At 44.8% G+C, this 546137-nt stretch overlaps 222 non-coding genes and 24 pseudogenes across 222 annotated transcripts; all 246 read left to right on the top strand.

Moving 5' to 3' along the window:
• Positions 1–265: 265 nt before the first annotated feature.
• Positions 266–456, top strand: LOC141193953 (U2 spliceosomal RNA). The gene has a single exon (XR_012266754.1). It is a non-coding gene; the product is annotated as a U2 spliceosomal RNA (small nuclear RNA).
• Positions 457–1571: 1115 nt separating this feature from the next.
• Positions 1572–1762, top strand: LOC141193952 (U2 spliceosomal RNA). Its single transcript, XR_012266753.1, has one exon. It is a non-coding gene; the product is annotated as a U2 spliceosomal RNA (small nuclear RNA).
• Positions 1763–2876: 1114 nt separating this feature from the next.
• Positions 2877–3067, top strand: LOC141193951 (U2 spliceosomal RNA). The gene has a single exon (XR_012266752.1). It is a non-coding gene; the product is annotated as a U2 spliceosomal RNA (small nuclear RNA).
• A 1115-nt stretch (positions 3068–4182) lies between these two features.
• Positions 4183–4373, top strand: LOC141193950 (U2 spliceosomal RNA). Its single transcript, XR_012266751.1, has one exon. It is a non-coding gene; the product is annotated as a U2 spliceosomal RNA (small nuclear RNA).
• Positions 4374–7226: 2853 nt separating this feature from the next.
• Positions 7227–7407, top strand: LOC141193636 (U2 spliceosomal RNA; annotated as a pseudogene).
• Positions 7408–8522: 1115 nt separating this feature from the next.
• LOC141194256 (U2 spliceosomal RNA) lies at positions 8523–8713 on the top strand. The gene has a single exon (XR_012267043.1). It is a non-coding gene; the product is annotated as a U2 spliceosomal RNA (small nuclear RNA).
• A 1115-nt stretch (positions 8714–9828) lies between these two features.
• On the top strand, positions 9829–10019 carry LOC141193949 (U2 spliceosomal RNA). Its single transcript, XR_012266750.1, has one exon. It is a non-coding gene; the product is annotated as a U2 spliceosomal RNA (small nuclear RNA).
• A 1115-nt stretch (positions 10020–11134) lies between these two features.
• On the top strand, positions 11135–11325 carry LOC141194293 (U2 spliceosomal RNA). Its single transcript, XR_012267079.1, has one exon. It is a non-coding gene; the product is annotated as a U2 spliceosomal RNA (small nuclear RNA).
• A 1115-nt stretch (positions 11326–12440) lies between these two features.
• On the top strand, positions 12441–12631 carry LOC141193947 (U2 spliceosomal RNA). The gene has a single exon (XR_012266749.1). It is a non-coding gene; the product is annotated as a U2 spliceosomal RNA (small nuclear RNA).
• A 1115-nt stretch (positions 12632–13746) lies between these two features.
• Positions 13747–13937, top strand: LOC141193564 (U2 spliceosomal RNA). Its single transcript, XR_012266471.1, has one exon. It is a non-coding gene; the product is annotated as a U2 spliceosomal RNA (small nuclear RNA).
• A 1112-nt stretch (positions 13938–15049) lies between these two features.
• LOC141193946 (U2 spliceosomal RNA) lies at positions 15050–15240 on the top strand. The gene has a single exon (XR_012266748.1). It is a non-coding gene; the product is annotated as a U2 spliceosomal RNA (small nuclear RNA).
• A 1115-nt stretch (positions 15241–16355) lies between these two features.
• On the top strand, positions 16356–16546 carry LOC141193563 (U2 spliceosomal RNA). Its single transcript, XR_012266470.1, has one exon. It is a non-coding gene; the product is annotated as a U2 spliceosomal RNA (small nuclear RNA).
• Positions 16547–17658: 1112 nt separating this feature from the next.
• Positions 17659–17849, top strand: LOC141193945 (U2 spliceosomal RNA). The gene has a single exon (XR_012266747.1). It is a non-coding gene; the product is annotated as a U2 spliceosomal RNA (small nuclear RNA).
• Positions 17850–18964: 1115 nt separating this feature from the next.
• LOC141193943 (U2 spliceosomal RNA) lies at positions 18965–19155 on the top strand. Its single transcript, XR_012266745.1, has one exon. It is a non-coding gene; the product is annotated as a U2 spliceosomal RNA (small nuclear RNA).
• A 1118-nt stretch (positions 19156–20273) lies between these two features.
• LOC141193942 (U2 spliceosomal RNA) lies at positions 20274–20464 on the top strand. Its single transcript, XR_012266744.1, has one exon. It is a non-coding gene; the product is annotated as a U2 spliceosomal RNA (small nuclear RNA).
• Positions 20465–21582: 1118 nt separating this feature from the next.
• Positions 21583–21773, top strand: LOC141193941 (U2 spliceosomal RNA). Its single transcript, XR_012266743.1, has one exon. It is a non-coding gene; the product is annotated as a U2 spliceosomal RNA (small nuclear RNA).
• A 1115-nt stretch (positions 21774–22888) lies between these two features.
• On the top strand, positions 22889–23079 carry LOC141193940 (U2 spliceosomal RNA). Its single transcript, XR_012266742.1, has one exon. It is a non-coding gene; the product is annotated as a U2 spliceosomal RNA (small nuclear RNA).
• Positions 23080–24194: 1115 nt separating this feature from the next.
• LOC141193939 (U2 spliceosomal RNA) lies at positions 24195–24385 on the top strand. The gene has a single exon (XR_012266741.1). It is a non-coding gene; the product is annotated as a U2 spliceosomal RNA (small nuclear RNA).
• Positions 24386–25494: 1109 nt separating this feature from the next.
• On the top strand, positions 25495–25685 carry LOC141193938 (U2 spliceosomal RNA). Its single transcript, XR_012266740.1, has one exon. It is a non-coding gene; the product is annotated as a U2 spliceosomal RNA (small nuclear RNA).
• A 6372-nt stretch (positions 25686–32057) lies between these two features.
• LOC141193643 (U2 spliceosomal RNA) lies at positions 32058–32265 on the top strand (annotated as a pseudogene).
• A 1115-nt stretch (positions 32266–33380) lies between these two features.
• LOC141193937 (U2 spliceosomal RNA) lies at positions 33381–33571 on the top strand. Its single transcript, XR_012266739.1, has one exon. It is a non-coding gene; the product is annotated as a U2 spliceosomal RNA (small nuclear RNA).
• Positions 33572–34692: 1121 nt separating this feature from the next.
• Positions 34693–34883, top strand: LOC141193936 (U2 spliceosomal RNA). The gene has a single exon (XR_012266738.1). It is a non-coding gene; the product is annotated as a U2 spliceosomal RNA (small nuclear RNA).
• Positions 34884–35998: 1115 nt separating this feature from the next.
• LOC141193935 (U2 spliceosomal RNA) lies at positions 35999–36189 on the top strand. The gene has a single exon (XR_012266737.1). It is a non-coding gene; the product is annotated as a U2 spliceosomal RNA (small nuclear RNA).
• Positions 36190–37304: 1115 nt separating this feature from the next.
• On the top strand, positions 37305–37495 carry LOC141194230 (U2 spliceosomal RNA). Its single transcript, XR_012267018.1, has one exon. It is a non-coding gene; the product is annotated as a U2 spliceosomal RNA (small nuclear RNA).
• Positions 37496–38610: 1115 nt separating this feature from the next.
• Positions 38611–38801, top strand: LOC141193934 (U2 spliceosomal RNA). The gene has a single exon (XR_012266736.1). It is a non-coding gene; the product is annotated as a U2 spliceosomal RNA (small nuclear RNA).
• A 4743-nt stretch (positions 38802–43544) lies between these two features.
• On the top strand, positions 43545–43735 carry LOC141193931 (U2 spliceosomal RNA). Its single transcript, XR_012266734.1, has one exon. It is a non-coding gene; the product is annotated as a U2 spliceosomal RNA (small nuclear RNA).
• A 6131-nt stretch (positions 43736–49866) lies between these two features.
• Positions 49867–50050, top strand: LOC141193677 (U2 spliceosomal RNA). The gene has a single exon (XR_012266567.1). It is a non-coding gene; the product is annotated as a U2 spliceosomal RNA (small nuclear RNA).
• A 1115-nt stretch (positions 50051–51165) lies between these two features.
• LOC141193930 (U2 spliceosomal RNA) lies at positions 51166–51356 on the top strand. Its single transcript, XR_012266733.1, has one exon. It is a non-coding gene; the product is annotated as a U2 spliceosomal RNA (small nuclear RNA).
• Positions 51357–52471: 1115 nt separating this feature from the next.
• Positions 52472–52662, top strand: LOC141193929 (U2 spliceosomal RNA). Its single transcript, XR_012266732.1, has one exon. It is a non-coding gene; the product is annotated as a U2 spliceosomal RNA (small nuclear RNA).
• Positions 52663–53777: 1115 nt separating this feature from the next.
• Positions 53778–53968, top strand: LOC141193928 (U2 spliceosomal RNA). The gene has a single exon (XR_012266731.1). It is a non-coding gene; the product is annotated as a U2 spliceosomal RNA (small nuclear RNA).
• Positions 53969–55083: 1115 nt separating this feature from the next.
• Positions 55084–55274, top strand: LOC141193927 (U2 spliceosomal RNA). Its single transcript, XR_012266730.1, has one exon. It is a non-coding gene; the product is annotated as a U2 spliceosomal RNA (small nuclear RNA).
• A 1121-nt stretch (positions 55275–56395) lies between these two features.
• Positions 56396–56586, top strand: LOC141193926 (U2 spliceosomal RNA). Its single transcript, XR_012266729.1, has one exon. It is a non-coding gene; the product is annotated as a U2 spliceosomal RNA (small nuclear RNA).
• A 1115-nt stretch (positions 56587–57701) lies between these two features.
• On the top strand, positions 57702–57892 carry LOC141193925 (U2 spliceosomal RNA). Its single transcript, XR_012266728.1, has one exon. It is a non-coding gene; the product is annotated as a U2 spliceosomal RNA (small nuclear RNA).
• Positions 57893–59007: 1115 nt separating this feature from the next.
• Positions 59008–59198, top strand: LOC141193924 (U2 spliceosomal RNA). Its single transcript, XR_012266727.1, has one exon. It is a non-coding gene; the product is annotated as a U2 spliceosomal RNA (small nuclear RNA).
• Positions 59199–60313: 1115 nt separating this feature from the next.
• On the top strand, positions 60314–60504 carry LOC141193923 (U2 spliceosomal RNA). Its single transcript, XR_012266726.1, has one exon. It is a non-coding gene; the product is annotated as a U2 spliceosomal RNA (small nuclear RNA).
• A 4743-nt stretch (positions 60505–65247) lies between these two features.
• LOC141193922 (U2 spliceosomal RNA) lies at positions 65248–65438 on the top strand. Its single transcript, XR_012266725.1, has one exon. It is a non-coding gene; the product is annotated as a U2 spliceosomal RNA (small nuclear RNA).
• A 1115-nt stretch (positions 65439–66553) lies between these two features.
• On the top strand, positions 66554–66744 carry LOC141193920 (U2 spliceosomal RNA). The gene has a single exon (XR_012266723.1). It is a non-coding gene; the product is annotated as a U2 spliceosomal RNA (small nuclear RNA).
• Positions 66745–67859: 1115 nt separating this feature from the next.
• Positions 67860–68050, top strand: LOC141193919 (U2 spliceosomal RNA). Its single transcript, XR_012266722.1, has one exon. It is a non-coding gene; the product is annotated as a U2 spliceosomal RNA (small nuclear RNA).
• A 1115-nt stretch (positions 68051–69165) lies between these two features.
• LOC141193918 (U2 spliceosomal RNA) lies at positions 69166–69356 on the top strand. Its single transcript, XR_012266721.1, has one exon. It is a non-coding gene; the product is annotated as a U2 spliceosomal RNA (small nuclear RNA).
• Positions 69357–70471: 1115 nt separating this feature from the next.
• Positions 70472–70662, top strand: LOC141193840 (U2 spliceosomal RNA). Its single transcript, XR_012266646.1, has one exon. It is a non-coding gene; the product is annotated as a U2 spliceosomal RNA (small nuclear RNA).
• A 1115-nt stretch (positions 70663–71777) lies between these two features.
• On the top strand, positions 71778–71968 carry LOC141193917 (U2 spliceosomal RNA). The gene has a single exon (XR_012266720.1). It is a non-coding gene; the product is annotated as a U2 spliceosomal RNA (small nuclear RNA).
• Positions 71969–73083: 1115 nt separating this feature from the next.
• On the top strand, positions 73084–73175 carry LOC141193782 (U2 spliceosomal RNA; annotated as a pseudogene).
• A 794-nt stretch (positions 73176–73969) lies between these two features.
• On the top strand, positions 73970–74156 carry LOC141193682 (U2 spliceosomal RNA). Its single transcript, XR_012266571.1, has one exon. It is a non-coding gene; the product is annotated as a U2 spliceosomal RNA (small nuclear RNA).
• Positions 74157–75271: 1115 nt separating this feature from the next.
• Positions 75272–75462, top strand: LOC141193916 (U2 spliceosomal RNA). Its single transcript, XR_012266719.1, has one exon. It is a non-coding gene; the product is annotated as a U2 spliceosomal RNA (small nuclear RNA).
• Positions 75463–76577: 1115 nt separating this feature from the next.
• LOC141194298 (U2 spliceosomal RNA) lies at positions 76578–76768 on the top strand. Its single transcript, XR_012267083.1, has one exon. It is a non-coding gene; the product is annotated as a U2 spliceosomal RNA (small nuclear RNA).
• A 6100-nt stretch (positions 76769–82868) lies between these two features.
• Positions 82869–83063, top strand: LOC141193665 (U2 spliceosomal RNA). The gene has a single exon (XR_012266555.1). It is a non-coding gene; the product is annotated as a U2 spliceosomal RNA (small nuclear RNA).
• Positions 83064–84162: 1099 nt separating this feature from the next.
• On the top strand, positions 84163–84353 carry LOC141193915 (U2 spliceosomal RNA). Its single transcript, XR_012266718.1, has one exon. It is a non-coding gene; the product is annotated as a U2 spliceosomal RNA (small nuclear RNA).
• Positions 84354–85468: 1115 nt separating this feature from the next.
• Positions 85469–85659, top strand: LOC141193914 (U2 spliceosomal RNA). Its single transcript, XR_012266717.1, has one exon. It is a non-coding gene; the product is annotated as a U2 spliceosomal RNA (small nuclear RNA).
• Positions 85660–86774: 1115 nt separating this feature from the next.
• Positions 86775–86965, top strand: LOC141193913 (U2 spliceosomal RNA). Its single transcript, XR_012266716.1, has one exon. It is a non-coding gene; the product is annotated as a U2 spliceosomal RNA (small nuclear RNA).
• A 1115-nt stretch (positions 86966–88080) lies between these two features.
• On the top strand, positions 88081–88271 carry LOC141193912 (U2 spliceosomal RNA). The gene has a single exon (XR_012266715.1). It is a non-coding gene; the product is annotated as a U2 spliceosomal RNA (small nuclear RNA).
• A 1115-nt stretch (positions 88272–89386) lies between these two features.
• On the top strand, positions 89387–89577 carry LOC141193911 (U2 spliceosomal RNA). Its single transcript, XR_012266714.1, has one exon. It is a non-coding gene; the product is annotated as a U2 spliceosomal RNA (small nuclear RNA).
• Positions 89578–90692: 1115 nt separating this feature from the next.
• On the top strand, positions 90693–90883 carry LOC141193909 (U2 spliceosomal RNA). Its single transcript, XR_012266712.1, has one exon. It is a non-coding gene; the product is annotated as a U2 spliceosomal RNA (small nuclear RNA).
• A 1115-nt stretch (positions 90884–91998) lies between these two features.
• Positions 91999–92189, top strand: LOC141193908 (U2 spliceosomal RNA). The gene has a single exon (XR_012266711.1). It is a non-coding gene; the product is annotated as a U2 spliceosomal RNA (small nuclear RNA).
• A 1115-nt stretch (positions 92190–93304) lies between these two features.
• On the top strand, positions 93305–93495 carry LOC141193907 (U2 spliceosomal RNA). Its single transcript, XR_012266710.1, has one exon. It is a non-coding gene; the product is annotated as a U2 spliceosomal RNA (small nuclear RNA).
• A 1115-nt stretch (positions 93496–94610) lies between these two features.
• Positions 94611–94801, top strand: LOC141193905 (U2 spliceosomal RNA). The gene has a single exon (XR_012266709.1). It is a non-coding gene; the product is annotated as a U2 spliceosomal RNA (small nuclear RNA).
• Positions 94802–95916: 1115 nt separating this feature from the next.
• On the top strand, positions 95917–96107 carry LOC141193904 (U2 spliceosomal RNA). The gene has a single exon (XR_012266708.1). It is a non-coding gene; the product is annotated as a U2 spliceosomal RNA (small nuclear RNA).
• A 1115-nt stretch (positions 96108–97222) lies between these two features.
• Positions 97223–97413, top strand: LOC141194263 (U2 spliceosomal RNA). Its single transcript, XR_012267049.1, has one exon. It is a non-coding gene; the product is annotated as a U2 spliceosomal RNA (small nuclear RNA).
• A 1112-nt stretch (positions 97414–98525) lies between these two features.
• On the top strand, positions 98526–98716 carry LOC141193903 (U2 spliceosomal RNA). Its single transcript, XR_012266707.1, has one exon. It is a non-coding gene; the product is annotated as a U2 spliceosomal RNA (small nuclear RNA).
• Positions 98717–100713: 1997 nt separating this feature from the next.
• LOC141193641 (U2 spliceosomal RNA) lies at positions 100714–100897 on the top strand. Its single transcript, XR_012266538.1, has one exon. It is a non-coding gene; the product is annotated as a U2 spliceosomal RNA (small nuclear RNA).
• Positions 100898–102012: 1115 nt separating this feature from the next.
• On the top strand, positions 102013–102203 carry LOC141193902 (U2 spliceosomal RNA). The gene has a single exon (XR_012266706.1). It is a non-coding gene; the product is annotated as a U2 spliceosomal RNA (small nuclear RNA).
• Positions 102204–103318: 1115 nt separating this feature from the next.
• On the top strand, positions 103319–103509 carry LOC141193901 (U2 spliceosomal RNA). Its single transcript, XR_012266705.1, has one exon. It is a non-coding gene; the product is annotated as a U2 spliceosomal RNA (small nuclear RNA).
• A 6131-nt stretch (positions 103510–109640) lies between these two features.
• Positions 109641–109823, top strand: LOC141193666 (U2 spliceosomal RNA). Its single transcript, XR_012266556.1, has one exon. It is a non-coding gene; the product is annotated as a U2 spliceosomal RNA (small nuclear RNA).
• Positions 109824–110938: 1115 nt separating this feature from the next.
• On the top strand, positions 110939–111129 carry LOC141193900 (U2 spliceosomal RNA). The gene has a single exon (XR_012266704.1). It is a non-coding gene; the product is annotated as a U2 spliceosomal RNA (small nuclear RNA).
• Positions 111130–112244: 1115 nt separating this feature from the next.
• On the top strand, positions 112245–112435 carry LOC141193899 (U2 spliceosomal RNA). The gene has a single exon (XR_012266703.1). It is a non-coding gene; the product is annotated as a U2 spliceosomal RNA (small nuclear RNA).
• A 1115-nt stretch (positions 112436–113550) lies between these two features.
• On the top strand, positions 113551–113636 carry LOC141193743 (U2 spliceosomal RNA; annotated as a pseudogene).
• Positions 113637–116916: 3280 nt separating this feature from the next.
• Positions 116917–117109, top strand: LOC141193614 (U2 spliceosomal RNA). The gene has a single exon (XR_012266518.1). It is a non-coding gene; the product is annotated as a U2 spliceosomal RNA (small nuclear RNA).
• Positions 117110–123498: 6389 nt separating this feature from the next.
• Positions 123499–123687, top strand: LOC141193639 (U2 spliceosomal RNA). Its single transcript, XR_012266536.1, has one exon. It is a non-coding gene; the product is annotated as a U2 spliceosomal RNA (small nuclear RNA).
• A 1098-nt stretch (positions 123688–124785) lies between these two features.
• On the top strand, positions 124786–124976 carry LOC141194287 (U2 spliceosomal RNA). Its single transcript, XR_012267073.1, has one exon. It is a non-coding gene; the product is annotated as a U2 spliceosomal RNA (small nuclear RNA).
• A 1098-nt stretch (positions 124977–126074) lies between these two features.
• LOC141194285 (U2 spliceosomal RNA) lies at positions 126075–126265 on the top strand. The gene has a single exon (XR_012267071.1). It is a non-coding gene; the product is annotated as a U2 spliceosomal RNA (small nuclear RNA).
• A 1098-nt stretch (positions 126266–127363) lies between these two features.
• On the top strand, positions 127364–127554 carry LOC141194268 (U2 spliceosomal RNA). The gene has a single exon (XR_012267054.1). It is a non-coding gene; the product is annotated as a U2 spliceosomal RNA (small nuclear RNA).
• Positions 127555–128652: 1098 nt separating this feature from the next.
• LOC141194283 (U2 spliceosomal RNA) lies at positions 128653–128843 on the top strand. Its single transcript, XR_012267069.1, has one exon. It is a non-coding gene; the product is annotated as a U2 spliceosomal RNA (small nuclear RNA).
• A 1098-nt stretch (positions 128844–129941) lies between these two features.
• Positions 129942–130132, top strand: LOC141194267 (U2 spliceosomal RNA). Its single transcript, XR_012267053.1, has one exon. It is a non-coding gene; the product is annotated as a U2 spliceosomal RNA (small nuclear RNA).
• A 1098-nt stretch (positions 130133–131230) lies between these two features.
• LOC141193593 (U2 spliceosomal RNA) lies at positions 131231–131421 on the top strand. Its single transcript, XR_012266499.1, has one exon. It is a non-coding gene; the product is annotated as a U2 spliceosomal RNA (small nuclear RNA).
• A 1098-nt stretch (positions 131422–132519) lies between these two features.
• On the top strand, positions 132520–132710 carry LOC141194282 (U2 spliceosomal RNA). The gene has a single exon (XR_012267068.1). It is a non-coding gene; the product is annotated as a U2 spliceosomal RNA (small nuclear RNA).
• Positions 132711–133808: 1098 nt separating this feature from the next.
• On the top strand, positions 133809–133999 carry LOC141193557 (U2 spliceosomal RNA). Its single transcript, XR_012266464.1, has one exon. It is a non-coding gene; the product is annotated as a U2 spliceosomal RNA (small nuclear RNA).
• Positions 134000–135097: 1098 nt separating this feature from the next.
• LOC141194281 (U2 spliceosomal RNA) lies at positions 135098–135288 on the top strand. The gene has a single exon (XR_012267067.1). It is a non-coding gene; the product is annotated as a U2 spliceosomal RNA (small nuclear RNA).
• A 6453-nt stretch (positions 135289–141741) lies between these two features.
• LOC141193645 (U2 spliceosomal RNA) lies at positions 141742–141930 on the top strand. Its single transcript, XR_012266540.1, has one exon. It is a non-coding gene; the product is annotated as a U2 spliceosomal RNA (small nuclear RNA).
• Positions 141931–143042: 1112 nt separating this feature from the next.
• Positions 143043–143233, top strand: LOC141194242 (U2 spliceosomal RNA). The gene has a single exon (XR_012267030.1). It is a non-coding gene; the product is annotated as a U2 spliceosomal RNA (small nuclear RNA).
• Positions 143234–144348: 1115 nt separating this feature from the next.
• On the top strand, positions 144349–144539 carry LOC141193587 (U2 spliceosomal RNA). The gene has a single exon (XR_012266493.1). It is a non-coding gene; the product is annotated as a U2 spliceosomal RNA (small nuclear RNA).
• A 1115-nt stretch (positions 144540–145654) lies between these two features.
• LOC141193586 (U2 spliceosomal RNA) lies at positions 145655–145845 on the top strand. Its single transcript, XR_012266492.1, has one exon. It is a non-coding gene; the product is annotated as a U2 spliceosomal RNA (small nuclear RNA).
• Positions 145846–146960: 1115 nt separating this feature from the next.
• Positions 146961–147151, top strand: LOC141194277 (U2 spliceosomal RNA). Its single transcript, XR_012267063.1, has one exon. It is a non-coding gene; the product is annotated as a U2 spliceosomal RNA (small nuclear RNA).
• Positions 147152–153323: 6172 nt separating this feature from the next.
• On the top strand, positions 153324–153514 carry LOC141193640 (U2 spliceosomal RNA). Its single transcript, XR_012266537.1, has one exon. It is a non-coding gene; the product is annotated as a U2 spliceosomal RNA (small nuclear RNA).
• Positions 153515–154629: 1115 nt separating this feature from the next.
• LOC141193897 (U2 spliceosomal RNA) lies at positions 154630–154820 on the top strand. The gene has a single exon (XR_012266701.1). It is a non-coding gene; the product is annotated as a U2 spliceosomal RNA (small nuclear RNA).
• A 1115-nt stretch (positions 154821–155935) lies between these two features.
• Positions 155936–156126, top strand: LOC141193896 (U2 spliceosomal RNA). The gene has a single exon (XR_012266700.1). It is a non-coding gene; the product is annotated as a U2 spliceosomal RNA (small nuclear RNA).
• Positions 156127–157241: 1115 nt separating this feature from the next.
• On the top strand, positions 157242–157357 carry LOC141193757 (U2 spliceosomal RNA; annotated as a pseudogene).
• Positions 157358–157881: 524 nt separating this feature from the next.
• On the top strand, positions 157882–158063 carry LOC141193604 (U2 spliceosomal RNA). The gene has a single exon (XR_012266510.1). It is a non-coding gene; the product is annotated as a U2 spliceosomal RNA (small nuclear RNA).
• A 1115-nt stretch (positions 158064–159178) lies between these two features.
• Positions 159179–159369, top strand: LOC141193895 (U2 spliceosomal RNA). Its single transcript, XR_012266699.1, has one exon. It is a non-coding gene; the product is annotated as a U2 spliceosomal RNA (small nuclear RNA).
• Positions 159370–160484: 1115 nt separating this feature from the next.
• On the top strand, positions 160485–160600 carry LOC141193756 (U2 spliceosomal RNA; annotated as a pseudogene).
• A 524-nt stretch (positions 160601–161124) lies between these two features.
• On the top strand, positions 161125–161306 carry LOC141193627 (U2 spliceosomal RNA). The gene has a single exon (XR_012266531.1). It is a non-coding gene; the product is annotated as a U2 spliceosomal RNA (small nuclear RNA).
• A 1115-nt stretch (positions 161307–162421) lies between these two features.
• LOC141193755 (U2 spliceosomal RNA) lies at positions 162422–162537 on the top strand (annotated as a pseudogene).
• Positions 162538–163061: 524 nt separating this feature from the next.
• Positions 163062–163243, top strand: LOC141193603 (U2 spliceosomal RNA). The gene has a single exon (XR_012266509.1). It is a non-coding gene; the product is annotated as a U2 spliceosomal RNA (small nuclear RNA).
• Positions 163244–164358: 1115 nt separating this feature from the next.
• On the top strand, positions 164359–164549 carry LOC141193894 (U2 spliceosomal RNA). The gene has a single exon (XR_012266698.1). It is a non-coding gene; the product is annotated as a U2 spliceosomal RNA (small nuclear RNA).
• Positions 164550–165664: 1115 nt separating this feature from the next.
• Positions 165665–165855, top strand: LOC141194124 (U2 spliceosomal RNA). The gene has a single exon (XR_012266918.1). It is a non-coding gene; the product is annotated as a U2 spliceosomal RNA (small nuclear RNA).
• Positions 165856–166970: 1115 nt separating this feature from the next.
• LOC141194009 (U2 spliceosomal RNA) lies at positions 166971–167161 on the top strand. Its single transcript, XR_012266807.1, has one exon. It is a non-coding gene; the product is annotated as a U2 spliceosomal RNA (small nuclear RNA).
• A 1115-nt stretch (positions 167162–168276) lies between these two features.
• Positions 168277–168467, top strand: LOC141194261 (U2 spliceosomal RNA). Its single transcript, XR_012267047.1, has one exon. It is a non-coding gene; the product is annotated as a U2 spliceosomal RNA (small nuclear RNA).
• Positions 168468–169582: 1115 nt separating this feature from the next.
• On the top strand, positions 169583–169773 carry LOC141193892 (U2 spliceosomal RNA). Its single transcript, XR_012266696.1, has one exon. It is a non-coding gene; the product is annotated as a U2 spliceosomal RNA (small nuclear RNA).
• Positions 169774–170891: 1118 nt separating this feature from the next.
• On the top strand, positions 170892–171082 carry LOC141194255 (U2 spliceosomal RNA). The gene has a single exon (XR_012267042.1). It is a non-coding gene; the product is annotated as a U2 spliceosomal RNA (small nuclear RNA).
• Positions 171083–172197: 1115 nt separating this feature from the next.
• Positions 172198–172388, top strand: LOC141193556 (U2 spliceosomal RNA). Its single transcript, XR_012266463.1, has one exon. It is a non-coding gene; the product is annotated as a U2 spliceosomal RNA (small nuclear RNA).
• A 1118-nt stretch (positions 172389–173506) lies between these two features.
• On the top strand, positions 173507–173697 carry LOC141194254 (U2 spliceosomal RNA). The gene has a single exon (XR_012267041.1). It is a non-coding gene; the product is annotated as a U2 spliceosomal RNA (small nuclear RNA).
• A 1115-nt stretch (positions 173698–174812) lies between these two features.
• On the top strand, positions 174813–175003 carry LOC141193575 (U2 spliceosomal RNA). The gene has a single exon (XR_012266482.1). It is a non-coding gene; the product is annotated as a U2 spliceosomal RNA (small nuclear RNA).
• A 2599-nt stretch (positions 175004–177602) lies between these two features.
• Positions 177603–177788, top strand: LOC141193722 (U2 spliceosomal RNA). The gene has a single exon (XR_012266596.1). It is a non-coding gene; the product is annotated as a U2 spliceosomal RNA (small nuclear RNA).
• Positions 177789–178903: 1115 nt separating this feature from the next.
• Positions 178904–179094, top strand: LOC141193893 (U2 spliceosomal RNA). The gene has a single exon (XR_012266697.1). It is a non-coding gene; the product is annotated as a U2 spliceosomal RNA (small nuclear RNA).
• Positions 179095–180209: 1115 nt separating this feature from the next.
• On the top strand, positions 180210–180400 carry LOC141193891 (U2 spliceosomal RNA). The gene has a single exon (XR_012266695.1). It is a non-coding gene; the product is annotated as a U2 spliceosomal RNA (small nuclear RNA).
• Positions 180401–181515: 1115 nt separating this feature from the next.
• On the top strand, positions 181516–181706 carry LOC141194289 (U2 spliceosomal RNA). Its single transcript, XR_012267075.1, has one exon. It is a non-coding gene; the product is annotated as a U2 spliceosomal RNA (small nuclear RNA).
• A 1115-nt stretch (positions 181707–182821) lies between these two features.
• Positions 182822–183012, top strand: LOC141193889 (U2 spliceosomal RNA). Its single transcript, XR_012266694.1, has one exon. It is a non-coding gene; the product is annotated as a U2 spliceosomal RNA (small nuclear RNA).
• A 1115-nt stretch (positions 183013–184127) lies between these two features.
• LOC141193888 (U2 spliceosomal RNA) lies at positions 184128–184318 on the top strand. Its single transcript, XR_012266693.1, has one exon. It is a non-coding gene; the product is annotated as a U2 spliceosomal RNA (small nuclear RNA).
• Positions 184319–185433: 1115 nt separating this feature from the next.
• LOC141193567 (U2 spliceosomal RNA) lies at positions 185434–185624 on the top strand. The gene has a single exon (XR_012266474.1). It is a non-coding gene; the product is annotated as a U2 spliceosomal RNA (small nuclear RNA).
• A 1115-nt stretch (positions 185625–186739) lies between these two features.
• On the top strand, positions 186740–186930 carry LOC141193887 (U2 spliceosomal RNA). Its single transcript, XR_012266692.1, has one exon. It is a non-coding gene; the product is annotated as a U2 spliceosomal RNA (small nuclear RNA).
• A 6386-nt stretch (positions 186931–193316) lies between these two features.
• Positions 193317–193542, top strand: LOC141193651 (U2 spliceosomal RNA; annotated as a pseudogene).
• A 1118-nt stretch (positions 193543–194660) lies between these two features.
• Positions 194661–194851, top strand: LOC141193886 (U2 spliceosomal RNA). Its single transcript, XR_012266691.1, has one exon. It is a non-coding gene; the product is annotated as a U2 spliceosomal RNA (small nuclear RNA).
• Positions 194852–195969: 1118 nt separating this feature from the next.
• On the top strand, positions 195970–196160 carry LOC141193884 (U2 spliceosomal RNA). The gene has a single exon (XR_012266689.1). It is a non-coding gene; the product is annotated as a U2 spliceosomal RNA (small nuclear RNA).
• A 1115-nt stretch (positions 196161–197275) lies between these two features.
• On the top strand, positions 197276–197466 carry LOC141193883 (U2 spliceosomal RNA). The gene has a single exon (XR_012266688.1). It is a non-coding gene; the product is annotated as a U2 spliceosomal RNA (small nuclear RNA).
• A 1112-nt stretch (positions 197467–198578) lies between these two features.
• On the top strand, positions 198579–198769 carry LOC141193882 (U2 spliceosomal RNA). Its single transcript, XR_012266687.1, has one exon. It is a non-coding gene; the product is annotated as a U2 spliceosomal RNA (small nuclear RNA).
• A 6200-nt stretch (positions 198770–204969) lies between these two features.
• Positions 204970–205160, top strand: LOC141193881 (U2 spliceosomal RNA). The gene has a single exon (XR_012266686.1). It is a non-coding gene; the product is annotated as a U2 spliceosomal RNA (small nuclear RNA).
• A 1115-nt stretch (positions 205161–206275) lies between these two features.
• Positions 206276–206466, top strand: LOC141193880 (U2 spliceosomal RNA). Its single transcript, XR_012266685.1, has one exon. It is a non-coding gene; the product is annotated as a U2 spliceosomal RNA (small nuclear RNA).
• A 1115-nt stretch (positions 206467–207581) lies between these two features.
• Positions 207582–207772, top strand: LOC141193879 (U2 spliceosomal RNA). The gene has a single exon (XR_012266684.1). It is a non-coding gene; the product is annotated as a U2 spliceosomal RNA (small nuclear RNA).
• Positions 207773–208887: 1115 nt separating this feature from the next.
• Positions 208888–209078, top strand: LOC141194280 (U2 spliceosomal RNA). The gene has a single exon (XR_012267066.1). It is a non-coding gene; the product is annotated as a U2 spliceosomal RNA (small nuclear RNA).
• Positions 209079–210193: 1115 nt separating this feature from the next.
• LOC141193878 (U2 spliceosomal RNA) lies at positions 210194–210384 on the top strand. Its single transcript, XR_012266683.1, has one exon. It is a non-coding gene; the product is annotated as a U2 spliceosomal RNA (small nuclear RNA).
• A 1115-nt stretch (positions 210385–211499) lies between these two features.
• LOC141193877 (U2 spliceosomal RNA) lies at positions 211500–211690 on the top strand. Its single transcript, XR_012266682.1, has one exon. It is a non-coding gene; the product is annotated as a U2 spliceosomal RNA (small nuclear RNA).
• A 1115-nt stretch (positions 211691–212805) lies between these two features.
• LOC141193734 (U2 spliceosomal RNA) lies at positions 212806–212968 on the top strand (annotated as a pseudogene).
• A 523-nt stretch (positions 212969–213491) lies between these two features.
• LOC141193617 (U2 spliceosomal RNA) lies at positions 213492–213676 on the top strand. The gene has a single exon (XR_012266521.1). It is a non-coding gene; the product is annotated as a U2 spliceosomal RNA (small nuclear RNA).
• A 1115-nt stretch (positions 213677–214791) lies between these two features.
• On the top strand, positions 214792–214982 carry LOC141193876 (U2 spliceosomal RNA). Its single transcript, XR_012266681.1, has one exon. It is a non-coding gene; the product is annotated as a U2 spliceosomal RNA (small nuclear RNA).
• A 7045-nt stretch (positions 214983–222027) lies between these two features.
• LOC141193726 (U2 spliceosomal RNA) lies at positions 222028–222221 on the top strand. Its single transcript, XR_012266598.1, has one exon. It is a non-coding gene; the product is annotated as a U2 spliceosomal RNA (small nuclear RNA).
• A 2445-nt stretch (positions 222222–224666) lies between these two features.
• On the top strand, positions 224667–224856 carry LOC141193674 (U2 spliceosomal RNA). The gene has a single exon (XR_012266564.1). It is a non-coding gene; the product is annotated as a U2 spliceosomal RNA (small nuclear RNA).
• A 1115-nt stretch (positions 224857–225971) lies between these two features.
• On the top strand, positions 225972–226162 carry LOC141193875 (U2 spliceosomal RNA). The gene has a single exon (XR_012266680.1). It is a non-coding gene; the product is annotated as a U2 spliceosomal RNA (small nuclear RNA).
• Positions 226163–232262: 6100 nt separating this feature from the next.
• On the top strand, positions 232263–232452 carry LOC141193713 (U2 spliceosomal RNA). Its single transcript, XR_012266593.1, has one exon. It is a non-coding gene; the product is annotated as a U2 spliceosomal RNA (small nuclear RNA).
• A 1115-nt stretch (positions 232453–233567) lies between these two features.
• On the top strand, positions 233568–233758 carry LOC141193580 (U2 spliceosomal RNA). Its single transcript, XR_012266486.1, has one exon. It is a non-coding gene; the product is annotated as a U2 spliceosomal RNA (small nuclear RNA).
• Positions 233759–234873: 1115 nt separating this feature from the next.
• LOC141193872 (U2 spliceosomal RNA) lies at positions 234874–235064 on the top strand. The gene has a single exon (XR_012266678.1). It is a non-coding gene; the product is annotated as a U2 spliceosomal RNA (small nuclear RNA).
• A 1118-nt stretch (positions 235065–236182) lies between these two features.
• Positions 236183–236373, top strand: LOC141193871 (U2 spliceosomal RNA). Its single transcript, XR_012266677.1, has one exon. It is a non-coding gene; the product is annotated as a U2 spliceosomal RNA (small nuclear RNA).
• A 1115-nt stretch (positions 236374–237488) lies between these two features.
• On the top strand, positions 237489–237679 carry LOC141194233 (U2 spliceosomal RNA). The gene has a single exon (XR_012267021.1). It is a non-coding gene; the product is annotated as a U2 spliceosomal RNA (small nuclear RNA).
• Positions 237680–238794: 1115 nt separating this feature from the next.
• Positions 238795–238985, top strand: LOC141193870 (U2 spliceosomal RNA). The gene has a single exon (XR_012266676.1). It is a non-coding gene; the product is annotated as a U2 spliceosomal RNA (small nuclear RNA).
• Positions 238986–240100: 1115 nt separating this feature from the next.
• LOC141193869 (U2 spliceosomal RNA) lies at positions 240101–240291 on the top strand. Its single transcript, XR_012266675.1, has one exon. It is a non-coding gene; the product is annotated as a U2 spliceosomal RNA (small nuclear RNA).
• A 1115-nt stretch (positions 240292–241406) lies between these two features.
• LOC141193868 (U2 spliceosomal RNA) lies at positions 241407–241597 on the top strand. The gene has a single exon (XR_012266674.1). It is a non-coding gene; the product is annotated as a U2 spliceosomal RNA (small nuclear RNA).
• A 6155-nt stretch (positions 241598–247752) lies between these two features.
• Positions 247753–247954, top strand: LOC141193706 (U2 spliceosomal RNA; annotated as a pseudogene).
• Positions 247955–254341: 6387 nt separating this feature from the next.
• Positions 254342–254533, top strand: LOC141193660 (U2 spliceosomal RNA). The gene has a single exon (XR_012266552.1). It is a non-coding gene; the product is annotated as a U2 spliceosomal RNA (small nuclear RNA).
• A 6241-nt stretch (positions 254534–260774) lies between these two features.
• LOC141193733 (U2 spliceosomal RNA) lies at positions 260775–260945 on the top strand (annotated as a pseudogene).
• A 1115-nt stretch (positions 260946–262060) lies between these two features.
• LOC141194253 (U2 spliceosomal RNA) lies at positions 262061–262251 on the top strand. Its single transcript, XR_012267040.1, has one exon. It is a non-coding gene; the product is annotated as a U2 spliceosomal RNA (small nuclear RNA).
• A 1115-nt stretch (positions 262252–263366) lies between these two features.
• LOC141194252 (U2 spliceosomal RNA) lies at positions 263367–263557 on the top strand. The gene has a single exon (XR_012267039.1). It is a non-coding gene; the product is annotated as a U2 spliceosomal RNA (small nuclear RNA).
• A 1118-nt stretch (positions 263558–264675) lies between these two features.
• Positions 264676–264866, top strand: LOC141193867 (U2 spliceosomal RNA). Its single transcript, XR_012266673.1, has one exon. It is a non-coding gene; the product is annotated as a U2 spliceosomal RNA (small nuclear RNA).
• Positions 264867–265981: 1115 nt separating this feature from the next.
• LOC141194251 (U2 spliceosomal RNA) lies at positions 265982–266172 on the top strand. Its single transcript, XR_012267038.1, has one exon. It is a non-coding gene; the product is annotated as a U2 spliceosomal RNA (small nuclear RNA).
• A 1115-nt stretch (positions 266173–267287) lies between these two features.
• On the top strand, positions 267288–267478 carry LOC141193866 (U2 spliceosomal RNA). Its single transcript, XR_012266672.1, has one exon. It is a non-coding gene; the product is annotated as a U2 spliceosomal RNA (small nuclear RNA).
• Positions 267479–268593: 1115 nt separating this feature from the next.
• LOC141193865 (U2 spliceosomal RNA) lies at positions 268594–268784 on the top strand. The gene has a single exon (XR_012266671.1). It is a non-coding gene; the product is annotated as a U2 spliceosomal RNA (small nuclear RNA).
• Positions 268785–269899: 1115 nt separating this feature from the next.
• LOC141193864 (U2 spliceosomal RNA) lies at positions 269900–270090 on the top strand. Its single transcript, XR_012266670.1, has one exon. It is a non-coding gene; the product is annotated as a U2 spliceosomal RNA (small nuclear RNA).
• Positions 270091–271205: 1115 nt separating this feature from the next.
• LOC141193754 (U2 spliceosomal RNA) lies at positions 271206–271321 on the top strand (annotated as a pseudogene).
• A 524-nt stretch (positions 271322–271845) lies between these two features.
• On the top strand, positions 271846–272027 carry LOC141193602 (U2 spliceosomal RNA). Its single transcript, XR_012266508.1, has one exon. It is a non-coding gene; the product is annotated as a U2 spliceosomal RNA (small nuclear RNA).
• A 1115-nt stretch (positions 272028–273142) lies between these two features.
• LOC141194259 (U2 spliceosomal RNA) lies at positions 273143–273333 on the top strand. Its single transcript, XR_012267046.1, has one exon. It is a non-coding gene; the product is annotated as a U2 spliceosomal RNA (small nuclear RNA).
• Positions 273334–274448: 1115 nt separating this feature from the next.
• Positions 274449–274639, top strand: LOC141193863 (U2 spliceosomal RNA). Its single transcript, XR_012266669.1, has one exon. It is a non-coding gene; the product is annotated as a U2 spliceosomal RNA (small nuclear RNA).
• Positions 274640–275754: 1115 nt separating this feature from the next.
• LOC141193861 (U2 spliceosomal RNA) lies at positions 275755–275945 on the top strand. Its single transcript, XR_012266667.1, has one exon. It is a non-coding gene; the product is annotated as a U2 spliceosomal RNA (small nuclear RNA).
• Positions 275946–278798: 2853 nt separating this feature from the next.
• Positions 278799–278979, top strand: LOC141193635 (U2 spliceosomal RNA; annotated as a pseudogene).
• A 1115-nt stretch (positions 278980–280094) lies between these two features.
• On the top strand, positions 280095–280285 carry LOC141193860 (U2 spliceosomal RNA). Its single transcript, XR_012266666.1, has one exon. It is a non-coding gene; the product is annotated as a U2 spliceosomal RNA (small nuclear RNA).
• A 1114-nt stretch (positions 280286–281399) lies between these two features.
• Positions 281400–281590, top strand: LOC141193859 (U2 spliceosomal RNA). The gene has a single exon (XR_012266665.1). It is a non-coding gene; the product is annotated as a U2 spliceosomal RNA (small nuclear RNA).
• A 1127-nt stretch (positions 281591–282717) lies between these two features.
• LOC141193858 (U2 spliceosomal RNA) lies at positions 282718–282908 on the top strand. The gene has a single exon (XR_012266664.1). It is a non-coding gene; the product is annotated as a U2 spliceosomal RNA (small nuclear RNA).
• A 1115-nt stretch (positions 282909–284023) lies between these two features.
• LOC141193730 (U2 spliceosomal RNA) lies at positions 284024–284214 on the top strand. The gene has a single exon (XR_012266600.1). It is a non-coding gene; the product is annotated as a U2 spliceosomal RNA (small nuclear RNA).
• Positions 284215–285329: 1115 nt separating this feature from the next.
• Positions 285330–285520, top strand: LOC141193857 (U2 spliceosomal RNA). Its single transcript, XR_012266663.1, has one exon. It is a non-coding gene; the product is annotated as a U2 spliceosomal RNA (small nuclear RNA).
• Positions 285521–286635: 1115 nt separating this feature from the next.
• On the top strand, positions 286636–286826 carry LOC141193856 (U2 spliceosomal RNA). Its single transcript, XR_012266662.1, has one exon. It is a non-coding gene; the product is annotated as a U2 spliceosomal RNA (small nuclear RNA).
• A 1115-nt stretch (positions 286827–287941) lies between these two features.
• LOC141193855 (U2 spliceosomal RNA) lies at positions 287942–288132 on the top strand. Its single transcript, XR_012266661.1, has one exon. It is a non-coding gene; the product is annotated as a U2 spliceosomal RNA (small nuclear RNA).
• A 1121-nt stretch (positions 288133–289253) lies between these two features.
• Positions 289254–289444, top strand: LOC141193854 (U2 spliceosomal RNA). Its single transcript, XR_012266660.1, has one exon. It is a non-coding gene; the product is annotated as a U2 spliceosomal RNA (small nuclear RNA).
• Positions 289445–290559: 1115 nt separating this feature from the next.
• On the top strand, positions 290560–290750 carry LOC141193853 (U2 spliceosomal RNA). The gene has a single exon (XR_012266659.1). It is a non-coding gene; the product is annotated as a U2 spliceosomal RNA (small nuclear RNA).
• Positions 290751–291871: 1121 nt separating this feature from the next.
• Positions 291872–292062, top strand: LOC141193852 (U2 spliceosomal RNA). The gene has a single exon (XR_012266658.1). It is a non-coding gene; the product is annotated as a U2 spliceosomal RNA (small nuclear RNA).
• A 1121-nt stretch (positions 292063–293183) lies between these two features.
• LOC141193565 (U2 spliceosomal RNA) lies at positions 293184–293374 on the top strand. The gene has a single exon (XR_012266472.1). It is a non-coding gene; the product is annotated as a U2 spliceosomal RNA (small nuclear RNA).
• A 1115-nt stretch (positions 293375–294489) lies between these two features.
• Positions 294490–294680, top strand: LOC141193850 (U2 spliceosomal RNA). The gene has a single exon (XR_012266656.1). It is a non-coding gene; the product is annotated as a U2 spliceosomal RNA (small nuclear RNA).
• Positions 294681–295801: 1121 nt separating this feature from the next.
• On the top strand, positions 295802–295992 carry LOC141193849 (U2 spliceosomal RNA). Its single transcript, XR_012266655.1, has one exon. It is a non-coding gene; the product is annotated as a U2 spliceosomal RNA (small nuclear RNA).
• A 1115-nt stretch (positions 295993–297107) lies between these two features.
• Positions 297108–297199, top strand: LOC141193793 (U2 spliceosomal RNA; annotated as a pseudogene).
• A 796-nt stretch (positions 297200–297995) lies between these two features.
• LOC141193732 (U2 spliceosomal RNA) lies at positions 297996–298192 on the top strand. The gene has a single exon (XR_012266601.1). It is a non-coding gene; the product is annotated as a U2 spliceosomal RNA (small nuclear RNA).
• Positions 298193–299307: 1115 nt separating this feature from the next.
• LOC141193848 (U2 spliceosomal RNA) lies at positions 299308–299498 on the top strand. Its single transcript, XR_012266654.1, has one exon. It is a non-coding gene; the product is annotated as a U2 spliceosomal RNA (small nuclear RNA).
• Positions 299499–300613: 1115 nt separating this feature from the next.
• Positions 300614–300804, top strand: LOC141193847 (U2 spliceosomal RNA). Its single transcript, XR_012266653.1, has one exon. It is a non-coding gene; the product is annotated as a U2 spliceosomal RNA (small nuclear RNA).
• A 1115-nt stretch (positions 300805–301919) lies between these two features.
• LOC141193846 (U2 spliceosomal RNA) lies at positions 301920–302110 on the top strand. Its single transcript, XR_012266652.1, has one exon. It is a non-coding gene; the product is annotated as a U2 spliceosomal RNA (small nuclear RNA).
• Positions 302111–308285: 6175 nt separating this feature from the next.
• Positions 308286–308475, top strand: LOC141193649 (U2 spliceosomal RNA). The gene has a single exon (XR_012266544.1). It is a non-coding gene; the product is annotated as a U2 spliceosomal RNA (small nuclear RNA).
• A 4743-nt stretch (positions 308476–313218) lies between these two features.
• LOC141194290 (U2 spliceosomal RNA) lies at positions 313219–313409 on the top strand. Its single transcript, XR_012267076.1, has one exon. It is a non-coding gene; the product is annotated as a U2 spliceosomal RNA (small nuclear RNA).
• Positions 313410–314524: 1115 nt separating this feature from the next.
• On the top strand, positions 314525–314715 carry LOC141193581 (U2 spliceosomal RNA). The gene has a single exon (XR_012266487.1). It is a non-coding gene; the product is annotated as a U2 spliceosomal RNA (small nuclear RNA).
• A 673-nt stretch (positions 314716–315388) lies between these two features.
• On the top strand, positions 315389–315504 carry LOC141193760 (U2 spliceosomal RNA; annotated as a pseudogene).
• Positions 315505–316028: 524 nt separating this feature from the next.
• On the top strand, positions 316029–316210 carry LOC141193601 (U2 spliceosomal RNA). The gene has a single exon (XR_012266507.1). It is a non-coding gene; the product is annotated as a U2 spliceosomal RNA (small nuclear RNA).
• A 1115-nt stretch (positions 316211–317325) lies between these two features.
• LOC141194288 (U2 spliceosomal RNA) lies at positions 317326–317516 on the top strand. The gene has a single exon (XR_012267074.1). It is a non-coding gene; the product is annotated as a U2 spliceosomal RNA (small nuclear RNA).
• A 1112-nt stretch (positions 317517–318628) lies between these two features.
• Positions 318629–318819, top strand: LOC141193845 (U2 spliceosomal RNA). Its single transcript, XR_012266651.1, has one exon. It is a non-coding gene; the product is annotated as a U2 spliceosomal RNA (small nuclear RNA).
• A 1107-nt stretch (positions 318820–319926) lies between these two features.
• On the top strand, positions 319927–320018 carry LOC141193768 (U2 spliceosomal RNA; annotated as a pseudogene).
• Positions 320019–320807: 789 nt separating this feature from the next.
• Positions 320808–320992, top strand: LOC141193652 (U2 spliceosomal RNA). The gene has a single exon (XR_012266546.1). It is a non-coding gene; the product is annotated as a U2 spliceosomal RNA (small nuclear RNA).
• Positions 320993–322106: 1114 nt separating this feature from the next.
• LOC141193738 (U2 spliceosomal RNA) lies at positions 322107–322184 on the top strand (annotated as a pseudogene).
• Positions 322185–327748: 5564 nt separating this feature from the next.
• Positions 327749–327941, top strand: LOC141193619 (U2 spliceosomal RNA). The gene has a single exon (XR_012266523.1). It is a non-coding gene; the product is annotated as a U2 spliceosomal RNA (small nuclear RNA).
• A 1114-nt stretch (positions 327942–329055) lies between these two features.
• Positions 329056–329246, top strand: LOC141193844 (U2 spliceosomal RNA). The gene has a single exon (XR_012266650.1). It is a non-coding gene; the product is annotated as a U2 spliceosomal RNA (small nuclear RNA).
• Positions 329247–330361: 1115 nt separating this feature from the next.
• On the top strand, positions 330362–330552 carry LOC141193843 (U2 spliceosomal RNA). The gene has a single exon (XR_012266649.1). It is a non-coding gene; the product is annotated as a U2 spliceosomal RNA (small nuclear RNA).
• A 1115-nt stretch (positions 330553–331667) lies between these two features.
• LOC141193842 (U2 spliceosomal RNA) lies at positions 331668–331858 on the top strand. The gene has a single exon (XR_012266648.1). It is a non-coding gene; the product is annotated as a U2 spliceosomal RNA (small nuclear RNA).
• A 1115-nt stretch (positions 331859–332973) lies between these two features.
• LOC141193841 (U2 spliceosomal RNA) lies at positions 332974–333164 on the top strand. Its single transcript, XR_012266647.1, has one exon. It is a non-coding gene; the product is annotated as a U2 spliceosomal RNA (small nuclear RNA).
• Positions 333165–334279: 1115 nt separating this feature from the next.
• Positions 334280–334470, top strand: LOC141193839 (U2 spliceosomal RNA). Its single transcript, XR_012266645.1, has one exon. It is a non-coding gene; the product is annotated as a U2 spliceosomal RNA (small nuclear RNA).
• A 1115-nt stretch (positions 334471–335585) lies between these two features.
• On the top strand, positions 335586–335776 carry LOC141193837 (U2 spliceosomal RNA). The gene has a single exon (XR_012266644.1). It is a non-coding gene; the product is annotated as a U2 spliceosomal RNA (small nuclear RNA).
• Positions 335777–336891: 1115 nt separating this feature from the next.
• LOC141193828 (U2 spliceosomal RNA) lies at positions 336892–337082 on the top strand. The gene has a single exon (XR_012266635.1). It is a non-coding gene; the product is annotated as a U2 spliceosomal RNA (small nuclear RNA).
• Positions 337083–338191: 1109 nt separating this feature from the next.
• Positions 338192–338283, top strand: LOC141193781 (U2 spliceosomal RNA; annotated as a pseudogene).
• Positions 338284–339078: 795 nt separating this feature from the next.
• Positions 339079–339265, top strand: LOC141193692 (U2 spliceosomal RNA). Its single transcript, XR_012266578.1, has one exon. It is a non-coding gene; the product is annotated as a U2 spliceosomal RNA (small nuclear RNA).
• Positions 339266–342542: 3277 nt separating this feature from the next.
• LOC141193836 (U2 spliceosomal RNA) lies at positions 342543–342733 on the top strand. The gene has a single exon (XR_012266643.1). It is a non-coding gene; the product is annotated as a U2 spliceosomal RNA (small nuclear RNA).
• Positions 342734–343848: 1115 nt separating this feature from the next.
• Positions 343849–344038, top strand: LOC141193588 (U2 spliceosomal RNA). Its single transcript, XR_012266494.1, has one exon. It is a non-coding gene; the product is annotated as a U2 spliceosomal RNA (small nuclear RNA).
• A 1115-nt stretch (positions 344039–345153) lies between these two features.
• On the top strand, positions 345154–345344 carry LOC141193835 (U2 spliceosomal RNA). The gene has a single exon (XR_012266642.1). It is a non-coding gene; the product is annotated as a U2 spliceosomal RNA (small nuclear RNA).
• A 1115-nt stretch (positions 345345–346459) lies between these two features.
• LOC141193591 (U2 spliceosomal RNA) lies at positions 346460–346650 on the top strand. The gene has a single exon (XR_012266497.1). It is a non-coding gene; the product is annotated as a U2 spliceosomal RNA (small nuclear RNA).
• Positions 346651–347650: 1000 nt separating this feature from the next.
• On the top strand, positions 347651–347844 carry LOC141193624 (U2 spliceosomal RNA). Its single transcript, XR_012266528.1, has one exon. It is a non-coding gene; the product is annotated as a U2 spliceosomal RNA (small nuclear RNA).
• Positions 347845–348959: 1115 nt separating this feature from the next.
• LOC141193834 (U2 spliceosomal RNA) lies at positions 348960–349150 on the top strand. Its single transcript, XR_012266641.1, has one exon. It is a non-coding gene; the product is annotated as a U2 spliceosomal RNA (small nuclear RNA).
• A 1115-nt stretch (positions 349151–350265) lies between these two features.
• Positions 350266–350456, top strand: LOC141193833 (U2 spliceosomal RNA). The gene has a single exon (XR_012266640.1). It is a non-coding gene; the product is annotated as a U2 spliceosomal RNA (small nuclear RNA).
• Positions 350457–351571: 1115 nt separating this feature from the next.
• Positions 351572–351762, top strand: LOC141194276 (U2 spliceosomal RNA). Its single transcript, XR_012267062.1, has one exon. It is a non-coding gene; the product is annotated as a U2 spliceosomal RNA (small nuclear RNA).
• A 1115-nt stretch (positions 351763–352877) lies between these two features.
• On the top strand, positions 352878–353068 carry LOC141193832 (U2 spliceosomal RNA). The gene has a single exon (XR_012266639.1). It is a non-coding gene; the product is annotated as a U2 spliceosomal RNA (small nuclear RNA).
• A 6100-nt stretch (positions 353069–359168) lies between these two features.
• Positions 359169–359363, top strand: LOC141193664 (U2 spliceosomal RNA). The gene has a single exon (XR_012266554.1). It is a non-coding gene; the product is annotated as a U2 spliceosomal RNA (small nuclear RNA).
• A 1112-nt stretch (positions 359364–360475) lies between these two features.
• Positions 360476–360666, top strand: LOC141193831 (U2 spliceosomal RNA). The gene has a single exon (XR_012266638.1). It is a non-coding gene; the product is annotated as a U2 spliceosomal RNA (small nuclear RNA).
• A 1112-nt stretch (positions 360667–361778) lies between these two features.
• Positions 361779–361969, top strand: LOC141193830 (U2 spliceosomal RNA). The gene has a single exon (XR_012266637.1). It is a non-coding gene; the product is annotated as a U2 spliceosomal RNA (small nuclear RNA).
• Positions 361970–363084: 1115 nt separating this feature from the next.
• On the top strand, positions 363085–363275 carry LOC141193829 (U2 spliceosomal RNA). Its single transcript, XR_012266636.1, has one exon. It is a non-coding gene; the product is annotated as a U2 spliceosomal RNA (small nuclear RNA).
• A 1115-nt stretch (positions 363276–364390) lies between these two features.
• Positions 364391–364570, top strand: LOC141193766 (U2 spliceosomal RNA; annotated as a pseudogene).
• Positions 364571–365281: 711 nt separating this feature from the next.
• On the top strand, positions 365282–365467 carry LOC141193708 (U2 spliceosomal RNA). Its single transcript, XR_012266590.1, has one exon. It is a non-coding gene; the product is annotated as a U2 spliceosomal RNA (small nuclear RNA).
• Positions 365468–366582: 1115 nt separating this feature from the next.
• On the top strand, positions 366583–366773 carry LOC141193827 (U2 spliceosomal RNA). Its single transcript, XR_012266634.1, has one exon. It is a non-coding gene; the product is annotated as a U2 spliceosomal RNA (small nuclear RNA).
• A 1115-nt stretch (positions 366774–367888) lies between these two features.
• On the top strand, positions 367889–368079 carry LOC141193826 (U2 spliceosomal RNA). Its single transcript, XR_012266633.1, has one exon. It is a non-coding gene; the product is annotated as a U2 spliceosomal RNA (small nuclear RNA).
• Positions 368080–369194: 1115 nt separating this feature from the next.
• LOC141193765 (U2 spliceosomal RNA) lies at positions 369195–369374 on the top strand (annotated as a pseudogene).
• A 711-nt stretch (positions 369375–370085) lies between these two features.
• Positions 370086–370271, top strand: LOC141193707 (U2 spliceosomal RNA). Its single transcript, XR_012266589.1, has one exon. It is a non-coding gene; the product is annotated as a U2 spliceosomal RNA (small nuclear RNA).
• Positions 370272–371386: 1115 nt separating this feature from the next.
• LOC141193825 (U2 spliceosomal RNA) lies at positions 371387–371577 on the top strand. Its single transcript, XR_012266632.1, has one exon. It is a non-coding gene; the product is annotated as a U2 spliceosomal RNA (small nuclear RNA).
• A 1115-nt stretch (positions 371578–372692) lies between these two features.
• On the top strand, positions 372693–372883 carry LOC141193824 (U2 spliceosomal RNA). Its single transcript, XR_012266631.1, has one exon. It is a non-coding gene; the product is annotated as a U2 spliceosomal RNA (small nuclear RNA).
• A 1112-nt stretch (positions 372884–373995) lies between these two features.
• On the top strand, positions 373996–374186 carry LOC141193823 (U2 spliceosomal RNA). The gene has a single exon (XR_012266630.1). It is a non-coding gene; the product is annotated as a U2 spliceosomal RNA (small nuclear RNA).
• A 1115-nt stretch (positions 374187–375301) lies between these two features.
• LOC141193816 (U2 spliceosomal RNA) lies at positions 375302–375492 on the top strand. The gene has a single exon (XR_012266624.1). It is a non-coding gene; the product is annotated as a U2 spliceosomal RNA (small nuclear RNA).
• Positions 375493–376601: 1109 nt separating this feature from the next.
• LOC141193780 (U2 spliceosomal RNA) lies at positions 376602–376693 on the top strand (annotated as a pseudogene).
• Positions 376694–377487: 794 nt separating this feature from the next.
• LOC141193691 (U2 spliceosomal RNA) lies at positions 377488–377674 on the top strand. Its single transcript, XR_012266577.1, has one exon. It is a non-coding gene; the product is annotated as a U2 spliceosomal RNA (small nuclear RNA).
• Positions 377675–380951: 3277 nt separating this feature from the next.
• On the top strand, positions 380952–381142 carry LOC141193821 (U2 spliceosomal RNA). Its single transcript, XR_012266629.1, has one exon. It is a non-coding gene; the product is annotated as a U2 spliceosomal RNA (small nuclear RNA).
• Positions 381143–382257: 1115 nt separating this feature from the next.
• Positions 382258–382448, top strand: LOC141193820 (U2 spliceosomal RNA). The gene has a single exon (XR_012266628.1). It is a non-coding gene; the product is annotated as a U2 spliceosomal RNA (small nuclear RNA).
• Positions 382449–383563: 1115 nt separating this feature from the next.
• On the top strand, positions 383564–383754 carry LOC141193590 (U2 spliceosomal RNA). The gene has a single exon (XR_012266496.1). It is a non-coding gene; the product is annotated as a U2 spliceosomal RNA (small nuclear RNA).
• A 1000-nt stretch (positions 383755–384754) lies between these two features.
• LOC141193623 (U2 spliceosomal RNA) lies at positions 384755–384948 on the top strand. Its single transcript, XR_012266527.1, has one exon. It is a non-coding gene; the product is annotated as a U2 spliceosomal RNA (small nuclear RNA).
• Positions 384949–386063: 1115 nt separating this feature from the next.
• LOC141193819 (U2 spliceosomal RNA) lies at positions 386064–386254 on the top strand. The gene has a single exon (XR_012266627.1). It is a non-coding gene; the product is annotated as a U2 spliceosomal RNA (small nuclear RNA).
• Positions 386255–387369: 1115 nt separating this feature from the next.
• Positions 387370–387560, top strand: LOC141193818 (U2 spliceosomal RNA). Its single transcript, XR_012266626.1, has one exon. It is a non-coding gene; the product is annotated as a U2 spliceosomal RNA (small nuclear RNA).
• A 1115-nt stretch (positions 387561–388675) lies between these two features.
• LOC141193817 (U2 spliceosomal RNA) lies at positions 388676–388866 on the top strand. Its single transcript, XR_012266625.1, has one exon. It is a non-coding gene; the product is annotated as a U2 spliceosomal RNA (small nuclear RNA).
• Positions 388867–389981: 1115 nt separating this feature from the next.
• Positions 389982–390172, top strand: LOC141193815 (U2 spliceosomal RNA). Its single transcript, XR_012266623.1, has one exon. It is a non-coding gene; the product is annotated as a U2 spliceosomal RNA (small nuclear RNA).
• Positions 390173–391287: 1115 nt separating this feature from the next.
• On the top strand, positions 391288–391478 carry LOC141193814 (U2 spliceosomal RNA). Its single transcript, XR_012266622.1, has one exon. It is a non-coding gene; the product is annotated as a U2 spliceosomal RNA (small nuclear RNA).
• Positions 391479–392593: 1115 nt separating this feature from the next.
• LOC141193813 (U2 spliceosomal RNA) lies at positions 392594–392784 on the top strand. Its single transcript, XR_012266621.1, has one exon. It is a non-coding gene; the product is annotated as a U2 spliceosomal RNA (small nuclear RNA).
• A 1115-nt stretch (positions 392785–393899) lies between these two features.
• Positions 393900–394090, top strand: LOC141193812 (U2 spliceosomal RNA). Its single transcript, XR_012266620.1, has one exon. It is a non-coding gene; the product is annotated as a U2 spliceosomal RNA (small nuclear RNA).
• Positions 394091–395205: 1115 nt separating this feature from the next.
• LOC141193811 (U2 spliceosomal RNA) lies at positions 395206–395396 on the top strand. Its single transcript, XR_012266619.1, has one exon. It is a non-coding gene; the product is annotated as a U2 spliceosomal RNA (small nuclear RNA).
• A 6100-nt stretch (positions 395397–401496) lies between these two features.
• Positions 401497–401691, top strand: LOC141193663 (U2 spliceosomal RNA). The gene has a single exon (XR_012266553.1). It is a non-coding gene; the product is annotated as a U2 spliceosomal RNA (small nuclear RNA).
• A 1112-nt stretch (positions 401692–402803) lies between these two features.
• LOC141193615 (U2 spliceosomal RNA) lies at positions 402804–402994 on the top strand. Its single transcript, XR_012266519.1, has one exon. It is a non-coding gene; the product is annotated as a U2 spliceosomal RNA (small nuclear RNA).
• A 1112-nt stretch (positions 402995–404106) lies between these two features.
• LOC141193810 (U2 spliceosomal RNA) lies at positions 404107–404297 on the top strand. The gene has a single exon (XR_012266618.1). It is a non-coding gene; the product is annotated as a U2 spliceosomal RNA (small nuclear RNA).
• A 1112-nt stretch (positions 404298–405409) lies between these two features.
• LOC141193809 (U2 spliceosomal RNA) lies at positions 405410–405600 on the top strand. Its single transcript, XR_012266617.1, has one exon. It is a non-coding gene; the product is annotated as a U2 spliceosomal RNA (small nuclear RNA).
• Positions 405601–406712: 1112 nt separating this feature from the next.
• Positions 406713–406903, top strand: LOC141193808 (U2 spliceosomal RNA). Its single transcript, XR_012266616.1, has one exon. It is a non-coding gene; the product is annotated as a U2 spliceosomal RNA (small nuclear RNA).
• Positions 406904–408018: 1115 nt separating this feature from the next.
• LOC141193807 (U2 spliceosomal RNA) lies at positions 408019–408209 on the top strand. Its single transcript, XR_012266615.1, has one exon. It is a non-coding gene; the product is annotated as a U2 spliceosomal RNA (small nuclear RNA).
• A 1115-nt stretch (positions 408210–409324) lies between these two features.
• LOC141193806 (U2 spliceosomal RNA) lies at positions 409325–409515 on the top strand. The gene has a single exon (XR_012266614.1). It is a non-coding gene; the product is annotated as a U2 spliceosomal RNA (small nuclear RNA).
• Positions 409516–410630: 1115 nt separating this feature from the next.
• Positions 410631–410821, top strand: LOC141193804 (U2 spliceosomal RNA). Its single transcript, XR_012266612.1, has one exon. It is a non-coding gene; the product is annotated as a U2 spliceosomal RNA (small nuclear RNA).
• Positions 410822–411936: 1115 nt separating this feature from the next.
• LOC141193803 (U2 spliceosomal RNA) lies at positions 411937–412127 on the top strand. Its single transcript, XR_012266611.1, has one exon. It is a non-coding gene; the product is annotated as a U2 spliceosomal RNA (small nuclear RNA).
• Positions 412128–413239: 1112 nt separating this feature from the next.
• LOC141193569 (U2 spliceosomal RNA) lies at positions 413240–413430 on the top strand. Its single transcript, XR_012266476.1, has one exon. It is a non-coding gene; the product is annotated as a U2 spliceosomal RNA (small nuclear RNA).
• Positions 413431–414545: 1115 nt separating this feature from the next.
• LOC141193802 (U2 spliceosomal RNA) lies at positions 414546–414736 on the top strand. Its single transcript, XR_012266610.1, has one exon. It is a non-coding gene; the product is annotated as a U2 spliceosomal RNA (small nuclear RNA).
• Positions 414737–415851: 1115 nt separating this feature from the next.
• Positions 415852–416042, top strand: LOC141193577 (U2 spliceosomal RNA). The gene has a single exon (XR_012266483.1). It is a non-coding gene; the product is annotated as a U2 spliceosomal RNA (small nuclear RNA).
• A 6109-nt stretch (positions 416043–422151) lies between these two features.
• Positions 422152–422340, top strand: LOC141193728 (U2 spliceosomal RNA). The gene has a single exon (XR_012266599.1). It is a non-coding gene; the product is annotated as a U2 spliceosomal RNA (small nuclear RNA).
• Positions 422341–423455: 1115 nt separating this feature from the next.
• LOC141193801 (U2 spliceosomal RNA) lies at positions 423456–423646 on the top strand. The gene has a single exon (XR_012266609.1). It is a non-coding gene; the product is annotated as a U2 spliceosomal RNA (small nuclear RNA).
• A 1115-nt stretch (positions 423647–424761) lies between these two features.
• Positions 424762–424952, top strand: LOC141193795 (U2 spliceosomal RNA). The gene has a single exon (XR_012266608.1). It is a non-coding gene; the product is annotated as a U2 spliceosomal RNA (small nuclear RNA).
• Positions 424953–426067: 1115 nt separating this feature from the next.
• On the top strand, positions 426068–426258 carry LOC141193783 (U2 spliceosomal RNA). Its single transcript, XR_012266607.1, has one exon. It is a non-coding gene; the product is annotated as a U2 spliceosomal RNA (small nuclear RNA).
• Positions 426259–434839: 8581 nt separating this feature from the next.
• On the top strand, positions 434840–435030 carry LOC141193898 (U2 spliceosomal RNA). Its single transcript, XR_012266702.1, has one exon. It is a non-coding gene; the product is annotated as a U2 spliceosomal RNA (small nuclear RNA).
• Positions 435031–441855: 6825 nt separating this feature from the next.
• Positions 441856–442028, top strand: LOC141193661 (U2 spliceosomal RNA; annotated as a pseudogene).
• Positions 442029–443143: 1115 nt separating this feature from the next.
• LOC141193772 (U2 spliceosomal RNA) lies at positions 443144–443334 on the top strand. Its single transcript, XR_012266606.1, has one exon. It is a non-coding gene; the product is annotated as a U2 spliceosomal RNA (small nuclear RNA).
• Positions 443335–444449: 1115 nt separating this feature from the next.
• Positions 444450–444541, top strand: LOC141193767 (U2 spliceosomal RNA; annotated as a pseudogene).
• Positions 444542–445300: 759 nt separating this feature from the next.
• LOC141193724 (U2 spliceosomal RNA) lies at positions 445301–445530 on the top strand (annotated as a pseudogene).
• A 1115-nt stretch (positions 445531–446645) lies between these two features.
• On the top strand, positions 446646–446837 carry LOC141193680 (U2 spliceosomal RNA). The gene has a single exon (XR_012266570.1). It is a non-coding gene; the product is annotated as a U2 spliceosomal RNA (small nuclear RNA).
• Positions 446838–546137: the final 99300 nt, after the last annotated feature.

Genomic DNA, 546137 nt, shown 5'->3' with positions numbered 1-546137 from the left:
CCCCCCGCCTTAATTGGTTCTCCTCCCTTCCAACGGTGTTGAGGCGGGTGGGAACAGCAGGGGGTGAAGGTGCTGTGTTTAAAGAGGTGGAGTTATGCAGATCTAAAACGCGTGGATTGCAGCAGCAGCAAGCCGAAAAGTGCAGGCATGTAAGGGATCTAGAGGTTGACAACATGTCTTCTTAACGGGAGTCCAGGAGCTCATCTCCACAAATGGACTTTTCAGGATCCTTGGGTGGCTCCGTAGTTTGAAACCAATTCTGGTTATCGCTTCTCGGCCTTTTGGCTAAGATCAAGTGTAGTATCTGTTCTTATCAGTTTAATATCTGATACGTCCCCTATCTGGGGACCATATATTAAATGGATTTTTAGAACAGGGAGATGGAAAAAGAGCTTGCTCTGTCCACTCCACGCATTGACCTGGTATTGCAGTATCTCCAGGACCGGTGCACCCCTTCTTTAATGCAGTTTCTAAAATCAGAAAGAATTGAATTCAATGTTTTTTGTTCATTTTGCTTGTTTGTCGGATTTTGGGATGGACTCTTTGGCTTTGCTTTTCTTCTCCTCATTGGATTTTTCATGTTCAAAGTTGCAGAAGCCAGATTACAAGCTCATTTTGGTTCAACTTCAGCAACTGTGCATTGCATTGCCATGTAATGTGATGCAATGCTATCTTTCTAGCTCTCCCTTTTTACTTCCTTTTGGATAAACAGACATATTAGGCAAGCATTTTGGAGCTTTCACCTAAATAACTACAGGTGGTGAGATAAGCTGCACAATATAATTGACCTTTCAGTATATTGTTGCACACACACCATCTATTTAGCAAATGCCCTTGTTATCAACAGCAGCCTTTTAAACTCACCTGAGCTAACAGGTATGTGCGCTGGTTACTCTGCTGCGCTTAAAATTTCTTTTTTGGTTTGCTACAATGCCTTTTCTGAAACGTTGTCTCCTTCTGCTGGAACACTGACTTCTTTCATTTAATGCCTGCAGACTATAAAAGAGAACCCAACCCAAAAAGTTTGGTTGATTAGTCTGTGGCATTCTGTTAAACTGTTGCTTATGGCGGTCTCTGTGAGCTTCTCAGCGACATTCAGCCAGCCAGGTATCCTGCCTGCAGTAGATGGAATGTGGCAATGGAACGCTGGCTGCGCGTGTCATAATAGGCTCTGAGCCTTTATATACCTGTGCACAGCAGCAGCCACCTTCAGTCTGCTGCTGGACAGCCAGCAGCAGCAGCAGCAGGAGAGGTATGTAATCAGGAGCCCTCCTGCTAAGGGTAGACAGCTGCTCGTTCCACCCCACCCCCCGCCTTAATTGGTTCTCCTCCCTTCCAACGGTGTTGAGGCGGGTGGGAACAGCAGGGGGTGAAGGTGCTGTGTTTAAAGAGGTGGAGTTATGCAGATCTAAAACGCGTGGATTGCAGCAGCAGCAAGCCGAAAAGTGCAGGCATGTAAGGGATCTAGAGGTTGACAACATGTCTTCTTAACGGGAGTCCAGGAGCTCATCTCCACAAATGGACTTTTCAGGATCCTTGGGTGGCTCCGTAGTTTGAAACCAATTCTGGTTATCGCTTCTCGGCCTTTTGGCTAAGATCAAGTGTAGTATCTGTTCTTATCAGTTTAATATCTGATACGTCCCCTATCTGGGGACCATATATTAAATGGATTTTTAGAACAGGGAGATGGAAAAAGAGCTTGCTCTGTCCACTCCACGCATTGACCTGGTATTGCAGTATCTCCAGGACCGGTGCACCCCTTCTTTAATGCAGTTTCTAAAATCAGAAAGAATTGAATTCAATGTTTTTTGTTCATTTTGCTTGTTTGTCGGATTTTGGGATGGACTCTTTGGCTTTGCTTTTCTTCTCCTCATTGGATTTTTCATGTTCAAAGTTGCAGAAGCCAGATTACAAGCTCATTTTGGTTCAACTTCAGCAACTGTGCATTGCATTGCCATGTAATGTGATGCAATGCTATCTTTCTAGCTCTCCTTTTTACTTCCTTTTGGATAAACAGACATATTAGGCAAGCATTTTGGAGCTTTCACCTAAATAACTACAGGTGGTGAGATAAGCTGCACAATATAATTGACCTTTCAGTATATTGTTGCACACACACCATCTATTTAGCAAATGCCCTTGTTATCAACAGCAGCCTTTTAAACTCACCTGAGCTAACAGGTATGTGCGCTGGTTACTCTGCTGCGCTTAAAATTTCTTTTTTGGTTTGCTACAATGCCTTTTCTGAAACGTTGTCTCCTTCTGCTGGAACACTGACTTCTTTCATTTAATGCCTGCAGACTATAAAAGAGAACCCAACCCAAAAAGTTTGGTTGATTAGTCTGTGGCATTCTGTTAAACTGTTGCTTATGGCGGTCTCTGTGAGCTTCTCAGCGACATTCAGCCAGCCAGGTATCCTGCCTGCAGTAGATGGAATGTGGCAATGGAACGCTGGCTGCGCGTGTCATAATAGGCTCTGAGCCTTTATATACCTGTGCACAGCAGCAGCCACCTTCAGTCTGCTGCTGGACAGCCAGCAGCAGCAGCAGCAGGAGAGGTATGTAATCAGGAGCCCTCCTGCTAAGGGTAGACAGCTGCTCGTTCCACCCCACCCCCCGCCTTAATTGGTTCTCCTCCCTTCCAACGGTGTTGAGGCGGGTGGGAACAGCAGGGGGTGAAGGTGCTGTGTTTAAAGAGGTGGAGTTATGCAGATCTAAAACGCGTGGATTGCAGCAGCAGCAAGCCGAAAAGTGCAGGCATGTAAGGGATCTAGAGGTTGACAACATGTCTTCTTAACGGGAGTCCAGGAGCTCATCTCCACAAATGGACTTTTCAGGATCCTTGGGTGGCTCCGTAGTTTGAAACCAATTCTGGTTATCGCTTCTCGGCCTTTTGGCTAAGATCAAGTGTAGTATCTGTTCTTATCAGTTTAATATCTGATACGTCCCCTATCTGGGGACCATATATTAAATGGATTTTTAGAACAGGGAGATGGAAAAAGAGCTTGCTCTGTCCACTCCACGCATTGACCTGGTATTGCAGTATCTCCAGGACCGGTGCACCCCTTCTTTAATGCAGTTTCTAAAATCAGAAAGAATTGAATTCAATGTTTTTTGTTCATTTTGCTTGTTTGTCGGATTTTGGGATGGACTCTTTGGCTTTGCTTTTCTTCTCCTCATTGGATTTTTCATGTTCAAAGTTGCAGAAGCCAGATTACAAGCTCATTTTGGTTCAACTTCAGCAACTGTGCATTGCATTGCCATGTAATGTGATGCAATGCTATCTTTCTAGCTCTCCCTTTTTACTTCCTTTTGGATAAACAGACATATTAGGCAAGCATTTTGGAGCTTTCACCTAAATAACTACAGGTGGTGAGATAAGCTGCACAATATAATTGACCTTTCAGTATATTGTTGCACACACACCATCTATTTAGCAAATGCCCTTGTTATCAACAGCAGCCTTTTAAACTCACCTGAGCTAACAGGTATGTGCGCTGGTTACTCTGCTGCGCTTAAAATTTCTTTTTTGGTTTGCTACAATGCCTTTTCTGAAACGTTGTCTCCTTCTGCTGGAACACTGACTTCTTTCATTTAATGCCTGCAGACTATAAAAGAGAACCCAACCCAAAAAGTTTGGTTGATTAGTCTGTGGCATTCTGTTAAACTGTTGCTTATGGCGGTCTCTGTGAGCTTCTCAGCGACATTCAGCCAGCCAGGTATCCTGCCTGCAGTAGATGGAATGTGGCAATGGAACGCTGGCTGCGCGTGTCATAATAGGCTCTGAGCCTTTATATACCTGTGCACAGCAGCAGCCACCTTCAGTCTGCTGCTGGACAGCCAGCAGCAGCAGCAGCAGGAGAGGTATGTAATCAGGAGCCCTCCTGCTAAGGGTAGACAGCTGCTCGTTCCACCCCACCCCCCGCCTTAATTGGTTCTCCTCCCTTCCAACGGTGTTGAGGCGGGTGGGAACAGCAGGGGGTGAAGGTGCTGTGTTTAAAGAGGTGGAGTTATGCAGATCTAAAACGCGTGGATTGCAGCAGCAGCAAGCCGAAAAGTGCAGGCATGTAAGGGATCTAGAGGTTGACAACATGTCTTCTTAACGGGAGTCCAGGAGCTCATCTCCACAAATGGACTTTTCAGGATCCTTGGGTGGCTCCGTAGTTTGAAACCAATTCTGGTTATCGCTTCTCGGCCTTTTGGCTAAGATCAAGTGTAGTATCTGTTCTTATCAGTTTAATATCTGATACGTCCCCTATCTGGGGACCATATATTAAATGGATTTTTAGAACAGGGAGATGGAAAAAGAGCTTGCTCTGTCCACTCCACGCATTGACCTGGTATTGCAGTATCTCCAGGACCGGTGCACCCCTTCTTTAATGCAGTTTCTAAAATCAGAAAGAATTGAATTCAATGTTTTTTGTTCATTTTGCTTGTTTGTCGGATTTTGGGATGGACTCTTTGGCTTTGCTTTTCTTCTCCTCATTGGATTTTTCATGTTCAAAGTTGCAGAAGCCAGATTACAAGCTCATTTTGGTTCAACTTCAGCAACTGTGCATTGCATTGCCATGTAATGTGATGCAATGCTATCTTTCTAGCTCTCCCTTTTTACTTCCTTTTGGATAAACAGACATATTAGGCAAGCATTTTGGAGCTTTCACCTAAATAACTACAGGTGGTGAGATAAGCTGCACAATATAATTGACCTTTCAGTATATTGTTGCACACACACCATCTATTTAGCAAATGCCCTTGTTATCAACAGCAGCCTTTTAAACTCACCTGAGCTAACAGGTATGTGCGCTGGTTACTCTGCTGCGCTTAAAATTTCTTTTTTGGTTTGCTACAATGCCTTTTCTGAAACGTTGTCTCCTTCTGCTGGAACACTGACTTCTTTCATTTAATGCCTGCAGACTATAAAAGAGAACCCAACCCAAAAAGTTTGGTTGATTAGTCTGTGGCATTCTGTTAAACTGTTGCTTATGGCGGTCTCTGTGAGCTTCTCAGCGACATTCAGCCAGCCAGGTATCCTGCCTGCAGTAGATGGAATGTGGCAATGGAACGCTGGCTGCGCGTGTCATAATAGGCTCTGAGCCTTTATATACCTGTGCACAGCAGCAGCCACCTTCAGTCTGCTGCTGGACAGCCAGCAGCAGCAGCAGCAGGAGAGGTATGTAATCAGGAGCCCTCCTGCTAAGGGTAGACAGCTGCTCGTTCCACCCCACCCCCCGCCTTAATTGGTTCTCCTCCCTTCCAACGGTGTTGAGGCGGGTGGGAACAGCAGGGGGTGAAGGTGCTGTGTTTAAAGAGGTGGAGTTATGCAGATCTAAAACGCGTGGATTGCAGCAGCAGCAAGCCGAAAAGTGCAGGCATGTAAGGGATCTAGAGGTTGACAACATGTCTTCTTAACGGGAGTCCAGGAGCTCATCTCCACAAATGGACTTTTCAGGATCCTTGGGTGGCTCCGTAGTTTGAAACCAATTCTGGTTATCGCTTCTCGGCCTTTTGGCTAAGATCAAGTGCAGTGATCTAGCGGCTGCTGCCTTGGTCTTGGCTGAGAGGTGCTCGGGGTACCCGGCTCCTTGGCCTGGGGGGATCGCTCTGTTTTTCAGCAGGGCTTCACCTCCCTGCTGCTATTAGGGAGTCGGATTAGTCCCCGGGCAACGGGAGGCGATCATCTACCTGGCACTTCGGTGTTGAAGGTTTCTATTGAGAAGAGGAGAACCTGTTTGTGAAGAAGATGTCTGCAGCATCACATGAAGGAGAGGAAGATCATGTGCCTGAATTCGCTAAGGTGCAGAATTCTATTCGTTTGGTTGTTCAGGAGAACTTTCGAGATCAAAAGGATTTTAGGTATGTGATGAGTCAAGTTCTTGTGGATCTTTTTGGTTTGAAGACAGAAGAAGTGTTGGCGATAATGGACTACCCCAGGAGGGGTGTTTATGATATAGTTTTTGTTGACAAAGTTTTTTTTGAAGGATATCTAAGGAAAATGACTGCAAGCCAGGATAAAAGAATGGAGGGGATAAGTGTAATGCCACACTTCCCCGTTAGAGATAAATGGATCATTGTTAAAATGTACTCTCCATTGGTGGACGAAGAGGATGTTCTTACATTTTTGGAGTTTTTTTGTTTGTCAGTAACACCAAAAGGGAAGATTTATAATGAATTTGGTTTTTGGACTTCGAAGTGGAAATTTTTGGTCCGTTTCAAAGAAGATGAGCAGGGGACTGTGTTGCTTCCCCCAGCTAGGTTTAAGTTGGGTAATATAAATGGTGATATTTTTTTCAGTGGTATACCCACTTTTTGTCGAGTTTGTCGTCAATACGGGCATGGAAAGGAAAATTGTTCGGGTGGTGTATGTGGTTTTTGCAAAAAAGGTGATCATGAGTCAAAGGATTGTAAAGATCGGAGGAAGTGCAACTTGTGTCAGGAAGATACGCATGTTTTTAAGAATTGCCCAAAGAGGAAAAGAAATAAAGAGAAGGAGGTAGTGGTTAAAAAGGTTTTGGTAGAGAGAAAGGAGGAAAGTGTAGAAAAGGTGTTGGTGGTAAAGGGAAAAGAAAGCAAACCTGTAGGAGTGCAGAGGGAGATGGAGAAAACAAGAGTAGATTGGGGGGATAGGGTAGAGAGTGAAATGGGAGGTGTAAGTCAGGGAACTGGCCGTGGTAAGGTTAAAAAGCAAGAAAAGAGAAAGGAACAGGAAGTGGAGGTGGCAATGGAAGAAAATATAGTTGTTTTTCAACAACCTATGTTTATAAAGAATGCAGAATATTTTAACCGGTTGTACCGTAAGTTGTATGATGAGAAACGTTTGGACTATCTTATAGAGAATGTTAGGAAAGAACTAATAAGAGATAAAAATGTTTTTTGTGTGAAATATAGAATACCAGATGGTGTATCGAAACAAGTTTTTTCAGCATCAAGGGTTGAAGATTTGTCCCTTAAGGTTCTGAGTTGGGTTGGGGTTCATGCTTTTGATAATGGTTACAAGTATTTTACTTGATGTTATTACTGTTGTTAATACAGTTATAATTTAATTTTTATTTTTTTGGTATCCATTCAGGTTCTGAAACATTTCTTTCTTTGTAAGTATTGTTGTATTTTTGTAATTTTTTTTTCTGACATTAAAAGTACCAAAACCTGATGATGATTTAAGTTGGAGTCCACGTCTTGTCTCCCTTTGGGGAGAAGAGGACTGTGGAGTGGACTTTAATTTTAACCTGAATAGGTTTTAAAAAAAAAAAAAAAAAAATCTGTTCTTATCAGTTTAATATCTGATACGTCCCCTATCTGGGGACCATATATTAAATGGATTTTTAGAACAGGGAGATGGAAAAAGAGCTTGCTCTGTCCACTCCACGCATTGACCTGGTATTGCAGTATCTCCAGGACCGGTGCACCCCTTCTTTAATGCAGTTTCTAAAATCAGAAAGAATTGAATTCAATGTTTTTTGTTCATTTTGCTTGTTTGTCGGATTTTGGGATGGACTCTTTGGCTTTGCTTTTCTTCTCCTCATTGGATTTTTCATGTTCAAAGTTGCAGAAGCCAGATTACAAGCTCATTTTGGTTCAACTTCAGCAACTGTGCATTGCATTGCCATGTAATGTGATGCAATGCTATCTTTCTAGCTCTCCCTTTTTACTTCCTTTTGGATAAACAGACATATTAGGCAAGCATTTTGGAGCTTTCACCTAAATAACTACAGGTGGTGAGATAAGCTGCACAATATAATTGACCTTTCAGTATATTGTTGCACACACACCATCTATTTAGCAAATGCCCTTGTTATCAACAGCAGCCTTTTAAACTCACCTGAGCTAACAGGTATGTGCGCTGGTTACTCTGCTGCGCTTAAAATTTCTTTTTTGGTTTGCTACAATGCCTTTTCTGAAACGTTGTCTCCTTCTGCTGGAACACTGACTTCTTTCATTTAATGCCTGCAGACTATAAAAGAGAACCCAACCCAAAAAGTTTGGTTGATTAGTCTGTGGCATTCTGTTAAACTGTTGCTTATGGCGGTCTCTGTGAGCTTCTCAGCGACATTCAGCCAGCCAGGTATCCTGCCTGCAGTAGATGGAATGTGGCAATGGAACGCTGGCTGCGCGTGTCATAATAGGCTCTGAGCCTTTATATACCTGTGCACAGCAGCAGCCACCTTCAGTCTGCTGCTGGACAGCCAGCAGCAGCAGCAGCAGGAGAGGTATGTAATCAGGAGCCCTCCTGCTAAGGGTAGACAGCTGCTCGTTCCACCCCACCCCCCGCCTTAATTGGTTCTCCTCCCTTCCAACGGTGTTGAGGCGGGTGGGAACAGCAGGGGGTGAAGGTGCTGTGTTTAAAGAGGTGGAGTTATGCAGATCTAAAACGCGTGGATTGCAGCAGCAGCAAGCCGAAAAGTGCAGGCATGTAAGGGATCTAGAGGTTGACAACATGTCTTCTTAACGGGAGTCCAGGAGCTCATCTCCACAAATGGACTTTTCAGGATCCTTGGGTGGCTCCGTAGTTTGAAACCAATTCTGGTTATCGCTTCTCGGCCTTTTGGCTAAGATCAAGTGTAGTATCTGTTCTTATCAGTTTAATATCTGATACGTCCCCTATCTGGGGACCATATATTAAGTGGATTTTTAGAACAGGGAGATGGAAAAAGAGCTTGCTCTGTCCACTCCACGCATTGACCTGGTATTGCAGTATCTCCAGGACCGGTGCACCCCTTCTTTAATGCAGTTTCTAAAATCAGAAAGAATTGAATTCAATGTTTTTTGTTCATTTTTCTTGTTTGTCGGATTTTGGGATGGACTCTTTGGCTTTGCTTTTCTTCTCCTCATTGGATTTTTCATGTTCAAAGTTGCAGAAGCCAGATTACAAGCTCATTTTGGTTCAACTTCAGCAACTGTGCATTGCATTGCCATGTAATGTGATGCAATGCTATCTTTCTAGCTCTCCCTTTTTACTTCCTTTTGGATAAACAGACATATTAGGCAAGCATTTTGGAGCTTTCACCTAAATAACTACAGGTGGTGAGATAAGCTGCACAATATAATTGACCTTTCAGTATATTGTTGCACACACACCATCTATTTAGCAAATGCCCTTGTTATCAACAGCAGCCTTTTAAACTCACCTGAGCTAACAGGTATGTGCGCTGGTTACTCTGCTGCGCTTAAAATTTCTTTTTTGGTTTGCTACAATGCCTTTTCTGAAACGTTGTCTCCTTCTGCTGGAACACTGACTTCTTTCATTTAATGCCTGCAGACTATAAAAGAGAACCCAACCCAAAAAGTTTGGTTGATTAGTCTGTGGCATTCTGTTAAACTGTTGCTTATGGCGGTCTCTGTGAGCTTCTCAGCGACATTCAGCCAGCCAGGTATCCTGCCTGCAGTAGATGGAATGTGGCAATGGAATGCAGGCTGCGCGTGTCATAATAGGCTCTGAGCCTTTATATACCTGTGCACAGCAGCAGCCACCTTCAGTCTGCTGCTGGACAGCCAGCAGCAGCAGCAGCAGGAGAGGTATGTAATCAGGAGCCCTCCTGCTAAGGGTAGACAGCTGCTCGTTCCACCCCACCCCCCGCCTTAATTGGTTCTCCTCCCTTCCAACGGTGTTGAGGCGGGTGGGAACAGCAGGGGGTGAAGGTGCTGTGTTTAAAGAGGTGGAGTTATGCAGATCTAAAACGCGTGGATTGCAGCAGCAGCAAGCCGAAAAGTGCAGGCATGTAAGGGATCTAGAGGTTGACAACATGTCTTCTTAACGGGAGTCCAGGAGCTCATCTCCACAAATGGACTTTTCAGGATCCTTGGGTGGCTCCGTAGTTTGAAACCAATTCTGGTTATCGCTTCTCGGCCTTTTGGCTAAGATCAAGTGTAGTATCTGTTCTTATCAGTTTAATATCTGATACGTCCCCTATCTGGGGACCATATATTAAATGGATTTTTAGAACAGGGAGATGGAAAAAGAGCTTGCTCTGTCCACTCCACGCATTGACCTGGTATTGCAGTATCTCCAGGACCGGTGCACCCCTTCTTTAATGCAGTTTCTAAAATCAGAAAGAATTGAATTCAATGTTTTTTGTTCATTTTGCTTGTTTGTCGGATTTTGGGATGGACTCTTTGGCTTTGTTTTTCTTCTCCTCATTGGATTTTTCATGTTCAAAGTTGCAGAAGCCAGATTACAAGCTCATTTTGGTTCAACTTCAGCAACTGTGCATTGCATTGCCATGTAATGTGATGCAATGCTATCTTTCTAGCTCTCCCTTTTTACTTCCTTTTGGATAAACAGACATATTAGGCAAGCATTTTGGAGCTTTCACCTAAATAACTACAGGTGGTGAGATAAGCTGCACAATATAATTGACCTTTCAGTATATTGTTGCACACACACCATCTATTTAGCAAATGCCCTTGTTATCAACAGCAGCCTTTTAAACTCACCTGAGCTAACAGGTATGTGCGCTGGTTACTCTGCTGCGCTTAAAATTTCTTTTTTGGTTTGCTACAATGCCTTTTCTGAAACGTTGTCTCCCTCTGCTGGAACACTGACTTCTTTCATTTAATGCCTGCAGACTATAAAAGAGAACCCAACCCAAAAAGTTTGGTTGATTAGTCTGTGGCATTCTGTTAAACTGTTGCTTATGGCGGTCTCTGTGAGCTTCTCAGCGACATTCAGCCAGCCAGGTATCCTGCCTGCAGTAGATGGAATGTGGCAATGGAACGCTGGCTGCGCGTGTCATAATAGGCTCTGAGCCTTTATATACCTGTGCACAGCAGCAGCCACCTTCAGTCTGCTGCTGGACAGCCAGCAGCAGCAGCAGCAGGAGAGGTATGTAATCAGGAGCCCTCCTGCTAAGGGTAGACAGCTGCTCGTTCCACCCCACCCCCCGCCTTAATTGGTTCTCCTCCCTTCCAACGGTGTTGAGGCAGGTGGGAACAGCAGGGGGTGAAGGTGCTGTGTTTAAAGAGGTGGAGTTATGCAGATCTAAAACGCGTGGATTGCAGCAGCAGCAAGCCGAAAAGTGCAGGCATGTAAGGGATCTAGAGGTTGACAACATGTCTTCTTAACGGGAGTCCAGGAGCTCATCTCCACAAATGGACTTTTCAGGATCCTTGGGTGGCTCCGTAGTTTGAAACCAATTCTGGTTATCGCTTCTCGGCCTTTTGGCTAAGATCAAGTGTAGTATCTGTTCTTATCAGTTTAATATCTGATACGTCCCCTATCTGGGGACCATATATTAAATGGATTTTTAGAACAGGGAGATGGAAAAAGAGCTTGCTCTGTCCACTCCACGCATTGACATGGTATTGCAGTATCTCCAGGACCGGTGCACCCCTTCTTTAATGCAGTTTCTAAAATCAGAAAGAATTGAATTCAATGTTTTTTGTTCATTTTGCTTGTTTGTCGGATTTTGGGATGGACTCTTTGGCTTTGCTTTTCTTCTCCTCATTGGATTTTTCATGTTCAAAGTTGCAGAAGCCAGATTACAAGCTCATTTTGGTTCAACTTCAGCAACTGTGCATTGCATTGCCATGTAATGTGATGCAATGCTATCTTTCTAGCTCTCCCTTTTTACTTCCTTTTGGATAAACAGACATATTAGGCAAGCATTTTGGAGCTTTCACCTAAATAACTACAGGTGGTGAGATAAGCTGCACAATATAATTGACCTTTCAGTATATTGTTGCACACACACCATCTATTTAGCAAATGCCCTTGTTATCAACAGCAGCCTTTTAAACTCACCTGAGCTAACAGGTATGTGCGCTGGTTACTCTGCTGCGCTTAAAATTTATTTTTTGGTTTGCTACAATGCCTTTTCTGAAACGTTGTCTCCTTCTGCTGGAACACTGACTTCTTTCATTTAATGCCTGCAGACTATAAAAGAGAACCCAACCCAAAAAGTTTGGTTGATTAGTCTGTGGCATTCTGTTAAACTGTTGCTTATGGCGGTCTCTGTGAGCTTCTCAGCGACATTCAGCCAGCCAGGTATCCTGCCTGCAGTAGATGGAATGTGGCAATGGAACGCTGGCTGCGCGTGTCATAATAGGCTCTGAGCCTTTATATACCTGTGCACAGCAGCAGCCACCTTCAGTCTGCTGCTGGACAGCCAGCAGCAGCAGCAGCAGGAGAGGTATGTAATCAGGAGCCCTCCTGCTAAGGGTAGACAGCTGCTCGTTCCACCCCACCCCCCGCCTTAATTGGTTCTCCTCCCTTCCAACGGTGTTGAGGCGGGTGGGAACAGCAGGGGGTGAAGGTGCTGTGTTTAAAGAGGTGGAGTTATGCAGATCTAAAACGCGTGGATTGCAGCAGCAGCAAGCCGAAAAGTGCAGGCATGTAAGGGATCTAGAGGTTGACAACATGTCTTCTTAACGGGAGTCCAGGAGCTCATCTCCACAAATGGACTTTTCAGGATCCTTGGGTGGCTCCGTAGTGTGAAACCAATTCTGGTTATCGCTTCTCGGCCTTTTGGCTAAGATCAAGTGTAGTATCTGTTCTTATCAGTTTAATATCTGATACGTCCCCTATCTGGGGACCATATATTAAATGGATTTTTAGAACAGGGAGATGGAAAAAGAGCTTGCTCTGTCCACTCCACGCATTGACCTGGTATTGCAGTATCTCCAGGACCGGTGCACCCCTTCTTTAATGCAGTTTCTAAAATCAGAAAGAATTGAATTCAATGTTTTTTGTTCATTTTGCTTGTTTGTCGGATTTTGGGATGGACTCTTTGGCTTTGCTTTTCTTCTCCTCATTGGATTTTTCATGTTCAAAGTTGCAGAAGCCAGATTACAAGCTCATTTTGGTTCAACTTCAGCAACTGTGCATTGCATTGCCATGTAATGTGATGCAATGCTATCTTTCTAGCTCTCCCTTTTTACTTCCTTTTGGATAAACAGACATATTAGGCAAGCATTTTGGAGCTTTCACCTAAATAACTACAGGTGGTGAGATAAGCTGCACAATATAATTGACCTTTCAGTATATTGTTGCACACACACCATCTATTTAGCAAATGCCCTTGTTATCAACAGCAGCCTTTTAAACTCACCTGAGCTAACAGGTAAGTGCGCTGGTTACTCTGCTGCGCTTAAAATTTCTTTTTTGGTTTGCTACAATGCCTTTTCTGAAACGTTGTCTCCTTCTGCTGGAACACTGACTTCTTTCATTTAATGCCTGCAGACTATAAAAGAGAACCCAACCCAAAAAGTTTGGTTGATTAGTCTGTGGCATTCTGTTAAACTGTTGCTTATGGCGGTCTCTGTGAGCTTCTCAGCGACATTCAGCCAGCCAGGTATCCTGCCTGCAGTAGATGGAATGTGGCAATGGAACGCTGGCTGCGCATGTCATAATAGGCTCTGAGCCTTTATATACCTGTGCACAGCAGCAGTCACCTTCAGTCTGCTGCTGGACAGCCAGCAGCAGCAGCAGCAGGAGAGGTATGTAATCAGGAGCCCTCCTGCTAAGGGTAGACAGCTGCTCGTTCCACCCCACCCCCCGCCTTAATTGGTTCTCCTCCCTTCCAACGGTGTTGAGGCGGGTGGGAACAGCAGGGGGTGAAGGTGCTGTGTTTAAAGAGGTGGAGTTATGCAGAACTAAAACGCGTGGATTGCAGCAGCAGCAAGCCGAAAAGTGCAGGCATGTAAGGGATCTAGAGGTTGACAACATGTCTTCTTAACGGGAGTCCAGGAGCTCATCTCCACAAATGGACTTTTCAGGATCCTTGGGTGGCTCCGTAGTTTGAAACCAATTCTGGTTATCGCTTCTCGGCCTTTTGGCTAAGATCAAGTGTAGTATCTGTTCTTATCAGTTTAATATCTGATACGTCCCCTATCTGGGGACCATATATTAAATGGATTTTTAGAACAGGAAGATGGAAAAAGAGCTTGCTCTGTCCACTCCACGCATTGACCTGGTATTGCAGTATCTCCAGGACCGGTGCACCCCTTCTTTAATGCAGTTTCTAAAATCAGAAAGAATTGAATTCAATGTTTTTTGTTCATTTTGCTTGTTTGTCGGATTTTGGGATGGACTCTTTGGCTTTGATTTTCTTCTCCTCATTGGATTTTTCATGTTCAAAGTTGCAGAAGCCAGATTACAAGCTCATTTTGGTTCAACTTCAGCAACTGTGCATTGCATTGCCATGTAATGTGATGCAATGCTATCTTTCTAGCTCTCCCTTTTTACTTCCTTTTGGATAAACAGACATATTAGGCAAGCATTTTGGAGCTTTCACCTAAATAACTACAGGTGGTGAGATAAGCTGCACAATATAATTGACCTTTCAGTATATTGTTGCACACACACCATCTATTTAGCAAATGCCCTTGTTATCAACAGCAGCCTTTTAAACTCACCTGAGCTAACAGGTATGTGCGCTGGTTACTCTGCTGCGCTTAAAATTTCTTTTTTGGTTTGCTACAATGCCTTTTCTGAAACGTTGTCTCCTTCTGCTGGAACACTGACTTCTTTCATTTAATGCCTGCAGACTATAAAAGAGAACCCAACCCAAAAAGTTTGGTTGATTAGTCTGTGGCATTCTGTTAAACTGTTGCTTATGGCGGTCTCTGTGAGCTTCTCAGCGACATTCAGCCAGCCAGGTATCCTGCCTGCAGTAGATGGAATGTGGCAATGGAACGCTGGCTGCGCGTGTCATAATAGGCTCTGAGCCTTTATATACCTGTGCACAGCAGCAGCCACCTTCAGTCTGCTGCTGGACAGCCAGCAGCAGCAGCAGGAGAGGTATGTAATCAGGAGCCCTCCTGCTAAGGGTAGACAGCTGCTCGTTCCACCCCACCCCCCGCCTTAATTGGTTCTCCTCCCTTCCAACGGTGTTGAGGCGGGTGGGAACAGCAGGGGGTGAAGGTGCTGTGTTTAAAGAGGTGGAGTTATGCAGATCTAAAACGCGTGGATTGCAGCAGCAGCAAGCCGAAAAGTGCAGGCATGTAAGGGATCTAGAGGTTGACAACATGTCTTCTTAACGGGAGTCCAGGAGCTCATCTCCACAAATGGACTTTTCAGGATCCTTGGGTGGCTCCGTAGTTTGAAACCAATTCTGGTTATCGCTTCTCGGCCTTTTGGCTAAGATCAAGTGTAGTATCTGTTCTTATCAGTTTAATATCTGATACGTCCCCTATCTGGGGACCATATATTAAATGGATTTTTAGAACAGGGAGATGGAAAAAGAGCTTGCTCTGTCCACTCCACGCATTGACCTGGTATTGCAGTATCTCCAGGACCGGTGCACCCCTTCTTTAATGCAGTTTCTAAAATCAGAAAGAATTGAATTCAATGTTTTTTGTTCATTTTGCTTGTTTGTCGGATTTTGGGATGGACTCTTTGGCTTTGCTTTTCTTCTCCTCATTGGATTTTTCATGTTCAAAGTTGCAGAAGCCAGATTACAAGCTCATTTTGGTTCAACTTCAGCAACTGTGCATTGCATTGCCATGTAATGTGATGCAATGCTATCTTTCTAGCTCTCCCTTTTTACTTCCTTTTGGATAAACAGACATATTAGGCAAGCATTTTGGAGCTTTCACCTAAATAACTACAGGTGGTGAGATAAGCTGCACAATATAATTGACCTTTCAGTATATTGTTGCACACACACCATCTATTTAGCAAATGCCCTTGTTATCAACAGCAGCCTTTTAAACTCACCTGAGCTAACAGGTATGTGCGCTGGTTACTCTGCTGCGCTTAAAATTTCTTTTTTGGTTTGCTACAATGCCTTTTCTGAAACGTTGTCTCCTTCTGCTGGAACACTGACTTCTTTCATTTAATGCCTGCAGACTATAAAAGAGAACCCAACCCAAAAAGTTTGGTTGATTAGTCTGTGGCATTCTGTTAAACTGTTGCTTATGGCGGTCTCTGTGAGCTTCTCAGCGACATTCAGCCAGCCAGGTATCCTGCCTGCAGTAGATGGAATGTGGCAATGGAACGCTGGCTGCGCATGTCATAATAGGCTCTGAGCCTTTATATACCTGTGCACAGCAGCAGCCACCTTCAGTCTGCTGCTGGACAGCCAGCAGCAGCAGCAGCAGGAGAGGTATGTAATCAGGAGCCCTCCTGCTAAGGGTAGACAGCTGCTCGTTCCACCCCACCCCCCGCCTTAATTGGTTCTCCTCCCTTCCAACGGTGTTGAGGCGGGTGGGAACAGCAGGGGGTGAAGGTGCTGTGTTTAAAGAGGTGGAGTTATGCAGATCTAAAACGCGTGGATTGCAGCAGCAGCAAGCCGAAAAGTGCAGGCATGTAAGGGATCTAGAGGTTGACAACATGTCTTCTTAACGGGAGTCCAGGAGCTCATCTCCACAAATGGACTTTTCAGGATCCTTGGGTGGCTCCGTAGTTTGAAACCAATTCTGGTTATCGCTTCTCGGCCTTTTGGCTAAGATCAAGTGTAGTATCTGTTCTTATCAGTTTAATATCTGATACGTCCCCTATCTGGGGACCATATATTAAATGGATTTTTAGAACAGGAAGATGGAAAAAGAGCTTGCTCTGTCCACTCCACGCATTGACCTGGTATTGCAGTATCTCCAGGACCGGTGCACCCCTTCTTTAATGCAGTTTCTAAAATCAGAAAGAATTGAATTCAATGTTTTTTGTTCATTTTGCTTGTTTGTCGGATTTTGGGATGGACTCTTTGGCTTTGATTTTCTTCTCCTCATTGGATTTTTCATGTTCAAAGTTGCAGAAGCCAGATTACAAGCTCATTTTGGTTCAACTTCAGCAACTGTGCATTGCATTGCCATGTAATGTGATGCAATGCTATCTTTCTAGCTCTCCCTTTTTACTTCCTTTTGGATAAACAGACATATTAGGCAAGCATTTTGGAGCTTTCACCTAAATAACTACAGGTGGTGAGATAAGCTGCACAATATAATTGACCTTTCAGTATATTGTTGCACACACACCATCTATTTAGCAAATGCCCTTGTTATCAACAGCAGCCTTTTAAACTCACCTGAGCTAACAGGTATGTGCGCTGGTTACTCTGCTGCGCTTAAAATTTCTTTTTTGGTTTGCTACAATGCCTTTTCTGAAACGTTGTCTCCTTCTGCTGGAACACTGACTTCTTTCATTTAATGCCTGCAGACTATAAAAGAGAACCCAACCCAAAAAGTTTGGTTGATTAGTCTGTGGCATTCTGTTAAACTGTTGCTTATGGCGGTCTCTGTGAGCTTCTCAGCGACATTCAGCCAGCCAGGTATCCTGCCTGCAGTAGATGGAATGTGGCAATGGAACGCTGGCTGCGCGTGTCATAATAGGCTCTGAGCCTTTATATACCTGTGCACAGCAGCAGCCACCTTCAGTCTGCTGCTGGACAGCCAGCAGCAGCAGCAGGAGAGGCATGTAATCAGGAGCCCTCCTGCTAAGGGTAGACAGCTGCTCGTTCCACCCCACCCCCCGCCTTAATTGGTTCTCCTCCCTTCCAACGGTGTTGAGGCGGGTGGGAACAGCAGGGGGTGAAGGTGCTGTGTTTAAAGAGGTGGAGTTATGCAGATCTAAAACGCGTGGATTGCAGCAGCAGCAAGCCGAAAAGTGCAGGCATGTAAGGGATCTAGAGGTTGACAACATGTCTTCTTAACGGGAGTCCAGGAGCTCATCTCCACAAATGGACTTTTCAGGATCCTTGGGTGGCTCCGTAGTTTGAAACCAATTCTGGTTATCGCTTCTCGGCCTTTTGGCTAAGATCAAGTGTAGTATCTGTTCTTATCAGTTTAATATCTGATACGTCCCCTATCTGGGGACCATATATTAAATGGATTTTTAGAACAGGGAGATGGAAAAAGAGCTTGCTCTGTCCACTCCACGCATTGACCTGGTATTGCAGTATCTCCAGGACCGGTGCACCCCTTCTTTAATGCAGTTTCTAAAATCAGAAAGAATTGAATTCAATGTTTTTTGTTCATTTTGCTTGTTTGTCGGATTTTGGGATGGACTCTTTGGCTTTGCTTTTCTTCTCCTCATTGGATTTTTCATGTTCAAAGTTGCAGAAGCCAGATTACAAGCTCATTTTGGTTCAACTTCAGCAACTGTGCATTGCATTGCCATGTAATGTGATGCAATGCTATCTTTCTAGCTCTCCCTTTTTACTTCCTTTTGGATAAACAGACATATTAGGCAAGCATTTTGGAGCTTTCACCTAAATAACTACAGGTGGTGAGATAAGCTGCACAATATAATTGACCTTTCAGTATATTGTTGCACACACACCATCTATTTAGCAAATGCCCTTGTTATCAACAGCAGCCTTTTAAACTCACCTGAGCTAACAGGTATATGCGCTGGTTACTCTGCTGCGCTTAAAATTTCTTTTTTGGTTTGCTACAATGCCTTTTCTGAAACGTTGTCTCCTTCTGCTGGGACACTGACTTCTTTCATTTAATGCCTGCAGACTATAAAAGAGAACCCAACCCAAAAAGTTTGGTTGATTAGTCTGTGGCATTCTGTTAAACTGTTGCTTATGGCGGTCTCTGTGAGCTTCTCAGCGACATTCAGCCAGCCAGGTATCCTGCCTGCAGTAGATGGAATGTGGCAATGGAACGCTGGCTGCGCGTGTCATAATAGGCTCTGAGCCTTTATATACCTGTGCACAGCAGCAGCCACCTTCAGTCTGCTGCTGGACAGCCAGCAGCAGCAGCAGCAGGAGAGGTATGTAATCAGGAGCCCTCCTGCTAAGGGTAGACAGCTGCTCGTTCCACCCCACCCCCCGCCTTAATTGGTTCTCCTCCCTTCCAACGGTGTTGAGGCGGGTGGGAACAGCAGGGGGTGAAGGTGCTGTGTTTAAAGAGGTGGAGTTATGCAGATCTAAAACGCGTGGATTGCAGCAGCAGCAAGCCGAAAAGTGCAGGCATGTAAGGGATCTAGAGGTTGACAACATGTCTTCTTAACGGGAGTCCAGGAGCTCCTCTCCACAAATGGACTTTTCAGGATCCTTGGGTGGCTCCGTAGTTTGAAACCAATTCTGGTTATCGCTTCTCGGCCTTTTGGCTAAGATCAAGTGTAGTATCTGTTCTTATCAGTTTAATATCTGATACGTCCCCTATCTGGGGACCATATATTAAATGGATTTTTAGAACAGGGAGATGGAAAAAGAGCTTGCTCTGTCCACTCCACGCATTGACCTGGTATTGCAGTATCTCCAGGACCGGTGCACCCCTTCTTTAATGCAGTTTCTAAAATCAGAAAGAATTGAATTCAATGTTTTTTGTTCATTTTGCTTGTTTGTCGGATTTTGGGATGGACTCTTTGGCTTTGCTTTTCTTCTCCTCATTGGATTTTTCATGTTCAAAGTTGCAGAAGCCAGATTACAAGCTCATTTTGGTTCAACTTCAGCAACTGTGCATTGCATTGCCATGTAATGTGATGCAATGCTATCTTTCTATCTCTCCCTTTTTACTTCCTTTTGGATAAACAGACATATTAGGCAAGCATTTTGGAGCTTTCACCTAAATAACTACAGGTGGTGAGATAAGCTGCACAATATAATTGACCTTTCAGTATATTGTTGCACACACACCATCTATTTAGCAAATGCCCTTGTTATCAACAGCAGCCTTTTAAACTCACCTGAGCTAACAGGTATGTGCGCTGGTTACTCTACTGCGCTTAAAATTTCTTTTTTGGTTTGCTACAATGCCTTTTCTGAAACGTTGTCTCCTTCTGCTGGAACACTGACTTCTTTCATTTAATGCCTGCAGACTATAAAAGAGAACCCAACCCAAAAAGTTTGGTTGATTAGTCTGTGGCATTCTGTTAAACTGTTGCTTATGGCGGTCTCTGTGAGCTTCTCAGCGACATTCAGCCAGCCAGGTATCCTGCCTGCAGTAGATGGAATGTGGCAATGGAACGCTGGCTGCGCGTGTCATAATAGGCTCTGAGCCTTTATATACCTGTGCACAGCAGCAGCCACCTTCAGTCTGCTGCTGGACAGCCAGCAGCAACAGCAGCAGCAGGAGAGGTATGTAATCAGGAGCCCTCCTGCTAAGGGTAGACAGCTGCTCGTTCCACCCCACCCCCCGCCTTAATTGGTTCTCCTCCCTTCCAACGGTGTTGAGGCGGGTGGGAACAGCAGGGGGTGAAGGTGCTGTGTTTAAAGAGATGGAGTTATGCAGATCTAAAACGCGTGGATTGCAGCAGCAGCAAGCCGAAAAGTGCAGGCATGTAAGGGATCTAGAGGTTGACAACATGTCTTCTTAACGGGAGTCCAGGAGCTCATCTCCACAAATGGACTTTTCAGGATCCTTGGGTGGCTCCGTAGTTTGAAACCAATTCTGGTTATCGCTTCTCGGCCTTTTGGCTAAGATCAAGTGTAGTATCTGTTCTTATCAGTTTAATATCTGATACGTCCCCTATCTGGGGACCATATATTAAATGGATTTTTAGAACAGGGAGATGGAAAAAGAGCTTGCTCTGTCCACTCCACGCATTGACCTGGTATTGCAGTATCTCCAGGACCGGTGCACCCCTTCTTTAATGCAGTTTCTAAAATCAGAAAGAATTGAATTCAATGTTTTTTGTTCATTTTGCTTGTTTGTCGGATTTTGGGATGGACTCTTTGGCTTTGCTTTTCTTCTCCTCATTGGATTTTTCATGTTCAAAGTTGCAGAAGCCAGATTACAAGCTCATTTTGGTTCAACTTCAGCAACTGTGCATTGCATTGCCATGTAATGTGATGCAATGCTATCTTTCTAGCTCTCCCTTTTTACTTCCTTTTGGATAAACAGACATATTAGGCAAGCATTTTGGAGCTTTCACCTAAATAACTACAGGTGGTGAGATAAGCTGCACAATATAATTGACCTTTCAGTATATTGTTGCACACACACCATCTATTTAGCAAATGCCCTTGTTATCAACAGCAGCCTTTTAAACTCACCTGAGCTAACAGGTATATGCGCTGGTTACTCTGCTGCGCTTAAAATTTATTTTTTGGTTTGCTACAATGCCTTTTCTGAAACGTTGTCTCCTTCTGCTGGAACACTGACTTCTTTCATTTAATGCCTGCAGACTATAAAAGAGAACCCAACCCAAAAAGTTTGGTTGATTAGTCTGTGGCATTCTGTTAAACTGTTGCTTATGGCGGTCTCTGTGAGCTTCTCAGCGACATTCAGCCAGCCAGGTATCCTGCCTGCAGTAGATGGAATGTGGCAATGGAACGCTGGCTGCGCGTGTCATAATAGGCTCTGAGCCTTTATATACCTGTGCACAGCAGCAGCCACCTTCAGTCTGCTGCTGGACAGCCAGCAGCAGCAGCAGCAGCAGGAGAGGTATGTAATCAGGAGCCCTCCTGCTAAGGGTAGACAGCTGCTCGTTCCACCCCACCCCCCGCCTTAATTGGTTCTCCTCCCTTCCAACGGTGTTGAGGCGGGTGGGAACAGCAGGGGGTGAAGGTGCTGTGTTTAAAGAGGTGGAGTTATGCAGATCTAAAACGCGTGGATTGCAGCAGCAGCAAGCCGAAAAGTGCAGGCATGTAAGGGATCTAGAGGTTGACAACATGTCTTCTTAACGGGAGTCCAGGAGCTCATCTCCACAAATGGACTTTTCAGGATTCTTGGGTGGCTCCGTAGTTTGAAACCAATTCTGGTTATCGCTTCTCGGCCTTTTGGCTAAGATCAAGTGTAGTATCTGTTCTTATCAGTTTAATATCTGATACGTCCCCTATCTGGGGACCATATATTAAATGGATTTTTAGAACAGGGAGATGGAAAAAGAGCTTGCTCTGTCCACTCCACGCATTGACCTGGTATTGCAGTATCTCCAGGACCGGTGCACCCCTTCTTTAATGCAGTTTCTAAAATCAGAAAGAATTGAATTCAATGTTTTTTGTTCATTTTGCTTGTTTGTCGGATTTTGGGATGGACTCTTTGGCTTTGCTTTTCTTCTCCTCATTGGATTTTTCATGTTCAAAGTTGCAGAAGCCAGATTACAAGCTCATTTTGGTTCAACTTCAGCAACTGTGCATTGCATTGCCATGTAATGTGATGCAATGCTATCTTTCTAGCTCTCCCTTTTTACTTCCTTTTGGATAAACAGACATATTAGGCAAGCATTTTGGAGCTTTCACCTAAATAACTACAGGTGGTGAGATAAGCTGCACAATATAATTGACCTTTCAGTATATTGTTGCACACACACCATCTATTTAGCAAATGCCCTTGTTATCAACAGCAGCCTTTTAAACTCACCTGAGCTAACAGGTATATGCGCTGGTTACTCTGCTGCGCTTAAAATTTCTTTTTTGGTTTGCTACAATGCCTTTTCTGAAACGTTGTCTCCTTCTGCTGGAACACTGACTTCTTTCATTTAATGCCTGCAGACTATAAAAGAGAACCCAACCCAAAAAGTTTGGTTGATTAGTCTGTGGCATTCTGTTAAACTGTTGCTTATGGCGGTCTCTGTGAGCTTCTCAGCGACATTCAGCCAGCCAGGTATCCTGCCTGCAGTAGATGGAATGTGGCAATGGAACGCTGGCTGTGCGTGTCATAATAGGCTCTGAGCCTTTATATACCTGTGCACAGCAGCAGCCACCTTCAGTCTGCTGCTGGACAGCCAGCAGCAGCAGCAGCAGGAGAGGTATGTAATCAGTAGCCCTCCTGCTAAGGGTAGACAGCTGCTCGTTCCACCCCACCACCCGCCTTAATTGGTTCTCCTCCCTTCCAACGGTGTTGAGGCGGGTGGGAACAGCAGGGGGTGAAGGTGCTGTGTTTAAAGAGGTGGAGTTATGCAGATCTAAAACGCGTGGATTGCAGCAGCAGCAAGCCGAAAAGTGCAGGCATGTAAGGGATCTAGAGGTTGACAACATGTCTTCTTAACGGGAGTCCAGGAGCTCATCTCCACAAATGGACTTTTCAGGATCCTTGGGTGGCTCCGTAGTTTTAAACCAATTCTGGTTATCGCTTCTCGGCCTTTTGGCTAAGATCAAGTGTAGTATCTGTTCTTATCAGTTTAATATCTGATACGTCCCCTATCTGGGGACCATATATTAAATGGATTTTTAGAACAGGGAGATGGAAAAAGAGCTTGCTCTGTCCACTCCACGCATTGACCTGGTATTGCAGTATCTCCAGGACCGGTGCACCCCTTCTTTAATGCAGTTTCTAAAATCAGAAAGAATTGAATTCAATGTTTTTTGTTCATTTTGCTTGTTTGTCGGATTTTGGGATGGACTCTTTGGCTTTGCTTTTCTTCTCCTCATTGGATTTTTCATGTTCAAAGTTGCAGAAGCCAGATTACAAGCTCATTTTGGTTCAACTTCAGCAACTGTGCATTGCATTGCCATGTAATGTGATGCAATGCTATCTTTCTAGCTCTCCCTTTTTACTTCCTTTTGGATAAACAGACATATTAGGCAAGCATTTTGGAGCTTTCACCTAAATAACTACAGGTGGTGAGATAAGCTGCACAATATAATTGACCTTTCAGTATATTGTTGCACACACACCATCTATTTAGCAAATGCCCTTGTTATCAACAGCAGCCTTTTAAACTCACCTGAGCTAACAGGTATGTGCGCTGGTTACTCTGCTGCGCTTAAAATTTCTTTTTTGGTTTGCTACAATGCCTTTTCTGAAACGTTGTCTCCTTCTGCTGGAACACTGACTTCTTTCATTTAATGCCTGCAGACTATAAAAGAGAACCCAACCCAAAAAGTTTGGTTGATTAGTCTGTGGCATTCTGTTAAACTGTTGCTTATGGCGGTCTCTGTGAGCTTCTCAGCGACATTCAGCCAGCCAGGTATCCTGCCTGCAGTAGATGGAATGTGGCAATGGAACGCTGGCTGCGCGTGTCATAATAGGCTCTGAGCCTTTATATACCTGTGCACAGCAGCAGCCACCTTCAGTCTGCTGCTGGACAGCCAGCAGCAGCAGCAGCAGGAGAGGTATGTAATCAGGAGCCCTCCTGCTAAGGGTAGACAGCTGCTCGTTCCACCCCACCCCCCGCCTTAATTGGTTCTCCTCCCTTCCAACGGTGTTGAGGCGGGTGGGAACAGCAGGGGGTGAAGGTGCTGTGTTTAAAGAGGTGGAGTTATGCAGATCTAAAACGCGTGGATTGCAGCAGCAGCAAGCCAAAAAGTGCAGGCATGTAAGGGATCTAGAGGTTGACAACATGTCTTCTTAACGGGAGTCCAGGAGCTCATCTCCACAAATGGACTTTTCAGGATCCTTGGGTGGCTTCGTAGTTTGAAACCAATTCTGGTTATCGCTTCTCGGCCTTTTGGCTAAGATCAAGTGTAGTATCTGTTCTTATCAGTTTAATATCTGATACGTCCCCTATCTGGGGACCATATATTAAATGGATTTTTAGAACAGGGAGATGGAAAAAGAGCTTGCTCTGTCCACTCCACGCATTGACCTGGTATTGCAGTATCTCCAGGACCGGTGCACCCCTTCTTTAATGCAGTTTCTAAAATCAGAAAGAATTGAATTCAATGTTTTTTGTTCATTTTGCTTGTTTGTCGGATTTTGGGATGGACTCTTTGGCTTTGCTTTTCTTCTCCTCATTGGATTTTTCATGTTCAAAGTTGCAGAAGCCAGATTACAAGCTCATTTTGGTTCAACTTCAGCAACTGTGCATTGCATTGCCATGTAATGTGATGCAATGCTATCTTTCTAGCTCTCCCTTTTTACTTCCTTTTGGATAAACAGACATATTAGGCAAGCATTTTGGAGCTTTCACCTAAATAACTACAGGTGGTGAGATAAGCTGCACAATATAATTGACCTTTCAGTATATTGTTGCACACACACCATCTATTTAGCAAATGCCCTTGTTATCAACAGCAGCCTTTTAAACTCACCTGAGCTAACAGGTATGTGCGCTGGTTACTCTGCTGCGCTTAAAATTTCTTTTTTGGTTTGCTACAATGCCTTTTCTGAAACGTTGTCTCCTTCTGCTGGAACACTGACTTCTTTCATTTAATGCCTGCAGACTATAAAAGAGAACCCAACCCAAAAAGTTTGGTTGATTAGTCTGTGGCATTCTGTTAAACTGTTGCTTATGGCGGTCTCTGTGAGCTTCTCAGCGACATTCAGCCAGCCAGGTATCCTGCCTGCAGTAGATGGAATGTGGCAATGGAACGCTGGCTGCGCGTGTCATAATAGGCTCTGAGCCTTTATATACCTGTGCACAGCAGCAGCCACCTTCAGTCTGCTGCTGGACAGCCAGCAGCAGCAGGAGAGGTATGTAATCAGGAGCCCTCCTGCTAAGGGTAGACAGCTGCTCGTTCCACCCCACCCCCCGCCTTAATTGGTTCTCCTCCCTTCCAACGGTGTTGAGGCGGGTGGGAACAGCAGGGGGTGAAGGTGCTGTGTTTAAAGAGGTGGAGTTATGCAGATCTAAAACGCGTGGATTGCAGCAGCAGCAAGCCGAAAAGTGCAGGCATGTAAGGGATCTAGAGGTTGACAACATGTCTTCTTAACGGGAGTCCAGGAGCTCATCTCCACAAATGGACTTTTCAGGATCCTTGGGTGGCTCCGTAGTTTGAAACCAATTCTGGTTATCGCTTCTCGGCCTTTTGGCTAAGATCAAGTGTAGTATCTGTTCTTATCAGTTTAATATCTGATACGTCCCCTATCTGGGGACCATATATTAAATGGATTTTTAGAACAGGGAGATGGAAAAAGAGCTTGCTCTGTCCACTCCACGCATTGACCTGGTATTGCAGTATCTCCAGGACCGGTGCACCCCTTCTTTAATGCAGTTTCTAAAATCAGAAAGAATTGAATTCAATGTTTTTTGTTCATTTTGCTTGTTTGTCGGATTTTGGGATGGACTCTTTGGCTTTGCTTTTCTTCTCCTCATTGGATTTTTCATGTTCAAAGTTGCAGAAGCCAGATTACAAGCTCATTTTGGTTCAACTTCAGCAACTGTGCATTGCATTGCCATGTAATGTGATGCAATGCTATCTTTCTAGCTCTCCCTTTTTACTTCCTTTTGGATAAACAGACATATTAGGCAAGCATTTTGGAGCTTTCACCTAAATAACTACAGGTGGTGAGATAAGCTGCACAATATAATTGACCTTTCAGTATATTGTTGCACACACACCATCTATTTAGCAAATGCCCTTGTTATCAACAGCAGCCTTTTAAACTCACCTGAGCTAACAGGTATGTGCGCTGGTTACTCTGCTGCGCTTAAAATTTCTTTTTTGGTTTGCTACAATGCCTTTTCTGAAACGTTGTCTCCTTCTGCTGGAACACTGACTTCTTTCATTTAATGCCTGCAGACTATAAAAGAGAACCCAACCCAAAAAGTTTGGTTGATTAGTCTGTGGCATTCTGTTAAACTGTTGCTTATGGCGGTCTCTGTGAGCTTCTCAGCGACATTCAGCCAGCCAGGTATCCTGCCTGCAGTAGATGGAATGTGGCAATGGAACGCTGGCTGCGCGTGTCATAATAGGCTCTGAGCCTTTATATACCTGTGCACAGCAGCAGCCACCTTCAGTCTGCTGCTGGACAGCCAGCAGCAGCAGCAGCAGGAGAGGTATGTAATCAGGAGCCCTCCTGCTAAGGGTAGACAGCTGCTCGTTCCACCCCACCCCCCGCCTTAATTGGTTCTCCTCCCTTCCAACGGTGTTGAGGCGGGTGGGAACAGCAGGGGGTGAAGGTGCTGTGTTTAAAGAGGTGGAGTTATGCAGATCTAAAACGCGTGGATTGCAGCAGCAGCAAGCCGAAAAGTGCAGGCATGTAAGGGATCTAGAGGTTGACAACATGTCTTCTTAACGGGAGTCCAGGAGCTCATCTCCACAAATGGACTTTTCAGGATCCTTGGGTGGCTCCGTAGTTTGAAACCAATTCTGGTTATCGCTTCTCGGCCTTTTGGCTGCGATCTGTAGTGGGTTGCGTCATTTGGCCAAGGTGATCTAGGTGGATCTTTGCACTCGGCCTTCTGGATCTTGGTCCAGCTGCTGCTATTGGGTGTGGAGCAAAGTCTAGATTTGTCTTTTCTTCCTGGAGGACGGTTCTTTTTCGTGGTGTGGAGGTCGGTAGGACGAAGAGGATTGAAATCCGGGTGGAGCTGCGATCTGCTGTGTCGTTTTTTTTCCTGATCATCTGTGGAAAAAGAAGGAGGAAAAGAATATGGAATCGAAGAGGCCATTTGGAGGTAGGAGGGAAAATCGGGAGAACAATTCCAATGACTATTTTTCAGAGGATTATCCTTTGAAGGATACACTCCGTTTGTTGGTGGCTCCTGGTTATCGGCAGGAAAAGGATTCCGAGTTTATCTTCAGAGAGATTTGTAAATTTCTGAAGATTGAAAAGGAGGAACTTTTTTGTTTTCAATCCTTTTTTTCGAGAGGGATATATGATTTAACTTTAATGGGGAACTCTCAGTGTGAAAGAGCCTATACTCTCTATGAAGTTAATAGGGAGAACGAGCTTTTTGTTGGAGTGAGAGTGATTCCCTCCTTTCAGTTCTCCATGAAACTGCTAACAATACATTTGTTCAGTCCATTTGTTACTGATAGTGAAGTAATAAACTATCTAAGTGCATATTGTGAGAAAGTTATCCCAAGAAAACGTGGGGAAACTAGGTTCGGAGTGTGGAACGGAAAAAGGGTTTTTCTGGTAGCCTTCAAGAAGGACCCAGAAGAAGAAGGTGGGGTACTTAGACCACCACCAAATGTCTATGTTAATCGTAGCCGTGGATATCTGTTTTTTTCGGGTATGCCTAATTACTGTTATGGGTGCCGTAAATATGGACATTTGGATATTGTGTGCAAAAAGTGTTGTAGGTGTCCCGGTTCAGCTCATCAGGAGGATGCATGTCCAAATAAGAAGAAAGGAGGCGAGGAGGAGATGGATACTTCATCAGAACATCGGCAGAATGAAGCCGAGGATGGTGAGGAAGCAAGTGAAAAGAGAACTGATGAGCAGGAAATGGAGGAGGTGAGAAAAGTAAAGAAGAAGAAAACACCGGAAGAAGAGAAGAGAAAGAAAGAAGAGAGAGGGAGGAGGTCGGAGGAGGATGAGAAAAGAAAGATGGAAGAAAGGAAGAAGGAGAAGGAGTTAGAAGAAGATAAGAACAGAGAAGAGCAGAAGAAAGAAGGTCGGGAGAAGGAAGAGCAGAAGAAAGAAGAAAAGAAGAAAGAAGAAAAGAAGAATGAAGAACGGAGGATTGAAGAATTGAAGTCTGTGCTGGTGGGTGTGGGACAATTAATGCAGAAAGTCCCTCCACCAAGCAAAGAGAGTAATATAAAAGAACAAGGGGGTGAAGTAAAAAAGGGAGGCGCAGGGGGAAAGGTGGTGGTAGTGAAAAGTCAAAGCCTGCCTGTAATAGGGCCTTCCCCTAGGGAGATTTTATCTCAGAGTATACCCTGTGGTCAGGAAAGGATGGATTCATCAAAAATTTTGAAAAGAAGTGTAGATGATAAAGAGCGTGGTGTAGGGCCATGTGTAGTAAAAGTATTTGCTTGTGAAAAGGATTTTGACATTTCCAGTACATCAGAGTCGGAAGGGCTGAGTATCGATGAAAGTGCTTTGCAATCCGATGAGGGCGGGGGAGATAGCCCGGTGCCAGTCACTAAAAGATGATCAGGGCGGCTTCCCTGAATGTTCAGGGTTTCAATGACTTATATAAAAGAACTGTGATTTATGACTATTTTAATAATGAAAATTTTGATTTTGTATTTCTTCAAGAATGTAATTTGTCAAAGAAGTTAAATTATGATTTTTTACGGGGTATATGGAAGGGTAATTTATGTTTTTCAGGCGGGAATGAATTCAGAAGTGATGGGGTTGGTTTTATATGTTCCAGGGAATGGGAGATTACCAACTACGAAGAAATATACCCTGGTAGGATTCTAAGAGTGGATGTAGAAAGGAATGGGAAGAAATATAGATGTTTTAATATTTATGCCAATACAGAAAAAGTTTTAAGGTTACATTTGTTTGAAATTTTGCAGCTTTTTATCCCAGGTGTAGTTCCAGTAATTTTAGGGGGAGATTTTAATTGTCAACTAAATAATGTAAAAGATGGTTCGGTTTCTTGTCTCAAGGGTATTTTATCTTCTTTTAACCTAAAAGATGCTTGGTGGTTGGACGGGCAGAAGAAGGAGTATGAAATTACTTGGGAAGGAAGAGGTTGTTCCTCGAGAATAGATTATTTGTTTATATCCAAGGATTTTACTTGTTCTAATTTTAAAACGCATAAAGCACCTTTTTCTGATCATAGAATAATTGAATGTACACTGATGGTAGAGGCGGATGAGGGAAAAAGGCCGTCTCATTGGAAACTGAATGTATCATTGTTACAGCATAAGGAGGTAAGGGAGGATTTTAAATTTTTCTTTGAGAAACTGAAATTAGAAAAGAAATGTTTTGACTCTACTTTTAAATGGTGGGACTACATGAAAAAGGAAGTTAAATTATTCTTTATGGAAGTAGGCAAGAGGAAAGCTGCGGATAAGCGACAGTCATACAATAACCTTAATGCAAATCTACAGTGTCTGTATCAGTTTAGGAATAATGGAGTTAATGTGGAGGAGGAAATTATGGTGACGAAGGAAAAAATTCAAAAATGTCTGAGAGAAAAAGGAAAAGAAATTATCTTTAATTCTCGTGTGAAGGTGTTGGAGGAAGACGAGAAATGTACTAAATTCTTTTTTAAAAAAATCTGTGAGAAAAAGGCCTTTATGGGGGTTTTAGAGGGGGAAAGGAGTTTGGAGGGGAAAAAGATGAAAGTGAAAGAATTTTATGATAACCTGTTTTCAGCAAAAAATACAGATAGGTCTTTGAAGGAGCATTTTTTAGGAGGGTTGGATAAGTGTTTTACTAAGGAAAATAAATTATTATTATCAGAGGGTATTTCAAAAGAAGAAGTTTTTAATACAGTTAATACATTGCAAAACGGTAAGACACCAGGGTCGGATGGGTTACCCATTGAGTTTTATAAAATATTATGGGATATTGTGGGGAATGAATTTTATGAAATGTTTTTAAAAGTTGAGTCTTTATGTCGTGTCCCGGAGTCATGGTTGGAGGGGGTAATTGTTTTATTATACAAAAGAGGTGATAGAGAATTGCTAAAAAACTGGAGACCGATTACTCTTTTAAATACAGATTATAAAGTTTATGCGAAGCTGTTGGCAAATAGATTAAAGAAAGTGGTGAGTTCGGTGATAGATATAGACCAAACGTGTGCAGTTCCAACGCGGAAGATCAGTGACTCGTTGATTTTAATTAGAGACATAATATGGGATGTTTCCGATAGAAGACAGAAGATGGCGTTAATTACTCTGGATTTTGAAAAGGCTTATGATAGAGTCGCCCATGATTTTTTATTCGATGTTTTAAGGAGAATGGGTTGCCCGGATGATTTTAGTAAACGTATTAAATCCTTGTATCAAGCATGTTTTAGTAAAGTATCTGTAAATGGGTTTTTATCTGGAAGTGTAAAGATTAATTGTGGGGTGAAACAGGGATGCCCCTTATCCCCTATTCTTTTTATCTGTGCGATTGAGCCTCTTTTAACTGCTTTTAGGAAAGACAAAGTGATTAATGGTTTTTTTATTCCTGGGAGTTGGGGAGAGCAGGTTAAAGTGGTGGCTTTTATGGATGATGTGACTGTTTTTGTAAAAGATTTAAGAAGTATGAATAGGGTTTTAAGAACGGTTGAATGGTTTGGGGCGGCATCAGGTTTTAAGATCAATTTGGAGAAATCTGGTGTTTTAACGATGGGCGGTTTTATCTTAGAATCCGATTGTAAATTATTGAGAGTCTTTGAAGCAAAGATTTTAGGCATCTATTTTTCGGAAGAGTGTGGAAATGTAAAAAATTGGGAATCACTGTTGGAGAGGGTTAGGAAAAAGGTGTCTTTTTGGAATCTGAGAGAGCTAACGTTGGAAGGGAAGATTTTAATTATCAAGCAGGTTTTACTCCCAATGATTTTATATGTTGCAACCATTTTTATTCCACCTGTCAATGCGATGAAAAAAATTATTAAAGTATGTTTTAATTTTTTATGGAGATCAAAAATGGAAAGGGTTAAGCGCGAAGAATTGTATAAGCCAAAAAAGAAAGGTGGTAAAGGTTATCCTGATATCAAAGCCTTTTTATATGCAAAGTATATGGCAAACTGCATAAATATTTTATTAGGGTCAGAATCGAAGCTTAAAGCCTTTTCTATTTATAATTTGGGTTTCTATATAAGAAAATATAAGTGGGTGGACATGAGATTGAATAGACCTTATAGATTTTTACCCCCAAGTAACTATGTTGTGCTGGAAAAGATTTTGAGAGATTATGATCTAAAAGGTTTTGATCTTAAGGTACTGAGGTGTCATAAAAAGATATTACAAGTCTTGGAAGGAAGGTTAAACACTAGTCCAGTGGAGCACTTTATGCCAAAGATAGTGGACAGGATTTGGCTGAATGTAAACTATGTGTTCTTATCAAATGAACATAAAGATTTGTTATGGTGTATAATAAAGGATTGCTTACCGACACGAGAATTTCAGCATAGACGTGGTCTTGTTCGTTTTGAAAAATGTCCAAGACAGAGATGTGGAGGTAGTGAGACTCCTATGCACGTATTCTGGAATTGCGAGTTTGCACAAAAAGTCTGGAGGAAAATGTGCAATCTGATTAAAGCTGTGAGTAATGTTAATTTTTTAGATTTTAACAGGGTGTTCTATGGGATGGGTGTAAAGGAAGAAGATTTTAAGGTGGTGTGGGTGATTATAACATGTGTAAAGATGGCAATTTGGAAGGTGAGAAACATTTTGATTTTTAAACATAATGAAGTGTCTGTTGAACAGTGTATTAAGTTGTGTCTAAGTTATTTATTTATGTATTTTTGGAAGGACAAAATGGTTTTGGGCATAAGAAAAGCAGATGTATTGTGGAAGCAAAATGAATGGAATATACTTACTGTGTAGCCTTTGTTGTCATTGAAAATCTTTTTCTGGAAAAATACAAATATTAATTACAGGAAAAAAAAAAAAAAAAGTTAAAAAGAAAGTTAAGAAAAAGGAAAGAAGGAAATATATATGTATATATATATATATAAAAAAAAAAAAAAAAAAAAAAAAAACACGATGATGGATTTGAGTCTTGGTTTTTGCTTTTAAAGATGTAAGACTTTGTAATCTGAGTGTAAAAAAAAAAAAAAAAATCTGTTCTTATCAGTTTAATATCTGATACGTCCCCTATCTGGGGACCATATATTAAATGGATTTTTAGAACAGGGAGATGGAAAAAGAGCTTGCTCTGTCCACTCCACGCATTGACCTGGTATTGCAGTATCTCCAGGACCGGTGCACCCCTTCTTTAATGCAGTTTCTAAAATCAGAAAGAATTGAATTCAATGTTTTTTGTTCATTTTGCTTGTTTGTCGGATTTTGGGATGGACTCTTTGGCTTTGCTTTTCTTCTCCTCATTGGATTTTTCATGTTCAAAGTTGCAGAAGCCAGATTACAAGCTCATTTTGGTTCAACTTCAGCAACTGTGCATTGCATTGCCATGTAATGTGATGCAATGCTATCTTTCTAGCTCTCCCTTTTTACTTCCTTTTGGATAAACAGACATATTAGGCAAGCATTTTGGAGCTTTCACCTAAATAACTACAGGTGGTGAGATAAGCTGCACAATATAATTGACCTTTCAGTATATTGTTGCACACACACCATCTATTTAGCAAATGCCCTTGTTATCAACAGCAGCCTTTTAAACTCACCTGAGCTAACAGGTATGTGCGCTGGTTACTCTGCTGCGCTTAAAATTTCTTTTTTGGTTTGCTACAATGCCTTTTCTGAAACGTTGTCTCCTTCTGCTGGAACACTGACTTCTTTCATTTAATGCCTGCAGACTATAAAAGAGAACCCAACCCAAAAAGTTTGGTTGATTAGTCTGTGGCATTCTGTTAAACTGTTGCTTATGGCGGTCTCTGTGAGCTTCTCAGCGACATTCAGCCAGCCAGGTATCCTGCCTGCAGTAGATGGAATGTGGCAATGGAACGCTGGCTGCGCGTGTCATAATAGGCTCTGAGCCTTTATATACCTGTGCACAGCAGCAGCCACCTTCAGTCTGCTGCTGGACAGCCAGCAGCAGCAGCAGCAGGAGAGGTATGTAATCAGGAGCCCTCCTGCTAAGGGTAGACAGCTGCTCGTTCCACCCCACCCCCCGCCTTAATTGGTTCTCCTCCCTTCCAACGGTGTTGAGGCGGGTGGGAACAGCAGGGGGTGAAGGTGCTGTGTTTAAAGAGGTGGAGTTATGCAGATCTAAAACGCGTGGATTGCAGCAGCAGCAAGCCGAAAAGTGCAGGCATGTAAGGGATCTAGAGGTTGACAACATGTCTTCTTAACGGGAGTCCAGGAGCTCATCTCCACAAATGGACTTTTCAGGATCCTTGGGTGGCTCCGTAGTTTGAAACCAATTCTGGTTATCGCTTCTCGGCCTTTTGGCTAAGATCAAGTGTAGTATCTGTTCTTATCAGTTTAATATCTGATACGTCCCCTATCTGGGGACCATATATTAAATGGATTTTTAGAACAGGGAGATGGAAAAAGAGCTTGCTCTGTCCACTCCACGCATTGACCTGGTATTGCAGTATCTCCAGGACCGGTGCACCCCTTCTTTAATGCAGTTTCTAAAATCAGAAAGAATTGAATTCAATGTTTTTTGTTCATTTTGCTTGTTTGTCGGATTTTGGGATGGACTCTTTGGCTTTGCTTTTCTTCTCCTCATTGGATTTTTCATGTTCAAAGTTGCAGAAGCCAGATTACAAGCTCATTTTGGTTCAACTTCAGCAACTGTGCATTGCATTGCCATGTAATGTGATGCAATGCTATCTTTCTAGCTCTCCCTTTTTACTTCCTTTTGGATAAACAGACATATTAGGCAAGCATTTTGGAGCTTTCACCTAAATAACTACAGGTGGTGAGATAAGCTGCACAATATAATTGACCTTTCAGTATATTGTTGCACACACACCATCTATTTAGCAAATGCCCTTGTTATCAACAGCAGCCTTTTAAACTCACCTGAGCTAACAGGTATGTGCGCTGGTTACTCTGCTGCGCTTAAAATTTCTTTTTTGGTTTGCTTTTTTTTCAATGCCTTTTCTGAAACGTTGTCTCCTTCTGCTGGAACACTGACTTCTTTAATTTAATGCCTGCAGACTATAAAAGAGAACCCAACCCAAAAAGTTTGGTTGATTAGTCTGTGGCATTCTGTTAAACTGTTGCTTATGGCGGTCTCTGTGAGCTTCTCAGCGACATTCAGCCAGCCAGGTATCCTGCCTGCAGTAGATGGAATGTGGCAATGGAACGCTGGCTGCGCGTGTCATAATAGGCTCTGAGCCTTTATATACCTGTGCACAGCAGCAGCCACCTTCAGTCTGCTGCTGGACAGCCAGCAGCAGCAGCAGCAGGAGAGGTATGTAATCAGGAGCCCTCCTGCTAAGGGTAGACAGCTGCTCGTTCCACCCCACCCCCCGCCTTAATTGGTTCTCCTCCCTTCCAACGGTGTTGAGGCGGGTGGGAACAGCAGGGGGTGAAGGTGCTGTGTTTAAAGAGGTGGAGTTATGCAGATCTAAAACGCGTGGATTGCAGCAGCAGCAAGCCGAAAAGTGCAGGCATGTAAGGGATCTAGAGGTTGACAACATGTCTTCTTAACGGGAGTCCAGGAGCTCATCTCCACAAATGGACTTTTCAGGATCCTTGGGTGGCTCCGTAGTTTGAAACCAATTCTGGTTATCGCTTCTCGGCCTTTTGGCTAAGATCAAGTGTAGTATCTGTTCTTATCAGTTTAATATCTGATACGTCCCCTATCTGGGGACCATATATTAAATGGATTTTTAGAACAGGGAGATGGAAAAAGAGCTTGCTCTGTCCACTCCACGCATTGACCTGGTATTGCAGTATCTCCAGGACCGGTGCACCCCTTCTTTAATGCAGTTTCTAAAATCAGAAAGAATTGAATTCAATGTTTTTTGTTCATTTTGCTTGTTTGTCGGATTTTGGGATGGACTCTTTGGCATTGCTTTTCTTCTCCTCAATGGATTTTTCATGTTCAAAGTTGCAGAAGCCAGATTACAAGCTCATTTTGGTTCAACTTCAGCAACTGTGCATTGCATTGCCATGTAATGTGATGCAATGCTATCTTTCTAGCTCTCCCTTTTTACTTCCTTTTGGATAAACAGACATATTAGGCAAGCATTTTGGAGCTTTCACCTAAATAACTACAGGTGGTGAGATAAGCTGCACAATATAATTGACCTTTCAGTATATTGTTGCACACACACCATCTATTTAGCAAATGCCCTTGTTATCAACAGCAGCCTTTTAAACTCACCTGAGCTAACAGGTATGTGCGCTGGTTACTCTGCTGCGCTTAAAATTTCTTTTTTGGTTTGCTACAATGCCTTTTCTGAAACGTTGTCTCCTTCTGCTGGAACACTGACTTCTTTCATTTAATGCCTGCAGACTATAAAAGAGAACCCAACCCAAAAAGTTTGGTTGATTAGTCTGTGGCATTCTGTTAAACTGTTGCTTATGGCGGTCTCTGTGAGCTTCTCAGCGACATTCAGCCAGCCAGGTATCCTGCCTGCAGTAGATGGAATGTGGCAATGGAACGCTGGCTGCGCGTGTCATAATAGGCTCTGAGCCTTTATATACCTGTGCACAGCAGCAGCCACCTTCAGTCTGCTGCTGGACAGCCAGCAGCAGCAGCAGCAGGAGAGGTATGTAATCAGGAGCCCTCCTGCTAAGGGTAGACAGCTGCTCGTTCCACCCCACCCCCCGCCTTAATTGGTTCTCCTCCCTTCCAACGGTGTTGAGGCGGGTGGGAACAGCAGGGGGTGAAGGTGCTGTGTTTAAAGAGGTGGAGTTATGCAGATCTAAAACGCGTGGATTGCAGCAGCAGCAAGCCGAAAAGTGCAGGCATGTAAGGGATCTAGAGGTTGACAACATGTCTTCTTAACGGGAGTCCAGGAGCTCATCTCCACAAATGGACTTTTCAGGATCCTTGGGTGGCTCCGTAGTTTGAAACCAATTCTGGTTATCGCTTCTCGGCCTTTTGGCTAAGATCAAGTGTAGTATCTGTTCTTATCAGTTTAATATCTGATACGTCCCCTATCTGGGGACCATATATTAAATGGATTTTTAGAACAGGGAGATGGAAAAAGAGCTTGCTCTGTCCACTCCACGCATTGACCTGGTATTGCAGTATCTCCAGGACCGGTGCACCCCTTCTTTAATGCAGTTTCTAAAATCAGAAAGAATTGAATTCAATGTTTTTTGTTCATTTTGCTTGTTTGTCGGATTTTGGGATGGACTCTTTGGCTTTGCTTTTCTTCTCCTCATTGGATTTTTCATGTTCAAAGTTGCAGAAGCCAGATTACAAGCTCATTTTGGTTCAACTTCAGCAACTGTGCATTGCATTGCCATGTAATGTGATGCAATGCTATCTTTCTAGCTCTCCCTTTTTACTTCCTTTTGGATAAACAGACATATTAGGCAAGCATTTTGGAGCTTTCACCTAAATAACTACAGGTGGTGAGATAAGCTGCACAATATAATTGACCTTTCAGTATATTGTTGCACACACACCATCTATTTAGCAAATGCCCTTGTTATCAACAGCAGCCTTTTAAACTCACCTGAGCTAACAGGTATGTGCGCTGGTTACTCTGCTGCGCTTAAAATTTCTTTTTTGGTTTGCTACAATGCCTTTTCTGAAACGTTGTCTCCTTCTGCTGGAACACTGACTTCTTTCATTTAATGCCTGCAGACTATAAAAGAGAACCCAACCCAAAAAGTTTGGTTGATTAGTCTGTGGCATTCTGTTAAACTGTTGCTTATGGCGGTCTCTGTGAGCTTCTCAGCGACATTCAGCCAGCCAGGTATCCTGCCTGCAGTAGATGGAATGTGGCAATGGAACGCTGGCTGCGCGTGTCATAATAGGCTCTGAGCCTTTATATACCTGTGCACAGCAGCAGCCACCTTCAGTCTGCTGCTGGACAGCCAGCAGCAGCAGCAGCAGGAGAGGTATGTAATCAGGAGCCCTCCTGCTAAGGGTAGACAGCTGCTCGTTCCACCCCACCCCCCGCCTTAATTGGTTCTCCTCCCTTCCAACGGTGTTGAGGCGGGTGGGAACAGCAGGGGGTGAAGGTGCTGTGTTTAAAGAGGTGGAGTTATGCAGATCTAAAACGCGTGGATTGCAGCAGCAGCAAGCCGAAAAGTGCAGGCATGTAAGGGATCTAGAGGTTGACAACATGTCTTCTTAACGGGAGTCCAGGAGCTCATCTCCACAAATGGACTTTTCAGGATCCTTGGGTGGCTCCGTAGTTTGAAACCAATTCTGGTTATCGCTTCTCGGCCTTTTGGCTAAGATCAAGTGTAGTATCTGTTCTTATCAGTTTAATATCTGATACGTCCCCTATCTGGGGACGATATATTAAATGGATTTTTAGAACAGGGAGATGGAAAAAGAGCTTGCTCTGTCCACTCCACGCATTGACCTGGTATTGCAGTATCTCCAGGACCGGTGCACCCCTTCTTTAATGCAGTTTCTAAAATCAGAAAGAATTGAATTCAATGTTTTTTGTTCATTTTGCTTGTTTGTCGGATTTTGGGATGGACTCTTTGGCTTTGCTTTTCTTCTCCTCATTGGATTTTTCATGTTCAAAGTTGCAGAAGCCAGATTACAAGCTCATTTTGGTTCAACTTCAGCAACTGTGCATTGCATTGCCATGTAATGTGATGCAATGCTATCTTTCTAGCTCTCCCTTTTTACTTCCTTTTAGATAAACAGACATATTAGGCAAGCATTTTGGAGCTTTCACCTAAATAACTACAGGTGGTGAGATAAGCTGCACAATATAATTGACCTTTCAGTATATTGTTGCACACACACCATCTATTTAGCAAATGCCCTTGTTATCAACAGCAGCCTTTTAAACTCACCTGAGCTAACAGGTATGTGCGCTGGTTACTCTGCTGCGCTTAAAATTTCTTTTTTGGTTTGCTACAATGCCTTTTCTGAAACGTTGTCTCCTTCTGCTGGAACACTGACTTCTTTCATTTAATGCCTGCAGACTATAAAAGAGAACCCAACCCAAAAAGTTTGGTTGATTAGTCTGTGGCATTCTGTTAAACTGTTGCTTATGGCGGTCTCTGTGAGCTTCTCAGCGACATTCAGCCAGCCAGGTATCCTGCCTGCAGTAGATGGAATGTGGCAATGGAACGCTGGCTGCGCGTGTCATAATAGGCTCTGAGCCTTTATTTACCTGTGCACAGCAGCAGCCACCTTCAGTCTGCTGCTGGACAGCCAGCAGCAGCAGCAGCAGGAGAGGTATGTAATCAGGAGCCCTCCTGCTAAGGGTAGACAGCTGCTCGTTCCACCCCACCCCCCGCCTTAATTGGTTCTCCTCCCTTCCAACGGTGTTGAGGCGGGTGGGAACAGCAGGGGGTGAAGGTGCTGTGTTTAAAGAGGTGAAGTTATGCAGATCTAAAACGCGTGGATTGCAGCAGCAGCAAGCCGAAAAGTGCAGGCATGTAAGGGATCTAGAGGTTGACAACATGTCTTCTTAACGGGAGTCCAGGAGCTCATCTCCACAAATGGACTTTTCAGGATCCTTGGGTGGCTCCGTAGTTTGAAACCAATTCTGGTTATCGCTTCTCGGCCTTTTGGCTAAGATCAAGTGTAGTATCTGTTCTTATCAGTTTAATATCTGATACGTCCCCTATCTGGGGACCATATATTAAATGGATTTTTAGAACAGGGAGATGGAAAAAGAGCTTGCTCTGTCCACTCCACGCATTGACCTGGTATTGCAGTATCTCCAGGACCGGTGCACCCCTTCTTTAATGCAGTTTCTAAAATCAGAAAGAATTGAATTCAATGTTTTTTGTTCATTTTGCTTGTTTGTCGGATTTTGGGATGGACTCTTTGGCTTTGCTTTTCTTCTCCTCATTGGATTTTTCATGTTCAAAGTTGCAGAAGCCAGATTACAAGCTCATTTTGGTTCAACTTCAGCAACTGTGCATTGCATTGCCATGTAATGTGATGCAATGCTATCTTTCTAGCTCTCCCTTTTTACTTCCTTTTGGATAAACAGACATATTAGGCAAGCATTTTGGAGCTTTCACCTAAATAACTACAGGTGGTGAGATAAGCTGCACAATATAATTGACCTTTCAGTATATTGTTGCACACACACCATCTATTTAGCAAATGCCCTTGTTATCAACAGCAGCCTTTTAAACTCACCTGAGCTAACAGGTATGTGCGCTGGTTACTCTGCTGCGCTTAAAATTTCTTTTTTGGTTTGCTACAATGCCTTTTCTGAAACGTTGTCTCCTTCTGCTGGAACACTGACTTCTTTCATTTAATGCCTGCAGACTATAAAAGAGAACCCAACCCAAAAAGTTTGGTTGATTAGTCTGTGGCATTCTGTTAAACTGTTGCTTATGGCGGTCTCTGTGAGCTTCTCAGCGACATTCAGCCAGCCAGGTATCCTGCCTGCAGTAGATGGAATGTGGCAATGGAACGCTGGCTGCGCGTGTCATAATAGGCTCTGAGCCTTTATATACCTGTGCACAGCAGCAGCCACCTTCAGTCTGCTGCTGGACAGCCAGCAGCAGCAGCAGCAGGAGAGGTATGTAATTGACGCGCCCCTGGGCCTGTGTCGCGCTGCGGTGCGCACGCGGGAGCTTACCCGGAGCCGGATCCGTGGAGGGTTGTAGTCTCGTGGCGGTGACCCGGTCCGTGCCCAGGGAGTCAAACTGGACGGCAGTCTACTAGTAGTAAATAGTTGATGACTACGCCACCCGTTGAGTGCAGCCAGGGAGCTGCTGCTGCGGGGCAGACCGCTGAGGCCGATGGTAGGATTATGCAGCGTGATAGTATAACCCCCAACGGGAGGGGTATGGTCTCAGGGCAGCCGACGTGGATGATGGGGGTAGCAGGAACCACTCAGAGACGGTACGGTGTAGTTCAGGGTCTTTACTGGTAACAACGATAGACCCTCCCGGAGTACTTGCTAGCGAACGGGGCCTGGTCAGTCCTTGAGCAGATGGGATCTCCCCTGGCCAGGCGTAGTTGTAGGCCTCCCAAACTGACTGTACTCTTCTGGCTACCTTGCTAGAAGCTGATGTAAGTAGCCCACGTCCCTGAGTGTACCGTGTGGTGCTCACCCGTATGGCCGGTGACTCGGGGCCTTCTAATGGCTTCCGCTCCACGATGGCGGTGCTGGTCCCACGCGTGTGACCGTGCCTTCGGGCTTCTGGGCCAGAGGACCTGAAATCCCCTGCCTGACGGATTCTGCTGCTGGGTAAGAGTTAGCCCCCACAGCCTCGGACTCCGGGTCCGGAAAGAAGTCTTCTTAGTCAGGGCGAGCTCTGCAGCTGCCAGCCCCTGACTCCTTGTAACTCTGCTGTTTCCTATGCTGCTTCTTGTCTCTACTCCACTTGTCTCCAGGCTCAGGCCCCTGGACAGGGCCTGCCTGTGGAGCAGAGCCCATAGAGCAGCTCTGCTCCCTGTCTTCTCCTCTCAGAACTCCCTACTCTGCCTCAGCCCCAGGTTTATATAGGGGAAGTCCTTCCCCTCCCAAGACTGGGCAGGAGGTGTGGCATGCACAGGATCCCTGACCAAAGGACCTCCCACCTGCTCTCAGACGTAATATCTCTATCACTGTGGCAACCAGACCCCTGGGGTGTCACATTCCCCCCTAGTGAAATTTAGTAGTCCGGGACTAAACATATTTTTGTAACATAAAAAAGTATAAACAATAACATTACAATAAGGAAACGCATAAAGCTGGTCACGGCGTGTCCGTAACCGGGTGCAGTCTTTGAAGAAAGCAAGGTGTCCATTTCACCAAAACAGGGAGACGTAACCAGGTAGGGGTCTGTCCTACCCCGAGTCCTTAACAGTCTTTTAGTCCATCCTGGGTTACGCTCCACTAACTGTACAAAGGATTCCCGGTAAATCCACCAAGGACTCCTATAAATAACTGGAAACACATAATATTTACAAGATATGGCCGCTCTCAGTCCTCGGCCAGTGGGGATAAGGATTGGCTGCTCACAGTCCTCAGCCTGTGGGGAGATGGGATGGCTGCTCACAGTCCTCAGCCTGGTTAAGGATAGGGGACACACGGGAACAGTTCACACTTGTCCCAACGGGGACCATATTTTAATTAGCAACACAAGTACCCCTACGGGTAACTATGTACAGTTCCACTTTACCGTACTTCAGTAACGGCATCCTCCTGCTCCTTCTTGTGTGTAGGCTTCAGACCCGTCCGGGTCCTCTTGGCTTTCCTCGTATTGGTAGTACTGCAGCTCCTCCTTGGTTAACGTGGAGGGCGTACAGTCCTTTTGCACCTGGGGAGTTCAGGCCTTGCGACCAGGCGTGGAGAGGGTCGCCGTTGATGACGCCCGGGGTCAGAGGGTGCAACTTTGGGCCTGGGCGCGGGCTGGTGGTGGTAGTGCCCAGGGCTGGAGGGCTTGGCCGCAGGGCTTGTTGCGGGGGCTGGAGCAGGTCGGTGTCTGCAGCGCCCGAAATCGGCGGCTCCACCAGGGGGCCCGGGAGCAGGCTGACGCTGGCAGCGTCCGGGACAGGGAGACTCCTCTTACCTGCTCCCGCGACCGCTCCTGCGTCACGCGTCTTCTCCCGGTGCTGGTCGGGGCCGGCGACGACTGGGGCACTGCCGATGCTGGGCAGCTTAGTCTGCTGCCGGTCCGCCATCTTGCTGTCCGTTCCTGGTGTCCTCCTCCCCCCTAGTGGACCGTGGCCTACCTTCCGGAGATCCTCTTCCGTAGGCCGCGGCTCCGCAGTCAATCGTCGGGGTAGAGGACCTGGCGTCGCGCTCCTGTGACGTCGGCGTCTGCTGGGCTCCTTCCAGGACCTTACGCAACGTCCGGACGTGAGGCGGGGCTTCAGTTCTCGCGCGCTTTCGGAGTCCACGCCCCTCTTCTTCCCGCGCGGCGTCCTCAAGATGGCGTCCAATGGCGGGAAAACTCCACGGATGGCGGGAAGAAGGTCGAAGATGGCGCCGGATGGCGGGAAAACTTCGCGGATGGCGGGAAGAAGGTAGAAGATGGCGCCGGATGGCGGGAAACCTCCACGGATAGCGGGAATCTTCACCACTGGTAAGTTTGAACAGTCTTTGCTTTTCAGGCACGCAGTACCCGGTGGTTGCGGGCACGAGATCCTGCCGACTACGCCAAAGTTGACGCGCCCCTGGGCCTGTGTCGCGCTGCGGTGCGCACGCGGGAGCTTACCCGGAGCCGGATCCGTGGAGGGTTGTAGTCTCGTGGCGGTGACCCGGTCCGTGCCCAGGGAGTCAAACTGGACGGCAGTCTACTAGTAGTAAATAGTTGATGACTACGCCACCCGTTGAGTGCAGCCAGGGAGCTGCTGCTGCGGGGCAGACCGCTGAGGCCGATGGTAGGATTATGCAGCGTGATAGTATAACCCCCAACGGGAGGGGTATGGTCTCAGGGCAGCCGACGTGGATGATGGGGGTAGCAGGAACCACTCAGAGACGGTACGGTGTAGTTCAGGGTCTTTACTGGTAACAACGATAGACCCTCCCGGAGTACTTGCTAGAGAACGGGGCCTGGTCAGTCCTTGAGCAGATGGGATCTCCCCTGGCCAGGCGTAGTTGTAGGCCTCCCAAACTGACTGTACTCTTCTGGCTACCTTGCTAGAAGCTGATGTAAGTAGCCCACGTCCCTGAGTGTACCGTGTGGTGCTCACCCGTATGGCCGGTGACTCGGGGCCTTCTAATGGCTTCCGCTCCACGATGGCGGTGCTGGTCCCACGCGTGTGACCGTGCCTTCGGGCTTCTGGGCCAGAGGACCTGAAATCCCCTGCCTGACGGATTCTGCTGCTGGGTAAGAGTTAGCCCCCACAGCCTCGGACTCCGGGTCCGGAAAGAAGTCTTCTTAGTCAGGGCGAGCTCTGCAGCTGCCAGCCCCTGACTCCTTGTAACTCTGCTGTTTCCTATGCTGCTTCTTGTCTCTACTCCACTTGTCTCCAGGCTCAGGCCCCTGGACAGGGCCTGCCTGTGGAGCAGAGCCCATAGAGCAGCTCTGCTCCCTGTCTTCTCCTCTCAGAACTCCCTACTCTGCCTCAGCCCCAGGTTTATATAGGGGAAGTCCTTCCCCTCTCAAGACTGGGCAGGAGGTGTGGCATGCACAGGATCCCTGACCAAAGGACCTCCCACCTGCTCTCAGACGTAATATCTCTATCACTGTGGCAACCAGACCCCTGGGGTGTCACATAATCAGGAGCCCTCCTGCTAAGGGTAGACAGCTGCTCGTTCCACCCCACCCCCCGCCTTAATTGGTTCTCCTCCCTTCCAACGGTGTTGAGGCGGGTGGGAACAGCAGGGGGTGAAGGTGCTGTGTTTAAAGAGGTGGAGTTATGCAGATCTAAAACGCGTGGATTGCAGCAGCAGCAAGCCGAAAAGTGCAGGCATGTAAGGGATCTAGAGGTTGACAACATGTCTTCTTAACGGGAGTCCAGGAGCTCATCTCCACAAATGGACTTTTCAGGATCCTTGGGTGGCTCCGTAGTTTGAAACCAATTCTGGTTATCGCTTCTCGGCCTTTTGGCTAAGATCAAGTGTAGTATCTGTTCTTATCAGTTTAATATCTGATACGTCCCCTATCTGGGGACCATATATTAAATGGATTTTTAGAACAGGGAGATGGAAAAAGAGCTTGCTCTGTCCACTCCACGCATTGACCTGGTATTGCAGTATCTCCAGGACCGGTGCACCCCTTCTTTAATGCAGTTTCTAAAATCAGAAAGAATTGAATTCAATGTTTTTTGTTCATTTTGCTTGTTTGTCGGATTTTGGGATGGACTCTTTGGCTTTGCTTTTCTTCTCCTCATTGGATTTTTCATGTTCAAAGTTGCAGAAGCCAGATTACAAGCTCATTTTGGTTCAACTTCAGCAACTGTGCATTGCATTGCCATGTAATGTGATGCAATGCTATCTTTCTAGCTCTCCCTTTTTACTTCCTTTTGGATAAACAGACATATTAGGCAAGCATTTTGGAGCTTTCACCTAAATAACTACAGGTGGTGAGATAAGCTGCACAATATAATTGACCTTTCAGTATATTGTTGCACACACACCATCTATTTAGCAAATGCCCTTGTTATCAACAGCAGCCTTTTAAACTCACCTGAGCTAACAGGTATGTGCGCTGGTTACTCTGCTGCGCTTAAAATTTCTTTTTTGGTTTGCTACAATGCCTTTTCTGAAACGTTGTCTCCTTCTGCTGGAACACTGACTTCTTTCATTTAATGCCTGCAGACTATAAAAGAGAACCCAACCCAAAAAGTTTGGTTGATTAGTCTGTGGCATTCTGTTAAACTGTTGCTTATGGCGGTCTCTGTGAGCTTCTCAGCGACATTCAGCCAGCCAGGTATCCTGCCTGCAGTAGATGGAATGTGGCAATGGAACGCTGGCTGCGCGTGTCATAATAGGCTCTGAGCCTTTATATACCTGTGCACAGCAGCAGCCACCTTCAGTCTGCTGCTGGACAGCCAGCAGCAGCAGCAGCAGGAGAGGTATGTAATCAGGAGCCCTCCTGCTAAGGGTAGACAGCTGCTCGTTCCACCCCACCCCCCGCCTTAATTGGTTCTCCTCCCTTCCAACGGTGTTGAGGCGGGTGGGAACAGCAGGGGGTGAAGGTGCTGTGTTTAAAGAGGTGGAGTTATGCAGATCTAAAACGCGTGGATTGCAGCAGCAGCAAGCCGAAAAGTGCAGGCATGTAAGGGATCTAGAGGTTGACAACATGTCTTCTTAACGGGAGTCCAGGAGCTCATCTCCACAAATGGACTTTTCAGGATCCTTGGGTGGCTCCGTAGTTTGAAACCAATTCTGGTTATCGCTTCTCGGCCTTTTGGCTAAGACCAAGTGTCTTGTCTGGGGTCCTTGAGTGTTTTCCCTTGGCCTTCCGGCATCGCCATCTTGATGGCTTAAGCCGGTTGCTGCTTTAGGGGGAGAACGAGGAGGAACGAGAGAGTGATCATAATGGGCGTGAAGATACGCTATGCTGGGACCGATGACAATCGGGTTCGCAATGCATTCCGCATTGAAGTTGATGCTGCTGTCAGAGAGCGTTTCAATCTGTCGTATATGGTGCACGAGGTGATCTTCAAAATCCTGGAAGTGACAAGAGAAAACATCGTCTGCCTGCAGGAATCCCGGAAAGAAGGACGGTATGTCTTGGTGCTGCAATCTATGGCGGCTTGCCGGAACCTGTATAAGAAGTTGAGGGAGCAGGAGAAGAATCCAACCTTGCATGGTTTGACTTTTACAGTCTTGTACTCCAAAGGTGATGTTCCCCTAGTCATATTTATGTATAATCCCTTTGTGCACGAACATGACATTGCGACTTTTCTTAAGAGGCATTGTGACTTTGTGAGCAACAGTCACAAAATCATGAACGAGGAGAACTTATGGACTGGCAAATACAGATATTTTGTCAGATTTGGGGAAAGTTCTTCGGAGCCTGGAGGTGTTCATTACCCTCCCCAAAGTTTCTCTATAGGGAGAGATAGGGGTATTCTCTTCTTTCCTGAGGCCCCAGTTTTTTGCAGGAAATGTAAGAAGTACGGACACTTACAAGAGGTTTGTACTGCTGTGCCTGTTTGCTCCAAGTGCAACCAAAGTGGGCATGTTGCTAAGGACTGTACCAATCCAATTGTTTGCAATGCTTGTGGTATGGAGGGGCATGCCTTTAAGGATTGTACTCGTCGTGCGAACGAGGGCAAGGCAAGGGCATACTCTGAGGTGGTCTCGAACTCTCCGAGGCCTAAGAGTGTGGCACCTGAGGCCGCAGTTTCTTCCAGGGTGAAGGTAGTGGAACAGCGTGTGGAGACTGCTCCAGTGAGGGCGTCTGCTGACCTACTGGTGGAGCCCGGGAGAGTGGAAGAGGTTCTGGCAGCTGAGATGGACATTTCTTCCTATCAAGGGGGTTTCATTGACTCCTTTTGTGAAGAACGTGAGGGAGCCTTGGAAATCCCAGGGGACCCGGCTCTCAGTTGGAGCAGTGAAAGTATGGATGAAGAGGGAGCTGGAGGTCAAGGAGACTTCACTGAGACTGGGGTGAGGTCTTCTGAGGAACCGGACCGCGCTAAGAATAAAAGGGCCCGGTTGTCTGAACCATCAAGTAGCCAATGCGTGGCAAGTCCGGTGAGTGAGCGGGATTACCCAGTGGTTTCTCTTTCTCCTGCATCAACGGCTTACCTGGAGGAGAATTTGGAGTCCACTATCTTTCAGCTAAGTGGGAGTTCGCCGGATGACAAAGGATAAGGAAGGCATGTTTTTTTGCTGAGACTGGTGTTTCTGGTTTTTGAGCCAAAGAATGGTCTCTAAACCAAATTGGGACATTGCGTCCCTTAATGTAAGACTTTTAAAGTCTAGAGTTAGAAGATCTGTGATTCTGGACTTCTTACATAACCATTCTTTTGATATTATGTGTCTACAGGAGTGTGGTATAGAAGAACCCCTGGAAGACGCTGATTGGCCATATGGCCAGCATATCTGGTCTGGCTCTAGTGGGAATAAAAATGATGGAGTTGGGATAGTATTAAATAATAGAAATTTTGTTTTTGAATATTATAAGGTAATAGAGGTGGGTCGTTGCATCTCTGCAGTTGTGTGTGGGAGGGGGTGGAAAGTTAAAATTATAAATATTTATGGTCCTACAAAAAAAGAAGACAGGTTAAGTTTATTAGATAAATTATGTTTAGAATTACCTGGTAGGATCCCTGTGATAGTAACAGGTGATTTTAACTGTGTAACTGAGGGGAAAGTTGATGCCTCAGGAAAAAAATTGGCAAACATTATTTCTGATTTTTTCTTTTTTGATGCTGCTGAGGTTTATTTGGGGAAGCCACCACCACCAACCTATAAAGCTGACAGGGGTGGGATAACATCTAGGATTGATAGGATGTTTTTTTCTAAAAATATAATATGTGATGGTTTTTCTCAATTTTCAGTTCCTTTTTCGGACCATGTGTGCCTGAAAGGTGAGTTTAGAGGGGATTTAAGGCGGGTGCATGGGAGAGGTGTGTGGAAATTGAATGTGAGTTTGCTTAAGGATGAGAGAATTGTGAATGATTTTAAGAAAAAATATAGTTGGTGTAAATCTCAAAAGAGTAAGTTTGAAAGTGTGTTGGTGTGGTGGGATTGGATGAAGTATGAAGTGCAAAAGTTTTTTCGTCGATGGGGCTATAAAAAGGCTGCCATGGTTAGGAGTCAATATAAAGATTTAATGATGAGGGTGGAATGGCTGGAGAAAATGAGGATGTGTGGTGTGGATGTGGATGATTTGTTAAGAAGTGCGAGAGAGGATTTGAAGAGGACTTTGGAGAGGAAGGGAAGGGAAATAATTTTTAGGTCAAAGGTGGTCCATCTTGATAAAGATGAAAAGTGTTCAAGATATTTCTTTAAAAAAATAAATGGTAAGAAGGAGGGTATGGAGGAGATTTTTGATGTGGATGGTGTTTGTGTGAGTGGGGAGGATGTAATGAAGGAAGTGGTCACGTTTTATGCTGAGTTGTTTGGCAGGAAGTGGGTGGATGAGAGTTTGAAAGAAGAAGTGCTTAAGACTTTGGATTGTAAGGTGGATAAGGATGGATGTTCTGGTCTATGTGAGGCAGTGATTGAGGAAGAAGTTAAGAAAGCGGTGTTTGGTGCAAGGAAAAATGTGACGCCTGGGAAGGATGGTTTGCCTGTGGAGCTATATGTTATGATGTGGGAAGTGATGGGTATGGATTTAGTGGAAGTGTGTCAGTTTATGTGGGAGAATGGGATGCTTGCGGGTTCAATGAAGGAGGGAGTGGTGGTCTTAATCCATAAGAAAGGGGATAAAAGGTGTTTGAGTAATTGGAGGCCAATTACGCTTCTGAACGCCGATTACAAGGTATTCAGTAAAATTTTGGCGTGTCGGATGCGTGTGGTTGTAGCTGATGTGATTGGTAAAGATCAAGTGTGTGCAGTGCCTGGTAGATGTATGACGGATAATCTGTGTCTTTTAAGAGATGTGTTGTGGGATTGTAAAGTAAGAAAGCAGAAGTGTATGGTGATGGCTGTTGACTTTGAAAAGGCGTTTGATCGCGTGTCTCATGTGTTTCTATTTGAGGTTTTGCGTAGAATGGATTTTCCGGAGAAATTTGTGCGTGCCGTGAGAGGATTGTATGGGGAGGTGGTGAGTGAATTTCTGGTGAATGGGTTTTTGAGTGAGAAAGTGTGTATTAGGTCTGGTGTGAGGCAAGGTTGTCCCATGTCACAGGTATTATTTGTGTGTGTGATTGAGCCACTGCTGTGTATGATTCGGAAAGAGAAAGTGGTGCGTGGTTTGCTAGTGCCAGGGAGTGGTGGAATGACTGTGAAAGTCTTAGGATATATGGATGATGTAGTAGTGGTGAGTGAGAGTGTGGCCTCTATGGAGAGAGTAAAATTGTTGTTGAATTTTTTTTGTGGCGCGTCAGCGTTTCGTGTGAATTGGAACAAATGCATGTTTAAATGTTTTGGTGACAATAGGATTAGGATGGATGGTGTGGCTAGTGTGGATGGTGCAATTAAAGTGTTGGGAGTTTTTTTTAATGATGATTTGAAAGGTTATGAGAGTTGGGATGAATGTGGTGAGCGGATTGTGCGGAAGATGAATTTTTGGAAGTTACGTTCTTTGTCTTTGGTAGGGAAGGTTCTTATTATTAAGGCTGTTATTCTCCCTATTTTGCTTTATGTTTCTTGTATTTTTCCAGTGCCCTATAGGAAAATTAAAAAAGTGGAGAAACTAATTTTTGTGTTTTTTTGGGGCAGTAGGATGGAAAGACTTAAGAGAGAGATTTTGTTTAAGCAATATTTGTATGGGGGACTGAAGTTTCCGAATATTGAAGTGTTTCTAACATTGCATTTTATTAAGACTACGGTCATTTTGATTGGGAAGAATAATAAAGGGGCATTTATGTGTAAGTATTTGGCTGGATGGATGCTGTATGGTCTGAATTGGGTGAAGCGTGATAAGAATGTGCCTGTTGCTTTTAAGTGTCCTGAGTGGTATGGTTTGATTGAGAAGTTTGTGAGGAAGAATGATTTGTTAGCAGTTGCAATGAAAGACTTTATGTTGGTTAAGAAGGTGATGGGGAAGATGTGTGTGAATGAGTGTGAGAGTAATGTGGTGGGATTGCGTTCTATGGAAGTTGCGCGGGTATGGAAGAAGTTAAGCATTCAAGGTGTGTCGAATAGACAGCGAGATATAGTATGGATGGGCCTTCATAATATTTTGCCAGTGAGGGATTTTCAGAAGAAAAGAGATCTCATAAGATCTGCAGTATGTCCAAGGGATGGTTGTGGAGCGAATGAGACGGTGAGGCACCTTATGTGGGATTGTAATTTTGCGTATGATGTGTGGAAAGGTGTGGGTGGACTGTGTAAAGGGGTTGCTGGTGTGAAGTTTATTGATTGGAGAGTGGCTATGTTTGGTTTTGGTGCTAGTCGTCGTGGCCTAGAAAGGATGATGTGGTTTATTATGGTGTGTGTGCAGGAGAGCTTGTGGGATGTGAGAAATTTGTGTGTGTTTAAAAGAGTAAATTTAACAGTAAATGATTGTATTAGGTTGATCTTAGCAAGACTATATGTAATCTATTTGTGGGATACAAGAGAAGGTGGTGGTGGTGGAACAGATTCTGAAGGTGTGTGGAAATACCTTAAGTGGCAGGATATGGTTAAATACCGTTGATATTTTTTCTGGAAATGTCTCTGGCATAGGATTACTTGTTTGTATTTTTGTTGAATAATACTTTAATAAAGAAACCACAATGATGTTTATGAAGTGGCAGTATAACTAATGACGAAGTCTGGTTAACTGTTTGATTATATCTAAACCTGAGTGGTTTTAGGAAAAAAAAAAAAAAAAAAATCTGTTCTTATCAGTTTAATATCTGATACGTCCCCTATCTGGGGACCATATATTAAATGGATTTTTAGAACAGGGAGATGGAAAAAGAGCTTGCTCTGTCCACTCCACGCATTGACCTGGTATTGCAGTATCTCCAGGACCGGTGCACCCCTTCTTTAATGCAGTTTCTAAAATCAGAAAGAATTGAATTCAATGTTTTTTGTTCATTTTGCTTGTTTGTCGGATTTTGGGATGGACTCTTTGGCTTTGCTTTTCTTCTCCTCATTGGATTTTTCATGTTCAAAGTTGCAGAAGCCAGATTACAAGCTCATTTTGGTTCAACTTCAGCAACTGTGCATTGCATTGCCATGTAATGTGATGCAATGCTATCTTTCTAGCTCTCCCTTTTTACTTCCTTTTGGATAAACAGACATATTAGGCAAGCATTTTGGAGCTTTCACCTAAATAACTACAGGTGGTGAGATAAGCTGCACAATATAATTGACCTTTCAGTATATTGTTGCACACACACCATCTATTTAGCAAATGCCCTTGTTATCAACAGCAGCCTTTTAAACTCACCTGAGCTAACAGGTATGTGCGCTGGTTACTCTGCTGCGCTTAAAATTTCTTTTTTGGTTTGCTACAATGCCTTTTCTGAAACGTTGTCTCCTTCTGCTGGAACACTGACTTCTTTCATTTAATGCCTGCAGACTATAAAAGAGAACCCAACCCAAAAAGTTTGGTTGATTAGTCTGTGGCATTCTGTTAAACTGTTGCTTATGGCGGTCTCTGTGAGCTTCTCAGCGACATTCAGCCAGCCAGGTATCCTGCCTGCAGTAGATGGAATGTGGCAATGGAACGCTGGCTGCGCGTGTCATAATAGGCTCTGAGCCTTTATATACCTGTGCACAGCAGCAGCCACCTTCAGTCTGCTGCTGGACAGCCAGCAGCAGCAGCAGCAGGAGAGGTATGTAATCAGGAGCCCTCCTGCTAAGGGTAGACAGCTGCTCGTTCCACCCCACCCCCCGCCTTAATTGGTTCTCCTCCCTTCCAACGGTGTTGAGGCGGGTGGGAACAGCAGGGGGTGAAGGTGCTGTGTTTAAAGAGGTGGAGTTATGCAGATCTAAAACGCGTGGATTGCAGCAGCAGCAAGCCAAAAAGTGCAGGCATGTAAGGGATCTAGAGGTTGACAACATGTCTTCTTAACGGGAGTCCAGGAGCTCATCTCCACAAATGGACTTTTCAGGATCCTTGGGTGGCTTCGTAGTTTGAAACCAATTCTGGTTATCGCTTCTCGGCCTTTTGGCTAAGATCAAGTGTAGTATCTGTTCTTATCAGTTTAATATCTGATACGTCCCCTATCTGGGGACCATATATTAAATGGATTTTTAGAACAGGGAGATGGAAAAAGAGCTTGCTCTGTCCACTCCACGCATTGACCTGGTATTGCAGTATCTCCAGGACCGGTGCACCCCTTCTTTAATGCAGTTTCTAAAATCAGAAAGAATTGAATTCAATGTTTTTTGTTCATTTTGCTTGTTTGTCGGATTTTGGGATGGACTCTTTGGCTTTGCTTTTCTTCTCCTCATTGGATTTTTCATGTTCAAAGTTGCAGAAGCCAGATTACAAGCTCATTTTGGTTCAACTTCAGCAACTGTGCATTGCATTGCCATGTAATGTGATGCAATGCTATCTTTCTAGCTCTCCCTTTTTACTTCCTTTTGGATAAACAGACATATTAGGCAAGCATTTTGGAGCTTTCACCTAAATAACTACAGGTGGTGAGATAAGCTGCACAATATAATTGACCTTTCAGTATATTGTTGCACACACACCATCTATTTAGCAAATGCCCTTGTTATCAACAGCAGCCTTTTAAACTCACCTGAGCTAACAGGTATGTGCGCTGGTTACTCTGCTGCGCTTAAAATTTCTTTTTTGGTTTGCTACAATGCCTTTTCTGAAACGTTGTCTCCTTCTGCTGGAGCACTGACTTCTTTCATTTAATGCCTGCAGACTATAAAAGAGAACCCAACCCAAAAAGTTTGGTTGATTAGTCTGTGGCATTCTGTTAAACTGTTGCTTATGGCGGTCTCTGTGAGCTTCTCAGCGACATTCAGCCAGCCAGGTATCCTGCCTGCAGTAGATGGAATGTGGCAATGGAACGCTGGCTGCGCGTGTCATAATAGGCTCTGAGCCTTTATATACCTGTGCACAGCAGCAGCCACCTTCAGTCTGCTGCTGGACAGCCAGCAGCAGCAGCAGCAGGAGAGGTATGTAATCAGGAGCCCTCCTGCTAAGGGTAGACAGCTGCTCGTTCCACCCCACCCCCCGCCTTAATTGGTTCTCCTCCCTTCCAACGGTGTTGAGGCGGGTGGGAACAGCAGGGGGTGAAGGTGCTGTGTTTAAAGAGGTGGAGTTATGCAGATCTAAAACGCGTGGATTGCAGCAGCAGCAAGCCGAAAAGTGCAGGCATGTAAGGGATCTAGAGGTTGACAACATGTCTTCTTAACGGGAGTCCAGGAGCTCATCTCCACAAATGGACTTTTCAGGATCCTTGGGTGGCTCCGTAGTTTGAAACCAATTCTGGTTATCGCTTCTCGGCCTTTTGGCTAAGATCAAGTGTAGTATCTGTTCTTATCAGTTTAATATCTGATACGTCCCCTATCTGGGGACCATATATTAAATGGATTTTTAGAACAGGGAGATGGAAAAAGAGCTTGCTCTGTCCACTCCACGCATTGACCTGGTATTGCAGTATCTCCAGGACCGGTGCACCCCTTCTTTAATGCAGTTTCTAAAATCAGAAAGAATTGAATTCAATGTTTTTTGTTCATTTTGCTTGTTTGTCGGATTTTGGGATGGACTCTTTGGCTTTGCTTTTCTTCTCCTCATTGGATTTTTCATGTTCAAAGTTGCAGAAGCCAGATTACAAGCTCATTTTGGTTCAACTTCAGCAACTGTGCATTGCATTGCCATGTAATGTGATGCAATGCTATCTTTCTAGCTCTCCCTTTTTACTTCCTTTTGGATAAACAGACATATTAGGCAAGCATTTTGGAGCTTTCACCTAAATAACTACAGGTGGTGAGATAAGCTGCACAATATAATTGACCTTTCAGTATATTGTTGCACACACACCATCTATTTAGCAAATGCCCTTGTTATCAACAGCAGCCTTTTAAACTCACCTGAGCTAACAGGTATGTGCGCTGGTTACTCTGCTGCGCTTAAAATTTCTTTTTTGGTTTGCTACAATGCCTTTTCTGAAACGTTGTCTCCTTCTGCTGGAACACTGACTTCTTTCATTTAATGCCTGCAGACTATAAAAGAGAACCCAACCCAAAAAGTTTGGTTGATTAGTCTGTGGCATTCTGTTAAACTGTTGCTTATGGCGGTCTCTGTGAGCTTCTCAGCGACATTCAGCCAGCCAGGTATCCTGCCTGCAGTAGATGGAATGTGGCAATGGAACGCTGGCTGCGCGTGTCATAATAGGCTCTGAGCCTTTATATACCTGTGCACAGCAGCAGCCACCTTCAGTCTGCTGCTGGACAGCCAGCAGCAGCAGCAGCAGGAGAGGTATGTAATCAGGAGCCCTCCTGCTAAGGGTAGACAGCTGCTCGTTCCACCCCACCCCCTGCCTTAATTGGTTCTCCTCCCTTCCAACGGTGTTGAGGCGGGTGGGAACAGCAGGGGGTGAAGGTGCTGTGTTTAAAGAGGTGGAGTTATGCAGATCTAAAACGCGTGGATTGCAGCAGCAGCAAGCCGAAAAGTGCAGGCATGTAAGGGATCTAGAGGTTGACAACATGTCTTCTTAACGGGAGTCCAGGAGCTCATCTCCACAAATGGACTTTTCAGGATCCTTGGGTGGCTCCGTAGTTTGAAACCAATTCTGGTTATCGCTTCTCGGCCTTTTGGCTAAGATCAAGTGTAGTATCTGTTCTTATCAGTTTAATATCTGATACGTCCCCTATCTGGGGACCATATATTAAATGGATTTTTAGAACAGGGAGATGGAAAAAGAGCTTGCTCTGTCCACTCCACGCATTGACCTGGTATTGCAGTATCTCCAGGACCGGTGCACCCCTTCTTTAATGCAGTTTCTAAAATCAGAAAGAATTGAATTCAATGTTTTTTGTTCATTTTGCTTGTTTGTCGGATTTTGGGATGGACTCTTTGGCTTTGCTTTTCTTCTCCTCATTGGATTTTTCATGTTCAAAGTTGCAGAAGCCAGATTACAAGCTCATTTTGGTTCAACTTCAGCAACTGTGCATTGCATTGCCATGTAATGTGATGCAATGCTATCTTTCTAGCTCTCCCTTTTTACTTCCTTTTGGATAAACAGACATATTAGGCAAGCATTTTGGAGCTTTCACCTAAATAACTACAGGTGGTGAGATAAGCTGCACAATATAATTGACCTTTCAGTATATTGTTGCACACACACCATCTATTTAGCAAATGCCCTTGTTATCAACAGCAGCCTTTTAAACTCACCTGAGCTAACAGGTATGTGCGCTGGTTACTCTGCTGCGCTTAAAATTTCTTTTTTGGTTTGCTACAATGCCTTTTCTGAAACGTTGTCTCCTTCTGCTGGAACACTGACTTCTTTCATTTAATGCCTGCAGACTATAAAAGAGAACCCAACCCAAAAAGTTTGGTTGATTAGTCTGTGGCATTCTGTTAAACTGTTGCTTATGGCGGTCTCTGTGAGCTTCTCAGCGACATTCAGCCAGCCAGGTATCCTGCCTGCAGTAGATGGAATGTGGCAATGGAACGCTGGCTGCGCGTGTCATAATAGGCTCTGAGCCTTTATATACCTGTGCACAGCAGCAGCCACCTTCAGTCTGCTGCTGGACAGCCAGCAGCAGCAGCAGCAGGAGAGGTATGTAATCAGGAGCCCTCCTGCTAAGGGTAGACAGCTGCTCGTTCCACCCCACCCCCCGCCTTAATTGGTTCTCCTCCCTTCCAACGGTGTTGAGGCGGGTGGGAACAGCAGGGGGTGAAGGTGCTGTGTTTAAAGAGGTGGAGTTATGCAGATCTAAAACGCGTGGATTGCAGCAGCAGCAAGCCGAAAAGTGCAGGCATGTAAGGGATCTAGAGGTTGACAACATGTCTTCTTAACGGGAGTCCAGGAGCTCATCTCCACAAATGGACTTTTCAGGATCCTTGGGTGGCTCCGTAGTTTGAAACCAATTCTGGTTATCGCTTCTCGGCCTTTTGGCTAAGATCAAGTGTAGTATCTGTTCTTATCAGTTTAATATCTGATACGTCCCCTATCTGGGGACCATATATTAAATGGATTTTTAGAACAGGGAGATGGAAAAAGAGCTTGCTCTGTCCACTCCACGCATTGACCTGGTATTGCAGTATCTCCAGGACCGGTGCACCCCTTCTTTAATGCAGTTTCTAAAATCAGAAAGAATTGAATTCAATGTTTTTTGTTCATTTTGCTTGTTTGTCGGATTTTGGGATGGACTCTTTGGCTTTGCTTTTCTTCTCCTCATTGGATTTTTCATGTTCAAAGTTGCTGAAGCCAGATTACAAGCTCATTTTGGTTCAACTTCAGCAACTGTGCATTGCATTGCCATGTAATGTGATGCAATGCTATCTTTCTAGCTCTCCCTTTTTACTTCCTTTTGGATAAACAGACATATTAGGCAAGCATTTTGGAGCTTTCACCTAAATAACTACAGGTGGTGAGATAAGCTGCACAATATAATTGACCTTTCAGTATATTGTTGCACACACACCATCTATTTAGCAAATGCCCTTGTTATCAACAGCAGCCTTTTAAACTCACCTGAGCTAACAGGTATGTGCGCTGGTTACTCTGCTGCGCTTAAAATTTCTTTTTTGGTTTGCTTTTTTTTCAATGCCTTTTCTGAAACGTTGTCTCCTTCTGCTGGAACACTGACTTCTTTCATTTAATGCCTGCAGACTATAAAAGAGAACCCAACCCAAAAAGTTTGGTTGATTAGTCTGTGGCATTCTGTTAAACTGTTGCTTATGGCGGTCTCTGTGAGCTTCTCAGCGACATTCAGCCAGCCAGGTATCCTGCCTGCAGTAGATGGAATGTGGCAATGGAACGCTGGCTGCGCGTGTCATAATAGGCTCTGAGCCTTTATATACCTGTGCACAGCAGCAGCCACCTTCAGTCTGCTGCTGGACAGCCAGCAGCAGCAGCAGCAGGAGAGGTATGTAATCAGGAGCCCTCCTGCTAAGGGTAGACAGCTGCTCGTTCCACCCCACCCCCCGCCTTAATTGGTTCTCCTCCCTTCCAACGGTGTTGAGGCGGGTGGGAACAGCAGGGGGTGAAGGTGCTGTGTTTAAAGAGGTGGAGTTATGCAGATCTAAAAGGCGTGGATTGCAGCAGCAGCAAGCCGAAAAGTGCAGGCATGTAAGGGATCTAGAGGTTGACAACATGTCTTCTTAACGGGAGTCCAGGAGCTCATCTCCACAAATGGACTTTTCAGGATCCTTGGGTGGCTCCGTAGTTTGAAACCAATTCTGGTTATCGCTTCTCGGCCTTTTGGCTAAGATCAAGTGTAGTATCTGTTCTTATCAGTTTAATATCTGATACGTCCCCTATCTGGGGACCATATATTAAATGGATTTTTAGAACAGGGAGATGGAAAAAGAGCTTGCTCTGTCCACTCCACGCATTGACCTGGTATTGCAGTATCTCCAGGACCGGTGCACCCCTTCTTTAATGCAGTTTCTAAAATCAGAAAGAATTGAATTCAATGTTTTTTGTTCATTTTGCTTGTTTGTCGGATTTTGGGATGGACTCTTTGGCATTGCTTTTCTTCTCCTCAATGGATTTTTCATGTTCAAAGTTGCAGAAGCCAGATTACAAGCTCATTTTGGTTCAACTTCAGCAACTGTGCATTGCATTGCCATGTAATGTGATGCAATGCTATCTTTCTAGCTCTCCCTTTTTACTTCCTTTTGGATAAACAGACATATTAGGCAAGCATTTTGGAGCTTTCACCTAAATAACTACAGGTGGTGAGATAAGCTGCACAATATAATTGACCTTTCAGTATATTGTTGCACACACACCATCTATTTAGCAAATGCCCTTGTTATCAACAGCAGCCTTTTAAACTCACCTGAGCTAACAGGTATGTGCGCTGGTTACTCTGCTGCGCTTAAAATTTCTTTTTTGGTTTGCTACAATGCCTTTTCTGAAACGTTGTCTCCTTCTGCTGGAACACTGACTTCTTTCATTTAATGCCTGCAGACTATAAAAGAGAACCCAACCCAAAAAGTTTGGTTGATTAGTCTGTGGCATTCTGTTAAACTGTTGCTTATGGCGGTCTCTGTGAGCTTCTCAGCGACATTCAGCCAGCCAGGTATCCTGCCTGCAGTAGATGGAATGTGGCAATGGAACGCTGGCTGCGCGTGTCATAATAGGCTCTGAGCCTTTATATACCTGTGCACAGCAGCAGCCACCTTCAGTCTGCTGCTGGACAGCCAGCAGCAGCAGCAGCAGGAGAGGTATGTAATCAGGAGCCCTCCTGCTAAGGGTAGACAGCTGCTCGTTCCACCCCACCCCCCGCCTTAATTGGTTCTCCTCCCTTCCAACGGTGTTGAGGCGGGTGGGAACAGCAGGGGGTGAAGGTGCTGTGTTTAAAGAGGTGGAGTTATGCAGATCTAAAACGCGTGGATTGCAGCAGCAGCAAGCCGAAAAGTGCAGGCATGTAAGGGATCTAGAGGTTGACAACATGTCTTCTTAACGGGAGTCCAGGAGCTCATCTCCACAAATGGACTTTTCAGGATCCTTGGGTGGCTCCGTAGTTTGAAACCAATTCTGGTTATCGCTTCTCGGCCTTTTGGCTAAGATCAAGTGTAGTATCTGTTCTTATCAGTTTAATATCTGATACGTCCCCTATCTGGGGACCATATATTAAATGGATTTTTAGAACAGGGAGATGGAAAAAGAGCTTGCTCTGTCCACTCCACGCATTGACCTGGTATTGCAGTATCTCCAGGACCGGTGCACCCCTTCTTTAATGCAGTTTCTAAAATCAGAAAGAATTGAATTCAATGTTTTTTGTTCATTTTGCTTGTTTGTCGGATTTTGGGATGGACTCTTTGGCTTTGCTTTTCTTCTCCTCATTGGATTTTTCATGTTCAAAGTTGCAGAAGCCAGATTACAAGCTCATTTTGGTTCAACTTCAGCAACTGTGCATTGCATTGCCATGTAATGTGATGCAATGCTATCTTTCTAGCTCTCCCTTTTTACTTCCTTTTGGATAAACAGACATATTAGGCAAGCATTTTGGAGCTTTCACCTAAATAACTACAGGTGGTGAGATAAGCTGCACAATATAATTGACCTTTCAGTATATTGTTGCACACACACCATCTATTTAGCAAATGCCCTTGTTATCAACAGCAGCCTTTTAAACTCACCTGAGCTAACAGGTATGTGCGCTGGTTACTCTGCTGCGCTTAAAATTTCTTTTTTGGTTTGCTACAATGCCTTTTCTGAAACGTTGTCTCCTTCTGCTGGAACACTGACTTCTTTCATTTAATGCCTGCAGACTATAAAAGAGAACCCAACCCAAAAAGTTTGGTTGATTAGTCTGTGGCATTCTGTTAAACTGTTGCTTATGGCGGTCTCTGTGAGCTTCTCAGCGACATTCAGCCAGCCAGGTATCCTGCCTGCAGTAGATGGAATGTGGCAATGGAACGCTGGCTGCGCGTGTCATAATAGGCTCTGAGCCTTTATATACCTGTGCACAGCAGCAGCCACCTTCAGTCTGCTGCTGGACAGCCAGCAGCAGCAGCAGCAGGAGAGGTATGTAATCAGGAGCCCTCCTGCTAAGGGTAGACAGCTGCTCGTTCCACCCCACCCCCCGCCTTAATTGGTTCTCCTCCCTTCCAACGGTGTTTAGGTGGGTGGTAACAGCAGGGGGTGAAGGTGCTGTGTTTAAAGAGGTGGAGTTATGCAGATCTAAAACGCGTGGATTGCAGCAGCAGCAAGCCGAAAAGTGCAGGCATGTAAGGGATCTAGAGGTTGACAACATGTCTTCTTAACGGGAGTCCAGGAGCTCATCTCCACAAATGGACTTTTCAGGATCCTTGGGTGGCTCCGTAGTTTGAAACCAATTCTGGTTATCGCTTCTCGGCCTTTTGGCTAAGATCAAGTGTAGTATCTGTTCTTATCAGTTTAATATCTGATACGTCCCCTATCTGGGGACCATATATTAAATGGATTTTTAGAACAGGGAGATGGAAAAAGAGCTTGCTCTGTCCACTCCACGCATTGACCTGGTATTGCAGTATCTCCAGGACCGGTGCACCCCTTCTTTAATGCAGTTTCTAAAATCAGAAAGAATTGAATTCAATGTTTTTTGTTCATTTTGCTTGTTTGTCGGATTTTGGGATGGACTCTTTGGCTTTGCTTTTCTTCTCCTCATTGGATTTTTCATGTTCAAAGTTGCAGAAGCCAGATTACAAGCTCATTTTGGTTCAACTTCAGCAACTGTGCATTGCATTGCCATGTAATGTGATGCAATGCTATCTTTCTAGCTCTCCCTTTTTACTTCCTTTTGGATAAACAGACATATTAGGCAAGCATTTTGGAGCTTTCACCTAAATAACTACAGGTGGTGAGATAAGCTGCACAATATAATTGACCTTTCAGTATATTGTTGCACACACACCATCTATTTAGCAAATGCCCTTGTTATCAACAGCAGCCTTTTAAACTCACCTGAGCTAACAGGTATGTGCGCTGGTTACTCTGCTGCGCTTAAAATTTCTTTTTTGGTTTGCTACAATGCCTTTTCTGAAACGTTGTCTCCTTCTGCTGGAACACTGACTTCTTTCATTTAATGCCTGCAGACTATAAAAGAGAACCCAACCCAAAAAGTTTGGTTGATTAGTCTGTGGCATTCTGTTAAACTGTTGCTTATGGCGGTCTCTGTGAGCTTCTCAGCGACATTCAGCCAGCCAGGTATCCTGCCTGCAGTAGATGGAATGTGGCAATGGAACGCTGGCTGCGCGTGTCATAATAGGCTCTGAGCCTTTATTTACCTGTGCACAGCAGCAGCCACCTTCAGTCTGCTGCTGGACAGCCAGCAGCAGCAGCAGCAGGAGAGGTATGTAATCAGGAGCCCTCCTGCTAAGGGTAGACAGCTGCTCGTTCCACCCCACCCCCCGCCTTAATTGGTTCTCCTCCCTTCCAACGGTGTTGAGGCGGGTGGGAACAGCAGGGGGTGAAGGTGCTGTGTTTAAAGAGGTGAAGTTATGCAGATCTAAAACGCGTGGATTGCAGCAGCAGCAAGCCGAAAAGTGCAGGCATGTAAGGGATCTAGAGGTTGACAACATGTCTTCTTAACGGGAGTCCAGGAGCTCATCTCCACAAATGGACTTTTCAGGATCCTTGGGTGGCTCCGTAGTTTGAAACCAATTCTGGTTATCGCTTCTCGGCCTTTTGGCTAAGATCAAGTGTAGTATCTGTTCTTATCAGTTTAATATCTGATACGTCCCCTATCTGGGGACCATATATTAAATGGATTTTTAGAACAGGGAGATGGAAAAAGAGCTTGCTCTGTCCACTCCACGCATTGACCTGGTATTGCAGTATCTCCAGGACCGGTGCACCCCTTCTTTAATGCAGTTTCTAAAATCAGAAAGAATTGAATTCAATGTTTTTTGTTCATTTTGCTTGTTTGTCGGATTTTGGGATGGACTCTTTGGCTTTGCTTTTCTTCTCCTCATTGGATTTTTCATGTTCAAAGTTGCAGAAGCCAGATTACAAGCTCATTTTGGTTCAACTTCAGCAACTGTGCATTGCATTGCCATGTAATGTGATGCAATGCTATCTTTCTAGCTCTCCCTTTTTACTTCCTTTTGGATAAACAGACATATTAGGCAAGCATTTTGGAGCTTTCACCTAAATAACTACAGGTGGTGAGATAAGCTGCACAATATAATTGACCTTTCAGTATATTGTTGCACACACACCATCTATTTAGCAAATGCCCTTGTTATCAACAGCAGCCTTTTAAACTCACCTGAGCTAACAGGTATGTGCGCTGGTTACTCTGCTGCGCTTAAAATTTCTTTTTTGGTTTGCTACAATGCCTTTTCTGAAACGTTGTCTCCTTCTGCTGGAACACTGACTTCTTTCATTTAATGCCTGCAGACTATAAAAGAGAACCCAACCCAAAAAGTTTGGTTGATTAGTCTGTGGCATTCTGTTAAACTGTTGCTTATGGCGGTCTCTGTGAGCTTCTCAGCGACATTCAGCCAGCCAGGTATCCTGCCTGCAGTAGATGGAATGTGGCAATGGAACGCTGGCTGCGCGTGTCATAATAGGCTCTGAGCCTTTATATACCTGTGCACAGCAGCAGCCACCTTCAGTCTGCTGCTGGACAGCCAGCAGCAGCAGCAGCAGGAGAGGTATGTAATTGACGCGCCCCTGGGCCTGTGTCGCGCTGCGGTGCGCACGCGGGAGCTTACCCGGAGCCGGATCCGTGGAGGGTTGTAGTCTCGTGGCGGTGACCCGGTCCGTGCCCAGGGAGTCAAACTGGACGGCAGTCTACTAGTAGTAAATAGTTGATGACTACGCCACCCGTTGAGTGCAGCCAGGGAGCTGCTGCTGCGGGGCAGACCGCTGAGGCCGATGGTAGGATTATGCAGCGTGATAGTATAACCCCCAACGGGAGGGGTATGGTCTCAGGGCAGCCGACGTGGATGATGGGGGTAGCAGGAACCACTCAGAGACGGTACGGTGTAGTTCAGGGTCTTTACTGGTAACAACGATAGACCCTCCCGGAGTACTTGCTAGCGAACGGGGCCTGGTCAGTCCTTGAGCAGATGGGATCTCCCCTGGCCAGGCGTAGTTGTAGGCCTCCCAAACTGACTGTACTCTTCTGGCTACCTTGCTAGAAGCTGATGTAAGTAGCCCACGTCCCTGAGTGTACCGTGTGGTGCTCACCCGTATGGCCGGTGACTCGGGGCCTTCTAATGGCTTCCGCTCCACGATGGCGGTGCTGGTCCCACGCGTGTGACCGTGCCTTCGGGCTTCTGGGCCAGAGGACCTGAAATCCCCTGCCTGACGGATTCTGCTGCTGGGTAAGAGTTAGCCCCCACAGCCTCGGACTCCGGGTCCGGAAAGAAGTCTTCTTAGTCAGGGCGAGCTCTGCAGCTGCCAGCCCCTGACTCCTTGTAACTCTGCTGTTTCCTATGCTGCTTCTTGTCTCTACTCCACTTGTCTCCAGGCTCAGGCCCCTGGACAGGGCCTGCCTGTGGAGCAGAGCCCATAGAGCAGCTCTGCTCCCTGTCTTCTCCTCTCAGAACTCCCTACTCTGCCTCAGCCCCAGGTTTATATAGGGGAAGTCCTTCCCCTCCCAAGACTGGGCAGGAGGTGTGGCATGCACAGGATCCCTGACCAAAGGACCTCCCACCTGCTCTCAGACGTAATATCTCTATCACTGTGGCAACCAGACCCCTGGGGTGTCACATTCCCCCCTAGTGAAATTTAGTAGTCCGGGACTAAACATATTTTTGTAACATAAAAAAGTATAAACAATAACATTACAATAAGGAAACGCATAAAGCTGGTCACGGCGTGTCCGTAACCGGGTGCAGTCTTTGAAGAAAGCAAGGTGTCCATTTCACCAAAACAGGGAGACGTAACCAGGTAGGGGTCTGTCCTACCCCGAGTCCTTAACAGTCTTTTAGTCCATCCTGGGTTACGCTCCACTAACTGTACAAAGGATTCCCGGTAAATCCACCAAGGACTCCTATAAATAACTGGAAACACATAATATTTACAAGATATGGCCGCTCTCAGTCCTCGGCCAGTGGGGATAAGGATTGGCTGCTCACAGTCCTCAGCCTGTGGGGAGATGGGATGGCTGCTCACAGTCCTCAGCCTGGTTAAGGATAGGGGACACACGGGAACAGTTCACACTTGTCCCAACGGGGACCATATTTTAATTAGCAACACAAGTACCCCTACGGGTAACTATGTACAGTTCCACTTTACCGTACTTCAGTAACGGCATCCTCCTGCTCCTTCTTGTGTGTAGGCTTCAGACCCGTCCGGGTCCTCTTGGCTTTCCTCGTATTGGTAGTACTGCAGCTCCTCCTTGGTTAACGTGGAGGGCGTACAGTCCTTTTGCACCTGGGGAGTTCAGGCCTTGCGACCAGGCGTGGAGAGGGTCGCCGTTGATGACGCCCGGGGTCAGAGGGTGCAACTTTGGGCCTGGGCGCGGGCTGGTGGTGGTAGTGCCCAGGGCTGGAGGGCTTGGCCGCAGGGCTTGTTGCGGGGGCTGGAGCAGGTCGGTGTCTGCAGCGCCCGAAATCGGCGGCTCCACCAGGGGGCCCGGGAGCAGGCTGACGCTGGCAGCGTCCGGGACAGGGAGACTCCTCTTACCTGCTCCCGCGACCGCTCCTGCGTCACGCGTCTTCTCCCGGTGCTGGTCGGGGCCGGCGACGACTGGGGCACTGCCGATGCTGGGCAGCTTAGTCTGCTGCCGGTCCGCCATCTTGCTGTCCGTTCCTGGTGTCCTCCTCCCCCCTAGTGGACCGTGGCCTACCTTCCGGAGATCCTCTTCCGTAGGCCGCGGCTCCGCAGTCAATCGTCGGGGTAGAGGACCTGGCGTCGCGCTCCTGTGACGTCGGCGTCTGCTGGGCTCCTTCCAGGACCTTACGCAACGTCCGGACGTGAGGCGGGGCTTCAGTTCTCGCGCGCTTTCGGAGTCCACGCCCCTCTTCTTCCCGCGCGGCGTCCTCAAGATGGCGTCCAATGGCGGGAAAACTCCACGGATGGCGGGAAGAAGGTCGAAGATGGCGCCGGATGGCGGGAAAACTTCGCGGATGGCGGGAAGAAGGTAGAAGATGGCGCCGGATGGCGGGAAACCTCCACGGATAGCGGGAATCTTCACCACTGGTAAGTTTGAACAGTCTTTGCTTTTCAGGCACGCAGTACCCGGTGGTTGCGGGCACGAGATCCTGCCGACTACGCCAAAGTTGACGCGCCCCTGGGCCTGTGTCGCGCTGCGGTGCGCACGCGGGAGCTTACCCGGAGCCGGATCCGTGGAGGGTTGTAGTCTCGTGGCGGTGACCCGGTCCGTGCCCAGGGAGTCAAACTGGACGGCAGTCTACTAGTAGTAAATAGTTGATGACTACGCCACCCGTTGAGTGCAGCCAGGGAGCTGCTGCTGCGGGGCAGACCGCTGAGGCCGATGGTAGGATTATGCAGCGTGATAGTATAACCCCCAACGGGAGGGGTATGGTCTCAGGGCAGCCGACGTGGATGATGGGGGTAGCAGGAACCACTCAGAGACGGTACGGTGTAGTTCAGGGTCTTTACTGGTAACAACGATAGACCCTCCCGGAGTACTTGCTAGCGAACGGGGCCTGGTCAGTCCTTGAGCAGATGGGATCTCCCCTGGCCAGGCGTAGTTGTAGGCCTCCCAAACTGACTGTACTCTTCTGGCTACCTTGCTAGAAGCTGATGTAAGTAGCCCACGTCCCTGAGTGTACCGTGTGGTGCTCACCCGTATGGCCGGTGACTCGGGGCCTTCTAATGGCTTCCGCTCCACGATGGCGGTGCTGGTCCCACGCGTGTGACCGTGCCTTCGGGCTTCTGGGCCAGAGGACCTGAAATCCCCTGCCTGACGGATTCTGCTGCTGGGTAAGAGTTAGCCCCCACAGCCTCGGACTCCGGGTCCGGAAAGAAGTCTTCTTAGTCAGGGCGAGCTCTGCAGCTGCCAGCCCCTGACTCCTTGTAACTCTGCTGTTTCCTATGCTGCTTCTTGTCTCTACTCCACTTGTCTCCAGGCTCAGGCCCCTGGACAGGGCCTGCCTGTGGAGCAGAGCCCATAGAGCAGCTCTGCTCCCTGTCTTCTCCTCTCAGAACTCCCTACTCTGCCTCAGCCCCAGGTTTATATAGGGGAAGTCCTTCCCCTCCCAAGACTGGGCAGGAGGTGTGGCATGCACAGGATCCCTGACCAAAGGACCTCCCACCTGCTCTCAGACGTAATATCTCTATCACTGTGGTAACCAGACCCCTGGGGTGTCACATAATCAGGAGCCCTCCTGCTAAGGGTAGACAGCTGCTCGTTCCACCCCACCCCCCGGCTTAATTGGTTCTCCTCCCTTCCAACGGTGTTGAGGCGGGTGGGAACAGCAGGGGGTGAAGGTGCTGTGTTTAAAGAGGTGGAGTTATGCAGATCTAAAACGCGTGGATTGCAGCAGCAGCAAGCCGAAAAGTGCAGGCATGTAAGGGATCTAGAGGTTGACAACATGTCTTCTTAACGGGAGTCCAGGAGCTCATCTCCACAAATGGACTTTTCAGGATCCTTGGGTGGCTCCGTAGTTTGAAACCAATTCTGGTTATCGCTTCTCGGCCTTTTGGCTAAGATCAAGTGTAGTATCTGTTCTTATCAGTTTAATATCTGATACGTCCCCTATCTGGGGACCATATATTAAATGGATTTTTAGAACAGGGAGATGGAAAAAGAGCTTGCTCTGTCCACTCCACGCATTGACCTGGTATTGCAGTATCTCCAGGACCGGTGCACCCCTTCTTTAATGCAGTTTCTAAAATCAGAAAGAATTGAATTCAATGTTTTTTGTTCATTTTGCTTGTTTGTCGGATTTTGGGATGGACTCTTTGGCTTTGCTTTTCTTCTCCTCATTGGATTTTTCATGTTCAAAGTTGCAGAAGCCAGATTACAAGCTCATTTTGGTTCAACTTCAGCAACTGTGCATTGCATTGCCATGTAATGTGATGCAATGCTATCTTTCTAGCTCTCCCTTTTTACTTCCTTTTGGATAAACAGACATATTAGGCAAGCATTTTGGAGCTTTCACCTAAATAACTACAGGTGGTGAGATAAGCTGCACAATATAATTGACCTTTCAGTATATTGTTGCACACACACCATCTATTTAGCAAATGCCCTTGTTATCAACAGCAGCCTTTTAAACTCACCTGAGCTAACAGGTATGTGCGCTGGTTACTCTGCTGCGCTTAAAATTTCTTTTTTGGTTTGCTACAATGCCTTTTCTGAAACGTTGTCTCCTTCTGCTGGAACACTGACTTCTTTCATTTAATGCCTGCAGACTATAAAAGAGAACCCAACCCAAAAAGTTTGGTTGATTAGTCTGTGGCATTCTGTTAAACTGTTGCTTATGGCGGTCTCTGTGAGCTTCTCAGCGACATTCAGCCAGCCAGGTATCCTGCCTGCAGTAGATGGAATGTGGCAATGGAACGCTGGCTGCGCGTGTCATAATAGGCTCTGAGCCTTTATATACCTGTGCACAGCAGCAGCCACCTTCAGTCTGCTGCTGGACAGCCAGCAGCAGCAGCAGCAGGAGAGGTATGTAATCAGGAGCCCTCCTGCTAAGGGTAGACAGCTGCTCGTTCCACCCCACCCCCCGCCTTAATTGGTTCTCCTCCCTTCCAACGGTGTTGAGGCGGGTGGGAACAGCAGGGGGTGAAGGTGCTGTGTTTAAAGAGGTGGAGTTATGCAGATCTAAAACGCGTGGATTGCAGCAGCAGCAAGCCGAAAAGTGCAGGCATGTAAGGGATCTAGAGGTTGACAACATGTCTTCTTAACGGGAGTCCAGGAGCTCATCTCCACAAATGGACTTTTCAGGATCCTTGGGTGGCTCCGTAGTTTGAAACCAATTCTGGTTATCGCTTCTCGGCCTTTTGGCTAAGATCAAGTGTAGTATCTGTTCTTATCAGTTTAATATCTGATACGTCCCCTATCTGGGGACCATATATTAAATGGATTTTTAGAACAGGGAGATGGAAAAAGAGCTTGCTCTGTCCACTCCACGCATTGACCTGGTATTGCAGTATCTCCAGGACCGGTGCACCCCTTCTTTAATGCAGTTTCTAAAATCAGAAAGAATTGAATTCAATGTTTTTTGTTCATTTTGCTTGTTTGTCGGATTTTGGGATGGACTCTTTGGCTTTGCTTTTCTTCTCCTCATTGGATTTTTCATGTTCAAAGTTGCAGAAGCCAGATTACAAGCTCATTTTGGTTCAACTTCAGCAACTGTGCATTGCATTGCCATGTAATGTGATGCAATGCTATCTTTCTAGCTCTCCCTTTTTACTTCCTTTTGGATAAACAGACATATTAGGCAAGCATTTTGGAGCTTTCACCTAAATAACTACAGGTGGTGAGATAAGCTGCACAATATAATTGACCTTTCAGTATATTGTTGCACACACACCATCTATTTAGCAAATGCCCTTGTTATCAACAGCAGCCTTTTAAACTCACCTGAGCTAACAGGTATGTGCGCTGGTTACTCTGCTGCGCTTAAAATTTCTTTTTTGGTTTGCTACAATGCCTTTTCTGAAACGTTGTCTCCTTCTGCTGGAACACTGACTTCTTTCATTTAATGCCTGCAGACTATAAAAGAGAACCCAACCCAAAAAGTTTGGTTGATTAGTCTGTGGCATTCTGTTAAACTGTTGCTTATGGCGGTCTCTGTGAGCTTCTCAGCGACATTCAGCCAGCCAGGTATCCTGCCTGCAGTAGATGGAATGTGGCAATGGAACGCTGGCTGCGCGTGTCATAATAGGCTCTGAGCCTTTATATACCTGTGCACAGCAGCAGCCACCTTCAGTCTGCTGCTGGACAGCCAGCAGCAGCAGCAGCAGGAGAGGTATGTAATCAGGAGCCCTCCTGCTAAGGGTAGACAGCTGCTCGTTCCACCCCACCCCCCGCCTTAATTGGTTCTCCTCCCTTCCAACGGTGTTGAGGCGGGTGGGAACAGCAGGGGGTGAAGGTGCTGTGTTTAAAGAGGTGGAGTTATGCAGATCTAAAACGCGTGGATTGCAGCAGCAGCAAGCCGAAAAGTGCAGGCATGTAAGGGATCTAGAGGTTGACAACATGTCTTCTTAAAGGGAGTCCAGGAGCTCATCTCCACAAATGGACTTTTCAGGATCCTTGGGTGGCTCCGTAGTTTGAAACTAATTCTGGTTATCGCTTCTCGGCCTTTTGGCTAAGATCAAGTGTAGTATCTGTTCTTATCAGTTTAATATCTGATACGTCCCCTATCTGGGGACCATATATTAAATGGATTTTTAGAACAGGGAGATGGAAAAAGAGCTTGCTCTGTCCACTCCACGCATTGACCTGGTATTGCAGTATCTCCAGGACCGGTGCACCCCTTCTTTAATGCAGTTTCTAAAATCAGAAAGAATTGAATTCAATGTTTTTTGTTCATTTTGCTTGTTTGTCGGATTTTGGGATGGACTCTTTGGCTTTGCTTTTCTTCTCCTCATTAGATTTTTCATGTTCAAAGTTGCAGAAGCCAGATTACAAGCTCATTTTGGTTCAACTTCAGCAACTGTGCATTGCATTGCCATGTAATGTGATGCAATGCTATCTTTCTAGCTCTCCCTTTTTACTTCCTTTTGGATAAACAGACATATTAGGCAAGCATTTTGGAGCTTTCACCTAAATAACTACAGGTGGTGAGATAAGCTGCACAATATAATTGACCTTTCAGTATATTGTTGCACACACACCATCTATTTAGCAAATGCCCTTGTTATCAACAGCAGCCTTTTAAACTCACCTGAGCTAACAGGTATGTGCGCTGGTTACTCTGCTGCGCTTAAAATTTCTTTTTTGGTTTGCTACAATGCCTTTTCTGAAACGTCTCCTTTTGCTGGAACACTGACTTCTTTCATTTAATGCCTGCAGACTATAAAAGAGAACCCAACCCAAAAAGTTTGGTTGATTAGTCTGTGGCATTCTGTTAAACTGTTGCTTATGGCGGTCTCTGTGAGCTTCTCAGCGACATTCAGCCAGCCAGGTATCCTGCCTGCAGTAGATGGAATGTGGCAATGGAACGCTGGCTGCGCGTGTCATAATAGGCTCTGAGCCTTTATATACCTGTGCACAGCAGCAGCCACCTTCAGTCTGCTGCTGGACAGCCAGCAGCAGCAGCAGCAGCAGGAGAGGTATGTAATCAGGAGCCCTCCTGCTAAGGGTAGACAGCTGCTCGTTCCACCCCACCCCCCGCCTTAATTGGTTCTCCTCCCTTCCAACGGTGTTGAGGCGGGTGGGAACAGCAGGGGGTGAAGGTGCTGTGTTTAAAGAGGTGGAGTTATGCAGATCTAAAACGCGTGGATTGCAGCAGCAGCAAGCCGAAAAGTGCAGGCATGTAAGGGATCTAGAGGTTGACAACATGTCTTCTTAACGGGAGTCCAGGAGCTCATCTCCACAAATGGACTTTTCAGGATCCTTGGGTGGCTCCGTAGTTTGAAACCAATTCTGGTTATCGCTTCTCGGCCTTTTGGCTAAGATCAAGTGTAGTATCTGTTCTTATCAGTTTAATATCTGATACGTCCCCTATCTGGGGACCATATATTAAATGGATTTTTAGAACAGGGAGATGGAAAAAGAGCTTGCTCTGTCCACTCCACGCATTGACCTGGTATTGCAGTATCTCCAGGACCGGTGCACCCCTTCTTTAATGCAGTTTCTAAAATCAGAAAGAATTGAATTCAATGTTTTTTGTTCATTTTGCTTGTTTGTCGGATTTTGGGATGGACTCTTTGGCTTTGCTTTTCTTCTCCTCATTGGATTTTTCATGTTCAAAGTTGCAGAAGCCAGATTACAAGCTCATTTTGGTTCAACTTCAGCAACTGTGCATTGCATTGCCATGTAATATGATGCAATGCTATCTTTCTAGCTCTCCCTTTTTACTTCCTTTTGGATAAACAGACATATTAGGCAAGCATTTTGGAGCTTTCACCTAAATAACTACAGGTGGTGAGATAAGCTGCACAATATAATTGACCTTTCAGTATATTGTTGCACACACACCATCTATTTAGCAAATGCCCTTGTTATCAACAGCAGCCTTTTAAACTCACCTGAGCTAACAGGTATGTGCGCTGGTTACTCTGCTGCGCTTAAAATTTCTTTTTTGGTTTGCTACAATGCCTTTTCTGAAACGTTGTCTCCTTCTGCTGGAACACTGACTTCTTTCATTTAATGCCTGCAGACTATAAAAGAGAACCCAACCCAAAAAGTTTGGTTGATTAGTCTGTGGCATTCTGTTAAACTGTTGCTTATGGCGGTCTCTGTGAGCTTCTCAGCGACATTCAGCCAGCCAGGTATCCTGCCTGCAGTAGATGGAATGTGGCAATGGAACGCTGGCTGCGCGTGTCATAATAGGCTCTGAGCCTTTATATACCTGTGCACAGCAGCAGCCACCTTCAGTCTGCTGCTGGACAGCCAGCAGCAGCAGCAGCAGGAGAGGTATGTAATCAGGAGCCCTCCTGCTAAGGGTAGACAGCTGCTCGTTCCACCCCACCCCCCGCCTTAATTGGTTCTCCTCCCTTCCAACGGTGTTGAGGCGGGTGGGAACAGCAGGGGGTGAAGGTGCTGTGTTTAAAGAGGTGGAGTTATGCAGATCTAAAACGCGTGGATTGCAGCAGCAGCAAGCCGAAAAGTGCAGGCATGTAAGGGATCTAGAGGTTGACAACATGTCTTCTTAACGGGAGTCCAGGAGCTCATCTCCACAAATGGACTTTTCAGGATCCTTGGGTGGCTCCGTAGTTTGAAACCAATTCTGGTTATCGCTTCTCGGCCTTTTGGCTAAGATCAAGTGTAGTATCTGTTCTTATCAGTTTAATATCTGATACGTCCCCTATCTGGGGACCATATATTAAATGGATTTTTAGAACAGGGAGATGGAATAAGAGCTTGCTCTGTCCACTCCACGCATTGACCTGGTATTGCAGTATCTCCAGGACCGGTGCACCCCTTCTTTAATGCAGTTTCTAAAATCAGAAAGAATTGAATTCAATGTTTTTTGTTCATTTTGCTTGTTTGTCGGATTTTGGGATGGACTCTTTGGCTTTGCTTTTCTTCTCCTCATTGGATTTTTCATGTTCAAAGTTGCAGAAGCCAGATTACAAGCTCATTTTGGTTCAACTTCAGCAACTGTGCATTGCATTGCCATGTAATGTGATGCAATGCTATCTTTCTAGCTCTCCCTTTTTACTTCCTTTTGGATAAACAGACATATTAGGCAAGCATTTTGGAGCTTTCACCTAAATAACTACAGGTGGTGAGATAAGCTGCACAATATAATTGACCTTTCAGTATATTGTTGCACACACACCATCTATTTAGCAAATGCCCTTGTTATCAACAGCAGCCTTTTAAACTCACCTGAGCTAACAGGTATGTGCGCTGGTTACTCTGCTGCGCTTAAAATTTCTTTTTTGGTTTGCTACAATGCCTTTTCTGAAACGTTGTCTCCTTCTGCTGGAACACTGACTTCTTTCATTTAATGCCTGCAGACTATAAAAGAGAACCCAACCCAAAAAGTTTGGTTGATTAGTCTGTGGCATTCTGTTAAACTGTTGCTTATGGCGGTCTCTGTGAGCTTCTCAGCGACATTCAGCCAGCCAGGTATCCTGCCTGCAGTAGATGGAATGTGGCAATGGAACGCTGGCTGCACGTGTCATAATAGGCTCTGAGCCTTTATATACCTGTGCACAGCAGCAGCCACCTTCAGTCTGCTGCTGGACAGCCAGCAGCAGCAGCAGCAGGAGAGGTATGTAATCAGGAGCCCTCCTGCTAAGGGTAGACAGCTGCTCGTTCCACCCCACCCCCCGCCTTAATTGGTTCTCCTCCCTTCCAACGGTGTTGAGGCGGGTGGGAACAGCAGGGGGTGAAGGTGCTGTGTTTAAAGAGGTGGAGTTATGCAGATCTAAAACGCGTGGATTGCAGCAGCAGCAAGCCGAAAAGTGCAGGCATGTAAGGGATCTAGAGGTTGACAACATGTCTTCTTAACGGGAGTCCAGGAGCTCATCTCCACAAATGGACTTTTCAGGATCCTTGGGTGGCTCCGTAGTTTGAAACCAATTCTGGTTATCGCTTCTCGGCCTTTTGGCTAAGATCAAGTGTAGTATCTGTTCTTATCAGTTTAATATCTGATACGTCCCCTATCTGGGGACCATATATTAAATGGATTTTTAGAACAGGGAGATGGAAAAAGAGCTTGCTCTGTCCACTCCACGCATTGACCTGGTATTGCAGTATCTCCAGGACCGGTGCACCCCTTCTTTAATGCAGTTTCTAAAATCAGAAAGAATTGAATTCAATGTTTTTGGTTCATTTTGCTTGTTTGTCGGATTTTGGGATGGACTCTTTGGCTTTGCTTTTCTTCTCCTCATTGGATTTTTCATGTTCAAAGTTGCAGAAGCCAGATTACAAGCTCATTTTGGTTCAACTTCAGCAACTGTGCATTGCATTGCCATGTAATGTGATGCAATGCTATCTTTCTAGCTCTCCCTTTTTACTTCCTTTTGGATAAACAGACATATTAGGCAAGCATTTTGGAGCTTTCACCTAAATAACTACAGGTGGTGAGATAAGCTGCACAATATAATTGACCTTTCAGTATATTGTTGCACACACACCATCTATTTAGCAAATGCCCTTGTTATCAACAGCAGCCTTTTAAACTCACCTGAGCTAACAGGTATGTGCGCTGGTTACTCTGCTGCGCTTAAAATTTCTTTTTTGGTTTGCTACAATGCCTTTTCTGAAACGTTGTCTCCTTCTGCTGGAACACTGACTTCTTTCATTTAATGCCTGCAGACTATAAAAGAGAACCCAACCCAAAAAGTTTGGTTGATTAGTCTGTGGCATTCTGTTAAACTGTTGCTTATGGCGGTCTCTGTGAGCTTCTCAGCGACATTCAGCCAGCCAGGTATCCTGCCTGCAGTAGATGGAATGTGGCAATGGAACGCTGGCTGCGCGTGTCATAATAGGCTCTGAGCCTTTATATACCTGTGCACAGCAGCAGCCACCTTCAGTCTGCTGCTGGACAGCCAGCAGCAGCAGCAGCAGGAGAGGTATGTAATCAGGAGCCCTCCTGCTAAGGGTAGACAGCTGCTCGTTCCACCCCACCCCCCGCCTTAATTGGTTCTCCTCCCTTCCAACGGTGTTGAGGCGGGTGGGAACAGCAGGGGGTGAAGGTGCTGTGTTTAAAGAGGTGGAGTTATGCAGATCTAAAACGCGTGGATTGCAGCAGCAGCAAGCCGAAAAGTGCAGGCATGTAAGGGATCTAGAGGTTGACAACATGTCTTCTTAACGGGAGTCCAGGAGCTCATCTCCACAAATGGACTTTTCAGGATCCTTGGGTGGCTCCGTAGTTTGAAACCAATTCTGGTTATCGCTTCTCGGCCTTTTGGCTAAGATCAAGTGTAGTATCTTTCGAAAAGGCGGTTTTGGATGTTTGCCGCCCTAGTAGATTGATACATTATGCACACTGGGGTTTAGGCGCTTGTTAGTACGCCAGGTGGCTAATATAGTCATCTGGTGGAAAGCATGGCCCCCCAGGATCGACGCCATTGGGCCGGGGAAGATCGAAAGCCCGAAGTGTGAAGTGCCCCAGGAGTGGTGACCCTGGGGTGCCTTAACTCACTGGGATTGGGAACCCCACTTGAGTTTATGGCACATTTGCACTAGCACTTCAATATTTCTTTCTTCACACACACCCTTATTCCGGGCCTTCTGGCCTTAGGATGGGGAATTTTTCAATTCCCGGTCGAAGGTCCGGGCAGTATTATACTGTGAAACCTTCACTATTTATTTAATTTTTTTTTATCACTGTGTGTCCACTTTTTCACGTGTGTCCACGTCCTTACTAGGATTTTGTCGGGATGCGGTTCCCTTACGGGTTCCTCTCTTGGCAGGTCTAGGGGGGGAGTGTGTGGCCATCAGGTTCCGCTCCCCCCTGAACCCCCCTGGCTCTCCTCTTTCGGGAGGAGAGCGTTGTTGGCTCCCCTCTTCCGGGAGGGGAGCACAGTCTTTGGCTCCCAGTGCCTTGCTCGGGTGAGAACTCGGGCAGGTATTGAGGGTAAGATTGGGTCGCTCTGGCTCCGGCTGGAGGTGGCTATTTGTCCCTGTGCCTCGCTGTGGCCTTCTGGCTCGGAGGGACGGGGAATGGTTTGGGGGACCCTTCTCCTTTTGGAGAGGGTTTCAAGAAGACCAGCATCCTAGTGCACTTTTTTTTTGTGGCACTTGTCACTTTTTTAAGCGTACTCGGGTTTTGTACACGAATTCGGGCTTTCGATAAAAAAAAAAAAAAATCTGTTCTTATCAGTTTAATATCTGATACGTCCCCTATCTGGGGACCATATATTAAATGGATTTTTAGAACAGGGAGATGGAAAAAGAGCTTGCTCTGTCCACTCCACGCATTGACCTGGTATTGCAGTATCTCCAGGAACGGTGCACCCCTTCTTTAATGCAGTTTCTAAAATCAGAAAGAATTGAATTCAATGTTTTTTGTTCATTTTGCTTGTTTGTCGGATTTTGGGATGGACTCTTTGGCTTTGCTTTTCTTCTCCTCATTGGATTTTTCATGTTCAAAGTTGCAGAAGCCAGATTACAAGCTCATTTTGGTTCAACTTCAGCAACTGTGCATTGCATTGCCATGTAATGTGATGCAATGCTATCTTTCTAGCTCTCCCTTTTTACTTCCTTTTGGATAAACAGACATATTAGGCAAGCATTTTGGAGCTTTCACCTAAATAACTACAGGTGGTGAGATAAGCTGCACAATATAATTGACCTTTCAGTATATTGTTGCACACACACCATCTATTTAGCAAATGCCCTTGTTATCAACAGCAGCCTTTTAAACTCACCTGAGCTAACAGGTATGTGCGCTGGTTACTCTGCTGCGCTTAAAATTTCTTTTTTGGTTTGCTACAATGCCTTTTCTGAAACGTTGTCTCCTTCTGCTGGAACACTGACTTCTTTCATTTAATGCCTGCAGACTATAAAAGAGAACCCAACCCAAAAAGTTTGGTTGATTAGTCTGTGGCATTCTGTTAAACTGTTGCTTATGGCGGTCTCTGTGAGCTTCTCAGCGACATTCAGCCAGCCAGGTATCCTGCCTGCAGTAGATGGAATGTGGCAATGGAACGCTGGCTGCGCGTGTTATAATAGGCTCTGAGCCTTTATATACCTGTGCACAGCAGCAGCCACCTTCAGTCTGCTGCTGGACAGCCAGCAGCAGCAGCAGCAGGAGAGGTATGTAATCAGGAGCCCTCCTGCTAAGGGTAGACAGCTGCTCGTTCCACCCCACCCCCCGCCTTAATTGGTTCTCCTCCCTTCCAACGGTGTTGAGGCGGGTGGGAACAGCAGGGGGTGAAGGTGCTGTGTTTAAAGAGGTGGAGTTATGCAGATCTAAAACGCGTGGATTGCAGCAGCAGCAAGCCGAAAAGTGCAGGCATGTAAGGGATCTAGAGGTTGACAACATGTCTTCTTAACGGGAGTCCAGGAGCTCATCTCCACAAATGGACTTTTCAGGATCCTTGGGTGGCTCCGTAGTTTGAAACCAATTCTGGTTATCGCTTCTCGGCCTTTTGGCTAAGATCAAGTGTAGTATCTGTTCTTATCAGTTTAATATCTGATACGTCCCCTATCTGGGGACCATATATTAAATGGATTTTTAGAACAGGGAGATGGAAAAAGAGCTTGCTCTGTCCACTCCACGCATTGACCTGGTATTGCAGTATCTCCAGGACCGGTGCACCCCTTCTTTAATGCAGTTTCTAAAATCAGAAAGAATTGAATTCAATGTTTTTTGTTCATTTTGCTTGTTTGTCGGATTTTGGGATGGACTCTTTGGCTTTGCTTTTCTTCTCCTCATTGGATTTTTCATGTTCAAAGTTGCAGAAGCCAGATTACAAGCTCATTTTGGTTCAACTTCAGCAACTGTGCATTGCATTGCCATGTAATGTGATGCAATGCTATCTTTCTAGCTCTCCCTTTTTCCTTCCTTTTGGATAAACAGACATATTAGGCAAGCATTTTGGAGCTTTCACCTAAATAACTACAGGTGGTGAGATAAGCTGCACAATATAATTGACCTTTCAGTATATTGTTGCACACACACCATCTATTTAGCAAATGCCCTTGTTATCAACAGCAGCCTTTTAAACTCACCTGAGCTAACAGGTATGTGCGCTGGTTACTCTGCTGCGCTTAAAATTTCTTTTTTGGTTTGCTTCAATGCCTTTTCTGAAACGTTGTCTCCTTCTGCTGGAACACTGACTTCTTTCATTTAATGCCTGCAGACTATAAAAGAGAACCCAACCCAAAAAGTTTGGTTGATTAGTCTGTGGCATTCTGTTAAACTGTTGCTTATGGCGGTCTCTGTGAGCTTCTCAGCGACATTCAGCCAGCCAGGTATCCTGCCTGCAGTAGATGGAATGTGGCAATGGAACGCTGGCTGCGCGTGTCATAATAGGCTCTGAGCCTTTATATACCTGTGCACAGCAGCAGCCACCTTCAGTCTGCTGCTGGACAGCCAGCAGCAGCAGCAGCAGGAGAGGTATGTAATCAGGAGCCCTCCTGCTAAGGGTAGACAGCTGCTCGTTCCACCCCACCCCCCGCCTTAATTGGTTCTCCTCCCTTCCAACGGTGTTGAGGCGGGTGGGAACAGCAGGGGGTGAAGGTGCTGTGTTTAAAGAGGTGGAGTTATGCAGATCTAAAACGCGTGGATTGCAGCAGCAGCAAGCCGAAAAGTGCAGGCATGTAAGGGATCTAGAGGTTGACAACATGTCTTCTTAACGGGAGTCCAGGAGCTCATCTCCACAAATGGACTTTTCACGATCCTTGGGTGGCTCCGTAGTTTGAAACCAATTCTGGTTATCGCTTCTCGGCCTTTTGGCTAAGATCAAGTGTAGTATCTGTTCTTATCAGTTTAATATCTGATACGTCCCCTATCTGGGGACCATATATTAAATGGATTTTTAGAACAGGGAGATGGAAAAAGAGCTTGCTCTGTCCACTCCACGCATTGACCTGGTATTGCAGTATCTCCAGGACCGTTGCACCCCTTCTTTAATGCAGTTTCTAAAATCAGAAAGAATTGAATTCAATGTTTTTTGTTCATTTTGCTTGTTTGTCGGATTTTGGGATGGACTCTTTGGCTTTGCTTTTCTTCTCCTCATTGGATTTTTCATGTTCAAAGTTGCAGAAGCCAGATTACAAGCTCATTTTGGTTCAACTTCAGCAACTGTGCATTGCATTGCCATGTAATGTGATGCAATGCTATCTTTCTAGCTCTCCCTTTTTACTTCCTTTTGGATAAACAGACATATTAGGCAAGCATTTTGGAGCTTTCACCTAAATAACTACAGGTGGTGAGATAAGCTGCACAATATAATTGACCTTTCAGTATATTGTTGCACACACACCATCTATTTAGCAAATGCCCTTGTTATCAACAGCAGCCTTTTAAACTCACCTGAGCTAACAGGTATGTGCGCTGGTTACTCTGCTGCGCTTAAAATTTCTTTTTTGGTTTGCTACAATGCCTTTTCTGAAACGTTGTCTCCTTCTGCTGGAACACTGACTTCTTTCATTTAATGCCTGCAGACTATAAAAGAGAACCCAACCCAAAAAGTTTGGTTGATTAGTCTGTGGCATTCTGTTAAACTGTTGCTTATGGCGGTCTCTGTGAGCTTCTCAGCGACATTCAGCCAGCCAGGTATCCTGCCTGCAGTAGATGGAATGTGGCAATGGAACGCTGGCTGCGCGTGTCATAATAGGCTCTGAGCCTTTATATACCTGTGCACAGCAGCAGCCACCTTCAGTCTGCTGCTGGACAGCCAGCAGCAGCAGCAGCAGGAGAGGTATGTAATCAGGAGCCCTCCTGCTAAGGGTAGACAGCTGCTCGTTCCACCCCACCCCCCGCCTTAATTGGTTCTCCTCCCTTCCAACGGTGTTGAGGCGGGTGGGAACAGCAGGGGGTGAAGGTGCTGTGTTTAAAGAGGTGGAGTTATGCAGATCTAAAACGCGTGGATTGCAGCAGCAGCAAGCCGAAAAGTGCAGGCATGTAAGGGATCTAGAGGTTGACAACATGTCTTCTTAACGGGAGTCCAGGAGCTCATCTCCACAAATGGACTTTTCAGGATCCTTGGGTGGCTCCGTAGTTTGAAACCAATTCTGGTTATCGCTTCTCGGCCTTTTGGCTTAGATCTTGTATCTGGTCAGAAGGATCCTATAGTGTCTCCCCCTCGGCCTTGCAGCATCGCCACTTAGGTGGCTTAAGCTGCCTGCTGCTATTGGGGGGGTCCAGAAGAAACGAGAGGTGATAATGGGCGTCAAGATTCGCTATGCCGGGACCGATGATATTCGGGTCAAAAATGCTTTTCGCATTGATATTGAGGAGTCGAGGAGGAATTTCTTTAACCTGCGGTTCTTGGTGGAAGTCGTCATCTTCAAGATTTTGAATGTTGGTCGTGGAGACATCATTTGCCTACAGGAGTTCCCAAAGAATGGCCGGTACGTTTTAGTCCTTGATCGTATGGCAGCTTGCCAGAATCTTTTCAAGACTCTAAAGGATCAGCAAGCCTTGGATCATCCGGCTCTTGATGGGCTTACATTTACGGTATTGTATACTAAGGGGGAAGTGCCAGTTGTTGTGTTTATGCACAACCCCCTTGTGGATGTGGAGGACATTACTAGATTCCTGAACCGTCATTGCAGCTATGTGTCCTACTCACACAAGGTGAGGAATGAGGTGGGCTTGTGGACTGGCAAACACAAGTTTTTTGTACGGTTCCAGGAGGACCCCCAGGGACCTGGGGGTATCCACTACCCTCCCCTCAGTTTTGCCATCGGGAGGGATAGAGGGTATATGTATTTTCCTGGTGCTCCGCGGTTTTGCAGGAAGTGTAAATCCTTTGGACACTACCAAGAGGACTGCACGGTGGAGAAGTTTTGTGGGAAATGCAATAAAGAGGGTCATCTGACAATGGAGTGTACTAACTCCATGGTTTGTAATGCATGTGGCGAGGAGGGACACGCTTTCAAGGACTGTCCCCATCGTTCCAGGTCATATGCAGAGGCCGTGTCCCCACGTCCTACTACTGCCGCCACTATTGGTGAGGCGATCGAGGCAGTAAGGGACTTCATGGAAGAGATGGAGCAAGCACCCGATCCTGCTGGTGGAAGCGCTGTTGAGATAGAGCCTGCAGATATGTCAATTCTGCTTGATGTGAGTGGTGAGGGAGAAGTGAGCGGTTCACTCTCCACAACGCCGGTGTTGGCTTTGGAAAGCTCAGAGGCAATTCATGAAGGTGGTGGTGGCCAGGGTGACTTCACCGGGGCTGTGGTGAGGCCCCCTGATGAGGACTCTGATGTGTCTTCTGCAAAGAAGTTCCGGCCAGATTTTTCACCTGCCAGTATTGGGAGCATCAGCCCCTTAAGTGATAGGAGCTATCCCGAGAGCTACAGTGCCTCTCCTAGGAGGTCTTTTTTGGAGGAGGGGGCCAGCATTCTCTGCTTAACATCAGGAATCGAGTTTCAAGACGAGAAAGGTTGACTCTTCGGTGGGGGGTATGTTCTTTTTTACCGAATATGGTTAAAAAATGGGCTCCAACATGGGCTGTAGTGTACTGTCAATAAATGTAAGGCTTATAAAATCTAAGCCTAGAAGATTGGCTATACTGGAAGAACTAAAAAATCTTGGAGCAAATATTTACTGTCTGCAAGAGTGCGGAATTGAAGAGTCACCTCCTGAAAAGGACTGGGTATATGGGCATAGCATTTGGTCAGGTTCAATGACAAACAAAAATGATGGTGTGGGGATTTTGTTGGGGAATAGGGATTTAAGTTTTGAAAATTATATGGTGGTGGAGCCAGGTCGTTGTATAATGGCAGTGGTTAAGGGGAGAGGGTGGAGGGTGAAAATTGTTAACGTGTATTGTCCAATTAACAAAGGGGATAGGTTAGCACTATTAGAGAAAATATGTTTATTTTTGCCTGGAAGGATTCCAATATTATTAGTTGGTGATTTCAATTGTGTTTCTGAAGGGGAAATTGATGTCACAGGTAAGGTCCTTAATCAAATTACATCTGATTTTTCTTTTTTAGATGCAGCGGAATTTTTGAGTAAGCCACCACCGGCCACATATAGAGCTGATAGGGGAGGAATAGTGTCCAGGATTGACCGCATGCTGTATACAAATAGAGGTTTGGTGTGTAAATTTTTTAAACAGCATGTTTTTTCTTTCACAGACCATGAATGTTTGTGGGGTATGTTTGAAGGTGATAAAAAAATGGTGCATGGTGTTGGGGTATGGAAGCTAAATGTTAGGTTGTTAGAGGATGTTAGGGTTATGAGAGACTTCGAAAGTAAGTATGAATGGTGGAGGTCTAGGAAAAATAATTTTGTGGATGTGACTGTATGGTGGGATTGGGTGAAAGTGGAAATTAAGAATTTTTTTAGGAGGTGGGGTTATAAAAAAGCAGCAATTGAAAGAGGCAGATTTAAAGATTTAAATATGAGGATTGAGTGGTTACATAAAATGAGTATGAAAGGAATTGATGTTAGTGATCAACTCAGAGGAGCGAGAGATGAGATGAAGCGTGTTTTGGAAAAGCGTGGGAAGGAAATTATTTTTAGGACGAGAGTTGAGCATTTGGATATGGATGAGAAGTGTACGAGGTACTTTTTTAAAAAAATGTGCAGTAAAAAAGATGAGTTGGATGAGGTTGTAAATGATAATGGTATGACTGTGGTTGGAAGGGAAGTGTTGGATGAGGTACATAGTTTCTATAGTAGTTTATTTGAGTCTAAATGGGTGGATGGGGGTTTGAAAGAGCATGTGTTAGGTATGTTGGAGAGTCAGCTTGAATCAGGGGAACGTGAGTGTTTGAGTGAGGATATTGTTTTTGATGAGGTTAAAAAGGCGGTGGATGGTGCGAAAAAGAATAAAACACCTGGGAAAGATGGGTTGCCTGTGGAGTTTTATGTAAAAGCATGGGATGTGATTGGTGTTGATTTTGTGGAGGTATGTCAATATATGTGGATGAATGGTGTACTTTGTAATTCCATGAAAGAAGGAGTAGTTGTTTTACTATATAAGAAGGGTGAGAAAAAGAATTTGCGTAATTGGAGGCCGATTACATTACTCAATGCAGATTATAAAGTCTTTAGCAAAATTCTGGCTAACCGTATGCGTGGGGTGATTGGAAGTGTGGTTGGTGATGATCAAGTGTGCGCGGTGCCAGGTAGGTGTATGACTGATAACCTCTTGTTGTTGCGGGACGTAATTGGAGATTGTATGTTTAGGAAGGGGAAATGTATGGTTTTTTGTGTGGATTTTGAGAAAGCTTTTGATAGAGTGTCGCATGCGTTTATGTTTGAGGTGTTAGTTAGGATGGGTTTTCCTAGTGTTTTTGTGAATGCCATAAGGTGTTTGTATGATGGTGTGGTGAGTGAAGTGTTAGTGAATGGATGTTTGAGTGAGAAGGTGTGCATAAAATCAGGGGTCAGGCAGGGGTGTCCGTTGTCCCCTGTCCTGTTTATAAGTGTGATTGAGCCCCTGTTGTGCATGATTCGGAAAGAGAAAGTGATGAATGGTCTTCTGATCCCAGGGAGTGGTGGAAAGACTGTAAAGGTAATGGGGTATATGGACGATGTTGTTGTGGTGAGTGATAATATGGCTGCTATGAATCGAGCAAGGTTGCTTTTAGATTTCTTTTGTGGTGCATCTGGTTTTAGGGTAAATTGGGGGAAGTGTAGCTATAAGTGTTTCGGGGATTCGAGTGTTAGGATGGATGGTGTGATATGTGAAGAAGGTGCTATTAAGGTTTTGGGGGTGTGGTTTAACAAAGATCTGAAAGGGAATGAGAGTTGGGATGAATGCGGTAAGAGGATTGAACAGAAGTTAAATTTTTGGAGGTTGCGGGACTTGACATTGTCAGGCAAAGTCCTTATTATTAAGTCAGTGATTCTTCCTATGTTACTTTTTGTGTCAGTGGTTTTTCCAGCCCCTTATAGGGGTTTTAGGCGGATTGAGAAGCTAATTTTTACGTTTTATTTGGGAAGTAAGATGGAAAAACTTAAAAGGGAATATATGTGTAAGTTACGTGAACATGGGGGAATGGATTTCCCAAATTTTGAATTTTGTCTTGGTTTAAATTATATTAAAACAGTGGTTGTTCTGTTAGGTAGGGATAACAAGACGGCTTTTATGATTAAATATATGGCTGGATGTATGTTGTTTGGGTTGAAATGGATGAGAAGGGATGCAAGAGTGCCTGTTTCGTTTAAATGTCCAGTGTGGTATGAGTTTGTTGAAAAATTTGTTGTCAAGCATGATTTGTTGGATGTTCCTATGGGTGATTTCAAAGTGATAAGGAATGTAAGGAGAAGGATGCGTGTTAGAGAGTTTGAATGTAACATTAGGGGCTTGAGATCGAGTGAAGCGTTGTGTGTATGGAGGAACCTGAGTATAAAAGGAATATCGAATAGGCAGCGTGATATCGTATGGATGAGTTTGCATGAGATTTTGCCTGTGAGAGAGGTACAGAAGAGGAGGGATCTGATTAGAACAGAGGTATGTCCGAGGGATGGATGTGGGGCGAGTGAAACTGTTATGCATTTGGTTTGGAATTGTGATTATGCTCAGAGTGTTTGGAAGGGAGTGGGTGGTTTATGCAAGGAACTAGCGGGCGTGAATTTTATAAATTGGAGAGTGGTAATGTTTGGGATGGGTGCAAGTAGCCGGGTGAAAGAGAGATTGTTGTGGTTGATAATGGCATGTGTAATAGAAAGTCTGTGGGACGTTAGGAATTTGTGTTTATTTAAAAGGAAAATAATCTCAGTTAATAATTGTGTTAGGATGGTTTTGTCAAGGTTATACATAGTTTATTTATGGGACAGCCGTGGCGGTGGTGGCTCTGATTCAGAAGGTTTTTGGAAAGTAAAAAAATGGAGGTCACTGGTAAAGTACCAGTAAGTCCTTGTTTAAGTGTTGTGATCTGTCTTTTTTTATGATAATGGTATGTTTTATAGTTTTTTTGTCCATTCAAAAGGTATTACAACTGTTTCAGTATAAAGTTATAAATATGAAATAAAGAAAGTACCATTATGATGTAAGACTGGGCAACGTAGTATGAGTTTTTATACTGTTGATTGTTGCTTGAAAAATTTTACTGAATGGTATAAAAAAAAAAAAAAAAAAAAATCTGTTCTTATCAGTTTAATATCTGATACGTCCCCTATCTGGGGACCATATATTAAATGGATTTTTAGAACAGGGAGATGGAAAAAGAGCTTGCTCTGTCCACTCCACGCATTGACCTGGTATTGCAGTATCTCCAGGACCGGTGCACCCCTTCTTTAATGCAGTTTCTAAAATCAGAAAGAATTGAATTCAATGTTTTTTGTTCATTTTGCTTGTTTGTCGGATTTTGGGATGGACTCTTTGGCTTTGCTTTTCTTCTCCTCATTGGATTTTTCATGTTCAAAGTTGCAGAAGCCAGATTACAAGCTCAGCAACTGTGCATTGCATTGCCATGTAATGTGATGCAATGCTATCTTTCTAGCTCTCCCTTTTTACTTCCTTTTGGATAAACAGACATATTAGGCAAGCATTTTGGAGCTTTCACCTAAATAACTACAGGTGGTGAGATAAGCTGCACAATATAATTGACCTTTCAGTATATTGTTGCACACACACCATCTATTTAGCAAATGCCCTTGTTATCAACAGCAGCCTTTTAAACTCACCTGAGCTAACAGGTATGTGCGCTGGTTACTCTGCTGCGCTTAAAATTTCTTTTTTGGTTTGCTACAATGCCTTTTCTGAAACGTTGTCTCCTTCTGCTGGAACACTGACTTCTTTCATTTAATGCCTGCAGACTATAAAAGAGAACCCAACCCAAAAAGTTTGGTTGATTAGTCTGTGGCATTCTGTTAAACTGTTGCTTATGGCGGTCTCTGTGAGCTTCTCAGCGACATTCAGCCAGCCAGGTATCCTGCCTGCAGTAGATGGAATGTGGCAATGGAACGCTGGCTGCGCGTGTCATAATAGGCTCTGAGCCTTTATATACCTGTGCACAGCAGCAGCCACCTTCAGTCTGCTGCTGGACAGCCAGCAGCAGCAGCAGCAGGAGAGGTATGTAATCAGGAGCCCTACTGCTAAGGGTAGACAGCTGCTCGTTCCACCCCACCCCCCGCATTAATTGGTTCTCCTCCCTTCCAACGGTGTTGAGGCGGGTGGGAACAGCAGGGGGTGAAGGTGCTGTGTTTAAAGAGGTGGAGTTATGCAGATCTAAAACGCGTGGATTGCAGCAGCAGCAAGCCGAAAAGTGCAGGCATGTAAGGGATCTAGAGGTTGACAACATGTCTTCTTAACGGGAGTCCAGGAGCTCATCTCCACAAATGGACTTTTCAGGATCCTTGGGTGGCTCCGTAGTTTGAAACCAATTCTGGTTATCGCTTCTCGGCCTTTTGGCTAAGATCAAGTGTAGTATCTGTTCTTATCAGTTTAATATCTGATACGTCCCCTATCTGGGGACCATATATTAAATGGATTTTTAGAACAGGGAGATGGAAAAAGAGCTTGCTCTGTCCACTCCACGCATTGACCTGGTATTGCAGTATCTCCAGGACCGGTGCACCCCTTCTTTAATGCAGTTTCTAAAATCAGAAAGAATTGAATTCAATGTTTTTTGTTCATTTTGCTTGTTTGTCGGATTTTGGGATGGACTCTTTGGCTTTGCTTTTCTTCTCCTCATTGGATTTTTCATGTTCAAAGTTGCAGAAGCCAGATTACAAGCTCATTTTGGTTCAACTTCAGCAACTGTGCATTGCATTGCCATGTAATGTGATGCAATGCTATCTTTCTAGCTCTCCCTTTTTACTTCCTTTTGGATAAACAGACATATTAGGCAAGCATTTTGGAGCTTTCACCTAAATAACTACAGGTGGTGAAATAAGCTGCACAATATAATTGACCTTTCAGTATATTGTTGCACACACACCATCTATTTAGCAAATGCCCTTGTTATCAACAGCAGCCTTTTAAACTCACCTGAGCTAACAGGTATGTGCGCTGGTTACTCTGCTGCGCTTAAAATTTCTTTTTTGGTTTGCTACAATGCCTTTTCTGAAACGTTGTCTCCTTCTGCTGGGACACTGACTTCTTTCATTTAATGCCTGCAGACTATAAAAGAGAACCCAACCCAAAAAGTTTGGTTGATTAGTCTGTGGCATTCTGTTAAACTGTTGCTTATGGCGGTCTCTGTGAGCTTCTCAGCGACATTCAGCCAGCCAGGTATCCTGCCTGCAGTAGATGGAATGTGGCAATGGAACGCTGGCTGCGCGTGTCATAATAGGCTCTGAGCCTTCATATACCTGTGCACAGCAGCAGCCACCTTCAGTCTGCTGCTGGACAGCCAGCAGCAGCAGCAGCAGGAGAGGTATGTAATCAGGAGCCCTCCTGCTAAGGGTAGACAGCTGCTCGTTCCACCCCACCCCCCGCCTTAATTGGTTCTCCTCCCTTCCAACGGTGTTGAGGCGGGTGGGAACAGCAGGGGGTGAAGGTGCTGTGTTTAAAGAGGTGGAGTTATGCAGATCTAAAACGCGTGGATTGCAGCAGCAGCAAGCCGAAAAGTGCAGGCATGTAAGGGATCTAGAGGTTGACAACATGTCTTCTTAACGGGAGTCCAGGAGCTCATCTCCACAAATGGACTTTTCAGGATCCTTGGGTGGCTCCGTAGTTTGAAACCAATTCTGGTTATCGCTTCTCGGCCTTTTGGCTAAGATCAAGTGTAGTATCTGTTCTTATCAGTTTAATATCTGATACGTCCCCTATCTGGGGACCATATATTAAATGGATTTTTAGAACAGGGAGATGGAAAAAGAGCTTGCTCTGTCCACTCCACGCATTGACCTGGTATTGCAGTATCTCCAGGACCGGTGCACCCCTTCTTTAATGCAGTTTCTAAAATCAGAAAGAATTGAATTCAATGTTTTTTGTTCATTTTGCTTGTTTGTCGGATTTTGGGATTGACTCTTTGGCTTTGCTTTTCTTCTCCTCATTGGATTTTTCATGTTCAAAGTTGCAGAAGCCAGATTACAAGCTCATTTTGGTTCAACTTCAGCAACTGTGCATTGCATTGCCATGTAATGTGATGCAATGCTATCTTTCTAGCTCTCCCTTTTTACTTCCTTTTGGATAAACAGACATATTAGGCAAGCATTTTGGAGCTTTCACCTAAATAACTACAGGTGGTGAGATAAGCTGCACAATATAATTGACCTTTCAGTATATTGTTGCACACACACCATCTATTTAGCAAATGCCCTTGTTATCAACAGCAGCCTTTTAAACTCACCTGAGCTAACAGGTATGTGCGCTGGTTACTCTGCTGCGCTTAAAATTTCTTTTTTGGTTTGCTACAATGCCTTTTCTGAAACGTTGTCTCCTTCTGCTGGAACACTGACTTCTTTCATTTAATGCCTGCAGACTATAAAAGAGAACCCAACCCAAAAAGTTTGGTTGATTAGTCTGTGGCATTCTGTTAAACTGTTGCTTATGGCGGTCTCTGTGAGCTTCTCAGCGACATTCAGCCAGCCAGGTATCCTGCCTGCAGTAGATGGAATGTGGCAATGGAACGCTGGCTGCGCGTGTCATAATAGGCTCTGAGCCTTTATATACCTGTGCACAGCAGCAGCCACCTTCAGTCTGCTGCTGGACAGCCAGCAGCAGCAGCAGCAGGAGAGGTATGTAATCAGGAGCCCTCCTGCTAAGGGTAGACAGCTGCTCGTTCCACCCCACCCCCCGCCTTAATTGGTTCTCCTCCCTTCCAACGGTGTTGAGGCGGGTGGGAACAGCAGGGGGTGAAGGTGCTGTGTTTAAAGAGGTGGAGTTATGCAGATCTAAAACGCGTGGATTGCAGCAGCAGCAAGCCGAAAAGTGCAGGCATGTAAGGGATCTAGAGGTTGACAACATGTCTTCTTAACGGGAGTCCAGGAGCTCATCTCCACAAATGGACTTTTCAGGATCCTTGGGTGGCTCCGTAGTTTGAAACCAATTCTGGTTATCGCTTCTCGGCCTTTTGGCTAAGATCAAGTGTAGTATCTGTTCTTATCAGTTTAATATCTGATACGTCCCCTATCTGGGGACCATATATTAAATGGATTTTTAGAACAGGGAGATGGAAAAAGAGCTTGCTCTGTCCACTCCACGCATTGACCTGGTATTGCAGTATCTCCAGGACCGGTGCACCCCTTCTTTAATGCAGTTTCTAAAATCAGAAAGAATTGAATTCAATGTTTTTTGTTCATTTTGCTTGTTTGTCGGATTTTGGGATGGACTCTTTGGCTTTGCTTTTCTTCTCCTCATTGGATTTTTCATGTTCAAAGTTGCAGAAGCCAGATTACAAGCTCATTTTGGTTCAACTTCAGCAACTGTGCATTGCATTGCCATGTAATGTGATGCAATGCTATCTTTCTAGCTCTCCCTTTTTACTTCCTTTTGGATAAACAGACATATTAGGCAAGCATTTTGGAGCTTTCACCTAAATAACTACAGGTGGTGAGATAAGCTGCACAATATAATTGACCTTTCAGTATATTGTTGCACACACACCATCTATTTAGCAAATGCCCTTGTTATCAACAGCAGCCTTTTAAACTCACCTGAGCTAACAGGTATGTGCGCTGGTTACTCTGCTGCGCTTAAAATTTCTTTTTTGGTTTGCTACAATGCCTTTTCTGAAACGTTGTCTCCTTCTGCTGGAACACTGACTTCTTTCATTTAATGCCTGCAGACTATAAAAGAGAACCCAACCCAAAAAGTTTGGTTGATTAGTCTGTGGCATTCTGTTAAACTGTTGCTTATGGCGGTCTCTGTGAGCTTCTCAGCGACATTCAGCCAGCCAGGTATCCTGCCTGCAGTAGATGGAATGTGGCAATGGAACGCTGGCTGCGCGTGTCATAATAGGCTCTGAGCCTTTATATACCTGTGCACAGCAGCAGCCACCTTCAGTCTGCTGCTGGACAGCCAGCAGCAGCAGCAGCAGGAGAGGTATGTAATCAGGAGCCCTCCTGCTAAGGGTAGACAGCTGCTCGTTCCACCCCACCCCCCGCCTTAATTGGTTCTCCTCCCTTCCAACGGTGTTGAGGCGGGTGGGAACAGCAGGGGGTGAAGGTGCTGTGTTTAAAGAGGTGGAGTTATGCAGATCTAAAACGCGTGGATTGCAGCAGCAGCAAGCCGAAAAGTGCAGGCATGTAAGGGATCTAGAGGTTGACAACATGTCTTCTTAACGGGAGTCCAGGAGCTCATCTCCACAAATGGACTTTTCAGGATCCTTGGGTGGCTCCGTAGTTTGAAACCAATTCTGGTTATCGCTTCTCGGCCTTTTGGCTAAGATCAAGTGTAGTATCTGTTCTTATCAGTTTAATATCTGATACGTCCCCTATCTGGGGACCATATATTAAATGGATTTTTAGAACAGGGAGATGGAAAAAGAGCTTGCTCTGTCCACTCCACGCATTGACCTGGTATTGCAGTATCTCCAGGACCGGTGCACCCCTTCTTTAATGCAGTTTCTAAAATCAGAAAGAATTGAATTCAATGTTTTTTGTTCATTTTGCTTGTTTGTCGGATTTTGGGATGGACTCTTTGGCTTTGCTTTTCTTCTCCTCATTGGATTTTTCATGTTCAAACTTGCAGAAGCCAGATTACAAGCTCATTTTGGTTCAACTTCAGCAACTGTGCATTGCATTGCCATGTAATGTGATGCAATGCTATCTTTCTAGCTCTCCCTTTTTACTTCCTTTTGGATAAACAGACATATTAGGCAAGCATTTTGGAGCTTTCACCTAAATAACTACAGGTGGTGAGATAAGCTGCACAATATAATTGACCTTTCAGTATATTGTTGCACACACACCATCTATTTAGCAAATGCCCTTGTTATCAACAGCAGCCTTTTAAACTCACCTGAGCTAACAGGTATGTGCGCTGGTTACTCTGCTGCGCTTAAAATTTCTTTTTTGGTTTGCTACAATGCCTTTTCTGAAACGTTGTCTCCTTCTGCTGGAACACTGACTTCTTTCATTTAATGCCTGCAGACTATAAAAGAGAACCCAACCCAAAAAGTTTGGTTGATTAGTCTGTGGCATTCTGTTAAACTGTTGCTTATGGCGGTCTCTGTGAGCTTCTCAGCGACATTCAGCCAGCCAGGTATCCTGCCTGCAGTAGATGGAATGTGGCAATGGAACGCTGGCTGCGCGTGTCATAATAGGCTCTGAGCCTTTATATACCTGTGCACAGCAGCAGCCACCTTCAGTCTGCTGCTGGACAGCCAGCAGCAGCAGCAGCAGGAGAGGTATGTAATCAGGAGCCCTCCTGCTAAGGGTAGACAGCTGCTCGTTCCACCCCACCCCCCGCCTTAATTGGTTCTCCTCCCTTCCAACGGTGTTGAGGCGGGTGGGAACAGCAGGGGGTGAAGGTGCTGTGTTTAAAGAGGTGGAGTTATGCAGATCTAAAACGCGTGGATTGCAGCAGCAGCAAGCCGAAAAGTGCAGGCATGTAAGGGATCTAGAGGTTGACAACATGTCTTCTTAACGGGAGTCCAGGAGCTCATCTCCACAAATGGACTTTTCAGGATCCTTGGGTGGCTCCGTAGTTTGAAACCAATTCTGGTTATCGCTTCTCGGCCTTTTGGCTAAGATCAAGTGTAGTATCTGTTCTTATCAGTTTAATATCTGATACGTCCCCTATCTGGGGACCATATATTAAATGGATTTTTAGAACAGGGAGATGGAAAAAGAGCTTGCTCTGTCCACTCCACGCATTGACCTGGTATTGCAGTATCTCCAGGACCGGTGCACCCCTTCTTTAATGCAGTTTCTAAAATCAGAAAGAATTGAATTCAATGTTTTTTGTTCATTTTGCTTGTTTGTCGGATTTTGGGATGGACTCTTTGGCTTTGCTTTTCTTCTCCTCATTGGATTTTTCATGTTCAAACTTGCAGAAGCCAGATTACAAGCTCATTTTGGTTCAACTTCAGCAACTGTGCATTGCATTGCCATGTAATGTGATGCAATGCTATCTATCTAGCTCTCCCTTTTTACTTCCTTTTGGATAAACAGACATATTAGGCAAGCATTTTGGAGCTTTCACCTAAATAACTACAGGTGGTGAGATAAGCTGCACAATATAATTGACCATTCAGTATATTGTTGCACACACACCATCTATTTAGCAAATGCCCTTGTTATCAACAGCAGCCTTTTAAACTCACCTGAGCTAACAGGTATGTGCGCTGGTTACTCTGCTGCGCTTAAAATTTCTTTTTTGGTTTGCTACAATGCCTTTTCTGAAACGTTGTCTCCTTCTGCTGGAACACTGACTTCTTTCATTTAATGCCTGCAGACTATAAAAGAGAACCCAACCCAAAAAGTTTGGTTGATTAGTCTGTGGCATTCTGTTAAACTGTTGCTTATGGCGGTCTCTGTGAGCTTCTCAGCGACATTCAGCCAGCCAGGTATCCTGCCTGCAGTAGATGGAATGTGGCAATGGAACGCTGGCTGCGCGTGTCATAATAGGCTCTGAGCCTTTATATACCTGTGCACAGCAGCAGCCACCTTCAGTCTGCTGCTGGACAGCCAGCAGCAGCAGCAGCAGGAGAGGTATGTAATCAGGAGCCCTCCTGCTAAGGGTAGACAGCTGCTCGTTCCACCCCACCCCCCGCCTTAATTGGTTCTCCTCCCTTCCAACGGTGTTGAGGCGGGTGGGAACAGCAGGGGGTGAAGGTGCTGTGTTTAAAGAGGTGGAGTTATGCAGATCTAAAACGCGTGGATTGCAGCAGCAGCAAGCCGAAAAGTGCAGGCATGTAAGGGATCTAGAGGTTGACAACATGTCTTCTTAACGGGAGTCCAGGAGCTCATCTCCACAAATGGACTTTTCAGGATCCTTGGGTGGCTCCGTAGTTTGAAACCAATTCTGGTTATCGCTTCTCGGCCTTTTGGCTAAGATCAAGTGTAGTATCTGTTCTTATCAGTTTAATATCTGATACGTCCCCTATCTGGGGACCATATATTAAATGGATTTTTAGAACAGGGAGATGGAAAAAGAGCTTGCTCTGTCCACTCCACGCATTGACCTGGTATTGCAGTATCTCCAGGACCGGTGCACCCCTTCTTTAATGCAGTTTCTAAAATCAGAAAAAATTGAATTCAATGTTTTTTGTTCATTTTGCTTGTTTGTCGGATTTTGGGATGGACTCTTTGGCTTTGCTTTTCTTCTCCTCATTGGATTTTTCATGTTCAAACTTGCAGAAGCCAGATTACAAGCTCATTTTGGTTCAACTTCAGCAACTGTGCATTGCATTGCCATGTAATGTGATGCAATGCTATCTATCTAGCTCTCCCTTTTTACTTCCTTTTGGATAAACAGACATATTAGGCAAGCATTTTGGAGCTTTCACCTAAATAACTACAGGTGGTGAGATAAGCTGCACAATATAATTGACCATTCAGTATATTGTTGCACACACACCATCTATTTAGCAAATGCCCTTGTTATCAACAGCAGCCTTTTAAACTCACCTGAGCTAACAGGTATGTGCGCTGGTTACTCTGCTGCGCTTAAAATTTCTTTTTTGGTTTGCTACAATGCCTTTTCTGAAACGTTGTCTCCTTCTGCTGGAACACTGACTTCTTTCATTTAATGCCTGCAGACTATAAAAGAGAACCCAACCCAAAAAGTTTGGTTGATTAGTCTGTGGCATTCTGTTAAACTGTTGCTTATGGCGGTCTCTGTGAGCTTCTCAGCGACATTCAGCCAGCCAGGTATCCTGCCTGCAGTAGATGGAATGTGGCAATGGAACGCTGGCTGCGCGTGTCATAATAGGCTCTGAGCCTTTATATACCTGTGCACAGCAGCAGCCACCTTCAGTCTGCTGCTGGACAGCCAGCAGCAGCAGCAGCAGGAGAGGTATGTAATCAGGAGCCCTCCTGCTAAGGGTAGACAGCTGCTCGTTCCACCCCACCCCCCGCCTTAATTGGTTCTCCTCCCTTCCAACGGTGTTGAGGCGGGTGGGAACAGCAGGGGGTGAAGGTGCTGTGTTTAAAGAGGTGGAGTTATGCAGATCTAAAACGCGTGGATTGCAGCAGCAGCAAGCCGAAAAGTGCAGGCATGTAAGGGATCTAGAGGTTGACAACATGTCTTCTTAATGGGAGTCCAGGAGCTCATCTCCACAAATGGACTTTTCAGGATCCTTGGGTGGCTCCGTAGTTTGAAACCAATTCTGGTTATCGCTTCTCGGCCTTTTGGCTAAGATCAAGTGTAGTATCTGTTCTTATCAGTTTAATATCTGATACGTCCCCTATCTGGGGACCATATATTAAATGGATTTTTAGAACAGGGAGATGGAAAAAGAGCTTGCTCTGTCCACTCCACGCATTGACCTGGTATTGCAGTATCTCCAGGACCGGTGCACCCCTTCTTTAATGCAGTTTCTAAAATCAGAAAGAATTGAATTCAATGTTTTTTGTTCATTTTGCTTGTTTGTCGGATTTTGGGATGGACTCTTTGGCTTTGCTTTTCTTCTTCTCATTGGATTTTTCATGTTCAAAGTTGCAGAAGCCAGATTACAAGCTCATTTTGGTTCAACTTCAGCAACTGTGCATTGCATTGCCATGTAATGTGATGCAATGCTATCTTTCTAGCTCTCCCTTTTTACTTCCTTTTGGATAAACAGACATATTAGGCAAGCATTTTGGAGCTTTCACCTAAATAACTACAGGTGGTGAGATAAGCTGCACAATATAATTGACCTTTCAGTATATTGTTGCAAACACACCATCTATTTAGCAAATGCCCTTGTTATCACCTGCAGCCTTTTAAACTCACCTGAGCTAACAGGTATGTGCGCTGGTTACTCTGCTGCGCTTAAAATTTCTTTTTTGGTTTGCTACAATGCCTTTTCTGAAACGTTGTCTCCTTCTGCTGGAACACTGACTTCTTTCATTTAATGCCTGCAGACTATAAAAGAGAACCCAACCCAAAAAGTTTGGTTGATTAGTCTGTGGCATTCTGTTAAACTGTTGCTTATGGCGGTCTCTGTGAGCTTCTCAGCGACATTCAGCCAGCCAGGTATCCTGCCTGCAGTAGATGGAATGTGGCAATGGAACGCTGGCTGCGCGTGTCATAATAGGCTCTGAGCCTTTATATACCTGTGCACAGCAGCAGCCACCTTCAGTCTGCTGCTGGACAGCCAGCAGCAGCAGCAGCAGGAGAGGTATGTAATCAGGAGCCCTCCTGCTAAGGGTAGACAGCTGCTCGTTCCACCCCACCCCCCGCCTTAATTGGTTCTCCTCCCTTCCAACGGTGTTGAGGCGGGTGGGAACAGCAGGGGGTGAAGGTGCTGTGTTTAAAGAGGTGGAGTTATGCAGATCTAAAACGCGTGGATTGCAGCAGCAGCAAGCCGAAAAGTGCAGGCATGTAAGGGATCTAGAGGTTGACAACATGTCTTCTTAACGGGAGTCCAGGAGCTCATCTCCACAAATGGACTTTTCAGGATCCTTGGGTGGCTCCGTAGTTTGAAACCAATTCTGGTTATCGCTTCTCGGCCTTTTGGCTAAGATCAAGTGTAGTATCTGTTCTTATCAGTTTAATATCTGATACGTCCCCTATCTGGGGACCATATATTAAATGGATTTTTAGAACAGGGAGATGGAAAAAGAGCTTGCTCTGTCCACTCCACGCATTGACCTGGTATTGCAGTATCTCCAGGACCGGTGCACCCCTTCTTTAATGCAGTTTCTAAAATCAGAAAGAATTGAATTCAATGTTTTTTGTTCATTTTGCTTGTTTGTCGGATTTTGGGATGGACTCTTTGGCTTTGCTTTTCTTCTCCTCATTGGATTTTTCATGTTCAAAGTTGCAGAAGCCAGATTACAAGCTCATTTTGGTTCAACTTCAGCAACTGTGCATTGCATTGCCATGTAATGTGATGCAATGCTATCTTTCTAGCTCTCCCTTTTTACTTCCTTTTGGATAAACAGACATATTAGGCAAGCATTTTGGAGCTTTCATCTAAATAACTACAGGTGGTGAGATAAGCTGCACAATATAATTGACCTTTCAGTATATTGTTGCACACACACCATCTATTTAGCAAATGCCCTTGTTATCAACAGCAGCCTTTTAAACTCACCTGAGCTAACAGGTATGTGCGCTGGTTACTCTGCTGCGCTTAAAATTTCTTTTTTGGTTTGCTACAATGCCTTTTCTGAAACGTTGTCTCCTTCTGCTGGAACACTGACTTCTTTCATTTAATGCCTGCAGACTATAAAAGAGAACCCAACCCAAAAAGTTTGGTTGATTAGTCTGTGGCATTCTGTTAAACTGTTGCTTATGGCGGTCTCTGTGAGCTTCTCAGCGACATTCAGCCAGCCAGGTATCCTGCCTGCAGTAGATGGAATGTGGCAATGGAACGCTGGCTGCGCGTGTCATAATAGGCTCTGAGCCTTTATATACCTGTGCACAGCAGCAGCCACCTTCAGTCTGCTGCTGGACAGCCAGCAGCAGCAGCAGCAGGAGAGGTATGTAATCAGGAGCCCTCCTGCTAAGGGTAGACAGCTGCTCGTTCCACCCCACCCCCCGCCTTAATTGGTTCTCCTCCCTTCCAACGGTGTTGAGGCGGGTGGGAACAGCAGGGGGTGAAGGTGCTGTGTTTAAAGAGGTGGAGTTATGCAGATCTAAAACGCGTGGATTGCAGCAGCAGCAAGCCGAAAAGTGCAGGCATGTAAGGGATCTAGAGGTTGACAACATGTCTTCTTAACGGGAGTCCAGGAGCTCATCTCCACAAATGGACTTTTCAGGATCCTTGGGTGGCTCCGTAGTTTGAAACCAATTCTGGTTATCGCTTCTCGGCCTTTTGGCTAAGATCAAGTGTAGTATCTGTTCTTATCAGTTTAATATCTGATACGTCCCCTATCTGGGGACCATATATTAAATGGATTTTTAGAACAGGGAGATGGAAAAAGAGCTTGCTCTGTCCACTCCACGCATTGACCTGGTATTGCAGTATCTCCAGGACCGGTGCACCCCTTCTTTAATGCAGTTTCTAAAATCAGAAAGAATTGAATTCAATGTTTTTTGTTCATTTTGCTTGTTTGTCGGATTTTGGGATGGACTCTTTGGCTTTGCTTTTCTTCTCCTCATTGGATTTTTCATGTTCAAAGTTGCAGAAGCCAGATTACAAGCTCATTTTGGTTCAACTTCAGCAACTGTGCATTGCATTGCCATGTAATGTGATGCAATGCTATCTTTCTAGCTCTCCCTTTTTACTTCCTTTTGGATAAACAGACATATTAGGCAAGCATTTTGGAGCTTTCACCTAAATAACTACAGGTGGTGAGATAAGCTGCACAATATAATTGACCTTTCAGTATATTGTTGCACACACACCATCTATTTAGCAAATGCCCTTGTTATCAACAGCAGCCTTTTAAACTCACCTGAGCTAACAGGTATGTGCGCTGGTTACTCTGGTGCGCTTAAAATTTCTTTTTTGGTTTGCTACAATGCCTTTTCTGAAACGTTGTCTCCTTCTGCTGGGACACTGACTTCTTTCATTTAATGCCTGCAGACTATAAAAGAGAACCCAACCCAAAAAGTTTGGTTGATTAGTCTGTGGCATTCTGTTAAACTGTTGCTTATGGCGGTCTCTGTGAGCTTCTCAGCGACATTCAGCCAGCCAGGTATCCTGCCTGCAGTAGATGGAATGTGGCAATGGAACGCTGGCTGCGCGTGTCATAATAGGCTCTGAGCCTTTATATACCTGTGCACAGCAGCAGCCACCTTCAGTCTGCTGCTGGACAGCCAGCAGCAGCAGCAGCAGGAGAGGTATGTAATCAGGAGCCCTCCTGCTAAGGGTAGACAGCTGCTCGTTCCACCCCACCCCCCGCCTTAATTGGTTCTCCTCCCTTCCAACGGTGTTGAGGCGGGTGGGAACAGCAGGGGGTGAAGGTGCTGTGTTTAAAGAGGTGGAGTTATGCAGATCTAAAACGCGTGGATTGCAGCAGCAGCAAGCCGAAAAGTGCAGGCATGTAAGGGATCTAGAGGTTGACAACATGTCTTCTTAACGGGAGTCCAGGAGCTCATCTCCACAAATGGACTTTTCAGGATCCTTGGGTGGCTCCGTAGTTTGAAACCAATTCTGGTTATCGCTTCTCGGCCTTTTGGCTAAGATCAAGTGTAGTATCTGTTCTTATCAGTTTAATATCTGATACGTCCCCTATCTGGGGACCATATATTAAATGGATTTTTAGAACAGGGAGATGGAAAAAGAGCTTGCTCTGTCCACTCCACGCATTGACCTGGTATTGCAGTATCTCCAGGACCGGTGCACCCCTTCTTTAATGCAGTTTCTAAAATCAGAAAGAATTGAATTCAATGTTTTTTGTTCATTTTGCTTGTTTGTCGGATTTTGGGATGGACTCTTTGGCTTTGCTTTTCTTCTCCTCATTGGATTTTTCATGTTCAAAGTTGCAGAAGCCAGATTACAAGCTCATTTTGGTTCAACTTCAGCAACTGTGCATTGCATTGCCATGTAATGTGATGCAATGCTATCTTTCTAGCTCTCCCTTTTTACTTCCTTTTGGATAAACAGACATATTAGGCAAGCATTTTGGAGCTTTCACCTAAATAACTACAGGTGGTGAGATAAGCTGCACAATATAATTGACCTTTCAGTATATTGTTGCACACACACCATCTATTTAGCAAATGCCCTTGTTATCAACAGCAGCCTTTTAAACTCACCTGAGCTAACAGGTATGTGCGCTGGTTACTCTGGTGCGCTTAAAATTTCTTTTTTGGTTTGCTACAATGCCTTTTCTGAAACGTTGTCTCCTTCTGCTGGGACACTGACTTCTTTCATTTAATGCCTGCAGACTATAAAAGAGAACCCAACCCAAAAAGTTTGGTTGATTAGTCTGTGGCATTCTGTTAAACTGTTGCTTATGGCGGTCTCTGTGAGCTTCTCAGCGACATTCAGCCAGCCAGGTATCCTGCCTGCAGTAGATGGAATGTGGCAATGGAACGCTGGCTGCGCGTGTCATAATAGGCTCTGAGCCTTTATATACCTGTGCACAGCAGCAGCCACCTTCAGTCTGCTGCTGGACAGCCAGCAGCAGCAGCAGCAGGAGAGGTATGTAATCAGGAGCCCTCCTGCTAAGGGTAGACAGCTGCTCGTTCCACCCCACCCCCCGCCTTAATTGGTTCTCCTCCCTTCCAACGGTGTTGAGGCGGGTGGGAACAGCAGGGGGTGAAGGTGCTGTGTTTAAAGAGGTGGAGTTATGCAGATCTAAAACGCGTGGATTGCAGCAGCAGCAAGCCGAAAAGTGCAGGCATGTAAGGGATCTAGAGGTTGACAACATGTCTTCTTAACGGGAGTCCAGGAGCTCATCTCCACAAATGGACTTTTCAGGATCCTTGGGTGGCTCCGTAGTTTGAAACCAATTCTGGTTATCGCTTCTCGGCCTTTTGGCTAAGATCAAGTGTAGTATCTGTTCTTATCAGTTTAATATCTGATACGTCCCCTATCTGGGGACCGTATATTAAATGGATTTTTAGAACAGGGAGATGGAAAAAGAGCTTGCTCTGTCCACTCCATGCATTGACCTGGTATTGCAGTATCTCCAGGACCGGTGCACCCCTTCTTTAATGCAGTTTCTAAAATCAGAAAGAATTGAATTCAATGTTTTTTGTTCATTTTGCTTGTTTGTCGGATTTTGGGATGGACTCTTTGGCTTTGCTTTTCTTCTCCTCATTGGATTTTTCATGTTCAAAGTTGCAGAAGCCAGATTACAAGCTCATTTTGGTTCAACTTCAGCAACTGTGCATTGCATTGCCATGTAATGTGATGCAATGCTATCTTTCTAGCTCTCCCTTTTTATTTCCTTTTGGATAAACAGACATATTAGGCAAGCATTTTGGAGCTTTCACCTAAATAACTACAGGTGGTGAGATAAGCTGCACAATATAATTGACCTTTCAGTATATTGTTGCACACACACCATCTATTTAGCAAATGCCCTTGTTATCAACAGCAGCCTTTTAAACTCACCTGAGCTAACAGGTATGTGCGCTGGTTACTCTGCTGCGCTTAAAATTTCTTTTTTGGTTTGCTACAATGCCTTTTCTGAAACGTTGTCTCCTTCTGCTGGAACACTGACTTCTTTCATTTAATGCCTGCAGACTATAAAAGAGAACCCAACCCAAAAAGTTTGGTTGATTAGTCTGTGGCATTCTGTTAAACTGTTGCTTATGGCGGTCTCTGTGAGCTTCTCAGCGACATTCAGCCAGCCAGGTATCCTGCCTGCAGTAGATGGAATGTGGCAATGGAACGCTGGCTGCGCGTGTCATAATAGGCTCTGAGCCTTTATATACCTGTGCACAGCAGCAGCCACCTTCAGTCTGCTGCTGGACAGCCAGCAGCAGCAGCAGGAGAGGTATGTAATCAGGAGCCCTCCTGCTAAGGGTAGACAGCTGCTCGTTCCACCCCACCCCCCGCCTTAATTGGTTCTCCTCCCTTCCAACGGTGTTGAGGCGGGTGGGAACAGCAGGGGGTGAAGGTGCTGTGTTTAAAGAGGTGGAGTTATGCAGATCTAAAACGCGTGGATTGCAGCAGCAGCAAGCCGAAAAGTGCAGGCATGTAAGGGATCTAGAGGTTGACAACATGTCTTCTTAACGGGAGTCCAGGAGCTCATCTCCACAAATGGACTTTTCAGGATCCTTGGGTGGCTCCGTAGTTTGAAACCAATTCTGGTTATCGCTTCTCGGCCTTTTGGCTAAGATCAAGTGTAGTATCTGTTCTTATCAGTTTAATATCTGATACGTCCCCTATCTGGGGACCATATATTAAATGGATTTTTAGAACAGGGAGATGGAAAAAGAGCTTGCTCTGTCCACTCCACGCATTGACCTGGTATTGCAGTATCTCCAGGACCGGTGCACCCCTTCTTTAATGCAGTTTCTAAAATCAGAAAGAATTGAATTCAATGTTTTTTGTTCATTTTGCTTGTTTGTCGGATTTTGGGATGGACTCTTTGGCTTTGCTTTTCTTCTCCTCATTGGATTTTTCATGTTCAAAGTTGCAGAAGCCAGATTACAAGCTCATTTTGGTTCAACTTCAGCAACTGTGCATTGCATTGCCATGTAATGTGATGCAATGCTATCTTTCTAGCTCTCCCTTTTTACTTCCTTTTGGATAAACAGACATATTAGGCAAGCATTTTGGAGCTTTCACCTAAATAACTACAGGTGGTGAGATAAGCTGCACAATATAATTGACCTTTCAGTATATTGTTGCACACACACCATCTATTTAGCAAATGCCCTTGTTATCAACAGCAGCCTTTTAAACTCACCTGAGCTAACAGGTATGTGCGCTGGTTACTCTGCTGCGCTTAAAATTTCTTTTTTGGTTTGCTACAATGCCTTTTCTGAAACGTTGTCTCCTTCTGCTGGAACACTGACTTCTTTCATTTAATGCCTGCAGACTATAAAAGAGAACCCAACCCAAAAAGTTTGGTTGATTAGTCTGTGGCATTCTGTTAAACTGTTGCTTATGGCGGTCTCTGTGAGCTTCTCAGCGACATTCAGCCAGCCAGGTATCCTGCCTGCAGTAGATGGAATGTGGCAATGGAACGCTGGCTGCGCGTGTCATAATAGGCTCTGAGCCTTTATATACCTGTGCACAGCAGCAGCCACCTTCAGTCTGCTGCTGGACAGCCAGCAGCAGCAGCAGCAGGAGAGGTATGTAATCAGGAGCCCTCCTGCTAAGGGTAGACAGCTGCTCGTTCCACCCCACCCCCCGCCTTAATTGGTTCTCCTCCCTTCCAACGGTGTTGAGGCGGGTGGGAACAGCAGGGGGTGAAGGTGCTGTGTTTAAAGAGGTGGAGTTATGCAGATCTAAAACGCGTGGATTGCAGCAGCAGCAAGCCGAAAAGTGCAGGCATGTAAGGGATCTAGAGGTTGACAACATGTCTTCTTAACGGGAGTCCAGGAGCTCATCTCCACAAATGGACTTTTCAGGATCCTTGGGTGGCTCCGTAGTTTGAAACCAATTCTGGTTATCGCTTCTCGGCCTTTTGGCTAAGATCAGGTGTAGTATCTTTCGAAAAGGCGGTTTTGGATGTTGGCCGCCCTAGTAGATTGATACATTATGCACACTGGGGTTTAGGCGCTTGTTAGTATGCCAGGTGGCTAATATAGTCATCTGGTGGAAAGCATGGCCCCCCAGGATCGACGCCATTGGGCCGGGGAAGATCGAAAGCCCGAAGTGTGAAGTGCCCCAGGAGTGGTGACCCTGGGGTGCCTTAACTCACTGGGATTGGGAACCCCACTTGAGTTTATGGCACATTTGCACAAGCACTTCAAATTTTCTTTCTTCGCACACACCCTTATTCCGGGCCTTCTGGCCTTAGGATGGGGAATTTTTCAATTCCCGGTCGAAGGTCCGGGCAGTATTATACTGTGAAACCTTCACTATTTATTTAATTTCTTTGTCACTGTGTGTCCACTTATTCACGTGTGTCACGTCCTACTAGGACTTTGTCGGCATGCGGTTCCCTTACGGGTTCCTCTCTTGGCAGGTCTAGGGGGGGAGTGTGTGGCCATCAGGTTCCGCTCCCCCCTGAACCCCCCCTGGCTCTCCTCTTTTGGGAGGAGAGCTTTGTTGGCTCCCCTCTTCCGGGAGGGGAGCACAGTCTTTGGCTCCCAGTGCCTTGCTCGGGTGAGAACTCGGGCAGGTGCTGGGGGTAAGATTGGGTCGCCTCTGGCTTCGGCTGGAGGTGGCTTTTTGTCCCTGTTCCTCGCTGTGGCCTTTTGGCTCGGAGGGACGGGGAATGGTTTGGGGGACCCTTCTCCTTTTGGAGAGGGTTTCAAGAAGACCAGCATCCTAGTGCACTTTTTTTGTGGCACTTGTCACTTTTTTAAGCGCACTCGGGTTTTGTACACGAATTCGGGCTTTCGATAAAAAAAAAAAATCTGTTCTTATCAGTTTAATATCTGATACGTCCCCTATCTGGGGACCATATATTAAATGGATTTTTAGAACAGGGAGATGGAAAAAGAGCTTGCTCTGTCCACTCCACGCATTGACCTGGTATTGCAGTATCTCCAGGACCGGTGCACCCCTTCTTTAATGCAGTTTCTAAAATCAGAAAGAATTGAATTCAATGTTTTTTGTTCATTTTGCTTGTTTGTCGGATTTTGGGATGGACTCTTTGGCTTTGCTTTTCTTCTCCTCATTGGATTTTTCATGTTCAAAGTTGCAGAAGCCAGATTACAAGCTCATTTTGGTTCAACTTCAGCAACTGTGCATTGCATTGCCATGTAATGTGATGCAATGCTATCTTTCTAGCTCTCCCTTTTTACTTCCTTTTGGATAAACAGACATATTAGGCAAGCATTTTGGAGCTTTCACCTAAATAACTACAGGTGGTGAGATAAGCTGCACAATATAATTGACCTTTCAGTATATTGTTGCACACACACCATCTATTTAGCAAATGCCCTTGTTATCAACAGCAGCCTTTTAAACTCACCTGAGCTAACAGGTATGTGCGCTGGTTACTCTGCTGCGCTTAAAATTTCTTTTTTGGTTTGCTACAATGCCTTTTCTGAAACGTTGTCTCCTTCTGCTGGAACACTGACTTCTTTCATTTAATGCCTGCAGACTATAAAAGAGAACCCAACCCAAAAAGTTTGGTTGATTAGTCTGTGGCATTCTGTTAAACTGTTGCTTATGGCGGTCTCTGTGAGCTTCTCAGCGACATTCAGCCAGCCAGGTATCCTGCCTGCAGTAGATGGAATGTGGCAATGGAACGCTGGCTGCGCGTGTCATAATAGGCTCTGAGCCTTTATATACCTGTGCACAGCAGCAGCCACCTTCAGTCTGCTGCTGGACAGCCAGCAGCAGCAGCAGCAGGAGAGGTATGTAATCAGGAGCCCTCCTGCTAAGGGTAGACAGCTGCTCGTTCCACCCCACCCCCCGCCTTAATTGGTTCTCCTCCCTTCCAACGGTGTTGAGGCGGGTGGGAACAGCAGGGGGTGAAGGTGCTGTGTTTAAAGAGGTGGAGTTATGCAGATCTAAAACGCGTGGATTGCAGCAGCAGCAAGCCGAAAAGTGCAGGCATGTAAGGGATCTAGAGGTTGACAACATGTCTTCTTAACGGGAGTCCAGGAGCTCATCTCCACAAATGGACTTTTCAGGATCCTTGGGTGGCTCCGTAGTTTGAAACCAATTCTGGTTATCGCTTCTCGGCCTTTTGGCTAAGATCAAGTGTAGTATCTGTTCTTATCAGTTTAATATCTGATACGTCCCCTATCTGGGGACCATATATTAAATGGATTTTTAGAACAGGGAGATGGAAAAAGAGCTTGCTCTGTCCACTCCACGCATTGACCTGGTATTGCAGTATCTCCAGGACCGGTGCACCCCTTCTTTAATGCAGTTTCTAAAATCAGAAAGAATTGAATTCAATGTTTTTTGTTCATTTTGCTTGTTTGTCGGATTTTGGGATGGACTCTTTGGCTTTGCTTTTCTTCTCCTCATTGGATTTTTCATGTTCAAAGTTGCAGAAGCCAGATTACAAGCTCATTTTGGTTCAACTTCAGCAACTGTGCATTGCATTGCCATGTAATGTGATGCAATGCTATCTTTCTAGCTCTCCCTTTTTACTTCCTTTTGGATAAACAGACATATTAGGCAAGCATTTTGGAGCTTTCACCTAAATAACTACAGGTGGTGAGATAAGCTGCACAATATAATTGACCTTTCAGTATATTGTTGCACACACACCATCTATTTAGCTAATGCCCTTGTTATCAACAGCAGCCTTTTAAACTCACCTGAGCTAACAGGTATGTGCGCTGGTTACTCTGCTGCGCTTAAAATTTCTTTTTTGGTTTGCTACAATGCCTTTTCTGAAACGTTGTCTCCTTCTGCTGGAACACTGACTTCTTTCATTTAATGCCTGCAGACTATAAAAGAGAACCCAACCCAAAAAGTTTGGTTGATTAGTCTGTGGCATTCTGTTAAACTGTTGCTTATGGCGGTCTCTGTGAGCTTCTCAGCGACATTCAGCCAGCCAGGTATCCTGCCTGCAGTAGATGGAATGTGGCAATGGAACGCTGGCTGCGCGTGTCATAATAGGCTCTGAGCCTTTATATACCTGTGCACAGCAGCAGCCACCTTCAGTCTGCTGCTGGACAGCCAGCAGCAGCAGCAGCAGGAGAGGTATGTAATCAGGAGCCCTCCTGCTAAGGGTAGACAGCTGCTCGTTCCACCCCACCCCCCGCCTTAATTGGTTCTCCTCCCTTCCAACGGTGTTGAGGCGGGTGGGAACAGCAGGGGGTGAAGGTGCTGTGTTTAAAGAGGTGGAGTTATGCAGATCTAAAACGCGTGGATTGCAGCAGCAGCAAGCCGAAAAGTGCAGGCATGTAAGGGATCTAGAGGTTGACAACATGTCTTCTTAACGGGAGTCCAGGAGCTCATCTCCACAAATGGACTTTTCAGGATCCTTGGGTGGCTCCGTAGTTTGAAACCAATTCTGGTTATCGCTTCTCGGCCTTTTGGCTAAGATCAAGTGTAGTATCTGTTCTTATCAGTTTAATATCTGATACGTCCCCTATCTGGGGACCATATATTAAATGGATTTTTAGAACAGGGAGATGGAAAAAGAGCTTGCTCTGTCCACTCCACGCATTGACCTGGTATTGCAGTATCTCCAGGACCGGTGCACCCCTTCTTTAATGCAGTTTCTAAAATCAGAAAGAATTGAATTCAATGTTTTTTGTTCATTTTGCTTGTTTGTCGGATTTTGGGATGGACTCTTTGGCTTTGCTTTTCTTCTCCTCATTGGATTTTTCATGTTCAAAGTTGCAGAAGCCAGATTACAAGCTCATTTTGGTTCAACTTCAGCAACTGTGCATTGCATTGCCATGTAATGTGATGCAATGCTATCTTTCTAGCTCTCCCTTTTTACTTCCTTTTGGATAAACAGACATATTAGGCAAGCATTTTGGAGCTTTCACCTAAATAACTACAGGTGGTGAGATAAGCTGCACAATATAATTGACCTTTCAGTATATTGTTGCACACACACCATCTATTTAGCAAATGCCCTTGTTATCAACAGCAGCCTTTTAAACTCACCTGAGCTAACAGGTATGTGCGCTGGTTACTCTGCTGCGCTTAAAATTTCTTTTTTGGTTTGCTACAATGCCTTTTCTGAAACGTTGTCTCCTTCTGCTGGAACACTGACTTCTTTCATTTAATGCCTGCAGACTATAAAAGAGAACCCAACCCAAAAAGTTTGGTTGATTAGTCTGTGGCATTCTGTTAAACTGTTGCTTATGGCGGTCTCTGTGAGCTTCTCAGCGACATTCAGCCAGCCAGGTATCCTGCCTGCAGTAGATGGAATGTGGCAATGGAACGCTGGCTGCGCGTGTCATAATAGGCTCTGAGCCTTTATATACCTGTGCACAGCAGCAGCCACCTTCAGTCTGCTGCTGGACAGCCAGCAGCAGCAGCAGCAGGAGAGGTATGTAATCAGGAGCCCTCCTGCTAAGGGTAGACAGCTGCTCGTTCCACCCCACCCCCCGCCTTAATTGGTTCTCCTCCCTTCCAACGGTGTTGAGGCGGGTGGGAACAGCAGGGGGTGAAGGTGCTGTGTTTAAAGAGGTGGAGTTATGCAGATCTAAAACGCGTGGATTGCAGCAGCAGCAAGCCGAAAAGTGCAGGCATGTAAGGGATCTAGAGGTTGACAACATGTCTTCTTAACGGGAGTCCAGGAGCTCATCTCCACAAATGGACTTTTCAGGATCCTTGGGTGGCTCCGTAGTTTGAAACCAATTCTGGTTATCGCTTCTCGGCCTTTTGGCTAAGACCAAGTGTCTTGTCTGGGGTCCTTGAGTGTTTTCCCTTGGCCTTCCGGCATCGCCATCTTGATGGCTTAAGCCGGTTGCTGCTTTAGGGGGAGAACGAGGAGGAACGAGAGAGTGATCATAATGGGCGTGAAGATACGCTATGCTGGGACCGATGACAATCGGGTTCGCAATGCATTCCGCATTGAAGTTGATGCTGCTGTCAGAGAGCGTTTCAATCTGTCGTATATGGTGCACGAGGTGATCTTCAAAATCCTGGAAGTGACAAGAGAAAACATCGTCTGCCTGCAGGAATCCCGGAAAGAAGGACGGTATGTCTTGGTGCTACAATCTATGGCGGCTTGCCGGAACCTGTATAAGAAGTTGAGGGAGCAGGAGAAGAATCCAACCTTGCATGGTTTGACTTTTACAGTCTTGTACTCCAAAGGTGATGTTCCCCTAGTCATATTTATGTGTAATCCCTTTGTGCACGAACATGACATTGCGACTTTTCTTAAGAGGCATTGTGACTTTGTGAGCAACAGTCACAAAATCATGAACGAGGAGAACTTATGGACTGGCAAATACAGATATTTTGTCAGATTTGGGGAAAGTTCTTCGGAGCCTGGAGGTGTTCATTACCCTCCCCAAAGTTTCTCTATCGGGAGAGATAGGGGTATTCTCTTCTTTCCTGAGGCCCCAGTTTTTTGCAGGAAATGTAAGAAGTACGGACACTTACAAGAGGTTTGTACTGCTGTGCCTGTTTGCTCCAAGTGCAACCAAAGTGGGCATGTTGCTAAGGACTGTACCAATCCAATTGTTTGCAATGCTTGTGGTATGGAGGGGCATGCCTTTAAGGATTGTACTCGTCGTGCGAACGAGGGCAAGGCAAGGGCATACTCTGAGGTGGTCTCGAACTCTCCGAGGCCTAAGAGTGTGGCACCTGAGGCCGCAGTTTCTTCCAGGGTGAAGGTAGTGGAACAGCGTGTGGAGACTGCTCCAGTGAGGGCGTCTGCTGACCTACTGGTGGAGCCCGGGAGAGTGGAAGAGGTTCTGGCAGCTGAGATGGACATTTCTTCCTATCAGGGGGGTTTCATTGACTCCTTTTGTGAAGAACGTGAGGGAGCCTTGGAAATCCCAGGGGACCCGGCTCTCAGTTGGAGCAGTGAAAGTATGGATGAAGAGGGAGCTGGAGGTCAAGGAGACTTCACTGAGACTGGGGTGAGGTCTTCTGAGGAACCGGACCGCGCTAAGAATAAAAGGGCCCGGTTGTCTGAACCATCAAGTAGCCAATGCGTGGCAAGTCCGGTGAGTGAGCGGGATTACCCAGTGGTTTCTCTTTCTCCTGCGTCAACGGCTTACCTGGAGGAGAATTTGGAGTCCACTATCTTTCAGCTAAGTGGGAGTTCGCCGGATGACAAAGGATAAGGAAGGCATGTTTTTTTGCTGAGACTGGTGTTTCTGGTTTTTGAGCCAAAGAATGGTCTCTAAACCAAATTGGGACATTGCGTCCCTTAATGTAAGACTTTTAAAGTCTAGAGTTAGAAGATCTGTGATTCTGGACTTCTTACATAACCATTCTTTTGATATTATGTGTCTACAGGAGTGTGGTATAGAAGAACCCCTGGAAGACGCTGATTGGCCATATGGCCAGCATATCTGGTCTGGCTCTAGTGGGAATAAAAATGATGGAGTTGGGATAGTATTAAATAATAGAAATTTTGTTTTTGAATATTATAAGGTAATAGAGGTGGGTCGTTGCATCTCTGCAGTTGTGTGTGGGAAGGGGTGGAAAGTTAAAATTATAAATATTTATGGTCCTACAAAAAAAGAAGACAGGTTAAGTTTATTAGATAAATTATGTTTAGAATTACCTGGTAGGATCCCTGTGATAGTAACAGGTGATTTTAACTGTGTAACTGAGGGGAAAGTTGATGCCTCAGGAAAAAAATTGGCAAACATTATTTCTGATTTTTTCTTTTTTGATGCTGCTGAGGTTTATTTGGGGAAGCCACCACCACCAACCTATAAAGCTGACAGGGGTGGGATAACATCTAGGATTGATAGGATGTTTTTTTCTAAAAATATAATATGTGATGGTTTTTCTCAATTTTCAGTTCCTTTTTCGGACCATGTGTGCCTGAAAGGTGGTTTTAGAGGGGATTTAAGGCGGGTGCATGGGAGAGGTGTGTGCAAATTGAATGTGAGTTTGCTTGAGGATGAGAGAATTGTGAATGATTTTAAGAAAAAATATAGTTGGTGTAAATCTCAAAAGAGTAAGTTTGAAAGTGTGTTGGTGTGGTGGGATTGGATGAAGTATGAAGTGCAAAAGTTTTTTCGTCGATGGGGCTATAAAAAGGCTGCCATGGTTAGGAGTCAATATAAAGATTTAATGATGAGGGTGGAATGGCTAGAGAAAATGAGGATGTGTGGTGTGGATGTGGATGATTTGTTAAGAAGTGCGAGAGAGGATTTGAAGAGGACTTTGGAGAGGAAGGGAAGGGAAATAATTTTTAGGTCAAAGGTGGTCCATCTTGATAAAGATGGAAAGTGTTCAAGATATTTCTTTAAAAAAATAAATGGTAAGAAGGAGGGTATGGAGGAGATTTTTGATGTGGATGGTGTTTGTGTGAGTGGGGAGGATGTAATGAAGGAAGTGGTCACGTTTTATGCTGAGTTGTTTGGCAGGAAGTGGGTGGATGAGAGTTTGAAAGAAGAAGTGCTTAAGACTTTGGATTGTAAGGTGGATAAGGATGGATGTTCTGGTCTATGTGAGGCAGTGATTGAGGAGGAAGTTAAGAAAGCGGTGTTTGGTGCAAGGAAAAATGTGACGCCTGGGAAGGATGGTTTGCCTGTGGAGCTATATGTTATGATGTGGGAAGTGATGGGTATGGATTTAGTGGAAGTGTGTCAGTTTATGTGGGAGAATGGGATGCTTGCGGGTTCAATGAAGGAGGGAGTGGTGGTCTTAATCCATAAGAAAGGGGATAAAAGGTGTTTGAGTAATTGGAGGCCAATTACGCTTCTGAACGCCGATTACAAGGTATTCAGTAAAATTTTGGCGTGTCGGATGCGTGTGGTTGTAGCTGATGTGATTGGTAAAGATCAAGTGTGTGCAGTGCCTGGTAGATGTATGACGGATAATCTGTGTCTTTTAAGAGATGTGTTGTGGGATTGTAAAGTAAGAAAGCAGAAGTGTATGGTGATGGCTGTTGACTTTGAAAAGGCGTTTGATCGCGTGTCTCATGTGTTTCTATTTGAGGTTTTGCGTAGAATGGGTTTTCTGGAGAAATTTGTGCGTGCCGTGAGAGGATTGTATGGGGAGGTGATGAGTGAATTTCTGGTGAATGGGTTTTTGAGTGAGAAAGTGTGTATTAGGTCTGGTGTGAGGCAAGGTTGTCCCATGTCACCGGTATTATTTGTGTGTGTGATTGAGCCACTGCTGTGTATGATTCGGAAAGAGAAAGTGGTGCGTGGTTTGTTAGTGCCAGGGAGTGGTGGAATGACTGTGAAAGTCTTAGGATATATGGATGATGTAGTAGTGGTGAGTGAGAGTGTGGCCTCTATGGAGAGAGTAAAATTGTTGTTGAATTTTTTTTGTGGCGCGTCAGCGTTTCGTGTGAATTGGAACAAATGCATGTTTAAATGTTTTGGTGACAATAGGATTAAGATGGATGGTGTGGCTGGTGTGGATGGTGCAATTAAAGTGTTGGGAGTTTTTTTTAATGATGATTTGAAAGGTTATGAGAGTTGGGATGAATGTGGTGAGCGGATTGTGCGGAAGATGAATTTTTGGAAGTTACGTTCTTTGTCTTTGGTAGGGAAGGTTCTTATTATTAAGGCTGTTATTCTCCCTATTTTGCTTTATGTTTCTTGTATTTTTCCAGTGCCCTATAGGAAAATTAAAAAAGTGGAGAAACTAATTTTTGTGTTTTTTTGGGGCAGTAGGATGGAAAGACTTAAGAGAGAGATTTTGTTTAAGCAATATTTGTATGGGGGACTAAAGTTTCCGAATATTGAAGTGTTTCTAACATTGCATTTTATTAAGACTACGGTCATTTTGATTGGGAAGAATAATAAAGGGGCATTTATGTGTAAGTATTTGGCTGGATGGATGCTGTATGGTCTGAATTGGGTGAAGCGTGATAAGAATGTGCCTGTTGCTTTTAAGTGTCCTGAGTGGTATGGTTTGATTGAGAAGTTTGTGAGGAAGAATGATTTGTTAGCAGTTGCAATGAAAGACTTTATGTTGGTTAAGAAGGTGATGGGGAAGATGTGTGTGAATGAGTGTGAGAGTAATGTGGTGGGATTGCGTTCTATGGAAGTTGCGCGGGTATGGAAGAAGTTAAGCATTCAAGGTGTGTCGAATAGACAGCGAGATATAGTATGGATGGGCCTTCATAATATTTTGCCAGTGAGGGATTTTCAGAAGAAAAGAGATCTCATAAGATCTGCAGTATGTCCAAGGGATGGTTGTGGAGCGAATGAGACGGTGAGGCACCTTATGTGGGATTGTAATTTTGCGTATGATGTGTGGAAAGGTGTGGGTGGACTGTGTAAAGGGGTTGCTGGTGTGAAGTTTATTGATTGGAGAGTGGCTATGTTTGGTTTTGGTGCTAGTCGTCGTGGCCTAGAAAGGATGATGTGGTTTATTATGGTGTGTGTGCAGGAGAGCTTGTGGGATGTGAGAAATTTGTGTGTGTTTAAAAGAGTAAATTTAACAGTAAATGATTGTATTAGGTTGATCTTAGCAAGACTATATGTAATCTATTTGTGGGATACAAGAGAAGGTGGTGGTGGTGGAACAGATTCTGAAGGTGTGTGGAAATACCTTAAGTGGCAGGATATGGTTAAATACCGTTGATATTTTTTCTGGAAATGTCTCTGGCATAGGATTACTTGTTTGTATTTTTGTTGAATAATACTTTAATAAAGAAACCACAATGATGCTTATGAAGTGGCAGTATAACTTATGACGAAGTCTGGTTAACTGTTTGCTTATATCTAAACCTGAGTGGTTTTAAAAAAAAAAAAAAAAAAAAATCTGTTCTTATCAGTTTAATATCTGATACGTCCCCTATCTGGGGACCATATATTAAATGGATTTTTAGAACAGGGAGATGGAAAAAGAGCTTGCTCTGTCCACTCCACGCATTGACCTGGTATTGCAGTATCTCCAGGACCGGTGCACCCCTTCTTTAATGCAGTTTCTAAAATCAGAAAGAATTGAATTCAATGTTTTTTGTTCATTTTGCTTGTTTGTCGGATTTTGGGATGGACTCTTTGGCTTTGCTTTTCTTCTCCTCATTGGATTTTTCATGTTCAAAGTTGCAGAAGCCAGATTACAAGCTCATTTTGGTTCAACTTCAGCAACTGTGCATTGCATTGCCATGTAATGTGATGCAATGCTATCTTTCTAGCTCTCCCTTTTTACTTCCTTTTGGATAAACAGACATATTAGGCAAGCATTTTGGAGCTTTCACCTAAATAACTACAGGTGGTGAGATAAGCTGCACAATATAATTGACCTTTCAGTATATTGTTGCACACACACCATCTATTTAGCAAATGCCCTTGTTATCAACAGCAGCCTTTTAAACTCACCTGAGCTAACAGGTATGTGCGCTGGTTACTCTGCTGCGCTTAAAATTTCTTTTTTGGTTTGCTACAATGCCTTTTCTGAAACGTTGTCTCCTTCTGCTGGAACATTGACTTCTTTCATTTAATGCCTGCAGACTATAAAAGAGAACCCAACCCAAAAAGTTTGGTTGATTAGTCTGTGGCATTCTGTTAAACTGTTGCTTATGGCGGTCTCTGTGAGCTTCTCAGCGACATTCAGCCAGCCAGGTATCCTGCCTGCAGTAGATGGAATGTGGCAATGGAACGCTGGCTGCGCGTGTCATAATAGGCTCTGAGCCTTTATATACCTGTGCACAGCAGCAGCCACCTTCAGTCTGCTGCTGGACAGCCAGCAGCAGCAAAAGCAGGAGAGGTATGTAATCAGGAGCCCTCCTGCTAAGGGTAGACAGCTGCTCGTTCCACCCCACCCCCCGCCTTAATTGGTTCTCCTCCCTTCCAACGGTGTTGAGGAGGGTGGGAACAGCAGGGGGTGAAGGTGCTGTGTTTAAAGAGGTGGAGTTATGCAGATCTAAAACGCGTGGATTGCAGCAGCAGCAAGCCGAAAAGTGCAGGCATGTAAGGGATCTAGAGGTTGACAACATGTCTTCTTAACGGGAGTCCAGGAGCTCATCTCCACAAATGGACTTTTCAGGATCCTTGGGTGGCTCCGTAGTTTGAAACCAATTCTGGTTATCGCTTCTCGGCCTTTTGGCTAAGATCAAGTGTAGTATCTGTTCTTATCAGTTTAATATCTGATACGTCCCCTATCTGGGGACCATATATTAAATGGATTTTTAGAACAGGGAGATGGAAAAAGAGCTTGCTCTGTCCACTCCACGCATTGACCTGGTATTGCAGTATCTCCAGGACCGGTGCACCCCTTCTTTAATGCAGTTTCTAAAATCAGAAAGAATTGAATTCAATGTTTTTTGTTCATTTTGCTTGTTTGTCGGATTTTGGGATGGACTCTTTGGCTTTGCTTTTCTTCTCCTCATTGGATTTTTCATGTTCAAAGTTGCAGAAGCCAGATTACAAGCTCATTTTGGTTCAACTTCAGCAACTGTGCATTGCATTGCCATGTAATGTGATGCAATGCTATCTTTCTAGCTCTCCCTTTTTACTTCCTTTTGGATAAACAGACATATTAGGCAAGCATTTTGGAGCTTTCACCTAAATAACTACAGGTGGTGAGATAAGCTGCACAATATAATTGACCTTTCAGTATATTGTTGCACACACACCATCTATTTAGCAAATGCCCTTGTTATCAACAGCAGCCTTTTAAACTCACCTGAGCTAACAGGTATGTGCGCTGGTTACTCTGCTGCGCTTAAAATTTCTTTTTTGGTTTGCTACAATGCCTTTTCTGAAACGTTGTCTCCTTCTGCTGGAACACTGACTTCTTTCATTTAATGCCTGCAGACTATAAAAGAGAACCCAACCCAAAAAGTTTGGTTGATTAGTCTGTGGCATTCTGTTAAACTGTTGCTTATGGCGGTCTCTGTGAGCTTCTCAGCGACATTCAGCCAGCCAGGTATCCTGCCTGCAGTAGATGGAATGTGGCAATGGAACGCTGGCTGCGCGTGTCATAATAGGCTCTGAGCCTTTATATACCTGTGCACAGCAGCAGCCACCTTCAGTCTGCTGCTGGACAGCCAGCAGCAGCAGCAGCAGGAGAGGTATGTAATCAGGAGCCCTCCTGCTAAGGGTAGACAGCTGCTCGTTCCACCCCACCCCCCGCCTTAATTGGTTCTCCTCCCTTCCAACGGTGTTGAGGCGGGTGGGAACAGCAGGGGGTGAAGGTGCTGTGTTTAAAGAGGTGGAGTTATGCAGATCTAAAACGCGTGGATTGCAGCAGCAGCAAGCCGAAAAGTGCAGGCATGTAAGGGATCTAGAGGTTGACAACATGTCTTCTTAACGGGAGTCCAGGAGCTCATCTCCACAAATGGACTTTTCAGGATCCTTGGGTGGCTCCGTAGTTTGAAACCAATTCTGGTTATCGCTTCTCGGCCTTTTGGCTAAGATCAAGTGTAGTATCTGTTCTTATCAGTTTAATATCTGATACGTCCCCTATCTGGGGACCATATATTAAATGGATTTTTAGAACAGGGAGATGGAAAAAGAGCTTGCTCTGTCCACTCCACGCATTGACCTGGTATTGCAGTATCTCCAGGACCGGTGCACCCCTTCTTTAATGCAGTTTCTAAAATCAGAAAGAATTGAATTCAATGTTTTTTGTTCATTTTGCTTGTTTGTCGGATTTTGGGATGGACTCTTTGGCTTTGCTTTTCTTCTCCTCATTGGATTTTTCATGTTCAAAGTTGCAGAAGCCAGATTACAAGCTCATTTTGGTTCAACTTCAGCAACTGTGCATTGCATTGCCATGTAATGTGATGCAATGCTATCTTTCTAGCTCTCCCTTTTTACTTCCTTTTGGATAAACAGACATATTAGGCAAGCATTTTGGAGCTTTCACCTAAATAACTACAGGTGGTGAGATAAGCTGCACAATATAATTGACCTTTCAGTATATTGTTGCACACACACCATCTATTTAGCAAATGCCCTTGTTATCAACAGCAGCCTTTTAAACTCACCTGAGCTAACAGGTATGTGCGCTGGTTACTCTGCTGCGCTTAAAATTTCTTTTTTGGTTTGCTACAATGCCTTTTCTGAAACGTTGTCTCCTTCTGCTGGAACACTGACTTCTTTCATTTAATGCCTGCAGACTATAAAAGAGAACCCAACCCAAAAAGTTTGGTTGATTAGTCTGTGGCATTCTGTTAAACTGTTGCTTATGGCGGTCTCTGTGAGCTTCTCAGCGACATTCAGCCAGCCAGGTATCCTGCCTGCAGTAGATGGAATGTGGCAATGGAACGCTGGCTGCGCGTGTCATAATAGGCTCTGAGCCTTTATATACCTGTGCACAGCAGCAGCCACCTTCAGTCTGCTGCTGGACAGCCAGCAGCAGCAGCAGCAGGAGAGGTATGTAATCAGGAGCCCTCCTGCTAAGGGTAGACAGCTGCTCGTTCCACCCCACCCCCCGCCTTAATTGGTTCTCCTCCCTTCCAATGGTGTTGAGGCGGGTGGGAACAGCAGGGGGTGAAGGTGCTGTGTTTAAAGAGGTGGAGTTATGCAGATCTAAAACGCGTGGATTGCAGCAGCAGCAAGCCGAAAAGTGCAGGCATGTAAGGGATCTAGAGGTTGACAACATGTCTTCTTAACGGGAGTCCAGGAGCTCATCTCCACAAATGGACTTTTCAGGATCCTTGGGTGGCTCCGTAGTTTGAAACCAATTCTGGTTATCGCTTCTCGGCCTTTTGGCTAAGATCAAGTGTAGTATCTGTTCGTGTATGCGTCCCCACTGAAGAATGAGCGTTTGGAGCTTTTCCAGACCCTGCGGCTTCAGCTTGCCACCACCAGGACCTTAGTGATGGCCGGGGATTTCAACTGCCCCATCGAGGAGGATGGTCGTAGTTCTGGCACATCTGCCAAGTTGGACATCACGTCCAAGCTGCTCATCGAGATGGTAACCGAGGCCTCTCTTCAGGACGTGGTGGGCTCCATGGGGAGAGGCTCCACGAACTATTCGTGGAGCCGACCCGATGGCTCACTCCGCTCCAGGATTGACTTTGTGTTCACCTCTCGGGCAGTCAGGCAGAGTAGGCACTCGATGGTCTCCTGCTTCTTCTCCGACCACAGAGCCATTCACTTACAAGGTGTCCTCGGCGACGGTTTTCCGTCCGGGCCCGGCTCCTGGAAGCTGAATTGTGCTCTGCTGGCTCAGGATGAAGTCGTGGAGGAGCTGAGAGCAGCCTACGCAATGTGGCAGTCCTACAAGGGTAGCTTCCAAACAGTCTCTGATTGGTGGGAATATGTTAAACTTGAGTTTCGCTGTTTCTTTCAGGCCAAGGGTCGACAACAGGCGTGTGAGAAGAGGAGGGACTTCAGAGGGCTGCAGCGCGAGCTGCGGTCGCTGCAGGACCTTCTTCACTGCGGCTGGGACGTGAGGGAGGAGCTGGAGGAGACCAAGAAGAGCCTGAAAAGGCACTTTGAGGAGGAGTCCAAGCGAATCGTCTTCCGTTCCAAAGTGGAGAATCTGGAGAAGGGTGAGAAATGTAACTCATTCTTTTTCAGGAAACTTCATGCCGGTCACACGCCCCTGAACGAGCTGCGAGACGAGAGCGGAAACATGCGACGTGGGAAGGAGGACGTGATGAGGGTCGTCAGCGACTTCTACAGCGAACTCTACTCCCACAAGACTACCGACCCCGACGCTGCTGATAAGTTCCTGTCAGGTATCACTAACCATCTTGATCCTGCAGGCACGGCAGCCTTGGACAAACCTCTGATGGTGGGCGAATTGCTCTCTGCCGCTAAATCCTTTAGGACCGGCAGGACCCCGGGCAGTGATGGTCTTCCAGCGGAGCTCTATGTAGCGCTGGGAGACCTCATCTGTCCGGACCTGTTGGACCTGTACGAGGAGATGGTGGTGGAGGGTAGAATGCCTCCATCTTTGAGGGAAGGAATGGTCACGATCCTGTACAAGCGGAAGGGAGAGAGGTGCGACCTGAGGAATTGGCGTCCCATCACTCTGCTCAACGTGGACTACAAGATCCTGGCCAAGACGATGGCGACACGACTTAAGACGGTGATCGGACGGATCATCCACCCGGACCAGACCTGCGGCATCCCTGGACGTCGCATCGCAGACAGCCTCGCTCTCGTGCGGGACACGGTCGAGTACATCAAGGTCCGCCGCGCACACGCGGCCCTGGTCTCCTTGGATCAGGAGAAGGCCTTCGACCGGGTTTCCCACGAGTTCATGGGCCGAGCTCTGCACCGGTTAGGTTTGGGTAACATGTTTTGTTCGTATGTCCGTCTGATGTATTTTGATATCCACAGCTCGGTGTTGGTGAACGGCTGGAAGACTGACCCCTTCCCTGTCCTCTCTGGGGTCAGACAAGGCTGCCCTCTATCACCTCTTCTTTTTGTTTGTGTTATAGAACTCTTCGCAGAGGCTATCCGGCAGAATGGAGAGATCAGAGGGATCACCGCACCGGGTCCGGGACGACACGAGGTCAAGTGCTCGCTCTACATGGACGACGTCACCGTCTTCTGCGCTGATCGTGGTTCAGTCGACGCCCTCGTCCAGACGTGTGAGAGGTTCGGCCGGGCTTCAGGGGCCAAAGTCAACTGCAGGAAGTCGGAAGCCATGCTCTTCGGGGATTGGCAGCCGGCCTCCTCCGCCCCCTTCCCCTTCAACATTCAACCGGATTTCCTCAAGGTGCTGGGAGTCTGGTTCGGGAAGGAAGGAGCGGCCCTCAAGTCCTGGCAAGAAAGCTTGGCCAAGGTGAAGCAACGGATCGGACTCTGGAGCCTCAGACACCTCACTTGTGAGGGTAAGGCACTCGTCCTGCGTAATGAGGTCCTGCCCGTCTTGCAGTACACGGCGCAGGCCTGGCCCCCACACGTCACTGTGTGCAGGGCCATTACCAGGACAGTGTTTCACTTTGTCTGGGGATCCAAGATGGACAGAGTCAGGCGGGCCGTCATGTACAAGGAGCCTCGCAAGGGTGGGAAGGGCGTTCCAGATATCCCCACCCTCCTGCGATCCTCTTTTGTGTGTGATTGTGTCCGCCGGACTTTGCAAGTCAAGAATGGCTCCGCGGGCAGGTCCATGTCTCGCTTCTTCCTGCTTCCTCTTTGGAGGCGACTCGGCTGGGACAAGTGGGACAGCTCCTTCCCCTACAACTGGACGACGCCATGGTTCTACGGAGACGTCGTTCGATTTGTGGGGGAGCATCAACTAGAGGGACTCAAGCCCGACTTGTGGAAGCCCAAAACTATCCACAAGCTAATCAGAGCCAAGGATGACGTGGAGAACATCACAGGACTTCACCAGGACACGCTGGAGACTGTGTGGACAAATGTGTCGTCTGACAGGCTGACCAACGGGCACAAGGACTTGTCGTGGATGGCGATTCAGGGCGGACTGCCCGTCCGGTCATTCATGCATGCCCGGAACCTGTGCAAGACCCGGTACTGCCCAAGGTGCCCCTTCGTGGAGGAAACATCTTTGCACACTTTTTGGGACTGCGGATTTGCACAGCGCCTATTGACTGCACTTGAGGACGACCTGAGGAACTCTGTCCGTAGGGCGAGCCTATCGCACCATTCTGTGCTTTATGGACTCTTCCCTGGGGTTCATACCGTCGGAGCCATCCAGGAGGCTTGGCGCCTTATGAACTGCTTCAAGGATGCCCTTTGGGTCGCAGGAACCGGCTCATCTTGAGGAGGGAGAGGATGTCCATCCAGGACTGCCGCAGGCTGATCCACAGCCTGCTCAGAGACTATTCCATCATGGACGGTCCGGAGGACGAGGATGAGGACTAAACCCCTCCTCCCCCTCTCCCCTTATGTGTCTTGTCTTTCAATAAAGCTTCGGGCCTGTGATTTTCCCCTCCCCATCCCCTTTTTCCCAATCCCTATCCCTTATCACGGTTCGTCGTACTGTATTGATTGATATGCTTTTTCTTTCAGATTGAGTGTTTTGTGTAGCATAGGGGTGTGATGTGTCTAGTTAGTGCGTCGTATCCTCATGCTATGTAAATATGATGTAGAATTCTGTGTGTACTGGGCTGCGGCACTGTACACTGTCTGTTAACTTATTTTTTTGTGCTAATAAAAGATATATTCAATCAAAAAAATCTGTTCTTATCAGTTTAATATCTGATACGTCCCCTATCTGGGGACCATATATTAAATGGATTTTTAGAACAGGGAGATGGAAAAAGAGCTTGCTCTGTCCACTCCACGCATTGACCTGGTATTGCAGTATCTCCAGGACCGGTGCACCCCTTCTTTAATGCAGTTTCTAAAATCAGAAAGAATTGAATTCAATGTTTTTTGTTCATTTTGCTTGTTTGTCGGATTTTGGGATGGACTCTTTGGCTTTGCTTTTCTTCTCCTCATTGGATTTTTCATGTTCAAAGTTGCACAAGCCAGATTACAAGCTCATTTTGGTTCAACTTCAGCAACTGTGCATTGCATTGCCATGTATTGTGATGCAATGCTATCTTTCTAGCTCTCCCTTTTTACTTCCTTTTGGATAAACAGACATATTAGGCAAGCATTTTGGAGCTTTCACCTAAATAACTACAGGTGGTGAGATAAGCTGCACAATATAATTGACCTTTCAGTATATTGTTGCACACACACCATCTATTTAGCAAATGCCCTTGTTATCAACAGCAGCCTTTTAAACTCACCTGAGCTAACAGGTATGTGCGCTGGTTACTCTGCTGCGCTTAAAATTTCTTTTTTGGTTTGCTACAATGCCTTTTCTGAAACGTTGTCTCCTTCTGCTGGAACACTGACTTCTTTCATTTAATGCCTGCAGACTATAAAAGAGAACCCAACCCAAAAAGTTTGGTTGATTAGTCTGTGGCATTCTGTTAAACTGTTGCTTATGGCGGTCTCTGTGAGCTTCTCAGCGACATTCAGCCAGCCAGGTATCCTGCCTGCAGTAGATGGAATGTGGCAATGGAACGCTGGCTGCGCGTGTCATAATAGGCTCTGAGCCTTTATATACCTGTGCACAGCAGCAGCCACCTTCAGTCTGCTGCTGGACAGCCAGCAGCAGCAGCAGCAGGAGAGGTATGTAATCAGGAGCCCTCCTGCTAAGGGTAGACAGCTGCTCGTTCCACCCCACCCCCCGCCTTAATTGGTTCTCCTCCCTTCCAACGGTGTTGAGGCGGGTGGGAACAGCAGGGGGTGAAGGTGCTGTGTTTAAAGAGGTGGAGTTATGCAGATCTAAAACGCGTGGATTGCAGCAGCAGCAAGCCGAAAAGTGCAGGCATGTAAGGGATCTAGAGGTTGACAACATGTCTTCTTAACGGGAGTCCAGGAGCTCATCTCCACAAATGGACTTTTCAGGATCCTTGGGTGGCTCCGTAGTTTGAAACCAATTCTGGTTATCGCTTCTCGGCCTTTTGGCTAAGATCAAGTGCTTTATTGCAGGAGATTGTGGTTGAAGGGCACTCGGGTACCCCTCTCCTTGGCCTGGCAGGATCGTCCACTTTGGTGGACTTAACCTGCTTGCTGCTATTAGGGAGAGGGCTTAGTCCCAGGTTAACGAGTTGCGATCCCCCAGCTTCCAGGTGTTTTTCGCTGCAAGAACACTGGGAGCGCAGATTGCAAGCGGCTGCAATTTGCAACCTTGTTGCGTTTTTCCATGGAGGTTGACCCTAACCTCGTGCCTCTTTATGCGAGGCTAAAAAACTCTATCCGAGTTCACTTCACGGCGGGTGGCTCGGATATGAGGAAATTAGGGTATGTTGTCCAGGACGTGCTCAGGAACCTTCTTGGCGTACAAAGGAATGAAATTCTCTCCATCCAGGATTATCCCAGAAGAGGTGACTATGACATCACATTCACCGGAGAAGGTATTTTTAGAGATGTACTAGAAAAGTTAAAAAAAGTTGAAAATAGTCCTGTTTTGAAAGGGATACAAATTGTTGAGCACGTCCTGGATGAGGTAAGACTGGTTATTGTAAAAATATTTTCGCCCTTTGTTTCTGCTCCAGAAGTAATGTCATTTCTAGCAATTTATTTTAAAAGTGTTAAATGTATTGGGAAGATATTAAACAAATATAACATATGGACATCTAAGTGGAAATTCCTTGTGAAGTGTACAAGAGATCCAAATACACCAGGTGGTATACGGCTCCCCCCTGCCCGTTTCAAAATTGGGCAAACAAATGGGGATTTCTTCTTTTCTGGGATGCCAGTATATTGCAGAAATTGTGGGCGCTATGGTCATTCAAAAGAAAACTGTCATGTATCATGTAGAAATTGTGCTAGTGAAGAACATGAGACAAAAGAATGCCCTAAGGAAAAGAAATGCAGTTTTTGCCAGACTCCAGGTCACTTTTATTTTTCTTGCCCTCACAGATTTCGGGAAGATGAGCAAAAGTTGAAGTCCAAGACGTCCGACCAAGGACCAAAAGATCAGACCACCCCTCAGGAGGAGGAACAACAACCTGGAGCCTCTGGAGACAATAAGGGCGTACCAAATAGTGAAGTGTCTCCAGAGTCTATGACAGGTAAAATACCAAATCCCAAAACCTGGCTGCAGGACCTGCGGGAGTCCAAAAGGAGGGCTGAGAAGGAGCAGAAGGGCACTACTGGTAAGGTCAAAAGGGACCGGCAAAAGGCCGACACAGAAGCCCATGCCCAGTCTGGGTCTCCTAGTGCTGAGGGCGCTGAGTGGATAAACGTGGATCCTAAGAAAAAGAAAAAGGGTGGTTCGGAGGAGGCAGCAGGAGGTGAACAGATGGACACTTCTCCAGAAGGGGACGTGGACGCTGGACCCTCAGGGGTTTTGGTCTCCGCTGCTACAGGTGGGGACCGGGATCTTGCTGCCTCTGAAGAGTCAGAGGCTCTGCCTTGTGCGCAACCCCCTCCTATAGGACGACCTTCTACAGGTCAAACAGGGGCGGCGGAACCCCTCGGGGACCCACCTGATGAGGAACTGCATGGCCAGCCAATGGAGACCCAGCGGGTTCTGCCAGCCAGCCCTCTGAGCTATGCCAGTGTAGCGTCGGGTTTATATAAATGTGGTAATCTTTCCTCCTCCACGGAGACTCTCGTGACGATACTATCAGATGAGGAGGGAGGCGCAAGCCCAGTGGTCTGATCAGGTTCATCGGACAGGTAAATCCGTTGCTCTTAGTTACCTAAGTAAAATTTCTACATTTTCTAATGATGGCTGAACTGAAAGGTATTTCCCTCAACGTGAGAGGCATAAAATCTAACACGAGAAGAACTGCTCTTTTTAATTTTTTTACGTGTTTTACTGCATCTGTATTTTTTCTGCAAGAATGTAATATCCCACATGAAATGTCATATCAAAAATATAAAGATGAGTGGAAGTGTGGGCCATCTGTCTGGTCCGGATCGAATGCTGCAGGATCAGCGGGTGTAGCCATACTTTTTAAAGGGAACGTTTTAATTGATTTTATTCAGGAAATTTTACCAGGTCGTATTTTATTAGTAAAAGCTTTTATTGATGGTATTAGATGGCAGTTTTTAAATTTTTATGGATCCCCAGAGAAAAATGAAAGAGCCGAAATGCTTGATCTTTTACCATTATTTATTAATAACTCTGTACCTTTTATCTTAGCAGGGGATTTTAATTGTGTTTTAAAAGGTGAAAACCGGCGCTCCAGCTCTGTAAGCAGGAACTACGATAAAACCTCAGGTATGCTACATGATATAGTCAAAGATGCTAAATTGATAGACATATATAAAGAGTGTCATAGTGACAGCACAGAGGACGCCGGTTTCACTTGGAGCAATGCTAATTGTAGCTCTAGGATTGATTTTATTTTTGGTTCAGATAAAACAATACCTGCCAAATGTGAAGTTTTAGCTAATATATTTTCAGACCATAAACTTTTATCCTTTACCATAAAAGTAAATGACAACAAAAAATGTGGTAAGAAAAGCTGGAAAATGAACGTATCCCTTTTAACCGACCCGCAGATTTTATCAGATTTTATTGAGTTTTATAGGAAATGTAGAAAAGGGAAAAAAACAAATGAGACTATGAGTGTATGGTGGGATAGAATGAAAGTAAAAATAAAAGACTTTTTTATTAAAAAGAGTATATGTAGAGCCAAAGAAAAATATGAAGAATATAGAATTTTAAATACCCGCCTACAAACATTATTTAAGCTCAGAGACAATGGGATAGATGTACAACTTGATATTTCAAACTTAAAAGAAGAGATTTCAAAATGGATAGAACAAAAAGGAAAAGAGATCATTTTTCGTTCTAGAGTACAACATATAGAAGAAAATGAAAAGTGTTCCAGATATTTTTTTAGGAAAAATAAAAAAGAAAAAGTGATAATTGACCATATAGATGGTGAGAATAATATAAAAAATATGCTGGGTAAAGTTGAGTTTTTTTTTTCTAATCTTTTTAATGGAAAAAATATAGATAATAAATTAATGGATGATTCGCTGCAAGGACTAACAGCTGTTTTAGATCCCGCATCCCAAGAGTTTTTATCCCAAGTTTTAACGGAACAAGAAGTGTTAAAAACTATTAAAAGTTTTAAAACTGGAAAGGTCCCTGGTCCTGATGGCATCCCAATAGAATTTTATGTATCTTTTTATGATATTTTAAAAGATGATTTGTTTTATTTGTTTACTGAGGTTTTTAATAATAAGGTTTTATTAAATTCCTGGAAGAAAGGTGAAGTCTCCCTCCTATACAAAAAAGGCGATAAATCAAAATTAGAAAACTGGAGACCAATAACACTTTTAAATTGTGACTATAAAATAATGGCTAAAATTTGTGCAAATCGTCTAAAAGAAGTCATCAGCAAAGTTATTCATTCTAATCAAGTGTGTGGGGTGCCGGGGCGCAGTATATGGGACAATCTGAATTTAGTGAAAGACTGTATTGAGGATGTGAAAGACAGAAAGGGGAAAATGGCGATTTTATCTATTGATTTTGAAAAAGCATTTGACCGTGTCTCACACTTTTATCTTTTTAAAGTTTTAGAGAAAATGGGCATACCAGAAGGGTTTTTACTATCGCTTAAAGCATTTTACAAGGATTGTACAAGTAAGATTTTAGTGAATGGTTTTAAGACACAAGAGGTATTTTTACGGTCAGGGGTGAAACAGGGATGCCCTCTGTCCCCCCTACTGTTTATCTGTGCACTGGAACCAATGTTATGTGCAATACGCCAAAATAAACAGATATGCGGTGTCCCTCTGCCTGGAAGCGGTGGTTTGGAGGCCAAGGTTGTAGGCTACATGGATGACGTGGCGGTCTTGTGTACAGATGCACCATCACTTACGGCCACTCTCCATCAAGTGCAATCCTTTTGTCTAGCTTCTGGTTTTAAAATCAATTTTAATAAGTGTAACATTTTAAGTGTTGGGGGGATGATTTTACGCGATCTACCAATTAATGTCTCCGAATCCATTTCCATTTTAGGTATATCATTCACTGAAAATAATGATGGTTATAATAGTTGGGAAACAGTTACACAGAAAGTAAATACGAAAATATGTATGTGGAACATGAGGAGACTTACAATGGAGGGTAAAGTATTGGTTTTAAAGATGGTGATTTTACCTCTTTTATTGTATCTTAGCATGGTTTTCCCCCCGCCTGTTATTGTTTTAAAAAAGATAACCAAAACCTGTTTTACCTTCTTTTGGAACTCAAAAATGGAAAAGCTGAAAAGAGAAATCGTGATGAAATCAAAAGTAAAAGGTGGTAAAGATTTTCCAGATTTTAATAGGTTTCTTTTAATCCATCTGTTCGTTTACTGTTTTAATGCCCTTTTTAAGAATCACTATTGGTCCTTTTTTATGCGTTTTAATACAGGATTTTTTATGAGAAAGTTTGGATGGTATGAAGTTAATATATCTGTGCCCCATGCTTTTAATTTGTCGACGCATTATGAGATTTTAAGGAAAATAGTGTCCGATTTTAATTTAGGGACTAAGAAAATAGAGGAATTAAGAAATAGTAAGAAACTAATTAAAGAAATACGTAAAAGTGAGGAAATATGTAATGTTGACAGATATGATGATGACAAATCTATGTCTATCTGGAAAATGATTAACGTTTTTATCTTTTTAATGAACAGAGAGATCTGGCTTGGAGTTGCATGCACCGCTGTCTTCCTTGCCGGGCATTCCAGTACAGAAGAGGATTTGTGAGGTTTGCCATCTGCCCAAGAGCCGGATGCCAAGACGAGGAAACGGTGGAACATCTATTATGGACATGTAATTTTGCAAAGGATTTCTGGAGAAGACTGCTCCCCCTACTGGAAAGGGTGGCAGACCTCAAGGACTTTACATATAAAACTGTGCTATACGGACTTATGGAATGCCCCACAATGGACCAGTACACAATGGCTTGGAAGACAGTGAACTGCGCCAAGTCATCTCTCTGGAAAGCGCGCAACATTGCTATTTTTAAACAAGATGTTTTATCAGTGAATGATGTTTTAAGTTTATGTTTATGTGAAATGTATACTTATTATTTAATTGACAAAAAGAAGAATGTACATATTTCCAAAAAATGGCTTGTTGACCAATGGAACCTAATTATTTAAAATCTTTGTATTTTTTTGTTTTGTAAATTTCATTTGTCTTTTAACGTTTGGTATTTGTTTAATTATGCTTGTAATTTGTTAAAGTTTTAATAAACGGTTTTATCCCTCTGCAGGGGATAGCCAAATTAAAAAAAAAATCTGTTCTTATCAGTTTAATATCTGATACGTCCCCTATCTGGGGACCATATATTAAATGGATTTTTAGAACAGGGAGATGGTAAAAGAGCTTGCTCTGTCCACTCCACGCATTGACCTGGTATTGCAGTATCTCCAGGACCGGTGCACCCCTTCTTTAATGCAGTTTCTAAAATCAGAAAGAATTGAATTCAATGCTTTTTGTTGCTTTTGCTTGTTTGTCGGATTTTTGGATGGACTTTTTGGCTTTGCTTTTCTTCTCCTCATTGTATTTTTCATGTTAAAAGTTGCAGAAGCCAGATGTCAAACTCATTTTGGTTCAACTTCAGCAACTCTGCATTGCATAGCCATGTACTGTAATGCAATGCTATCTATCTAGCTCTCCCTCTTTACTTCCTTTTGGATAAACAGCCATATTAGGCAAGCATTTTGGAGCTTTCACCTAACTAATTACAGGTGGTGAGATAAGCTGCACAATATAATTGTTCTTTCAGTATATTGTTGTACACACACCATCTATTTAGCAAATGCCCTTGTTATCAACAGCAGCCATTTAAACTCACCTGAGCTAACAGGTATGTGCGCTGGTTACTCTGCTGCACTTAAAATGTCTTTCTTGGCTTGCTCCAATGCCTTTTCTGAAACGTTGTCTCCCTCTGGTGGAACACTGACTTCTTTCATTTAACGCCTGCAGACTATAAAAAATAACCCAACCCAAAAAGTTTGGTTGATTAGTCTGTGGCATTCTTTTAAACTGTTGCTTATGGCGGTCTCTGTGAGCTTCTCAGTGCCGTTCAACCAGCCAGGTATCCTGCCTGCAGTAGATGGAATGTGGCAATGGAACACTGGCTGCGCGTGTCATAATAGGCTCTGAGCCTTTATATACCAGCGCACGGCAGCAGCCACCTTCAGTCTGCTGCTGGACAGCCAGCAGCAGCAGGAAAGGTAAGTAATCAGCAACACTCCTGCTAAGGGTAGACAGCTGCTCGTCCCCCCCTTAATTGGTTCTCCTCCCTTCCACCGGTGTTGAGGCGGGTGGGAACAGCAGGGGGTGAGGGTGCTGTGCTAAAATAGTTGGAGTCATGCAGATCTAAAACGCGTGGATTGCTGCAGCAGCAAGCCGAAAAGTGCAGGCATGTAAGGGATCTAGAGGTTGACAACATGTCTTCTTAACGGGAGTCCAGGTGGCCATCTCCACAATTGGACTTTTCAGGATCCGAGGGTGGCACCGTAGGCCGAAACCAATTCTGGTTATCGCTTCTCGGCCTTTTGGCTAAGATCAAGTGTAGTATCTGTTCTTATCAGTTTAATATCTGATACGTCCCCTATCTGGGGACCATATATTAAATGGATTTTTAGAACAGGGAGATGGTAAAAGAGCTTGCTCTGTCCACTCCACGCATTGACCTGGTGTTGCAGCATTTCCAGGACCAGTGCACTCATTCTTTAATGCAGTTTCTAAAATCAGAAAGAATTGAATTCAATGCTTTTTGTTGCTTTTGCTTGTTTGTCGGATTTTTGGATGGACTTTTTGGCTTTGCTTTTCTTCTCCTCATTGTATTTTTCATGTTAAAAGTTGCAGAAGCCAGATGACAAACTCATTTTGATTCAACTTCAGCAACTCTGCATTGCATAGCCATGTACTGTAATGCAATGCTATCTATCTAGCTCTCCCTCTTTACTTCCATTTGGATAAACAGCCATATTAGGCAAGCATTTTGGAGCTTTCACCTAACTAATTACAGGTGGTGAGATAAGCTGCACAATATAATTGTTCTTACAGTATATTGTTGTATACACACCATCTATTTAGCAAATGCCCTTGTTATCAACAGCAGCCATTTAAACTCACCTGAGCTAACAGGTATGTGCGCTGGTTACTCTGCTGCACTTAAAATGTCTTTTTTGGCTTGCTCCAATGCCTTTTCTGAAACGTTGTCTCCCTCTGGTGGAACACTGACTTCTTTCATTTAACGCCTGCAGACTATAAAAAATAACCCAACCCAAAAAGTTTGGTTGATTAGTCTGTGGCATTCTTTTAAACTGTTGCTTATGGCGGTCTCTGTGAGCTTCTCAGTGCCGTTCAACCAGCCAGGTATCCTGCCTGCAGTAGATGGAATGTGGCAATGGAACACTGGCTGCGCGTGTCATAATAGGCTCTGAGCCTTTATATACCAGCGCACGGCAGCAGCCACCTTCAGTCTGCTGCTGGACAGCCAGCAGCAGCAGGAAAGTTAAGTAATCAGCAACACTCTTGCTAAGGGTAGACAGCTGCTCGTCCCCCCCTTAATTGGTTCTCCTCCCTTCCACCGGTGTTGAGGTGGGTGGGAACAGCAGGGGGTGAGGGTGCTGTGCTAAAATAGTTGGAGTCATGCAGATCTAAAATGCGTGGATTGCTGCAGCAGCAAGCCGAAAAGTGCAGGCATATAAGGGATCTAGAGGTTGACAACATGTCTTCTTAACGGGAGTCCAGGTGGCCATCTCCACAAATGGACTTTTCAGGATCCGAGGGTGGCACCGTAGGCCGAAACCAATTCTGGTTATCGCTTCTCGGCCTTTTGGCTAAGATCAAGTGTAGTATCTGTTCTTATCAGTTTAATATCTGATACGTCCCCTATCTGGGGACCATATATTAAATGGATTTTTAGAACAGGGAGGTGGTAAAAGAGCTTGCTCTGTCCACTCCACGCATTGACCTGGTATTGCAGCATTTCCAGGACCAGTGCACTCATTCTTTAATGCAGTTTCTAAAATCAGAAAGAATTGAATTCAATGCTTTTTGTTGCTTTTGCTTGTTTGTCGGATTTTTGGATGGACTTTTTGGCTTTGCTTTTCTTCTCCTCATTGTATTTTTCATGTTAAAAGTTGCAGAAGCCAGATGACAAACTCATTTTGGTTCAACTTCAGCAACTCTGCATTGCATAGCCATGTACTGTAATGCAATGCTATCTATCTAGCTCTCCCTCTTTACTTCCTTTTGGATAAACAGCCATATTAGGCAAGCATTTTGGAGCTTTCACCTAACTAATTACAGGTGGTGAGATAAGCTGCACAATATAATTGTTCTTTCAGTATATTGTTGCACACACACCATCTATTTAGCAAATGCCCTTGTTATCAACAGCAGCCATTTAAACTCACCTGAGCTAACAGGTATGTGCGCTGGTTACTCTGCTGCACTTAAAATGTCTTTTTTGGCTTGCTCCAATGCCTTTTCTGAAACGTTGTCTCCCTCTGGTGGAACACTGACTTCTTTCATTTAACGCCTGCAGACTATAAAAAATAACCCAACCCAAAAAGTTTGGTTGATTAGTCTGTGGCATTCTTTTAAACTGTTGCTTATGGCGGTCTCTGTGAGCTTCTCAGTGCCGTTCAACCAGCCAGGTATCCTGCCTGCAGTAGATGGAATGTGGCAATGGAACACTGGCTGCGCATGTCATAATAGGCTCTGAGCCTTTATATACCAGCGCACGGCAGCAGCCACCTTCAGTCTGCTGCTGGACAGCCAGCAGCAGCAGGAAAGGTAAGTAATCAGCAATACTACTGCTAAGGGTAGACAGCTGCTCGTCCCCCCCTTAATTGGTTCTCCTCCCTTCCACCGGTGTTGAGGCGGGTGGGAACAGCAGGGGGTGAGGGTGCTGTGCTAAAATAGTTGGAGTCATGCAGATCTAAAACGCGTGGATTGCTGCAGCAGCAAGCCGAAAAGTGCAGGCATGTAAGGGATCTAGAGGTTGACAACATGTCTTCTTATCGGGAGTCCAGGTGGCCATCTCCACAAATGGACTTTTCAGGATCCGAGGGTGGCACCATAGGCCGAAACCAATTCTGGTTATCGCTTCTCGGCTTTTTGGCTAAGATCAAGTGTAGTATCTGTTCTTATCAGTTTAATATCTGATACGTCCCCTATCTGGGGACCATATATTAAATGGATTTTTAGAACAGGGAGATGGTAAAAGAGCTTGCTCTGTCCACTCCACGCATTGACCTGGTATTGCAGTATCTCCAGGACCAGTGCACTCATTCTTTAATGCAGTTTCTAAAATCAGAAAGAATTGAATTCAATGCTTTTTGTTGCTTTTGCTTGTTTGTCGGATTTTGGGATGGACTCTTTGGCTTTGCTTTTCTTCTCCTCATTGTATTTTTCATGTTAAAAGTTGCAGAAGCCAGATGACAAACTCATTTTGATTCAACTTCAGCAACTCTGCATTGCATAGCCATGTACTGTAATGCAATGCTATCTATCTAGCTCTCCCTCTTTACTTCCATTTGGATAAACAGCCATATTAGGCAAGCATTTTGGAGCTTTCACCTAACTAATTACAGGTGGTGAGATAAGCTGCACAATATAATTGTTCTTTCAGTATATTGTTGTATACACACCATCTATTTAGCAAATGCCCTTGTTATCAACAGCAGCCATTTAAACTCACCTGAGCTAACAGGTATGTGCGCTGGTTACTCTGCTGCACTTAAAATGTCTTTTTTGGCTTGCTCCAATGCCTTTTCTGAAACGTTGTCTCCCTCTGGTGGAACACTGACTTCTTTCATTTAACGCCTGCAGACTATAAAAAATAACCCAACCCAAAAAGTTTGGTTGATTAGTCTGTGGCATTCTTTTAAACTGTTGCTTATGGCGGTCTCTGTGAGCTTCTCAGTGCCGTTCAACCAGCCAGGTATCCTGCCTGCAGTAGATGGAATGTGGCAATGGAACACTGGCTGCGCGTGTCATAATAGGCTCTGAGCCTTTATATACCAGCGCACGGCAGCAGCCACCTTCAGTCTGCTGCTGGACAGCCAGCAGCAGCAGGAAAGTTAAGTAATCAGCAACACTCTTGCTAAGGGTAGACAGCTGCTCGTCCCCCCCTTAATTGGTTCTCCTCCCTTCCACCGGTGTTGAGGTGGGTGGGAACAGCAGGGGGTGAGGGTGCTGTGCTAAAATAGTTGGAGTCATGCAGATCTAAAATGCGTGGATTGCTGCAGCAGCAAGCCGAAAAGTGCAGGCATATAAGGGATCTAGAGGTTGACAACATGTCTTCTTAACGGGAGTCCAGGTGGCCATCTCCACAAATGGACTTTTCAGGATCCGAGGGTGGCACCGTAGGCCGAAACCAATTCTGGTTATCGCTTCTCGGCCTTTTGGCTAAGATCAAGTGTAGTATCTGTTCTTATCAGTTTAATATCTGATACGTCCCCTATCTGGGGACCATATATTAAATGGATTTTTAGAACAGGGAGGTGGTAAAAGAGCTTGCTCTGTCCACTCCACGCATTGACCTGGTATTGCAGCATTTCCAGGACCAGTGCACTCATTCTTTAATGCAGTTTCTAAAATCAGAAAGAATTGAATTCAATGCTTTTTGTTGCTTTTGCTTGTTTGTCGGATTTTGGGATGGACTTTTTGGCTTTGCTTTTCTTCTCCTCATTGTATTTTTCATGTTAAAAGTTGCAGAAGCCAGATGACAAACTCATTTTGGTTCAACTTCAGCAACTCTGCATTGCATAGCCATGTACTGTAATGCAATGCTATCTATCTAGCTCTCCCTCTTTACTTCCTTTTGGATAAACAGCCATATTAGGCAAGCATTTTGGAGCTTTCACCTAACTAATTACAGGTGGTGAGATAAGCTGCACAATATAATTGTTCTTTCAGTATATTGTTGCACACACACCATCTATTTAGCAAATGCCCTTGTTATCAACAGCAGCCATTTAAACTCACCTGAGCTAACAGGTATGTGCGCTGGTTACTCTGCTGCACTTAAAATGTCTTTTTTGGCTTGCTCCAATGCCTTTTCTGAAACGTTGTCTCCCTCTGGTGGAACACTGACTTCTTTCATTTAACGCCTGCAGACTATAAAAAATAACCCAACCCAAAAAGTTTGGTTGATTAGTCTGTGGCATTCTTTTAAACTGTTGCTTATGGCGGTCTCTGTGAGCTTCTCAGTGCCGTTCAACCAGCCAGGTATCCTGCCTGCAGTAGATGGAATGTGGCAATGGAACACTGGCTGCGCATGTCATAATAGGCTCTGAGCCTTTATATACCAGCGCACGGCAGCAGCCACCTTCAGTCTGCTGCTGGACAGCCAGCAGCAGCAGGAAAGGTAAGTAATCAGCAATACTACTGCTAAGGGTAGACAGCTGCTCGTCCCCCCCTTAATTGGTTCTCCTCCCTTCCACCGGTGTTGAGGCGGGTGGGAACAGCAGGGGGTGAGGGTGCTGTGCTAAAATAGTTGGAGTCATGCAGATCTAAAACGCGTGGATTGCTGCAGCAGCAAGCCGAAAAGTGCAGGCATGTAAGGGATCTAGAGGTTGACAACATGTCTTCTTATCGGGAGTCCAGGTGGCCATCTCCACAAATGGACTTTTCAGGATCCGAGGGTGGCACCATAGGCCGAAACCAATTCTGGTTATCGCTTCTCGGCTTTTTGGCTAAGATCAAGTGTAGTATCTGTTCTTATCAGTTTAATATCTGATACGTCCCCTATCTGGGGACCATATATTAAATGGATTTTTAGAACAGGGAGATGGTAAAAGAGCTTGCTCTGTCCACTCCACGCATTGACCTGGTATTGCAGTATCTCCAGGACCAGTGCACTCATTCTTTAATGCAGTTTCTAAAATCAGAAAGAATTGAATTCAATGCTTTTTGTTGCTTTTGCTTGTTTGTCGGATTTTTGGATGGACTTTTTGGCTTTGCTTTTCTTCTCCTCATTGTTTTTTTCATGTTAAAAGTTGCAGAAGCCAGATGACAAACTAATTTTGGTTCAACTTCAGCAACTCTGCATTGCATAGCCATGTACTGTAATGCAATGCTATCTATCTAGCTCTCCCTCTTTCCTTACTTTTGGATAAACAGCCATATTAGGCAAGCATTTTGGAGCTTTCACCTAACTAATTACAGGTGGTGAGATAAGCTGCAAAATATAATTGTTCTTTCAGTATATTGTTGCACACACACCATCTATTTAGCAAATGCCCTTGTTATCAACAGCAGCCATTTAAACTCACCTGAGCTAACAGGTATGTGCGCTGGTTACTCTGCTGCACTTAAAATGTCTTTTTTGGCTTGCTCCAATGCCTTTTCTGAAACGTTGTCTCCCTCTGGTGGAACACTGACTTCTTTCATTTAATGCCTGCAGACTATAAGAAATAACCCAACCCAAAAAGTTTGGTTGATTAGTCTGTGGCATTCTTTTAAACTGTTGCTTATGGCGGTCTCTGTGAGCTTCTCAGTGCCGTTCAACCAGCCAGGTATCCTGCCTGCAGTAGATGGAATGTGGCAATGGAACACTGGCTGCGCGTGTCATAATAGGCTCTGAGCCTTTATATACCAGCGCACGGCAGCAGCCACCTTCAGTCTGCTGCTGGACAGCCAACAGCAACAGGAAAGGTAAGTAATCAGCAACACTCCTGCTAAGGGTAGACAGCTGCTCGTCCCCCCCTTAATTGGTTCTCCTCCCTTCCACCGGTGTTGAGGCGGGTGGGAACAGCAGGGGGTGAGGGTGCTGTGCTAAAATAGTTGGAGCCATGCAGATCTAAAACGCGTGGATTGCTGCAGCAGCAAGCCGAAAAGTGCAGGCATGTAAGGGATCTAGAGGTTGACAACATGTCTTCTTAACGGGAGTCCAGGTGGCCATCTCCACAAATGGACTTTTCAGGATCAGAGGGTGGCACCGTAGGCCGAAACCAATTCTGGTTATCGCTTCTCGGCCTTTTGGCTAAGATCAAGTATAGTATCTGTTCTTATCAGTTTAATATCTGATACGTCCCCTATCTGGGAACCATATATTAAATGGATTTTTAGAACAGGGAGATGGTAAAAGAGCTTGCTCTGTCCACTCCACGCATTGACCTGGTATTGCAGCATTTCCAGGACCAGTGCACTCATTCTTTAATGCAGTTTCTAAAATCAGAAAGAATTGAATTCAATGCTTTTTGTTGCTTTTGCTTGTTTGTCGGATTTTTGGATGGACTTTTTGGCTTTGCTTTTCTTCTCCTCATTGTATTTTTCATGTTAAAAGTTGCAGAAGCCAGATGTCAAACTCATTTTGGTTCAACTTCAGCAACTCTGCATTGCATAGCCATGTACTGTAATGCAATGCTATCTATCTAGCTCTCCCTCTTTACTTCCTTTTGGATAAACAGCCATATTAGGCAAGCATTTTGGAGCTTTCACCTAACTAATTACAGGTGGTGAGATAAGCTGCACAATATAATTGTTCTTTCAGTATATTGTTGTACACACACCATCTATTTAGCAAATGCCCTTGTTATCAACAGCAGCCATTTAAACTCACCTGAGCTAACAGGTATGTGCGCTGGTTACTCTGCTGCACTTAAAATGTCTTTCTTGGCTTGCTCCAATGCCTTTTCTGAAACGTTGTCTCCCTCTGGTGGAACACTGACTTCTTTCATTTAACGCCTGCAGACTATAAAAAATAACCCAACCCAAAAAGTTTGGTTGATTAGTCTGTGGCATTCTTTTAAACTGTTGCTTATGGCGGTCTCTGTGAGCTTCTCAGTGCCGTTCAACCAGCCAGGTATCCTGCCTGCAGTAGATGGAATGTGGCAATGGAACACTGGCTGCGCGTGTCATAATAGGCTCTGAGCCTTTATATACCAGCGCACGGCAGCAGCCACCTTCAGTCTGCTGCTGGACAGCCAGCAGCAGCAGGAAAGGTAAGTAATCAGCAACACTCCTGCTAAGGGTAGACAGCTGCTCGTCCCCCCCTTAATTGGTTCTCCTCCCTTCCACCGGTGTTGAGGCGGGTGGGAACAGCAGGGGGTGAGGGTGCTGTGCTAAAATAGTTGGAGTCATGCAGATCTAAAACGCGTGGATTGCTGCAGCAGCAAGCCGAAAAGTGCAGGCATGTAAGGGATCTAGAGGTTGACAACATGTCTTCTTAACGGGAGTCCAGGTGGCCATCTCCACAAATGGACTTTTCAGGATCCGAGGGTGGCACCGTAGGCCGAAACCAATTCTGGTTATCGCTTCTCGGCCTTTTGGCTAAGATCAAGTGTAGTATCTGTTCTTATCAGTTTAATATCTGATACGTCCCCTATCTGGGGACCATATATTAAATGGATTTTTAGAACAGGGAGGTGGTAAAAGAGCTTGCTCTGTCCACTCCACGCATTGACCTGGTATTGCAGCATTTCCAGGACCAGTGCACTCATTCTTTAATGCAGTTTCTAAAATCAGAAAGAATTGAATTCAATGCTTTTTGTTGCTTTTGCTTGTTTGTCGGATTTTTGGATGGACTTTTTGGCTTTGCTTTTCTTCTCCTCATTGTATTTTTCATGTTAAAAGTTGCAGAAGCCAGATGACAAACTCATTTTGGTTCAACTTCAGCAACTCTGCATTGCATAGCCATGTACTGTAATGCAATGCTATCTATCTAGCTCTCCCTCTTTCCTTACTTTTGGATAAACAGCCATATTAGGCAAGCATTTTGGAGCTTTCACCTAACTAATTACAGGTGGTGAGATAAGCTGCAAAATATAATTGTTCTTTCAGTATATTGTTGCACACACACCATCTATTTAGCAAATGCCCTTGTTATCAACAGCAGCCATTTAAACTCACCTGAGCTAACAGGTATGTGCGCTGGTTGCTCTGCTGCACTTAAAATGTCTTTTTTGGCTTGCTCCAATGCCTTTTCTGAAACGTTGTCTCCCTCTGGTGGAACACTGACTTCTTTCATTTAATGCCTGCAGACTATAAGAAATAACCCAACCCAAAAAGTTTGGTTGATTAGTCTGTGGCATTCTTTTAAACTGTTGCTTATGGCGGTCTCTGTGAGCTTCTCAGTGCCGTTCAACCAGCCAGGTATCCTGCCTGCAGTAGATGGAATGTGGCAATGGAACACTGGCTGCGCGTGTCATAATAGGCTCTGAGCCTTTATATACCAGCGCACGGCAGCAGCCACCTTCAGTCTGCTGCTGGACAGCCAACAGCAACAGGAAAGGTAAGTAATCAGCAACACTCCTGCTAAGGGTAGACAGCTGCTCGTCCCCCCCTTAATTGGTTCTCCTCCCTTCCACCGGTGTTGAGGCGGGTGGGAACAGCAGGGGGTGAGGGTGCTGTGCTAAAATAGTTGGAGTCATGCAGATCTAAAACGCGTGGATTGCTGCAGCAGCAAGCCGAAAAGTGCAGGCATGTAAGGGATCTAGAGGTTGACAACATGTCTTCTTAACGGGAGTCCAGGTGGCCATCTCCACAAATGGACTTTTCAGGATCAGAGGGTGGCACCGTAGGCCGAAACCAATTCTGGTTATCTCTTCTCGGCCTTTTGGCTAAGATCAAGTATAGTATCTGTTCTTATCAGTTTAATATCTGATACGTCCCCTATCTGGGGACCATATATTAAATGGATTTTTAGAACAGGGAGATGGTAAAAGAGCTTGCTCTGTCCACTCCACGCATTGACCTGGTATTGCAGTATCTCCAGGACCGGTGCACCCCTTCTTTAATGCAGTTTCTAAAATCAGAAAGAATTGAATTCAATGCTTTTTGTTGCTTTTGCTTGTTTGTCGGATTTTTGGATGGACTTTTTGGCTTTGCTTTTCTTCTCCTCATTGTATTTTTCATGTTAAAAGTTGCAGAAGCCAGATGTCAAACTCATTTTGGTTCAACTTCAGCAACTCTGCATTGCATAGCCATGTACTGTAATGCAATGCTATCTATCTAGCTCTCCCTCTTTACTTCCTTTTGGATAAACAGCCATATTAGGCAAGCATTTTGGAGCTTTCACCTAACTAATTACAGGTGGTGAGATAAGCTGCACAATATAATTGTTCTTTCAGTATATTGTTGTACACACACCATCTATTTAGCAAATGCCCTTGTTATCAACAGCAGCCATTTAAACTCACCTGAGCTAACAGGTATGTGCGCTGGTTACTCTGCTGCACTTAAAATGTCTTTCTTGGCTTGCTCCAATGCCTTTTCTGAAACGTTGTCTCCCTCTGGTGGAACACTGACTTCTTTCATTTAACGCCTGCAGACTATAAAAAATAACCCAACCCAAAAAGTTTGGTTGATTAGTCTGTGGCATTCTTTTAAACTGTTGCTTATGGCGGTCTCTGTGAGCTTCTCAGTGCCGTTCAACCAGCCAGGTATCCTGCCTGCAGTAGATGGAATGTGGCAATGGAACACTGGCTGCGCGTGTCATAATAGGCTCTGAGCCTTTATATACCAGCGCACGGCAGCAGCCACCTTCAGTCTGCTGCTGGACAGCCAGCAGCAGCAGGAAAGGTAAGTAATCAGCAACACTCCTGCTAAGGGTAGACAGCTGCTCGTCCCCCCCTTAATTGGTTCTCCTCCCTTCCACCGGTGTTGAGGCGGGTGGGAACAGCAGGGGGTGAGGGTGCTGTGCTAAAATAGTTGGAGTCATGCAGATCTAAAACGCGTGGATTGCTGCAGCAGCAAGCCGAAAAGTGCAGGCATGTAAGGGATCTAGAGGTTGACAACATGTCTTCTTAACGGGAGTCCAGGTGGCCATCTCCACAAATGGACTTTTCAGGATCCGAGGGTGGCACCGTAGGCCGAAACCAATTCTGGTTATCGCTTCTCGGCCTTTTGGCTAAGATCAAGTGTAGTATCTGTTCTTATCAGTTTAATATCTGATACGTCCCCTATCTGGGGACCATATATTAAATGGATTTTTAGAACAGGGAGGTGGTAAAAGAGCTTGCTCTGTCCACTCCACGCATTGACCTGGTATTGCAGCATTTCCAGGACCAGTGCACTCATTCTTTAATGCAGTTTCTAAAATCAGAAAGAATTGAATTCAACGCTTTTTGTTGCTTTTGCTTGTTTGTCGGATTTTTGGATGGACTTTTTGGCTTTGCTTTTCTTCTCCTCATTGTATTTTTCATGTTAAAAGTTGCAGAAGCCAGATGACAAACTCATTTTGGTTCAACTTCAGCAACTCTGCATTGCATAGCCATGTACTGTAATGCAATGCTATCTATCTAGCTCTCCCTCTTTACTTCCTTTTGGATAAACAGCCATATTAGGCAAGCATTTTGGAGCTTTCACCTAACTAATTACAGGTGGTGAGATAAGCTGCACAATATAATTGTTCTTTCAGTATATTGTTGCACACACACCATCTATTTAGCAAATGCCCTTGTTATCAACAGCAGCCATTTAAACTCACCTGAGCTAACAGGTATGTGCGCTGGTTACTCTGCTGCACTTAAAATTTCTTTTTTGGTTTGCTCCAATGCCTTTTCTGAAACGTTGTCTCCCTCTGGTGGAACACTGACTTCTTTCATTTAATGCCTGCAGACTATAAGAAATAACCCAACCCAAAAAGTTTGGTTGATTAGTCTGTGGCATTCTTTTAAACTGTTGCTTATGGCGGTCTCTGTGAGCTTCTCAGTGCCGTTCAACCAGCCAGGTATCCTGCCTGCAGTAGATGGAATGTGGCAATGGAACACTGGCTGCGCGTGTCATAATAGGCTCTGAGCCTTTATATACCAGCGCACGGCAGCAGCCACCTTCAGTCTGCTGCTGGACAGCCAACAGCAGCAGGAAAGGTAAGTAATCAGCAACACACCTGCTAAGGGTAGACAGCTGCTCGTCCCCCCCTTAATTGGTTCTCCTCCCTTCCACCGGTGTTGAGGCGGGTGGGAACAGCAGGGGGTGAGGGTGCTGTGCTAAAATAGTTGGAGTCATGCAGATCTAAAACGCGTGGATTGCTGCAGCAGCAAGCCGAAAAGTGCAGGCATGTAAGGGATCTAGAGGTTGACAACATGTCTTCTTAACGGGAGTCCAGGTGGCCATCTCCACAAATGGACTTTTCAGGATCAGAGGGTGGCAACGAAGGCCGAAACCAATTCTGGTTATCGCTTCTCGGCCTTTTGGCTGCGGTCAAGTGTCTTGTACAGGCGACTGTGGTCCAGAAGGTACTCGGGTACCCCTCTCCTCGGCCTTGCAGGGTGACCCACTTCGGTGGGCTCCCCTGCCTGCTGCTATTGGGAGAGGGCTTAGTCCCAGGGTAACGGGTTGCGATCCCCCCCAGCCTCTCAGGTGTTTCTGTTTACAGAACTCTGAAAGGCGCAGATTGCAAGTGGTTTGCGATTTGCTTTTTCTTGTTGCGTTACCATGGAGGTTGACCCCAACCTCGTGCCTCACTATGCGAGGCTTAAAAACACTATCCGTATTCATTTCACAGAGGGCGGAAGTGATGAAAGGAAATTGCGGTACGTAGTCCAGGACGTGCTTGAAGGGCTCTTTCATGTGCAGAAGAACGAGATTCTCTCTATCCAGGATTATCCGAGGCGTGGCGATTATGACATCACCTTCACCGGGGAAGGCATTTTTCAGGATGTCCTGGTAAGAGCCAGAAAGGCAAAAAACAATCCTATTCTAAAAGGAATACAAGTTATCGAGCACGTCCTGGATGAGGTAAAAATGGTAATCCTTAAAGTATTTTCTCCTTTCGTTACTTCAGTGGAACTAACATGTTTTCTTTCAATGTACTTTAAAAGTGTAAAATGTATAGGGAAAGTACTTAATGAGTTTCACATATGGACGTCCAAATGGAAATTTCTAGTAACATGTGAAAGAGACCCTAATTTCCCAGGCGGTGTGAAACTCCCTCCTGCACGTTTTAAAATAGGTTCCTCAAATGGAGACTTCTTTTTTTCTGGTATGCCACCCTTTTGTAGAAACTGTGGAAAATATGGCCATTTTAAGGATGACTGTGAGGCAACCTGTAGAAACTGTGCTAGTACAGAACATGACACCAAAGAATGTCCTCATGATAAAAAATGTAATTTCTGCCAAAAACCTGGTCATTTTTATTTTTCATGCCCACATAGGTTCTGGGAGGCCGAACAGAGACGGAAGGAAAAGGCCAGGACATCCGAAAATGAACCAACAGGTCAGACCACCCCTCAGGAGGAGGAACAACAACCTGGAGCCTCAGCGAGCAAAGAGGGCGATTCGAGTGATGAGGAAAGCTCAGAGGTAATGAAGGGTAACTCCCAAGCAGTGAGGAAAAGTTGGCACCAAGACAACAGGGAGGCTAAAAGAAAGGCAGAAAAGGAACAAAAGGGCATGATCGGTAAAACCAAAAGAGACCGGCAGAAGGTTGACACCGAGCCCGAGGCAAAAACTGGGTTTCCTGGGCCTGAGTCTGAGGCTAACTGGACTACGGTGGGTCCCCATAAAAAGAAAAGAGGGAAGAAAGATGGTTCGAATGGAGCGGCTGATGGGGATCAGATGGACACATCTCCTGGTGGGGATGTGGACGTTGGTCCCCCAAAGGTCCCGGACCCTGCTGACCCCGGTGGGGAGCCGGGCCTTGCCAGCTCCGTGAGCTCGGGTACATTGCCTTGTACACAACCTTCCCCTGTGTGTCGGCCTCCCCTGGGTGCAGGGGAGCCACCTGGGGACCCACCTGATAAGGATCTGAATGGCCAGCCCATGGAGACCCAGGGTGCTGTTCCTCTTAGTTGTCTCCCAAGCTACTCACATGTAGCGTTGGGTCATTGTCTTGGTGAGTCAAGTTCCTCCTCCATGGAGTCCTTACTTACGATAAATTCGGACGAGGGAAGTAGCTCGAGCGTAAGTGGTCTGGCCGGTTCAGCGGATAGGAAGTAAGTTCCGTATTTCTGTTTTATATAATTTTTTTACTTTCCTCCAATGGCAGAACTTAAGGGCATTTCCCTCAATGTGAGGGGTCTAAAATCAAAAACCAGAAGAGTAACATTATTTAATTTTTTAACTTGTCTTACTGCTTCCGTCTTCTTTTTACAGGAATGCAATATCCCGCACACAGTATCCTACAAAAAATACAAAGAGGATTGGAAATGTGGCCCATCAGTGTGGTCCGGGTCAAATGTTACCGGATCAGCAGGGATAGCTATACTTTTTAAGGGAAACGTTCAAATTGATTTTATCCAAGAGATTTTACCAGGTCGTATGTTATTAGTTAAAGCTTTTATTAATGGTGTAAAATGGCAATTTTTAAATTTTTATGGGTCCCCAGATAAAAATGAAAGAGCTGACATGTTAGAGATTTTACCATTATTTATTAATACCTCTGAACCTTTTATCTTGGCAGGTGATTTTAATTGTATTTTAAAGGGTGAAAGTCGGCGCTCTACAGCCGTAAGTAGAAACTATGACAAAACTTCCGGTATGTTAAGTAATATTTTAAGTGATTTTAGACTTGTTGATATTTATAAAGAATGCAACAAGACTAGTTCAGTAGAGGCCGGCTTTACCTGGAGCAATTTAAATTGCAGTTCAAGAATAGATTTTATATTCGGTTCAGAACAAATTTTACCTGATAAATGTGAAACCCACGATAATATCTTCTCAGATCATAAATTTTTATCTTTTAGTGTAAAAATTAATGCTAATAAAAAATGTGGGAAAAAAACTTGGAAAATGAATGTATCCCTTTTAAATGATTCTAAGATTTTATCGGATTTTATTGAATTTTATAAAAACTGCAGGAGGAAGAAAGATGTAAATGTCCGTATAAGTGCCTGGTGGGATAAAATGAAAAAAAAAATAAAAGATTTTTTTATTAAGAAAAGCATATATAAAGCAAAAGAAAAGCTAGAATTATATAATAATTTAAATACCCGGTTACAGACCTTATATAAACTTAGAGAAAATGGTCTAGAAGTAGAAAAAGATATTAAAATACTGAAAGAAGAAATAACAAAATCACTAGAACAAAAAGGGAAAGAGCTCATTTTCCGCTCCAGAATAAAACATGTGGAGGAAGACGAAAAATGTTCTAGATATTTTTTTAAAAAAATTAGAGAGAAAAAAACAGTAATTGAAGATATAGATGGAGAGAAAAATATGGGAAAAATTTTGGAAAAGGTACATGGTTGCTATTTTAATCTTTTTAATGATAAAACAATAGATGAAAATATAATGCAAAATTCCCTAGAAGAAATAACATCTGTTTTAGATACCGCCTCCCAAGAATTTTTATCACAAAACATAACAGAAGAAGAAATTTTACAAACCATAAAAAGTTTTAAAATTGGAAAAGTCCCTGGATCAGACGGTATTCCTATAGAGTTTTATGTAAAATTTTATGATATTTTAAAAGAGGATCTGTTTTATGTTTTTACTGAAGTTTTTAATGATAAGGTTTTATTAAAATCCTGGAAAAAAGGGGAGGTCTCATTATTATATAAGAAAGGTGATAAGACAGACTTAAAAAACTGGAGACCTATAACCCTACTAAACTGTGACTATAAAATAATGGCAAAAATTTGTGCAAACCGCCTTAAAAAAATTATAGGAAAAATAATCCACTCAAACCAAGTATGTGGTGTGCCTGAGCGCAGTATCTGGGACAATCTAAACCTTGTTAAAGACTGTATTGAAGACATTAAAAACAGAAAAGGGAAGATGGCAATTTTATCAATTGACTTCGAAAAAGCTTTTGATCAGATTTCTCATTTTTATCTTTTTAAGGTTTTAGAAAAAATGGGCATACCAGAAAGGTTTTTATTATCTCTTAAAGCGTTTTATAAGGACTGCACAAGTAAGATTTTAGTAAATGGTTTTAAGACACAAGATGTTTTTTTAAAATCAGGGGTAAAACAGGGGTGCCCCCTGTCCCCACTACTTTTTATTTGTGCTCTTGAGCCACTTTTATGTGCAATCCGTAGAGATAGACAAATATGTGGTATCCCTCTACCTGGAAGCAAAGGAACAGAAGCAAAAGTGGTGGGTTACATGGACGATGTGGCGGTCCTTTGCCGAGATGCACCATCACTACAAAACTCACTCAAACAGATCCAATCCTTTTGTACAGCTTCTGGTTTTAAGGTTAATTTTAATAAGAGTAGTATTTTAAATATTGGGGAGATGATTTTACACGATGTTTTTATTCCAATAACTGAATCTATTAATATTTTAGGTATTTCTTTCTGTGAATCCAATAATGGTCTAAATAACTGGGAGGCGGTAGCTCAGAAAGTGAATACGAAAATATGTATGTGGAATATGAGAAAATTAACGATGGAGGGTAAAGTATTAATTATAAAAATGGTCATTTTGCCTCTTTTATTGTATTTGAGTTTGGTTTTCCCTCCCCCTGTAAATATTTTAAAAAAGATCACTAAAGCATGTTTTACTTTTTTCTGGAGTTCTAAGATGGAGAAATTAAAAAGAGAAATTGTAACAAAACCAAAGCTCAAAGGTGGGAAAGACTTTCCAGATTTTAGTAGATTCCTTTTAATTAAATTTTTTTGCTTCTGTTTTAATGCCCTTTTTAAAAATCACTATTGGTCCTTTTTTATGCGTTATAACACTGGTTTTTTTATGAGAAAGTTTGGGTGGTTTGAAACGGTTTTACCATCTCCATATGCTTTTAAACTGCCAACGCATTATTTAATTTTAGAAAAAATAGTGATTCATTTTAATTTAGGGGGTAAAGAAGCGGGAGATCTACAAAATAGTAAGAAATTAATTAAAAGTCTTTGTAAAAATGAAGAGTTATGTAACATTGAGCGCTATGATGATGAACAAATATTGAATATATGGAAAGTCATTAATGCAAAATATCTTTTTAATATACAGAAAGATTTGGCTTGGAGCTGCGCATACCAATGTCTTCCGTGCCGGGCATTCCAACATAGAAGAGGACTCGTGAGGTCTGCCATTTGCCCAAGAAGCGGATGTCAAGAGGAGGAATCAGTGAAACATCTACTATGGACTTGTCCTTTTGCAAAAGCGTTCTGGAGAAAATTGCTCCCTCTGATGGAAAAAGTGGCAGACCTCAAAGACTTTAACTACGCCACAATACTTTATGGACTTATGGAATGCCCAACAAAAGACCAAAAAATTATGGCATGGAAGACAATAAATTGCGCCAAAATAGCTCTCTGGAAAGCCCGAAATATTTAAATTTTTAATCATGATGAATTGTCTTTAAATGATGTTTTTAGTTTTTGTTTAAGTGAAATGTATGTATATTTTTTATTAGATAAAAAAAATAATCCAAATATCTCCCTAAAATGGGATGTCAATGTATGGAACACATTTTGAATTTTTGTAACATTTTATTAATTTGAATATATGCAAATTTTTATCCTATTTGAATAATTTATGCTTTTAAGTCTCGTATGTTTCGAGACAATGTATAAAAATTTGTAATGATGTAAAATGTTGCTTTTATTTCTGTACATCTGTGTAATTTTTAAATAAAACTGGTTTTATCCCTGTGAGGGGATAGCCAAATTAAAAAAAAAAATCTGTTCTTATCAGTTTAATATCTGATACGTCCCCTATCTGGGGACCATATATTAAATGGATTTTTAGAACAGGGAGATGGAAAAAGAGCTTGCTCTGTCCACTCCACGCATTGACCTGGTATTGCAGTATCTCCAGGACCGGTGCACCCCTTCTTTAATGCAGTTTCTAAAATCAGAAAGAATTGAATTCAATGTTTTTTGTTCATTTTGCTTGTTTGTCGGATTTTGGGATGGACTCTTTGGCTTTGCTTTTCTTCTCCTCATTGGATTTTTCATGTTCAAAGTTGCAGAAGCCAGATTACAAGCTCATTTTGGTTCAACTTCAGCAACTGTGCATTGCATTGCCATGTAATGTGATGCAATGCTATCTTTCTAGCTCTCCCTTTTTACTTCCTTTTGGATAAACAGACATATTAGGCAAGCATTTTGGAGCTTTCACCTAAATAACTACAGGTGGTGAGATAAGCTGCACAATATAATTGACCTTTCAGTATATTGTTGCACACACACCATCTATTTAGCAAATGCCCTTGTTATCAACAGCAGCCTTTTAAACTCACCTGAGCTAACAGGTATGTGCACTGGTTACTCTGCTGCGCTTAAAATTTCTTTTTTGGTTTGCTACAATGCCTTTTCTGAAACGTTGTCTCCTTCTGCTGGAACACTGACTTCTTTCATTTAATGCCTGCAGACTATAAAAGAGAACCCAACCCAAAAAGTTTGGTTGATTAGTCTGTGGCATTCTGTTAAACTGTTGCTTATGGCGGTCTCTGTGAGCTTCTCAGCGACATTCAGCCAGGCAGGTATCCTGCCTGCAGTAGATGGAATGTGGCAATGGAACGCTGGCTGCGCGTGTCATAATAGGCTCTGAGCCTTTATATACCTGTGCACAGCAGCAGCCACCTTCAGTCTGCTGCTGGACAGCCAGCAGCAGCAGCAGGAGAGGTATGTAATCAGGAGCCCTCCTGCTAAGGGTAGACAGCTGCTCGTTCCACCCCACCCCCCGCCTTAATTGGTTCTCCTCCCTTCCAACGGTGTTGAGGCGGGTGGGAACAGCAGGGGGTGAAGGTGCTGTGTTTAAAGAGGTGGAGTTATGCAGATCTAAAACGCGTGGATTGCAGCAGCAGCAAGCCGAAAAGTGCAGGCATGTAAGGGATCTAGAGGTTGACAACATGTCTTCTTAACGGGAGTCCAGGAGCTCATCTCCACAAATGGACTTTTCAGGATCCTTGGGTGGCTCCGTAGTTTGAAACCAATTCTGGTTATCGCTTCTCGGCCTTTTGGCTAAGATCAAGTGTAGTATCTGTTCTTATCAGTTTAATATCTGATACGTCCCCTATCTGGGGACCATATATTAAATGGATTTTTAGAACAGGGAGATGGAAAAAGAGCTTGCTCTGTCCACTCCACGCATTGACCTGGTATTACAGTATCTCCAGGACCGGTGCACCCCTTCTTTAATGCAGTTTCTAAAATCAGAAAGAATTGAATTCAATGTTTTTTGTTCATTTTGCTTGTTTGTCGGATTTTGGGATGGACTCTTTGGCTTTGCTTTTCTTCTCCTCATTGGATTTTTCATGTTCAAAGTTGCAGAAGCCAGATTACAAGCTCATTTTGGTTCAACTTCAGCAACTGTGCATTGCATTGCCATGTAATGTGATGCAATGCTATCTTTCTAGCTCTCCCTTTTTACTTCCTTTTCGATAAACAGACATATTAGGCAAGCATTTTGGAGCTTTCACCTAAATAACTACAGGTGGTGAGATAAGCTGCACAATATAATTGACCTTTCAGTATATTGTTGCACACACACCATCTATTTAGCAAATGCCCTTGTTATCAACAGCAGCCTTTTAAACTCACCTGAGCTAACAGGTATGTGCGCTGGTTACTCTGCTGCGCTTAAAATTTCTTTTTTGGTTTGCTACAATGCCTTTTCTGAAACGTTGTCTCCCTCTGCTGGAACACTGACTTCTTTCATTTAATGCCTGCAGACTATAAAAGAGAACCCAACCCAAAAAGTTTGGTTGATTAGTCTGTGGCATTCTGTTAAACTGTTGCTTATGGCGGTCTCTGTGAGCTTCTCAGCGACATTCAGCCAGCCAGGTATCCTGCCTGCAGTAGATGGAATGTGGCAATGGAACGCTGGCTGCGCGTGTCATAATAGGCTCTGAGCCTTTATATACCTGTGCACAGCAGCAGCCACCTTCAGTCTGCTGCTGGACAGCCAGCAGCAGCAGCAGCAGGAGAGGTATGTAATCAGGAGCCCTCCTGCTAAGGGTAGACAGCTGCTCGTTCCACCCCACCCCCCGCCTTAATTGGTTCTCCTCCCTTCCAACGGTGTTGAGGCGGGTGGGAACAGCAGGGGGTGAAGGTGCTGTGTTTAAAGAGGTGGAGTTATGCAGATCTAAAACGCGTGGATTGCAGCAGCAGCAAGCCGAAAAGTGCAGGCATGTAAGGGATCTAGAGGTTGACAACATGTCTTCTTAACGGGAGTCCAGGAGCTTATCTCCACAAATGGACTTTTCAGGATCCTTGGGTGGCTCCGTAGTTTGAAACCAATTCTGGTTATCGCTTCTCGGCCTTTTGGCTAAGATCAAGTGTAGTATCTGTTCTTATCAGTTTAATATCTGATACGTCCCCTATCTGGGGACCATATATTAAATGGATTTTTAGAACAGGGAGATGGAAAAAGAGCTTGATCTGTCCACTCCACGCATTGACCTGGTATTGCAGTATCTCCAGGACCGGTGCACCCCTTCTTTAATGCAGTTTCTAAAATCAGAAAGAATTGAATTCAATGTTTTTTGTTCATTTTGCTTGTTTGTCGGATTTTGGGATGGACTCTTTGGCTTTGCTTTTCTTCTCCTCATTGGATTTTTCATGTTCAAAGTTGCAGAAGCCAGATTACAAGCTCATTTTTGTTCAACTTCAGCAACTGTGCATTGCATTGCCATGTAATGTGATGCAATGCTATCTTTCTAGCTCTCCCTTTTTACTTCCTTTTGGATAAACAGACATATTAGGCAAGCATTTTGGAGCTTTCACCTAAATAACTACAGGTGGTGAGATAAGCTGCACAATATAATTGACCTTTCAGTATATTGTTGCACACACACCATCTATTTAGCAAATGCCCTTGCTATCAACAGCAGCCTTTTAAACTCACCTGAGCTAACAGGTATGTGCGCTGGTTACTCTGCTGCGCTTAAAATTTCTTTTTTGGTTTGCTACAATGCCTTTTCTGAAACGTTGTCTCCCTCTGCTGGAACACTGACTTCTTTCATTTAATGCCTGCAGACTATAAAAGAGAACCCAACCCAAAAAGTTTGGTTGATTAGTCTGTGGCATTCTGTTAAACTGTTGCTTATGGCGGTCTCTGTGAGCTTCTCAGCGACATTCAGCCAGCCAGGTATCCTGCCTGCAGTAGATGGAATGTGGCAATGGAACGCTGGCTGCGCGTGTCATAATAGGCTCTGAGCCTTTATATACCTGTGCACAGCAGCAGCCACCTTCAGTCTGCTGCTGGACAGCCAGCAGCAGCAGCAGCAGGAGAGGTATGTAATCAGGAGCCCTCCTGCTAAGGGTAGACAGCTGCTCGTTCCACCCCACCCCCCGCCTTAATTGGTTCTCCTCCCTTCCAACGGTGTTGAGGCGGGTGGGAACAGCAGGGGGTGAAGGTGCTGTGTTTAAAGAGGTGGAGTTATGCAGATCTAAAACGCGTGGATTGCAGCAGCAGCAAGCCGAAAAGTGCAGGCATGTAAGGGATCTAGAGGTTGACAACATGTCTTCTTAACGGGAGTCCAGGAGCTTATCTCCACAAATGGACTTTTCAGGATCCTTGGGTGGCTCCGTAGTTTGAAACCAATTCTGGTTATCGCTTCTCGGCCTTTTGGCTAAGATCAAGTGTAGTATCTGTTCTTATCAGTTTAATATCTGATACGTCCCCTATCTGGGGACCATATATTAAATGGATTTTTAGAACAGGGAGATGGAAAAAGAGCTTGATCTGTCCACTCCACGCATTGACCTGGTATTGCAGTATCTCCAGGACCGGTGCACCCCTTCTTTAATGCAGTTTCTAAAATCAGAAAGAATTGAATTCAATGTTTTTTGTTCATTTTGCTTGTTTGTCGGATTTTGGGATGGACTCTTTGGCTTTGCTTTTCTTCTCCTCATTGGATTTTTCATGTTCAAAGTTGCAGAAGCCAGATTACAAGCTCATTTTTGTTCAACTTCAGCAACTGTGCATTGCATTGCCATGTAATGTGATGCAATGCTATCTTTCTAGCTCTCCCTCTTTACTTCCTTTTGGATAAACAGACATATTAGGCAAGCATTTTGGAGCTTTCACCTAAATAACTACAGGTGGTGAGATAAGCTGCACAATATAATTGACCTTTCAGTATATTGTTGCACACACACCATCTATTTAGCAAATGCCCTTGTTATCAACAGCAGCCTTTTAAACTCACCTGAGCTAACAGGTATGTGCGCTGGTTACTCTGCTGCGCTTAAAATTTCTTTTTTGGTTTGCTACAATGCCTTTTCTGAAACGTTGTCTCCCTCTGCTGGAACACTGACTTCTTTCATTTAATGCCTGCAGACTATAAAAGAGAACCCAACCCAAAAAGTTTGGTTGATTAGTCTGTGGCATTCTTTTAAACTGTTGCTTATGGCGGTCTCTGTGAGCTTCTCAGCGACATTCAGCCAGCCAGGTATCCTGCCTGCAGTAGATGGAATGCGGCAATGGAACGCTGGCTGCGCGTGTCATAATAGGCTCTGAGCCTTTATATACCTGTGCACAGCAGCAGCCACCTTCAGTCTGCTGCTGGACAGCCAGCAGCAGCAGCAGCAGGAGAGGTATGTAATCAGGAGCCCTCCTGCTAAGGGTAGACAGCTGCTCGTTCCACCCCACCCCCCGCCTTAATTGGTTCTCCTCCCTTCCAACGGTGTTGAGGCGGGTGGGAACAGCAGGGGGTGAAGGTGCTGTGTTTAAAGAGGTGGAGTTATGCAGATCTAAAACGCGTGGATTGCAGCAGCAGCAAGCCGAAAAGTGCAGGCATGTAAGGGATCTAGAGGTTGACAACATGTCTTCTTAACGGGAGTCCAGGAGCTCATCTCCACAAATGGACTTTTCAGGATCCTTGGGTGGCTCCGTAGTTTGAAACCAATTCTGGTTATCGCTTCTCGGCCTTTTGGCTAAGATCAAGTGTAGTATCTGTTCTTATCAGTTTAATATCTGATACGTCCCCTATCTGGGGACCATATATTAAATGGATTTTTAGAACAGGGAGATGGAAAAAGAGCTTGCTCTGTCCACTCCACACATTGACCTGGTATTGCAGTATCTCCAGGACCGGTGCACCCCTTCTTTAATGCAGTTTCTAAAATCAGAAAGAATTGAATTCAATGTTTTTTGTTCATTTTGCTTGTTTGTCGGATTTTGGGATGGACTCTTTGGCTTTGCTTTTCTTCTCCTCATTGGATTTTTCATGTTCAAAGTTGCAGAAGCCAGATTACAAGCTCATTTTGGTTCAACTTCAGCAACTGTGCATTGCATTGCCATGTAATGTGATGCAATGCTATCTTTCTAGCTCTCCCTTTTTACTTCCTTTTGGATAAACAGACATATTAGGCAAGCATTTTGGAGCTTTCACCTAAATAACTACAGGTGGTGAGATAAGCTGCACAATATAATTGACCTTTCAGTATATTGTTGCACACACACCATCTATTTAGCAAATGCCCTTGTTATCAACAGCAGCCTTTTAAACTCACCTGAGCTAACAGGTATGTGCGCTGGTTACTCTGCTGCGCTTAAAATTTCTTTTTTGGTTTGCTACAATGCCTTTTCTGAAACGTTGTCTCCCTCTGCTGGAACACTGACTTCTTTCATTTAATGCCTGCAGACTATAAAAGAGAACCCAACCCAAAAAGTTTGGTTGATTAGTCTGTGGCATTCTGTTAAACTGTTGCTTATGGCGGTCTCTGTGAGCTTCTCAGCGACATTCAGCCAGCCAGGTATCCTGCCTGCAGTAGATGGAATGTGGCAATGGAACGCTGGCTGCGCGTGTCATAATAGGCTCTGAGCCTTTATATACCTGTGCACAGCAGCAGCCACCTTCAGTCTGCTGCTGGACAGCCAGCAGCAGCAGCAGGAGAGGTATGTAATCAGGAGCCCTCCTGCTAAGGGTAGACAGCTGCTCGTTCCACCCCACCCCCCGCCTTAATTGGTTCTCCTCCCTTCCAACGGTGTTGAGGCGGGTGGGAACAGCAGGGGGTGAAGGTGCTGTGTTTAAAGAGGTGGAGTTATGCAGATCTAAAACGCGTGGATTGCAGCAGCAGCAAGCCGAAAAGTGCAGGCATGTAAGGGATCTAGAGGTTGACAACATGTCTTCTTAACGGGAGTCCAGGAGCTCATCTCCACAAATGGACTTTTCAGGATCCTTGGGTGGCTCCGTAGTTTGAAACCAATTCTGGTTATCGCTTCTCGGCCTTTTGGCACGATCTATCAGGTTTACCTGTGTGGTCTTGCCTGTGAGGTGCTCTTGGTACCCTTTCTCTCGGCCTGGGGGGATCGTTCCTCTTCGGAGGGACTTAACCCCCCTGCTGCTATTGGGAGGAAGGATTAGTCCGGGAGCAACGGGAAGGGATCCCATGAAGGCTTGCGCCTTTCAGAGAGAAGAGTCGGTACGTTCCTGAGTGAAGGATGCCGGCAACGCTCACATATTCATCGGGTGATGCCCGGATGCGGAACACCGTGAGGATTGAAGTTGGAGCAGCATCGAGGATGGAGAAGAATTTGGACTACATCTGCCATAGGATTCTTCTTGGAGTTCTGGAGTTTCGGCGGGAAGACATATTCTGCTTCCAGGACAACGAGTACAAGGGGACATACATCATCACCTTCAAGAGCCAGGGATGCTGTCAGCAACTCGTACAAAAGGTAAACGAGAAAAACTACTTAGATGAGTTGGATGGACTAACCTTTTGTCTCTTGTATGCTTATGACGAGATCCCCATCGTGGTGCATTTCCCGAACCCCTTTGTGGAAGCTGCAGACATCTCGACCTACCTTACCCGCTATTGTGATGATCTGAGATACCTGGGTACTGTGAAGAACGCGGTAGGCTTCTGGTGCGGCAAGAGAAGGTATATGGCCCGTCTAAAGAGGGACCTTAGTGGAGTGGGAGGAATGCTACACCCTCCCTCAACCTTCGTAATCGGTAAGAGCAGAGGCTACTTATTTTATCCTGGAATGACAGTATGTTGCAGGAACTGTGGACAAATGGGTCATACCCAAACGTCCTGCACGGGCAGGAAAGTAGACCGCTGCAATAATTGCAGCTGTTACGGACATTTAATGAAGGACTGTCCCGCTGGGAGGAAATGTAATCTCTGCGGTGAGGCGGGGCACATGTTCCGAGGATGCCCCAACAGGACCAGGACCAGGACCTACGCAGAAGCTGCATCTTCTGAAGCTGAGCCGTTGCGCCCACCGGTCTTCACTGGCAGGCCGGCGTCGGAGGGTGGTTCGAAGGGCGAGAAGGCTGGGATGGAGCAGGGAGCCGGAGGCCCCTCTGGGGCGGCACCTGCATCGAAGTCCCTTAACGATGGGCGGACCTCGCATGGACCGGAGCGGGGGGGTCCTCCTTCTGGGAGGGTATCCTCCGTATCGATGGTTCCCGATACCGATCCTGTTGGGCTGGAGGGTGGTGCCCCTGTGCGGTTGGCTACAGGGGACCACGCAGCGATGGCCTCAGGATCTTCCAGGGCGATTAGCCAGCCACATGAGGGGGCTTTGCTTCTAGGTGGCGAACATCAGGAAATCTGTGTTGCTGATCTTGTCCTGATGGACCAGTCTCCCCCCCTGGAGGAGTTGGAGGAAGAGGAGGACTGCACCAGTGACCTAGTGGAGTCTGCCCCGAAAAAGAGACGGAATGTCGAATCCCCAGCGTCTCCTGGAATGTGGCTGGGAACCGTGACCTACGAGGGGGCAACCGCCGGCTCACAGAATATCGAGTCGTTTGGGTCTTCTAGCCCGGATGTCCTGGAGCAATTTGATATACAGGGCTTTGAGTCAGGTGTCCTCATGGAAGATCCACCACCCTGACCTATGAATGCCCACAATAAGACTTGTCTCACTGAATGTGAGGTCATTAAAGAGCCCAGTTCGTAGGGCTGCTCTATTCAAGTATTTAGAAACCACTGACTTTGACATATGTTTATTACAGGAATGCGGGATACAACATGCACTAAATTATAATGATATCAAGACAGATTGGAGACTGGGGCCCTCCATCTGGTCTGGCTCCAATGACAACAAGTCAGCGGGGGTGGGCTTCCTCTGTCGTGGGAGAAATATTACTGTAAATGCTGTCACAGAAATAGTACCAGGCAGAGTGGTTTTAGTGCATTTTAAATTTAATGGTTTTACCCTACGTGTAATGAATATTTATGCTCCCCCTGATAAGCAAGAGAGAATTAATTTATTTGGGATATTGCCATTGTACTGTACTGGGTCATCTCCCCTGGTCGTAGGGGGTGATTTTAATTGTCTTTGTGCTAGTGAACAACGAGCAGGGGGTGACCCTTTACGCAAATTGGATAAGTCATGTCATCTATTGAAAGATTTTATAACTGATTTTAAATTATGCGATGCGTGGAGGTCACTCCTGCCGACGGACCCTGGTTATACGTGGTCCGGAAGAGGGGTGTCCTCCAGGATCGATTTTATTTTCCTATCAGATGATTTTAACCCTGTAAAATGTGTTTTAACATCAAATATATTTTCTGACCATAAGGGCTTGGAGGTGCATCTAGAATACCGGGATGAACAGAGGGTCAACAGGGGCCTCTGGCGTCTAAGTACTTACCTGCTGGAGGACCCTCTGATTCGACAAGACTTTGGTAAAGCCTATCAAGCCTGGCGGCGACAAAAACCTTCTGATGCCCCTATGGTAACCTGGTGGGAAAATTTGAAAAAAAAAGTCAGAATGTTTTTTATAAAAGCAGGGAGACGTAAAGCTAGAGAGAAAAAAAGATGTTTTAGTGATCTTAACACCAAACTGCAAACACTTTTTAAATTCAAAGAGCTAGGGGTGGAGGTGGGAGATGATATTGCTAGCCTAAAAACTGAAATCCAGAACTGCATAGACACAAAGGGGAAAGAGATTATTTTTAACTCTAGAGTGCAGCACTTGGAGGAGGGGGAGAAGTGCTCTCGCTTCTTCTTCAAAAAAGTCATGGATAAAAGAGAAGTGATCACAAATCTAGAGGGTGAAACATCTATGCAGGGAATGTTGAATGCTACTTTTAACTTTTATAAGCATCTTTTTAGTAAAAAGTGTATAGATGAGTCCTTTTTATCTGATGCTCTTAATGATCTCGATTTTAAGTTAAATTTTACAGACCAGGAGTTTTTAGAACGCGATATTGTTTTAGAGGAATTATTTTATGTTTTTAAAAGTTTCTCTAAGGGTAAAGCACCTGGGTGTGACGGACTACCTGTAGAATTTTACCTTACTTTTTGGGACATTTTAAAAGAGGACCTTTTTATGCTTTTTAAAGAAGTTTTTATTTGTGAACAGTTGCCATTTTCGTGGAGGAGAGGAGTGGTGTCTTTGATATATAAAAAAGGTGACCGCAGTACTCTAGCGAATTGGAGACCCATAACTCTCCTAAATGTTGATTACAAGGTACTTGCTAAGGTGGTTGCAGACCGGCTCAGGAGTGTCATTGCCAAACTAATCCAGCCTGAGCAGGTTTGTAGTGTACCAGGCAGAAGTATTTCAGAGGTTTTAAACGTATTAAGGGATGTAATTTGGTATTCCAGAGACCGGGGTCAAAATGTAGCTCTTTTAGCCCTAGATTTTGAAAAAGCTTTCGATAGAGTCTCTCATAGATTTCTTTTTAGAGTTTTAAAAAGAATGGGTATCCCTAATATGCTTTTAAATTGTATTAAGATTTTATATAAAAATTGTTTTAGTCAAATTTCTCTTAATGGCTTTTTAACAGATGGAGTTCCCCTTGAGTCCGGAGTGAAGCAGGGATGCCCCTTGTCGCCCATCCTGTTCATCTGCGCCATGGAGCCCCTGCTGAGCGCAATAAGGAAAGACAAAGTGATTAGAGAGGTTCCTGTTCCAGGCGGAGGTGGCAGTGATGTGAGAGTCTTTGGCTACATGGATGACGTGACAGTTGTGTGCGTGGACCCTGCTTCCCTCCGGAGGGCGGTGTTGCGCATTGAATTTTTTTCCCAGGCATCCGGGTTTAAACTTAATTTAAATAAATCTGAATGTCTGACTTTGGGATCCTGGGACACCGCCCAACTCCCGCAGCTCACTATAAAACGAGACAATGTAAAAATTCTTGGAGTTGTTTTTAACGAGGAGAATGTGGGAACTCAAAGCTGGGAGAATGTCATAGAAAAAATGTCAAAGAAAATATCATTTTGGGGTTTGAGGTCCCTAACAATGGAGGGGAAAATTTTAATTATAAAATCAGTGTTGTTACCCCTCATACTGTATATAGCTATGGTGTACCCCCCCTCTGATGTTTTAATTAAAAAAATGACTAGGATGATCTTTATGTTTTTATGGAACTCCAAAATGGAAAAATTAAGGCGAGAAATAATGAGGAAGAATAAAATGAACGGCGGAAGGGATGTCCCCGATTTACATATTTATTTGTATTTAAATTATTTCTGCTTTTGTTTCAAACATTTTAATGGTAATAGTGCGCTAAGTTATTTTTTAAAATATACCTGTGGGATGATTTTTAAAAGATGGTTTAAGTTGTCGTTGAATTCCCCTGTTTTACTATGCCCCCCCAAACACCAAGCAATCTTAGAAAAGACTGTTCGATTTTATAGCCTTGGTGATTTTAATATGGACATTTTTAAAGACCGCAAGAAGCTTTTATCTTTTCTGAGGAGGAATGAAGATGTGACCCCCATAGTAAATTTCTCAGAAGAGAGATCGAAGCAAGTTTGGAAGAATGTCTTCGGGAAATTCTTAGCAAATGGACATAAGGACATCGCATGGATGGTGGTCCACCAGTGCCTCCCCACCAGAGAATTTCAACACAGGAGAGGCCTGGTGGCCAGAGCCAAATGCCCCAGAGACTCATGTGTTAATGACGAAACCACCTTGCACCTTATGTGGAATTGCCCATTTGCACAGGAACTTTGGCACAAAGTTGGGATTCTTTTAAAATGGACTTGCGGTTTAAGAGATTTTAACCATGAATATGTTTTATATGGCCTTTTTAAATGTCCGACCCCTCAACAGTATTGTATATGTTGGTGTATGATTAACTGTTTTAAAGACGCCCTTTGGAAGGCACGCAATATTTTACTTTTTAAACGTGATGCTATTTCTGTGAAGGATTGTCTTAAAATTGCTTTTAGCCAGATGTATATTTATTACTTGAGGGATGTCAAATGTATTGGGAGAAGGGATGCCAATCGTATATGGGGTTTTTATGGGTGGAATTCTGTGTTTTAATAATGTACTGTTTGTGTTGTTGTTTTTGATTGTAAACCATCTTTTACGCACTTAATAAATTATGTTGAAACCTGAATCTGTTCTTATCAGTTTAATATCTGATACGTCCCCTATCTGGGGACCATATATTAAATGGATTTTTAGAACAGGGAGATGGAAAAAGAGCTTGCTCTGTCCACTCCACGCATTGACCTGGTATTGCAGTATCTCCAGGACCGGTGCACCCCTTCTTTAATGCAGTTTCTAAAATCAGAAAGAATTGAATTCAATGTTTTTTGTTCATTTTGCTTGTTTGTCGGATTTTGGGATGGACTCTTTGGCTTTGCTTTTCTTCTCCTCATTGGATTTTTCATGTTCAAAGTTGCAGAAGCCAGATTACAAGCTCATTTTGGTTCAACTTCAGCAACTGTGCATTGCATTGCCATGTAATGTGATGCAATGCTATCTTTCTAGCTCTCCCTTTTTACTTCCTTTTGGATAAACAGACATATTAGGCAAGCATTTTGGAGCTTTCACCTAAATAACTACAGGTGGTGAGATAAGCTGCACAATATAATTGACCTTTCAGTATATTGTTGCACACACACCATCTATTTAGCAAATGCCCTTGTTATCAACAGCAGCCTTTTAAACTCACCTGAGCTAACAGGTATGTGCGCTGGTTACTCTGCTGCGCTTAAAATTTCTTTTTTGGTTTGCTACAATGCCTTTTCTGAAACGTTGTCTCCCTCTGCTGGAACACTGACTTCTTTCATTTAATGCCTGCAGACTATAAAAGAGAACCCAACCCAAAAAGTTTGGTTGATTAGTCTGTGGCATTCTGTTAAACTGTTGCTTATGGCGGTCTCTGTGAGCTTCTCAGCGACATTCAGCCAGCCAGGTATCCTGCCTGCAGTAGATGGAATGTGGCAATGGAACGCTGGCTGCGCGTGTCATAATAGGCTCTGAGCCTTTATATACCTGTGCACAGCAGCAGCCACCTTCAGTCTGCTGCTGGACAGCCAGCAGCAGCAGCAGCAGGAGAGGTATGTAATCAGGAGCCCTCCTGCTAAGGGTAGACAGCTACTCGTTCCACCCCACCCCCCGCCTTAATTGGTTCTCCTCCCTTCCAACGGTGTTGAGGCGGGTGGGAACAGCAGGGGGTGAAGGTGCTGTGTTTAAAGAGGTGGAGTTATGCAGATCTAAAACGCGTGGATTGCAGCAGCAGCAAGCCGAAAAGTGCAGGCATGTAAGGGATCTAGAGGTTGACAACATGTCTTCTTAACGGGAGTCCAGGAGCTCATCTCCACAAATGGACTTTTCAGGATCCTTGGGTGGCTCCGTAGTTTGAAACCAATTCTGGTTATCGCTTCTCGGCCTTTTGGCTAAGATCAAGTGTAGTATCTGTTCTTATCAGTTTAATATCTGATACGTCCCCTATCTGGGGACCATATATTAAATGGATTTTTAGAACAGGGAGATGGAAAAAGAGCTTGCTCTGTCCACTCCACGCATTGACCTGGTATTGCAGTATCTCCAGGACCGGTGCACCCCTTCTTTAATGCAGTTTCTAAAATCAGAAAGAATTGAATTCAATGTTTTTTGTTCATTTTGCTTGTTTGTCGGATTTTGGGATGGACTCTTTGGCTTTGCTTTTCTTCTCCTCATTGGATTTTTCATGTTCAAAGTTGCAGAAGCCAGATTACAAGCTCATTTTGGTTCAACTTCAGCAACTGTGCATTGCATTGCCATGTAATGTGATGCAATGCTATCTTTCTAGCTCTCCCTTTTTACTTCCTTTTGGATAAACAGACATATTAGGCAAGCATTTTGGAGCTTTCACCTAAATAACTACAGGTGGTGAGATAAGCTGCACAATATAATTGACCTTTCAGTATATTGTTGCACACACACCATCTATTTAGCAAATGCCCTTGTTATCAACAGCAGCCTTTTAAACTCACCTGAGCTAACAGGTATGTGCGCTGGTTACTCTGCTGCGCTTAAAATTTCTTTTTTGGTTTGCTACAATGCCTTTTCTGAAACGTTGTCTCCCTCTGCTGGAACACTGACTTCTTTCATTTAATGCCTGCAGACTATAAAAGAGAACCCAACCCAAAAAGTTTGGTTGATTAGTCTGTGGCATTCTGTTAAACTGTTGCTTATGGCGGTCTCTGTGAGCTTCTCAGCGACATTCAGCCAGCCAGGTATCCTGCCTGCAGTAGATGGAATGTGGCAATGGAACGCTGGCTGCGCGTGTCATAATAGGCTCTGAGCCTTTATATACCTGTGCACAGCAGCAGCCACCTTCAGTCTGCTGCTGGACAGCCAGCAGCAGCAGCAGCAGGAGAGGTATGTAATCAGGAGCCCTCCTGCTAAGGGTAGACAGCTGCTCGTTCCACCCCACCCCCCGCCTTAATTGGTTCTCCTCCCTTCCAACGGTGTTGAGGCGGGTGGGAACAGCAGGGGGTGAAGGTGCTGTGTTTAAAGAGGTGGAGTTATGCAGATCTAAAACGCGTGGATTGCAGCAGCAGCAAGCCGAAAAGTGCAGGCATGTAAGGGATCTAGAGGTTGACAACATGTCTTCTTAACGGGAGTACAGGAGCTCATCTCCACAAATGGACTTTTCAGGATCCTTGGGTGGCTCCGTAGTTTGAAACCAATTCTGGTTATCGCTTCTCGGCCTTTTGGCTAAGATCAAGTGTAGTATCTGTTCTTATCAGTTTAATATCTGATACGTCCCCTATCTGGGGACCATATATTAAATGGATTTTTAGAACAGGGAGATGGAAAAAGAGCTTGCTCTGTCCACTCCACGCATTGACCTGGTATTGCAGTATCTCCAGGACCGGTGCACCCCTTCTTTAATGCAGTTTCTAAAATCAGAAAGAATTGAATTCAATGTTTTTTGTTCATTTTGCTTGTTTGTCGGATTTTGGGATGGACTCTTTGGCTTTGCTTTTCTTCTCCTCATTGGATTTTTCATGTTCAAAGTTGCAGAAGCCAGATTACAAGCTCATTTTGGTTCAACTTCAGCAACTGTGCATTGCATTGCCATGTAATGTGATGCAATGCTATCTTTCTAGCTCTCCCTTTTTACTTCCTTTTGGATAAACAGACATATTAGGCAAGCATTTTGGAGCTTTCACCTAAATAACTACAGGTGGTGAGATAAGCTGCACAATATAATTGACCTTTCAGTATATTGTTGCACACACACCATCTATTTAGCAAATGCCCTTGTTATCAACAGCAGCCTTTTAAACTCACCTGAGCTAACAGGTATGTGCACTGGTTACTCTGCTGCGCTTAAAATTTCTTTTTTGGTTTGCTACAATGCCTTTTCTGAAACGTTGTCTCCCTCTGCTGGAACACTGACTTCTTTCATTTAATGCCTGCAGACTATAAAAGAGAACCCAACCCAAAAAGTTTGGTTGATTAGTCTGTGGCATTCTGTTAAACTGTTGCTTATGGCGGTCTCTGTGAGCTTCTCAGCGACATTCAGCCAGCCAGGTATCCTGCCTGCAGTAGATGGAATGTGGCAATGGAACGCTGGCTGCGCGTGTCATAATAGGCTCTGAGCCTTTATATACCTGTGCACAGCAGCAGCCACCTTCAGTCTGCTGCTGGACAGCCAGCAGCAGCAGCAGCAGGAGAGGTATGTAATCAGGAGCCCTCCTGCTAAGGGTAGACAGCTGCTCATTCCACCCCACCCCCCGCCTTAATTGGTTCTCCTCCCTTCCAACGGTGTTGAGGCGGGTGGGAACAGCAGGGGGTGAAGGTGCTGTGTTTAAAGAGGTGGAGTTATGCAGATCTAAAACGCGTGGATTGCAGCAGCAGCAAGCCGAAAAGTGCAGGCATGTAAGGGATCTAGAGGTTGACAACATGTCTTCTTAACGGGAGTCCAGGAGCTCATCTCCACAAATGGACTTTTCAGGATCCTTGGGTGGCTCCGTAGTTTGAAACCAATTCTGGTTATCGCTTCTCGGCCTTTTGGCTAAGATCAAGTGTAGTATCTTTTGAAAAGGCAGTTTTGTCCTTGGGCTGCCCTAGTAAATTGATGCATATTACACACTGGTTTGGTGCACTTGTTAGTACGCCAGGTGGCTCATAGAGTTATCTGATGGAAAACATGGCCCTCCAGGATCGAAGTCACTAGGCTGGGTAAGTGTGAGGGCTTTGGAGCAATGTGCCCCAGGAGTAGGCGCCCTGGTGGGAGTCCAAGCTTACTGGGACTGGGAACCCCAGAAAGACTTGGCTTCGTAGCACGCCGCACCTTTGCCAATCATACTTTCTGAGCAACCCCCCCTATTCCTGGCCTCCGGGCTAGGATGGGGAATTTTTATAAACCCGGTCGGAGGTCCGGTCAGCTTTGGGCTGAGAAACCAACACAGGCTCCAGCTCCACTAGGGTGGCAGCCTAGATGGAAGCTGGGAGCACGAAAACGGCTCTTCTCCGGCTTCGGCTAGGGAGAGCATCGGAGATCCCTGACCCTCGCTGTGGCCTTCTGGCTCGGAGGGATGGGGATGGTTTATTGGGGACCCTCTCCTCCGGGAAGGGTCCACATGAATCCTCGCCTCGTGCGCTGTTTTGGTGTGACTTCGGTCACATTTTTCAGTGCCTTGGATGCAGCTTCAATCAAAAAATCTGTTCTTATCAGTTTAATATCTGATACGTCCCCTATCTGGGGACCATATATTAAATGGATTTTTAGAACAGGGAGATGGAAAAAGAGCTTGCTCTGTCCACTCCACGCATTGACCTGGTATTGCAGTATCTCCAGGACCGGTGCACCCCTTCTTTAATGCAGTTTCTAAAATCAGAAAGAATTGAATTCAATGTTTTTTGTTCATTTTGCTTGTTTGTCGGATTTTGGGATGGACTCTTTGGCTTTGCTTTTCTTCTCCTCATTGGATTTTTCATGTTCAAAGTTGCAGAAGCCAGATTACAAGCTCATTTTGGTTCAACTTCAGCAACTGTGCATTGCATTGCCATGTAATGTGATGCAATGCTATCTTTCTAGCTCTCCCTTTTTACTTCCTTTTGGATAAACAGACATATTAGGCAAGCATTTTGGAGCTTTCACCTAAATAACTACAGGTGGTGAGATAAGCTGCACAATATAATTGACCTTTCAGTATATTGTTGCACACACACCATCTATTTAGCAAATGCCCTTGTTATCAACAGCAGCCTTTTAAACTCACCTGAGCTAACAGGTATGTGCGCTGGTTACTCTGCTGCGCTTAAAATTTCTTTTTTGGTTTGCTACAATGCCTTTTCTGAAACGTTGTCTCCCTCTGCTGGAACACTGACTTCTTTCATTTAATGCCTGCAGACTATAAAAGAGAACCCAACCCAAAAAGTTTGGTTGATTAGTCTGTGGCATTCTGTTAAACTGTTGCTTATGGCGGTCTCTGTGAGCTTCTCAGCGACATTCAGCCAGCCAGGTATCCTGCCTGCAGTAGATGGAATGTGGCAATGGAACGCTGGCTGCGCGTGTCATAATAGGCTCTGAGCCTTTATATACCTGTGCACAGCAGCAGCCACCTTCAGTCTGCTGCTGGACAGCCAGCAGCAGCAGCAGCAGGAGAGGTATGTAATCAGGAGCCCTCCTGCTAAGGGTAGACAGCTGCTCATTCCACCCCACCCCCCGCCTTAATTGGTTCTCCTCCCTTCCAACGGTGTTGAGGCGGGTGGGAACAGCAGGGGGTGAAGGTGCTGTGTTTAAAGAGGTGGAGTTATGCAGATCTAAAACGCGTGGATTGCAGCAGCAGCAAGCCGAAAAGTGCAGGCATGTAAGGGATCTAGAGGTTGACAACATGTCTTCTTAACGGGAGTCCAGGAGCTCATCTCCACAAATGGACTTTTCAGGATCCTTGGGTGGCTCCGTAGTTTGAAACCAATTCTGGTTATCGCTTCTCGGCCTTTTGGCTAAGATCAAGTGTAGTATCTGTTCTTATCAGTTTAATATCTGATACGTCCCCTATCTGGGGACCATATATTAAATGGATTTTTAGAACAGGGAGATGGAAAAAGAGCTTGCTCTGTCCACTCCACGCATTGACCTGGTATTGCAGTATCTCCAGGACCGGTGCACCCCTTCTTTAATGCAGTTTCTAAAATCAGAAAGAATTGAATTCAATGTTTTTTGTTCATTTTGCTTGTTTGTCGGATTTTGGGATGGACTCTTTGGCTTTGCTTTTCTTCTCCTCATTGGATTTTTCATGTTCAAAGTTGCAGAAGCCAGATTACAAGCTCATTTTGGTTCAACTTCAGCAACTGTGCATTGCATTGCCATGTAATGTGATGCAATGCTATCTTTCTAGCTCTCCCTTTTTACTTCCTTTTGGATAAACAGACATATTAGGCAAGCATTTTGGAGCTTTCACCTAAATAACTACAGGTGGTGAGATAAGCTGCACAATATAATTGACCTTTCAGTATATTGTTGCACACACACCATCTATTTAGCAAATGCCCTTGTTATCAACAGCAGCCTTTTAAACTCACCTGAGCTAACAGGTATGTGCGCTGGTTACTCTGCTGCGCTTAAAATTTCTTTTTTGGTTTGCTACAATGCCTTTTCTGAAATGTTGTCTCCCTCTGCTGGAACACTGACTTCTTTCATTTAATGCCTGCAGACTATAAAAGAGAACCCAACCCAAAAAGTTTGGTTGATTAGTCTGTGGCATTCTGTTAAACTGTTGCTTATGGCGGTCTCTGTGAGCTTCTCAGCGACATTCAGCCAGCCAGGTATCCTGCCTGCAGTAGATGGAATGTGGCAATGGAACGCTGGCTGCGCGTGTCATAATAGGCTCTGAGCCTTTATATACCTGTGCACAGCAGCAGCCACCTTCAGTCTGCTGCTGGACAGCCAGCAGCAGCAGCAGCAGGAGAGGTATGTAATCAGGAGCCCTCCTGCTAAGGGTAGATAGCTGCTCATTCCACCCCACCCCCCGCCTTAATTGGTTCTCCTCCCTTCCAACGGTGTTGAGGCGGGTGGGAACAGCAGGGGGTGAAGGTGCTGTGTTTAAAGAGGTGGAGTTATGCAGATCTAAAACGCGTGGATTGCAGCAGCAGCAAGCCGAAAAGTGCAGGCATGTAAGGGATCTAGAGGTTGACAACATGTCTTCTTAACGGGAGTCCAGGAGCTCATCTCCACAAATGGACTTTTCAGGATCCTTGGGTGGCTCCGTAGTTTGAAACCAATTCTGGTTATCGCTTCTCGGCCTTTTGGCTAAGATCAAGTGTAGTATCTTTTGAAAAGGCAGTTTTGTCCTTGGGCTGCCCTAGTAAATTGATGCATATTACACACTGGTTTGGTGCACTTGTTAGTACGCCAGGTGGCTCATAGAGTTATCTGATGGAAAACATGGCCCTCCAGGATCGAAGTCACTAGGCTGGGTAAGTGTGAGGGCTTTGGAGCAATGTGCCCCAGGAGTAGGCGCCCTGGTGGGAGTCCAAGCTTACTGGGACTGGGAACCCCAGAAAGACTTGGCTTCGTAGCACGCCGCACCTTTGCCAATCATACTTTCTGAGCAACCCCCCCTATTCCTGGCCTCCGCGCTAGGATGGGGAATTTTTATAAACCCGGTCGGAGGTCCGGTCAGCTTTGGGCTGAGAAACCAACACAGGCTCCAGCTCCACTAGGGTGGCAGCCTAGATGGAAGCTGGGAGCACGAAAACGGCTCTTCTCCGGCTTCGGCTAGGGAGAGCATCGGAGATCCCTGACCCTCGCTGTGGCCTTCTGGCTCGGAGGGATGGGGATGGTTTATTGGGGACCCTCTCCTCCGGGAAGGGTCCACATGAATCCTCGCCTCGTGCGCTGTTTTGGTGTGACTTCGGTCACATTTTTCAGTGCCTTGGATGCAGCTTCAATCAAAAAATCTGTTTTTATCAGTTTAATATCTGATACGTCCCCTATCTGGGGACCATATATTAAATGGATTTTTAGAACAGGGAGATGGAAAAAGAGCTTGCTCTGTCCACTCCACGCATTGACCTGGTATTGCAGTATCTCCAGGACCGGTGCACCCCTTCTTTAATGCAGTTTCTAAAATCAGAAAGAATTGAATTCAATGTTTTTTGTTCATTTTGCTTGTTTGTCGGATTTTGGGATGGACTCTTTGGCTTTGCTTTTCTTCTCCTCATTGGATTTTTCATGTTCAAAGTTGCAGAAGCCAGATTACAAGCTCATTTTGGTTCAACTTCAGCAACTGTGCATTGCATTGCCATGTAATGTGATGCAATGCTATCTTTCTAGCTCTCCCTTTTTACTTCCTTTTGGATAAACAGACATATTAGGCAAGCATTTTGGAGCTTTCACCTAAATAACTACAGGTGGTGAGATAAGCTGCACAATATAATTGACCTTTCAGTATATTGTTGCACACACACCATCTATTTAGCAAATGCCCTTGTTATCAACAGCAGCCTTTTAAACTCACCTGAGCTAACAGGTATGTGCGCTGGTTACTCTGCTGCGCTTAAAATTTCTTTTTTGGTTTGCTACAATGCCTTTTCTGAAACGTTGTCTCCCTCTGCTGGAACACTGACTTCTTTCATTTAATGCCTGCAGACTATAAAAGAGAACCCAACCCAAAAAGTTTGGTTGATTAGTCTGTGGCATTCTGTTAAACTGTTGCTTATGGCGGTCTCTGTGAGCTTCTCAGCGACATTCAGCCAGCCAGGTATCCTGCCTGCAGTAGATGGAATGTGGCAATGGAACGCTGGCTGCGCGTGTCATAATAGGCTCTGAGCCTTTATATACCTGTGCACAGCAGCAGCCACCTTCAGTCTGCTGCTGGACAGCCAGCAGCAGCAGCAGCAGGAGAGGTATGTAATCAGGAGCCCTCCTGCTAAGGGTAGACAGCTGCTCGTTCCACCCCACCCCCCGCCTTAATTGGTTCTCCTCCCTTCCAACGGTGTTGAGGCGGGTGGGAACAGCAGGGGGTGAAGGTGCTGTGTTTAAAGAGGTGGAGTTATGCAGATCTAAAACGCGTGGATTGCAGCAGCAGCAAGCCGAAAAGTGCAGGCATGTAAGGGATCTAGAGGTTGACAACATGTCTTCTTAACGGGAGTCCAGGAGCTCATCTCCACAAATGGACTTTTCAGGATCCTTGGGTGGCTCCGTAGTTTGAAACCAATTCTGGTTATCGCTTCTCGGCCTTTTGGCTAAGATCAAGTGTAGTATCTTTTGAAAAGGCAGTTTTGTCCTTGGGCTGCCCTAGTAAATTGATGCATATTACACACTGGTTTGGTGCACTTGTTAGTACGCCAGGTGGCTCATAGAGTTATCTGATGGAAAACATGGCCCTCCAGGATCGAAGTCACTAGGCTGGGTAAGTGTGAGGGCTTTGGAGCAATGTGCCCCAGGAGTAGGCGCCCTGGTGGGAGTCCAAGCTTACTGGGACTGGGAACCCCAGAAAGACTTGGCTTCATAGCACGCCGCACCTTTGCCAATCATACTTTCTGAGCAACCCCCCCTATTCCTGGCCTCCGCGCTAGGATGGGGAATTTTTATAAACCCGGTCGGAGGTCCGGTCAGCTTTGGGCTGAGAAACCAACACAGGCTCCAGCTCCACTAGGGTGGCAGCCTAGATGGAAGCTGGGAGCACGAAAACGGCTCTTCTCCGGCTTCGGCTAGGGAGAGCATCGGAGATCCCTGACCCTCGCTGTGGCCTTCTGGCTCGGAGGGATGGGGATGGTTTATTGGGGACCCTCTCCTCCGGGAAGGGTCCACATGAATCCTCGCCTCGTGCGCTGTTTTGGTGTGACTTCGGTCACATTTTTCAGTGCCTTGGATGCAGCTTCAATCAAAAAATCTGTTCTTATCAGTTTAATATCTGATACGTCCCCTATCTGGGGACCATATATTAAATGGATTTTTAGAACAGGGAGATGGAAAAAGAGCTTGCTCTGTCCACTCCACGCATTGACCTGGTATTGCAGTATCTCCAGGACCGGTGCACCCCTTCTTTAATGCAGTTTCTAAAATCAGAAAGAATTGAATTCAATGTTTTTTGTTCATTTTGCTTGTTTGTCGGATTTTGGGATGGACTCTTTGGCTTTGCTTTTCTTCTCCTCATTGGATTTTTCATGTTCAAAGTTGCAGAAGCCAGATTACAAGCTCATTTTGGTTCAACTTCAGCAACTGTGCATTGCATTGCCATGTAATGTGATGCAATGCTATCTTTCTAGCTCTCCCTTTTTACTTCCTTTTGGATAAACAGACATATTAGGCAAGCATTTTGGAGCTTTCACCTAAATAACTACAGGTGGTGAGATAAGCTGCACAATATAATTGACCTTTCAGTATATTGTTGCACACACACCATCTATTTAGCAAATGCCCTTGTTATCAACAGCAGCCTTTTAAACTCACCTGAGCTAACAGGTATGTGCGCTGGTTACTCTGCTGCGCTTAAAATTTCTTTTTTGGTTTGCTACAATGCCTTTTCTGAAACGTTGTCTCCCTCTGCTGGAACACTGACTTCTTTCATTTAATGCCTGCAGACTATAAAAGAGAACCCAACCCAAAAAGTTTGGTTGATTAGTCTGTGGCATTCTGTTAAACTGTTGCTTATGGCGGTCTCTGTGAGCTTCTCAGCGACATTCAGCCAGCCAGGTATCCTGCCTGCAGTAGATGGAATGTGGCAATGGAACGCTGGCTGCGCGTGTCATAATAGGCTCTGAGCCTTTATATACCTGTGCACAGCAGCAGCCACCTTCAGTCTGCTGCTGGACAGCCAGCAGCAGCAGCAGCAGGAGAGGTATGTAATCAGGAGCCCTCCTGCTAAGGGTAGACAGCTGCTCGTTCCACCCCACCCCCCGCCTTAATTGGTTCTCCTCCCTTCCAACGGTGTTGAGGCGGGTGGGAACAGCAGGGGGTGAAGGTGCTGTGTTTAAAGAGGTGGAGTTATGCAGATCTAAAACGCGTGGATTGCAGCAGCAGCAAGCCGAAAAGTGCAGGCATGTAAGGGATCTAGAGGTTGACAACATGTCTTCTTAACGGGAGTCCAGGAGCTCATCTCCACAAATGGACTTTTCAGGATCCTTGGGTGGCTCCGTAGTTTGAAACCAATTCTGGTTATCGCTTCTCGGCCTTTTGGCTAAGATCAAGTGTAGTATCTGTTCTTATCAGTTTAATATCTGATACGTCCCCTATCTGGGGACCATATATTAAATGGATTTTTAGAACAGGGAGATGGAAAAAGAGCTTGCTCTGTCCACTCCACGCATTGACCTGGTATTGCAGTATCTCCAGGACCGGTGCACCCCTTCTTTAATGCAGTTTCTAAAATCAGAAAGAATTGAATTCAATGTTTTTTGTTCATTTTGCTTGTTTGTCGGATTTTGGGATGGACTCTTTGGCTTTGCTTTTCTTCTCCTCATTGGATTTTTCATGTTCAAAGTTGCAGAAGCCAGATTACAAGCTCATTTTGGTTCAACTTCAGCAACTGTGCATTGCATTGCCATGTAATGTGATGCAATGCTATCTTTCTAGCTCTCCCTTTTTACTTCCTTTTGGATAAACAGACATATTAGGCAAGCATTTTGGAGCTTTCACCTAAATAACTACAGGTGGTGAGATAAGCTGCACAATATAATTGACCTTTCAGTATATTGTTGCACACACACCATCTATTTAGCAAATGCCCTTGTTATCAACAGCAGCCTTTTAAACTCACCTGAGCTAACAGGTATGTGCGCTGGTTACTCTGCTGCGCTTAAAATTTCTTTTTTGGTTTGCTACAATGCCTTTTCTGAAATGTTGTCTCCCTCTGCTGGAACACTGACTTCTTTCATTTAATGCCTGCAGACTATAAAAGAGAACCCAACCCAAAAAGTTTGGTTGATTAGTCTGTGGCATTCTGTTAAACTGTTGCTTATGGCGGTCTCTGTGAGCTTCTCAGCGACATTCAGCCAGCCAGGTATCCTGCCTGCAGTAGATGGAATGTGGCAATGGAACGCTGGCTGCGCGTGTCATAATAGGCTCTGAGCCTTTATATACCTGTGCACAGCAGCAGCCACCTTCAGTCTGCTGCTGGACAGCCAGCAGCAGCAGCAGCAGGAGAGGTATGTAATCAGGAGCCCTCCTGCTAAGGGTAGACAGCTGCTCGTTCCACCCCACCCCCCGCCTTAATTGGTTCTCCTCCCTTCCAACGGCGTTGAGGCGGGTGGGAACAGCAGGGGGTGAAGGTGCTGTGTTTAAAGAGGTGGAGTTATGCAGATCTAAAACGCGTGGATTGCAGCAGCAGCAAGCCGAAAAGTGCAGGCATGTAAGGGATCTAGAGGTTGACAACATGTCTTCTTAACGGGAGTCCAGGAGCTCATCTCCACAAATGGACTTTTCAGGATCCTTGGGTGGCTCCGTAGTTTGAAACCAATTCTGGTTATCGCTTCTCGGCCTTTTGGCTAAGATCAAGTGTAGTATCTGTTCTTATCAGTTTAATATCTGATACGTCCCCTATCTGGGGACCATATATTAAATGGATTTTTAGAACAGGGAGATGGAAAAAGAGCTTGCTCTGTCAACTCCACGCATTGACCTGGTATTGCAGTATCTCCAGGACCGGTGCACCCCTTCTTTAATGCAGTTTCTAAAATCAGAAAGAATTGAATTCAATGTTTTTTGTTCATTTTGCTTGTTTGTCGGATTTTGGGATGGACTCTTTGGCTTTGCTTTTCTTCTCCTCATTGGATTTTTCATGTTCAAAGTTGCAGAAGCCAGATTACAAGCTCATTTTGGTTCAACTTCAGCAACTGTGCATTGCATTGCCATGTAATGTGATGCAATGCTATCTTTCTAGCTCTCCCTTTTTACTTCCTTTTGGATAAACAGACATATTAGGCAAGCATTTTGGAGCTTTCACCTAAATAACTACAGGTGGTGAGATAAGCTGCACAATATAATTGACCTTTCAGTATAATGTTGCACACACACCATCTATTTAGCAAATGCCCTTGTTATCAACAGCAGCCTTTTAAACTCACCTGAGCTAACAGGTATGTGCGCTGGTTACTCTGCTGCGCTTAAAATTTCTTTTTTGGTTTGCTACAATGCCTTTTCTGAAACGTTGTCTCCCTCTGCTGGAACACTGACTTCTTTCATTTAATGCCTGCAGACTATAAAAGAGAACCCAACCCAAAAAGTTTGGTTGATTAGTCTGTGGCATTCTGTTAAACTGTTGCTTATGGCGGTCTCTGTGAGCTTCTCAGCGACATTCAGCCAGCCAGGTATCCTGCCTGCAGTAGATGGAATGTGGCAATGGAACGCTGGCTGCGCGTGTCATAATAGGCTCTGAGCCTTTATATACCTGTGCACAGCAGCAGCCACCTTCAGTCTGCTGCTGGACAGCCAGCAGCAGCAGCAGCAGGAGAGGTATGTAATCAGGAGCCCTCCTGCTAAGGGTAGACAGCTGCTCGTTCCACCCCACCCCCCGCCTTAATTGGTTCTCCTCCCTTCCAACGGTGTTGAGGCGGGTGGGAACAGCAGGGGGTGAAGGTGCTGTGTTTAAAGAGGTGGAGTTATGCAGATCTAAAATGCATGGATTGCAGCAGCAGCAAGCCGAAAAGTGCAGGCATGTAAGGGATCTAGAGGTTGACAACATGTCTTCTTAACGGGAGTCCAGGAGCTCATCTCCACAAATGGACTTTTCAGGATCCTTGGGTGGCTCCGTAGTTTGAAACCAATTCTGGTTATCGCTTCTCGGCCTTTTGGCTAAGATCAAGTGTAGTATCTGTTCTTATCAGTTTAATATCTGATACGTCCCCTATCTGGGGACCATATATTAAATGGATTTTTAGAACAGGGAGATGGAAAAAGAGCTTGCTCTGTCAACTCCACGCATTGACCTGGTATTGCAGTATCTCCAGGACCGGTGCACCCCTTCTTTAATGGAGTTTCTAAAATCAGAAAGAATTGAATTCAATGTTTTTTGTTCATTTTGCTTGTTTGTCGGATTTTGGGATGGACTCTTTGGCTTTGCTTTTCTTCTCCTCATTGGATTTTTCATGTTCAAAGTTGCAGAAGCCAGATTACAAGCTCATTTTGGTTCAACTTCAGCAACTGTGCATTGCATTGCCATGTAATGTGATGCAATGCTATCTTTCTAGCTCTCCCTTTTTACTTCCTTTTGGATAAACAGACATATTAGGCCAGCATTTTGGAGCTTTCACCTAAATAACTACAGGTGGTGAGATAAGCTGCACAATATAATTGACCTTTCAGTATATTGTTGCACACACACCATCTATTTAGCAAATGCCCTTGCTATCAACAGCAGCCTTTTAAACTCACCTGAGCTAACAGGTATGTGCGCTGGTTACTCTGCTGCGCTTAAAATTTCTTTTTTGGTTTGCTACAATGCCTTTTCTGAAACGTTGTCTCCCTCTGCTGGAACACTGACTTCTTTCATTTAATGCCTGCAGACTATAAAAGAGAACCCAACCCAAAAAGTTTGGTTGATTAGTCTGTGGCATTCTGTTAAACTGTTGCTTATGGCGGTCTCTGTGAGCTTCTCAGCGACATTCAGCCAGCCAGGTATCCTGCCTGCAGTAGATGGAATGTGGCAATGGAACGCTGGCTGCGCGTGTCATAATAGGCTCTGAGCCTTTATATACCTGTGCACAGCAGCAGCCACCTTCAGTCTGCTGCTGGACAGCCAGCAGCAGCAGCAGCAGGAGAGGTATGTAATCAGGAGCCCTCCTGCTAAGGGTAGACAGCTGCTCGTTCCACCCCACCCCCCGCCTTAATTGGTTCTCCTCCCTTCCAACGGTGTTGAGGCGGGTGGGAACAGCAGGGGGTGAAGGTGCTGTGTTTAAAGAGGTGGAGTTATGCAGATCTAAAACGCGTGGATTGCAGCAGCAGCAAGCCGAAAAGTGCAGGCATGTAAGGGATCTAGAGGTTGACAACATGTCTTCTTAACGGGAGTCCAGGAGCTCATCTCCACAAATGGACTTTTCAGGATCCTTGGGTGGCTCCGTAGTTTGAAACCAATTCTGGTTATCGCTTCTCGGCCTTTTGGCTAAGATCAAGTGTAGTATTTGTTCTTATCAGTTTAATATCTGATACGTCCCCTATCTGGGGACCATATATTAAATGGATTTTTAGAACAGGGAGATGGAAAAAGAGCTTGCTCTGTCAACTCCACGCATTGACCTGGTATTGCAGTATCTCCAGGACCGGTGCACCCCTTCTTTAATGCAGTTTCTAAAATCAGAAAGAATTGAATTCAATGTTTTTTGTTCATTTTGCTTGTTTGTCGGATTTTGGGATGGACTCTTTGGCTTTGCTTTTCTTCTCCTCATTGGATTTTTCATGTTCAAAGTTGCAGAAGCCAGATTACAAGCTCATTTTGGTTCAACTTCAGCAACTGTGCATTGCATTGCCATGTAATGTGATGCAATGCTATCTTTCTAGCTCTCCCTTTTTACTTCCTTTTGGATAAACAGACATATTAGGCAAGCATTTTGGAGCTTTCACCTAAATAACTACAGGTGGTGAGATAAGCTGCACAATATAATTGACCTTTCAGTATAATGTTGCACACACACCATCTATTTAGCAAATGCCCTTGTTATCAACAGCAGCCTTTTAAACTCACCTGAGCTAACAGGTATGTGCGCTGGTTACTCTGCTGCGCTTAAAATTTCTTTTTTGGTTTGCTACAATGCCTTTTCTGAAACGTTGTCTCCCTCTGCTGGAACACTGACTTCTTTCATTTAATGCCTGCAGACTATAAAAGAGAACCCAACCCAAAAAGTTTGGTTGATTATTCTGTGGCATTCTGTTAAACTGTTGCTTATGGCGGTCTCTGTGAGCTTCTCAGCGACATTCAGCCAGCCAGGTATCCTGCCTGCAGTAGATGGAATGTGGCAATGGAACGCTGGCTGCGCGTGTCATAATAGGCTCTGAGCCTTTATATACCTGTGCACAGCAGCAGCCACCTTCAGTCTGCTGCTGGACAGCCAGCAGCAGCAGCAGCAGGAGAGGTATGTAATCAGGAGCCCTCCTGCTAAGGGTAGACAGCTGCTCGTTCCACCCCACCCCCCGCCTTAATTGGTTCTCCTCCCTTCCAACGGTGTTGAGGCGGGTGGGAACAGCAGGGGGTGAAGGTGCTGTGTTTAAAGAGGTGGAGTTATGCAGATCTAAAACGCGTGGATTGCAGCAGCAGCAAGCCGAAAAGTGCAGGCATGTAAGGGATCTAGAGGTTGACAACATGTCTTCTTAACGGGAGTCCAGGAGCTCATCTCCACAAATGGACTTTTCAGGATCCTTGGGTGGCTCCGTAGTTTGAAACCAATTCTGGTTATCGCTTCTCGGCCTTTTGGCTAAGATCAAGTGTAGTATCTGTTCTTATCAGTTTAATATCTGATACGTCCCCTATCTGGGGACCATATATTAAATGGATTTTTAGAACAGGGAGATGGAAAAAGAGCTTGCTCTGTCAACTCCACGCATTGACCTGGTATTGCAGTATCTCCAGGACCGGTGCACCCCTTCTTTAATGGAGTTTCTAAAATCAGAAAGAATTGAATTCAATGTTTTTTGTTCATTTTGCTTGTTTGTCGGATTTTGGGATGGACTCTTTGGCTTTGCTTTTCTTCTCCTCATTGGATTTTTCATGTTCAAAGTTGCAGAAGCCAGATTACAAGCTCATTTTGGTTCAACTTCAGCAACTGTGCATTGCATTGCCATGTAATGTGATGCAATGCTATCTTTCTAGCTCTCCCTTTTTACTTCCTTTTGGATAAACAGACATATTAGGCCAGCATTTTGGAGCTTTCACCTAAATAACTACAGGTGGTGAGATAAGCTGCACAATATAATTGACCTTTCAGTATATTGTTGCACACACACCATCTATTTAGCAAATGCCCTTGCTATCAACAGCAGCCTTTTAAACTCACCTGAGCTAACAGGTATGTGCGCTGGTTACTCTGCTGCGCTTAAAATTTCTTTTTTGGTTTGCTACAATGCCTTTTCTGAAACGTTGTCTCCCTCTGCTGGAACACTGACTTCTTTCATTTAATGCCTGCAGACTATAAAAGAGAACCCAACCCAAAAAGTTTGGTTGATTAGTCTGTGGCATTCTGTTAAACTGTTGCTTATGGCGGTCTCTGTGAGCTTCTCAGCGACATTCAGCCAGCCAGGTATCCTGCCTGCAGTAGATGGAATGTGGCAATGGAACGCTGGCTGCGCGTGTCATAATAGGCTCTGAGCCTTTATATACCTGTGCACAGCAGCAGCCACCTTCAGTCTGCTGCTGGACAGCCAGCAGCAGCAGCAGCAGCAGGAGAGGTATGTAATCAGGAGCCCTCCTGCTAAGGGTAGACAGCTGCTCGTTCCACCCCACCCCCCGCCTTAATTGGTTCTCCTCCCTTCCAACGGTGTTGAGGCGGGTGGGAACAGCAGGGGGTGAAGGTGCTGTGTTTAAAGAGGTGGAGTTATGCAGATCTAAAACGCGTGGATTGCAGCAGCAGCAAGCCGAAAAGTGCAGGCATGTAAGGGATCTAGAGGTTGACAACATGTCTTCTTAACGGGAGTCCAGGAGCTCATCTCCACAAATGGACTTTTCAGGATCCTTGGGTGGCTCCGTAGTTTGAAACCAATTCTGGTTATCGTTTCTCGGCCTTTTGGCTAAGATCAAGTGTAGTATCTGTTCTTATCAGTTTAATATCTGATACGTCCCCTATCTGGGGACCATATATTAAATGGATTTTTAGAACAGGGAGATGGAAAAAGAGCTTGCTCTGTCCACTCCACGCATTGACCTGGTATTGCAGTATCTCCAGGACCGGTGCACCCCTTCTTTAATGCAGTTTCTAAAATCAGAAAGAATTGAATTCAATGTTTTTTGTTCATTTTGCTTGTTTGTCGGATTTTGGGATGGACTCTTTGGCTTTGCTTTTCTTCTCCTCATTGGATTTTTCATGTTCAAAGTTGCAGAAGCCAGATTACAAGCTCATTTTGGTTCAACTTCAGCAACTGTGCATTGCATTGCCATGTAATGTGATGCAATGCTATCTTTCTAGCTCTCCCTTTTTACTTCCTTTTGGATAAACAGACATATTAGGCAAGCATTTTGGAGCTTTCACCTAAATAACTACAGGTGGTGAGATAAGCTGCACAATATAATTGACCTTTCAGTATATTGTTGCACACACACCATCTATTTAGCAAATGCCCTTGTTATCAACAGCAGCCTTTTAAACTCACCTGAGCTAACAGGTATGTGCGCTGGTTACTCTGCTGCGCTTAAAATTTCTTTTTTGGTTTGCTACAATGCCTTTTCTGAAACGTTGTCTTCCTCTGCTGGAACACTGACTTCTTTCATTTAATGCCTGCAGACTATAAAAGAGAACCCAACCCAAAAAGTTTGGTTGATTAGTCTGTGGCATTCTGTTAAACTGTTGCTTATGGCGGTCTCTGTGAGCTTCTCAGCGACATTCAGCCAGCCAGGTATCCTGCCTGCAGTAGATGGAATGTGGCAATGGAACGCTGGCTGCGCGTGTCATAATAGGCTCTGAGCCTTTATATACCTGTGCACAGCAGCAGCCACCTTCAGTCTGCTGCTGGACAGCCAGCAGCAGCAGCAGCAGGAGAGGTATGTAATCAGGAGCCCTCCTGCTAAGGGTAGACAGCTGCTCGTTCCACCCCACCCCCCGCCTTAATTGGTTCTCCTCCCTTCCAACGGTGTTGAGGCGGGTGGGAACAGCAGGGGGTGAAGGTGCTGTGTTTAAAGAGGTGGAGTTATGCAGATCTAAAACGCGTGGATTGCAGCAGCAGCAAGCCGAAAAGTGCAGGCATGTAAGGGATCTAGAGGTTGACAACATGTCTTCTTAACGGGAGTCCAGGAGCTCATCTCCACAAATGGACTTTTCAGGATCCTTGGGTGGCTCCGTAGTTTGAAACCAATTCTGGTTATCGCTTCTCGGCCTTTTGGCTAAGATCAAGTGTAGTATCTGTTCTTATCAGTTTAATATCTGATACGTCCCCTATCTGGGGACCATATATTAAATGGATTTTTAGAACAGGGAGATGGAAAAAGAGCTTGCTCTGTCAACTCCACGCATTGACCTGGTATTGCAGTATCTCCAGGACCGGTGCACCCCTTCTTTAATGGAGTTTCTAAAATCAGAAAGAATTGAATTCAATGTTTTTTGTTCATTTTGCTTGTTTGTCGGATTTTGGGATGGACTCTTTGGCTTTGCTTTTCTTCTCCTCATTGGATTTTTCATGTTCAAAGTTGCAGAAGCCAGATTACAAGCTCATTTTGGTTCAACTTCAGCAACTGTGCATTGCATTGCCATGTAATGTGATGCAATGCTATCTTTCTAGCTCTCCCTTTTTACTTCCTTTTGGATAAACAGACATATTAGGCCAGCATTTTGGAGCTTTCACCTAAATAACTACAGGTGGTGAGATAAGCTGCACAATATAATTGACCTTTCAGTATATTGTTGCACACACACCATCTATTTAGCAAATGCCCTTGCTATCAACAGCAGCCTTTTAAACTCACCTGAGCTAACAGGTATGTGCGCTGGTTACTCTGCTGCGCTTAAAATTTCTTTTTTGGTTTGCTACAATGCCTTTTCTGAAACGTTGTCTCCCTCTGCTGGAACACTGACTTCTTTCATTTAATGCCTGCAGACTATAAAAGAGAACCCAACCCAAAAAGTTTGGTTGATTAGTCTGTGGCATTCTGTTAAACTGTTGCTTATGGCGGTCTCTGTGAGCTTCTCAGCGACATTCAGCCAGCCAGGTATCCTGCCTGCAGTAGATGGAATGTGGCAATGGAACGCTGGCTGCGCGTGTCATAATAGGCTCTGAGCCTTTATATACCTGTGCACAGCAGCAGCCACCTTCAGTCTGCTGCTGGACAGCCAGCAGCAGCAGCAGCAGCAGGAGAGGTATGTAATCAGGAGCCCTCCTGCTAAGGGTAGACAGCTGCTCGTTCCACCCCACCCCCCGCCTTAATTGGTTCTCCTCCCTTCCAACGGTGTTGAGGCGGGTGGGAACAGCAGGGGGTGAAGGTGCTGTGTTTAAAGAGGTGGAGTTATGCAGATCTAAAACGCGTGGATTGCAGCAGCAGCAAGCCGAAAAGTGCAGGCATGTAAGGGATCTAGAGGTTGACAACATGTCTTCTTAACGGGAGTCCAGGAGCTCATCTCCACAAATGGACTTTTCAGGATCCTTGGGTGGCTCCGTAGTTTGAAACCAATTCTGGTTATCGTTTCTCGGCCTTTTGGCTAAGATCAAGTGTAGTATCTGTTCTTATCAGTTTAATATCTGATACGTCCCCTATCTGGGGACCATATATTAAATGGATTTTTAGAACAGGGAGATGGAAAAAGAGCTTGCTCTGTCCACTCCACGCATTGACCTGGTATTGCAGTATCTCCAGGACCGGTGCACCCCTTCTTTAATGCAGTTTCTAAAATCAGAAAGAATTGAATTCAATGTTTTTTGTTCATTTTGCTTGTTTGTCGGATTTTGGGATGGACTCTTTGGCTTTGCTTTTCTTCTCCTCATTGGATTTTTCATGTTCAAAGTTGCAGAAGCCAGATTACAAGCTCATTTTGGTTCAACTTCAGCAACTGTGCATTGCATTGCCATGTAATGTGATGCAATGCTATCTTTCTAGCTCTCCCTTTTTACTTCCTTTTGGATAAACAGACATATTAGGCAAGCATTTTGGAGCTTTCACCTAAATAACTACAGGTGGTGAGATAAGCTGCACAATATAATTGACCTTTCAGTATATTGTTGCACACACACCATCTATTTAGCAAATGCCCTTGTTATCAACAGCAGCCTTTTAAACTCACCTGAGCTAACAGGTATGTGCGCTGGTTACTCTGCTGCGCTTAAAATTTCTTTTTTGGTTTGCTACAATGCCTTTTCTGAAACGTTGTCTCCCTCTGCTGGAACACTGACTTCTTTCATTTAATGCCTGCAGACTATAAAAGAGAACCCAACCCAAAAAGTTTGGTTGATTAGTCTGTGGCATTCTGTTAAACTGTTGCTTATGGCGGTCTCTGTGAGCTTCTCAGCGACATTCAGCCAGCCAGGTATCCTGCCTGCAGTAGATGGAATGTGGCAATGGAACGCTGGCTGCGCGTGTCATAATAGGCTCTGAGCCTTTATATACCTGTGCACAGCAGCAGCCACCTTCAGTCTGCTGCTGGACAGCCAGCAGCAGCAGCAGCAGGAGAGGTATGTAATCAGGAGCCCTCCTGCTAAGGGTAGATAGCTGCTCGTTCCACCCCACCCCCCGCCTTAATTGGTTCTCCTCCCTTCCAACGGTGTTGAGGCGGGTGGGAACAGCAGGGGGTGAAGGTGCTGTGTTTAAAGAGGTGGAGTTATGCAGATCTAAAACGCGTGGATTGCAGCAGCAGCAAGCCGAAAAGTGCAGGCATGTAAGGGATCTAGAGGTTGACAACATGTCTTCTTAACGGGAGTCCAGGAGCTCATCTCCACAAATGGACTTTTCAGGATCCTTGGGTGGCTCCGTAGTTTGAAACCAATTCTGGTTATCGCTTCTCGGCCTTTTGGCTAAGATCAAGTGTAGTATCTGTTCGTATCAGTTTAATATCTGATACGTCCCCTATCTGGGGACCATATATTAAATGGATTTTTAGAACAGGGAGATGGAAAAAGAGCTTGCTCTGTCCACTCCACGCATTGACCTGGTATTGCAGTATCTCCAGGACCGGTGCACCCCTTCTTTAATGCAGTTTCTAAAATCAGAAAGAATTGAATTCAATGTTTTTTGTTCATTTTGCTTGTTTGTCGGATTTTGGGATGGACTCTTTGGCTTTGCTTTTCTTCTCCTCATTGGATTTTTCATGTTCAAAGTTGCAGAAGCCAGATTACAAGCTCATTTTGGTTCAACTTCAGCAACTGTGCATTGCATTGCCATGTAATGTGATGCAATGCTATCTTTCTAGCTCTCCCTTTTTACTTCCTTTTGGATAAACAGACATATTAGGCAAGCATTTTGGAGCTTTCACCTAAATAACTACAGGTGGTGAGATAAGCTGCACAATATAATTGACCTTTCAGTATATTGTTGCACACACACCATCTATTTAGCAAATGCCCTTGTTATCAACAGCAGCCTTTTAAACTCACCTGAGCTAACAGGTATGTGCGCTGGTTACTCTGCTGCGCTTAAAATTTCTTTTTTGGTTTGCTACAATGCCTTTTCTGAAACGTTGTCTCCCTCTGCTGGAACACTGACTTCTTTCATTTAATGCCTGCAGACTATAAAAGAGAACCCAACCCAAAAGGTTTGGTTGATTAGTCTGTGGCATTCTGTTAAACTGTTGCTTATGGCGGTCTCTGTGAGCTTCTCAGCGACATTCAGCCAGCCAGGTATCCTGCCTGCAGTAGATGGAATGTGGCAATGGAACGCTGGCTGCGCGTGTCATAATAGGCTCTGAGCCTTTATATACCTGTGCACAGCAGCAGCCACCTTCAGTCTGCTGCTGGACAGCCAGCAGCAGCAGCAGCAGGAGAGGTATGTAATCAGGAGCCCTCCTGCTAAGGGTAGACAGCTGCTCGTTCCACCCCACCCCCCGCCTTAATTGGTTCTCCTCCCTTCCAACGGTGTTGAGGCGGGTGGGAACAGCAGGGGGTGAAGGTGCTGTGTTTAAAGAGGTGGAGTTATGCAGATCTAAAACGCGTGGATTGCAGCAGCAGCAAGCCGAAAAGTGCAGGCATGTAAGGGATCTAGAGGTTGACAACATGTCTTCTTAACGGGAGTCCAGGAGCTCATCTCCACAAATGGACTTTTCAGGATCCTTGGGTGGCTCCGTAGTTTGAAACCAATTCTGGTTATCGCTTCTCGGCCTTTTGGCTAAGATCAAGTGCAGTGATTTAGCGATTGCTGCCTTGGTTTTGGTTGGAGGTGTCTGGGGTACCTGGCTCGTCGGCCTTGGGGGATCGTCCTTACCTAATTGTGGGGACTTCACCCCCTTGCTGCTATAGGCGTGTCGGCTTAGTCCCCAGACAACGGGAAGTGATCATACTCGCTCCTTCTGTGTGTTGGAGTGGAGATTACGCTCATTCTGTTGGAGAATCATGGCAACAGAGGCGGAGTTGTGGCCGAAGTTGGAGGTTCCAGAACATGCACGTGTGGAGACCGCTTTCCGGATTTTTGTCCGGAGAGACTGTCAGAAGGTTAAGGACTTTCGGTTTATTATGAAGGAGATCATCTTGGGTGTCGCAAAGGTGAAAAAAGAAGACATCGTGGCAGTTATGGATTATCCCCAAAAGGGTGTCTATGACGTGTTTTTTGAGTCTAGGAAGATTTTGGAGAACTATATGGATTCTTTTGATGAATTGAGACATGAGAAGTTTGTTGGAATTCGGTTTCAACGTCACGTATTTAGTAGTGAAAAGATGGTGACAGTGAAGATGTTTTCACCACTGGTTCCAGAAGAGGACATTGTCACGTTTTTGAGTGGTTTTGCCAAGTCTGTAGTATCAAAAGGTAAAGTAATGAATGAATTCGGAGTATGGACGGGAAAGTGGAAATTTTTTGTGGAATTTAACATGAACAAGGATAGGAGTTTTTCCTACCCGCCTCAAAGGTTTAAGCTTGGTAAAGTAAGTGGGAATTTATTCTTTAATGGGATGGATTCCTTTTGTTCAATTTGTGAGGTATATGGTCATAAACGTGAAGACTGTACTGCAGAAAAGTGTTGGAAGTGTAAAGCGGAAGGACATGTTTCTAAATCATGTCCAGTAGAAAGGAATAAGTGTAACCTGTGTATGGAAATTGGGCATAGGTTTAAGGAATGCCCAAAGAGAAAGAGTAATAAGGAGAAGATGGAAAGTGCAAAGGCGGAAAAGAAAGAAAAAAAGAAGACGGTAGAGGTTCAGAGGCAAACAGAAGAGGAGGAAGCTGATAAAGAAATGGACAAAGTTAAAAAAGGAATTGCGGAAATGAAGGGAAGTGGTGTGTGTTTTGAAGCTTTTTTTCCAAAGGTAATCGCAAGTGTGAAGGCAAATAAAGAGAGGTTTTTTGAAACCTATAAGGTGGGAAGGACATGGATAGATTATGTGAATACAAACTTTGAATCTTTCTCGCAAGAGAAAGGACTGTTGGAGTATCTAACATATTATGCGTTGAAGGGAGGAATGCAGTAATGTGTTTTGTTTCCTTCCTCTATATATTATGTGTCTGAGAGGAAATACTGGTTGTTGTTTTGTTTTTTTTGTATATGCATTAAATAATGTTTTTTTGTTTTAAAATGACACGATGATGGATTTGGTCCATCACCGTTTTCAGAAGTATGGAATCGAGATGGTACTTGTAATCTGAGTGTTATGGAAAAAAAAAAAAAAAAAATCTGTTCTTATCAGTTTAATATCTGATACGTCCCCTATCTGGGGACCATATATTAAATGGATTTTTAGAACAGGGAGATGGAAAAAGAGCTTGCTCTGTCCACTCCACGCATTGACCTGGTATTGCAGTATCTCCAGGACCGGTGCACCCCTTCTTTAATGCAGTTTCTAAAATCAGAAAGAATTGAATTCAATGTTTTTTGTTCATTTTGCTTGTTTGTCGGATTTTGGGATGGACTCTTTGGCTTTGCTTTTCTTCTCCTCATTGGATTTTTCATGTTCAAAGTTGCAGAAGCCAGATTACAAGCTCATTTTGGTTCAACTTCAGCAACTGTGCATTGCATTGCCATGTAATGTGATGCAATGCTATCTTTCTAGCTCTCCCTTTTTACTTCCTTTTGGATAAACAGACATATTAGGCAAGCATTTTGGAGCTTTCACCTAAATAACTACAGGTGGTGAGATAAGCTGCACAATATAATTGACCTTTCAGTATATTGTTGCACACACACCATCTATTTAGCAAATGCCCTTGTTATCAACAGCAGCCTTTTAAACTCACCTGAGCTAACAGGTATGTGCGCTGGTTACTCTGCTGCGCTTAAAATTTCTTTTTTGGTTTGCTACAATGCCTTTTCTGAAACGTTGTCTCCCTCTGCTGGAACACTGACTTCTTTCATTTAATGCCTGCAGACTATAAAAGAGAACCCAACCCAAAAAGTTTGGTTGATTAGTCTGTGGCATTCTGTTAAACTGTTGCTTATGGCGGTCTCTGTGAGCTTCTCAGCGACATTCAGCCAGCCAGGTATCCTGCCTGCAGTAGATGGAATGTGGCAATGGAACGCTGGCTGCGCGTGTCATAATAGGCTCTGAGCCTTTATATACCTGTGCACAGCAGCAGCCACCTTCAGTCTGCTGCTGGACAGCCAGCAGCAGCAGCAGCAGGAGAGGTATGTAATCAGGAGCCCTCCTGCTAAGGGTAGACAGCTGCTCGTTCCACCCCACCCCCCGCCTTAATTGGTTCTCCTCCCTTCCAACGGTGTTGAGGCGGGTGGGAACAGCAGGGGGTGAAGGTGCTGTGTTTAAAGAGGTGGAGTTATGCAGATCTAAAACGCGTGGATTGCAGCAGCAGCAAGCCGAAAAGTGCAGGCATGTAAGGGATCTAGAGGTTGACAACATGTCTTCTTAACGGGAGTCCAGGAGCTCATCTCCACAAATGGACTTTTCAGGATCCTTGGGTGGCTCCGTAGTTTGAAACCAATTCTGGTTATCGCTTCTCGGCCTTTTGGCTAAGATCAAGTGTAGTATCTGTTCTTATCAGTTTAATATCTGATACGTCCCCTATCTGGGGACCATATATTAAATGGATTTTTAGAACAGGGAGATGGAAAAAGAGCTTGCTCTGTCCACTCCACGCATTGACCTGGTATTGCAGTATCTCCAGGACCGGTGCACCCCTTCTTTAATGCAGTTTCTAAAATCAGAAAGAATTGAATTCAATGTTTTTTGTTCATTTTGCTTGTTTGTCGGATTTTGGGATGGACTCTTTGGCTTTGCTTTTCTTCTCCTCATTGGATTTTTCATGTTCAAAGTTGCAGAAGCCAGATTACAAGCTCATTTTGGTTCAACTTCAGCAACTGTGCATTGCATTGCCATGTAATGTGATGCAATGCTATCTTTCTAGCTCTCCCTTTTTACTTCCTTTTGGATAAACAGACATATTAGGCAAGCATTTTGGAGCTTTCACCTAAATAACTACAGGTGGTGAGATAAGCTGCACAATATAATTGACCTTTCAGTATATTGTTGCACACACACCATCTATTTAGCAAATGCCCTTGTTATCAACAGCAGCCTTTTAAACTCACCTGAGCTAACAGGTATGTGCGCTGGTTACTCTGCTGCGCTTAAAATTTCTTTTTTGGTTTGCTACAATGCCTTTTCTGAAACGTTGTCTCCCTCTGCTGGAACACTGACTTCTTTCATTTAATGCCTGCAGACTATAAAAGAGAACCCAACCCAAAAAGTTTGGTTGATTAGTCTGTGGCATTCTGTTAAACTGTTGCTTATGGCGGTCTCTGTGAGCTTCTCAGCGACATTCAGCCAGCCAGGTATCCTGCCTGCAGTAGATGGAATGTGGCAATGGAACGCTGGCTGCGCGTGTCATAATAGGCTCTGAGCCTTTATATACCTGTGCACAGCAGCAGCCACCTTCAGTCTGCTGCTGGACAGCCAGCAGCAGCAGCAGCAGGAGAGGTATGTAATCAGGAGCCCTCCTGCTAAGGGTAGACAGCTGCTCGTTCCACCCCACCCCCCGCCTTAATTGGTTCTCCTCCCTTCCAACGGTGTTGAGGCGGGTGGGAACAGCAGGGGGTGAAGGTGCTGTGTTTAAAGAGGTGGAGTTATGCAGATCTAAAACGCTTGGATTGCAGCAGCAGCAAGCCGAAAAGTGCAGGCATGTAAGGGATCTAGAGCTTGACAACATGTCTTCTTAAGGGGAGTCCAGGAGCTCATCTCCACAAATGGACTTTTCAGGATCCTTGGGTGGCTCCGTAGTTTGAAACCAATTCTGGTTATCGCTTCTCGGCCTTTTGGCTAAGATCAAGTGTAGTATCTGTTCTTATCAGTTTAATATCTGATACGTCCCCTATCTGGGGACCATATATTAAATGGATTTTTAGAACAGGGAGATGGAAAAAGAGCTTGCTCTGTCCACTCCACGCATTGACCTGGTATTGCAGTATCTCCAGGACCGGTGCACCCCTTCTTTAATGCAGTTTCTAAAATCAGAAAGAATTGAATTCAATGTTTTTTGTTCATTTTGCTTGTTTGTCGGATTTTGGGATGGACTCTTTGGCTTTGCTTTTCTTCTCCTCATTGGATTTTTCATGTTCAAAGTTGCAGAAGCCAGATTACAAGCTCATTTTGGTTCAACTTCAGCAACTGTGCATTGCATTGCCATGTAATGTGATGCAATGCTATCTTTCTAGCTCTCCCTTTTTACTTCCTTTTGGATAAACAGACATATTAGGCAAGCATTTTGGAGCTTTCACCTAAATAACTACAGGTGGTGAGATAAGCTGCACAATATAATTGACCTTTCAGTATATTGTTGCACACACACCATCTATTTAGCAAATGCCCTTGTTATCAACAGCAGCCTTTTAAACTCACCTGAGCTAACAGGTATGTGCGCTGGTTACTCTGCTGCGCTTAAAATTTCTTTTTTGGTTTGCTACAATGCCTTTTCTGAAACGTTGTCTCCCTCTGCTGGAACACTGACTTCTTTCATTTAATGCCTGCAGACTATAAAAGAGAACCCAACCCAAAAAGTTTGGTTGATTAGTCTGTGGCATTCTGTTAAACTGTTGCTTATGGCGGTCTCTGTGAGCTTCTCAGCGACATTCAGCCAGCCAGGTATCCTGCCTGCAGTAGATGGAATGTGGCAATGGAACGCTGGCTGCGCGTGTCATAATAGGCTCTGAGCCTTTATATACCTGTGCACAGCAGCAGCCACCTTCAGTCTGCTGCTGGACAGCCAGCAGCAGCAGCAGCAGGAGAGGTATGTAATCAGGAGCCCTCCTGCTAAGGGTAGACAGCTGCTCGTTCCACCCCACCCCCCGCCTTAATTGGTTCTCCTCCCTTCCAACGGTGTTGAGGCGGGTGGGAACAGCAGGGGGTGAAGGTGCTGTGTTTAAAGAGGTGGAGTTATGCAGATCTAAAACGCGTGGATTGCAGCAGCAGCAAGCCGAAAAGTGCAGGCATGTAAGGGATCTAGAGGTTGACAACATGTCTTCTTAACGGGAGTCCAGGAGCTCATCTCCACAAATGGACTTTTCAGGATCCTTGGGTGGCTCCGTAGTTTGAAACCAATTCTGGTTATCGCTTCTCGGCCTTTTGGCTAAGATCAAGTGTAGTATCTGTTCTTATCAGTTTAATATCTGATACGTCCCCTATCTGGGGACCATATATTAAATGGATTTTTAGAACAGGGAGATGGAAAAAGAGCTTGCTCTGTCCACTCCACGCATTAACCTGGTATTGCAGTATCTCCAGGACCGGTGCACCCCTTCTTTAATGCAGTTTCTAAAATCAGAAAGAATTGAATTCAATGTTTTTTGTTCATTTTGCTTGTTTGTCGGATTTTGGGATGGACTCTTTGGCTTTGCTTTTCTTCTCCTCATTGGATTTTTCATGTTCAAAGTTGCAGAAGCCAGATTACAAGCTCATTTTGGTTCAACTTCAGCAACTGTGCATTGCATTGCCATGTAATGTGATGCAATGCTATCTTTCTAGCTCTCCCTTTTTACTTCCTTTTGGATAAACAGACATATTAGGCAAGCATTTTGGAGCTTTCACCTAAATAACTACAGGTGGTGAGATAAGCTGCACAATATAATTGACCTTTCAGTATATTGTTGCACACACACCATCTATTTAGCAAATGCCCTTGTTATCAACAGCAGCCTTTTAAACTCACCTGAGCTAACAGGTATGTGCGCTGGTTACTCTGCTGCGCTTAAAATTTCTTTTTTGGTTTGCTACAATGCCTTTTCTGAAACGTTGTCTCCCTCTGCTGGAACACTGACTTCTTTCATTTAATGCCTGCAGACTATAAAAGAGAACCCAACCCAAAAAGTTTGGTTGATTAGTCTGTGGCATTCTGTTAAACTGTTGCTTATGGCGGTCTCTGTGAGCTTCTCAGCGACATTCAGCCAGCCAGGTATCCTGCCTGCAGTAGATGGAATGTGGCAATGGAACGCTGGCTGCGCATGTCATAATAGGCTCTGAGCCTTTATATACCTGTGCACAGCAGCAGCCACCTTCAGTCTGCTGCTGGACAGCCAGCAGCAGCAGCAGCAGGAGAGGTATGTAATCAGGAGCCCTCCTGCTAAGGGTAGACAGCTGCTCGTTCCACCCCACCCCCCGCCTTAATTGGTTCTCCTCCCTTCCAACGGTGTTGAGGCGGGTGGGAACAGCAGGGGGTGAAGGTGCTGTGTTTAAAGAGGTGGAGTTATGCAGATCTAAAACGCGTGGATTGCAGCAGCAGCAAGCCGAAAAGTGCAGGCATGTAAGGGATCTAGAGGTTGACAACATGTCTTCTTAACGGGAGTCCAGGAGCTCATCTCCACAAATGGACTTTTCAGGATCCTTGGGTGGCTCCGTAGTTTGAAACCAATTCTGGTTATCGCTTCTCGGCCTTTTGGCTAAGATCAAGTGTAGTATCTGTTCTTATCAGTTTAATATCTGATACGTCCCCTATCTGGGGACCATATATTAAATGGATTTTTAGAACAGGGAGATGGAAAAAGAGCTTGCTCTGTCCACTCCACGCATTGACCTGGTATTGCAGTATCTCCAGGACCGGTGCACCCCTTCTTTAATGCAGTTTCTAAAATCAGAAAGAATTGAATTCAATGTTTTTTGTTCATTTTGCTTGTTTGTCGGATTTTGGGATGGACTCTTTGGCTTTGCTTTTCTTCTCCTCATTGGATTTTTCATGTTCAAAGTTGCAGAAGCCAGATTACAAGCTCATTTTGGTTCAACTTCAGCAACTGTGCATTGCATTGCCATGTAATGTGATGCAATGCTATCTTTCTAGCTCTCCCTTTTTACTTCCTTTTGGATAAACAGACATATTAGGCAAGCATTTTGGAGCTTTCACCTAAATAACTACAGGTGGTGAGATAAGCTGCACAATATAATTGACCTTTCAGTATATTGTTGCACACACACCATCTATTTAGCAAATGCCCTTGTTATCAACAGCAGCCTTTTAAACTCACCTGAGCTAACAGGTATGTGCGCTGGTTACTCTGCTGCGCTTAAAATTTCTTTTTTGGTTTGCTACAATGCCTTTTCTGAAACGTTGTCTCCTTCTGCTGGAACACTGACTTCTTTCATTTAATGCCTGCAGACTATAAAAGAGAACCCAACCCAAAAAGTTTGGTTGATTAGTCTGTGGCATTCTGTTAAACTGTTGCTTATGGCGGTCTCTGTGAGCTTCTCAGCGACATTCAGCCAGCCAGGTATCCTGCCTGCAGTAGATGGAATGTGGCAATGGAACGCTGGCTGCGCGTGTCATAATAGGCTCTGAGCCTTTATATACCTGTGCACAGCAGCAGCCACCTTCAGTCTGCTGCTGGACAGCCAGCAGCAGCAGCAGCAGGAGAGGTATGTAATCAGGAGCCCTCCTGCTAAGGGTAGACAGCTGCTCGTTCCACCCCACCCCCCGCCTTAATTGGTTCTCCTCCCTTCCAACGGTGTTGAGGCGGGTGGGAACAGCAGGGGGTGAAGGTGCTGTGTTTAAAGAGGTGGAGTTATGCAGATCTAAAACGCGTGGATTGCAGCAGCAGCAAGCCGAAAAGTGCAGGCATGTAAGGGATCTAGAGGTTGACAACATGTCTTCTTAACGGGAGTCCAGGAGCTCATCTCCACAAATGGACTTTTCAGGATCCTTGGGTGGCTCCGTAGTTTGAAACCAATTCTGGTTATCGCTTCTCGGCCTTTTGGCTAAGATCAAGTGTAGTATCTGTTCTTATCAGTTTAATATCTGATACGTCCCCTATCTGGGGACCATATATTAAATGGATTTTTAGAACAGGGAGATGGAAAAAGAGCTTGCTCTGTCCACTCCACGCATTGACCTGGTATTGCAGTATCTCCAGGACCGGTGCACCCCTTCTTTAATGCAGTTTCTAAAATCAGAAAGAATTGAATTCAATGTTTTTTGTTCATTTTGCTTGTTTGTCGGATTTTGGGATGGACTCTTTGGCTTTGCTTTTCTTCTCCTCATTGGATTTTTCATGTTCAAAGTTGCAGAAGCCAGATTACAAGCTCATTTTGGTTCAACTTCAGCAACTGTGCATTGCATTGCCATGTAATGTGATGCAATGCTATCTTTCTAGCTCTCCCTTTTTACTTCCTTTTGGATAAACAGACATATTAGGCAAGCATTTTGGAGCTTTCACCTAAATAACTACAGGTGGTGAGATAAGCTGCACAATATAATTGACCTTTCAGTATATTGTTGCACACACACCATCTATTTAGCAAATGCCCTTGTTATCAACAGCAGCCTTTTAAACTCACCTGAGCTAACAGGTATGTGCGCTGGTTACTCTGCTGCGCTTAAAATTTCTTTTTTGGTTTGCTACAATGCCTTTTCTGAAACGTTGTCTCCCTCTGCTGGAACACTGACTTCTTTCATTTAATGCCTGCAGACTATAAAAGAGAACCCAACCCAAAAAGTTTGGTTGATTAGTCTGTGGCATTCTGTTAAACTGTTGCTTATGGCGGTCTCTGTGAGCTTCTCAGCGACATTCAGCCAGCCAGGTATCCTGCCTGCAGTAGATGGAATGTGGCAATGGAACGCTGGCTGCGCGTGTCATAATAGGCTCTGAGCCTTTATATACCTGTGCACAGCAGCAGCCACCTTCAGTCTGCTGCTGGACAGCCAGCAGCAGCAGCAGCAGGAGAGGTATGTAATCAGGAGCCCTCCTGCTAAGGGTAGACAGCTGCTCGTTCCACCCCACCCCCCGCCTTAATTGGTTCTCCTCCCTTCCAACGGTGTTGAGGCGGGTGGGAACAGCAGGGGGTGAAGGTGCTGTGTTTAAAGAGGTGGAGTTATGCAGATCTAAAACGCGTGGATTGCAGCAGCAGCAAGCCGAAAAGTGCAGGCATGTAAGGGATCTAGAGGTTGACAACATGTCTTCTTAACGGGAGTCCAGGAGCTCATCTCCACAAATGGACTTTTCAGGATCCTTGGGTGGCTCCGTAGTTTGAAACCAATTCTGGTTATCGCTTCTCGGCCTTTTGGTTAAGATCAAGTGTAGTATCTGTTCTTATCAGTTTAATATCTGATACGTCCCCTATCTGGGGACCATATATTAAATGGATTTTTAGAACAGGGAGATGGAAAAAGAGCTTGCTCTGTCCACTCCACGCATTGACCTGGTATTGCAGTATCTCCAGGACCGGTGCACCCCTTCTTTAATGCAGTTTCTAAAATCAGAAAGAATTGAATTCAATGTTTTTTGTTCATTTTGCTTGTTTGTCGGATTTTGGGATGGACTCTTTGGCTTTGCTTTTCTTCTCCTCATTGGATTTTTCATGTTCAAAGTTGCAGAAGCCAGATTACAAGCTCATTTTGGTTCAACTTCAGCAACTGTGCATTGCATTGCCATGTAATGTGATGCAATGCTATCTTTCTAGCTCTCCCTTTTTACTTCCTTTTGGATAAACAGACATATTAGGCAAGCATTTTGGAGCTTTCACCTAAATAACTACAGGTGGTGAGATAAGCTGCACAATATAATTGACCTTTCAGTATATTGTTGCACACACACCATCTATTTAGCAAATGCCCTTGTTATCAACAGCAGCCTTTTAAACTCACCTGAGCTAACAGGTATGTGCGCTGGTTACTCTGCTGCGCTTAAAATTTCTTTTTTGGTTTGCTACAATGCCTTTTCTGAAACGTTGTCTCCCTCTGCTGGAACACTGACTTCTTTCATTTAATGCCTGCAGACTATAAAAGAGAACCCAACCCAAAAAGTTTGGTTGATTAGTCTGTGGCATTCTGTTAAACTGTTGCTTATGGCGGTCTCTGTGAGCTTCTCAGCGACATTCAGCCAGCCAGGTATCCTGCCTGCAGTAGATGGAATGTGGCAATGGAACGCTGGCTGCGCGTGTCATAATAGGCTCTGAGCCTTTATATACCTGTGCACAGCAGCAGCCACCTTCAGTCTGCTGCTGGACAGCCAGCAGCAGCAGCAGCAGGAGAGGTATGTAATCAGGAGCCCTCCTGCTAAGGGTAGACAGCTGCTCGTTCCACCCCACCCCCCGCCTTAATTGGTTCTCCTCCCTTCCAACGGTGTTGAGGCGGGTGGGAACAGCAGGGGGTGAAGGTGCTGTGTTTAAAGAGGTGGAGTTATGCAGATCTAAAACGCGTGGATTGCAGCAGCAGCAAGCCGAAAAGTGCAGCCATGTAAGGGATCTAGAGGTTGACAACATGTCTTCTTAACGGGAGTCCAGGAGCTCATCTCCACAAATGGACTTTTCAGGATCCTTGGGTGGCTCCGTAGTTTGAAACCAATTCTGGTTATCGCTTCTCGGCCTTTTGGCTAAGATCAAGTGTAGTATCTGTTCTTATCAGTTTAATATCTGATACGTCCCCTATCTGGGGACCATATATTAAATGGATTTTTAGAACAGGGAGATGGAAAAAGAGCTTGCTCTGTCCACTCCACGCATTGACCTGGTATTGCAGTATCTCCAGGACCGGTGCACCCCTTCTTTAATGCAGTTTCTAAAATCAGAAAGAATTGAATTCAATGTTTTTTGTTCATTTTGCTTGTTTGTCGGATTTTGGGATGGACTCTTTGGCTTTGCTTTTCTTCTCCTCATTGGATTTTTCATGTTCAAAGTTGCAGAAGCCAGATTACAAGCTCATTTTGGTTCAACTTCAGCAACTGTGCATTGCATTGCCATGTAATGTGATGCAATGCTATCTTTCTAGCTCTCCCTTTTTACTTCCTTTTGGATAAACAGACATATTAGGCAAGCATTTTGGAGCTTTCACCTAAATAACTACAGGTGGTGAGATAAGCTGCACAATATAATTGACCTTTCAGTATATTGTTGCACACACACCATCTATTTAGCAAATGCCCTTGTTATCAACAGCAGCCTTTTAAACTCACCTGAGCTAACAGGTATGTGCGCTGGTTACTCTGCTGCGCTTAAAATTTCTTTTTTGGTTTGCTACAATGCCTTTTCTGAAACGTTGTCTCCTTCTGCTGGAACACTGACTTCTTTCATTTAATGCCTGCAGACTATAAAAGAGAACCCAACCCAAAAAGTTTGGTTGATTAGTCTGTGGCATTCTGTTAAACTGTTGCTTATGGCGGTCTCTGTGAGCTTCTCAGCGACATTCAGCCAGCCAGGTATCCTGCCTGCAGTAGATGGAATGTGGCAATGGAACGCTGGCTGCGCGTGTCATAATAGGCTCTGAGCCTTTATATACCTGTGCACAGCAGCAGCCACCTTCAGTCTGCTGCTGGACAGCCAGCAGCAGCAGCAGCAGGAGAGGTATGTAATCAGGAGCCCTCCTGCTAAGGGTAGACAGCTGCTCGTTCCACCCCACCCCCCGCCTTAATTGGTTCTCCTCCCTTCCAACGGTGTTGAGGCGGGTGGGAACAGCAGGGGGTGAAGGTGCTGTGTTTAAAGAGGTGGAGTTATGCAGATCTAAAACGCGTGGATTGCAGCAGCAGCAAGCCGAAAAGTGCAGGCATGTAAGGGATCTAGAGGTTGACAACATGTCTTCTTAACGGGAGTCCAGGAGCTCATCTCCACAAATGGACTTTTCAGGATCCTTGGGTGGCTCCGTAGTTTGAAACCAATTCTGGTTATCGCTTCTCGGCCTTTTGGCACGATCTGTAGTGGGTTGTGACATTGGGCTGAAGGTTACTGTGGTGGCAGAACCGATTCTTGGCCTTTGGAGATATCCAGTGCTGCTTTTGGGAATCGGTGCTAAAGCTGCAGTGCCTTTTCTTTACGGAGGACGGTGTGTTGGAGGGAGGACGAACTTCGTGGAGGCTGCGATCCGTGTGTGATATTTTCCTTGGTATCTGGAAAAGAAGAGGAAAATCATGGAGACAAGGAGAAACCCTGGAGGAAGGAAGGAGAATCAAGCAAGCAACCCGAATGATTATTTCTCGGAGGAGCATCCGCTGAAGGACACCATCAGGTTCGTGGTTGCTCCTGACCACCGGCAGGTGAAAGATTCTCAATTTATTTTCAATGTTATTTGTAAGCTCTTGAAGATCGACAAGGAGCATCTTTTTTGCTTTCAATCTTTTTTTTCTCGAGGACTTTATGATGTTACGCTTAATAAAGCCTCGCAGTGTGAAAGTGCCTACGCTCTTTATGAAGTAAATAAAGAGAAGGTAGAGCTGGAGGGGGTGAAAGTAATCCCCTCTTTTCAGTTTTCAATGAAAGTACTGACGATTCATTTGTTTAGTCCATTTATTACAGACTCTGAGGTTGAAAGTTACCTATCAATGTATTGTGACAAAATCATCCCTAAGAGACGCGGGGAAACACAGTTTGGAGTGTGGAACGGGAAACGTGTGTATGTGGTATCATTTAGGAAGAACCCGAATGAGGAGGGGGGCGTGTCCAGACCTCCGCCGCAGGTTTATATCAACCATAGCCGAGGTTATTTATTCTTCCCAGGGATGCCACACTACTGCCGTGTGTGTAAAAAATATGGACATCTGGATGCAGAATGTAACAAGTGTTTTAGTTGCATGGGTACTCCTCACCAGATGGATGAGTGCCCTAAAAATAAGAAAAAGGATGTAGAGGAGATGGACACATCGCCTGAAGAACAGCAACAAGAAGCTAAAGACGATGTGGAAGCAGGCATTGCTGCTGAAGAGGAAAAAGGGGAAGAGGAGAAAGAAAGGAGTGAGAAGGAGGAGACAGAAAGAAAGAGAAAAGAGGAAGAGGAGGGACGGGCAATGAAGGAGAAGAAGAAGGAGGAACGGGTTAAAAAATCACAAGAAGAAGAGGAAAGGAAGTTGGAAGAAAGGAAGAGAAAGAAGGAAGAGGAAAAACAGAAGAGGATAGAGGACATAGAAAAAAGGGCCATGGAGATAAAGAAACAGATGGAAAGGAAAAAGAGAGAAGAGCAGAAGAAAGAAGATAAGAAGAAAGAAGATAAGAATGAAAAGAAGAAGATAGAAGAACAGAAGAAAGAAGATCAGAAGAGAGAAGAGAAGAGTCAAATGTTGCAAGAAATTTCTCCACTAAGTAAAGGGAGTAGTTGTGGAGGGGAAAGTGATATTCCAGAAGTAGTGGAGTCCACTCCTACTAATTCCCTGTCGCAGAGCTTACCTTGCGCGCAGGTACAAATGGACTGCACAGAAAAATCTCTAAAAAGAAGTGTGGATAGAAGTGATAATGAAGGAATACCATGTGGTGGGAAAGTAAAGGCATTAGAAGCAACAAGTCTGCTGGGGAGTGTGTCATCTTCGGATGTATCAGATCTGGAGGTAGACCCATCTTCTCCGGCAGTAGAGAATGAGGGCGGAGGGAAGAGCCCTGCACTAAATGTTAGAAGATGATCCGCTCAATGTCCCTGAATGTTCAGGGGTTTAACGACCTATATAAGAGAACTGCTTTATATGATTTTTTAAATAATGAAAATATTGATTTTATCTTTCTACAAGAATGTAATTTGACAAAAAAAATAAGCTATGAATATTTACAGGGTATATGGAAGGGTAACTTATGCTTTTCTGGTGGGAACGAGTCAAAAAGTGATGGTGTGGGGTTTTTATGCTCTAAAGATTGGGAGATTGTAAATTATGAAGAGATATACCCTGGGAGGATTTTAAGAATTGATGTGCAGAAAAATGGGAAGAAAGTGAGGTGTTTTAATGTGTATGCAAATGCAGAAAAAGCCTTGAGATTACATTTGTTTGAACTGTTGCAGCTGTTTTTACCTGGAGTAGATCCATTAGTTTTAGGTGGGGATTTTAATTGTCATTTAAAAAATGTAAAAGATGGGTCAGCTTCATGTCTTAGAAATATTTTAGCAGCTTTTAATCTTAAAGATACATGGGCATTAGATGGACAAAAAAAGGAGCATGAAGTCACTTGGGTGGGGAGAGGTGTTTCATCCAGAATAGATTATATTTTTATATCTCAAGCCCTAACATGCTCAGGTTTTAAAACGCATTCAACACCTTTTTCAGATCATAAAATAATAGAATGTAGTTTTAAAATAGAATCAGATGTGGATAAAAGACCGTCACACTGGAAATTTAATGTATCCCTACTACAAGACGAGGTGGTTATGGAAGGTTTTAAAAAGCTGTATGAAAAACTGAAGCTAAAAAAAACGTTTTTTAAATCTATTTTTAATTGGTGGGATTTTGTCAAGAAGGAGGTAAAAATATTTTTTATTAAAGAAGGAAAGAAGAAAGCTGCTGCAAAACGTATTTTTTATAATGATCTTAATGCTAAACTGCAATGTTTTTTTCACCTCGAAAATAACGGATGTGATCTGCAGGAGGCGATCCGAACAACAAAAGAAAAGATCCAAAACTGCCTGAAAGAAAAAGGTAAAGAAATTATTTTTAATTCCCGAGTAAAAGTTTTAGACGAGGATGAAAAATGCACAAAATTCTTTTTTAAAAAAATATGTGACAAGAAGGATTATATGAAGGTTTTGGAAGGAGAAAAAAGTTTGGAGGGGAAGAAGATGAAAGCAAAAGAATTTTATGATGATTTATTTTCTGTTAAAAACACGGATGTGTCTCTAAAAAAACATTTTTTAGAAGGACTGGAAAAAAATTTTAATGCGGAAGATAAATCTTTTTTAATAGGGAATTTTACTAAAGAGGAAGTTTTTAATACAATTAATACGCTACAAAATAACAAAACGCCGGGAGCAGATGGACTACCTGTTGAATTTTACAAGTGTTTATGGGAGATCATGGGTGAGGATTTTTATGAAGTAATTTTAGAAGCAGAAGCATCTTTTAGTGTCCCAGAGTCGTGGTGGGAGGGTCTTATTGTTTTATTATTTAAGAAAGGAAATAAAGAACTGATTAAAAATTGGAGACCAATAACCCTTTTAAATACGGACTGTAAGGTATATGCAAAGTTACTAGCAAATAGATTAAAAAAGGTAATCGGCTCAGTAATAGAAGTGGATCAGACGTGTGCAGTGCCAAATCGGAGAATCAGCGACTCATTGATTTTAATCAGGGATGTTTTATGGGATGTTTTAGACAGAAAACAAAAGCTTGCTCTAATTACTTTGGATTTTGAAAAAGCGTACGATAGAGTTGCCCATGATTTTTTATTTGCAGTTTTAGAGAAAATGGGATGCCCGGATGTTTTTAGCAAACGTATTAAATCTCTTTACAAATCATGTTTTAGCAAAATATCTATTAATGGTTTTTTATCTGATAATGTAAAAATAAACTGTGGCGTTAAACAGGGGTGTCCCTTATCCCCTATTCTTTTTATTTGTGCAATTGAACCACTTTTAGCAGCTTTTAGGAGAGATAAGGTAATCAATGGTTTTTTTATTCCCGGGAGTTGCAATGAACAAGTTAAAGTGGTGGCATATATGGATGATGTGACGGTTTTAGTTAAAGACACTAGAAGCATGAACAGAGCCATAAGAACAGTGGATTGGTTTGGGGGCGCATCAGGTTTTAAAATTAACATGGAAAAATCTGGTATTTTAACTGTTGGTGATTTTATTGTAGATTCTGAGTGTAAATTAACAAGAATGAATGAAGTAAAAATTTTAGGTATTTATTTCTCAGAGTCAGGTGGTAATGTAAGAAATTGGGAGTCTCTGCTGGAAAGAGTTAAGAAAAAGATTACTTTCTGGCAGTTGAGAGATCTTACCCTGGAAGGAAAAATTTTAATTATTAGACAGGTTTTACTCCCAATGTTTTTATATGTCTCAACAGTTTTTATCCCCCAAAATAATATCATGAAGAGAGTTATTAAGGTATGTTTTAATTTTTTATGGAGATCCAAGATGGAAAGAGTAAAGAGAGAGGAGATATATAAATCAAAGAAAAAAGGTGGGAAAGGTTTTCCGGATATTAGGTCCTTTTTATATGCAAAGTATGTAGCGAACTGTGTATGCACTTTATTAGGACCAGGCTCTAAGCTAAAGTTGTTTTCTATATATAATTTAGGTTTCTATATTAGAAATTATAAATGGTTGGAGATGTCTCTAAATAGGCCTTATAGGTTTTTACCTCCAGGAAATTATATTGTTTTAGAAAAAATTTTAAGAGATTTTAAACTTAAGATGGTCGAAATAAATGTTCTTAAATGCCATAAAAAAATCCTAAAAATCCTGGAAGAGAGAATAGGTATCAGTCCTGTGGAACATTTTTCATTCAAAATTGTGGAAAGAATCTGGATGAATGTAAATTATAGTGTGTTATCTAATGAACACAGGGATTTACTCTGGTGTATAGTAAAAGACTGCCTGCCAACCCGTGAGTTCCAACACAGGCGTGGGTTGGTAAGATCTGAAGTGTGCCCAAGATCCAGGTGTGGGAATAGTGAAACACCCATGCACATCTTCTGGAATTGTAATTTTGCACAGACAATATGGAGGAAAGTGTGCAATATAGTGAGAGCTGTGAGTACTGTTAATTTTTTGGATTTTAACAGAGTATTTTATGGGATGGGGATAAGAGAGGAGGATTTTAAAATTGTATGGATTATTATTGCATGTGTGAAGGCGGCATTGTGGAAAGCAAGGAACATTTTAGTGTTTAAACATAAGGAAGTAACAGTCGACCAGTGTATTAAATTATGTCTAAGTTATTTGTACATGTATTTCTGGAGGGACAAAATGACGCTTGGCAAGGTGAAAGCAAATGAGAAATGGAAACAATGTAAATGGAATGAACTTACCTTGTAAGATTTGATTTTTTGAAAACCTGTGGAAAAACAAAAAAAGAAGAACAAAAACAAACAAAAAAAAATAGCCAAAACTATATAATTTTAAAAAAAAAAAAAAAAAGAGGGAAAAAATAAATAAATATATATATATAAAAGAAAAAGGAAAATAAAAGATTTGGAGAAGTATTAAAATTGGTAGAATGCACGATGATGGATTTGAGTCTTCTTATCTTTTTGTTGATTCCAAGACTTTGTAATCTGAGTGTTAAAAAAAAAAAAAAAAAAAAAAAAAAAAAAAATCTGTTCTTATCAGTTTAATATCTGATACGTCCCCTATCTGGGGACCATATATTAAATGGATTTTTAGAACAGGGAGATGGAAAAAGAGCTTGCTCTGTCCACTCCACGCATTGACCTGGTATTGCAGTATCTCCAGGACCGGTGCACCCCTTCTTTAATGCAGTTTCTAAAATCAGAAAGAATTGAATTCAATGTTTTTTGTTCATTTTGCTTGTTTGTCGGATTTTGGGATGGACTCTTTGGCTTTGCTTTTCTTCTCCTCATTGGATTTTTCATGTTCAAAGTTGCAGAAGCCAGATTACAAGCTCATTTTGGTTCAACTTCAGCAACTGTGCATTGCATTGCCATGTAATGTGATGCAATGCTATCTTTCTAGCTCTCCCTTTTTACTTCCTTTTGGATAAACAGACATATTAGGCAAGCATTTTGGAGCTTTCACCTAAATAACTACAGGTGGTGAGATAAGCTGCACAATATAATTGACCTTTCAGTATATTGTTGCACACACACCATCTATTTAGCAAATGCCCTTGTTATCAACAGCAGCCTTTTAAACTCACCTGAGCTAACAGGTATGTGCGCTGGTTACTCTGCTGCGCTTAAAATTTCTTTTTTGGTTTGCTACAATGCCTTTTCTGAAACGTTGTCTCCTTCTGCTGGAACACTGACTTCTTTCATTTAATGCCTGCAGACTATAAAAGAGAACCCAACCCAAAAAGTTTGGTTGATTAGTCTGTGGCATTCTGTTAAACTGTTGCTTATGGCGGTCTCTGTGAGCTTCTCAGCGACATTCAGCCAGCCAGGTATCCTGCCTGCAGTAGATGGAATGTGGCAATGGAACGCTGGCTGCGCGTGTCATAATAGGCTCTGAGCCTTTATATACCTGTGCACAGCAGCAGCCACCTTCAGTCTGCTGCTGGACAGCCAGCAGCAGCAGCAGCAGCAGGAGAGGTATGTTATCAGGAGCCCTCCTGCTAAGGGTAGACAGCTGCTCGTTCCACCCCACCCCCCGCCTTAATTGGTTCTCCTCCCTTCCAACGGTGTTGAGGCGGGTGGGAACAGCAGGGGGTGAAGGTGCTGTGTTTAAAGAGGTGGAGTTATGCAGATCTAAAACGCGTGGATTGCAGCAGCAGCAAGCCGAAAAGTGCAGGCATGTAAGGGATCTAGAGGTTGACAACATGTCTTCTTAACGGGAGTCCAGGAGCTCATCTCCACAAATGGACTTTTCAGGATCCTTGGGTGGCTCCGTAGTTTGAAACCAATTCTGGTTATCGCTTCTCGGCCTTTTGGCTAAGATCAAGTGTAGTATCTGTTCTTATCAGTTTAATATCTGATACGTCCCCTATCTGGGGACCATATATTAAATGGATTTTTAGAACAGGGAGATGGAAAAAGAGCTTGCTCTGTCCACTCCACGCATTGACCTGGTATTGCAGTATCTCCAGGACCGGTGCACCCCTTCTTTAATGCAGTTTCTAAAATCAGAAAGAATTGAATTCAATGTTTTTTGTTCATTTTGCTTGTTTGTCGGATTTTGGGATGGACTCTTTGGCTTTGCTTTTCTTCTCCTCATTGGATTTTTCATGTTCAAAGTTGCAGAAGCCAGATTACAAGCTCATTTTGGTTCAACTTCAGCAACTGTGCATTGCATTGCCATGTAATGTGATGCAATGCTATCTTTCTAGCTCTCCCTTTTTACTTCCTTTTGGATAAACAGACATATTAGGCAAGCATTTTGGAGCTTTCACCTAAATAACTACAGGTGGTGAGATAAGCTGCACAATATAATTGACCTTTCAGTATATTGTTGCACACACACCATCTATTTAGCAAATGCCCTTGTTATCAACAGCAGCCTTTTAAACTCACCTGAGCTAACAGGTATGTGCGCTGGTTACTCTGCTGCGCTTAAAATTTCTTTTTTGGTTTGCTACAATGCCTTTTCTGAAACGTTGTCTCCTTCTGCTGGAACACTGACTTCTTTCATTTAATGCCTGCAGACTATAAAAGAGAACCCAACCCAAAAAGTTTGGTTGATTAGTCTGTGGCATTCTGTTAAACTGTTGCTTATGGCGGTCTCTGTGAGCTTCTCAGCGACATTCAGCCAGCCAGGTATCCTGCCTGCAGTAGATGGAATGTGGCAATGGAACGCTGGCTGCGCGTGTCATAATAGGCTCTGAGCCTTTATATACCTGTGCACAGCAGCAGCCACCTTCAGTCTGCTGCTGGACAGCCAGCAGCAGCAGCAGCAGCAGGAGAGGTATGTAATCAGGAGCCCTCCTGCTAAGGGTAGACAGCTGCTCGTTCCACCCCACCCCCCGCCTTAATTGGTTCTCCTCCCTTCCAACGGTGTTGAGGCGGGTGGGAACAGCAGGGGGTGAAGGTGCTGTGTTTAAAGAGGTGGAGTTATGCAGATCTAAAACGCGTGGATTGCAGCAGCAGCAAGCCGAAAAGTGCAGGCATGTAAGGGATCTAGAGGTTGACAACATGTCTTCTTAACGGGAGTCCAGGAGCTCATCTCCACAAATGGACTTTTCAGGATCCTTGGGTGGCTCCGTAGTTTGAAACCAATTCTGGTTATCGCTTCTCGGCCTTTTGGCTAAGATCAAGTGTAGTATCTGTTCTTATCAGTTTAATATCTGATACGTCCCCTATCTGGGGACCATATATTAAATGGATTTTTAGAACAGGGAGATGGAAAAAGAGCTTGCTCTGTCCACTCCACGCATTGACCTGGTATTGCAGTATCTCCAGGACCGGTGCACCCCTTCTTTAATGCAGTTTCTAAAATCAGAAAGAATTGAATTCAATGTTTTTTGTTCATTTTGCTTGTTTGTCGGATTTTGGGATGGACTCTTTGGCTTTGCTTTTCTTCTCCTCATTGGATTTTTCATGTTCAAAGTTGCAGAAGCCAGATTACAAGCTCATTTTGGTTCAACTTCAGCAACTGTGCATTGCATTGCCATGTAATGTGATGCAATGCTATCTTTCTAGCTCTCCCTTTTTACTTCCTTTTGGATAAACAGACATATTAGGCAAGCATTTTGGAGCTTTCACCTAAATAACTACAGGTGGTGAGATAAGCTGCACAATATAATTGACCTTTCAGTATATTGTTGCACACACACCATCTATTTAGCAAATGCCCTTGTTATCAACAGCAGCCTTTTAAACTCACCTGAGCTAACAGGTATGTGCGCTGGTTACTCTGCTGCGCTTAAAATTTCTTTTTTGGTTTGCTACAATGCCTTTTCTGAAACGTTGTCTCCTTCTGCTGGAACACTGACTTCTTTCATTTAATGCCTGCAGACTATAAAAGAGAACCCAACCCAAAAAGTTTGGTTGATTAGTCTGTGGCATTCTGTTAAACTGTTGCTTATGGCGGTCTCTGTGAGCTTCTCAGCGACATTCAGCCAGCCAGGTATCCTGCCTGCAGTAGATGGAATGTGGCAATGGAACGCTGGCTGCGCGTGTCATAATAGGCTCTGAGCCTTTATATACCTGTGCACAGCAGCAGCCACCTTCAGTCTGCTGCTGGACAGCCAGCAGCAGCAGCAGCAGGAGAGGTATGTAATCAGGAGCCCTCCTGCTAAGGGTAGACAGCTGCTCGTTCCACCCCACCCCCCGCCTTAATTGGTTCTCCTCCCTTCCAACGGTGTTGAGGCGGGTGGGAACAGCAGGGGGTGAAGGTGCTGTGTTTAAAGAGGTGGAGTTATGCAGATCTAAAACGCGTGGATTGCAGCAGCAGCAAGCCGAAAAGTGCAGGCATGTAAGGGATCTAGAGGTTGACAACATGTCTTCTTAACGGGAGTCCAGGAGCTCATCTCCACAAATGGACTTTTCAGGATCCTTGGGTGGCTCCGTAGTTTGAAACCAATTCTGGTTATCGCTTCTCGGCCTTTTGGCTAAGATCAAGTGTAGTATCTGTTCTTATCAGTTTAATATCTGATACGTCCCCTATCTGGGGACCATATATTAAATGGATTTTTAGAACAGGGAGATGGAAAAAGAGCTTGCTCTGTCCACTCCACGCATTGACCTGGTATTGCAGTATCTCCAGGACCGGTGCACCCCTTCTTTAATGCAGTTTCTAAAATCAGAAAGAATTGAATTCAATGTTTTTTGTTCATTTTGCTTGTTTGTCGGATTTTGGGATGGACTCTTTGGCTTTGCTTTTCTTCTCCTCATTGGATTTTTCATGTTCAAAGTTGCAGAAGCCAGATTACAAGCTCATTTTGGTTCAACTTCAGCAACTGTGCATTGCATTGCCATGTAATGTGATGCAATGCTATCTTTCTAGCTCTCCCTTTTTACTTCCTTTTGGATAAACAGACATATTAGGCAAGCATTTTGGAGCTTTCACCTAAATAACTACAGGTGGTGAGATAAGCTGCACAATATAATTGACCTTTCAGTATATTGTTGCACACACACCATCTATTTAGCAAATGCCCTTGTTATCAACAGCAGCCTTTTAAACTCACCTGAGCTAACAGGTATGTGCGCTGGTTACTCTGCTGCGCTTAAAATTTCTTTTTTGGTTTGCTACAATGCCTTTTCTGAAACGTTGTCTCCTTCTGCTGGAACACTGACTTCTTTCATTTAATGCCTGCAGACTATAAAAGAGAACCCAACCCAAAAAGTTTGGTTGATTAGTCTGTGGCATTCTGTTAAACTGTTGCTTATGGCGGTCTCTGTGAGCTTCTCAGCGACATTCAGCCAGCCAGGTATCCTGCCTGCAGTAGATGGAATGTGGCAATGGAACGCTGGCTGCGCGTGTCATAATAGGCTCTGAGCCTTTATATACCTGTGCACAGCAGCAGCCACCTTCAGTCTGCTGCTGGACAGCCAGCAGCAGCAGCAGGAGAGGTATGTAATCAGGAGCCCTCCTGCTAAGGGTAGACAGCTGCTCGTTCCACCCCACCCCCCGCCTTAATTGGTTCTCCTCCCTTCCAACGGTGTTGAGGCGGGTGGGAACAGCAGGGGGTGAAGGTGCTGTGTTTAAAGAGGTGGAGTTATGCAGATCTAAAACGCGTGGATTGCAGCAGCAGCAAGCCGAAAAGTGCAGGCATGTAAGGGATCTAGAGGTTGACAACATGTCTTCTTAACGGGAGTCCAGGAGCTCATCTCCACAAATGGACTTTTCAGGATCCTTGGGTGGCTCCGTAGTTTGAAACCAATTCTGGTTATCGCTTCTCGGCCTTTTGGCTAAGATCAAGTGTAGTATCTGTTCTTATCAGTTTAATATCTGATACGTCCCCTATCTGGGGACCATATATTAAATGGATTTTTAGAACAGGGAGATGGAAAAAGAGCTTGCTCTGTCCACTCCACGCATTGACCTGGTATTGCAGTATCTCCAGGACCGGTGCACCCCTTCTTTAATGCAGTTTCTAAAATCAGAAAGAATTGAATTCAATGTTTTTTGTTCATTTTGCTTGTTTGTCGGATTTTGGGATGGACTCTTTGGCTTTGCTTTTCTTCTCCTCATTGGATTTTTCATGTTCAAAGTTGCAGAAGCCAGATTACAAGCTCATTTTGGTTCAACTTCAGCAACTGTGCATTGCATTGCCATGTAATGTGATGCAATGCTATCTTTCTAGCTCTCCCTTTTTACTTCCTTTTGGATAAACAGACATATTAGGCAAGCATTTTGGAGCTTTCACCTAAATAACTACAGGTGGTGAGATAAGCTGCACAATATAATTGACCTTTCAGTATATTGTTGCACACACACCATCTATTTAGCAAATGCCCTTGTTATCAACAGCAGCCTTTTAAACTCACCTGAGCTAACAGGTATGTGCGCTGGTTACTCTGCTGCGCTTAAAATTTCTTTTTTGGTTTGCTACAATGCCTTTTCTGAAACGTTGTCTCCTTCTGCTGGAACACTGACTTCTTTCATTTAATGCCTGCAGACTATAAAAGAGAACCCAACCCAAAAAGTTTGGTTGATTAGTCTGTGGCATTCTGTTAAACTGTTGCTTATGGCGGTCTCTGTGAGCTTCTCAGCGACATTCAGCCAGCCAGGTATCCTGCCTGCAGTAGATGGAATGTGGCAATGGAACGCTGGCTGCGCGTGTTGACGCGCCCCCTGGGACATATTCCTATTTGAGGGGAATACCCGGCACCGGATCAGATGGGGGGTTGTAGTCTCCGAGCGGCTGTGACCCGGCCCGTGCCCAGGGCGTCAAGCTCAGTGTTATGTGGCAGTCCTACAGATGTTATTAAGAGTTCTTTTGTGTCGACTACGCCACCCGTTGTGATGCGGTCACTGTGGCCGCCGCTGCAGCAGGGTCCGCTGAGGCTGATGGTGGATGCGCAGCTTGGTGGGATAACCCCCAACGGGAGGGGTATAGCCTCAGAGGGGACAGGCGCAGAGGATGGGGGTTGTGGTGGTGTAGTGCAGACGGCAGTGAAGACAGAGTCGGGTTGTGCAGTTAAGGGTGTTTACTTACTGCAGATGTTGTACTGGTCACTCCAGCTGCTAGTGACCACCCGAGCCGTGCTGCGTCCACCAGGTCCTGGATCCAGCCAACCCCCAAACAAGTCCAGAGCGTGGCCCTGAGCTCTCTTTCTGTCCCGTTCTCTGGCCGTCCCCACCAGTAATCCACCTAGGTCCAGCTCCCTCGGGCCTTCTGTTGGGACACCCTTGGCCCTGGGTTCCCTGACCCTTCATGTGGTGTGCCTTCGGGGTGGATGTGATGGGTGACCATGGCAGATGCTGCCCACGGTCTCCGGTCTCTGGCTGGGGAATGTTTTTACCCCCACCAGCTTGGGTTCCGGTACCCTGATGCCGACTCTTCACCCGGTGCTTTTAGTTGGGATCTCAGAGTCCTTCTCTTCTGTGCTCTGGGTCTCTCTCTTTTCTCCTCTCTCACTCTGGGTCTTTGTCTTTCTTCTCTCCTCTGCTCCTGACTTGTTCTCTGCAGCTGACTGACTCTCTGCATCTGATCCTCTGCATCTGACTTGTTCTCTGCAGCTGACTGACTCTCTGCATCTGATCCTCTGCATCTGACCCTGTTCTTAGTTGGTGCCCACCTTATATACACCCTCTATGTGTGAGCTCAGGTGACCAGCACCCAATGAGCTCCTAACTTTACCCAGGCTGCTCCCCCTATCTGCCCCTACACTACTTGGGATGTACCACCTCCCTCCCACTCCAGCCAGGAACAGACTCGGTCGTACCTGCACATTTCTAAGTGGGAGTACCGTCGGTCTGTTCCCCGGAAATGGGATGTGTGTAGTGCATGCAGCCTACCGAGCTCAGTTCCACTCTCCATCCTTGCCCGGGAGTGGAATATCACACCTCTGGGTTGAGGTGCAATACTCCTGTAGCAGCCGAATCCTCAGGGTGCTACATTCCCCCCTGGTAAACCACAGCACGTCCTCGGGCTGTAAAGACAAAAACACCAAAACATACAAATTTTTTTTTTTTCATATAAACATAATAAAACATATAAAACATTATATATATAAAACTTTTCATATAAACATTCTCGTCGTCTCTTGTTTCAGGTTCCTCCTCCGGACACTGTGCAACGTGTGTCCGGGAAAAGTGCGACAGTCTCTTAGAAAAACTGGTTTTACTATAAAACCGGTAGGGGGCGCTTTAGGACGCGCAACTATATACAGGGGAAGTTGGCCGCTCTCAGTCCTCGGCCAGGTAGAGGGAAGGGAATGGCTGCTCACAGTCCTCAGCCTGTGGGATTAAGGGGTTAACGGGTAAACAGTTCACTCAGCTGGTCCCAACGGGGACTATATATAAGTATCAACAGTTTCTTTGGTACCCGGTCGGGTAACTATTTACATCACTTCTCTGCCGCACTCAACGGCGTCTTCCTCCTGCTCTTTGCTTACAGCTGGTTGTTACTTCAGACCCGTCCGGGTCCTCTTGCTCCTCCTCCTCGCACCGCAACTCCTCCTCCGTCAGGCGGTGTACGTGGAGGGCGTAAGGTCCTTTGGCACACTTGTGCCGGGTGAAGGTGACCTCGTCTCCGATGTAGAGGTCACGACCTCTGTGCCCCTCCGGCAGATGGGACTCCACGTCTCTGCGCGTGACAAAGACGTCGCCGGGGGTGTTGTTGTCTCTGATGAAGCCCCACCCGTGCTGCTGGTTAAACTTGATTACAGTCCCGGTGGTACGGGGACTGTGCGCTGCACGGGGGTCCCTCCTGGTCCGGCTCTTTTGCTCGGCGCTCCTTATTTGGGCCTGTTGTTCCCGGACCCGCCTCTCTCTCCGCTCCCTCGCAAACTCCTCGAGCTGTTGGCGGCAGCACTCCGCAAGCTCTGCTGCAGCTGCCCTAGTTTCCTGAGTGAACCCCATTAGATCTTCTCCGGTGGGGTCCCACTCAAACTGTGCTTCCGCTAGCGGGGGCGAGATCCTTATTACGGGCTTCGGAGCCGGAATCAGGGGTGCACACATGGCCCCAACCCTCCTCTGGTGCTCCAGTTCGTAATACTTCTGGGGCCAGATGAAAGGCTGCCCGTCCGGCCACGTGTGCTGGGCAAACAAGTCCTCTCCCAGACGCGGCACCCTTGGTTTTACGGGTGCGGGCGCGGTGGTGGTGGCGCCCGGGTTGCCCAGGCCTTGCGGCCAGGCCTGGGGCACCTGGAAGGTGAAGGGCACCGTTAATACGGCGGCGCCCTGGGCTACCTGGCCTTGCGACCAGGCCGGAGGCTCCGCAGAGGTAGGGGGCGCTGTTGGTGTTGCGGCGCCCGGGAATTCTAGGCCCTGCGACCAGGCTGGTGGTACTTCCTGCTTGGTCACGCTCGGGGTCGAGGCGTGTGACGTCACAGGGGTCGCGGCGACGGCTTCCGGTTGGGGCCTAGTCTGCGTCGGTGACATGGCGTTTTCGGGCACAGCAGGGGGACTTTCGGGCTCTGCGACGGGGAGCTGGGGCAGGTAAGCGGTGTCACGGCTTGGGGTATAGGCGTCCCCTTTACCTGCCTCCACTCGTTCGGCTCCCTCCTCGGCGCCGTCTCCGGCCTTGGGTCCTCCCGCGCCATCCTCAGAGGCGGTCTCCTTCCTCATCTCGGCTGGCGTGCTCCGGGTCTTGGTTTCAGCTTGCGTCTTGGTTTCAGCTTGCTGGGCCATCTCCCGGCTCCATTCCGCCAATATCTCGCGCTGTACCCGGGCCATCCTCCGTGCGAGGCCCTCCAGGGCAGTCTGCGCACACTCCCGGTCTCGGGGGAGCTGTGCAAGGACCTCCACTAGGCCTAGTGGGGTCGTGGTGTCCAGCAGGCTCCTGACCAACGGGTCGGTGCTGCTCTGCTCTTCTTCCAGCAGGCTCCTGGCCAGCGGGCCGGTGCTGCTCTGCTCTCTGGACATCTCCGGGTGAGCTTCTCTGCTACTCCTCTCCAGACTTCCTGCCTCCGGGTGCGCTCGCTCCAGACTGCTCCAGGCGGCACCCATCTTCGTTCTTTTCTTTCGTCTCCTCCCACTTCGAGGGCGGTCCCGGGGCAACTCGGTGACTGTCAGCTCCAGGGGTAGTTCTTTCACGCTGACAGACACCTCCAGCATCACAGTCTCTGTTGGTGGGGGCGGTTTCCACTTTTGGCGCCATTTTCTGTCCTGGCCCACGATGGGAGGTGGCCTCTTGCCCTCCTTTGGCACGCCCATAATGGCGTCCGCTGCTCTTCCAAGGCGGGAAATCTGCGGTTTTGGCGGGAAGCGTCGCCCAGTGGCGGGAAACTCTGCAGATGGCGGGAACAAGTTGGAAATGGCGGACAATCGGCGGGAAACGACTGGTGATGGAGTCCGATGGCGTGGACCCTCCGGAACCGGCGGGAGACTTCTTTCTGAGGTAAACTTGCACTTTTCTTCAGGCACGCAGTACCCGGGTGCTGCGGGCACGTAATCCTGCCGACTACGCCAAAGTTGACGCGCCCCCTGGGACATATTCCTATTTGAGGGGAATACCCGGCACCGGATCAGATGGGGGGTTGTAGTCTCCGAGCGGCTGTGACCCGGCCCGTGCCCAGGGCGTCAAGCTCAGTGTTATGTGGCAGTCCTACAGATGTTATTAAGAGTTCTTTTGTGTCGACTACGCCACCCGTTGTGATGCGGTCACTGTGGCCGCCGCTGCAGCAGGGTCCGCTGAGGCTGATGGTGGATGCGCAGCTTGGTGGGATAACCCCCAACGGGAGGGGTATAGCCTCAGAGGGGACAGGCGCAGAGGATGGGGGTTGTGGTGGTGTAGTGCAGACGGCAGTGAAGACAGAGTCGGGTTGTGCAGTTAAGGGTGTTTACTTACTGCAGATGTTGTACTGGTCACTCCAGCTGCTAGTGACCACCCGAGCCGTGCTGCGTCCACCAGGTCCTGGATCCAGCCAACCCCCAAACAAGTCCGGAGCGTGGCCCTGAGCTCTCTTTCTGTCCCGTTCTCTGGCCGTCGCCACCAGTAATCCACCTAGGTCCAGCTCCCTCGGGCCTTCTGTTGGGACACCCTTGGCCCTGGGTTCCCTGACCCTTCATGTGGTGTGCCTTCGGGGTGGATGTGATGGGTGACCGTGGCAGACGCTGCCCACGGTCTCCGGTCTCTGGCTGGGGAATGTTTTTACCCCCACCAGCTTGGGTTCCGGTACCCTGATGCCGACTCTTCACCCGGTGCTTTTAGTTGGGATCTCAGAGTCCTTCTCTTCTGTGCTCTGGGTCTCTCTCTTTTCTCCTCTCTCACTCTGGGTCTTTGTCTTTCTTCTCTCCTCTGCTCCTGACTTGTTCTCTGCAGCTGACTGACTCTCTGCATCTGATCCTCTGCATCTGACTTGTTCTCTGCAGCTGACTGACTCTCTGCATCTGATCCTCTGCATCTGACCCTGTTCTTAGTTGGTGCCCACCTTATATACACCCTCTATGTGTGAGCTCAGGTGACCAGCACCCAATGAGCTCCTAACTTTACCCAGGCTGCTCCCCCTATCTGCCCCTACACTACTTGGGATGTACCACCTCCCTCCCACTCCAGCCAGGAACAGACTCGGTCGTACCTGCACATTTCTAAGTGGGAGTACCGTCGGTCTGTTCCCCGGAAATGGGATGTGTGTAGTGCATGCAGCCTACCGAGCTCAGTTCCACTCTCCATCCTTGCCCGGGAGTGGAATATCACACCTCTGGGTTGAGGTGCAATACTCCTGTAGCAGCCGAATCCTCAGGGTGCTACACGTGTCATAATAGGCTCTGAGCCTTTATATACCTGTGCACAGCAGCAGCCACCTTCAGTCTGCTGCTGGACAGCCAGCAGCAGCAGCAGCAGCAGGAGAGGTATGTAATCAGGAGCCCTCCTGCTAAGGGTAGACAGCTGCTCGTTCCACCCCACCCCCCGCCTTAATTGGTTCTCCTCCCTTCCAACGGTGTTGAGGCGGGTGGGAACAGCAGGGGGTGAAGGTGCTGTGTTTAAAGAGGTGGAGTTATGCAGATCTAAAACGCGTGGATTGCAGCAGCAGCAAGCCGAAAAGTGCAGGCATGTAAGGGATCTAGAGGTTGACAACATGTCTTCTTAACGGGAGTCCAGGAGCTCATCTCCACAAATGGACTTTTCAGGATCCTTGGGTGGCTCCGTAGTTTGAAACCAATTCTGGTTATCGCTTCTCGGCCTTTTGGCTAAGATCAAGTGTAGTATCTGTTCTTATCAGTTTAATATCTGATACGTCCCCTATCTGGGGACCATATATTAAATGGATTTTTAGAACAGGGAGATGGAAAAAGAGCTTGCTCTGTCCACTCCACGCATTGACCTGGTATTGCAGTATCTCCAGGACCGGTGCACCCCTTCTTTAATGCAGTTTCTAAAATCAGAAAGAATTGAATTCAATGTTTTTTGTTCATTTTGCTTGTTTGTCGGATTTTGGGATGGACTCTTTGGCTTTGCTTTTCTTCTCCTCATTGGATTTTTCATGTTCAAAGTTGCAGAAGCCAGATTACAAGCTCATTTTGGTTCAACTTCAGCAACTGTGCATTGCATTGCCATGTAATGTGATGCAATGCTATCTTTCTAGCTCTCCCTTTTTACTTCCTTTTGGATAAACAGACATATTAGGCAAGCATTTTGGAGCTTTCACCTAAATAACTACAGGTGGTGAGATAAGCTGCACAATATAATTGACCTTTCAGTATATTGTTGCACACACACCATCTATTTAGCAAATGCCCTTGTTATCAACAGCAGCCTTTTAAACTCACCTGAGCTAACAGGTATGTGCGCTGGTTACTCTGCTGCGCTTAAAATTTCTTTTTTGGTTTGCTACAATGCCTTTTCTGAAACGTTGTCTCCTTCTGCTGGAACACTGACTTCTTTCATTTAATGCCTGCAGACTATAAAAGAGAACCCAACCCAAAAAGTTTGGTTGATTAGTCTGTGGCATTCTGTTAAACTGTTGCTTATGGCGGTCTCTGTGAGCTTCTCAGCGACATTCAGCCAGCCAGGTATCCTGCCTGCAGTAGATGGAATGTGGCAATGGAACGCTGGCTGCGCGTGTCATAATAGGCTCTGAGCCTTTATATACCTGTGCACAGCAGCAGCCACCTTCAGTCTGCTGCTGGACAGCCAGCAGCAGCAGCAGCAGGAGAGGTATGTAATCAGGAGCCCTCCTGCTAAGGGTAGACAGCTGCTCGTTCCACCCCACCCCCCGCCTTAATTGGTTCTCCTCCCTTCCAACGGTGTTGAGGCGGGTGGGAACAGCAGGGGGTGAAGGTGCTGTGTTTAAAGAGGTGGAGTTATGCAGATCTAAAACGCGTGGATTGCAGCAGCAGCAAGCCGAAAAGTGCAGGCATGTAAGGGATCTAGAGGTTGACAACATGTCTTCTTAACGGGAGTCCAGGAGCTCATCTCCACAAATGGACTTTTCAGGATCCTTGGGTGGCTCCGTAGTTTGAAACCAATTCTGGTTATCGCTTCTCGGCCTTTTGGCTAAGATCAAGTGTAGTATCTGTTCTTATCAGTTTAATATCTGATACGTCCCCTATCTGGGGACCATATATTAAATGGATTTTTAGAACAGGGAGATGGAAAAAGAGCTTGCTCTGTCCACTCCACGCATTGACCTGGTATTGCAGTATCTCCAGGACCGGTGCACCCCTTCTTTAATGCAGTTTCTAAAATCAGAAAGAATTGAATTCAATGTTTTTTGTTCATTTTGCTTGTTTGTCGGATTTTGGGATGGACTCTTTGGCTTTGCTTTTCTTCTCCTCATTGGATTTTTCATGTTCAAAGTTGCAGAAGCCAGATTACAAGCTCATTTTGGTTCAACTTCAGCAACTGTGCATTGCATTGCCATGTAATGTGATGCAATGCTATCTTTCTAGCTCTCCCTTTTTACTTCCTTTTGGATAAACAGACATATTAGGCAAGCATTTTGGAGCTTTCACCTAAATAACTACAGGTGGTGAGATAAGCTGCACAATATAATTGACCTTTCAGTATATTGTTGCACACACACCATCTATTTAGCAAATGCCCTTGTTATCAACAGCAGCCTTTTAAACTCACCTGAGCTAACAGGTATGTGCGCTGGTTACTCTGCTGCGCTTAAAATTTCTTTTTTGGTTTGCTACAATGCCTTTTCTGAAACGTTGTCTCCTTCTGCTGGAACACTGACTTCTTTCATTTAATGCCTGCAGACTATAAAAGAGAACCCAACCCAAAAAGTTTGGTTGATTAGTCTGTGGCATTCTGTTAAACTGTTGCTTATGGCGGTCTCTGTGAGCTTCTCAGCGACATTCAGCCAGCCAGGTATCCTGCCTGCAGTAGATGGAATGTGGCAATGGAACGCTGGCTGCGCGTGTCATAATAGGCTCTGAGCCTTTATATACCTGTGCACAGCAGCAGCCACCTTCAGTCTGCTGCTGGACAGCCAGCAGCAGCAGCAGCAGGAGAGGTATGTAATCAGGAGCCCTCCTGCTAAGGGTAGACAGCTGCTCGTTCCACCCCACCCCCCGCCTTAATTGGTTCTCCTCCCTTCCAACGGTGTTGAGGCGGGTGGGAACAGCAGGGGGTGAAGGTGCTGTGTTTAAAGAGGTGGAGTTATGCAGATCTAAAACGCGTGGATTGCAGCAGCAGCAAGCCGAAAAGTGCAGGCATGTAAGGGATCTAGAGGTTGACAACATGTCTTCTTAACGGGAGTCCAGGAGCTCATCTCCACAAATGGACTTTTCAGGATCCTTGGGTGGCTCCGTAGTTTGAAACCAATTCTGGTTATCGCTTCTCGGCCTTTTGGCTAAGATCAAGTGTAGTATCTGTTCTTATCAGTTTAATATCTGATACGTCCCCTATCTGGGGACCATATATTAAATGGATTTTTAGAACAGGGAGATGGAAAAAGAGCTTGCTCTGTCCACTCCACGCATTGACCTGGTATTGCAGTATCTCCAGGACCGGTGCACCCCTTCTTTAATGCAGTTTCTAAAATCAGAAAGAATTGAATTCAATGTTTTTTGTTCATTTTGCTTGTTTGTCGGATTTTGGGATGGACTCTTTGGCTTTGCTTTTCTTCTCCTCATTGGATTTTTCATGTTCAAAGTTGCAGAAGCCAGATTACAAGCTCATTTTGGTTCAACTTCAGCAACTGTGCATTGCATTGCCATGTAATGTGATGCAATGCTATCTTTCTAGCTCTCCCTTTTTACTTCCTTTTGGATAAACAGACATATTAGGCAAGCATTTTGGAGCTTTCACCTAAATAACTACAGGTGGTGAGATAAGCTGCACAATATAATTGACCTTTCAGTATATTGTTGCACACACACCATCTATTTAGCAAATGCCCTTGTTATCAACAGCAGCCTTTTAAACTCACCTGAGCTAACAGGTATGTGCGCTGGTTACTCTGCTGCGCTTAAAATTTCTTTTTTGGTTTGCTACAATGCCTTTTCTGAAACGTTGTCTCCTTCTGCTGGAACACTGACTTCTTTCATTTAATGCCTGCAGACTATAAAAGAGAACCCAACCCAAAAAGTTTGGTTGATTAGTCTGTGGCATTCTGTTAAACTGTTGCTTATGGCGGTCTCTGTGAGCTTCTCAGCGACATTCAGCCAGTCAGGTATCCTGCCTGCAGTAGATGGAATGTGGCAATGGAACGCTGGCTGCGCGTGTCATAATAGGCTCTGAGCCTTTATATACCTGTGCACAGCAGCAGCCACCTTCAGTCTGCTGCTGGACAGCCAGCAGCAGCAGCAGCAGGAGAGGTATGTAATCAGGAGCCCTCCTGCTAAGGGTAGACAGCTGCTCGTTCCACCCCACCCCCCGCCTTAATTGGTTCTCCTCCCTTCCAACGGTGTTGAGGCGGGTGGGAACAGCAGGGGGTGAAGGTGCTGTGTTTAAAGAGGTGGAGTTATGCAGATCTAAAACGCGTGGATTGCAGCAGCAGCAAGCCGAAAAGTGCAGGCATGTAAGGGATCTAGAGGTTGACAACATGTCTTCTTAACGGGAGTCCAGGAGCTCATCTCCACAAATGGACTTTTCAGGATCCTTGGGTGGCTCCGTAGTTTGAAACCAATTCTGGTTATCGCTTCTCGGCCTTTTGGCTAAGATCAAGTGTAGTATCTGTTCTTATCAGTTTAATATCTGATACGTCCCCTATCTGGGGACCATATATTAAATGGATTTTTAGAACAGGGAGATGGAAAAAGAGCTTGCTTTGTCCGCTCCACGCATTGACCTGGTATTGCAGTATCTCCAGGACCGGTGCACCCCTTCTTTAATGCAGTTTCTAAAATCAGAAAGAATTGAATTCAATGTTTTTTGTTCATTTTGCTTGTTTGTCGGATTTTGGGATGGACTCTTTGGCTTTGCTTTTCTTCTCCTCATTGGATTTTTCATGTTCAAAGTTGCAGAAGCCAGATTACAAGCTCATTTTGGTTCAACTTCAGCAACTGTGCATTGCATTGCCATGTAATGTGATGCAATGCTATCTTTCTAGCTCTCCCTTTTTACTTCCTTTTGGATAAACAGACATATTAGGCAAGCATTTTGGAGCTTTCACCTAAATAACTACAGGTGGTGAGATAAGCTGCACAATATAATTGACCTTTCAGTATATTGTTGCACACACACCATCTATTTAGCAAATGCCCTTGTTATCAACAGCAGCCTTTTAAACTCACCTGAGCTAACAGGTATGTGCGCTGGTTACTCTGCTGCGCTTAAAATTTCTTTTTTGGTTTGCTACAATGCCTTTTCTGAAACGTTGTCTCCTTCTGCTGGAACACTGACTTCTTTCATTTAATGCCTGCAGACTATAAAAGAGAACCCAACCCAAAAAGTTTGGTTGATTAGTCTGTGGCATTCTGTTAAACTGTTGCTTATGGCGGTCTCTGTGAGCTTCTCAGCGACATTCAGCCAGCCAGGTATCCTGCCTGCAGTAGATGGAATGTGGCAATGGAACGCTGGCTGCGCGTGTCATAATAGGTTCTGAGCCTTTATATACCTGTGCACAGCAGCAGCCACCTTCAGTCTGCTGCTGGACAGCCAGCAGCAGCAGCAGCAGGAGAGGTATGTAATCAGGAGCCCTCCTGCTAAGGGTAGACAGCTGCTCGTTCCACCCCACCCCCCGCCTTAATTGGTTCTCCTCCCTTCCAACGGTGTTGAGGCGGGTGGGAACAGCAGGGGGTGAAGGTGCTGTGTTTAAAGAGGTGGAGTTATGCAGATCTAAAACGCGTGGATTGCAGCAGCAGCAAGCCGAAAAGTGCAGGCATGTAAGGGATCTAGAGGTTGACAACATGTCTTCTTAACGGGAGTCCAGGAGCTCATCTCCACAAATGGACTTTTCAGGATCCTTGGGTGGCTCCGTAGTTTGAAACCAATTCTGGTTATCGCTTCTCGGCCTTTTGGCTAAGATCAAGTGTAGTATCTGTTCTTATCAGTTTAATATCTGATACGTCCCCTATCTGGGGACCATATATTAAATGGATTTTTAGAACAGGGAGATGGAAAAAGAGCTTGCTCTGTCCACTCCACGCATTGACCTGGTATTGCAGTATCTCCAGGACCGGTGCACCCCTTCTTTAATGCAGTTTCTAAAATCAGAAAGAATTGAATTCAATGTTTTTTGTTCATTTTGCTTGTTTGTCGGATTTTGGGATGGACTCTTTGGCTTTGCTTTTCTTCTCCTCATTGGATTTTTCATGTTCAAAGTTGCAGAAGCCAGATTACAAGCTCATTTTGGTTCAACTTCAGCAACTGTGCATTGCATTGCCATGTAATGTGATGCAATGCTATCTTTCTAGCTCTCCCTTTTTACTTCCTTTTGGATAAACAGACATATTAGGCAAGCATTTTGGAGCTTTCACCTAAATAACTACAGGTGGTGAGATAAGCTGCACAATATAATTGACCTTTCAGGATATTGTTGCACACACACCATCTATTTAGCAAATGCCCTTGTTATCAACAGCAGCCTTTTAAACTCACCTGAGCTAACAGGTATGTGCGCTGGTTACTCTGCTGCGCTTAAAATTTCTTTTTTGGTTTGCTACAATGCCTTTTCTGAAACGTTGTCTCCTTCTGCTGGAACACTGACTTCTTTCATTTAATGCCTGCAGACTATAAAAGAGAACCCAACCCAAAAAGTTTGGTTGATTAGTCTGTGGCATTCTGTTAAACTGTTGCTTATGGCGGTCTCTGTGAGCTTCTCAGCGACATTCAGCCAGCCAGGTATCCTGCCTGCAGTAGATGGAATGTGGCAATGGAACGCTGGCTGCGCGTGTCATAATAGGCTCTGAGCCTTTATATACCTGTGCACAGCAGCAGCCACCTTCAGTCTGCTGCTGGACAGCCAGCAGCAGCAGCAGCAGGAGAGGTATGTAATCAGGAGCCCTCCTGCTAAGGGTAGACAGCTGCTCGTTCCACCCCACCCCCCGCCTTAATTGGTTCTCCTCCCTTCCAACGGTGTTGAGGCGGGTGGGAACAGCAGGGGGTGAAGGTGCTGTGTTTAAAGAGGTGGAGTTATGCAGATCTAAAACGCGTGGATTGCAGCAGCAGCAAGCCGAAAAGTGCAGGCATGTAAGGGATCTAGAGGTTGACAACATGTCTTCTTAACGGGAGTCCAGGAGCTCATCTCCACAAATGGACTTTTCAGGATCCTTGGGTGGCTCCGTAGTTTGAAACCAATTCTGGTTATCGCTTCTCGGCCTTTTGGCTAAGATCAAGTGTAGTATCTGTTCTTATCAGTTTAATATCTGATACGTCCCCTATCTGGGGACCATATATTAAATGGATTTTTAGAACAGGGAGATGGAAAAAGAGCTTGCTCTGTCCACTCCACGCATTGACCTGGTATTGCAGTATCTCCAGGACCGGTGCACCCCTTCTTTAATGCAGTTTCTAAAATCAGAAAGAATTGAATTCAATGTTTTTTGTTCATTTTGCTTGTTTGTCGGATTTTGGGATGGACTCTTTGGTTTTGCTTTTCTTCTCCTCATTGGATTTTTCATGTTCAAAGTTGCAGAAGCCCGATTACAAGCTCATTTTGGTTCAACTTCAGCAACTGTGCATTGCATTGCCATGTAATGTGATGCAATGCTATCTTTCTAGCTCTCCCTTTTTACTTCCTTTTGGATAAACAGACATATTAGGCAAGCATTTTGGAGCTTTCACCTAAATAACTACAGGTGGTGAGATAAGCTGCACAATATAATTGACCTTTCAGTATATTGTTGCACACACACCATCTATTTAGCAAATGCCCTTGTTATCAACAGCAGCCTTTTAAACTCACCTGAGCTAACAGGTATGTGCGCTGGTTACTCTGCTTCGCTTAAAATTTCTTTTTTGGTTTGCTACAATGCCTTTTCTGAAACGTTGTCTCCTTCTGCTGGAACACTGACTTCTTTCATTTAATGCCTGCAGACTATAAAAGAGAACCCAACCCAAAAAGTTTGGTTGATTAGTCTGTGGCATTCTGTTAAACTGTTGCTTATGGCGGTCTCTGTGAGCTTCTCAGCGACATTCAGCCAGCCAGGTATCCTGCCTGCAGTAGATGGAATGTGGCAATGGAACGCTGGCTGCGCGTGTCATAATAGGCTCTGAGCCTTTATATACCTGTGCACAGCAGCAGCCACCTTCAGTCTGCTGCTGGACAGCCAGCAGCAGCAGCAGCAGGAGAGGTATGTAATCAGGAGCCCTCCTGCTAAGGGTAGACAGCTGCTCGTTCCACCCCACCCCCCGCCTTAATTGGTTCTCCTCCCTTCCAACGGTGTTGAGGCGGGTGGGAACAGCAGGGGGTGAAGGTGCTGTGTTTAAAGAGGTGGAGTTATGCAGATCTAAAACGCGTGGATTGCAGCAGCAGCAAGCCGAAAAGTGCAGGCATGTAAGGGATCTAGAGGTTGACAACATGTCTTCTTAACGGGAGTCCAGGAGCTCATCTCCACAAATGGACTTTTCAGGATCCTTGGGTGGCTCCGTAGTTTGAAACCAATTCTGGTTATCGCTTCTCGGCCTTTTGGCTAAGATCAAGTGTAGTATCTGTTCTTATCGCTTCTCGGCCTTTTGGCTAAGATCAAGTGTAGTATCATTTGAAAAGGCAGTTTTGTCCTTGGGCTGCCCTAGTAAATTGATGCATATTACACACTGGTTTGGTGCACTTGTTAGTACGCCAGGTGGCTCATAGAGTTATCTGATGGAAAACATGGCCCTCCAGGATCGAAGTCACTAGTCTGGGTAAGTGTGAGGGCTTTGGAGCAATGTGCCCCAGGAGTAGGCGCCCTGGTGGGAGTCCAAGCTTACTGGGACTGGGAACCCCAGAAAGACTTGGCTTCGTAGCACGCCGCACCTTTGCCAATCATACTTTCTGAGCAACCCCCCCTATTCCTGGCCTCCGGGCTAGGAAGGGGAATTTTATAAACCCGGTCGGAGGTCCGGTCAGCTTTGGGCTGAGAAACCAACACAGGCTCCAGCTCCACTAGGGTGGCAGCCTAGATGGAAGCTGGGAGCACGAAAACGGCTCTTCTCCGGCTTCGGCTAGGGAGAGCATCGGAGATCCTTGACCCTCGCTGTGGCCTTCTGGCTCGGAGGGATGGGGATGGTTTATTGGGGACCCTCTCCTCCGGGAAGGGTCCACATGAATCCTCGCCTCGTGCGCTGTTTTGGTGTGACTTCGGTCACATTTTTCAGTGCCTTGGATGCAGCTTCAATCAAAAAAAAATCTGTTCTTATCAGTTTAATATCTGATACGTCCCCTATCTGGGGACCATATATTAAATGGATTTTTAGAACAGGGAGATGGAAAAAGAGCTTGCTCTGTCCACTCCACGCATTGACCTGGTATTGCAGTATCTCCAGGACCGGTGCACCCCTTCTTTAATGCAGTTTCTAAAATCAGAAAGAATTGAATTCAATGTTTTTTGTTCATTTTGCTTGTTTGTCGGATTTTGGGATGGACTCTTTGGCTTTGCTTTTCTTCTCCTCATTGGATTTTTCATGTTCAAAGTTGCAGAAGCCAGATTACAAGCTCATTTTGGTTCAACTTCAGCAACTGTGCATTGCATTGCCATGTAATGTGATGCAATGCTATCTTTCTAGCTCTCCCTTTTTACTTCCTTTTGGATAAACAGACATATTAGGCAAGCATTTTGGAGCTTTCACCTAAATAACTACAGGTGGTGAGATAAGCTGCACAATATAATTGACCTTTCAGTATATTGTTGCACACACACCATCTATTTAGCAAATGCCCTTGTTATCAACAGCAGCCTTTTAAACTCACCTGAGCTAACAGGTATGTGCGCTGGTTACTCTGCTGCGCTTAAAATTTCTTTTTTGGTTTGCTACAATGCCTTTTCTGAAACGTTGTCTCCCTCTGCTGGAACACTGACTTCTTTCATTTAATGCCTGCAGACTATAAAAGAGAACACAACCCAAAAAGTTTGGTTGATTAGTCTGTGGCATTCTGTTAAACTGTTGCTTATGGCGGTCTCTGTGAGCTTCTCAGCGACATTCAGCCAGCCAGGTATCCTGCCTGCAGTAGATGGAATGTGGCAATGGAACGCTGGCTGCGCGTGTCATAATAGGCTCTGAGCCTTTATATACCTGTGCACAGCAGCAGCCACCTTCAGTCTGCTGCTGGACAGCCAGCAGCAGCAGCAGCAGGAGAGGTATGTAATCAGGAGCCCTCCTGCTAAGGGTAGACAGCTGCTCGTTCCACCCCACCCCCCGCCTTAATTGGTTCTCCTCCCTTCCAACGGTGTTGAGGCGGGTGGGAACAGCAGGGGGTGAAGGTGCTGTGTTTAAAGAGGTGGAGTTATGCAGATCTAAAACGCGTGGATTGCAGCAGCAGCAAGCCGAAAAGTGCAGGCATGTAAGGGATCTAGAGGTTGACAACATGTCTTCTTAACGGGAGTCCAGGAGCTCATCTCCACAAATGGACTTTTCAGGATCCTTGGGTGGCTCCGTAGTTTGAAACCAATTCTGGTTATCGCTTCTCGGCCTTTTGGCTAAGATCAAGTGTAGTATCTGTTCTTATCAGTTTAATATCTGATACGTCCCCTATCTGGGGACCATATATTAAATGGATTTTTAGAACAGGGAGATGGAAAAAGAGCTTGCTCTGTCCACTCCACGCATTGACCTGGTATTGCAGTATCTCCAGGACCGGTGCACCCCTTCTTTAATGCAGTTTCTAAAATCAGAAAGAATTGAATTCAATGTTTTTTGTTCATTTTGCTTGTTTGTCGGATTTTGGGATGGACTCTTTGGCTTTGCTTTTCTTCTCCTCATTGGATTTTTCATGTTCAAAGTTGCAGAAGCCAGATTACAAGCTCATTTTGGTTCAACTTCAGCAACTGTGCATTGCATTGCCATGTAATGTGATGCAATGCTATCTTTCTAGCTCTCCCTTTTTACTTCCTTTTGGATAAACAGACATATTAGGCAAGCATTTTGGAGCTTTCACCTAAATAACTACAGGTGGTGAGATAAGCTGCACAATATAATTGACCTTTCAGTATATTGTTGCACACACACCATCTATTTAGCAAATGCCCTTGTTATCAACAGCAGCCTTTTAAACTCACCTGAGCTAACAGGTATGTGCGCTGGTTACTCTGCTGCGCTTAAAATTTATTTTTTGGTTTGCTACAATGCCTTTTCTGAAACGTTGTCTCCCTCTGCTGGAACACTGACTTCTTTCATTTAATGCCTGCAGACTATAAAAGAGAACCCAACCCAAAAAGTTTGGTTGATTAGTCTGTGGCATTCTGTTAAACTGTTGCTTATGGCGGTCTCTGTGAGCTTCTCAGCGACATTCAGCCAGCCAGGTATCCTGCCTGCAGTATATGGAATGTGGCAATGGAACGCTGGCTGCGCGTGTCATAATAGGCTCTGAGCCTTTATATACCTGTGCACAGCAGCAGCCACCTTCAGTCTGCTGCTGGACAGCCAGCAGCAGCAGCAGCAGGAGAGGTATGTAATCAGGAGCCCTCCTGCTAAGGGTAGACAGCTGCTCGTTCCACCCCACCCCCCGCCTTAATTGGTTCTCCTCCCTTCCAACGGTGTTGAGGCGGGTGGGAACAGCAGGGGGTGAAGGTGCTGTGTTTAAAGAGGTGGAGTTATGCAGATCTAAAACGCGTGGATTGCAGCAGCAGCAAGCCGAAAAGTGCAGGCATGTAAGGGATCTAGAGGTTGACAACATGTCTTCTTAACGGGAGTCCAGGAGCTCATCTCCACAAATGGACTTTTCAGGATCCTTGGGTGGCTCCGTAGTTTGAAACCAATTCTGGTTATCGCTTCTCGGCCTTTTGGCTAAGATCGTATGACTGTACCTTGATTGGTGCGAGTCTCCTGGAGGAATCCGGACCCTTTTGTGGAGGATTTTCTGCTTTTTCCTGTGGTATTCCATACCGACAGAATCCAAGATGTCTTTTGTGAAGAACACCATCCATTTGTCCGTGGATCCATCTGACCAGAACAAGAACAACGTGGTTTTCATTGTCCAAGACATCGTTGAAGGCAAAGCTGGAGCAAGACGTTCTGAGATCTTCAGTGTCAACGAATTTTCACGTCAAGGTAATTATGACGTTACCTTTATGGACCAGGATGTTTGCCTTAATGTCTTTGAATGGCTCCGTGGTCACTATAGTGACCCCTGCTTGGAAGGAGTTAGATGGGAACCTTTGTTTGGTCTGCAAGAAAAGGAGGTGACTGTGACTGTCTATAACCCTTTTACAGACCCTGAGCTGCTGGAGTGCTTCGTCTCTCGCTACTGTGAATATGTGCGGAAGGGAGTGAAGCAAGTCAATTGTCTAGGAATCTTTAACTGTCAGTATAAATTCCGTGTGAAATTGAAAAGGGATCCTGACAGTGTGGGGGGCTTTAGACACCCTCCATCAAATTTTTCCGTTGCAGGCCATAGAGGTTTCCTCTTTTACCCAGGCCAGCCCATGTTTTGCCGTAGATGCTTTTCTTTTGGACATACCATGGTAACATGCCTTAAAGGGCAGTGTTGCCGAAATTGCAGAAAGGAGGGGCATATGGCCAACCAGTGTCCAGAGGCCAAGTCCTGTGATGTCTGTGGGAGTAGTGATCACATGTATAAGGACTGTCCTATGAGTGCACCTAGACGTTCTGATAAAGAACAGAAGGAGGAGGAGCTGGAGAGGAGGCAGATGGCAAGCGCACTGAAAGTGCTGGAAAGATTGGAGAGGGAGGAGAGAGAGGGAAGGAGGCGGGAAACTGGTAGAGCCTCTCCCTCTACGGCGCCAGAGGAGGTGTCCCTGAGACCATGTTCTTCTTCTGCTGAAGAAATGAGGAAGAAGCGGAGGGAAGAAAAGGAGTTCTGGAGGTAAGTGGCAAAGGTGGAGAAAAAGGCAGTGTCTGCGAGAATATCTAGGAAAGTGGTGGAAGCAGAGCTGCCTGAGATGATGACTTTTGGAGAGGCAATGGACGCAACAGGATGTGAAGTGCAAATCTCGGAACCCGACAGTCCTGAACACCCTTCGGGTCCTGAAAACATTGAAGATTTTTCTTCGGAGGATGATAGGGGTGCAAAGAAGAGTCGTAGGGAGGATGGTGGGGGCAGTGATGATGCAGATTTTAGTGAGCCTCAGAGGAAGATCAGAACTGCCAGAATGAGGAGTGTGGCTGGTGAAGCCAGCGGGTCGGAAACCAGCTGTTCTGTTCTGATGGCGGAGGAGGATAGTGGTGGTGCTGGATAGTGTCACCATATAATATTGTAAATGTTTTTTCTTTTTGTCCTCTTGTGAGCTTTGGTTTAGGCCAAAGGCTATTTCTTTGTGTAATTGGTGAAGGAGTAGAAGTATTATGGGATTTACCATAGTGTCCCAAAACGTAAGAGTGTTTAAAAGTAAAGTAAGAAGAGCTGCTATTTTTGAGTTTTTAGCTATGCAAAATGCATCTATTTTTTGTTTACAAGAATGTGGGGTAGTGGATGGTGTGAAAGGGGATGAATGGTCTTATGGAGCGTCTGTGTGGTCGGGGAGTGCATGTAATAAGAATGATGGTGTGGGTATTTTGGTTAAAGGAAGGGAGGTTGTTTTGAGTGATTATTTGGTTATTGAGGTGGGGAGATGTATCCTTGCTAATTTTGTATACAAGAATGTAAAGTTTTGTGTTATTAATGTTTATGCGCCAGTTGAAAAAAATGAGCGCAAAAATTTATTTGAAAAAATTTTAAGCTTTTTGTTCCAGGAAGAATACCTGTGGTAATTGTGGGTGATATGAACTGTGATGTGGGGAGAGTGAATGTGGATGTGTCTGGGAAAGCATTATTGGAGTTAGTGAATGATTTTGGGTTGTGTGATATGCAGCGCGTGTGTAACATGAATCCTTTGTTGAACACTTTCTTTTCTGAGAGTGGTAGGGTACAATCCAGATTGGATTATTGTTTTATTTCTAAAAATATGGTTTCTGTTAATTATAGGCAGGAAAACGTTCTTTTTTCAGATCATGTGTGTATGTTGTGTGAGTTGGATATAAAAGTTGATGGAGTGTTTGGGAGAGGATTGTGGAAGTTAAATGTTAAACTGTTAGAGAATGAAGATGTGAGAAAGGAGTATGAAAGGCGGTATGAAGAATGGTGTAAGCATAAAAATGAGTTTGGGAATGTTTGTGAGTGGTGGGACTGGGTGAAGAAACAAACAAAAATGTTCTTTAAAAATTTAGGATACAAGTATGCAGCAATTAAAAGAGAGAGTTTTGTTAAACTGAACGCGCGGTTGAGCGTTTTGTATAAGTTAAGGGAAGGAGGAGTTGAGGTGGAGGAGGATATTTTAGAGGTAAAAAAGGAGATTAGTGAGTTTTTGTTGGAGAGAGGGAGAAGCATAGTGTTTAGGGCAAAGATTGATAAGATGGAGCAGGATGAGAAATGTTCTCGGTTTTTCTTTAAAAAAGTTTTTGGAAAGAAACAGAGTATGAGCGTGGTGTATGGAGCAGATGGAAGTGAGGTGAGTGGAGAGGATATGTGTGAAGAGGTGGCTAAGTTTTATGAGGATCTGTATGCAGTGAAACAGAGGGATGAATGTTTGGAGAATGATGTTTTGAGTGTGTTAGAGAGTAAGGTGAGTGAAGCAGAAAGAGAGAGAGTGATGGGTGAGGTGACTGGTGATGAGGTATGGAAGGTTATGTGTAGTATGGCTTTGAATAAGACGCCGGGGGAGGATGGCCTCCCAGTAGAATTTTATCGTGTGATGTGGGGTGTGATTGGTAAGGACTTTGTGGATGTATGTAAGTATATGTGGGGAAACATGGAGGTGACTGAGAGTATGCGTGCAGGTATGGTTGTGTTAATTCCTAAGAAAGGGGATTTGAAAAGTCTGAGGAATTGGAGGCCAATAACGTTACTTAATTGTGATTATAAAATCTATGCAAAACTTATGGCTAATAGGATGCGTGATGTGATAGAGAGTGTGATTGGGGATGAGCAGTGTTGTGCGGTACCTGGGAGGCGGATTCATGAGTGTGTGTGTATGTTAAGAGATTGTCTATGGGATTGCATGGGTCGTAAGAAGAGTGTATTTTTGTTAAGTTTGGATTTTGAAAAGGCTTATGATAGGTTGTCGCATGGTTTTTTGTTCAGAGTGTTGTTAAAAATGGGTTTTCCGGCTGATTTTGTTGGGCGAGTGAGAAGTTTGTATGCGGGTGTTTATAGCTGTGTTTTAATGAATGGGTATGTGGGTAGGAAAGTGAATGTGTTTTCGGGTGTGCGACAGGGGTGTCCTTTGTCCCCTGTAGCATTTATTTGTGCAATTGAGCCATTGTTGTGTATGCTGAGGAAAGATAAGGTAATTCGTGGTGTGCAAGTGCCGGGAGGTGGAGGAAAAGAATGGAAGGTGAGTGGTTATATGGATGACGTGTGTGTATTATGTGATTCTGAATGTTCGGTGAGGCGGGTGAAGTTGTTAGTGTCTATTTTTTGTGGTGCATCTGCGTTTAAAGTGAATTGGGAAAAGAGTGAGTGTAAGGGTTTTGGAGGCGGAAGTTTAAGTAGGGATGTAGGTGTGAATGTAGTGAATGGACCTATTAAAGTTTTGGGTGTGAAGTTTTCAGAGAGTTTGGATGGGAAAGAAAGTTGGGATGATGCGAAAGGAAAAGTTGAGCAGAAGTTGAATTTTTGGAAATTGAGGAGTTTATCCTTTTTTGGGAAGATTTTAATTGTTAAGAGTGTGGTGTTGCCAATATTTTTATATATTGCGGTAGTATTTCCACCAGGATATATGTGTATGAGAAGCTTGAATAGAATTTTATTTGTTTTTTTGTGGAACTCGAAAATGGAGAGAGCTAGGAGAGAAATTTTGGTTAAAAGAGTGGAAAAAGGTGGTTTGGGTTTTCCGAATTTGGACGTGTTTTTTGGTGTGAATATCGTTGTGTTTGTTTTGAAAGTGATTAGGGCGGATGGAAAGTTTTCATCTATGTGTAGGTATTTATTTGGAGCGTATTTGTTTCGTTTAAAGTGGCAAGAAAGGGATTTGCGATGTCCGATTGCTTTTGAGGTGCCTGTATGGTATGTGTGGGTTTATAAGTTTTTGGTGAGGTATGAACTGTGTGATGCAGATGTGAGATTGCTGGAGAATAAGAAGGCTGTGTATAGGATGATTGAATGTAGAGAGGTAGAATGTGGAATAAATATGGTTAGGGGTGGTGATGTGCAGAAGGTTTGGAAGAAAGTGCGGATGAGTGGTATGACCAACAAACAGAGTGAAGTTGTGTGGCAGTCTTTACATGGAGTATTACCTGTGAGAGAGTTTCAGAGGAATAGAGGTTTGGTGAGGAGTGAAATGTGTCCAAGAAATGGCTGTGGTGGAAGGGAAAGTGTGTTGCATGTTTTTTGGAATTGCCAGTATGCTAGAGATGTGATTGGGAGAATGGGGCCTTTGTGTAAAGAATTGTGTGGTGTGAATTTGTTGTCTTTTGAGTTGTTTATGTTTGGTTTGGGAATATGTGATGGGACGAAGGAAAGAGTCTTGTGGTTGATGCTTGCATGTATAAAGGAAGTGTTATGGGATGTGAGGAATGTGTATGTGTTTAAAAGGAAGGAAATTGCTGTAAAGGATAGTGTGAAGGTGATTTTGGGGAAGATGTATGTGTGTTTCCTATGGGACAAAAAGAGGAGAGGGGAAGTGGATGCGGAGGGAATATGGAAAGTTAAAAAGTGGAGATATATTGTTAGTACCTCTTGATTTTTGTTATTGTTGTTTTGAAATATGAAATAAATATTTCCGATGATGATGGGGACAGCAAATTGCGTATTGGATTTGACGCAGCTGTTTTGATGGAATTTTCCTTTGTCTGGTTTCCATAGACTGTGGAATTTCCTCGTCTGAGGAGAAAAAAAAAAAAAAAAAAAAAATCTTTCGAAAAGGCGGTTTTGGATGTTGGCCGCCCTAGTAGATTGATACATTATGCACACTGGGGTTTAGGCGCTTGTTAGTACGCCAGGTGGCTAATATAGTCATCTGGTGGAAAGCATGGCCCCCCAGGATCGACGCCATTGGGCCGGGGAAGATCGAAAGCCCGAAGTGTGAAGTGCCCAAGGAGTGGTGACCCTGGGGTGCCTTAACTCACTGGGATTGGGAACCCCACTTGAGTTTATGGCACATTTGCACAAGCACTTCAAATTTTCTTTCTTCGCACACACCCTTATTCCGGGCCTTCTGGCCTTAGGATGGGGAATTTTTCAATTCCCGGTCGGAGGTCCGGGCAGTATTATACTGTGAAACCTTCACTATTTATTTAATTTCTTTGTCACTGTGTGTCCACTTATTCACGTGTGTCACGTCCTACTAGGATTTTGTCGGGATGCGGTTCCCTTACGGGTTCCTCTCTTGGCAGGTCTAGGGGGGGAGTGTGTGGCCATCAGGTTCCGCTCCCCCCTGAACCCCCCTGGCTCTCCTCTTTCGGGAGGAGAGCGTTGTTGGCTCCCCTCTTCCGGGAGGGGAGCACAGTCTTTGGCTCCCAGTGCCTTGCTCGGGTGAGAACTCGGGCAGGTGCTGGGGGTAAGATTGGGTCGCCTCTGGCTTCGGCTGGAGGTGGCTTTTTGTCCCTGTTCCTCGCTGTGGCCTTTTGGCTCGGAGGGACAGGGAATGGTTTGGGGGACCCTTCTCCTTTTGGAGAGGGTTTCAAGAAGACCAGCATCCTAGTACACTTTTTTTGTGGCACTTGTCACTTTTTTAAGCGCACTCGGGTTTTGTACACGAATTCGGGCTTTCAAAAAAAAGAAAAAAAAAAAAAAAAAAAAATCTGTTCTTATCAGTTTAATATCTGATACGTCCCCTATCTGGGGACCATATATTAAATGGATTTTTAGAACAGGGAGATGGAAAAAGAGCTTGCTCTGTCCACTCCACGCATTGACCTGGTATTGCAGTATCTCCAGGACCGGTGCACCCCTTCTTTAATGCAGTTTCTAAAATCAGAAAGAATTGAATTCAATGTTTTTTGTTCATTTTGCTTGTTTGTCGGATTTTGGGATGGACTCTTTGGCTTTGCTTTTCTTCTCCTCATTGGATTTTTCATGTTCAAAGTTGCAGAAGCCAGATTACAAGCTCATTTTGGTTCAACTTCAGCAACTGTGCATTGCATTGCCATGTAATGTGATGCAATGCTATCTTTCTAGCTCTCCCTTTTTACTTCCTTTTGGATAAACAGACATATTAGGCAAGCATTTTGGAGCTTTCACCTAAATAACTACAGGTGGTGAGATAAGCTGCACAATATAATTGACCTTTCAGTATATTGTTGCACACACACCATCTATTTAGCAAATGCCCTTGTTATCAACAGCAGCCTTTTAAACTCACCTGAGCTAACAGGTATGTGCGCTGGTTACTCTGCTGCGCTTAAAATTTCTTTTTTGGTTTGCTACAATGCCTTTTCTGAAACGTTGTCTCCTTCTGCTGGAACACTGACTTCTTTCATTTAATGCCTGCAGACTATAAAAGAGAACCCAACCCAAAAAGTTTGGTTGATTAGTCTGTGGCATTCTGTTAAACTGTTGCTTATGGCGGTCTCTGTGAGCTTCTCAGCGACATTCAGCCAGCCAGGTATCCTGCCTGCAGTAGATGGAATGTGGCAATGGAACGCTGGCTGCGCGTGTCATAATAGGCTCTGAGCCTTTATATACCTGTGCACAGCAGCAGCCACCTTCAGTCTGCTGCTGGACAGCCAGCAGCAGCAGCAGCAGGAGAGGTATGTAATCAGGAGCCCTCCTGCTAAGGGTAGACAGCTGCTCGTTCCACCCCACCCCCCGCCTTAATTGGTTCTCCTCCCTTCCAACGGTGTTGAGGCGGGTGGGAACAGCAGGGGGTGAAGGTGCTGTGTTTAAAGAGGTGGAGTTATGCAGATCTAAAACGCGTGGATTGCAGCAGCAGCAAGCCGAAAAGTGCAGGCATGTAAGGGATCTAGAGGTTGACAACATGTCTTCTTAACGGGAGTCCAGGAGCTCATCTCCACAAATGGACTTTTCAGGATCCTTGGGTGGCTCCGTAGTTTGAAACCAATTCTGGTTATCGCTTCTCGGCCTTTTGGCTAAGATCAAGTGCAGTGATCTAGCGGTTTCTGCCTTGGTCTTGGCTGGGAGGCGCTTGGGGTACCCGGCTCCTTGGCCTGGGGGGATCGCTACACTTATCGGTGGAGCTAAACCCCCCTGCTGCTATTAGGGAGTCGGATTAGTCCCTGGGCAACGAGAGGCGATCACCTTGTCACCACACATAGCTGTGGGGGGCAACTGTCGCCACACATAGCTGTGGTGGCAACATTTGGAGGATTAAAAGGAAAAAACGGAAGGAAAACGGATCGTTGAGATGGAGTTTTGGAAAAAGAAGAGATGCTTACGTTTTTTTGTGAAACGGGAGACGGAAGAAACTTTTTTGGAAGAAAAATGGATTCTGGAAATTTTGAGGAAATATGAAGTTTTGGAGAAGGATATCTACTGTATGCAAGAAATAAAGCAAGGTAAAGTTTGTGATGTGACTCTAGTTTCTGAGGAAAAGTGCATTCATTTTTTCAAAGGCTGGAGTGAAGAGGATTCTGGGAAAATTGGAGTAAGTGCATCATTCATGGGGAAACCGAAGAGTGTGATAATTTACATGGACAATCCGTTTGTGGAAATAGAGGAGATAATGGTTTTTTTGGAATCTAAATGTAAGATGGTAAAGTTTCAGAAATTATACAGGAACAAAGTTGGTATTTGGAACGGAAAGAGACGTTTTTTGGTGTGGACAACAGGAGAAGAAAATTTGCATAATGGGAGGATTATGGTAAACGGGAGTTCTGGGTATTGTTACATGGAAAGCAGCAAAGGAACTTTTGAAAAGAACTTTGGAGGACAAAAGGAAGATATTGGTGATAAAATGAAGAAGGAAGTTGATGCCATAATTATAGAGGAGAATAAGCAGGGAAAAGAAGTTGAAAGTTTAAAGGTGAAATTGAAGAAAAAGGTAACGGTACAGGAAAATTGTGGATCAAGGAAAGTATCTGGTGAAAAGAAAGAAGTAAAAGAGGAAAAGGGTAAAGTGTTGGAGAAGGTGGTGACTTTCAGAGATGATGAGGAAGAGTATGATAGGGAACAGATGCGGTTAGAGCATGAGGAGGAAGAAAAGAAGTTAAGGGGTTTTGTTGGGAGGAAAGTAAAAGAGAAAAAGGGGATATTTAGTTTGGGAAACCGGGTGAAGTAATGTCAGTGGTGATTTGTTTGGAAACTGTTGAAACTGCAAAGGAATTGTTATGTTTAACTTTATATATATTAATTCAAATGAAAAAATATAAATATAATATCTAAACACGATGATGGAACTAAAATCTTGAGTTTGGTGATATACGATTTAAGATTATAAAACTTAATTTCTGAGTGTTTGGAAAAAAAAAAAAAAAAAATCTGTTCTTATCAGTTTAATATCTGATACGTCCCCTATCTGGGGACCATATATTAAATGGATTTTTAGAACAGGGAGATGGAAAAAGAGCTTGCTCTGTCCACTCCACGCATTGACCTGGTATTGCAGTATCTCCAGGACCGGTGCACCCCTTCTTTAATGCAGTTTCTAAAATCAGAAAGAATTGAATTCAATGTTTTTTGTTCATTTTGCTTGTTTGTCGGATTTTGGGATGGACTCTTTGGCTTTGCTTTTCTTCTCCTCATTGGATTTTTCATGTTCAAAGTTGCAGAAGCCAGATTACAAGCTCATTTTGGTTCAACTTCAGCAACTGTGCATTGCATTGCCATGTAATGTGATGCAATGCTATCTTTCTAGCTCTCCCTTTTTACTTCCTTTTGGATAAACAGACATATTAGGCAAGCATTTTGGAGCTTTCACCTAAATAACTACAGGTGGTGAGATAAGCTGCACAATATAATTGACCTTTCAGTATATTGTTGCACACACACCATCTATTTAGCAAATGCCCTTGTTATCAACAGCAGCCTTTTAAACTCACCTGAGCTAACAGGTATGTGCGCTGGTTACTCTGCTGCGCTTAAAATTTCTTTTTTGGTTTGCTACAATGCCTTTTCTGAAACGTTGTCTCCTTCTGCTGGAACACTGACTTCTTTCATTTAATGCCTGCAGACTATAAAAGAGAACCCAACCCAAAAAGTTTGGTTGATTAGTCTGTGGCATTCTGTTAAACTGTTGCTTATGGCGGTCTCTGTGAGCTTCTCAGCGACATTCAGCCAGCCAGGTATCCTGCCTGCAGTAGATGGAATGTGGCAATGGAACGCTGGCTGCGCGTGTCATAATAGGCTCTGAGCCTTTATATACCTGTGCACAGCAGCAGCCACCTTCAGTCTGCTGCTGGACAGCCAGCAGCAGCAGCAGCAGGAGAGGTATGTAATCAGGAGCCCTCCTGCTAAGGGTAGACAGCTGCTCGTTCCACCCCACCCCCCGCCTTAATTGGTTCTCCTCCCTTCCAACGGTGTTGAGGCGGGTGGGAACAGCAGGGGGTGAAGGTGCTGTGTTTAAAGAGGTGGAGTTATGCAGATCTAAAACGCGTGGATTGCAGCAGCAGCAAGCCAAAAAGTGCAGGCATGTAAGGGATCTAGAGGTTGACAACATGTCTTCTTAACGGGAGTCCAGGAGCTCATCTCCACAAATGGACTTTTCAGGATCCTTGGGTGGCTCCGTAGTTTGAAACCAATTCTGGTTATCGCTTCTCGGCCTTTTGGCTAAGATCAAGTGTAGTATCTGTTCTTATCAGTTTAATATCTGATACGTCCCCTATCTGGGGACCATATATTAAATGGATTTTTAGAACAGGGAGATGGAAAAAGAGCTTGCTCTGTCCACTCCACGCATTGACCTGGTATTGCAGTATCTCCAGGACCGGTGCACCCCTTCTTTAATGCAGTTTCTAAAATCAGAAAGAATTGAATTCAATGTTTTTTGTTCATTTTGCTTGTTTGTCGGATTTTGGGATGGACTCTTTGGCTTTGCTTTTCTTCTCCTCATTGGATTTTTCATGTTCAAAGTTGCAGAAGCCAGATTACAAGCTCATTTTGGTTCAACTTCAGCAACTGTGCATTGCATTGCCATGTAATGTGATGCAATGCTATCTTTCTAGCTCTCCCTTTTTACTTCCTTTTGGATAAACAGACATATTAGGCAAGCATTTTGGAGCTTTCACCTAAATAACTACAGGTGGTGAGATAAGCTGCACAATATAATTGACCTTTCAGTATATTGTTGCACACACACCATCTATTTAGCAAATGCCCTTGTTATCAACAGCAGCCTTTTAAACTCACCTGAGCTAACAGGTATGTGCGCTGGTTACTCTGCTGCGCTTAAAATTTCTTTTTTGGTTTGCTACAATGCCTTTTCTGAAACGTTGTCTCCTTCTGCTGGAACACTGACTTCTTTCATTTAATGCCTGCAGACTATAAAAGAGAACCCAACCCAAAAAGTTTGGTTGATTAGTCTGTGGCATTCTGTTAAACTGTTGCTTATGGCGGTCTCTGTGAGCTTCTCAGCGACATTCAGCCAGCCAGGTATCCTGCCTGCAGTAGATGGAATGTGGCAATGGAACGCTGGCTGCGCGTGTCATAATAGGCTCTGAGCCTTTATATACCTGTGCACAGCAGCAGCCACCTTCAGTCTGCTGCTGGACAGCCAGCAGCAGCAGCAGCAGGAGAGGTATGTAATCAGGAGCCCTCCTGCTAAGGGTAGACAGCTGCTCGTTCCACCCCACCCCCCGCCTTAATTGGTTCTCCTCCCTTCCAACGGTGTTGAGGCGGGTGGGAACAGCAGGGGGTGAAGGTGCTGTGTTTAAAGAGGTGGAGTTATGCAGATCTAAAACGCGTGGATTGCAGCAGCAGCAAGCCGAAAAGTGCAGGCATGTAAGGGATCTAGAGGTTGACAACATGTCTTCTTAACGGGAGTCCAGGAGCTCATCTCCACAAATGGACTTTTCAGGATCCTTGGGTGGCTCCGTAGTTTGAAACCAATTCTGGTTATCGCTTCTCGGCCTTTTGGCTTAGATCTTGTATCTGGTCAGAAGGATCCTATAGTGTCTCCCCCTCGGCCTTGCAGCATCGCCACTTAGGTGGCTTAAGCTGCCTGCTGCTATTGGGGGGGGTCCAGAGGAAACGAGAGGTGATAATGGGCGTCAAGATTCGCTATGCCGGGACCGATGATATTCGGGTCAAAAATGCTTTTCGCATTGATATTGAGGAGTCGAAGAGGAATTTCTTTAACCTGCGGTTCTTGGTGGAAGTCGTCATCTTCAAGATTTTGAATGTTGGTCGTGGAGACATCATTTGCCTACAGGAGTTCCCAAAGAATGGCCGGTACGTTTTAGTCCTTGATCGTATGGCAGCTTGCCAGAATCTTTTCAAGACTCTAAAGGATCAGCAAGCCTTGGATCATCCGGCTCTTGATGGGCTTACATTCACGGTATTGTATACTAAGGGGGAAGTGCCAGTTGTTGTGTTTATGCACAACCCCCTTGTGGATGTGGAGGACATTACTAGATTCCTGAACCTTCATTGCAGCTATGTGTCCTACTCACACAAGGTGAGGAATGAGGTGGGCTTGTGGACTGGCAAACACAAGTTTTTTGTTCGGTTCCAGGAGGACCCCCAGGGACCTGGGGGTATCCACTACCCTCCCCTCAGTTTTGCCATCGGGAGGGATAGAGGGTATATGTTTTTTCCTGGTGCTCCGCGTTTTTGCAGGAAGTGTAAATCCTTTGGACACTACCAAGAGGACTGCACGGTGGAGAAGTTTTGTGGGAAATGCAATAAAGAGGGTCATCTGGCAATGGAGTGTACTAACTCCATGGTTTGTAATGCATGTGGCGAGGAGGGACACGCTTTCAAGGACTGTCCCCATCGTTCCAGGTCATATGCAGAGGCCGTGTCCCCACGTCCTACTACTGCCGCCACTATTGGTGAGGCGATCGAGGCAGTAAGGGACTTCATGGAAGAGATGGAGCAAGCACCCGATCCTGCTGGTGGAAGCGCTGTTGAGATAGAGCCTGCAGATATGTCAATTCTGCTTGATATGAGTGGTGAGGGAGAAGTGAGCGGTTCACTCTCCACAACGCCGGTGTTGGCTTTGGAAAGCTCAGAGGCAATTCATGAAGGTGGTGGTGGCCAGGGTGACTTCACCGGGGCTGTGGTGAGGCCCCCTGATGAGGACTCTGATGTGTCTTCTGCAAAGAAGTTCCGGCCAGATTTTTCACCTGCCAGTATTGGGAGCATCAGCCCCTTAAGTGATAGGAGCTATCCCGAGAGCTACAGTGCCTCTCCTAGGAGGTCTTTTTTGGAGGAGGGGGCCAGCATTCTCTGCTTAACATCAGGAATCGAGTTTCAAGACGAGAAAGGTTGACTCTTCGGTGGGGGGTATGTTCTTTTTTACCGAATATGGTTAAAAAATGGGCTCCAACGTGGGCTGTAGTGTACTGTCAATAAATGTAAGGCTTATAAAATCTAAGCCTAGAAGATTGGCTATACTGGAAGAACTAAAAAATCTTGGAGCAAATATTTACTGTCTGCAAGAGTGCGGAATTGAAGAGTCACCTCCTGAAAAGGACTGGGTATATGGGCATAGTATTTGGTCAGGTTCAATGACAAACAAAAATGATGGTGTGGGGATTTTGTTGGGGAATAGGGATTTAAGTTTTGAAAATTATATGGTGGTGGAGCCAGGTCGTTGTATAATGGCAGTGGTTAAGGGGAGAGGGTGGAGGGTGAAAATTGTTAACGTGTATTGTCCAATTAACAAAGGGGATAGGTTAGCACTATTAGAGAAAATACGTTTATTTTTGCCTGGAAGGATTCCAATATTATTAGTTGGTGATTTCAATTGTGTTTCTGAAGGGGAAATTGATGTCACGGGTAAGGTCCTTAATCAAATTACATCTGATTTTTCTTTTTTAGATGCAGCGGAATTTTTGAGTAAGCCACCACCGGCCACATATAGAGCTGATAGAGGAGGAATAGTGTCCAGGATTGACCGCATGCTGTATACAAATAGAGGTTTGGTGTGTAAATTTTTTAAACAGCATGTTTTTTCTTTCACAGACCATGAATGTTTGTGGGGTATGTTTGAAGGTGATAAAAAAATGGTGCATGGTGTTGGGGTATGGAAGCTAAATGTTAGGTTGTTAGAGGATGTTAGGGTTATGAGAGACTTCGAAAGTAAGTATGAATGGTGGAGGTCTAGGAAAAATAATTTTGTGGATGTGACTGTATGGTGGGATTGGGTGAAAGTGGAAATTAAGAATTTTTTTAGGAGGTGGGGTTATAAAAAAGCAGCAATTGAAAGAGGCAGATTTAAAGATTTAAATATGAGGATTGAGTGGTTACATAAAATGAGTATGAAAGGAATTGATGTTAGTGATCAACTCAGAGGAGCGAGAGATGAGATGAAGCGTGTTTTGGAAAAGCGTGGGAAGGAAATTATTTTTAGGACGAGAGTTGAGCATTTGGATATGGATGAGAAGTGTACGAGGTACTTTTTTAAAAAAATGTGCAGTAAAAAAGATGAGTTGGATGAGGTTGTAAATGATAATGGTATGACTGTGGTTGGAAGGGAAGTGTTGGATGAGGTACATAGTTTCTATAGTAGTTTATTTGAGTCTAAATGGGTGGATGGGGGTTTGAAAGAGCATGTGTTAGGTATGTTGGAGAGTCAGCTTGAATCAGGGGAACGTGAGTGTTTGAGTGAGGATATTGTTTTTGATGAGGTTAAAAAGGCGGTGGATGGTGCGAAAAAGAATAAAACACCTGGGAAAGATGGGTTGCCTGTGGAGTTTTATGTAAAAGCATGGGATGTGATTGGTGTTGATTTTGTGGAGGTATGTCAATATATGTGGATGAATGGTGTACTTTGTAATTCCATGAAAGAAGGAGTAGTTGTTTTACTATATAAGAAGGGTGAGAAAAAGAATTTGCGTAATTGGAGGCCGATTACATTACTCAATGCAGATTATAAAGTCTTTAGCAAAATTCTGGCTAACCGTATGCGTGGGGTGATTGGAAGTGTGGTTGGTGATGATCAAGTGTGCGCGGTGCCAGGTAGGTGTGTGACTGATAACCTCTTGTTGTTGAGAGACGTAATTGGAGATTGTATGTTTAGGAAGGGGAAATGTATGGTTTTTTGTGTGGATTTTGAGAAAGCTTTTGATAGAGTGTCGCATGCGTTTATGTTTGAGGTGTTAGTTAGGATGGGTTTTCCTAGTGTTTTTGTGAATGCCATAAGGTGTTTGTATGATGGTGTGGTGAGTGAAGTGTTAGTGAATGGATGTTTGAGTGAGAAGGTGTGCATAAAATCAGGGGTCAGGCAGGGGTGTCCGTTGTCCCCTGTCCTGTTTATAAGTGTGATTGAGCCCCTGTTGTGCATGATTCGGAAAGAGAAAGTGATGAATGGTCTTCTGATCCCAGGGAGTGGTGGAAAGACTGTAAAGGTAATGGGGTATATGGACGATGTTGTTGTGGTGAGTGATAATATGGCTGCTATGAATCGAGCAAGGTTGCTTTTAGATTTCTTTTGTGGTGCATCTGGTTTTAGGGTGAATTGGGGGAAGTGTAGCTTTAAGTGTTTCGGGGATTCGAGTGTTAGGATGGATGGTGTGATATGTGAAGAAGGTGCTATTAAGGTTTTGGGGGTGTGGTTTAACAAAGATCTGAAAGGGAATGAGAGTTGGGATGAATGCGGTAAGAGGATTGAACAGAAGTTAAATTTTTGGAGGTTACGGGACTTGACATTGTCAGGCAAAGTCCTTATTATTAAGTCAGTGATTCTTCCTATGTTACTTTTTGTGTCAGTGGTTTTTCCAGCCCCTTATAGGGGTTTTAGGCGGATTGAGAAGCTAATTTTTACGTTTTATTGGGGAAGTAAGATGGAAAAACTTAAAAGGGAATATTTGTGTAAGTTACGTGAACATGGGGGAATGGATTTCCCAAATTTTGAATTTTGTCTTGGTTTAAATTATATTAAAACGGTGGTTGTTCTGTTAGGTAGGGATAACAAGACGGCTTTTATGATTAAATATATGGCTGGATGGATGTTGTTTGGGTTGAAATGGATGAGAAGGGATGCAAGAGTGCCTGTTTCGTTTAAATGTCCAGTGTGGTATGAGTTTGTTGAAAAATTTGTTGTCAAGCATGATTTGTTGGATGTTCCTATGGGTGATTTCAAAGTGATAAGGAATGTAAGGAGAAGGATGCGTGTTAGAGAGTTTGAATGTAACATTAGGGGCTTGAGATCGAGTGAAGCGTTGTGTGTATGGAGGAACCTGAGTATAAAAGGAATATCGAATAGGCAGCGTGATATCGTATGGATGAGTTTGCATGAGATTTTGCCTGTGAGAGAGGTACAGAAGAGGAGGGATCTGATTAGAACAGAGGTATGTCCGAGGGATGGATGTGGGGCGAGTGAAACTGTTATGCATTTGGTTTGGAATTGTGATTATGCTCAGAGTGTTTGGAAGGGAGTGGGTGGTTTATGCAAGGAACTAGCGGGCGTGAATTTTATAAATTGGAGAGTGGTAATGTTTGGGATGGGTGCAAGTAGCCGGGTGAAAGAGAGATTGTTGTGGTTGATAATGGCATGTGTAATAGAAAGTCTGTGGGACGTTAGGAATTTGTGTTTATTTAAAAGGAAAATAATCTCAGTTAATAATTGTGTTAGGATGGTTTTGTCAAGGTTATACATAGTTTATTTATGGGACAGCCGTGGCGGTGGTGGCTCTGATTCAGAAGGTTTTTGGAAAGTAAAAAAATGGAGGTCACTGGTAAAGTACCAGTAAGTCCTTGTTTAAGTGTTGTGATCTGTCTTTTTTTATGATAATGGTATGTTTTATAGTTTTTTGTCCATTCAAAAGGTATTACAACTGTTTCAGTATAAAGTTATAAATATGAAATAAAGAAAGTACCATTATGATGTAAGACTGGGCAACGTAGTATGAGTTTTTATACTATTGATTGTTGCTTGAAAAATTTTACTGAATGGTATAAAAAAAAAAAAAAAATCTGTTCTTATCAGTTTAATATCTGATACGTCCCCTATCTGTGGACCATATATTAAATGGATTTTTAGAACAGGGAGATGGAAAAAGAGCTTGCTCTGTCCACTCCACGCATTGACCTGGTATTGCAGTATCTCCAGGACCGGTGCACCCCTTCTTTAATGCAGTTTCTAAAATCAGAAAGAATTGAATTCAATGTTTTTTGTTCATTTTGCTTGTTTGTCGGATTTTGGGATGGACTCTTTGGCTTTGCTTTTCTTCTCCTCATTGGATTTTTCATGTTCAAAGTTGCAGAAGCCAGATTACAAGCTCATTTTGGTTCAACTTCAGCAACTGTGCATTGCATTGCCATGTAATGTGATGCAATGCTATCTTTCTAGCTCTCCCTTTTTACTTCCTTTTGGATAAACAGACATATTAGGCAAGCATTTTGGAGCTTTCACCTAAATAACTACAGGTGGTGAGATAAGCTGCACAATATAATTGACCTTTCAGTATATTGTTGCACACACACCATCTATTTAGCAAATGCCCTTGTTATCAACAGCAGCCTTTTAAACTCACCTGAGCTAACAGGTATGTGCGCTGGTTACTCTGCTGCGCTTAAAATTTCTTTTTTGGTTTGCTACAATGCCTTTTCTGAAACGTTGTCTCCTTCTGCTGGAACACTGACTTCTTTCATTTAATGCCTGCAGACTATAAAAGAGAACCCAACCCAAAAAGTTTGGTTGATTAGTCTGTGGCATTCTGTTAAACTGTTGCTTATGGCGGTCTCTGTGAGCTTCTCAGCGACATTCAGCCAGCCAGGTATCCTGCCTGCAGTAGATGGAATGTAGCAATGGAACGCTGGCTGCGCGTGTCATAATAGGCTCTGAGCCTTTATATACCTGTGCACAGCAGCAGCCACCTTCAGTCTGCTGCTGGACAGCCAGCAGCAGCAGCAGCAGGAGAGGTATGTAATCAGGAGCCCTCCTGCTAAGGGTAGACAGCTGCTCGTTCCACCCCACCCCCCGCCTTAATTGGTTCTCCTCCCTTCCAACAGTGTTGAGGCGGGTGGGAACAGCAGGGGGTGAAGGTGCTGTGTTTAAAGAGGTGGAGTTATGCAGATCTAAAACGCGTGGATTGCAGCAGCAGCAAGCCGAAAAGTGCAGGCATGTAAGGGATCTAGAGGTTGACAACATGTCTTCTTAACGGGAGTCCAGGAGCTCATCTCCACAAATGGACTTTTCAGGATCCTTGGGTGGCTCCGTAGTTTGAAACCAATTCTGGTTATCGCTTCTCGGCCTTTTGGCTAAGATCAAGTGTAGTATCTGTTCTTATCAGTTTAATATCTGATACGTCCCCTATCTGGGGACCATATATTAAATGGAGTTTTAGAACAGGGAGATGGAAAAAGAGCTTGCTCTGTCCACACCACGCATTGACCTGGTATTGCAGTATCTCCAGGACCGGTGCACCCCTTCTTTAATGCAGTTTCTAAAATCAGAAAGAATTGAATTCAATGTTTTTTGTTCATTTTGCTTGTTTGTCGGATTTTGGGATGGACTCTTTGGCTTTGCTTTTCTTCTCCTCATTGGATTTTTCATGTTCAAAGTTGCAGAAGCCAGATTACAAGCTCATTTTGGTTCAACTTCAGCAACTGTGCATTGCATTGCCATGTAATGTGATGCAATGCTATCTTTCTAGCTCTCCCTTTTTACTTCCTTTTGGATAAACAGACATATTAGGCAAGCATTTTGGAGCTTTCACCTAAATAACTACAGGTGGTGAGATAAGCTGCACAATATAATTGACCTTTCAGTATATTGTTGCACACACACCATCTATTTAGCAAATGCCCTTGTTATCAACAGCAGCCTTTTAAACTCACCTGAGCTAACAGGTATGTGCGCTGGTTACTCTGCTGCGCTTAAAATTTCTTTTTTGGTTTGCTACAATGCCTTTTCTGAAACGTTGTCTCCTTCTGCTGGAACACTGACTTCTTTCATTTAATGCCTGCAGACTATAAAAGAGAACCCAACCCAAAAAGTTTGGTTGATTAGTCTGTGGCATTCTGTTAAACTGTTGCTTATGGCGGTCTCTGTGAGCTTCTCAGCGACATTCAGCCAGCCAGGTATCCTGCCTGCAGTAGATGGAATGTGGCAATGGAACGCTGGCTGCGCGTGTCATAATAGGCTCTGAGCCTTTATATACCTGTGCACAGCAGCAGCCACCTTCAGTCTGCTGCTGGACAGCCAGCAGCAGCAGCAGCAGGAGAGGTATGTAATCAGGAGCCCTCCTGCTAAGGGTAGACAGCTGCTCGTTCCACCCCACCCCCCGCCTTAATTGGTTCTCCTCCCCTCCAACGGTGTTGAGGCGGGTGGGAACAGCAGGGGGTGAAGGTGCTGTGTTTAAAGAGGTGGAGTTATGCAGATCTAAAATGCGTGGATTGCAGCAGCAGCAAGCCGAAAAGTGCAGGCATGTAAGGGATCTAGAGGTTGACAACATGTCTTCTTAACGGGAGTCCAGGAGCTCATCTCCACAAATGGACTTTTCAGGATCCTTGGGTGGCTCCGTAGTTTGAAACCAATTCTGGTTATCGCTTCTCGGCCTTTTGGCTAAGATCAAGTGTAGTATCTGTTCTTATCAGTTTAATATCTGATACGTCCCCTATCTGGGGACCATATATTAAATGGATTTTTAGAACAGGGAGATGGAAAAAGAGCTTGCTCTGTCCACTCCACGCATTGACCTGGTATTGCAGTATCTCCAGGACCGGTGCACCCCTTCTTTAATGCAGTTTCTAAAATCAGAAAGAATTGAATTCAATGTTTTTTGTTCATTTTGCTTGTTTGTCGGATTTTGGGATGGACTCTTTGGCTTTGCTTTTCTTCTCCTCATTGGATTTTTCATGTTCAAAGTTGCAGAAGCCAGATTACAAGCTCATTTTGGTTCAACTTCAGCAACTGTGCATTGCATTGCCATGTAATGTGATGCAATGCTATCTTTCTAGCTCTCCCTTTTTACTTCCTTTTGGATAAACAGACATATTAGGCAAGCATTTTGGAGCTTTCACCTAAATAACTACAGGTGGTGAGATAAGCTGCACAATATAATTGACCTTTCAGTATATTGTTGCACACACACCATCTATTTAGCAAATGCCCTTGTTATCAACAGCAGCCTTTTAAACTCACCTGAGCTAACAGGTATGTGCGCTGGTTACTCTGCTGCGCTTAAAATTTCTTTTTTGGTTTGCTACAATGCCTTTTCTGAAACGTTGTCTCCTTCTGCTGGAACACTGACTTCTTTCATTTAATGCCTGCAGACTATAAAAGAGAACCCAACCCAAAAAGTTTGGTTGATTAGTCTGTGGCATTCTGTTAAACTGTTGCTTATGGCGGTCTCTGTGAGCTTCTCAGCGACATTCAGCCAGCCAGGTATCCTGCCTGCAGTAGATGGAATGTGGCAATGGAACGCTGGCTGCGCGTGTCATAATAGGCTCTGAGCCTTTATATACCTGTGCACAGCAGCAGCCACCTTCAGTCTGCTGCTGGACAGCCAGCAGCAGCAGCAGCAGCAGGAGAGGTATGTAATCAGGAGCCCTCCTGCTAAGGGTAGACAGCTGCTCGTTCCACCCCACCCCCCGCCTTAATTGGTTCTCCTCCCTTCCAACGGTGTTGAGGCGGGTGGGAACAGCAGGGGGTGAAGGTGCTGTGTTTAAAGAGGTGGAGTTATGCAGATCTAAAACGCGTGGATTGCAGCAGCAGCAAGCCGAAAAGTGCAGGCATGTAAGGGATCTAGAGGTTGACAACATGTCTTCTTAACGGGAGTCCAGGAGCTCATCTCCACAAATGGACTTTTCAGGATCCTTGGGTGGCTCCGTAGTTTGAAACCAATTCTGGTTATCGCTTCTCGGCCTTTTGGCTAAGATCAAGTGTAGTATCTGTTCTTATCAGTTTAATATCTGATACGTCCCCTATCTGGGGACCATATATTAAATGGATTTTTAGAACAGGGAGATGGAAAAAGAGCTTGCTCTGTCCACTCCACGCATTGACCTGGTATTGCAGTATCTCCAGGACCGGTGCACCCCTTCTTTAATGCAGTTTCTAAAATCAGAAAGAATTGAATTCAATGTTTTTTGTTCATTTTGCTTGTTTGTCGGATTTTGGGATGGACTCTTTGGCTTTGCTTTTCTTCTCCTCATTGGATTTTTCATGTTCAAAGTTGCAGAAGCCAGATTACAAGCTCATTTTGGTTCAACTTCAGCAACTGTGCATTGCATTGCCATGTAATGTGATGCAATGCTATCTTTCTAGCTCTCCCTTTTTACTTCCTTTTGGATAAACAGACATATTAGGCAAGCATTTTGGAGCTTTCACCTAAATAACTACAGGTGGTGAGATAAGCTGCACAATATAATTGACCTTTCAGTATATTGTTGCACACACACCATCTATTTAGCAAATGCCCTTGTTATCAACAGCAGCCTTTTAAACTCACCTGAGCTAACAGGTATGTGCGCTGGTTACTCTGCTGCGCTTAAAATTTCTTTTTTGGTTTGCTACAATGCCTTTTCTGAAACGTTGTCTCCTTCTGCTGGAACACTGACTTCTTTCATTTAATGCCTGCAGACTATAAAAGAGAACCCAACCCAAAAAGTTTGGTTGATTAGTCTGTGGCATTCTGTTAAACTGTTGCTTATGGCGGTCTCTGTGAGCTTCTCAGCGACATTCAGCCAGCCAGGTATCCTGCCTGCAGTAGATGGAATGTGGCAATGGAACGCTGGCTGCGCGTGTCATAATAGGCTCTGAGCCTTTATATACCTGTGCACAGCAGCAGCCACCTTCAGTCTGCTGCTGGACAGCCAGCAGCAGCAGCAGCAGGAGAGGTATGTAATCAGGAGCCCTCCTGCTAAGGGTAGACAGCTGCTCGTTCCACCCCACCCCCCGCCTTAATTGGTTCTCCTCCCTTCCAACGGTGTTGAGGCGGGTGGGAACAGCAGGGGGTGAAGGTGCTGTGTTTAAAGAGGTGGAGTTATGCAGATCTAAAACGCGTGGATTGCAGCAGCAGCAAGCCGAAAAGTGCAGGCATGTAAGGGATCTAGAGGTTGACAACATGTCTTCTTAACGGGAGTCCAGGAGCTCATCTCCACAAATGGACTTTTCAGGATCCTTGGGTGGCTCCGTAGTTTGAAACCAATTCTGGTTATCGCTTCTCGGCCTTTTGGCTAAGATCAAGTGTAGTATCTGTTCTTATCAGTTTAATATCTGATACGTCCCCTAACTGGGGACCATATATTAAATGGATTTTTAGAACAGGGAGATGGAAAAAGAGCTTGCTCTGTCCACTCCACGCATTGACCTGGTATTGCAGTATCTCCAGGACCGGTGCACCCCTTCTTTAATGCAGTTTCTAAAATCAGAAAGAATTGAATTCAATGTTTTTTGTTCATTTTGCTTGTTTGTCGGATTTTGGGATGGACTCTTTGGCTTTGCTTTTCTTCTCCTCATTGGATTTTTCATGTTCAAAGTTGCAGAAGCCAGATTACAAGCTCATTTTGGTTCAACTTCAGCAACTGTGCATTGCATTGCCATGTAATGTGATGCAATGCTATCTTTCTAGCTCTCCCTTTTTACTTCCTTTTGGATAAACAGACATATTAGGCAAGCATTTTGGAGCTTTCACCTAAATAACTACAGGTGGTGAGATAAGCTGCACAATATAATTGACCTTTCAGTATATTGTTGCACACACACCATCTATTTAGCAAATGCCCTTGTTATCAACAGCAGCCTTTTAAACTCACCTGAGCTAACAGGTATGTGCGCTGGTTACTCTGCTGCGCTTAAAATTTCTTTTTTGGTTTGCTACAATGCCTTTTCTGAAACGTTGTCTCCTTCTGCTGGAACACTGACTTCTTTCATTTAATGCCTGCAGACTATAAAAGAGAACCCAACCCAAAAAGTTTGGTTGATTAGTCTGTGGCATTCTGTTAAACTGTTGCTTATGGCGGTCTCTGTGAGCTTCTCAGCGACATTCAGCCAGCCAGGTATCCTGCCTGCAGTAGATGGAATGTGGCAATGGAACGCTGGCTGCGCGTGTCATAATAGGCTCTGAGCCTTTATATACCTGTGCACAGCAGCAGCCACCTTCAGTCTGCTGCTGGACAGCCAGCAGCAGCAGCAGCAGGAGAGGTATGTAATCAGGAGCCCTCCTGCTAAGGGTAGACAGCTGCTCGTTCCACCCCACCCCCCGCCTTAATTGGTTCTCCTCCCTTCCAACGGTGTTGAGGCGGGTGGGAACAGCAGGGGGTGAAGGTGCTGTGTTTAAAGAGGTGGAGTTATGCAGATCTAAAACGCGTGGATTGCAGCAGCAGCAAGCCGAAAAGTGCAGGCATGTAAGGGATCTAGAGGTTGACAACATGTCTTCTTAACGGGAGTCCAGGAGCTCATCTCCACAAATGGACTTTTCAGGATCCTTGGGTGGCTCCGTAGTTTGAAACCAATTCTGGTTATCGCTTCTCGGCCTTTTGGCTAAGATCAAGTGTAGTATCTGTTCTTATCAGTTTAATATCTGATACGTCCCCTATCTGGGGACCATATATTAAATGGATTTTTAGAACAGGGAGATGGAAAAAGAGCTTGCTCTGTCCACTCCACGCATTGACCTGGTATTGCAGTATCTCCAGGACCGGTGCACCCCTTCTTTAATGCAGTTTCTAAAATCAGAAAGAATTGAATTCAATGTTTTTTGTTCATTTTGCTTGTTTGTCGGATTTTGGGATGGACTCTTTGGCTTTGCTTTTCTTCTCCTCATTGGATTTTTCATGTTCAAAGTTGCAGAAGCCAGATTACAAGCTCATTTTGGTTCAACTTCAGCAACTGTGCATTGCATTGCCATGTAATGTGATGCAATGCTATCTTTCTAGCTCTCCCTTTTTACTTCCTTTTGGATAAACAGACATATTAGGCAAGCATTTTGGAGCTTTCACCTAAATAACTACAGGTGGTGAGATAAGCTGCACAATATAATTGACCTTTCAGTATATTGTTGCACACACACCATCTATTTAGCAAATGCCCTTGTTATCAACAGCAGCCTTTTAAACTCACCTGAGCTAACAGGTATGTGCGCTGGTTACTCTGCTGCGCTTAAAATTTCTTTTTTGGTTTGCTACAATGCCTTTTCTGAAACGTTGTCTCCTTCTGCTGGAACACTGACTTCTTTCATTTAATGCCTGCAGACTATAAAAGAGAACCCAACCCAAAAAGTTTGGTTGATTAGTCTGTGGCATTCTGTTAAACTGTTGCTTATGGCGGTCTCTGTGAGCTTCTCAGCGACATTCAGCCAGCCAGGTATCCTGCCTGCAGTAGATGGAATGTGGCAATGGAACGCTGGCTGCGCGTGTCATAATAGGCTCTGAGCCTTTATATACCTGTGCACAGCAGCAGCCACCTTCAGTCTGCTGCTGGACAGCCAGCAGCAGCAGCAGCAGGAGAGGTATGTAATCAGGAGCCCTCCTGCTAAGGGTAGACAGCTGCTCGTTCCACCCCACCCCCCGCCTTAATTGGTTCTCCTCCCTTCCAACGGTGTTGAGGCGGGTGGGAACAGCAGGGGGTGAAGGTGCTGTGTTTAAAGAGGTGGAGTTATGCAGATCTAAAACGCGTGGATTGCAGCAGCAGCAAGCCGAAAAGTGCAGGCATGTAAGGGATCTAGAGGTTGACAACATGTCTTCTTAACGGGAGTCCAGGAGCTCATCTCCACAAATGGACTTTTCAGGATCCTTGGGTGGCTCCGTAGTTTGAAACCAATTCTGGTTATCGCTTCTCGGCCTTTTGGCTAAGATCAAGTGTAGTATCTGTTCTTATCAGTTTAATATCTGATACGTCCCCTATCTGGGGACCATATATTAAATGGATTTTTAGAACAGGGAGATGGAAAAAGAGCTTGCTCTGTCCACTCCACGCATTGACCTGGTATTGCAGTATCTCCAGGACCGGTGCACCCCTTCTTTAATGCAGTTTCTAAAATCAGAAAGAATTGAATTCAATGTTTTTTGTTCATTTTGCTTGTTTGTCGGATTTTGGGATGGACTCTTTGGCTTTGCTTTTCTTCTCCTCATTGGATTTTTCATGTTCAAAGTTGCAGAAGCCAGATTACAAGCTCATTTTGGTTCAACTTCAGCAACTGTGCATTGCATTGCCATGTAATGTGATGCAATGCTATCTTTCTAGCTCTCCCTTTTTACTTCCTTTTGGATAAACAGACATATTAGGCAAGCATTTTGGAGCTTTCACCTAAATAACTACAGGTGGTGAGATAAGCTGCACAATATAATTGACCTTTCAGTATATTGTTGCACACACACCATCTATTTAGCAAATGCCCTTGTTATCAACAGCAGCCTTTTAAACTCACCTGAGCTAACAGGTATGTGCGCTGGTTACTCTGCTGCGCTTAAAATTTCTTTTTTGGTTTGCTACAATGCCTTTTCTGAAACGTTGTCTCCTTCTGCTGGAACACTGACTTCTTTCATTTAATGCCTGCAGACTATAAAAGAGAACCCAACCCAAAAAGTTTGGTTGATTAGTCTGTGGCATTCTGTTAAACTGTTGCTTATGGCGGTCTCTGTGAGCTTCTCAGCGACATTCAGCCAGCCAGGTATCCTGCCTGCAGTAGATGGAATGTGGCAATGGAACGCTGGCTGCGCGTGTCATAATAGGCTCTGAGCCTTTATATACCTGTGCACAGCAGCAGCCACCTTCAGTCTGCTGCTGGACAGCCAGCAGCAGCAGCAGCAGGAGAGGTATGTAATCAGGAGCCCTCCTGCTAAGGGTAGACAGCTGCTCGTTCCACCCCACCCCCCGCCTTAATTGGTTCTCCTCCCTTCCAACGGTGTTGAGGCGGGTGGGAACAGCAGGGGGTGAAGGTGCTGTGTTTAAAGAGGTGGAGTTATGCAGATCTAAAACGCGTGGATTGCAGCAGCAGCAAGCCGAAAAGTGCAGGCATGTAAGGGATCTAGAGGTTGACAACATGTCTTCTTAACGGGAGTCCAGGAGCTCATCTCCACAAATGGACTTTTCAGGATCCTTGGGTGGCTCCGTAGTTTGAAACCAATTCTGGTTATCGCTTCTCGGCCTTTTGGCTAAGATCAAGTGTAGTATCTGTTCTTATCAGTTTAATATCTGATACGTCCCCTATCTGGGGACCATATATTAAATGGATTTTTAGAACAGGGAGATGGAAAAAGAGCTTGCTCTGTCCACTCCACGCATTGACCTGGTATTGCAGTATCTCCAGGACCGGTGCACCCCTTCTTTAATGCAGTTTCTAAAATCAGAAAGAATTGAATTCAATGTTTTTTGTTCATTTTGCTTGTTTGTCGGATTTTGGGATGGACTCTTTGGCTTTGCTTTTCTTCTCCTCAATGGATTTTTCATGTTCAAAGTTGCAGAAGCCAGATTACAAGCTCATTTTGGTTCAACTTCAGCAACTGTGCATTGCATTGCCATGTAATGTGATGCAATGCTATCTTTCTAGCTCTCCCTTTTTACTTCCTTTTGGATAAACAGACATATTAGGCAAGCATTTTGGAGCTTTCACCTAAATAACTACAGGTGGTGAGATAAGCTGCACAATATAATTGACCTTTCAGTATATTGTTGCACACACACCATCTATTTAGCAAATGCCCTTGTTATCAACAGCAGCCTTTTAAACTCACCTGAGCTAACAGGTATGTGCGCTGGTTACTCTGCTGCGCTTAAAATTTCTTTTTTGGTTTGCTACAATGCCTTTTCTGAAACGTTGTCTCCTTCTGCTGGAACACTGACTTCTTTCATTTAATGCCTGCAGACTATAAAAGAGAACCCAACCCAAAAAGTTTGGTTGATTAGTCTGTGGCATTCTGTTAAACTGTTGCTTATGGCGGTCTCTGTGAGCTTCTCAGCGACATTCAGCCAGCCAGGTATCCTGCCTGCAGTAGATGGAATGTGGCAATGGAACGCTGGCTGCGCGTGTCATAATAGGCTCTGAGCCTTTATATACCTGTGCACAGCAGCAGCCACCTTCAGTCTGCTGCTGGACAGCCAGCAGCAGCAGCAGCAGGAGAGGTATGTAATCAGGAGCCCTCCTGCTAAGGGTAGACAGCTGCTCGTTCCACCCCACCCCCCGCCTTAATTGGTTCTCCTCCCTTCCAACGGTGTTGAGGCGGGTGGGAACAGCAGGGGGTGAAGGTGCTGTGTTTAAAGAGGTGGAGTTATGCAGATCTAAAACGCGTGGATTGCAGCAGCAGCAAGCCGAAAAGTGCAGGCATGTAAGGGATCTAGAGGTTGACAACATGTCTTCTTAACGGGAGTCCAGGAGCTCATCTCCACAAATGGACTTTTCAGGATCCTTGGGTGGCTCCGTAGTTTGAAACCAATTCTGGTTATCGCTTCTCGGCCTTTTGGCTAAGATCGTATGACTGTACCTTGATTGGTGCGAGTCTCCTGGAGGAATCCGGACCCTTTTGTGGAGGATTTTCTGCTTTTTCCTGTGGTATTCCATACCGACAGAATCCAAGATGTCTTTTGTGAAGAACACCATCCATTTGTCCGTGGATCCATCTGACCAGAACAAGAACAACGTGGTTTTCATTGTCCAAGACATCGTTGAAGGCAAAGCTGGAGCAAGACGTTCTGAGATCTTCAGTGTCAACGAATTTTCACGTCAAGGTAATTATGACGTTACCTTTATGGACCAGGATGTTTGCCTTAATGTCTTTGAATGGCTCCGTGGTCACTCTAGTGACCCCTGCTTGGAAGGAGTTAGATGGGAACCTTTGTTTGGTCTGCAAGAAAAGGAGGTGACTGTGACTGTCTATAACCCTTTTACAGACCCTGAGCTGCTGGAGTGCTTCCTCTCTCGCTACTGTGAATATGTGCGGAAGGGAGTGAAGCAAGTCAATTGTCTAGGAATCTTTAACTGTCAGTATAAATTCCGTGTGAAATTGAAAAGGGATCCTGACAGTGTGGGGGGCTTTAGACACCCTCCATCAAATTTTTCCGTTGCAGGCCATAGAGGTTTCCTCTTTTACCCAGGCCAGCCCATGTTTTGCCGTAGATGCTTTTCTTTCGGACATACCATGGTAACATGCCTTAAAGGGCAGTGTTGCCGAAATTGCAGAAAGGAGGGGCATATGGCCAACCAGTGTCCAGAGGCCAAGTCCTGTGATGTCTGTGGGAGTAGTGATCACATGTATAAGGACTGTCCTATGAGTGCACCTAGACGTTCTGATAAAGAACAGAAGGAGGAGGAGCTGGAGAGGAGGCAGATGGCAAGCGCACTGAAAGTGCTGGAAAGATTGGAGAGGGAGGAGAGAGAGGGAAGGAGGCAGGAAACTGGTAGAGCCTCTCCCTCTACGGCGCCAGAGGCGGTGTCCCTGAGACCATGTTCTTCTTCTGCTGAAGAAATGAGGAAGAAGCGGAGGGAAGAAAAGGAGTTCTGGAGGGAAGTGGCAAAGGTGGAGAAAAAGGCAGTGTCTGCGAGAATATCTAGGAAAGTGGTGGAAGCAGAGCTGCCTGAGATGATGACTTTTGGAGAGGCAATGGACGCAACAGGATGTGAAGTGCAAATCTCGGAACCCGACAGTCCTGAACACCCTTCGGGTCCTGAAAACATTGAAGATTTTTCTTCGGAGGATGATAGGGGTGCAAAGAAGAGTCGTAGGGAGGATGGTGGGGGCAGTGATGATGCAGATTTTAGTGAGCCTCAGAGGAAGATCAGAACTGCCAGAATGAGGAGTGTGGCTGGTGAAGCCAGCGGGTCGGAAACCAGCTGTTCTGTTCTGATGGCGGAGGAGGATAGTGGTGGTGCTGGATAGTGTCACCATATAATATTGTAAATGTTTTTTCTTTTTGTCCTCTTGTGAGCTTTGGTTTAGGCCAAAGGCTATTTCTTTGTGTAATTGGTGAAGGAGTAGAAGTATTATGGGATTTACCATAGTGTCCCAAAACGTAAGAGTGTTTAAAAGTAAAGTAAGAAGAGCTGCTATTTTTGAGTTTTTAGCTATGCAAAATGCATCTATTTTTTGTTTACAAGAATGTGGGGTAGTGGATGGTGTGAAAGGGGATGAATGGTCTTATGGAGCGTCTGTGTGGTCGGGGAGTGCATGTAATAAGAATGATGGTGTGGGTATTTTGGTTAAAGGAAGGGAGGTTGTTTTGAGTGATTATTTGGTTATTGAGGTGGGGAGATGTATCCTTGCTAATTTTGTATACAAGAATGTAAAGTTTTGTGTTATTAATGTTTATGCGCCAGTTGAAAAAAATGAGCGCAAAAATTTATTTGAAAAAATTAAGCTTTTTGTTCCAGGAAGAATACCTGTGGTAATTGTGGGTGATATGAACTGTGATGTGGGGAGAGTGAATGTGGATGTGTCTGGGAAAGCATTATTGGAGTTAGTGAATGATTTTGGGTTGTGTGATATGCAGCGCGTGTGTAACATGAATCCTTTGTTGAACACTTTCTTTTCTGAGAGTGGTAGGGTACAATCCAGATTGGATTATTGTTTTATTTCTAAAAATATGGTTTCTGTTAATTATAGGCAGGAAAACGTTCTTTTTTCAGATCATGTGTGTATGTTGTGTGAGTTGGATATAAAAGTTGATGGAGTGTTTGGGAGAGGATTGTGGAAGTTAAATGTTAAACTGTTAGAGAATGAAGATGTGAGAAAGGAGTATGAAAGGCGGTATGAAGAATGGTGTAAGCATAAAAATGAGTTCAGGAATGTTTGTGAGTGGTGGGACTGGGTGAAGAAACAAGCAAAAATGTTCTTTAAAAATTTAGGATACAAGTATGCAGCAATTAAAAGAGAGAGTTTTGTTAAACTGAACGCGCGGTTGAGCGTTTTGTATAAGTTAAGGGAAGGAGGAGTTGAGGTGGAGGAGGATATTTTAGAGGTAAAAAAGGAGATTAGTGAGTTTTTGTTGGAGAGAGGGAGAAGCATAGTGTTTAGGGCAAAGATTGATAAGATGGAGCAGGATGAGAAATGTTCTCGGTTTTTCTTTAAAAAAGTTTTTGGAAAGAAACAGAGTATGAGCGTGGTGTATGGAGCAGATGGAAGTGAGGTGAGTGGAGAGGATATGTGTGAAGAGGTGGCTAAGTTTTATGAGGATCTGTATGCAGTGAAACAGAGGGATGAATGTTTGGAGAATGATGTTTTGAGTGTGTTAGAGAGTAAGTTGAGTGAAGCAGAAAGAGAGAGAGTGATGGGTGAGGTGACTGGTGATGAGGTATGGAAGGTTATGTGTAGTATGGCTTTGAATAAGACGCCGGGGGAGGATGGCCTCCCAGTAGAATTTTATCGTGTGATGTGGGGTGTGATTGGTAAGGACTTTGTGGATGTATGTAAGTATATGTGGGGAAACATGGAGGTGGCTGAGAGTATGCGTGCAGGTTTGGTTGTGTTAATTCCTAAGAAAGGGGATTTGAAAAGTCTGAGGAATTGGAGGCCAATAACGTTACTTAATTGTGATTATAAAATCTATGCAAAACTTATGGCTAATAGGATGCGTGATGTGATAGAGAGTGTGATTGGGGATGAGCAGTGTTGTGCGGTACCTGGGAGGCGGATTCATGAGTGTGTGTGTATGTTAAGAGATTGTCTATGGGATTGCATGGGTCGTAAGAAGAGTGTATTTTTGTTAAGTTTGGATTTTGAAAAGGCTTATGATAGGTTGTCGCATGGTTTTTTGTTCAGAGTGTTGTTAAAAATGGGTTTTCCGGCTGATTTTGTTGGGCGAGTGAGAAGTTTGTATGCGGGTGTTTATAGCTGTGTTTTAATGAATGGGTATGTGGGTAGGAAAGTGAATGTGTTTTCGGGTGTGCGACAGGGGTGTCCTTTGTCCCCTGTAGCATTTATTTGTGCAATTGAGCCATTGTTGTGTATGCTGAGGAAAGATAAGGTAATTCGTGGTGTGCAAGTGCCGGGAGGTGGAGGAAAAGAATGGAAGGTGAGTGGTTATATGGATGACGTGTGTGTATTATGTGATTCTGAATGTTCGGTGAGGCGGGTGAAGTTGTTAGTGTCTATTTTTTGTGGTGCATCTGCGTTTAAAGTGAATTGGGAAAAGAGTGAGTGTAAGGGTTTTGGAGGCGGAAGTTTAAGTAGGGATGTAGGTGTGAATGTAGTGAATGGACCTATTAAAGTTTTGGGTGTGAAGTTTTCAGAGAGTTTGGATGGGAAAGAAAGTTGGGATGATGCGAAAGGAAAAGTTGAGCAGAAGTTGAATTTTTGGAAATTGAGGAGTTTATCCTTTTTTGGGAAGATTTTAATTGTTAAGAGTGTGGTGTTGCCAATATTTTTATATATTGCGGTAGTATTTCCACCAGGATATATGTGTATGAGAAGCTTGAATAGAATTTTATTTGTTTTTTTGTGGAACTCGAAAATGGAGAGAGCTAGGAGAGAAATTTTGGTTAAAAGAGTGGAAAAAGGTGGTTTGGGTTTTCCGAATTTGGACGTGTTTTTTGGTGTGAATATCGTTGTGTTTGTTTTGAAAGTGATTAGGGCGGATGGAAAGTTTTCATCTATGTGTAGGTATTTATTTGGAGCGTATTTGTTTCGTTTAAAGTGGCAAGAAAGGGATTTGCGATGTCCGATTGCTTTTGAGGTGCCTGTATGGTATGTGTGGGTTTATAAGTTTTTGGTGAGGTATGAACTGTGTGATGCAGATGTGAGATTGCTGGAGAATAAGAAGGCTGTGTATAGGATGATTGAATGTAGAGAGGTAGAATGTGGAATAAATATGGTTAGGGGTGGTGATGTGCAGAAGGTTTGGAAGAAAGTGCGGATGAGTGGTATGACCAACAAACAGAGTGAAGTTGTGTGGCAGTCTTTACATGGAGTATTACCTGTGAGAGAGTTTCAGAGGAATAGAGGTTTGGTGAGGAGTGAAATGTGTCCAAGAAATGGCTGTGGTGGAAGGGAAAGTGTGTTGCATGTTTTTTGGAATTGCCAGTATGCTAGAGATGTGATTGGGAGAATGGGGCCTTTGTGTAAAGAATTGTGTGGTGTGAATTTGTTGTCTTTTGAGTTGTTTATGTTTGGTTTGGGAATATGTGATGGGACGAAGGAAAGAGTCTTGTGGTTGATGCTTGCATGTATAAAGGAAGTGTTATGGGATCTGAGGAATGTGTATGTGTTTAAAAGGAAGGAAATTGCTGTAAAGGATAGTGTGAAGGTGATTTTGGGGAAGATGTATGTGTGTTTCCTATGGGACAAAAAGAGGAGAGGGGAAGTGGATGCGGAGGGAATATGGAAAGTTAAAAAGTGGAGATATATTGTTAGTACCTCTTGATTTTTGTTATTGTTGTTTTGAAATATGAAATAAATATTTCCGATGATGATGGGGACAGCAAATTGCGTATTGGATTTGACGCAGCTGTTTTGATGGAATTTTCCTTTGTCTGGTTTCCATAGACTGTGGAATTTCCTCGTCTGAGGAGAAAAAAAAAAAAAAAAAAAAAAAAAAAAAAATCTGTTCTTATCAGTTTAATATCTGATACGTCCCCTATCTGGGGACCATATATTAAATGGATTTTTAGAACAGGGAGATGGAAAAAGAGCTTGCTCTGTCCACTCCACGCATTGACCTGGTATTGCAGTATCTCCAGGACCGGTGCACCCCTTCTTTAATGCAGTTTCTAAAATCAGAAAGAATTGAATTCAATGTTTTTTGTTCATTTTGCTTGTTTGTCGGATTTTGGGATGGACTCTTTGGCTTTGCTTTTCTTCTCCTCATTGGATTTTTCATGTTCAAAGTTGCAGAAGCCAGATTACAAGCTCATTTTGGTTCAACTTCAGCAACTGTGCATTGCATTGCCATGTAATGTGATGCAATGCTATCTTTCTAGCTCTCCCTTTTTACTTCCTTTTGGATAAACAGACATATTAGGCAAGCATTTTGGAGCTTTCACCTAAATAACTACAGGTGGTGAGATAAGCTGCACAATATAATTGACCTTTCAGTATATTGTTGCACACACACCATCTATTTAGCAAATGCCCTTGTTATCAACAGCAGCCTTTTAAACTCACCTGAGCTAACAGGTATGTGCGCTGGTTACTCTGCTGCGCTTAAAATTTCTTTTTTGGTTTGCTACAATGCCTTTTCTGAAACGTTGTCTCCTTCTGCTGGAACACTGACTTCTTTCATTTAATGCCTGCAGACTATAAAAGAGAACCCAACCCAAAAAGTTTGGTTGATTAGTCTGTGGCATTCTGTTAAACTGTTGCTTATGGCAGTCTCTGTGAGCTTCTCAGCGACATTCAGCCAGCCAGGTATCCTGCCTGCAGTAGATGGAATGTGGCAATGGAACGCTGGCTGCGCGTGTCATAATAGGCTCTGAGCCTTTATATACCTGTGCACAGCAGCAGCCACCTTCAGTCTGCTGCTGGACAGCCAGCAGCAGCAGCAGGAGAGGTATGTAATCAGGAGCCCTCCTGCTAAGGGTAGACAGCTGCTCGTTCCACCCCACCCCCCGCCTTAATTGGTTCTCCTCCCTTCCAACGGTGTTGAGGCGGGTGGGAACAGCAGGGGGTGAAGGTGCTGTGTTTAAAGAGGTGGAGTTATGCAGATCTAAAACGCGTGGATTGCAGCAGCAGCAAGCCGAAAAGTGCAGGCATGTAAGGGATCTAGAGGTTGACAACATGTCTTCTTAACGGGAGTCCAGGAGCTCATCTCCACAAATGGACTTTTCAGGATCCTTGGGTGGCTCCGTAGTTTGAAACCAATTCTGGTTATCGCTTCTCGGCCTTTTGGCTAAGATCAAGTGCTTTATTGCAGGAGATTGTGGTTGAAGGGCACTCGGGTACCCCTCTCCTTGGCCTGGCAGGATCGTCCACTTTGGTGGACTTAGCCTGCTTGCTGCTATTAGGGAGAGGGCTTAGTCCCAGGGTAACGAGTTGCGATCCCCCAGCTTCCAGGTGTTTTTCGCTGCAAGAACACTGGGAGCGCAGATTGCAAGCGGCTGCAATTTGCAACCTTGTTGCGTTTTTCCATGGAGGTTGACCCTAACCTCGTGCCTCTTTATGCGAGGCTAAAAAACTCTATCCGAGTTCACTTCACGGCGGGTGGCTCGGATATGAGGAAATTAGGGTATGTAGTCCAGGACGTGCTCAGGAACCTTCTTGGCGTACAAAGGAATGAAATTCTCTCCATCCAGGATTATCCCAGAAGAGGTGACTATGACATCACATTCACCGGAGAAGGTATTTTTAGAGATGTACTAGAAAAGTTAAAAAAAGTTGAAAATAGTCCTGTTTTGAAAGGGATACAAATTGTTGAGCACGTCCTGGATGAGGTAAGACTGGTTATTGTAAAAATATTTTCGCCCTTTGTTTCTGCTCCAGAAGTAATGTCATTTCTAGCAATTTATTTTAAAAGTGTTAAATGTATTGGGAAGATATTAAACGAATATAACATATGGACATCTAAGTGGAAATTCCTTGTGAAGTGTACAAGAGATCCAAATACACCAGGTGGTATACGGCTCCCCCCTGCCCGTTTCAAAATTGGGCAAACAAATGGGGATTTCTTCTTTTCTGGGATGCCAGTATATTGCAGAAATTGTGGGCGCTATGGTCATTCAAAAGAAAACTGTCATGTATCATGTAGAAATTGTGCTAGTGAAGAACATGAGACAAAAGAATGCCCTAAGGAAAAGAAATGCAGTTTTTGCCAGACTCCAGGTCACTTTTATTTTTCTTGCCCTCACAGATTTCGGGAAGATGAGCAAAAGGGGAAGTCCAAGACGTCCGACCAAGGACCAAAAGATCAGACCACCCCTCAGGAGGAGGAACAACAACCTGGAGCCTCTGGAGACAATAAGGGCGTACCAAATAGTGAAGTGTCTCCAGAGTCTATGACAGGTAAAATACCAAATCCCAAAACCTGGCTGCAGGACCTGCGGGAGTCCAAAAGGAGGGCTGAGAAGGAGCAGAAGGGCACTACTGGTAAGGTCAAAAGGGACCGGCAAAAGGCCGACACAGAAGCCCATGCCCAGTCTGGGTCTCCTAGTGCTGAGGGCGCTGAGTGGATAAAGGTGGGTCCTAAGAAAAAGAAAAAGGGTGGTTCGGAGGAGGCAGCAGGAGGTGAACAGATGGACACTTCTCCAGAAGGGGACGTGGACGCTGGACCCTCAGGGGTTCCGGTCTCCGCTGCTACAGGTGGGGACCGGGATCTTGCTGCCTCTGAAGAGTCAGAGGCTCTGCCTTGTGCGCAACCTCCTCCTATAGGACGACCTTCTACAGGTCAAACAGGGGCGGCGGAACCCCTCGGGGACCCACCTGATGAGGAACTGCATGGCCAGCCAATGGAGACCCAGCGGGTTCTGCCAGCCAGCCCTCCGAGCTATGCCAGTGTAGCGTCGGGTTTATATAAATGTGGTAATCTTTCCTCCTCCACGGAGACTCTCGTGACGATACTATCAGATGAGGAGGGAGGCGCAAGCCCAGTGGTCTGATCAGGTTCATCGGACAGGTAAATCCGTTGCTCTTAGTTACCTAAGTAAAATTTCTACATTTTCTAATGATGGCTGAACTGAAAGGTATTTCCCTCAACGTGAGAGGCATAAAATCTAACACGAGAAGAACTGCTCTTTTTAATTTTTTTACGTGTTTTACTGCATCTGTATTTTTTCTGCAAGAATGTAATATCCCACATGAAATGTCATATCAAAAATATAAAGATGAGTGGAAGTGTGGGCCATCTGTCTGGTCCGGATCGAATGCTGCAGGATCAGCGGGTGTAGCCATACTTTTTAAAGGGAACGTTTTAATTGATTTTATTCAGGAAATTTTACCAGGTCGTATTTTATTAGTAAAAGCTTTTAGTGATGGTATTAGATGGCAGTTTTTAAATTTTTATGGATCCCCAGAGAAAAATGAAAGAGCCGAAATGCTTGATCTTTTACCATTATTTATTAATAACTCTGAACCTTTTATCTTAGCAGGGGATTTTAATTGTGTTTTAAAAGGTGAAAACCGGCGCTCCAGCTCTGTAAGCAGGAACTACGATAAAACCTCAGGTATGCTACATGATATAGTCAAAGATGCTAAATTGATAGACATATATAAAGAGTGTCATAGTGACAGCCCAGAGGACGCCGGTTTCACTTGGAGCAATGCTAATTGTAGCTCTAGGATTGATTGTATTTTTGGTTCAGATAAAACAATACCTGCCAAATGTGAAGTTTTAGCTAATATATTTTCAGACCATAAACTTTTATCCTTTACCATAAAAGTAAATGACAACAAAAAATGTGGTAAGAAAAGCTGGAAAATGAACGTATCCCTTTTAACCGACCCGCAGATTTTATCAGATTTTATTGAGTTTTATAGGAAATGTAGAAAAGGGAAAAAAACAAATGAGACTATGAGTGTATGGTGGGATAGAATGAAAGTAAAAATAAAAGACTTTTTTATTAAAAAGAGTATATGTAGAGCCAAAGAAAAATATGAAGAATATAGAATTTTAAATACCCGCCTACAAACATTATTTAAGCTCAGAGACAATGGGATAGATGTACAAGTTGATATTTCAAACTTAAAAGAAGAGATTTCAAAATGGCTAGAACAAAAAGGAAAAGAGATCATTTTTCGTTCTAGAGTACAACATATAGAAGAAAATGAAAAGTGTTCCAGATATTTTTTTAGGAAAAATAAAAAAGAAAAAGTGATAATTGACCATATAGATGGTGAGAATAATATAAAAAATATGCTGGGTAAAGTTGAGGTTTTTTTTTCTAATCTTTTTAATGGAAAAAATATAGATAATAAATTAATGGATGATTCGCTGCAAGGACTAACAGCTGTTTTAGATACCGCATCCCAAGAGTTTTTATCCCAAGTTTTAACGGAACAAGAAGTGTTAAAAACTATTAAAAGTTTTAAAACTGGAAAGGTCCCTGGTCCTGATGGCATCCCAATAGAATTTTATGTATGTTTTTATGATATTTTAAAAGATGATTTGTTTTATTTGTTTACTGAGGTTTTTAATAATAAGGTTTTATTAAATTCCTGGAAGAAAGGTGAAGTCTCCCTCCTATATAAAAAAGGCGATAAATCAAAATTAGAAAACTGGAGACCAATAACACTTTTAAATTGTGACTATAAAATAATGGCTAAAATTTGTGCAAATCGTCTAAAAGAAGTCATCAGCAAAGTTATTCATTCTAATCAAGTGTGTGGGGTGCCGGGGCGCAGTATATGGGACAATCTGAATTTAGTGAAAGACTGTATTGAGGATGTAAAAGACAGAAAGGGGAAAATGGCGATTTTATCTATTGATTTTGAAAAAGCATTTGACCGTGTCTCACACTTTTATCTTTTTAAAGTTTTAGAGAAAATGGGCATACCAGAAGGGTTTTTACTATCGCTTAAAGCATTTTACAAGGATTGTACAAGTAAGATTTTAGTGAATGGTTTTAAGACACAAGAGGTATTTTTACGGTCAGGGGTGAAACAGGGATGCCCTCTGTCCCCCCTACTGTTTATCTGTGCACTGGAACCAATGTTATGTGCAATACGCCAAAATAAACAGATATGCGGTGTCCCTCTGCCTGGAAGCGGTGGTTTGGAGGCCAAGGTTGTAGGCTACATGGATGACGTGGCGGTCTTGTGTACAGATGCAACATCACTTACGGCCACTCTCCATCAAGTGCAATCCTTTTGTCTAGCTTCTGGTTTTAAAATCAATTTTAATAAGTGTAACATTTTAAGTGTTGGGGGGATGATTTTACGTGATGTACCAATTAATGTCTCCGAATCCATTTCCATTTTAGGTATATCATTCACTGAAAATAATGATGGTTATAATAGTTGGGAAACAGTTACACAGAAAGTAAATACGAAAATATGTATGTGGAACATGAGGAGACTTACAATGGAGGGTAAAGTATTGGTTTTAAAGATGGTGATTTTACCTCTTTTATTGTATCTTAGCATGGTTTTCCCCCCGCCTGTTAATGTTTTAAAAAAGATAACCAAAACCTGTTTTACCTTCTTTTGGAACTCAAAAATGGAAAAGCTGAAAAGAGAAATCGTGATGAAATCAAAAGTAAAAGGTGGTAAAGATTTTCCAGATTTTAATAGGTTTCTTTTAATCCATCTGTTCGTTTACTGTTTTAATGCCCTTTTTAAGAATCACTATTGGTCCTTTTTTATGCGTTTTAATACAGGATTTTTTATGAGAAAGTTTGGATGGTATGAAGTTAATATATCTGTGCCCCATGCTTTTAATTTGTCGACGCATTATGAGATTTTAAGGAAAATAGTGTCCGATTTTAATTTAGGGACTAAGAAAATAGAGGAATTAAGAAATAGTAAGAAATTAATTAAAGAAATACGTAAAAGTGAGGAAATATGTAATGTTGACAGATATGATGATGACAAATCTATGTCTATCTGGAAAATGATTAACGTTTTTTATCTTTTTAATGAACAGAGAGATCTGGCTTGGAGTTGCATGCACCGCTGTCTTCCTTGCCGGGCATTCCAATACAGAAGAGGATTTGTGAGGTCTGCCATCTGCCCAAGAACCGGATGCCAAGACGAGGAAACGGTGGAACATCTATTATGGACATGTAATTTTGCAAAGGATTTCTGGAGAAGACTGCTCCCCCTACTGGAAAGGGTGGCAGACCTCAAGGACTTTACATATAAAACTGTGCTATACGGACTTATGGAATGCCCCACAATGGACCAGTACACAATGGCTTGGAAGACAGTGAACTGCGCCAAGTCATCTCTCTGGAAAGCGCGCAACATTGCTATTTTTAAACAAGATGTTTTATCAGTGAATGATGTTTTAAGTTTATGTTTATGTGAAATGTATACTTATTATTTAATTGACAAAAAGAAGAATGTACATATTTCCAAAAAATGGCTTGTTGACCAATGGAACCTAATTATTTAAAATCTTTGTATTTTTTTGTTTTGTAAATTTCATTTGTCTTTTAACGTTTGGTATTTGTTTAATTATGCTTGTAATTTGTTAAAGTTTTAATAAACGGTTTTATCCCTCTGCAGGGGATAGCCAAATTAAAAAAAAAAAAATCTGTTCTTATCAGTTTAATATCTGATACGTCCCCTATCTGGGGACCATATATTAAATGGATTTTTAGAACAGGGAGATGGAAAAAGAGCTTGCTCTGTCCACTCCACGCATTGACCTGGTATTGCAGTATCTCCAGGACCGGTGCACCCCTTCTTTAATGCAGTTTCTAAAATCAGAAAGAATTGAATTCAATGTTTTTTGTTCATTTTGCTTGTTTGTCGGATTTTGGGATGGACTCTTTGGCTTTGCTTTTCTTCTCCTCATTGGATTTTTCATGTTCAAAGTTGCAGAAGCCAGATTACAAGCTCATTTTGGTTCAACTTCAGCAACTGTGCATTGCATTGCCATGTAATGTGATGCAATGCTATCTTTCTAGCTCTCCCTTTTTACTTCCTTTTGGATAAACAGACATATTAGGCAAGCATTTTGGAGCTTTCACCTAAATAACTACAGGTGGTGAGATAAGCTGCACAATATAATTGACCTTTCAGTATATTGTTGCACACACACCATCTATTTAGCAAATGCCCTTGTTATCAACAGCAGCCTTTTAAACTCACCTGAGCTAACAGGTATGTGCGCTGGTTACTCTGCTGCGCTTAAAATTTCTTTTTTGGTTTGCTACAATGCCTTTTCTGAAACGTTGTCTCCTTCTGCTGGAACACTGACTTCTTTCATTTAATGCCTGCAGACTATAAAAGAGAACCCAACCCAAAAAGTTTGGTTGATTAGTCTGTGGCATTCTGTTAAACTGTTGCTTATGGCGGTCTCTGTGAGCTTCTCAGCGACATTCAGCCAGCCAGGTATCCTGCCTGCAGTAGATGGAATGTGGCAATGGAACGCTGGCTGCGCGTGTCATAATAGGCTCTGAGCCTTTATATACCTGTGCACAGCAGCAGCCACCTTCAGTCTGCTGCTGGACAGCCAGCAGCAGCAGCAGCAGCAGGAGAGGTATGTAATCAGGAGCCCTCCTGCTAAGGGTAGACAGCTGCTCGTTCCACCCCACCCCCCGCCTTAATTGGTTCTCCTCCCTTCCAACGGTGTTGAGGCGGGTGGGAACAGCAGGGGGTGAAGGTGCTGTGTTTAAAGAGGTGGAGTTATGCAGATCTAAAACGCGTGGATTGCAGCAGCAGCAAGCCGAAAAGTGCAGGCATGTAAGGGATCTAGAGGTTGACAACATGTCTTCTTAACGGGAGTCCAGGAGCTCATCTCCACAAATGGACTTTTCAGGATCCTTGGGTGGCTCCGTAGTTTGAAACCAATTCTGGTTATCGCTTCTCGGCCTTTTGGCTCAGATCTGTAATGGGTCTAGTCATTTGGCTGTCTGTGCGTTAACTCTTGGCCCTGTGGCATCGCCATTTTATGGCTTAAGCCACTTGCTGCTATAAGGAGTTGGCCAGTAGACACGACTAGCGATAATGGGACGCATTCGATACGCTGGGCCCGGTGAGGCTCGAGTGAAGTTTGGAATCCAGATTGATGTGGAAGAAGGCAAAGAAGGAATCTTTACCCTCAGCTTCGTGGTGAAGGAGATTTTGTTTGGACTCCTTGAAGTGAAGAAGGAAGAAATCTTGTGCCTCCAGCAATTCAAAAGCAAGTATAATCTTGTATTTACTTCTATGGCTGTTTGCAACAATTTCTATGATTGTTTGAAAAAGAATCTGGACAATCAATATTTGGATGGGCTGACTTTTGTCATCTTGTATTGCTCCAAAGAGGTACCTCTGACTGTTTTCATGTACAACCCACATGTGGACTTGGCTTTGATTTATGCCTTTCTAAATAGGCACTGCTATATTACCAAGGTGGCAGTAAAAGTCATGAATGAGGAGGAACTATGGACCGGTAAATATCGTTTCATGGTCAAGTTCCGGGAAAGTCCTGATGAACCAGGGGGTATACATTATCCTCCATCAAATTTTTCCATTGGGAGTGAGCGGGGTTACCTGTTCTTCCCCAATGCGCCCAGGTTTTGTCGTCATTGTAGGAGGTATGGCCATACTCAGGAAGCATGCGACATCAGACAGATTATTTGCAGGAAGTGCAATGAGGTGGGTCATTCTTCCAATAATTGCAAAAATGAAATAGTCTGTAACCTCTGCGGAGAGAAGGGGCATGCCTTCAGAGACTGTATATTCCATCCTGGTTCATATGCGGGGGCAGCGGGAAGGGGAAGGAGAAGAAATGAATCTCCTGCACCCACAGCTACAACTCCGACTGCTCCAACTCCGACTGCTCCGATATCTACTCTGGCTTTCCTGGATGAGGAGGAGGCTCGGGTTGCTTTTCCAGAACTGGTTCGTGTGAATGTAAGAGGAAATATGGAGCTGGCACCTGAGCCACCGGTGCAGAGGGCCGCGTCTGTGGCTTCAGATGTCAGTGAGTCTGAGACGATAACTGATGATCGCATAGGCATGGAAGTGGCCCCGGTGGAGGATCTGGAGGCTGAAATTCCAGACATGATGGTTACATTGCAGGGGGAAGAGGAGTCTGATCTGACCAGAACACCGCATGTGGCCTGGAGCGATGTCGTTTCTGACCTTGAGGAGGAGGGATGTCAGGGGGACTTTGACCCCCAGCGGCGGGATTATAGTTCAGATGAAGATGGAGGCGCTTCAGTGAAGAAAAAGAAGAAAACTGAACCATCCTTTTCCCCTTTAAGTGACTGCAGTGTGAGTCCAGCCCGGGTGTACCCTACTGCATCCGATCCCCAAGATGTGTCTTTTTTGGGGGAAGGCACAAACTACGATATCTGCACGTCCAGCGTCCTACCCCCAGAAGGGTTAGGATGATGTACAGGTGGGCATGTTGTCGTGACCTGCCACATCAAATTAATAGATGGGTGCCCAAGTTGCTCTCAGCATCTTGTCGCTAAATGTTCGGCTGATTAAATCTGAGTCGAGAAGAGTGGCAATTTTGGACTACTTGAGCAACTTGGATGCGGACGTATACTGTGTGCAGGAGTGTGGGATCTCCGATCCCTTAAGTGAAAATGCATGGCCTTTAGGTCAAAGTGTGTGGTCTGGTTCTGTATGTAATAAAAATTGTGGGGTAGGTGTTTTGGTGAAGGGTTATAGTGTTAAGATAGAAAGTTACATGGTGGTGGAGGCGGGGAGGTGTGTAATATGTGAGTTAAATTGTAGGGGGTGGAGGGTTAGGGTGGTAAATATGTATGCACCAATAGATAAAGGGGAGAGGCTGGAAATTTTTGAGAAATTATGTTTTTTTTTATCTGGCAAAATGCCAATAATTTTTGTTGGAGATTTCAATTGTGTGACGGAGGGGGATAAGATGGATGTTACAGGTAAAAGACTCAAGAGTCTTGTGGCGGATTTTTCCTTACAGGATGCTGCGGAAGTTTTTTTAGGTAATCCACCTCCTGCGACCTATAAGGCCGACAGGGGAGGCATAGAGTCTAGAATAGACCGTATCTTCTTTTCTTCAAAAAATGTTATTTGTAGGAATTTCCAGCAGGAAGATGTTCCCTTCTCTGACCATGTGTGTTTGAGGGCACGTCTAGAAGGTAAGATTTCCTTTGTATATGGTGGTGGCGTGTGGAAACTTAATGTGCGTTTGCTGGAAGATAATAGGATCATGCGTGATTTTAGGCGAATGTATGTTAGGTGGAGGGATAAAAAAAGTGATTACAGGAATGTGCTTGAGTGGTGGGACTGGATGAAGAGTGAGATTGGTTTTTTCTTTAGAAAAAGGGGCAGGAGGAAAGCAGCAATGAATAGAGCAAAATTTAATGATTTAAGCTCTAGACTGGAGTGGCTGAGGAAGTTAAGGATGATTGGAGTGGATGTGGATGTTTTGATGTGTCAAGTGAAAGAAGAGATTAAGAAATATATTGAGGGTAAAGGGAAAGAAATTATTTACCGTTCTAAGATTGAACATTTGGAGAAAAATGAGAAATGCACAAGGTTTTTTTTCAAAAAAGTTTTTGGGAAGAAAGTAGATATGGATGAGGTGGTGAATGGCGATGGGGTGTGTGTGAGTGGGAAGGATGTGATGCAGGAGGTGGTGTTGTTTTTTAAGGAGTTGTATGGGGAAAAATGGGTTGATGATAGGATGTTGACTGATGCTTTGGGGTGTTTAGAAGGTTGTTTGGGTGAGGATGAACGTGAAATATTGGATGATGTAATTGTGTTGGATGAAGTTAAAAAAGTGGTGATGTCTGCGAGTAAGAATAAAACACCTGGGAAGGATGGACTGCCCGTGGAGTTATATGTTAAGGAATGGGACACGATGGGAAATGACTTATTGGAGGTGTGCCAGTATATGTTCACGGAGAATATGTTGAGTGAATCTATGAGAGATGGGGTGGTGGTTTTGGTTCATAAGAAAGGTGATAAAAAGGATTTGGGGAATTGGAGGCCAATCACCCTTTTGAATGCAGACTATAAGGTGTTTAGTAAATTGTTGGCTAGCCGGATGCGGGAAGTGATTGGCGGTGTGGTGGATGAAGATCAAGTGTGTGCAGTGCCTGGGAGAAGTATGACTGAAAATTTGGTGTTGTTGCGTGATGTGATTGGGGATTGTATGAGTCGTAAGCAGAAATGTTTGTTGTTTTCGGTTGATTTTGAAAAAGCTTTTGACCGTGTGTCACATAGCTTTATGTTTAAGGTTTTGTCTAAGATGGGTTATTCCAGGAATTTTGTAAACTGTGTTAGGAGTTTGTATTGTAATGTTTCAAGTGAATTTTTGGTGAATGGGTGGTTGAGTGAGAAAGTGAGAATTAAATCAGGAGTGCGTCAGGGGTGCCCTATGTCCCCTTTTTTGTTTATTAGTGTGATTGAAGTGTTGATGTGTATGGTTAGGAAGGATAAGGTTATGAGAGGTGTGATGATTCCTGGGAGTAATGGAAAGGATGTGAGAATTCTAGGTTACATGGATGATGTAGTGATTGTGAGTGGGAATATGGCTGCGATGAGTAGGGCAAGGTTGATATTAAGTTTGTTTTGTAGTGTCTCAGCTTTTAAGGTCAATTGGACTAAGAGTTCCTTTAAATGTTTTGGTGAGAGGAATGTACGGATGGATGGTGTGAGGTGTGAGGATGGTGCAATAAAGGTGCTTGGGATTAAGTTTAATGATGATTTGAAAGGAAATGAGAGTTGGGAACATTGTGGGGTGAGAGTGGTGCGCAAGTTGAATTTTTGGCGAATGAGAGAATTAACTCTGACTGGGAAAGTTCTGATTATTAAGGCGGTTATTTTGCCTATTTTGTTGTTTGTTGCGAATGTATATCCTGCTGCTTTTAAGAAAATTAGGAAAACTGAGAAATTCATCTTTAATTTTCTTTGGGGAAGTCGCATGGAGAAATTGAAACGGGAATATGTCTATAAGTTATGTGTAAATGGTGGTTTGGATTTTCCAAATATTGATTTCTTTTTAGGGATTAGTTACGTGAAAATGGTGGTGGTGGTTCTAGGGAAAAGTAATAAGTGTGCTTATATGATGAAGTATTCGGCTGGATGGATGCTTTATGGCTTAAAGTGGGTCAAAAGGGATGCTAGAGTGCCTGTTGCTTTTAAGTGTCCTGTATGGTATGGTTGTGTTGAAAAATTTGTAAGGAAGTATGATTTGTTGTCCGTTAACATGAGTGATTTTAGGCAAAAGAAGAAAGTCATTAGGATGGTGCGTGAGCGTGAGGTGGTATGTAATATCAATGGGTTGAGAGGGGAGGAAGTAACCGAGATGTGGAGAAAATTAAGTATAGATGGTTTGACTAACAGACAGAGAGATATCGCTTGGATGATATTGCATGACATTTTGCCTGTTAGAGATGTGCAAAAGAAGAGGGATTTAGTTAAATCTGAGGTATGCCCGAGGGATGGATGTGGTTTGAGAGAGCATGTTAGACATATGGTATGGGATTGTGATTTTGCATATGATGTATGGAAGGGTATAGGGGGACTTTGCAAGGAATTGGTGGGTGTAAAGTATGTAAATTGGAAACTTGCTATGTTTGGGATGGGTGCATGTAGTAGAATTAAGGATAGGATTTTATGGTTGTTGGTGGTGTGTGTAATTGAAAGTTTGTGGGATGCGAGGAATTTGTTAGTTTTTAAAAGGAAGAAAATGTCAGTTAATGAATGTTTGAGATTGATTCTGTCACGTATGTATGTAATATACCTCTGGGATCAGGAACGTGGAAGTATTATAGATGCTGAAGGGATCTGGAAGTTTAAAAAGTGGAGGTTTTTGGTAAAGTTTAATTAGTAGTGTATAATGTACCTGATGATAAGGTTTGGTTTTATTTTTGATTATATACCAAGTGTGATGAAAGGCTAAGTGTCAATGAAAGGCTTTTGTAAGTCGATTTGATTGAGCTTATGCTCCGGCCTATCTGATTTGGAAAAAAAAAAAAAAGAAAAAAAAAAAAAAAAAAAAAAAAAAAAAAAAAAAAAATCTGTTCTTATCAGTTTAATATCTGATACGTCCCCTATCTGGGGACCATATATTAAATGGATTTTTAGAACAGGGAGATGGAAAAAGAGCTTGCTCTGTCCACTCCACGCATTGACCTGGTATTGCAGTATCTCCAGGACCGGTGCACCCCTTCTTTAATGCAGTTTCTAAAATCAGAAAGAATTGAATTCAATGTTTTTTGTTCATTTTGCTTGTTTGTCGGATTTTGGGATGGACTCTTTGGCTTTGCTTTTCTTCTCCTCATTGGATTTTTCATGTTCAAAGTTGCAGAAGCCAGATTACAAGCTCATTTTGGTTCAACTTCAGCAACTGTGCATTGCATTGCCATGTAATGTGATGCAATGCTATCTTTCTAGCTCTCCCTTTTTACTTCCTTTTGGATAAACAGACATATTAGGCAAGCATTTTGGAGCTTTCACCTAAATAACTACAGGTGGTGAGATAAGCTGCACAATATAATTGACCTTTCAGTATATTGTTGCACACACACCATCTATTTAGCAAATGCCCTTGTTATCAACAGCAGCCTTTTAAACTCACCTGAGCTAACAGGTATGTGCGCTGGTTACTCTGCTGCGCTTAAAATTTCTTTTTTGGTTTGCTACAATGCCTTTTCTGAAACGTTGTCTCCTTCTGCTGGAACACTGACTTCTTTCATTTAATGCCTGCAGACTATAAAAGAGAACCCAACCCAAAAAGTTTGGTTGATTAGTCTGTGGCATTCTGTTAAACTGTTGCTTATGGCGGTCTCTGTGAGCTTCTCAGCGACATTCAGCCAGCCAGGTATCCTGCCTGCAGTAGATGGAATGTGGCAATGGAACGCTGGCTGCGCGTGTCATAATAGGCTCTGAGCCTTTATATACCTGTGCACAGCAGCAGCCACCTTCAGTCTGCTGCTGGACAGCCAGCAGCAGCAGCAGCAGGAGAGGTATGTAATCAGGAGCCCTCCTGCTAAGGGTAGACAGCTGCTCGTTCCACCCCACCCCCCGCCTTAATTGGTTCTCCTCCCTTCCAACGGTGTTGAGGCGGGTGGGAACAGCAGGGGGTGAAGGTGCTGTGTTTAAAGAGGTGGAGTTATGCAGATCTAAAACGCGTGGATTGCAGCAGCAGCAAGCCGAAAAGTGCAGGCATGTAAGGGATCTAGAGGTTGACAACATGTCTTCTTAACGGGAGTCCAGGAGCTCATCTCCACAAATGGACTTTTCAGGATCCTTGGGTGGCTCCGTAGTTTGAAACCAATTCTGGTTATCGCTTCTCGGCCTTTTGGCTAAGATCAAGTGTAGTATCTGTTCTTATCAGTTTAATATCTGATACGTCCCCTATCTGGGGACCATATATCAAATGGATTTTTAGAACAGGGAGATGGAAAAAGAGCTTGCTCTGTCCACTCCACGCATTGACCTGGTATTGCAGTATCTCCAGGACCGGTGCACCCCTTCTTTAATGCAGTTTCTAAAATCAGAAAGAATTGAATTCAATGTTTTTTGTTCATTTTGCTTGTTTGTCGGATTTTGGGATGGACTCTTTGGCTTTGCTTTTCTTCTCCTCATTGGATTTTTCATGTTCAAAGTTGCAGAAGCCAGATTACAAGCTCATTTTGGTTCAACTTCAGCAACTGTGCATTGCATTGCCATGTAATGTGATGCAATGCTATCTTTCTAGCTCTCCCTTTTTACTTCCTTTTGGATAAACAGACATATTAGGCAAGCATTTTGGAGCTTTCACCTAAATAACTACAGGTGGTGAGATAAGCTGCACAATATAATTGACCTTTCAGTATATTGTTGCACACACACCATCTATTTAGCAAATGCCCTTGTTATCAACAGCAGCCTTTTAAACTCACCTGAGCTAACAGGTATGTGCGCTGGTTACTCTGCTGCGCTTAAAATTTCTTTTTTGGTTTGCTACAATGCCTTTTCTGAAACGTTGTCTCCTTCTGCTGGAACACTGACTTCTTTCATTTAATGCCTGCAGACTATAAAAGAGAACCCAACCCAAAAAGTTTGGTTGATTAGTCTGTGGCATTCTGTTAAACTGTTGCTTATGGCGGTCTCTGTGAGCTTCTCAGCGACATTCAGCCAGCCAGGTATCCTGCCTGCAGTAGATGGAATGTGGCAATGGAACGCTGGCTGCGCGTGTCATAATAGGCTCTGAGCCTTTATATACCTGTGCACAGCAGCAGCCACCTTCAGTCTGCTGCTGGACAGCCAGCAGCAGCAGCAGCAGGAGAGGTATGTAATCAGGAGCCCTCCTGCTAAGGGTAGACAGCTGCTCGTTCCACCCCACCCCCCGCCTTAATTGGTTCTCCTCCCTTCCAACGGTGTTGAGGCGGGTGGGAACAGCAGGGGGTGAAGGTGCTGTGTTTAAAGAGGTGGAGTTATGCAGATCTAAAACGCGTGGATTGCAGCAGCAGCAAGCCGAAAAGTGCAGGCATGTAAGGGATCTAGAGGTTGACAACATGTCTTCTTAACGGGAGTCCAGGAGCTCATCTCCACAAATGGACTTTTCAGGATCCTTGGGTGGCTCCGTAGTTTGAAACCAATTCTGGTTATCGCTTCTCGGCCTTTTGGCTAAGATCAAGTGTAGTATCTGTTCTTATCAGTTTAATATCTGATACGTCCCCTATCTGGGGACCATATATCAAATGGATTTTTAGAACAGGGAGATGGAAAAAGAGCTTGCTCTGTCCACTCCACGCATTGACCTGGTATTGCAGTATCTCCAGGACCGGTGCACCCCTTCTTTAATGCAGTTTCTAAAATCAGAAAGAATTGAATTCAATGTTTTTTGTTCATTTTGCTTGTTTGTCGGATTTTGGGATGGACTCTTTGGCTTTGCTTTTCTTCTCCTCATTGGATTTTTCATGTTCAAAGTTGCAGAAGCCAGATTACAAGCTCATTTTGGTTCAACTTCAGCAACTGTGCATTGCATTGCCATGTAATGTGATGCAATGCTATCTTTCTAGCTCTCCCTTTTTACTTCCTTTTGGATAAACAGACATATTAGGCAAGCATTTTGGAGCTTTCACCTAAATAACTACAGGTGGTGAGATAAGCTGCACAATATAATTGACCTTTCAGTATATTGTTGCACACACACCATCTATTTAGCAAATGCCCTTGTTATCAACAGCAGCCTTTTAAACTCACCTGAGCTAACAGGTATGTGCGCTGGTTACTCTGCTGCGCTTAAAATTTCTTTTTTGGTTTGCTACAATGCCTTTTCTGAAACGTTGTCTCCTTCTGCTGGAACACTGACTTCTTTCATTTAATGCCTGCAGACTATAAAAGAGAACCCAACCCAAAAAGTTTGGTTGATTAGTCTGTGGCATTCTGTTAAACTGTTGCTTATGGCGGTCTCTGTGAGCTTCTCAGCGACATTCAGCCAGCCAGGTATCCTGCCTGCAGTAGATGGAATGTGGCAATGGAACGCTGGCTGCGCGTGTCATAATAGGCTCTGAGCCTTTATATACCTGTGCACAGCAGCAGCCACCTTCAGTCTGCTGCTGGACAGCCAGCAGCAGCAGCAGCAGCAGGAGAGGTATGTAATCAGGAGCCCTCCTGCTAAGGGTAGACAGCTGCTCGTTCCACCCCACCCCCCGCCTTAATTGGTTCTCCTCCCTTCCAACGGTGTTGAGGCGGGTGGGAACAGCAGGGGGTGAAGGTGCTGTGTTTAAAGAGGTGGAGTTATGCAGATCTAAAACGCGTGGATTGCAGCAGCAGCAAGCCGAAAAGTGCAGGCATGTAAGGGATCTAGAGGTTGACAACATGTCTTCTTAACGGGAGTCCAGGAGCTCATCTCCACAAATGGACTTTTCAGGATCCTTGGGTGGCTCCGTAGTTTGAAACCAATTCTGGTTATCGCTTCTCGGCCTTTTGGCTAAGATCAAGTGTAGTATCTGTTCTTATCAGTTTAATATCTGATACGTCCCCTATCTGGGGACCATATATTAAATGGATTTTTAGAACAGGGAGATGGAAAAAGAGCTTGCTCTGTCCACTCCACGCATTGACCTGGTATTGCAGTATCTCCAGGACCGGTGCACCCCTTCTTTAATGCAGTTTCTAAAATCAGAAAGAATTGAATTCAATGTTTTTTGTTCATTTTGCTTGTTTGTCGGATTTTGGGATGGACTCTTTGGCTTTGCTTTTCTTCTCCTCATTGGATTTTTCATGTTCAAAGTTGCAGAAGCCAGATTACAAGCTCATTTTGGTTCAACTTCAGCAACTGTGCATTGCATTGCCATGTAATGTGATGCAATGCTATCTTTCTAGCTCTCCCTTTTTACTTCCTTTTGGATAAACAGACATATTAGGCAAGCATTTTGGAGCTTTCACCTAAATAACTACAGGTGGTGAGATAAGCTGCACAATATAATTGACCTTTCAGTATATTGTTGCACACACACCATCTATTTAGCAAATGCCCTTGTTATCAACAGCAGCCTTTTAAACTCACCTGAGCTAACAGGTATGTGCGCTGGTTACTCTGCTGCGCTTAAAATTTCTTTTTTGGTTTGCTACAATGCCTTTTCTGAAACGTTGTCTCCTTCTGCTGGAACACTGACTTCTTTCATTTAATGCCTGCAGACTATAAAAGAGAACCCAACCCAAAAAGTTTGGTTGATTAGTCTGTGGCATTCTGTTAAACTGTTGCTTATGGCGGTCTCTGTGAGCTTCTCAGCGACATTCAGCCAGCCAGGTATCCTGCCTGCAGTAGATGGAATGTGGCAATGGAACGCTGGCTGCGCGTGTCATAATAGGCTCTGAGCCTTTATATACCTGTGCACAGCAGCAGCCACCTTCAGTCTGCTGCTGGACAGCCAGCAGCAGCAGCAGCAGGAGAGGTATGTAATCAGGAGCCCTCCTGCTAAGGGTAGACAGCTGCTCGTTCCACCCCACCCCCCGCCTTAATTGGTTCTCCTCCCTTCCAACGGTGTTGAGGCGGGTGGGAACAGCAGGGGGTGAAGGTGCTGTGTTTAAAGAGGTGGAGTTATGCAGATCTAAAACGCGTGGATTGCAGCAGCAGCAAGCCGAAAAGTGCAGGCATGTAAGGGATCTAGAGGTTGACAACATGTCTTCTTAACGGGAGTCCAGGAGCTCATCTCCACAAATGGACTTTTCAGGATCCTTGGGTGGCTCCGTAGTTTGAAACCAATTCTGGTTATCGCTTCTCGGCCTTTTGGCTAAGATCAAGTGTAGTATCTGTTCTTATCAGTTTAATATCTGATACGTCCCCTATCTGGGGACCATATATCAAATGGATTTTTAGAACAGGGAGATGGAAAAAGAGCTTGCTCTGTCCACTCCACGCATTGACCTGGTATTGCAGTATCTCCAGGACCGGTGCACCCCTTCTTTAATGCAGTTTCTAAAATCAGAAAGAATTGAATTCAATGTTTTTTGTTCATTTTGCTTGTTTGTCGGATTTTGGGATGGACTCTTTGGCTTTGCTTTTCTTCTCCTCATTGGATTTTTCATGTTCAAAGTTGCAGAAGCCAGATTACAAGCTCATTTTGGTTCAACTTCAGCAACTGTGCATTGCATTGCCATGTAATGTGATGCAATGCTATCTTTCTAGCTCTCCCTTTTTACTTCCTTTTGGATAAACAGACATATTAGGCAAGCATTTTGGAGCTTTCACCTAAATAACTACAGGTGGTGAGATAAGCTGCACAATATAATTGACCTTTCAGTATATTGTTGCACACACACCATCTATTTAGCAAATGCCCTTGTTATCAACAGCAGCCTTTTAAACTCACCTGAGCTAACAGGTATGTGCGCTGGTTACTCTGCTGCGCTTAAAATTTCTTTTTTGGTTTGCTACAATGCCTTTTCTGAAACGTTGTCTCCTTCTGCTGGAACACTGACTTCTTTCATTTAATGCCTGCAGACTATAAAAGAGAACCCAACCCAAAAAGTTTGGTTGATTAGTCTGTGGCATTCTGTTAAACTGTTGCTTATGGCGGTCTCTGTGAGCTTCTCAGCGACATTCAGCCAGCCAGGTATCCTGCCTGCAGTAGATGGAATGTGGCAATGGAACGCTGGCTGCGCGTGTCATAATAGGCTCTGAGCCTTTATATACCTGTGCACAGCAGCAGCCACCTTCAGTCTGCTGCTGGACAGCCAGCAGCAGCAGCAGCAGGAGAGGTATGTAATCAGGAGCCCTCCTGCTAAGGGTAGACAGCTGCTCGTTCCACCCCACCCCCCGCCTTAATTGGTTCTCCTCCCTTCCAACGGTGTTGAGGCGGGTGGGAACAGCAGGGGGTGAAGGTGCTGTGTTTAAAGAGGTGGAGTTATGCAGATCTAAAACGCGTGGATTGCAGCAGCAGCAAGCCGAAAAGTGCAGGCATGTAAGGGATCTAGAGGTTGACAACATGTCTTCTTAACGGGAGTCCAGGAGCTCATCTCCACAAATGGACTTTTCAGGATCCTTGGGTGGCTCCGTAGTTTGAAACCAATTCTGGTTATCGCTTCTCGGCCTTTTGGCTAAGATCAAGTGTAGTATCTGTTCTTATCAGTTTAATATCTGATACGTCCCCTATCTGGGGACCATATATTAAATGGATTTTTAGAACAGGGAGATGGAAAAAGAGCTTGCTCTGTCCACTCCACGCATTGACCTGGTATTGCAGTATCTCCAGGACCGGTGCACCCCTTCTTTAATGCAGTTTCTAAAATCAGAAAGAATTGAATTCAATGTTTTTTGTTCATTTTGCTTGTTTGTCGGATTTTGGGATGGACTCTTTGGCTTTGCTTTTCTTCTCCTCATTGGATTTTTCATGTTCAAAGTTGCAGAAGCCAGATTACAAGCTCATTTTGGTTCAACTTCAGCAACTGTGCATTGCATTGCCATGTAATGTGATGCAATGCTATCTTTCTAGCTCTCCCTTTTTACTTCCTTTTGGATAAACAGACATATTAGGCAAGCATTTTGGAGCTTTCACCTAAATAACTACAGGTGGTGAGATAAGCTGCACAATATAATTGACCTTTCAGTATATTGTTGCACACACACCAGCTATTTAGCAAATGCCCTTGTTATCAACAGCAGCCTTTTAAACTCACCTGAGCTAACAGGTATGTGCGCTGGTTACTCTGCTGCGCTTAAAATTTCTTTTTTGGTTTGCTACAATGCCTTTTCTGAAACGTTGTCTCCTTCTGCTGGAACACTGACTTCTTTCATTTAATGCCTGCAGACTATAAAAGAGAACCCAACCCAAAAAGTTTGGTTGATTAGTCTGTGGCATTCTGTTAAACTGTTGCTTATGGCGGTCTCTGTGAGCTTCTCAGCGACATTCAGCCAGCCAGGTATCCTGCCTGCAGTAGATGGAATGTGGCAATGGAACGCTGGCTGCGCGTGTCATAATAGGCTCTGAGCCTTTATATACCTGTGCACAGCAGCAGCCACCTTCAGTCTGCTGCTGGACAGCCAGCAGCAGCAGCAGCAGGAGAGGTATGTAATCAGGAGCCCTCCTGCTAAGGGTAGACAGCTGCTCGTTCCACCCCACCCCCCGCCTTAATTGGTTCTCCTCCCTTCCAACGGTGTTGAGGCGGGTGGGAACAGCAGGGGGTGAAGGTGCTGTGTTTAAAGAGGTGGAGTTATGCAGATCTAAAACGCGTGGATTGCAGCAGCAGCAAGCCGAAAAGTGCAGGCATGTAAGGGATCTAGAGGTTGACAACATGTCTTCTTAACGGGAGTCCAGGAGCTCATCTCCACAAATGGACTTTTCAGGATCCTTGGGTGGCTCCGTAGTTTGAAACCAATTCTGGTTATCGCTTCTCGGCCTTTTGGCTAAGATCAAGTGTAGTATCTGTTCTTATCAGTTTAATATCTGATACGTCCCCTATCTGGGGACCATATATTAAATGGATTTTTAGAACAGGGAGATGGAAAAAGAGCTTGCTCTGTCCACTCCACGCATTGACCTGGTATTGCAGTATCTCCAGGACCGGTGCACCCCTTCTTTAATGCAGTTTCTAAAATCAGAAAGAATTGAATTCAATGTTTTTTGTTCATTTTGCTTGTTTGTCGGATTTTGGGATGGACTCTTTGGCTTTGCTTTTCTTCTCCTCATTGGATTTTTCATGTTCAAAGTTGCAGAAGCCAGATTACAAGCTCATTTTGGTTCAACTTCAGCAACTGTGCATTGCATTGCCATGTAATGTGATGCAATGCTATCTTTCTAGCTCTCCCTTTTTACTTCCTTTTGGATAAACAGACATATTAGGCAAGCATTTTGGAGCTTTCACCTAAATAACTACAGGTGGTGAGATAAGCTGCACAATATAATTGACCTTTCAGTATATTGTTGCACACACACCATCTATTTAGCAAATGCCCTTGTTATCAACAGCAGCCTTTTAAACTCACCTGAGCTAACAGGTATGTGCGCTGGTTACTCTGCTGCGCTTAAAATTTCTTTTTTGGTTTGCTACAATGCCTTTTCTGAAACGTTGTCTCCTTCTGCTGGAACACTGACTTCTTTCATTTAATGCCTGCAGACTATAAAAGAGAACCCAACCCAAAAAGTTTGGTTGATTAGTCTGTGGCATTCTGTTAAACTGTTGCTTATGGCGGTCTCTGTGAGCTTCTCAGCGACATTCAGCCAGCCAGGTATCCTGCCTGCAGTAGATGGAATGTGGCAATGGAACGCTGGCTGCGCGTGTCATAATAGGCTCTGAGCCTTTATATACCTGTGCACAGCAGCAGCCACCTTCAGTCTGCTGCTGGACAGCCAGCAGCAGCAGCAGCAGGAGAGGTATGTAATCAGGAGCCCTCCTGCTAAGGGTAGACAGCTGCTCGTTCCACCCCACCCCCCGCCTTAATTGGTTCTCCTCCCTTCCAACGGTGTTGAGGCGGGTGGGAACAGCAGGGGGTGAAGGTGCTGTGTTTAAAGAGGTGGAGTTATGCAGATCTAAAACGCGTGGATTGCAGCAGCAGCAAGCCGAAAAGTGCAGGCATGTAAGGGATCTAGAGGTTGACAACATGTCTTCTTAACGGGAGTCCAGGAGCTCATCTCCACAAATGGACTTTTCAGGATCCTTGGGTGGCTCCGTAGTTTGAAACCAATTCTGGTTATCGCTTCTCGGCCTTTTGGCTAAGATCAAGTGTAGTATCTGTTCTTATCAGTTTAATATCTGATACGTCCCCTATCTGGGGACCATATATTAAATGGATTTTTAGAACAGGGAGATGGAAAAAGAGCTTGCTCTGTCCACTCCACGCATTGACCTGGTATTGCAGTATCTCCAGGACCGGTGCACCCCTTCTTTAATGCAGTTTCTAAAATCAGAAAGAATTGAATTCAATGTTTTTTGTTCATTTTGCTTGTTTGTCGGATTTTGGGATGGACTCTTTGGCTTTGCTTTTCTTCTCCTCATTGGATTTTTCATGTTCAAAGTTGCAGAAGCCAGATTACAAGCTCATTTTGGTTCAACTTCAGCAACTGTGCATTGCATTGCCATGTAATGTGATGCAATGCTATCTTTCTAGCTCTCCCTTTTTACTTCCTTTTGGATAAACAGACATATTAGGCAAGCATTTTGGAGCTTTCACCTAAATAACTACAGGTGGTGAGATAAGCTGCACAATATAATTGACCTTTCAGTATATTGTTGCACACACACCATCTATTTAGCAAATGCCCTTGTTATCAACAGCAGCCTTTTAAACTCACCTGAGCTAACAGGTATGTGCGCTGGTTACTCTGCTGCGCTTAAAATTTCTTTTTTGGTTTGCTACAATGCCTTTTCTGAAACGTTGTCTCCTTCTGCTGGAACACTGACTTCTTTCATTTAATGCCTGCAGACTATAAAAGAGAACCCAACCCAAAAAGTTTGGTTGATTAGTCTGTGGCATTCTGTTAAACTGTTGCTTATGGCGGTCTCTGTGAGCTTCTCAGCGACATTCAGCCAGCCAGGTATCCTGCCTGCAGTAGATGGAATGTGGCAATGGAACGCTGGCTGCGCGTGTCATAATAGGCTCTGAGCCTTTATATACCTGTGCACAGCAGCAGCCACCTTCAGTCAGCTGCTGGACAGCCAGCAGCAGCAGCAGCAGGAGAGGTATGTAATCAGGAGCCCTCCTGCTAAGGGTAGACAGCTGCTCGTTCCACCCCACCCCCCGCCTTAATTGGTTCTCCTCCCTTCCAACGGTGTTGAGGCGGGTGGGAACAGCAGGGGGTGAAGGTGCTGTGTTTAAAGAGGTGGAGTTATGCAGATCTAAAACGCGTGGATTGCAGCAGCAGCAAGCCGAAAAGTGCAGGCATGTAAGGGATCTAGAGGTTGACAACATGTCTTCTTAACGGGAGTCCAGGAGCTCATCTCCACAAATGGACTTTTCAGGATCCTTGGGTGGCTCCGTAGTTTGAAACCAATTCTGGTTATCGCTTCTCGGCCTTTTGGCTAAGATCAAGTGTAGTATCTTTTGAAAAGGCAGTTTTGTCCTTGGGCTGCCCTAGTAAATTGATGCATATTACACACTGGTTTGGTGCACTTGTTAGTACGCCAGGTGGCTCATAGAGTTATCTGATGGAAAACATGGCCCTCCAGGATCGAAGTCACTAGGCTGGGTAAGTGTGAGGGCTTTGGAGCAATGTGCCCCAGGAGTAGGCGCCCTGGTGGGAGTCCAAGCTTACTGGGACTGGGAACCCCAGAAAGACTTGGCTTCGTTGCACGCCGCACCTTTGCCAATCATACTTTCTGAGCAACCCCCCCTATTCCTGGCCTCCGGGCTAGGAAGGGGAATTTTTATAAACCCGGTCGGAGGTCCGGTCAGCTTTGGGCTGAGAAACCAACACAGGCTCCAGCTCCACTAGGGTGGCAGCCTAGATGGAAGCTGGGAGCACGAAAACGGCTCTTCTCCGGCTTCGGCTAGGGAGAGCATCGGAGATCCCTGACCCTCGCTGTGGCCTTCTGGCTCGGAGGGATGGGGATGGTTTATTGGGGACCCTCTCCTCCGGGAAGGGTCCACATGAATCCTCGCCTCGTGCGCTGTTTTGGTGTGACTTCGGTCACATTTTTCAGTGCCTTGGATGCAGCTTCAATCAAAAAATCTGTTCTTATCAGTTTAATATCTGATACGTCCCCTATCTGGGGACCATATATTAAATGGATTTTTAGAACAGGGAGATGGAAAAAGAGCTTGCTCTGTCCACTCCACGCATTGACCTGGTATTGCAGTATCTCCAGGACCGGTGCACCCCTTCTTTAATGCAGTTTCTAAAATCAGAAAGAATTGAATTCAATGTTTTTTGTTCATTTTGCTTGTTTGTCGGATTTTGGGATGGACTCTTTGGCTTTGCTTTTCTTCTCCTCATTGGATTTTTCATGTTCAAAGTTGCAGAAGCCAGATTACAAGCTCATTTTGGTTCAACTTCAGCAACTGTGCATTGCATTGCCATGTAATGTGATGCAATGCTATCTTTCTAGCTCTCCCTTTTTACTTCCTTTTGGATAAACAGACATATTAGGCAAGCATTTTGGAGCTTTCACCTAAATAACTACAGGTGGTGAGATAAGCTGCACAATATAATTGACCTTTCAGTATATTGTTGCACACACACCATCTATTTAGCAAATGCCCTTGTTATCAACAGCAGCCTTTTAAACTCACCTGAGCTAACAGGTATGTGCGCTGGTTACTCTGCTGTGCTTAAAATTTCTTTTTTGGTTTGCTACAATGCCTTTTCTGAAACGTTGTCTCCTTCTGCTGGAACACTGACTTCTTTCATTTAATGCCTGCAGACTATAAAAGAGAACCCAACCCAAAAAGTTTGGTTGATTAGTCTGTGGCATTCTGTTAAACTGTTGCTTATGGCGGTCTCTGTGAGCTTCTCAGCGACATTCAGCCAGCCAGGTATCCTGCCTGCAGTAGATGGAATGTGGCAATGGAACGCTGGCTGCGCGTGTCATAATAGGCTCTGAGCCTTTATATACCTGTGCACAGCAGCAGCCACCTTCAGTCTGCTGCTGGACAGCCAGCAGCAGCAGCAGCAGGAGAGGTATGTAATCAGGAGCCCTCCTGCTAAGGGTAGACAGCTGCTCGTTCCACCCCACCCCCCGCCTTAATTGGTTCTCCTCCTTTCCAACGGTGTTGAGGCGGGTGGGAACAGCAGGGGGTGAAGGTGCTGTGTTTAAAGAGGTGGAGTTATGCAGATCTAAAACGCGTGGATTGCAGCAGCAGCAAGCCGAAAAGTGCAGGCATGTAAGGGATCTAGAGGTTGACAACATGTCTTCTTAACGGGAGTCCAGGAGCTCATCTCCACAAATGGACTTTTCAGGATCCTTGGGTGGCTCTGTAGTTTGAAACCAATTCTGGTTATCGCTTCTCGGCCTTTTGGCTAAGATCAAGTGTAGTATCTGTTCTTATCAGTTTAATATCTGATACGTTCCCTATCTGGGGACCATATATTAAATGGATTTTTAGAACAGGGAGATGGAAAAAGAGCTTGCTCTGTCCACTCCACGCATTGACCTGGTATTGCAGTATCTCCAGGACCGGTGCACCCCTTCTTTAATGCAGTTTCTAAAATCAGAAAGAATTGAATTCAATGTTTTTTGTTCATTTTGCTTGTTTGTCGGATTTTGGGATGGACTCTTTGGCTTTGCTTTTCTTCTCCTCATTGGATTTTTCATGTTCAAAGTTGCAGAAGCCAGATTACAAACTCATTTTGGTTCAACTTCAGCAACGGTGCATTGCATTGCCATGTAATGTGATGCAATGCTATCTTTCTAGCTCTCCCTTTTTACTTCCTTTTGGATAAACAGACATATTAGGCAAGCATTTTGGAGCTTTCACCTAAATAACTACAGGTGGTGAGATAAGCTGCACAATATAATTGACCTTTCAGTATATTGTTGCACACACACCATCTATTTAGCAAATGCCCTTGTTATCAACAGCAGCCTTTTAAACTCACCTGAGCTAACAGGTATGTGCGCTGGTTACTCTGCTGCGCTTAAAATTTCTTTTTTGGTTTGCTACAATGCCTTTTCTGAAACGTTGTCTCCTTCTGCTGGAACACTGACTTCTTTCATTTAATGCCTGCAGACTATAAAAGAGAACCCAACCCAAAAAGTTTGGTTGATTAGTCTGTGGCATTCTGTTAAACTGTTGCTTATGGCGGTCTCTGTGAGCTTCTCAGCGACATTCAGCCAGCCAGGTATCCTGCCTGCAGTAGATGGAATGTGGCAATGGAACGCTGGCTGCGCGTGTCATAATAGGCTCTGAGCCTTTATATACCTGTGCACAGCAGCAGCCACCTTCAGTCTGCTGCTGGACAGCCAGCAGCAGCAGCAGCAGGAGAGGTATGTAATCAGGAGCCCTCCTGCTAAGGGTAGACAGCTGCTCGTTCCACCCCACCCCCCGCCTTAATTGGTTCTCCTCCCTTCCAACGGTGTTGAGGCGGGTGGGAACAGCAGGGGGTGAAGGTGCTGTGTTTAAAGAGGTGGAGTTATGCAGATCTAAAACGCGTGGATTGCAGCAGCAGCAAGCCGAAAAGTGCAGGCATGTAAGGGATCTAGAGGTTGACAACATGTCTTCTTAACGGGAGTCCAGGAGCTCATCTCCACAAATGGACTTTTCAGGATCCTTGGGTGGCTCCGTAGTTTGAAACCAATTCTGGTTATCGCTTCTCGGCCTTTTGGCTAAGATCAAGTGTAGTATCTGTTCTTATCAGTTTAATATCTGATACGTCCCCTATCTGGGGACCATATATTAAATGGATTTTTAGAACAGGGAGATGGAAAAAGAGCTTGCTCTGTCCACTCCACGCATTGACCTGGTATTGCAGTATCTCCAGGACCGGTGCACCCCTTCTTTAATGCAGTTTCTAAAATCAGAAAGAATTGAATTCAATGTTTTTTGTTCATTTTGCTTGTTTGTCGGATTTTGGGATGGACTCTTTGGCTTTGCTTTTCTTCTCCTCATTGGATTTTTCATGTTCAAAGTTGCAGAAGCCAGATTACAAGCTCATTTTGGTTCAACTTCAGCAACTGTGCATTGCATTGCCATGTAATGTGATGCAATGCTATCTTTCTAGCTCTCCCTTTTTACTTCCTTTTGGATAAACAGACATATTAGGCAAGCATTTTGGAGCTTTCACCTAAATAACTACAGGTGGTGAGATAAGCTGCACAATATAATTGACCTTTCAGTATATTGTTGCACACACACCATCTATTTAGCAAATGCCCTTGTTATCAACAGCAGCCTTTTAAACTCACCTGAGCTAACAGGTATGTGCGCTGGTTACTCTGCTGCGCTTAAAATTTCTTTTTTGGTTTGCTACAATGCCTTTTCTGAAACGTTGTCTCCTTCTGCTGGAACACTGACTTCTTTCATTTAATGCCTGCAGACTATAAAAGAGAACCCAACCCAAAAAGTTTGGATGATTAGTCTGTGGCATTCTGTTAAACTGTTGCTTATGGCGGTCTCTGTGAGCTTCTCAGCGACATTCAGCCAGCCAGGTATCCTGCCTGCAGTAGATGGAATGTGGCAATGGAACGCTGGCTGCGCGTGTCATAATAGGCTCTGAGCCTTTATATACCTGTGCACAGCAGCAGCCACCTTCAGTCTGCTGCTGGACAGCCAGCAGCAGCAGCAGCAGGAGAGGTATGTAATCAGGAGCCCTCCTGCTAAGGGTAGACAGCTGCTCGTTCCACCCCACCCCCCGCCTTAATTGGTTCTCCTCCCTTCCAACGGTGTTGAGGCGGGTGGGAACAGCAGGGGGTGAAGGTGCTGTGTTTAAAGAGGTGGAGTTATGCAGATCTAAAACGCGTGGATTGCAGCAGCAGCAAGCCGAAAAGTGCAGGCATGTAAGGGATCTAGAGGTTGACAACATGTCTTCTTAACGGGAGTCCAGGAGCTCATCTCCACAAATGGACTTTTCAGGATCCTTGGGTGGCTCCGTAGTTTGAAACCAATTCTGGTTATCGCTTCTCGGCCTTTTGGCTAAGATCAAGTGTAGTATCTGTTCTTATCAGTTTAATATCTGATACGTCCCCTATCTGGGGACCATATATTAAATGGATTTTTAGAACAGGGAGATGGAAAAAGAGCTTGCTCTGTCCACTCCACGCATTGACCTGGTATTGCAGTATCTCCAGGACCGGTGCACCCCTTCTTTAATGCAGTTTCTAAAATCAGAAAGAATTGAATTCAATGTTTTTTGTTCATTTTGCTTGTTTGTCGGATTTTGGGATGGACTCTTTGGCTTTGCTTTTCTTCTCCTCATTGGATTTTTCATGTTCAAAGTTGCAGAAGCCAGATTACAAGCTCATTTTGGTTCAACTTCAGCAACTGTGCATTGCATTGCCATGTAATGTGATGCAATGCTATCTTTCTAGCTCTCCCTTTTTACTTCCTTTTGGATAAACAGACATATTAGGCAAGCATTTTGGAGCTTTCACCTAAATAACTACAGGTGGTGAGATAAGCTGCACAATATAATTGACCTTTCAGTATATTGTTGCACACACACCATCTATTTAGCAAATGCCCTTGTTATCAACAGCAGCCTTTTAAACTCACCTGAGCTAACAGGTATGTGCGCTGGTTACTCTGCTGCGCTTAAAATTTCTTTTTTGGTTTGCTACAATGCCTTTTCTGAAACGTTGTCTCCTTCTGCTGGAACACTGACTTCTTTCATTTAATGCCTGCAGACTATAAAAGAGAACCCAACCCAAAAAGTTTGGTTGATTAGTCTGTGGCATTCTGTTAAACTGTTGCTTATGGCGGTCTCTGTGAGCTTCTCAGCGACATTCAGCCAGCCAGGTATCCTGCCTGCAGTAGATGGAATGTGGCAATGGAACGCTGGCTGCGCGTGTCATAATAGGCTCTGAGCCTTTATATACCTGTGCACAGCAGCAGCCACCTTCAGTCTGCTGCTGGACAGCCAGCAGCAGCAGCAGCAGGAGAGGTATGTAATCAGGAGCCCTCCTGCTAAGGGTAGACAGCTGCTCGTTCCACCCCACCCCCCGCCTTAATTGGTTCTCCTCCCTTCCAACGGTGTTGAGGCGGGTGGGAACAGCAGGGGGTGAAGGTGCTGTGTTTAAAGAGGTGGAGTTATGCAGATCTAAAACGCGTGGATTGCAGCAGCAGCAAGCCGAAAAGTGCAGGCATGTAAGGGATCTAGAGGTTGACAACATGTCTTCTTAACGGGAGTCCAGGAGCTCATCTCCACAAATGGACTTTTCAGGATCCTTGGGTGGCTCCGTAGTTTGAAACCAATTCTGGTTATCGCTTCTCGGCCTTTTGGCTAAGATCAAGTGCAGTGATCTAGCGGCTGCTGCCTTGGTCTTGGCTGAGAGGTGCTCGGGGTACCCGGCTCCTTGGCCTGGGGGGATCGCTCTGTTTTTCAGCAGGGCTTCACCTCCCTGCTGCTATTAGGGAGTCGGATTAGTCCCCGGGCAACGGGAGGCGATCATCTACCTGGCACTTCGGTGTTGAAGGTTTCTATTGAGAAGAGGAGAACCTGTTTGTGAAGAAGATGTCTGCAGCATCACATGAAGGAGAGGAAGATCATGTGCCTGAATTCGCTAAGGTGCAGAATTCTATTCGTTTGGTTGTTCAGGAGAACTTTCGAGATCAAAAGGATTTTAGGTATGTGATGAGTCAAGTTCTTGTGGATCTTTTTGGTTTGAAGACAGAAGAAGTGTTGGCGATAATGGACTACCCCAGGAGGGGTATTTATGATATAGTTTTTGTTGACAAAGTTTTTTTTGAAGGATATCTAAGGAAAATGACTGCAAGCCAGGATAAAAGAATGGAGGGGATAAGTGTAATGCCACACTTCCCCGTTAGAGATAAATGGATCATTGTTAAAATGTACTCTCCATTGGTGGACGAAGAGGATGTTCTTACATTTTTGGAGTTTTTTTGTTTGTCAGTAACACCAAAAGGGAAGATTTATAATGAATTTGGTTTTTGGACTTCGAAGTGGAAATTTTTGGTCCGTTTCAAAGAAGATGAGCAGGGGACTGTGTTGCTTCCCCCAGCTAGGTTTAAGTTGGGTAATATAAATGGTGATATTTTTTTCAGTGGTATACCCACTTTTTGTCGAGTTTGTCGTCAATACGGGCATGGAAAGGAAAATTGTTCGGGTGGTGTATGTGGTTTTTGCAAAAAAGGTGATCATGAGTCAAAGGATTGTAAAGATCGGAGGAAGTGCAACTTGTGTCAGGAAGATACGCATGTTTTTAAGAATTGCCCAAAGAGGAAAAGAAATAAAGAGAAGGAGGTAGTGGTTAAAAAGGTTTTGGTAGAGAGAAAGGAGGAAAGTGTAGAAAAGGTGTTGGTGGTAAAGGGAAAAGAAAGCAAACCTGTAGGAGTGCAGAGGGAGATGGAGAAAACAAGAGTAGATTGGGGGGATAGGGTAGAGAGTGAAATGGGAGGTGTAAGTCAGGGAACTGGCCGTGGTAAGGTTAAAAAGCAAGAAAAGAGAAAGGAACAGGAAGTGGAGGTGGCAATGGAAGAAAATATAGTTGTTTTTCAACAACCTATGTTTATAAAGAATGCAGAATATTTTAACCGGTTGTACCGTAAGTTGTATGATGAGAAACGTTTGGACTATCTTATAGAGAATGTTAGGAAAGAACTAATAAGAGATAAAAATGTTTTTTGTGTGAAATATAGAATACCAGATGGTGTATCGAAACAAGTTTTTTCAGCATCAAGGGTTGAAGATTTGTCCCTTAAGGTTCTGAGTTGGGTTGGGGTTCATGCTTTTGATAATGGTTACAAGTATTTTACTTGATGTTATTACTGTTGTTAATACAGTTATAATTTAATTTTTATTTTTTTGGTATCCATTCAGGTTCTGAAACATTTCTTTCTTTGTAAGTATTGTTGTATTTTTGTAATTTTTTTTTCTGACATTAAAAGTACCAAAACCTGATGATGATTTAAGTTGGAGTCCACGTCTTGTCTCCCTTTGGGGAGAAGAGGACTGTGGAGTGGACTTTAATTTTAACCTGAATAGGTTTTAAAAAAAAAAAAAAAAAAATCTGTTCTTATCAGTTTAATATCTGATACGTCCCCTATCTGGGGACCATATATTAAATGGATTTTTAGAACAGGGAGATGGAAAAAGAGCTTGCTCTGTCCACTCCACGCATTGACCTGGTATTGCAGTATCTCCAGGACCGGTGCACCCCTTCTTTAATGCAGTTTCTAAAATCAGAAAGAATTGAATTCAATGTTTTTTGTTCATTTTGCTTGTTTGTCGGATTTTGGCATGGACTCTTTGGCTTTGCTTTTCTTCTCCTCATTGGATTTTTCATGTTCAAAGTTGCAGAAGCCAGATTACAAGCTCATTTTGGTTCAACTTCAGCAACTGTGCATTGCATTGCCATGTAATGTGATGCAATGCTATCTTTCTAGCTCTCCCTTTTTACTTCCTTTTGGATAAACAGACATATTAGGCAAGCATTTTGGAGCTTTCACCTAAATAACTACAGGTGGTGAGATAAGCTGCACAATATAATTGACCTTTCAGTATATTGTTGCACACACACCATCTATTTAGCAAATGCCCTTGTTATCAACAGCAGCCTTTTAAACTCACCTGAGCTAACAGGTATGTGCGCTGGTTACTCTGCTGCGCTTAAAATTTCTTTTTTGGTTTGCTACAATGCCTTTTCTGAAACGTTGTCTCCTTCTGCTGGAACACTGACTTCTTTCATTTAATGCCTGCAGACTATAAAAGAGAACCCAACCCAAAAAGTTTGGTTGATTAGTCTGTGGCATTCTGTTAAACTGTTGCTTATGGCGGTCTCTGTGAGCTTCTCAGCGACATTCAGCCAGCCAGGTATCCTGCCTGCAGTAGATGGAATGTGGCAATGGAACGCTGGCTGCGCGTGTCATAATAGGCTCTGAGCCTTTATATACCTGTGCACAGCAGCAGCCACCTTCAGTCTGCTGCTGGACAGCCAGCAGCAGCAGCAGCAGGAGAGGTATGTAATCAGGAGCCCTCCTGCTAAGGGTAGACAGCTGCTCGTTCCACCCCACCCCCCGCCTTAATTGGTTCTCCTCCCTTCCAACGGTGTTGAGGCGGGTGGGAACAGCAGGGGGTGAAGGTGCTGTGTTTAAAGAGGTGGAGTTATGCAGATCTAAAACGCGTGGATTGCAGCAGCAGCAAGCCGAAAAGTGCAGGCATGTAAGGGATCTAGAGGTTGACAACATGTCTTCTTAACGGGAGTCCAGGAGCTCATCTCCACAAATGGACTTTTCAGGATCCTTGGGTGGCTCCGTAGTTTGAAACCAATTCTGGTTATCGCTTCTCGGCCTTTTGGCTAAGATCAAGTGTAGTATCTGTTCTTATCAGTTTAATATCTGATACGTCCCCTATCTGGGGACCATATATTAAATGGATTTTTAGAACAGGGAGATGGAAAAAGAGCTTGCTCTGTCCACTCCACGCATTGACCTGGTATTGCAGTATCTCCAGGACCGGTGCACCCCTTCTTTAATGCAGTTTCTAAAATCAGAAAGAATTGAATTCAATGTTTTTTGTTCATTTTGCTTGTTTGTCGGATTTTGGGATGGACTCTTTGGCTTTGCTTTTCTTCTCCTCATTGGATTTTTCATGTTCAAAGTTGCAGAAGCCAGATTACAAGCTCATTTTGGTTCAACTTCAGCAACTGTGCATTGCATTGCCATGTAATGTGATGCAATGCTATCTTTCTAGCTCTCCCTTTTTACTTCCTTTTGGATAAACAGACATATTAGGCAAGCATTTTGGAGCTTTCACCTAAATAACTACAGGTGGTGAGATAAGCTGCACAATATAATTGACCTTTCAGTATATTGTTGCACACACACCATCTATTTAGCAAATGCCCTTGTTATCAACAGCAGCCTTTTAAACTCAACTGAGCTAACAGGTATGTGCGCTGGTTACTCTGCTGCGCTTAAAATTTCTTTTTTGGTTTGCTACAATGCCTTTTCTGAAACGTTGTCTCCTTCTGCTGGAACACTGACTTCTTTCATTTAATGCCTGCAGACTATAAAAGAGAACCCAACCCAAAAAGTTTGGTTGATTAGTCTGTGGCATTCTGTTAAACTGTTGCTTATGGCGGTCTCTGTGAGCTTCTCAGCGACATTCAGCCAGCCAGGTATCCTGCCTGCAGTAGATGGAATGTGGCAATGGAACGCTGGCTGCGCGTGTCATAATAGGCTCTGAGCCTTTATATACCTGTGCACAGCAGCAGCCACCTTTAGTCTGCTGCTGGACAGCCAGCAGCAGCAGCAGCAGGAGAGGTATGTAATCAGGAGCCCTCCTGCTAAGGGTAGACAGCTGCTCGTTCCACCCCACCCCCCGCCTTAATTGGTTCTCCTCCCTTCCAACGGTGTTGAGGCGGGTGGGAACAGCAGGGGGTGAAGGTGCTGTGTTTAAAGAGGTGGAGTTATGCAGATCTAAAACGCGTGGATTGCAGCAGCAGCAAGCCGAAAAGTGCAGGCATGTAAGGGATCTAGAGGTTGACAACATGTCTTCTTAACGGGAGTCCAGGAGCTCATCTCCACAAATGGACTTTTCAGGATCCTTGGTGGCTCCGTAGTTTGAAACCAATTCTGGTTATCGCTTCTCGGCCTTTTGGCTAAGATCAAGTGTAGTATCTGTTCTTATCAGTTTAATATCTGATACGTCCCCTATCTGGGGACCATATATTAAATGGATTTTTAGAACAGGGAGATGGAAAAAGAGCTTGCTCTGTCCACTCCACGCATTGACCTGGTATTGCAGTATCTCCAGGACCGGTGCACCCCTTCTTTAATGCAGTTTCTAAAATCAGAAAGAATTGAATTCAATGTTTTTTGTTCATTTTGCTTGTTTGTTGGATTTTGGGATGGACTCTTTGGCTTTGCTTTTCTTCTCCTCATTGGATTTTTCATGTTCAAAGTTGCAGAAGCCAGATTACAAGCTCATTTTGGTTCAACTTCAGCAACTGTGCATTGCATTGCCATGTAATGTGATGCAATGCTATCTTTCTAGCTCTCCCTTTTTACTTCCTTTTGGATAAACAGACATATTAGGCAAGCATTTTGGAGCTTTCACCTAAATAACTACAGGTGGTGAGATAAGCTGCACAATATAATTGACCTTTCAGTATATTGTTGCACACACACCATCTATTTAGCAAATGCCCTTGTTATCAACAGCAGCCTTTTAAACTCACCTGAGCTAACAGGTATGTGCGCTGGTTACTCTGCTGCGCTTAAAATTTCTTTTTTGGTTTGCTACAATGCCTTTTCTGAAACGTTGTCTCCTTCTGCTGGAACACTGACTTCTTTCATTTAATGCCTGCAGACTATAAAAGAGAACCCAACCCAAAAAGTTTGGTTGATTAGTCTGTGGCATTCTGTTAAACATTCTGTTAAACTGTTGCTTATGGCGGTCTCTGTGAGCTTCTCAGCGACATTCAGCCAGCCAGGTATCCTGCCTGCAGTAGATGGAATGTGGCAATGGAACGCTGGCTGCGCGTGTCATAATAGGCTCTGAGCCTTTATATACCTGTGCACAGCAGCAGCCACCTTCAGTCTGCTGCTGGACAGCCAGCAGCAGCAGCAGCAGGAGAGGTATGTAATCAGGAGCCCTCCTGCTAAGGGTAGACAGCTGCTCGTTCCACCCCACCCCCCGCCTTAATTGGTTCTCCTCCCTTCCAACGGTGTTGAGGCGGGTGGGAACAGCAGGGGGTGAAGGTGCTGTGTTTAAAGAGGTGGAGTTATGCAGATCTAAAACGCGTGGATTGCAGCAGCAGCAAGCCGAAAAGTGCAGGCATGTAAGGGATCTAGAGGTTGACAACATGTCTTCTTAACGGGAGTCCAGGAGCTCATCTCCACAAATGGACTTTTCAGGATCCTTGGGTGGCTCCGTAGTTTGAAACCAATTCTGGTTATCGCTTCTCGGCCTTTTGGCTAAGATCAAGTGTAGTATCTGTTCTTATCAGTTTAATATCTGATACGTCCCCTATCTGGGGACCATATATTAAATGGATTTTTAGAACAGGGAGATGGAAAAAGAGCTTGCTCTGTCCACTCCACGCATTGACCTGGTATTGCAGTATCTCCAGGACCGGTGCACCCCTTCTTTAATGCAGTTTCTAAAATCAGAAAGAATTGAATTCAATGTTTTTTGTTCATTTTGCTTGTTTGTCGGATTTTGGGATGGACTCTTTGGCTTTGCTTTTCTTCTCCTCATTGGATTTTTCATGTTCAAAGTTGCAGAAGCCAGATTACAAGCTCATTTTGGTTCAACTTCAGCAACTGTGCATTGCATTGCCATGTAATGTGATGCAATGCTATCTTTCTAGCTCTCCCTTTTTACTTCCTTTTGGATAAACAGACATATTAGGCAAGCATTTTGGAGCTTTCACCTAAATAACTACAGGTGGTGAGATAAGCTGCACAATATAATTGACCTTTCAGTATATTGTTGCACACACACCATCTATTTAGCAAATGCCCTTGTTATCAACAGCAGCCTTTTAAACTCACCTGAGCTAACAGGTATGTGCGCTGGTTACTCTGCTGCGCTTAAAATTTCTTTTTTGGTTTGCTACAATGCCTTTTCTGAAACGTTGTCTCCTTCTGCTGGAACACTGACTTCTTTCATTTAATGCCTGCAGACTATAAAAGAGAACCCAACCCAAAAAGTTTGGTTGATTAGTCTGTGGCATTCTGTTAAACTGTTGCTTATGGCGGTCTCTGTGAGCTTCTCAGCGACATTCAGCCAGCCAGGTATCCTGCCTGCAGTAGATGGAATGTGGCAATGGAACGCTGGCTGCGCGTGTCATAATAGGCTCTGAGCCTTTATATACCTGTGCACAGCAGCAGCCACCTTCAGTCTGCTGCTGGACAGCCAGCAGCAGCAGCAGCAGGAGAGGTATGTAATCAGGAGCCCTCCTGCTAAGGGTAGACAGCTGCTCGTTCCACCCCACCCCCCGCCTTAATTGGTTCTCCTCCCTTCCAACGGTGTTGAGGCGGGTGGGAACAGCAGGGGGTGAAGGTGCTGTGTTTAAAGAGGTGGAGTTATGCAGATCTAAAACGCGTGGATTGCAGCAGCAGCAAGCCGAAAAGTGCAGGCATGTAAGGGATCTAGAGGTTGACAACATGTCTTCTTAACGGGAGTCCAGGAGCTCATCTCCACAAATGGACTTTTCAGGATCCTTGGGTGGCTCCGTAGTTTGAAACCAATTCTGGTTATCGCTTCTCGGCCTTTTGGCTAAGATCAAGTGTAGTATCTGTTCTTATCAGTTTAATATCTGATACGTCCCCTATCTGGGGACCATATATTAAATGGATTTTTAGAACAGGGAGATGGAAAAAGAGCTTGCTCTGTCCACTCCACGCATTGACCTGGTATTGCAGTATCTCCAGGACCAGTGCACCCCTTCTTTAATGCAGTTTCTAAAATCAGAAAGAATTGAATTCAATGTTTTTTGTTCATTTTGCTTGTTTGTCGGATTTTGGGATGGACTCTTTGGCTTTGCTTTTCTTCTCCTCATTGGATTTTTCATGTTCAAAGTTGCAGAAGCCAGATTACAAGCTCATTTTGGTTCAACTTCAGCAACTGTGCATTGCATTGCCATGTAATGTGATGCAATGCTATCTTTCTAGCTCTCCCTTTTTACTTCCTTTTGGATAAACAGACATATTAGGCAAGCATTTTGGAGCTTTCACCTAAATAACTACAGGTGGTGAGATAAGCTGCACAATATAATTGACCTTTCAGTATATTGTTGCACACACACCATCTATTTAGCAAATGCCCTTGTTATCAACAGCAGCCTTTTAAACTCACCTGAGCTAACAGGTATGTGCGCTGGTTACTCTGCTGCGCTTAAAATTTCTTTTTTGGTTTGCTACAATGCCTTTTCTGAAACGTTGTCTCCTTCTGCTGGGACACTGACTTCTTTCATTTAATGCCTGCAGACTATAAAAGAGAACCCAACCCAAAAAGTTTGGTTGATTAGTCTGTGGCATTCTGTTAAACTGTTGCTTATGGCGGTCTCTGTGAGCTTCTCAGCGACATTCAGCCAGCCAGGTATCCTGCCTGCAGTAGATGGAATGTGGCAATGGAACGCTGGCTGCGCGTGTCATAATAGGCTCTGAGCCTTTATATACCTGTGCACAGCAGCAGCCACCTTCAGTCTGCTGCTGGACAGCCAGCAGCAGCAGCAGCAGGAGAGGTATGTAATCAGGAGCCCTCCTGCTAAGGGTAGACAGCTGCTCGTTCCACCCCACCCCCCGCCTTAATTGGTTCTCCTCCCTTCCAACGGTGTTGAGGCGGGTGGGAACAGCAGGGGGTGAAGGTGCTGTGTTTAAAGAGGTGGAGTTATGCAGATCTAAAACGCGTGGATTGCAGCAGCAGCAAGCCGAAAAGTGCAGGCATGTAAGGGATCTAGAGGTTGACAACATGTCTTCTTAACGGGAGTCCAGGAGCTCATCTCCACAAATGGACTTTTCAGGATCCTTGGGTGGCTCCGTAGTTTGAAACCAATTCTGGTTATCGCTTCTCGGCCTTTTGGCTAAGATCAAGTGTAGTATCTGTTCTTATCAGTTTAATATCTGATACGTCCCCTATCTGGGGACCATATATTAAATGGATTTTTAGAACAGGGAGATGGAAAAAGAGCTTGCTCTGTCCACTCCACGCATTGACCTGGTATTGCAGTATCTCCAGGACCGGTGCACCCCTTCTTTAATGCAGTTTCTAAAATCAGAAAGAATTGAATTCAATGATTTTTGTTCATTTTGCTTGTTTGTCGGATTTTGGGATGGACTCTTTGGCTTTGCTTTTCTTCTCCTCATTGGATTTTTCATGTTCAAAGTTGCAGAAGCCAGATTACAAGCTCATTTTGGTTCAACTTCAGCAACTGTGCATTGCATTGCCATGTAATGTGATGCAATGCTATCTTTCTAGCTCTCCCTTTTTACTTCCTTTTGGATAAACAGACATATTAGGCAAGCATTTTGGAGCTTTCACCTAAATAACTACAGGTGGTGAGATAAGCTGCACAATATAATTGACCTTTCAGTATATTGTTGCACACACACCATCTATTTAGCAAATGCCCTTGTTATCAACAGCAGCCTTTTAAACTCACCTGAGCTAACAGGTATGTGCGCTGGTTACTCTGCTGCGCTTAAAATTTCTTTTTTGGTTTGCTACAATGCCTTTTCTGAAATGTTGTCTCCTTCTGCTGGAACACTGACTTCTTTCATTTAATGCCTACAGACTATAAAAGAGAACCCAACCCAAAAAGTTTGGTTGATTAGTCTGTGGCATTCTGTTAAACTGTTGCTTATGGCGGTCTCTGTGAGCTTCTCAGCGACATTCAGCCAGCCAGGTATCCTGCCTGCAGTAGATGGAATGTGGCAATGGAACGCTGGCTGCGCGTGTCATAATAGGCTCTGAGCCTTTATATACCTGTGCACAGTAGCAGCCACCTTCAGTCTGCTGCTGGACAGCCAGCAGCAGCAGCAGCAGGAGAGGTATGTAATCAGGAGCCCTCCTGCTAAGGGTAGACAGCTGCTCGTTCCACCCCACCCCCCGCCTTAATTGGTTCTCCTCCCTTCCAACGGTGTTGAGGCGGGTGGGAACAGCAGGGGGTGAAGGTGCTGTGTTTAAAGAGGTGGAGTTATGCAGATCTAAAACGCTTGGATTGCAGCAGCAGCAAGCCGAAAAGTGCAGGCATGTAAGGGATCTAGAGGTTGACAACATGTCTTCTTAACGGGAGTCCAGGAGCTCATCTCCACAAATGGACTTTTCAGGATCCTTGGGTGGCTCCGTAGTTTGAAACCAATTCTGGTTATCGCTTCTCGGCCTTTTGGCTAAGATCAAGTGTAGTATCTGTTCTTATCAGTTTAATATCTGATACGTCCCCTATCTGGGGACCATATATTAAATGGATTTTTAGAACAGGGAGATGGAAAAAGAGCTTGCTCTGTCCACTCCACGCATTGACCTGGTATTGCAGTATCTCCAGGACCGGTGCACCCCTTCTTTAATGCAGTTTCTAAAATCAGAAAGAATTGAATTCAATGTTTTTTGTTCATTTTGCTTGTTTGTCGGATTTTGGGATGGACTCTTTGGCTTTGCTTTTCTTCTCCTCATTGGATTTTTCATGTTCAAAGTTGCAGAAGCCAGATTACAAGCTCATTTTGGTTCAACTTCAGCAACTGTGCATTGCATTGCCATGTAATGTGATGCAATGCTATCTTTCTAGCTCTCCCTTTTTACTTCCTGTTGGATAAACAGACATATTAGGCAAGCATTTTGGAGCTTTCACCTAAATAACTACAGGTGGTGAGATAAGCTGCACAATATAATTGACCTTTCAGTATATTGTTGCACACACACCATCTATTTAGCAAATGCCCTTGTTATCAACAGCAGCCTTTTAAACTCACCTGAGCTAACAGGTATGTGCGCTGGTTACTCTGCTGCGCTTAAAATTTCTTTTTTGGTTTGCTACAATGCCTTTTCTGAAACGTTGTCTCCTTCTGCTGGAACACTGACTTCTTTCATTTAATGCCTGCAGACTATAAAAGAGAACCCAACCCAAAAAGTTTGGTTGATTAGTCTGTGGCATTCTGTTGAACTGTTGCTTATGGCGGTCTCTGTGAGCTTCTCAGCGACATTCAGCCAGCCAGGTATCCTGCCTGCAGTAGATGGAATTTGGCAATGGAACGCTGGCTGCGCGTGTCATAATAGGCTCTGAGCCTTTATATACCTGTGCACAGCAGCAGCCACCTTCAGTCTGCTGCTGGACAGCCAGCAGCAGCAGCAGCAGGAGAGGTATGTAATCAGGAGCCCTCCTGCTAAGGGTAGACAGCTGCTCGTTCCACCCCACCCCCCGCCTTAATTGGTTCTCCTCCCTTCCAACGGTGTTGAGGCGGGTGGGAACAGCAGGGGGTGAAGGTGCTGTGTTTAAAGAGGTGGAGTTATGCAGATCTAAAACGCGTGGATTGCAGCAGCAGCAAGCCGAAAAGTGCAGGCATGTAAGGGATCTAGAGGTTGACAACATGTCTTCTTAACGGGAGTCCAGAAGCTCATCTCCACAAATGGACTTTTCAGGATCCTTGGGTGGCTCCGTAGTTTGAAACCAATTCTGGTTATCGCTTCTCGGCCTTTTGGCTAAGATCAAGTGTAGTATCTGTTCTTATCAGTTTAATATCTGATACGTCCCCTATCTGGGGACCATATATTAAATGGATTTTTAGAACAGGGAGATGGAAAAAGAGCTTGCTCTGTCCACTCCACGCATTGACCTGGTATTGCAGTATCTCCAGGACCGGTGCACCCCTTCTTTAATGCAGTTTCTAAAATCAGAAAGAATTGAATTCAATGTTTTTTGTTCATTTTGCTTGTTTGTCGGATTTTGGGATGGACTCTTTGGCTTTGCTTTTCTTCTCCTCATTGGATTTTTCATGTTCAAAGTTGCAGAAGCCAGATTACAAGCTCATTTTGGTTCAACTTCAGCAACTGTGCATTGCATTGCCATGTAATGTGATGCAATGCTATCTTTCTAGCTCTCCCTTTTTACTTCCTTTTGGATAAACAGACATATTAGGCAAGCATTTTGGAGCTTTCACCTAAATAACTACAGGTGGTGAGATAAGCTGCACAATATAATTGACCTTTCAGTATATTGTTGCACACACACCATCTATTTAGCAAATGCCCTTGTTATCAACAGCAGCCTTTTAAACTCACCTGAGCTAACAGGTATGTGCGCTGGTTACTCTGCTGCGCTTAAAATTTCTTTTTTGGTTTGCTTTTTTTTCAATGCCTTTTCTGAAACGTTGTCTCCTTCTGCTGGAACACTGACTTCTTTCATTTAATGCCTGCAGACTATAAAAGAGAACCCAACCCAAAAAGTTTGGTTGATTAGTCTGTGGCATTCTGTTAAACTGTTGCTTATGGCGGTCTCTGTGAGCTTCTCAGCGACATTCAGCCAGCCAGGTATCCTGCCTGCAGTAGATGGAATGTGGCAATGGAACGCTGGCTGCGCGTGTCATAATAGGCTCCGAGCCTTTATATACCTGTGCACAGCAGCAGCCACCTTCAGTCTGCTGCTGGACAGCCAGCAGCAGCAGCAGCAGGAGAGGTATGTAATCAGGAGCCCTCCTGCTAAGGGTAGACAGCTGCTCGTTCCACCCCACCCCCCGCCTTAATTGGTTCTCCTCCCTTCCAACGGTGTTGAGGCGGGTGGGAACAGCAGGGGGTGAAGGTGCTGTGTTTAAAGAGGTGGAGTTATGCAGATCTAAAACGCTTGGATTGCAGCAGCAGCAAGCCGAAAAGTGCAGGCATGTAAGGGATCTAGAGGTTGACAACATGTCTTCTTAACGGGAGTCCAGGAGCTCATCTCCACAAATGGACTTTTCAGGATCCTTGGGTGGCTCCGTAGTTTGAAACCAATTCTGGTTATCGCTTCTCGGCCTTTTGGCTAAGATCAAGTGTAGTATCTGTTCTTATCAGTTTAATATCTGATACGTCCCCTATCTGGGGACCATATATTAAATGGATTTTTAGAACAGGGAGATGGAAAAAGAGCTTGCTCTGTCCACTCCACGCATTGACCTGGTATTGCAGTATCTCCAGGACCGGTGCACCCCTTCTTTAATGCAGTTTCTAAAATCAGAAAGAATTGAATTCAATGTTTTTTGTTCATTTTGCTTGTTTGTCGGATTTTGGGATGGACTCTTTGGCTTTGCTTTTCTTCTCCTCATTGGATTTTTCATGTTCAAAGTTGCAGAAGCCAGATTACAAGCTCATTTTGGTTCAACTTCAGCAACTGTGCATTGCATTGCCATGTAATGTGATGCAATGCTATCTTTCTAGCTCTCCCTTTTTACTTCCTGTTGGATAAACAGACATATTAGGCAAGCATTTTGGAGCTTTCACCTAAATAACTACAGGTGGTGAGATAAGCTGCACAATATAATTGACCTTTCAGTATATTGTTGCACACACACCATCTATTTAGCAAATGCCCTTGTTATCAACAGCAGCCTTTTAAACTCACCTGAGCTAACAGGTATGTGCGCTGGTTACTCTGCTGCGCTTAAAATTTCTTTTTTGGTTTGCTACAATGCCTTTTCTGAAACGTTGTCTCCTTCTGCTGGAACACTGACTTCTTTCATTTAATGCCTGCAGACTATAAAAGAGAACCCAACCCAAAAAGTTTGGTTGATTAGTCTGTGGCATTCTGTTAAACTGTTGCTTATGGCGGTCTCTGTGAGCTTCTCAGCGACATTCAGCCAGCCAGGTATCCTGCCTGCAGTAGATGGAATTTGGCAATGGAACGCTGGCTGCGCGTGTCATAATAGGCTCTGAGCCTTTATATACCTGTGCACAGCAGCAGCCACCTTCAGTCTGCTGCTGGACAGCCAGCAGCAGCAGCAGCAGGAGAGGTATGTAATCAGGAGCCCTCCTGCTAAGGGTAGACAGCTGCTCGTTCCACCCCACCCCCCGCCTTAATTGGTTCTCCTCCCTTCCAACGGTGTTGAGGCGGGTGGGAACAGCAGGGGGTGAAGGTGCTGTGTTTAAAGAGGTGGAGTTATGCAGATCTAAAACGCGTGGATTGCAGCAGCAGCAAGCCGAAAAGTGCAGGCATGTAAGGGATCTAGAGGTTGACAACATGTCTTCTTAACGGGAGTCCAGAAGCTCATCTCCACAAATGGACTTTTCAGGATCCTTGGGTGGCTCCGTAGTTTGAAACCAATTCTGGTTATCGCTTCTCGGCCTTTTGGCTAAGATCAAGTGTAGTATCTGTTCTTATCAGTTTAATATCTGATACGTCCCCTATCTGGGGACCATATATTAAATGGATTTTTAGAACAGGGAGATGGAAAAAGAGCTTGCTCTGTCCACTCCACGCATTGACCTGGTATTGCAGTATCTCCAGGACCGGTGCACCCCTTCTTTAATGCAGTTTCTAAAATCAGAAAGAATTGAATTCAATGTTTTTTGTTCATTTTGCTTGTTTGTCGGATTTTGGGATGGACTCTTTGGCTTTGCTTTTCTTCTCCTCATTGGATTTTTCATGTTCAAAGTTGCAGAAGCCAGATTACAAGCTCATTTTGGTTCAACTTCAGCAACTGTGCATTGCATTGCCATGTAATGTGATGCAATGCTATCTTTCTAGCTCTCCCTTTTTACTTCCTTTTGGATAAACAGACATATTAGGCAAGCATTTTGGAGCTTTCACCTAAATAACTACAGGTGGTGAGATAAGCTGCACAATATAATTGACCTTTCAGTATATTGTTGCACACACACCATCTATTTAGCAAATGCCCTTGTTATCAACAGCAGCCTTTTAAACTCACCTGAGCTAACAGGTATGTGCGCTGGTTACTCTGCTGCGCTTAAAATTTCTTTTTTGGTTTGCTTTTTTTTCAATGCCTTTTCTGAAACGTTGTCTCCTTCTGCTGGAACACTGACTTCTTTCATTTAATGCCTGCAGACTATAAAAGAGAACCCAACCCAAAAAGTTTGGTTGATTAGTCTGTGGCATTCTGTTAAACTGTTGCTTATGGCGGTCTCTGTGAGCTTCTCAGCGACATTCAGCCAGCCAGGTATCCTGCCTGCAGTAGATGGAATGTGGCAATGGAACGCTGGCTGCGCGTGTCATAATAGGCTCTGAGCCTTTATATACCTGTGCACAGCAGCAGCCACCTTCAGTCTGCTGCTGGACAGCCAGCAGCAGCAGCAGCAGGAGAGGTATGTAATCAGGAGCCCTCCTGCTAAGGGTAGACAGCTGCTCGTTCCACCCCACCCCCCGCCTTAATTGGTTCTCCTCCCTTCCAACGGTGTTGAGGCGGGTGGGAACAGCAGGGGGTGAAGGTGCTGTGTTTAAAGAGGTGGAGTTATGCAGATCTAAAACGCGTGGATTGCAGCAGCAGCAAGCCGAAAAGTGCAGGCATGTAAGGGATCTAGAGGTTGACAACATGTCTTCTTAACGGGAGTCCAGGAGCTCATCTCCACAAATGGACTTTTCAGGATCCTTGGGTGGCTCCGTAGTTTGAAACCAATTCTGGTTATCGCTTCTCGGCCTTTTGGCTAAGATCAAGTGTAGTATCTGTTCTTATCAGTTTAATATCTGATACGTCCCCTATCTGGGGACCATATATTAAATGGATTTTTAGAACAGGGAGATGGAAAAAGAGCTTGCTCTGTCCACTCCACGCATTGACCTGGTATTGCAGTATCTCCAGGACCGGTGCACCCCTTCTTTAATGCAGTTTCTAAAATCAGAAAGAATTGAATTCAATGTTTTTTGTTCATTTTGCTTGTTTGTCGGATTTTGGGATGGACTCTTTGGCTTTGCTTTTCTTCTCCTCAATGGATTTTTCATGTTCAAAGTTGCAGAAGCCAGATTACAAGCTCATTTTGGTTCAACTTCAGCAACTGTGCATTGCATTGCCATGTAATGTGATGCAATGCTATCTTTCTAGCTCTCCCTTTTTACTTCCTTTTGGATAAACAGACATATTAGGCAAGCATTTTGGAGCTTTCACCTAAATAACTACAGGTGGTGAGATAAGCTGCACAATATAATTGACCTTTCAGTATATTGTTGCACACACACCATCTATTTAGCAAATGCCCTTGTTATCAACAGCAGCCTTTTAAACTCACCTGAGCTAACAGGTATGTGCGCTGGTTACTCTGCTGCGCTTAAAATTTCTTTTTTGGTTTGCTTTTTTTTCAATGCCTTTTCTGAAACGTTGTCTCCTTCTGCTGGAACACTGACTTCTTTCATTTAATGCCTGCAGACTATAAAAGAGAACCCAACCCAAAAAGTTTGGTTGATTAGTCTGTGGCATTCTGTTAAACTGTTGCTTATGGCGGTCTCTGTGAGCTTCTCAGCGACATTCAGCCAGCCAGGTATCCTGCCTGCAGTAGATGGAATGTGGCAATGGAACGCTGGCTGCGCGTGTCATAATAGGCTCTGAGCCTTTATATACCTGTGCACAGCAGCAGCCACCTTCAGTCTGCTGCTGGACAGCCAGCAGCAGCAGCAGCAGGAGAGGTATGTAATCAGGAGCCCTCCTGCTAAGGGTAGACAGCTGCTCGTTCCACCCCACCCCCCGCCTTAATTGGTTCTCCTCCCTTCCAACGGTGTTGAGGCGGGTGGGAACAGCAGGGGGTGAAGGTGCTGTGTTTAAAGAGGTGGAGTTATGCAGATCTAAAACGCGTGGATTGCAGCAGCAGCAAGCCGAAAAGTGCAGGCATGTAAGGGATCTAGAGGTTGACAACATGTCTTCTTAACGGGAGTCCAGGAGCTCATCTCCACAAATGGACTTTTCAGGATCCTTGGGTGGCTCCGTAGTTTGAAACCAATTCTGGTTATCGCTTCTCGGCCTTTTGGCTAAGATCAAGGGTAGTATCTGTTCTTATCAGTTTAATATCTGATACGTCCCCTATCTGGGGACCATATATTAAATGGATTTTTAGAACAGGGAGATGGAAAAAGAGCTTGCTCTGTCCACTCCACGCATTGACCTGGTATTGCAGTATCTCCAGGACCGGTGCACCCCTTCTTTAATGCAGTTTCTAAAATCAGAAAGAATTGAATTCAATGTTTTTTGTTCATTTTGCTTGTTTGTCGGATTTTGGGATGGACTCTTTGGCTTTGCTTTTCTTCTCCTCAATGGATTTTTCATGTTCAAAGTTGCAGAAGCCAGATTACAAGCTCATTTTGGTTCAACTTCAGCAACTGTGCATTGCATTGCCATGTAATGTGATGCAATGCTATCTTTCTAGCTCTCCCTTTTTACTTCCTTTTGGATAAACAGACATATTAGGCAAGCATTTTGGAGCTTTCACCTAAATAACTACAGGTGGTGAGATAAGCTGCACAATATAATTGACCTTTCAGTATATTGTTGCACACACACCATCTATTTAGCAAATGCCCTTGTTATCAACAGCAGCCTTTTAAACTCACCTGAGCTAACAGGTATGTGCGCTGGTTACTCTGCTGCGCTTAAAATTTCTTTTTTGGTTTGCTACAATGCCTTTTCTGAAACGTTGTCTCCTTCTGCTGGAACACTGACTTCTTTCATTTAATGCCTGCAGACTATAAAAGAGAACCCAACCCAAAAAGTTTGGTTGATTAGTCTGTGGCATTCTGTTAAACTGTTGCTTATGGCGGTCTCTGTGAGCTTCTCAGCGACATTCAGCCAGCCAGGTATCCTGCCTGCAGTAGATGGAATGTGGCAATGGAACGCTGGCTGCGCGTGTCATAATAGGCTCTGAGCCTTTATATACCTGTGCACAGCAGCAGCCACCTTCAGTCTGCTGCTGGACAGCCAGCAGCAGCAGCAGCAGGAGAGGTATGTAATCAGGAGCCCTCCTGCTAAGGGTAGACAGCTGCTCGTTCCACCCCACCCCCCGCCTTAATTGGTTCTCCTCCCTTCCAACGGTGTTGAGGCGGGTGGGAACAGCAGGGGGTGAAGGTGCTGTGTTTAAAGAGGTGGAGTTATGCAGATCTAAAACGCGTGGATTGCAGCAGCAGCAAGCCGAAAAGTGCAGGCATGTAAGGGATCTAGAGGTTGACAACATGTCTTCTTAACGGGAGTCCAGGAGCTCATCTCCACAAATGGACTTTTCAGGATCCTTGGGTGGCTCCGTAGTTTGAAACCAATTCTGGTTATCGCTTCTCGGCCTTTTGGCTAAGATCAAGTGTAGTATCTGTTCTTATCAGTTTAATATCTGATACGTCCCCTATCTGGGGACCATATATTAAATGGATTTTTAGAACAGGGAGATGGAAAAAGAGCTTGCTCTGTCCACTCCACGCATTGACCTGGTATTGCAGTATCTCCAGGACCGGTGCACCCCTTCTTTAATGCAGTTTCTAAAATCAGAAAGAATTGAATTCAATGTTTTTTGTTCATTTTGCTTGTTTGTCGGATTTTGGGATGGACTCTTTGGCTTTGCTTTTCTTCTCCTCATTGGATTTTTCATGTTCAAAGTTGCAGAAGCCAGATTACAAGCTCATTTTGGTTCAACTTCAGCAACTGTGCATTGCATTGCCATGTAATGTGATGCAATGCTATCTTTCTAGCTCTCCCTTTTTACTTCCTTTTGGATAAACAGACATATTAGGCAAGCATTTTGGAGCTTTCACCTAAATAACTACAGGTGGTGAGATAAGCTGCACAATATAATTGACCTTTCAGTATATTGTTGCACACACACCATCTATTTAGCAAATGCCCTTGTTATCAACAGCAGCCTTTTAAACTCACCTGAGCTAACAGGTATGTGCGCTGGTTACTCTGCTGCGCTTAAAATTTCTTTTTTGGTTTGCTTTTTTTTCAATGCCTTTTCTGAAACGTTGTCTCCTTCTGCTGGAACACTGACTTCTTTCATTTAATGCCTGCAGACTATAAAAGAGAACCCAACCCAAAAAGTTTGGTTGATTAGTCTGTGGCATTCTGTTAAACTGTTGCTTATGGCGGTCTCTGTGAGCTTCTCAGCGACATTCAGCCAGCCAGGTATCCTGCCTGCAGTAGATGGAATGTGGCAATGGAACGCTGGCTGCGCGTGTCATAATAGGCTCTGAGCCTTTATATACCTGTGCACAGCAGCAGCCACCTTCAGTCTGCTGCTGGACAGCCAGCAGCAGCAGCAGCAGGAGAGGTATGTAATCAGGAGCCCTCCTGCTAAGGGTAGACAGCTGCTCGTTCCACCCCACCCCCCGCCTTAATTGGTTCTCCTCCCTTCCAACGGTGTTGAGGCGGGTGGGAACAGCAGGGGGTGAAGGTGCTGTGTTTAAAGAGGTGGAGTTATGCAGATCTAAAACGCGTGGATTGCAGCAGCAGCAAGCCGAAAAGTGCAGGCATGTAAGGGATCTAGAGGTTGACAACATGTCTTCTTAACGGGAGTCCAGGAGCTCATCTCCACAAATGGACTTTTCAGGATCCTTGGGTGGCTCCGTAGTTTGAAACCAATTCTGGTTATCGCTTCTCGGCCTTTTGGCTAAGATCAAGTGTAGTATCTGTTCTTATCAGTTTAATATCTGATACGTCCCCTATCTGGGGACCATATATTAAATGGATTTTTAGAACAGGGAGATGGAAAAAGAGCTTGCTCTGTCCACTCCACGCATTGACCTGGTATTGCAGTATCTCCAGGACCGGTGCACCCCTTCTTTAATGCAGTTTCTAAAATCAGAAAGAATTGAATTCAATGTTTTTTGTTCATTTTGCTTGTTTGTCGGATTTTGGGATGGACTCTTTGGCTTTGCTTTTCTTCTCCTCAATGGATTTTTCATGTTCAAAGTTGCAGAAGCCAGATTACAAGCTCATTTTGGTTCAACTTCAGCAACTGTGCATTGCATTGCCATGTAATGTGATGCAATGCTATCTTTCTAGCTCTCCCTTTTTACTTCCTTTTGGATAAACAGACATATTAGGCAAGCATTTTGGAGCTTTCACCTAAATAACTACAGGTGGTGAGATAAGCTGCACAATATAATTGACCTTTCAGTATATTGTTGCACACACACCATCTATTTAGCAAATGCCCTTGTTATCAACAGCAGCCTTTTAAACTCACCTGAGCTAACAGGTATGTGCGCTGGTTACTCTGCTGCGCTTAAAATTTCTTTTTTGGTTTGCTACAATGCCTTTTCTGAAACGTTGTCTCCTTCTGCTGGAACACTGACTTCTTTCATTTAATGCCTGCAGACTATAAAAGAGAACCCAACCCAAAAAGTTTGGTTGATTAGTCTGTGGCATTCTGTTAAACTGTTGCTTATGGCGGTCTCTGTGAGCTTCTCAGCGACATTCAGCCAGCCAGGTATCCTGCCTGAAGTAGATGGAATGTGGCAATGGAACGCTGGCTGCGCGTGTCATAATAGGCTCTGAGCCTTTATATACCTGTGCACAGCAGCAGCCACCTTCAGTCTGCTGCTGGACAGCCAGCAGCAGCAGCAGCAGGAGAGGTATGTAATCAGGAGCCCTCCTGCTAAGGGTAGACAGCTGCTCGTTCCACCCCACCCCCCGCCTTAATTGGTTCTCCTCCCTTCCAACGGTGTTGAGGCGGGTGGGAACAGCAGGGGGTGAAGGTGCTGTGTTTAAAGAGGTGGAGTTATGCAGATCTAAAACGCGTGGATTGCAGCAGCAGCAAGCCGAAAAGTGCAGGCATGTAAGGGATCTAGAGGTTGACAACATGTCTTCTTAACGGGAGTCCAGGAGCTCATCTCCACAAATGGACTTTTCAGGATCCTTGGGTGGCTCCGTAGTTTGAAACCAATTCTGGTTATCGCTTCTCGGCCTTTTGGCTAAGATCAAGTGTAGTATCTTTCGAAAAGGCGGTTTTGGATGTTGGCCGCCCTAGTAGATTGATACATTATGCACACTGGGGTTTAGGCGCTTGTTAGTACGCCAGGTGGCTAATATAGTCATCTGGTGGAAAGCATGGCCCCCCAGGATCGACGCCATTGGGCCGGGGAAGATCGAAAGCCCGAAGTGTGAAGTGCCCCAGGAGTGGTGACCCTGGGGTGCCTCAACTCACTGGGATTGGGAACCCCACTTGAGTTTATGGCACATTTGCACTAGCACTTCAATATTTCTTTCTTCACACACACCCTTATTCCGGGCCTTCTGGCCTTAGGATGGGGAATTTTTCAATTCCCGGTCGAAGGTCCGGGCAGTATTATACTGTGAAACCTTCACTATTTATTTAATTTTTTTGTCACTGTGTGTCCACTTTTTCACGTGTGTCCACGTCCTTACTAGGATTTTGTCGGGATGCCGTTCCCTTACGGGTTCCTCTCTTGGCAGGTCTAGGGGGGGAGTGTGTGGCCATCAGGTTCCGCTCCCCCCTGAACCCCCCTGGCTCTCCTCTTTCTGGAGGAGAGCATTGTTGGCTCCCCTCTTCCGGGAGGGGAGCACAGTCTTTGGCTCCCAGTGCCTTGCTCGGGTGAGAACTCGGGCAGGTGCTGGGGGTAAGATTGGGTCGCCTCTGGCTCCGGCTGGAGGTGGCTATTTGTCCCTGTTCCTCGCTGTGGCCTTCTGGCTCGGAGGGACGGGGAATGGTTTGGGGGACTCTTCTCCTTTTGGAGAGGGTTTCAAGAAGACCAGCATCCTAGTGCACTTTTTTTGTGGCACTTGTCACTTTTTTAAGCGCACTCGGGTTTTGTACACGAATTCGGGCTTTCACGAATAAAAAAAAAAAGAAAAAAAAAAAAAAATCTGTTCTTATCAGTTTAATATCTGATACGTCCCCTATCTGGGGACCATATATTAAATGGATTTTTAGAACAGGGAGATGGAAAAAGAGCTTGCTCTGTCCACTCCACGCATTGACCTGGTATTGCAGTATCTCCAGGACCGGAGCACCCCTTCTTTAATGCAGTTTCTAAAATCAGAAAGAATTGAATTCAATGTTTTTTGTTCATTTTGCTTGTTTGTCGGATTTTGGGATGGACTCTTTGGCTTTGCTTTTCTTCTCCTCATTGGATTTTTCATGTTCAAAGTTGCAGAAGCCAGATTACAAGCTCATTTTGGTTCAACTTCAGCAACTGTGCATTGCATTGCCATGTAATGTGATGCAATGCTATCTTTCTAGCTCTCCCTTTTTACTTCCTTTTGGATAAACAGACATATTAGGCAAGCATTTTGGAGCTTTCACCTAAATAACTACAGGTGGTGAGATAAGCTGCACAATATAATTGACCTTTCAGTATATTGTTGCACACACACCATCTATTTAGCAAATGCCCTTGTTATCAACAGCAGCCTTTTAAACTCACCTGAGCTAACAGGTATGTGCGCTGGTTACTCTGCTGCGCTTAAAATTTCTTTTTTGGTTTGCTACAATGCCTTTTCTGAAACGTTGTCTCCTTCTGCTGGAACACTGACTTCTTTCATTTAATGCCTGCAGACTATAAAAGAGAACCCAACCCAAAAAGTTTGGTTGATTAGTCTGTGGCATTCTGTTAAACTGTTGCTTATGGCGGTCTCTGTGAGCTTCTCAGCGACATTCAGCCAGCCAGGTATCCTGCCTGCAGTAGATGGAATGTGGCAATGGAACGCTGGCTGCGCGTGTCATAATAGGCTCTGAGCCTTTATATACCTGTGCACAGCAGCAGCCACCTTCAGTCTGCTGCTGGACAGCCAGCAGCAGCAGCAGCAGGAGAGGTATGTAATCAGGAGCCCTCCTGCTAAGGGTAGACAGCTGCTCGTTCCACCCCACCCCCCGCCTTAATTGGTTCTCCTCCCTTCCAACGGTGTTGAGGCGGGTGGGAACAGCAGGGGGTGAAGGTGCTGTGTTTAAAGAGGTGGAGTTATGCAGATCTAAAACGCGTGGATTGCAGCAGCAGCAAGCCGAAAAGTGCAGGCATGTAAGGGATCTAGAGGTTGACAACATGTCTTCTTAACGGGAGTCCAGGAGCTCATCTCCACAAATGGACTTTTCAGGATCCTTGGGTGGCTCCGTAGTTTGAAACCAATTCTGGTTATCGCTTCTCGGCCTTTTGGCTAAGATCAAGTGTAGTATCTGTTCTTATCAGTTTAATATCTGATACGTCCCCTATCTGGGGACCATATATTAAATGGATTTTTAGAACAGGGAGATGGAAAAAGAGCTTGCTCTGTCCACTCCACGCATTGACCTGGTATTGCAGTATCTCCAGGACCGGTGCACCCCTTCTTTAATGCAGTTTCTAAAATCAGAAAGAATTGAATTCAATGTTTTTTGTTCATTTTGCTTGTTTGTCGGATTTTGGGATGGACTCTTTGGCTTTGCTTTTCTTCTCCTCATTGGATTTTTCATGTTCAAAGTTGCAGAAGCCAGATTACAAGCTCATTTTGGTTCAACTTCAGCAACTGTGCATTGCATTGCCATGTAATGTGATGCAATGCTATCTTTCTAGCTCTCCCTTTTTACTTCCTTTTGGATAAACAGACATATTAGGCAAGCATTTTGGAGCTTTCACCTAAATAACTACAGGTGGTGAGATAAGCTGCACAATATAATTGACCTTTCAGTATATTGTTGCACACACACCATCTATTTAGCAAATGCCCTTGTTATCAACAACAGCCTTTTAAACTCACCTGAGCTAACAGGTATGTGCGCTGGTTACTCTGCTGCGCTTAAAATTTCTTTTTTGGTTTGCTACAATGCCTTTTCTGAAACGTTGTCTCCTTCTGCTGGAACACTGACTTCTTTCATTTAATGCCTGCAGACTATAAAAGAGAACCCAACCCAAAAAGTTTGGTTGATTAGTCTGTGGCATTCTGTTAAACTGTTGCTTATGGCGGTCTCTGTGAGCTTCTCAGCGACATTCAGCCAGCCAGGTATCCTGCCTGCAGTAGATGGAATGTGGCAATGGAACGCTGGCTGCGCGTGTCATAATAGGTTCTGAGCCTTTATATACCTGTGCACAGCAGCAGCCACCTTCAGTCTGCTGCTGGACAGCCAGCAGCAGCAGCAGCAGGAGAGGTATGTAATCAGGAGCCCTCCTGCTAAGGGTAGACAGCTGCTCGTTCCACCCCACCCCCCGCCTTAATTGGTTCTCCTCCCTTCCAACGGTGTTGAGGCGGGTGGGAACAGCAGGGGGTGAAGGTGCTGTGTTTAAAGAGGTGGAGTTTTGCAGATCTAAAACGCGTGGATTGCAGCAGCAGCAAGCCGAAAAGTGCAGGCATGTAAGGGATCTAGAGGTTGACAACATGTCTTCTTAACGGGAGTCCAGGAGCTCATCTCCACAAATGGACTTTTCAGGATCCTTGGGTGGCTCCGTAGTTTGAAACCAATTCTGGTTATCGCTTCTCGGCCTTTTGGCTAAGATCAAGTGTAGTATCTGTTCTTATCAGTTTAATATCTGATACGTCCCCTATCTGGGGACCATATATTAAATGGATTTTTAGAACAGGGAGATGGAAAAAGAGCTTGCTCTGTCCACTCCACGCATTGACCTGGTATTGCAGTATCTCCAGGACCGGTGCACCCCTTCTTTAATGCAGTTTCTAAAATCAGAAAGAATTGAATTCAATGTTTTTTGTTCATTTTGCTTGTTTGTCGGATTTTGGGATGGACTCTTTGGCTTTGCTTTTCTTCTCCTCATTGGATTTTTCATGTTCAAAGTTGCAGAAGCCAGATTACAAGCTCATTTTGGTTCAACTTCAGCAACTGTGCATTGCATTGCCATGTAATGTGATGCAATGCTATCTTTCTAGCTCTCCCTTTTTACTTCCTTTTGGATAAACAGACATATTAGGCAAGCATTTTGGAGCTTTCACCTAAATAACTACAGGTGGTGAGATAAGCTGCACAATATAATTGACCTTTCAGTATATTGTTGCACACACACCATCTATTTAGCAAATGCCCTTGTTATCAACAGCAGCCTTTTAAACTCACCTGAGCTAACAGGTATGTGCGCTGGTTACTCTGCTGCGCTTAAAATTTCTTTTTTGGTTTGCTACAATGCCTTTTCTGAAACGTTGTCTCCTTCTGCTGGAACACTGACTTCTTTCATTTAATGCCTGCAGACTATAAAAGAGAACCCAACCCAAAAAGTTTGGTTGATTAGTCTGTGGCATTCTGTTAAACTGTTGCTTATGGCGGTCTCTGTGAGCTTCTCAGCGACATTCAGCCAGCCAGGTATCCTGCCTGCAGTAGATGGAATGTGGCAATGGAACGCTGGCTGCGCGTGTCATAATAGGCTCTGAGCCTTTATATACCTGTGCACAGCAGCAGCCACCTTCAGTCTGCTGCTGGACAGCCAGCAGCAGCAGCAGCAGGAGAGGTATGTAATCAGGAGGCCTCCTGCTAAGGGTAGACAGCTGCTCGTTCCACCCCACCCCCCGCCTTAATTGGTTCTCCTCCCTTCCAACGGTGTTGAGGCGGGTGGGAACAGCAGGGGGTGAAGGTGCTGTGTTTAAAGAGGTGGAGTTATGCAGATCTAAAACGCGTGGATTGCAGCAGCAGCAAGCCGAAAAGTGCAGGCATGTAAGGGATCTAGAGGTTGACAACATGTCTTCTTAACGGGAGTCCAGGAGCTCATCTCCACAAATGGACTTTTCAGGATCCTTGGGTGGCTCCGTAGTTTGAAACCAATTCTGGTTATCGCTTCTCGGCCTTTTGGCTAAGATCAAGTGTAGTATCTGTTCTTATCAGTTTAATATCTGATACGTCCCCTATCTGGGGACCATATATTAAATGGATTTTTAGAACAGGGAGATGGAAAAAGAGCTTGCTCTGTCCACTCCACGCATTGACCTGGTATTGCAGTATCTCCAGGACCGGTGCACCCCTTCTTTAATGCAGTTTCTAAAATCAGAAAGAATTGAATTCAATGTTTATTGTTCATTTTGCTTGTTTGTCGGATTTTGGGATGGACTCTTTGGCTTTGCTTTTCTTCTCCTCATTGGATTTTTCATGTTCAAAGTTGCAGAAGCCAGATTACAAGCTCATTTTGGTTCAACTTCAGCAACTGTGCATTGCATTGCCATGTAATGTGATGCAATGCTATCTTTCTAGCTCTCCCTTTTTACTTCCTTTTGGATAAACAGACATATTAGGCAAGCATTTTGGAGCTTTCACCTAAATAACTACAGGTGGTGAGATAAGCTGCACAATATAATTGACCTTTCAGTATATTGTTGCACACACACCATCTATTTAGCAAATGCCCTTGTTATCAACAGCAGCCTTTTAAACTCACCTGAGCTAACAGGTATGTGCGCTGGTTACTCTGCTGCGCTTAAAATTTCTTTTTTGGTTTGCTACAATGCCTTTTCTGAAACGTTGTCTCCTTCTGCTGGAACACTGACTTCTTTCATTTAATGCCTGCAGACTATAAAAGAGAACCCAACCCAAAAAGTTTGGTTGATTAGTCTGTGGCATTCTGTTAAACTGTTGCTTATGGCGGTCTCTGTGAGCTTCTCAGCGACATTCAGCCAGCCAGGTATCCTGCCTGCAGTAGATGGAATGTGGCAATGGAACGCTGGCTGCGCGTGTCATAATAGGCTCTGAGCCTTTATATACCTGTGCACAGCAGCAGCCACCTTCAGTCTGCTGCTGGACAGCCAGCAGCAGCAGCAGCAGGAGAGGTATGTAATCAGGAGCCCTCCTGCTAAGGGTAGACAGCTGCTCGTTCCACCCCACCCCCCGCCTTAATTGGTTCTCCTCCCTTCCAACGGTGTTGAGGCGGGTGGGAACAGCAGGGGGTGAAGGTGCTGTGTTTAAAGAGGTGGAGTTATGCAGATCTAAAACGCGTGGATTGCAGCAGCAGCAAGCCGAAAAGTGCAGGCATGTAAGGGATCTAGAGGTTGACAACATGTCTTCTTAACGGGAGTCCAGGAGCTCATCTCCACAAATGGACTTTTCAGGATCCTTGGGTGGCTCCGTAGTTTGAAACCAATTCTGGTTATCGCTTCTCGGCCTTTTGGCACGATCTATCAGGTTTACCTGTGTGGTCTTGCCTGTGAGGTGCTCTTGGTACCCTTTCTCTCGGCCTGGGGGGATCGTTCCTCTTCGGAGGGACTTAACCCCCCTGCTGCTATTGGGAGGAAGGATTAGTCCGGGAGCAACGGGAAGGGATCCCATGAAGGCTTGCGCCTTTCAGAGAGAAGAGTCGGTACGTTCCTGAGTGAAGGATGCCGGCAACGCTCACATATTCATCGGGTGATGCCCGGATGCGGAACACCGTGAGGATTGAAGTTGGAGCAGCATCGAGGATGGAGAAGAATTTGGACTACATCTGCCATAGGATTCTTCTTGGAGTTCTGGAGTTTCGGCGGGAAGACATATTCTGCTTCCAGGACAACGAGTACAAGGGGACATACACCATCACCTTCAAGAGCCAGGGATGCTGTCAGCAAATCGTACAAAAGGTAAACGAGAAAAACTACTTAGATGAGTTGGATGGACTAACCTTTTGTCTCTTGTATGCTTATGACGAGATCCCCATCGTGGTGCATTTCCCGAACCCCTTTGTGGAAGCTGCAGACATCTCGACCTACCTTACCCGCTATTGTGATGATCTGAGATACCTGGGTACTGTGAAGAACGCGGTAGGCTTCTGGTGCGGCAAGAGAAGGTATATGGCCCGTCTAAAGAGGGACCTTAGTGGAGTGGGAGGAATGCTACACCCTCCCTCAACCTTCGTAATCGGTAAGAGCAGAGGCTACTTATTTTATCCTGGAATGCCAGTATGTTGCAGGAACTGTGGACAAATGGGTCATACCCAAACGTCCTGCACGGGCAGGAAAGTAGACCGCTGCAATAATTGCAGCTGTTACGGACATTTAATGAAGGACTGTCCCGCTGGGAGGAAATGTAATCTCTGCGGTGAGGCGGGGCACATGTTCCGAGGATGCCCCAACAGGACCAGGACCAGGACCTACGCAGAAGCTGCATCTTCTGAAGCTGAGCCGATGCGCCCACCGGTCTTCACTGGCAGGCCGGCGTCGGAGGGCGGTTCGAAGGGCGAGAAGGCTGGGATGGAGCAGGGAGCCGGAGGCCCCTCTGGGGCGGCACCTGCATCGAAGTCCCTTAACGATGGGCGGACCTCGCATGGACCGGAGCGGGGGGGTCCTCCTTCTGGGAGGGTATCCTCCGTATCGATGGTTCCCGGTACCGATCCTGTTGGGCTGGAGGGTGGTGCCCCTGTGCGGTTGGCTACAGGGGACCACGCAGCGATGGCCTCAGGATCTTCCAGGGCGATTAGCCAGCCAGATGAGGGGGCTTTGCTTCGAGGTGGCGAACATCAGGAAATCTGTGTTGCTGATCTTGTCCTGATGGACCAGTCTCCCCCCCTGGAGGAGGTGGAGGAAGAGGAGGACTGCACCAGTGACCTAGTGGAGTCTGCCCCGAAAAAGAGACGGAATGTCGAATCCCCAGCGTCTCCTGGAATGTGGCTGGGAACCGTGACCTACGAGGGGGCAACCGCCGGCTCACAGAATATCGAGTCGTTTGGGTCTTCTAGCCCGGATGTCCTGGAGCAATTTGATATACAGGGCTTTGAGTCAGGTGTCCTCATGGAAGATCCACCACCCTGACCTATGAATGCCCACAATAAGACTTGTCTCACTGAATGTGAGGTCATTAAAGAGCCCAGTTCGTAGGGCTGCTCTATTCAAGTATTTAGAAACCACTGACTTTGACATATGTTTATTACAGGAATGCGGGATACAACATGCACTAAATTATAATGATATCAAGACAGATTGGAGACTGGGGCCCTCCATCTGGTCTGGCTCCAATGACAACAAGTCAGCGGGGGTGGGCTTCCTCTGTCGTGGGAGAAATATTACTATAAATGCTGTCACAGAAATAGTACCAGGCAGAGTGGTTTTAGTGCATTTTAAATTTAATGGTTTTACCCTACGTGTAATGAATATTTATGCTCCCCCTGATAAGCAAGAGAGAATTAATTTATTTGGGATATTGCCATTGTACTGTACTGGGTCATCTCCCCTGGTCGTAGGGGGTGATTTTAATTGTCTTTGTGCTAGTGAACAACGAGCAGGGGGTGACCCTTTACGCAAATTGGATAAGTCATGTCATCTATTGAAAGATTTTATAACTGATTTTAAATTATGCGATGCGTGGAGGTCACTCCTGCCGACGGACCCTGGTTATACGTGGTCCGGAAGAGGGGTGTCCTCCAGGATCGATTTTATTTTCCTATCAGATGATTTTAACCCTGTAAAATGTGTTTTAACATCAAATATATTTTCTGACCATAAGGGCTTGGAGGTGCATCTAGAATACCGGGATGAACAGAGGGTCAACAGGGGCCTCTGGCGTCTAAGTACTTACCTGCTGGAGGACCCTCTGATTCGACAAGACTTTGGTAAAGCCTATCAAGCCTGGCGGCGACAAAAACCTTCTGATGCCCCTATGGTAACCTGGTGGGAAAATTTGAAAAAAAAAGTCAGAATGTTTTTTATAAAAGCAGGGAGACGTAAAGCTAGAGAGAAAAAAAGATGTTTTAGTGATCTTAACACCAAACTGCAAACACTTTTTAAATTCAAAGAGCTAGGGGTGGAGGTGGGAGATGATATTGCTAGCCTAAAAACTGAAATTCAGAACTGCATAGACACAAAGGGGAAAGAGATTATTTTTAACTCTAGAGTGCAGCACTTGGAGGAGGGGGAGAAGTGCTCTCGCTTCTTCTTCAAAAAAGTCATGGATAAAAGAGAAGTGATCACAAATCTAGAGGGTGAAACATCTATGCAGGGAATGTTGAATGCTACTTTTAACTTTTATAAGCATCTTTTTAGTAAAAAGTGTATAGATGAGTCCTTTTTATCTGATGCTCTTAATGATCTCGATTTTAAGTTAAATTTTACAGACCAGGAGTTTTTAGAACGCGATATTGTTTTAGAGGAATTATTTTATGTTTTTAAAAGTTTCTCTAAGGGTAAAGCACCTGGGTGTGACGGACTACCTGTAGAATTTTACCTTACTTTTTGGGACATTTTAAAAGAGGACCTTTTTATGCTTTTTAAAGAAGTTTTTATTTGTGAACAGTTGCCATTTTCGTGGAGGAGAGGAGTGGTGTCTTTGATATATAAAAAAGGTGACCGCAGTACTCTAGCGAATTGGAGACCCATAACTCTCCTAAATGTTGATTACAAGGTACTTGCTAAGGTGGTTGCAGACCGGCTCAGGAGTGTCATTGCCAAACTAATCCAGCCTGAGCAGGTTTGTAGTGTACCAGGCAGAAGTATTTCAGAGGTTTTAAACGTATTAAGGGATGTAATTTGGTATTCCAGAGACCGGGGTCAAAATGTAGCTCTTTTAGCCCTAGATTTTGAAAAAGCTTTCGATAGAGTCTCTCATAGATTTCTTTTTAGAGTTTTAAAAAGAATGGGTATCCCTAATATGCTTTTAAATTGTATTAAGATTTTATATAAAAATTGTTTTAGTCAAATTTCTCTTAATGGCTTTTTAACAGATGGAGTTCCCCTTGAGTCCGGAGTGAAGCAGGGATGCCCCTTGTCGCCCATCCTGTTCATCTGCGCCATGGAGCCCCTGCTGAGCGCAATAAGGAAAGACAAAGTGATTAGAGGGGTTCCTGTTCCAGGTGGAGGTGGCAGTGATGTGAGAGTCTTTGGCTACATGGATGACGTGACGGTTGTGTGCGTGGACCCTGCTTCCCTCCGGAGGGCGGTGTTGCGCATTGAATTTTTTTCCCAGGCATCCGGGTTTAAACTTAATTTAAATAAATCTGAATGTCTGACTTTGGGATCCTGGGACACCGCCCAACTCCCGCAGCTCACTATAAAACGAGACAATGTAAAAATTCTTGGAGTTGTTTTTAACGAGGAGAATGTGGGAACTCAAAGCTGGGAGAATGTCATAGAAAAAATGTCAAAGAAAATATCATTTTGGGGTTTGAGGTCCCTAACAATGGAGGGGAAAATTTTAATTATAAAATCAGTGTTGTTACCCCTCATACTGTATATAGCTATGGTGTACCCCCCCTCTGATGTTTTAATTAAAAAAATGACTAGGATGATCTTTATGTTTTTATGGAACTCCAAAATGGAAAAATTAAGGCGAGAAATAATGAGGAAGAATAAAATGAACGGCGGAAGGGATGTCCCCGATTTACATATTTATTTGTATTTAAATTATTTCTGCTTTTGTTTCAAACATTTTAATGGTAATAGTGCGCTAAGTTATTTTTTAAAATATACTTGTGGGATGATTTTTAAAAGATGGTTTAAGTTGTCGTTGAATTCCCCTGTTTTACTATGCCCCCCCAAACACCAAGCAATCTTAGAAAAGACTGTTCGATTTTATAGCCTTGGTGATTTTAATATGGACATTTTTAAAGACCGCAAGAAGCTTTTATCTTTTCTGAGGAGGAATGAAGATGTGACCCCCATAGTAAATTTCTCAGAAGAGAGATCGAAGCAAGTTTGGAAGAATGTCTTCGGGAAATTCTTAGCAAATGGACATAAGGACATCGCATGGATGGTGGTCCACCAGTGCCTCCCCACCAGAGAATTTCAACACAGGAGAGGCCTGGTGGCCAGAGCCAAATGCCCCAGAGACTCATGTGTTAATGACGAAACCACCTTGCACCTTATGTGGAATTGCCCATTTGCACAGGAACTTTGGCACAAAGTTGGGATTCTTTTAAAATGGACTTGCGGTTTAAGAGATTTTAACCATGAATATGTTTTATATGGCCTTTTTAAATGTCCGACCCCTCAACAGTATTGTATATGTTGGTGTATGATTAACTGTTTTAAAGACGTCCTTTGGAAGGCACGCAATATTTTACTTTTTAAACGTGATGCTATTTCTGTGAAGGATTGTCTTAAAATTGCTTTTAGCCAGATGTATATTTATTACTTGAGGGATGTCAAATGTATTGGGAGGAGGGATGCTAATCGTATATGGGGTTTTTATGGGTGGAATTCTGTGTTTTAATAATGTACTGTTTGTGTTGTTGTTTTTGATTGTAAACCATCTTTTACGCACTTAATAAATTATGTTGAAACCTGATCTGTTCTTATCAGTTTAATATCTGATACGTCCCCTATCTGGGGACCATATATTAAATGGATTTTTAGAACAGGGAGATGGAAAAAGAGCTTGCTCTGTCCACTCCACGCATTGACCTGGTATTGCAGTATCTCCAGGACCGGTGCACCCCTTCTTTAATGCAGTTTCTAAAATCAGAAAGAATTGAATTCAATGTTTTTTGTTCATTTTGCTTGTTTGTCGGATTTTGGGATGGACTCTTTGGCTTTGCTTTTCTTCTCCTCATTGGATTTTTCATGTTCAAAGTTGCAGAAGCCAGATTACAAGCTCATTTTGGTTCAACTTCAGCAACTGTGCATTGCATTGCCATGTAATGTGATGCAATGCTATCTTTCTAGCTCTCCCTTTTTACTTCCTTTTGGATAAACAGACATATTAGGCAAGCATTTTGGAGCTTTCACCTAAATAACTACAGGTGGTGAGATAAGCTGCACAATATAATTGACCTTTCAGTATATTGTTGCACACACACCATCTATTTAGCAAATGCCCTTGTTATCAACAGCAGCCTTTTAAACTCACCTGAGCTAACAGGTATGTGCGCTGGTTACTCTGCTGCGCTTAAAATTTCTTTTTTGGTTTGCTACAATGCCTTTTCTGAAACGTTGTCTCCTTCTGCTGGAACACTGACTTCTTTCATTTAATGCCTGCAGACTATAAAAGAGAACCCAACCCAAAAAGTTTGGTTGATTAGTCTGTGGCATTCTGTTAAACTGTTGCTTATGGCGGTCTCTGTGAGCTTCTCAGCGACATTCAGCCAGCCAGGTATCCTGCCTGCAGTAGATGGAATGTGGCAATGGAACGCTGGCTGCGCGTGTCATAATAGGCTCTGAGCCTTTATATACCTGTGCACAGCAGCAGCCACCTTCAGTCTGCTGCTGGACAGCCAGCAGCAGCAGCAGCAGGAGAGGTATGTAATTGACGCGCCCCTGGGCCTGTGTCGCGCTGCGGTGCGCACGCGGGAGCTTACCCGGAGCCGGATCCGTGGAGGGTTGTAGTCTCGTGGCGGTGACCCGGTCCGTGCCCAGGGAGTCAAACTGGACGGCAGTCTACTAGTAGTAAATAGTTGATGACTACGCCACCCGTTGAGTGCAGCCAGGGAGCTGCTGCTGCGGGGCAGACCGCTGAGGCCGATGGTAGGATTATGCAGCGTGATAGTATAACCCCCAACGGGAGGGGTATGGTCTCAGGGCAGCCGACGTGGATGATGGGGGTAGCAGGAACCACTCAGAGACGGTACGGTGTAGTTCAGGGTCTTTACTGGTAACAACGATAGACCCTCCCGGAGTACTTGCTAGCGAACGGGGCCTGGTCAGTCCTTGAGCAGATGGGATCTCCCCTGGCCAGGCGTAGTTGTAGGCCTCCCAAACTGACTGTACTCTTCTGGCTACCTTGCTAGAAGCTGATGTAAGTAGCCCACGTCCCTGAGTGTACCGTGTGGTGCTCACCCGTATGGCCGGTGACTCGGGGCCTTCTAATGGCTTCCGCTCCACGATGGCGGTGCTGGTCCCACGCGTGTGACCGTGCCTTCGGGCTTCTGGGCCAGAGGACCTGAAATCCCCTGCCTGACGGATTCTGCTGCTGGGTAAGAGTTAGCCCCCACAGCCTCGGACTCCGGGTCCGGAAAGAAGTCTTCTTAGTCAGGGCGAGCTCTGCAGCTGCCAGCCCCTGACTCCTTGTAACTCTGCTGTTTCCTATGCTGCTTCTTGTCTCTACTCCACTTGTCTCCAGGCTCAGGCCCCTGGACAGGGCCTGCCTGTGGAGCAGAGCCCATAGAGCAGCTCTGCTCCCTGTCTTCTCCTCTCAGAACTCCCTACTCTGCCTCAGCCCCAGGTTTATATAGGGGAAGTCCTTCCCCTCCCAAGACTGGGCAGGAGGTGTGGCATGCACAGGATCCCTGACCAAAGGACCTCCCACCTGCTCTCAGACGTAATATCTCTATCACTGTGGCAACCAGACCCCTGGGGTGTCACATTCCCCCCTAGTGAAATTTAGTAGTCCGGGACTAAACATATTTTTGTAACATAACAAAGTATAAACAATAACATTACAATAAGGAAACGCATAAAGCTGGTCACGGCGTGTCCGTAACCGGGTGCAGTCTTTGAAGAAAGCAAGGTGTCCATTTCACCAAAACAGGGAGACGTAACCAGGTAGGGGTCTGTCCTACCCCGAGTCCTTAACAGTCTTTTAGTCCATCCTGGGTTACGCTCCACTAACTGTACAAAGGATTCCCGGTAAATCCACCAAGGACTCCTATAAATAACTGGAAACACATAATATTTACAAGATATGGCCGCTCTCAGTCCTCGGCCAGTGGGGATAAGGATTGGCTGCTCACAGTCCTCAGCCTGTGGGGAGATGGGAGGGATGCTCACAGTCCTCAGCCTGGTTAAGGATAGGGGACACACGGGAACAGTTCACACTTGTCCCAACGGGGACCATATTTTAATTAGCAACACAAGTACCCCTACGGGTAACTATGTACAGTTCCACTTTACCGTACTTCAGTAACGGCATCCTCCTGCTCCTTCTTGTGTGTAGGCTTCAGACCCGTCCGGGTCCTCTTGGCTTTCCTCGTATTGGTAGTACTGCAGCTCCTCCTTGGTTAACGTGGAGGGCGTACAGTCCTTTTGCACCTGGGGAGTTCAGGCCTTGCGACCAGGCGTGGAGAGGGTCGCCGTTGATGACGCCCGGGGTCAGAGGGTGCAACTTTGGGCCTGGGCGCGGGCTGGTGGTGGTAGTGCCCAGGGCTGGAGGGCTTGGCCGCAGGGCTTGTTGCGGGGGCTGGAGCAGGTCGGTGTCTGCAGCGCCCGAAATCGGCGGCTCCACCAGGGGGCCCGGGAGCAGGCTGACGCTGGCAGCGTCCGGGACAGGGAGACTCCTCTTACCTGCTCCCGCGACCGCTCCTGCGTCACGCGTCTTCTCCCGGCGCTGGTCGGGGCCGGCGACGACTGGGGCACTGCCGATGCTGGGCAGCTTAGTCTGCTGCCGGTCCGCCATCTTGCTGTCCGTTCCTGGTGTCCTCCTCCCCCCTAGTGGACCGTGGCCTACCTTCCGGAGATCCTCTTCCGTAGGCCGCGGCTCCGCAGTCAATCGTCGGGGTAGAGGACCTGGCGTCGCGCTCCTGTGACGTCGGCGTCTGCTGGGCTCCTTCCAGGACCTTACGCAACGTCCGGACGTGAGGCGGGGCTTCAGTTCTCGCGCGCTTTCGGAGTCCACGCCCCTCTTCTTCCCGCGCGGCGTCCTCAAGATGGCGTCCAATGGCGGGAAAACTCCACGGATGGCGGGAAGAAGGTCGAAGATGGCACCGGATGGCGGGAAAACTTCGCGGATGGCGGGAAGAAGGTAGAAGATGGCGCCGGATGGCGGGAAACCTCCACGGATAGCGGGAATCTTCACCACTGGTAAGTTTGAACAGTCTTTGCTTTTCAGGCACGCAGTACCCGGTGGTTGCGGGCACGAGATCCTGCCGACTACGCCAAAGTTGACGCGCCCCTGGGCCTGTGTCGCGCTGCGGTGCGCACGCGGGAGCTTACCCAGAGCCGGATCCGTGGAGGGTTGTAGTCTCGTGGCGGTGACCCGGTCCGTGCCCAGGGAGTCAAACTGGACGGCAGTCTACTAGTAGTAAATAGTTGATGACTACGCCACCCGTTGAGTGCAGCCAGGGAGCTGCTGCTGCGGGGCAGACCGCTGAGGCCGATGGTAGGATTATGCAGCGTGATAGTATAACCCCCAACGGGAGGGGTATGGTCTCAGGGCAGCCGACGTGGATGATGGGGGTAGCAGGAACCACTCAGAGACGGTACGGTGTAGTTCAGGGTCTTTACTGGTAACAACGATAGACCCTCCCGGAGTACTTGCTAGCGAACGGGGCCTGGTCAGTCCTTGAGCAGATGGGATCTCCCCTGGCCAGGCGTAGTTGTAGGCCTCCCAAACTGACTGTACTCTTCTGGCTACCTTGCTAGAAGCTGATGTAAGTAGCCCACGTCCCTGAGTGTACCGTGTGGTGCTCACCCGTATGGCCGGTGACTCGGGGCCTTCTAATGGCTTCCGCTCCACGATGGCGGTGCTGGTCCCACGCGTGTGACCGTGCCTTCGGGCTTCTGGGCCAGAGGACCTGAAATCCCCTGCCTGACGGATTCTGCTGCTGGGTAAGAGTTAGCCCCCACAGCCTCGGACTCCGGGTCCGGAAAGAAGTCTTCTTAGTCAGGGCGAGCTCTGCAGCTGCCAGCCTCTGACTCCTTGTAACTCTGCTGTTTCCTATGCTGCTTCTTGTCTCTACTCCACTTGTCTCCAGGCTCAGGCCCCTGGACAGGGCCTGCCTGTGGAGCAGAGCCCATAGAGCAGCTCTGCTCCCTGTCTTCTCCTCTCAGAACTCCCTACTCTGCCTCAGCCCCAGGTTTATATAGGGGAAGTCCTTCCCCTCCCAAGACTGGGCAGGAGGTGTGGCATGCACAGGATCCCTGACCAAAGGACCTCCCACCTGCTCTCAGACGTAATATCTCTATCACTGTGGCAACCAGACCCCTGGGGTGTCACATAATCAGGAGCCCTCCTGCTAAGGGTAGACAGCTGCTCGTTCCACCCCACCCCCCGCCTTAATTGGTTCTCCTCCCTTCCAACGGTGTTGAGGCGGGTGGGAACAGCAGGGGGTGAAGGTGCTGTGTTTAAAGAGGTGGAGTTATGCAGATCTAAAACGCGTGGATTGCAGCAGCAGCAAGCCAAAAAGTGCAGGCATGTAAGGGATCTAGAGGTTGACAACATGTCTTCTTAACGGGAGTCCAGGAGCTCATCTCCACAAATGGACTTTTCAGGATCCTTGGGTGGCTCCGTAGTTTGAAACCAATTCTGGTTATCGCTTCTCGGCCTTTTGGCTAAGATCAAGTGTAGTATCTGTTCTTATCAGTTTAATATCTGATACGTCCCCTATCTGGGGACCATATATTAAATGGATTTTTAGAACAGGGAGATGGAAAAAAAGCTTGCTCTGTCCACTCCACGCATTGACCTGGTATTGCAGTATCTCCAGGACCGGTGCACCCCTTCTTTAATGCAGTTTCTAAAATCAGAAAGAATTGAATTCAATGTTTTTGGTTCATTTTGCTTGTTTGTCGGATTTTGGGATGGACTCTTTGGCTTTGCTTTTCTTCTCCTCATTGGATTTTTCATGTTCAAAGTTGCAGAAGCCAGATTACAAGCTCATTTTGGTTCAACTTCAGCAACTGTGCATTGCATTGCCATGTAATGTGATGCAATGCTATCTTTCTAGCTCTCCCTTTTTACTTCCTTTTGGATAAACAGACATATTAGGCAAGCATTTTGGAGCTTTCACCTAAATAACTACAGGTGGTGAGATAAGCTGCACAATATAATTGACCTTTCAGTATATTGTTGCACACACACCATCTATTTAGCAAATGCCCTTGTTATCAACAGCAGCCTTTTAAACTCACCTGAGCTAACAGGTATGTGCGCTGGTTACTCTGCTGCGCTTAAAATTTCTTTTTTGGTTTGCTACAATGCCTTTTCTGAAACGTTGTCTCCTTCTGCTGGAACACTGACTTCTTTCATTTAATGCCTGCAGACTATAAAAGAGAACCCAACCCAAAAAGTTTGGTTGATTAGTCTGTGGCATTCTGTTAAACTGTTGCTTATGGCGGTCTCTGTGAGCTTCTCAGCGACATTCAGCCAGCCAGGTATCCTGCCTGCAGTAGATGGAATGTGGCAATGGAACGCTGGCTGCGCGTGTCATAATAGGCTCTGAGCCTTTATATACCTGTGCACAGCAGCAGCCACCTTCAGTCTGCTGCTGGACAGCCAGCAGCAGCAGCAGCAGGAGAGGTATGTAATCAGGAGCCCTCCTGCTAAGGGTAGACAGCTGCTCGTTCCACCCCACCCCCCGCCTTAATTGGTTCTCCTCCCTTCCAACGGTGTTGAGGCGGGTGGGAACAGCAGGGGGTGAAGGTGCTGTGTTTAAAGAGGTGGAGTTATGCAGATCTAAAACGCGTGGATTGCAGCAGCAGCAAGCCGAAAAGTGCAGGCATGTAAGGGATCTAGAGGTTGACAACATGTCTTCTTAACGGGAGTCCAGGAGCTCATCTCCACAAATGGACTTTTCAGGATCCTTGGGTGGCTCCGTAGTTTGAAACCAATTCTGGTTATCGCTTCTCAGCCTTTTGGCTAAGATCAAGTGTAGTATCTGTTCTTATCAGTTTAATATCTAATACGTCCCCTATCTGGGGACCATATATTAAATGGATTTTTAGAACAGGGAGATGGAAAAAGAGCTTGCTCTGTCCACTCCACGCATTGACCTGGTATTGCAGTATCTCCAGGACCGGTGCACCCCTTCTTTAATGCAGTTTCTAAAATCAGAAAGAATTGAATTCAATGTTTTTTGTTCATTTTGCTTGTTTGTCGGATTTTGGGATGGACTCTTTGGCTTTGCTTTTCTTCTCCTCATTGGATTTTTCATGTTCAAAGTTGCAGAAGCCAGATTACAAGCTCATTTTGGTTCAACTTCAGCAACTGTGCATTGCATTGCCATGTAATGTGATGCAATGCTATCTTTCTAGCTCTCCCTTTTTACTTCCTTTTGGATAAACAGACATATTAGGCAAGCATTTTGGAGCTTTCACCTAAATAACTACAGGTGGTGAGATAAGCTGCACAATATAATTGACCTTTCAGTATATTGTTGCACACACACCATCTATTTAGCAAATGCCCTTGTTATCAACAGCAGCCTTTTAAACTCACCTGAGCTAACAGGTATGTGCGCTGGTTACTCTGCTGCGCTTAAAATTTCTTTTTTGGTTTGCTACAATGCCTTTTCTGAAACGTTGTCTCCTTCTGCTGGAACACTGACTTCTTTCATTTAATGCCTGCAGACTATAAAAGAGAACCCAACCCAAAAAGTTTGGTTGATTAGTCTGTGGCATTCTGTTAAACTGTTGCTTATGGCGGTCTCTGTGAGCTTTTCAGGATCCTTGGGTGGCTCCGTAGTTTGAAACCAATTCTGGTTATCGCTTCTCGGCCTTTTGGCTAAGATCAAGTGTAGTATCTTTTGAAAAGGCAGTTTTGTCCTTGGGCTGCCCTTGTAAATTGATGCATATTACACACTGGTTTCGTGCACTTGTTAGTACGCCAGGTGGCTCATAGAGTTATCTGATGGAAAACATGGCCCTCCAGGATCGAAGTCACTAGGCTGGGTAAGTGTGAGGGCTTTGGAGCAATGTGCCCCAGGAGTAGGCGCCCTGGTGGGAGTCCAAGCTTACTGGGACTGGGAACCCCAGAAAGACTTGGCTTCGTAGCACGCCGCACCTTTGCCAATCATACTTTCTGAGCAACCCCCCCTATTCCTGGCCTCCGGGCTAGGAAGGGGAATTTTTATAAACCCGGTCGGAGGTCCGGTCAGCTTTGGGCTGAGAAACCAACACAGGCTCCAGCTCCACTAGGGTGGCAGCCTAGATGGAAGCTGGGAGCACGAAAACGGCTCTTCTCCGGCTTCGGCTAGGGAGAGCATCGGAGATCCCTGACCCTCGCTGTGGCCTTCTGGCTCGGAGGGATGGGGATGGTTTATTGGGGACCCTCTCCTCCGGGAAGGGTCCACATGAATCCTCGCCTCGTGCGCTGTTTTGGTGTGACTTCGGTCACATTTTTCAGTGCCTTGGATGCAGCTTCAATCAAAAAATCTGTTCTTATCAGTTTAATATCTGATACGTCCCCTATCTGGGGACCATATATTAAATGGATTTTTAGAACAGGGAGATGGAAAAAGAGCTTGCTCTGTCCACTCCACGCATTGACCTGGTATTGCAGTATCTCCAGGACCGGTGCACCCCTTCTTTAATGCAGTTTCTAAAATCAGAAAGAATTGAATTCAATGTTTTTTGTTCATTTTGCTTGTTTGTCGGATTTTGGGATGGACTCTTTGGCTTTGCTTTTCTTCTCCTCATTGGATTTTTCATGTTCAAAGTTGCAGAAGCCAGATTACAAGCTCATTTTGGTTCAACTTCAGCAACTGTGCATTGCATTGCCATGTAATGTGATGCAATGCAATCTTTCTAGCTCTCCCTTTTTACTTCCTTTTGGATAAACAGACATATTAGGCAAGCATTTTGGAGCTTTCACCTAAATAACTACAGGTGGTGAGATAAGCTGCACAATATAATTGACCTTTCAGTATATTGTTGTACACACACCATCTATTTAGCAAATGCCCTTGTTATCAACAGCAGCCTTTTAAACTCACCTGAGCTAACAGGTATGTGCGCTGGTTACTCTGCTGCGCTTAAAATTTCTTTTTTGGTTTGCTACAATGCCTTTTCTGAAACGTTGTCTCCTTCTGCTGGAACACTGACTTCTTTCATTTAATGCCTGCAGACTATAAAAGAGAACCCAACCCAAAAAGTTTGGTTGATTAGTCTGTGGCATTCTGTTAAACTGTTGCTTATGGCGGTCTCTGTGAGCTTCTCAGCGACATTCAGCCAGCCAGGTATCCTGCCTGCAGTAGATGGAATGTGGCAATGGAACGCTGGCTGCGCGTGTCATAATAGGCTCTGAGCCTTTATATACCTGTGCACAGCAGCAGCCACCTTCAGTCTGCTGCTGGACAGCCAGCAGCAGCAGCAGCAGGAGAGGTATGTAATCAGGAGCCCTCCTGCTAAGGGTAGACAGCTGCTCGTTCCACCCCACCCCCCGCCTTAATTGGTTCTCCTCCCTTCCAACGGTGTTGAGGCGGGTGGGAACAGCAGGGGGTGAAGGTGCTGTGTTTAAAGAGGTGGAGTTATGCAGATCTAAAACGCGTGGATTGCAGCAGCAGCAAGCCGAAAAGTGCAGGCATGTAAGGGATCTAGAGGTTGACAACATGTCTTCTTAACGGGAGTCCAGGAGCTCATCTCCACAAATGGACTTTTCAGGATCCTTGGGTGGCTCCGTAGTTTGAAACCAATTCTGGTTATCGCTTCTCGGCCTTTTGGCTAAGATCAAGTGTAGTATCTGTTCTTATCAGTTTAATATCTGATACGTCCCCTATCTGGGGACCATATATTAAATGGATTTTTAGAACAGGGAGATGGAAAAAGAGCTTGCTCTGTCCACTCCACGCATTGACCTGGTATTGCAGTATCTCCAGGACCGGTGAACCCCTTCTTTAATGCAGTTTCTAAAATCAGAAAGAATTGAATTCAATGTTTTTTGTTCATTTTGCTTGTTTGTCGGATTTTGGGATGGACTCTTTGGCTTTGCTTTTCTTCTCCTCATTGGATTTTTCATGTTCAAAGTTGCAGAAGCCAGATTACAAGCTCATTTTGGTTCAACTTCAGCAACTGTGCATTGCATTGCCATGTAATGTCATGCAATGCTATCTTTCTAGCTCTCCCTTTTTACTTCCTTTTGGATAAACAGACATATTAGGCAAGCATTTTGGAGCTTTCACCTAAATAACTACAGGTGGTGAGATAAGCTGCACAATATAATTGACCTTTCAGTATATTGTTGCACACACACCATCTATTTAGCAAATGCCCTTGTTATCAACAGCAGCCTTTTAAAATCACCTGAGCTAACAGGTATGTGCGCTGGTTACTCTGCTGCGCTTAAAATTTCTTTTTTGGTTTGCTACAATGCCTTTTCTGAAACGTTGTCTCCTTCTGCTGGAACACTGACTTCTTTCATTTAATGCCTGCAGACTATAAAAGAGAACCCAGCCCAAAAAGTTTGGTTGATTAGTCTGTGGCATTCTGTTAAACTGTTGCTTATGGCGGTCTCTGTGAGCTTCTCAGCGACATTCAGCCAGCCAGGTATCCTGCCTGCAGTAGATGGAATGTGGCAAAGGAACGCTGGCTGCGCGTGTCATAATAGGCTCTGAGCCTTTATATACCTGTGCACAGCAGCAGCCACCTTCAGTCTGCTGCTGGACAGCCAGCAGCAGCAGCAGGAGAGGTATGTAATCAGGAGCCCTCCTGCTAAGGGTAGACAGCTGCTCGTTCCACCCCACCCCCCGCCTTAATTGGTTCTCCTCCCTTCCAACGGTGTTGAGGCGGGTGGGAACAGCAGGGGGTGAAGGTGCTGTGTTTAAAGAGGTGGAGTTATGCAGATCTAAAACGCGTGGATTGCAGCAGCAGCAAGCCGAAAAGTGCAGGCATGTAAGGGATCTAGAGGTTGACAACATGTCTTCTTAACGGGAGTCCAGGAGCTCATCTCCACAAATGGACTTTTCAGGATCCTTGGGTGGCTCCGTAGTTTGAAACCAATTCTGGTTATCGCTTCTCGGCCTTTTGGCTAAGATCAAGTGTAGTATCTGTTCTTATCAGTTTAATATCTGATACGTCCCCTATCTGGGGACCATATATTAAATGGATTTTTAGAACAGGGAGATGGAAAAAGAGCTTGCTCTGTCCACTCCACGCATTGACCTGGTATTGCAGTATCTCCAGGACCGGTGCACCCCTTCTTTAATGCAGTTTCTAAAATCAGAAAGAATTGAATTCAATGTTTTTGGTTCATTTTGCTTGTTTGTCGGATTTTGGGATGGACTCTTTGGCTTTGCTTTTCTTCTCCTCATTGGATTTTTCATGTTCAAAGTTGCAGAAGCCAGATTACAAGCTCATTTTGGTTCAACTTCAGCAACTGTGCATTGCATTGCCATGTAATGTGATGCAATGCTATCTTTCTAGCTCTCCCTTTTTACTTCCTTTTGGATAAACAGACATATTAGGCAAGCATTTTGGAGCTTTCACCTAAATAACTACAGGTGGTGAGATAAGCTGCACAATATAATTGACCTTTCAGTATATTGTTGCACACACACCATCTATTTAGCAAATGCCCTTGTTATCAACAGCAGCCTTTTAAACTCACCTGAGCTAACAGGTATGTGCGCTGGTTACTCTGCTGCGCTTAAAATTTCTTTTTTGGTTTGCTACAATGCCTTTTCTGAAACGTTGTCTCCTTCTGCTGGAACACTGACTTCTTTCATTTAATGCCTGCAGACTATAAAAGAGAACCCAACCCAAAAAGTTTGGTTGATTAGTCTGTGGCATTCTGTTAAACTGTTGCTTATGGCGGTCTCTGTGAGCTTCTCAGCGACATTCAGCCAGCCAGGTATCCTGCCTGCAGTAGATGGAATGTGGCAATGGAACGCTGGCTGCGCGTGTCATAATAGGCTCTGAGCCTTTATATACCTGTGCACAGCAGCAGCCACCTTCAGTCTGCTGCTGGACAGCCAGCAGCAGCAGCAGCAGGAGAGGTATGTAATCAGGAGCCCTCCTGCTAAGGGTAGACAGCTGCTCGTTCCACCCCACCCCCCGCCTTAATTGGTTCTCCTCCCTTCCAACGGTGTTGAGGCGGGTGGGAACAGCAGGGGGTGAAGGTGCTGTGTTTAAAGAGGTGGAGTTATGCAGATCTAAAACGCGTGGATTGCAGCAGCAGCAAGCCGAAAAGTGCAGGCATGTAAGGGATCTAGAGGTTGACTTCTTAACGGGAGTCCAGGAGCTCATCTCCACAAATGGACTTTTCAGGATCCTTGGGTGGCTCCGTAGTTTGAAACCAATTCTGGTTATCGCTTCTCGGCCTTTTGGCTAAGATCAAGTGTAGTATCTTTTGAAAAGGCGGTTTTGGATGTTGGCCGCCCTAGTAGATTGATACATTATGCACACTGGGGTTTAGGCGCTTGTTAGTACGCCAGGTGGCTAATATAGTCATCTGGTGGAAAGCATGGCCCCCCAGGATCGACGCCATTGGGCCAGGGAAGATCGAAAGCCCGAAGTGTGAAGTGCCCCAGGAGTGGTGACCCTGGGGTGCCTTAACTCACTGGGATTGGGAACCCCACTTGAGTTTATGGCACATTTGCACAAGCACTTCAAATTTTCTTTCTTCGCACACACCCTTATTCCGGGCCTTCTGGCCTTAGGATGGGGAATTTTTCAATTCCCGGTCGAAGGTCCGGGCAGTATTATACTGTGAAACCTTCACTATTTATTTAATTTCTTTGTCACTGTGTGTCCACTTATTCACGTGTGTCACGTCCTACTAGGATTTTGTCGGGATGCGGTTCCCTTACGGGTTCCTCTCTTGGCAGGTCTAGGGGGGGAGTGTGAGGCCATCAGGTTCCGCTCCCCCCTGAACCCCCCTGGCTCTCCTCTTTCGGGAGGAGAGCGTTGTTGGCTCCCCTCTTCCGGGAGGGGAGCACAGTCTTTGGCTCCCAGTGCCTTGCTCGGGTGAGAACTCGGGCAGGTGCTGGGGGTAAGATTGGGTCGCCTCTGGCTTCGGCTGGAGGTGGCTTTTTGTCCCTGTTCCTCGCTGTGGCCTTTTGGCTCGGAGGGACGGGGAATGGTTTGGGGGACCCTTCTCCTTTTGGAGAGGGTTTCAAGAAGACCAGCATCCTAGTGCACTTTTTTTGTGGCACTTGTCACTTTTTTAAGCGCACTCGGGTTTTGTACACGAATTCGGGCTTTCGATAAAAAAAAAAAAATCTGTTCTTATCAGTTTAATATCTGATACGTCCCCTATCTGGGGACCATATATTAAATGGATTTTTAGAACAGGGAGATGGAAAAAGAGCTTGCTCTGTCCACTCCACGCATTGACCTGGTATTGCAGTATCTCCAGGACCGGTGCACCCCTTCTTTAATGCAGTTTCTAAAATCAGAAAGAATTGAATTCAATGTTTTTTGTTCATTTTGCTTGTTTGTCGGATTTTGGGATGGACTCTTTGGCTTTGCTTTTCTTCTCCTCATTGGATTTTTCATGTTCAAAGTTGCAGAAGCCAGATTACAAGCTCATTTTGGTTCAACTTCAGCAACTGTGCATTGCATTGCCATGTAATGTGATGCAATGCTATCTTTCTAGCTCTCCCTTTTTACTTCCTTTTGGATAAACAGACATATTAGGCAAGCATTTTGGAGCTTTCACCTAAATAACTACAGGTGGTGAGATAAGCTGCACAATATAATTGACCTTTCAGTATATTGTTGCACACACACCATCTATTTAGCAAATGCCCTTGTTATCAACAGCAGCCTTTTAAACTCACCTGAGCTAACAGGTATGTGCGCTGGTTACTCTGCTGCGCTTAAAATTTCTTTTTTGGTTTGCTACAATGCCTTTTCTGAAACGTTGTCTCCTTCTGCTGGAACACTGACTTCTTTCATTTAATGCCTGCAGACTATAAAAGAGAACCCAACCCAAAAAGTTTGGTTGATTAGTCTGTGGCATTCTGTTAAACTGTTGCTTATGGCGGTCTCTGTGAGCTTCTCAGCGACATTCAGCCAGCCAGGTATCCTGCCTGCAGTAGATGGAATGTGGCAATGGAACGCTGGCTGCGCGTGTCATAATAGGCTCTGAGCCTTTATATACCTGTGCACAGCAGCAGCCACCTTCAGTCTGCTGCTGGACAGCCAGCAGCAGCAGCAGCAGGAGAGGTATGTAATCAGGAGCCCTCCTGCTAAGGGTAGACAGCTGCTCGTTCCACCCCACCCCCCGCCTTAATTGGTTCTCCTCCCTTCCAACGGTGTTGAGGCGGGTGGGAACAGCAGGGGGTGAAGGTGCTGTGTTTAAAGAGGTGGAGTTATGCAGATCTAAAACGCGTGGATTGCAGCAGCAGCAAGCCGAAAAGTGCAGGCATGTAAGGGATCTAGAGGTTGACAACATGTCTTCTTAACGGGAGTCCAGGAGCTCATCTCCACAATGGACTTTTCAGGATCCTTGGGTGGCTCCGTAGTTTGAAACCAATTCTGGTTATCGCTTCTCGGCCTTTTGGCTAAGATCAAGTGTAGTATCTGTTCTTTTAAGAACACAAGAGCTACGATCTACACTTGACGAGAGCGATCGAACTCGGAAGGAGAAGAGCTTCGGAGCCCAGCTGACATCGGAGAACGAAGGCGGATATCGGTGGGAGGAAGAAGCTCTAAAGAATCCAGAAGAAGACGAAGACTCGGAGAAGAATCGGGCTGTCCTGTGGAATCTTCGAGGAAGAAAATCATCGAGACAAAGACCTTTCGGGGAATTTGTCCAGAACACGACGGGAGAAGAATCTGCATAGCTCCACCCATTCCGGGAAGAGTTCCAGATCCAGCTCCAAGAAGTAACTGCAGGAGGAAAGCCATGGCAAGCGCTGCGAGGAAGGCCGAAAAGAAGAGCCTGGAGCTGGGGACAGCCAGGAGGGCCCAGCCAGGAGCCGATTCTGACCCCAAGGACTCTGCCTCCACGACTGGCCAGCAGAAGGGACCCCAGAAGCCCCGCCACGAAGCTCCAGCCCTGGAGCCATGGATGCGGCAGACGGTGGCCCTGAAGCTGAAGGAAGTGGATGGGAGGGTGCCGGACATGTCCTCGGACGTGTTCTGCCAGAAGATGCTGCTGGATCGAGGCTTCTCCAGGTCGGACACCCTCAGCATCCAGACCTTCTTGACGGGGATCTTCTTCGTCACCTTCGCCACTGTGAACACCTGCAGGAGGTTCTGGGAAATGGTAAGCGCAAAAGGACCGGATAATTCTTTCTCTGCCTTTACAGGTAGCTGCCCTATCCAGAGGGATGAAAGGAGGATCACGGTCTCCATGCACAACCCGCACACCCCAGGCCAAGACATCTGTACCTTCCTGAGACGCTTCTGTTTGGTTGTGAAGGAACCCTCTCACATCCTGAATGGACTCGGCTTCTGGACAGGTAAGTGGTCGGTGACCGTTAGACTTCACAGGGACCTGGCGTACTCAGACGGACTTCGGCACCTGCCCCCGACATTCTCCCTGGGCAACTCCTACGGCCTCATCTATTACCCGGACATGCCGCGGAACTGCAGGAGATGCGGCAAGAACGGCCACGAGATGAAGGACTGCAAGGAGGATGCCTGCAGGATTTGTCGAGTGACGGGACACAGCTCGAAGGACTGCCCGAAGAAGACGTCCTGCAACCTGTGTGGGCTGGCGGCTCATCTGTACAAGGATTGCCCCAGGCGTGAGAGATCCTGGGCATCGGTGGTTGCGACGACCCCAGCTACGGAGGACAAGGCCCCGACGACCAGGCCTGTGAAGGTCAAGGACGCGACGACCAAGGCCCCAGCGGCCAAGGCCGAGACGACCAAGGCCAAAGCGGTCAAGGAGTCGGTGGCCAAAGCCCCAGCGACGGTCCCAGCAGCTCCGAAGCAGAAGAAAAAGTCAAAGGAGGGTAAGAGTTCTGTCACCCCTCTCTCGATCCCTCCCCCTGCCACCCCCGTCCAACCCCCCCCCACCCCGGCCACCCCTGCTGAGGATTCCACTTCCTCTTCCTCCTTCCCCTACTCCTCAGCAGGTGTCCTTTCCCCTGCCCCGGCAGCCACTCTCCCTCCCCAGACCATGGTAGCGGTGGAATTAACCTTTCCTCCACCCGCCGCTATCTATTCCGAGGAGGATTTTCCCCTTCTTGTCTCCCCAGTTCCAACCCGGGGAAAGAGGAAGGTGGAGGACAGCCCTGCTACTGAATCCTCCAAAAAGAAGATTCTGGATTTCGTAGGCGAAAAGGAGGATACCCTCCCTGAGCCAGAAGAGATGGAGCACATGGTTGAGACCCTGGTGGCCGAGCCAGAAGAGGAGGAACTGGTGGTCGCCGAGATCGAGGCCGCACTGCTTGACCAGATGGAGGAAGAGGGCCTGCTGGTGATCCCGTCACCAGCAGTCAACACCGACGAGGGACCACCCGACCGGAGTGGTAACTAAGGTGTATTGCCTGCGCTAACTTTTTCTTTTTTCCCTACATGATGGCTAATATTAACTTATTTTCCATTAATGTCAGGAGCATCAAGGACAAGTTCAGACGTCAGACTATTTATGCCTTCCTTACTTCCCAGTTGTGTGATGTTTATATGTTGCAGGAATGTTCCCTTCCCTCCTCTAGGTCCTTCAAACATCTGGCCAGGGAGTGGTCCCACGGTCCATCCTACTGGTCCGGTGGGGGTGACTGCAAGTCTGCGGGGGTCGCAATTCTGATCAGGGGGGGCGCATTCACGCTTGAGTCCGTCCAGGAGCTCATCTGCGGCAGGGCTCTTGTTGTAGATGGCAACTGGGCGGGAGAACCTGTCAGGTTCATCAACGTGTATGCGTCCCCACTGAAGAATGAGCGTTTGGAGCTTTTCCAGACCCTGCGGCTTCAGCTTGCCACCACCAGGACCTTAGTGATGGCCGGGGATTTCAACTGCCCCATCGAGGAGGACGGTCGTAGTTCTGGCACATCTGCCAAGTTGGACATCACGTCCAAGCTGCTCATCGAGATGGTAACCGAGGCCTCTCTTCAGGACGTGGTGGGCTCCATGGGGAGAGGCTCCACGAACTATTCGTGGAGCCGACCCGATGGCTCACTCCGCTCCAGGATTGACTTTGTGTTCACCTCTCGGGCAGTCAGGCAGAGTAGGCACTCGATGGTCTCCTGCTTCTTCTCCGACCACAGAGCCATTCACTTACAAGGTGTCCTCGGCGACGGTTTTCCGTCCGGCCCCGGCTCCTGGAAGCTGAATTGTGCTCTGCTGGCTCAGGATGAAGTCGTGGAGGAGCTGAGAGCAGCCTACGCAATGTGGCAGTCCTACAAGGGTAGCTTCCAAACAGTCTCTGATTGGTGGGAATATGTTAAACTTGAGTTTCGCTGTTTCTTTCAGGCCAAGGGTCGACAACAGGCGTGTGAGAAGAGGAGGGACTTCAGAGGGCTGCAGCGCGAGCTGCGGTCGCTGCAGGACCTTCTTCACTGCGGCTGGGACGTGAGGGAGGAGCTGGAGGAGACCAAGAAGAGCCTGAAAAGGCACTTTGAGGAGGAGTCCAAGCGAATCATCTTCCGTTCCAAAGTGGAGAATCTGGAGAAGGGTGAGAAATGTAACTCATTCTTTTTCAGGAAACTTCATGCCGGTCACACGCCCCTGAACGAGCTGCGAGACGAGAGCGTAAACATGCGACGTGGGAAGGAGGACGTGATGAGGGTCGTCAGCGACTTCTACAGCGAACTCTACTCCCACAAGACTACCGACCCCGACGCTGCTGATAAGTTCCTGTCAGGTATCACTAACCATCTTGATCCTGCAGGCACGGCAGCCTTGGACAAACCTCTGATGGTGGGCGAATTGCTCTCTGCCGCTAAATCCTTTAGGACCGGCAGGACCCCGGGCAGTGATGGTCTTCCAGCGGAGCTCTATGTAGCGCTGGGAGACCTCATCTGTCCGGACCTGTTGGACCTGTACGAGGAGATGGTGGTGGAGGGTAGAATGCCTCCATCTTTGAGGGAAGGAATGGTCACGATCCTGTACAAGCGGAAGGGAGAGAGGTGCGACCTGAGGAATTGGCGTCCCATCACTCTGCTCAACGTGGACTACAAGATCCTGGCCAAGACGATGGCGACACGACTTAAGACGGTCATCGGACGGATCATCCACCCGGACCAGACCTGCGGCATCCCTGGACGTCGCATCGCAGACAGCCTCGCTCTCGTGCGGGACACGGTCGAGTACATCAAGGTCCGCCGCGCACACGCGGCCCTGGTCTCCTTGGATCAGGAGAAGGCCTTCGACCGGGTTTCCCACGAGTTCATGGGCCGAGCTCTGCACCAGTTAGGTTTGGGTAACATGTTTTGTTCGTATGTCCGTCTGATGTATTTTGATATCCACAGCTCGGTGTTGGTGAACGGCTGGAAGACTGACCCCTTCCCTGTCCTCTCTGGGGTCAGACAAGGCTGCCCTCTATCACCTCTTCTTTTTGTTTGTGTTATAGAACTCTTCGCAGAGGCTATCCGGCAGAATGGAGAGATCAGAGGGATCACCGCACCGGGTCCGGGATGACACGAGGTCAAGTGCTCGCTCTACATGGACGACGTCACCGTCTTCTGCGCTGATCGTGGTTCAGTCGACGCCCTCGTCCAGACGTGTGAGAGGTTCGGCCGGGCTTCAGGGGCCAAAGTCAACTGCAGGAAGTCGGAAGCCATGCTCTTCGGGGATTGGCAGCCGGCCTCCTCCGCCCCCTTCCCCTTCAACATTCAACCGGATTTCCTCAAGGTGCTGGGAGTCTGGTTCGGGAAGGAAGGAGCGGCCCTCAAGTCCTGGCAAGAACGCTTGGCCAAGGTGAAGCAACGGATCGGACTCTGGAGCCTCAGACACCTCACTTGTGAGGGTAAGGCACTCATCCTGCGTAATGAGGTCCTGCCCGTCTTGCAGTACACGGCGCAGGCCTGGCCCCCACACGTCACTGTGTGCAGGGCCATTACCAGGACAGTGTTTCACTTTGTCTGGGGATCCAAGATGGACAGAGTCAGGCGGGCCGTCATGTACAAGGAGCCTCGCAAGGGTGGGAAGGGCGTTCCAGATATCCCCACCCTCCTGCGATCCTCTTTTGTGTGTGATTGTGTCCGCCGGACTTTGCAAGTCAAGAATGGCTCCGCGGGCAGGTCCATGTCTCGCTTCTTCCTGCTTCCTCTTTGGAGGCGACTCGGCTGGGACAAGTGGGACAGCTCCTTCCCCTACAACTGGACGACGCCATGGTTCTACGGAGACGTCGTTCGATTTGTGGGGGAGCATCAACTGGAGGGACTCAAGCCCGACTTGTGGAAGCCCAAAACTATCCACAAGCTAATCAGAGCCAAGGATGACGTGGAGAACATCACAGGACTTCACCAGGACACGCTGGAGACTGTGTGGACAAATGTGTCGTCTGACAGGCTGACCAACGGGCACAAGGACTTGTCGTGGATGGCGATTCAGGGCGGACTGCCCGTCCGGTCATTCATGCATGCCCGGAACCTGTGCAAGACCCGGTACTGCCCAAGGTGCCCCTTCGTGGAGGAAACATCTTTGCACACTTTTTGGGACTGCGGATTTGCACAGCGCCTATTGACTGCACTTGAGGACGACCTGAGGAACTCTGTCCCCAGGGCGAGCCTATCGCACCATTCTGTGCTTTACGGACTCTTCCCTGGGGTTCATACCGTCGGAGCCATCCAGGAGGCTTGGCGCCTTATGAACTGCTTCAAGGATGCCGTTTGGGTCGCCAGGAACCGGCTCATCTTGAGGAGGGAGAGGATGTCCATCCAGGACTGCCGCAGGCTGATCCACAGCCTGCTCAGAGACTATTCCATCATGGACGGTCCGGAGGACGAGGACGAGGACTAAACCCCTCCTCCCCCTCTCCCCTTATGTGTCTTGTCTTTCAATAAAGCTTCGGGCCTGTGATTTTCCCCTCCCCATCCCCTTTTTCCCAATCCCCATCCCTTATCACGGTTCGTCGTACTGTATTGATTGACATGCTTTTTCTTTCAGATTGAGTGTTTTGTGTAGCATAGGGGTGTGATGTGTCTAGTTAGTGCGTCGTATCCTCATGCTATGTAAATATGATGTAGAATTCTGTGTGTACTGGGCTGCGGCACTGTACACTGTCTGTTAACTTATTTTTTGTGCTAATAAAAGATATATTCAATCAAAAAATCTGTTCTTATCAGTTTAATATCTGATACGTCCCCTATCTGGGGACCATATATTAAATGGATTTTTAGAACAGGGAGATGGAAAAAGAGCTTGCTCTGTCCACTCCACGCATTGACCTGGTATTGCAGTATCTCCAGGACCGGTGCACCCCTTCTTTAATGCAGTTTCTAAAATCAGAAAGAATTGAATTCAATGTTTTTTGTTCATTTTGCTTGTTTGTCGGATTTTGGGATGGACTCTTTGGCTTTGCTTTTCTTCTCCTCATTGGATTTTTCATGTTCAAAGTTGCAGAAGCCAGATTACAAGCTCATTTTGGTTCAACTTCAGCAACTGTGCATTGCATTGCCATGTAATGTGATGCAATGCTATCTTTCTAGCTCTCCCTTTTTACTTCCTTTTGGATAAACAGACATATTAGGCAAGCATTTTGGAGCTTTCACCTAAATAACTACAGGTGGTGAGATAAGCTGCACAATATAATTGACCTTTCAGTATATTGTTGCACACACACCATCTATTTAGCAAATGCCCTTGTTATCAACAGCAGCCTTTTAAACTCACCTGAGCTAACAGGTATGTGCGCTGGTTACTCTGCTGCGCTTAAAATTTCTTTTTGGTTTGCTACAATGCCTTTTCTGAAACGTTGTCTCCTTCTGCTGGAACACTGACTTCTTTCATTTAATGCCTGCAGACTATAAAAGAGAACCCAACCCAAAAAGTTTGGTTGATTAGTCTGTGGCATTCTGTTAAACTGTTGCTTATGGCGGTCTCTGTGAGCTTCTCAGCGACATTCAGCCAGCCAGGTATCCTGCCTGCAGTAGATGGAATGTGGCAATGGAACGCTGGCTGCGCGTGTCATAATAGGCTCTGAGCCTTTATATACCTGTGCACAGCAGCAGCCACCTTCAGTCTGCTGCTGGACAGCCAGCAGCAGCAGCAGCAGGAGAGGTATGTAATCAGGAGCCCTCCTGCTAAGGGTAGACAGCTGCTCGTTCCACCCCAACCCCCGCCTTAATTGGTTCTCCTCCCTTCCAACGGTGTTGAGGCGGGTGGGAACAGCAGGGGGTGAAGGTGCTGTGTTTAAAGAGGTGGAGTTATGCAGATCTAAAACGCGTGGATTGCAGCAGCAGCAAGCCGAAAAGTGCAGGCATGTAAGGGATCTAGAGGTTGACAACATGTCTTCTTAACGGGAGTCCAGGAGCTCATCTCCACAAATGGACTTTTCAGGATCCTTGGGTGGCTCCGTAGTTTGAAACCAATTCTGGTTATCGCTTCTCGGCCTTTTGGCTAAGATCAAGTGTAGTATCTGTTCTTATCAGTTTAATATCTGATACGTCCCCTATCTGGGGACCATATATTAAATGGATTTTTAGAACAGGGAGATGGAAAAAGAGCTTGCTCTGTCCACTCCACGCATTGACCTGGTATTGCAGTATCTCCAGGACCGGTGCACCCCTTCTTTAATGCAGTTTCTAAAATCAGAAAGAATTGAATTCAATGTTTTTTGTTCATTTTGCTTGTTTGTTGGATTTTGGGATGGACTCTTTGGCTTTGCTTTTCTTCTCCTCATTGGATTTTTCATGTTCAAAGTTGCAGAAGCCAGATTACAAGCTCATTTTGGTTCAACTTCAGCAACTGTGCATTGCATTGCCATGTAATGTGATGCAATGCTATCTTTCTAGCTCTCCCTTTTTACTTCCTTTTGGATAAACAGACATATTAGGCAAGCATTTTGGAGCTTTCACCTAAATAACTACAGGTGGTGAGATAAGCTGCACAATATAATTGACCTTTCAGTATATTGTTGCACACACACCATCTATTTAGCAAATGCCCTTGTTATCAACAGCAGCCTTTTAAACTCACCTGAGCTAACAGGTATGTGCGCTGGTTACTCTGCTGCGCTTAAAATTTCTTTTTTGGTTTGCTACAATGCCTTTTCTGAAACGTTGTCTCCTTCTGCTGGAACACTGACTTCTTTCATTTAATGCCTGCAGACTATAAAAGAGAACCCAACCCAAAAAGTTTGGTTGAATAGTCTGTTGCATTCTGTTAAACTGTTGCTTATGGCGGTCTCTGTGAGCTTCTCAGCGACATTCAGCCAGCCAGGTATCCTGCCTGCAGTAGATGGAATGTGGCAATGGAACGCTGGCTGCGCGTGTCATAATAGGCTCTGAGCCTTTATATACCTGTGCACAGCAGCAGCCACCTTCAGTCTGCTGCTGGACAGCCAGCAGCAGCAGCAGCAGGAGAGGTATGTAATCAGGAACCCTCCTGCTAAGGGTAGACAGCTGCTCGTTCCACCCCACCCCCCGCCTTAATTGGTTCTCCTCCCTTCCAACGGTGTTGAGGCGGGTGGGAACAGCAGGGGGTGAAGGTGCTGTGTTTAAAGAGGTGGAGTTATGCAGATCTAAAACGCGTGGATTGCAGCAGCAGCAAGCCGAAAAGTGCAGGCATGTAAGGGATCTAGAGGTTGACAACATGTCTTCTTAACGGGAGTCCAGGAGCTCATCTCCACAAATGGACTTTTCAGGATCCTTGGGTGGCTCCGTAGTTTGAAACCAATTCTGGTTATCGCTTCTCGGCCTTTTGGCTAAGATCAAGTGTAGTATCTGTTCTTATCAGTTTAATATCTGATACGTCCCCTATCTGGGGACCATATATTAAATGGATTTTTAGAACAGGGAGATGGAAAAAGAGCTTGCTCTGTCCACTCCACGCATTGACCTGGTATTGCAGTATCTCCAGGACCGGTGCACCCCTTCTTTAATGCAGTTTCTAAAATCAGAAAGAATTGAATTCAATGTTTTTTCTTCATTTTGCTTGTTTGTCGGATTTTGGGATGGACTCTTTGGCTTTGCTTTTCTTCTCCTCATTGGATTTTTCATGTTCAAAGTTGCAGAAGCCAGATTACAAGCTCATTTTGGTTCAACTTCAGCAACTGTGCATTGCATTGCCATGTAATGTGATGCAATGCTATCTTTCTAGCTCTCCCTTTTTACTTCCTTTTGGATAAACAGACATATTAGGCAAGCATTTTGGAGCTTTCACCTAAATAACTACAGGTGGTGAGATAAGCTGCACAATATAATTGACCTTTCAGTATATTGTTGCACACACACCATCTATTTAGCAAATGCCCTTGTTATCAACAGCAGCCTTTTAAACTCACCTGAGCTAACAGGTATGTGCGCTGGTTACTCTGCTGCGCTTAAAATTTCTTTTTTGGTTTGCTACAATGCCTTTTCTGAAACGTTGTCTCCTTCTGCTGGAACACTGACTTCTTTCATTTAATGCCTGCAGACTATAAAAGAGAACCCAACCCAAAAAGTTTGGTTGATTAGTCTGTGGCATTCTGTTAAACTGTTGCTTATGGCGGTCTCTGTGAGCTTCTCAGCGACATTCAGCCAGCCAGGTATCCTGCCTGCAGTAGATGGAATGTGGCAATGGAACGCTGGCTGCGCGTGTCATAATAGGCTCTGAGCCTTTATATACCTGTGCACAGCAGCAGCCACCTTCAGTCTGCTGCTGGACAGCCAGCAGCAGCAGCAGCAGGAGAGGTATGTAATCAGGAGCCCTCCTGCTAAGGGTAGACAGCTGCTCGTTCCACCCCACCCCCCGCCTTAATTGGTTCTCCTCCCTTCCAACGGTGTTGAGGCGGGTGGGAACAGCAGGGGGTGAAGGTGCTGTGTTTAAAGAGGTGGAGTTATGCAGATCTAAAACGCGTGGATTGCAGCAGCAGCAAGCCGAAAAGTGCAGGCATGTAAGGGATCTAGAGGTTGACAACATGTCTTCTTAACGGGAGTCCAGGAGCTCATCTCCACAAATGGACTTTTCAGGATCCTTGGGTGGCTCCGTAGTTTGAAACCAATTCTGGTTATCGCTTCTCGGCCTTTTGGCTAAGATCAAGTGTAGTATCTGTTCTTATCAGTTTAATATCTGATACGTCCCCTATCTGGGGACCATATATTAAATGGATTTTTAGAACAGGGAGATGGAAAAAGAGCTTGCTCTGTCCACTCCACGCATTGACCTGGTATTGCAGTATCTCCAGGACCGGTGCACCCCTTCTTTAATGCAGTTTCTAAAATCAGAAAGAATTGAATTCAATGTTTTTTGTTCATTTTGCTTGTTTGTCGGATTTTGGGATGGACTCTTTGGCTTTGCTTTTCTTCTCCTCATTGGATTTTTCATGTTCAAAGTTGCAGAAGCCAGATTACAAGCTCATTTTGGTTCAACTTCAGCAACTGTGCATTGCATTGCCATGTAATGTGATGCAATGCTATCTTTCTAGCTCTCCCTTTTTACTTCCTTTTGGATAAACAGACATATTAGGCAAGCATTTTGGAGCTTTCACCTAAATAACTACAGGTGGTGAGATAAGCTGCACAATATAATTGACCTTTCAGTATATCGTTGCACACACACCATCTATTTAGCAAATGCCCTTGTTATCAACAGCAGCCTTTTAAACTCACCTGAGCTAACAGGTATGTGCGCTGGTTACTCTGCTGCGCTTAAAATTTCTTTTTTGGTTTGCTACAATGCCTTTTCTGAAACGTTGTCTCCTTCTGCTGGAACACTGACTTCTTTCATTTAATGCCTGCAGACTATAAAAGAGAACCCAACCCAAAAAGTTTGGTTGATTAGTCTGTGGCATTCTGTTAAACTGTTGCTTATGGCGGTCTCTGTGAGCTTCTCAGCGACATTCAGCCAGCCAGGTATCCTGCCTGCAGTAGATGGAATGTGGCAATGGAACGCTGGCTGCGCGTGTCATAATAGGCTCTGAGCCTTTATATACCTGTGCACAGCAGCAGCCACCTTCAGTCTGCTGCTGGACAGCCAGCAGCAGCAGCAGCAGGAGAGGTATGTAATCAGGAGCCCTCCTGCTAAGGGTAGACAGCTGCTCGTTCCACCCCACCCCCCGCCTTAATTGGTTCTCCTCCCTTCCAACGGTGTTGAGGCGGGTGGGAACAGCAGGGGGTGAAGGTGCTGTGTTTAAAGAGGTGGAGTTATGCAGATCTAAAACGCGTGGATTGCAGCAGCAGCAAGCCGAAAAGTGCAGGCATGTAAGGGATCTAGAGGTTGACAACATGTCTTCTTAACGGGAGTCCAGGAGCTCATCTCCACAAATGGACTTTTCAGGATCCTTGGGTGGCTCCGTAGTTTGAAACCAATTCTGGTTATCGCTTCTCGGCCTTTTGGCTAAGATCAAGTGTAGTATCTGTTCTTATCAGTTTAATATCTGATACGTCCCCTATCTGGGGACCATATATTAAATGGATTTTTAGAACAGGGAGATGGAAAAAGAGCTTGCTCTGTCCACTCCACGCATTGACCTGGTATTGCAGTATCTCCAGGACCGGTGCACCCCTTCTTTAATGCAGTTTCTAAAATCAGAAAGAATTGAATTCAATGTTTTTTCTTCATTTTGCTTGTTTGTCGGATTTTGGGATGGACTCTTTGGCTTTGCTTTTCTTCTCCTCATTGGATTTTTCATGTTCAAAGTTGCAGAAGCCAGATTACAAGCTCATTTTGGTTCAACTTCAGCAACTGTGCATTGCATTGCCATGTAATGTGATGCAATGCTATCTTTCTAGCTCTCCCTTTTTACTTCCTTTTGGATAAACAGACATATTAGGCAAGCATTTTGGAGCTTTCACCTAAATAACTACAGGTGGTGAGATAAGCTGCACAATATAATTGACCTTTCAGTATATCGTTGCACACACACCATCTATTTAGCAAATGCCCTTGTTATCAACAGCAGCCTTTTAAACTCACCTGAGCTAACAGGTATGTGCGCTGGTTACTCTGCTGCGCTTAAAATTTCTTTTTTGGTTTGCTACAATGCCTTTTCTGAAACGTTGTCTCCTTCTGCTGGAACACTGACTTCTTTCATTTAATGCCTGCAGACTATAAAAGAGAACCCAACCCAAAAAGTTTGGTTGATTAGTCTGTGGCATTCTGTTAAACTGTTGCTTATGGCGGTCTCTGTGAGCTTCTCAGCGACATTCAGCCAGCCAGGTATCCTGCCTGCAGTAGATGGAATGTGGCAATGGAACGCTGGCTGCGCGTGTCATAATAGGCTCTGAGCCTTTATATACCTGTGCACAGCAGCAGCCACCTTCAGTCTGCTGCTGGACAGCCAGCAGCAGCAGCAGCAGGAGAGGTATGTAATCAGGAGCCCTCCTGCTAAGGGTAGACAGCTGCTCGTTCCACCCCACCCCCCGCCTTAATTGGTTCTCCTCCCTTCCAACGGTGTTGAGGCGGGTGGGAACAGCAGGGGGTGAAGGTGCTGTGTTTAAAGAGGTGGAGTTATGCAGATCTAAAACGCGTGGATTGCAGCAGCAGCAAGCCGAAAAGTGCAGGCATGTAAGGGATCTAGAGGTTGACAACATGTCTTCTTAACGGGAGTCCAGGAGCTCATCTCCACAAATGGACTTTTCAGGATCCTTGGGTGGCTCCGTAGTTTGAAATCAATTCTGGTTATCGCTTCTCGGCCTTTTGGCTAAGATCAAGTGTAGTATCTGTTCTTATCAGTTTAATATCTGATACGTCCCCTATCTGGGGACCATATATTAAATGGATTTTTAGAACAGGGAGATGGAAAAAGAGCTTGCTCTGTCCACTCCACGCATTGACCTGGTATTGCAGTATCTCCAGGACCGGTGCACCCCTTCTTTAATGCAGTTTCTAAAATCAGAAAGAATTGAATTCAATGTTTTTTGTTCATTTTGCTTGTTTGTCGGATTTTGGGATGGACTCTTTGGCTTTGCTTTTCTTCTCCTCATTGGATTTTTCATGTTCAAAGTTGCAGAAGCCAGATTACAAGCTCATTTTGGTTCAACTTCAGCAACTGTGCATTGCATTGCCATGTAATGTGATGCAATGCTATCTTTCTAGCTCTCCCTTTTTACTTCCTTTTGGATAAACAGACATATTAGGCAAGCATTTTGGAGCTTTCACCTAAATAACTACAGGTGGTGAGATAAGCTGCACAATATAATTGACCTTTCAGTATATCGTTGCACACACACCATCTATTTAGCAAATGCCCTTGTTATCAACAGCAGCCTTTTAAACTCACCTGAGCTAACAGGTATGTGCGCTGGTTACTCTGCTGCGCTTAAAATTTCTTTTTTGGTTTGCTACAATGCCTTTTCTGAAACGTTGTCTCCTTCTGCTGGAACACTGACTTCTTTCATTTAATGCCTGCAGACTATAAAAGAGAACCCAACCCAAAAAGTTTGGTTGATTAGTCTGTGGCATTCTGTTAAACTGTTGCTTATGGCGGTCTCTGTGAGCTTCTCAGCGACATTCAGCCAGCCAGGTATCCTGCCTGCAGTAGATGGAATGTGGCAATGGAACGCTGGCTGCGCGTGTCATAATAGGCTCTGAGCCTTTATATACCTGTGCACAGCAGCAGCCACCTTCAGTCTGCTGCTGGACAGCCAGCAGCAGCAGCAGCAGGAGAGGTATGTAATCAGGAGCCCTCCTGCTAAGGGTAGACAGCTGCTCGTTCCACCCCACCCCCCGCCTTAATTGGTTCTCCTCCCTTCCAACGGTGTTGAGGCGGGTGGGAACAGCAGGGGGTGAAGGTGCTGTGTTTAAAGAGGTGGAGTTATGCAGATCTAAAACGCGTGGATTGCAGCAGCAGCAAGCCGAAAAGTGCAGGCATGTAAGGGATCTAGAGGTTGACAACATGTCTTCTTAACGGGAGTCCAGGAGCTCATCTCCACAAATGGACTTTTCAGGATCCTTGGGTGGCTCCGTAGTTTGAAACCAATTCTGGTTATCGCTTCTCGGCCTTTTGGCTAAGATCAAGTGTAGTATCTGTTCTTATCAGTTTAATATCTGATACGTCCCCTATCTGGGGACCATATATTAAATGGATTTTTAGAACAGGGAGATGGAAAAAGAGCTTGCTCTGTCCACTCCACGCATTGACCTGGTATTGCAGTATCTCCAGGACCGGTGCACCCCTTCTTTAATGCAGTTTCTAAAATCAGAAAGAATTGAATTCAATGTTTTTTGTTCATTTTGCTTGTTTGTCGGATTTTGGGATGGACTCTTTGGCTTTGCTTTTCTTCTCCTCATTGGATTTTTCATGTTCAAAGTTGCAGAAGCCAGATTACAAGCTCATTTTGGTTCAACTTCAGCAACTGTGCATTGCATTGCCATGTAATGTGATGCAATGCTATCTTTCTAGCTCTCCCTTTTTACTTCCTTTTGGATAAACAGACATATTAGGCAAGCATTTTGGAGCTTTCACCTAAATAACTACAGGTGGTGAGATAAGCTGCACAATATAATTGACCTTTCAGTATATTGTTGCACACACACCATCTATTTAGCAAATGCCCTTGTTATCAACAGCAGCCTTTTAAACTCACCTGAGCTAACAGGTATGTGCGCTGGTTACTCTGCTGCGCTTAAAATTTCTTTTTTGGTTTGCTACAATGCCTTTTCTGAAACGTTGTCTCCTTCTGCTGGAACACTGACTTCTTTCATTTAATGCCTGCAGACTATAAAAGAGAACCCAACCCAAAAAGTTTGGTTGATTAGTCTGTGGCATTCTGTTAAACTGTTGCTTATGGCGGTCTCTGTGAGCTTCTCAGCGACATTCAGCCAGCCAGGTATCCTGCCTGCAGTAGATGGAATGTGGCAATGGAACGCTGGCTGCGCGTGTCATAATAGGCTCTGAGCCTTTATATACCTGTGCACAGCAGCAGCCACCTTCAGTCTGCTGCTGGACAGCCAGCAGCAGCAGCAGCAGGAGAGGTATGTAATCAGGAGCCCTCCTGCTAAGGGTAGACAGCTGCTCGTTCCACCCCACCCCCCGCCTTAATTGGTTCTCCTCCCTTCCAACGGTGTTGAGGCGGGTGGGAACAGCAGGGGGTGAAGGTGCTGTGTTTAAAGAGGTGGAGTTATGCAGATCTAAAACGCGTGGATTGCAGCAGCAGCAAGCCGAAAAGTGCAGGCATGTAAGGGATCTAGAGGTTGACAACATGTCTTCTTAACGGGAGTCCAGGAGCTCATCTCCACAAATGGACTTTTCAGGATCCTTGGGTGGCTCCGTAGTTTGAAACCAATTCTGGTTATCGCTTCTCGGCCTTTTGGCTAAGATCAAGTGTAGTATCTGTTCTTATCAGTTTAATATCTGATACGTCCCCTATCTGGGGACCATATATTAAATGGATTTTTAGAACAGGGAGATGGAATAAGAGCTTGCTCTGTCCACTCCACGCATTGACCTGGTATTGCAGTATCTCCAGGACCGGTGCACCCCTTCTTTAATGCAGTTTCTAAAATCAGAAAGAATTGAATTCAATGTTTTTTGTTCATTTTGCTTGTTTGTCGGATTTTGGGATGGACTCTTTGGCTTTGCTTTTCTTCTCCTCATTGGATTTTTCATGTTCAAAGTTGCAGAAGCCAGATTACAAGCTCATTTTGGTTCAACTTCAGCAACTGTGCATTGCATTGCCATGTAATGTGATGCAATGCTATCTTTCTAGCTCTCCCTTTTTACTTCCTTTTGGATAAACAGACATATTAGGCAAGCATTTTGGAGCTTTCACCTAAATAACTACAGGTGGTGAGATAAGCTGCACAATATAATTGACCTTTCAGTATATTGTTGCACACACACCATCTATTTAGCAAATGCCCTTGTTATCAACAGCAGCCTTTTAAACTCACCTGAGCTAACAGGTATGTGCGCTGGTTACTCTGCTGCGCTTAAAATTTCTTTTTTGGTTTGCTACAATGCCTTTTCTGAAACGTTGTCTCCTTCTGCTGGAACACTGACTTCTTTCATTTAATGCCTGCAGACTATAAAAGAGAACCCAACCCAAAAAGTTTGGTTGATTAGTCTGTGGCATTCTGTTAAACTGTTGCTTATGGCGGTCTCTGTGAGCTTCTCAGCGACATTCAGCCAGCCAGGTATCCTGCCTGCAGTAGATGGAATGTGGCAATGGAACGCTGGCTGCGCGTGTCATAATAGGCTCTGAGCCTTTATATACCTGTGCACAGCAGCAGCCACCTTCAGTCTGCTGCTGGACAGCCAGCAGCAGCAGGAGAGGTATGTAATCAGGAGCCCTCCTGCTAAGGGTAGACAGCTGCTCGTTCCACCCCACCCCCCGCCTTAATTGGTTCTCCTCCCTTCCAACGGTGTTGAGGCGGGTGGGAACAGCAGGGGGTGAAGGTGCTGTGTTTAAAGAGGTGGAGTTATGCAGATCTAAAACGCGTGGATTGCAGCAGCAGCAAGCCGAAAAGTGCAGGCATGTAAGGGATCTAGAGGTTGACAACATGTCTTCTTAACGGGAGTCCAGGAGCTCATCTCCACAAATGGACTTTTCAGGATCCTTGGGTGGCTCCGTAGTTTGAAACCAATTCTGGTTATCGCTTCTCGGCCTTTTGGCTAAGATCAAGTGTAGTATCTTTCGAAAAGGCGGTTTTGGATGTTTGCCGCCCTAGTAGATTGATACATTATGCACACTGGGGTTTAGGCGCTTGTTAGTACGCCAGGTGGCTAATATAGTCATCTGGTGGAAAGCATGGCCCCCCAGGATCGACGCCATTGGGCCGGGGAAGATCGAAAGCCCGAAGTGTGAAGTGCCCCAGGAGTGGTGACCCTGGGGTGCCTTAACTCACTGGGATTGGGAACCCCACTTGAGTTTATGGCACATTTGCACTAGCACTTCAATATTTCTTTCTTCACACACACCCTTATTCCGGGCCTTCTGGCCTTAGGATGGGGAATTTTTCAATTCCCGGTCGAAGGTCCGGGCAGTATTATACTGTGAAACCTTCACTATTTATTTAATTTTTTTTTATCACTGTGTGTCCACTTTTTCACGTGTGTCCACGTCCTTACTAGGATTTTGTCGGGATGCGGTTCCCTTACGGGTTCCTCTCTTGGCAGGTCTAGGGGGGGAGTGTGTGGCCATCAGGTTCCGCTCCCCCCTGAACCCCCCTGGCTCTCCTCTTTCGGGAGGAGAGCGTTGTTGGCTCCCCTCTTCCGGGAGGGGAGCACAGTCTTTGGCTCCCAGTGCCTTGCTCGGGTGAGAACTCGGGCAGGTATTGAGGGTAAGATTGGGTCGCCTCTGGCTCCGGCTGGAGGTGGCTATTTGTCCCTGTGCCTCGCTGTGGCCTTCTGGCTCGGAGGGACGGGGAATGGTTTGGGGGACCCTTCTCCTTTTGGAGAGGGTTTCAAGAAGACCAGCATCCTAGTGCACTTTTTTTTTGTGGCACTTGTCACTTTTTTAAGCGCACTCGGGTTTTGTACACGAATTCGGGCTTTCGATAAAAAAAAAAAAAAATCTGTTCTTATCAGTTTAATATCTGATACGTCCCCTATCTGGGGACCATATATTAAATGGATTTTTAGAACAGGGAGATGGAAAAAGAGCTTGCTCTGTCCACTCCACGCATTGACCTGGTATTGCAGTATCTCCAGGACCGGTGCACCCCTTCTTTAATGCAGTTTCTAAAATCAGAAAGAATTGAATTCAATGTTTTTTGTTCATTTTGCTTGTTTGTCGGATTTTGGGATGGACTCTTTGGCTTTGCTTTTCTTCTCCTCATTGGATTTTTCATGTTCAAAGTTGCAGAAGCCAGATTACAAGCTCATTTTGGTTCAACTTCAGCAACTGTGCATTGCATTGCCATGTAATGTGATGCAATGCTATCTTTCTAGCTCTCCCTTTTTACTTCCTTTTGGATAAACAGACATATTAGGCAAGCATTTTGGAGCTTTCACCTAAATAACTACAGGTGGTGAGATAAGCTGCACAATATAATTGACCTTTCAGTATATTGTTGCACACACACCATCTATTTAGCAAATGCCCTTGTTATCAACAGCAGCCTTTTAAACTCACCTGAGCTAACAGGTATGTGCGCTGGTTACTCTGCTGCGCTTAAAATTTCTTTTTTGGTTTGCTACAATGCCTTTTCTGAAACGTTGTCTCCTTCTGCTGGAACACTGACTTCTTTCATTTAATGCCTGCAGACTATAAAAGAGAACCCAACCCAAAAAGTTTGGTTGATTAGTCTGTGGCATTCTGTTAAACTGTTGCTTATGGCGGTCTCTGTGAGCTTCTCAGCGACATTCAGCCAGCCAGTGTCACACTGTCACAGAATACTGGAGGTAGGGGGCCTAAGCTGACCCTAAGCTGGGGCCCTGACTAATCCCTCAACCTGGAGGTACTGTTAAAGGTACAGAGGTCCAGGCCGCCAGCGTAACCCCTACCTCCTGAGGATCCCTGCACCTCAGTAATCTAGTCCTGAGAAGGACCCCGATCACAACAATTGGGAACCAGAAATAATATGCCCACACACAGTATTTAGACGAACGAGACAGTACAAGGGAAAAACCAAAACCACCTTGCATACAACTTCTACACAACTACAACAGAGGGAACACCAACGGGAAAGGAGATAAATGATAAAGCGAGGAAAGGGAAAAAACACTTCCAAATACACTTATCTCAGCAACTCCAAACACCACGATCCGCTCTGTAAGTCTGAATGAAAAGCTTTCACCGACACCTCCCAAACAGACCTGCAGGAATATGAAGGAGTCTCACTAAAGAAGCATTGATTGCAGCTGGGCGAGGCTGGACCTCAGCTAGCCCAGAGAGAGAGAATTAACTCCTTCACTGCCGAAAAAACACAAAGCACCAACAAGTCAGCTGCGAGAAGTCAGGCTGTGTACTCGTGACGATCTTCGTGGCAACACACCCGTGACAGTACCCCCCCTTCTACGAGGGGCCTCCGGACCCTCAGGGCCAGGTTTATTCGGGTGAGTCGTGTGGAAGGCCCGAACTAATCGGTCTGCGTTAATATCCGACGCAGGAACCCACATCCTCTCCTCAGGACCATACCCCTTCCAATGAACCAAGTACTGAAGGGACCGGCGATTAAAGCGTGAATCAATGACCCTCGATACCTGGAACTCCAAGTTACCATTGACAACCACAGGAGGGGGAGGTAAAAGTGACGGTACCACCGGCGCCACATACCTCTTAAGCAATGATCTGTGAAACACGTTGTGAATTTTAAACGTAGGGGGGAGGTCAAGACGGAATGCCACCGGATTAATAATAGAACTGATTCTGTACGGCCCGATGAACCTGGGACCCAGTTTCCAGGAGGGAACCTTAAGTTTAATATTCCTGGTAGACAACCATACCTGATCGTTCACACTTAGGTCCGGACCAGACACTCTCCTCCTATCAGCCATACGTTTGTATCGGTTCCCCATAGTATTCAGATTCTTCAGCACCCCTCTCCATACTGAAGCGAGAGATGAGGAAAATCGTTCCTCCTCCGGAACCCCCGAAGAGCCCCCCCTACTGAAAGTACAAAACTGGGGGTGAAAACCATATGCCCCAAAAAACGGGGACTTACCAGTGGACTCGCTCCGCCTATTATTGAGAGCAAACTCTGCCAGAGGTAGGAAAGAAGCCCAGTCCTCCTGGTTCTCTGACACAAAACACCGAAGATATGTCTCCAAGCTCTGGTTCATACGTTCCGTCTGACCATTGGTCTGAGGATGAAAAGCCGACGAGAATGACAAATGCATCCCCCGCCGTGCACAAAACGCCTTCCAGAACTTGGACACAAACTGAGACCCCCGATCAGACACCAAATGTCACACTGTCACAGAATACTGGAGGTAGGGGGCCTAAGCTGACCCTAAGCTGGGGCCCTGACTAATCCCTCAACCTGGAGGTACTGTTAAAGGTACAGAGGTCCAGGCCGCCAGCGTAACCCCTACCTCCTGAGGATCCCTGCACCTCAGTAATCTAGTCCTGAGAAGGACCCCGATCACAACAATTGGGAACCAGAAATAATATGCCCACACACAGTATTTAGACGAACGAGACAGTACAAGGGAAAAACCAAAACCACCTTGCATACAACTTCTACACAACTACAACAGAGGGAACACCAACGGGAAAGGAGATAAATGATAAAGCGAGGAAAGGGAAAAAACACTTCCAAATACACTTATCTCAGCAACTCCAAACACCACGATCCGCTCTGTAAGTCTGAATGAAAAGCTTTCACCGACACCTCCCAAACAGACCTGCAGGAATATGAAGGAGTCTCACTAAAGAAGCATTGATTGCAGCTGGGCGAGGCTGGACCTCAGCTAGCCCAGAGAGAGAGAATTAACTCCTTCACTGCCGAAAAAACACAAAGCACCAACAAGTCAGCTGCGAGAAGTCAGGCTGTGTACTCGTGACGATCTTCGTGGCAACACACCCGTGACAGCCAGGTATCCTGCCTGCAGTAGATGGAATGTGGCAATGGAACGCTGGCTGCGCGTGTTATAATAGGCTCTGAGCCTTTATATACCTGTGCACAGCAGCAGCCACCTTCAGTCTGCTGCTGGACAGCCAGCAGCAGCAGCAGCAGGAGAGGTATGTAATCAGGAGCCCTCCTGCTAAGGGTAGACAGCTGCTCGTTCCACCCCACCCCCCGCCTTAATTGGTTCTCCTCCCTTCCAACGGTGTTGAGGCGGGTGGGAACAGCAGGGGGTGAAGGTGCTGTGTTTAAAGAGGTGGAGTTATGCAGATCTAAAACGCGTGGATTGCAGCAGCAGCAAGCCGAAAAGTGCAGGCATGTAAGGGATCTAGAGGTTGACAACATGTCTTCTTAACGGGAGTCCAGGAGCTCATCTCCACAAATGGACTTTTCAGGATCCTTGGGTGGCTCCGTAGTTTGAAACCAATTCTGGTTATCGCTTCTCGGCCTTTTGGCTAAGATCAAGTGTAGTATCTGTTCTTATCAGTTTAATATCTGATACGTCCCCTATCTGGGGACCATATATTAAATGGATTTTTAGAACAGGGAGATGGAAAAAGAGCTTGCTCTGTCCACTCCACGCATTGACCTGGTATTGCAGTATCTCCAGGACCGGTGCACCCCTTCTTTAATGCAGTTTCTAAAATCAGAAAGAATTTAATTCAATGTTTTTTGTTCATTTTGCTTGTTTGTCGGATTTTGGGATGGACTCTTTGGCTTTGCTTTTCTTCTCCTCATTGGATTTTTCATGTTCAAAGTTGCAGAAGCCAGATTACAAGCTCATTTTGGTTCAACTTCAGCAACTGTGCATTGCATTGCCATGTAATGTGATGCAATGCTATCTTTCTAGCTCTCCCTTTTTACTTCCTTTTGGATAAACAGACATATTAGGCAAGCATTTTGGAGCTTTCACCTAAATAACTACAGGTGGTGAGATAAGCTGCACAATATAATTGACCTTTCAGTATATTGTTGCACACACACCATCTATTTAGCAAATGCCCTTGTTATCAACAGCAGCCTTTTAAACTCACCTGAGCTAACAGGTATGTGCGCTGGTTACTCTGCTGCGCTTAAAATTTCTTTTTTGGTTTGCTTCAATGCCTTTTCTGAAACGTTGTCTCCTTCTGCTGGAACACTGACTTCTTTCATTTAATGCCTGCAGACTATAAAAGAGAACCCAACCCAAAAAGTTTGGTTGATTAGTCTGTGGCATTCTGTTAAACTGTTGCTTATGGCGGTCTCTGTGAGCTTCTCAGCGACATTCAGCCAGCCAGGTATCCTGCCTGCAGTAGATGGAATGTGGCAATGGAACGCTGGCTGCGCGTGTCATAATAGGCTCTGAGCCTTTATATACCTGTGCACAGCAGCAGCCACCTTCAGTCTGCTGCTGGACAGCCAGCAGCAGCAGCAGCAGGAGAGGTATGTAATCAGGAGCCCTCCTGCTAAGGGTAGACAGCTGCTCGTTCCACCCCACCCCCCGCCTTAATTGGTTCTCCTCCCTTCCAACGGTGTTGAGGCGGGTGGGAACAGCAGGGGGTGAAGGTGCTGTGTTTAAAGAGGTGGAGTTATGCAGATCTAAAACGCGTGGATTGCAGCAGCAGCAAGCCGAAAAGTGCAGGCATGTAAGGGATCTAGAGGTTGACAACATGTCTTCTTAACGGGAGTCCAGGAGCTCATCTCCACAAATGGACTTTTCAGGATCCTTGGGTGGCTCCGTAGTTTGAAACCAATTCTGGTTATCGCTTCTCGGCCTTTTGGCTAAGATCAAGTGTAGTATCTGTTCTTATCAGTTTAATATCTGATACGTCCCCTATCTGGGGACCATATATTAAATGGATTTTTAGAACAGGGAGATGGAAAAAGAGCTTGCTCTGCCACTCCACGCATTGACCTGGTATTGCAGTATCTCCAGGACCGTTGCACCCCTTCTTTAATGCAGTTTCTAAAATCAGAAAGAATTGAATTCAATGTTTTTTGTTCATTTTGCTTGTTTGTCGGATTTTGGGATGGACTCTTTGGCTTTGCTTTTCTTCTCCTCATTGGATTTTTCATGTTCAAAGTTGCAGAAGCCAGATTACAAGCTCATTTTGGTTCAACTTCAGCAACTGTGCATTGCATTGCCATGTAATGTGATGCAATGCTATCTTTCTAGCTCTCCCTTTTTACTTCCTTTTGGATAAACAGACATATTAGGCAAGCATTTTGGAGCTTTCACCTAAATAACTACAGGTGGTGAGATAAGCTGCACAATATAATTGACCTTTCAGTATATTGTTGCACACACACCATCTATTTAGCAAATGCCCTTGTTATCAACAGCAGCCTTTTAAACTCACCTGAGCTAACAGGTATGTGCGCTGGTTACTCTGCTGCGCTTAAAATTTCTTTTTTGGTTTGCTACAATGCCTTTTCTGAAACGTTGTCTCCTTCTGCTGGAACACTGACTTCTTTCATTTAATGCCTGCAGACTATAAAAGAGAACCCAACCCAAAAAGTTTGGTTGATTAGTCTGTGGCATTCTGTTAAACTGTTGCTTATGGCGGTCTCTGTGAGCTTCTCAGCGACATTCAGCCAGCCAGGTATCCTGCCTGTAGTAGATGGAATGTGGCAATGGAACGCTGGCTGCGCGTGTCATAATAGGCTCTGAGCCTTTATATACCTGTGCACAGCAGCAGCCACCTTCAGTCTGCTGCTGGACAGCCAGCAGCAGCAGCAGCAGGAGAGGTATGTAATCAGGAGCCCTCCTGCTAAGGGTAGACAGCTGCTCGTTCCACCCCACCCCCCGCCTTAATTGGTTCTCCTCCCTTCCAACGGTGTTGAGGCGGGTGGGAACAGCAGGGGGTGAAGGTGCTGTGTTTAAAGAGGTGGAGTTATGCAGATCTAAAACGCGTGGATTGCAGCAGCAGCAAGCCGAAAAGTGCAGGCATGTAAGGGATCTAGAGGTTGACAACATGTCTTCTTAACGGGAGTCCAGGAGCTCATCTCCACAAATGGACTTTTCAGGATCCTTGGGTGGCTCCGTAGTTTGAAACCAATTCTGGTTATCGCTTCTCGGCCTTTTGGCTAAGATCAAGTGTAGTATCTGTTCTTATCAGTTTAATATCTGATACGTCCCCTATCTGGGGACCATATATTAAATGGATTTTTAGAACAGGGAGATGGAAAAAGAGCTTGCTCTGTCCACTCCACGCATTGACCTGGTATTGCAGTATCTCCAGGACCGGTGCACCCCTTCTTTAATGCAGTTTCTAAAATCAGAAAGAATTGAATTCAATGTTTTTTGTTCATTTTGCTTGTTTGTCGGATTTTGGGATGGACTCTTTGGCTTTGCTTTTCTTCTCCTCATTGGATTTTTCATGTTCAAAGTTGCAGAAGCCAGATTACAAGCTCATTTTGGTTCAACTTCAGCAACTGTGCATTGCATTGCCATGTAATGTGATGCAATGCTATCTTTCTAGCTCTCCCTTTTTACTTCCTTTTGGATAAACAGACATATTAGGCAAGCATTTTGGAGCTTTCACCTAAATAACTACAGGTGGTGAGATAAGCTGCACAATATAATTGACCTTTCAGTATATTGTTGCACACACACCATCTATTTAGCAAATGCCCTTGTTATCAACAGCAGCCTTTTAAACTCACCTGAGCTAACAGGTATGTGCGCTGGTTACTCTGCTGCGCTTAAAATTTCTTTTTTGGTTTGCTACAATGCCTTTTCTGAAACGTTGTCTCCTTCTGCTGGAACACTGACTTCTTTCATTTAATGCCTGCAGACTATAAAAGAGAACCCAACCCAAAAAGTTTGGTTGATTAGTCTGTGGCATTCTGTTAAACTGTTGCTTATGGCGGTCTCTGTGAGCTTCTCAGCGACATTCAGCCAGCCAGGTATCCTGCCTGCAGTAGATGGAATGTGGCAATGGAACGCTGGCTGCGCGTGTCATAATAGGCTCTGAGCCTTTATATACCTGTGCACAGCAGCAGCCACCTTCAGTCTGCTGCTGGACAGCCAGCAGCAGCAGCAGCAGGAGAGGTATGTAATCAGGAGCCCTCCTGCTAAGGGTAGACAGCTGCTCGTTCCACCCCACCCCCCGCCTTAATTGGTTCTCCTCCCTTCCAACGGTGTTGAGGCGGGTGGGAACAGCAGGGGGTGAAGGTGCTGTGTTTAAAGAGGTGGAGTTATGCAGATCTAAAACGCGTGGATTGCAGCAGCAGCAAGCCGAAAAGTGCAGGCATGTAAGGGATCTAGAGGTTGACAACATGTCTTCTTAACGGGAGTCCAGGAGCTCATCTCCACAAATGGACTTTTCAGGATCCTTGGGTGGCTCCGTAGTTTGAAACCAATTCTGGTTATCGCTTCTCGGCCTTTTGGCTAAGATCAAGTGTGGTATCTGTTCTTATCAGTTTAATATCTGATACGTCCCCTATCTGGGGACCATATATTAAATGGATTTTTAGAACAGGGAGATGGAAAAAGAGCTTGCTCTGTCCACTCCACGCATTGACCTGGTATTGCAGTATCTCCAGGACCGTTGCACCCCTTCTTTCAGGTCCATGTCTCGCTTCTTCCTGCTTCCTCTTTGGAGGTGACTCGGCTGGGACAAGTGGGACAGCTCCTTCCCCTACAACTGGACGACGCCATGGTTCTACGGAGACGTCGTTCGATTTGTGGGGGAGCATCAACTGGAGGGACTCAAGCCCGACTTGTGGAAGCCCAAAACTATCCACAAGCTAATCAGAGCCAAGGATGACGTGGAGAACATCACAGGACTTCACCAGGACACGCTGGAGACTGTGTGGACAAATGTGTCGTCTGACAGGCTGACCAACGGGCACAAGGACTTGTCGTGGATGGCGATTCAGGGCGGACTGCCCGTCCGGTCATTCATGCATGCCCGGAACCTGTGCAAGACCCGGTACTGCCCAAGGTGCCCCTTCGTGGAGGAAACATCTTTGCACACTTTTTGGGACTGCGGATTTGCACAGCGCCTATTGACTGCACTTGAGGACGACCTGAGGAACTCTGTCCCCAGGGCGAGCCTATCGCACCTTTCTGTGCTTTATGGACTCTTCCCTGGGGTTCATACCGTCGGAGCCATCCAGGAGGCTTGGCGCCTTATGAACTGCTTCAAGGATGCCCTTTGGGTCGCCAGGAACCGGCTCATCTTGAGGAGGGAGAGGATGTCCATCCAGGACTGCCGCAGGCTGATCCACAGCCTGCTCAGAGACTATTCCATCATGGACGGTCCGGAGGACGAGGATGAGGACTAAACCCCTCCTCACCCTCTCCCCTTATGTGTCTTGTCTTTCAATAAAGCTTCGGGCCTGTGATTTTCCCCTCCCCATCCCCTTTTTCCCAATCCCTATCCCTTATCACGGTTCGTCGTACTGTATTGATTGATATGCTTTTTCTTTCAGATTGAGTGTTTTGTGTAGCATAGGGGTGTGATGTGTCTAGTTAGTGCGTCGTATCCTCATGCTATGTAAATATGATGTAGAATTCTGTGTGTACTGGGCTGCGGCACTGTACACTGTCTGTTAACTTATTTTTTGTGCTAATAAAAGATATATTCAATCAAAAAAATCTGTTCTTATCAGTTTAATATCTGATACGTCCCCTATCTGGGGACCATATATTAAATGGATTTTTAGAACAGGGAGATGGAAAAAGAGCTTGCTCTGTCCACTCCACGCATTGACCTGGTATTGCAGTATCTCCAGGACCGGTGCACCCCTTCTTTAATGCAGTTTCTAAAATCAGAAAGAATTGAATTCAATGTTTTTGGTTCATTTTGCTTGTTTGTCGGATTTTGGGATGGACTCTTTGGCTTTGCTTTTCTTCTCCTCATTGGATTTTTCATGTTCAAAGTTGCAGAAGCCAGATTACAAGCTCATTTTGGTTCAACTTCAGCAACTGTGCATTGCATTGCCATGTAATGTGATGCAATGCTATCTTTCTAGCTCTCCCTTTTTACTTCCTTTTGGATAAACAGACATATTAGGCAAGCATTTTGGAGCTTTCACCTAAATAACTACAGGTGGTGAGATAAGCTGCACAATATAATTGACCTTTCAGTATATTGTTGCACACACACCATCTATTTAGCAAATGCCCTTGTTATCAACAGCAGCCTTTTAAACTCACCTGAGCTAACAGGTATGTGCGCTGGTTACTCTGCTGCGCTTAAAATTTCTTTTTTGGTTTGCTACAATGCCTTTTCTGAAACATTGTCTCCTTCTGCTGGAACACTGACTTCTTTCATTTAATGCCTGCAGACTATAAAAGAGAACCCAACCCAAAAAGTTTGGTTGATTAGTCTGTGGCATTCTGTTAAACTGTTGCTTATGGCGGTCTCTGTGAGCTTCTCAGCGACATTCAGCCAGCCAGGTATCCTGCCTGCAGTAGATGGAATGTGGCAATGGAACGCTGGCTGCGCGTGTCATAATAGGCTCTGAGCCTTTATATACCTGTGCACAGCAGCAGCCACCTTCAGTCTGCTGCTGGACAGCCAGCAGCAGCAGCAGCAGGAGAGGTATGTAATCAGGAGCCCTCCTGCTAAGGGTAGACAGCTGCTCGTTCCACCCCACCCCCCGCCTTAATTGGTTCTCCTCCCTTCCAACGGTGTTGAGGCGGGTGGGAACAGCAGGGGGTGAAGGTGCTGTGTTTAAAGAGGTGGAGTTATGCAGATCTAAAACGCGTGGATTGCAGCAGCAGCAAGCCGAAAAGTGCAGGCATGTAAGGGATCTAGAGGTTGACAACATGTCTTCTTAACGGGAGTCCAGGAGCTCATCTCCACAAATGGACTTTTCAGGATCCTTGGGTGGCTCCGTAGTTTGAAACCAATTCTGGTTATCGCTTCTCGGCCTTTTGGCTAAGATCAAGTGTAGTATCTGTTCTTATCAGTTTAATATCTGATACGTCCCCTATCTGGGGACCATATATTAAATGGATTTTTAGAACAGGGAGATGGAAAAAGAGCTTGCTCTGTCCACTCCACGCATTGACCTGGTATTGCAGTATCTCCAGGACCGGTGCACCCCTTCTTTAATGCAGTTTCTAAAATCAGAAAGAATTGAATTCAATGTTTTTTGTTCATTTTGCTTGTTTGTCGGATTTTGGGATGGACTCTTTGGCTTTGCTTTTCTTCTCCTCATTGGATTTTTCATGTTCAAAGTTGCAGAAGCCAGATTACAAGCTCATTTTGGTTCAACTTCAGCAACTGTGCATTGCATTGCCATGTAATGTGATGCAATGCTATCTTTCTAGCTCTCCCTTTTTACTTCCTTTTGGATAAACAGACATATTAGGCAAGCATTTTGGAGCTTTCACCTAAATAACTACAGGTGGTGAGATAAGCTGCACAATATAATTGACCTTTCAGTATATTGTTGCACACACACCATCTATTTAGCAAATGCCCTTGTTATCAACAGCAGCCTTTTAAACTCACCTGAGCTAACAGGTATGTGCGCTGGTTACTCTGCTGCGCTTAAAATTTCTTTTTTGGTTTGCTACAATGCCTTTTCTGAAACGTTGTCTCCTTCTGCTGGAACACTGACTTCTTTCATTTAATGCCTGCAGACTATAAAAGAGAACCCAACCCAAAAAGTTTGGTTGATTAGTCTGTGGCATTCTGTTAAACTGTTGCTTATGGCGGTCTCTGTGAGCTTCTCAGCGACATTCAGCCAGCCAGGTATCCTGCCTGCAGTAGATGGAATGTGGCAATGGAACGCTGGCTGCGCGTGTCATAATAGGCTCTGAGCCTTTATATACCTGTGCACAGCAGCAGCCACCTTCAGTCTGCTGCTGGACAGCCAGCAGCAGCAGCAGCAGGAGAGGTATGTAATCAGGAGCCCTCCTGCTAAGGGTAGACAGCTGCTCGTTCCACCCCACCCCCCGCCTTAATTGGTTCTCCTCCCTTCCAACGGTGTTGAGGCGGGTGGGAACAGCAGGGGGTGAAGGTGCTGTGTTTAAAGAGGTGGAGTTATGCAGATCTAAAACGCGTGGATTGCAGCAGCAGCAAGCCGAAAAGTGCAGGCATGTAAGGGATCTAGAGGTTGACAACATGTCTTCTTAACGGGAGTCCAGGAGCTCATCTCCACAAATGGACTTTTCAGGATCCTTGGGTGGCTCCGCAGTTTGAAACCAATTCTGGTTATCGCTTCTCGGCCTTTTGGCTAAGATCAAGTGTAGTATCTGTTCTTATCAGTTTAATATCTGATACGTCCCCTATCTGGGGACCATATATTAAATGGATTTTTAGAACAGGGAGATGGAAAAAGAGCTTGCTCTGTCCACTCCACGCATTGACCTGGTATTGCAGTATCTCCAGGACCGGTGCACCCCTTCTTTAATGCAGTTTCTAAAATCAGAAAGAATTGAATTCAATGTTTTTTGTTCATTTTGCTTGTTTGTCGGATTTTGGGATGGACTCTTTGGCTTTGCTTTTCTTCTCCTCATTGGATTTTTCATGTTCAAAGTTGCAGAAGCCAGATTACAAGCTCATTTTGGTTCAACTTCAGCAACTGTGCATTGCATTGCCATGTAATGTGATGCAATGCTATCTTTCTAGCTCTCCCTTTTTACTTCCTTTTGGATAAACAGACATATTAGGCAAGCATTTTGGAGCTTTCACCTAAATAACTACAGGTGGTGAGATAAGCTGCACAATATAATTGACCTTTCAGTATATTGTTGCACACACACCATCTATTTAGCAAATGCCCTTGTTATCAACAGCAGCCTTTTAAACTCACCTGAGCTAACAGGTATGTGCGCTGGTTACTCTGCTGCGCTTAAAATTTCTTTTTTGGTTTGCTACAATGCCTTTTCTGAAACGTTGTCTCCTTCTGCTGGAACACTGACTTCTTTCATTTAATGCCTGCAGACTATAAAAGAGAACCCAACCCAAAAAGTTTGGTTGATTAGTCTGTGGCATTCTGTTAAACTGTTGCTTATGGCGGTCTCTGTGAGCTTCTCAGCGACATTCAGCCAGCCAGGTATCCTGCCTGCAGTAGATGGAATGTGGCAATGGAACGCTGGCTGCGCGTGTCATAATAGGCTCTGAGCCTTTATATACCTGTGCACAGCAGCAGCCACCTTCAGTCTGCTGCTGGACAGCCAGCAGCAGCAGCAGCAGGAGAGGTATGTAATCAGGAGCCCTCCTGCTAAGGGTAGACAGCTGCTCGTTCCACCCCACCCCCCGCCTTAATTGGTTCTCCTCCCTTCCAACGGTGTTGAGGCGGGTGGGAACAGCAGGGGGTGAAGGTGCTGTGTTTAAAGAGGTGGAGTTATGCAGATCTAAAACGCGTGGATTGCAGCAGCAGCAAGCCGAAAAGTGCAGGCATGTAAGGGATCTAGAGGTTGACAACATGTCTTCTTAACGGGAGTCCAGGAGCTCATCTCCACAAATGGACTTTTCAGGATCCTTGGGTGGCTCCGTAGTTTGAAACCAATTCTGGTTATCGCTTCTCGGCCTTTTGGCTAAGATCAAGTGTAGTATCTGTTCTTATCAGTTTAATATCTGATACGTCCCCTATCTGGGGACCATATATTAAATGGATTTTTAGAACAGGGAGATGGAAAAAGAGCTTGCTCTGTCCACTCCACACATTGACCTGGTATTGCAGTATCTCCAGGACCGGTGCACCCCTTCTTTAATGCAGTTTCTAAAATCAGAAAGAATTGAATTCAATGTTTTTTGTTCATTTTGCTTGTTTGTCGGATTTTGGGATGGACTCTTTGGCTTTGCTTTTCTTCTCCTCATTGGATTTTTCATGTTCAAAGTTGCAGAAGCCAGATTACAAGCTCATTTTGGTTCAACTTCAGCAACTGTGCATTGCATTGCCATGTAATGTGATGCAATGCTATCTTTCTAGCTCTCCCTTTTTACTTCCTTTTGGATAAACAGACATATTAGGCAAGCATTTTGGAGCTTTCACCTAAATAACTACAGGTGGTGAGATAAGCTGCACAATATAATTGACCTTTCAGTATATTGTTGCACACACACCATCTATTTAGCAAATGCCCTTGTTATCAACAGCAGCCTTTTAAACTCACCTGAGCTAACAGGTATGTGCGCTGGTTACTCTGCTGCGCTTAAAATTTCTTTTTTGGTTTGCTACAATGCCTTTTCTGAAACGTTGTCTCCTTCTGCTGGAACACTGACTTCTTTCATTTAATGCCTGCAGACTATAAAAGAGAACCCAACCCAAAAAGTTTGGTTGATTAGTCTGTGGCATTCTGTTAAACTGTTGCTTATGGCGGTCTCTGTGAGCTTCTCAGCGACATTCAGCCAGCCAGGTATCCTGCCTGCAGTAGATGGAATGTGGCAATGGAACGCTGGCTGCGCGTGTCATAATAGGCTCTGAGCCTTTATATACCTGTGCACAGCAGCAGCCACCTTCAGTCTGCTGCTGGACAGCCAGCAGCAGCAGCAGCAGGAGAGGTATGTAATCAGGAGCCCTCCTGCTAAGGGTAGACAGCTGCTCGTTCCACCCCACCCCCCGCCTTAATTGGTTCTCCTCCCTTCCAACGGTGTTGAGGCGGGTGGGAACAGCAGGGGGTGAAGGTGCTGTGTTTAAAGAGGTGGAGTTATGCAGATCTAAAACGCGTGGATTGCAGCAGCAGCAAGCCGAAAAGTGCAGGCATGTAAGGGATCTAGAGGTTGACAACATGTCTTCTTAACGGGAGTCCAGGAGCTCATCTCCACAAATGGACTTTTCAGGATCCTTGGGTGGCTCCGTAGTTTGAAACCAATTCTGGTTATCGCTTCTCGGCCTTTTGGCTAAGATCAAGTGTAGTATCTGTTCTTATCAGTTTAATATCTGATACGTCCCCTATCTGGGGACCATATATTAAATGGATTTTTAGAACAGGGAGATGGAAAAAGAGCTTGCTCTGTCCACTCCACGCATTGACCTGGTATTGCAGTATCTCCAGGACCGGTGCACCCCTTCTTTAATGCAGTTTCTAAAATCAGAAAGAATTGAATTCAATGTTTTTTGTTCATTTTGCTTGTTTGTCGGATTTTGGGATGGACTCTTTGGCTTTGCTTTTCTTCTCCTCATTGGATTTTTCATGTTCAAAGTTGCAGAAGCCAGATTACAAGCTCATTTTGGTTCAACTTCAGCAACTGTGCATTGCATTGCCATGTAATGTGATGCAATGCTATCTTTCTAGCTCTCCCTTTTTACTTCCTTTTGGATAAACAGACATATTAGGCAAGCATTTTGGAGCTTTCACCTAAATAACTACAGGTGGTGAGATAAGCTGCACAATATAATTGACCTTTCAGTATATTGTTGCACACACACCATCTATTTAGCAAATGCCCTTGTTATCAACAGCAGCCTTTTAAACTCACCTGAGCTAACAGGTATGTGCGCTGGTTACTCTGCTGCGCTTAAAATTTCTTTTTTGGTTTGCTACAATGCCTTTTCTGAAACGTTGTCTCCTTCTGCTGGAACACTGACTTCTTTCATTTAATGCCTGCAGACTATAAAAGAGAACCCAACCCAAAAAGTTTGGTTGATTAGTCTGTGGCATTCTGTTAAACTGTTGCTTATGGCGGTCTCTGTGAGCTTCTCAGCGACATTCAGCCAGCCAGGTATCCTGCCTGCAGTAGATGGAATGTGGCAATGGAACGCTGGCTGCGCGTGTCATAATAGGCTCTGAGCCTTTATATACCTGTGCACAGCAGCAGCCACCTTCAGTCTGCTGCTGGACAGCCAGCAGCAGCAGCAGCAGGAGAGGTATGTAATCAGGAGCCCTCCTGCTAAGGGTAGACAGCTGCTCGTTCCACCCCACCCCCCGCCTTAATTGGTTCTCCTCCCTTCCAACGGTGTTGAGGCGGGTGGGAACAGCAGGGGGTGAAGGTGCTGTGTTTAAAGAGGTGGAGTTATGCAGATCTAAAACGCGTGGATTGCAGCAGCAGCAAGCCGAAAAGTGCAGGCATGTAAGGGATCTAGAGGTTGACAACATGTCTTCTTAACGGGAGTCCAGGAGCTCATCTCCACAAATGGACTTTTCAGGATCCTTGGGTGGCTCCGTAGTTTGAAACCAATTCTGGTTATCGCTTCTCGGCCTTTTGGCTTAGATCTTGTATCTGGTCAGAAGGATCCTATAGTGTTTCCCCCTCGGCCTTGCAGCATCGCCACTTAGGTGGCTTAAGCTGCCTGCTGCTATTGGGGGGGTCCAGAGGAAACGAGAGGTGATAATGGGCGTCAAGATTCGCTATGCCGGGACCGATGATATTCGGGTCAAAAATGCTTTTCGCATTGATATTGAGGAGTCGAGGAGGAATTTCTTTAACCTGCGGTTCTTGGTGGAAGTCGTCATCTTCAAGATTTTGAATGTTGGTCGTGAAGACATCATTTGCCTACAGGAGTTCCCAAAGAATGGCCGGTACGTTTTAGTCCTTGATCGTATGGCAGCTTGCCAGAATCTTTTCAAGACTCTAAAGGATCAGCAAGCCTTGGATCATCCGGCTCTTGATGGGCTTACATTTACGGTATTGTATACTAAGGGGGAAGTGCCAGTTGTTGTGTTTATGCACAACCCCCTTGTGGATGTGGAGGACATTACTAGATTCCTGAACCGTCATTGCAGCTATGTGTCCTACTCACACAAGGTGAGGAATGAGGTGGGCTTGTGGACTGGCAAACACAAGTTTTTTGTACGGTTCCAGGAGGACCCCCAGGGACCTGGGGGTATCCACTACCCTCCCCTCAGTTTTGCCATCGGGAGGGATAGAGGGTATATGTATTTTCCTGGTGCTCCGCGGTTTTGCAGGAAGTGTAAATCCTTTGGACACTACCAAGAGGACTGCACGGTGGAGAAGTTTTGTGGGAAATGCAATAAAGAGGGTCATCTGGCAATGGAGTGTACTAACTCCATGGTTTGTAATGCATGTGGCGAGGAGGGACACGCTTTCAAGGACTGTCCCCATCGTTCCAGGTCATATGCAGAGGCCGTGTCCCCACGTCCTACTACTGCCGCCACTATTGGTGAGGCGATCGAGGCAGTAAGGGACTTCATGGAAGAGATGGAGCAAGCACCCGATCCTGCTGGTGGAAGCGCTGTTGAGATAGAGCCTGCAGATATGTCAATTCTGCTTGATGTGAGTGGTGAGGGAGAAGTGAGCGGTTCACTCTCCACAACGCCGGTGTTGGCTTTGGAAAGCTCAGAGGCAATTCATGAAGGTGGTGGTGGCCAGGGTGACTTCACCGGGGCTGTGGTGAGGCCCCCTGATGAGGACTCTGATGTGTCTTCTGCAAAGAAGTTCCGGCCAGATTTTTCACCTGCCAGTATTGGGAGCATCAGCCCCTTAAGTGATAGGAGCTATCCCGAGAGCTACAGTGCCTCTCCTAGGAGGTCTTTTTTGAAGGAGGGGGCCAGCATTCTCTGCTTAACATCAGGAATCGAGTTTCAAGACGAGAAAGGTTGACTCTTCGGTGGGGGGTATGTTCTTTTTTACCGAATATGGTTAAAAAATGGGCTCCAACATGGGCTGTAGTGTACTGTCAATAAATGTAAGGCTTATAAAATCTAAGCCTAGAAGATTGGCTATACTGGAAGAACTAAAAAATCTTGGAGCAAATATTTACTGTCTGCAAGAGTGCGGAATTGAAGAGTCACCTCCTGAAAAGGACTGGGTATATGGGCATAGCATTTGGTCAGGTTCAATGACAAACAAAAATGATGGTGTGGGGATTTTGTTGGGGAATAGGGATTTAAGTTTTGAAAATTATATGGTGGTGGAGCCAGGTCGTTGTATAATGGCAGTGGTTAAGGGGAGAGGGTGGAGGGTGAAAATTGTTAACGTGTATTGTCCAATTAACAAAGGGGATAGGTTAGCACTATTAGAGAAAATACGTTTATTTTTGCCTGGAAGGATTCCAATATTATTAGTTGGTGATTTCAATTGTGTTTCTGAAGGGGAAATTGATGTCACAGGTAAGGTCCTTAATCAAATTACATCTGATTTTTCTTTTTTAGATGCAGCGGAATTTTTGAGTAAGCCACCACCGGCCACATATAGAGCTGATAGGGGAGGAATAGTGTCCAGGATTGACCGCATGCTGTATACAAATAGAGGTTTGGTGTGTAAATTTTTTAAACAGCATGTTTTTTCTTTCACAGACCATGAATGTTTGTGGGGTATGTTTGAAGGTGATAAAAAAATGGTGCATGGTGTTGGGGTATGGAAGCTAAATGTTAGGTTGTTAGAGGATGTTAGGGTTATGAGAGACTTCGAAAGTAAGTATGAATGGTGGAGGTCTAGGAAAAATAATTTTGTGGATGTGACTGTATGGTGGGATTGGGTGAAAGTGGAAATTAAGAATTTTTTTAGGAGGTGGGGTTATAAAAAAGCAGCAATTGAAAGAGGCAGATTTAAAGATTTAAATATGAGGATTGAGTGGTTACATAAAATGAGTATGAAAGGAATTGATGTTAGTGATCAACTCAGAGGAGCGAGAGATGAGATGAAGCCTGTTTTGGAAAAGCGTGGGAAGGAAATTATTTTTAGGACGAGAGTTGAGCATTTGGATATGGATGAGAAGTGTACGAGGTACTTTTTTAAAAAAATGTGCAGTAAAAAAGATGAGTTGGATGAGGTTGTAAATGATAATGGTATGACTGTGGTTGGAAGGGAAGTGTTGGATGAGGTACATAGTTTCTATAGTAGTTTATTTGAGTCTAAATGGGTGGATGGGGGTTTGAAAGAGCATGTGTTAGGTATGTTGGAGAGTCAGCTTGAATCAGGGGAACGTGAGTGTTTGAGTGAGGATATTGTTTTTGATGAGGTCAAAAAGGCGGTGGATGGTGCGAAAAAGAATAAAACACCTGGGAAAGATGGGTTGCCTGTGGAGTTTTATGTAAAAGCATGGGATGTGATTGGTGTTGATTTTGTGGAGGTATGTCAATATATGTGGATGAATGGTGTACTTTGTAATTCCATGAAAGAAGGAGTAGTTGTTTTACTATATAAGAAGGGTGAGAAAAAGAATTTGCGTAATTGGAGGCCGATTACATTACTCAATGCAGATTATAAAGTCTTTAGCAAAATTCTGGCTAACCGTATGCGTGGGGTGATTGGAAGTGTGGTTGGTGATGATCAAGTGTGCGCGGTGCCAGGTAGGTGTATGACTGATAACCTCTTGTTGTTGCGGGACGTAATTGGAGATTGTATGTTTAGGAAGGGGAAATGTATGGTTTTTTGTGTGGATTTTGAGAAAGCTTTTGATAGAGTGTCGCATGCGTTTATGTTTGAGGTGTTATTTAGGATGGGTTTTCCTAGTGTTTTTGTGAATGCCATAAGGTGTTTGTATGATGGTGTGGTGAGTGAAGTGTTAGTGAATGGATGTTTGAGTGAGAAGGTGTGCATAAAATCAGGGGTCAGGCAGGGGTGTCCGTTGTCCCCTGTCCTGTTTATAAGTGTGATTGAGCCCCTGTTGTGCATGATTCGGAAAGAGAAAGTGATGAATGGTCTTCTGATCCCAGGGAGTGGTGGAAAGACTGTAAAGGTAATGGGGTATATGGACGATGTTGTTGTGGTGAGTGATAATATGGCTGCTATGAATCGAGCAAGGTTGCTTTTAGATTTCTTTTGTGGTGCATCTGGTTTTAGGGTGAATTGGGGGAAGTGTAGCTATAAGTGTTTCGGGGATTCGAGTGTTAGGATGGATGGTGTGATATGTGAAGAAGGTGCTATTAAGGTTTTGGGGGTGTGGTTTAACAAAGATCTGAAAGGGAATGAGAGTTGGGATGAATGCGGTAAGAGGATTGAACAGAAGTTAAATTTTTGGAGGTTGCGGGACTTGACATTGTCAGGCAAAGTCCTTATTATTAAGTCAGTGATTCTTCCTATGTTACTTTTTGTGTCAGTGGTTTTTCCAGCCCCTTATAGGGGTTTTAGGCGGATTGAGAAGCTAATTTTTACGTTTTATTTGGGAAGTAAGATGGAAAAACTTAAAAGGGAATATTTGTGTAAGTTACATGAACATGGGGGAATGGATTTCCCAAATTTTGAATTTTGTCTTGGTTTAAATTATATTAAAACAGTGGTTGTTCTGTTAGGTAGGGATAACAAGACGGCTTTTATGATTAAATATATGGCTGGATGGATGTTGTTTGGGTTGAAATGGATGAGAAGGGATGCAAGAGTGCCTGTTTCGTTTAAATGTCCAGTGTGGTATGAGTTTGTTGAAAAATTTGTTGTCAAGCATGATTTGTTGGATGTTCCTATGGGTGATTTCAAAGTGATAAGGAATGTAAGGAGAAGGATGCGTGTTAGAGAGTTTGAATGTAACATTAGGGGCTTGAGATCGAGTGAAGCGTTGTGTGTATGGAGGAACCTGAGTATAAAAGGAATATCGAATAGGCAGCGTGATATCGTATGGATGAGTTTGCATGAGATTTTGCCTGTGAGAGAGGTACAGAAGAGGAGGGATCTGATTAGAACAGAGGTATGTCCGAGGGATGGATGTGGGGCGAGTGAAACTGTTATGCATTTGGTTTGGAATTGTGATTATGCTCAGAGTGTTTGGAAGGGAGTGGGTGGTTTATGCAAGGAACTAGCGGGCGTGAATTTTATAAATTGGAGAGTGGTAATGTTTGGGATGGGTGCAAGTAGCCGGGTGAAAGAGAGATTGTTGTGGTTGATAATGGCATGTGTAATAGAAAGTCTGTGGGACGTTAGGAATTTGTGTTTATTTAAAAGGAAAATAATCTCAGTTAATATTTGTGTTAGGATGGTTTTGTCAAGGTTATACATAGTTTATTTATGGGACAGCCGTGGCGGTGGTGGCTCTGATTCAGAAGGTTTTTGGAAAGTCAAAAAATGGAGGTCACTGGTAAAGTACCAGTAAGTCCTTGTTTAAGTGTTGTGATCTGTCTTTTTTTATGATAATGGTATGTTTTATAGTTTTTTTGTCCATTCAAAAGGTATTACAACTGTTTCAGTATAAAGTTATAAATATGAAATAAAGAAAGTACCATTATGATGTAAGACTGGGCAACGTAGTATGAGTTTTTATACTATTGATTGTTGCTTGAAAAATTTTACTGAATGGTATAAAAAAAAAAAAAAAAAAAAATCTGTTCTTATCAGTTTAATATCTGATACGTCCCCTATCTGGGGACCATATATTAAATGGATTTTTAGAACAGGGAGATGGAAAAAGAGCTTGCTCTGTCCACTCCACGCATTGACCTGGTATTGCAGTATCTCCAGGACCGGTGCACCCCTTCTTTAATGCAGTTTCTAAAATCAGAAAGAATTGAATTCAATGTTTTTTCTTCATTTTGCTTGTTTGTCGGATTTTGGGATGGACTCTTTGGCTTTGCTTTTCTTCTCCTCATTGGATTTTTCATGTTCAAAGTTGCAGAAGCCAGATTACAAGCTCATTTTGGTTCAACTTCAGCAACTGTGCATTGCATTGCCATGTAATGTGATGCAATGCTATCTTTCTAGCTCTCCCTTTTTACTTCCTTTTGGATAAACAGACATATTAGGCAAGCATTTTGGAGCTTTCACCTAAATAACTACAGGTGGTGAGATAAGCTGCACAATATAATTGACCTTTCAGTATATTGTTGCACACACACCATCTATTTAGCAAATGCCCTTGTTATCAACAGCAGCCTTTTAAACTCACCTGAGCTAACAGGTATGTGCGCTGGTTACTCTGCTGCGCTTAAAATTTCTTTTTTGGTTTGCTACAATGCCTTTTCTGAAACGTTGTCTCCTTCTGCTGGAACACTGACTTCTTTCATTTAATGCCTGCAGACTATAAAAGAGAACCCAACCCAAAAAGTTTGGTTGATTAGTCTGTGGCATTCTGTTAAACTGTTGCTTATGGCGGTCTCTGTGAGCTTCTCAGCGACATTCAGCCAGCCAGGTATCCTGCCTGCAGTAGATGGAATGTGGCAATGGAACGCTGGCTGCGCGTGTCATAATAGGCTCTGAGCCTTTATATACCTGTGCACAGCAGCAGCCACCTTCAGTCTGCTGCTGGACAGCCAGCAGCAGCAGCAGGAGAGGTATGTAATCAGGAGCCCTCCTGCTAAGGGTAGACAGCTGCTCGTTCCACCCCACCCCCCGCCTTAATTGGTTCTCCTCCCTTCCAACGGTGTTGAGGCGGGTGGGAACAGCAGGGGGTGAAGGTGCTGTGTTTAAAGAGGTGGAGTTATGCAGATCTAAAACGCGTGGATTGCAGCAGCAGCAAGCCGAAAAGTGCAGGCATGTAAGGGATCTAGAGGTTGACAACATGTCTTCTTAACGGGAGTCCAGGAGCTCATCTCCACAAATGGACTTTTCAGGATCCTTGGGTGGCTCCGTAGTTTGAAACCAATTCTGGTTATCGCTTCTCGGCCTTTTGGCTAAGATCAAGTGTAGTATCTGTTCTTATCAGTTTAATATCTGATACGTCCCCTATCTGGGGACCATATATTAAATGGATTTTTAGAACAGGGAGATGGAAAAAGAGCTTGCTCTGTCCACTCCACGCATTGACCTGGTATTGCAGTATCTCCAGGACCGGTGCACCCCTTCTTTAATGCAGTTTCTAAAATCAGAAAGAATTGAATTCAATGTTTTTTGTTCATTTTGCTTGTTTGTCGGATTTTGGGATGGACTCTTTGGCTTTGCTTTTCTTCTCCTCATTGGATTTTTCATGTTCAAAGTTGCAGAAGCCAGATTACAAGCTCATTTTGGTTCAACTTCAGCAACTGTGCATTGCATTGCCATGTAATGTGATGCAATGCTATCTTTCTAGCTCTCCCTTTTTACTTCCTTTTGGATAAACAGACATATTAGGCAAGCATTTTGGAGCTTTCACCTAAATAACTACAGGTGGTGAGATAAGCTGCACAATATAATTGACCTTTCAGTATATTGTTGCACACACACCATCTATTTAGCAAATGCCCTTGTTATCAACAGCAGCCTTTTAAACTCACCTGAGCTAACAGGTATGTGCGCTGGTTACTCTGCTGCGCTTAAAATTTCTTTTTTGGTTTGCTACAATGCCTTTTCTGAAACGTTGTCTCCTTCTGCTGGAACACTGACTTCTTTCATTTAATGCCTGCAGACTATAAAAGAGAACCCAACCCAAAAAGTTTGGTTGATTAGTCTGTGGCATTCTGTTAAACTGTTGCTTATGGCGGTCTCTGTGAGCTTCTCAGCGACATTCAGCCAGCCAGGTATCCTGCCTGCAGTAGATGGAATGTGGCAATGGAACGCTGGCTGCGCGTGTCATAATAGGCTCTGAGCCTTTATATACCTGTGCACAGCAGCAGCCACCTTCAGTCTGCTGCTGGACAGCCAGCAGCAGCAGCAGGAGAGGTATGTAATCAGGAGCCCTCCTGCTAAGGGTAGACAGCTGCTCGTTCCACCCCACCCCCCGCCTTAATTGGTTCTCCTCCCTTCCAACGGTGTTGAGGCGGGTGGGAACAGCAGGGGGTGAAGGTGCTGTGTTTAAAGAGGTGGAGTTATGCAGATCTAAAACGCGTGGATTGCAGCAGCAGCAAGCCGAAAAGTGCAGGCATGTAAGGGATCTAGAGGTTGACAACATGTCTTCTTAACGGGAGTCCAGGAGCTCATCTCCACAAATGGACTTTTCAGGATCCTTGGGTGGCTCCGTAGTTTGAAACCAATTCTGGTTATCGCTTCTCGGCCTTTTGGCTAAGATCAAGTGTAGTATCTGTTCTTATCAGTTTAATATCTGATACGTCCCCTATCTGGGGACCATATATTAAATGGATTTTTAGAACAGGGAGATGGAAAAAGAGCTTGCTCTGTCCACTCCACGCATTGACCTGGTATTGCAGTATCTCCAGGACCGGTGCACCCCTTCTTTAATGCAGTTTCTAAAATCAGAAAGAATTGAATTCAATGTTTTTTGTTCATTTTGCTTGTTTGTCGGATTTTGGGATGGACTCTTTGGCTTTGCTTTTCTTCTCCTCATTGGATTTTTCATGTTCAAAGTTGCAGAAGCCAGATTACAAGCTCATTTTGGTTCAACTTCAGCAACTGTGCATTGCATTGCCATGTAATGTGATGCAATGCTATCTTTCTAGCTCTCCCTTTTTACTTCCTTTTGGATAAACAGACATATTAGGCAAGCATTTTGGAGCTTTCACCTAAATAACTACAGGTGGTGAGATAAGCTGCACAATATAATTGACCTTTCAGTATATTGTTGCACACACACCATCTATTTAGCAAATGCCCTTGTTATCAACAGCAGCCTTTTAAACTCACCTGAGCTAACAGGTATGTGCGCTGGTTACTCTGCTGCGCTTAAAATTTCTTTTTTGGTTTGCTACAATGCCTTTTCTGAAACGTTGTCTCCTTCTGCTGGAACACTGACTTCTTTCATTTAATGCCTGCAGACTATAAAAGAGAACCCAACCCAAAAAGTTTGGTTGATTAGTCTGTGGCATTCTGTTAAACTGTTGCTTATGGCGGTCTCTGTGAGCTTCTCAGCGACATTCAGCCAGCCAGGTATCCTGCCTGCAGTAGATGGAATGTGGCAATGGAACGCTGGCTGCGCGTGTCATAATAGGCTCTGAGCCTTTATATACCTGTGCACAGCAGCAGCCACCTTCAGTCTGCTGCTGGACAGCCAGCAGCAGCAGCAGCAGGAGAGGTATGTAATCAGGAGCCCTCCTGCTAAGGGTAGACAGCTGCTCGTTCCACCCCACCCCCCGCCTTAATTGGTTCTCCTCCCTTCCAACGGTGTTGAGGCGGGTGGGAACAGCAGGGGGTGAAGGTGCTGTGTTTAAAGAGGTGGAGTTATGCAGATCTAAAACGCGTGGATTGCAGCAGCAGCAAGCCGAAAAGTGCAGGCATGTAAGGGATCTAGAGGTTGACAACATGTCTTCTTAACGGGAGTCCAGGAGCTCATCTCCACAAATGGACTTTTCAGGATCCTTGGGTGGCTCTGTAGTTTGAAACCAATTCTGGTTATCGCTTCTCGGCCTTTTGGCTAAGATCAAGTGTAGTATCTGTTCTTATCAGTTTAATATCTGATACGTCCCCTATCTGGGGACCATATATTAAATGGATTTTTAGAACAGGGAGATGGAAAAAGAGCTTGCTCTGTCCACTCCACGCATTGACCTGGTATTGCAGTATCTCCAGGACCGGTGCACCCCTTCTTTAATGCAGTTTCTAAAATCAGAAAGAATTGAATTCAATGTTTTTTGTTCATTTTGCTTGTTTGTCGGATTTTGGGATGGACTCTTTGGCTTTGCTTTTCTTCTCCTCATTGGATTTTTCATGTTCAAAGTTGCAGAAGCCAGATTACAAGCTCATTTTGGTTCAACTTCAGCAACTGTGCATTGCATTGCCATGTAATGTGATGCAATGCTATCTTTCTAGCTCTCCCTTTTTACTTCCTTTTGGATAAACAGACATATTAGGCAAGCATTTTGGAGCTTTCACCTAAATAACTACAGGTGGTGAGATAAGCTGCACAATATAATTGACCTTTCAGTATATTGTTGCACACACACCATCTATTTAGCAAATGCCCTTGTTATCAACAGCAGCCTTTTAAACTCACCTGAGCTAACAGGTATGTGCGCTGGTTACTCTGCTGCGCTTAAAATTTCTTTTTTGGTTTGCTACAATGCCTTTTCTGAAACGTTGTCTCCTTCTGCTGGAACACTGACTTCTTTCATTTAATGCCTGCAGACTATAAAAGAGAACCCAACCCAAAAAGTTTGGTTGATTAGTCTGTGGCATTCTGTTAAACTGTTGCTTATGGCGGTCTCTGTGAGCTTCTCAGCGACATTCAGCCAGCCAGGTATCCTGCCTGCAGTAGATGGAATGTGGCAATGGAACGCTGGCTGCGCGTGTCATAATAGGCTCTGAGCCTTTATATACCTGTGCACAGCAGCAGCCACCTTCAGTCTGCTGCTGGACAGCCAGCAGCAGCAGCAGCAGGAGAGGTATGTAATCAGGAGCCCTCCTGCTAAGGGTAGACAGCTGCTCGTTCCACCCCACCCCCCGCCTTAATTGGTTCTCCTCCCTTCCAACGGTGTTGAGGCGGGTGGGAACAGCAGGGGGTGAAGGTGCTGTGTTTAAAGAGGTGGAGTTATGCAGATCTAAAACGCGTGGATTGCAGCAGCAGCAAGCCGAAAAGTGCAGGCATGTAAGGGATCTAGAGGTTGACAACATGTCTTCTTAACGGGAGTCCAGGAGCTCATCTCCACAAATGGACTTTTCAGGATCCTTGGGTGGCTCCGTAGTTTGAAACCAATTCTGGTTATCGCTTCTCGGCCTTTTGGCTAAGATCAAGTGTAGTATCTTTCGAAAAGGCGGTTTTGGATGTTGGCCGCCCTAGTAGATTGATACATTATGCACACTGGGGTTTAGGCGCTTGTTAGTACGCCAGGTGGCTAATATAGTGATCTGGTGGAAAGCATGGCCCCCCAGGATCGACGCCATTGGGCCGGGGAAGATCGAAAGCCCGAAGTGTGAAGTGCCCCAGGAGTGGTGACCCTGGGGTGCCTTAACTCACTGGGATTGGGAACCCCACTTGAGTTTATGGCACATTTGCACTAGCACTTCAATATTTCTTTCTTCACACACACCCTTATTCCGGGCCTTCTGGCCTTAGGATGGGGAATTTTTCAATTCCCGGTCGAAGGTCCGGGCAGTATTATACTGTGAAACCTTCACTATTTATTTAATTTTTTTTTGTCACTGTGTGTCCACTTTTTCACGTGTGTCCACGTCCTTACTAGGATTTTGTCGGGATGCTGTTCCCTTACGGGTTCCTCTCTTGGCAGGTCTAGGGGGGGAGTGTGTGGCCATCAGGTTCCGCTCCCCCCTGAACCCCACTGGCTCTCCTCTTTCGGGAGGAGAGCGTTGTTGGCTCCCCTCTTCCGGGAGGGGAGCACAGTCTTTGGCTCCCAGTGCCTTGCTCGGGTGAGAAATCGGGCAGGTATTGGGGGTAAGATTGGGTCGCCTCTGGCTCCGGCTGGAGGTGGCTATTTGTCCCTGTTCCTCGCTGTGGCCTTCTGGCTCGGAGGGACGGGGAATGGTTTGGGGGACCCTTCTCCTTTTGGAGAGGGTTTCAAGAAGACCAGCATCCTAGTGCACTTTTTTTTGTGGCACTTGTCACTTTTTTAAGCGCACTCGGGTTTTGTACACGAATTCGGGCTTTCGATAAAAAAAAAAAAAAAAAAATCTGTTCTTATCAGTTTAATATCTGATACGTCCCCTATCTGGGGACCATATATTAAATGGATTTTTAGAACAGGGAGATGGAAAAAGAGCTTGCTCTGTCCACTCCACGCATTGACCTGGTATTGCAGTATCTCCAGGACCGGTGCACCCCTTCTTTAATGCAGTTTCTAAAATCAGAAAGAATTGAATTCAATGTTTTTTGTTCATTTTGCTTGTTTGTCGGATTTTGGGATGGACTCTTTGGCTTTGCTTTTCTTCTCCTCATTGGATTTTTCATGTTCAAAGTTGCAGAAGCCAGATTACAAGCTCATTTTGGTTCAACTTCAGCAACTGTGCATTGCATTGCCATGTAATGTGATGCAATGCTATCTTTCTAGCTCTCCCTTTTTACTTCCTTTTGGATAAACAGACATATTAGGCAAGCATTTTGGAGCTTTCACCTAAATAACTACAGGTGGTGAGATAAGCTGCACAATATAATTGACCTTTCAGTATATTGTTGCACACACACCATCTATTTAGCAAATGCCCTTGTTATCAACAGCAGCCTTTTAAACTCACCTGAGCTAACAGGTATGTGCGCTGGTTACTCTGCTGCGCTTAAAATTTCTTTTTTGGTTTGCTACAATGCCTTTTCTGAAACGTTGTCTCCTTCTGCTGGAACACTGACTTCTTTCATTTAATGCCTGCAGACTATAAAAGAGAACCCAACCCAAAAAGTTTGGTTGATTAGTCTGTGGCATTCTGTTAAACTGTTGCTTATGGCGGTCTCTGTGAGCTTCTCAGCGACATTCAGCCAGCCAGGTATCCTGCCTGCAGTAGATGGAATGTGGCAATGGAACGCTGGCTGCGCGTGTCATAATAGGCTCTGAGCCTTTATATACCTGTGCACAGCAGCAGCCACCTTCAGTCTGCTGCTGGACAGCCAGCAGGAGCAGCAGCAGGAGAGGTATGTAATCAGGAGCCCTCCTGCTAAGGGTAGACAGCTGCTCGTTCCACCCCACCCCCCGCCTTAATTGGTTCTCCTCCCTTCCAACGGTGTTGAGGCGGGTGGGAACAGCAGGGGGTGAAGGTGTTGTGTTTAAAGAGGTGGAGTTATGCAGATCTAAAACGCGTGGATTGCAGCAGCAGCAAGCCGAAAAGTGCAGGCATGTAAGGGATCTAGAGGTTGACAACATGTCTTCTTAACGGGAGTCCAGGAGCTCATCTCCACAAATGGACTTTTCAGGATCCTTGGGTGGCTCCGTAGTTTGAAACCAATTCTGGTTATCGCTTCTCGGCCTTTTGGCTAAGATCAAGTGTAGTATCTGTTCTTATCAGTTTAATATCTGATACGTCCCCTATCTGGGGACCATATATTAAATGGATTTTTAGAACAGGGAGATGGAAAAAGAGCTTGCTCTGTCCACTCCACGCATTGACCTGGTATTGCAGTATCTCCAGGACCGGTGCACCCCTTCTTTAATGCAGTTTCTAAAATCAGAAAGAATTGAATTCAATGTTTTTTGTTCATTTTGCTTGTTTGTCGGATTTTGGGATGGACTCTTTGGCTTTGCTTTTCTTCTCCTCATTGGATTTTTCATGTTCAAAGTTGCAGAAGCCAGATTACAAGCTCATTTTGGTTCAACTTCAGCAACTGTGCATTGCATTGCCATGTAATGTGATGCAATGCTATCTTTCTAGCTCTCCCTTTTTACTTCCTTTTGGATAAACAGACATATTAGGCAAGCATTTTGGAGCTTTCACCTAAATAACTACAGGTGGTGAGATAAGCTGCACAATATAATTGACCTTTCAGTATATTGTTGCACACACACCATCTATTTAGCAAATGCCCTTGTTATCAACAGCAGCCTTTTAAACTCACCTGAGCTAACAGGTATGTGCGCTGGTTACTCTGCTGCGCTTAAAATTTCTTTTTTGGTTTGCTACAATGCCTTTTCTGAAACGTTGTCTCCTTCTGCTGGAACACTGACTTCTTTCATTTAATGCCTGCAGACTATAAAAGAGAACCCAACCCAAAAAGTTTGGTTGATTAGTCTGTGGCATTCTGTTAAACTGTTGCTTATGGCGGTCTCTGTGAGCTTCTCAGCGACATTCAGCCAGCCAGGTATCCTGCCTGCAGTAGATGGAATGTGGCAATGGAACGCTGGCTGCGCGTGTCATAATAGGCTCTGAGCCTTTATATACCTGTGCACAGCAGCAGCCACCTTCAGTCTGCTGCTGGACAGCCAGCAGCAGCAGCAGCAGGAGAGGTATGTAATCAGGAGCCCTCCTGCTAAGGGTAGACAGCTGCTCGTTCCACCCCACCCCCCGCCTTAATTGGTTCTCCTCCCTTCCAACGGTGTTGAGGCGGGTGGGAACAGCAGGGGGTGAAGGTGCTGTGTTTAAAGAGGTGGAGTTATGCAGATCTAAAACGCGTGGATTGCAGCAGCAGCAAGCCGAAAAGTGCAGGCATGTAAGGGATCTAGAGGTTGACAACATGTCTTCTTAACGGGAGTCCAGGAGCTCATCTCCACAAATGGACTTTTCAGGATCCTTGGGTGGCTCTGTAGTTTGAAACCAATTCTGGTTATCGCTTCTCGGCCTTTTGGCTAAGATCAAGTGTAGTATCTGTTCTTATCAGTTTAATATCTGATACGTCCCCTATCTGGGGACCATATATTAAATGGATTTTTAGAACAGGGAGATGGAAAAAGAGCTTGCTCTGTCCACTCCACGCATTGACCTGGTATTGCAGTATCTCCAGGACCGGTGCACCCCTTCTTTAATGCAGTTTCTAAAATCAGAAAGAATTGAATTCAATGTTTTTTGTTCATTTTGCTTGTTTGTCGGATTTTGGGATGGACTCTTTGGCTTTGCTTTTCTTCTCCTCATTGGATTTTTCATGTTCAAAGTTGCAGAAGCCAGATTACAAGCTCATTTTGGTTCAACTTCAGCAACTGTGCATTGCATTGCCATGTAATGTGATGCAATGCTATCTTTCTAGCTCTCCCTTTTTACTTCCTTTTGGATAAACAGACATATTAGGCAAGCATTTTGGAGCTTTCACCTAAATAACTACAGGTGGTGAGATAAGCTGCACAATATAATTGACCTTTCAGTATATTGTTGCACACACACCATCTATTTAGCAAATGCCCTTGTTATCAACAGCAGCCTTTTAAACTCACCTGAGCTAACAGGTATGTGCGCTGGTTACTCTGCTGCGCTTAAAATTTCTTTTTTGGTTTGCTACAATGCCTTTTCTGAAACGTTGTCTCCTTCTGCTGGAACACTGACTTCTTTCATTTAATGCCTGCAGACTATAAAAGAGAACCCAACCCAAAAAGTTTGGTTGATTAGTCTGTGGCATTCTGTTAAACTGTTGCTTATGGCGGTCTCTGTGAGCTTCTCAGCGACATTCAGCCAGCCAGGTATCCTGCCTGCAGTAGATGGAATGTGGCAATGGAACGCTGGCTGCGCGTGTCATAATAGGCTCTGAGCCTTTATATACCTGTGCACAGCAGCAGCCACCTTCAGTCTGCTGCTGGACAGCCAGCAGCAGCAGCAGCAGGAGAGGTATGTAATCAGGAGCCCTCCTGCTAAGGGTAGACAGCTGCTCGTTCCACCCCACCCCCCGCCTTAATTGGTTCTCCTCCCTTCCAACGGTGTTGAGGCGGGTGGGAACAGCAGGGGGTGAAGGTGCTGTGTTTAAAGAGGTGGAGTTATGCAGATCTAAAACGCGTGGATTGCAGCAGCAGCAAGCCGAAAAGTGCAGGCATGTAAGGGATCTAGAGGTTGACAACATGTCTTCTTAACGGGAGTCCAGGAGCTCATCTCCACAAATGGACTTTTCAGGATCCTTGGGTGGCTCCGTAGTTTGAAACCAATTCTGGTTATCGCTTCTCGGCCTTTTGGCTAAGATCAAGTGTAGTATCTTTCGAAAAGGCGGTTTTGGATGTTGGCCGCCCTAGTAGATTGATACATTATGCACACTGGGGTTTAGGCGCTTGTTAGTACGCCAGGTGGCTAATATAGTGATCTGGTGGAAAGCATGGCCCCCCAGGATCGACGCCATTGGGCCGGGGAAGATCGAAAGCCCGAAGTGTGAAGTGCCCCAGGAGTGGTGACCCTGGGGTGCCTTAACTCACTGGGATTGGGAACCCCACTTGAGTTTATGGCACATTTGCACTAGCACTTCAATATTTCTTTCTTCACACACACCCTTATTCCGGGCCTTCTGGCCTTAGGATGGGGAATTTTTCAATTCCCGGTCGAAGGTCCGGGCAGTATTATACTGTGAAACCTTCACTATTTATTTAATTTTTTTTTGTCACTGTGTGTCCACTTTTTCACGTGTGTCCACGTCCTTACTAGGATTTTGTCGGGATGCTGTTCCCTTACGGGTTCCTCTCTTGGCAGGTCTAGGGGGGGAGTGTGTGGCCATCAGGTTCCGCTCCCCCCTGAACCCCACTGGCTCTCCTCTTTCGGGAGGAGAGCGTTGTTGGCTCCCCTCTTCCGGGAGGGGAGCACAGTCTTTGGCTCCCAGTGCCTTGCTCGGGTGAGAAATCGGGCAGGTATTGGGGGTAAGATTGGGTCGCCTCTGGCTCCGGCTGGAGGTGGCTATTTGTCCCTGTTCCTCGCTGTGGCCTTCTGGCTCGGAGGGACGGGGAATGGTTTGGGGGACCCTTCTCCTTTTGGAGAGGGTTTCAAGAAGACCAGCATCCTAGTGCACTTTTTTTTGTGGCACTTGTCACTTTTTTAAGCGCACTCGGGTTTTGTACACGAATTCGGGCTTTCGATAAAAAAAAAAAAAAAAAAATCTGTTCTTATCAGTTTAATATCTGATACGTCCCCTATCTGGGGACCATATATTAAATGGATTTTTAGAACAGGGAGATGGAAAAAGAGCTTGCTCTGTCCACTCCACGCATTGACCTGGTATTGCAGTATCTCCAGGACCGGTGCACCCCTTCTTTAATGCAGTTTCTAAAATCAGAAAGAATTTAATTCAATGTTTTTTGTTCATTTTGCTTGTTTGTCGGATTTTGGGATGGACTCTTTGGCTTTGCTTTTCTTCTCCTCATTGGATTTTTCATGTTCAAAGTTGCAGAAGCCAGATTACAAGCTCATTTTGGTTCAACTTCAGCAACTGTGCATTGCATTGCCATGTAATGTGATGCAATGCTATCTTTCTAGCTCTCCCTTTTTACTTCCTTTTGGATAAACAGACATATTAGGCAAGCATTTTGGAGCTTTCACCTAAATAACTACAGGTGGTGAGATAAGCTGCACAATATAATTGACCTTTCAGTATATCGTTGCACACACACCATCTATTTAGCAAATGCCCTTGTTATCAACAGCAGCCTTTTAAACTCACCTGAGCTAACAGGTATGTGCGCTGGTTACTCTGCTGCGCTTAAAATTTCTTTTTTGGTTTGCTACAATGCCTTTTCTGAAACGTTGTCTCCTTCTGCTGGAACACTGACTTCTTTCATTTAATGCCTGCAGACTATAAAAGAGAACCCAACCCAAAAAGTTTGGTTGATTAGTCTGTGGCATTCTGTTAAACTGTTGCTTATGGCGGTCTCTGTGAGCTTCTCAGCGACATTCAGCCAGCCAGGTATCCTGCCTGCAGTAGATGGAATGTGGCAATGGAACGCTGGCTGCGCGTGTCATAATAGGCTCTGAGCCTTTATATACCTGTGCACAGCAGCAGCCACCTTCAGTCTGCTGCTGGACAGCCAGCAGCAGCAGCAGCAGGAGAGGTATGTAATCAGGAGCCCTCCTGCTAAGGGTAGACAGCTGCTCGTTCCACCCCACCCCCCGCCTTAATTGGTTCTCCTCCCTTCCAACGGTGTTGAGGCGGGTGGGAACAGCAGGGGGTGAAGGTGCTGTGTTTAAAGAGGTGGAGTTATGCAGATCTAAAACGCGTGGATTGCAGCAGCAGCAAGCCGAAAAGTGCAGGCATGTAAGGGATCTAGAGGTTGACAACATGTCTTCTTAACGGGAGTCCAGGAGCTCATCTCCACAAATGGACTTTTCAGGATCCTTGGGTGGCTCCGTAGTTTGAAACCAATTCTGGTTATCGCTTCTCGGCCTTTTGGCTAAGATCAAGTGTAGTATCTGTTCTTATCAGTTTAATATCTGATACGTCCCCTATCTGGGGACCATATATTAAATGGATTTTTAGAACAGGGAGATGGAAAAAGAGCTTGCTCTGTCCACTCCACGCATTGACCTGGTATTGCAGTATCTCCAGGACCGGTGCACCCCTTCTTTAATGCAGTTTCTAAAATCAGAAAGAATTGAATTCAATGTTTTTTGTTCATTTTGCTTGTTTGTCGGATTTTGGGATGGACTCTTTGGCTTTGCTTTTCTTCTCCTCATTGGATTTTTCATGTTCAAAGTTGCAGAAGCCAGATTACAAGCTCATTTTGGTTCAACTTCAGCAACTGTGCATTGCATTGCCATGTAATGTGATGCAATGCTATCTTTCTAGCTCTCCCTTTTTACTTCCTTTTGGATAAACAGACATATTAGGCAAGCATTTTGGAGCTTTCACCTAAATAACTACAGGTGGTGAGATAAGCTGCACAATATAATTGACCTTTCAGTATATCGTTGCACACACACCATCTATTTAGCAAATGCCCTTGTTATCAACAGCAGCCTTTTAAACTCACCTGAGCTAACAGGTATGTGCGCTGGTTACTCTGCTGCGCTTAAAATTTCTTTTTTGGTTTGCTACAATGCCTTTTCTGAAACGTTGTCTCCTTCTGCTGGAACACTGAATTCTTTCATTTAATGCCTGCAGACTATAAAAGAGAACCCAACCCAAAAAGTTTGGTTGATTAGTCTGTGGCATTCTGTTAAACTGTTGCTTATGGCGGTCTCTGTGAGCTTCTCAGCGACATTCAGCCAGCCAGGTATCCTGCCTGCAGTAGATGGAATGTGGCAATGGAACGCTGGCTGCGCGTGTCATAATAGGCTCTGAGCCTTTATATACCTGTGCACAGCAGCAGCCACCTTCAGTCTGCTGCTGGACAGCCAGCAGCAGCAGCAGCAGGAGAGGTATGTAATCAGGAGCCCTCCTGCTAAGGGTAGACAGCTGCTCGTTCCACCCCACCCCCCGCCTTAATTGGTTCTCCTCCCTTCCAACGGTGTTGAGGCGGGTGGGAACAGCAGGGGGTGAAGGTGCTGTGTTTAAAGAGGTGGAGTTATGCAGATCTAAAACGCGTGGATTGCAGCAGCAGCAAGCCGAAAAGTGCAGGCATGTAAGGGATCTAGAGGTTGACAACATGTCTTCTTAACGGGAGTCCAGGAGCTCATCTCCACAAATGGACTTTTCAGGATCCTTGGGTGGCTCCGTAGTTTGAAACCAATTCTGGTTATCGCTTCTCGGCCTTTTGGCTAAGATCAAGTGTAGTATCTGTTCTTATCAGTTTAATATCTGATACGTCCCCTATCTGGGGACCATATATTAAATGGATTTTTAGAACAGGGAGATGGAAAAAGAGCTTGCTCTGTCCACTCCACGCATTGACCTGGTATTGCAGTATCTCCAGGACCGGTGCACCCCTTCTTTAATGCAGTTTCTAAAATCAGAAAGAATTGAATTCAATGTTTTTTGTTCATTTTGCTTGTTTGTCGGATTTTGGGATGGACTCTTTGGCTTTGCTTTTCTTCTCCTCATTGGATTTTTCATGTTCAAAGTTGCAGAAGCCAGATTACAAGCTCATTTTGGTTCAACTTCAGCAACTGTGCATTGCATTGCCATGTAATGTGATGCAATGCTATCTTTCTAGCTCTCCCTTTTTACTTCCTTTTGGATAAACAGACATATTAGGCAAGCATTTTGGAGCTTTCACCTAAATAACTACAGGTGGTGAGATAAGCTGCACAATATAATTGACCTTTCAGTATATTGTTGCACACACACCATCTATTTAGCAAATGCCCTTGTTATCAACAGCAGCCTTTTAAACTCACCTGAGCTAACAGGTATGTGCGCTGGTTACTCTGCTGCGCTTAAAATTTCTTTTTTGGTTTGCTACAATGCCTTTTCTGAAACGTTGTCTCCTTCTGCTGGAACACTGACTTCTTTCATTTAATGCCTGCAGACTATAAAAGAGAACCCAACCCAAAAAGTTTGGTTGATTAGTCTGTGGCATTCTGTTAAACTGTTGCTTATGGCGGTCTCTGTGAGCTTCTCAGCGACATTCAGCCAGCCAGGTATCCTGCCTGCAGTAGATGGAATGTGGCAATGGAACGCTGGCTGCGCGTGTCATAATAGGCTCTGAGCCTTTATATACCTGTGCACAGCAGCAGCCACCTTCAGTCTGCTGCTGGACAGCCAGCAGCAGCAGCAGGAGAGGTATGTAATCAGGAGCCCTCCTGCTAAGGGTAGACAGCTGCTCGTTCCACCCCACCCCCCGCCTTAATTGGTTCTCCTCCCTTCCAACGGTGTTGAGGCGGGTGGGAACAGCAGGGGGTGAAGGTGCTGTGTTTAAAGAGGTGGAGTTATGCAGATCTAAAACGCGTGGATTGCAGCAGCAGCAAGCCGAAAAGTGCAGGCATGTAAGGGATCTAGAGGTTGACAACATGTCTTCTTAACGGGAGTCCAGGAGCTCATCTCCACAAATGGACTTTTCAGGATCCTTGGGTGGCTCCGTAGTTTGAAACCAATTCTGGTTATCGCTTCTCGGCCTTTTGGCTAAGATCAAGTGTAGTATCTGTTCTTATCAGTTTAATATCTGATACGTCCCCTATCTGGGGACCATATATTAAATGGATTTTTAGAACAGGGAGATGGAAAAAGAGCTTGCTCTGTCCACTCCACGCATTGACCTGGTATTGCAGTATCTCCAGGACCGGTGCACCCCTTCTTTAATGCAGTTTCTAAAATCAGAAAGAATTGAATTCAATGTTTTTTGTTCATTTTGCTTGTTTGTCGGATTTTGGGATGGACTCTTTGGCTTTGCTTTTCTTCTCCTCATTGGATTTTTCATGTTCAAAGTTGCAGAAGCCAGATTACAAGCTCATTTTGGTTCAACTTCAGCAACTGTGCATTGCATTGCCATGTAATGTGATGCAATGCTATCTTTCTAGCTCTCCCTTTTTACTTCCTTTTGGATAAACAGACATATTAGGCAAGCATTTTGGAGCTTTCACCTAAATAACTACAGGTGGTGAGATAAGCTGCACAATATAATTGACCTTTCAGTATATTGTTGCACACACACCATCTATTTAGCAAATGCCCTTGTTATCAACAGCAGCCTTTTAAACTCACCTGAGCTAACAGGTATGTGCGCTGGTTACTCTGCTGCGCTTAAAATTTCTTTTTTGGTTTGCTACAATGCCTTTTCTGAAACGTTGTCTCCTTCTGCTGGAACACTGACTTCTTTCATTTAATGCCTGCAGACTATAAAAGAGAACCCAACCCAAAAAGTTTGGTTGATTAGTCTGTGGCATTCTGTTAAACTGTTGCTTATGGCGGTCTCTGTGAGCTTCTCAGCGACATTCAGCCAGCCAGGTATCCTGCCTGCAGTAGATGGAATGTGGCAATGGAACGCTGGCTGCGCGTGTCATAATAGGCTCTGAGCCTTTATATACCTGTGCACAGCAGCAGCCACCTTCAGTCTGCTGCTGGACAGCCAGCAGCAGCAGCAGCAGGAGAGGTATGTAATCAGGAGCCCTCCTGCTAAGGGTAGACAGCTGCTCGTTCCACCCCACCCCCCGCCTTAATTGGTTCTCCTCCCTTCCAACGGTGTTGAGGCGGGTGGGAACAGCAGGGGGTGAAGGTGCTGTGTTTAAAGAGGTGGAGTTATGCAGATCTAAAACGCGTGGATTGCAGCAGCAGCAAGCCGAAAAGTGCAGGCATGTAAGGGATCTAGAGGTTGACAACATGTCTTCTTAACGGGAGTCCAGGAGCTCATCTCCACAAATGGACTTTTCAGGATCCTTGGGTGGCTCCGTAGTTTGAAACCAATTCTGGTTATCGCTTCTCGGCCTTTTGGCTAAGATCAAGTGTAGTATCTGTTCTTATCAGTTTAATATCTGATACGTCCCCTATCTGGGGACCATATATTAAATGGATTTTTAGAACAGGGAGATGGAATAAGAGCTTGCTCTGTCCACTCCACGCATTGACCTGGTATTGCAGTATCTCCAGGACCGGTGCACCCCTTCTTTAATGCAGTTTCTAAAATCAGAAAGAATTGAATTCAATGTTTTTTGTTCATTTTGCTTGTTTGTCGGATTTTGGGATGGACTCTTTGGCTTTGCTTTTCTTCTCCTCATTGGATTTTTCATGTTCAAAGTTGCAGAAGCCAGATTACAAGCTCATTTTGGTTCAACTTCAGCAACTGTGCATTGCATTGCCATGTAATGTGATGCAATGCTATCTTTCTAGCTCTCCCTTTTTACTTCCTTTTGGATAAACAGACATATTAGGCAAGCATTTTGGAGCTTTCACCTAAATAACTACAGGTGGTGAGATAAGCTGCACAATATAATTGACCTTTCAGTATATTGTTGCACACACACCATCTATTTAGCAAATGCCCTTGTTATCAACAGCAGCCTTTTAAACTCACCTGAGCTAACAGGTATGTGCGCTGGTTACTCTGCTGCGCTTAAAATTTCTTTTTTGGTTTGCTACAATGCCTTTTCTGAAACGTTGTCTCCTTCTGCTGGAACACTGACTTCTTTCATTTAATGCCTGCAGACTATAAAAGAGAACCCAACCCAAAAAGTTTGGTTGATTAGTCTGTGGCATTCTGTTAAACTGTTGCTTATGGCGGTCTCTGTGAGCTTCTCAGCGACATTCAGCCAGCCAGGTATCCTGCCTGCAGTAGATGGAATGTGGCAATGGAACGCTGGCTGCGCGTGTCATAATAGGCTCTGAGCCTTTATATACCTGTGCACAGCAGCAGCCACCTTCAGTCTGCTGCTGGACAGCCAGCAGCAGCAGGAGAGGTATGTAATCAGGAGCCCTCCTGCTAAGGGTAGACAGCTGCTCGTTCCACCCCACCCCCCGCCTTAATTGGTTCTCCTCCCTTCCAACGGTGTTGAGGCGGGTGGGAACAGCAGGGGGTGAAGGTGCTGTGTTTAAAGAGGTGGAGTTATGCAGATCTAAAACGCGTGGATTGCAGCAGCAGCAAGCCGAAAAGTGCAGGCATGTAAGGGATCTAGAGGTTGACAACATGTCTTCTTAACGGGAGTCCAGGAGCTCATCTCCACAAATGGACTTTTCAGGATCCTTGGGTGGCTCCGTAGTTTGAAACCAATTCTGGTTATCGCTTCTCGGCCTTTTGGCTAAGATCAAGTGTAGTATCTTTCGAAAAGGCGGTTTTGGATGTTTGCCGCCCTAGTAGATTGATACATTATGCACACTGGGGTTTAGGCGCTTGTTAGTACGCCAGGTGGCTAATATAGTCATCTGGTGGAAAGCATGGCCCCCCAGGATCGACGCCATTGGGCCGGGGAAGATCGAAAGCCCGAAGTGTGAAGTGCCCCAGGAGTGGTGACCCTGGGGTGCCTTAACTCACTGGGATTGGGAACCCCACTTGAGTTTATGGCACATTTGCACTAGCACTTCAATATTTCTTTCTTCACACACACCCTTATTCCGGGCCTTCTGGCCTTAGGATGGGGAATTTTTCAATTCCCGGTCGAAGGTCCGGGCAGTATTATACTGTGAAACCTTCACTATTTATTTAATTTTTTTTTATCACTGTGTGTCCACTTTTTCACGTGTGTCCACGTCCTTACTAGGATTTTGTCGGGATGCGGTTCCCTTACGGGTTCCTCTCTTGGCAGGTCTAGGGGGGGAGTGTGTGGCCATCAGGTTCCGCTCCCCCCTGAACCCACTGGCTCTCCTCTTTCGGGAGGAGAGCGTTGTTGGCTCCCCTCTTCCGGGAGGGGAGCACAGTCTTTGGCTCCCAGTGCCTTGCTCGGGTGAGAACTCGGGCAGGTATTGAGGGTAAGATTGGGTCGCCTCTGGCTCCGGCTGGAGGTGGCTATTTGTCCCTGTGCCTCGCTGTGGCCTTCTGGCTCGGAGGGACGGGGAATGGTTTGGGGGACCCTTCTCCTTTTGGAGAGGGTTTCAAGAAGACCAGCATCCTAGTGCACTTTTTTTTTGTGGCACTTGTCACTTTTTTAAGCGCACTCGGGTTTTGTACACGAATTCGGGCTTTCGATAAAAAAAAAAAAAAATCTGTTCTTATCAGTTTAATATCTGATACGTCCCCTATCTGGGGACCATATATTAAATGGATTTTTAGAACAGGGAGATGGAAAAAGAGCTTGCTCTGTCCACTCCACGCATTGACCTGGTATTGCAGTATCTCCAGGACCGGTGCACCCCTTCTTTAATGCAGTTTCTAAAATCAGAAAGAATTGAATTCAATGTTTTTTGTTCATTTTGCTTGTTTGTCGGATTTTGGGATGGACTCTTTGGCTTTGCTTTTCTTCTCCTCATTGGATTTTTCATGTTCAAAGTTGCAGAAGCCAGATTACAAGCTCATTTTGGTTCAACTTCAGCAACTGTGCATTGCATTGCCATGTAATGTGATGCAATGCTATCTTTCTAGCTCTCCCTTTTTACTTCCTTTTGGATAAACAGACATATTAGGCAAGCATTTTGGAGCTTTCACCTAAATAACTACAGGTGGTGAGATAAGCTGCACAATATAATTGACCTTTCAGTATATTGTTGCACACACACCATCTATTTAGCAAATGCCCTTGTTATCAACAGCAGCCTTTTAAACTCACCTGAGCTAACAGGTATGTGCGCTGGTTACTCTGCTGCGCTTAAAATTTCTTTTTTGGTTTGCTACAATGCCTTTTCTGAAACGTTGTCTCCTTCTGCTGGAACACTGACTTCTTTCATTTAATGCCTGCAGACTATAAAAGAGAACCCAACCCAAAAAGTTTGGTTGATTAGTCTGTGGCATTCTGTTAAACTGTTGCTTATGGCGGTCTCTGTGAGCTTCTCAGCGACATTCAGCCAGCCAGTGTCACACTGTCACAGAATACTGGAGGTAGGGGGCCTAAGCTGACCCTAAGCTGGGGCCCTGACTAATCCCTCAACCTGGAGGTACTGTTAAAGGTACAGAGGTCCAGGCCGCCAGCGTAACCCCTACCTCCTGAGGATCCCTGCACCTCAGTAATCTAGTCCTGAGAAGGACCCCGATCACAACAATTGGGAACCAGAAATAATATGCCCACACACAGTATTTAGACGAACGAGACAGTACAAGGGAAAAACCAAAACCACCTTGCATACAACTTCTACACAACTACAACAGAGGGAACACCAACGGGAAAGGAGATAAATGATAAAGCGAGGAAAGGGAAAAAACACTTCCAAATACACTTATCTCAGCAACTCCAAACACCACGATCCGCTCTGTAAGTCTGAATGAAAAGCTTTCACCGACACCTCCCAAACAGACCTGCAGGAATATGAAGGAGTCTCACTAAAGAAGCATTGATTGCAGCTGGGCGAGGCTGGACCTCAGCTAGCCCAGAGAGAGAGAATTAACTCCTTCACTGCCGAAAAAACACAAAGCACCAACAAGTCAGCTGCGAGAAGTCAGGCTGTGTACTCGTGACGATCTTCGTGGCAACACACCCGTGACAGTACCCCCCCTTCTACGAGGGGCCTCCGGACCCTCAGGGCCAGGTTTATTCGGGTGAGTCGTGTGGAAGGCCCGAACTAATCGGTCTGCGTTAATATCCGACGCAGGAACCCACATCCTCTCCTCAGGACCATACCCCTTCCAATGAACCAAGTACTGAAGGGACCGGCGATTAAAGCGTGAATCAATGACCCTCGATACCTGGAACTCCAAGTTACCATTGACAACCACAGGAGGGGGAGGTAAAAGTGACGGTACCACCGGCGCCACATACCTCTTAAGCAATGATCTGTGAAACACGTTGTGAATTTTAAACGTAGGGGGGAGGTCAAGACGGAATGCCACCGGATTAATAATAGAACTGATTCTGTACGGCCCGATGAACCTGGGACCCAGTTTCCAGGAGGGAACCTTAAGTTTAATATTCCTGGTAGACAACCATACCTGATCGTTCACACTTAGGTCCGGACCAGACACTCTCCTCCTATCAGCCATACGTTTGTATCGGTTCCCCATAGTATTCAGATTCTTCAGCACCCCTCTCCATACTGAAGCGAGAGATGAGGAAAATCGTTCCTCCTCCGGAACCCCCGAAGAGCCCCCCCTACTGAAAGTACAAAACTGGGGGTGAAAACCATATGCCCCAAAAAACGGGGACTTACCAGTGGACTCGCTCCGCCTATTATTGAGAGCAAACTCTGCCAGAGGTAGGAAAGAAGCCCAGTCCTCCTGGTTCTCTGACACAAAACACCGAAGATATGTCTCCAAGCTCTGGTTCATACGTTCCGTCTGACCATTGGTCTGAGGATGAAAAGCCGACGAGAATGACAAATGCATCCCCCGCCGTGCACAAAACGCCTTCCAGAACTTGGACACAAACTGAGACCCCCGATCAGACACCAAATGTCACACTGTCACAGAATACTGGAGGTAGGGGGCCTAAGCTGACCCTAAGCTGGGGCCCTGACTAATCCCTCAACCTGGAGGTACTGTTAAAGGTACAGAGGTCCAGGCCGCCAGCGTAACCCCTACCTCCTGAGGATCCCTGCACCTCAGTAATCTAGTCCTGAGAAGGACCCCGATCACAACAATTGGGAACCAGAAATAATATGCCCACACACAGTATTTAGACGAACGAGACAGTACAAGGGAAAAACCAAAACCACCTTGCATACAACTTCTACACAACTACAACAGAGGGAACACCAACGGGAAAGGAGATAAATGATAAAGCGAGGAAAGGGAAAAAACACTTCCAAATACACTTATCTCAGCAACTCCAAACACCACGATCCGCTCTGTAAGTCTGAATGAAAAGCTTTCACCGACACCTCCCAAACAGACCTGCAGGAATATGAAGGAGTCTCACTAAAGAAGCATTGATTGCAGCTGGGCGAGGCTGGACCTCAGCTAGCCCAGAGAGAGAGAATTAACTCCTTCACTGCCGAAAAAACACAAAGCACCAACAAGTCAGCTGCGAGAAGTCAGGCTGTGTACTCGTGACGATCTTCGTGGCAACACACCCGTGACAGCCAGGTATCCTGCCTGCAGTAGATGGAATGTGGCAATGGAACGCTGGCTGCGCGTGTTATAATAGGCTCTGAGCCTTTATATACCTGTGCACAGCAGCAGCCACCTTCAGTCTGCTGCTGGACAGCCAGCAGCAGCAGCAGCAGGAGAGGTATGTAATCAGGAGCCCTCCTGCTAAGGGTAGACAGCTGCTCGTTCCACCCCACCCCCCGCCTTAATTGGTTCTCCTCCCTTCCAACGGTGTTGAGGCGGGTGGGAACAGCAGGGGGTGAAGGTGCTGTGTTTAAAGAGGTGGAGTTATGCAGATCTAAAACGCGTGGATTGCAGCAGCAGCAAGCCGAAAAGTGCAGGCATGTAAGGGATCTAGAGGTTGACAACATGTCTTCTTAACGGGAGTCCAGGAGCTCATCTCCACAAATGGACTTTTCAGGATCCTTGGGTGGCTCCGTAGTTTGAAACCAATTCTGGTTATCGCTTCTCGGCCTTTTGGCTAAGATCAAGTGTAGTATCTGTTCTTATCAGTTTAATATCTGATACGTCCCCTATCTGGGGACCATATATTAAATGGATTTTTAGAACAGGGAGATGGAAAAAGAGCTTGCTCTGTCCACTCCACGCATTGACCTGGTATTGCAGTATCTCCAGGACCGGTGCACCCCTTCTTTAATGCAGTTTCTAAAATCAGAAAGAATTGAATTCAATGTTTTTTGTTCATTTTGCTTGTTTGTCGGATTTTGGGATGGACTCTTTGGCTTTGCTTTTCTTCTCCTCATTGGATTTTTCATGTTCAAAGTTGCAGAAGCCAGATTACAAGCTCATTTTGGTTCAACTTCAGCAACTGTGCATTGCATTGCCATGTAATGTGATGCAATGCTATCTTTCTAGCTCTCCCTTTTTACTTCCTTTTGGATAAACAGACATATTAGGCAAGCATTTTGGAGCTTTCACCTAAATAACTACAGGTGGTGAGATAAGCTGCACAATATAATTGACCTTTCAGTATATTGTTGCACACACACCATCTATTTAGCAAATGCCCTTGTTATCAACAGCAGCCTTTTAAACTCACCTGAGCTAACAGGTATGTGCGCTGGTTACTCTGCTGCGCTTAAAATTTCTTTTTTGGTTTGCTACAATGCCTTTTCTGAAACGTTGTCTCCTTCTGCTGGAACACTGACTTCTTTCATTTAATGCCTGCAGACTATAAAAGAGAACCCAACCCAAAAAGTTTGGTTGATTAGTCTGTGGCATTCTGTTAAACTGTTGCTTATGGCGGTCTCTGTGAGCTTCTCAGCGACATTCAGCCAGCCAGGTATCCTGCCTGCAGTAGATGGAATGTGGCAATGGAACGCTGGCTGCGCGTGTCATAATAGGCTCTGAGCCTTTATATACCTGTGCACAGCAGCAGCCACCTTCAGTCTGCTGCTGGACAGCCAGCAGCAGCAGCAGCAGGAGAGGTATGTAATCAGGAGCCCTCCTGCTAAGGGTAGACAGCTGCTCGTTCCACCCCACCCCCCGCCTTAATTGGTTCTCCTCCCTTCCAACGGTGTTGAGGCGGGTGGGAACAGCAGGGGGTGAAGGTGCTGTGTTTAAAGAGGTGGAGTTATGCAGATCTAAAACGCGTGGATTGCAGCAGCAGCAAGCCGAAAAGTGCAGGCATGTAAGGGATCTAGAGGTTGACAACATGTCTTCTTAACGGGAGTCCAGGAGCTCATCTCCACAAATGGACTTTTCAGGATCCTTGGGTGGCTCCGTAGTTTGAAACCAATTCTGGTTATCGCTTCTCGGCCTTTTGGCTAAGATCAAGTGTAGTATCTGTTCTTATCAGTTTAATATCTGATACGTCCCCTATCTGGGGACCATATATTAAATGGATTTTTAGAACAGGGAGATGGAAAAAGAGCTTGCTCTGTCCACTCCACGCATTGACCTGGTATTGCAGTATCTCCAGGACCGGTGCACCCCTTCTTTAATGCAGTTTCTAAAATCAGAAAGAATTGAATTCAATGTTTTTTGTTCATTTTGCTTGTTTGTCGGATTTTGGGATGGACTCTTTGGCTTTGCTTTTCTTCTCCTCATTGGATTTTTCATGTTCAAAGTTGCAGAAGCCAGATTACAAGCTCATTTTGGTTCAACTTCAGCAACTGTGCATTGCATTGCCATGTAATGTGATGCAATGCTATCTTTCTAGCTCTCCCTTTTTACTTCCTTTTGGATAAACAGACATATTAGGCAAGCATTTTGGAGCTTTCACCTAAATAACTACAGGTGGTGAGATAAGCTGCACAATATAATTGACCTTTCAGTATATTGTTGCACACACACCATCTATTTAGCAAATGCCCTTGTTATCAACAGCAGCCTTTTAAACTCACCTGAGCTAACAGGTATGTGCGCTGGTTACTCTGCTGCGCTTAAAATTTCTTTTTTGGTTTGCTACAATGCCTTTTCTGAAACGTTGTCTCCTTCTGCTGGAACACTGACTTCTTTCATTTAATGCCTGCAGACTATAAAAGAGAACCCAACCCAAAAAGTTTGGTTGATTAGTCTGTGGCATTCTGTTAAACTGTTGCTTATGGCGGTCTCTGTGAGCTTCTCAGCGACATTCAGCCAGCCAGGTATCCTGCCTGCAGTAGATGGAATGTGGCAATGGAACGCTGGCTGCGCGTGTCATAATAGGCTCTGAGCCTTTATATACCTGTGCACAGCAGCAGCCACCTTCAGTCTGCTGCTGGACAGCCAGCAGCAGCAGCAGCAGGAGAGGTATGTAATCAGGAGCCCTCCTGCTAAGGGTAGACAGCTGCTCGTTCCACCCCACCCCCCGCCTTAATTGGTTCTCCTCCCTTCCAACGGTGTTGAGGCGGGTGGGAACAGCAGGGGGTGAAGGTGCTGTGTTTAAAGAGGTGGAGTTATGCAGATCTAAAACGCGTGGATTGCAGCAGCAGCAAGCCGAAAAGTGCAGGCATGTAAGGGATCTAGAGGTTGACAACATGTCTTCTTAACGGGAGTCCAGGAGCTCATCTCCACAAATGGACTTTTCAGGATCCTTGGGTGGCTCCGTAGTTTGAAACCAATTCTGGTTATCGCTTCTCGGCCTTTTGGCTAAGATCAAGTGTGGTATCTGTTCTTATCAGTTTAATATCTGATACGTCCCCTATCTGGGGACCATATATTAAATGGATTTTTAGAACAGGGAGATGGAAAAAGAGCTTGCTCTGTCCACTCCACGCATTGACCTGGTATTGCAGTATCTCCAGGACCGTTGCACCCCTTCTTTCAGGTCCATGTCTCGCTTCTTCCTGCTTCCTCTTTGGAGGTGACTCGGCTGGGACAAGTGGGACAGCTCCTTCCCCTACAACTGGACGACGCCATGGTTCTACGGAGACGTCGTTCGATTTGTGGGGGAGCATCAACTGGAGGGACTCAAGCCCGACTTGTGGAAGCCCAAAACTATCCACAAGCTAATCAGAGCCAAGGATGACGTGGAGAACATCACAGGACTTCACCAGGACACGCTGGAGACTGTGTGGACAAATGTATCGTCTGACAGGCTGACCAACGGGCACAAGGACTTGTCGTGGATGGCGATTCAGGGCGGACTGCCCGTCCGGTCATTCATGCATGCCCGGAACCTGTGCAAGACCCGGTACTGCCCAAGGTGCCCCTTCGTGGAGGAAACATCTTTGCACACTTTTTGGGACTGCGGATTTGCACAGCGCCTATTGACTGCACTTGAGGACGACCTGAGGAACTCTGTCCCCAGGGCGAGCCTATCGCACCTTTCTGTGCTTTATGGACTCTTCCCTGGGGTTCATACCGTCGGAGCCATCCAGGAGGCTTGGCGCCTTATGAACTGCTTCAAGGATGCCCTTTGGGTCGCCAGGAACCGGCTCATCTTGAGGAGGGAGAGGATGTCCATCCAGGACTGCCGCAGGCTGATCCACAGCCTGCTCAGAGACTATTCCATCATGGACGGTCCGGAGGACGAGGATGAGGACTAAACCCCTCCTCCCCCTCTCCCCTTATGTGTCTTGTCTTTCAATAAAGCTTCGGGCCTGTGATTTTCCCCTCCCCATCCCCTTTTTCCCAATCCCTATCCCTTATCACGGTTCGTCGTACTGTATTGATTGATATGCTTTTTCTTTCAGATTGAGTGTTTTGTGTAGCATAGGGGTGTGATGTGTCTAGTTAGTGCGTCGTATCCTCATGCTATGTAAATATGATGTAGAATTCTGTGTGTACTGGGCTGCGGCACTGTACACTGTCTGTTAACTTATTTTTTGTGCTAATAAAAGATATATTCAATCAAAAAAATCTGTTCTTATCAGTTTAATATCTGATACGTCCCCTATCTGGGGACCATATATTAAATGGATTTTTAGAACAGGGAGATGGAAAAAGAGCTTGCTCTGTCCACTCCACGCATTGACCTGGTATTGCAGTATCTCCAGGACCGGTGCACCCCTTCTTTAATGCAGTTTCTAAAATCAGAAAGAATTGAATTCAATGTTTTTGGTTCATTTTGCTTGTTTGTCGGATTTTGGGATGGACTCTTTGGCTTTGCTTTTCTTCTCCTCATTGGATTTTTCATGTTCAAAGTTGCAGAAGCCAGATTACAAGCTCATTTTGGTTCAACTTCAGCAACTGTGCATTGCATTGCCATGTAATGTGATGCAATGCTATCTTTCTAGCTCTCCCTTTTTACTTCCTTTTGGATAAACAGACATATTAGGCAAGCATTTTGGAGCTTTCACCTAAATAACTACAGGTGGTGAGATAAGCTGCACAATATAATTGACCTTTCAGTATATTGTTGCACACACACCATCTATTTAGCAAATGCCCTTGTTATCAACAGCAGCCTTTTAAACTCACCTGAGCTAACAGGTATGTGCGCTGGTTACTCTGCTGCGCTTAAAATTTCTTTTTTGGTTTGCTACAATGCCTTTTCTGAAACATTGTCTCCTTCTGCTGGAACACTGACTTCTTTCATTTAATGCCTGCAGACTATAAAAGAGAACCCAACCCAAAAAGTTTGGTTGATTAGTCTGTGGCATTCTGTTAAACTGTTGCTTATGGCGGTCTCTGTGAGCTTCTCAGCGACATTCAGCCAGCCAGGTATCCTGCCTGCAGTAGATGGAATGTGGCAATGGAACGCTGGCTGCGCGTGTCATAATAGGCTCTGAGCCTTTATATACCTGTGCACAGCAGCAGCCACCTTCAGTCTGCTGCTGGACAGCCAGCAGCAGCAGCAGCAGGAGAGGTATGTAATCAGGAGCCCTCCTGCTAAGGGTAGACAGCTGCTCGTTCCACCCCACCCCCCGCCTTAATTGGTTCTCCTCCCTTCCAACGGTGTTGAGGCGGGTGGGAACAGCAGGGGGTGAAGGTGCTGTGTTTAAAGAGGTGGAGTTATGCAGATCTAAAACGCGTGGATTGCAGCAGCAGCAAGCCGAAAAGTGCAGGCATGTAAGGGATCTAGAGGTTGACAACATGTCTTCTTAACGGGAGTCCAGGAGCTCATCTCCACAAATGGACTTTTCAGGATCCTTGGGTGGCTCCGTAGTTTGAAACCAATTCTGGTTATCGCTTCTCGGCCTTTTGGCTAAGATCAAGTGTAGTATCTGTTCTTATCAGTTTAATATCTGATACGTCCCCTATCTGGGGACCATATATTAAATGGATTTTTAGAACAGGGAGATGGAAAAAGAGCTTGCTCTGTCCACTCCACGCATTGACCTGGTATTGCAGTATCTCCAGGACCGGTGCACCCCTTCTTTAATGCAGTTTCTAAAATCAGAAAGAATTGAATTCAATGTTTTTTGTTCATTTTGCTTGTTTGTCGGATTTTGGGATGGACTCTTTGGCTTTGCTTTTCTTCTCCTCATTGGATTTTTCATGTTCAAAGTTGCAGAAGCCAGATTACAAGCTCATTTTGGTTCAACTTCAGCAACTGTGCATTGCATTGCCATGTAATGTGATGCAATGCTATCTTTCTAGCTCTCCCTTTTTACTTCCTTTTGGATAAACAGACATATTAGGCAAGCATTTTGGAGCTTTCACCTAAATAACTACAGGTGGTGAGATAAGCTGCACAATATAATTGACCTTTCAGTATATTGTTGCACACACACCATCTATTTAGCAAATGCCCTTGTTATCAACAGCAGCCTTTTAAACTCACCTGAGCTAACAGGTATGTGCGCTGGTTACTCTGCTGCGCTTAAAATTTCTTTTTTGGTTTGCTACAATGCCTTTTCTGAAACGTTGTCTCCTTCTGCTGGAACACTGACTTCTTTCATTTAATGCCTGCAGACTATAAAAGAGAACCCAACCCAAAAAGTTTGGTTGATTAGTCTGTGGCATTCTGTTAAACTGTTGCTTATGGCGGTCTCTGTGAGCTTCTCAGCGACATTCAGCCAGCCAGGTATCCTGCCTGCAGTAGATGGAATGTGGCAATGGAACGCTGGCTGCGCGTGTCATAATAGGCTCTGAGCCTTTATATACCTGTGCACAGCAGCAGCCACCTTCAGTCTGCTGCTGGACAGCCAGCAGCAGCAGCAGCAGGAGAGGTATGTAATCAGGAGCCCTCCTGCTAAGGGTAGACAGCTGCTCGTTCCACCCCACCCCCCGCCTTAATTGGTTCTCCTCCCTTCCAACGGTGTTGAGGCGGGTGGGAACAGCAGGGGGTGAAGGTGCTGTGTTTAAAGAGGTGGAGTTATGCAGATCTAAAACGCGTGGATTGCAGCAGCAGCAAGCCGAAAAGTGCAGGCATGTAAGGGATCTAGAGGTTGACAACATGTCTTCTTAACGGGAGTCCAGGAGCTCATCTCCACAAATGGACTTTTCAGGATCCTTGGGTGGCTCCGTAGTTTGAAACCAATTCTGGTTATCGCTTCTCGGCCTTTTGGCTAAGATCAAGTGTAGTATCTGTTCTTATCAGTTTAATATCTGATACGTCCCCTATCTGGGGACCATATATTAAATGGATTTTTAGAACAGGGAGATGGAAAAAGAGCTTGCTCTGTCCACTCCACGCATTGACCTGGTATTGCAGTATCTCCAGGACCGGTGCACCCCTTCTTTAATGCAGTTTCTAAAATCAGAAAGAATTGAATTCAATGTTTTTTGTTCATTTTGCTTGTTTGTCGGATTTTGGGATGGACTCTTTGGCTTTGCTTTTCTTCTCCTCATTGGATTTTTCATGTTCAAAGTTGCAGAAGCCAGATTACAAGCTCATTTTGGTTCAACTTCAGCAACTGTGCATTGCATTGCCATGTAATGTGATGCAATGCTATCTTTCTAGCTCTCCCTTTTTACTTCCTTTTGGATAAACAGACATATTAGGCAAGCATTTTGGAGCTTTCACCTAAATAACTACAGGTGGTGAGATAAGCTGCACAATATAATTGACCTTTCAGTATATTGTTGCACACACACCATCTATTTAGCAAATGCCCTTGTTATCAACAGCAGCCTTTTAAACTCACCTGAGCTAACAGGTATGTGCGCTGGTTACTCTGCTGCGCTTAAAATTTCTTTTTTGGTTTGCTACAATGCCTTTTCTGAAACGTTGTCTCCTTCTGCTGGAACACTGACTTCTTTCATTTAATGCCTGCAGACTATAAAAGAGAACCCAACCCAAAAAGTTTGGTTGATTAGTCTGTGGCATTCTGTTAAACTGTTGCTTATGGCGGTCTCTGTGAGCTTCTCAGCGACATTCAGCCAGCCAGGTATCCTGCCTGCAGTAGATGGAATGTGGCAATGGAACGCTGGCTGCGCGTGTCATAATAGGCTCTGAGCCTTTATATACCTGTGCACAGCAGCAGCCACCTTCAGTCTGCTGCTGGACAGCCAGCAGCAGCAGCAGCAGGAGAGGTATGTAATCAGGAGCCCTCCTGCTAAGGGTAGACAGCTGCTCGTTCCACCCCACCCCCCGCCTTAATTGGTTCTCCTCCCTTCCAACGGTGTTGAGGCGGGTGGGAACAGCAGGGGGTGAAGGTGCTGTGTTTAAAGAGGTGGAGTTATGCAGATCTAAAACGCGTGGATTGCAGCAGCAGCAAGCCGAAAAGTGCAGGCATGTAAGGGATCTAGAGGTTGACAACATGTCTTCTTAACGGGAGTCCAGGAGCTCATCTCCACAAATGGACTTTTCAGGATCCTTGGGTGGCTCCGTAGTTTGAAACCAATTCTGGTTATCGCTTCTCGGCCTTTTGGCTAAGATCAAGTGTAGTATCTGTTCTTATCAGTTTAATATCTGATACGTCCCCTATCTGGGGACCATATATTAAATGGATTTTTAGAACAGGGAGATGGAAAAAGAGCTTGCTCTGTCCACTCCACGCATTGACCTGGTATTGCAGTATCTCCAGGACCGGTGCACCCCTTCTTTAATGCAGTTTCTAAAATCAGAAAGAATTGAATTCAATGTTTTTTGTTCATTTTGCTTGTTTGTCGGATTTTGGGATGGACTCTTTGGCTTTGCTTTTCTTCTCCTCATTGGATTTTTCATGTTCAAAGTTGCAGAAGCCAGATTACAAGCTCATTTTGGTTCAACTTCAGCAACTGTGCATTGCATTGCCATGTAATGTGATGCAATGCTATCTTTCTAGCTCTCCCTTTTTACTTCCTTTTGGATAAACAGACATATTAGGCAAGCATTTTGGAGCTTTCACCTAAATAACTACAGGTGGTGAGATAAGCTGCACAATATAATTGACCTTTCAGTATATTGTTGCACACACACCATCTATTTAGCAAATGCCCTTGTTATCAACAGCAGCCTTTTAAACTCACCTGAGCTAACAGGTATGTGCGCTGGTTACTCTGCTGCGCTTAAAATTTCTTTTTTGGTTTGCTACAATGCCTTTTCTGAAACGTTGTCTCCTTCTGCTGGAACACTGACTTCTTTCATTTAATGCCTGCAGACTATAAAAGAGAACCCAACCCAAAAAGTTTGGTTGATTAGTCTGTGGCATTCTGTTAAACTGTTGCTTATGGCGGTCTCTGTGAGCTTCTCAGCGACATTCAGCCAGCCAGGTATCCTGCCTGCAGTAGATGGAATGTGGCAATGGAACGCTGGCTGCGCGTGTCATAATAGGCTCTGAGCCTTTATATACCTGTGCACAGCAGCAGCCACCTTCAGTCTGCTGCTGGACAGCCAGCAGCAGCAGCAGCAGGAGAGGTATGTAATCAGGAGCCCTCCTGCTAAGGGTAGACAGCTGCTCGTTCCACCCCACCCCCCGCCTTAATTGGTTCTCCTCCCTTCCAACGGTGTTGAGGCGGGTGGGAACAGCAGGGGGTGAAGGTGCTGTGTTTAAAGAGGTGGAGTTATGCAGATCTAAAACGCGTGGATTGCAGCAGCAGCAAGCCGAAAAGTGCAGGCATGTAAGGGATCTAGAGGTTGACAACATGTCTTCTTAACGGGAGTCCAGGAGCTCATCTCCACAAATGGACTTTTCAGGATCCTTGGGTGGCTCCGCAGTTTGAAACCAATTCTGGTTATCGCTTCTCGGCCTTTTGGCTAAGATCAAGTGTAGTATCTGTTCTTATCAGTTTAATATCTGATACGTCCCCTATCTGGGGACCATATATTAAATGGATTTTTAGAACAGGGAGATGGAAAAAGAGCTTGCTCTGTCCACTCCACGCATTGACCTGGTATTGCAGTATCTCCAGGACCGGTGCACCCCTTCTTTAATGCAGTTTCTAAAATCAGAAAGAATTGAATTCAATGTTTTTTGTTCATTTTGCTTGTTTGTCGGATTTTGGGATGGACTCTTTGGCTTTGCTTTTCTTCTCCTCATTGGATTTTTCATGTTCAAAGTTGCAGAAGCCAGATTACAAGCTCATTTTGGTTCAACTTCAGCAACTGTGCATTGCATTGCCATGTAATGTGATGCAATGCTATCTTTCTAGCTCTCCCTTTTTACTTCCTTTTGGATAAACAGACATATTAGGCAAGCATTTTGGAGCTTTCACCTAAATAACTACAGGTGGTGAGATAAGCTGCACAATATAATTGACCTTTCAGTATATTGTTGCACACACACCATCTATTTAGCAAATGCCCTTGTTATCAACAGCAGCCTTTTAAACTCACCTGAGCTAACAGGTATGTGCGCTGGTTACTCTGCTGCGCTTAAAATTTCTTTTTTGGTTTGCTACAATGCCTTTTCTGAAACGTTGTCTCCTTCTGCTGGAACACTGACTTCTTTCATTTAATGCCTGCAGACTATAAAAGAGAACCCAACCCAAAAAGTTTGGTTGATTAGTCTGTGGCATTCTGTTAAACTGTTGCTTATGGCGGTCTCTGTGAGCTTCTCAGCGACATTCAGCCAGCCAGGTATCCTGCCTGCAGTAGATGGAATGTGGCAATGGAACGCTGGCTGCGCGTGTCATAATAGGCTCTGAGCCTTTATATACCTGTGCACAGCAGCAGCCACCTTCAGTCTGCTGCTGGACAGCCAGCAGCAGCAGCAGCAGGAGAGGTATGTAATCAGGAGCCCTCCTGCTAAGGGTAGACAGCTGCTCGTTCCACCCCACCCCCCGCCTTAATTGGTTCTCCTCCCTTCCAACGGTGTTGAGGCGGGTGGGAACAGCAGGGGGTGAAGGTGCTGTGTTTAAAGAGGTGGAGTTATGCAGATCTAAAACGCGTGGATTGCAGCAGCAGCAAGCCGAAAAGTGCAGGCATGTAAGGGATCTAGAGGTTGACAACATGTCTTCTTAACGGGAGTCCAGGAGCTCATCTCCACAAATGGACTTTTCAGGATCCTTGGGTGGCTCCGTAGTTTGAAACCAATTCTGGTTATCGCTTCTCGGCCTTTTGGCTAAGATCAAGTGTAGTATCTGTTCTTATCAGTTTAATATCTGATACGTCCCCTATCTGGGGACCATATATTAAATGGATTTTTAGAACAGGGAGATGGAAAAAGAGCTTGCTCTGTCCACTCCACGCATTGACCTGGTATTGCAGTATCTCCAGGACCGGTGCACCCCTTCTTTAATGCAGTTTCTAAAATCAGAAAGAATTGAATTCAATGTTTTTTGTTCATTTTGCTTGTTTGTCGGATTTTGGGATGGACTCTTTGGCTTTGCTTTTCTTCTCCTCATTGGATTTTTCATGTTCAAAGTTGCAGAAGCCAGATTACAAGCTCATTTTGGTTCAACTTCAGCAACTGTGCATTGCATTGCCATGTAATGTGATGCAATGCTATCTTTCTAGCTCTCCCTTTTTACTTCCTTTTGGATAAACAGACATATTAGGCAAGCATTTTGGAGCTTTCACCTAAATAACTACAGGTGGTGAGATAAGCTGCACAATATAATTGACCTTTCAGTATATTGTTGCACACACACCATCTATTTAGCAAATGCCCTTGTTATCAACAGCAGCCTTTTAAACTCACCTGAGCTAACAGGTATGTGCGCTGGTTACTCTGCTGCGCTTAAAATTTCTTTTTTGGTTTGCTACAATGCCTTTTCTGAAACGTTGTCTCCTTCTGCTGGAACACTGACTTCTTTCATTTAATGCCTGCAGACTATAAAAGAGAACCCAACCCAAAAAGTTTGGTTGATTAGTCTGTGGCATTCTGTTAAACTGTTGCTTATGGCGGTCTCTGTGAGCTTCTCAGCGACATTCAGCCAGCCAGGTATCCTGCCTGCAGTAGATGGAATGTGGCAATGGAACGCTGGCTGCGCGTGTCATAATAGGCTCTGAGCCTTTATATACCTGTGCACAGCAGCAGCCACCTTCAGTCTGCTGCTGGACAGCCAGCAGCAGCAGCAGCAGGAGAGGTATGTAATCAGGAGCCCTCCTGCTAAGGGTAGACAGCTGCTCGTTCCACCCCACCCCCCGCCTTAATTGGTTCTCCTCCCTTCCAACGGTGTTGAGGCGGGTGGGAACAGCAGGGGGTGAAGGTGCTGTGTTTAAAGAGGTGGAGTTATGCAGATCTAAAACGCGTGGATTGCAGCAGCAGCAAGCCGAAAAGTGCAGGCATGTAAGGGATCTAGAGGTTGACAACATGTCTTCTTAACGGGAGTCCAGGAGCTCATCTCCACAAATGGACTTTTCAGGATCCTTGGGTGGCTCCGTAGTTTGAAACCAATTCTGGTTATCGCTTCTCGGCCTTTTGGCTAAGATCAAGTGTAGTATCTGTTCTTATCAGTTTAATATCTGATACGTCCCCTATCTGGGGACCATATATTAAATGGATTTTTAGAACAGGGAGATGGAAAAAGAGCTTGCTCTGTCCACTCCACGCATTGACCTGGTATTGCAGTATCTCCAGGACCGGTGCACCCCTTCTTTAATGCAGTTTCTAAAATCAGAAAGAATTGAATTCAATGTTTTTTGTTCATTTTGCTTGTTTGTCGGATTTTGGGATGGACTCTTTGGCTTTGCTTTTCTTCTCCTCATTGGATTTTTCATGTTCAAAGTTGCAGAAGCCAGATTACAAGCTCATTTTGGTTCAACTTCAGCAACTGTGCATTGCATTGCCATGTAATGTGATGCAATGCTATCTTTCTAGCTCTCCCTTTTTACTTCCTTTTGGATAAACAGACATATTAGGCAAGCATTTTGGAGCTTTCACCTAAATAACTACAGGTGGTGAGATAAGCTGCACAATATAATTGACCTTTCAGTATATTGTTGCACACACACCATCTATTTAGCAAATGCCCTTGTTATCAACAGCAGCCTTTTAAACTCACCTGAGCTAACAGGTATGTGCGCTGGTTACTCTGCTGCGCTTAAAATTTCTTTTTTGGTTTGCTACAATGCCTTTTCTGAAACGTTGTCTCCTTCTGCTGGAACACTGACTTCTTTCATTTAATGCCTGCAGACTATAAAAGAGAACCCAACCCAAAAAGTTTGGTTGATTAGTCTGTGGCATTCTGTTAAACTGTTGCTTATGGCGGTCTCTGTGAGCTTCTCAGCGACATTCAGCCAGCCAGGTATCCTGCCTGCAGTAGATGGAATGTGGCAATGGAACGCTGGCTGCGCGTGTCATAATAGGCTCTGAGCCTTTATATACCTGTGCACAGCAGCAGCCACCTTCAGTCTGCTGCTGGACAGCCAGCAGCAGCAGCAGCAGGAGAGGTATGTAATCAGGAGCCCTCCTGCTAAGGGTAGACAGCTGCTCGTTCCACCCCACCCCCCGCCTTAATTGGTTCTCCTCCCTTCCAACGGTGTTGAGGCGGGTGGGAACAGCAGGGGGTGAAGGTGCTGTGTTTAAAGAGGTGGAGTTATGCAGATCTAAAACGCGTGGATTGCAGCAGCAGCAAGCCGAAAAGTGCAGGCATGTAAGGGATCTAGAGGTTGACAACATGTCTTCTTAACGGGAGTCCAGGAGCTCATCTCCACAAATGGACTTTTCAGGATCCTTGGGTGGCTCCGCAGTTTGAAACCAATTCTGGTTATCGCTTCTCGGCCTTTTGGCTAAGATCAAGTGTAGTATCTGTTCTTATCAGTTTAATATCTGATACGTCCCCTATCTGGGGACCATATATTAAATGGATTTTTAGAACAGGGAGATGGAAAAAGAGCTTGCTCTGTCCACTCCACGCATTGACCTGGTATTGCAGTATCTCCAGGACCGGTGCACCCCTTCTTTAATGCAGTTTCTAAAATCAGAAAGAATTGAATTCAATGTTTTTTGTTCATTTTGCTTGTTTGTCGGATTTTGGGATGGACTCTTTGGCTTTGCTTTTCTTCTCCTCATTGGATTTTTCATGTTCAAAGTTGCAGAAGCCAGATTACAAGCTCATTTTGGTTCAACTTCAGCAACTGTGCATTGCATTGCCATGTAATGTGATGCAATGCTATCTTTCTAGCTCTCCCTTTTTACTTCCTTTTGGATAAACAGACATATTAGGCAAGCATTTTGGAGCTTTCACCTAAATAACTACAGGTGGTGAGATAAGCTGCACAATATAATTGACCTTTCAGTATATTGTTGCACACACACCATCTATTTAGCAAATGCCCTTGTTATCAACAGCAGCCTTTTAAACTCACCTGAGCTAACAGGTATGTGCGCTGGTTACTCTGCTGCGCTTAAAATTTCTTTTTTGGTTTGCTACAATGCCTTTTCTGAAACGTTGTCTCCTTCTGCTGGAACACTGACTTCTTTCATTTAATGCCTGCAGACTATAAAAGAGAACCCAACCCAAAAAGTTTGGTTGATTAGTCTGTGGCATTCTGTTAAACTGTTGCTTATGGCGGTCTCTGTGAGCTTCTCAGCGACATTCAGCCAGCCAGGTATCCTGCCTGCAGTAGATGGAATGTGGCAATGGAACGCTGGCTGCGCGTGTCATAATAGGCTCTGAGCCTTTATATACCTGTGCACAGCAGCAGCCACCTTCAGTCTGCTGCTGGACAGCCAGCAGCAGCAGCAGCAGGAGAGGTATGTAATCAGGAGCCCTCCTGCTAAGGGTAGACAGCTGCTCGTTCCACCCCACCCCCCGCCTTAATTGGTTCTCCTCCCTTCCAACGGTGTTGAGGCGGGTGGGAACAGCAGGGGGTGAAGGTGCTGTGTTTAAAGAGGTGGAGTTATGCAGATCTAAAACGCGTGGATTGCAGCAGCAGCAAGCCGAAAAGTGCAGGCATGTAAGGGATCTAGAGGTTGACAACATGTCTTCTTAACGGGAGTCCAGGAGCTCATCTCCACAAATGGACTTTTCAGGATCCTTGGGTGGCTCCGTAGTTTGAAACCAATTCTGGTTATCGCTTCTCGGCCTTTTGGCTAAGATCAAGTGTAGTATCTGTTCTTATCAGTTTAATATCTGATACGTCCCCTATCTGGGGACCATATATTAAATGGATTTTTAGAACAGGGAGATGGAAAAAGAGCTTGCTCTGTCCACTCCACGCATTGACCTGGTATTGCAGTATCTCCAGGACCGGTGCACCCCTTCTTTAATGCAGTTTCTAAAATCAGAAAGAATTGAATTCAATGTTTTTTGTTCATTTTGCTTGTTTGTCGGATTTTGGGATGGACTCTTTGGCTTTGCTTTTCTTCTCCTCATTGGATTTTTCATGTTCAAAGTTGCAGAAGCCAGATTACAAGCTCATTTTGGTTCAACTTCAGCAACTGTGCATTGCATTGCCATGTAATGTGATGCAATGCTATCTTTCTAGCTCTCCCTTTTTACTTCCTTTTGGATAAACAGACATATTAGGCAAGCATTTTGGAGCTTTCACCTAAATAACTACAGGTGGTGAGATAAGCTGCACAATATAATTGACCTTTCAGTATATTGTTGCACACACACCATCTATTTAGCAAATGCCCTTGTTATCAACAGCAGCCTTTTAAACTCACCTGAGCTAACAGGTATGTGCGCTGGTTACTCTGCTGCGCTTAAAATTTCTTTTTTGGTTTGCTACAATGCCTTTTCTGAAACGTTGTCTCCTTCTGCTGGAACACTGACTTCTTTCATTTAATGCCTGCAGACTATAAAAGAGAACCCAACCCAAAAAGTTTGGTTGATTAGTCTGTGGCATTCTGTTAAACTGTTGCTTATGGCGGTCTCTGTGAGCTTCTCAGCGACATTCAGCCAGCCAGGTATCCTGCCTGCAGTAGATGGAATGTGGCAATGGAACGCTGGCTGCGCGTGTCATAATAGGCTCTGAGCCTTTATATACCTGTGCACAGCAGCAGCCACCTTCAGTCTGCTGCTGGACAGCCAGCAGCAGCAGCAGCAGGAGAGGTATGTAATCAGGAGCCCTCCTGCTAAGGGTAGACAGCTGCTCGTTCCACCCCACCCCCCGCCTTAATTGGTTCTCCTCCCTTCCAACGGTGTTGAGGCGGGTGGGAACAGCAGGGGGTGAAGGTGCTGTGTTTAAAGAGGTGGAGTTATGCAGATCTAAAACGCGTGGATTGCAGCAGCAGCAAGCCGAAAAGTGCAGGCATGTAAGGGATCTAGAGGTTGACAACATGTCTTCTTAACGGGAGTCCAGGAGCTCATCTCCACAAATGGACTTTTCAGGATCCTTGGGTGGCTCCGTAGTTTGAAACCAATTCTGGTTATCGCTTCTCGGCCTTTTGGCTTAGATCTTGTATCTGGTCAGAAGGATCCTATAGTGTTTCCCCCTCGGCCTTGCAGCATCGCCACTTAGGTGGCTTAAGCTGCCTGCTGCTATTGGGGGGGTCCAGAGGAAACGAGAGGTGATAATGGGCGTCAAGATTCGCTATGCCGGGACCGATGATATTCGGGTCAAAAATGCTTTTCGCATTGATATTGAGGAGTCGAGGAGGAATTTCTTTAACCTGCGGTTCTTGGTGGAAGTCGTCATCTTCAAGATTTTGAATGTTGGTCGTGGAGACATCATTTGCCTACAGGAGTTCCCAAAGAATGGCCGGTACGTTTTAGTCCTTGATCGTATGGCAGCTTGCCAGAATCTTTTCAAGACTCTAAAGGATCAGCAAGCCTTGGATCATCCGGCTCTTGATGGGCTTACATTTACGGTATTGTATACTAAGGGGGAAGTGCCAGTTGTTGTGTTTATGCACAACCCCCTTGTGGATGTGGAGGACATTACTAGATTCCTGAACCGTCATTGCAGCTATGTGTCCTACTCACACAAGGTGAGGAATGAGGTGGGCTTGTGGACTGGCAAACACAAGTTTTTTGTACGGTTCCAGGAGGACCCCCAGGGACCTGGGGGTATCCACTACCCTCCCCTCAGTTTTGCCATCGGGAGGGATAGAGGGTATATGTATTTTCCTGGTGCTCCGCGGTTTTGCAGGAAGTGTAAATCCTTTGGACACTACCAAGAGGACTGCACGGTGGAGAAGTTTTGTGGGAAATGCAATAAAGAGGGTCATCTGGCAATGGAGTGTACTAACTCCATGGTTTGTAATGCATGTGGCGAGGAGGGACACGCTTTCAAGGACTGTCCCCATCGTTCCAGGTCATATGCAGAGGCCGTGTCCCCACGTCCTACTACTGCCGCCACTATTGGTGAGGCGATCGAGGCAGTAAGGGACTTCATGGAAGAGATGGAGCAAGCACCCGATCCTGCTGGTGGAAGCGCTGTTGAGATAGAGCCTGCAGATATGTCAATTCTGCTTGATGTGAGTGGTGAGGGAGAAGTGAGCGGTTCACTCTCCACAACGCCGGTGTTGGCTTTGGAAAGCTCAGAGGCAATTCATGAAGGTGGTGGTGGCCAGGGTGACTTCACCGGGGCTGTGGTGAGGCCCCCTGATGAGGACTCTGATGTGTCTTCTGCAAAGAAGTTCCGGCCAGATTTTTCACCTGCCAGTATTGGGAGCATCAGCCCCTTAAGTGATAGGAGCTATCCCGAGAGCTACAGTGCCTCTCCTAGGAGGTCTTTTTTGGAGGAGGGGGCCAGCATTCTCTGCTTAACATCAGGAATCGAGTTTCAAGACGAGAAAGGTTGACTCTTCGGTGGGGGGTATGTTCTTTTTTACCGAATATGGTTAAAAAATGGGCTCCAACATGGGCTGTAGTGTACTGTCAATAAATGTAAGGCTTATAAAATCTAAGCCTAGAAGATTGGCTATACTGGAAGAACTAAAAAATCTTGGAGCAAATATTTACTGTCTGCAAGAGTGCGGAATTGAAGAGTCACCTCCTGAAAAGGACTGGGTATATGGGCATAGCATTTGGTCAGGTTCAATGACAAACAAAAATGATGGTGTGGGGATTTTGTTGGGGAATAGGGATTTAAGTTTTGAAAATTATATGGTGGTGGAGCCAGGTCGTTGTATAATGGCAGTGGTTAAGGGGAGAGGGTGGAGGGTGAAAATTGTTAACGTGTATTGTCCAATTAACAAAGGGGATAGGTTAGCACTATTAGAGAAAATACGTTTATTTTTGCCTGGAAGGATTCCAATATTATTAGTTGGTGATTTCAATTGTGTTTCTGAAGGGGAAATTGATGTCACAGGTAAGGTCCTTAATCAAATTACATCTGATTTTTCTTTTTTAGATGCAGCGGAATTTTTGAGTAAGCCACCACCGGCCACATATAGAGCTGATAGGGGAGGAATAGTGTCCAGGATTGACCGCATGCTGTATACAAATAGAGGTTTGGTGTGTAAATTTTTTAAACAGCATGTCTTTTCTTTCACAGACCATGAATGTTTGTGGGGTATGTTTGAAGGTGATAAAAAAATGGTGCATGGTGTTGGGGTATGGAAGCTAAATGTTAGGTTGTTAGAGGATGTTAGGGTTATGAGAGACTTCGAAAGTAAGTATGAATGGTGGAGGTCTAGGAAAAATAATTTTGTGGATGTGACTGTATGGTGGGATTGGGTGAAAGTGGAAATTAAGAATTTTTTTAGGAGGTGGGGTTATAAAAAAGCAGCAATTGAAAGAGGCAGATTTAAAGATTTAAATATGAGGATTGAGTGGTTACATAAAATGAGTATGAAAGGAATTGATGTTAGTGATCAACTCAGAGGAGCGAGAGATGAGATGAAGCGTGTTTTGGAAAAGCGTGGGAAGGAAATTATTTTTAGGACGAGAGTTGAGCATTTGGATATGGATGAGAAGTGTACGAGGTACTTTTTTAAAAAAATGTGCAGTAAAAAAGATGAGTTGGATGAGGTTGTAAATGATAATGGTATGACTGTGGTTGGAAGGGAAGTGTTGGATGAGGTACATAGTTTCTATAGTAGTTTATTTGAGTCTAAATGGGTGGATGGGGGTTTGAAAGAGCATGTGTTAGGTATGTTGGAGAGTCAGCTTGAATCAGGGGAACGTGAGTGTTTGAGTGAGGATATTGTTTTTGATGAGGTCAAAAAGGCGGTGGATGGTGCGAAAAAGAATAAAACACCTGGGAAAGATGGGTTGCCTGTGGAGTTTTATGTAAAAGCATGGGATGTGATTGGTGTTGATTTTGTGGAGGTATGTCAATATATGTGGATGAATGGTGTACTTTGTAATTCCATGAAAGAAGGAGTAGTTGTTTTACTATATAAGAAGGGTGAGAAAAAGAATTTGCGTAATTGGAGGCCGATTACATTACTCAATGCAGATTATAAAGTCTTTAGCAAAATTCTGGCTAACCGTATGCGTGGGGTGATTGGAAGTGTGGTTGGTGATGATCAAGTGTGCGCGGTGCCAGGTAGGTGTATGACTGATAACCTCTTGTTGTTGCGGGACGTAATTGGAGATTGTATGTTTAGGAAGGGGAAATGTATGGTTTTTTGTGTGGATTTTGAGAAAGCTTTTGATAGAGTGTCGCATGCGTTTATGTTTGAGGTGTTATTTAGGATGGGTTTTCCTAGTGTTTTTGTGAATGCCATAAGGTGTTTGTATGATGGTGTGGTGAGTGAAGTGTTAGTGAATGGATGTTTGAGTGAGAAGGTGTGCATAAAATCAGGGGTCAGGCAGGGGTGTCCGTTGTCCCCTGTCCTGTTTATAAGTGTGATTGAGCCCCTGTTGTGCATGATTCGGAAAGAGAAAGTGATGAATGGTCTTCTGATCCCAGGGAGTGGTGGAAAGACTGTAAAGGTAATGGGGTATATGGACGATGTTGTTGTGGTGAGTGATAATATGGCTGCTATGAATCGAGCAAGGTTGCTTTTAGATTTCTTTTGTGGTGCATCTGGTTTTAGGGTGAATTGGGGGAAGTGTAGCTATAAGTGTTTCGGGGATTCGAGTGTTAGGATGGATGGTGTGATATGTGAAGAAGGTGCTATTAAGGTTTTGGGGGTGTGGTTTAACAAAGATCTGAAAGGGAATGAGAGTTGGGATGAATGCGGTAAGAGGATTGAACAGAAGTTAAATTTTTGGAGGTTGCGGGACTTGACATTGTCAGGCAAAGTCCTTATTATTAAGTCAGTGATTCTTCCTATGTTACTTTTTGTGTCAGTGGTTTTTCCAGCCCCTTATAGGGGTTTTAGGCGGATTGAGAAGCTAATTTTTACGTTTTATTTGGGAAGTAAGATGGAAAAACTTAAAAGGGAATATTTGTGTAAGTTACATGAACATGGGGGAATGGATTTCCCAAATTTTGAATTTTGTCTTGGTTTAAATTATATTAAAACAGTGGTTGTTCTGTTAGGTAGGGATAACAAGACGGCTTTTATGATTAAATATATGGCTGGATGTATGTTGTTTGGGTTGAAATGGATGAGAAGGGATGCAAGAGTGCCTGTTTCGTTTAAATGTCCAGTGTGGTATGAGTTTGTTGAAAAATTTGTTGTCAAGCATGATTTGTTGGATGTTCCTATGGGTGATTTCAAAGTGATAAGGAATGTAAGGAGAAGGATGCGTGTTAGAGAGTTTGAATGTAACATTAGGGGCTTGAGATCGAGTGAAGCGTTGTGTGTATGGAGGAACCTGAGTATAAAAGGAATATCGAATAGGCAGCGTGATATCGTATGGATGAGTTTGCATGAGATTTTGCCTGTGAGAGAGGTACAGAAGAGGAGGGATCTGATTAGAACAGAGGTATGTCCGAGGGATGGATGTGGGGCGAGTGAAACTGTTATGCATTTGGTTTGGAATTGTGATTATGCTCAGAGTGTTTGGAAGGGAGTGGGTGGTTTATGCAAGGAACTAGCGGGCGTGAATTTTATAAATTGGAGAGTGGTAATGTTTGGGATGGGTGCAAGTAGCCGGGTGAAAGAGAGATTGTTGTGGTTGATAATGGCATGTGTAATAGAAAGTCTGTGGGACGTTAGGAATTTGTGTTTATTTAAAAGGAAAATAATCTCAGTTAATATTTGTGTTAGGATGGTTTTGTCAAGGTTATACATAGTTTATTTATGGGACAGCCGTGGCGGTGGTGGCTCTGATTCAGAAGGTTTTTGGAAAGTCAAAAAATGGAGGTCACTGGTAAAGTACCAGTAAGTCCTTGTTTAAGTGTTGTGATCTGTCTTTTTTTATGATAATGGTATGTTTTATAGTTTTTTTGTCCATTCAAAAGGTATTACAACTGTTTCAGTATAAAGTTATAAATATGAAATAAAGAAAGTACCATTATGATGTAAGACTGGGCAACGTAGTATGAGTTTTTATACTATTGATTGTTGCTTGAAAAATTTTACTGAATGGTATAAAAAAAAAAAAAAAAAAAAATCTGTTCTTATCAGTTTAATATCTGATACGTCCCCTATCTGGGGACCATATATTAAATGGATTTTTAGAACAGGGAGATGGAAAAAGAGCTTGCTCTGTCCACTCCACGCATTGACCTGGTATTGCAGTATCTCCAGGACCGGTGCACCCCTTCTTTAATGCAGTTTCTAAAATCAGAAAGAATTGAATTCAATGTTTTTTGTTCATTTTGCTTGTTTGTCGGATTTTGGGATGGACTCTTTGGCTTTGCTTTTCTTCTCCTCATTGGATTTTTCATGTTCAAAGTTGCAGAAGCCAGATTACAAGCTCATTTTGGTTCAACTTCAGCAACTGTGCATTGCATTGCCATGTAATGTGATGCAATGCTATCTTTCTAGCTCTCCCTTTTTACTTCCTTTTGGATAAACAGACATATTAGGCAAGCATTTTGGAGCTTTCACCTAAATAACTACAGGTGGTGAGATAAGCTGCACAATATAATTGACCTTTCAGTATATTGTTGCACACACACCATCTATTTAGCAAATGCCCTTGTTATCAACAGCAGCCTTTTAAACTCACCTGAGCTAACAGGTATGTGCGCTGGTTACTCTGCTGCGCTTAAAATTTCTTTTTTGGTTTGCTACAATGCCTTTTCTGAAACGTTGTCTCCTTCTGCTGGAACACTGACTTCTTTCATTTAATGCCTGCAGACTATAAAAGAGAACCCAACCCAAAAAGTTTGGTTGATTAGTCTGTGGCATTCTGTTAAACTGTTGCTTATGGCGGTCTCTGTGAGCTTCTCAGCGACATTCAGCCAGCCAGGTATCCTGCCTGCAGTAGATGGAATGTGGCAATGGAACGCTGGCTGCGCGTGTCATAATAGGCTCTGAGCCTTTATATACCTGTGCACAGCAGCAGCCACCTTCAGTCTGCTGCTGGACAGCCAGCAGCAGCAGCAGGAGAGGTATGTAATCAGGAGCCCTCCTGCTAAGGGTAGACAGCTGCTCGTTCCACCCCACCCCCCGCCTTAATTGGTTCTCCTCCCTTCCAACGGTGTTGAGGCGGGTGGGAACAGCAGGGGGTGAAGGTGCTGTGTTTAAAGAGGTGGAGTTATGCAGATCTAAAACGCGTGGATTGCAGCAGCAGCAAGCCGAAAAGTGCAGGCATGTAAGGGATCTAGAGGTTGACAACATGTCTTCTTAACGGGAGTCCAGGAGCTCATCTCCACAAATGGACTTTTCAGGATCCTTGGGTGGCTCCGTAGTTTGAAACCAATTCTGGTTATCGCTTCTCGGCCTTTTGGCTAAGATCAAGTGTAGTATCTGTTCTTATCAGTTTAATATCTGATACGTCCCCTATCTGGGGACCATATATTAAATGGATTTTTAGAACAGGGAGATGGAAAAAGAGCTTGCTCTGTCCACTCCACGCATTGACCTGGTATTGCAGTATCTCCAGGACCAGTGCACCCCTTCTTTAATGCAGTTTCTAAAATCAGAAAGAATTGAATTCAATGTTTTTTGTTCATTTTGCTTGTTTGTCGGATTTTGGGATGGACTCTTTGGCTTTGCTTTTCTTCTCCTCATTGGATTTTTCATGTTCAAAGTTGCAGAAGCCAGATTACAAGCTCATTTTGGTTCAACTTCAGCAACTGTGCATTGCATTGCCATGTAATGTGATGCAATGCTATCTTTCTAGCTCTCCCTTTTTACTTCCTTTTGGATAAACAGACATATTAGGCAAGCATTTTGGAGCTTTCACCTAAATAACTACAGGTGGTGAGATAAGCTGCACAATATAATTGACCTTTCAGTATATTGTTGCACACACACCATCTATTTAGCAAATGCCCTTGTTATCAACAGCAGCCTTTTAAACTCACCTGAGCTAACAGGTATGTGCGCTGGTTACTCTGCTGCGCTTAAAATTTCTTTTTTGGTTTGCTACAATGCCTTTTCTGAAACGTTGTCTCCTTCTGCTGGAACACTGACTTCTTTCATTTAATGCCTGCAGACTATAAAAGAGAACCCAACCCAAAAAGTTTGGTTGATTAGTCTGTGGCATTCTGTTAAACTGTTGCTTATGGCGGTCTCTGTGAGCTTCTCAGCGACATTCAGCCAGCCAGGTATCCTGCCTGCAGTAGATGGAATGTGGCAATGGAACGCTGGCTGCGCGTGTCATAATAGGCTCTGAGCCTTTATATACCTGTGCACAGCAGCAGCCACCTTCAGTCTGCTGCTGGACAGCCAGCAGCAGCAGCAGGAGAGGTATGTAATCAGGAGCCCTCCTGCTAAGGGTAGACAGCTGCTCGTTCCACCCCACCCCCCGCCTTAATTGGTTCTCCTCCCTTCCAACGGTGTTGAGGCGGGTGGGAACAGCAGGGGGTGAAGGTGCTGTGTTTAAAGAGGTGGAGTTATGCAGATCTAAAACGCGTGGATTGCAGCAGCAGCAAGCCGAAAAGTGCAGGCATGTAAGGGATCTAGAGGTTGACAACATGTCTTCTTAACGGGAGTCCAGGAGCTCATCTCCACAAATGGACTTTTCAGGATCCTTGGGTGGCTCCGTAGTTTGAAACCAATTCTGGTTATCGCTTCTCGGCCTTTTGGCTAAGATCAAGTGTAGTATCTGTTCTTATCAGTTTAATATCTGATACGTCCCCTATCTGGGGACCATATATTAAATGGATTTTTAGAACAGGGAGATGGAAAAAGAGCTTGCTCTGTCCACTCCACGCATTGACCTGGTATTGCAGTATCTCCAGGACCGGTGCACCCCTTCTTTAATGCAGTTTCTAAAATCAGAAAGAATTGAATTCAATGTTTTTTGTTCATTTTGCTTGTTTGTCGGATTTTGGGATGGACTCTTTGGCTTTGCTTTTCTTCTCCTCATTGGATTTTTCATGTTCAAAGTTGCAGAAGCCAGATTACAAGCTCATTTTGGTTCAACTTCAGCAACTGTGCATTGCATTGCCATGTAATGTGATGCAATGCTATCTTTCTAGCTCTCCCTTTTTACTTCCTTTTGGATAAACAGACATATTAGGCAAGCATTTTGGAGCTTTCACCTAAATAACTACAGGTGGTGAGATAAGCTGCACAATATAATTGACCTTTCAGTATATTGTTGCACACACACCATCTATTTAGCAAATGCCCTTGTTATCAACAGCAGCCTTTTAAACTCACCTGAGCTAACAGGTATGTGCGCTGGTTACTCTGCTGCGCTTAAAATTTCTTTTTTGGTTTGCTACAATGCCTTTTCTGAAACGTTGTCTCCTTCTGCTGGAACACTGACTTCTTTCATTTAATGCCTGCAGACTATAAAAGAGAACCCAACCCAAAAAGTTTGGTTGATTAGTCTGTGGCATTCTGTTAAACTGTTGCTTATGGCGGTCTCTGTGAGCTTCTCAGCGACATTCAGCCAGCCAGGTATCCTGCCTGCAGTAGATGGAATGTGGCAATGGAACGCTGGCTGCGCGTGTCATAATAGGCTCTGAGCCTTTATATACCTGTGCACAGCAGCAGCCACCTTCAGTCTGCTGCTGGACAGCCAGCAGCAGCAGCAGGAGAGGTATGTAATCAGGAGCCCTCCTGCTAAGGGTAGACAGCTGCTCGTTCCACCCCACCCCCCGCCTTAATTGGTTCTCCTCCCTTCCAACGGTGTTGAGGCGGGTGGGAACAGCAGGGGGTGAAGGTGCTGTGTTTAAAGAGGTGGAGTTATGCAGATCTAAAACGCGTGGATTGCAGCAGCAGCAAGCCGAAAAGTGCAGGCATGTAAGGGATCTAGAGGTTGACAACATGTCTTCTTAACGGGAGTCCAGGAGCTCATCTCCACAAATGGACTTTTCAGGATCCTTGGGTGGCTCCGTAGTTTGAAACCAATTCTGGTTATCGCTTCTCGGCCTTTTGGCTAAGATCAAGTGTAGTATCTGTTCTTATCAGTTTAATATCTGATACGTCCCCTATCTGGGGACCATATATTAAATGGATTTTTAGAACAGGGAGATGGAAAAAGAGCTTGCTCTGTCCACTCCACGCATTGACCTGGTATTGCAGTATCTCCAGGACCGGTGCACCCCTTCTTTAATGCAGTTTCTAAAATCAGAAAGAATTGAATTCAATGTTTTTTGTTCATTTTGCTTGTTTGTCGGATTTTGGGATGGACTCTTTGGCTTTGCTTTTCTTCTCCTCATTGGATTTTTCATGTTCAAAGTTGCAGAAGCCAGATTACAAGCTCATTTTGGTTCAACTTCAGCAACTGTGCATTGCATTGCCATGTAATGTGATGCAATGCTATCTTTCTAGCTCTCCCTTTTTACTTCCTTTTGGATAAACAGACATATTAGGCAAGCATTTTGGAGCTTTCACCTAAATAACTACAGGTGGTGAGATAAGCTGCACAATATAATTGACCTTTCAGTATATTGTTGCACACACACCATCTATTTAGCAAATGCCCTTGTTATCAACAGCAGCCTTTTAAACTCACCTGAGCTAACAGGTATGTGCGCTGGTTACTCTGCTGCGCTTAAAATTTCTTTTTTGGTTTGCTACAATGCCTTTTCTGAAACGTTGTCTCCTTCTGCTGGAACACTGACTTCTTTCATTTAATGCCTGCAGACTATAAAAGAGAACCCAACCCAAAAAGTTTGGTTGATTAGTCTGTGGCATTCTGTTAAACTGTTGCTTATGGCGGTCTCTGTGAGCTTCTCAGCGACATTCAGCCAGCCAGGTATCCTGCCTGCAGTAGATGGAATGTGGCAATGGAACGCTGGCTGCGCGTGTCATAATAGGCTCTGAGCCTTTATATACCTGTGCACAGCAGCAGCCACCTTCAGTCTGCTGCTGGACAGCCAGCAGCAGCAGCAGGAGAGGTATGTAATCAGGAGCCCTCCTGCTAAGGGTAGACAGCTGCTCGTTCCACCCCACCCCCCGCCTTAATTGGTTCTCCTCCCTTCCAACGGTGTTGAGGCGGGTGGGAACAGCAGGGGGTGAAGGTGCTGTGTTTAAAGAGGTGGAGTTATGCAGATCTAAAACGCGTGGATTGCAGCAGCAGCAAGCCGAAAAGTGCAGGCATGTAAGGGATCTAGAGGTTGACAACATGTCTTCTTAACGGGAGTCCAGGAGCTCATCTCCACAAATGGACTTTTCAGGATCCTTGGGTGGCTCCGTAGTTTGAAACCAATTCTGGTTATCGCTTCTCGGCCTTTTGGCTAAGATCAAGTGTAGTATCTGTTCTTATCAGTTTAATATCTGATACGTCCCCTATCTGGGGACCATATATTAAATGGATTTTTAGAACAGGGAGATGGAAAAAGAGCTTGCTCTGTCCACTCCACGCATTGACCTGGTATTGCAGTATCTCCAGGACCGGTGCACCCCTTCTTTAATGCAGTTTCTAAAATCAGAAAGAATTGAATTCAATGTTTTTTGTTCATTTTGCTTGTTTGTCGGATTTTGGGATGGACTCTTTGGCTTTGCTTTTCTTCTCCTCATTGGATTTTTCATGTTCAAAGTTGCAGAAGCCAGATTACAAGCTCATTTTGGTTCAACTTCAGCAACTGTGCATTGCATTGCCATGTAATGTGATGCAATGCTATCTTTCTAGCTCTCCCTTTTTACTTCCTTTTGGATAAACAGACATATTAGGCAAGCATTTTGGAGCTTTCACCTAAATAACTACAGGTGGTGAGATAAGCTGCACAATATAATTGACCTTTCAGTATATTGTTGCACACACACCATCTATTTAGCAAATGCCCTTGTTATCAACAGCAGCCTTTTAAACTCACCTGAGCTAACAGGTATGTGCGCTGGTTACTCTGCTGCGCTTAAAATTTCTTTTTTGGTTTGCTACAATGCCTTTTCTGAAACGTTGTCTCCTTCTGCTGGAACACTGACTTCTTTCATTTAATGCCTGCAGACTATAAAAGAGAACCCAACCCAAAAAGTTTGGTTGATTAGTCTGTGGCATTCTGTTAAACTGTTGCTTATGGCGGTCTCTGTGAGCTTCTCAGCGACATTCAGCCAGCCAGGTATCCTGCCTGCAGTAGATGGAATGTGGCAATGGAACGCTGGCTGCGCGTGTCATAATAGGCTCTGAGCCTTTATATACCTGTGCACAGCAGCAGCCACCTTCAGTCTGCTGCTGGACAGCCAGCAGCAGCAGCAGCAGGAGAGGTATGTAATCAGGAGCCCTCCTGCTAAGGGTAGACAGCTGCTCGTTCCACCCCACCCCCCGCCTTAATTGGTTCTCCTCCCTTCCAACGGTGTTGAGGCGGGTGGGAACAGCAGGGGGTGAAGGTGCTGTGTTTAAAGAGGTGGAGTTATGCAGATCTAAAACGCGTGGATTGCAGCAGCAGCAAGCCGAAAAGTGCAGGCATGTAAGGGATCTAGAGGTTGACAACATGTCTTCTTAACGGGAGTCCAGGAGCTCATCTCCACAAATGGACTTTTCAGGATCCTTGGGTGGCTCCGTAGTTTGAAACCAATTCTGGTTATCGCTTCTCGGCCTTTTGGCTAAGATCAAGTGTAGTATCTGTTCTTATCAGTTTAATATCTGATACGTCCCCTATCTGGGGACCATATATTAAATGGATTTTTAGAACAGGGAGATGGAAAAAGAGCTTGCTCTGTCCACTCCACGCATTGACCTGGTATTGCAGTATCTCCAGGACCGGTGCACCCCTTCTTTAATGCAGTTTCTAAAATCAGAAAGAATTGAATTCAATGTTTTTTGTTCATTTTGCTTGTTTGTCGGATTTTGGGATGGACTCTTTGGCTTTGCTTTTCTTCTCCTCATTGGATTTTTCATGTTCAAAGTTGCAGAAGCCAGATTACAAGCTCATTTTGGTTCAACTTCAGCAACTGTGCATTGCATTGCCATGTAATGTGATGCAATGCTATCTTTCTAGCTCTCCCTTTTTACTTCCTTTTGGATAAACAGACATATTAGGCAAGCATTTTGGAGCTTTCACCTAAATAACTACAGGTGGTGAGATAAGCTGCACAATATAATTGACCTTTCAGTATATTGTTGCACACACACCATCTATTTAGCAAATGCCCTTGTTATCAACAGCAGCCTTTTAAACTCACCTGAGCTAACAGGTATGTGCGCTGGTTACTCTGCTGCGCTTAAAATTTCTTTTTTGGTTTGCTACAATGCCTTTTCTGAAACGTTGTCTCCTTCTGCTGGAACACTGACTTCTTTCATTTAATGCCTGCAGACTATAAAAGAGAACCCAACCCAAAAAGTTTGGTTGATTAGTCTGTGGCATTCTGTTAAACTGTTGCTTATGGCGGTCTCTGTGAGCTTCTCAGCGACATTCAGCCAGCCAGGTATCCTGCCTGCAGTAGATGGAATGTGGCAATGGAACGCTGGCTGCGCGTGTCATAATAGGCTCTGAGCCTTTATATACCTGTGCACAGCAGCAGCCACCTTCAGTCTGCTGCTGGACAGCCAGCAGCAGCAGCAGCAGGAGAGGTATGTAATCAGGAGCCCTCCTGCTAAGGGTAGACAGCTGCTCGTTCCACCCCACCCCCCGCCTTAATTGGTTCTCCTCCCTTCCAACGGTGTTGAGGCGGGTGGGAACAGCAGGGGGTGAAGGTGCTGTGTTTAAAGAGGTGGAGTTATGCAGATCTAAAACGCGTGGATTGCAGCAGCAGCAAGCCGAAAAGTGCAGGCATGTAAGGGATCTAGAGGTTGACAACATGTCTTCTTAACGGGAGTCCAGGAGCTCATCTCCACAAATGGACTTTTCAGGATCCTTGGGTGGCTCCGTAGTTTGAAACCAATTCTGGTTATCGCTTCTCGGCCTTTTGGCTAAGATCAAGTGTAGTATCTGTTCTTATCAGTTTAATATCTGATACGTCCCCTATCTGGGGACCATATATTAAATGGATTTTTAGAACAGGGAGATGGAAAAAGAGCTTGCTCTGTCCACTCCACGCATTGACCTGGTATTGCAGTATCTCCAGGACCGGTGCACCCCTTCTTTAATGCAGTTTCTAAAATCAGAAAGAATTGAATTCAATGTTTTTTGTTCATTTTGCTTGTTTGTCGGATTTTGGGATGGACTCTTTGGCTTTGCTTTTCTTCTCCTCATTGGATTTTTCATGTTCAAAGTTGCAGAAGCCAGATTACAAGCTCATTTTGGTTCAACTTCAGCAACTGTGCATTGCATTGCCATGTAATGTGATGCAATGCTATCTTTCTAGCTCTCCCTTTTTACTTCCTTTTGGATAAACAGACATATTAGGCAAGCATTTTGGAGCTTTCACCTAAATAACTACAGGTGGTGAGATAAGCTGCACAATATAATTGACCTTTCAGTATATTGTTGCACACACACCATCTATTTAGCAAATGCCCTTGTTATCAACAGCAGCCTTTTAAACTCACCTGAGCTAACAGGTATGTGCGCTGGTTACTCTGCTGCGCTTAAAATTTCTTTTTTGGTTTGCTACAATGCCTTTTCTGAAACGTTGTCTCCTTCTGCTGGAACACTGACTTCTTTCATTTAATGCCTGCAGACTATAAAAGAGAACCCAACCCAAAAAGTTTGGTTGATTAGTCTGTGGCATTCTGTTAAACTGTTGCTTATGGCGGTCTCTGTGAGCTTCTCAGCGACATTCAGCCAGCCAGGTATCCTGCCTGCAGTAGATGGAATGTGGCAATGGAACGCTGGCTGCGCGTGTCATAATAGGCTCTGAGCCTTTATATACCTGTGCACAGCAGCAGCCACCTTCAGTCTGCTGCTGGACAGCCAGCAGCAGCAGCAGCAGGAGAGGTATGTAATCAGGAGCCCTCCTGCTAAGGGTAGACAGCTGCTCGTTCCACCCCACCCCCCGCCTTAATTGGTTCTCCTCCCTTCCAACGGTGTTGAGGCGGGTGGGAACAGCAGGGGGTGAAGGTGCTGTGTTTAAAGAGGTGGAGTTATGCAGATCTAAAACGCGTGGATTGCAGCAGCAGCAAGCCGAAAAGTGCAGGCATGTAAGGGATCTAGAGGTTGACAACATGTCTTCTTAACGGGAGTCCAGGAGCTCATCTCCACAAATGGACTTTTCAGGATCCTTGGGTGGCTCCGTAGTTTGAAACCAATTCTGGTTATCGCTTCTCGGCCTTTTGGCTAAGATCAAGTGTAGTATCTGTTCTTATCAGTTTAATATCTGATACGTCCCCTATCTGGGGACCATATATTAAATGGATTTTTAGAACAGGGAGATGGAAAAAGAGCTTGCTCTGTCCACTCCACGCATTGACCTGGTATTGCAGTATCTCCAGGACCGGTGCACCCCTTCTTTAATGCAGTTTCTAAAATCAGAAAGAATTGAATTCAATGTTTTTTGTTCATTTTGCTTGTTTGTCGGATTTTGGGATGGACTCTTTGGCTTTGCTTTTCTTCTCCTCATTGGATTTTTCATGTTCAAAGTTGCAGAAGCCAGATTACAAGCTCATTTTGGTTCAACTTCAGCAACTGTGCATTGCATTGCCATGTAATGTGATGCAATGCTATCTTTCTAGCTCTCCCTTTTTACTTCCTTTTGGATAAACAGACATATTAGGCAAGCATTTTGGAGCTTTTACCTAAATAACTACAGGTGGTGAGATAAGCTGCACAATATAATTGACCTTTCAGTATATTGTTGCACACACACCATCTATTTAGCAAATGCCCTTGTTATCAACAGCAGCCTTTTAAACTCACCTGAGCTAACAGGTATGTGCGCTGGTTACTCTGCTGCGCTTAAAATTTCTTTTTTGGTTTGCTACAATGCCTTTTCTGAAACGTTGTCTCCCTCTGCTGGAACACTGACTTCTTTCATTTAATGCCTGCAGACTATAAAAGAGAACCCAACCCAAAAAGTTTGGGTGATTAGTCTGTGGCATTCTGTTAAACTGTTGCTTATGGCGGTCTCTGTGAGCTTCTCAGCGACATTCAGCCAGCCAGGTATCCTGCCTGCAGTAGATGGAATGTGGCAATGGAACGCTGGCTGCGCGTGTCATAATAGGCTCTGAGCCTTTATATACCTGTGCACAGCAGCAGCCACCTTCAGTCTGCTGCTGGACAGCCAGCAGCAGCAGCAGCAGGAGAGGTATGTAATCAGGAGCCCTCCTGCTAAGGGTAGACAGCTGCTCGTTCCACCCCACCCCCCGCCTTAATTGGTTCTCCTCCCTTCCAACGGTGTTGAGGCGGGTGGGAACAGCAGGGGGTGAAGGTGCTGTGTTTAAAGAGGTGGAGTTATGCAGATCTAAAACGCGTGGATTGCAGCAGCAGCAAGCCGAAAAGTGCAGGCATGTAAGGGATCTAGAGGTTGACAACATGTCTTCTTAACGGGAGTCCAGGAGCTCATCTCCACAAATGGACTTTTCAGGATCCTTGGGTGGCTCCGTAGTTTGAAACCAATTCTGGTTATCGCTTCTCGGCCTTTTGGCTAAGATCAAGTGTAGTATCTGTTCTTATCAGTTTAATATCTGATACGTCCCCTATCTGGGGACCATATATTAAATGGATTTTTAGAACAGGGAGATGGAAAAAGAGCTTGCTCTGTCCACTCCACGCATTGACCTGGTATTGCAGTATCTCCAGGACCGGTGCACCCCTTCTTTAATGCAGTTTCTAAAATCAGAAAGAATTGAATTCAATGTTTTTTGTTCATTTTGCTTGTTTGTCGGATTTTGGGATGGACTCTTTGGCTTTGCTTTTCTTCTCCTCATTGGATTTTTCATGTTCAAAGTTGCAGAAGCCAGATTACAAACTCATTTTGGTTCAACTTCAGCAACTGTGCATTGCATTGCCATGTAATGTGATGCAATGCTATCTTTCTAGCTCTCCCTTTTTACTTCCTTTTGGATAAACAGACATATTAGGCAAGCATTTTGGAGCTTTCACCTAAATAACTACAGGTGGTGAGATAAGCTGCACAATATAATTGACCTTTCAGTATATTGTTGCACACACACCATCTATTTAGCAAATGCCCTTGTTATCAACAGCAGCCTTTTAAACTCACCTGAGCTAACAGGTATGTGCGCTGGTTACTCTGCTGCGCTTAAAATTTCTTTTTTGGTTTGCTACAATGCCTTTTCTGAAACGTTGTCTCCTTCTGCTGGAACACTGACTTCTTTCATTTAATGCCTGCAGACTATAAAAGAGAACCCAACCCAAAAAGTTTGGTTGATTAGTCTGTGGCATTCTGTTAAACTGTTGCTTATGGCGGTCTCTGTGAGCTTCTCAGCGACATTCAGCCAGCCAGGTATCCTGCCTGCAGTAGATGGAATGTGGCAATGGAACGCTGGCTGCGCGTGTCATAATAGGCTCTGAGCCTTTATATACCTGTGCACAGCAGCAGCCACCTTCAGTCTGCTGCTGGACAGCCAGCAGCAGCAGCAGGAGAGGTATGTAATCAGGAGCCCTCCTGCTAAGGGTAGACAGCTGCTCGTTCCACCCCACCCCCCGCCTTAATTGGTTCTCCTCCCTTCCAACGGTGTTGAGGCGGGTGGGAACAGCAGGGGGTGAAGGTGCTGTGTTTAAAGAGGTGGAGTTATGCAGATCTAAAACGCGTGGATTGCAGCAGCAGCAAGCCGAAAAGTGCAGGCATGTAAGGGATCTAGAGGTTGACAACATGTCTTCTTAACGGGAGTCCAGGAGCTCATCTCCACAAATGGACTTTTCAGGATCCTTGGGTGGCTCCGTAGTTTGAAACCAATTCTGGTTATCGCTTCTCGGCCTTTTGGCTAAGATCAAGTGTAGTATCTGTTCTTATCAGTTAAATATCTGATACGTCCCCTATCTGGGGACCATATATTAAATGGATTTTTAGAACAGGGAGATGGAAAAAGAGCTTGCTCTGTCCACTCCACGCATTGACCTGGTATTGCAGTATCTCCAGGACCGGTGCACCCCTTCTTTAATGCAGTTTCTAAAATCAGAAAGAATTGAATTCAATGTTTTTTGTTCATTTTGCTTGTTTGTCGGATTTTGGGATGGACTCTTTGGCTTTGCTTTTCTTCTCCTCATTGGATTTTTCATGTTCAAAGTTGCAGAAGCCAGATTACAAGCTCATTTTGGTTCAACTTCAGCAACTGTGCATTGCATTGCCATGTAATGTGATGCAATGCTATCTTTCTAGCTCTCCCTTTTTACTTCCTTTTGGATAAACAGACATATTAGGCAAGCATTTTGGAGCTTTCACCTAAATAACTACAGGTGGTGAGATAAGCTGCACAATATAATTGACCTTTCAGTATATTGTTGCACACACACCATCTATTTAGCAAATGCCCTTGTTATCAACAGCAGCCTTTTAAACTCACCTGAGCTAACAGGTATGTGCGCTGGTTACTCTGCTGCGCTTAAAATTTCTTTTTTGGTTTAGTACAATGCCTTTTCTGAAACGTTGTCTCCTTCTGCTGGAACACTGACTTCTTTCATTTAATGCCTGCAGACTATAAAAGAGAACCCAACCCAAAAAGTTTGGTTGATTAGTCTGTGGCATTCTGTTAAACTGTTGCTTATGGCGGTCTCTGTGAGCTTCTCAGCGACATTCAGCCAGCCAGGTATCCTGCCTGCAGTAGATGGAATGTGGCAATGGAACGCTGGCTGCGCGTGTCATAATAGGCTCTGAGCCTTTATATACCTGTGCACAGCAGCAGCCACCTTCAGTCTGCTGCTGGACAGCCAGCAGCAGCAGCAGCAGGAGAGGTATGTAATCAGGAGCCCTCCTGCTAAGGGTAGACAGCTGCTCGTTCCACCCCACCCCCCACCTTAATTGGTTCTCCTCCCTTCCAACGGTGTTGAGGCGGGTGGGAACAGCAGGGGGTGAAGGTGCTGTGTTTAAAGAGGTGGAGTTATGCAGATCTAAAACGCGTGGATTGCAGCAGCAGCAAGCCGAAAAGTGCAGGCATGTAAGGGATCTAGAGGTTGACAACATGTCTTCTTAACGGGAGTCCAGGAGCTCATCTCCACAAATGGACTTTTCAGGATCCTTGGGTGGCTCCGTAGTTTGAAACCAATTCTGGTTATCGCTTCTCGGCCTTTTGGCTAAGATCAAGTGTAGTATCTGTTCTTATCAGTTTAATATCTGATACGTCCCCTATCTGGGGACCATATATTAAATGGATTTTTAGAACAGGGAGATGGAAAAAGAGCTTGCTCTGTCCACTCCACGCATTGACCTGGTATTGCAGTATCTCCAGGACCGGTGCACCCCTTCTTTAATGCAGTTTCTAAAATCAGAAAGAATTGAATTCAATGTTTTTTGTTCATTTTGCTTGTTTGTCGGATTTTGGGATGGACTCTTTGGCTTTGCTTTTCTTCTCCTCATTGGATTTTTCATGTTCAAAGTTGCAGAAGCCAGATTACAAGCTCATTTTGGTTCAACTTCAGCAACTGTGCATTGCATTGCCATGTAATGTGATGCAATGCTGTCTTTCTAGCTCTCCCTTTTTACTTCCTTTTGGATAAACAGACATATTAGGCAAGCATTTTGGAGCTTTCACCTAAATAACTACAGGTGGTGAGATAAGCTGCACAATATAATTGACCTTTCAGTATATTGTTGCACACACACCATCTATTTAGCAAATGCCCTTGTTATCAACAGCAGCCTTTTAAACTCACCTGAGCTAACAGGTATGTGCGCTGGTTACTCTGCTGCGCTTAAAATTTCTTTTTTGGTTTGCTACAATGCCTTTTCTGAAACGTTGTCTCCTTCTGCTGGAACACTGACTTCTTTCATTTAATGCCTGCAGACTATAAAAGAGAACCCAACCCAAAAAGTTTGGTTGATTAGTCTGTGGCATTCTGTTAAACTGTTGCTTATGGCGGTCTCTGTGAGCTTCTCAGCGACATTCAGCCAGCCAGGTATCCTGCCTGCAGTAGATGGAATGTGGCAATGGAACGCTGGCTGCGCGTGTCATAATAGGCTCTGAGCCTTTATATACCTGTGCACAGCAGCAGCCACCTTCAGTCTGCTGCTGGACAGCCAGCAGCAGCAGCAGCAGGAGAGGTATGTAATCAGGAGCCCTCCTGCTAAGGGTAGACAGCTGCTCGTTCCACCCCACCCCCCGCCTTAATTGGTTCTCCTCCCTTCCAACGGTGTTGAGGCGGGTGGGAACAGCAGGGGGTGAAGGTGCTGTGTTTAAAGAGGTGGAGTTATGCAGATCTAAAACGCGTGGATTGCAGCAGCAGCAAGCCGAAAAGTGCAGGCATGTAAGGGATCTAGAGGTTGACAACATGTCTTCTTAACGGGAGTCCAGGAGCTCATCTCCACAAATGGACTTTTCAGGATCCTTGGGTGGCTCCGTAGTTTGAAACCAATTCTGGTTATCGCTTCTCGGCCTTTTGGCTAAGATCAAGTGTAGTATCTGTTCTTATCAGTTTAATATCTGATGCGTCCCCTATCTGGGGACCATACATTAAATGGATTTTTAGAACAGGGAGAAGGAAAAAGAGCTTGCTCTGTCCACTCCACGCATTGACCTGGTATTGCAGTATCTCCAGGACCGGTGCACCCCTTCTTTAATGCAGTTTCTAAAATCAGAAAGAATTGAATTCAATGTTTTTTGTTCATTTTGCTTGTTTGTCGGATTTTGGGATGGACTCTTTGGCTTTGCTTTTCTTCTCCTCATTGGATTTTTCATGTTCAAAGTTGCAGAAGCCAGATTACAAGCTCATTTTGGTTCAACTTCAGCAACTGTGCATTGCATTGCCATGTAATGTGATGCAATGCTATCTTTCTAGCTCTCCCTTTTTACTTCCTTTTGGATAAACAGACATATTAGGCAAGCATTTTGGAGCTTTCACCTAAATAACTACAGGTGGTGAGATAAGCTGCACAATATAATTGACCTTTCAGTATATTGTTGCACACACACCATCTATTTAGCAAATGCCCTTGTTATCAACAGCAGCCTTTTAAACTCACCTGAGCTAACAGGTATGTGCGCTGGTTACTCTGCTGCGCTTAAAATTTCTTTTTTGGTTTGCTACAATGCCTTTTCTGAAACGTTGTCTCCTTCTGCTGGAACACTGACTTCTTTCATTTAATGCCTGCAGACTATAAAAGAGAACCCAACCCAAAAAGTTTGGTTGATTAGTCTGTGGCATTCTGTTAAACTGTTGCTTATGGCGGTCTCTGTGAGCTTCTCAGCGACATTCAGCCAGCCAGGTATCCTGCCTGCAGTAGATGGAATGTGGCAATGGAACGCTGGCTGCGCGTGTCATAATAGGCTCTGAGCCTTTATATACCTGTGCACAGCAGCAGCCACCTTCAGTCTGCTGCTGGACAGCCAGCAGCAGCAGCAGCAGGAGAGGTATGTAATCAGGAGCCCTCCTGCTAAGGGTAGACAGCTGCTCGTTCCACCCCACCCCCCGCCTTAATTGGTTCTCCTCCCTTCCAACGGTGTTGAGGCGGGTGGGAACAGCAGGGGGTGAAGGTGCTGTGTTTAAAGAGGTGGAGTTATGCAGATCTAAAACGCGTGGATTGCAGCAGCAGCAAGCCGAAAAGTGCAGGCATGTAAGGGATCTAGAGGTTGACAACATGTCTTCTTAACGGGAGTCCAGGAGCTCATCTCCACAAATGGACTTTTCAGGATCCTTGGGTGGCTCCGTAGTTTGAAACCAATTCTGGTTATCGCTTCTCGGCCTTTTGGCTCAGATCAAGTGTCTGGACATCAGGTTCCTTGAGTGCTAGCCCTCAGCCTTCCAGCATCGCCACTCCGGTGGCTTAAGCTGGATGCTGCTATAGGGGGAGAGTGAGGAGGAAACGGGAAGGCGATTTCCGTGGCTGACTATGGGAGTCAAGCTGAAATTTGCTGGGACCGGGGACCCCCGGGTCAAGAATGGATTTCGCATTGAGATTTCCGAGGAGAAGAAGGGACATTTTTCCATGTCCTACCTGGTGAATGCCATCTTCTATGAAGCATTGAAGATTAAGAAGTCGGACATTCTTTGCCTGCAGGAATTTAGAAGTCATGGAAGGTATGTGCTGGTTCTTTCTACTATGGCTGCTTGCCAAAATCTTTATAGAACCTTGAAAGGCCATACTGAGAACTCCCTCCTAGATGGACTCACTTTTACTGTCCTCTATTCAAAGGGGGATGTTCCTGTTGTTGTGTTTATGCACAATCCCTTTATCCCCCAGTAGGACATTACTGTATTCTTGAGGAGGCATTGTACTTATGTGCATTTTTCCCACAAGATCTCGAATGAAGAAGGCTTGTGGACTGGCAAATACAAGTACTTTGTTCGTTTTGCTACAGACCCCGAGGGGCCAGGGGGCATACATTATCCTCCTATGAGTTTCTCTATTGGGAGAGACACTGGTTTCTTGTACTTTCCTGATGCTCCTTTTTTCTGCAGAAGATGTAACAAGTATGGTCATGTCCAGGAGTCCTGCAGGTATCCGCCAACCTGCAGGAGGTGTAACACGTCTGGTCATATGGCGAAAGACTGCAAGAACCAGGTAAAGTGTGATGCTTGTGGTGAGGAGGGGCATGTTCTTAGGCAGTGTCAAGCTGGAACCACTCCTAAGTCTTTTGCTCAAGTGGTCGCGGAGGGGCCTGCTGTTCCTTCGACTTCTACTAGGGTTCCACAAGGTCCCCTTCCGGATGTCGGGGAGGCAACTGCTCCCCAAGAGGAAGAGGATGGCACTCAGATGGACGACATATTTGAAGATGCCCAGCTTCAGCCTCCTGCGTCAGGAGGCTTTGACATGGTGATTCCAGAGGTGATGTCACCTTTCCCTCCCCAGTTTGGTGTCCGTGGTGAGGGGGAAATGGACTTGTCCAATTCTCCTGTCATATCTTGGTGCAATACTGCTTCAGAGGAGATCGGGGGCGGTGGCCAAGGGGACTTGTCTGCTGTCCGTTTCTCTGATGAGGAGGATCCTGATGTGGTCAAGAAGAAGCCAAGGACTGAGTGTTCATCCATTGCTGCCGTGTGTGATAGCCCGGTGGACTCTCGTGCTTACCCGTCAGATGTATTTTCTCCTGACATTGTTACATTTGGCATTCAGCCAGATGGTAATAGCTTTGCTTTGCTTGATGAAGGTTGAGTTGATGTTTTCTTTCTTTTTTTTTCAGGTTATGTGTGATCCCCTTTAGTTATGCCGCATCATTCTGGATGGGACATTGTGTCCCTTAATGTTAGGCAAATTAGATCTGTTACCCGAAGAACAACAGTTCTGGATTATCTAAAGGGTTTGAGTGCAGATGTCTATTGTCTACAAGAGTGTGGGATTACTGAATCTCCAGGAGATAAGGACTGGCCTTATGGCCAGTATGTTTGGTCGGGGTCCAGCTTTAACAAAAATGATGGTGTGGGGATTTTAGTTGGTAATAAGAATATTACTATTGATAGTTACACGGTTGTGGAGGTGGGTCGCTGCATTATTGTTTTTTTGAGTTATAGGGGGTGGAAGGTTAGAATGATTAATTTATATTGTCCTACTAAAAAAGAGGAGCGGCTTGCTCTTCTTGAGAAATTGAGTTTTTTTCTTCCTGGAAAAATTCCTACAGTTTTTGTTGGTGACTGTAATTGTGTCACAGAAGGTAATGTGGACATTACGGGAAAAAAGTTATCTCAACTTATTTCTGATTTTTCTTTCTTAGACGCTGCAATACTTGAGTATGGCATTCCACCACCGCCTACATATTATGCTGACCGTGGTAATATTTCATCGAGGATAGATAGGATGTTATTTTCCAAAAATATGGTTTGTTCAAGTTATGTTCAACATAAGGTACCTTTTTCTGATCATGAGTGTTTGCGTGGAGTTTTTAGTGCGAATGGGGACATGGTGTTTGGGGGTGGGGTTTGGAAATTGAATACGAGGTTGTTGGAGGATGAGGAGGTGATGAGTGAGTTGGAGAAAAGGTATGCAAGTTGGAGGTGGCGTAAGCGTGATTTTGGTAGTGTGCTTGAATGGTGGGATTGGGTGAAATTACAGTTAAAAACTTTCTTTAAAAAATGGGGCTACAAAAAAGCTGCCAGATATCGTAATAGATTTAATGACTTAAGTAGACGGATTGATTGGTTGCGTGGGTGTGTTAGGAAAGGAATGGATATGTCTGATCAGCTTGAGGTTGCTAAGAATGAGTTAAAATGTCTTCTGGATGAAAAAGGTAAAGAGATTATTTACCGTACCAAGTTAGAGCATTTGGAAAAGAATGAAAAGTGCACCAGGTACTTTTTTAAAAAAATGAATGGAAGGAAGTTGGATTTGAGTGAAGTGGTAGGTGAAGATGGATCTAGTGTGGTTGGGAAGAATGTGTTGAATGAGGTGAATGGCTTCTATAGTAAGTTGTACGATGAGAAATGGATTGATCCTGGACTTGTGTCGCATGTATTGAGTGGTATGGAGAAGAGACTTGGTTCGGATGAATGTGATGCTTTGTGTGAGGATGTTATTTTGGATGAGGTGAGGAATGTTGTTATGAGTGCTAAAAAGAATAAGACGCCTGGGAAGGATGGGTTGCCTGTGGAGCTGTATGTGAAAGCTTGGGAGTTTTTGGGTAAGGACTTGACTGAGGTTTGTAGGTATATGTGGATGAATGGTGTTTTGTGTGACAGTATGAAAGAGGGTATAGTGGTTCTTGTGTTTAAGAAGGGTGAGAAAAAGCGTTTGGAGAACTGGAGACCCATATCATTGCTTAACGCTGATTATAAGGTCTACAGTAAATTGTTAGCAAATCGTATGCGTGAGGTGATTGGTAGGGTTGTGGAGGATGACCAAGTGTGTGCCGTGCCTGGTCGGAGTATAAGTGATAATTTGTTATTGTTAAGGGATATGCTTGGGGATTGTAAGACTAGAAAGCAGAAGTGTATGGTGTTAGCAATTGATTTCGAAAAGGCTTTTGATAGAGTTTCGCATGTGTTTCTGTTTAAAGTATTGGAGAGGATGGGTTTCCCTAGGGTTTTTCTGAATGGAGTTAAGTCTTTATATGATTATGTGTCAAGTGAGTTTTTAGTGAATGGATGGTTGTCTGACAAAGTGATGATTAGGTCTGGTGTAAGACAGGGGTGCCCTATGTCCCCTGTCTTGTTTGTATGTGTGATTGAGCCTTTGCTGTGTTTAGTGAGACGTGAGAAAATGATGAGAGGATTGTTAGTGCCTGGGAGTGGTGGTAAGCATGTGAAGGTGTTAGGTTACATGGATGATGTTGTGATGGTGAGTGAAAGTATGGCTTCAATGAGTAGGGTGAGGTTGCTTTTGGATTTTTTCTGTGGTGCATCAGGTTTTAGAGTTAACTGGACTAAGTGTAGTTTCAAATGCTTTGGAGATGACAGTATTCGTATGGAAGGTGTTAAGTATGAGGAGAGTGCAATTAAGGTTTTAGGGGTATTTTTCAATGATGATCTGAAAGGAAATGAGAGTTGGGACGAGTGTGGTATGCGTGTTGAGCGAAAATTGAATTTTTGGAGAATGAGAGATCTTTCTTTGCGGGGCAAAGTTCTAGTTATCAAAGCAGTGATCTTACCCATTCTGCTTTTTGTGGCCATAATTTTTCCATCCCCTTTTAGGAAAGTGAAGAGAGTTGAGAAAATGATTTTTTCCTTTTTCTGGTGCAGCAAGATGGAGAAGCTGAAGAGGGAAAGCCTTTATAAGGCCTGCCAGCATGGTGGTTTGGGATTTCCTAATGTTGAGGTTTTTTTAGGGCTCCATTATATTAAGACGATTGTGGTATTGTTGGGTAAAGGTAATAAGGGTGCATGTATGGCAAGTTATTCTGCAGGATGGATGTTGTATGGGTTAGGTTGGAGAAAGAGGAATGCGAGAGTGCCTGTGTCTTTTAAGTGTCCGGTGTGGTATGAGGTGATTGAGAAGTTTGTCAAGAAGTATGATTTGCTGAGTGTGCCGGTGGATGAGTTTAGAATGACTAAGAGGGTGTATAGGAAATTGTGTGCAAATGAGGTCGAGTCTAATATTGTTGGTTTGAGAGGGAATGAGGTTGCGGATGCTTGGAGAAAGTTGGGTATGTATGGGATGTCCAACAAACAGAAGGATGTAGTGTGGATGGCGTTTCACAATATTCTTCCAGTGAGAGACGTTCAAAAGAAGAGAGGTTTGATTAGGTCGGATGTTTGTCCAAGAGATGGATGTAATGGTTGTGAGACGGTTATGCATCTGATGTGGAATTGTGATTTTGCGCAAGACATGTGGAAATGTGTAGGGGGGTTGTGTAGGAGTTTGGCAGGAGTGACTTTTGTGGATTGGCGTGTGGTTATGTTTGGTATTGGTGCAAGTGGACGTGTAAAGGAGAGAGTTTTGTGGTTAATTATGGCTTGTGTGTTAGAAAGTTTGTGGGATGTGAGGAATCTTTGTGTATTTAAAAGGAAATCAATTACAGTAAATGAATATATTAGGATTATTCTTTCTAGGCTATTTTTGATTTACAAGATGGATAGTAGTAGCGGTGGTGGAACAGATGCCGAGGGAATATGGAAATTTAAAAAGTGGAGGCATATTGTAAAATTTCAGTGATCTTTTGGTTTATATTAATAAGATGTTCTTCTTTCTGTAATATTAGGTTACTTTATGCTTAATAAATATGGCCATGATGATGAGAAGTTTTTTTTGCAACAGTTTTGGTATATCCTACTGATTTGCTATAAAACTAACCTGAATGGTTTAAAAAAAAAAAAAAAAAAAAAAAAAAAAATCTGTTCTTATCAGTTTAATATCTGATACGTCCCCTATCTGGGGACCATATATTAAATGGATTTTTAGAACAGGGAGATGGAAAAAGAGCTTGCTCTGTCCACTCCACGCATTTACCTGGTATTGCAGTATCTCCAGGACCGGTGCACCCCTTCTTTAATGCAGTTTCTAAAATCAGAAAGAATTGAATTCAATGTTTTTTGTTCATTTTGCTTGTTTGTCGGATTTTGGGATGGACTCTTTGGCTTTGCTTTTCTTCTCCTCATTGGATTTTTCATGTTCAAAGTTGCAGAAGCCAGATTACAAGCTCATTTTGGTTCAACTTCAGCAACTGTGCATTGCATTGCCATGTAATGTGATGCAATGCTATCTTTCTAGCTCTCCCTTTTTACTTCCTTTTGGATAAACAGACATATTAGGCAAGCATTTTGGAGCTTTCACCTAAATAACTACAGGTGGTGAGATAAGCTGCACAATATAATTGACCTTTCAGTATATTGTTGCACACACACCATCTATTTAGCAAATGCCCTTGTTATCAACAGCAGCCTTTTAAACTCACCTGAGCTAACAGGTATGTGCGCTGGTTACTCTGCTGCGCTTAAAATTTCTTTTTTGGTTTGCTACAATGCCTTTTCTGAAACGTTGTCTCCCTCTGCTGGAACACTGACTTCTTTCATTTAATGCCTGCAGACTATAAAAGAGAACCCAACCCAAAAAGTTTGGTTGATTAGTCTGTGGCATTCTGTTAAACTGTTGCTTATGGCGGTCTCTGTGAGCTTCTCAGCGACATTCAGCCAGCCAGGTATCCTGCCTGCAGTAGATGGAATGTGGCAATGGAACGCTGGCTGCGCGTGTCATAATAGGCTCTGAGCCTTTATATACCTGTGCACAGCAGCAGCCACCTTCAGTCTGCTGCTGGACAGCCAGCAGCAGCAGCAGCAGGAGAGGTATGTAATCAGGAGCCCTCCTGCTAAGGGTAGACAGCTGCTCGTTCCACCCCACCCCCCGCCTTAATTGGTTCTCCTCCCTTCCAACGGTGTTGAGGCGGGTGGGAACAGCAGGGGGTGAAGGTGCTGTGTTTAAAGAGGTGGAGTTATGCAGATCTAAAACGCGTGGATTGCAGCAGCAGCAAGCCGAAAAGTGCAGGCATGTAAGGGATCTAGAGGTTGACAACATGTCTTCTTAACGGGAGTCCAGGAGCTCATCTCCACAAATGGACTTTTCAGGATCCTTGGGTGGCTCCGTAGTTTGAAACCAATTCTGGTTATCGCTTCTCGGCCTTTTGGCTAAGATCAAGTGTAGTATCTGTTCTTATCAGTTTAATATCTGATACGTCCCCTATCTGGGGACCATATATTAAATGGATTTTTAGAACAGGGAGATGGAAAAAGAGCTTGCTCTGTCCACTCCACGCATTGACCTGGTATTGCAGTATCTCCAGGACCGGTGCACCCCTTCTTTAATGCAGTTTCTAAAATCAGAAAGAATTGAATTCAATGTTTTTTGTTCATTTTGCTTGTTTGTCGGATTTTGGGATGGACTCTTTGGCTTTGCTTTTCTTCTCCTCATTGGATTTTTCATGTTCAAAGTTGCAGAAGCCAGATTACAAGCTCATTTTGGTTCAACTTCAGCAACTGTGCATTGCATTGCCATGTAATGTGATGCAATGCTATCTTTCTAGCTCTCCCTTTTTACTTCCTTTTGGATAAACAGACATATTAGGCAAGCATTTTGGAGCTTTCACCTAAATAACTACAGGTGGTGAGATAAGCTGCACAATATAATTGACCTTTCAGTATATTGTTGCACACACACCATCTATTTAGCAAATGCCCTTGTTATCAACAGCAGCCTTTTAAACTCACCTGAGCTAACAGGTATGTGCGCTGGTTACTCTGCTGCGCTTAAAATTTCTTTTTTGGTTTGCTACAATGCCTTTTCTGAAACGTTGTCTCCTTCTGCTGGAACACTGACTTCTTTCATTTAATGCCTGCAGACTATAAAAGAGAACCCAACCCAAAAAGTTTGGTTGATTAGTCTGTGGCATTCTGTTAAACTGTTGCTTATGGCGGTCTCTGTGAGCTTCTCAGCGACATTCAGCCAGCCAGGTATCCTGCCTGCAGTAGATGGAATGTGGCAATGGAACGCTGGCTGCGCGTGTCATAATAGGCTCTGAGCCTTTATATACCTGTGCACAGCAGCAGCCACCTTCAGTCTGCTGCTGGACAGCCAGCAGCAGCAGCAGCAGGAGAGGTATGTAATCAGGAGCCCTCCTGCTAAGGGTAGACAGCTGCTCGTTCCACCCCACCCCCCGCCTTAATTGGTTCTCCTCCCTTCCAACGGTGTTGAGGCGGGTGGGAACAGCAGGGGGTGAAGGTGCTGTGTTTAAAGAGGTGGAGTTATGCAGATCTAAAACGCGTGGATTGCAGCAGCAGCAAGCCGAAAAGTGCAGGCATGTAAGGGATCTAGAGGTTGACAACATGTCTTCTTAACGGGAGTCCAGGAGCTCATCTCCACAAATGGACTTTTCAGGATCCTTGGGTGGCTCCGTAGTTTGAAACCAATTCTGGTTATCGCTTCTCGGCCTTTTGGCTAAGATCAAGTGTAGTATCTGTTCTTATCAGTTTAATATCTGATACGTCCCCTATCTGGGGACCATATATTAAATGGATTTTTAGAACAGGGAGATGGAAAAAGAGCTTGCTCTGTCCACTCCACGCATTGACCTGGTATTGCAGTATCTCCAGGACCGGTGCACCCCTTCTTTAATGCAGTTTCTAAAATCAGAAAGAATTGAATTCAATGTTTTTTGTTCATTTTGCTTGTTTGTCGGATTTTGGGATGGACTCTTTGGCTTTGCTTTTCTTCTCCTCATTGGATTTTTCATGTTCAAAGTTGCAGAAGCCAGATTACAAGCTCATTTTGGTTCAACTTCAGCAACTGTGCATTGCATTGCCATGTAATGTGATGCAATGCTATCTTTCTAGCTCTCCCTTTTTACTTCCTTTTGGATAAACAGACATATTAGGCAAGCATTTTGGAGCTTTCACCTAAATAACTACAGGTGGTGAGATAAGCTGCACAATATAATTGACCTTTCAGTATATTGTTGCACACACACCATCTATTTAGCAAATGCCCTTGTTATCAACAGCAGCCTTTTAAACTCACCTGAGCTAACAGGTATGTGCGCTGGTTACTCTGCTGCGCTTAAAATTTCTTTTTTGGTTTGCTACAATGCCTTTTCTGAAACGTTGTCTCCTTCTGCTGGAACACTGACTTCTTTCATTTAATGCCTGCAGACTATAAAAGAGAACCCAACCCAAAAAGTTTGGTTGATTAGTCTGTGGCATTCTGTTAAACTGTTGCTTATGGCGGTCTCTGTGAGCTTCTCAGCGACATTCAGCCAGCCAGGTATCCTGCCTGCAGTAGATGGAATGTGGGAATGGAACGCTGGCTGCGCGTGTCATAATAGGCTCTGAGCCTTTATATACCTGTGCACAGCAGCAGCCACCTTCAGTCTGCTGCTGGACAGCCAGCAGCAGCAGCAGCAGGAGAGGTATGTAATCAGGAGCCCTCCTGCTAAGGGTAGACAGCTGCTCGTTCCACCCCACCCCCCGCCTTAATTGGTTCTCCTCCCTTCCAACGGTGTTGAGGCGGGTGGGAACAGCAGGGGGTGAAGGTGCTGTGTTTAAAGAGGTGGAGTTATGCAGATCTAAAACGCGTGGATTGCAGCAGCAGCAAGCCGAAAAGTGCAGGCATGTAAGGGATCTAGAGGTTGACAACATGTCTTCTTAACGGGAGTCCAGGAGCTCATCTCCACAAATGGACTTTTCAGGATCCTTGGGTGGCTCCGTAGTTTGAAACCAATTCTGGTTATCGCTTCTCGGCCTTTTGGCTAAGATCAAGTGTAGTATCTGTTCTTATCAGTTTAATATCTGATACGTCCCCTATCTGGGGACCATATATTAAATGGATTTTTAGAACAGGGAGATGGAAAAAGAGCTTGCTCTGTCCACTCCACGCATTGACCTGGTATTGCAGTATCTCCAGGACCGGTGCACCCCTTCTTTAATGCAGTTTCTAAAATCAGAAAGAATTGAATTCAATGTTTTTTGTTCATTTTGCTTGTTTGTCGGATTTTGGGATGGACTCTTTGGCTTTGCTTTTCTTCTCCTCATTGGATTTTTCATGTTCAAAGTTGCAGAAGCCAGATTACAAGCTCATTTTGGTTCAACTTCAGCAACTGTGCATTGCATTGCCATGTAATGTGATGCAATGCTATCTTTCTAGCTCTCCCTTTTTACTTCCTTTTGGATAAACAGACATATTAGGCAAGCATTTTGGAGCTTTCTCCTAAATAACTACAGGTGGTGAGATAAGCTGCACAATATAATTGACCTTTCAGTATATTGTTGCACACACACCATCTATTTAGCAAATGCCCTTGTTATCAACAGCAGCCTTTTAAACTCACCTGAGCTAACAGGTATGTGCGCTGGTTACTCTGCTGCGCTTAAAATTTCTTTTTTGGTTTGCTACAATGCCTTTTCTGAAACGTTGTCTCCTTCTGCTGGAACACTGACTTCTTTCATTTAATGCCTGCAGACTATAAAATAGAACCCAACCCAAAAAGTTTGGTTGATTAGTCTGTGGCATTCTGTTAAACTGTTGCTTATGGCGGTCTCTGTGAGCTTCTCAGCGACATTCAGCCAGCCAGGTATCCTGCCTGCAGTAGATGGAATGTGGCAATGGAACGCTGGCTGCGCGTGTCATAATAGGCTCTGAGCCTTTATATACCTGTGCACAGCAGCAGCCACCTTCAGTCTGCTGCTGGACAGCTAGCAGCAGCAGCAGCAGGAGAGGTATGTAATCAGGAGCCCTCCTGCTAAGGGTAGACAGCTGCTCGTTCCACCCCACCCCCCGCCTTAATTGGTTCTCCTCCCTTCCAACGGTGTTGAGGCGGGTGGGAACAGCAGGGGGTGAAGGTGCTGTGTTTAAAGAGGTGGAGTTATGCAGATCTAAAACGCGTGGATTGCAGCAGCAGCAAGCCGAAAAGTGCAGGCATGTAAGGGATCTAGAGGTTGACAACATGTCTTCTTAACCCCTTCAGGACCCAGCCTATTTTGACCCTAAAGACCTTGGCATTTTTGTCAATTCTGACCAGTGTCCCTTTATGAATTAAAAACTCTGGAACACTTCAACGGATCCTAGCGATTCTGAGATTGTTTTTTCGTGACATATTGGGCTTCATGTTAGTATTAAATTTAGGTCGATAATATTTGCGTTTATTTGTGAAAAAATCAAAAATATGGGAAAAATTTTGAAAATTTTGCAATTTTCAAATTTTGAATTTTTATTCTGCTAAACTAGAGAGTGATGTGACACAAAATAGTTAATAAATAACATTTCCCACATGTCTACTTTACATCAGCACAATTTTGAAAAAAAAAAAAAATTTTTGTAGGAAGTTAGAAGGGTTCAAAGTTCATCAGCAAATTTTCTTTTTTCCAGCAAAATTTGCAAAGCCATTTTTTTTAGTGACCACATCACATTTGAAGTCCCTTTGAGGGGTGTACATGACAGAAAACACCCAAAAGTGACACCATTCCAAAAACTGCACCCCTCAAGCTACTCAAAACTACATTCATGAAGATTATTAACCCTTCAGGTGCATCACAGGAACTAAAGCAAAATGGAAGAAAAAAATGAACATTTTAATTTTTCTAACAAAATTTTTTTTCTAGCCTAAATTTTTTAATTTTCACATGGGTAACAGGGTAAAATGCATCCTAAAATTTGTTGGCCATTTTCTCCTGAGTAAACCAATACCTCATATGTGGTCATAAACCACTGTTTGGGCACACGACAGGGCTCAGAAGGGAAGGAGCGCCATTTCACTTTTTGATTGGAAAATTAGCTCCAAAAGTCAAATTGCGCTCCTTCCCTTCTGAGCCCTGCCATGCGCCCAAACAGTGGTTTATGACCACATATGAGGTATCGGTGTACTCAGGAGAAATTGCCCAACAAATTTTAGGATGCATTTTATCCTGTTACCTATGTGAAAATTAAAAAAAATAGGCTAAAAGAATTTTTTTGTAAAAAAAAAAAAGTATTTTTAATTTTTACGGATTAATTTGTGAAGCACCTGGGGGTTCCAAGTGCTCACTATGCATCTAGATAGGTGCCTTGGGGGGTCTAGTTTCCAAAATGGGGTCACTTGTGGGGGAGCTCCAAAGTTTAGGCACACAGGGCCTCTCCAAACGCAACATGGTGTCCGCTAACAATTTGAGCCGAAATTGTTAGCGGACACCATGTTGCGTTTAAAGAGCTCCTGTGTGCCTAAACATTGGAGCTCCCCCATAAGTGACCCCATTTTGGAAACTAGACCCCCCAAGGCACCTATCTAGATGCATAGTGAGCACTTGGAACCCCCAGGTGCTTCACAAATTGATTCGTAAAAATGAAAAAGTGGAAAAAAAAATACTTTTTCATTTTTACGGATTAATTTGTGAAGCACCTGGGGGTTCCAAGTGCTCACTATGCATCTAGATAGGTGCCTTGGGGGGTCTAGTTTCCAAAATGGGGTCACTTGTGGGGGAGCTCCAATGTTTTGGCACACAGGGCCTCTCCAAACGCAACATGGTGTCCGCTAACAATTTCGGCTCAAATTGTTAGCGGACACCATGTTGCGTTTAAAGAGCTCCTGTGTGCCTAAACATTGGAGCTCCCCCATAAGTGACCCCATTTTGGAAACTAGACCCCCCAAGGCACCTATCTAGATGCATAGTGAGCACTTGGAACCCCCAGGTGCTTCACAAATTGATTCGTAAAAATGAAAAAGTGGAAAAAAAAATACTTTTTCATTTTTACGGATTAATTTGTGAAGCACCTGGGGGTTCCAAGTGCTCACTATGCATCTAGATAGGTGCCTTGGGGGGTCTAGTTTCCAAAATGGGGTCACTTGTGGGGGAGCTCCAATGTTTTGGCACACAGGGCCTCTCCAAACGCAACATGGTGTCCGCTAACAATTTCGGCTCAAATTGTTAGCGGACACCATGTTGCGTTTAAAGAGCTCCTGTGTGCCTAAACATTGGAGCTCCCCCATAAGTGACCCCATTTTGGAAACTAGACCCCCCAAGGCACCTATCTAGATGCATAGTGAGCACTTGGAACCCCCAGGTGCTTCACAAATTGATTCGTAAAAATGAAAAAGTGGAAAAAAAAATACTTTTTCATTTTTACGGATTAATTTGTGAAGCACCTGGGGGTTCCAAGTGCTCACTATGCATCTAGATAGGTGCCTTGGGGGGTCTAGTTTCCAAAATGGGGTCACTTGTGGGGGAGCTCCAATGTTTTGGCACACAGGGCCTCTCCAAACGCAACATGGTGTCCGCTAACAATTTCGGCTCAAATTGTTAGCGGACACCATGTTGCGTTTAAAGAGCTCCTGTGTGCCTAAACATTGGAGCTCCCCCATAAGTGACCCCATTTTGGAAACTAGACCCCCCAAGGCACCTATCTAGATGCATAGTGAGCACTTGGAACCCCCAGGTGCTTCACAAATTGATTCGTAAAAATGAAAAAGTGGAAAAAAAAATACTTTTTCATTTTTACGGATTAATTTGTGAAGCACCTGGGGGTTCCAAGTGCTCACTATGCATCTAGATAGGTGCCTTGGGGGGTCTAGTTTCCAAAATGGGGTCACTTGTGGGGGAGCTCCAATGTTTTGGCACACAGGGCCTCTCCAAACGCAACATGGTGTCCGCTAACAATTTCGGCTCAAATTGTTAGCGGACACCATGTTGCGTTTAAAGAGCTCCTGTGTGCCTAAACATTGGAGCTCCCCCATAAGTGACCCCATTTTGGAAACTAGACCCCCCAAGGCACCTATCTAGATGCATAGTGAGCACTTGGAACCCCCAGGTGCTTCACAAATTGATTCGTAAAAATGAAAAAGTGGAAAAAAAAATACTTTTTCATTTTTACGGATTAATTTGTGAAGCACCTGGGGGTTCCAAGTGCTCACTATGCATCTAGATAGGTGCCTTGGGGGGTCTAGTTTCCAAAATGGGGTCACTTGTGGGGGAGCTCCAATGTTTTGGCACACAGGGCCTCTCCAAACGCAACATGGTGTCCGCTAACAATTTCGGCTCAAATTGTTAGCGGACACCATGTTGCGTTTAAAGAGCTCCTGTGTGCCTAAACATTGGAGCTCCCCCATAAGTGACCCCATTTTGGAAACTAGACCCCCCAAGGCACCTATCTAGATGCATAGTGAGCACTTGGAACCCCCAGGTGCTTCACAAATTGATTAGTAAAAATGAAAAAGTGGAAAAAAAAATACTTTTTCATTTTTACGGATTAATTTGTGAAGCACCTGGGGGTTCCAAGTGCTCACTATGCATCTAGATAGGTGCCTTGGGGGGTCTAGTTTCCAAAATGGGGTCACTTGTGGGGGAGCTCCAATGTTTTGGCACACAGGGCCTCTCCAAACGCAACATGGTGTCCGCTAACAATTTCGGCTCAAATTGTTAGCGGACACCATGTTGCGTTTAAAGAGCTCCTGTGTGCCTAAACATTGGAGCTCCCCCATAAGTGACCCCATTTTGGAAACTAGACCCCCCAAGGCACCTATCTAGATGCATAGTGAGCACTTGGAACCCCCAGGTGCTTCACAAATTGATTCGTAAAAATGAAAAAGTGGAAAAAAAAATACTTTTTCATTTTTACGAATCAATTTGTGAAGCACTTGGGGGTTCCAAGTGCTCACTATGCATCTAGATAGGTGCCTTGGGGGTTCTAGTTTCCAAAATGGGGTGACTTGTGGGGGAGCTCCAATGTTTCGGCACACAGGGGCTGTCCAAACACGACATGGTGTCCGCTAACAAATTGGAACCATGTTGCGTTTGGAGAGCCCCTGTGTGTAAACATTGAAGCTCCCCCACAAGTGACCCTATTTTGGAAACTAGACCCCCCAGGGAACTTATCTAGATGTAGTGTATGTGAGTTTGGTGTGTGGTGTGGTGTATACACCACACACACACAAACAACCTCACATACACTACAACACACACACCAACCTGACATAGGTTGGTGTGTGTTGTAGTGTACGTGAGGTTGTTGTGTGTGTGCGTGATGTTTTGTATGTCATGCTAGTGTGGGTGAGTTCTGTAGGGAAGGTCAGGATGTGTTTAGTCCGGGGACATGTGATGAATTTTGAAACATTCATTCAAACACAGTCCCGGTTTATCAGGACACGTTTCACATTGGAAACGGGTGACCTTTCTTATCCCCCTTTTATGGCAGACCCGGCACCTTTTTCTTACCGTGACCTCACCAGGAAAATGTTGCCCTGGTACCACACGGGAGACTCGAGTTCCAGGGGTGCTGGGGCCCGCTTCTTCTTCGCTTCTAAAAATCAGGGCCTTTATCACTGCCTCCTGGAAGTTGAGGAAGGTGTTGGTGGTCTGGCCTGCACATCGTGACAGCACGTATGCATTATACAGTGCCATTTGAACGATGTGCACGGCCAGTTTTTTATACCAGACTTTCGCCTTCCTCATCGCACTGTAGGGCTGGAGGACTTGATCAGAAAGATCAACTCCCCCCATGTGCTTGTTGTACCCCAGGGCACAGTCCGGTTTGCGGACCGGTGCTGGGGTACCTCTAACGTTGGTGGCCGTGGTGCCGGGACCATGGATTGTGGTCAAGAAAAAGACGTCCCTTTTGTCTTTGTACTTCACCACAACCATGTTGCCGCTACATTGAGCTCGGCTCTCACCCTTTGGGAAAACCTGCTCAATTAGCGTCAAAGGGAGACCCCTCTTGGTTCTGCGCACAGTACCGCAAGCGGCGGTAGCTCTGGCAGAGAGGGACTGAAATAGGGGAATGCTTGTATAAAAGTTATCAACGTATAGATGGTAACCTTTATCAAGCAGTGGGCGGATCAAATCCCACACTATTTTCCCACTTACCTTCAGAGCAGGTGGACATTCTGGGGGCTGAATCCTCGAATCCTTTCCTTCGTAAACTCTAAAGCTGTGAGTGTACCCTGAGGCACTCTCGCACAGCTTGTAGAGCTTTATTCCGTACCTGGCCCTCTTACTGGGCAGGTATTGTCGGAATTGAAGCCTCCCTTTGAAGTGGATGAGGGATTCATCCACAGAAATTTCCCTTTGGGGAACGTACACTTCAGCAAACTTGTTGCTGAAGTGTTCTATGACCGGACGAATTTTGAACAGTCTGTCAAAATTCGGGTCATCGCGGGGAAGGCTGTCCGTGTTATCCCTGAAATGCAAAAATTTGTGAATGACCTCAAATCTTTTGCGGGTCATCACCATTCCGAACACTGGAGTTTGATATAAAATATCGGTACTCCAGTATTGACGGATTTCTGGTTTCTTCACAATCCCCATGTGAAGTACCAGTCCCCAATATTTTAACATTTCTACTGAGTCAACGGGACTCCAAGTAGAAAACATTGAATTTGGGTTTGCAGACAAAAATTGTTGGGCGTAAATGTTAGTCTGCTCCACCATGAGACTGACAATGGCCTCAGAGAAATAGACTTTGAAAAAGTCTATTTCCCTGAGGTTTGCGGTCTCAAACTGGATTCCTGATTGGGGAAGGAAATCAGGAATCCGCGGAGCGTAATTTTCAGGGACGGGGGTCCACACCGGGGCACTGGTGCTAGGTTGGGCTTGACTAGCACCAGGTTGAGGGTTACTTACAGATGGCTGTGGGTCTTCTTCCACGGCCTCCGGACGATGCCTTGACCTCTGACGTCGTCTTGGTGCCGGCTCGGTGTCACTGGAGGAGGAAGAATGAGAGGAATAGAGGAACGTGGGGTCCTCTCCCTCACTATCAGCTTCGGAGGCAATAAATGAATATGCCTCCTCAGCTGAGTACGCCCTAGGGCGGGACGGGCGGGACATTTTGTGTGCTGTGGGGAAAAAAAAAATCTAAACTTTATTATTAGTATGAGTGTACGTGTGTATGTGTGAGTGCTTGGTGTAAATCACGTGTGGAGGCGTACGGGGCGCAGGAGGGGGCGCGCTCAGGCGTACGGGGCGCAGGAGGGGGCGTGCTCAGGCGTACGGGGCGCAGGAGGGGGCGCGCTCAGGCGTACGGGGCGCAGGAGGGGGCGTGCTCAGGCGTACGGGGCGCAGGAGGGGGCGCGCTCAGGCGCACGGGGCGCAGGAGGGGGCGCGCTCAGGCGTACGGGGCGCAGGAGGGGGCGCGCTCAGGCGCACGGGGCGCAGGAGGGGGCGCGCTCAGGCGCACGGGGCGCAGGAGGGGGCGCGCTCAGGCGCACGGGGCGCAGGAGGGGGCGCGCTCAGGCACACGGGGCGCAGGAGGGGGCGCGCTCAGGCGCACGGGGTGCAGGAGGGGGCGCGCTCAGGCGCACGGGGCGCAGGGGGGGGCTGAGGAGATAGAAGAGCCAACAGCAGCAGGGGGGGTATCACTGGGGCAGAAGGGGCAGAAAGGGGGGCAGGAGCCGGCAGCAGCAAGGGGGGTAGGGGCCGGCAGGCAGTAGCTGGCAGCAGCAGGGGGGGTGATCACTCGGACGGGGGAGGGGGCGGGTGATCACTGGGGGGGTGAGATCACTAGGACTGGGGGATGGTGGGTGAGATCACTAGGACTGGGGGATGATGGTGTGATCCCTGGGACTGGGGGATGGTGGTGTGATCACAGGCACAGGAGATTTACACTGAGTCTGCTGCTGCCTGTGATCACAGTCCACCGGCTGTCAGAAGGAGAGCAGCAGCCGGTGGATGAAGACGTGGGAGAGGGAGGGAGCGGAGGTCGGGGTACAGGTGAGAAATTGGGACTGGGGTGGAAGGGGGGTGGAAGGGGGGTGGAGGGGGGGTGGGGGGGAAGTGGGGGCTGGAAATCTGATAAGGGGGGGGATACTACCGGCAGCGGATCAGCAGCGGAGGCAGCAGCGGGTGCAGGGGGTCGGCGGCAGATCAGCAGCGGTGGCAGCGGCGGGTGCAGAGGATCGGTGGCGGCGATGGAGGTGGCAGACGATCGGCGGCGGGGCAGATGATCTGTGGCAGCAGCGGATCGGCGTGACCAAACTCCTCTGGCTCCACGGAAGGGATGGATCTGGAAAGTTTGGTCAGCCATAGTAAATACACCGCTCGACATCTGATTGGAGCTAGTGTCCATGTGACGCTAGCCCCCAATCAGATCTGGGGGGGTGACACAGAGGTGACACTCCCCCCAGCCAATGGCTGATGCTATAAGCATCAGGCCATGCCCAGAAAGTAAATATTTCACCAATTTCCATTGGTGAAATATTTCATTCATTCCGATTGGCAGTTTCACTAAAAGTGAAAGTGAAACTGCCAATCGGAGGGGTTTTAGGCACGGGGGGGTTAATCCACCCCCTGTGGGGTCAACTACAGGTTGTCTAGTTGCAGTAGCAACTGTGACACCTGAGCGACCCCGCTCGCGGGCGCTGCAGGGGCTCTTTCCCTCCATGTCACACACGCTGTGACATGGGTCGGGAACGAACTGTTTTCCATGTCACAAACGGTGTGACACGGGTCGGGAAGGGGTTAACAGGAGTCCAGGAGCTCATCTCCACAAATGGACTTTTCAGGATCCTTGGGTGGCTCCGTAGTTTGAAACCAATTCTGGTTATCGCTTCTCGGCCTTTTGGCTAAGATCAAGTGTAGTATCTGTTCTTATCAGTTTAATATCTGATACGTCCCCTATCTGGGGACCATATATTAAATGGATTTTTAGAACAGGGAGATGGAAAAAGAGCTTGCTCTGTCCACTCCACGCATTGACCTGGTATTGCAGTATATCCAGGACCAGTGCACCCCTTCTTTAATGCAGTTTCTAAAATCAGAAAGAATTGAATTCAATGTTTTTTGTTCATTTTGCTTGTTTGTCGGATTTTGGGATGGACTCTTTGGCTTTGCTTTTCTTCTCCTCATTGGATTTTTCATGTTCAAAGTTGCAGAAGCCAGATTACAAGCTCATTTTGGTTCAACTTCAGCAACTGTGCATTGCATTGCCATGTAATGTGATGCAATGCTATCTTTCTAGCTCTCCCTTTTTACTTCCTTTTGGATAAACAGACATATTAGGCAAGCATTTTGGAGCTTTCACCTAAATAACTACAGGTGGTGAGATAAGCTGCACAATATAATTGACCTTTCAGTATATTGTTGCACACACACCATCTATTTAGCAAATGCCCTTGTTATCAACAGCAGCCTTTTAAACTCACCTGAGCTAACAGGTATGTGCGCTGGTTACTCTGCTGCGCTTAAAATTTCTTTTTTGGTTTGCTACAATGCCTTTTCTGAAACGTTGTCTCCTTCTGCTGGAACACTGACTTCTTTCATTTATTGCCTGCAGACTATAAAAGAGAACCCAACCCAAAAAGTTTGGTTGATTAGTCTGTGGCATTCTGTTAAACTGTTGCTTATGGCGGTCTCTGTGAGCTTCTCAGCGACATTCAGCCAGCCAGGTATCCTGCCTGCAGTAGATGGAATGTGGCAATGGAACGCTGGCTGCGCGTGTCATAATAGGCTCTGAGCCTTTATATACCTGTGCACAGCAGCAGCCACCTTCAGTCTGCTGCTGGACAGCCAGCAGCAGCAGCAGCAGGAGAGGTATGTAATCAGGAGCCCTCCTGCTAAGGGTAGACAGCTGCTCGTTCCACCCCACCCCCCGCCTTAATTGGTTCTCCTCCCTTCCAACGGTGTTGAGGCGGGTGGGAACAGCAGGGGGTGAAGGTGCTGTGTTTAAAGAGGTGGAGTTATGCAGATCTAAAACGCGTGGATTGCAGCAGCAGCAAGCCGAAAAGTGCAGGCATGTAAGGGATCTAGAGGTTGACAACATGTCTTCTTAACGGGAGTCCAGGAGCTCATCTCCACAAATGGACTTTTCAGGATCCTTGGGTGGCTCCGTAGTTTGAAACCAATTCTGGTTATCGCTTCTCGGCCTTTTGGCTGAGATCAGGTGCAGTGATCTAACGGTTGCTGCCTTGGTCTTGGCTGAGAGGTGCCCAGGGTACCCGGCTCCTTGGCCTGGGGGGATCGTCTCACCTTTTGGTGGGACTTCACCCCCCTGCTGCTATTAGGGAGCTGGCTTAGTCCCCGGGCAACAAGTTGCGATCCCCAGGCGAAAGGCCGAGCCCGTGGTGACGGTAAGCCTTTGCCACTTTGGTGAGATGCCTTGTTCATTTCAATTTTCCACTGGCTCCGGCCAGATCAGGAACTCGGTGCGTATCGAGGTTCCAGCAAACCACGTCGGATATGACAACCCCCGTGAGTTCTATGTACAGATTTTGAGAGATCTGTTGAACGTGAAAGATCATGATGTTTACTGCCTGCAGGAGAAGGGGCAGAGTACATATATTCTCACGTTCTCGACCAAGGTTGCCTGCCAGCACTTTTACGAATGCGTTAAGGGCCACCGTAACAGCAAGCTGTTGGACGGAGTGATTTTTACGGGTCTCTATGGCGGAGTTGACGTTCCCCTTGTGGTATACATGTTTAACCCCCATGTGTCCACAGATGATATTGAGCTTTTTCTGAGCAGATATTGTACATCTGTCAGATTTACGGGGAACGTCAAAGGTCGGAGTGGTTTCTGGAATGGGAAACGACGCTTTATGGTACGCTTCAGACTTGACCCTGGGGGTGTAGAAGGCCTTATGCACCCCCCCTCCACAGTGGTGCTCGGAAGAGACCATGGCTACCTCTTCTATGATGGACAACCATTCAGGTGTCGTAGGTGTGGTGACCTTGGTCACATACAGAGCGATTGTAAGAACGAGCGGATGAGTCAGTGCCACAACTGTGGACAATGGGGTCATGCCTCAAAGGACTGTAAGAACAGTAAGACCTGCAGTGGGTGCGGAATGTCTACTCACCTGTTCAGTAATTGTCCGATGCGGACAAGGTCTCGTGGTGGCTCTCGGGCGCCTGCGGCTAGTTCCGCAGGAGTTCCTGCTGATGCCAGCAGGGTCAGCCCGGGTGACCCCAGAAAAAGCTTTGTGGACATTACTAAAGGTCAAAAACAGTCTGACTCAGTCGATGCTCTGTCGGTACCTTTGCGGAAAAACCCGGCCTCTGTAGCCGAGGTCACGCCTTTGCCTACTCCTGCAGGGGTCCAGGTTTCACCTGGTGGGGAGATGGCACCTTCTCAGAGCGGAAATGAGAGGGAACCAAAAAAGAGGCGAAAATCTGGAGCTGTTGGTACGAATCCAGATGTCCATCCAGATACCCCTGCTGATGCCAGCACAGATGTTGGACCAGATGTCTGCCCTGATGCCAGTCCAGACGGATGCCCTGATGCCAATCCAGATGGATGCCCTGATGCCAATCCAGACGGATGCCCTGATGCCAATCCAGATGGATGTCCTGATGCCAACCCAGATGGATGCCCTGATGCCAGTCCAGATGGATGTCCTGATGCCAGTCCAGATGGATGTCCTGGAACCATTCCTGATGGATGTCCTGTTGCCTGCCTGGATGATAGAGGTCGTGCAGTGGTTGGTGAACCTGTTGCTGGTCCTGATGGTCATCCTGCTCCGGAGATGATGTCCCTTGGTGCTCCTGGAGGGTCTGCGGGTATTCCACCTGCTGCAGTGCCTGGTGAGGATCGGGTGGATTCGGAGGATCGGATGGATCTCAGCGCCAGTGGTAAGAGAAGTCGTGAAGAGGCGCAGGAGGAGCATAACCTGCCTCAGATGTCCCGTAAAGTCTTTCTATCTAGTGCTGCAAAAATTCTCAGCCCAGAGGGGACTAACTTAATTGAGGATTTCACGGACTCAGATGAAACGGACAGTTTACGAACTGTGTCATCCCTTCCTTCACCTTCTCTGTCACAAATTATTGATTCAGATTCAGAGTATAATGAATCAATAAAAAACACCTAACATGGCAGAAATCCGTGTTGCCTCACTAAATGTGAGAAGCCTAAAGAGCCCTGTTAGACGGGCTGCTTTGTTTGCTTGGTTAATGACTCTGAACTTTGACATTTTTTTCCTGCAAGAATGCGGTATTGATCACGATTTGTCATACCCCAACTTAAAAATGGACTGGTCAGCAGGACCCTCTATTTGGTCAGGGTCCAATGAAAATAAAGCTGCCGGGGTTGGGATTTTATTCAAATGTCAAAATGTTAATGTTTTATCCATCACTGAAATAGTTCCAGGTCGTGCCTTATCAACTCATGTTATTTTAAATGGTTTTACCTGTCGTCTTATTAATGTTTATGCATCCCCAGAGAAAAATGAGCGTGCTTCCCTTTTTAATGTCATCCCTTTGTTTTTATCAGGTCCGTCCCCTGTGATAGTGGGAGGGGATTTTAACTGTGTCATGTTGGGGGAGGGGAGGAGTGGAGGTGATACTAATGGAAGAACAGACAAAACATCCAGTCTGTTAAAACATTTGACAACGGACCTCAAATTATTAGATGCTTGGAGAAAGTCCTACCCTACTGACCCTGGGCATACATGGAGGGGTAGAGGGATGTCATCTCGTATTGATTTTATTTTTTCCTCTTCTGATGTTTTTAAACCTAAGAATGCTGGTCTAATAGAAAATATTTTTTCTGATCATGTATTACTATACAATGTATTGCAAACTCCACAGGAAGCAAAAGTTGGAAAAGGTATGTGGAAATTGAATGTGCTCTTATTAGAAGACGAACTGGTAAGGGCGGAGTTTTATGCAAAGTATGAGAGTTGGAGAAGACGGAAACACCCAAATCAGAGTATGTTGGGGTGGTGGGAGTGTGTTAAAACCCGTATTAAAGAATTTTTTATTAAAATTGGTAAAAGGAAGGCACGTGAAAAAAGGAAATGTTTTAAAGATTTTAATGTCAGGATGCAAACTCTCCTTAAGCTTAAGGGGTGGGGAGTACCTGGTGTGGATGATGAGATTGCCAAGATCCAGACAGAAATCCAAAAATTCCTGGAACAAAAGGGTAAAGAAATTATATTTAATACCCGTGTGAAATATTTGGAAGAGGGTGAGACCTGCTCAAGGTTTTTCTTTAAAAAAATGAGTGACAAAAAACAAGTGATTACTGAGCTAGAAGGACAATCTTCCACTGAGGGCATTTTAGAGCATACTGCTAATTTTTATAGAGATCTTTTTAGTATTAAAAATGTTGATGAACCTGCTTTTACAGAGAATCTTAATGTTTTATCCCAGTTTTTAAATAAAGATGACCAGATTTTTTTAGCTAAAGAACTTTTACCCAGTGAAATTGAAGAGACCCTTAAGAGTTTTAATAAAGGTAAGGCTCCTGGATCAGATGGCCTTCCTATTGAATTTTATCTTTGCTTTTGGGATCTAATTAAGGAGGATTTTATACAAGTAGTTTGTGAAGCCTCTAAGGCTGATTTATTACCATATTCATGGCGTAAAAGTATGATTACATTAATTTTTAAGAAAGGTGATAAATCAAAGTTGGAGAATTGGAGGCCTATTTCACTATTAAATACAGACTACAAGATTTTAGCTAAAGTTGTTGCTGGTCGTCTTAAAGCAGTTATTAAAAATGTAATTCATCCAGATCAGGTGTGTGGTGTCCCCGGGAGATCAATCTGGGAGCATCTAAACCTAATTCGTGATCTTATCTGGTTTCAAAAAGATAGAAAACAGCCACTAGCTATTTTATCTTTGGATTTTATGAAAGCGTTTGATAGGGTGTCCCACTTTTATCTTTTTAAAGTTATGGGAAAGATGGGGTTCCCTGATTCTTTTATTCAGAAAATTGCGCTTTTATACAAACAGTCATCTGCCCGGATTTTAGTCAATGGTTTTTTAACTAGAGAGGTGGAGCTTCTTTCCGGTGTTAAACAAGGTTGCCCCATGTCCCCACTTTTATTTGTCTGCTCCATTGAGCCACTGTTGTGCCTGCTGCGTCGGGACAAGGTGGTTAGGGGCATTTTTATTCCGGGTGGGGGTGGACAACAAGTTAAAGCCATTGGATATATGGATGACATATCTGTATATGGCACTAGCTCAGCATCTATTAACAGAGCAATTCTAATTACTGAAATTTTTAGTGCTGGGTCTGGGTTTAAGTTGAATATAAATAAATGTGACTGTATGATTATGGGTCAATGGGAGTCAGATCCGCCTAGGGTTCCCACACAAACAGTAGGAATCAAGATCCTGGGTGTCTTGTTTAATCCTGCTAATGATGGTATTGAAAACTGGGATTTGGTTTTGAATAAATTAAATCAGAAGATCTCTTTATGGCAAACTCGAAAACTAACAATGGAGGGCAAGATTCTTGTAATTAAAATGGTTTTGCTTCCTATCATTTTGTATGCCGCTATGGTTTTTCCCCCTAATTCTCTGTATCTTAAAAGACTTATGAAGCCCATGTTTTATTTTCTGTGGGGATCCAAAATGGAGAAATTGAGGAGGGAGGTGGTATGTAAAAGCAAGAAAAATGGGGGTAAAGGGTTCCCTGATTTAAAATTGTTTTTATTTATCAAGTTTTTTGTATTTTGTTGCAAAAGCTTGAATAATGTTGGGGCTTTCTCTTGTTTTCTTAGATATACAACTGGGTTTCTTTTCCGAAAGTTGAACTTCAGTATGACTGTTAATTGTCCTTTTCTCTTATCTCCCCCTAAGCATTACAAGATCTTGGAGAAGGTCATTTCAGAATATGATCTGACCCAAGTTGATCGTCAGCTTTTATTTGATCAACGTAAGTTAACAGTTATTTGTAAGGGACATGAGGAGATGGAGGATGTGTCTAATTTTTCCATCTCCAGGTGCCGCCTGGTGTGGAACAACGTGGCCTGTCCTGCACTTAGCAACTCACAAAAGGATTTAGCTTGGCAGGTTGTTCACCAATGTCTCCCTACGAGAGCTTTTCAGCATCATAGGGGGCTGGTGGCTAGTGCTAGATGTCCCAGAGAAAGATGCGCCCCAAACGAGTCAGTGTTTCATTTACTGTGGGATTGCCCCTACGCACAAGAGCTATGGCAGACGGTGGGCACCCTCCTAAAATGGATATGTGGTATACAAACCCTTAATTGTGACATTATAATATATGGGATAATTAAATGCCCAACCATGAAACAAGCACGAGTCGCATGGCTTATAATAAACTGTTTAAAAGAAGCTTTATGGAAAGTGCGCAATATATTATTGTTTAAACGTGAATTTATTCCTGTCAAAGATTGTATTGGGCTTGCTCTTTGTGAAATGTTTACATACTACCTGAGAGATTGTAAAAAGATGGGAATCAATGAAGCAAAAAAGCTATGGTGTTTGCAAATTTGGAATATGTATTTATTTATGTAAATTATATGCAAAACTGTGTTTTATGCTTTTTATGCTTTTAAGTGCATTTTAATTCTGACTCTGTATTAGTTTTATGTCATATTTTATTCCAGTATTTGTGATTTGTTTCAAATATTGTATCGGATATGTTCTTTGTGAAAAGTTTTCATACTACCTGATTGTAAAAAGATAAAGTTAAAAAGCTATGGTGTTTGCATTTGACATATGTATTTATTTATGCAAATTATATGCAAAACTGTGTTTTATGCTTTTTATGCTTTTATGCGCTTTTTAAATCTGACCTTGTATTTGTTTTATGTCATATTTTATTCAAGTCTTTGTGATTTGTTTGTAATTTATGATGTATGTCTGATTTAAATAAAGCTTGTTTGAAAACGGATCTGTTCTTATCAGTTTAATATCTGATACGTCCCCTATCTGGGGACCATATATTAAATGGATTTTTAGAACAGGGAGATGGAAAAAGAGCTTGCTCTGTCCACTCCACGCATTGACCTGGTATTGCAGTATCTCCAGGACCGGTGCACCCCTTCTTTAATGCAGTTTCTAAAATCAGAAAGAATTGAATTCAATGTTTTTTGTTCATTTTGCTTGTTTGTCGGATTTTGGGATGGACTCTTTGGCTTTGCTTTTCTTCTCCTCATTGGATTTTTCATGTTCAAAGTTGCAGAAGCCAGATTACAAGCTCATTTTGGTTCAACTTCAGCAACTGTGCATTGCATTGCCATGTAATGTGATGCAATGCTATCTTTCTAGCTCTCCCTTTTTACTTCCTTTTGGATAAACAGACATATTAGGCAAGCATTTTGGAGCTTTCACCTAAATAACTACAGGTGGTGAGATAAGCTGCACAATATAATTGACCTTTCAGTATATTGTTGCACACACACCATCTATTTAGCAAATGCCCTTGTTATCAACAGCAGCCTTTTAAACTCACCTGAGCTAACAGGTATGTGCGCTGGTTACTCTGCTGCGCTTAAAATTTCTTTTTTGGTTTGCTACAATGCCTTTTCTGAAACGTTGTCTCCTTCTGCTGGAACACTGACTTCTTTCATTTAATGCCTGCAGACTATAAAAGAGAACCCAACCCAAAAAGTTTGGTTGATTAGTCTGTGGCATTCTGTTAAACTGTTGCTTATGGCGGTCTCTGTGAGCTTCTCAGCGACATTCAGCCAGCCAGGTATCCTGCCTGCAGTAGATGGAATGTGGCAATGGAACGCTGGCTGCGCGTGTCATAATAGGCTCTGAGCCTTTATATACCTGTGCACAGCAGCAGCCACCTTCAGTCTGCTGCTGGACAGCCAGCAGCAGCAGCAGCAGGAGAGGTATGTAATCAGGAGCCCTCCTGCTAAGGGTAGACAGCTGCTCGTTCCACCCCACCCCCCGCCTTAATTGGTTCTCCTCCCTTCCAACGGTGTTGAGGCGGGTGGGAACAGCAGGGGGTGAAGGTGCTGTGTTTAAAGAGGTGGAGTTATGCAGATCTAAAACGCGTGGATTGCAGCAGCAGCAAGCCGAAAAGTGCAGGCATGTAAGGGATCTAGAGGTTGACAACATGTCTTCTTAACGGGAGTCCAGGAGCTCATCTCCACAAATGGACTTTTCAGGATCCTTGGGTGGCTCCGTAGTTTGAAACCAATTCTGGTTATCGCTTCTCGGCCTTTTGGCTAAGATCAAGTGTAGTATCTGTTCTTATCAGTTTAATATCTGATACGTCCCCTATCTGGGGACCATATATTAAATGGATTTTTAGAACAGGGAGATGGAAAAAGAGCTTGCTCTGTCCACTCCACGCATTGACCTGGTATTGCAGTATCTCCAGGACCGGTGCACCCCTTCTTTAATGCAGTTTCTAAAATCAGAAAGAATTGAATTCAATGTTTTTTGTTCATTTTGCTTGTTTGTCGGATTTTGGGATGGACTCTTTGGCTTTGCTTTTCTTCTCCTCATTGGATTTTTCATGTTCAAAGTTGCAGAAGCCAGATTACAAGCTCATTTTGGTTCAACTTCAGCAACTGTGCATTGCATTGCCATGTAATGTGATGCAATGCTATCTTTCTAGCTCTCCCTTTTTACTTCCTTTTGGATAAACAGACATATTAGGCAAGCATTTTGGAGCTTTCACCTAAATAACTACAGGTGGTGAGATAAGCTGCACAATATAATTGACCTTTCAGTATATTGTTGCACACACACCATCTATTTAGCAAATGCCCTTGTTATCAACAGCAGCCTTTTAAACTCACCTGAGCTAACAGGTATGTGCGCTGGTTACTCTGCTGCGCTTAAAATTTCTTTTTTGGTTTGCTACAATGCCTTTTCTGAAACGTTGTCTCCTTCTGCTGGAACACTGACTTCTTTCATTTAATGCCTGCAGACTATAAAAGAGAACCCAACCCAAAAAGTTTGGTTGATTAGTCTGTGGCATTCTGTTAAACTGTTGCTTATGGCGGTCTCTGTGAGCTTCTCAGCGACATTCAGCCAGCCAGGTATCCTGCCTGCAGTAGATGGAATGTGGCAATGGAACGCTGGCTGCGCGTGTCATAATAGGCTCTGAGCCTTTATATACCTGTGCACAGCAGCAGCCACCTTCAGTCTGCTGCTGGACAGCCAGCAGCAGCAGCAGCAGGAGAGGTATGTAATCAGGAGCCCTCCTGCTAAGGGTAGACAGCTGCTCGTTCCACCCCACCCCCCGCCTTAATTGGTTCTCCTCCCTTCCAACGGTGTTGAGGCGGGTGGGAACAGCAGGGGGTGAAGGTGCTGTGTTTAAAGAGGTGGAGTTATGCAGATCTAAAATGCGTGGATTGCAGCAGCAGCAAGCCGAAAAGTGCAGGCATGTAAGGGATCTAGAGGTTGACAACATGTCTTCTTAGCGGGAGTCCAGGAGCTCATCTCCACAAATGGACTTTTCAGGATCCTTGGGTGGCTCCGTAGTTTGAAACCAATTCTGGTTATCGCTTCTCGGCCTTTTGGCTAAGATCAAGTGTAGTATCTTTTGAAAAGGCGGTTTTGGATGTTGGCCGCCCTAGTAGATTGATACATTATGCACACTGGGGTTTAGGCGCTTGTTAGTACGCCAGGTGGCTAATATAGTCATCTGGTGGAAAGCATGGCCCCCCAGGATCGACGCCATTGGGCCGGGGAAGATCGAAAGCCCGAAGTGTGAAGTGCCCCAGGAGTGGTGACCCTGGGGTGCCTTAACTCACTGGGATTGGGAACCCCACTTGAGTTTATGGCACATTTGCACAAGCACTTCAAATTTTCTTTCTTCGCACACACCCTTATTCCGGGCCTTCTGGCCTTAGGATGGGGAATTTTTCAATTCCCGGTCGAAGGTCCGGGCAGTATTATACTGTGAAACCTTCACTATTTATTTAATTTCTTTGTCACTGTGTGTCCACTTATTCACGTGTGTCACGTCCTACTAGGATTTTGTCGGGATGCGGTTCCCTTACGGGTTCCTCTCTTGGCAGGTCTAGGGGGGGAGTGTGTGGCCATCAGGTTCCGCTCCCCCGTGAACCCCCCTGGCTCTCCTCTTTCGGGAGGAGAGCGTTGTTGGCTCCCCTCTTCCGGGAGGGGAGCACAGTCTTTGGCTCCCAGTGCCTTGCTCGCGTGAGAACTCGGGCAGGTGCTGGGGGTAAGATTGGGTCGCCTCTGGCTTCGGCTGGAGGTGGCTTTTTGTCCCTGTTCCTCGCTGTGGCCTTTTGGCTCGGAGGGACGGGGAATGGTTTGGGGGACCCTTCTCCTTTTGGAGAGGGTTTCAAGAAGACCAGCATCCTAGTGCACTTTTTTGTGGCACTTGTCACTTTTTTAAGCGCACTCGGGTTTTGTACACGAATTCGGGCTAAAAAAAAAAAAAAGAAAAAAAAAAAAAAAAAAAATCTGTTCTTATCAGTTTAATATCTGATACGTCCCCTATCTGGGGACCATATATTAAATGGATTTTTAGAACAGGGAGATGGAAAAAGAGCTTGCTCTGTCCACTCCACGCATTGACCTGGTATTGCAGTATCTCCAGGACCGGTGCACCCCTTCTTTAATGCAGTTTCTAAAATCAGAAAGAATTGAATTCAATGTTTTTTGTTCATTTTGCTTGTTTGTCGGATTTTGGGATGGACTCTTTGGCTTTGCTTTTCTTCTCCTCATTGGATTTTTCATGTTCAAAGTTGCAGAAGCCAGATTACAAGCTCATTTTGGTTCAACTTCAGCAACTGTGCATTGCATTGCCATGTAATGTGATGCAATGCTATCTTTCTAGCTCTCCCTTTTTACTTCCTTTTGGATAAACAGACATATTAGGCAAGCATTTTGGAGCTTTCACCTAAATAACTACAGGTGGTGAGATAAGCTGCACAATATAATTGACCTTTCAGTATATTGTTGCACACACACCATCTATTTAGCAAATGCCCTTGTTATCAACAGCAGCCTTTTAAACTCACCTGAGCTAACAGGTATGTGCGCTGGTTACTCTGCTGCGCTTAAAATTTCTTTTTTGGTTTGCTACAATGCCTTTTCTGAAACGTTGTCTCCTTCTGCTGGAACACTGACTTCTTTCATTTAATGCCTGCAGACTATAAAAGAGAACCCAACCCAAAAAGTTTGGTTGATTAGTCTGTGGCATTCTGTTAAACTGTTGCTTATGGCGGTCTCTGTGAGCTTCTCAGCGACATTCAGCCAGCCAGGTATCCTGCCTGCAGTAGATGGAATGTGGCAATGGAACGCTGGCTGCGCGTGTCATAATAGGCTCTGAGCCTTTATATACCTGTGCACAGCAGCAGCCACCTTCAGTCTGCTGCTGGACAGCCAGCAGCAGCAGCAGCAGGAGAGGTATGTAATCAGGAGCCCTCCTGCTAAGGGTAGACAGCTGCTCGTTCCACCCCACCCCCCGCCTTAATTGGTTCTCCTCCCTTCCAACGGTGTTGAGGCGGGTGGGAACAGCAGGGGGTGAAGGTGCTGTGTTTAAAGAGGTGGAGTTATGCAGATCTAAAACGCGTGGATTGCAGCAGCAGCAAGCCGAAAAGTGCAGGCATGTAAGGGATCTAGAGGTTGACAACATGTCTTCTTAACGGGAGTCCAGGAGCTCATCTCCACAAATGGACTTTTCAGGATCCTTGGGTGGCTCCGTAGTTTGAAACCAATTCTGGTTATCGCTTCTCGGCCTTTTGGCTAAGATCAAGTGTAGTATCTGTTCTTATCAGTTTAATATCTGATACGTCCCCTATCTGGGGACCATATATTAAATGATTGATGTATGATTGTTCAGAGCAAATTCGGCAAGTGGCAGAAACTCAGACCACCCCTCTTGATTGTCTGCCACAAAACAACGCAAGAACTGCTCAACATCCTGGTTTTTCCTTTCTGTCTGGCCATTAGATTCAGGATGATATCCGGACGAAAACGACAAATGAATTCCCAACCTGTCACAAAAGGCACGCCAAAAACGAGCCACGAACTGAGGACCCCTATCAGAAACAATGTCAGTAGGAACGCCATGAAGTCTGACAATTTCCTTGACAAAGGCCTTAGCGAGAGTTTTAGCGCAGGGCAGTTTGACGAAGGGAACCAAGTGACACATCTTGCTAAAACGGTCCACGACCACCCAGATGACAGTAAAACCCTCAGAGGGGGGAAGGTCAGTTATAAAGTCCATAGCCAAATGTGTCCAAGGAGCACTGGGGACCTCCAAAGGACAAAGTAACCCCGCAGCAGGAGTATGTGAGGACTTAGATCTAGCACATATAGTACATTGGCGCACCCACTTAATGACTTCCTTCTGCCATCCAGGCCACCAAAAACTGCGACCCACCAGTCTCTTGGTCTCAGAGCTTCCGGGATGACCTGCCAACCGAGATTCGTGACACTCAACAAACAAATCTCTCCTAAAGGTCCCAGGCACAAACAACCTCCCATGAGGAGTGTTAGATGGGGCATTCTCCTGAGCTTTAAGAATCTCATCTTCCAAAACGGAGTCTAAAGCAGCTATCACAACACCTTCTTGTAAAATGTTTTCCTCTTTCTCAGCACCGACTATGGGAGAAAAACTGCGAGACAAGGCATCCGCCTTAACATTCTTAGTACCAGGGATGTAAGTAACGGAGAAATTAAACCGCGAGAAAAACAGTGCCCACCTAGCCTGACGGGCATTCAGGCGCTTGGCAGCATCAAGATATATCAGATTTTTATGATCCGTAAGAACCTGAACGGGAAATTCCGCACCTTCCAAGAAGTGGCGCCAGTGTTCAAATGCGAGTTTAATAGCCAATAATTCCCGATTACCAATATCGTAATTCAATTCAGTCTCCGAAAATTTTTTTTGAAAAAAAGGCACAGGGATGTAATCCATCCCCGTTATCCTGAGACAATACTGCGCCAACCCCCACAGAGGAAGCATCAACCTCAACCAAAAACGGCCTAGTAACATCAGGCTGCATAAGGATGGGAGCAGAGGTGAACCTCTCCTTGAGATACACAAAAGCTTCAATGGCCTCAGAAGACCACTGAACCGCATCAGCACCTTTCCTGGTGAGATCAGTCAGAGGTTTGACAATACTAGAAAAATTTTTTATGAATTTTCTATAGTAATTGGCGAAACCCAAAAACCTCTGTATCGATTTCAAACCAATAGGCCTAGGCCATTCCTGCACAGCCTGAACCTTAACCGGATCCATCTCAAAACCTTTGCTGGAGATAATGTAGCCCAAAAAACTAATTCTCTGTACAGCGAACTCACATTTCTCCAGCTTAGCAAAAAGCGAATTGTCCATTAATAACTGTAATACCTCACGCACGCTCCGCCAATGAGACTCCAGATCTGGCGAATAAATCAAAATGTCATCCAAATACACAACCACATTTTTACCGATCAAAGGTCTAAGGATGTCATTAATCAGATTCTGAAAAAATGCAGGAGCATTAGTAAGACCAAAAGGCATAACCAGATTCTCAAAATGACCCACAGGAGTGTTAAAAGCAGTCTTCCATTCATCACCCTCCTTCATGCGCAACAGATTGTATGCCCCCTTAAGGTCAATTTTAGAGAACCACTTGGCCCCCAATAACTGGTTAAACAGATCAGGAATCAATGGCAGTGGGTAAGGATTGCGTACCGTAATTTTGTTAATCTCACGAAAATCCAGACAAGGACGTAAACCGCCGTCCTTTTTTTTTACAAAAAAAAATCCAACCGCCACAGGAGACTTAGAGGGCCTAATGTGACCGGCGGCCAAACTTGTCTGTATGTATTCCTCCAAAGCCTTCCTCTCAGGAATAGTAAGGTTAAATAAACGACTTTTAGGAAGAATCGCTCCAGGGACAAATTCAATAGAACAATCATAGTCTCTATGGGGAGGCAAAACCTGCAATTCTTTCTCAGAAAAAACTCTCCAAAAATCCTGAATAGGAACAGGCAATTCTCCCCTATCCAAAGCTGCAATACGCCCGTTACAACACTTGTCATAACATTTATGGCTCCAGGATTTAATTTCACTGGTAGACCAATCCAGTACAGGATTGTGAAATTTTAACCAGGGCAAACCCAATATTACTGGAGAAGGCAAGTTATTCAACACTACCAAATCCAATTTCTCATGGTGAACACCATTAATAGTGAGAGGAAATTCACAGACCTTGAGAGTAATATTCTTCAAAGGGGAGCCATCCACAGAAACCACAGCAATGGGGGATGATAAAGGTTCAGGTTTTAAATTGAGTTTTTCCACGAATCCCCCATCAATTACATTCAGTGTAGACCCGCAATCAACAAACACCCGAAATTCCATTAATTTTTCCTGAGCAATCGTGGAAGCAGCTAAAAATATACCCTTGGAATTTAAACAGGCAATACGGGCGTGACTGACCATTTTTTTTTCTTTCTTCATACGAAGCTCACAGCCTTTAATCAAATGACCAGATTTTCCGCAATAGAAACACAAGCCTTCCGAAAAACGACGGTCTTTTTCTTGAGAGCGAGGTGCCACCGATCCAATCTCCATCGGTTCACCACTGTTAGTACACACATTATCATAACCAGAAACTGACATAGCAGAGGATTTGCTCTCATTAACCCTAGCACGCAGTCTTCTATCCACCCGTATAGCTAATTGCATAGCCTGTTGCAAATCCTCAGGTGTAGGATAAGCAATTAGCAGGTCTTTAACCCTTTCACTGAGCCCAGCAAGAAATAGACTTTTCAGAGCAGAATCGTTCCACCCTGTTTGAGTGGACCAACGACGAAAATGAGTACAATATTTTTCCACATTACCTGATCCTTGTTTTAAACGTCTCAACTCAGTCTCAGCTGATGCCACACGGTCAGGATCATCATATAATAATCCTAAAGCAGAAAAAAAACTATCCACTGATCTGAAGCATGTATCACTAGGTTGCAAAGAAAAGGCCCACTCCTGAGGCTCTTTGCGCAAAAGTGACATTATGAACCCTACGCGCTGGGATTCATCCCCAGAGGACTTGGGTCTCAAACGAAAATACAATAAGCAAGCATTTTTAAATGAAAAAAATTCTCGATGTTCACCAAAAAATAAATCCGGCAAACATACCTTAGGCTCCAAGAAATATGCTCCAGGACAGTTACTCACGTGCTGACGGAGTTCGGCCACTTCCAGAGAGAGTCCCTGCAGGTGTTTAGCCAAATCCTGAACCGACACCATGATGGAACAAAAAAAAAAAATCTTTCCTTAGAGAATTTGCAGGCTGGACTTACTGTTATGTTCTGCTACCAAAGCTAAGGAAAGAGAGGAGATCTGTCCCTACTATAGGACTCAGCTGAATCCCTACGATGTAACAGGGAACCTGATCCTGCGATCAGACCTGCTAAAGTCCTAATCTAGTCTGTACGGAGACCTATAGATGTGGGGAGGGAATCCCTACAAGTACTAAGGACTGGGAGGAATATGGGACACCTCCTAACAGAAATAGTAGCAGACAGACGAACAAACAAAATAGATAGAACATAGAGGTCCGTAGACCAAGCAAACTAACAGAGCTAGATACAGAGCACAGGCTAGCTAGAAAGTAGATATACAATGAAGTCCAGCAAAGCCAGAAGGGCGGAGCAGGATTAAATAGGCCAACAAGGTCATGTGACCAGCAAAGGAAAAAAAACCTAACAGCAAGGTTCTAACACTATCACCAGGTCAGCAGGTGCAAAGAGAGACAGTAACCAAGCTAGGCCTAGCTTCAGGCAGGTCAGAAGCTTAGAGAATAAAGCAACGGATCAGGAGGCCCTATACTCGCTCACTGGGGAGAGTCCAAAAGTGTGCCCTTCACCTGGAGTACCCTGGACCGTGCCTGCAACATCACCAGTAAAGGTACTGAAGCTTACCCCCTTGTGAGTGTCCGTCTTTCCTCCGAGACTGTCCTGCCGTCTCTCCCCTGCACCACCATCCATTACACCCCACGCTGCCCTGGAGCAAGCTCTACCTGTGGAGAGCCACACCATCCCTGCTGCCGTAACACCAGCTCCAGAGGACTGCTCCGCAGCGGCGGCTCCCTCTAGCCGCAATCCACAGGTGGCGTCACGAACACTTTCACAAATCCCCTATATCTCCCCCTTTGACTGACCGCCCTGGGTCACGGACCGGGCCAGCTACCATGATATACCCCAGCAACCAGAGGCCCGGCTGCCGAGTACCCCACGGCCCTGGGGGCGCGTCAGAACAAAGGGTAGTTATTAATGGAACACACTTAGACTGGGTCTCAGTTAACAGTGGGGTACCACAGGAGTAAGTATTGGGCCAGCTTCTTTTTAACATATTTATTAATGACCTTGTAGGGGGCATACAGAGTAGTATTTCAATATTTGCAGATGACACTAAACTCTGCAGGGTAATCAATACAGAGGAGGACAATTTTATATTACAGGAGGATCTATGTAAATTAGAAGCTTGGGCTGATAAATGGCAATTGAGCTTCAATGGGGATAAATGTAAGGTAATGCACTTGGGCAGAGGAAATAAAATGTATAATCATATGCTTAATTGTAAAACACTGGGCAAAACTGTAACTGAAAAAGACCTGGGTGTATTGGTGGACGACAAGTTCACGTTTGGTGGCCAGTGTCAGGCATCTGCTGCAAAGGCAAATAAAATAATGGGATGTATTAAAAGAGGCCTAGATGCTCATGAGGAGAACATAATTTTACCTCTATACAAGTCATTAGTGCGACCACACTTAGAATACTATGTACAGTTCTGGTCTCTGGTGAATAAGAAAGACATAGAGCGGGTGTAGAGAAGAGCGACCAAGGTTATTAGAGGACTGGGGGGTCTGCAATACCAAGACAGGTTATTACACTCGGGGTTATTTACTTTGGAAAAACAAAGGCTTAGGGGTGATCTTATTACTATGTACAAGCATATGAGGGGACAGTACAAAGACCTGTCTACTGATCCTTTTACTCTGAGGCCTGAGACAAGGGGACAAGGGGGCATCTTCTACGTCTGGAGGAAAGAAGGTTTAATCATAATCACAGACAGGGATTTTTTACTGTAAGAGCAGTGAGACTATGGAACTCTCTGCCGCATGATATTGTAATGAGTGATTCACTACTAAAATTTAAGAAGGGCATGGACGTCTTTCTTGAAAAATATAGTATTACAGGTTATATATACTAGATTCCTTGATAGGGCGTTGATCCAGGGAACTAGTCTGATTGTCATATGGAGTCAGGAAGGAATTTTTTTCCCCAATGTGGAGCTTAGTGTTTGCCACATGTGTTTTTTTGCCTTCCTCTGGATCAACATGTTAGGTTATGGGTTGAACTAGATGGACTTAGTCTTCCTTCAACCTTAAAAACTATGTTACTATGTACAGTACAGACAAAAAGTTAAAAAGATTTTTCTGTATGTTCATGACTATGAAAATTGTACATTCACACTGATGGCATCAAAACTATGAATTAACACATGTGGAATTATATACTTAACAAAAAAGTGTGAAACAACTGAAAATATGTCTTATATTCTAGGTTCTTCAAAGTAGCCACCTTTTGCTTTGATGACTGCTTTGCACACTCTTGGCATTCTCTTGATGAGCTTCAAGAGGTAGTCACCGGAAATGGTTTTCACTTCACAGGTGTGCCCTGTCAGGTTTAATAAGTGGGATTTCTTGCCTTATAAATGGGGTTGGGACCATCAGTTGTGTTGTGCAGAAGTCAGGTGGATACACAGCTGATAGTCCTACTGAATAAACTGTTAAAATTTGTATTATGGCAAGAAAAAAGCAGCTAAGTAAAGAAAAACGAGTGGCCATCATTACTTTAAGAAATGAAGGTCAGTCAGTCCGAAAAATTGGGCAAACTTTGAAAGTGTCCCCAAGTGCAGTTGCAAAAACCATCAAGCGCAACAAAGAAACTGGCTCACATGAGGACCGCCCCAGGAAAGGAAGACCAAGAGTCACCTCTGCTTCTGAGAATAACTTTATCCGAGTCACCAGCCTCAGAAATCGCAGGTTAACAGCAGCTCAGATTAGAGACCAGGTCAATGCCACACAGAGTTCTAGCAGCAGACACATCTCTACAACAACTGTTAAAAGGAGACTTTGTGCAGTAGGACTTCATGGTAAAATAGCTGCTAGGAAACCACTGCTAAGGACAGGCAACAAGCAGAAGAGACTTGTTTGGGCTAAAGAATGCAAGGAATGGACATTCGACCAGTGGAATCTGTGCTTTGGTCTGATGAATCCAAATTTGAGATCTTTGGTTCCAACCACCGTGTCTTTGTGCGACGCAGAAAAGGTGAACGGATGGACTCTACATGCCTGGTTCCCACCATGAAGCATGGAGGAGGAGGTGTGATGGTGTGGGGGTGCTTTGCTGGTGACACTGTTGGGGATTTATTCAAAATTGAAGGCATACTGAACCAGCATGGCAACCACCACATCTTGCAGCGGCATCCTATTCCATCCGGTTTGCGTTTATTTGGACCATCATTTATTTTTCAACAGGACAATGACCCCAAACACACCTCCAGGCTCTGTAAGGGCTATTTGACCAAGAAGGAGAGTGTTGGGGTGCTACGCCAGATGACCTGGCCTCCACAGTCACCAGACCTGAACCCAATCGAGATGGTTTGGGGTGAGCTGGACCGCAGAGTGAAGGCAAAAGGGCCAACAAGTGCTAAGCATCTCTGGGAAGTCCTTCAAGATTGTTGGAAGACCATTTCCGGTGACTACCTCTTGAAGCTCATCAAGAGAATGCCAAGAGTGTGCAAAGCAGTCATCAAAGCAAAAGGTGGCTACTTTGAAGAACCTAGAATATAAGACATATTTTCAGTTGTTTCACGCTTTTTTGTTAAGTATATAATTCCACATGTGTTAATTCATAGTTTTGATGCCTTCAGTGTGAATGTACAATTTTCATAGTCATGAAAATACAGAAAAATCTTGAAATGAGAAGGTGTGTCCAAACTTTTGGTCTGTACTGTAACTATGTATGGAATAATGGAGGACTCACTACTAGATATTGTGGTGTCTCTGCACAAACCACTTAGTGTAACTCCAGTCAAAGTACCTGTATCCCTGGCCTTACTAATGACTCGCTGTCAGGGTATGTGCACATGGCGTCTTTTAGACCTCAGTATATCTGCATTTTTCTTGTAGGAAAACGTTTGAATAAAGCTCTGATGGTGTTTTACCTGAAGTGTCTTTTGCGATGTCTTTGTGTTAGTTTTTTTGCAGCGGCTTCACTGCGAAATCAGTCTATATATAAAATAGTAGCAGCTTCCAAGCGGAAGCTTCTAGAAGAAAAGACCAATCACTTCTTTTAGCCACTTCATAACTTTTGAAGCCAAAAGCAGTTAAAAGAAGTGACAACAGACGGATCATATGCACAGCAAGTCCTTTTGACTTTTCAGTACATATGTTCATTCTTTTTGACGTTTGTACAACTTTTATTTTAGAATAGACATTTATCATCAATCCACCTGCTCTGTGCACAATGTTATGGAGTTCCCAGTATGCATACCATGCAAATAAGGTGAAAGCCACAGAATCAATATAATTGGTATAACATTCTTTAATGTGTATACATATATATATATATATATATATATATATATATATATATATTATGAACAAGGTCATGTGACCTAAACGTTGGCCCATTGCACACAGACGTTTGCTGATGATTGTTGTAATAAACTTCTAACTTTCGGCTTATATTGGAGAGCCTGGTTTCCTCTCTATCTACTTTCCAGAGCATCTTCAAAATCCCCTCACAGAAAAGAGAGAAGGGGGTTCATCCGAAAATCGTCATGTGCAGGAGCAGGTTTCTTCTTCAGAGTCTCAATAATATCACAGAAAGAAGACCGCTATTTCATTGATCCTCATCTGAGAACTCAGTACTGGTACGATGTTTCCCAAAGCTGATGGTAAACTAAAGAAAAGACAGAACAGAAGCAAAGGTGAATTATTTTTTTTAGCATTTGAAATGAATGCAGATGTAATCTATATGTTCTCTCTTACCTGGGCTGACGTACAAGATGGACTCTTCTAGTGTCACTGCCAAACTCTTAACTTCTTCCATGAAGATTTAAGATGTTCCACTGAATTTTAGAAGGAAGCAGTGTTTGCGACACAGGGGGCAGCGAAGGTTGGAGTTGAGCCAGGTAGAGATGCAACCCTGATGGAAACAATGATTGCATGGTAGCACTGTGACTTCCTCTCCGGTCTCATAATCCGTCATGCAGATGACACACGACTCCTCCTGAGATGTTACAGTTCTTGTTGGGAGGTTCCTAATTTGCTGAGCTCGCCAAGTCTGCTGCCTTTCCTGCAGATTATATTGTGCAGGTGGTGATGGTGGCCGCATCTGTGGCGGAGGCGTCATCACTCCCATTCCCTGCTGCTGAAAGATGATGTTGAACAGACGGTTTGCCTGCAGTAATTGTACAGGAGATCCACTTGCAGCTGGAGACTCCCTGAGTCTGCGGCTGGGCAGAACGGGAAATGGCCGTCTGAATTCAAACTCAGTGACGGTGTCTGAGGATCCACTGTCATCCCTTCTGCTCTCTGATGTTTCTCTGGAGGGCTCTGCAGGGACTGGTCTAAGTGGAGAGCGGCTTCTTTCCCTGCTCTCTTGTCCTCTTTGCCGGAGAGGAGTTCTGGCTTCTCTGCCTCTCGCAGTGACAGCAGTGGCGTCTGTTCTGTGTCCACCAGTAGTAATTAGTCTTCTCTGATCCCTTTGAGAAGATCTCAATTGATGGACAATCATAGCCTGACCTATAAAGAAATAAAATGTACTATAAATATGCAAAAGTTTATAAAAAACACTTTTGAACCAAAGAGAAATAACCTGCTGTTGCTTTGGGGTTTAGGGAGAGGAGCAAAAATTGATTAATGTTTGGGCTAAATAAACCTGCTCAGTGGATCCCCTCTCTGCAGACATCACAGAGCAGGGGTGGAACCAGACTGCGACTAACACAGCCCCCAAGGACTATGAATGGGAAGGTGGAGGATGCACTGAGTGCACTGAAACCGCTTACCCCAGGGAAATCTCCTCCCAGAAAAGATCCTATAAGGTGGGAAAATTCTCTCACTTACCCTGATTTTCTGGTCGGCTCATCCAAGTCTCGTTGTCAGCAATAAGCTGATGCAGCTCCCTGGAAGTCATGGTTCAGTTTCCCGGGGCTGAGATGGTAGAGTGATAGAAAATGAGAACTAAGTTCTCTGCTGGCACGGATGTTATGGTGCCAAAATATCAATAAGAAGCTGTAGAAGTAAAGCACTAGATGTATGAAACAAACTAGCTCGCACTTCCAAAACCAAGGTAGAGTCTCAGCGAAAACTTCAACTCTGAAAATGGCGCTGATGTCACCGAGTGCATAGATTGTATAACCTCACAGCATTCTATGTCACTGTGACATCACATGTGAGACCAACAACGCGCTGTCATGACGGCCGACTGTCCAATCTGTTATATACATATTATAAAATGTTATATTATTATATATTATAATACACATTGTTAAAAAATATATATTATTACTAACCATCTAACACTCTTAAGGTGTGTATATGTGTCTAAAGCATAGGATATATATATATACATCTTATGAATATCAGATGCCTTGGAATAATAATCCTATACTCACCTTTCAGACCCCCAGTACTGCTGCTGTCAGTGTCCCCGCCGACCTCCGGGCTTCTCTTTCCCGCAGGGGCCATTGGGTGACCACTGCAGCTAATCAGTTAATACATATTTCCCATTCATATGTTTCATGTTGATGTAAATTAAACACTTTTAGAAAAGAAAACAGATAAATAAGATTTTCAGAATACGGCATGTACTAAGGTGGATACTCATGGTATGATATGCAGAGAGAGGAATACTGGGAGGACACAGAACATGTTAGTCCACCTGCTTAACCCTCAGGATAATTCTTATCAGGTCATATAGGGGTGTACATAGAAATCCACAGACCCCATAGCAAAGATCTGAAATGGGACCTCTTATTGGCCCCTGGCTGCCATTAAGCAACCCAGTGATGGTCACAGAGACCCCCTGTCTAGCTGCTTAGATACCATAGTTGCTGGTCACTATGGAAGCTAAGGGGTTAAACTGATGTAATCAGAGCTAGCTTGAATTGCAGCAATTACGATTGGCTGTCTGCTGTGTAAAACAGCCGGCACCCACTGGGTATGGAGTGGGCTGAGCATGTGAGTTTGCCCCTTATAAACCATCATAACTTATGCTGTATATATACGATATATGCAGGGGATGGGGCTATTCGGCACTAGGCTCCTCCTGTTCATGGGCTCCATAGCGGTCATGTGGCCTGCCAAAATTGGGTGTATGCTACTGAGGTCATACATATAATATGGAAAAAAATATCATACAAGGTAAAAAATTGAAATTCATATCAGAAATAGTCCAGTTCTTTAGTGCCCATTCACATTAAAGGAAAATCATCTGAATTGACTGAATTTTGTGGGACAGGCCCATTATCCTCCCATGGAAAGCACATGCATGCTCGACTGAATCAGGCATACATGAGTATAGGAGCAGAGAGGGAGAGAAGAGAGGAAGGGAGAAGACGGTGATTGGTGAGTATCTTAATCTGCCTCCATCACATAGATATTTAGGATGGATTAGGGAAACGTTAGCTTGGAGCGCTTCTTTCTCCAATAAGTTTTATTGATTTTTATAAACAAAGAAAAATATACAAACAATGAACAGAGAACGCAAAAGCGTAGGCAAATTATAGATGAAAGTTACCATAACATTGAGTGATGAAAATATCCAGCATGTGAAAAAGTGGAAATAATAGGAGGGGTATAGATGCGGAGAAGGTTGGGACTGCTTGCCTCCCATGTAGACAGATTTTGATAAGGCATATGGGGCTCTATTACCCTAATCGAGATCTCAAGTAGGGGAATGACACCTTTGCTCTCACCCAGGTTCACCTGTCATGGCAGGTGTTGGTGTAACACAGAGGGAAAAGGGAAAGGGAGCCCAGACACTAGGGAAAGGGGGAAGTGGAGACCTCATAGTCTGGTCTAGCGTCACCCTGTCTCAACTACCGTCCCTATAATGCCTCTTCAGCAATCGCCGCACGCGTGCCTTGCCCTACTTTCCCTGGCGTATGGCTATGGCTAGGGATGGAAGGAGATGAGCATTAGTGAACCTCCAGTAAACACTATAGACAACAAGGGAAGACAAAACAGGGGGAAATTGCTTAGCTTTAGATGACTCCAAATATGCCCACGGCCTCAAACTCCAGAGAGGACAAAGAACTGCTCCTGCTAAGCCTCACAAGTAGAAATGAATATAGCCAGCGACTCCCTCTCAGACACACCAGGTATATATACACCCAGGCCAGAGTGATAATTAGCAAGAGAGAGGTAGCCGCTCAGTTGTAAAGACAGCCTCTTATTTAAGAAGCTGTCTGCAATGCCAAACGTAGAGATCTCCTGCAACCCACTGCAGGGCGACAGTCTGTCACCTCTGACACACTCGTGACATCACCAGAGGGAAACAGTTGATAACATAATTGGGAGAATAGGGGAACAGGAGGTAGGATTGATGTACTCAGACTGAAGAGTCCACCTGGCGAAACCAAATTTAGCAAAAACATTTTCAAACTGCATCCATCTGTGAGATTAATTTGATAAGTATTGGATTACTGCTATGCAAGAGCTAGGTGTGAGAACCTGTCCAGTTCAGATTTATGCAAAAAAACACTGCACAGCTGTTTAAAGTGGTGCACAGATTTATGTGAATGATAAAAATGGTAGAAATGTTTCTTAAAGGGAACTGTCACCCCCTGCGAGATTTCAGACCTCTAATATGGGCATACAATCTATTCATACCTGTATGGCCCATAGTAGAGTTCTGAATGCAGAGAAATGTAGTATTATAAAATCTGTTTTCACATGCTTGGCGTCCCCCGGAAGGGAAGAAATCCCTGCCTATATCTTTAGTTAGCCCAGAAATCCCCGCCTATCTGCTTATTTAGCATGTTCCCCCATCCCCTGCGCGTCACAGGGCCCTGTGACGTGCACTGGTGTAACTCATTTCCCGCGCATGCGCAATGCGACGCTCACATCAGGAGCATTTTGTTTCTCCCGGCCCCGTTTGTCTCTGCACTATTCCATAGTGTTCTAAATATGGACACACAGACCAAATACTGATGTCACACTGATCCAAAATGCTGATGACACTGGAACTATTATTGTCCACTTAAACGTTTAAACATGGACTTGTGAATGAAAAATATCAGATAATATAGCTGAGAGTTTCTCATTAATCATATACCAAGAGATCTGTCCTTTTCACTTCCTAGAAATCAGGTACTGGTTTTCTCCAGGCTAAGGCATCTGTGTTGGTTAGTGATGAGCGAGCATACTCGCAAGTACTCGGTACTCGCCTGAGCATCTCAGTACTCGAGATGCTCGAAGCTCGCCGAGTACTTCCGGGATGCTCGGGCGGATGCTGGGGTCTCCTCCCTGCATGTTTGGCGCTCTTTAGAGTGCCATTCAACATGCAGGAATTGTCTGTCACACACTGTAATGCTGCAGCCATGTTAGTTGTGGCATTACATTGATTGGCTGGCCGCACAGCATCATCAGGTCTATACCAGACCTAGCGCCGCCGTGCTCATCAGTCTACTCTGCAATCAGATAGTGTAGGGAGAGGTGCTGCTGAGCTAGGGAGAGATTTGGCTGTTTATTAGTTAGTGTAGGTATTCCACAAGATTCTCTACACATATTCATCTGAACTAACAGTCCTTCTGAGGACTAATCCAGCTGCAGAGATACCAGTGCTAGGCAGGCAGGCAGGGTATATAGCAGACTGCAGTCCATATAGCAAGAGGATCCATTTCAGTTCTGTCTGCTGGTGCTTTTACAGATATTATATTTGTAGAAATAGCCCCACGTATCAGGGGCCAGGAATATTTTCTTTTTATCTTTATCTGATTGTTTGCTTAAGGCTGTGTGCCCACGATGCGTTTATTAAGTGTTTCCGCAGGGCAAAAATGCTGCAGAAATGCTTAAAAAACGCATGGTAGAAGGCCTGCCATGTTGCCTAATGATAATTTGCATGTGCTTTGCACATGCTGCGGAAATTTCTGCTGCGGATTATCATTGCGGAAAAAAACGCAGCACTACCAATTATTTTGCGGAAGCTCTGCATTTTCGCTGCCATTGACTTGCATTGGAACACTTGGATTCCGCATCACTGGATCTGTACATGCGGAATCCAAGCGTTTCAATGTGCGGATGGTACCCGGGTCTGGATGAGATGAGACTCTCCTCCGGACCCGGGTACCATACAAACTGTAAAAAAAAAGAATAAAATAAAAAATAAATATGATGCTTACCTTCTGATGGCCCCCGGTGTGCTTGTCTTCGCTTGCCGGCAGATAGCGGTGGACGGAAGGACCTGCGCTGACGTCATTTAGTCATGTGACGGCAGGTCCTTCAGTGTACCGCGAGCTGCCGACAAGCCAGGACGGAGCGAATAAAGACTGCGCGGGCCATCAGAAGGTAAGCATATATTTATTTTTTAATTTTTTACCATTCTTTAAGGTCACACTATATAAATCCATGACGTTTGCCTGGATTTATATAGTGTGACCAAGTTGTCAAGCACTTTCCAAGTGATGCTAAAATCGCTTGGAAAGCGCTTGTCTACCCGCATGCGGAAATGCATGTGAAGAACGCTTCACATCCGGTTGTCCCTGGCAGGAAAAACGCATGCACAATCCGCATGCTTTTTTTCTGCCAGGGAGATGCAGAAATGCTCAGGAAAAAATCCAGAGCATTTCTGTATCATGGGCACATAGCCTAAAAACCATGCCAGAGAACACAGTTTTTCTTCGCCATTTGCTTGTTGGAACTGCATAATACAGCCAGGTCCTTTCCATATTACAGCGCTAAAAATCCATCTATTGAAAACTGTGGTTTGCCCGTCACACGGATCACATATAATTGCCCTCAACAAAGCAGTTACTGGGAAAGTCCACCTAACCACGGACACGTGGACAAGTGCTTGTGGGCAGGGACGATACATCTCTCTGACGGCACACTGGGTTAACATAGTGGAAGTCGGGACCCAGTCGGACCTTGGGACGGAACACATCCTGCCGATTCTGAGGATTGCGGGCCCTAGGTCAATCGGGGTTGCCCCCACAGTCTACAGCTCCTGCACCTCATCTTCCTCAGCCTCCTCCTCCTCTTCAGCCTCCATCTCCGAAATGACCACATCAGTCACAAGCTGGAAGCACTGCAGCACTGCCTCACCCAAGCGGCAACAGGCTGTGCTGAAGCTAATATGCTTAGGTGACAAACCGCACAATGCTGAAGAGTTGTGGACAGCTCTGAAAGAACAGGCAGATCTGTGGCTGACACCGCTGAACCTACAGCCAGGCATGGTCGTGTGTAACAATGGCAGGAACCTGGTGGCGGCTCTGAGGCGAGGCGAGCTCACACATATACCATGCCTCGCCCATGTGCTTAACCTCGTGGTTCAGCGGTTTCTCAAAACCTACCCGGAGTTGCCTCATCTGCTTGTCAAAGTACCCCGCCTGTGTGCCCATTTTAGAAAGTGAGCTACAGCTTCCGCCGCCCTAGCCGTGCTTCAGCATCATTTGCTGGTGTGTGATGTCCCCACGCATTGGAATTTTACACTGCAGATGTTGGGAAGGATTTGTGAGCAGAAGGGGGCAGTTGTTGACTACCACCATCAACAAGGCCATCGGTATTCAGTTCAGACTCCACACATAAGAAATCAGGAGTGGACATGGATGTCAGACATATGTACCATCCTCCAAAACTTTGAGGACACCTCCAAGATGGTGAGTGGTGATGATGCCATAATAAGCGTCACAATTCCGCTTCTCTGTCTTCTGAAACGCTCACTGCTAACAATCAAAGAGGATGCATTGCAGGAGGAGCTCGATGAGATGGAGCAAGAAACCATACAGAGTGATTCCTCACAGCCCAGCCTCATTTCATCCCAACGTGGATTGGGTGACAATGAGGAAGAGGAGGAGGAGGAGGAAGAACAGGAGCTAGTTTCATGCACTATAGACGGTACTACCTGCACAAATTTCATACCGTATGTTCATCATGGATGGCCTGAGAACAGGGAGGAGGAGGAGGAGAGAATGGTCAGTTGTCCTCTTGGTGAGGACACGGAAGTCTTGCCTGTTAGCAGCCTGGCACGCATGGCTGAGTTTATGTTACGCTGCCTTTCCCGTGACCCTTGCGTTCTCAAAATTTTGGGAGACAGTCATTACTGGTTGATGACACTTCTAGACCCACGCTACAAGGAGATCTTTCTATCTCTTATTCCTGAGGCGGACAGGTCTACAAAGATGGGGCAGTACCAAAAAGCCCTTGTTACGGAACTATTAAAAAAATTCCCATCTGAAAACGCTGGTGGCAGAGGTCACAGTTCGTTGGACAACCAAGGAGTACAGGAAAGAGGGACACAAATCCAATCCAGCAGAGGCAGGGGAACACTGTCAAACTTCTGGGAGAGTTTTCTCAGCCCCTCCCATCGCACAGGCCCTGAGGCACGGGGTACTCTCACAAGGAGTGCAAAGTTTGGGAAGATGCTGAGGGAGTACCTTTCCGACCATACCAACATCCTCCGTGATTCCTCTGTGCCTTATAATTATTGGGTATCCAAGCTGGAGACGTGGAATGAACTGTCTCTCTACACCTTGGAGGTCCTGGCCTGCCCTGCCGCTAGCGTTTTGTCAGGGCTGGATTGGGCCAGACTTCTCAATACCACTGAATGATAGCAGTGTAACATAAACTCAAATCCAGTTTCTTTTTTGTGAAGTGTATTCCCATGCACCTTTTGACACCCAGACATGGGTATATGCTTCCTGATTTTGGCTATTTGCTCTTGTCCTCCTCCTTCTCCTCATCCTCATCCTCCACCACCATATCACCAGGGTGACATGGTCTGTGATGCAACACCCACATATTTTTTTTAAAGGGTGTTTATGATGCTAGTAAAAAAAATGTTTTATACAGTATGTTCATGTATACCCCCAGGGGTAAATGTTTGTCAGCCCATACACTTAGTGCATGGGCGTTACAAGTATAGGAGACCCGCTCCTTTCTAATGGTAAACATTTTTTTATGAGGTCCTCCTCCACGTCTTTTCCAAGGTGCATTGGAATGCCTCCCAATTTTTGGCAACACTATGGGAGACCCACTTCCCAATAATGGGAACATTTTTTCATGAGGTCCTCTACGTCTCTTCCAAGGGGCTTTGGAGTGCCTCCCAAATTTTGGCAGGCCTTGCATTCACTACATAGGCCAACTCTATGGGAGACCCACTTCCCAATAATGGGAGCATTTTTTCATGAGGCCCTCTACGTCTTTTCCAAGGGGCATTGGAGTGCCTCCAAATTTTTGGCAGCCCTTGCATTCACTACATAGGCCAACACTATGGGAGTCCCACTTACTAATAATGGGAACATTGTTTTCAGTAAGCCCTCTGACCTCCACGTCTCTTCCAAGGGGCATTGGAGTGCCTCCAGATTTTTGGCATCCCTTGCATTCACTTCATAGGCAAACACAATGGGAGACCCACTTCCTAATAATGGGACCATTTTTTTTACGGAGGCCCTCCTCTACGTCTCTTCCAAGGGGCATTGGAGTAGGTCCAAATTTTTGGTAGCCCTTGCATTTACTGCATATGCAACAACAGTATAGGAGACCCACTCTTTAGTAATGGAAACAACAAAGCATAGCCAGCCGCTGGCTCTTTAAGAATAGTAAAGGCCGCCTGATGGCCCTATAAAAATAGGCTTTGAGACTTTCAGAGTCCCTCCTTCATAAATGAAACATGATGTGTCTGATCATGTCTCACACACCACATGGCCAGATAAGGTTGTAAAATGTTAAAATGACATTTCCTGGTGAATGCATTTGTCACGGTTGAAAGCAATGCAAAAGTGCAAAAATGCATCAAAAACGCTACGTGTGAACATAGCCCAAGCTGTGGAGGAGTATTTTTGTTTTTGGTTATGTATTTTGCCTTATATACAAGTCATTACCCTGGAAAGGATGTTCCTTTACATATTTCTCAGGAAAATCCATTTTGGTTTCATTTTTGTATGTTTTATTGTGAGTCCGTAAAAGTGGCGTAATACCTCTGACAACATTGTTCACAGCAGTGACCTGGGAGTCAGAAATGCTTCCAGGGGTCTTCCCCATGCTGTTCCCATGTCATTTGAGCACTGTTCCCATTGATTTGGGCAATTTTTAAGCCCTGTGCAGACTGCCGGGGGGAGCCACCTGAATAATGATCGAGTTTCCCATAGACTTACATTGGGCTCGTTGCTCGGGTCGAGCACCTGAGTATTCCACTGTGCTCGACCCGAGCAACGAGCACCCGAGCATTTTAGTGCTTGCCCATCACTAGTGTTGATGTGTTGATGGACATGGGGGACATGGGAGACATAACTGGACTACTATCTAAGGTGTATAGGCACAAGGCAGTTTAGGAGTTAAGGTTAAAGATGTTACAAGATATTACATGAAATGTTACATTTTTTGCTGATCACTAATGGTTCACATAAACCTAAAATCTTCAGTCTTAACTTTTTCTTAAGACATTATTGTAAAGTCTATGAGAAGATATGATGGGTTCAAAGAACTTCTGGAATTTTAACAAATGCAGAAGACAATTTTTGAGATGGGGATGGATAAATAAATAACATATCACCAATTATAAGAAGAGATCCTACTTTTTGGGGGTCGTGTTTTACTATAATCAATTGTCTATTCCATCTGGAATGGAAGTTGTGCCTTGATTTTGTCAGAGATAATCTGGGGAGGCAAAACCATGGGGGGTCACACAAACCTCCACTTTTGGTACCCTGACTGCTGTTAGGTGCTGTGATGAAATCCTTGGAGCCATTGTCAGACAATACACCGGTGCAGTTGTCCTGGGTTTCTCCTGGTACAAGACAATATCCATCCTCATGTGATCAGACTGTGGAGACAGTTTCTGGATGAGGAAGACATTTATGCCTTTGACTGGCCCTCATGTTTCCCAGAGCTGAATCCTTTTGAGATCCGGTGGTTTGTTCTGTATCAGGCATCCAACAAAGTCAAGTAACATTACAAACTATGCAGGAGCTCACCAATGCCCTGATAACCCAGTATACCGCCCATTGTCTCATCAGGAGCATGCCCAGACATTGTCAGGAGTGCTACAGACACGTGGGGTCATACTTTTATTTTTCACGTCACTGTAAATACTTCTATACCATCCTTTGTTATTATTCTGTACGTCAAAAGATATCATAAGCAGAGAATGGGAAGATAAACAGCAAAACAAATAATTATTAAAACAAATCCAATGGAAATATTTATTTTTTATTTATTTAATTTTTAGTTCTTCAAACTCGAATTGTCTTCTTTCTTTTCTCACTTTATGCAGAGAAGTTTTGCTACAAGAAGCAGACGTTCCACGGGTAAGTCCTTACTGATACAACGCTGTTACAATGCCTTATACCAATGTTCCCAGCCGGCAGCTCTCTGCTGGCGTCAGAACTGCAACTCCTAGAATGGCATAAATAGCCATAGATTGGGCAAAACTGGCCGACACATCCACTGGTAAAGCTCCAGAATGGTAATTTACAGGACTGACCGGAATGAAACAAGGATACTGATAGATGATGATGAATGGGTGAAGCTGCAGAAGAGACGATGTAGGACGGGGCGTTGCTTTGCCCGCTGTCAAGTTCTTCAAAAGTTGAACCATTTCGTCTCCAGATATGTTACTCCAGTTCCTGTAGTCCTTGACTGGGGTAACACTTCTGAAGGGGCACACGTACACGCACACCACTCATCAGATATGCCAAGTTCATTAAGTGTTGTGCGCCTCTTAATGAAAAGCATTCATGAATAAGATTTCCCGATTTCTTTAAGACTGGGGCCTGAAAAAGCACTCACAAAATGATTAAAATCATTTTCCTAGTCATTTCTATGGATAGAATATTTATGCGCCTAAAGTGGCATAATTCTTGATGAATTTGCCCGTCAGGCTTCCACAAGCACAGTAGTGCCTTAGTTTTGCAACTTTTGGTGGATCCAGCCAGGAGTGGAGTAAAAATGCTAAAATTCGCAACATTTTTGTGCTACTTTGAATTGCGACCAAAATTTTGCAACGTTTCAAAGTGTTGAACACTAGAAAACTGTTGAAAACAACTTGATGAGTCGGGCCCTATATCTCCAGCAGTGGCAGTAAATAAATGGAGCAATGAATGGAGTAATGAAGCTTGTGCAAAACTATATCCCTCCATTCAAATGGAACAGAAAAAAACACAGAGGCGCTCTATGTGTGAACCAGCTTGGAGGTCCAGAAATCCAGCGTTCTGGAATTGCTCACCTGGGATACTTGTGCTAACCATGTGTGAAGCCCAGCTGTGCTTGGTATCACAAATCCTAGAAGGGTGTATTGATGGATTCCTCCTCAAGAGGCCCCCATAACCATTCACACATCTCCACCTTCCACCTCAGACCACGAGAGGGAGCCCGTTAGCGATATAAAAGGGAAGGTGGAGCTAGGCAGCAGTTAGTTGGAGTCAGAGTCTAGTTCAGTCTGGTTTAGCCGTGAGTCCAGTACAGCCAGAGAGGAGTTACCTCAGAGGACAAAAGCCTGTTCCAGCTCCTGCAATTGCTAGCCTGCAGTGGAGCTTATCCAGATCAAGACTCCATGTAGCTCAGAGAGGTGAGCTTCAGGTGTGCCAGCGCCATAAGATCGGTGAAGCGCGGCAAGCTGCCATTAGTGTGAGTAGCCTAGAGAGGGCCCGAGTAGGCCGAAAGAGAGTAGAGAGTTAGTTCATAGGGGGCAGAGGAGCTTAACTAGCTCACCCCGAAGAAGCAGTTACCGGACACCGGGTCCGAAGCTTACCGGGATCTCCATGACCCAGTAAGATAAACCGGAATCCCTGGAGAACTACAAGTCCCATGCTGATTCGTACCAGAGCCAGGAGACCCATAGGCCCCGTAGGTCGGGAGCGTGCACTCCAAGAGAAGGCCCTACCACAAGGACAGCCAGCGCAGGACAGAGACAAAGTTAGGCCTTGCTCCAGGCAGGTCAGAAACTTACTACGCAGAGTCAAGAAGCAGGAGGCCCAAAACCCGCTCATTGGGGAGGATCCGGACATACACCCTTCACCCTACAGTGCTCCGGGGAGTGCCTGAATTTCCATCAGTAAAAGGTACTGAAGTGACTATTGTGTCTGTCCCTGTTCTTGCTCCGACTCGGCTGAGTCTCCTTGTCCTGCATACCCCGTCCGTACCCTGCCCTGAGGCCTAGCTCCACCTGTGGGGAGCCATACCATCCAGCTGCCTTATCACTGGCCTCAGTGGACTGCGCAGCGCTGGTGAATATCATCAGAAACCATAGGTGGCGTCACGAACTTTTATAAACTTGATATCTATCAACGCCTTTTTAAAGAGAGACCCCAGAATACGGGCCCGGAAGCCGACCACCGCGACCTCCTTAAGGCTAAAGGCCCGGGTAACCGAGTCTTCCCCCATCCCCTGGGCTCTCACATGCACAACACTGCATGAAATGTGAACTGAAAACACTCAAAGCTGCGGCACCGACCTCCTGTCCCAATTGCCAGAGAAGGAAGCAAAGGATAATCCAGGAAGGAGGAAGAAATGCAGTTTCTCCAGGCGCTGCCACACAGGATGACGAGACAGATGGTAAGTAAGATTTTTCTATTGTTTTGTAATGGTAACAAGACTACACATTTCTGGGATGATTCAATTCAAATGGGACACTCTAGAGCCCCATGTTTTAAACTGTGGAGGTCCCAGTGTGGGATACCCAGTGGTCAGCAAGTATTTACTTTTTCGGTCGAAAGGTGATAACTTGCAGCCTTTGTAGCATATCTTTAAATGATTATTCTCATTTCTTCTTCAGAAGCGCGCTGCTCCCCTGTCTTCCTACTTTCTGCTCGGCAGGGCAAAGTGCGCTCCGGACTGACTGACATTTTGGAGAAGCATCATAGATGCGCAATTGGCCCAAACTTAGTTCCCATGCCGCTATATGAAGCATCGGAGGATCACAGAAGTACTCAAGCTGGTTGGATTCACTCATCTGGCCAACTTCAGAGCAGCACTTGTAAGCTCTACAGCAAAGAGCTTGTAACTGTTGCGCTTCTCGCCTTGGAGAATGACCACCGAAATGAAATGGAAAAGACAGAAAATCATCTTTCCAGGTAATGCACTAATGTATGTTTTTCTTTATATTAAGCCATGTTTCCACATATTCAATATAATAAAATCTCATTCTCCCTCTATGAATGTTCATGTGCAGGAAAAAAACTGAGTAAAACTCTCTTCTTTATTAATTCCGGCATCTTTTTGACTTGCTACATATGAAAATAGTAGAAGATAAATATATAAGACTAATGCAGAAGACGACAGTCCAATGGGAACAGATATTGTGCCTTTATAGAAACAAATGTGGGGCCTTTGCAGTTGTCACCAAATTGATGCAATGTATCCTTATTAATAAAACAAAGATGTCTCTGCCGTGTTCTCAAAATACTATTTATTGATTTATATAGCTCTGTTTCTAACAATCCAAACAATACAATAACTGCAAATATACAGCGAGTATAATAAGTATTGAACGTTTCACCAATGTTCTACATAAATATGTTTTGAATGGTGCTATTGACATGAAATTCTCACCAGATTTCAGTAAAAACCCATCCAATCCACACAGGCAAAGAAATGAAACCATAAATGTCCATAAATGAAATCATGTGTAATAATGAAGATGACACAGGGAAAAAGTATTGAACAAGCTTCCTGAAATGTATTTAATACTTCATACAAAAGCCTTTGGTGGTGATGACAGCTTTAAGACGCCTCCCGTATGGAGAAACTAGTCGCATGCATTGCTCAGGAGTGATTTTGGCCAATTCTTCTACACAAGCACTCTTCAAATCCTGAAGGTTCGGTGGGCTCCTTCTATGAATTTTGAACTTTAGTTCCTTCTATAAATTATGCAATTTTTACCAAATGTGGCAATACACCATATGTGGTTGTACACTAGAGTTTGAGCACACGGCAGGGATCGGATGAGTAGAAGCGCTACTTGGGTTTTAGAATGCAGATTCTGTTTGAATAGATTGAGGGTGCCATTAGCCGAGCCCCTGAGGTGTAAGATCAGCAGAAACCCCCACAAGTGACCCCATATTGGAAACTTTACTGCTTAAGGAATTCATCAAGGGGTGTAGTGAGTATTTTGAACCTACAGATGCCTCACAGAATATTATAACATTGGAATGTGGAAATTTCACATTTTAGTTGTTAAAATGTAATTTTTTTTTATTAGCTACAAATGTGTCAGTTACATGAGGGTTAGTAGGTGAAACTGGACCCCAAAATTTATTCTGCAATTTCTCCCGAATATGGTGATGCTCTATATGTTGTCAGAAACTACTGTTTAGCCTCACGTCATGGCTGAGAAGGAAGGAGCGCTATTTGGATTTGAACCACAGATTTTGCTAGAACAATTTTCGGGAAACATTTGCAGAGCTGTTAAGGTGCCAGAACAGCAGAAAACCTCCAAAAGAGACCCCATTGCAGAATTTGGACCTCTCAATGAATTCATCTACGGCTCAAGTGACTATTTTGTAACATCCACGCCATAGTTTTTTGGGGGGAGAATTGCAACTATGCCAGCTCAGTGCCCACACATTGTGCCCAGTTGGTGTTTCTGGGGAAAACCCGTAAAATGTTAAGTGCGCTCTTCCAGCTACAATAATGCCAAAAATGTAGCCTCTTACTGTAGTTTAGGCACAGTGGGGCTCAGAAGGAGGCGGTATTTGGGAGCGTATATTTCACTGTATTTTATTTGAGGGGTGGGAGCCATGTTGCTTTTCCAGAGTCTTTCTTCTACCAGTAACATGGGAACCCTCTACATTTCCAGTGACAGATGGCAGATCTGAGTGGGGGCTGGTTTTGTGCAGGAAAAGTTAGGGTTTTTTTGGTAACATTTTGGAGTACAAAATATTTTTTGATCACTTTCAGTATGGTGGGATCACATTCTTGTGTTCTACGCTGAGCATTTATAACACGGTTTCTGAGTAAATCTCACAAAAATGCGATTCAAACGAAATCCCCAGAGGAACCATCCATCATAATGAGGCAGATGGAGACACTTTGGACTCTGTTTGCCGTCTATTCCGGTGGTATCCATCTTTTTTGGCGTGCACAAAACTGTGGTCGCCCACACTTGTGCGCTAAAAAGATGCATAAAATAATGTGACACCACTGTAACAGACACCAGAGTCCAAAGTGCCTCCATCTGCCTCTTTATAGTGAGTGGTTCCATTGGGAGTTTTGTCTGAATCGTGTTTTGTCTGAATCGCGTTTTCTCTGATTTACATAGAAACTCCAATGTAAGCGCTCAACAGAGAGCGCAGGATAAATGTGAATCGAGCCATATTCCAATATTTGGGATGTAGAATGAACAAATAGACAGTAGTACAAGAACAGTTTTTATTTTTATTTTTGCGCTGCTCATTGTGCGGTATAAATTAATCTACGGGTCAGTGCAATTACAGCGATACCAGATTTATATAGTTTTTTATGTTTTGCTGCTGTCACGCAGTAAAAATGATTGTTTATAAAAAAAATTTTTTTTTTTGTCGCCATATTGTGAGAGCTATAAATTCTTTATCTTTTGACGAACAGAGCTGTATGAGGGCTTATTTTTCACAACGAGTTGAAGATTTTTTTGGTACCATTTTGGTTTACATAACAATTTTTGATTGCTTTTTACTAAGATTTTTCAGACACAGAATGAATAAAAAACATCAATTCAGCTATTGTTTTTATACTGTACATTCTTTTGCACCGTTCACCATGCGGTAAAAGTGATAAGACTGATTTATTCTTCTGGCCTGTATGACTGTATGATTACAGTGATATCATATTCATATGACCCCCTGATTCATTTGCTGTTTTGGGGTAACTTTGTTTCTTCTATTTTCCCTTGTCCATCTCTTCTTAAGGGTATTATATAGACCTGTTTACCTATCAAAATATATTTGTTTAATTCACCTTATGGACATCTATGGCATACAGTATATGTTCCATATGCATTTCATGTCCCTTTTGATCAGGGATATTCACTGAGTATACATATTTTTGTACGGTTTGTACCTTTCTCTACGTGACCCCAGGTGTTCATGTCACTTATATTGATTGTCTATCATTATTGCTGGGGGATATTTTTAGCACACTTTTTATTGCTATATTTTTTAATAATTTGTGGAATATTTATTATCCCCCATACATTTTTTGGTACACCAGTGCACTTATTTTGCACGTATTCATTGTTAGTGCTTATGGCATTTATGTTCAATATTATTGCTATTATTATTGTAACAGGTTAACCCTTTTTATTATTCACTTTTTTATGTATCTCTTAGTACACTAGTGCACTTGCTCCGCACTTATTCACCCACAGTGCTTATGGTATTATGTCTAACATCATTGCTGTCATTAGTAATAGGTTATTTCATCCATCCTCTCTCTTGTAGCTTCTAATTCCATCTGACTTATATACCAGGTGCAAGCGTTTATTAGGATTACTATGTATTATGTATTACGTTTTCCACCTCCTTTACACACGATGTGATATGAGTCCTGTCCAATAGCGATCCGGGCTCCCCCATCTTTTGTACACCTAGCGGTATTTGCTAGCCGCACACTTTACTTACTTCCTTTCCTTGGGCTTGTGCGCATGCGCATTCATGGCACTCAGTGTCTTCCGGCCTTGCGCACTCGGAACAGTGTGCATGCCACGTGTGCGTTCCAAGCGCACAATCCTGAAGTCACCTTTTACATCTATGAGTTACTGAGGAATGCTTCATGTGCCGCCTTCCACCCATGGCAATAATTGGATATAAGGCTAAAAACTTTGATTAATGGCTGTATATATAAGGAACACTGTCCCCTCCCTAGTTAACGCCCCTTGGAAGATGCACTGGCGAAACGGCGTTGTCGGGGGTGCATACACATGTAGATCTGACTACTAACAGTAAGTTCTAAGTGACAACTCCTTTCAAATCAGTACTACCGGGATTCAAAGCCTCCAAGCATTGCACTGTGCACTTTACGACGGGCTAGTCCCTATAATCTGTGTTTTATTTGATTCATGTTTACTGTTTTATGCCAATAGACTTCTCCATGGAAAACCTTGATTTATTAGGTTTCTTTTCTCCAGCACAATGCACCTTAGACGTGGGGTTATATATCTGCGTGGTTTAATTAGTGATCACATGGAGTCATAGCTTATTTTCAAATAGCATTAGGCTCTTCTATATGTGGATTGGTTAACGGTTTCCCTTCCCTGCTATGTTTATATGTTGTTTTATTGATTTTAGCATTATCAAATTAATAGAATAGAGTGTGTTCTTAAACCACTGGTAAAGATTACACCCAGCTACATTCAGGACACAACAGACCTACTGAATAAACTAGCAGCAATAGGTCCTCTACCAGAAGGAACCATCCTGGCCACCATGGATGAGGAATCTTTGTATTCTAACATCCCACATCAGGATGGATTAAATGCCTGCAAAATCTTCATAGAAAATACAGGAATTATTGCTGATTCTGTGGTCAAACTTACAGAATTCATCCTCACCCACAATTACATTGAATTTGATAACAACATATATCTACAGGAAACTGGTACAGCGATGGGAAGTAAAATGGATCCACAGTACGCAAATCTTTTCATGGCCAAGCTTGAAAGTGACTTTTTGTCCTCATGCCCCATCAGGCCTCTGGCCTACTATCGTTTCATTGACGATATTTTAATCATCTGGACGGGGTCTGAGCAACAGCTGAAGACGTTCCATGAACACTTTAATCGATTTCATCCCACCATCAACCTAACACTCAACTACTCCTGTACTGAAATTAACTTTTTGGACACCATCATCAAGCTACAGAACAATGAAATAGAGACATCCTTGTACAGGAAACCAATCGACCGTCCTACATACCTTAAATTGTTTACAGACAAGCCGTCAGATACAATCGGATATGTTCCAACCCTATGGATAGAGACAAACACCTTCTTGGTCTCAGACCTTTTGAATCAGGGCCACCATCCAAGAACAATTGAGAACCAGATTACAAGAGCCACCAGAATACCAAGGAATCACCTCCTACATTACAAAACCAAACAAGAAAGCAACCGGGTGCCTCTAGTAGTCACCTACAATTCAAATCTGGAGGCGCTAAGTAGAGCTACACGGAAACTACAACCCTTACTACAAAAAGATGCCCGATTACAATCCATATTTCCAGACCCCCCACTTCTGTGTTTCAGGCAGCCCCCAAATCTAAGAAGCATCATTGTCAGAAGCTTTCTGTCATCTCCTCCAGCTACAGGTACCTTTCCTTGCAACCAGAAAAAATGTAAAACCTGTCCGTTTATAATGACCACAGACAAGATGATGATACCCAACTCACATCAGGACTATAAGATCCCAGGTACGTTCAGCTGTATCACATCTAACGTAGTGTACTTAATTATATGTACCAAATGTCCAGCTGGGGGTCTTTATGTAGGGGAGACAGGGCAAAAACTTAGGACAAGAATGAATCATCATCGCCACACAATAAAAGAAAAAAGAATAGATCTACCTGTAGCCAAGCATTTTTGTTCCCCTGATCATAGCATAAAAGACATGAAATTACTGGTATTAAAAGGTCATTTCAAATCTCAAAGAGAAAGAAGAATCTCAGAATATAAACTAATGGTGACCTTTAACACTTTCAGAGCAGGAATGAATGTGTCGCATGGATTTATGTCATTTTACATCAACTAAGGAATGTGCCCCTCAGACTTGTGAGGCCATCATAACACTAGACCTAGTCACAGGACAATAAAACCTTCACACTCCTTATCTATTAACTGCTAAAATATTTATAGCCAGAACTGTTTATTTCTCCCATAATAACTCTGCTTTCCGTCACCTGTTGCATCTATTGCATTATTTCTGTGTCTTATTGTGAATAAATATGTGACTCTTCAGATTTTGTGGTATACTAGCCTGATGAAGAGACCTGAGTAGTCTCAAAAGCTTGCAATTTGTTACTATCTTTTCAGTTAGCCATTAAAAGGAATCAACCACTGAGGACTCTCAAATCAAAGCATTATCAAATACATTTCTGATGTTTCATTTCTGCGCATATTTCTATTCTGTGTCTATAATTTGATTTTAATATTGCAGCTGTGGGATTATATTTATTGTTGAAGTGGTATGCAGTGACTTACCTGGGACACTTGTGTTAATTGCTATATTCTAACTGAGACAAAACCGTGTATGAATAAAGGATATTTATTACACACAAGTCTACAGTTCATATACTACTAATGACCACACTAACACAGTGCACACTAATAACAATAGCAGACAGTACTAATATACGATTAATTCCCAATTACCTAATTATACTTCCCACCCACTTGAGCTAAAAACATACATAGATTAATACTTATATCCCACCCATCTATCACTACACTATCCCTATGGAGAAAAAGGGGTTACAAGCAGTGATCAGTAGACACTCAGCCAGATATCCTCATCATGGTGTCCATCGAGTTTTACCTGAAGTGGCTTTTGTGATGTCTTTGTGTTAGGTTTTTGCTGCGTTTTCACTGCGAAATCAGTTTATATATAAAATAGTGGCGACTTCCAAGCAGAAGCTTCTAGAAGAAAAGACCAATCGCTTCTTTTAGCCTCTTCATAGATTTTGAAGCCTGAAGAAGTTAAAAGAAGTGACAACAGACGGATCATATGCACAGCAAGTCCTTTTGACATTTCAGTACATATGTTCATTCTTTTTGACGTTTGTACAACTTTTTTTTTTTAGAATAGACATTTATCATCAATCCACCTGCTCTGAGCACAATGTTATGGAGTTCCCAGTATGCATACCATGCAAATAAGGTGAAAGACACAGAATCAATATAATTGGTATAACATTTTTTAATGTATATACATATATATATTATGAACAAGGTCATGTGACCTAAACGTTGGCCCATTGCACACAGACGTTTGCTGATGATTGTTGTAATAAACTTCTAACTTTCGGCTTATATTGGAGAGCCTGGTTTCCTCTCTATCTACTTTCCAGAGCGTCCTCAAAATCCCCTCACAGAAAAGAGAGAAGGGGGTTCATCCGAAAATCGTCATGTGCAGGAGCAGTTTCTTCTTCAGCGTCTCAATAATATCACAGAAAGAAGACCGCTATTTCATTGATCCTCATCTGAGAACTCAGTACTGGTACGATGTTTCCCAAAGCTGATGGTAAACTAAAGAAAAGACAGAACAGAAGTAAAGGTGAATTATTTTTTTTACCAACTGAAATGAATGCAGATGTAATCTATATGTTCTCTCTTACCTGGGCTGACGTACAAGATGGACTCTTCTAGTGTCACTGCCAAACTCTTAACTTCTTCCTTGAACATTTAAGATGTTCCACTGAATTTTAGAAGGAAGCAGTGTTTGCGACACAGGGGGCACCGAAGGTTGGAGTTGAGCCAGGCAGAGATGCAACCCTGATGGAAACAATGATTGCATGGTAGCACTGTGACTTCCTCTCCGGTCTCATAATCCGTCATGCAGATGACACACGACTCCTCCTGAGATGTTACAGCTCTTGTTGGGAGGTTCCTAATTTGCTGAGCTCGCCAAGTCTGCTGCCTTTCCTGCAGATTATATTGTGCAGGTGGTGATGGTGGCCGCATCTGTGGCGGAGGCGTCATCACTCCCATTCTCTGCTGCTGAAAGATGATGTTGAACAGACGGTTTGCCTGCAGTAATTGTACAGGAGATCCACTTGCAGCTGGAGACTCCCTGAGTCTGCGGCTGGGCAGAACGGGAAATGGCCGTCTGAATTCAAACTCAGTGGCGGTGTCTGAGGATCCACTGTCATCCCTTCTGCTCTCTGATGTTTCTCTGGAGGGCTCTGCAGGGACTGGTCTAAGCGGAGAGCGGCTTCTTTCCCTGCTCTCTTGTCCTCTTTGCCGGAGAGGAGTTCTGGCTTCTCTGCCTCTCGCAGTGACAGCAGTGGCGTCTGTTCTGTGTCCACCAGTAGTAATTAGTCTTCTCTGATCCCTTTGAGAAGATCTCAATTGATGGACAATCATAGCCTGACCTATAAAGAAATAAAATGTACTATAAATATGCAAAAGTTTATAAAAATACACTTTCGAGCCAAACGGAGTGAACCTGCTGTTGCTTTGGAGTTTAGGGAGAGGAGAAAAAATTGATTAATGTTTGGGCTAAATAAACCTGCTCAGTGGATCCCCTCTCTACAGACATCACAGAGCAGGGGTGGAACCAGACTGCGACTAACACAGCCCCCAAGGACTATGAATGGGAAGGTGGAGGATGCACTGAGTGCACTGAAACCGCTTACCCCAGGGAAATCTCCTCCCAGAAAAGATCCTATAAGGTGGGAATATTCTCTCACTTACCCTGATTTTCTGGTCGGCTCATCCAAGTCTCGTTGTCAGCAATAAGCTGATGCAGCTCCCTGGAAGTCATGGTTCAGTTTCCCGGGGCTGAGATGGTAGAGTGATAGAAAATGAGAACTAAGTTCTCTGATGGCACGGATGTTATGGTGCCAAAATATCAATAAGAAGCTGTAGAAGTAAAGCACTAGATGTATGAAACAAACTAGCTCGCACTTCCAAAACCAAGGTAGAGTCTCAGCGAAAACTTCAACTCTGAAAATGGCGCTGATGTCACCGAGTGCATAGATTGTATAACCTCACAGCATTCTATGTCACTGTGACATCACATGTGAGACCAACAACGCGCTGTCATGATGGCCGACTGTCCAATCTGTTATATACATATTATAAAATGTTATATTATTATATATTATAATACACATTGTAAAAAAAATATTATATTATATTATTATTAACCATCTAACACTCTTAAGGTGTGTATATGTGTCTAAAGCATAGGAGATATATATATACATCTTATGAATATCAGATGCCTTGGAATAATAATCTCATACTTACCTTTCAGACCCCCAGAACTGCTGCTGTCAGTGTCCCCGCCGACCTCCTGGCTTCTCCTTCTCGCAGTGGCCATTGGGTGACCACTGCAGCTAATCAGTTAATAGAAATTTTCCATACTTATGTTTCATGTTGATGTAAAATAAACACTTTTAGAAAAGAAAACAGATACCGTATATTCCGGCGTATAAGACGACCTGGTGTATAAGACGACCACCCTACTTTCCTGTTAAAATATAGAGTTTAGGATATATTCATCGTATAAGACTACCCCTTTTCCAACGCATACCAAACACCGGTAAAAATTAAAAAAAAACAGATTTGAATTTAACATGGTCCTTTTTTAATTTAAATTCTTATGACATGCAGGTATATAGCAGGAAAACTGTCACTCATAAACATATTAAAATAGGGGGGACCCCACGTCATTTTTTGGGGGGGTCCCCCATTCTAATAGCTAGTAAAGGCTAGGTATTCAGCTGGGGGCTGATATTAGTAGCCTGGGAAGCTCCGTGGGTATTACCCTCTTCCCAGACTTCAAACATCTGCCCCAGCCGTCTGCTTAACCTCCGCTAGAGACTATAATGATGGTGGATCCCACGCCAATTTTCTTTTTAAAAAATCCTTTATTTTAACACTAAATGACAATTGAGGGGTTAATAAAGATGCAGTCCCTAAATTATTAATTTTGTAATTAATTTTTCCCAAAAATGTTGACGTGGGGCTTCGCCATATTTTTGTGTCCAGCCAGGTACAGCAGGCAGGAACGGGCTGCACCCAACCACCAGCTGCCTATTTGTACCTGGCCGGAGACAACAATATAGGGAAGCCCTTTTTTTTTTAATTATTTCATGAAATAATTAAAAAAAAAAATACGTGGGGCTTCGCCCTATTTTTGTGTCCAGCCAGGTACAACTAGGCAGCTGGGGGCTGGAATCTGCAGCGCAGGGAGACCCAAGCTTTCTGGGCCCCCCCCCCGCTGCAAATTGCAGTCCGCAGACACCCCGGAAAATGGCGCGTTCATAGAAGCGCCATCTTCTGGCGCTGTACCCAACTCATCCAGGGCCCTGGTGCGGTGGCTCACTGGGTAACCTAAAGGGGTTAGGGCCAGCTTGGCATTATCAGCTGGCCCTAAGCCCGAAATTCATGGGGTCACGCCAATATTAGACATGACCACCATGAATTTCTAGTAAAGTAATTAAAAAAAACACAACACCCAGAATAAAGTCCTTTAATTGAAATAAAGACACAATTTTTTAATGTTCTAAATTAAACCATACTTACCATCACGCCCATTCCAGCTGAAGCCAACGATCTCCTACAATAAAAGTAAAATAATAAAGCAACATCATCCTTACCTCTCCATGGTTCCCAGGACCGGTCCAGCTCTGCTACATTCACATGACAGGCTGGACCGCAGCAGAACGCTGCCATCCATCCTGTCATCCCGCAGACACTGAGAAGCGCAGGCATGCTTGTGCTCCTCAGTGTCTGACTGTGACGGCATCCAGATGAGCCGAGATCATGTCCAATGAACTCGGCTCACCTCATGCACGTCACTGACAGCGTGGGAAAATTCTCCTGCTTCCCGCATGCGCAGTAGAAGTTTCCCACGCTGTCAGTGACGGACGTCCAGGAGGTGAGCTGAGTTCATTGTCGGCTCATCTGGATGCCGTCACAGTCAGACACTGAGGAGCACAAGCATGCCTGCGCTTCTCAGTGTCTGCGGGATGACAGGCTGGATGGCAGCGTTCTGCTGCGGTCCAGTCTGTCATCTCGATGTAGCAGAGCTGGACCCGTCCTGGGAACCATGGAGAGGTAAGGATGAGGTTGGTTTATTATTTTTCTTTTATTGCAGGAGATCGTTGGCTTCAGCTGGAATGGGCGTGATGGTAAGTATGGTTTAATTTAGAACAATTGTGTCTTTATTTCAATTAAAGGAGTTTATTCTGGGTGTTTGTGTTTTTTTTAACTTTGACTATGGGGTTAGTAATGGGGGTGTCTTATAGACGCCTCTCCATTACTAACCTGGGCTTGATGTCAGCTGGCATTATAAGCTGACATCAACCCCAGCCCTATTACCCCCTGCCACCGCTACAGGGCAGCGTGGAAGAGCGAGGCTAAGTGCCAGAATTGGCGCATCCTATGAATGCGCCATTTCTGGGGCGGCTGACGGCTGGTGTTTCTAGCCTGGGAGGGGGCCAATATTCATGGCTCCCTTCCTGGGCTATTAATATCAGCCTCCAGCTGTCTGCCTAGCGTTTGCTAGCTATTAAAATAGGGGGGACCCCACGTCATTTTTTTGGGATCCCCCATTTTAATAGCTAGTAAAGGCTAGGTATTCAGCTGGGGGCTGATATTAGTAGCCTGGGAAGCTCCGTGGGTATTATCCCCTTCCCAGGCTTCAAACATCTGCCCCAGCTGTCTGCTTAACCTCCGCTAGAGACTAAAATTAAGGGGAACCCCACGCCAATTTTTTTTTAAATAAATCCTTATTTTAACACTAAATGACAAGTACAGTAATCAACACTGTCACTGTACTTCATATATATGTGACTGACATGTTTCTATCTATCTAATCTATGTGTGAAGCTCTATTCTTTCTATTCTAAATTGTCGGGTGCCGGCTTATGCCGCTGCTGAATTGCCGGCTTTTCATATATTGTCACAGAAGCGATGCGAACTTCCCAGCTCCGGACACAGCGCAGCGCTTCTGTGACAAGTGAAAGCTGTCGGCACAGAAGCCCTGCGCTGTGTCCGGAGCTGGGAATACGCAGCGATGTGTCCGTTTCAGCACAGAAGCGCTGACTATCTGGACCTACCGCCGCCGTATTTTAACTCCCTCCACCTTATATTAACTCCGACATGGCAGGGATACGGCCACGGCAGCTTATTAACACCCCCAGAGTATCCCCGCATGTCAATTTCTGAAAGTTCAAAAGCATTACCGGCGTATAAGACGACCCCAGACTAGACAGAAGATTTTTCAGTCTTCAAAAGTCGTCTTATACGCCGGAATATACGGTAAATAAGATTTTCAGAATACGGCATGTACTAAGGTGGATACTCATGGTATGATATGCAGAGAGAGGAATACTGGGAGGGCACAGAACATGTTAGTCCACCTGCTTAACCCTCAGGATAATTCTTATCAGGTCATAGAGGGGTGTACATAGAAATCCACAGACCCCATAGCAAAGATTCGAAATGGGACCTCTTATTGGCCCCTGGCTGCCATTAAGCAACCCAGTGGTGGTCACAGAGACCCCCTGTCTAGCTGCTTAGGTACCATAATTGCTGGTCACTATGGAAGCTAAGGGGTTAAACAGCTGCAATCAGAGCTAGCTTGAATTGCAGCAATTACGAGTGGCTGTCTGCTGTGTAAAACAGCCGGCACCCACTGGGTATGGAGTGGTCTCAGCATGTGAGTCTACTCCTTATAAGCCATCATAACTTCTAATGTACATATACGATATAAGCATTCGGCACTAGGCTCCTCCTGTTCATGGGCCCCATAGCGTTCATGTGGTCCAGCTCTTTAGTGCCCATTCACATTAAAGGAAAATCATCTGAATTGACTGAATTTTGTGGGACAGGCCCATTATCCTCCCATGGAAAGCACATGCATGCTCGGCTGAATCAGGCATACATGAGTATAGGAGCAGTGAGGGAGAGAAGAGAGGAAGGGAGAAGACGGTGATTGGTGAGTATCTTAATCTGCCTACATCACATAGATATTTAGGATGGATTAGGGAAACGTTAGCTTGGAGCGCTTCTTTCTCCAATAAGTTTTATTGATTGTTATAAACAAAGAAAAATATACAAACAATGAACAGAAAACGCAAAAGTGTAGACAAATTATAGATGAAAGTTACCATAACATTGAGTGATGAAAACATCCAGCATGTGAAAAAGTGGAAATAATAGGAGGGGTAGAGATGCGGAGAAGATGGGGATAGGACATTACTGCATAATAATAGGGACCACTGGGGGGAGGGGACCACAGGGACCAGTCCTGATGAACCATGACTATTGAATGGATATTGGTAGTGAGAACACTTTCATGGTGAAAATGGGAATTCAGTATCTTATAGAAGGTTTACAAAACTTTTTCAGACGTATCCTCAATAAGGAGGTAATGGTGGAAGGGTGAAAGAGGGGATGTGTGTTGATAATAGAAGGCCAATAAGATGTGTCTGATCTGCAAGTATTGATAGAAAGATCCACGTTGGCGCTATTACTTTTTAATAATTGTGTCTAACTAAAGAAACAAGGAATCCTTGCTAATATCTGCCAAGTCCTCAGACTGCTTACCTCCCATGTAGACAGAATTGATAAGGGATATGGGGCTCTAATTCTCTATTTGAGATCTCACATAGAGGACACATTTCCCAGGTTCTCCAAAGGGAAACAGTAGATAACATAATTGGGAGTATAGGGGAACAGGAGGTAGGTTTGATGTATTCAGACTGAAGAGTTCGCCTGGCGGAACCAAATTTAGCAAAAAAGTTTTCAAACTGCATCCATCTGTGAGATTCAATTTGATAAGGATTGTATTATTGCTAGGCAAGAAAGGGCTAGGTGTGAGAACCTGTCCAGTTCAGATTCATGTGAATGATAAAGATGGTAGAAATGTTTCTTAATAATCATGTGAGAAGCTGATAGTATAATCCCCAAGTATGGAATGACTTCTTCCGACCACCTAAATAGGAAAAGCGATTCAAGTTTCAATTTATTATGAGCCTGAACATTGATAGGGAGAATTAAAGGGGTTGTCCAGTACTTTATATTACCCCCGCAATGTATCCTCCCGGGGCGCCTAAGGATATTTGTAATTACCTTACACTGCAGATACTGCCTGTGAGCGGCGCTATCACTGGCTGCTCACAGGCATCACGTGACCCCCGGCTGTAGCTGACTCTGACATCCGCTGACGTCATGACAAGTGCTGGCAGCAGCCGGGGGTCTCTGTCCTCTGCGTTCCACGGTGGATGCCAGGCTGTGGGCGGGGTTACTCCCCCGCGTCAGACCCGGCATCCACCGCGCTCTGCCTCTCCCCATTCATTGGGAAAGCGCACGTTGGATGCTGGGTGTGATGGGGGGGTAACCCAGCCCACAACCCAGCAGCCACCGTGGGGACCCCAGCGCTAAGTCACGCCTCATTTGTCGTGACGTCATCATGGGGTCACGTGATGCTTGTGAGCGGCCAAGGATAGCCCCGCTCACAGGCAGAAACAGCAACGTAAGGTATTTACAAAAATCCTTAGGGGCCCCGGGGGGATTCATTGGGGGGGGGGGGGGTAATATAAAGTACTGGACAACTTTTTTAAGGCCTTGTGGAATTTTTTTTCTTTTAAACTGTAAATTTTTGTTAAAGTTTCAGAAGATAAACGATGCAATAGTATTTAAAAAAAAATTTATACAAATGTTTGACTTATATAAAATATAGAGATGAAAATAGTGAGGAAAACAATAAGGGGGAAGAAAGAGGGGAAGGAAGAGATAGGTGCCTGAGAGGGAGTCAGATCATATACAAGAGGTAGTATTTGTTAAAGTAGAGGTGGTGTGGAAAATGAAGTGTGGTTGCCATAGTGTGCCCAATGTGACGATGTTGTCTCAAATTTGCAATAAGTTTATTGTCAAATCTCATCGGACATTTATTCACATTAGTGTACACCCCTATAAGACTATACATTAATAAGGAAAAGAGGAGAGGAGGGGAATAAAGTTTGTGAATAAAATGTAACTTTTATTGTTTTGTATAAAATAGGATTATATATTAAAGTATCATACACCCAGATAAGGGTATATTTTTGATCACTGCTGTATAAATGTTATGGTATACCGGATTTTTCAGACCATAAGACGCACTTTTTCCTCCCCAAATTTGGGAGGAAAATGGGGGGTGCATCTTATGGTCCGAACGCAACTTACCGGTGGTGGTGGAGCAGGATCGCAGGGTAGCGGCAGTAGAAGAGGTGAGGCGGGCTGGTATTTGGCTGGGGGCTGGGCCTGGCCGGGTACCGGGGCCGGTGTATTTCTGTGAGCGGAGTTTGCAGAGCAGAGTGAGCAGCTTCCGGTGGCTGCGGCCATGTTCCTGAAGCTGTGCTCTACAGGAAAATGGCCACACCCCAGGTACCAGGCCACCAGCACTCCAGGTACTAGGCACCAGTCCACCAGCACCCAGGTACCAGGTCACCAGCACCCTGGCCCCCAGCATCCCAGCGCCAGGCACAAGCACCAGGCCCCCAGCACCCCAGATACCAGGGCACCAGGCCCCCAGGTACCAGGGAACCAAGCCCCGAGCGCCAGGCCCCCAGCCACCAGGTACCAGCATTCCTCCACTTCCGCCGGCTTCCTGAACGACCCTGCCTTCTGTGACCCCAGCTCCACCGGCCCCCCAAGGTAAGATACCTATTCAGACTATTAGACAGACCCCCATCTTATAAAAAATATATTTTTTCATATTTTCCACCCTAAAATTTGGGGTGCGTCTTATAGTCCGAAAAATACGGTAAATAAAACAGCTGTGACACAATAAAGTCACGGTTGTTGTGACAAGATGTAAATATATAAATCAATGTAAATTGTCAATTGTACATTGTCAAAATTGGCAATCTTGTTTTGATCACAAGCGGAAAGGTCACCATATAATTTTTAAGGTTTATTGCCATTTAGTTTATAAAATGAAATGTCAGCAAAAGATTATAGAAAAGCGATGACGGCATGAAGAGATATTTCTATATCTGTGGAGTAGATAATTAAGTCATCAGCTTACAATCCAATAACATGTTTTAAAGTTACCAACGCTAAGACCAGAAATGTCTGAAATGGAACGAATGGACTCTGCCAGGTGCTCCATAATTAACGCAAAAATTATTGGGGTTGACCTGGCTGGTTCCATTCGAGCTTTTCAAGTTGGATGATAAGGAACTGGAAGAAAGAACCATGGCGTTGGGGTTGGAATATAGGGATGTTATAAACGATTTGAAAAAGCCAGTCAAACCAAATTTGATGAGTACTTTGTCTAAGTAGCCCAGTAAACCGTAACAAAGGCTTTTTCGGCATTAGGGATAGGAATACTGCCTTTATCATGGGGGTCTGCTGCATCCTGTTAGTGCATTGGTATTCTGACCTGGTGTTGGTAAGGCTGTTTCTTTTTCTGTGATAGAACTTGATGTAACTATTTAGTGAGCAATTTAGAAAAAAATATTCAGATCCCAGTTTAGAAAGGCTATTGGCCTAAAGTTCCCAGGGGTGACTACAGGGTTAACTGGTTTCTCTGATGCTGCTAGTAGAGATAGCTTTTCCTCTGCAGCATCGAAAGAGTGCACGGAGGCTGGATCTGGTGTAATCCAGTAATACGGCCAGCTTCAGAGCAGCGCTCACAAGCTCTATAGCAGATCTTGCCTAGGTGGCCAGTACTTTGGGCAATGAGCTGTAAACTATGGAATTAAAAATCCCAATAATAAAGTTGCATGTTTTTATAAGTACTTTAGAATTTTATGAGGGAGTCCTGTTAAATAGAGAAGTGGGTTGCTTCTTGGTATGACTGGACAATACTCATTAGTTAAAAGATGGCTAAACCCGCAAATTATATCTATTATATTGGGGGACTCCTGGGCTTTAACGTAACAGGCTAAGTCAGGGGATAAAAGGATCAGATGGTTGGAATATAATTGCCCAATACTTTAGTTCTGTGGGAAGATAACCCGCTGCCACATGATTCTGCAGGGACTTACTCTACTCAAGTCAAGAAGAGCACAGGAACTCATGGCCTAGCCAAATGTTCCTGCTTTTGGGGGTGTCAGGATCAGTGTGTTAAGCCAACAGTTATCTAAGGTGCATGGCCAGATTACCGTAGGTTTTGGAAGGAGTCAGTAATATCGGGGATTGTTAAGCTTTAAGTATAGATAGAATTCCTCCTTAATGACCGCTGTTTAATAATTTAACTGTTGCCTCTTTATGGTAGCGCATTAAAAAAATATGTGCTGCAAAATGATAGCACACAGGCTGCTATTAACAGCGCTGGGCATAAAGCCCAATAGAATTGGTCTCCGATCAGTTAACCCCGTAGATGACTATGTGTGGGCTAATAGTTTGCCTGTCAGTGTAAAGTATTCTGAAGCATTATAGAAGCGATCAAATGATCACCTCCCGTTTGCACGACATTAAGCTACAAGCTAGATCACCAGCTATGGATGGTCCATTGAATTCACTATGCTGCTCTTAAAGGCTATCTTGATGCAGAGCAAAACTGCACTAGAGGCTGGAATGGAGACCTATTCTCTTCAACAATGAGTCTCGCTTTTGTCGTAGACACAATGAGATAGCTGTAGATTTGTCTGGAAACCATGTGGGTGATGGCATGAAGATGTCCTACTGTCACGAGTGTGTCAGGGTTGACTAACAGTCTTGCGGTGTCCAGCGGTAGAAGGTTGCTGCGTTTGGCTTTACAAACATCTCCATGATCTTTTTACTATACCTTTCTCTTTAGGACCCAGCAGTGACCCTCACCTTGCTTGGGGATTATACTTTTCCCTTTAGGACCCTGCTTTATCCTCACCTTTCTGCTGTTTGTTTCCTCAAATACACTCAGATTCTCAGAGAGTTGCTGGTGATAGCATGTTATACCTATTCAGGTATCCCCATTCCCAGCGTGACACCTATTACCGGGAATATGGTGTGCGGTGGGATAACGTATGATAGGTGGACCATTCTAGACTTCACTCCAGGTGCACTAACATTTCATCATTACATTGATTTGATGGTGGAACCAGTGCTACGACCATTTCTCCAACGTGTGCAAGTGGCCGATTTTCAACACAACAATGCGAGGCCATATATTGCTCAAGCTATTGGAAGCAGCCTGCCTGGCCTCAACATGCTATAATGGCCTGCAGCATTTCCAGACTTGTTTCCCATCAAACACATCTGGGATATAATTGTCAGCAGTTGCAATAAGAGCTGTCAGTAGTCGATCCTACAATTTCTATAACTCCATAAATTTTCCTTCTTGATGTTGCATTTTCAGTTTTGAGAAGTGCAACAGTGAGTATTTATAAGTGTGTATGTAGTATATAGTGTAGACAATAGTGTGTATTTATAAGTGTGTATGTAGTATATAGTGTAGACAATAGTGTGTATTTATAAGTGTGTATGTAGTATATAGTGTAGACAATAGTGTGTATTTATAAGTGTGTATGTAGTATATAGTGTAGACAATAGTGTGTATTTATAAGTGTGTATGTAGTATATAGTGTAGACAATAGTGTGTATTTATAAGTGTGTACGTAGTATATAGTGTAGACAATAGTGTGTACATATAAGTGTGTATGTGTTATATAGTGCAGACAATAGTGTGTATTTATAAGTGTGTACGTAGTATATAGTGTAGACAATAGTGTGTATATATAAGTGTGTATGTAGTATATAGTGCAGACAATAGTGTGTACATATAAGTGTATATGTAGTATATAGTGTAGACAATAGTGAGTATATATAAGTGTGTATGTAGTATATAGTGTACACAATAGTGTGTACATATAAGTGTGTATGTAGTATATAGTGTACACAATAGTGAGTATATATGTGCGTATGTGGTATATAGTGTACACAAAAGTGTGTACATATAAGTGTGTATGCAGTATATTGTGTAGACAATAGTGTGTGTATATAAGTGTGCATGTGTAATGCACACGCCCGGGCTGAGCGGCGTGTGCGTGTGATTCCACTGGACCGTGCCGGAGAGTGAATGCCTGGAGGGGCGTAACTAGGTATTCACCCGATCCGACCAGGGTCGCACGACGGCATACGACGCCAGTGCACCAAGGAGGAACCGAGCAGAGGGACCAGGTGCTACTCCAGGACAGACCCCGGACACAGCTGTTGACCCACACAGGGGAATACAGGAACAGACTGGTTAGGCTAGCACACAGAACGGTGGGTATAGGCAGGCACGACTGGTATGCAGGCAGGCGGGTATGCAGGCAGGGGGGTACAAGCAAGCACGGCTAGAGTGCAGACAGGGAGGCGCTAGCAGGTAGGAACACAGGCGGGATAGGACCCAGTACACACTGGGACTCAGGAACAGAACCTCAGACGTGGCGGACAAACACAGCAGAGTGAGGCCGCCCAGAGAGGTGAGCGAGAGCAGGGCAGGACGAGACCGCCAAGAGCGGTGAGTGAGAGTAGAGCAGGACGAGGCCGCCTGGAGCGGTGAGCAAAGGCAGAGCAGGCTAGAACCGCCGGAGCGGTGAGCAAAGGCAGAGCAGGCTAGAACCGCCGGAGCGATGAGCAAAGGCAGGGCAGGCTAGAACCGCCGGAGCGGTGAGCAAAGGCAGAGCAGGCTAGAACCGCCGGAGTGGTGAGCAAAGGCAGAGCAGGCTAGAACCGCCGGAGCGGTGAGCAAGGCAGAGCAGGGGGGACAGGGCTCTGTTCACACGGAACAGACAGGAAGGGAAAGGCAGAACCAGATACCCACAGGGTACTTGCAGTGAAGTAGCGAGTGGACCACAAACTCACAAACGGGAGTACAGTGACAACGAGCAGGAGTTAGGTACGAGTTCAGACTCTGCAGAAAAAGGAAAGGTACGGACATAGAGAAACACGGGAAAAACAGGCTAGAAGAGTATACAGACAAGAACAGACACAGTAGTAAGATACAGGAGCGGGTCTAGGAATGCAGCCCCTAGAAGGCGGGAGGAACAGGCCAGGAGCGTGTTCAGACAGGACAGACTAGATACAGGAGCGGGTCTAGGAATGCAACCCCTAGAAGGCGGGAGGAACAGGCTAGGAGCGTGTTCAGACAGGACAGACAAGATACAGGAGCGGGTCTAGGTATGCGGCCCCTAGAAGGCGAGACGAACAGGCAAGGAGCGTGTTCAGACAGGCCTGGAAATACAGCCTCCAGGATAGGCAGACAAGAGAACACAGAAGGGGACCTGGCACATTCAGAGTGAAAGACCACACTGAATGAAACACAATGCTCAGGCATGGGTTAATTGGAGCAGCTGGGTTAAATACCAGGTGACAGACAGCAATAGGCTGAGGACGCACAAGGGGTGTGCCCGCAGCAGGTACAAAAAGCAGGATGTGATCGGGCGCTGCCCTTAAGCAGCAGACACAGAGGCAAGCAGACAGCATGGAGGTAAGCCAGGCTAGCAGACTGGACTGGAGATCAAGTGCGCGCTCTTGCACAGTGGGAGATGGACCACTATGCAAAGACGCCGCCAGGTATGTTACAGCATGTAATATATATTGTTCATAATAGTGTGTACATATAAGTGTGTATGCAGTATATTGTGTAGACAATAGTGTGTGTGTATATAAGTGTGCATGTAATATATATTGTTCATAATAGTGTGTACATATAAGTGTGTATGCAGTATATTGTGTAGACAATAGTGTGTGTGTATATAAGTGTGCATGTAAAATATATTGTTCATAATAGTGTGTACAGTCATAAAAAGTAAACATAAGTCCATCAAGATGAATATAACCTAAGATGTTGATCCAGCGGAAGACGAAAACCCCAAGAGGCAGATGCTAATTGCCCCATATTATGGAGTAAATTTCTTCCTGACTCAACATACGGCAACCAGTCTTGTCAAAAGGTTTTGAGAATGACACAAATTTAGCTTTTCACAAAGTGCTGTTTCAGTGAGTTTTTTTTTTTATTTTTTAGTCAGATGTTTCAATTATCAGCATTTCATAAGTTTTTATTTTTTCTTGACAAAAACATCAAGTTTATGCGAAGACTCAAAAGTTACAGTGTTGTCCCTTATTTTTCAAAACTTCTGTCCTTCACCCTGGCAGCTGGATAAAAGCTTGTGGGCCAAATCCTGACTGATGGCCCATTCTTGTCTAATCAGTGCTCAGAGTTTATCACATTTTCTGTGTTTTTGTTTGTCCTCCCGCCTTTTGAGTATTCACCACAGGTTCTCAGTGAGATTGAGATCTGGGGTGTTTCCTAGCCATGGACCCAGAATTGTAATGTTTTGTTCACCAAACCTCTTAGTTATCACTTTGGCCTTGTGACATGGTCTCCATCATGCTGGAAAAATCGTTGTTCACCAAATTGCTCTTGGGTTATTGGGAGAAATTGCTCTTGGAGGATGTTTAGATCCCATTCTTTATTTATAGCAGTGTTCTCAGGCAAAATTGTGAGTAAGCCCACTCCCTTAGGTGAAAGGTGAAAGGTGAAAGGCAATTCCACACATGAATGGTCTCAGGATGTTTTTCAATTGGCATAACACAGAACGTATGGTAACATTCAACCCCCTTTTCTTCACCAAAAAATCATTCTTCTGGATGTCCCAAACAGTCTGAATGGGACTTCATAAAAGAAAATAACTTTATTCCAGTCTTATGTAGTGCAATTCATGTACTTCCTGCAGAATGTCAGTCATACTGGATGCTTTTTTTTTTACAAAGTGGATTCTTTGCTGCCCTTATTGACACCAGGCCTACCTCTAAAATGCTTCACCTCACTGTACGCATAGAAGCACTGACAGCTGCCTGCTACCATTCCTGAGCAAGCTCTGCACTAGTGTTAAACCAATCCCATAGCTGAATCCTCTTTAGGAAAGAGTCCTGGCACTTGCTGGAAAATTTTCAATGCCGTGAAGCTTTTCTCTCAGCTGAGGATCCTCTGTCTTTGAAGTGATTGATTTTCAGTTTTGAGAAGTGTAACAGTGAGTATTTATAAGTGTGTATGTAGTATATAGTGTAGACAATAGTGTGTATTTATAAGTGTGTATGTAGTATATAGTGTAGACAATAGTGTGTACATATAAGTGTGTATGTAGTATATAGTGTATACAATAGTGTGTATTTATAAGTGTGTATGTAGTATATAGTGTAGACAATAGTGTGTATTTATAAGTGTGTATGTAGTATATAGTGTAGACAATAGTGTGTATTTATAAGTGTGTATGTAGTATAGTGTAGACAATAGTGAGTATATATAAGTGTGTATGTAGTATATAAATTTTCAATGCCGTGATGCTTTTCTCTCAGCTGAGGAACCTCTGTCTTTGAAGTTTTTGACGAATGTTCTTGATAAGTGATTGATTTTCAGTTTTGAGAAGTGTAACAGTGAGTGTATATAAGTGTGTATGTAGTATATAGTGTAGACAATAGTGTGTATATAAGTGTGTATGTAGTATATAGTGTAGACAATAGTGTGTATTTATAAGTGTGTATGTAGTATATAGTGTAGACAATAGTGTGTACATATAAGTGTGTATGTAGTATATAGTGTAGACAATAGTGTGTATTTATAAGTGTGTATGTAGTATATAGTGTAGACAATAGTGTGTATTTATAAGTGTGTATGTAGTATATAGTGTAGACTATAGTGTGTACATATAAGTGTGTATGTAGTATATAATTTTACGATAAGCATGTCCTTGCCTGTAAAGCCGTTCTAATACAAAGGAATGATGACTGCACCTATTTCCTTGGAGGTAACCATGGTTTACAGAAAAAGACAATGATTTCAAGCACCAGCACAATGTGTTGCGGCTGTCTAACAGCCATGAGACATGCAGCCGCGGAGACGCAAACATATTTGACGAGCACGCCGAGAATACTTGGTTAGGTCTCGAGACGTTCGCACATCTCTAGTCGCTATAGTTGTGTTTGTCTGTTGAGAATTATATCTATTGATAACTTAGTTTTAAGCATTTCTTCTTTGATTGTCTTTCATGCATTATTATATACCATGTATGGAATTATGGAGGACTTACTACTAGTGTTGAGCCACCCCCGTAGTGTTCGGGTTCGGTTTGGTTCGTCGAACACCTTAGAACACCGTCGAACACCGTTAAAACCATTGGCAGGCAAACAAAAACACATAGAAACACATAGAAAACACCTTCAAAGGTGTTCAAAAGCTGACAAACTGCTCAGAAGACGCTCTCTTTAAAAAAGCCGGCCGGCAATTCAGCAGCGGCATACACCGGTACCCGACAATTTAAACAAGAAGGAATAGAGCATCACACATAGATTAGATAGATAGAAACATGTCAGTCACATATATAAGAAGTACAGTGACAGTGTTGCTTACTGTACTTGTCATTTAGTGTTAAAGGACTTATTAAAAAAAATAATAGTGTTTTAATGCACCGTCTCTTTAAAAAAGCCGGCCGGCAATTCAGCATCCGTACCCGACAATTTATAACAGACAGAATAGAGCATCACACATAGATTAGATACATAGAAACATGTCAGTCACATATATATGAAGTACAGTGATAGTGTTGGATACTGTACTTGTCATTTAGTGTTAAAATAAAGGATTTATTTTAAAAAAAATTGGCGTGGGGTTCCCCATAATTTTAGTCTCTAGCGGAGGTTAAGCAGACGGCTGGGGCAGATATTTGAAGCCTGGGAAGGGGGTAATACCCACGGAGCTTCCCAGGCTACTAATATCAGCCCCCAGCTGAATACCTAGCCTTTACTAGCTATTAAAATGGGGGACCCCCCAAAAAATGACATGGGGTCCCCCCTATTTTAATAGCTAGCAAAGGCTAGGCAGCCAGCTGGGGGCTGATATTAATAGCCCAGGAAGGATGCCATGAATATTGGCCCCCTCCCAGGCTAGAAACACCAGCCGTCAGCCGCCCCAGAAATGGCGCATCCATACGATGCGCCAATTCTGGCACTTAGCCTCGCTCTTCCCACTGCCCTGTAGCGGTGGCAGTGGGGTAATAGGGCTGGGGTTGATGTCAGCTTATAATGCCAGCTGACATCAAGCCCAGGTTAGTAATGGAGAGGCGTCTATAAGACACCCCCATTACTAACCCCATAGTCAAAGTTAAAAAAAACACAAACACCCAGAATAAAGTCCTTTAATTGAAATTAAGACACAATTCTTTATTGTTCTAAATTAAACCATACTTACCATCACGCCCATTCCAGCTGAAGCCAACGATCCCCTGCAATAAAAGAAAAATAATAAAGCAACATCATCCTTACCTTTCCATGGTTCCCACGACGGCTCCAGCTCTGCTACATTCACATGACAGGCTGGATCGCAGCAGAACGCTGCCATCCAGCTTGCCATGCCGCAGAGACTGAGAAGCGAGGCATGCTTGCGCTCCTCAGTGTCTCGCTGTGACGGCATAAAGATGAGCCGAGGTCATGTCCAATGAACTCAGCTCACCTCATGCACGTCACTGACAGCGTGGGAAAATTCTCAGCGCTCAGCGCTCAGCGCTTCAGCAGGAGAATTCTCCCACGCTGGGATGACATTGAGATGACAGGCTGGATCACAGCTGAGCGCTGCCATCCAGCTTGTCATCCTTCAGAAACACTGCAGAGCGCAAGCATGCCTGAATGAATGAATAAAACAAAGAATAATAGCAAGATTGGAATGAAATATGTCAGGGCGTGGGTAGAATATAAGAAAATATAAAATAAGGATGACAGGTACAGATGGAAGAACTACTCTTATATAAATGATCCGCCCAGGGGATTGGGGATGACTACTCGGCACCCGGGCCTTGTTGTTGGTTTTGGGGATGCCGCGGTGGCCGGCTCCCGGGCCCGTACCCTGGGGTCACTCTTAAAAGCAAGGAATGGGGGAAAAGGTGTATGGGAAAGGGGAAATTGTTTGTGACGCCACCCATGGTGTCTGGTGAGGATCACCAGCGCTGTAACAGTCCTCTGAGGCCTGTGCTCAGGCAGCTTAGTTGGTGCGGCTCCCCACAGGTGGAGCGGGGCCTCAGGGCAGCGTAGGAGAAGGAATACGGAATAGAGCGTTGGTGGGTGCAGAGCAGCGGAGGAAAGAACAGACAGAGGCAGTATTTGAAGTCACCCAAGTCTTTACTCACGGTGGTGCTTTCTCAGCTCAGAGCCTTTCTCTGCTGTCACACGGCGAGCTGCGGCCGCCAGGGTGGGGTTCAGCACACTCCAGGTAGTTCAGGAGCGCTTGACAGGACCCCCTGCTCTAAAGTGTTCCTCTCCTGGTGAACTTCTCCCACCTTGTATCCCCCACTGTGTCCCGTAAGGGTACTGCGATGTCCTTGATGGGTAGCATGTAGCTCCCGGACCGACTGGGTGCCCTTCTTGGTGACTAATGGTGAGAACGTGGAGGCCGGGTCCCTCTGGATGAACTCAGATTAGGGCATATAGGTGGCGACTCCGCTCCGTCCGTATCCCCCTGTGATCCACATAAGCCTCCGGACTTTTCTGACAGAGACGTGAAGTGCAAAGTCAGATAATCAGGGACCGGTGCCTCCTCTTGTGGCAGGGTCTCTCTGGCAGGGCCAGAATAAGCTATGCAGGTGGCGACTCCGCTCTGTCTGCACCCCCTGAGATCCTTTCGCCTGTGGAGCCTATGTCCTCTGCTCCCCTCCTGTGCCTTCTTGGTTTGACTCTGACCGGGGACAAAGCCAGTTATAACTCTGCCCCAATCCCCTGTCTCGAGGCCTGAGGCGGGGAACCGTGGACCCTGAAGCGGCTGCAGCCTTGTGCTGACTTGCTGTCCCAAAGACCCACGACTAAAGACCCGGTTCTTAAAATGGCCTCCAGTTATATATGATTCGATTAAGTGCTAAAGTAAAGTGCTTCCTCACCCTCACTCACTACTTGGTTTCCCCTAACTTTGGTTCCCCCCAACTCCTCCATTCAGGCCCGGGGCAGCACTATGGTGCTTTTTAGGCCCCCTTCAGAACTGGAGTGGTGTAGTGTTGAGTGTGTGGTTGGGGTCCTGTGTGGCACTCAATCCTTACCTTGGAGAGGAGATACCACACCTCATTCTGAGGTGCAGTACCCCTGTGGCGCCACATAAAGACCATCTGGAATATAAGTAAAGTGCTGATGATAGAATAAAATATAAATTCTAAATAAAAAAAAATGTGAAAATGAATATAAATGATTACAAACATAATACAACATAAGACATGCAATGAGTGGTTTAAGACCAAGTGGGTATATGAAGGTGTATACCAAAGGGGGAGGGGTTCTAATGGTTATTAAAGGAGCATGAGATGAATATAAGTGTAGGAGCAATGGAGATAAGAAAGACAAATGCCTTATATATGAAGGTGAAATGGATGGGGATAAAAAAGTGTAAAAATGTGAGAGAAGGTGTGAAAATGTAAATAAAAAATGCATATATGTATGTCTACAAACAAATATATACATAAGCAACTACTAGAATTGTGTATACACAAGAAATACCTGTGGACCCGTGCATATATGCAACGTGCACAATGTGCGAGAAGATGTAAATAAAAATTCATACATGTTGTACATCTATAAACAAATATATAGTATATATAGTACTACTACTATTAGGAATGTGTGTACACAAGAAATACCCGTGGACTCATATGTACATATACAATGTGCACAAACCATATGCATATACAGTTAGGTCCATGTATATTTGGACAGAGACAACATTTTTCTAATTTTGGTTCTAGACATTACCACAATGAATTTTATACAAAACAATTCAGATGCAGTTGAAGTTCAGACTTTCAGCTTTCATTTGAGGGTATCCACATTAAAATTGGATGAAGGGTTTAGGAGTTTCAGCTCCTTAACATGTGCCACCCAGACAAGGCTGAGTTAGAACGTTATGCATTGGAGCTTAAATCTAGATTCCTAAATAGAGGATACAGCCGTTGTTTCATCAAAAAAGCTTTTAATAGAGCAAGACATACTTTACGTCATGAAGCACTGTATTCCACCAGACCAAATATAACTATCAAACAATTGTATTAGATTTAGCACACAGTACCATGGACAAACAAACTTGTTGTGTCAATGTCTGGAGAAATCCTGGCCTATATTGCTTGCTGATCCCATCCTTTCTAAATAAATTAATAAAGGACTTTACTCTGTGTGTGTTTTTTAACTTAAACTTACGGGGCAAGTTATGGCGGCGTCTGATAGACGCCTCTCCATTAATAACCATTTGGCTTGATGTCAGCTGACATTACAAAGCTGACATCAACCCCAATACTATTACCCCAATTGCTACCGCCTATGGCAAGTGGGAAGAGCCGGGCAAAGCGTCAGAATTGGCGCATCTAATGGGGCAGCTGCAGGCTGCTATTTTTAGGCTGTGGAGGGCTAATATCCATGGCTGCTTCCCAGTCTGAGAATATCAGCCCCCAGCTGTCTGGTTTAGCTTGGCTGGTTGTCAAAAAGTGGGACCCCACACTGTTTATTAAATTAATTTATTTAAGTAATTTAAAAAAATGGCGTGGAACCACTCTATTTTTCTATTGCTCTAGCCCACAGCTGTCAGCTTTACCCACGCTAGTTATCAAGACTAAAAGAGACCACGCCATTTTTTTCTTTTATTTATTTATTGCACAGGTGCCGGCTGGTGAATACTCCCATCAGCAGCGCCTGCTCTCTCTGCTTGTGTAGTTTTCTTATTGAATGAATAAATAAATAAAAAATATGGCCTGGGGCTATTATTCTGTGAAGGGGCCAATATCTATAAAGGTTCCCAGCCTCTTAATAACAGCTCACAGCTGTCTGCGTAGCCTTAACTGGTTATTAAACGGGGGGAACACCCCCAAAAAAATTAAGTTGGATGCCCCCTTCTTTTAATAACCAGGAAAGGCTAAACACACAGTTGCAGACAGATTTTAATAAGCTGGGAAGGGGCTATGGATATTGGCCCCCTCCCAGACTATTATCACCAGCACTCAGCCTCCCCAGAAATGGCACATCCATTAGATGCGCCAATTTTGGCGCCTCAGCCAACATACCAGGACAAGTGGGGTAACGGTTTTGGGTTCATGTCAGCTGTGAAGTGTCAGTTGACATCAAGCCCAGGGGTTAGTAATGGAGAGGTGTCTGTCAGACACCCCCATTACTAACCCTGTAGTCAAAAGTAATAAACACACACACACACAGAAAAGTCCTTTAATTGTAAAAAAAACACTCCCTGACCCTCTTTTATCCACTTATTACCATAGAAAAAAATAATAATCCTAAGTGGTCTGCCGTAAAATCCATCCAGCGTCACACGACGATCCCAGACTGCCTCATCCAGATGACATTAGTAATGTGACCGCTCAGCACGACAGCCAGAACACACTGCCAGTAGCATGAGAACGCAGCTGTAGTGACGAGCGATGACGTAATTAAGATTACAGCATGATACGTCTTTTGTCACTTCTTTTAACTGTTTCTGGCTTTAAAAGCTGTGAAGTCGCTAAAAGAAGTGATCGGTCTTTTCTTCTAGCAGCTTCCGCTTGGAAGCCACCACTATTTTGTATATAATTTTTTATACAGTAGTTTTCAAAATAATAGCAGTGCGTTCAAAAGCATGAGTTAAGCACAAAATCTTTATAGTAATTTTTATTTCCATGCATTGGGAACATTGCACACTGTTTCCTAATTCAAAACATGTAGAGAAATATATAACATTTTAACTACCGTATTTTTCAGACTATAAGATGCACTTTTTTTCCTCCAAAACTTTGGAGGAAAGTGGGGGGTGGGGTGCATCTTATAGTCCGAACATACACTACTGTTCAAAAATTTGGGGTCACCCAGACAATTTTGTGTTTTCCATGAAAACTCATACTTTTATTTATCAAATAGAAAATATAGTCCAGACATTGACAAGGTTAGAAATAATGATTTTTATTGGAAAGAATAATTTTCTCCTTCAAACTTTGCTTTCGTCAAAGAATGCTCCATTTGCAGCAATTACAGCATTGCAGACCTTTGGCATTCTAGCTGTTAATTTGCTGAGGTAATCTTGAGAAATTTCCCCCCATGCTTCCTGAAGCCCCTCGCACAAGTTGGATTGGCTTGATGGGCACTTTTTGCGCACCATACGTTCAAGCTGCTCCCACAACAGCTCAATGGGGCTGAGATCTGGTGACTGCGTTGGCCACTCCATTACAGATAGAATACCAGCTGCCTGCTTCTTCCCTAAATAGTTCATGCATAATTTGGAGGTGTGCTTTGGGTCATCTTCCTGTTGTAGGATGAAATTGGCTCTAATCAAGCGCAGTCCACAGGGTATGGCATGTCATTGCAAAATGGAGTGATAGCCTTCCTTATTCAAAATCCCATTTATCTTGTACAAATCTCACACTTTACCAGCACCAAAGCAACCCCAGACCATCACATTACCTCCACCATGCTTGACAGATGGAGTCAGGCACTCTTTCAGCATCTTTTCAGTTGTTCTGCGTCTCACAAATGTTCTTCTGTGTGATTCAAACACCTCAAACTTTGATTTGTCTGTCCATAAAACTTTTTTCCAATCTTCCTCTGTCCAATGTCTGTGTTCTTTTGCCCATACACTGTGTGCAGAATTATTAGGCAAATGAGTATTTTGATCACATGATACTTTTTATACATGTTGTCCTACTCCAAGCTGCATAGGCTTGAGAGCCAACTACCAATGAAGTAAATCTGGTGATGTGCATCTCTGTAATGAGGAGAGTTGTTGACTAATGACTTCAACACCCTATATAAGGTGTGCTTAATTATTAGGCAACTTCCATTCCTTTGGCAAAATGGGTCAGAAGAGAGATTAGACGGGCTCTGAAAAGTCCAAAATTGTAAGATGTCTTGCAGAGGGATGCAGCAGTCTTGAAATTTCCAAACTTTTGAAGCATGATCACCAAACAATCAATCCTTTCATGGCAAATAGCCAACAGGGTCGCAAGAAGAGTGTTGGCCAAAAAAGGCGCAAAATAACTGCCCATGAATTGAGGAAAATCAAGCGTGAAGCTGCCAAGATGCCACTCGTTTTGCCATATTTCAGAGCTACAACGTTACTGGAGTATCAAAAAGCACAAGGTGTGCGATACTCAGGGACATGGCCAAGGTAAGGAAGGCTGAAAAGCGACCACCTTTGAACAAGAAACATAAGATAAAACGTCAAGAATGGGCCAAGAAATATCTTAAGACTGATTTTTCAAAGGTTTTATGGACTGATGAAATGAGAGTGACTCTTGATGGGCCAGATGGATGGGCCAGAGGCTGGATCAAAGAAAAGGGCAGAGAGCTCCACTCCGACTCAGACGCCAGCAAGGTGGAGGTGGGGTACTGGTATGGGCTGGTATCATCAAAGATGAACTTGTGGGACCTTTTCGGGTTGAGGATGGAGTGAAGCTCAACTCCCAGACCTACTGCCAGTTTCTGGAAGACAACTTCTTCAAGCAGTGGTACAGGAAGAAGTCAGTATCGTTCAAGAAAAACATGATTTTCATGCAGGAAAATGCCCCATCACATGCATCCAACTACTCCACAGCGTGGCTGGCCAGTATAGGTCTAAAAAAAGAAAAAAAATGACATGGCCCCCTTGTTCACCTGATCTGAACCCCATAGAGAACCTGTGGTCCATCATAAAATGTGAGATCTACAGGGAGGGAAAACAGTACACCTCTCGGAACAGTGTCTGGGAGGCTGTGGTGGCTGCTGCACGCAATGTTGATCGAAAACAGATCAAACAACTGACAGAATCTATGTATGGAAGGCTGTTGAGTGTCATCATAAAGAAAGGTGGCTATATTCATCACAAATTTTGGGGTTTTTTGTTTTTGCATGTCAGAAATGTTTTTTTCTAAATTTTGTGCACTGATATTGGTTTACCTGATGAAAATAAACAAGTGAGATGGGATTATAATTGGTTTTTATTAAGTTACCTAATAATTCTGCACAGTAATAGTTACCTGCACAAACAGATATCCTCCTAAAATAGCCAAATCTAAAAAAATAACACTCCAACTTCCAAAAATATTAAGCTTGGATATTTATGAGTCTTTTGGGTTGATTGAGAACATAGTTGTTGATCAATAATAAAAATAATCCTCTAAAATACAACTTGCCTAATAATTCTGCACACAGTGTATTAATATTTTCCTTTTATTAGCCAGTCTCAGATATCGCTTTTTCTTTGCCACTTTGCCCTGAAGGCCAACATCCCAGAGTCGCCTCTTCACTGTAGAGGTTGACACTGGCGTTTTGCGTGTACTATTTAATGAAGCTGCCAGTTGAGGAGCTGTGAGGCATAGATTTCTCAAACTAGAGACTCTAATGTACTTGTCCTGTTGCTCAGTTATGCAGCGGGGCCTCCAACTTCTCTTTCTACTCTGGTTAGAGCATGTTTGTGCTCTCCCTGAAGGGAGTAGTACACACCGCTGTAGGAAATCTTCAGTTTCTTGGCAATTTCTCACATGGAATAGCCTTCATTTCTAAGAACAAGAATAGACTGTCGAGTTTCACATGAAAGTTCTCTTTTTCTGGCCATTTTGAGAGATTCATAGAACAAACAAATGTAATGCACCAGATACTCAACTAGCTCAAAGGAAGGTCAATTTTATAGCTTCTCAAATCAGCCAAACCATTTTCAGCTGGGTTAACATACTTGTGCAAGGGTTTTCTAGGGTTTTCTAAGCATCCATTAGCCTTCTTACACAGTTATCAAACACAATGTACCATTAAAACACTGGAGTGGTGGTTGTTGGAAATGGGCCTCTATACACCTATGTAGATATTGCAATAAAAACAAGATGTTTGCAGCTAGACTAGTCATTTACCACATTATCAATGTATAGAGTGTATTTCTGATTCATTTAATGTTAGATTCATTGAAAAAAATGTGCCTTTCTTTCAAAAATAATGAAATTTCTAAATGACCCCAAACTTTTGAATGGTAGTGTATATACATATGTACTGGTGTGCCCACTGCTAAAGAAAATGAATATTCCCTGCTCCCCACGCCCATGGGCGTGGAAAGCAATGAATATTCATTTTCCTTAATAGCGCGCACACTGTAGCCGCAGCTCGGCTCCTGCTGCGGCCGGCGGTCTGTTTGCCCCCTATTAAAGTCCATGAATATTCGCTACAACCCACTCCCATGGGTTGTAGTGAATATTCATGGTCTTTAATAGCGCTGTGGCTACAGTGTGCACGCTATTGAAGAGAGTGAATGGTCACTCCTCCCCACGCACACACAGTCCCTGTGTGGGGAGCAGTGACTATTCCGGCACAGCACCTCACTGTGTGAGGGCGCATGGTAGGGACACCATGCGCGGCTCACACAGTGAGAGTGTCGGCAGCAGAGTGGGGCGCAGTGCTGGAGGAGAGAGGAGGTGAGTATGATTGTTTCTTTATTTTGTGGGCAGCGTGATAGGTATCAGGGGGTGCTAAGCATACCAGAATCAAGGGGTTCCATGCATACCAGTGTTGCACAGGTTCTGGATCCCCACAGTTGCGGTAGAAACTTCACAGAGCAGATTACATGGGATAACAAGCTTTTACTTCTCAGAACATGAGGTAAAGGAAAAAACGCACAGTCACTCAATACTACATCAGGAAGTAAGTGCAAAACAGAAAATACAAAAGAGACTTTTTTCTTTTTTACAATTCAGTAAACAAGGAAACTGTACACAACATTGCCATCTACTGTCAGATCAGCATAAAGTCCTCCTTCCCACAAAGAAGTCCACAACTGTTGCATATACCAACACCCTTTATCAACAGTAAGGACTTATTCAGTCAAACCCAATTTTTTCATTAGTCTCTGATGTCTTTCAGCATTCAATGCCTTTGTGAAAATGTCTACTGTCATATCTTCAGTTGGACAATATTCTAATTTCAGGATTCCTTGTTCCTGATGGTCCCTCAAGAAATGATACTTCACATCAATATGCTTGGTTCTTGGGTTAACTCTTTCCATCTGAGCAAGAACAAGACATCCCTGATTGTCCTCATTTATTTTTGTTGGTTCCAACTGTGCTTGTTCTATGTCTGTTATCAATTGTCTTAACCATAGAACTTCTTGACTCGCATGTGCAGCTGCAACTTATTCTGCTTCTGTTGTCGACAGCGTTACTATTGATTGTTTTTTACTAGTCCAACTAATTGGTCCACCTGAGAGAAAGAAAAGATAGCCACTGGTACATTTTCTGTCAGTTGGATCTTCAGCCCAATCTGCATCAACGTATCCAGTTAAAATGCATTTATCACTTGTAGGCAGTTTCAGTTTAACGTTGCTGGTTCCTTTCAAATAACGTATTACTCTCTTCACAGCATTCCAATATGCTTTATTTGGCTTGGACACTTTTCTACTCAGAATTCCTACTGCTGCTGCAATGTCTGGCCTTGTAACAGTCGCTAGATACAGTAATTTTCCTATCACCATTCTGTACTCTTCATTATTTGGTAACGCATTTTTCTCACTACTCATCTCTTTAAGAGAATTAGTTTCCATTGGAGACTTTGCTGGTTTTGCATCCTTCAATCCAAATGTGTCGGTTATGTCTTGAATCATGTGATTTTGATTAAGTAGGAAACTTCCATCTTCTTCTCTTTCTATCTGTATTCCTAAGTACTGTTTCACATTTCCCAAGTCTTTGATCTCGAAATGTTGATTCAAGATTTTTAGTATGTCCTCTTTATCCCTTTCTTTTTCAAAACAAACTAAAATGTCATCAACATATATGAGTACATAGATCCATCTGTCCATTAGTCTTTTTGTGTACAGGCAAGGATCAGCTTTGCTTCTTTTAAATTTTTCATTTGTGAGCACCTCCATGATTTTATCATTCCACGCTTTAGCAGCTTGTTTTAAATCGTATACACATTCTGTGATTTGCAAACCATGTTTGGGTTACTTTCATCTTTGAATCCTGGAGGTTGTTTCATGTAAATATCTTCTGTTAAACTTCCATTCAAAAATGCTGTCTTTACATCCAGATGTTTCAGTTCCATTTGTTTCATTGTTGCAACTGCAAACAAAGTTCTTATTGTAGTATGTTTGACAACTGGAGCAAATGTTTCATCATAGTCTTCTCCATATTTTTGAGAATAACCTTTAGCTAAGAGTCTTGCTCGGTATCGTTCAGCTGTGCCATCTGTTTGGTACTTTACTTTAAAAACCCATTGACATCCTATAGCTTTTCTTCCTTCTGGTAATTCTGTTAGTGTCCATGTTTTTGAGTCATGCATGGATTTTATGTCTATATCTGTTGCCTCTATCCATTTATTGGCTTCTTCTTCTTCAGGAAGTCGAGATATGTCTTCCCAAGAGGTAGACTCATAAATTTTACTTGTACTTGCATTATATAAAAGGCGTAATGGTGGTTTTCCTTTGTTTTCTCTTACTGAACATCTTGGATCTGTGTCTGTTTGTAGTTGTTTCTCTTCACTTTCAGTATTCTGTTTTTTATTAATTTCAACTTATTTTTCATCAGATATTCCTTCAGCTATATCATTGCTATTTTTCTCATTTTTTTGTTTCCAGTGAAATCATAGTGTCTTCATTTAAATTCTCAATGAATGTCACACTGTTACTCACCATAACTCTGTCTGTTTTGGGATCTAGGATTCTATATCCTTTGCAATTTTCACTATATCAAACAAATATTCCTTCCATGGACCTATTTTGAAGTTTGGAAGGTTTTCTGTTGGAATGAATACAAAAACTTTACAACCAAAAACTCTTAAATGATTTAAACTTGGTTTCATACCTTTCCACAGTTCATATGTTTTTTTTTCAGTTTTCTAGAAAAAAGTCAGTTCTGTAGAAATGTAGCTGTCATTGCTGCTTCACCCCCAATATTTTTCTGATAGTTTGGAATCTGTCAGCATACACCTTATCATTTCAGTCAGAGTTCTGTTTTTCCTTTCTGCTACTCCATTTTTTCTTAGGTAGTTTTCTATTTAGTGTCCTGTGAATTCACCTCCATTATCACTTCTAATGACAACTGGCTTCCACTGAAATTCATTATTCGACTTTGTCACGTAGTCTACTAGTTTATTGAAAACTTTGCTTTTGATCTTGCTCAAGTATGTGACTGTGTATCTTGAGTAGTCACCTATAAAAGTCACCATATATCTATTGCCTTCTGATGTAGTCACTTTCATGGGTCCACATATGTCAGTATGCACCAAATCAAGTGGTCTTGTGCTTTTAGTTTCACTTTCTTTAGGAATAGATATCCTTGTGGCTTTTGATTTTATACAACATTCATATCTTACGGTAATTGAGCAGTCAGATATCAATAAATCCTTTGTCAATTCTTTCCTTTGTAGCTCCATTATACTTTCAGGATGTCTGTGTCCTAGACGTCTATGCCACATGTGAATAGAATTCTTGTGATCATGTGTACACAAATGCATCTGTTCCTTTAATGTGTCTAGATCATATAATTGTTCGTCTGCCTTCACATTGGTTATTACCTTGTTTCCTGCTAGGATTGTACACTCATCATCTTTGAATTTTACAGTAAGTCCTTTAGCTGTTAAACGTTTTACAGATAACAATCCTCCTTCTTATCCTGGAACATATAACACATCCTGTACAAGTATTTTTGAATCATGCCCAAACTTGTTAGAACAGTTTAGCATTCCTTGTCCAACACCTTCTGCAGTTATTTTGCTTCCATCTGCAAGATAAATGGCTTCCTTCTTATTTAAATTAAGTTCAGTAAAGAATTTTTTATTACTTGTCATGTGACTTGTTGCTCCTGAGTCAATAAACCAACCCAACGATGATTTCTTATCAGTCACTTTAAATATGCCATTCCAATTATTTTCACATGAATCAGAAATTGTGTTTTTCACCTTCTGTGTCTTCTCTTTATGATGTAATTTCTGTTGTTCTGCTTTCCATATAGTACAGTCTTTCTTTAAATTTCCTTTTTTCTTACATCGGAAACATTCTCTTGTCTCTTTATTATAGGGTATTTTTGATTCTGTAGCTTTAAGAGCATTTCCATTTTATTTTTCAGTAGAAGAATCATTTGTTTGTTCTTTCCTTCTTTGATATGCATCTATGAGTCTGGTCTTCACAAACTCTAATGTAATGTCTGTTTCAGGTCTTGTCTCTAGGGCATTTATCAAAGCAGTATATGAATCCGGTAAGCTGCACAATAATATTGCTGCTACATGTCTTTCCTTAATATCTTCACCAATTGATCTCAGCTGTGATATCACTTCCATAATAGAGAATATATGCTTCTGCATGTCATTGTCTGCACTTAGTCTCATTCCGTAAAGCTTTCTTAGCAGAAATAACTTGTGATTTAAGCTGGGTCTTTTATGTAGCTTTCTTAGTGCTTCCCACATTCCCTTTGCTGTATCTTCATCCCTTATGTGGATTAATTGAGCATCATCCACTAACAGGCTGATGGTAGCTCTTGCTTGTTTATTTTTGTTATCCCATGTCTGATTATCCTCATCAGGTCTATCTGTACTGATTCCTTCCCATAAATCATCTTTAGACAATAACATTTCTACTTTGAACTTCCATAACTGATAATTCTCATTATTTAGCTTAGCTACTGTGAGTTTTAGCTCTGTGCAACTTGTCATCTTTAACTTGTCTTACTTGTTTGGAGAGAATTGTACTGAAGAATTCTTCTGAATTCACAAGGGTCTTGCTGAGAGTTACGGTGTCCTGGGTGTCTGGGGTCCTCAGTACCTGGGCCCATAACCTGTTGCATAGCTTCTGGATCCCCACAGTTGCAGTAGAAACTTCACAGAGCAGATTACGTGAGATAACAAGCTTTTACTTTTCAGAACATGAGGTAAAGGTAAAAACGCACAGTCACTCAATACTGCATCAGGAAGTAAGTGCAAAACAGAAAATACAAGAGAGACTTTTTTCTTTTTTACAATACAGTAAACAAGGAAACAACATCGCCATCTACTGTCAAATCAGCATAAAGTCCTCCTTCACACAAGCAAAGAAGTCCACAACTGTTGCATATACCAACAACCAGGAATAGGGGTGCCATGCATATCAGGATCAAGGGGTGCCATGTATACCAGGATGGGGGATAAAGGGGTGCCATGCATACCAGGATCAAGGGGTGCCACGCATACCAGGATCAAGGGGTGTCATGCATACCAGGAACAAGGGGTGCCATGCATACCAGGATGGGGGATCAAGGGGTGCCATGCATGCCAGGATGGGAGATCAAGTGGTGCCATTCATACCAGGGTGGGGGGTCAAGGGGTGCCATGCATACCAGGATGGGGGATTAAGGAATGCCATGCATGACAGGATGGGGGATCAACAGGTGTCATTCATGCCAGGATGGGGGATCAAGGGGTGCCATGCATACCAGGATGGGGGCTTGGGGTGCCATGCATACCAGGATGGGGATGAGGGCCATTTATACCAGGATGGGGATGAGGGCCACGTATACCAGGATGGGGATGAGGGCCATGTATACCAGGATGGGGATGAGGGCCACGTATACCAGGAAGGAGGGGTCATACATACCATGATCGAGGATATTAACAGAAGTGGGGGACATTACCCCAGTACCAGTGTCAGCAGCAGACCCCCTCCCACATAACAGTGCATCATGACCACATTTTTTGCTTACATTTTTTTCTATTTTCCTCCTCTAAAACCTAGGTGCATCTTATGGTCCAGTGCGTCTTATAGTCCAAAAAAGACAGTACTTTACTAATTTACAGTACTTTTTAATAGCAAAAAATGAACATTGGGCTGTTCTAAAAATAGCAGTGTCTACATTTGTCTTTACAAACGCACAATATGTTCTCTTTTGTTTGAGGATTTAGCATTCCTGTGAATCACTAACCTAATATTTAGTTGTATACCCACAGTTTTTTAGAACTGCTTCACATCTATGTTGCTTAGAATCAACCAACTTCCGGCACCTGTCAACTGTTATTGCAGCCTAGGATGCTTTGACTACATCCCGCAATTTTTCGGTATTTGTTGGTTTTGCCTCAGAAATGGCATTTTTGATGTCTCCCCACAAGTGTTCTATCAGATTAAGATCCGGGGATTGGGCTGGCCACTCCATAACCTCAATTTTGTTGGACTGGAACCAAGATTTTGCTTGTTTACTGGTGTGTTTAGGGTCGTTGTCTTGTTGAAACATCCATTTCAAGACCATATCCTCTTCAGCGTAAGGCAACATGATCTCTTCAAACATTTTAATTAGTGATGGGCGAGCACTAAAATGCTCGGGTGCTCATTGCTAGGGTCGAGCAAATTGGAATGCTCGTGTGCTTGACCCGAGCAGCGAGCTCAATGTAAGTCTATGGGAAACTCGAGCATTTTTCCAGCAGCCCCCCCGGCGGTCGGCAGAGGGACTAAAAATTGCAGAAATCGATGGGAACAGTGCTCAAATGACATGGGAACAGCATGGAGAAGACCCCTGGAAGCATTTCTGACTACTAGGTCACTGCTGTGAACAATGTTGTCAGAGTATTACGCCACTTTTATGGACTCACAATAAAACATACAAAAACGAAACCAAAATTGATTTTACTGGGAAAAATGTTAAAGGACATCCTTTGCAGGGTAAAGACTTGTATATAAGGCAAAATAAATAACCAAAAACAAAAATACTCAACACACCTTGGGCTGTGTTCACACATAGCATTTTTGATGCGTTTTTGCACTTTTGCTTTCAACCAAGACAAATGCATTCACTGGGAAATGTCATTTTAACATTTTACAACCTTAACTGGCCATGTGGTGTGTGACACATCATCAGCCACATCCTGTTTCATTTATGATGGAGGGACTCTGAAAGTCACAAAGCCTATTTTTATAGGGGCATCAGGCGGCCCTTACTATTCTTAAAGGGCCAGCAGTCGGTCCTCGCTTTTGTTAGAGAGCCATCAGCCGGCTATGCTTTGTTGTTCCCATTATTAACGAGTGGGTCTCCTATACTGTTATTGCGTATGCAGTTACCGCAAGGGCTGCCAAACATTTGGACGCACGTAACCCAATACCCCTTTGAAGAGACATAGAGGAGGGTCTCAGTAAAAAAAATGTTCACATTATAAATGAGCGGGTCTCCTATAATGGTAATGCCGATGCTGTGACTGCAAGGCCTGACAAAATTTAGGAAAATCCCCACTACCAATTTAAAGACACATAGAGCAGGGCCACAGTAAGGACATGTTCCCATTACAAAGGAGCGCTTGTGCTATACAGTTATAGTTATAGAGTATGCAGTAAGGACAACGGCTGCCAAAAATTTGGAGGCACTACAATTCCCTTTGCAAGACACGTAGAGGAGGTGATATGGTAGATATGGTAGTGAATGATATGGTGATGGAGAATGAGGAGAAGGAGGAGGACAAGAGCAAATAGACAAAATCAGTAAGCGTAAACCCATGTGTGAGTGTGAAGAGGTGCATGGCAATAGACCTTCCAAAAAAAACACTGGATTTGAGTTTATGTTATGCTGCTATCATTCGGTGGTGTTGAGAAGTCTGGCCCAATCCAGCCCTTGTTCATTTTAATAAGAGTCAGTCTGTCAGCAATTTCAGTTGACAGGCGGATGCGTTTATCAGTTATAATTCCACTTAGGGCACTAAAAGCCCGCTCTGACAAAACGCTAGCGGCAGGGCAGGCCAGGACCTCCAAGGCGTAGACAGCCAGTTCATGCCACGTGTCCAGCTTGGATACCCAATAATTATAAGGCACAGAGGAATCATGGAGGACGTTGGTATGGTCGGCAAGGTACTCCCTTAGCATCTTCCCAAACTTTGCGCTCCTTGTGAGATTAACCCGCGCCTCAGGGCCTGTAAGATGGGAGGGTCTGAGAAAACTCTCCCAGAACTTTGACAATGTTCCCCTGCCTCTGCTGGATTGGAGTTATGTCTCTCTCACCTGTACTCCTTGGTTGTCCAACGAACTGTGACCTCTGCCACCAGCGTTTTTAGATTGGAATTTTTTTAATAATTCCGCAACAAGGGCCTTCTGGTACTGCCCCATTTTAGTAGACCTGTCCGCTTCGGGAATAAGAGATAGAAAGTTCTCCTTGTAGCATGGGTCTAGAAGTGTCACCAACCAGTAATGACTATCGCCCAAAATTTTGAGAACATGAGGGTCACGGGAAAGGCAGCGTAACATAAACTCAGCCATGCATGCCAGACTGCTAACAGGCAAGACTTCCGTGTCCTCACCAAAATGACGAGTGACCATGCTCTCCTCCTCCTCCCTGTCCTCAGGCCTCCATGCTGAATAGACAGTATGACATTTGTGCAGGTAGTCCCGTCTATAGCGCATGACACTAGCTCCTATTCTTCCTCCTCCTCTTCCTCATTGTCACCCAATCCACGTTGGGATGAGATGAGGCTGAGCTGTGTGCAATCACCCTATATGGTTCCTTGTTCCATCTCATCATGCTCCTCCTGCAATGCATCCTCTTTGATTTTGAGCAGAGCGTTTCAGAAGACAGAGAAGCGGGATGGTGACGCTAATTATGGCGTCATCGTCGCTCACCATCTTGGTGGAGTCCTTAAATTTTTGCAGGATGGTACATATGTCTGACATCCATGTCCACTCCTGAGGTCTTATGTGTGGAGTCTGAACTGAATACCGATGGCCTTGTTGATGCTGGTAGTCAACAACTTCCCTTGTCTGCTCACAAATCCTTCCCAACATCTGCAATGTAGAGTTCCAATGCGTGGGGACATCACACATCATTCGGTGAGCCGGAAGCTGCAAACTCTGCTGAAAACAGCAAGGGCGGAGGAAGCTGTGGGTGACTTTCTAAAATGGGTACACAGGCGGCGTACTTTGACAAGCAGATCCGGCAGCTCCGAGTATGTTTTGAGAAACCGCTGAACCACGAGGTTAAGCACATGGGCCAGGAATGGTTTGTGTGTGAGCTTGCCTCAACTCAGAGCCGCCACCAGGTTCCAGCCATTGTCACACATGACCATGCATGGCTGTAGGTTCAGCGGTGTCAGCCACAGATCTGCTTGCTATTTCAGAGCTGTCCATAACTTTTCAGCATTGTGCGGTTTGTCACCTAAGCATATTAGCTTCAGCACAGCCTGTTGCCGCTTGGCTGAGGCAGAGCTGCAGTGCTTCCAGCTTGTGACTGATGTGGTCATTTCGGAAATGGAGGCTGAAGAGGAGGAGGATGAGGTGCAGGAATGGTAGACTGTGGGGGCAACCCTGATTGACCTAGGGCCCACAATCCTTGGCATAAGGAGGATGTGTTCCGTCCCAAAGTCCGACTGGGTCCTGGCTTCCGCTATGTTAACCCAGTGTGTCGTCAGCGAGATGTACTGTCCCTGTCCACAAGCACTTGTCCACGTGTCCGTGGTTAGGTGGACTTTCCCAGTAACTGCATTGTTGAGGCCACCGCTAATGTTGTGGGACATGTGCTTGTGTAATGCGGTGACGGCACACCGGGAGAAAGAGTGGCGGCTGGGGACCGAGTACCGAGGGACGGATGCCGCCATCAGGTTGCGGAATGTTTCCGTCTCCACGAGCCGAAAAGGCAACATTTCCAGCGCAAGCAGTCGCGAAATGTGTGAATTTAGTAGTGTGGCCTGTGGGGCAATGACTGCGTATTTGCGCTTATGTTCCAAGGACTGGGGTAGGGACAACTGAACACTGCGTTGGGACAAGGACGTGGACATGCTTGCTGATGGTGCTAGTTGAGAGTGCAATGACAGGTGCAGGGCAGGAGGCATCTTCGCATCCGCCATGGACAGGGGATTGGCTTGCACGCACAATAGTGGAAGAAGCAGTGGTGCCACCCACAGACACTGCTCCTGGACCCTGGGGTTCGGCCCACAAAGTTGGGTGCTTTGCTGCCGTTTGCCTGATCTTGATGGTGGTGGTCAGGCAGGTAGTTTTGCTCTCCCTGCTGATGCTAGCCTGGCAGGTGGTGCAAATGGCCTTTTTGGAGTTATCGTCAGAGTCTTTAAAAAACAACCAGACTCGGGAAGACCTAACAGTTGTACTGGCAACTTCTGTCGTGTTGATGTTACGGAGAATGGTTGCCCCCCTTCTGTCTGCGGCCACCACACTGCTTCTTCCAGCCTGTTGTGCCTCCCTCCCCCTGTGTGCTCCCTTCCCATGCTGTGTGCCTCCCTCCCCCTGTTGGGCCTCCCTCCCCTTGTGTGCTGCTGTCCTCGCTCTGTATGTCCCCCGGCCACGTTGGGTCAGTTACTATATCATCCACCACCTCGTCTTCCACTTCCGCACCCTGGTCCTCCTCTTTCTTCCCACCCCCGCTTTCGTGTGACCGTGGCTGCTCAAATATTTAGGCATCGCTACATGCGATCTCCTCTTGCCCCGCTTCAAGTGGACCAGACGAGAGGCCCAAATCTATAAATGAAAAAGTGAACAGCTCTTTGGAGTGTCCAAGTGTGGGATCAGTTGTCTCCGGCCATTCGGCATGGTGGAAGGAAGAGGATCAAGGTAAGGAATATGCAGTCCAGACTCACGGCTACTGAGACTTGACCGTGTGGAAGACAGGGTGGTGGTGGTGGCTAAGTGACTGGAAGCATTATCTGCTATCCAATAAATAACCTTTTCACACTGCTCTGTGTTCAATAGTGGTGTTCTGCGGTCCCCTATTAATTCGGACAGGAATGTCGAGCATGAAAATGTGGGTGTTTGTTGTGGCACAATTTCAGCTAGCTCACGGCCTCGTCCTCTGCATGCACCATCATCACCATCACGTCCACTTCCCCGTCCCTTACCATGCGCCTTGCCCATTTTAAATGGACAATATTTTCCACGTTCACTACAAATGGCTGGAATTGAACCGCAGTGATATGTGATACGTGTGACGGAAAACCATAGTTTTAAATAGCTGGCCTGTAGGTAACTATTTTTAACAGCGAACTGGTGTCAATAACTTCGCTAACACACTGCAACAAAATTTAAATGGAGGCCAGAAATGGCAGAATTTTGAGCGCACTTATATGTGATCCGTGTGACGGACAAACCACAGATTTAAATAGATGGATTTTTAGCTCTGTAATTTGGAAAGGATCTGGCTGTATTCTGCAGTGCCAACAAGCAAATGGAGCAGAAAAACGGTGTTCTCTGGATTGCTTTTTAAACAAATAATCAGGATTAAGATAAAAAAAAAATATTCCTGGCCCCTGATACCTGGGACTATTTCTAGAAATATCTGTAAAATCACCAGCAGCAGACAGAACTGGAATGGACTCTCTTGCTATATGCACTGCAGTCTGCCACATACACTGCCTGCCTGCCTAGCACTGATATCTATGCAGCTGGATTAGTCCTCAGAAGGACTGTTAGTTGAGATGGATATGTGTATAATATGTTGTGGTATACCTACACTAACTAAGAAACAAGCAAATCTCTCCCTAGCTCAGCAGCACCTTTCCCTACACTGCCTGATTCCGGAGTAGACTGTGATGAGCAGGTCGAATATAGACTTGATGACGCTGTGCGGCCAGCCAATCACTGTAATGCCACAACCAACATGACTAGCATTACAGTGTGTGGCAGACAATCCCTGCATGTTGATTGGCTCTCTAAAGAGCGCCAAACATGCAGGGAGGGGACCCGAGCTCCTGCCGTGCAAACCCGGAAATACTCGGCGAGCTCCAAGCATCTCGAGCAGTGAGATGCTCGGGTGAGTATCGAGCAGAAGCGAGCATGCTCGCTCATCACTAATGTTAATATATGCCAACTGGTCCATGATCCCTGTTATGCGGTAAAACAAGTGTGCCCTGTCAGGTTTAATAAGTGGGATTTCTTGCCTTATAAATGGCGTTGGGACCATCAGTTGTGTTGTGCAGAAGTCTAGTGGATGCACAGCTGATAGTCCTACTTAATAGACTGTTAGAATTTGTATTATTGCAAGAAAAAAGCAGCTAAGTAAAGAAAAATGAGTGGCCATCATTACCTTAAGAAATGAAGGTCAGTCAGTCCAAAAAATTGGGAAAACTTTGAAAGTGTCCCCAAGTGCAGTTGCAAAAACCATCAAGCGCTACAAAGAAACTGGCTCACATGAGGACCGCCCCAGGAAAGGAAGACCAAGAGTCACCTCTGCTTCTGAGGATAAGTTTATCCGAGTCACCAGCCTCAGAAATCGCAGGTTAACAGCAGCTCAGATAGAGACCAGGTCAATGCCACACAGAGTTCTAGCAGCAGACACATCTCTTCAACAACTGTTAAGAGGAGAATTTGTGCAGCAGGCCTTTATGGTAAAATAGCTGCTAGGAAACCACTGCAAAGGACTGGCAACAAGCAGAAGAGACTTGTTTGGGCTAAGGAACACAAGGAATGGACATTAGACCAGTGGAAATCTGTGCTTTGCTCTGATGAGTCCAAATTTGAGATCTTTGGTTCCAACCACCGTGTCTTTGTGCAACGCAGAAAAGGTGAACGGATGGACTCTACATACCTGGTTCCTACCGTGAAGCATGGAGGAGGAGGTGTGATGGTGTAGGGGTGCGTTGCTGGTGACACTGTTGGGGATTTATTCAAAATTGAATGCATACTGAACCAGCATCACTACCACAGCATCTTGCAGCGGCATGCTATTCCATCCGGTTTGCGTTTAGTTGGAAAATCATTTATTTTTCAACAGGACAATGACCCCAAACACACCTCCAGGCTGTGTAAGGGCTATTTGACCAAGAAGGAGAGTGATGGGGTGCTACACCAGATGACCTGCCTCCACAGTCACCAGACCTGAACCCAATCGAGATGGTTTGGGGTGAGCTGGACTGCAGAGTGAAGGCAAAACGGCCAACAAGTGCTAAGCATCTCTGGGAACTCCTTCAAGATTGTTGGAAGACCATTTCCGGTGACTACCTCTTGAACTTCATCAAGAGAATGCCAAGAGTGTGCAAAGCAGTCATCAAAGCAAAAAGTGTCTACTTTGAAGAACCTAGAATATAAGACATATTATCAGTTGTTTCACACTTTTTTGTTAAGTATATAATTCCACATGTGTTAATTCATAGTTTTGATACCTTCAGTGTGAATGTACAATTTTCATAGTCATGAAAATACAGAAAAATCTTTAAATGAGAAGGTGTGTCCAAACTTTTGGTCTGTACTGTAGGTCTGACACCATAGTAAGAGAAACGTGCCCATATCATGATACTTGCACCACCATGTTTCAATGTCTTCAGAGTGTACTGTGGCTTGAATGCCGAGTTTGGGGGTCGTCTAACAAACTGTTTGCGGCCCTTGGACCCAAAAATAACAATTTTACATTCAGCAGTCCACAAAGTGTTTCTCTTTAGGCCAGTTGATGTGTTCTTTGGCAAATTGTACCCGCTTCAGTACATGTCTTTTTTTTAACAGTGGGACTTTGCGGGGACTTCTTGCTAAGAGATTAGCTTCACACAGGCATCTTCTAACTGTCACAGTACTCTCAGGTAACTTGAGACTGTTTTTGATCATCCTGGAGCTGATCATTGGCTGAACCTTTGCCATTCTGGATATTCTTTAATCCATTTGAATAGTAGCCTTCCGTTTTCTTCCACGTCTCTCTGGTTTTGTTTTCCATTTTAAAGCATTTTAGCTGAACAGCCGATCATTGTCTGCACTTTTTTATAAGTTTTACCCTTTCCAATCAACTTTTTAATCAAAGTACACTGTTCTTCTGAACAATGTCTCGAACGACCCATATTTCTCAGGCTTTCAAGGAGAAATGCATGTACAACATGTGCTGGCTTCACCCTTAAATAAGGGCCATCTGATTCACACCTGTTTCTTCACAGAATGATTGACCTCGCTAATTGAACTCCACACTGCTATTATTTTGAACAAACCCCCTTTCAATTAATTATTCAAATACACAGACTCAAAAACATACAGATCATGAATGCGGAGTCTAGTGGTTTTCTTAGAATCTACTGCACCAACTGGTAAATTGTTTGACATGTGGTAATATAATTTATATCAAAAACAGTGATTAATCTGGTTAGTCATATTGGACTGCTATTATTTTGAACACTTCTGTATATGTTTTTAATGTATTTTGTGATGTCACAAAAGACGTTTCAGGTAAAACATCACCAGAGTTTTCCTCAAGTATTTTCCTACAGCTTAAACTATGCATGTCTAAAAGATGCCATGTGCACATACCCTGACAGCGAGTTATTAGTAAGGCCTGGGACTTAGTTGCACTAAGTGGTTTGTGAAGAGATCCCACAATACTCCAATACATACTATAGTAAGTCCTCCATAATTCCATACATGGTATATAATAATGCATGAAAGACAATCAAAGAAGAAATGCTTAAAACTAAGTTGTCAATAGATATAATTCTCAACAGACAAACACAACTATAGCGACTAGAGATGCGCGAACGTCTCGAGACCTAACCAAGTATTCTCGGCGTGCTCGTCAAATATGTTTGCGTCTCCGCGGCTGCATGTCTCATGGCTGTTAGACAGCCGCAACACATGATGCTGGTGCTTGAAATCATTGTCTTTTTCTGTAAACCATGGTTACCTCCAAGGAAATAGGTGCAGTCATCATTCCTTTGTATTAGAATGGCTTTACAGGCAAGGACATGCTTATCGTAAAATTATATACTACATACACACTTATATGTACACACTATTGTCTACACTATATACTACATACACAATTATAAATACACACTATTGTCTACACTATATACTACATACACACTTATAAATACTCACTGCTACACTTCTCAAAACTGAAAATCAATCACTTATCAAGAACATTCGTCAAAAACTTCAAAGACAGAGGTTCCTCAGCTGAGAGAAAGGCTTCACGGCATTGAAAATTTTCCAGCAAGTGCCAGGACTCTTTCCTAAAGAGGATTCAGCTATGGGATTGGTTTAACACTGGTGCAGAGCTTGCTCAGGAATGGTAGCAGGCAGCTGTCAGTGCTTCTGTGCGTACAGTGAGGTGAAGCATTTTAGAGGTAGGCCTAGTGTCAATAAGGGCAGCAAAGAATCCACTTTGTAAAAAAAAAGCATCCAGTATGACTGACATTCTGCAGGAAGTACAGGAATTGCACTACAGAAGACTGGAGTAAAGTTATTTTCTTTGATGAAGTCCCCTTCAGACTGTTTGGGACATCCAGAAGAATGATTGTTTGGTGAAGAAAAGGGGTTGAATGTTACCATACGTTCTGTGTTATGCCAACTGAAAAACATCCTGAGACAATTCATGTGTGGAATTGCCTTTCACCTAAGGGAGTGGATTACTCACAATATTGCCTGAGAACACTGCTATAAATAAAGAATGGGATCTAAACATCCTCCAAGAGCAATTTCTCCCAATAACCCAAGAGCAATTTGGTGAACAACGATTTTTCCAGCATGATGGAGACCATGTCACAAGGCCAAAGTGATAACTAAGAGGTTTGGTGAACAAAACATTACAATTTTGGGTCCATGGCTAGGAAACACCCCAGATCTCAATCTCATTGAGAACCTGTGGTGAATACTCAAAAAGCGGAAGGACACAGAAAATGTGATAAACTGTGAGCACTGATTAGACAAGAATGGGCCATCAGTCAGGATTTGGCCCACAAGCTTTTATCCAGTTGCCAGGGTGAAGGACAGAAGTTTTGAAAAATAAGGGACAACACTGTAACTTTTGAGTCTTCGCATAAACTTGATGTTTTTGTCAATAAAAAATAAAAACTTATGAAATGCTGATAATTGAAACATCTGACTAAAAAATATAAAAAAAAACTCACTGAAACAGCACTTTGTGAAAAGCTAAATTTGTGTCATTCTCAAAACCTTTTGACAAGACTGGTTGCCGTATGTTGAGTCAGGAAGGAATTTTCTCCATAATATGGGGCAATTAGCATCTGCCTCTTGGGGTTTTCGTCTTCCGCTGGATCAACGTCTTAGGTGATATTGATCTTGACGGACTTATGTTTACTTTTTATGACTGTACACACTATTATGAACAATATATATTACATGCACACTTATATACACACACTATTGTCTACACAATATACTGCATACACACTTATATGTACACACTATTGTCTACACTATATACCACATACGCACATATATACTCACTATTGTGTACACTATATACTACATACACTTATATACACACACTATTGTGTACACTATATACTACATACACACTTATATGTACACACTATTGTCTACACTATATACTACATACACACTTATATGTGCACACTATTGTCTACACTATATACTACATACACACTTATATGTACACACTATTGTCTACACTATATACTACATACACACTTATATGTACACACTATTGTGTACACTATATACTACATACACACTTATATGTACCCACTATTGTGTACACTATATACTACATACACACTTATAAATCCACACTACTGTCTACACTATATTCTACATACACACTTATATATACACACTATTGTCTACACTATATACTACATACACACTTATAAATACACACTATTGTCTACACTATATACTATATATACACTTATAAATCCACACTATTGTCTACACTATATACCACATACGCACATATATACTCACTATTGTGTACACTATATACTACATACACACTTATATACACACACTATTGTGTACACTATATACTACATACACACTTATATGTACACACTATTGTCTACACTATATACTACATACACACTTATAAATACACACTATTGTCTACACAATATACTGCATACACACTTATAAATACACACTATTGTATACACTATATACTACATACACACTTATATATACACACTATTGTCTACACTATATACTACATACACACTTATAAATACACACTATTGTCTATACTATATACTACATACACACTTATAAATACACACTATTGTCTACACTATGTACTACATATACACTTATAAATCCACACTACTGTCTACACTATATTCTACATACACACTTATAAATACACACTATTGTCTACACTATATACTACATACACACTTATAAATACACACTATTGTCTACACTATATACCACATATGCACATATATACTCACTATTGTGTACACTATATACTACATACACACTTACATGTACACACTATTGTGTACACTATATACTACATACACACTTATAAATACACACTATTGTCTACACTATATACTACATACACACTTATAAATACACACTATTGTCTACACTATATACTACATACACACTTACATGTACACACTATTGTCTACACTATATACTACATACACACTTATAAATACACACTATTGTCTACACTATATACTACATACACACTTGTAAATACACACTATTGTCTACACTATATACCACATACGCACATATATACTCACTATTGTGTACACTATATACTACATACACACTTACATGTACACACTATTGTCTACACTATATACTACATACACACTTATAAATACACACTATTGTCTACACTATATACTACATACACACTTATATGTACACACTATTGTCTACACTATATACTACATACACACTTATAAATACACACTATTGTCTACACTATATACTACATACACACTTATAAATCCACACTACTGTCTACACTATATTCTACATACACACTTATAAATACACACTATTGTGTACACTATATACTACATACACACTTATAAATACACACTATTGTCTACACTATATACTACATATACACTTATAAATACACACTATTGTCTACACTATATACCACATACGCACATATATACTCACTATTGTGTACACTATATACTACATACACACTTACATGTACACACTATTGTCTACACTATATACTACATACACACTTATAAATACACACTATTGTTTACACTATATACTACATACACACTTATAAATACACACTATTGTTTACACTATATACTACATACACACTTATAAATACACACTATTGTTTACACTATATACTACATACACACTTATAAATACTCACTGTTGCACTTCTCAAAACTGAAAATGCAACATCAAGAAGGAAAAGTTATGGAATTATGGAAATTGTAGGATCGACTACTGACAGCTCTTTTTGCATCTGCTGACAATTATATCCCAGATGTGTTCGATGGGAAACAAGTCTGGAAATGCTGCAGGCCATTATAGCATGTTGAGGCCAGGCAGGCTGCTTCCAATAGCTTGAGCAATATATGGCCTCGCATTGTTGTGTTGAAAATCGGCCACTTGCACACTTTGGAGAAATGGTCGTATCACTGGTTCCACCACCAAATCGATATAATGATGAAATGTTAGTGCACCTGGAGTGAAGTCTAGAATGGTCCACCTATCATACATTATCCCACCGCACACCATATTCCCGGTAATAGGTGTCACGCTGGGAATGGGGAGAACCCAGCGTAAAATGACGGGAAAGGGAAAGAAGCCCTAAATCTAGGGAAGGGGAGAGTGGAGACCCCTAAACAGAACTAATGACAAACCCTAACTGCCCTATCGACCCTAAATAGGTTCGCCGAGCAGGATACCTAGCCCTAGCAGACCCTAAGTCTAGGCCCTAGGAAGGGAGCGGGAGGGATGAGCACTAAGTCGGCCCCACTAAAGACTAAAGAACACACAGGGGATACTCACAGGGGAATACACTTAGCTCCAAGATGACACAGGAGAAAGCATGGCAACAATCCACGAAGAAACTCCAAGGTAATTCTAGTCGACCACTAGAATCCAAAGCCTGAATAGGTATAACATGCTATCACCAGCAACACTCTGAGAATCTGAGTGTATTTGAGGAAACAGAAAGGAAATGCTGACTAACAGCAGAAAGGTGAGGATAAAGCAGGGTCCTAAAGGGAAAGGTATAATCCCCAAGCAAGGTGAGGGTCACTGCTGGGTCCTAAAGAGAAAGGTATAGTAAAAAGATCATGAAGACGTTAGTAAAGCCAAACGCAGCAACCTTCTACCGTTGGACACCGCAAGACTGTTAGTTAACCCTGACACACTCGTGACAGTAGGACATCTTCATGCCATCACCCACATGGTTTCCAGACAAATCTACAGCTATCTCATTGTGTCTACGACAAAAGCGAGACTCATTGTTGAAGAGAATAGGTCTCCATTCCAGCCTCTAGTGCAGTTTTTCTCTGCATCAAGATAGCCTTCAAGAGCGGCGTAGTGAGTTCAATGGACCATCCATAGCTGGTCATCTAGCTTGTAGCTTAATGTCGTGCAAACGGGAGGTGATCATTTGATCGCTTCTATAATGCTTCAGAATACTTTACACTGACAGGCAAACTATTAGCCCACATATAGTCATCTACGGGGTTAACTGATCGGAGACCAATTCTATTGGGCTTTATGCCCAGCGCTGTTAATAGCAGCCTGTGTGCTATCATTTTGCAGCACATATTTTTCTAATGCGCTACCATAAAGAGGCAACAGTTAAATTATTATACAGCGGTCATTAAGGAGGAATTCTATCTATACTTAAAGCTTAACAATCCCCGATATTACTGACTCCTTCCAAAACCTACGGTAATCTGGCCATGCACCTTAGATAACTGTTGGCTTAACACACTGATCCTGACTCCCCCAAAAGCAGGAACATTTGGCTAGGCCGTGAGTTCCTGTGCTCTTCATGACTTGAGTAGAGTAAGTCCCTGCAGAATCATGTGGCAGCGTGTTATCTTCCCACAGAACTAAAGTATTGGGCAATTATATTCCAACCATCTGATCCTTTTATCCCCTGACTTAGCCTGTTACGTTAAAGCCAGGAGTCCCCCAATATAATAGATATAATTTGCGGGTTGAGCCACCTTTTAACTAATGAGTATTGTCCGGTCATACCAAGAAGCAACCCACTTCTCTATTTAACGGGACTCCCTCATAAAATTGTAAAGTACTTATTCAAACATGCAACTTTATTATTGGGATTTTTAATTCTATAGTTTACAGCTCATTGCCCAAAGTACTGGCCACCTAGGCAAGATCAGCTATAGAGCTTGTGAGCACTGCTCTGAAGCTGGCCATATTACTGGATTACACCAGATCCAGCCTCCGTGCACTCTGTCGCTGCTGCAGAGGAAAAGCTACCTCTACTAGCAGCATCAGAGAAACCAGGTAACCCTCTAGTCACACCTGGGAACTTTAGGCCAATAGCCTTTCTAAACTGGGATCTGAATATTTTTTTCTAAATTGTTCACTAAATAGTTCCATCACAGAAAAAGAAACAGCCTTACCAACACCAGGTCAGAATACCAATGCACTAACAGGATGCAGCAGACCCCCATGATAAAGGCAGTATTCCTATCCCTAATGCCGAAAAGGCCTTTGATACGGTTTACTGGGCTACTTAGACAAAGTACTCATCAAATTTGGTTTGACTGGCTTTATCAAATCGTTTATAACGTCCCTATATTCCAACCCCAACGCCATGGTTCTTTCTTCCATTTCCTTATCATCCAACTTGAAAAGCTCGAATGGAACCAGCCAGGTCAACCCCAATAATTTTTGCGTTAATTATGGAGCACCTGGCAGAGTCCATTCGTCCCAATTCAGACATTTCTGGTCTTAGCGTTGGTAACTTTAAAACATGTTAGCTGATGACTTAATTACAGTTATATGAAAAAGTTTGGGCTCCCCTATTAATCTTAAGCTTAATGTTTTCTTAAAATTGGTGTTTTTGCAACAGCTATTTCAGTTTGATATATGTAATAACTGTTGGACACAGTAATGTTTCTGCCTTGAAATGAGGTTTATTGTACTAACAGAAAATGTGCAATCTGGATTCAAACAAAATTTGACAGGTGCATAAGTATGGGTACCCTTATCATTTTCTTGTTTTAAATACTCCTACCTACTTTTTACTGACTTACTAAAGCACTTTTTTTGGTTTTGTAACCTCATTGAGCTTTGAACTTCATAGCCAGGTGTATGCAATCATGAGAAAAGCTACTTAAAGTGGCCACTTGCAAGTTGTTCTCCTGTTTGAATCTCCTCTGAAGAGTGGCATCATGGGCTCCTCAAAACAACTGTCAAATGATCTGAAAACAAAGATTATTCAACATAGTTGTTCAGGGGAAAGTTACAAAAAGCTGTCTCAGAGATTTAACCTGTCAGTTTCCACTGTGAGGAACATAGTAAGGAAATAGAAGAACACAGGGACAGTTCTTGTTAAGGCCAGAAGTGGCAGGCCAAGAAAAACATCAGAAAGGCAGAGAAGAAGAATGGTGAGATCAGTCAAGGACAATCCTCAGACCACCTCCAGAGAGCTGCAGCATCAACTTGCTGCAGATGGTGTCACTGTGCATCGGTCAACTATACAACGCACTTTGCACAAGGAGAAGCTGTATGGGAGAGTGATGCGAAAGAAGCTGTTTCTGCAAGCACGTCACAAACAGAGTTGGCTGAGGTATGCAAAAGCACATTTGTAGAAGCCAATTTCTTTTTGGAAGAAGGTCCTGTGGACTGATGAAACCAAGATTGAGTTGTTTGGTCATACAAAAAGGCGTTATGCATGGCGGCAAAAAAACACAGCATTCCAAGAAAAACACTTGCTACCCACAGTAAAATTTGGTGGAGGTTCCATCATGCTTTGGGGCTGTGTGGCCAATGCCGGCACCGGGAATCTTGTTAAAGTTGAGGGACGCATGGATTCCACTCAGTATCAGCAGATTCTTGACAATAATGTTCAAGAATCAGTGATAAAGTTGAAGATACGCAGGGGATGGATCTTTCAGCGAGACAATGATCCAAAACACTGCTCCAAATCTACTCATGCATTCATGCAGAGGAACAATTACAAAGTTCTGGAATGGCCATCCCAGTCACCAGACCTGAATATCTTTGAACATCTGTGGGATCATTTGAAGAGGGCTGTCCATGCTCGGCGACCATCAAACTTAACTGAACTGGAATTGTTTTGTAAAGAGGAATGGTCAAAAATACCTTCATCCGGGATCCAGGAACTCATTAAAAGCTTCAGGAAGCGACTAGAGGCTGTTATTTTTGCAAAAGGAGGATCTACTAAATATTAATGTCACTTTTCTGGTGAGGAGCCCATACTTATGCAGCTGTCAAATTTTGTTTGAATGCAGATTGCACATTTTCTGTTAGTACAATAAACCTCATTTCAAGGCAGAAACATTACTGTGTCCAACAGTTATTACATATATCAAACTGAAATAGCTGTTGCAAAAACACCAATTTTTATAAAACATTAAGCTTCAGATTAATAGGGGTGCCCAAACTTTTTCATATAACTGTATCTACTCCACAGATATAGAAATTTCTCTTCATGCCGTCATCTTCTATAATCTTTTGCTGACATTTCATTTTATAAACTAAATGGCAATAAACCTTAAAAATTATATGGTGACCTTTCCGCTTGTGATCAACACAAGATTGCCAATTTTGCCAATGTACAAATGATAATTTACATTGATTTATATATTTACATCTTGTCACAACAACCGTGACTTTATTGGGTCACAGCTGTTTTATTTACCGTATTTTTCGGACTATAAGACGCACCGGGCCATAAGACGCACCCCAAATTTTAGGGTGGAAAATAGGAAAAAAAAAATTTTTTATAAGATGGGGCTCCATCTTATAGTCTGAATAGGTATCTTACTTGGGGGGGCGGTGGAGCTGGGGTCACAGAAGGCAGGGTCGTTGAGGAAGCCGGCGGAAGTGGAGGCATGCTGGTACCTGGTGGCTGGGGGCCTGGCGCTGGGGGCTTGGTTCCCTGGTACCTGGGGGCCTGGTGCCCTGGTATCTGGGTTGCTGGGGGCCTGGTGCTGGTGCCTGGTGCTGGGGGCCAGGGTGCTGGTGGCCTGGTACCTGGGGTGCTGGTGGACTGGTGCCTAGTACCTGGAGTGCTGGTGGCCTGGTACCTGGGGTGTGGCCATTTTCCTGTAGAGCACAGCTTCAGGAACATGGCCGCGGCCACCGGAAGCCGCTCACTCTGCTCTGCAAACTTTGCTCACAGAAATACACCAGCCCCGGTACCCGGCCAGGCCCAGCCCCCAGCCAAATACCGGCCCGCCTCACCTCTTCTACCGCCGCTGCCCTGCGATCCCGCTCCAGCACCACCGGTAAGTTGTGTTCGGACCATAAGACGCACCCCCCATTTTCCTCCCAAATTTGGGGGGAAAAAAGTGAGTCTTATGGTCTGAAAAATACGGTATACCATAACATTTATACAGCAGTGATCAAAATTATACCCTTATCTGGGTGTATGATACTTTAATATATAATCATATTTTATACAAAACAATAAAAGTTACATTTTATTCACAAACTTTATTCCCCTCCTCTCCTCTTTTCCTTATTAATCTATAGTCTTATAGGGGTGTACACTAATATGAATAAATGTCCGATGAGATTTGACAATAAACTTATTGCAAATTTGAGACAACATCGTCACATTGGGCACACTATGGCAACCACACTCCATTTTCCACACCACCTCTACTTTAACAAATCCTACCTCTTGTATTTGATCTGACTCCCTCTCCGGCACCTATCTCTTCCTTCCCCTCTTTCTTCCTCCTTATTGCTTTCCTCACTATTTTCATCTCTATATTTTATATAAGTCAAACATTTGTATGAATTTTTTTTTAAATACTATTGCATCGTTTATCTTTTGAAACTTTAACAAAAATTTACAGTTTAAAAGAAAAAAAATTCCACAAGGCCTTAAAAAAGTTGTCCAGTACTTTATATTACCCCCCCAATGAATCCCCCCAGGGCCCCTAAGGATTTTTGTAAATACCTTACGTTGCTGTTTCTGCCTGTGAGCGGGGCAATCCTTGGCCGCTCACAAGCATCACGTGACCCCATGATGACGTCACGACAAATGAGGCGTGACTTAGCGCTGGGGTCCCCACGGAGGCTGCTGAGTTGTGGGCTGGGTTACCCCCCGCATCACACCCAGCATCCAACGCTTTCCCAATGAATGGGGAATGGCAGAGCGCAGTGGATGCCGGGTGTGACGTGGGGGAGTAACCCCGCCCAAAGCCTGGCATCCACCGTGGAACGCAGAGGACAGAGACCCCCGGCTGCTGCCAGCACTTGTCATGACGTCAGCGGATGTCAGAGTCAGCTACAGCCGGGGGTCACGTGATGCCTGTGAGCAGCCAGTGATAGCGCCGCTCACAGGCAGTATCTGCAGTGTAAGGTAATTACAAATATCCTTAGGCGCCCCAGGGGGATACATTGCGGGGGTAATATAAAGTACTGGACAACCCCTTTAATTCTCCCTATCAATGTTCAGGCTCATAATAAATTGAAACTTGAATCGCTTTTCCTATTTAGGTGGTCGGAAGAAGTCATTCCATACTTGGGGATTATACTATCTGCTTCTCCCATGATTATTAAGAAACATTTCTACCATCTTTATCATTCACATGAATCTGAACTGGACAGGTTCTCACACCTAGCCCTTTCTTGCCTAGCAATAATCCAATCCTTATCAAATTAATCTCACAGATGGATGCAGTTTGAAAACTTTTTTGCTAAATTTGGTTTCGCCAGGCGGACTCTTCAGTCTGAATACATCAAACCTACCTCCTATTCCCCTATACTCCCAATTATGTTATCTACTGTTTCCCTTTGGAGAACCTGGGAAATGTGTCCTCTATGTGAGATCTCAATTAGAGAATTAGAGCCCCATATCCCTTATCAATTCTGTCTACATGGGAGGTAAGCAGTCTGAGGACTTGGCAGATATTAGCAAGGATTCCTTGTTTCTTTAGTTAGACACAATTATTAAAAAGTAATAGCGCCAACGTGGATCTTTCTATCAATACTTGCAGATCAGACACATCTTATTGTCCTTCTATTATCTACACACATCCCCTCTTTCACCCTTCCACCATTACCTCCTTATTGAGGATACGTCTGAAAAAGTTTTGTAAACCTTCTATAAGATACTGAATTCCCATTTTCACCATGAAAGTGTTCTCACTACCAATATCCATTCAAGAGTCATGGTTCATCAGGACTGGTCCCTGTGGTCCCCCCCCCCTAGTGGTCCCTATTATTATGCTGTAATGTCCTATCCCCATCTTCTCCGCATCTCTACCCCTCCTATTATTTCCACTTTTTCACATGCTGGATGTTTTCATCACTCAATGTTGTGGTAACTTTCATCTATAATTTGTCTACACTTTTGCGTTTTCTGTTCATTGTTTGTATATTTTTCTTTGTTTAGAAAAATCAATAAAAACTTATTGGAGAAAGAAGCGCTCCAAGCTAACGATTCCCTAATCCATCCTAAATATCTATGTGATGGAGGCAGATTAAGATACTCACCAATCACCGTCTTCTCCCTTCCTCTCTTCTCTCCCTCACTGCTCCTATACTCATGTATGCCTGATTCAGCCGAGCATGCATGTGCTTTCCATGGGAGGATAATGGGCCTGTCCCACAAAATTCAGTCAATTCAGATGATTTTCCTTTAATGTGAATGGGCACTAAAGAACTGGACCACATGACCGCTATGGGGCCCATGAACAGGAGGAGCCTAGTGCCGAATGCTTATACCGTATATGTACATTATAAGTTATGATGGCTTATAAGGAGTAGACTCACATGCTGAGACCACTCCATACCCAGTGGGTGCCGGCTGTTTTACACAGCAGACAGCCACTCGTAATTGCTGCAATTCAAGCTAGCTCTGATTGCAGCTGTTTACCCCTTAGCTTCCATAGTGACCAGCAATTATGGTAACTAAGCAGCTAGACAGGGGGTCTCTGTGACCACCACTGGGTTGCTTAATGGCAGCCAGGGGCCAATAAGAGGTCCCATTTCGGATCTTTGCTATGGGGTCTGTGGATTTCTATGTACACCCCTATATGACCTGATAAGAATTATCCTGAGGGTTAAGCAGGTGGACTAACATGTTCAGTGTCCTCCCAGTATTCCTCTCTCTGCATATCATACCATGAGTATCCACCTTAGTACATGCCGTATTCTGAAAATCTTATTTATCTGTTTTCTTTTCTAAAAGTGTTTAATTTACATCAACATGAAACATATGAATGGGAAATATGTATTAACTGATTAGCTGCAGTGGTCACACAATGGCCCCTGCGGGAAAGAGAAGCCCGGAGGTCGGCGGGGACACTGACAGCAGCAGTACTGGGGGTCTGAAAGGTGAGTATAGGATTATTATTCCAAGGCATCTGATATTCATAAGATGTATATATATATATCCTATGCTTTAGACACATATACACACCTTAAGAGTGTTAGATGGTTAGTAATAATATATATTTTTTAACAATGTGTATTATAATATATAATAATATAACATTTTATAATATGTATACAACAGATTGGACAGTCGGCCATCATGACAGCGCGTTGTTGGTCTCACATGTGATGTCACAGTGACATAGAATGCTGTGAGGTTATACAATCTATGCACTCGGTGACATCAGCGCCATTTTCAGAGTTGAAGTTTTCGCTGAGACTCTACCTTGGTTTTGGAAGTGCGAGCTAGTTTGTTTCATACATCTAGTGCTTTACTTCTACAGCTTCTTATTGATATTTTGGCACCATAACATCCGTGCCATCAGAGAACTTAGTTCTCATTTTCTATCACTCTACCATCTCAGCCCCGGGAAACTGAACCATGACTTCCAGGGAGCTGCATCAGCTTATTGCTGACAACGAGACTTGGCTGAGCCGACCAGAAAATCAGGGTAAGTGAGAGAATATTCCCACCTTATAGGAGCTTTTCTGGGAGGAGATTTCCCTGGGGTAAGCGGTTTCAGTACACACAGTGCATCCTCCACCTTCCCATTCATAGTCCTTGGGGGCTGTGTTAGTCGCAGTCTGGTTCCACCCCTGCTCTGTGATGTCTGTAGCGAGGGGATCCACTGAGCAGGTCTATTTAGCCCAAACATTAATCAATTTTTTCTCCTCTCCCTAAACCCTAAAGCAACAGCAGGTTCACTCCGTTTGGTTCGAAAGTGTTTTTTTTTTATAAACTTTTGCATATTTCTAGTAAATTGTATTTCTTTATAGGTCAGGCTATGATTGTCCAGCAATTGAGATCTTCTCAAAGGGATCAGAGAAGACCAATTACTACTGGTGGACACAGAACAGACGCCACTGCTGTCACTGCGAGAGGCAGAGAAGCCAGAACTCCTCTCCGGCAAAGAGGACAAGAGAGCAGGGAAAGAAGCCGCTCTCTGCTTAGACCAGTCCCTGCAGAGCCCTCCAGAGAAACATCAGAGAGCAGAAGGGATGACAGTGGATCCTCAGACACCGCCACTGAGTTTGAATTCAGACGGCCATTTCCCGTTCTGCCCAGCCGCAGACTCAGGGAGTCTCCAGCTGCAAGTGGATCTCCTGTACAATTACTGCAGGCAAACCGTCTGTTCAACATCATCTTTCAGCAGCAGGGAATGGGAGTGATGATGCCTCCGCCACAGATGCGGCCACCATCACCACCTGCACAATATAATCTGCAGGAAAGGCAGCAGACTTGGCGAGCTCAGCAAATTAGGAACCTCCCAACAAGAGCTGTAACATCTCAGGAGGAGTCGTGTGTCATCTGCATGACGGATTATGAGACCGGAGAGGAATTCACAGTGCTACCATGCAATCATTGTTTCCATCAGGGTTGCATCTCTACCTGGCTCAACTCCAACCTTCGCTGCCCCCTGTGTCGCAAACACTGCTTCCTTCTAAAATTCAGTGGAACATCTTAAATGTTCATGGAAGAAGTTAAGAGTTTGGCAGTGACACTAGAAGAGTCCATCTTGTACGTCAGCCCAGGTAAGAGAGAACATATAGATTACATCTGCATTCATTTCAAATGCTAAAAAAAATAATTCACCTTTGCTTCTGTTCTGTCTTTTCTTTAGTTTACCATCAGCTTTGGGAAACATCGGACCAGTACTGAGTTCTCAGATGAGGATCAATGAAATAGCGGTCTTCTTTCTGTGATATTATTGAGACGCTGAAGAAGAAACCTGCTCCTGCACATGACGATTTTCGGATGAACCCCCTTCTCTCTTTTCTGTGAGGGGATTTTGAAGATGCTCTGGAAAGTAGATAGAGAGGAAACCAGGCTCTCCAATATAAGCCGAAAGTTAGAAGTTTATTACAACAATCATCAGCAAACGTCTGTGTGCAATGGGCCAACGTTTAGGTCACATGACCTTGTTCATAATATATATATGTATATACATTAAAAAATGTTATACCAATTATATTGATTCTGTGTCTTTCGCCTTATTTGCATGGTATGCATACTGGGAACTCCATAACATTGTGCTCAGAGCAGGTGGATTGATGATAAATGTCTATTCTAAAAAAAAAAAGCTGTGCAAACGTCAAAAAGAATGAACATATGTACTGAAATGTCAAAGGGACTTGCTGTGCATATGATCCGTCTGTTGTCACTTCTTTTAACTTCTTCAGGCTTCAAAAGCTGTGAAGAGGCTAAATGAAGCGATTGGTCTTTTCTCCTAGAAGCTTCTGCTTGGAAGTCGCCACTATTTTATATATAAACTGATTTCGCAGTGAAACTGCCGCAAAAAAAATGAACACAAAGACATCACAAAAGTCACTTCAGGTAAAACTCGATGGACACCATGATGAGGATATCTGGCTGAGTGTCTACTGATCACTGCTTGTAACCCCTTTTTCTCCATAGGGATAGTGTAGTGATAGACGGGTGGGATATAAGTATTAATCTATGTATGTTTTTAGCTCAAGTGGGTGGGAAGTATAATTAGGTAATTGGGAATTAATCGTATATTAGTACTGTCTGCTATTGTTATTAGTGTGCACTGTGTTAGTGTGGTGATTAGTAGTATATGAACTGTAGACTTGTGTGTAATAAATATCCTTTATTCATACACGGTTTTGTCTCAGTTAGAATATAGCAATTAACACAAGTGTCCCAGGTAAGTCACTGCATACCACTTCAACAATAAATATAATCCCACAACTGCAATATTAAAATCAAATTATAGACACAGAATAGAAATATGCGCAGAAATAAAACATCAGAAATTTATTTGATAATGCTTTGATTTGAGAGTCCTCAGTGGTTGATTCCTTTTAATGGCTAACTGAAAAGATAGTAACAAACTGCAAGCTTTCGAGACTACTCAGGTCTCTTCATCAGGCTAGTATACCACAAAATCTGAAGAGTCACATATTTATTCACAATAAGACACAGAAATAATGCAATAGATGCAACAGGTGACGGAAAGCAGAGTTATTATGGGAGAGATAAACAGTTCTGGCTACAAATATTTTAGCAGTTAATAGATAAGGAGTGTGAAGGTTTTATTGTCCAGTGACTAGGTCCAGTGTTATGATGGCCTCACAAGTCTGAGGGGCACATTCCTTAGTTGATGTAGAATGACATAAATCCATGCGACACATTCATTCCTGCTCTGAAAGTGTTAAAGGTCACCATTAGTTTATATTCTGAGATTCTTCTTTCTCTTTGAGATTTGAAATGACCTTTTAATACCAGTAATTTCATGTCTTTTATGCTATGATAAGGGGAACAAAAATGCTTGGCTACAGGTAGATCTATTCTTTTTTCTTTTATTGTGTGGCGATGATGATTCATTCTTGTCCTAAGTTTTTGCCCTGTCTTCCCTACATAAAGACCCCCAGATGGACATTTGGTACATATAATTAAGTACACTACGTTAGATGTGATACAGCTGAACGTACCTGGGATCTTATAGTCCTGATGTGAGTTGGGTATCATCATCTCGTCTGTGGTCATTATAAACGGACAGGTTTTACATTTTTTCTGGTTGCAAGGAAAGGTACCTGTAGCTGGAGGAGATGACAGAAAGCTTCTGACAATGATGCTTCTTAGATTTGGGGGCTGTCTGAAACACAGAAGTGGGGGGTCTGGAAATATGGATTGTAATCGGGCATCTTTTTGTAGTAAGGGTTGTAGTTTCCGTGTAGCTCTCCTTAGCGCCTCCAGATTTGAATTGTAGATGACTACTAGAGGCACCCGGTTGCTTTCTTGTTTGGTTTTGTAATGTAGGAGGTGATTCCTTGGTATTCTGGTGGCTCTTGTAATCTGGTTCTCAATTGTTCTTGGATGGTGGCCCTGATTCAAAAAGGTCTGAGACAAAGAAGGTGTTTGTCTTTATCCATAGGGTTGGAACATATCCGATTGTATCTGACGGCTTGTCTGTAAATAATTTAAGGTATGTAGGACGGTCGATTGGTTTCCTGTACAAGAATGTCTCTATTTCATTGTTCTGTAGCTTGATGATGGTCTCCAAAAAGTTAATTTCAGTACAGGAGTAGTTGAGTGTTAGGTTGATGGTGGGATGAAATCGATTAAAGTATTCATGGAACGTCTTCAGCTGTTGCTCAGACCCCGTCCAGATGATTAAAATATTGGCAATGAAACGATAGTAGGCCAGAGGCCTGATGGGGCATGAGGACAAAAAGTCACTTTCAAGCTTGGCCATGAAAAGATTTGCGTACTGTGGAGCCATTTTACATCCCATCGCTGTACCAGTTTCCTGTAGTTATATGTTGGTATCAAATTCAAAGTAATTGTGGGTGAGGATGAATTCTGTAAGTTTGACCACAGAATCAGCAACAATTCCTGTATTTTCTATGAAGATTTTGCAGGCATTTAATCCATCCTACATAGCTACATAGTTTATAAGGCCGAAAAAAGACAAGCGTCCATCCAGTTCAGCCTATTTCTTGTGCACTGCAGCTATTCCGCAGCGTTTATCCAGGGGAAGGCAAAAAAAAAAAAAAAAAAACCATGCGGTATAGACCAATTTACATCATTGAGGAAAAATTCACTTCCCGACTCCAATCTGGCAGTTAGATTAAATCCCTGGATTAATTAACTATCACTAAGCATAAGATGTAATTTTATTGTTCTCAAGAAAGGCGTCCAGGCCTCTCTTGAACTCATTAAGTGAGTTGGACATCACCACTTCCTCTCCCAGAGAGTTCCAGAGTCTCACGGCTCTGACCGTAAAGAATCCCCTTCTATGCTGGTGCAGGAACCTCCTTTCCTCCAGACGCATAGTGTGCCCCCTCGTCTTTGTCACCATCCTTGGTATAAACAGGTCATGGGAGAGATCTCTGTACTGCCCCCTGATGTATTTATACATGTTTATGAGGTCTCCCCTAAGCCTTCTCTTTTCCAATGTAAATAGGCCTAATTTTGACAACCTCTCTGGGTATTCTAGTCCCTCCATTCCCTTTATTACCTTAGTCGCCCTCCTTTGTACCCTCTCTAGCTCCAATATGTCTTTCCTGAGCACCGGAGCCCAGAACTGTGCACAATATTCTAAGTGCGGCCTTACCAGCGCTTTATACAGAGGAAGAACAATGTTCTCATCATATGCCCCTATTCCTCTTCTGATGCATGCCATGACTCTATTTGCCTTCGCAGCTGCTGCCTGACACTGGGCACTCCAATTTAATTTGCTGTTAACCAAGACGCCCAGGTCCTTCTCCATGTCAGATTTCCCCAACGGTTTCCCATTAAATATGTATGGGTGACTGCTGTTTTTCTTTCCCATGTGCATGACCTTACATTTATCAGCATTGAACCCCATATGCCATTTTTTGGCCCAACTCCCCAATTTATCTAAATCCTCCTGTAGCTGTGCCCTATCCTCATCTGTATTAACTACTTTACAAAGTTTAGTATCATCTGCAAATATTGCTATTTTACTATGCAACCCTTCCACTAGATCATTAATAAATATATTAAATAATATAGGGCCCAAGACAGACCCTTGAGGCACCCCGCTAGTATCCCTGACACACCCTGAGCTTACTCCATTGATAACCACCCTCTGCTTTCTATCACTCAGCCAGCTATTTACCCACTTGCACACATTATCCCCCAGACCAAGCATTCTCATTTTATATACCAACCTTTTGTGTGGCACGGTATCAAACGCTTTGGAGAAGTCAAGGTATACAACATCCACTGACTCTCCCCGGTCCAGCTGTGAGCTCACCTCCTCGTAGAAGGCAATCAGGTTTGTTTGGCAGGAGCGATCCCTCATGAATCCATGTTGATATGGAGTTAGACAGTTATTATCATTAAGATATTCTACAATAGCATCTCTAAGAAATCCTTCAAACAATTTACCCACAACAGACGTTAAGCTTACAGGTCTATAGTTCCCAGGGTCACTTTTAGACCCCTTTTTGAATATTGGTGCCACATTTGCTTGGCGCCAGTCTAGTGGGACATTCCCTGTCCATAAAGAGTGCTTGAATATAACATACAGCGGTCTGTCTATCACATTACTTAATTCTTTTAGTACCCGGGGGTGTATGCCATCTGGGCCTGGTGACTTGTCTATTTTGATATTATTTAGGCGTTTCTGAACTTCCTCCTGGGTTAGGTGGGTGATATTTAGCGGAGGGTTTACTTTATCACTCTGCATTTCCTCCGATAAATTGTTTTCTTTTGTGAAAACAGTGGAACAGAAGCTATTGAGTAGGTTCGCTTTACCCTCATCGCCCTCTAGGATTTTACCCAGGTTATTTTTCAATGGGCCAACTCCATCAGTTTTAATCCTTTTACTGTTTATGTAGTTAAAGAACAGTTTGGGATTCGTTTTACTTTCCTTGGCAATTAGTCTCTCTGTCTCCTCTTTTGCTATTCTTATTTGTTTCTTACAGATTTTGTTTTTTTCCCTATAAGATATTAGCGCTTCCTCGCTGCCTTCTTGTTTAAGTTTACCGAAAGCCCTTTTTTTGTTTTTCATTGCCCTTTTGACTTCCTTATTTAGCCACATTGGCTTCCTCCTATTCCTAGCCCTTTTATTCCCATAAGGTATGTACCTTCTACAGTGACTATGTAGGACTGTTTTGAAAATATCCCATTTTCTATCCGTGCTCCTATTACTAAAGATACTATCCCAGTCTATAAGGTGAAGGGCATCTCTTAGCTGATCAAACTTTGCCCTCCTGAAGTTCAGTGTTTTTGTGACTCCGTTGCTGGGCACCCTACTGAAGCACATGTGGAATTGTATAATGTTGTGGTCACTATTTCCCAGGTGCCCCCCGACCGGCACCTCAGTTATTCTGTCTGGCCTGTTAGTTAATATTAAGTCTAAAAGGGCCGTCCCTCTAGTTGGTTCCTGCACAAGTTGTGACAAATAATTGTCTTTGATAATTGACAGAAACCTGTTTCCTTTCTGAGATCTACAGCTTTCGGTTTCCCAGTCTATATCGGGGTAGTTGAAGTCCCCCATAATAATCACCTCGTTATTTTTTGCTACTTCGTCTATTTGTCTCATTAATAGACTTTCCGTGGCTTCTGCTATATTTGGTGGTTTATAACAGACTCCTATGATAATTTTATTATTGTTTTTTGCCCCATGTATCTCCACCCATAAGGACTCGACCTCCTCATGTCCCTCCCATACATCCTCCCGTATTGTAGGCTTTAGACACGTCTTTACATATAGACAGACTCCACCCCCTTTCTGACTTATTCGATCCCTTCTAAACAGACTGCAACCCTGTAAGTTAACTGCCCAGTCATAGCTTTCATCTAACCATGTCTCGGTTATTCCCACTATGTCATAGTTACCTGTAGATATTTCTGCTTACAGTTCATCCATCTTGTTTGTCAGGCTTCTGGCATTTGCTAGCACGCAGTTGACACGATTTTGTTTTGTTCCAATCTTCTCCCTGTGGATTGTATTAGAAATTTTCTTACCTCCCTTCCAAGTATCTTGTCTTGGAACTTCTTTGTCGCACTTCATATCTTTCATTAGTATGTTCTCTGGCTTCATGTTCGTGTCCGGCGTTTTTCTTCCCATCCCCTCTTCTTCTAGTTTAACTCCCTCCTGATGAGTGTTGCGAGTCTCCTGGCGAATGTGTGTTTCCCGGGTTTGTTGAGGTGTAGTCCGTCTCTGGCAAGGAGTCCATCATAGAGGTAATTCACACCGTGGTCCAGGAATCCAAATCCTTGTTGTCTGCACCATCGTCTCAGCCAGTTGTTCACATCAAGGATCCTGTTCCATCTCCTGACGCCATGCCCGTCTACTGGAAGGATAGAAGAAAAAACTACCTGCGCATCCAGTTCTTTTAATTTCTTCCCCAATGCTTCAAAGTCCTTGCAGATTGTCGGTAGGTCCTTCTTTGCCGTGTCATTAGTGCCAACATGTATCAGAAGAAATGGGTGGACATCCTTGGAACTGATGAGCTTCGGTATCCTATCGGTAACATCCTTGATCTTAGCCCCTGGGAGGCAGCATACTTCTCTTGCGGTTATGTCCGGTCTGCAGATAGCTGCTTCTGTTCCTTTCAGTAGTGAGTCTCCCACCACCACCACTCTTCTTCCCTTCTTGGCTGTCCTTTTTCTTGTCGCTTCTGGGTGTTTCTGGGTGCTCTTTTCTTTTTTGCTTGCTGGTAGTTCCTCATCCTTAAGTGTGCCATCTTCATCTTCATCCTCCACAAGTCCTTAAGCTGCCAGGATCAAGGTTGGCTCCACTGTGGGGAGCTGAGGCAGGAGCAGGACTGTGTTATACAGCCACACTTCTGCCGCAGATCTTGTAAGAGCCCTGACAGGACCTGCCTGATGATAATGTGTCCTATAGAGCAGGTCTTGGTACCGGACTGCCCTGTACATATTTACCACTAGCTGGGAACCAGTTACTTACTGTTACGGGTCTGGGTGGTGGAACCTCTGTGCCGAGGTGCAAGGAGGGACCCAGAGGGGCGTGACTAAGTATCCACCCAAACCGACCCTGGTCGCACGGCAGCAAACGACACCGTGACCAGGAAGGATCCGGGCTGAGGGACCAGGTGCTACTCTGGGGACGACCTTGTAAGAGAGCAGGTGGCTCCCACGGGTCAGATGGCTGGGACTGACCGGTATGGCGGATGGACACGGCAAGCAGGCGGAAGTCTCTGGTAGCAGACAGGTGGTCACAGTTCGAGGAAGCAGGGCAAGTAGCAGTCTTTAGGTTTACCAGGAAGGTGGTCACAGCAAGTGACGGCCGGGTCTCCAGGCAGGTTGGCAGGAAACAGGCAGGTGCTCCCAGGTGAGCGGGCAGACAGACGAGGCGGGTACCTGGCGGGTAACTGGTGGGCGCTCCTAGGTGAGCCGGCAGACAGACGAGGCAGGTAGCTGGCAGGTAACAGGTGGCCACGGCAAGTGACGGCTGAGCGGGTAAGAGTCTCTTGGCTGGCAGGCAGGTGGTCACGGCAAGTGACGGCTGAGCGGGTAAGAGTCTCTTGGCTGGCAGGCAGGTGGTCACGGCAAGTGATGGCAGAGCAGGTAAGAGTCTCTTGGCTGACAGGCAGGTGGTCACGGCAAGTGACGGCGGAGCCTCCAGGTAGGCTAGCAGGCGGGTAGCAGGTGAGCGCTCCCAGGTGAGCGGGCTAGCAAGTACGGCAGGTAGCAGGCAGGTAACTGGCAGGTGCTTCCTGGTCCGCAGGTGGACTTGCCCATAGACAGACTGGCAGATGCAGGAGACAGACTGTCGGGCTGAAGGGAAGACACGCAGGCAGACAGGACTGGTAGTCAGGCTGGAAACGGGACCTTAGGGCTGAAGCAGAGGTGAGTATGCTTTGCAAAAACTTTGCTCGGGCACCTCCATTTTGGAGAAGGTGCCTTATATATGGGAGGTCCTCCGCAAATTGGCCGGGGACTCCTTAGGACGGCGCGCGCGGTCCCTTTAAGAGAGGGGGAGCACGCGCGCGCGCCCTAAGCACACTGCCAGGGAAAGAGCGCACGCCGGCAGCAGTGGGGAGAGAAGCGCTGGAGGATGCCGCGCCAGGAGTGGGGAGGTGAGAGGGAAGGCGTCTCTGCCTAGCAAGGGGCAGAGACGCCGATGCTACACTTACAAGGTCTAGTTTCGGATGTGTTTCCAGGATCTGTAGTTATCAGCATTTTATCTTTAAGGCCGAGTTATAATATCACTGTAACACTCTCGCCCTGTACCTGTATACCTGCCCTGTGTGCTGCACAAAAGTATATAACAAAATGTGTGTACACAGATATCTATCTCCTGAATGGTATTACTGCTAGATCTCCTGTACATAGAAATATGAGGTTCTTAGCGCACATTTTGAGCAAATTGTGCGAGCCCATCTGCCAACGTCAAGGCGACCTCTTCAGATGGGTCCCTACACTAACATTATACTAACTTACTAACTGGGACTAGTTTTTTGTATTATTATTATTACCACCATTTTTACTATTTATTATTATTGCATTAATGCAATTAATTGTAACTGTTATAAAACTAATTAAAAAAATGTAATTCTAATTTTTTTTTATTATTCTTGTGATTCTAATAATGGTATTACTAAAATCCCTATGCCTAAAGCTGTTGATCCAGAAGAAGGCAAAAACCCCAGGACACCTTCAGCCAATTTGTGTCACAGGGGAAAAATTCCTTCTTGACCCCGGGAAAAGGCGATCAGTCCTAGGACCCTGGATCAAACCTAATAATGTTGTTACAAGTTATATAATATTACACTAATTATTGTACTACTGGAGTTATTTTAATTTGTATTTATAAATCTATTTGATATGGTTATTATTACATTGTGCTATCTTATTACAGTATTATTATTCTTTCCTATCACTACTAATACTGCCCTATACCTACAGTGTTGATCCAGAAGAAGGCAAAAACCCCAGGACACCTTCAGCCAATTTGTGTCACAGGGGAAAAATTCCTTCTTGACCCCGAGAAAAGGCGATCAGTCCTAGGACCCTGGATCACACTGCTATTCTACCTACTACTATTACTACTGTTATTTTATTACTTTCTTACTATTATCACTAGTATTATTACTCATATTACACTAATACGGATATACTACCACTATATTACTACCATCCCTTTCCCCCTAGGGATCTTAAGGTGCAGTTCTGTCCTCCTCTTCCTATTCTGTCCTCCTCCTCTTCCATCCTCCTCCACTTCCGTCCTCCTCCTCTTCCGTCCTCTTCCTCTTACGTCCTCCTCGTCTTCCGTCCTCCTCGTCTTCCGTCCTCCTCCTCTTCCGTCCTCCTTCTCTTCCGTCCTCCTCCTCTTCTGTCCTCCGCCTCTTCCGTCCTCCGCCTCTTCTGTCCTCCGCCTCTTCCGTCCTCCGCCTTTTCTGTCCTCCGCCTCTTCCGTCCTCCTCCTCTTCCGTCCTCTTCCTCTTACGTCCTCCTCCTCTTCCGTCCTCCTCATCTTCCATCCTCCTCCTCTTCCGTCCTCCTTCTCTTCCGTCCTCCGCCTCTTCCGTCCTCCGCTTTTTCTGTCCTCCGCCTCTTCCATCCTCCGCCTCTTCCGTCCTCCGCCTCTTCCGTCCTCCTCCTCTTCCATCCTCCTCCTCTTCCGTCCTCCTCCTTTTCCATCCTCCTCCTCTTCTGTCCTCCTCCTCTTCCGTCCTCCGCCTCTTCCGTCCTCCGTCTCTTCCGTCCTCCGCCTCTTCCGTCCTCTTCCTCTTCCGTCCTCCTCCTGAGACGTAATAAATAGCATTAAAGCTGCAGTAATTGTTTATAATATATATATATATATATATATATACACTGCTCAAAAAAATAAAGGGAACACTCAAATAACACATCCTAGATCTGAATGAATGAAATATTCTCATTGAATACTTTGTTCTGTACAAAGTTGAATGTGTTGACAACAAAATCACACAAAAATCATCAATGGAAATCAAATTTATTAATCAATGGAGGCCTGGATTCGGAGTCACCACCAAAATTAAAGTGGAAAAACACACTACAGGCTGATCCAACTTTGATGTAATGTCCTTAAAACAAGTCAAAATGAGGCTCAGTATTGTGTGTGGCCTCCACGTGCCTGTATGACCTCCCAACAACGCCTGGGCATGCTCCTGATGAGGTTGCGGATGGTCTCCTGTGGGATCTCCTCCCGGACCAGGACTAAAGCATCCGCCAACTCCTGGACAGTCTGTGGTGCAACATGACGTTGGTGGATGGAGTGAGACATGACGTCCCAGATGTGCTCAATGGGATTCAGGTCTGGGGAACGGGTGGGCCAGTCCATAGCTTCAATGCCTTCATCTTGCAGGAACTGCTGACACACTCCAGCCACATGAGGTCTGGCATTTGGCACAACCCCCATCTGTGGACGTCTGGCCCTCATCCCACTCTCATGGAGTCGGTTTCTAACCGTTTGTGCAGACACATGCACATTTGTGGCCTGCTGGAGGTCATTTTGCAGGGCTCTGGAAGTGCTCCTCCTGTTCCTCCTTGCACAAAGGCGGAGGTAGGGGTCCTGCTGCTGGGTTGTTGCCCTCCTATGCCCCCCTCCACATCTCCTGGTGTACTGGCATGTCTCCTGGTAGCGCCTCCAGCCTCTGGACACTACGCTGACAGATGCAGCAAACCTTCTTGCCACAGCTCGCATTGATGTGCCATCCTGGATGAGCTGCACTACCTGAGCAACTTCTGTGGGTTGTAGAGTCTGTCTCATGCTACCACGAGTGTGAAAGCACAACCAACATTCAAAAGTGACCAAAACATCAGCCAGAAAGCATTGGTACTGAGATGTGGTCTGTGGTCCCCACCTGCAGAACCACTCCTTTATTGAGTGTGTCTTGATAATTGCCAATAATTTCCATCTATTGTCTTCCATTTGCACAACAGCATGTGAAATTGATTGTCAATCAGTGTTGCTTCCTAAGTGGACAGTTTGATTTCACAGAAGTTTGATTTACTTGGAGTTATATTCTGTTGTTTAAGTGTTCCCTTTATTTTTTTGAGCAGTGTGTATTTTCTCATGTCCATGTATTTACTACTAAAAGTAATTTTTTACATTTAGGTTTCATTAAGTGTTTTTCACCGGCTATTACAGACTTATTGTTTCCCTGCACATTCAAGTTTTGTGTTTTCTTTGGGCATAGATCAGCTAAAAGGCACTCAGGAAAAAAAAAACAGATGAAAGATCTACAAACTCTCCCTTAAGACTAAGGAGCTCACTGATAGATTCTCGGTTAGCTAATTTTGCAGCCAGCAATAGACAGTGCAGCACAGATGCTACAGAAGGCAACATTTTTAATGAAACTAAATTACAGAAATCAATTTTAGCCCCAAATACTTGCATTAAAGTAAAAAAAATGGCCGTAAAGCAGGACAACCGCTTTAACTCCTTACCAACATCTGCCGTACATGTCTGGTATAAGTCAGTAGCGGGTGTATGGAGCAGAGTCAGCTCGCCCCGTACATGGCAGATAATGGCTGTGACAAACAACCAGGACCTGCCTCTAAGAGCTGCGAGTGGAGCGAAGATCTGCCCACCACTGTTAACCTGTTCAGTGCTGCTGTCAATCTCTAACAGCAGCATTAACAGCGCGCCGGCATTGGGACGCATCGTTCCATGCGCCCACCGGCGCTCCTGTGACGCGATCACAGGGCGCAGATGGACTGCTATGACATCCGGGGGTCTGCTGAAGCCTCCGTGCCTGTCATCATAAAGCTTCATTTGGGCTGTAAAGAAGACCGTGATTTTGCTATATGGAGCATTACTGTGGTATCGCTGTATATAGCACAAGCAATCAGATGATGTATACAAATACAGTGAAAAAAAAAAAATATATATATATATATATATATATATATATGTGTATTTATTAAAACCCCACACATTCACACATTCAACTCACCTCCCACTAAAAATAAAGATAATAAAAATATACACATTTTGTGGTATGGTCTCTTTCAGAGAAATACAATCAATCCAAATATAAAAAACAAACGATCAGTGAACACAGAAAAAAATTCAAAAAGCCAAAATTGCATTTTTTTTGTTCGCCACAATACTACAGAAAATCCTGTAAGAAGCGATGACCATGTCATATGTGTCCCAAAATGTTATTGACGCGCCCTGGGCCTATGTGATGCAGCGTTGCGCACGCAGGGACTACCCGGAGCCGGATCTGATAGGGGTAGTAGTCTCGTGGCGGTGACCCGGTCCGTGACCAGGGAGTCAGACTAAGTGGCGGTATATTAGCAGTAGATGTAGAACGACTACGCCACCCGTTGAATGCAGCTATGGAGCTGCCGCTGCAGGGCAAACCGCTGAGGCCGGTGGGAGGATGGTGCAGCGTGGATGGTATAACCCCCAACGGGAGGGGTATGGCCTCAGGGCAGCCGACGTGGATGATGGGGGTAGCAGGAATCACTCAGAGACGATACGGTGTAGTTCAGGGTCTTTACTGGTGACAAAGATAGACCCTCCCGGAGTACTGGCTAGCGGTCGGGGCCTGGTCAGTCCTTGAGCAGATGGGATCCCCCTTGGCCAGGCGGAGTTGTAGGCCTCCCCAACTAATTGTACTCTTCTGGCTACCTTGCTAGAGGCGGGTAAAGGTAGCCCACGTCCCTGAGTGTACCGTGTGGTGCTCACCCGTATGGCCGGTGACTCGGGGCCTTCTAGTAGCTTCCGCTACACGACGGCGGTGCTGGTCCCACACGTGTGACCGAGCCTTCGGGTTTCTGGGCCAGAGGACCTGAAATCCCCTGCCGGTCGGTTTCTGCTGCTGGGTAGGAGTTAGTCCCCACAGCCTCGGACTCCGGGTCCGGTAAGAAATCTTCAATCAGGGCGAGCTCTACAGCTTCCAGCCCTGATCTCCTCTTAGCACGACTCCCACAGAGCTCCTGATCTTTCTTTCCTATCACTGCTTCTTTTCTTCTCTCTACTCTTCTTCTCTAACCCTGCCTCAGCCCCAGGTTTATATAGGGGAAGTCCTTCCCCTCCCAGGACTGGGCAGGAGGTGTGGCATGCATAGGATTCCTGACCAAGAGACCTCCCACCTGCTCTCAGACATAACACTGCTGTTACTGTGGAAACCAGACCCCTGGGGTGCCACATTCCCCCCTAGTGAAATTTAGTACTCCGGGACTAAACATATTTTAGAAAAACATAACCAATACAAACAGAAACGGTACAATAGAAAAAAAAACATATTAGAATGGTCACGGCGTGTCCGCAACCGGGTGCAGTTTTTGAAGAAAAGCAAGGTGTCCATTTCACCAAAACAGGGAGACGTAACCAGGTAGGGGTCTGTCCTGCCCCGAGTCCTTAACAGTCTTTAGTCCATTCCTAAGTTACGCTCCAACCAATTGTACAAGGATTCCCGGTAAATCCACCAAGGACTCCTAAAAATAACTAGAAACACATAATTATTTACAAGTAACAGACAGGTGACCACAAATAAAACAATTTAAACACTTCAAATTCTCCAACGTGCGAGTAACTGGCCTTTAGTGGCCCTAGTGGACCTACGGAGCTGACTGTCTGGCCCTGAACTACAGGGTGTAGGAGCTGTCAAGGGTAAACTGGGCAGCTGTCTACAGGCTCTTTGGCTCACTAGGGGTATGGCAGGCTCACTATAAGCAGAGGGTTGATCCTCCTGATCTGCTTGTGTGGAGTCTTCTGCCTCCTGGACTGGCCTATCAGGAGGTCCTGCATAGGAGCTGCCTTTTTGGTGAAACCGGGTATGAACCTTCGGTAGTAGCCTACCAACCCGAGGAACTGCCTCACTTCCTTTACACTGGAGGGGCTTGGCCATTCCTTAATTGCGGTGATCTTATCAGGGTCGGGAGCCACTCCGTCAGCACTCACCACGTGTCCCAGGTACTGCACCTTTGGCTTCAGGAGGTGACACTTGGAGGGTTTCACCTTTAGGCCGTAACTTGCCAGAGCTTCAAACACTTCCGCCAGGTGCTTCAGGTGGTCCTCGTAGGTTTTGGAGTAGACGATGACATCGTCCAGGTATAACAGGACCGTCTCAAAGTTCCAGTGTCCCAGACAGCACTCCATCAATCGCTGGAAGGTTCCTGGTGCGTTGCAGAGTCCAAACGGCATGCAGGTAAACTCACTAAGTCCCATCGGGGTGGTGAATGCGGTCTTTTCCCGATCCGCCTCTGCTACAGGAACCTGCCAGTACCCGCTAGTGAGATCCAAGGTGGAGAAGAAGTTAGCAGATTTTAAAGCAGCCAAAGACTCCTCTATTCTTGGTAAGGGGTACGCATCTTTGTGTGTGATACGGTTTATTTTCCGGTAATCTACACACATTCTCATGGTGTTGTCTTTCTTTTTGACCAAGACTAGTGGAGCTGCCCAGGGGCTACAGCTTTCCCTGATTACCCCAGCCTCCTTCATGTCTCTAAGCATCCCCTTGGCGTGTTGGTAGTGTGCAGGGGGTACGGGTCGATACCTCTCTTTTATGGGAGGATGGTCTCCCGTGGGGATGTGATGTTCTACCCCCTTGACTCGCCCGAAGTCTAACGGGTGTTTACTAAACACTCTCTCGTACTCTTGAACCACCCGGTAGACTCCCTGTTTCTGGTGGGAGGGAGTGGAGTCAGTACCCAAATGTAGTTGCTGACACCAATCCTCCATTTGTTGTTTAGAGCCGTTACCTTCCTCCGGAGAAGATGGAGGCAAGGGTTCTACGGACTGTATAGAATTCTGATTGATGGTATACAATTTGGCTAGCGTGGCATACCGGGGCAGGTACACTTCCCTCTTCTCGATATTTATTATGCGAACGGGCACCCTCCCATGGCGTACATTGACCACCCCCCGTGCTGTCAAAATGGTGGGCCTACTGTCTGAGTAAACTGGTTCTACCATTGCCTGGTAATCTCTACCTCTCAGACCAATAGCCGCCCGGCACCAAATCATCATTTCACTTTTTGGGGGCATGGCAATAGGGAAAGGGTCACACATTCTCACGCTACCAATCTCACCGCCGGAGAGTTCCACCTGTTGCCGTCGCATCAGTGCCCGGATCTCTTTTTGGAGCACTCGCTGCTGGCCGGAGCTGGCGTTCTTGGCAACCTGCTGTAAAATAAAAATCACCTCTGCAAGACAATTTTCAATTACATTAGTTCCTAGAGTTATCTTAGGGTGACTCTCGCGCTTATCAATGTCCACAATGATCAGTCCCTGGGCTGCCAGCTCGACTCTACCGATTTTAATGGTCACCTCTTTAAATCCGATCTATGGCACGGGCTGACCATTGCTGGCGATGATACTCAAGTCGTCGTCAGGGTAGCGGGTTATATCCGAGTCATTCCAGTACTGCTTGAAGAGCACGTACGGGATGGTGGTGACCTGTGACCCAGTGTCCAGTAGGGCACTCATAGGAATGCCATCCAGTACCACAGGCAAGACTGGACGTCCTCCCACATATTTGTCACGCCAGTTTGATGGGCCTGATGATCTTTTTCCTAGGGGTTGGCCCTCTACCCTAGGTTGTGCCAGTTTAAAGGACAGTACCTTGCCATATGTCCGGGTTGATTGCAGCGGCGGCAGATAGGTTGTCCGTCCTCGTTGTATCGGTCGCTGGGTCTTCCTCTGGCCGGTGGGGTCCTCCTTGGTCGGCGCCACGGGATGTCCTCCGGTCCGGATGCCAGCTGGATCTTCCCTGGAGTAGAAACCTGTAAAGACTGCACAGTTCGGGTTAGCGCAGCAACGCTTTTAGCTAGCTCTTGGACCTGATGGTGCAGGTCGGGAGCCGGGTCATTGTTCAAAGCCTGCGCATCAGCTCCCACAGGCCCTGCCGACAAGGGCGCCGCCTCTTGGTGGTAAGTGGTAGTGGGGCGTCTGTGGGTCACAACGCCACCTGGTGCCAGTTCTCGGAGCACCCGGATGGCTCTGTCCTTGAACTGTGCAAATCCCAGATGAGGGTCCTGTAAGGCCATTGCCCGCAACTGGGTTCGGTGGGCATTGCAATATAAACCCTCTATAAATTGTTCAGTCAACAGCCAGTCCTCGTCTCCCACGCCGTCAGGGTCGGTCTGCTTAATGGCTCTCAGGGCCTCTTGTAGGTTTAGTGCATAGTCCCTTATACTCTCTTGTGCTCGCTGCTTGCACCCGTAGAATCTAAGCTTGATCTCGGCTGAGGTGCGGGTATCAAAGGTATCCTTCAGCCGGGTTAGTATCCCTGTGACAGTCCTTCCCCCAGGTGGCCAGGACTTTACCTCCCTTTGGGCTGCCCCAGTTAATTGGGCCACCAGGATGCTCACTTTTTGCTCTTCTGTGTGGGGGTACACCTGGAAGAGGCTATCCAGCTTTTCTCTAAAGTCATGTAGAGTATGTGACTCCCCTGAGTACTGGGGTAGCCAGGCCGCTCCCGGGATATAGGGCATGGTGAAAGGCATGACTGCAGCAGCGGTGGCGCTGGCGGGGGTTGAGGCAGTGAAGCTCTCCTCCGTATCCGACATCTTCCTCCCCCCTAGTGGACCGTGGCCTACCTTGCGATGATCCTCTTCCGTAGGCCGCGGCTCCGCAGTGGATCGTCAGGGTTGAGGACCTTCCGTCGCGCTCCTGTGACGTTGGCGTCTGCTGGGCTCCTTCCAGGACCTTACGCAACGTCCGGACGTGAGGCGGGGCTTCAGTTCTCGCGCGCTTTCGGAGTCCACGCCCCTCTTCTTCCCGCGCGGCGTCTTCAAGATGGCGTCCAACGGCGGGAAAACTCCACGGATGGCGGGAAGAAGGCAGAAGATGGCGCCGGATGGCGGGAAAACTTCGCGGATGGCGGGAAGAAGGTAGAAGATGGCGCCGGATGGCGGGAATCTTCACCACTGGTAAGTTTGAACAGTCTTTTTCAGGCACGCAGTACCCGGTGGTTGCGGGCACGAGATCCTGCCGACTACGCCAAAAATTGACGCGCCCTGGGCCTATGTGATGCAGCGTTGCGCACGCAGGGACTACCCGGAGCCGGATCTGATAAGGGTAGTAGTCTCGTGGCGGTGACCCGGTCCGTGCCCAGGGAGTCAGACTAAGTGGCGGTATATTAGCAGTAGATGTAGAACGACTACGCCACCCGTTGAATGCAGCTATGGAGCTGCCGCTGCAGGGCAAACCGCTGAGGCCGGTGGGAGGATGGTGCAGCGTGGATGGTATAACCCCCAACGGGAGGGGTATGGCCTCAGGGCAGCCGACGTGGATGATGGGGGTAGCAGGAATCACTCAGAGACGATACGGTGTAGTTCAGGGTCTTTACTGGTGACAAAGATAGACCCTCCCGGAGTACTGGCTAGCGGTCGGGGCCTGGTCAGTCCTTGAGCAGATGGGATCCCCCTTGGCCAGGCGGAGTTGTAGGCCTCCCCAACTAATTGTACTCTTCTGGCTACCTTGCTAGAGGCGGGTAAAGGTAGCCCACGTCCCTGAGTGTACCGTGTGGTGCTCACCCGTATGGCCGGTGACTCGGGGCCTTCTAGTAGCTTCCGCTCCACGACGGCGGTGCTGGTCCCACACGTGTGACCGAGCCTTCGGGTTTCTGGGCCAGAGGACCTGAAATCCCCTGCCGGTCGGTTTCTGCTGCTGGGTAGGAGTTAGTCCCCACAGCCTCGGACTCCGGGTCCGGTAAGAAATCTTCAATCAGGGCGAGCTCTACAGCTTCCAGCCCTGATCTCCTCTTAGCACGACTCCCACAGAGCTCCTGATCTTTCTTTCCTATCACTGCTTCTCTTCTTCTCTCTACTCTTCTTCTCTAACCCTGCCTCAGCCCCAGGTTTATATAGGGGAAGTCCTTCCCCTCCCAGGACTGGGCAGGAGGTGTGGCATGCATAGGATTCCTGACCAAGAGATCTCCCACCTGCTCTCAGACATAACACTGCTGTTACTGTGGAAACCAGACCCCTGGGGTGCCACATTATCAATAAAGTCCTCTTGCCCTTCAAAAAATAAGCCCCCACACAGCTCCATCAACCCGAAAAACGAAAATGTTACGGGTCTCAGAAAAAATGGTGACACCATCAAAAAAAAGTTTTTTCTTTTGCCAAAACTCTTGGAGAAGTTTGGTCTTGCTGTAATCACACTGAGGAGTAGGATCCTATTACCAGGTCATTTTTACCACACTATGTACGCCGTTAAAACCCTTCCCAGAAAAACAGGGTCAGGCTTTTTTTTTCGCACTTTTACTGCACTTGGAATGTTTTTCCCGTTTTCTAGTACTATGTGGTAAATGAATGGTGTGATTTATAAGTACCGCTCATCCTACAAAATAACAAGACCTCACACTATGTGGACAGACATGAAAAAGTTATAACCCTTGGAAAAAGCGAAGGAAAAAACAGAAAAAAACATCAATTGGTTCTGTTGGGAAGGGGTAAAGCTGAAGAAACGCATGTAACAGCAGAATATGGAGGAAGGTCAGATATCACAGGCTGGTGGATACTACCTGCTCCATCGCTGGCAGAGTAACCCATCCCCATGGTGGCCGCTGATATCTTCTCTTGTAGAAACGGATCCAAAATCTATAAAACATGGGGAACAGTCAGCAGAGGGTTTGGTGATTGGCTCATATTGGCGATATACTCAGGGGCATTACTGGGCACAGGGAAGATTGGGAATGAATAGCGTATTGACTGTTAGAGATGTGATCTCTTCCATTAAAGG

This window comes from Phyllobates terribilis, unplaced genomic scaffold (assembly GCF_046119375.1).
Source record: "Phyllobates terribilis strain yellow unplaced genomic scaffold, ASM4611937v1 Scaffold_66__1_contigs__length_7565176, whole genome shotgun sequence".
Taxonomy (NCBI): domain Eukaryota; kingdom Metazoa; phylum Chordata; class Amphibia; order Anura; family Dendrobatidae; genus Phyllobates; species Phyllobates terribilis.
The sequence above is the reverse complement of the archived record's forward strand: the minus strand, read 5'-3'. Positions and strand labels throughout refer to the sequence as shown.